Below are 576,716 nucleotides of genomic sequence, written 5' to 3' on the forward strand. Positions count from 1 at the left end.
GGTGAAACTTAGGAGAAGGCCTGTGTGGCAGAAACGTGAGGTCAGAAATGAGTGCTGGGAAGAGCCACTCCGGAGGATGGACGGTTCGAGCACAGGGGAATATTGGAAATGATGATTAGGGCTGGGGCCACTGCTGGGTAATGGGGTTCAGTGGGCTGTGTGGGTGAATCAGAAAGGAGGTGAGCAATGATCCAGAGCTGGGCATGGTCCCCAAGGAGTGGGACTCAGTCACCAGGGTCAGGCAAGGAGAGTCTCTGCTCTTGCCACCTGCACCCCCGCCACTGGCCGAGGTCAGCTCACCAAGGTGCCCTGGGACAGCCTTCTCCCTGAGTCCCGCCACCCCTCACTCCTCCCACACAGCCCGGCTCAGCACTCATCACCCTGCTTCCCGTGTTTCTTTGGGTGTCTGTTCCCATCACTCTGCTGGCTCCGAGGCCAGCGCTGGTATCAGTGTGGACCACATCCATGCCAGCACAGAGCCTGGTGCACAGCGAGGGCTCAATACAGAGTCGCTGAACCAAACACTGTTGGAGACTTTTCGGGGGAATATGTGCAAGGAGATCACCCCAATATCTCAAGCTCATGGTTTTTGCAACTTCCATCAACCCCTCCTCCAAATTTGCTCTTAAAATCTTGCACCTGCCATGAGCAATCACAGAGGTCCCTTCCCTCTCACCCCCAGTACCTCTCTTCCAGTGGACATCTTTATTGCCATTATAACCTTCTGGAAAATTCAATTCAGTCTTCATACTGCTACCAGATTAATCATCCTAAACCACCATGTTCATTCTATCGTTCCTTACAAAGTCATCAGCGGCTCTTTTTCATCTACAAAATCAAGTCCTTCTGATCAAGCCAGTCAAGGCACTTCAGCTTGGGCCTTGCCTAATTTAGTTTCCACTAATTCTGGCCTCAAACAAATTCTGCACCTTCCTGCCTCTGTTCCATTGTTCATGTTAGTCCCTCTTTGCTAACCCTAGAAAAACCCTCTCTAAGTCTTTCCAGATCTATCTCAGATAGTACCTCTCCTCCAGGGAGCCAAGAAAAACGACCTCTCTCTCCTCACAACTCGGACAGTGCTCAGTTCACACGTCATTTATGGCACTTGCCACACACAGTCTTGAGATTTCCAGTTACCTGGGTGTCTTTAGATTAAGTTCTTACTAGCTCAGACCACATCTCACACATATTAACATCCACCTTGTGAGCTAACTCAAGGCCTTGGAGAAAACAGCACTCAAATATATGTTCGCTGGTTATCAGAAGTCATATATATTCTTTAATGTCCTTCAATGAAGATAATCAGTGTAGTGGCACTAAAATCCATGAAACTCCAGGTCACCAGAAATTGCAAGCCCTAAATTGGACATACCTAAATGAAATGAGACTAATAGATCCTTTGAACTCGAAAAAATAAGTCCTCTTTTACTGTAGAAAGCTTACAACAAAACACCAAAGAAACAATGTGATTTTAAAATAGGCAGAAGAGCTGAATAGACATTTTTTCAAAAAAGACATACAGATGGCCAGCAGACACACAAAGATGCTCAACATCGCTAATCATTAGGGAAATGCAAGTCAAACCATGATGAGATATTAACTCACACAACTCAGAATGGCTAACATCAACAAGGCAAGAAATAACAAACGTTGACAAGGACATGGAGAAAAGAGACCCTTGTGCACTGTTGATGGGAATGTAAACTGATGCAGCCATTAGGGAAAGGAGTATGAAGGTTCCCCGAAAAATTAAAAACAGAAATACCACATGGCCCAGCAATTCCACTCCTGGGTATTTATCCAAAGAAAACAAAGTCACTAATTTGAAAAGACACATGTACCCCTATGTTTATTGCCGCATTTACAACAGCCGAAATATCGAAGCAACCTAAGTATCCATCTATAGATGGGTGGATAAAGAAGATGTGCTACAAATATACAGTGGAATATCACTCCTCCTTAAAAATGAATGAACTCTTGCCATTTTTGACGACATGTATAGACTAAAGGGTATTATACTAAATAAAATAAGTCAGACACTGTATGATTTCACTTATATATAGAATCTAAAAAACAAACAAAAAGGAACAAAAACAAAACAAAAACTCAGAAACAGATCAGTACGGAGAACAACTGGTGGTTGCCATAGGGGAGAGGGTGGAAGGATGGGTGAAATAGAAACAACAAACTTCCAGTTATAATAAGTTACAAGGATGAAAAGTAAGCACAGGGAATATAGTCAATAATACTGTGATAACTTTGTACAGGGACAGAAGGTAACTATCTCATGGTGAGCATTTTCTAATGTATATATTTGTTGAAATCAGTATGTTGTGCACCTGAAACGAATATAGTACATCAACTACACTTCAATAAAAATTTTTAAAATGAATATATTAAAACATAACCCATTAAAAAATTATAAAAAGATTAAGAAATTGGGGTTGTAAACATTTGTTTTGGCAGACTTAACTACAAATAATAAGCTACATTATATCAATCACTAAGTTATATCATGAAAACCTATTTTCAGTCTATAATCTTTGTACTTATCCAATCCTGAAAAAAATTACTTTGTAGATGGCTTTAAATCATGTAGATCTTATTTCTTTAAAATAAATTCAAACATTCAACTGCATACATAACTTCATGCACTGAGGCTTTATTGGAGCATTTAGTAATTATAACACGAGGCATAGTTCTCTTCTGCTAAAGCCGGAAGTTTTGTTAAAGTGCTAGAGAAACTAGGATGTTTGCAAATCAATTAAATAATAACTATTTCAAAATACGACACCATTTTCCTTGAGCTATTTTCCTCACAAATTAAATTCTCCCTCAAAAAGACACACTGAATAGCATATATACAGAAGCTGCTAAGTTTTTCTTCCCACAAAACTTGAAAATACACCTCACAAATCAAATTTACTTCTAAAAGCATTTTTTTTAAAAAAAAGCAAGTTGATAAACATCCTGAACATCCTATTTTCTGACCAAATTTTAATACAAAGGATAACTTCTATGAACAAATGGACAGTAACACAAACTAACAACACGGTCTGTTCTATTCTAACGCGGCAGCTCTCCAGGCTCCCGGGAGGAGCGGAGCAAATCGAAGGCGTGCACAGGGCTAAAGCAGGGCCTCTGGGTCCGGGGACCGCTGCATCTTCTCCAGGAGACTCAGGCTGGAGGGAAGGGAAAGAAAAGAGCAGTTAGGTGAGCCCAGACTATCCCCTTCTGGTCCCTCAGAACTCAGTGAGCCAAAAGGAATGTCAGCCTTTATGACAATGTCTCTGTCCCCAACTCAGACATCACCTCATGTAACTGCTGGAAGCTAGTCAGTGCACTGGGTGGACACAGGCTGGAGTCAAAATCAGGGTCAAAAAACTCATACATGTGCCACTTTGAAGATGTACGTGCAGCCTCTCAACAGACCAACACACTTGGTTATTTTTTCCTCCGGTGTTAAGAGAAAAGGCAGCTGTTTCTTGGTTGGAGCACCAGATGAAGGGCCTGCGCTGACTTTTGGGGCCAAGCCATGTGAAAATACGTATTGTTAATAACCAACTGGCATGGAACCCAATTCAGCATTCATAAAACAAGAGGTAGACAGGAGCTGATATCAATGACAGAACAGACTGTTCTATGCACAGACTAGGACGCACGCTTACTGACAAGAATGCAGGCAAAATCACTGGTGTGGTTTAAATTCTTTCTCCAATGTTCTCTGTGTTCAGCACATGTAACTTGATTGAGGCCTGACAGACGTTACTAGATAGCTACTGAGTGTCTACTCTCCCCTTCTTCCTTATTTGCAGAACCCCACTTTTTGGGAGGACAGTAACAGTTAAATTCTCACCTCTCCCGATTTGTTCCCAACAAGGGAGGCCCAGGTGACCCAGTCTGGGCCAGTAAATGGAGACAAATATCTGCTAGCTTACGCATCAGTGGAAAAATTGTTTCCCTAATTTAGAAAAAAAGAAGTAGGGAAGGGAGAAAGGTCCTTCTGGCACACACGATTTACCTTTTCCCCACCCCTTCTTCCTGCCCGGAGTACAGAAGAGCTGCCTAGAGGTACAGCAGGTATTCTGTGACTAAAGCTAAAAGCCGTATGAAGGATGGTAGAGCAGGAAACTGAAAGAAGCTGGGTCCCTAATAACTACGTAAGATTCCTGAGCCACCAGCCCTGGGTAATCCCCTCCCCCCACTACCGGGGGCTGCTGCTTACAGTGGGGGAATAAAACCCCTATTTGGCCCACATTTGATCCAATGCTCCATTAGGACTGGGAATTAGTCTAATATTCTTAGCCTAGATTAGTCTTTTTTTCCCAGAAACAATAACATAATATTTGGTATATCATTTATATCAAAAATATACCTATGTGTAAAGACATATTTGTACACATTCTTCTATAAGCGCAGACAAAAATGTGTAGGAAGAACATACACCAGACTGCAAAGAGATAGTTATCTCTGGATCATAGGTAGGAGGAAAGGTTAGAGAGAATGGGAAAAAATAACTCTTTATAAAAGTTACACTTTCTGAATTTATGACACAGAAGTAATTCACATCTTGGGGTAATTTGAAAAACCACAGAAGAGCCTAAGATAGACAGTAAATTCACCTAAAATGTCACCACTCAGAAACACCCACTGTGGACATTTTGATGGATGCCTTCTAGAATCTAGGCCTCTCACGATGTGTACACATATGTATATATGCACAGACTCCCATCTTCTGTATCACCACCTCTTCTGGGCTCTCTTTCTCACCCTCTTCTGCTGGCTTTATCCCCTCACCCAGCTTCAACACACTGGAGCCACCGAGCATTTGTCCTGGGACTTCTCTCCATACTTAGTCCCAAGTCACCTCAGCCAGCCTTGCGCTCAGCCCTCTACCATGATTTTCTGTCTCAAACATCCAGTTCCTCACCTGACAACTCCATTCGGATGGGGAAATCACAAATCAACATACATTCCAAGCCCAGCTTTTAATCTCCACACACATCCTGCCCCTCCCTCCCAATGCAACCTGATCTCACCCAATCTGCGCGGGCTCCCGAAATGGCACCACTTCCACACGCTGCTCAAGCCCCAAATCTAGATATTGCCCTTAAGCCTTTCCTCTCCCCCGCATCTAATCTGCCAGGAGCCCTGCCAGCTCATCCCCACCACCCTGCTCCCCATCCTAAAACACACAGAGGCTGTGCAGGGCAGTCCTTTATATGACCCCTTTATGGGAATAAAACCCGATTTCCTTGCCATGGCCGGGAAGGTCCTACGTGACGCCCACCCCCAAGCTCATCATACACCACTCCGCCCGTACTTCTTTGTTTGGCCCTCACTCAATCCCTAGAACACACCGACCTGACGGTGGCCTCAGACATGTGTCTTGGCCATTCCCGTTCAAATGCCCTTCCCTGCTCTCCCCGGTGCTGGCCATCTCACCTGAGTTCTAGCTCCCATGTCCCTTCCTGTGGCTCAGCTTAACTCCTCCTTTCACACTAGGAGTCTCTCTTCACACTCGTTACCACCATCATGAATTCACCTCTGCTTCTTTTCCATCATCTATCCCACTGAAATGTACCCTCTATGAGGTCAAAGACCTCTTGGGCATGTTCTACCCTCAGCATCTAAGACAGTACCTGGCACCTGACAGAGTCAACAGTTCATTGAGTGAAAGAACATACACATCCTCATCTAACACTTAAAACAAGCGGGATCATGTCATACATGCTGCTTTGTAACAAGCTGTTACTTTTTATTTACTTTTAAGTATCTTCCCCAGTCAATTAATATAATCTAAATCATTCTTTCTAATGGCTATATGGCATATTATATGAATGTATCAATCTATTTAACCAAACTCTGGCTGGGCACCAGCCATGTCCCTACCATACTTGTCTGTAAAACAGATCGTTGGCCATATCCTCGCACACTACAATTCCATCTTCACAATAGTTTCCTAGATGTGGAATTGCTGGGTCAAAAATCAGAAAGCACAACTTTGGACACTGTGGGAGTTTTTAAAAAAAAGCACCGACCCAAACATATATGGCCAATTAATATTAGATAAAGGAGCCATGGACATACAATGGGGAAATGACAGTCTCTTCAACAGATGGTGCTGGCAAAACTGGACAGCTACATGTAAGAGAATGAAACTGGATCACTGTCTAACCCCATACACAAAAGTAAACTCCAAATGGATCAAAGACCTGAATGTAAGTCATGAAACCATAAAACTGTTAGAAAAAAACATAGGCAAAAATCTCATGGACATAAACATGAGTGACTTCTTCATGAACATATCTCCCCGGGCAAGGGAAACAAAGGCAAAAATGAACAAGTGGGACTATATCAAGCTAAAAAGCTTCTGTACAGCAAAGGATACCATAAATAGAACAAAAAGGTACCCTACAGTATGGGAGAACATATTTATAAATGACAGATCCGATAAAGGATTGACATCCAAAATATATAAAGAGCTCACATGCCTCAACAAAAATAAAGCAAATAATCCAATTAAAAAATGGGCAGAGGAGCTGAATAGACAGTTCTCTAAAGAAGAAATCCAGATGGCCAATAGGCACATGAAAAGATGCTCCACATCGCTAATCATCAGAGAAATGCAAATTAAAACCACAATGAGATATCACCTCACACCAGTAAGGATTACCATCATTGAAAAGACAAACAACAACAAATGTTGGTGAGGTTGTGGAGAAAGGGGAACCCTCCTATGCTGCTGGTGGGAATGTAAACTAGTTCAACCATTGCGGAAAGCAGTATGGAGGTTCCTCAGAATGCTCAAAATAGAAATACCATTTGACCCAGGAATTCCACTTGTAGGAATTCACCCTAAGAATGCAGCACTCCAGTTTGAAAAAGACAGATGCACCCCTATGTTTATCACTGCACTGTTTACAATAGCCAAGATACGGAAACAACCTAAATGTCCATCAGTAGATGAATAAAGAAGATGTGGTACATATACACAATGAAATATTACGCAGCCATAAGAAAAAATCAGATCCTACCATTTGCAACAACATGGATGGAGCCAGAGGGTATTATGCTCAGTGAAATAAGCCAAGCGGTGAAGGACAAGTACCAAATGATTTCACTCATATGGGGAGTATAAGAACAAAGGAAAACTGAAGGAACAAAACAGCAGCAGAATCACAGAACCCAAGAATGGACTAACAGTTACCAAAGGGAAAGGGACTGGGGACGATGGGTCAGAAGGGAGGGATAAGGGCGGGGAAAAGAAAAAGGACATTACGATGAACATGTATAGTGCATGGGGGACACGGGGAGGGCTGTGCAACACAGAGAAGACAAGTAGTGATTTTACAGCATCTTACTACGCAGATGGACAGTGACTATGAAGGGGTATGTCGGGGGGACTTGGTGAAGGGGGAACCTAGTAAACATAATGTTCTTTCTGTAATTGTAGATTAATGATACCAAAATAAAAAAATTAAAAAAAGCACCCACTTCTTTTGCTCTCAAGTAAAATGAAACAAAACACACCTGTTATTATAATTACTGTACTCTTTAAGGCAAATGGAATTGTATTTTTATAAAAATGTGTTTGGATATGGTGGACTTAGGGACTCTAGTTCAGACCTCTGAATGGAAGAGAATCCCAAGTCGTCATCTGTATAGAAGCCCCACTGTTCAGTGCTGTAGGAATGAGCAAAACTATTCAAAGGGTCCAATGGTGCAAGAGGGTTGCCCTTAAAGTGACAAAATCCAAGAGTGGAGTAGTTAGTGCCTAGCCTACACAGCCCGAATTTACTTAACTTGGTGGGCCTCACCACACTGCCTGAAGGCTCATGGAATGGGGGCCCGTGAGCTGCAGGCCCCTCCAGGGAAGCACTAGGACTCACAGGGCTAATTCTGTAAACATCCTCCCTTAATACTCTCTCAAAGTCAGTGCCATCCAGCCCGGAACCCCTCTCTGCCTCAGCAACTGCCAAAAGACAGCTGTGGCCATGGCCATCGATGCTGCTGGATCCCGCCTCCCGGGCCCACAACCCCCATCCTCCCCATGGCTCCCTCTCCCACCCCTACAGCTCTGGCTGTCAGCACACCCTCTAATACCCTTGGCCTCTCCTCGGGAGAGAGCATCTCCCTCCTCCTCCTTGGGACTAACATGTGGCTGACTGCTGAGGTTGCCCCTCTCAATTCCAAGTGTTCTCCCCCCTGCTGTCCTATTACTTCAGGGCCGTCCTTGCTCCCCATGGCCGACTGCGGCTCCCCCTCCTGTCAAAGCTGCCCTCCTGACACTAGGCCATCCCTCTCAGTGATGCCCCTGCCCCCTGCCCCCTTGTGCACTCAGCGCCAGTCCCTGCCAGCCTTCAGTTACCACAACAGCATCTGGAAAGACCCAGATCGGCCCTCTGGCTCCTCCACGCCCCCCAGAGCATTTTCCTCGCCTTGCCACGGCTAAGCCCTTGCAGATGTTGTCATCAGACTCCCACCTCCGAGATCTTGATTCCTGGCATCTCACTTTCTGGCTACACCTTCCTGGCCTTTCTAAGTCACCTGTGCACCACCCCACAGCTTCTGACCCACTGAGACTGTCAATCCGCTGACGGCCCCTTATGGACTGAACATTGTGTCCCCCACCTCTCCGGTGCATATGCTGAACCCCCTCCCACCACGTGATGGCATCAGGAAGTGGAGTGTAATTGGGAGTAATTAGGATTAAATGAGGTCGTGAGTGTAGAGCCCTCGAGAGTGGGGTTAGTGTCCTAGTAGTCAGGAGAGAGCTTGTTTCCTTGTCTCAGTTTCTTTTCTCTCCTCTCTCCCTTGTGAGAATCGACACTGTTATGTTACTGAGTCTCCTCATCCATTGGTCCTGATTTTAGGAGTAAAGCATTTAGAGCATTTCTCCATTAAGCATGAGACTGGCTTTTCATACTACAAAACACCTAGTTACTAATATTTCACTCGGTTTTATAAAAATTCAAACAGATGTAGAATTTTTTTCAAATGTCTCTTGAAATATGTGGAGGAAAATAGTGATTTTCCTCCCTATTTCTATTAGTAATTCATGTATTAATAGATTCCCTAATACCAAACCATCTTGTACCTCTGGCATAAATCTCACTTGGCCATGACATATTATACCTTTAATAAGTTGCTATAAATTATGTTTGCCAATATTTTGCTTGGAATTTTGGCTTAGTTTTTAAGTGAGATTGTTTTATGGTTCTATGTGAATTTTTGCTGGATTTGGTATTGTAATGCAGGATTCATAAAAAGATATGGGGATTTCCACTGTTCTTCGATGTAATGGAATAGTACTAAAGCACTATTTGGTCAATAGACAAAGTTGTAAAGTCCGTCTTCAAAGGACCAGTGATGCAGTCTGGTTCACATATATTTTATGTGGTATGTTTATGGGGCAGTTATTTTTTTAATCAACTTTCTCTATTCTGTGAATATTTGCCTAAGTTTTCCCATCTACTTTGTTTGTTAAATTATATCTGTTTTTTTATATCGTATTTTCCTGGAAAATTATTCATTATTCCAGGTTCTCATTAAAACCTGGATGTCCATAGACATCTGGAAGCTAAAGTTTAACAAATGAACTTCTGCCAGGTCCACACTTTCCTCCCACGGCAAGACCAACCTCTCTCTCTTGTTGGCAGCGCCGTGCATCAAACTGCTTAAACACAGAGACCTAGCAGTTTTCCTTATTTCTCCTTCTTTTATCTATGGCTCCCATCTGTCACAGATTTATTGATCCAGCTCCAAAATGTATCTGGAATCTCTCCATTTCTCAGCGCCTCCAAGTCCTACAGTAGATCTTCCTTCTTATAATGTTCACTTAATCAATTCTCAACAGGGCAGCTAGAACAAATTCTTTAAATATAAATCAAATTATATGACCCTCATCCCCAATACCTCTGCTCAAAACCTATCAATATTTGCCTTCACCCTTGGTACAAAATTCAGACTCCTCACCATGGTCAGTGAGGCCTTACCTCCCTGAGAGTTGGCTATGTGCCCAACTCCATCCGACTACCCACTTACACCAGTGCGATGCAAGGATGTCCAGTTCCTCCCATCCTGAAACCTCATCCTAAATGCCATTTTCTCAGAGAGGCCTCATCCTATATGAGTTAATACTTCACACCATGGCTCTCTGCCAAAAGCACCTTGTTTGTATTCATCAAAGCACTTAGTAAACTTGAGATTATTTTATCTCTCTTCTGTCTTTGCTCCAGGCCTTTATTTGTAATGCGGGTAGGAACATGCCTGTGTGTTACCCATTGTTTCTCCCTGTTTAGCACGGTGCTCAAAGCACAGTGCTATAACTCAGTTATAAATATTTAGTGAATAAAAGAATGACCCAGATCCAAAAGGATAATTTCTAGGATGGGAGATACTGTGAAAAAGGAGGAAGCTCAGTGGAAGGGATGTGGTATGGACAGTGTCAGGGAAGCGCCCGCCTCTCCTGCTCCAATTCACATCAGCAGAACACAGCAACCCTTTGTACCTACCCCAGGATGAATGAAAGCGGGCTTTGGCTTTCCCCACGAAGGCTGAATTGGATCAAGCCTAAAATTGGTCCATCTCATTATATTCATATTAGGAAATCAAAAAATAAGAATACATATATGTACCCACACATACCACAGAGTTATTTCATAGATTGCTATACTGGGTGTTGGCCAAGGAGGGCTGGTGACCACTCCAGGAAATCAGCACAAGAGGCTGATATTTTCATTTGCTTCTACTTTATCCGTTATCTCTGTCATCATCACTAGCCCACAACGTATGCTGAGGCATCTCATGACCACCATGCAAAGCACTGAATCCCTGTCTCCTTGCAGCACTGTGCAGGAGATGAAATCTAGTCTGAGGGATGTCCTTATCCCCTAGAAAAACAGGTAAAGCCTCACTGACCTGCAAATGTGACAGAAGGAGAGACACTGTATACCAACCAGATCCGGACACTGAATCTCGACCAAGCAAATCAGTCTAAGTCCCATGGGCACCCCTCGCTCTTAGCCCAGACCCCAGTACACGGTGAGCCCCCAGTGTGAGCTGAGAGGACCGCCATTACCCCATCGGCAAGCCACAGGGTGGTCTCCTTAGGTGTCTGCAGTACAGGAGAGCAAATGCCAAGCCCTGAGAGATGTTTATCTAGAAGCTGTTTTTGTTCTCTGAGGTACTGTAAATTTACACAGGCACATGTTATCAAGGGAGACGGATGCAAATGGTAACTAACATGCTACAGTGTAATCTGTGTAACAAATCACTGAAGAGACAGTTGTCTAAAATCTTGGGTTTAAGCAAAATAAGTGAATTCTCCAGGTTCCAGAAGTTAAGGGGATATAATCCTCTCTCATGCTTACTATAACATTGCTTTATATCAGCAGTTCTCAAAGTGTGAACCTTTGGGACACCCCCCCTTAAGGGATACCTTTCCTTGGGGATCGCTAAGAAAACTAAATTTCCAAAGATTCTATGAGGTCAAAACTATTTTGTTAAATAGGGTAATAATGCTGACACTATTTGCTGTTTTCGTTCTTCCTCTCCCACAAGCATGTCGTGGAGTTTCCCAGAGGCTACCTGATATATGGTATCACAAGGCATTGAATTCAGAAGCAGAAATGAGAAGGTAGGTATCTTTTATTAAGCCAGACATTAAAGAGATTTGCAAAAACATAAAATGATGCTACTCTTCTCATGTTTTTCTTGTTTTGAAAAATCTGGGTGTCTTTCATAAAAAATCTATTATTTGTATCTATATTTAAAGGTTTATTTCTATTATTTTTAAATAAATATTTTTAAATTTTCAGTCTCAGTTTTTAACAAGGAAAATACCCATAGATCTAACCCATAAAGCAAAAGCTCTTTGGGGATCCTCAATGCATTTAAAGGTATTAGGAAGTCCTGAAATCAAGAAATTTGAGAACCATTCACAACCAAAGGTTTAAAAGGTTTTCAGTAGTAAAAAGGTTTTAAAAGGATATCCGCTTCAATCACATATAATGGTATATGGGTGGAGACTGTGTGTGAAAGAATTTTGAAAACCTATAGTCCATACTGTCATTATTATTAATGAACTAACTGTAGTAACAGAAGGATGGACAACTCAATATTTTAAAGTTCCCTTGTTGTTCAAAATATATGGTGTGATCAGAATAATGTTCTTCCTAAACTGTTTGACTTCAATTTCTGTGACAGAAGCCAATTCTCTACTGGCAGGTAAAGCCTTAGTTACAACTGTACATAGGGACTCCTGTTGATTGTTCAGACAGGAAGAAAACAGTAGAATTTCTCCCAGCACAGAAGCAGAGCAGTGAAGGGCCATATTGTCATCTCCCCACTCCCTGCATCTAGAGAATGGAGGGGTCTTCCAAATGGGTAGGAAGCAGTGGCCTCAGGATATACGCTGAGTAATTTCAGAGAAAGGGACGTGTACCAGGATAAGCCCAGTTGTTGTTAAATATCCATATATATACATATGTAGGATATTAGAGCACATTGTATCAAGACTACAATGCAATATATAACTGAAAATCGATTGTTTACTCAGAAATTAAATATTATTCTCAAAATCTACTCATTCTAACTTTTAAAAAAATTGCTTCAAAATAAAACAATTTGGAGCAAAACCACTAAAGTTTGAATGATCCTGTTTATGCTTTCCAAAATTTATATTCTAGATTGATATCCTGAGCCACTCTCTATATCCTCAGAGTGCCACAGAAGTGGCTGGTTGAAAAGATGCAGCTAGTTAGCCACTTATATGAAGTTTTACCAATGTCAACCACCTACATTCCAGCTAAAGCATTACCTCATACATCAACTAAGATGTTTCTAGAAAGAATATTTTAAAAAATACCTCAGCACTTGCAGATCACAGAATGATTTCAGATCATCAGACTGTTTCCCCCAAAATTCCTAAAATTGAACAAAAGGTTTGTTTAAGTAGTTAGCAGTTATTCTATGCTGGAACAGATCCTCTTAAGTAGTAGAAAATGTTCCAAATCAAAAGAACTTACCAGAACATCCTCCTCAAGGTGTTTCAGAGCCTGAATGTCCTGCTCAAGATTATTAAGCTCTTGAAGAACGAAACTGTGAAACTGCTCTAGTTTATTCAGTCTGATAAAAGTAAAAGCAACAAATTTCACTGGGACTGCTTGGATGTGACAAAGGACACTCTTAATGAATCTGCTTATTGCAAGAATACTTGATATGCTTCTCTAAACAGCTCCTGTTTTGAGAACACATGTCTCTTTTCCATCCCGTTACTGCTGGCCCATCCTCACCCCCAGAAACTTAACTGTGCAAACTTTGATTTAAGCTTTCAACAGAAGCCCAGGGGAAGCTGGTATTTCAAAATCATACTTAGCAGGGCAAAAGAGAGATGACTCCTGGGAAAAGGAGGTGGAGGCCACAACTGGGCAAGAAGCCGATGTGTCATCACCACGGCTCTACTGCTTCTTCCTCCTTCCACTTGCTCCCCTTTCTCCTGCCATAACCCACCCCTAAAGCTGCCACTGGCTAATAAGCTCTTTTCCACCTCTACATTTTAGTTCTGCAATTTCTACCACCGCTGTTCTAACCACCATAAAAACTGTGTATTTGTTTGCTTGCTCAGCTCTGCCTCCCAGGTTAGGCTGAAAGTTGCCCGCTGGCAAGAAAGCTCCTAACGCTCATTCTCACGGCTCTCCTGCACTCAGCACGGGGCCAGGCCCCAGTGCCCCTCAGTGTGCTTTTGCTAAATGAAAACATGGATGAATGTATGCCCCCTAAAAGACAACAGTTGCACAAGTCCAAAGTCCTTCGTAGGCCTGTTTTGAGAATCAAATGACATTTCATGGATGAAAGTTTGAAAGGAAATACATTCCTATTCATATTTATATTCTGCCCAAAGAAACTTTCTACTTCAGTTAAGCGAACTGATCTGCTATAGCTTTTTCTCCCTCCTTCACTGACAGGCCATTCTCTCCAACAAGGAACCGTCCCTGTACCTGCCCTCCCTATACCATTCAAGTCTGTTTCCCAAAGCTCCCTCCAGAAGCGCTTCCACTGTAATGGCTCTGGATTAACTCGAATCACTACAGAAATCCATCTCTCCATTATTCTTTCCCACCTTTCACATCTCTCTGAAATCTTGGCACCTTTGTGTTTCTTGCCATATGGTCACAGGAGTGTGTGCATTTGCACAGTTGTGCATCTGTGCACATGAATGTGTGGTCTTTTTTATTGTGGAAAAATATACATAACATAATATATACCCTTTAAACCATTAATAAGTGCACATTTCAGTGGTCTTAAATACATTCATAATGTTGGACAACTACCATTACTATCCATTTCCGTAATTTTCCTTCATCCCAAACAGACTTCATAGTAATTAAACACTAACTTCCCATTTCCCATTCCCCCAACCCTTGGTAACCTCTATTCTGCCTTCCATCTCTATGAATTTGCCTATGATAGATATTTCTTATGAGTGGAATCATATAATACTATCCTTTTATGTCTGGCTTTTTTCACTGAGCATAATGTCCTCACAGTTCATCTAAGTTCTAGCATGTGTCAGAATTTCATTCCTTTTCAAGGCTGAGTAATATCCTACTGCGTGATTATACCACGTATCATTGACCTAGCATTTCTTACATATATATCTGGGCTGCTTACCTTGCTTGCACAACTGGACTATGAATTTTCAAGGACAGTATAGTATTTTGGGATTGTATAGTGGCTGACCATGAAGAGGCTTAAGGGGCGCTTTAGTTCAACCCCTCATCGAAGAACCCGAACTCTGGAAGTGGTAAGCACGTATCAAACCTCACATCTGCTCAACTCTCAACTCAAGATTCCATCAATGCTGTTTGTGAACAATCATACTTAGGAACTTGTTTTGAAACCAAACACTTACTTGCACTGATGTATCTGGTTTAAAAGTTTTATTAGGCAATCCGGGGCTTGCTCTGCACGTTTTGAATAAAGTGTACTCCTTCTGTACCTAAGCTAAATCATAACAACAAAATCACAATGATCACATTTGGGTTAATCAAAACCACATAAATTGAGCTCAGGCTTTACATTAAAAAGATGCCACCAGCACATAATATTCATAGAAACGTTACTGCTAAAGAACTGTGATCAGGCACCATGTTAATTACCTTCCTATACAATAAAGATAAGCTAAGCAGCAGAACTCATATTCAGGCTCTCAATATACATACTGAAATAACAGCCCATTATAAATTAGCTTACATTGATATTGCAGAAAATAAGATTTTGGAGATCTTCCAGGTTAGTTAAATGAATGCAAGTTAGGGTAAGACACTTTTGTCAAGTGTCAACTCATTAGGGATTTATAAACAATAGCGAAAAAGAAAAAGAAAGGACTGAAATTTTTCCAAAGCTCATCTTGCAGACAAGGTTCTGGGGCAATGTACAAAGATTTGCCACACTCCTCTGACCGCCCACCCACTGCCTACCTGCATCTTTTCCCAGACACCTCCTTATCCACATAGTTCCCTCTCCCGCCTCCTCCTTTTCTGTCACTGTGACCAAATCATTGCCTCCCGGCAGTTCAGTCGGAGAACGCCACCGACGAACCAAAACAGAGAGTCTGATCCCCATACAGGCCCATCCGGTCCCACTGCAGCAAATGAAATAGGTAAACCACACATCACAAAGGCACCGAAATCAGTGACCACAGCTAAGGAAATGTACCTCCCAACAGACTTCACACAAGCAGGATAATAATGGTACTGACAAATAATAGGAACTTATCACTTGACAGGCATGATGAGATAGCTTTTCATTTTTGGGGGCATTTTTACCTCGTATTTTCTTTTCAGTTCTCTTGTGAAGTTTTCAAAGGTTGTAACAACAGCAGAAGCATTTGAGTTCTCTGGCACAACGGCTAGAGATGGAGTAGAAATGCCTTCTGAGCAATAAGAAGAGAATATAAAATAAAACTAACAAAGTGCTCGAAGTCACAGCACCCAGTCCTTCAGCTCCCCAGAGGATGGACAGTCAGCCAGAGCACAAAAACACAAATATGAACCATGGAAGCCCCTCTGGCTGCCTGGGCATGACGGCCATGCAGCTGACCCCGGCCATGGGGGACGAGGCTGGCTAGGGCCAAGAGTCCTCAGGCTGTTTCCCATAAAAACCTCACTCTCTGGCAAGTGCTCATGTCATCCAAACTTCCCCAGCACTTTTAACTGAAGCAACTGATACTAGGTTTAAGAAGTGGGCTGAGCCGTTTTAAGAGGTTTTATGGGGAAGGTGATGGGTAGGGCATTTCTATGGGCGAATGCCGGCACACCACCTTCTGGGTCCAGATGTTTTATGAGGGCTCCTGAGGGGTCTGGTACCATTCTATAGGATTTACATATATCAACTCATTTAATCCTCACAAAGCCCTCGTGAAGTAGGTAGGCACTGTTCTTGTGCACATTTAGCAGAGAGATCTAATAACCTGCGTGAGCTGGTGTACCAACAGCTCCAGAATTGGAACCCAGGTCAAGTGGCTCTTAGTCGATGCCCGCTAGTACCTCTGGGCTTCAAAGCTACAGGGGCATCACTCATCAGAAAGCAGCCCCTCATGCACTTATTTCAGATCAGTCTCCTGTATTGGTCTGGAGTGAATGATTCTAACACAAAAGTTTAGTTACTAACTGTCAACTAAGGTAGAAACCTATATGTTTAAGAATGCTTAGGCCCTGAAAATTGCCACAGAAGAGCTAAGGGACAGAAATCGAACTGTTAGAAGGAGATGGTGCCTGCTTTTATCTATAATTTGTGTAACAATTTACTTGTCTCTGAAAGGACGAAATGTTTAGTTTTTAGGGTTCTGCAGCTACTATGATCTTACAACTGTAACTCTCTTGCAATTCTTTTTGGTAAGTGCTTACACATTTGCCACGCTCTTGCTTCAGCAGCTGCCTGGGCCCATGAGGTTACCTGCCAAGCCTGGTTCTTCTGTCACCAAGGAAAGGGATTCTGGAGCATCACCGTCTTCCAATTTTGACTGTTTCCACTTCGCATAACTATCACCTGCTATGTCTAAAGGCAAGCATAGCACATTAAACCACACACACATTGCTTTTATCTCAAGTTTACCTTGTCCTCTTTTCACCATTTAACATGTAACCTTGAGGAGCAGCCAGTGAAACTTGCTATCTACTTGTTACTAACAACTTAACATTTGGCACATTGTTTAAGAACAACGCAAGCATCAAAGCACTAAGTCTACTGAAGCCCGAAAGAGGACACAGGGGAACAGGTGTGCCTTTTGATGAGATCTGTAACATTTAGGAACATTTCTGCTTAGCGAGGTACAGGCTCACTCCAACCAAACGCGGTAACTGTTGGCACCAAAAACACTCCCAGGGCTGCGGCTGAGGTTTCCAGGCTGAGGGCCCCGTGGGAGCTCGCCGGATCCCCCTGCGGAGCGCGCCACCTGCTGGTGACGCTGGGGCTTCAGCTCCGCACGGAGGGCGGCCTCGTCTTGCTTGGCTCTTCCTAGCTAGCTCAGTAATTTTGAGCGCTTCTGCTCACGAGGTTTAAACAGACTCTTTTCAATTCAGCTCCTACAATGCTTTCACTGCAAGCATGTCCCCAGCCGATCCAAGACCTCCCGATCTCGTCACGGGCCCCACCATTGTCAGTAGAGCAGGAGCATCAGGCTGGACACCCACTTCTCCTTACAGTCCACCTCTCCTCCATCACCAAGGCCTGAGGTCCTGCCTGTAGAGGAATCCATACCTCTTTCTGCGTTCCCACTCTGGGACCCTGTCCAATCTCATCTCTCACATGCCTTCCTCAGCTGTCACCTCCCAGCTCTCTCTGAGCTCTCCTCAGCAGCGAATTTGCATTGCTGGCTGCCGATCACAAGACCCACTCAGTTCTGTTCCTCCCCACTCAAACCACTCTCTCTTCTCCGCCACTCACTTAGAGGCTACACACACACGTAGCTGGGACGTCATCTGGCTTTGCCCCTCTCCTCACATGCCCTGCTGGACACTAATGATTTTCCCTCTGAAAGTTCTAGAATCCCATTTCATTAATTCACGCAGTGAATGTTTGAATGTTATTATCTGGAGGGCATAGAGTGAAGAAGCTAAGAGCACGGTTCTCTTCCTCCACTCTGGTTCTACCTGGTCTCCTGCAGCTCTTCAAACAACCCAGGCCCATGCTCACCTCCAGGCCTCTGCACCTGCTGCCCTTCTACATCCTTGCCCCATGTATCCGCAGTATGGTTTCCTATGGTCAACCAACCTCAAATCTCATTACAAACCCCACATCTTCTTAACCCCCTTCCCTGCCTAATTTTCCCAACCTTTAGCACAGTATGACACAGTACATGTCTTAACTTTCTTTGTGCACCATCTGTGCCCCCCACTAGAAGGTAAGCTCCAGTGAGGGCAGGCATCTTGCCTGTTTTGTCCACTAGACTATCTAACACCCAGGAAAGTGCCTGGTACATGGTGGACACTCAGAAGGCATTCACTGAATGGATGCATGAATACTGCAGAACATCCAAGCTCCTACAAAATAAGATATAAGATAACTTATATCCAAAAAGAGGATCTCAATAAAATACATAAGAATTTATTCTAATTGTCTTTACAGAGAAGGAGAGTAGACCTAGAGGGACATCAAAAACTTTAGAGACTTGAATAACTATTACATAAATATTAAATGGAAATTAATACAATTTAGCATTTTAAGATCTGCTAATATACTTTTGAGAGGAATTGCAAACATTTTAATTTTTAGAAATAGAGCCATAATAGGAAATATCAGTCATTAACTTCAAGAGGACACAAGGGAAAGAAAAAGAATAATGCTGTTAAAATTATGCAAAGTAAAGAGTACTCAGTGTTAAAGCAGCTTATACTCTGTGGCAAAATAGAAGATAAATTTTTAAGAAAAATGAATCACCTAGGCTTAAATGTCAATTTAGATTATTTTCCATTGAAGGAAAAAAAAAGGAAGCAGCAAAATGAGAGAGTTAATAAATACCGAACTGAAAGAAAAGGATGACTCAAGAGCAAGAGTAAATTAACAATACAGGAGAGATACACAAAATGATCACGTCTAAATGATGACCTCGGTTGGCTGCACTAAGCTGAAAATCTCACTATAGTGCACATTCCCACTCCACAGCACTTGGAAAAGAAAGGGCAAATATGCAGCCTTTCTGTAATAAAAACAAAGCAGGAAGGAGCCACCATCTCTTCCTTCTCACTGCTCTTAGGTTCAGGTGTGTTCAGCTCAAAGTCTGGATGGATATTTTCTAGCAGGTTTCATTGCTTCAAAAGGAAAAGGTTTTTAAAAATCAAGGTACAAATCCCAGGTACAGCTCTGCCCTTCTCTTCCAGCCTCAGACAAACAGCACGCATGCTTGAATCTCTCATTCAGTCAGGGCCCAAAGAAAGGAGTCCAGCTAGATCCACCCACATGCGGATGGACAGTCACTGTATCTCTTTCTCTACTGCCTGTCCTGTCCCTTCTAGATTTTTTTTTTCTGACAACATATTTGTAGTAAGAGCTCAAAGCATGGCCTTGAATTTTGATTTACTGCATCCATGCACCACCCACGGTAAGGCAGGGTGTCTGTCAGCACAGACAATAGCTGCGTCCGCTGGAGGAATCCGGGAATACTGTACATCACCTGGATGCCCCATAAATGAGTTGCTTGGAATTTGTGAACTTAACTAACACGGGATCATCCAGATGGACCCCTTCAGGGAAATGAAACTAGTTTGGCATGTAGAATGCTTTTTGAGGAAGCAATAGTGTAAAGCACTTTGCTGATAACAGAGGAGTGGCTCTCCAGAGAAAAAAAAACCCTCTAGAGAAACCAGTACATTCACGAGAAGCCACAAGTCATCAGTGGTGTGGCTGGCTCAGCTTTGTTTCCATTGTAACTGTTCACGTTTTAATCAGTGTGTTCCAACAGTCTCACGAAGGGGTTAACACTACAGTACACCTCACAAATGAATACAAACAGTCAGTTGTGGCTGAAAGTAGAGTGTTCCCAAACAAATGCTAACTCCATTTGTTTGTTGGTGACTGGCAGGCTGGCAGAGGAGGCATGATCTTGCTTTTTGCCATTTCCATGAAAACTGAAGACTTCTTCAATTCAAGGAGCTTTTGGATTTATTTTGGGTGGACTATGGGACACAATTTTCAGTGAACACAGTTTGCTGTCTATATTGCATTTATTTATTCATACTTCGGATAAAACTATTTTTAATGTTACACAGAACCAACCCTATGGCTAATAGCCAAGTTCCTGTAAGTTAAGGGACTTTTAAAATCTTATGCTGAAGTGACACCCTGTGGCCTAGAATGATAAAGGCCAACAGCCTTCACTAGGCAAGAACAGAGACTTCTTCACTTGAAGATCCTCCCTGTAACATTTACAGCACTTTCCCAACACCAGTTCCTTTAATTACTCTACCAATGTGTACTGTACTGGTAATTGTCCTCTGATGGGGACAATTCAACTATTGTTTGTATGGACTAATACATTTTAATATCTGTAAATCAATTAAGAATATTTGTTGACTATGCATAAGTGATTATTTGAAAATGGAATTATGCAGAGGTTCACTATTAAATGCTAGGATTTTCTAAGTTTCTTACACTGGTCCTTTGGCAAAAAACATTGAATGTTCTATACACCAGACACCAAACTAGGCATTCATAGCACCGAATGGAACAAAGGAACTATCCTCCTGACTCTTTCCCAGTTCTGGAGGTTTTTCCAAAAAGTTTGTTCAGAAAAATGTAAAACTATACGTTATCTTGTTTGCTTACAGTTCTGGGAACATAGCACATTAGAAGTTCCGGGGTAAATATTAGAACACAAGTTGATGATCAAACATAGCTGAATATGAGGGTTTTTTTTTTTTTACTTTCTTCCCTCCAAAGAACACTGCCTTTGAAAATCACCTGCAGACAAGAGCGTCTCTGTGGAAGTCTGGGAGGGACTATCTAAATTCTAGCACAATAGCAGGGAAGTTCTAGCACAATAGAGCAAAAATATAAATAAAAATAAATCCAAGATTGGACACTCTGAAGAGAATAACTGTAAGTTTCACTTTATCCACATCACCACTCGTCCAGGGGCACAGCTCAGTGCCAAGAGAGACCTCTTGGCCCATCATTCCTCCTACGGGACAAAGTGAATGCATTGGAGTGAGCAGTTTCCCATCCAGAAAACTGAGCTGCACTATATGACTAGGGGGATTGGGAGGGCTGAGAGAACAGAATCCAGGGCTCTTGGACTACATCAAGAGCATGCAGATCCTACTGACCACTTCAGACTCCATCAGGAAACCTGCACATGAGCCACTGGGGATACCTCACCTACAGAGTACCCAGACACAACAAACACTCCACGTGCCTCACCTACACACAGCGCCACCCTGTGGTCAATTCCATCTGCACACCATCTGAGGGCATTGCCTGCAAGCCTTTGAAGAAAGCTGGTATAATTGCAAGATTTGGAGAAAGGACACAACTTCAGCATTCAGCACTACCCTAAGGAAAGCCACAGGAGGCTGTCAGCACCTAGGCTGGCTCTGCAGGACTAAGAGAAGGCATACAGTCTTAGGAATTCCCCCACACAGGGAATAAGAAGTGTGGAGCAGGTGTATCAATAAGAAAGTTCTGAGAAAGCCTCAGAATCCCTAGCAGAGCTATTTCTCTCCCAAAGCCAGTCAGTAAAGACTGAAGGGATTGACAGCTTTTTCAAATATCAAGACAGCAATACAAAACTTCAAGGAACATGAAAACTCAAAGAAACAACATCCCCAAAGGAACACAATAGTTATACAGTAACCAACTCCAAAGAAACAGAGACCTGTGATTTGCCCAGTAAAGAATTCAAAATAGTTTTTTTAAGGAACCTCAGTGTGCTATAAGAACACAAAGGAAGAAAATTCAGTGAAATCAGGAAAGCAATATGCAAACAAACATTAAGTTTAACACAGACACAGAAATCATAAAAAAGAACCAAACAGAAATTCTGGAGCTGAATACAATGAAGGAAATGAAAAATTCAACAAAGTGTATCAACAGCAGATTGATCAAACAAGAGGAAAGAATCTGACATCAAAGAAAGACTGCTTGAAATTAGCCGGTCACAGGAAAACAAGAAAAAAGAATGAAAAAGAGTGAAGAAAACTTATGTGAATTATGAGATACCACAAATAGACACAGTCTCTGCATTATCAAAGCTCCAGAAGGAGAAAAAAGGGAGAAAGAAACAGAAAGCTTACTTAAAGAAATAATGGCTAGGAAACTCCCAAATCTGGGGAGAGATCTGGATATCCTAATTCATGAAGATCATAAGTCTGCAAGTTTCACCTAAAAAATTCTCCAAGACACATTATAATAAAACTCTCTAAAATCAAAGACAAAGAGAATTTTAAAAGCAGAAAAAAAATTCCTCACATATAACAGAACCTCCATAAGGCTTTCAGCAGATTTCTTATCAGAAACCTTGCAGGCCAGAAAAAGTGGGAAGATATATATAGGGTGTGGAAAGAGAAAAAAACTGCCAACCAAGAATACTTTACACAGAAAAGTTGTCTTGAAGGAGAGAGACTTTCCCAACCATATAAAAGCTGAGGGAGTTATAAAAATATATAAAAAATGTATAAAAATGTATAAAATATTTAAAAAGCTGAGAACTTATAAATATATAACAACACTGGTAAAGGCAGGTATATTGTCAGTCAGAACACTCTATCATATGCTCATACACTAGTCACTTAACTCTAGTATAAAGGTTAAAGGACAAAAATACTTAAAATATTTATACCAAATATTTATACTCCTAAGAGAACTCCGGCCAAAATCTCTCCAACCCCGCTGGACAGGGCCTTATACAGTAATCCTCACTACACCCTCAGCAGTTAAACTACATGGGCATTCCTCCTGGTATCACCTTTCTAGGCTCAAACGGGCACACAGACATGATGATTGGGTGTCTTGTGAGGTGGGTCCTCTTAAGCTACAGGTTAGTTGTGTCAAGTACAACCAGCCAGATGAATAGCCTGGTGGTCTCCAGGCAGTTATTCTGCATGAATGTTTAAACTCCAACTAACTCTTTACAGGATCAACCGAGAAGCAGGCACCCAAAATTGCCCACGTGTAGGTTCTCAGGCACCGATTCAAATACCGGTACACACAGACATCTTAAACAGTTTCTCAAACCCTACGCTGTGCTTTCCATATGACCAAATCTCTCATACATGTATCTTCCAGTCCGACATGTATGGGGGATGTCATCCTGAGTTAGACACATGTACAGTTCATGCAGCAGAAAAAACAGCAAGAGGAGTCTCTGACAACATGTTCTTCAGAGTACATGATAAAGCTATACATTACCATTAGTGACCCATGGGATCCACGCTGGGAAAAGGGAGTACAGGGCAAGCTATACGATAGTTACCAATGGTCCCCACAGGACACAGTGTACATCAAGAGGGAATGGACCACTGTAAATCCCACTCTCACGGAAGTTCTAAACACCCAGGCACAGGTATTGAGTAATATTCTAAAAACAGAACAGGCACTAAAACAGAAGATTCAGTCAGACCCCTACCCCTGCTCCCTACAACCAGCAAGAGCACCACTTTCCTGGGCCAGAGTCATTAGAGAAACAATACGGTTTCCTAATGCTTCACATATTCTCAGCAATGTGTCCGATTGTTTCCTCTGCGCCTCCCTCCAACGCCCCCTGGTGGCGGCAGTTCCTGTTGGTATTTTCCAGGCTCAACCAGTAAACTCCTCTAAAAATGACTGCAGCCTCCCTTTAAGTGAGGTACAGATGTGGAAAACAAGCCTTAAGCCCAAAGCTCAACATAGGTCCAGGACCACCAGAAAACGGTGAGGAGAACCATCATCCCCACTGACCTGCTACCTTACCTGGTGTTCCACCATCTCGGGGGTGTCAATGAGAAGCCAATGCAGACGACAGGTAACCGTAGACACTCCAATCTCCCTTCAAGGGGGCGGGTTTTTCTGGTGCAACAATACCCTTATCAAGTGTATCAACAGCACCATGGTAGGGCCCTGCTTTTCAGTAATGCTAGTTCCCCAATTGATGTTATACAACAAACCTGAAGTAAAGCAGGTGCTAGACAGATGGTCTATGCATCCGGGAGCTAGGCAAAAGAGGGCTGTCTTCCTACCCGTACTAGTAGGTGTAAGTCTAGTCACCGCAATAGCCACGGCCACCACAGGGGCAGGAGCGTTGGGCCATAGCCTAGTCAGCTCTCAAAGTCTCACAAGTCAACTAGCAGCATTAGATGATAGAGTGAGCCTGACCCTGGGAGAAAACCTTCACCTCTCTTATTTTCCTCCAACAGCAGCTTACTTCCCTTGCCCAAGTCACCCTTCAAAATAGGTGGGCTGTAGATATGCTTACTGCAGAAAAGGGTGGAACCTGTATTTTCTTGCAGGAAGAATGCCGCTACTATATCAATGAGTCTGGGGTCATAGAACAAAGCATAAAAAAAACTGGAAGAACTACAAAAAGACCTCCACAAAACACGAGTACCTGAAGGCAGCCCTATGGGTGGCTTCAGTCCCCCTTGATGGCCTGGCTAATGCCTCTCCTAGGCCCCTTCATAATAATTTGAGGTTTTCTCTTAATTGCCTCATGTGTTTTCAAGTTCCTTCAACAGGGCATGGCAGAAATATCACATATAAAGGTCAATCAACTGTTGTGGCACAAGTACGCGCCCCTCCCAACTGGGCTTCCTCCAGCCATCAACCAGCCTTAAACACCTCCCCCATGACGCCCCTTGTCAGCCGGTAGTAGCCAGATAGAGTCGGTGCCCATTACGACCAAAAGGCTGGAATGTAAGGCGGGAGGCACCAGGGGAAGGGATGAGCCTGCTGGATAAGCTCAGGCCTCACCAAACAAGGCGAAGAGACCAACAGGTTCTGGTCTGACCACATTCCAAAGACTGATCAGATAACATTCCTAACTAGAGCCCTCCCCAGGCTAGAAGAATAATGGTAACTATCCAGTACCTGGCTAAAAGCCAATGAGAGACCCTCACGTACCCAGGCGAGCCAATCCTTGCACCACTGTACACCTTTGCTCTCCCTCCCCCTGCCTTCTTTAAAACCTTGCTGCCTGCCCTCCATTTCTGTAGACCAGGAAATGTTGCCCGGGAATTGCATTCAAATAAAGTACCTGGCCCTTTGTTGCCTCTCTTCACCTGCTTATTTTGGCTAGAATTTATCTTACAGCTGGGCTAGAGTCAAACTTCTTTCCAGGATTTTACTACCACCAGGTCTCTAGGCTGGAAGCAGTGAGCAAAGAACTCACGTGGGGGAGTCTGGGCGAGGAGTCCTTTCAGCTTGAGAGAAAATAAGTTAGAAGACATGGCCAGCACATTTTCCCTTGAAAATTGATTTTTTGTTTCCATAATGGGCAAGTCTGTTGCCCTTCCCAGATATGGTAGCTCATATAATAATCATTATTCCCTGTAGTACTTTTGAAGTAAAAGGACTCTCATTATCTGAGTCAACATTTTCTATTAACCTAAACCTAGGAATAACTTGCTCTAAAAGTACCTTTATCACTGATCCTGCTGTTGCAGTTGTTAATGGGTGGGCCTCCACCCATCCAGTGAGATGGTCAGCAATCACTACTAAATATTTAAGCTTTCCCACTTTCAGCATCTCAGAAAAGTCAATCTGAATACTTTGGAATGGTCTTATTCCTGGGAGCCTCCCTCCAGATACTGGCTTTCTCATACACTTCTTAGTAATTCTTCAACACATTATGCAGCTCCTACAAACCTGCTTAGCAATGGTGAAAATGGTAATACACCCATAAACCTTTAGCAAAGCATCACACATCGCCTGGGGACCCCAATGGCTCCCTCTATGTAACATGTTCATCAGCTCTCTCATAATACGCTGGCCGATCATTTCTCTCCCATCTGGTAAAGTCCACCTCCCTTTCTCATCTCGAGATGCCCCCGCCTCCTGTAGCTTCTTAATCTCCTTCTCGGAAAACTTTGGGATCAATGAGATTTTAGGGATATTTGGGGTGAGGTTCAAAAATCTTATTTTATCTCCAGATGCAGCCTCTTTAGCAGCTACATCAGCAATCTTATTACCTGTTGCTTCATAAGAACTTCCTTTCTGGTGACCATTCACATGCGTTATAGAAATCTCAGCTGGAAGTACAAGATTTTCCAGAACTTCTTTAAATAATTCTCCATGAATCAATTCCTTTCCTTTACTGTTTATGAGGCTTTTTTCTGTCCAAATTTTTCCAAAGGTATAGACTCCAAGTCTGATATTCTATGAGGTCTATGTAACTATGGCTCAATTCTGATTGGCCTTCAGCCTCTCCTGCACATAGGAAGCTGGTCGGATTGAGACAAGTGTCTGTGGTTAAGATTAGGTCATCTTTTTCAAGTGAATGCTTCATATTTTAAAATTTCAGAATCTATTAGCCAGTGCCGAGTCCACTGATTAAGTAAGTATGACCGGAAACTGATGAGGACTACTGACCATGAGGGTTCCTCCAAGTTAATTTCCTGCTCTCTTCCACCAGTAAGGCTGTGGCTATGATGGCCTAAACACATTCACTCCATCCTCAAGAGACAGGGTCCAATAGTGTAGACATAAAGGCCACTGGTTGTTTCTTTCCTCCCCAGGCTTGGGTCAAAACTCTACAGGGAACCTTGTTCAACAGTAACAAACTAGTGAAATGGCTTCTCTAAAGATGGGAGTGCCAGGACTGGGGTGGTGACTAAAGATTGCTTTCAATTCCTCTAGAATTTGAAGTTCCCCTGGGGTCCATTAGAGAGGGTCTGGCTCTCCCTCTTAACAATTTGAAATACAAGCTTCTAGTCTCTCTTCTAACAAACACTTTTTGAGCTTCTCTCAGTAATTCCTCTATAGGTTTCTCATTCCATCCATATAAATTCTGTAATTTCTTAGATATATCTGGCCAACTTTTGGTTACAAAATTGACTTTTAAAAGATCTTGTCCTACCTGAGCTTCTGGGTCAATTCCTGAATACTTTCTCATCTGGTCCCTGAGTCTCTGTGAAAATGCAGTTGGGGTCTCTTCCTTTTCCTGTAGAACTTCAAATACCTTAGCAACACTTTGAGATCTTGGTGCTGATTCCCTAATTCCCTTTATAATTAGCCCTCGAAGATCCTACATTTTATTTCTATCTCCTAGATTATTATTATCCCATCTAGGATCTACATTTGGGGACTTTTGTTCCACTGACTGGACACCCTGGCCCGGTGGGTGTTTTTGTTCCCAAATGGACACGCAGCTCTCCTGATCACCCCCCTCACCACCAGGGAATGGGATATTCATGATGGACATCAGTTCAACCTACGTATATATATTAGGTCCCAGGAGTTGATCTAGTGAGTCCACTAGGCCAAGGGGATCTTCTAGCAATGCTTAAAATTTCTCACCTCAGTACCCATGAGGGGAGTATTAACAAATTTCCCCTTGTCCTAGTGGGACCTCTCTCATTGGAAAAGTCTTGGGATTCCTGGTGGACTCCTCAGAGAGCAAGGGGAAACTCTGAGTCTGGGGAGAGGAAATCTTGGGGCAAAATACCTCTAATCCATTTATTGCTCACAAGCTGCAGTCTGGGGCCATTTCTCTCTTTCAGGCTCCAGCATCAGCCAAAAACCGGCCCTCCCCCTCACCTCTCAGGTACAGATAAGCCCTCCGTTGCCCAGGTAATTACCCATTGATATGGAGATGAACTTCTCTCCACCTCTGAGGAAAGATGCAAATGAACTAAAGCCATATTTCTTTCCACCTCTGAGTTGGGTGGAAAGAGAAAAAGGCCAGGAAAATCCACTAAAAAGACTCAGAGTTAATTGATTAAAGCTCAAAAAGACAGGAGCAACTTGGCCTGGAATGTTTGAATATTCCTCAGATAAAGGAGGATACCTCAGCATAGTCTGTCTTTATTATGTTAATCATACAGGCCCAGCTTCTTTACTTCTTTAACTTTTTCTTTTCTCTCTGACCCCAAATAGTCTGCAACCCAGGCAATCAATTCAGCATGCAGGAGCAGCGTAAACAACATAGCAAAAGGCAGGAAGGATTTCATCCCAAAGATTGCATTTTAATACCCAGGAAGTCAAGAGGCAAGACTCTCAACTTATTCATTAGCAAACAGATAACTCTGCCCTCCCTTGAAAGAAGGGCAGCCAGGCCTGATATGCTCCCAAGCCAGGAAGCTGCCATCCTGGGAGGAGACTAAAAGCAGTAAATTTCTTGTGTTAAGCTAATTTTGCAGAATTACCTAGAGGACTGATAAGAAACATAATGTCTCATCAAAGATACTTCAGACCACCTAACAAGTCTACACCTCCAAGTCCCGGCCACACTCTTAAAGAATCCTTAAAAAGGGAACCCTCAACCCCTGGGGCGCTCCTCTCTCAAAGGCCACCGGCACCAGCAAAGTGCACAACCTTTTAACTTAAAACTTTCTCTCTCCCACCTCCCAGGGCGCCCCTCCCTACAGAGGCCGCCTGCACTTTCTCTCTCCCCCAGTAACTCCAAACAAAATTTTCACTCTGCCTCACCGCTGTGTCCCCGCCCCTCAAGTCTCGGCTTTGGCTGTGGCTGCGGCAGGGAAAGGCACTGAGGAAAATAACACAATGCTCCCCCAATACCAGGGCTTGTCCTGGGAGGTCTCTTGTAGTTCCTCCTCCCTAGCTTTCCCTTCCCTGGTGTTGAGGGGAAATAGGGGCAGCGCCCTTGGTAACCAACAGATTCCTCAGGTGAACTGGAGGCTTTATTACTATAAAAAAAATAACTTAAACCTGGCAAAGCCAGTTTTCATCTGATCTAACTTTAATCCAGACAAAACAGCAAAATTGACTATCTTCTGCTTGTCCTTAACCCGGTATAGGAGGCATCCCCCCAGTACCATAACCTTCACCCCAGCAGGCTATCTGGGGGGAATTCCAAGGGAGCTCATCTGGTTCCCTTTCCCTGCTTCCCGAGGCCTAGAATTTGTATTTCCTATCCTTCAAGAGGTCCCTGGGTCTGAGTTCCCTGTGTACTCAACCTCCCATAATGGAAGTTTCTTGAACACACCCTGAGATTACACGTCTCAGCCACACACACTAAACCTCCAAAAACTCTTTCCTAACATCAATGAATTCAGTAAAGCTGAAGGATACAAAACCAATACACAAAAATCAGTTGTGTTTCTATGCACTAATAAAAAATCATCTGAAAAAGAAATAAAGAAAATAATCACATCTATAATAACATCAAAAACAATGATGAAGTAAACTTCTGGCAAAATTTATTAATAAAAGAGAAGATGTAAATAAGCAAATTTGAAATAGAGGGACACAAAAAAGATTTTAGTTAAATAAGAATATTATTAAGCACACGTTTTACAATATCTAAGTTAACAGATACCTACATTTTAGAAAAATATAAAATTCCAAAACTGACTCAAAAGAAATAAAGAACTAAAATATATCAATGACCAAGGAAATCAAAATAATAGTTAAAGTCCTTCCTGTTAGGCTGGAGGAAGGAAAAACAAGGACATGCACACAGAACAGAGAGATGCCATAGGGGAAGAACAGACCAGACCCCAAGGTCCGTGCCATATATGGAAAGGGGACAGCTCTTCCTGAATTCCATCCTGATGTGCCAACTAAGACCCGGATGTCAGCCTCCTCCCTCTTGGAAGGAAAAAAAGTTTCTAGTTGTCTATTATGTCACCTTTAGCCAATCATACCTCTCCATATCCCCTAGGATAGCTTGCCCACTCCTCCCCCTACTAATCCCTTGTAAGCCCCCACCTCCCTGACTGGGTGTGACTTCCCCGGCCTGTAATACCCAGACCGCGGAACATTACCCGGGAGTTGCACTCAAATAAACTACCTAGCCCTTTGTTGCCTCTCTTCGCCTGCTTATTTTGGCTAAAATTTATCTTACACTTCCATTCCCCCAAATTTCCAGGAGCAAATGGTTTTACAGGTGATTTGAACCAAACTTATAAGAAACAGTTAATTCTTATTGTATACAAGCTTTTCTACCAAAAAAACAGATAAAGAGAGAGCCTCCCTACCCAGGCTAGTGTGACACTGATTCCTATGCCAGACAGCAATATTAGAAGAAAATTATAAGTCTGTTTTACTGGTGAATGTAGATTCAGAGCTCATTAATAAAATATAAGCTAGACAAATCAAACACTGTATTTTCAAAAATGTGCCATGATTAAGTGGGGCTTATCCTAGGAACACAAGTAGGCTTCAAATCATTATATCTAACAATTGTTACAATAATAAGCCAAAGGAAGAAATGTATTTGGTTATCCTGGTTCATGCAGGAAACATTTCATAAAGTTCAACACCCATTTGTGGTTTCAAAACTCAGGTGCAGGACTCAAGACGGTAACGTAAGAGGATCCAGAACTTACGTCCTCCCACAGACACACCAAATCTGCAGTTACATATGGAAAAATTTCCTCTAAAATACACACAAAAACTAGCTGAGCAACTCCTACCATTGCACAAATAAGAAAAACCCATATCACAGTAGGAGGTAAGACACAATCTTGGCATAAACTCCACCCGTGGAGTGGTGACCCACAATCAGGAGGTAACTCACAAGCCCAAGCTTCTCCCTGAGGACAGAGGGTTTTAATCCCACTTTGGGAACCCTAACTTTTAAGATCTGAGAGATGAGCCTCTAAAACATCTAGCTTTGAAAACCAATAGGGCTTGCACCCACGAGCCCCAGAAGGCTACAGCAAACTGAGAAACAGTTCTTAACTGGCTTACAAGCATGAACTCACCCTGACTCAGGCCCTAGCATGGAGGAAGCTGACTGAAAGAGACTTATTTGCTTATCTTAAAGCACTGGCCTGAGGGACAGGCATCTAATTTAACACACACCTGGGCACCTACTGAAACACTCTCCAAAGATGGCAGCCAGTTGGTGGCATCTTTCTGCTCTTCCTTTGCCACCAGAATCTCCTGGAAAGGAGCTTGTACCCTTGTTTGGCACCAAGACCCTTTTGCTGCCACTCAGGGGATTCCTCTAGATCTCCTGGTTCTGGTGGCCAGCAGGTTGCATTTGTGGATCTGAATGGACTATAACAAACAGAGAGGCAGTTCCTGGCCAGCTACCAGCCCAAGGGCACAGCACAGACAGCAGAATGGAACATATCCCATTGTTTCTGTGAAAGAGGCCCATTTGCATGTACTGGAGTTTTAGCCTGAGGGGCAGGCTTCTGGTTTGGCAAACATCTAGAGGCTGGTGCTTTCTGGGGATGGAAGCCAGTGGCTGCCATCTTCACTTTCTTCCTCACTCCATCTAATTTATCTCCCAGAAAGGCCATCAGGGGCCCTGATCTTTGTGGCTGCCATCCAGAGAACACCTCCAGATCCCCTGGCACTGGTGGCCAGCAAGGCTTATGTTCATGGGCTCTACAGGAATGTAACAAATGAAGGAAGAGTTCTTGACCAGCTGCCACCCCAGGGTACAGCAGAGCGGCAGCAGACAGAGGCAGCCAGTCTTTCTGTGAAGGAGGAGTTTTAGTTTATCTTCAGAGCTGTGGCCTGAAGAACAGGCTTCTAACTAAACACATATCTAAAGGCAGACAATAATCCTCTCCAGGAACCCCAGAGAGGAGGTACTACCTTTGCACTCTCTCTCTCTCTGACATATTCCAGGCACCCTTAGCTCCTAGACGGGAGCCTGTAAACTTGTCTTGTATCATAGTTTTAATATCTAGTACCCTGGTTTCTGGGGCCACCCAGGGGAACACCCCTTGGTCCCCTACCTCTGACGACTAGAAGGGCTTGTGTTCATGAGTTCAACAAGATGACAGCAAAGAAAGAAGCAGTTCTTAAGTGGCTATCACCCCAGGGCTCAGAAGAGGGGAGTAGACAGAAATGTATATCTCCCAGTCTTACCCTGAAAGAAGTATATTTGCATGCTTTAAAAGCTGCTGCCTGGGGGTTCTGACTTCCAATCAGCCTAAATCTAGATGCTGACTGAGATCTTCCTCTTTAGGACACTGTCAGGTCTTGGCACATCCTCAACTACTAAGAGCCACTAAAAACAAAGCCAGTTGCTTGGAGAACCACAAAATTTGAGAGACAACCAAAAGCTAAGGCAAGGGTAAATGATAAAGTTCATCTCCTACAGGAGGCCACTCCTTCAAGACTGAGAGAGCTGACTATTTTATCTAATGCATAGAAAACAACACAGAGGGTCAAGGAAAATGAAACAGAGGGGTATGTTCTAAATGAGACAAGATAAAACATCAGGAAAAACCCTTCATGTAAAGGAGGTAAGTGATTTAATGGATAGAGTTCAAAGTAATAGTCATAAAGATGCTCAACAAACTTGGGAGAAAAATGGGTGAAAAAGTGACAATTTCAACAAAGAGACAGAAAATATAAGAAATTATCAAATAGAAGTCACAGAGCTGAAGAACACAGTAAGTGAATTGAAAAATACAATAGAGGGGTTCAACAACAGACTAGATGAAGCATAAGAAAGGACTAGTGATCTGAAAACAGGGCAGAGCTCACTTAATCAGAGCATAAAAAGAAAAAAGAATGAAAAAAGAGCAAATATTTATTAGCTTACTATACAGGACATATTAAGTATATATGGGAGATCATCAAGCAGACCAACATTCACATTATAGGGGTCCCAGATAGAAGACAGAAAAGGGCAGAAAACTGATATGAAGAAGTAATGACTGAAAACTTTCTTACCCTGGGAAAGGAAACAGACATCCATATTCAGGAAGCACAGGTGGTCCAAGAAAGATGAACCCAAAGAGACCTACAGCAAGATACATTATATAGGGTCAAAAGTTAAAGACAAAAAGAGATTCTTAAAAGCAGGAACAGAAAAACAATTTGTTATATACAAGGGAACTCCCATAAGACCATAAGCAGATTTTTCAGCAGATACTTTCTGAGCCACAAAGAGTGGCATATGTTTAAGCAGTGAAAGAAAACTATGGACTATTCCACCCCAAAGCAACAGAATACACATTTTTCTGAAGTACAAATGGAACATTCTCCAGGATTGATCATATGTTAGGCTGCAAGTCTTAATGAATTTAATAAGATTGAAATCATATTAAGTGTCTTTTCTAACCACAATAGTACAAAACTAGAAAACAACTACAAAAAAAAAAAACCTGGCAAATTCACAAATATGTGAAGATAAAACAACATGCTACCAACCAGCCAAAAAATGAAAGAAAAATTAAATGACTGGTCAGAGAAATATCTTTAGACAAATGAAAATGGAAATACAACATACCAAAATTTACAGGATGCAGCAAAAGTAGTTCTAAGCAGTAAGTTCATAGCAACAAATGCTTACATATAGAAATAAGGAAGATCCCAAATAAACAATCTAACTTTATACCCCTAGGAGCTAGAAAAAGAAAAACAAAGTACAAAGTTAATATGAAGAAAGAACAAAAATCACATGGGAGTAAATGGAAGAAGAGATTTAAAAGACAACATACAAGATCCGTGAAACTAAAACCTTTCTTTTTAAGAAAATCTCACCTGACAAACCTTTAGCTAGACTCGCCAAGAAAAAAAGAGGACTCATATAAATATAATAAATGAAAGAGGAGGTATTATAACTGATACCACAGAAATACTGTGGATCATAACACTATAAGCAAAATTTTACACCAAAACAATGAACAACCTACAGAAATGGATAAATTCCTAGAAACATATAACCTACTAAAACTGAATCATGAAGAAAAAATCTGAACATACCAATTACTAATAAGGAGATTAAATTAGTAATCAAACAACTTCCTAACAAATTAAAGTACAGGACCAGGTGGTGAATTATACCAAACATTTAAAAAAATAGTGTCAATCATTTTCAAACCCTTCCAAAAAAGTGAAAAGGAGGCAACATTTCCAAATTCATTTCACAAGGCCAGTATTTCAATGATATCAAAACTAGACAAGAATGCCACATGAAAAGAAAATTACAGGCCAGTATCTTCAATGAACAGAGATGCCAAAATCCTCAACAAAATGTTAGCAAACCAAGTTCAACAATACATTAATAGGAGCATTCACCATGATCAAGTGGGATTTATTCCAGGGATGAAAAGATGCTTTAACATCCACAAATCAATGATATTACATATTATACCATATTAACAAACTGAGGGATAAAGTTCAAATAATCACCTCAATAGATGCAGAAGGAGCATTTTACAAAATTCAGTTTTAATTTATGAACAAAAACTCAAAAAAGATGGTAGAGAAGGAATGTACCTAACATAAAAAGACCATATATGACAAGCCAGGAGCTAACATGATACTCAATGGTCAAAAACTGAAAACTTTCCCTCTAAGATTAAGAACAATACATGGATGCTCACTCTTGCCACTTTTATTCATCATAATATTGGAAGTGCTAGCCAGAGCAATTAGGCAAGAAAATGATATAAAAGGCATCCAAATCAGAAAGAAAATAAAACTGTCACTATTTACAAATGACATATTGTATATAAAAAACCCTAAAGATACTGTTGAAAAAACGATCAGACAAATAACATCAGTAAAATTTCAGGACACAGAACCGATATACAAAAAATCAGTTGTACTTCCACAAGCTAATAATGAACTATCAGAAAGAGAAATTAAAAAACAATCCCATTTACAACTGCATCAAAAAAAAAAACACCTAGGAATACATTTAACCAAGGAGATGAAAGGCCTGTACACTGGAAACTACTAGACATTAATGAAAGAAACTGGAAAGATACAAATAAATAGAAAGATATCCTATGCTCATGGATTGGAAGAATTAATAATGTTTAAATGCTAAAACCAGTCAAAGCAATTTAGAGAGCCCAATCAAAATTCCAATGGTGTTTTTCAAACAAACAATCCTAAAATTTGTATGGCACCACAAAAGACCCCAAGTAGTGAAAGCAACCTTGAGAAAGAAGAACAAAACTGGAGGCATAACGCTCCCTGATTTCAAACTATATTACAAAACTATGTAACCAGAACAGTATGATACTGACACAAAAACAGACCCATAGACCAATGGAACAAAATAGAGTCTAAAAATAAACCCACACACATATGGTAAATTAATTTATAACAAAGAAGCCAAGATCATATACAATGGGGACAGGATAATTTCTTCAAAACACAGTGTTGGGAAAACTGGACAGCCACAAGCACAGAATGAAACTGGACCTCTATCTTTTACCATACAAAAAGAATGAACTCAAATGGATTAAGATATTTTAATTTTAACATTAATTCAGAACATAAGACATGAAACCATAAAACTCTGAGAAGAAAACATAGGTGGTAAGCTCCTTAGCGTTGATCGTAGAGATAAGTATTTGGATTTGACACCAAAAGCAAAGGCAACAAAAGCATAAATGACCAAGTGGGATGACAACAGACTAAAAATGTTCTGCACAGTAAAGGAAACTAATAACTAAATGAAGAAACAACCTACTGGGTGAGAAAAGACATTTGCAAATTTATTTATTGATAAGGGATTAATATCCAAATTATATATAAAGAACTCAGTAGCAAAAAGCAAGTAATTTTCTGATTTAAAAAATGGGCAATTTAATAGGCATTTTCTGAAAGAAGATATACAGATGGCCAACAGATACATGAAAATGTGCTCAACATCACTAATCATCAGGGAAATTAAAATCAAAACCACAATGAGATACCACCTCACAACTGCTAGAATTGATATTATTAAAAAGACAAGAAATCACAAGTGTTGGTGAGGATGTAGGGAAAAGAGAACAGTCATGCACTGTTGATAGGAATGTAAATTGGTCCAGCCACTACAGAAAACAGTGTGGCACTTTCTCAAAAAGACTAAAAATAGAACCACGAGATGATCCAGCATTCCTACTTCTAGGTATTTACCCAAAGGAAACACCAACACAAAAAGGTACCTGCACTCCCCATGCTCACTGCAATATTATTTACAATAGCCAAGACATGGAAACAACCTAAGTGTCCACTGGTGGATGAATGGATAAAGAAAATGTGTGTGTGTGTGTGTGTGTGTGCACGCGCATGTGCGTGTGCATATGTGATGGAAAATTATTCGGCCATAAAAAAGAAGCAAATCGTTCCATTTGTGACAATGAGGATGGGCCTTGAGGGCACTATGTTTAGTTAAGTGAGTCAGAAAAAGACAAACAGCATATGATCTCACTTATATGTGGAATGAAAATAAAACGTCTGCCTCCCCAGCAAGCCACCACACACTGAACTCATAGACATAGAGAACAGACTGACGATTGCCGGGGGGGGGGGGGTGAGGGGGCAGGCAACATGAATGAAGGTGGTCAAAAGGTACCAAGTTGCAGTTACAAAATAAGTCCGTCATAGGGATGTTATATACAGCATTGTTCTCATCACAAGAAAAAGTTTTAACTGGGTGGTAATGAACGTTAACTAGACTTATTATGGTTATCATTTCACAAAGCTACAAATACCTGAGTCATTATGTGGTACACCTAATTGTGCTGTAAAACAAAAATAATGTTATATATCAAATATACTTCAATAAAAAAGTATCTGAATAGAAGGAAACTTCTTTAAATTGATTTATATAAGTAAAGATTATATATCAAAAATCTACAGCAAGCATTTTACTTAATGGAGAAACTTCAGATGCATTCTTTATGAAACTGGGAATAAGACAAGGATGCAGATTTTCACTGCTATACCTAATACATACTGAAAATATTGGCCAGCACTATGAATAAAAAACAAAAGATACATGTATTGGAAGGGAAGAGATGACTTATCACAATTTACAAGTGACAGCATCATCTACTTAGAACAGCCAAGAGAAGCATATTTTTACACCTAACAAAGTTCAGCAATGTTGCCAGACACAAGACTAAGCCCCAAAGCATCTCAATACTTTAGCAATAATCAACTAAAAAGCAGTAGTAGTAGTAGTAACAAAATTATAAATATCTAAGAATTAAGCAACAATACATAAGCCCTTCATGGAGAAAACTTTAGTAGAACTCGATAAAGGATGTGACAATGATACAAATCAATAGATACATTTCATTTTCTTGTGTAGGGTGATTTATTATTTTAAAGATGTCAATTTTCTTCAAGTTAATTTATGTATTTAATACGACCCCTATCAAAATTTCAGTGACCTTCTTAAGTACATTCTCAATTTACCCTAAAATTTACATGACAAGATCCAGCAATTCTTCCAGGTACATGTTCCAAGGAAATAAAATCATTCTCTTTTAGAGACATCTGCATCCCTATGTTCACTGCAGCATTATTAACAATGCCAAGATATGAAAACAATCTAAGTGTCCACTGACAGAAGAATGGATACCAAAAATATGTTATATATACACAATGGAGTATTATTCAGTTATAAAAAAGGAGAAAATCTTGCCACTTGTAATAACAACATGAGGCATTGTATTAACTGAAATAGATCAGAGAAAGACAAATATTGTATGATCTCAACTACATGTGGAATCTAAAAAAAAAAAAAGGAACTCCTTGAAATAAAAAGTATATTGGTGATTGCCAGGGGTGGTTGTGGATGAAAACAGCTGAACGTGGTCAAACGGTATAAACTTCCAGTTATAAGATGAATAAGTTCTGGGGAGATAACATATAAATAACATGGTGACTATAGTTAATAACACTGTATTTGTATACTTGAAAGTTGGTTGCTAAGAGAGTAGATCTTAAAAGTTCTTCTACAAAAAGAAATTATAACTATGTGAGAAGACAGATGTATTAACTTTATTGTGGTAATCATTTTGCAATAAATGTATTATTACATTGTATGACTTAAACTTCTAATTTTATGTTAATTATCTCTCAATAAATCTGGAAAATAAAAACTGTATGAAAATATAAAAGGTTCTTTAACAACTAAGTCAGCCCTGAAGAAGAGGAAAGAGGATCAGCTTTCTCCATTACATATCAAGACTTACTTTGAAATTATAGTAATAAAAAAAGGTATTATTAGTGTAAGAATCCATACAAATGGACCTTTCATTCTTCTAATGAAACATTAGAGAGAGCCCAGAGATTGACCCACATTGATATGGGAACTTACTGTTTAACAGAGGAGGCACTTTAATGCCAGGGGGACAGCAAAAATTATTTGGAGCTTTTAGAGAGTAAACTAGTTCACTATATAATTTTAAAATTCTGGGTCACTACCAATGCCATATGAAAACAAGGACTCTACCTGGGTAAAAGATTTCAGTGTATAATATATTAACTCTAAAATTAATAGAAGAAAAATAATAGAAAACATCCTGGTTACCTAAGGAAATAATTAAAGCCTCACCAAAAATAAAAGAGTCTAAATAATTGGATTACATAAGAATCAAACATTTCTGCTCTGTAAAGTCACTTTGGACAATTTCTAGTAGGCAGATAATAGATTGGAAGAAGGTATCTGTAATACCAAAACAAAGCAAAGGATGTACAAGGGACTACTTTAAAACAAGGAAAGACAGGAACCTCAGCGGAAGAGTACAAAAGATACAGAAAGGCAATTTATCTAAGAGGAAGCCCAAAAGAGAAATGAGCATATTAAGAGATGTCTAGCTTAGTTATCAGAAAAATGGAAATGACATATCTCTTTGCTCTATTAGACTGCCAAAAATTGGAAAGTTGCATAATGCTGACTCTTAGGGAGGGAGGGAGCACAGAAATTAAGAAACACTCTGCACTTCTAGTGGGAATTCAGAATGATATGACCATTCAGGTCAACTGATCTCATTCAAGTGTGTAAGGAGACAGAAGGGTGTCTGCCACTGTTGGTGAGGGCATGGATTTGAAGGCCTTCGGTCACTGAGAGAGGACACGGGCGATGAGAGGTCAGTGCATCACAGGAGTACAAGAGCAATGTGGACAGATCTTTAAAAAAGTTGAGTGAAACAATGAGATATAACAATACCATTTATATAAATGAAAAATACACACATGCACTTTTTTATAGTTTACAAGAACATATATAAATAAAAGGTGAACAGTAAACATACTAAAAGTTAAGGGAAATGAGATTTTGGTCAAAGGGTATAAGCTTCCAGTTACAAGATGAGTAAGTTCTGGGGATCTAATGTACAGCATGGTGATTAGAGCTAGCGATATGTATTATATACACTTGAAAGTTGCTGAGAGAATAGATCCTAAAAGTTCTCACCACAAAAAGGAAATGGCAATTATGTGATGTGATGGAAGTGTTAGGTAAAATCATTTTGCAATATATAAGTGTACCAATCAATGCAGTGTATACCTTAAACTTAGATGCTATTATGTCAACCATACCTCAATAAACATGAAAAAGAACAAGATCCATGGGTCAATGGAAGCAGAAAAAAGTTTCTCCAGGTGTAACAACATAAATAAATAAACAAATATATTACAATGTTTACCTATCAGATAGGGAACTATGACACAGGTTGAGAAATATGAACAAAAGAGAACACAGAAATACTTTGAGCCCTCGAACAAAAAGTTCAATTCACTTAGGGAAAACAATCCAACCCTAGGAGACAATGGAATGTTACAAGGTCCTCAAAAATGAATAACTCAAATATTTATACCCAATCAAGCTGTCTAAATTAAAAGCTACAATCAAATATTTTTTTAAAAGAAGACCACATGACAAAATAATTTGTAAATCCTTAAAAATGCAACATCATATACAATAGTGACAGAACTGGGACAAAAATGTGTTGTATCAATGAAAGGCTTAAATCACCTACTCAAAGACAAATACCTTCAGAGTAGATTATATTGTATGGTATGGGTATCTACTTCATTCTAGATGAAGCAGAATCTGGCCAAAATGCATTAAATCACAAAAGAACAACAAAAAGGGTGAAGAAGGAAATCTCTTCTTCCTAGGCTTCAAAGAGTCGTCATAATTTTGAAGGAAAATTAGAAGCTGGAAGTACATAAATAACCAGTAACCACAAAATGAAAAAACGTACCATGAGTAAGTTAGATATCTGACCTAAGTGAAAGAAGTCATAGAGAAAAAGACAAACACAAATATGATTTCACTTATGTGTGAAATCTAAAAAAATAAAAAACAAATAGCAACAATAAAAAATAGAAGCAGACTCATAAATACAGAGAACAAACTGGTAGTTGTGGGTAGGAGGGTGGGCAAAGTAGGTAGGTAGTAGGTAGTAAACTAAAAAAAGTAGTAGGAAGGAGATAAAGAAGTGAGAACTTCCAATTACAAAATAAATAAGTCACCAGGATATCAAATACAGCACAGGGAATACAGTCATATTGTAATAACTTTGTGTGGTAACAGATGGTGACTACACTTATCATAGTGAGCATTTCATAACATCTATAATTATCAAAACATTATGCTGCACACCGGAACCATTATTGCATGTCAACTATACTTGAATTGAAAATAAAAATAATAAAATGAAATTTCAAAACAAAGTTGGTAAATTAAAAAAAAAAAACAACAGAAAGATTTTCACGACAGTCAGGGTTGTGTTGCCACGATGACGGACAGAGGGAACTAACAGGTTATGACCCAGTGTGGAGGATTCTAGGTCAATGGCAAGTTCTCACTGAGTTGTGGTTACACATGTGCTCACTTAATAATCATTCTCTAAACTGCATACTTCACTCTTCTGAATTTTTTATATTTTTTACAATACAAAAGTGAAAAATAAAAGCAGTGGAATCAAACATAAAATGAAGGTTAACAGACTCTGTGATGGCAGAAAGGGCAGGGATGAGTTTGGGGTGGAGCCTATCAAAACTTCAGAATAGTAATGTTGTATTGCTTAACCTGGATGGTGATTTGCAGATGTTTGTTGGGTTGATATACTAAATATAATGCAAATATTTATAACTATTTGAATCTTACTGATATTTAATTTAAAATGTAAGGAAAAAGCAAATAGTTCTGAAACATCCTAAAACATGGTTAGGTGCTATACTAATTCACAGCATGTGAACTGCTCCAGAAATCCTCTTATCACTGTTATCATGAGATGATGGATTTGGAAGTTTTAATACATTGACCACACCACATTTTGGAACATTGCTATAAACTACAAGTGACCTGATCACTTTGGGAAAGAGCCCTAGACCAGACCCTTAGGAAAGCGCCCCCCAGCAACCCTCCTCAGGCCAGAGAGGAAGTGTGCTGGCTGATGGGATTTGAGGCGCAGGGTGTATACTTCTTGACACAAGACATTCTTGCTCCTGAGCGAAGCCTCCCATTCCTCTCCTTGACCTTCACGCCTGCATGGAGCTAGTAAGCAGATCACACTGCTCTCTCCAAGGCCTGGCAAGGGTCACTCTGCAAGGCGATTGTATCTTCTAAGAGCTGGCCTGCAAAAATCAGATTAATTTTGCTTTATTCTGCAAAAAGAATTCAGTATTCTCTTACCTTCATCTTCCAACTTCGGCAGTTTATGTTTGAAGCTGGTACTTTTCATCAATGACTCTTGGTTCAAAGTCTTAAAAATAAATAAGGCCATACATACATGTATGAATGTAAAAATGAGAAACAAATGTTGCTACATTACCCCTTAACAGGGAATCAGCCAGTAAGTTATTCAAATGTAATATTAATTACAGTTGATCATCAATAATTCAACAGTACCTCAGATACATTTTTGTCAGCTTCTGAGGGCTCCACTGAAGAGAGATTGCTCAGTGGCTCGGGGCTTTGCAGTTCTGAGTATTAGAACAGTTTCAAGAGATAAACATGCTAAGAAGCAAGTTCAGGCAATGACATTTCACTATCACTCTATATATTAAATCTCACCATAAAAAAAAAAATGGGACACAGTTCTAAATGAAAAAAACAAAACAAAAAACCATGTCTTTCAGGGTATGTGTGGTCATTAGTTTGTAGATCTGTAGACAAAACGAACAGCCAGTTATCCCAACTAGATCAGCACCTGAGTCGCTGTCCCTCTGCCCCAAATATGTGGGCAAGGCTTCTACCACTCAACCTGCGACCCTCTCTTTCTCTCTCTTGATTCTGCTTCCTTATTTCCTCTTACCCTCTACTGCTGTATTTTCCGCTCTCCTCGTTTCTCTTTTCTTTTCTGCCAGTGGCAATCACACTAAGAGGCTGTCAGTCACACGTACACTAAGTGCCATTATGTGCCTGACAACATGCTTAAGCTGCGGATGATAAAGGCGAATGAAACAAAATCCCTACTCTTACAGTTCTATCAAAGATGAGAATAATTTTAATAAAATACAGTGGGGGTTAAGAGCAACCTTAAAGGGCAAGGATTGGCAAACTCTGGCTCCTCAGGCCAAATCCAGTCTGCCACCTGATTTTACAAATGAAGTTTTATAGAAACACAGCCACACCCATTGGTTTACATCTTGTCTGTGGCTGATTTGGAGCTACAACTGCCGAGCTGAAGAGTTGCAACAGGAACTGTAAGGGCCCAAAAGCAAAAAAGTACTATCTGGTCCTTTACAGAAAATGTTTACAACCCCTGTGATAAGTCATCATTTGAGTTTTCTGGCTTCTTTAAAAGTGAAAAAGCACAAGCAATTTTATGGTCTTATGTACAAGCTGATCATAAGTGTTGAAGCAAAATTAAAACACAATATCCTCTATTTTTTGCTAATGAGGACATTAAAGAGAAGATCATATCTTCACACTTTCTCCAACAGATACTAAAGAAATACGTTTTGTTTACTTCAAACTACTTTTCCCAGATACAACTTTTTAATGTAAATCAACAGAAAATCAGGTACCTGTTTTCTGGGCAGAATCTTTAGACGTTAAAAAGGCAGAACTACCCTGAAATGTTGTTTCAGAAAGTTCTGGAGGTATGGAATTATTCTGCCTGGAGGTATCTTTCCATGGCGGTGTTTGAAGTTTAGCCTAAAATACAGTACTTTTTAAAAAGTGTTAACTCAAAACAAGTTTTCAAAAATTCCGAGACATTTCTAATATCCTTTTTTCAGTTCAACTATTGGATTTGCTCCATTTGAAAATAAACCCTGAAACCATAAGGTTCCAGAGTCAGAAGCACACTTGGTAACTCACTCAAAGGTAACTCTAAATCAAAGTTCTCCAAGTGGTGCTGGACTAGAGCATCAGCAACACTGGGACTTGGCAGAAATGCAAATTCTCCAGCTCCACCCACGATTTACTCAGTCAGAAACTCTGGCTGCAGAGCCCAGCAATCTGCATTTCAACAATCCGTCAGGATCATTCTGACAGTCACTACAGTTTAAGAACGGCTGCTTTAAATCAAGAGTCAGCAACCTAGAGCTCACTCCCTGCTCTTGTAAATAAAGCTTTATTGGAACACAATGCACCTATTCACTTATGTACTGTCTATGGCTGCTTTCATCCTGCAATGGCAGAGTGAACAGTTGTCACAGAAACTATATGGCCCACAGAGCCTAAAATATTTACTATCTCACCCTTCACAGAATTTGCCGACTCCTGCTCTAAATTATTCTCTTACGCTCCAGTGCAAGAGAGGGAATTCTGAACACCAGTATTTGCACAAAGTCAGCAATGCCCTCGCTGATGTCAATTGCATTGCTTACTTAAATCTATGAATTCTCAAAGCTTTGACGCTTCTTTAGTATTTCCTTAAAACAAAAGCTGTATTTACTAAAAACTGTTCTTCTGGCCTATTTCCACTTGATAAATTATTACTTCAGGTTGATCTATTCAACGAATATGCAGGTCTTTATTCTGGCTCACAGGTTTAAACTATCAACTATCTTTCTCATTACAGAACACGAGAGCCCCTTAGATTTCACTGAGAGCAATACCCCTCAGGTTGATGGAAAAAGGTGGGGGGGGGGGCATTAACTAGATCTGATGGAAGCATTAACCACATTGTATTTCTGTACAGGTAGGCAGGGGCGGACAACGGCCTCCCAATCCCAGCAGCCATCCGCTTAGAAAATGCTTCCATACGTGGCACTATGCCCTACAGTTTCTCTCTATCTATATCTCATTTGACGAGGAACAAAAGCCAGCTGCTGAAGTAATGAAGCTAATTACAATAGGCGAAAACTTGACTTTGCATTTGTCTGGAGGATACTGGTGTCCGTATTCTTAGCTACATTGCTGTAACACAAGAATACATGAGGGAAATTAAGAAACTTTGAAGGTTTATTCAATTTTATATAAGTCTGAAGGTATTTCAACCACTTGCAAAATAGAGAGTTAAATATATAAGTCATTAAGTCTTGGAAGTTACTGGTCAACAAACTGAAATGAAGGGAAGAATGAAACCAAGTTTATTTTTAAATGTAAATTTGAAAGAATTTTGCAGGTAATCAGAGGAGCCCAGATTGTTAGCATCCTTCACAATAAACTTCTTTCAGCAAATTTGGGAGCACTGAGAAAAGATCCTAAATCTTTATCCAAGATTCATATTAAATGTTTAGAAGCCCTTGCAGTTCCTACTGGCAGTGATTTAAACACCAGTAAACCAATGGGTTGTTACACTCATTGTCCTGAAGAGTTTTTTGAGAAATAAGTGCAATCTAACCCTAAACAGAGGGGCCTGTTTCATGCTAATGCCATGGGGGCACTTGGCAGCCCAGATAAATGTACTTACTTGGTCTTTCTCACGGTCACTGCCACTGCTGGCCGGGAAAAGTGGCAAGACTAAAATGGAGGAAACACGTACAATGCAATGTTTATGTATGAGAAACGCATTCATTTCTCCCTCTCTTAGACCCAGGCGGCCACGCTAGAAACAATCCCCCATTCCTACAGCTTGCTTAAGTGTCTAGCTCTGAAGATCCCTTTCCAACCATTCTCGCTGTTCCTCACCACCCAGCATGAATTCTCCACCCTTGAATGCTGCCCTCACCTCACCTTCTCATTTTGTCTTCATAGTTTTACCTGAGTTTTAGATGCTTCCCCTTCTCCACACCTCCTCAAATCCTGTTCCTTTTTTTTCAAAGGATTAGCTTAAGCCCTACCTGTCTTTTCCTTGAAGCTTTTACTGATGATTCCAGCTCATGTCTTGTTCCTCTTATCTGAACTCTGACTCCATGTATCTACAGCTCACAAGTAACAACTACTGGTCAATCCTATATTCTTCTGTGCTGTTTCATGTATGTGTATTTTGTCTTTCCAATGTAATTGTAGCCGGGAAGGAAGGTCACATGATCATACACTCCCTCTCCCACCACATAGTGAAAATTAAGTACTTGATTTATTTGAAAAGTAAATTGGAAGAAGATAAACAGCAAACTTACTTCGTAGGCTACTTCTGACTCTTGTCTTTTTTCTGCTAGGATATGGCTTTAGGGATTTCCTCTTTTGGTTACTGGTCCAAGATTGTTCACTGGGACTAGTGCTTGAATCTTCGTTACTCTCTGAGAAGAGGTGTTTCTTGTAACTAACCTTTTCCAAGTACAGACAATGAATGAGAACTATTAAAGGGTCATCAGTGCCATTTATGTCCAGTTTAACATACCACCGCAAAGTTAGACAAAAAAGAGGTGACTCCCCCTCCCTGAAGACTGGGCTCTCTTACACAATAAAAGGCTCAGAAGTAAGGAGAGGGGGAAAAAAAGAAGAAACAGATTATTTCATGAGTCAATCCTCCACCTCAGTGACAAAAGAAAATGATGAAAATAGTTTTTGCAAGACATGCTTGTCTGCACTGTAGAGGAACTAAAATAAAAACAAGAGGGTCACTGCTATTTAAACCATAGGGCATTTTGCAATAGAGCCTGGACAATAAAGGTTAGAGACGTAAGGCAAGTTGAATCTGTTCTAATGGTTCAGTCAACTGTACTTTGATGTTTATATATCTTTAAGTCTTTTTCTGGTTTTGGATTCATTTTTATAAATGCTGTGACAAATAACATTTATGCTTAAGTTTAATGTGGAATTTGTTTTGATTTAGACAAAGAACTATTGGAGCTCTGTTACTGTTCCCCTCCAAAGGGCCTCATCCTTAAAACCCCATGACACTAGAGGGGCTCCACCTTTCAGTTGCTAACAGAGCATTCTCATTTCAGGCCAGGGAGGAATCCTGTGACTCCAAACATACCACGTGGTGAAAGTATCTCTCATAATCTTCTCAAATATGAAATGCATCAGCTGGATGATACACCCCATGCCCGAAATGGCCAAGTGCAGAATCAGCCCCCAAGGCCATCGCTACTTCAGGATGAGAACCAGCATCACCCTCGTTTATAACAGCATGATCCACAGCCTTTAAGGTGGGTGGTGGGAGCTATTTTTCAAATGAGTTCACTTTTGAGGACCCAATTACTCCTACTTTAAAATATTCAGCAGTTCAACGACATTTTGTAGAGGTCATTTTTAAAGGAAACCTTGTGAGCCAGGCCTATTTGCATTTTACTCTTACAAAGAAAAAAAAAAAGATTAAGGGAACCCCCACATTTTTTCCAGAGTTCTTCAGCCCAGTGTCTTGTAAAGAGCAAGTAAGTTAAATACATTAAATGCATCGTTAAATGTACCCAATAACCACGCAGCAGGGCTCTCCTAGTGTCTCTGGCTTTTATGTAAACAGGTGTTGAAATTTATTTACAAAACCACAGAATCTCGAGCAGGGATTCTTAATTTTGGCTGCATATTAGAATCACCAGGAGGGGGCTTTAAAAAAATCCCAGTGCCTGGGTATCACCTGGATCAATTAGGTCAGAGTCTCCGGGGAAGGGATCCAGACCGCAGGACGCCTCAGCAGCCCTGGTGGTTCCAATTCAGAGCCTGGGCAGTGGAGAATGAGAACCAATGCTAAAAGCTAGCCAGAAGGAGCCTTAACTCGTTTGTTTGAAGCCATGATCTCAATTTTTTTTAATTTCATTTAATGTTTATTACAGGGATTCCTTTTTTTAATGCACTGACTACAGAATTTGAGCACTATGCTTTCCAAAGCCAGAGGTACGCTGGTGAGTAGTTGGTGCACACAGGGACGAATCCATGTCATTGGCTCAGAGTAAAACATTTCCTTTTAATTCATTCACACTTCCGATTCTATTCAGGATAAACCTCAGGTGCTAGAAGGTCTTTAACACTTCTCTCTACTTACTAACCTTTTTTAACAAAAGCAAGAACGGGCTCTAGGCTCCAAGTCTACTACAAAGACACTGAAATATGGCAGCACTGCTATTTTCTATTGCTTTCATTTTGGGCTAAACTATTTGTCACAAGTAATGGTCCATTTGAAAGCAAAATTATTGCTTTTATGGTAAGTTTAAGATGAATTTAATTAAAAATAGACATAATAAAGAGCAGAGTGGTGATATATTTTGAAGATGGTATGTACATAACTGAAATTTGGGAAGTATTGCCTTAAAACTATAAAAGTCATTTCATACCGACATCCGAGTTTCTTGCTTTCTGTCCCCCTTGGAAGCAGAATCTGCCCTAAAACAAAATACACCAAATTAACAGAATGCACCACATCACCTCCTCCTTCCCTCTCTTTGCAACCCCAAGATTTTCCCCTCCTGTGCTCTGTGGCTGACTGTAAGCCCAATGCACCAGAAGTACCCATCCAGCAGACAGACTTCCCACCTTGCAACCTGTTTCTGCTGACTTTCTGCCAGACAACAACTGGTTATTTTTTAAAAAAAAGGAAAAAAAAGCGTCGGTTGAGCTCATCTTACACAGGAATACAAAGAGGCAGGCAGGGTGGAATCTGAGCTGTGGCAACGCTGTAGAAGCAGTGTTTCCAAACTGGCCCTACCTTACAATCAACTGGGGTGCTTAAAAAAAGGGAGCATTTCCTAATAATTAGTGAATGTTGAACATCTTTCATATACCAGTTGGCCATTTGTATGTCTCTGGAGAATTGTCTATTCAGTCTGTTGCCCATTTTTTTAAATTAGGTTATTTATATTTTACTTTTATTTTTTGCTATGGGGTTGTAGGAATTCCTTACATATTTTGCACACTAACTCCTTATTAAATGTATGGTTTGCTAATATTAAAAAAAAAAGATAGCAAGTGTGGGTGAGAATGTGGAGAAATTGGAAGCCCTGCAGATTGTTTGTGGAAATGTAAATTGGTGCAGCCACTATGGGAAATTCTTTTTTAATTTAGAAAAAATAAAAAATAGAACCACCATGTGATACCGCAGCCCCACTTCTGGGTATTTATCTAAAACAAATGAAATCAGGTTCTCCAAAAGATATCTGCATTCCATGTACACTGTAGCATTAGTCAAAATAGACAAGTTGTGGAAACAATCTAAAAGGCTACTGATGGATGAATGAATTTTTTTTTAAAGTGGTATATACACACAATGGAATACCAGTAGCCTTAAAAAAGAAGGAAATTTTGCAATATCAGACAATATGGATGACCTTGGAGGGCATTAGGCTAAGTGAAATGAGTCAACCACAGGATAGTTACTACATGATTCTACTTACATGAGGCATCTAAAATAGTCAAACTAAAAGAAACGTGGAGTTGAGTGGTGGTTGCTAGGGGCTGGGAGGTGAAACGTGGAGTTGATCTCCAACAGGCATAAAGTTTCAATTATGCAAGATGAGTAAGTTATAGAGATCCATTGCATAACATTGTGGCCTATAGAGTTAACAATACTGTATTGTGCACTTAAAACTATTTTAAGAGGTTAGAGCTCATATTAAGTGTTCTTGTCACAACAAGAAAAGAGAAAAACAGAAAACAAAAACAAATGAAAAAGCAAATGCATCCCTTTTTCCAGACAACCACTGATCTACTGTCTCTATAGATTAATTTGCATTTCCTAATATTTTTTATAAATGGAATCATACAATAATATACTCTTTTTTGTCTGGCTTCTTTTACTTCACATGATACTAAGATTCATTCAGTTTATTATTATAATTAATTCAGGAATTAATCAGTTGTTAATTCCTTTTTATTTCTGAGTAATATTCCACTGTTTGGATATACCAAACTTTATCCATTTATCATCTATTGATGGGCATTTGGGTTGTTTCCAGTTTGGAATTATTACAAATAAACTTTGTGTGGACATATGCTGTCATTTTTCTTGGCTAAATATCTAGGACTGAAATAGCTCAGCCACAGGGTGGGTATATATTTAACATTTCAAGAAACTACTGGCAGTTATAAACTTCTAGTCACTTCACATCCTCATCAACACTTAGTACAGTCAGAACCTCTCATTTTAGCCATTCTACTATGTGTGTAGTGGTATCCATTCTAGGTTTAGTTTTTATTTCCCTAATAATTAATGATATTGAGCAAATTTTTATGTGCTTATCTGCCATCTGTATATCTTCCCTAGATGGAAATTAAAAAGTATTTCTAGATTTTAGATGGAAATTTAAAGAAGATATAACTGCCAAAATAAATTTCAAAAAAATATATACTGGGAGGGCTAATACACTGTTCTCAAGTGTTAGTATAAATCTCAGTTAAGAGAGTATGGTATTGACATAATGACAGATAATAGAACTGAGAAGTAGAGAAATTGACTTATTTACATAGAAAATTGGTCTGTAACAAAAACACACATTCAAGAAAAAATAAATGGGATTTCATCAAATAAAAACTTCCATGCAACAAATAACATAATTAACACACTGAAAGGCAATCCACAGAATGGGAGATGATATTTGCAAGTCACATATTTGATAAGGAGTTAATGTCCAAAATATATAAAGAACTCCTACAGCTCAACAACAACAAAAATCCCCATCCTATTAACACTAGGCAAAGGAATTGAATTTGCAATTCCTAGTGTTTTTTATAAATGGAATCATAGAATAATATATACTTTTTTGTATAGACATACAATACCATATTGTTTTGAATAGATATTTCTCCAAAGAAGATATACAAATGGCCAAGAAGCACATAATACATCTTCAATATCACTAGCCATTAGGGAAATGCAAATCAAAATGACAATAAGATACCACCTCATATCCATTAGCATGGCCACTATCAAAACAACAGTGCTGGCAAGGATGTGGAGAAATTGGAACCTTTCTACACTACTGGTATGAATGCAAAATGATGTAATCACTGTATAAAATGGTATGGCAGTTTCTCAAAAACTTAAAACAAGAACAAACATGATTTAACAATTCCACTTCTGGGCATATATGCAAAAGAACTGAAGACAGATATTTGTACACCTGTGTTCATAGCAGCATTATTCACAATAGCCAAAAGGTTGAAGCAACTCAAGTGCCCATTGATGGATGAGTGGAAAAATGAAATATGTTATATACATACAATAGAATGTTATTCAGTCTTAAAAGGGGAGGAAATACTGACACAAGCCACAAAATGGATGAACCTTGAGGACATTATGCTAAGTGAAATAAGCCAGGCACTGTCTTTGTAGGCGATATGATCATCTAAGTAGAAAAAGCAAACTCTGGTCATTCTTACATGGTATACACATAGTAGTCAAATTCAGAGGGATGGAAAGTGAAATGGTGCTGCCATGGGCTAGGGGAAGGCAGAAATGGGGAATTACTGAAAAATCAGTACAGAGTTTCAGTTTTACAAAATGAATAGATTTCTGTAGATTGACTAGTGGGGATGGTTGCACAATAAAATGAGTGCACTTAATGCCACTGAACTGTACACTTAGAAATGGTTAACATGGTAAATTTTATTTTATGTGTAGTTTAGTTTTTTATAATTATACATTAAAAAATTATGTTAGGTTAAGCCTTTTTGTAGATACCACTGACTTTTCTACTTAGATGATCATATAGCCTACAAAGATGGTTTTTATTCTTTCTCACCAAAGCTTTCTATTTCTTTTTCTTACCTTACTGTCTTTCATCATTAAGTATACTGTTAACTATAGGTTTTTCATAAAAGCCCTTTATTAAATTGAGGAAGTTCCCCTTCATATCTAGCTTCCTAAACATGTTTAATCAGGAATGGATATTGGATTTTTGTCAAACACTTTTTGTCAAATGGGATATTTTTAATTTTGTTAACTCGGTGAAGTATATTGCCATTTTTTACTGTTAGATCAACCTTTCATTTCTTCAATAATTCCTTTTTATATTGTTCAATTTGATTTGCTAAAATTTTGTTAACACTTTTGCATCCAGATTCATGGGGCCTATATGTCTATAGATTTCTTATATCTGTGTCCAGTTTTGATGTCAGGGTAATGCCAGCCTAATGAAACAGGTTCATAAGTATTCCCTCCTCTTTAAGACTTTTTTTTTTTGGATTCAGATTTTTTTGGGGGTATCACTAATATAAAATAAGCAACATTGTGGTTACTAGATTCCCCTCATCATCAAGTCCCCACCACTTACCCCATTACAGTCACTGTCTATCAGTGTAGTAAGATGCTATAGAATTACTATTTGTCTTCTCTGTGTTATACTGCCTTCCCTCCACCCCACCCCCATGTTATGTGTGCTAATCATAATGCACCTTATTCCCCTTCTCCCTCCCTTCCCACTCACCCTCCCCAGTCCCTTTCCCTTTGCCAACTGTTTGTCCATTCTTGGGTTCTGTGAGTCTGCTGCTGTTTTGTTCCTTCAGTTTTTGCTTTGTTCTTATGCTCCACAGATGAGTGAAGTCATTTGGTACTTGTCTTTCTCTACCTGGCTTATTTCCCTGAGCATAATACCCTCTAGCTCCATCCATGTTGTTGCAAATGGTAGGATTTGTTTTCTTCTTATGGCTGAATAATATTCCATTGTGTATATGTACCACACCTTCTTTATCCATTCATCTACTGATGGACACTTAGGTTGCTTCCATTTCTTGGCTATTGTAAATAGTGCTATGATAAACATAGGGGTGCATATGTCTTTTTCAAACTGGGCTGCTGCATTCTTAGGGTAAATTCCTAGGAACGGGATTCCTGGGTCAAATGGTATTTCTATTTTGAGTTTTTTGAGGAACCTCCATACTGCTTTCCACGAGGGCTGAACTATTTTACATTCCACCAGCAGTGTAGGAGGGTTCCCCTTTCTCTGCATCCTAGTCAGCATTTGTTGTTTCTGAGACTTTTCTTCTTTTCTAATATAAATTCCCTCCTCCTTTTCTGGATGGTTTGTGTAGCATAGATATTATTCTTCCTAAAATGTTTAGTAGAATTTATCAGTGAAGCTCCCTGGGTATGAAGTTTTCTTTATGGGAAGATTCTTAACAAAAATTCAATTTCTTTCAAAGACATAGGGCTATTCTGGCAATATATAACTTTTTTCTTGATTGTGCTTTGATAGTTTGTGTCTTTCAGAGAATTTCTCCATTTCATTGAAGTTATTGGCATAAAGTTATTCCTAACATTCCCCTATTGAGGTTTTAATATTTTCAGAATCTTCAGTGATGTCATCTCTCTAATCCTACTATTGGTAATTTTGTCTTCTCTTTTTTCCCTAATCACTCTATCTTAAGGTTTATCAATTATATTATCTTCTCAAAGAACACATTTTAATTTTTTCTCTGTTTTAACATTTCCTATTTCAATAATTTATGTTCTTCATTTCTTTTACTCTGCTTACTTTGGGTTTTTCTTCCCCTACTCCCCCAACTTTCTTAAAGTGAAAGATGAGGTAATTGATTTGACACTTTTCTTCTTTTCTAATATAAATATTTAGTGTTACAAATTTTTCTCCAAGTACTGCTTTCCTGTATCCCACAAATTTCCATTTGTTGTATTGTTACTTTCACTGTTACAATTTCTTCCTAATTTTTCTTTTGATTTCTTCTTTGACAACAATTATTTAAAAATGTGATATTTCATTTCATAATACTTGAAGATTTTCAAGATATCTGTATTGGTTTCTAACTTAATTTTGTTGTGATCAGAGAACACATATTGTATGACTTGAATTATTTTCAACTTACTGGGGCTTGTTTTGTGGGCCAGAATATGGTCTATCTTGGTGAATGTTTCATGTGCTCTTAAAAAGAAAGTACATTCTGCTGTTGCATGGAGAGTTCTATAAATGTGATTTAGGTCAAGTTGGTTGAAAGCACTGAAATCTAGATTCTTACTGATTTTCTCTACTTAAAATGCTCAATATTTCCTCTAACTTTTTAACATATGTAATACAGTCATTATACCTGTCTTAGTATACTTTTCTGTTAATTTTAATATCTGCATCAATTTTTGCCAGTGTGGGTTAATTTTTCTCACTATGGTTCGTATTTTCTCATTTTAATGTCTAGTAATTTTTATTGGATGTCAGACATTGTGAAACTTTACCTTGTTGGGTGCTATATATTTTAATATTCCTCTAAACATTCTTGAACTTTGTTAGTTGGAAACTTGTTTGCTACTTGTTTGATTCTCTCAGTTCTTGCTTAAAGGTATTTCAGACAATAGTAGAAGAGTGTTTATTCTAGGGCTGATTATTCCTCACTACTGAGGCAAGACTGTTCTGAGGACTCTACTCAGTAGCCCATGAATTATGAAGTCTTCCAGTCCAGCTGATGAGAACAGCCACTGTTCTTGTTCTATGTGGTCTAAGTACTTGTTCCTCTGATCCTGTCAGGTGGTTCTTTGCCCAGCCTCACAATTTCCCTTTGTGTATACACCAACTAGGACTCTGCCCAATACTGAAAATGCCAGTTCTCTCTGAGACGCCCCCCTGCACACTCCAGCTACCTTGGGCTCCCTGGATCTTCAGCCCCATCTCCTCATCTAGATTCTTATCAGAAAGATCAGCCTCTGCGTGTGCTCCTCCTAGCACCATGATCTGATAAATCTCTCACTGTGGGAAGTGTGGGCAACCATTGCACTCAACTTGGTTTATTTCTCCCCCAGCCTCTCAGGGATCACTGCCCTTTGCTGTCTAAAGTCCAATATTTTGAAATTCATATACTTTTTCTAGTTCTTAAGGTGTTTCTGGCAGAGGGAATAAATCTGGTTGCTGTTACTCCACCCAGGCTAATAGCAGACATCCTTAGAAAGTTATTACTAACCCCATTTTACAGATGAATAGGCATACAAGGCCTGCACAAGAAAAAAATAATTTAAAAATGTCAGTGCTCACACACTACCACATGGGCAAATGTTGAAGACATGCCAAGTGATATAAGCCAGTCATAAGAGACAAATATTGTAGGATTCCATTTATATGAGCAAATTCATAGAAACAGAAAGTAAAGCAGTGGTTGCCAGGGGCTGGGGGAAGGGAGAAATGGTAAATTAGTGTTTAATGAGGACAGAGTCTCAGTTTGGGAAGATGAGAAAGTTCAAGAATGAATGGTGGTGATGAATGAATGAACAATGTGAATGTATGTAATGCCACAGAACTGTACGCTTAAAAATGCTTAAGATGGTAAGTTTTATGTATACTTTGCCACAATAACGTCATGCTTATACTGACTGTGTGTGTGTGCATGCACGTGCACATGCACCCACATGTGACTGTGTAGTGAGACTTAAGAGTGGTTGCAGGAGCTATTTTATCCCAACATGGAAGAGCTAAGAACTCTGAGCACTACCCAATATTCTCAGCAATCATGGCATTTGAAAAATCCCCTCTTAATAGAAGTAACAATGTGCAGACAAAGAAATGAACAGATTTCTCCAGTCAAGGATCCTTAAGTTACTCTGTTATGGTTTTGTTAGATTTTCTAGGGCAAGTAAGTACCTCCAGAAGTCCAAGACCTAAGTTTCCACTCTACGTGGAAATATTTCCTGAAAATGAATCTGAACTTAACAGGAAAAAGGGCAACAACATTCTTTGTTTCCCAGAACAAGAAGAATTCTCAATTCCAGTGGGTTGAGCTTTTCCCTCACTGTTGCATGGCAGAACAGAGAGATATGGAGCCTGGCAGTGGGTCTCTGGGAGGACCACTGCCTAGGCAGGGAAACTGCAAGGTTGTCTTATAGAAGCACACTTCCAAACATGCTGCAATCCCCCTGTCTTGCCTGCTGGCTGGTTCTTCTGCAGCAGATGTGAGAGCAAGAGCTGAAGCCAGGAGCAACCTGGAGTGCTCCAAGGATCATAAAGACAAGAATGAGAAGCTTAATGCCTGGGGAGGAAGACATGGGTAGAGAAGACAGAATTTCTCTTCTAGTTGACAGACACCCACAGAAAAAATAACAGCTAGCTAAAGAGATGGTGTAAGAATACAACTTTTTATTTCCTGGATCATGGCCTGACAGAAAGGTAGGCATTATTCCTGGCTTAAACCTCATCTTTGAAGATCCAGAAGGAACAAATTCCACAGTGTGACAAAAAGTACTTTACACTGACATCATAAAAGGAGAAATACAGCTGTTCAGATATAGATAGTAAGCCCTTATGGCCCCCAAACAACATATGCTGACACAAATGAACAATAGCAAAGATATATAGTAATTTTAAAAAAGAAGAAAGGTGTTGGGGAGGTAGAGCCATATAATGTATAAAAATTAATGAAGTCACAGGGAAGTGCAACACAGAGAAGACAAGTAGTGAGTCTACAGCATCTTATTACACTGATGGACAGTGACTGTAATTTCACCAAGTGCCCCCCCACAAACCCTATTACAGTTTGTGGGGGGGCACTTGGTGAAGGGGGTAGTCTAGTAACCATAATGTTCTTCATGTAATTGTAGATTAATGATAATAAAATGAATTTAAAAAATTAATGAAGTAAATAAAGAAGATTAGAATACACAGAGGAAAATGTAATCCCACAGGAACCTTTGGTGGAAGACTAGTCTCCAGCTCAAACCTACAGTTCTGCAGAGGAATGAAGAAACAGCCACCTCAATATCAGAGCCATTCATTCCATTTATCCATCCATTGACATAGATACACACTGAACTTCACAGAGCAAAGAACAAAACAGACACGACGTGGTTGTAGGAATATACTATCTGACCTGACAGAAGAAATGAAACCTTGTTTTGTCACATCATATCACAAAACTGACCAAAAGTAACAAAGTTGTGAATTAGGAACTTTATGTATCTAAATGTCTATTTAAAATCTTTATCTGACATCTTCAGTATTTGTCTTGTTGACAGCATCTCTCAGAAGCAACGAGAACAATAAATCCTTTGGTCTTAGTTCTGGCCAACAAATGAAAATAGAAGTGATGGAAATCTTGAGAGAAGGGCTTTTTTTTTTAATAACCAACAAAGAAAAGGGTTTATACAGGCAAGTAGTAGTACTAGTACTAACAATAGTAACAGTAGTTACCATTTACTGATTGCTCCTTATATACCAGGCACTGCTTTAAATGTCTTCTTTTAATTGTTAAAACTGAATGAATCAGACAAGATGGCGGCGTGAGTAGAGCAGTGGAAATCTCCTCCCAAAAACACATAGAGCTATGAAAATATAACAAAGAAAAATCTTCCTAAAATAGAGACCACAGGACACAGGACAACATCCAGACCACATCCACACCTGCAAGAACCCAGCGCCTTGTGAAGGGGGTAAGATACAAGCCCCAGCCCGGCGGGACCCGAGTGCCCCTCCCCCCGGCTCCCGGCGGGTGGAGAGAAACCGGAGCAGTTTTTTTTTTTTGGCGAGCGCTTTTTGGAAGCCTTAGAGGGACGGGCCCCCGTTGCTGGGGAGGCAGGGTGGCGGGACCGGTGAGGAGGTGCCTGGGAACGGCGCCGGAGGACAAAGAATATCCCGCGTTTCTCCCTGCGAGACCTGGGGGCGGGTGCCTGAGACCAGTGCCTGAGGACGGAGGAGGTCGCGCGTTTTTCCCCTTTTTTTTTTTTTTCTCTTTTTGGCAAGCGCTTTTTGGAAGCCTTGAAGGGACGGGGACCCCAGTGCTAGGGAGGCACGGTGGCGGGACTGGTGAGCGGGTGGCTGGGACCGGCGCCTGAGGACAAAGAATATCCCCCGTTTTTCCCTGCGGGACCGGTGGGCGGGTGCCTGAGACCGGCACTTGAGGACAGAGGAAATCGCGCGTTTTTCCCCTTTTTTTTTTCTCTTTTCTGCGAGTGCTTTTTGGAAGCCTAAAAGGGACAGGGACCCCGGTGCTAGGGAGGCAGGGCGGCGGGACTGGTGAGCGGGTGCCTGGGACCGGCACCTGAGGACAAAGAATATCCCGCATTTTTCCCTGTGGGACCGGTGGGTGGGTGCCTGAGACCAGCACCTGAGGACGGAAGAAATCGCGCGTTTTTCCCCTTTTTTTTCTCTCTTTTTGCCAAGTGCTTTTTGGAAGCCTTGAAGGGACAGGGACCCCGGTGCTAGGGAGGCAGGGCGGCGGGACTGGTGAGCAGGTGCGTGGGACCAGTGCCTGAGGACCAAGAATATTGAGCGTTCCTTCCCTGCGGGACCGGTGGGTGGGTGCTTTTTGGAAGCCTTGAAAGGACAAGGACCCTGGTGCTAGGGAGACAGGGCAGCAGGACCAGTGCGCGGGAGCCTGGGACCGGCACCTGAGGAAAAAAAAAAAAATCGCGTGTTTTTTCTTTTTTTTTTCCTTTCTGTTCCCTCTCTCATTGTTGCTGTTGTTGTTTTGGTTTGGAGAGTGCTTTTTGGAAATCTTAAAGGGGCAGGACAGGTCACTTAGACCAGAAGCAGGGAATCTGGGGATCTCTGGGCACTCTAACCCCCTGGGCAGCAGGGAGCACAGAGGCCCCTTACGGAGATAAATAGTCTCCTGGCTGCTCCCCCTCTAACGGGGCTCCACCATTTTGGAGGAACAGCCCCAGCCAGGCCAAGCCCACAGCAACAGTGGAGATAAACCCCAAAGCAACTGGGCAGGAAGCAGAAGCCCTGTCTGCGCACAGCTGCCCAGCACAAGCCACTAGAGGTCGCTATTCTCCCAGGAAAAGGCTACAAACCAACAAGAAGGGAAGCTCTTCCAGCGGTCACTTGTACCAGCTCTGCAGACTATCTCTATCACCATGAAAAGGCAAAACTACAGGCAGACAAAGATCACAGAGACAACACCTGAGAAGGAGACAGACCTAACTAGTCCTCCTGAAAAAGAATTCAAAATAAAAATCATGAACATGCTGACAGAGATGCAGAAAAAAATGCAAGAGCAATGGGATGAGATGCAGAGAAAAATGCAAGAGCAGTGGGATGAGATGCAGAGAAAAATGCAAGAGCAGTGGGATGAAGTCCGGAAGGAGATCACAGATGTCAGGAAAGAGATCACAGAAGTGAAACAATCCCTGGAAGGATTTATAAGCAGAATGGATAAGATGCAAGAGGCCATTGAAGGAATAGAAGCCAGAGAACAGGAACGTATAGAAGCTGACATAGAGAGAGATAAAAGGATCTCCAGGAATGAAACAACACTAAGAGAAATATGTGACCAATACAAAAGGAAAAACATTCGTATTATAGGGATACCAGAAGAGGAAGAAAGAGGAAAAGGGATAGAAAGTGTCTTTGAAGAAATAATTGCTGAAAACTTCCCCAAACTGGGGGAGGAAATAATCGAACAGACCATGGAATTATACAGAACCCCCAACAGAAAGGATCCAAGGAGGACAACACCAAGACACATAATAATTAAAATGGCAAGGATCAAGGACAAGGAAAGAGTTTTAAAGGCAGCTAGAGAGAAAAAGGTCACCTATAAAGGAAAACCAATCAGGCTAACATCAGACTTCTCAACAGAAACCCTACAGGCCAGAAGAGAATGGCATGATATACTTAATGCAATGAAACAGAAGGGCCTTGAACCAAGGATACTGTATCCAGCACGACTATCATTTAAATATGATGGTGGGATCAAACAATTCCCAGACAAGCTAAAGCTGAGGGAATTTGCTTCCCACAAACCACCTCTACAGGGCATCCTACAGGGACTGCTCTAGATGGGAGCACCCCTAAAAAGAGCACAGAACAAAACACACAACATATGAAGAAGGGAGGAGGAGGAATAAGAAGGGAGAGAAGAAAAGACTCTCCAGACAGTGTATATAACAGCTCAATAAGCGAGCTAAGTTAGGCAGTAAGATACTAAAGAAGCTAACCTTGAACCTTTGGTAACCACGAATCTAAAGCCTGCAATGGCAATAAGTACATATCTTTCAATAGTCACCCTAAATGTAAATGGACTTAATGCACCAATCAAAAGACATAGAGTAATAGAATGGATAAAAAAGCAAGACCCATCTATATGCTGCTTACAAGAAACTCACCTTAAACCCAAAGATAAGCATAGACTAAAAGTCAAGGGATGGAAAAACATATTTCAGGCAAACAACAGTGAGAAGAAAGCAGGGGTTGCAGTACTAATATCAGACAAAATAGACTTCAAAACAAAGAAAGTAACAAGAGATAAAGAAGGCCACTACATAATGATAAAGGGCTTAGTCCAACAAGAGGATATAACCATTCTAAATATATATGCACCCAATACAGGAGCACCAGCATATGTGAAGCAAATACTAACAGAACTAAAGAGGGAAATAGACTGCAATGCATTCATTGTAGGAGACTTCAACACACCACTCACCCCAAAGGATAGATCCACCGGGCAGAAAATAAGTAAAGACACACAGGCACTGAACAACACACTAGAACAGATGGACCTAATAGACATCTATAGAACTTTACATCCAAAAGCAACAGGATATACATTCTTCTCAAGTGCACATGGAACATTCTCCAGAATAGACCACATACTAGCTCACAAAAAGAGCCTCAGTAAATTCCACAATATTGAAATTCTACCAACCAATTTTTCAGACCACAAAGGTATGAAAGTAGAAATAAATTCTACAAAGAAAACAAAAAGGCTCACAAACACATGGAGGCTTAACAACATGCTACTAAATAATCAATGGATCAATGAACAAATCAAAATAGAGATCAAGGAATATATAGAAACAAATGACAACAACAACACTAAGCCCCAACTTCTGTGGGATGCAGCGAAAGCAGTCTTAAGAGGAAAGTATATAGCAATCCAGGCACACTTGAAGAAGGAAGAACAATCCCAAATGAATAGTCTAACATCACAATTATTAAAACTGGAAAAAGAAGAACAAATGAGGCCTAAAGTCAGCAGAAGGAGGGACATAATAAAGATCAGAGAAGAAATAAACAAAATTGAGAAGAATAAAACAATAGCAAAAATCAACAAAACCAAGAGCTGGTTCTTTGAGAAAATAAACAAAATAGATAAGCCTCTAGCCCAACTTATTAAGAGAAAAAGAGAGTCAACACAAATCAACATAATCAGAAATGAGAATGGAAAAATCACGACAGACTCCACAGAAATACAAAGAATTATTAAAGACTACTATGAAAACCTATATGCCAACAAGCTGGAAAACCTAGAAGAAATGGACAACTTCCTAGAAAAATACAACCTCCCAAGACTGACCAAGGAAGAAACACAAAAGTTAAACAAACCAATTACAAGCAAAGAAATTGAAACAGTAATCAAAAAACTACCCAAGAACAAAACCCCGGGGCCGGACGGATTTACCTCGGAATTTTATCAGACACACAGAGAAGACATAATACCCATTCTCCTTAAAGTGTTCCACAAAATAGAAGAAGAGGGAATACTCCCAAACTCATTCTATGAAGCCAACATCACCCTAATACCAAAACCAGGCAAAGACCCCACCAAAAAAGAAAATTACAGACCAATATCCCTGATGAACGTAGATGCAAAAATACTCAATAAAATATTAGCAAACAGAATTCAACAGTATATCAAAAGGATCATACACCATGACCAAGTGGGGTTCATCCCAGGGATGCAAGGATGGTACAACATTCGAAAATCCATCAACATCATCCACCACATCAACAAAAAGAAAGACAAAAACCACATGATCATCTCCATAGATGCTGAAAAAGCATTTGACAAAATTCAACATCCATTCATGATAAAAACTCTCAGCAAAATGGGAATAGAGGGCAAGTACCTCAACATAATAAAGGCCATATATGATAAACCCACAGCCAGCATTATACTGAACAGCGAGAAGCTGAAAGCATTTCCACTGAGATCGGGAACCAGACAGGGATGCCCACTCTCCCCACTGTTATTTAACATAGTACTGGAGGTCCTAGCCACGGCAATCAGACAAAACAAAGAAATACAAGGAATCCAGATTGGTAAAGAAGAAGTTAAACTGTCACTATTTGCAGATGATATGATACTGTACATAAAAAACCCTAAAGACTCCACTCCAAAACTACTAGAACTGATATCGGAATACAGCAAAGTTGCAGGATACAAAATCAACACACAGAAATCTGTAGCTTTCCTATACACTAACAACGAATCAATAGAAAGAGAAATCAGGAAAACAATTCCATTCACCATTGCATCAAAAAGAATAAAATACCTAGGAATAAACCTAACCAAGGAAGTGAAAGACTTATACTCTGAAAACTACAAGTCACTCTTAAGAGAAATTAAAGGGGACACTAATAAATGGAAACTCATCCCATGCTCATGGCTAGGAAGAATTAATATCGTCAAAATGGCCATCCTGCCGAAAGCAATATACAAATTTGATGCAATCCCTCTCAAATTACCAGCAACATTCTTCAATGAATTGGAACAAATAATTCAAAAATTCATATGGAAACACCAAAGACCCCGAATAGCCAAAGCAATCCTGAAAAAGAAGAATAAAGTAGGGGGGATCTCACTCCCCAACTTCAAGCTCTACTACAAAGCCATAGTAATCAAGACAATTTGGTACTGGCACAAGAACAGAGCCACAGACCAGTGGAACAGATTAGAGACCCCAGAAATTAACCCAAACATATATGGTCAATTAATATTTGATAAAGGAGCCATGGACATACAATGGCAAAATGACAGTCTCTTCAACAGATGGTGCTGGCAAAACTGGACAGCTACATGTAGGAGAATGAAACTGGACCATTGTCTAACCCCATATACAAAGGTAAACTCAAAATGGATCAAAGACCTGAATGTAAGTCACGAAACCATTAAACTCTTGGAAAAAAACATAGGCAAAAACCTCTTAGACATAAACATGAGTGATCTCTTCTTGAACATATCTCCCCGGGCAAGGAAAACAACAGCAAAAATGAGCAAGTGGGACTACATTAAGCTGAAAAGCTTCTGTACAGCGAAAGACACCATCAATAGAACAAAAAGGAACCCTACAGTATGGGAGAATATATTTGAAAATGACAGATCTGATAAAGGCTTGACGTCCAGAATATATAAAGAGCTCACACGCCTCAACAAACAAAAAACAAATAACCCAATTAAAAAATGGGCAGAGGAACTGAACAGACAGTTCTCCAAAAAAGAAATACAGATGGCCAAGAGACACATGAAAAGATGCTCCACATCGCTAATTATCAGAGAAATGCAAATTAAAACTACAATGAGGTATCACCTCACACCAGTAAGGATAGCTGCCATCCAAAAGACAAACAACAACAAATGTTGGCGAGGCTGTGGAGAAAGGGGAACCCTCCTACACTGCTGGTGGGAATGTAAATTAGTTCAACCATTGTGGAAAGCAGTATGGAGGTGCATCAAAATGCTCAAAACAGACCTACCATTTGACCCAGGAATTCCACTCCTAGGAATTTACCCTAAGAACGCAGCAATCAAGTTTGAGAAAGACAGATGCACTCCTATGTTTATCGCAGCACTATTTACAATAGCCAAGAATTGGAAGCAACCTAAATGTCCATCTGTAGATGAATGGATAAAGAAGATGTGGTACATATACACAATGGAATACTACTCAGCCATAAGAAGTGGAAAAATCCAACCATTTGCAGCAACATGGATGGAGCTGGAGAGTATTATGCTCAGTGAAATAAGCCAAGCGGAGAAAGAGAAATACCAAATGATTTCACTCATCTGAGGAGTATAGGAACAAAGGAAAAACTGAAGGAACAAAACAGCAGCAGAATTACAGAACCCAAAAATGGACTAACAGGTACCAAAGGGAAAGGAACTGGGGAGGATGGGTGGGCAGGGAGGGATAAGGGGGGGGAAGAAGAAGGGGGGTATTAAGATTAGCATGCATGGGGGGGAGGGAGAAAGGGGAGGGTGGGCTGCACAACACAGAGAGGACAAGTAGTGACTCTACAACATTTTGCTAAGCTGATGGACAGTAACCGTAATGTGGTTGTTAGGGGGGACCTGATATAGGGGAGAGCATAGTAAACATAGTATTCTTCAGGTAAGTGTAGATTAAAAATTTAAAAAAAAAAAAAGAAAGAAAGAAAGAAAAGGGGGATTACTCCTTAACAGGATAAAACTATTGGTAAATCAAAGATCAACGCATGCTTTAAATATCCTTAATGTTGATCACTTAAAGGGTGTCAGATGATCAGCTATGGAGGTACTCTTTTCTGATAATATTCCTTTCTCTTAATTAAAAAAAAAAAAAAAAAAGCAGTTACTGTGTGCTGACCTCCAATGAGTTCTGCACAGTGGTATAGAGGGCATGTCAAAGTGTGGGCAAAGGGTCTGTTTGTTTCTACGCAGAAGATCAAGGCCTAGCTTGGATACCCAGAAAATGAACTAAGATACGATATGAGGAGGAGCTTCCGGCATCAGCACTCTCTGGAGGACTCGTGCCGGGGGATGATCATCAAAAAGCCTCCACAGGGATCCGGACGATGCTGCGGTTGTGGCTGCATCCAGCCCACCATCTCCTGGACTTGCCATAAGAAGGAGGAGGGAGATGTCTAGGCTGGCATGTGCATACAGTGAGACAACGAATTTGACTGGATCTGTACTGTTGGAACTCAACCAGGAGTTGGGAGGGGTGCAAGTTGTAGCACCCCAAAATCTCATGACTATAGACTATGTATGGTTAAAAGAACATATGGGATGTGAACAGATCCCAGAAATGGGCTGCTTTAATTTGTCTGATGGTTCAAGTACAGTTGGAAAATATCCATCATATCATAGATAAATTTTCACAAATGCCTAGGGTGCCTAAATGGTTTTCTTGGCTTCACTGGAGATGGCTGGTAATTATAGATTTGCTTTGTTTATGTCACCGTATTCCTATTATGTCAATATGTGTGTGCAAATTAGTTAGTAGTTTAAAACCTATACATACTTAAGGTACTATACAAGAAGATATGTCAAAGAAATAATCAATCCTCCCAAGTTTCCTTCATATGCTACATCTATAGCTTTTCTTCTTCCTTCCTAATTACAAACTTTAAATAGAATTCGTGCCTCATATCGAATTTACCGAGTATCATAATTCCTCCAGGTGGTAAAGATACCTCGAGACAAGTGCTGGGCATAGAAGCCACAGGGCATAAATCTGCAAAGAAGTAAAAAGCTAACCTTTGCAAACAATATGGCTTCTCTCTCACTTACCAACTTTACATTTCCCTGTATGGCCCCGGAAGATGACTGGTTAGCCAGAGACGGGTAAGATTCCTCAAGGGAGGAACAACCTAAGACAGGCACAGTCGCAGGGGGGCCATCAGGTGAGAATTTGGGGATCAACAGAGGTGAGGCTCAGAACCTCACCCCCCCTGCTTTGAGAGAAATCTTCTGCATCCGTGGATGTCTTGCTGCCCTTGTCTAGCCTGGATTAATACTTAGTCCATAGGCACACACCTGATCATCTGATCATCTACATTTGCCTTCTTACAGCACTAAACTATGTTTTCTACCTTTATCTTGCATCTACCTACCACTTCAGCATTTTATTAAAAATAAAAATAATAATAATAATAGGAGAAATGTGGGATCAACATATAAATCAAGTACAAAAATCAAATGAATATTCATATTTGACCTGATGGTTTATAGGTCATATTGCATGATCAAAACCGAAAGTTTCTGTGATGACTGCCCTTGTACTGTTCACCATGTAAGAATTTATTCACTCTGTAAGAATTCGTTCACCATGTAAGAACTTGTTCGTTATGCTTCAGAAGATTGGAGACTGACGAGAATTAGGCTTGAGATGGATTAATGATTGTACATTGAGCATTGACCCCCCTATACTGAATTTTATTGTTGTTAACAACCATTTGATCAATAAATATGAGAGATGCCCTCTCAAAAAAAAAAAAAAAAAAAAAAAAAGAGAGGAGTTATTCAGTATATGGGGATACTTCCCCTCTGTAGTTCCAAAGAGTTTTCCTGGGAGTTTGAACCAGTTTTCATTCCACAAGACTCTTCTGGAGATCTACACTATTTCTATCATGTTTTCCTTAACTCTAACAATCGAGGGATTATAAAATATTATCTAAATAATTTACACTTATCTTACTGAGATTCAGAATATTGTCATATGTCATAGGCCATTTAAGTTTATTCTATGAAATATTTGTTTATAGGATTTCTATTGCCCTGCCTATTTTTTTCATACATTTGTAACAGCTCATTGTTTAATTGAGATAGCACATTTTTCTTAGCTATATGTATTGAAAACCACCTCAATAGATTGTGGTTTGTCTTGTAAATCTTTTGTAATGTGTTTTCGGTGAACCTAAATACCAAGTTGTAATATAGTTCAATTTTCCAATAAAAAAAAAAAAAAAAAAAAAAAAACTGAATGAATCAGGTACTGTCATCACTATTTTACAGATAATGTAACTGGAGCAAGTATAGGAAAAGTAACTCACCCAAAATTACACAGCTGGAGATGGTAGAGTTGGGATGTGAAACTGCTCAGCTAGCCTGGCTGAAGCTAGCCATGCTCTTACCCTGTGTTTATTTACTGCATTTATCAAACATAAAATACCATTCACTGCACATTTACTAAAAGTCAGGCACTATGGCTAAGCATAATTACACACAGTATTTTATTTAATCACACAGTATTTCATTTAATCTTACTACTTTACAGACAAGAAAACTGAATTCTCAAGTGCTAAGTAACATGCGCAATGTAGTAGGTAAAAGGCATGATTGAACACAAATTCAATTTCAAAGCATAAGCTTTAGGACTGTATTACATGTTTCTACCTAAACACTAAAATAAGAAGTCAGTTTTCAGAAAGATAAGAGAAAATAATGTGAAAAAGAAGATGATTCATTAAGGAAGGGAAGTACTAGAAATCTTATCCTATTTTAAAAAAGAAAAAAAAAAAGAGGTGGCGTCTAAAGAGACAGAAGAGAGTCAAGTGGCAAACCAGTTAGGTTTTTGACCCTATCTCATTCAAACTTGTCAGCATCATGAATAAAACTCCAAAAGCCATGACCAAGTGGGATTCATCTCAGGGATGCAAGGATGGTACAACATTCGAAAATTCATCAACATTATCCACCACATAAACAAAAAGAAGGACAAAAATCACATGATTATGTCCATAGACGCTGAAAAAGCATTCGACAAAATTCAACATCCATTCATGATAAAAATGCTCAACAAAATGGGCATAGAGGGCAAGTACCTCAACATAATGAAGGTCATATATATGAAAAATGAACAGCCAACATCATACTGAACAGCAAGAAACTGAAAGCTTTTCCTCTAAGATTGGGAACAAGACAGGGATGCTCACTCTTACCACTGTTATTCAACATAGTACTGGAGGTCCTAGCCACAGCAATTAGACAAAACAAAGAAACACAAGGAATCCAAATTGGTAAAGAAGAAGTCAAACTGTCACTATTTGCAGATGACATGATATTGTACATAAAAAATCCTAAAGACTCCCCTCCAAAACTACTAGAACTAATATTGGAATTCAGCAAAGTTGCAGGATACAAAATTAACACACAGAAATCTGAGGCTTTCCTATACACTAACAATGAACTAACAGAAAGAGAAATCAGGAAAACAATTCCATTCACAATTGCATCAAAAAGAATAAAATACCTAGGAATAAACCTAACCAAGGAAGTGAAAGACCTATACCCCGAAAACTACAAGACACTCTTTAGAGAAATTAAAGAGGACACTAACAAATGGAAACTCATCCCATGCTTTTGGCTAGGAAGAACTAATATCATGAAAATGTCCATCCTGCCCAAAGCAATCTACAGATTCAATGCAATCCCTATCAAATTACCAACAGCATTCTTCAATGAACTGGAACAAATAGTTCTAAAATTCATATGGAACCACAAAAGACCCCAAATAGCCAAAGCAATGCTGAGAAGGAAAAATAAAGGGGGGGGGATCTCGCTCCCCAACTTCAAGCTCTACTACAAAGCCACAGTAATCAAGACAATTTGGTACTGCCACAAGAACAGAGCCACAGACAAGTGGAACAGAATAGTCTCTAGACATTAACCCAAACATATATGGTCAACCAATATATGATAAAGGAGCCATGAACATACAATGGGGAAATGACAGCCTCTTCAACACCTGGTGTTGGCAGAACTGGACAGCTACATGTAAGAGAATGAAACTGGATCATTGTCTAACCCCATACACAAAAGTAAATTAGAAATGGATCAAAGACCTGAATGTAAGCCATGACATCATAAAACTCTTAGAAAAAAACATAGGCAAAAATCTCTTGGACATAAAAATGAGCAACTTCTTCATGAACATATCTCCCTAGGAAAGGGAAACAAAAGCAAAAATGAACAAGTGGGACTATATCAAGCTGAAAAGCTTCTGTACAGCTAAGGACACCATCAATAGAACAAAAAGGCATCCTACAGTATGGGAGAATATATTCATAAATGACAGATCCGATAAAGGGTTGACATCCAAATTATATAAAGAGCTCACGCACCTCAACAAACAAAAAGCAAATAATCCAGTTAAAAAATGGGCAGAGGAGCTGAACAGACACTTCTCCAAAGAAGAAATTCAGATGGCCAATGGACACATGAAAAGATGCTCCACATAGCTAGTCATCAGAGAAATGCAAATTAAAACCACAATGAGATATCACCTCACACCAGTAAGGATCGCCACCATCCAAAAGACAAACAACAACAAATGTTGGTGAGGTTGTAGAGAAAGGGGAACCCTCCTACACTGCTGGTGGGAATGCAAATTAGTTCAACCATTGTGGAAAGCACTATGGAAGTTCCTCAAAAAACTCAAAATAGAAATATCATTTGACCCAGGAATCCCACTTCTAGGAATTTACCCTAAGAATGCAGCAGCCCAGTTTGCAAAAGACAGATGCACCCCTACGTTTATCTCAGCACTATTTACAATAGCTAAGGAAGTGAAGCAACCTAAGTGTCCATCAGTAGATGAATGGAGAAAGAAGAGGTGGTACATATACACAATGGAATATTATTCAGCCATAAGAAGAAAACAAATCCTACCATTCGCAACAACATAGATGGAGCTAGAGGGTATTATGCTCAGTGAAATACGCCAGGTAGAGAAAGACAAGTACCAAATTATTTCACACATATGTGGAGTATGAGAAAAAAGAAAAACTGAAGGAATAAAACAGCAGCAGACTCACAGAACCCAAGAATGGACTAACAGTTACCAAAGGGAAAGGGACTGGGGAGAATGGGTGGGAAGGGAGGGAGGGGGTGGGAGAAGAAAGGGGGCATTATGATTAGCATGTATAATGTGTGGGGGAGGCACAGGGAGGGCTGTGCAACACAGAGAAGACTAGTGATTTTACATCATCTTACTACGCTGATGGACAGTGAGTAATGGAGTATGTGGGGTGGACTTGGTGAAGCGGGGTGTCTAGTAAACATAAAGTTCCTCATGTAATTGAGGATTAATGATACCAAAAAAAAAAAAAACCCAAAAGTCCAGCTGATCACACTATCAAACAAGAGCCTAAGAGAGGAAGCTAACATGAAATGGCAGAATCAGAATTTAAAAGGGCAGGATGAAGAAAAAAACTGAAGGTAAATTTTAATATAGATAAATAAAATCTGTACATTACAGTTTTAGCTAGCATAAATGGAAATGTAGAACTTAAAAGCAAGGCAATTAACAGCCAATTGCTTAACCAGACCATGCCCAGAATAGGGGTCCAGTCATGAGGACCATGTTTTAAAAAGAGTATTGTCAAATTCAAGTGGAACGGACTGCCTAACACATCTAGACACTGTGTCACTTGAGTTTATTTCCCTGACCCAGATCTTTCCCCTAAGCTCCCAACCATGGCTAACATATAACCTAGCACCTATACTTGACATTTATAAACCTTCTTGCTGAAATCTGAACTTTCCTGTGTTCTCCAATTAGTGTTAGCCAAACCAAGAACCTTAGGAGTTTTCATAGCCTCCACCTTCTCTCTTACTCCACAATTTCCACTCAATCCATCAGCAAATCCATCCTTTCTCCAGAAACTCTCTTGAATAGACTTACCATTATCTCTTGCCTGAATACTTCTATATTCATTAATCAACCTTTCTGTTTTGATTCCATCTCTAACACCTCTAATGTACTGCTTATATTAGGGATTTTTAAAGTCTTTCCAAAATATAGGTTATGACTCATTATTAAAATAAACTTAGTGAATAATTTTTAATGGAATATATTAGACTTTATATTAGAAAATTTTAAATTATTGTACATAGTAAAATAATATATTGCTGTGTGAAATTTTTGTTTCAAATACATACGTGTTCGTGTGTGTACCACTAATCATTAGGGAAATGAAAATCAAAATAATAGTGAGGTATCGTTTCACATCTGCTAGAATTACTAGTATCAAAAAGATAAGAGATAGTTGGTGGCAAGGATGTGGAGAAAAGGGAACCTCAGTACATTAATAGTGGTAATGTCAATTGGTATAGCTACTATGGGAAGTTACATAACCAGTATGAAGTATCCTAAAAAAATTAATGAGATGGAAATTGGAGAACAAGAACACAATGAAGCTAAGGAACAGAAAGAAAAATGAATCTCTAGAAACAAGATGCTAAGAGAGTTGCGTGACAACTCCAAATGAAACAATATTCACATAATAGAGGTAACAGAAAGACGAGAGAGAAACAAAGTCTCTTTGAAGAAATAGTTGCTGAAAACTTCCCCAATTTGGAGAAGGAAATAAAACACCCAGGTCCTGGAAGCACAGAGAGCCCCTAACCAAAGGAACCCCAGGAAGACAATGCCAAGATACATAATAATTAAAATGACAAAGACCAAGGATAAAGAGACGGTATTGAAAGCAGCTATAAACAGGCAAAAATCATCTTTCTGGTTGACAGATAGCAACTGCACTAGTTGGGGGTGAGGATTTAATACTGTGGGTAACTGTTGAACCACTGTGTTATACATTTGAACCCAATATAATATTGTATATCAACTATAGTTCAATAAAAAATGAATTCTTTTAACTCAGTAATAAAGCAAATGGCCCATTTTGCTTTAAATAGGGAAAATATTTTAAGATTATTTTTTCCTAGAAGATATATATGTAGATGGAAAATACATGAAAAGATGCTCAACACCATTAATTATTAGAGAAATGGAAATCAAAACCACAATGAAATAACATTTTCACTGGAATCACTAAGAATAAAAATACTGACATTATCATGTATTAGCAAGAATGCTACCAAGTAGAACTCTCAAAGAGTGTTGGTGGTAATAGTCAAATGCTGCAACCACTTTGGAAAACAGTTTGGCAGGGTGTTTTTTAAGTTAAACATACAGCAATCATTACATTATCCAGTCATTCCACTCTTTTGTATTTACCCAAGAGAAAAGAAAGTTTGTGTACATACAAAGACTTAATATGACTCCTAAGGGCTTCACCTACAACAACAAAAACTGGACTGCACATGGCTATCAAAAGGTAAATGCATAAATTGTGGTCTATCCATACAAAGGAATACTACTTGGCAAGATAAAAAACAAACTGTTGATACACAGAACAGGGATGGATTTCAAAATAATGATGATGAAAGAAGCTAGAGAAAAAAGGTGTATAGACTGATCCCATTTATGTAAGATTTTTTAAACTGAATACATCTATAGTCGCAAAAAGCAGATCAGTGATTGTGGGGTGGTGAAGATTGAGAAGTACAAGAGGCAAGGATTTCAAAGGGGGAAATTCTTGGAGATGATGACATGTTTATTATCTTGACTGCAACGATGGCTCCTGGATGTAGACACAGGTCAAACTAATCAAACTGTACACTTTAACTATGTACAGCTTATGTCAATTGTCTCTCTCAATAAAGCTATAAAAATTACTTGTCCTATGACCCATTCATTACAGGCCTATGCGGAAAAGTGGCAAGTAAATTAACACCAAATGATATACATTTTCTGGCTGGGAATATTCAGTGTTTTGCTATAGAAAAATACATTGCCAAGCATATCATCTGGAGCTCAGAACAGTCCAGCACTTATCAAGTCATTCTACAGAAAATTGCACACAATGCTCTCTCTTTGTGTGGGGCATGGCCAGATGCAGGAAAGGGGGAAAACTTAATTGGCTTATATGTTAAATAGTCACATTAACAGCACATGGTTTATTTGTTTTGATAATCACTTACCTCAATTTGTCATTTAATTCAGGAACCTGAATTTTAACTGACGGTTCTTCTAAACCTGAAGAATATTCATGTTTTGAAGAAACTTCTGTTGGGGAGGAAATTTCCTCTACCCCTTGAGGTTCTTCTAGCCGGTGTAAAAATCAAATTGACATGAGGCAGATTAACAGGAGAAAAAAAAAATTAATTATAGACATCCAGGGAAGCCAAAGACATGGGTTCCAAAGACAGCCAGGGACAGTGACGTCTATATGTCATGCTGTGCCAAGGAGAAGTGGGTGGGGTCTCAGGGCTTCAAAGGAGAAGGGAAGTAATTCACAGGAATATGAAAAGAGTAAATGTTTCATACACAAATGTTTGTTAGGCCACACAGAAACAATGAGGGGGCACAAAGAGGAATTTTAACTTAGCCACACCCCTCCCTGGCTACCACTTCTAATTTACATTATAATACAGCTGTCTGGTGATAGCTCTCTTCCCTGAAGCATTTCCTCTATCTAAATTCTTTTTATGCATTTGGTGGGTAAGAGGTCAAAGTCTCTTTCTTAGTCTTTTGGGCCTTGATTGTTCTCAACTCTGAAATATTCTGCATGTCACAATGGCACATCCTGGGACAGCCTTCCCTTGGTCCCCACACTGACAATCACGAAAACTAAAAAAATTATTATGTTCCTCAAGTAAGCATTTAAGTGTACTACTCAAGTGTTATTTATAATTTTTTAAAAACTGACCTTGTGTATTGTCCAGTTTCAATTTCTCATGTGAACTATCAGCTGTATTTGTTTGCTGTAGAAAAATTAATTTTTAATTAAATAATTCAATTTTTAAAATATTTTATTTTAATTTAAAATATTGCAAGTCCAGGGAGAGGAAATCCGGGGGCAAAATACCTCTAAAAACCGAAATCAGTCAAAGGGAGAAATAAAGTTTAAAAACCCATTTAGTGCTTACAAACTGAATTCCTAGGCCTTCTCTCTCCTGCTCTGGCTGAAGCAAAACCACCCCTCCCCTCTCCTCTCGGGTACAGCAGGTACAGATAAGCCCTCCAGTTGCCCAGGTAATTATCCATTGATATGGAGATGAACTTCTCTCCACCCCTGAGGAATGATGCAAATGCATGAAAGCCATACTTCTCTCCACCCTTGAATGCCTGTTGATATGCACATGTTCTAAAGCCAGGTGAGATATTCTGGAAATATTACAATTTTACCCACAAATATAAATTTAAAATATTTAATTATGTAAAGAATATTTACTATTAATTGTGACACTATCATCATGCTTCTGTATGATGCATCCATGTAATCAAACATCAAGAAAATAAGGAATACTGATAATATGACAGTGTGCTGGGTGTCTTACATATTGTTTTTAACCCTAAGAGAACCACACCATGAACCCTCTATGACCTCTTTTTTATAGATGAGAGGCCTCAGACTCAGTGATATTAAGCATTTTTTCCAAATTCCAATAGCTTGTAAATGAAAACCAGATCTGACTCCTAACACTAGGCTCTTGTAGAGAAAAATGAAAATTTCTGACCAGGATTCCCGCCTGCCTTAGCAGTACCCATTGTATGTGTATGTGTGTGTGTATATATACACATTGTATATATATATAATGTATGTATATATATAATGTGTGTGTGTGCGTGTGTGTGTGTGTATATGAGCCTGTTTGCTCATCTACGGGATGTTCACTGTGGATGCAGTGGCTGGTCAGTCATGGGAACACCCACCCAGGGGTGGGGTGAAGAGGAAACACCCATTCTCTCCTCTCCTCAGCTCCTGGTATATGATTGGTCAGCTGACTGCCAGTCACCAGAAATCCACTCACAGAGTTCCTCCCAGTGCTAGGGGTGGGGAAGCAGAGAGCTGGGAGAACAGGGAGAGAGTGGTGCAAGACTGAAGGCCTGCAGGGAGAACTAGGGGAGGGCCACAGCTGGCAGAGGGAAGCCGTAGAGCCCCGGTGCCTGGGGAGGATTAAGTCTGTGTTGGGGAGCAGGAGAGAGCAGCACCAGGAGACACTGCAACCTGCTTCTGTGAGAATAAATGTGGTACCCCTTTTAAAATGCCCAATTTTTTGCCCTTGCCTTTATTTGGTCTCACCAAATTCATAGGGAGCTTGCCTCCAGCAGGAAATGCCCTCCTCCTGTAGCAACAGTTCTTTTCCCTACTGTTAAGTCCAGATCCCAAATGAGGGAATGAGCAGGGCCAGTCAAGTCATGCATCCCATGGGAGAGCCAAGTGGAGAGAAAAGGAACACACAAGCATGACAGGTGAAAATAGTCTAAAGGAGGGGGTGGCTAGGAGAGAGATGGTTGGCCAGGAGAAAACAGACCTCCAGCCAGGAAAGGCAGCTTCTGTCTATCAGCATCCTCGTGGACACAGTTCAGAACTTGTCCCCATACTCACAGCAGGCTCTGCCTGGTCACTTGAGGGGACAGGTCTTTGGCAGTGGTCATCTCCAGCACTCATTAACTCTGCCAGATGAGTAGATTCTTCTGCCAGCTCTACAGACATTACAGAAAGAACATTTAAAAATGGTAAATAGCACCATGCATAATGGTGGCCACATCCTCCAATTGCTCTTCATGGGACCCATACTTCAGATACATGGCCATCTTTTGGGAAGACCCGGTCATTAGGTTCTGCCTCTAACCTTCAATCAGAAATCTATGGGCACTTTAAAAACAGCACTGGGGTGTAACTCATAAGAAATACATGCTCTGTGTAGGTACAGCTTTGTGGGTAGACGGAGCTTTCCATGTCCCCACATCCTGCCTCTGGCACCTCTTATCATTTTTTCTCCTTTGTCATTACAATTGACCCACCAGAGAGACCGTATCATATGGGGGAAATGACTCATGGCAATTAGCAGCAATTTCTGTCATAGGTACAGTAGTACATTGATAACTCTTACATGGCCATAGGTTTTCAGTGACCTCTTACAAGTAAGTTTTATCATTGTTCTTATAGGGAATCCAGAGTAAGAAACTTCATTTCCCAATATACCTGTCTCTCTTTCATGGCTGCTAGGATGCTCAGTGTCTTCTTCCCTCAATTTACCAGGAAGTTCTGAGGAGTTTGCTTGGTCAGGCAACATCTGAAATGCAAACCAAAGCCACATGACTTTTAAAAGGAGTCCAAGATTTTTAAAGGAAAACATAAAGCTCAGAATATAGCACACTAATAAATAAGTCAGTCTTCAGTTTGTCCTTGTCATTTTACTGTTTCCAGCTGATCTAGCCACCTCCTTCCTCCAGGACTAAGCTCTGCTGCCTTGCCCTGCTCTCTGCCTCTGCATCCTGGTGCTTCCAAGGCCTCCCCTTCCTCTGATTCAAGCCTGAGCACTTGTTAACCTCTAATCCCCACTTCACACAAAGACTGAACCTCTCAGGATAAGTCTGCTTTGAGGTCCTGCCTATAGGCTCTCTCCAACGCCACCCTTTTCTCCCAAGGTCCTCACAGTCCAGAACTGCAACTTAACTGCATGCAAACTCCATTCTCTTCCGAAACATTCTATTCATTGTGTGAAACTTAGAAACACATAAAATTCTGATGTTTTGCATGAGTAAAGTCAAACCTATAGGGTCAGGCCAATTCATATGTAATATGATGTAGGAGGGGTTTTTTTGTTAAGTGATTGTCTCTGTTTCTCATCCTCATCCATGAAATGGTCTTCTCATGGGGTGAGTCTTTGGACACTATATTGCAGAGTATTTTACCTTATAGTATAAAATGCCTTCATATACAACTCATTGCCAAAAGGAAACCAGCCCTAGGCTTCCTCTCTCAGGTGTCTGACCTCTTAATTGGCCTTTACCCTTATTGGCCATTATTACAATATTTTATGTCTTCTGTCACAAATTTCTCTGCTCTATCTTCTGTGATAAAGGCTTCATGCTCATATATACAAGGCGTATATATATATATATATATATACACAAAACATATATACTTGCTATAAATACAATTAATATTGTATATAAATAGAAAACACTGTAGTCGAGATGGAGACCATCGCAGTCTAGAAGAGGCTCAGGCCATTTCCATGAGAAAAGACCAATAGATCAAACTTGGAAAAACTCCCTGAGAGAACCTGTTCCTCTCTGCTCTTATACATGGTATTCAAAGGATCAAGTCTTCTGCTTGCTCAAATGTTCACATGAAAAGCCAACAAGGAAATTTAAGAGATGTGAAAATATACTAAACATTTTCAAGTACTCACAAAGAACTAAACCTCCCACCTGTTTGTCTTCTCCTAAAGCTTTAATGGAAGCTTGTGATATGTTGAATTGCAAATCGAAATGGATTTCTATTTTCATCACTTCTTTGTTGCTGATATCAATAGGCTTCTTCAGGTTAATGATGAGCATGTTCATCTTTTCCATTTCTAACAAAAATTATACAAATGTGTATCAACACATTGCAAGTTTTATAATTTTAATTAACTATAGTGGAATGCTTGTCCACTGTCCAGATTTTTTGGCAAAAAGTTGAAAAGAAACTGAATTATATAAAACAACTTCAAAATTATTTTTTATTAAATGCACATCATTGTCTCTATTATACATACAAACACAAAATATGATTAAGGTGTTGATCTTGCAAAAACAGGAAGTAACTTATTTTAGCAGTGAAGCAATGAAGATGGTTTTAACTTCCAAAATTCAATCCATTTTTTAAAGAGCATTTTGTGAATTCAACACTATCATCTGCAACAGGTATTTTACTTCCCAAAATATTAAGCACAACATTCAGTCTCATTCTTTCTTTATCTCTCAGATACCACTCATTTCTAAAAGTCATAATAAACTTCACTGTTTCCCAATGCATTTAAAAAGGAGGAATGGAAACATCCTAGAACAAGGGGTATTTCTCCTTGAGGGGTCCCACCAGGACATTAGCCCTTTACTGACAAATAGTCACAGTTTTAGAAGAGAAAACAGTTTAGACTAAAATCAGATAGAGTCCAAGAATAAGCCACAATAAGTTCAAGCTGAGCTGGAAGCAGTGGGAGAGAAAAGAGAGTAAAGTTCATGAAAGAGCAGGCAAAGCTAATGCCTGCAAACTGATGAGAATGGAGAGAGGAAAAAAGAGCAACACAGACATGGGTCTGGATCTGTGGCCATCAAGTACTTGAAATATGGCTAGAACAAACTGAGATATGCTTTAAGCATAAAATACGTATCAGTTTGTAAAGGCTTAGTACAAAAAAGAGAAAATAAAATATATCATTAATATTTTATAGTGATAAAATGTTGATAGTTTGGATATATTGGATAAAATATATTAAAATTAATCCACTTAACGTCTTTAATGTGGCCATTAGAAAACTTGCAATTAAATACATGGCTCACATTACATTTCCATAGGATAGTTTTGGTCTACAGTAAAGCTTAACAATCACCAAAAATGCTGATCTTTCTAGACATTTTCATCACTGCAGGGGAAGTCTCTCCCTGCCACCAAAGTAATTGTAAACAATATCTGCAGAAGTAAATCGCTAGTTGGGCTGTGGGACTCAATGCAAACATACAAGGGTCAGAAGAAACAGCCTGAGGACTGCTCTACCCCTTAACATGCTACTAAAACGCTGACTGCTCCTTAGCAAGAAGGGCTACAGATTCATACGTCTTGCTTGTTGTTTGCTAGACAACTTTCCGTTTTCTTGGCATAAGATAGAAGGTAACACCTACTTCCCTCCAGATACTGTGAGGCACTTTGTAAATTATGAAGTCTCACAGAAATATGATATATTAAGGAAGTATATAATATTAACTGGCAAGTTGTTAACTGCAAACTACTACAGCAGCAAAGTTTGGATTTCAGGAGCTTTAACTATGAGAAGCAGCATGAGGAGTAAAACAGTCAGAAAATCTGTAAAAGTCTTTATAAAGTATTGACTTGTAACAGTACCAGTGATATTTTATGTATGTTAATAGTAACAGACAATGACTACATATGCTAACTTACTTTTAATTAATATTTATGATTACATTTAATTTACATTTCTAATAAGATGTTTATAAACTCCTTTCCTACAGATAGGAAGGAGGCACTTCCAACTCAGTGCAGACCACGTTCCCAATGCTGTATGACGTACTGAGACAAGAAATAAGCATCTGGCCTCTGCCCTGGTTCATGACATGAGAGCTTCTAAGATGCTTGGAATCCGGAGCGGTGAATGTATTTTGCATGCTAATGAGATGACTGTTGGTTGGGGCCGCTAGGTAGCTTCAGGGTGAAAGCTAGTCCCAGAAAGACCCAGGCTTGATTAGAGGGTTAGAACTTTCAGCCCCACCCCAACCTCCAGGGAGGAGAGAAGGGCTGGAGATTGAGCTAATTGATCATGTCTACATGAAAAAGCCTCCATAAAAATCCCTAAATTACAGGGTTGGGAGAGCTTTGTTTGGTGACCACATGCACACGCTGGGAGGGGGACAATCCCCAACTCTGTGGGGACCGAAGCTCCTGCACTTGGACCCTGCTGGATTTCGCCCTGTGTTACTGCCTCACCTAGCTGTTCATCTGCATCTTTTATATAACTAACCAGTAAATGTAAGTGTTTCCCTGAGTTCTGTGAGCCTTCACAGCAAATTATCAAACCTGAGAGAGAGGTTGTGGGCACCCCCACCTGGTAGCCAGTCAGTCAGAAGTACAGGTGGCAGTCTGGCACTTGCAATCAGTGTCACATTGGAAGTGGGGGCAGTCTTGTAGGACTCAGCCCTCGGCCTTTGGAGTGTGCAGTAACTTCGGGTGGTCAGTGTCAGCACTGATTAATGTGATGGGAAAACCTACACATCTGGTGTCTTGTGTGTAGTGAGTAAACAAGTGCTGTGAATAAACAAGTTTTCTTTTACCATCTCTCAGTTTCTGCACCTCTAGCATCCTCAGATGTCAGTAGGTGGTGAAGGCAGATTCTTGTGTGCTAAGACCCCCACTCCTTAAGATCCAATCACCACCAACCAGATGGTCGCCCACCCCTTAAGATCCAATCACCAAACGCAGAACACACCCTACCCTTACGCCTTAAAAAAGCACTTCCTCACCCACGTGCTGCTGCTCCCTCTCTCTGAGGGCAGCCACTTTCTCTTTCAGACAATAAAATCTCTTTGTGGGCCCGTGTCTCCTGAGTCATTCTGGGGTAAGGAGGGTCGCGGCGAGATACCCTTTCATTGGTGCCATGACTTCAGATGAGGCTCTCCCATTGACTCTGCTCTTCCTCTGGGAACCTGAGCTGCTCTGGGAACCCTCACTGCCCAATCCTCCTCCACGGGCTCACCGCCCATTTCCCCAGTTGCTCAACTTCTTGCCCAACACCGGCCTTCAATTTGGTAAGTCTCCCCTTCACAGTCGACTTAAATGTCCTTTTGGAACCTGGGAAGTGACCGTTGAGTGTCCGGCACCCCCAAGGACTCCTCCGGGACAGGGGCACCCCCAACCATGACTTTCAGAGTCATGGTTGATCCCCATATTCGACCCTTCTCTGCCTCCCCATGGTGAGAATCCTCATTCACTGAGGCCCGGTCTCCCTTTATCTACTCATAAACTCCTGGTGCCAGGTACCAAGCCTCCTCGGCGTTTTCACCTTGACTGCTCAGTTAGAGGTGGTGACGACCCCCTAACTGTATCTGGTCTTCTCTGCAACCTTCTCAATTGCTCTGGGACGCCTCAGTGACTCTGAACGGTTTCATTGTCACCATGGGATCTGGCCCCTCCATTCCCGCAGATTCACCACTAGGGTGCTTACTCAGTAATCTAAAACCCCTCCACCTCACTCCAGACCTCAAACCTTTAAAGCTTATTCGCTACTGTAATGAGATCTGGCCAAAATATTCCTTGGACAATCAATCTAAATGGGCTCCCAATGGCTCTTTAGATCCTAAAATTCTCCATGACTTATACAACTTCTGTGAGCACACAGGCAAATGGTAAAAGATCCCATATATCCACGCTTTCTCTTACCTCTGAACCAAGCCTGCTCTCTGTCTCCCTTGCAATCCTAAACATCTTCTCCTTGCTCTAAAAAACTTCACCCCACCACCCACCAATTCCCACCATGTCCTCTGACTTTGACCCTGCTGATGAACCTCCTCCATACTGATCTCAAACCCCTACAGCTCCCCATCAACCACCAGTTCCTCTCCCACCCCAATCTCCTTCTCTGCAAGATCAAAATCCCAACCCTCCCAGCTCCCCTAGTGCCATTGCAGGAGCCACAGCACCTCCACCTCCACCACAACTAGTTCCCCTTCCCTCACCCAGTCACGTGCCAAGCCCTCCAGTCACTCACTCTCGAACCCAGATCCTAGCCCAGCTATGGGAAGTAGCCAGTACAGAGGGCGTCGTCCGGGTCCATGTCCCTTTCTCTCTCTCTCTCTTTGACCTATCTCAAATTGAGAAAAGAAGAGGCTCTTTCACCTACAACCCAGCTACTTACATAAAAGAGTTCCAGTACCTAACTCAGTCATATGATCTTACCTTTCATGATATTCACATGATCCTATTCAACACACTTTTGCCTGAGGAGTGTAGGCGAGTCTGGGAACAGGCTAGAACTCATGCCGATGAGGTTCACCAAACTACTCCAGCTCATCCAATTGGTGCTGAGAGGTTCCTGACCGAGACCCTAATTGGGACTATCATACAGCAGAGGAAGTCACCAGTCGAGATCAATTCATCACCTGCCTCATGGTGGGTCTCAGTAAGTCAGCCAATAAAGCCATTAACTATGAAAAACTCCAAGAGGTTATATAGGATAAAAATGAGAATCCCTCTATGTTCCTAGACCACCTCACCAAAGCTCTTTTACAATATACAAACCTAGACCCTGAGACCCCAGATGGGAGACAATTATTAATGACCTACTTCTTCACCCAGAGTTTCCCCGACATTAAGGCTAAACTTAAACGTCTAGAGAAGGGACCCTAAACTCCTCAGGCAGAAGTCCTGGCAGTGGCCTTCAAAGTATATAATGGAGGAGATGAAAAGGCCCATAAACAAAAATATCAAATGCTGGCTAAGGCCTTTCAACCTACCCCAACCACTGGTGCTCGGGTTTCCTCACTCCCTAAGAAGCAGCCAGGAGGACCTCCTGGTCCATGCTTCAAATGTGGTCAAAGGGTCATTGGGCCAGAGCCTGCCCAGATCCCCAGAAGCCCCCTGGTCCATGCCCTAAGTGCCATCAGGAGGGACACTGGGCTGTTGACTGTCCTCGCACACCGAGAGGTGCCAGGCCATCCAGCTCTAACACTCCACACATAGACCTTCTGGGTCTGGCAACTGATGATTGAGGGGTCCCGGGACTCCTCCGCCCGACCACTACCATCACTGTACAGGAGCCCAGGGTAACCATTGTGGTAGTGGGTAGGCCCATCTCTTTCCTTTTGGATACCGGGGCCACCTACTCAGTCCTGAAGGAGTTTTAGGGACCTCCCTCCCTCTCTCAGTCCTCTATAGCTGGCGTAGAGGGCACAGCTTATCAACCTTTACAAACTCCCATGCTTCACTGCATCTTTAGAGGCATTGCCCTCTCTCACTCCTTTTTGGTGATTCCCCAGTGTCCCACCCCCCTTATGGGAAGGGACCTATTACACAAGGTTGGAGCCTCCATTACTTTCACCCCCGGACCACGCCTCAACCCCGACTCGCCTTCAATCCCACTTTTACTTGCCCTCCAACCTGCTGCAAACCCACCTCCCTCTCCTTTCCCTCTGCCACCCCATCTGGTGAACCCTGTGGTCTGGGATAAGCTCACCCCCTCTATCGCCACCTGCCCCCCAGTAATTATCAGACTTAAAGACCCCGCCTCTTTTCCCTCTCAACCTCAGTACCCGCTGCCCCTCAAGAGTTTACTGGGCTTGCAGCCAATCATCCAAGAACTTTTATACAAACAGCCAGTTCCCCTTACAACACCCTGATACTGGCTATCAGAAAACCTAATGGTGCCTATAGACTAGTGTAAGATTTAAGAATTATCAGTGCAGGTGTTACTCCAATCCATCCAGTAGTTCCTAACACCTATACTTTATTACCCACTATCCTCACCTCTTCTACTTACTTCTCCACCCTTGACCTCAAAAATGCATTCTTCACAATTCTCCTCCATCCCAATGGGACCACTTACACCTTCAACTCCACATACTACAAATCCTCCAGAAATGTACTCTACAACCCAAACAGGACCTCCTTACAGCTGCATAAGGTGGCATATGTGCCCTACTCCAAGAACAATGGTGCTTCTACACCAACAAATCCGGTCTTGTCTGGGATGGTGTAAAACATCTCTGTGAACAAGCCTCCAAACTCCTAGAAACTCCCCTAACAATCCGTTCCCTTACCCCTTCAATTGGCTCCTGCCCCTCCTAGCCCCTATTACCTTTATTATTATTATTATTCTCCTTTTCCTTCCCTGCTTCATTAACCTATTCCAAAAATTCATTCAAAATCAAATATTGAAAATTTCTAACCATACTGTCAACCAGTTACTCCTCCAAGGCTATCAAGGCCTTCTCACAAAGAATAATGAAACTGTAAAGGAGTGCAGAGAGCATTAAGAGTCAGGAAAAAGAACTAATAAAACTTAGCTAAACCTTAACAGCAGACCATTCCGGAATAGTAAGAGATTCAATGTCTAAACTTAGAGAGAGACCAGATCAAAGGAAGAGAGAGCGAGAGGCCAGCCAAGGGCTATTTGAATCCTAGTTTACTAAATCCCCATGGTTTACAACCCTGATATCCACCCTGGCAGGGCCCTTGCTTATTTTTATACTGCTTCTCACTTTAGGTCCCTGTATCTTAAACCGGCTAATAGCCTTTGTTAGGGAAAGAGTGAGTGCTGTTCAGGTGCTAATGCTGAGACCGCAGTATCATTCACTCACACAGCAGGAAGAAACAAACATTCCATGATTGGAATGGTCAAAGGAAAGTGGGGAAATGTAGAATCTAAGCATTAGTAAGATTAGTAAATTAGCATAAGCATAGCCATCTTAGAAACCTAGAAACCATTTTCTGAGAGTGTGACTCAGAGGAAAAAACAAAAAAACAAAAAAACAAACCCTGGGCCTGGGTAAGGCCTTGAAAAACAAGTTAATCATGAGCACCGGGTGGTGGGCAGCTGGGACCCTTGGTCAGCTAACCTTGGTCAGTAAATCTTACATACCAAGCTTATCGTGCAGAACCTCCCTAACCATTGAGGAGTAGTCTTACCCTGCCCTTGCTTAACCCCAGGATATGTCTTGCAAGAATAACGTATAGTTATAGAAAATTGCTATGAGTTAAGTGCTTTGAAATTGCTATATAAACCCTTGGCTCTGAGTGCTCGAGGTCCTTGTTGAGACCCGCTGCATCGGGTTGACTTGGACCCCAGCTAGCTGGCTGAATAAAGACTTTGCTTGAATTTACATCTCTATGCCTGTGTAGTTTGTTCTCTGGGGAAGCCTCGGAAGCCTGGACCCTAACAGAAACCAGCTAGACGACATCACAAATCATCTCAGGATGCCCGCCCTTCCCCGCCTCTACAGCAATGGCCTCGCTAACCCCAGAATCTGTGCCCCCTTCCAGCAGGAAGTAGCCAGAGAATGAGATTCTAGGCCCAGTTCCCCAGAGGCCCAATTAAGAAAAGAAAAAGATGGGAATGAAGGCAAATTATGGCACACTAAGACCCCCACGCCTTAAGATCCAACCACCACCGACCAGATGGTCGCCCACCCCTTAAGATCCAATCACCAACGCAGAACACACCCTACCCCTACTCCTTTAAAATGCGCTTCCTCACCCACGTCCTGCTGCTCGCTCTCTCTGGGGGCGGCCATTTTCTCTTTCAGATAATAAAATCTCTTGCATGGGCCCGTGTCTCCTGAGTCATTCTGGGGTAAGGAGGGTTGCGAGATTCCCTTTCAGGTGGTGTTCCAAAATCTACACTCACTTCTCATTTTCCCCTCATTCTCAGAGCTTCACTGTTTAGTCTCTCCTCTTCTGTCACTCACCTTACTGCCTAATCTATCCCTTTTTATCTAATAATACCCAACAGAAGAAATAAAAAATTCCCACACACATGGAAACAAATTCTTATGGGCACTGAAAAGAACTACACTGAGAAAACTGAAAGATTTTGAAATGGACCAAAAAGTTACCTGGTGCCTGTCTAGCAGGCACCTTCCTGGGTTATCTGCACCTTTTGTTGTCTTTGAGCTATTTTACAACTCTGAGTGGTAGAAAACTGATCACAATGCAAGTGATTCTTATCCATAGGAATTCAAATCAATTGTGTCTGTGGAATGCAATCGTCTGGTCCTGAGGCAGAGCAGGGGCATGGGAGAGACAGCATGATCAACTTTTCCTGCCTATGATGAAAAATGCCTTGATATAAATAGTATAGTAAGAACAGGAGGATTATATCTTAAGGCTAAGATTCCATTTTAAAGCCATGAAGTTAGGTAAGATTCCTAACATTTTATGGTAATTAGCCAACAATCAACCCTATCTTAGGGCAGGGCAAGCAGTTCTAAGTAATATGTTTCCACTGCTTGAGGTTAATCATTATTCTGGAGAATAGGATCAATAAATTCCTGTGTTAAGCTTATCTTACAGAATATCCAGAGGACTGACTATGGATGTCATAGTGCCTCTCACCGAAGATAGACATCATGAGACTACACTCAGTCTTCACTCCCCTGGCCCTTTCTCCCATTCTTGAAATCCTTAAAAACTCAAATCCTAAACCTTTACAAGCACCTCCTCTGAGACTGCCTGCACTCCCATCTGAGTGTGTACTGTCTTATCAAATAAACTTTCTTGTTGCATAAGCCTATTGCACTTGTCTCTAAACTCTTTTTCATAATAAAGACAATAACTTACCAACCTCCACTTCTGGTAGTAAATGTCTTTGTTCTCTTTGCTATTTCATTCAATTTTCTAGTCAAGCATGAGTCTACTCTCTGTTCTACTTCAGACAAGTAGGGAAGGGCTACTGAGATTTGATTTAGGCTCGCAAGTTCCAGTCACCTGGGTGACCCGGATGAGACTGCAGCTCTATGATCATGCTCTTTAGCAGCCTGCTCAGAAAGTCGTTTCTTTGCTTTGGGAAGTTCTCAGAACATAATCTCACTCCATCCAGTCCTTTGCAGCTCTCCCAAATTCTGGAATGGTAGGGGTTTAGTTCCTACACTGCCATGCAAATTCAAGTGGACACTGGATGCCAAGTGACACTGGCTTTAGGAATTTGCAAGGGATCTTTATGAGGAGCAGTTCAGTGAGCTTCCCTTTCCCCTGCTTTTCCTTGCTCTCTACCAGCTGCTCAGCTGCTGCCATCACTACTACTCTCACTTTAATTAATTCCTCCCTTCCTTAGACTTGTCTGATCTGTTTGTGAATTCTTTCTCAATTAGAGTCAAGAACCCTCTCCAGGGTTGAGGTCTCACCTACCACACCGGGAGATCTCCCCAGATTGGACTGCACAACAACAGTCCTACATCTATTTGTACATCAATTTCAAGGTTACTTGTACCTGTGTGGTTGAGTTCTCCTTTGAACTAGTTATTACATCTTACTGATTTCCTCATTAATGAATTAAACAAAACCTTCAAATTCATTTTCTATTTGTATGAGGGTCGTGATTTTACCTTTTCAAAAAATCATCCTTGAACAGAACAGTGAGGTTATACACACAGGAAATCTCAGCAAGAAAAACTCAAGCCTGAAGAAGGATTACTTTATCCTAAAAGACCCATGGGAGAACCTACAGTTGAGAGTTCAAGGCTGAGAAGGATTTGCTCTCCCCAAGAGTTGTATGAAGAGAATCATGTTACAGATCTTGTTTCACTTTTCACGCTGATTTTCAGGAAGCTAAGCACCAAATTTGAAACTCCATGGTGGCTGTTTTAGATTAGCCTTAATGATAGACATTTTTATTCTTATCTGTGGTTCCAATTTTCCATTTCTATTATTTCAGTATGAATATGCAAGCTGACCTAAATCCTCAGTGGAAGGAAGTGAAGCATAATATCCAGATAATTACTTAATATTTGATTATAACTATTTAGTAAACCCAATTACTTAAAAATGATGTGCATACTAACTTTCTAAAATGTGAATTTTTTAAAGACACAATTCAGGAATCCTGATCAAGTACGGTTAGTGCTGCAAAGCTATCCTGGACTAACTACTTACTCGTCCCTACCCAGGAGGGGATCGCGCCTGACTTCATGCCCCTAAACTCTACCACACCAAGAGGAAAAGCGAAGAATGGAGGTTTACAAGGGCAGAGTCAGAGGGTTGATATTTAAATACAGATGGACATACTCATGTAAACTCATTGATAATTACTATAAATCTGTGAGGAGGGAGGGCAGGTACTATAATTTTTTTAAATTGTGGTACAAAACATAACACTTACCACGTTAAACATTGTTAAGCATATGACGTTCAGCAAGATTAAGTACATTGATATTGTCATATAACAAATATCCGGAACTTTCTCACCTTGCAAATCTGAAACTCTGTCCCCATTAAATAACAGTGTCCATCTGCCCCTCCGCCCAGCCCTTAGCAACCACCATCCTACTTTCTGTCTCAGTTTTACTGCTCTAGGTACCTCATACCAGTGGAATTAGTATCTGTCTTTTTGTGTCTGATTTATTTCACTCAGTCCTCAAGGTTCATGCATGTGCAGCAAATGTCCTATTTTCCTTCCTTTCTAAAGGTGAATAATATTCTACTGTATGGATATGCCACATTTTGTTTATTCATCTGTTGCTGGACACTTGGGTTGCTTCCACCTCTTAGCTGTTGTGAATAATGCAGCAGTGAGCCTGGGTGTGCAGCTATCTCTATCCCAGTCCTGCTTTCAGTCCTTCTGCATATTGTGTGATTACTGGATCATTCGGTGATTCTATTCTTCATTTTTTAAAGAACTATAACCATTGTGACAATGAGAAAACCAGGCAAGTAATTAAATCCCAGAGTCACAAAGTGAAGGGTCACCAACCCAGGTGACTCCTGGGCCTGAGCACAGGGTTCCTTCCACCACATTATACTGCCTCCCTTCTACCATAAGGCATGACCTGCTCTGCTCCAGAATTAACTGAATATATACAAGAACAGAAACAGAAACAATACTTGAAACTAAAGGTGGGGTAGTTGAGAATTATCATCTTACCTATGATGCTGAAAGCAACCATCGCTTCCTTGAGAAGTCTCACTGAGTCCCACAGAGCACTCTTGGAAACAAACAAGCGAAATTCATGTGCACGTGACTCATACTGGCATATGAACAATCTCTAAGTGCTTAGGTTTAAGTCAGAATCACACATGATTACCTCATCTCTGTGAATATAAAAAGTTACACTCTGACTTCCTAGGTTGAAATCAATCCAAAATTTCTCTAATTTTTCATCTGCTGGTTTTCTCATCTGTAAGATATAATTGCAGCATAAATTATACACATAGATTTGTTAAAGCGGCATATGAAAGTTATTCCCATTAAAAACAGAACTTATGTTTGTCCTAGAACACCACTACCCTGATGCTGGTAGGATCTATTTATTGTCTTGCTTGTTTCTACAAAACAGGAAAAAAGTCTCAATTTTATGTAACTAAGCTATTTCTGAGGGAAAAAACACTATCCTTGGCTATTTAAAAGATGTTTAAATGTATCAGATGACTATCCACATAATTTTCTTTCTCTGGTGAGAATCAAAGAAAACAGTTCTACACTGATGCAGTGACAATTCACCCTGTACATGGATGAAATCTTCTTAAGAAGGTATTGTGATCAAATATGTGATGATTTGCCACCCTGCGTCCATCTGTTAGAGTGAAAACCTGACTCCAAATTACCTTCATGTTAATTCATGAGTATAAAATAACTATATGCTTATATTTAAAAACAAAGCTTCATACAGTATGGTGTTTATAGGAAGAGTACTTGTCCCCTCCTCTGGCCCTCAACTTCCCAGGGGTCTCTGTCCACAGACACCACTAACGGTGCCTCTGTTTCCTCCTAGACCGTTTCTGTACATATGTCAGCAAGTATCTAAAGAGAGCTTTTATTCCTCAACAATGTAGCAAACACTAGACTTCCTATTCTACCACCTGCTTTTCCAATAAACAGTATGTCTTGGACATATTTCCATCATATATGCCTACTTCTTAATAGCTACAGAGTTGAATGAATGTTTTAACCTACAAAGTATATAAACCTCAAACAACTACAAGGAAAAAAAGTCACTGAATTGAGATACAGGGATCAGGCTACCAAATTCAGTCGTGGAGAGAAGGAATTTACAGTATACTCATGAGCTGAAAACAGCTCACAGAGGCCAAGAAGGAGGCTCAGAAACTCAAAACAAAGAAATGATTGATTAGGACATTCTGAAGACAGGGTCCAGGAAGCATCAGGAGTCAAGGTTCAGAGACCTTTGAAAATTTTACCCCAAGACGGATATGTTGTTAAGCTGGGGCACTTGCTCCTCTGGACCTTGTTCCTCAGGAAACCAAAAAGGGGGTGAAAAGAGACTGCTTAACCTTGGGCAATAAAGTACAAGGTAAAATGATCTAGCAAAAGAAAAGTAGCTCCAATTTCTGGGGATACAATGGGAAACATCAATTGGATGGAAAGAAGCAAAGGAATTGCCCTCTTCCCTCCAATCCAGGCATGAGTGATGCTACCCATTAATAGGGTAAAATAAGGCTAGGTTTCTGAAGTGGCCTCATGAACTCAGCATCATCCCTGAAGTTCCTTTATCCAGTAGTATCAGTGGGGCCCCTAAACTTACCAGTAATGCATCCGGGTTATGGTATGAAAGACAACTCAGGAAAGGGACAATAAGCTTCAGAGGTAAGGCCTCTATGAGACAGAAGCTTCCTTTTTGAAAAAGCCCTTCGGTGTATCAAGAGCTATTTGGTCTGATTATGTAAACCTAACTCTGGCTTTTATTACACCACTCACAACACCCCAAAGAGACAGACATACCTCATGTTCATCAGCAAAAGCAGCAATACACGGAAATGAATAGACCCTGCAAAAGAGATCACAGTTAAAAAGTAACATAAGACTTGGGTGGACCTCAAACAACCTACAGATGGTCTACAAACAAGCACTTGTAACAAGGGATGCCATTAAGTCTCTTTGCACAAAGTATGGAAAGTGGTCTCAAACTTGTAAATAGAGACCTACTATGGGTAGATTCCAAATCTCCATCTGACAGTCTAAAGCCAGTCTTACTCATATTAGATGCTTAGCAAGATTCCCAATGAAAGGAGTAAATTTAGAAAATATTTTCTCATCAAAACCTTACTTTGATAGGCATTTTGCCTACCTATCTCCAGAGACCTCAAGTTTATAGGACATCACTCTTCATAAAATCTCCAGGAGAACATAATGTTAAAAATACACCAAATCATAAATAAATAGGCCAGAAGACTGATAGAGATCATTTTTAAACATACACGGATTACTAGAATGTATCTAATCTTGAGGTTTCCACTCAATGAATAACTCAGTAATGCTCAATAAATGATGTAGCCTATATGCTTTCCTGAAATAAAACAAATCTGAGATTTTTGTTTTTAATATTAAACATTTTCAGAATACAACTAGTCAATAAAGTAGTGCTCAGAGAAATATCTTACCTTCTTTTGTCACCAAGTCTGTTGTTTAGGTGATTGAGAAACAGTCTACTGTCCTTCAAAGTAAATAATACAAACTTTTTAATAAAAGATGAGGATGGTTTATTATTTAAATACTAGTCTTACCAGCATGTAGAGGTTAGGTTTCACCTCTAAATTTCCAGGATCCAGTATTACCACAAGGCTTCACAAAGATTCATTCTCATATGTTAACTGAAACAATACTTTGTGTTACAAAGAGGAGGCTTCAGCCTCCAGTTCTGGAAAGAACCTGCCCAGCTTTGAGATTTTTTGGCTGAGAAATGTTTAGGTCTTCAAAAGCTGTATGCACACTTACATTTCACTGGGTTAAAAAAGTAAGCAAGAGAGATACATTTAAATGATGACCTTGATTACAATACTCCATTAACCCACTGGGTGTCCATCTCATTAACATCTGCCCAGCACAAGCCAAACACAAATCCATGAAACTTACAAACTTTGGATTTATCTGTGTGTTATCCACTGCCAATTTTCCTTATTGGAGTTCTTAACCATCCCACTCCTTTCCTGGAGTGGCGTATGTCCCAAGAAAAATGAATATTTTTAGAGTCCTCCTAACCAAAAGCTATTAGGAAGGTGAATTTGTTGTCACCCAAATTTTAAAGCTAAAAGACACTGCCTTTTTGTTAGCAAGAAGGGACTGTTGTGATCAATCCTCACATTCTATTTTCCACACTGAGTAGATAGCAATAAGCCTTGATCTGAAAGTAGTTCAGTTAAGAAGTTAATGGCTATGGGGGATAAATAATTTGAGAAACAAGATAATTACTTTTGTCATATTTTCACCAAACTTTGCTGCAGGTAAGGGATTCATGTGGAGAAGAAAGGAAACTAACATCTGAGTGTCAACAACATCCCAGGCACTTCCAAGTTCTCTCATTTAATTCTCACAATTTTCAGGTGGGTTTTATTCCCATTTCACAGATGAGGACAACTCAAGCTTCCTAAGTCAACTATCTTACCAAAGTGCATACATGATATAAGTCAGGGAGGTGGGACTCAAACCTGCTGCTCAGGGTCTTTCCATTTAGATCAAACTGAATCCTGGCTAAACAACTAGTACAAATCTGCCAACAGACTCAAATGTAACATATCTCATAATATATTTAAAGTTTCAGATTTAATAAAATCCTAATTGTATGACCATTCTGACCAGAAAGGTTTTGTTCAACATGAGCACTGTCATTAAGAATTTTACCTTTTCCTGCGGGTCTAATCCTCATTTTCAGAACTTGTTTAAAGAAGCAGGAAAGCATTTTAGCTGTTTCAGGATAATGACGGGCATGCAGCAAAGCCATAAGCTTTTTTTGTCCTACTTGAGGACACAATCACAGTTAGCCCAGATTACACTGAAGACACTAAAAATGATTATTCGTCCAAACTCCAAAGTCTAGATGGCTCACAGCACAACCATCCCATAATACTTCTCTGCAACCAGAGCATGCCATGCCGATTTCAGCCTCCAGTCATCACCCAGCTGCTCTCTGTAAAACTGAAATGTACAGTCATTGCTTCTACAACCCACTGTACCCTTTAAGGTTCAGTTGAAAATTGCTCCCCTCTTCATGAAATCATCTTTGACTGGATCCGGCAAATTCATATAACTCTGTCTCTAGTCAAAGTTAAGAGAAGTCCTATCTGTATGCTCCTATGTGGCCGACACATATTCTATTCACACTGTTCTCAAACTGTTTATGTATGTAGGGAAACAGGAAGCTTAAGTATAGCAACTTCAAGAAAAATTCCTCTTCTAAGTTCCATGCACAGGAAAGCACTGAGAGGATGCTTTAAAGGTACAGAGTAAACAGAATTTTGATGACCAGGAATCTTACCGTCTCAAATTCTCGATCCTTAATTTCTTTGAAAGCTTCAGCGATAACATCATCTTCAAACCACTGGTGGACAAGGTCATCCCTTGATTTTTTCAGTGTCATTCTACACAATGCTTCAGAAAGAGCAACCTGCTGGTCATAATCTAGAGATTAAAAACATGGTAGAGATGGGTAATTCTGGGCAAAAAGCAAAAAAAAAATGAGTCCACAGATTAGCACTTGCTCCAAGAATTCCATCTTAGAAGACTTGTGCCTTACAGTTATATGCAGCAAGAAGTTCCCCTCGAGGAGCTGTCATTTACATTCAATATTTAAGACATATCTGGAGATAATCTAAACAATAAGCATGTAGCATTTTAAAAAATAAATATGTTATATTTAGATATATTAAAACATTCATCAAAAACAGCTTGAACAGCCTTAAAAAAATCCTTCTACTACAAAAATAAAAGCCCAAGATAAGCTGTGGTATTTCACCATAAACAAAAGTTTATCATATAGATATATTTAAATCTCAAATAATTTTAAGGATAACAAAAAGCAAGTTGCAACCAGATATGTACAACGGGATGACATTTATGAAATGCTTTTAAAATTTGCAAAGTATTGTACGTAGCTTCTGAATACATAGACTAAAAATAGAAAAATACACTTGGGAATGAAAAATAAACCCAAGAATTACCTCTATGAATGGAGGGGAATGGGATCAGGGAAATGCACACAGGGGGCTTTACCTGTAACTCTGATCTATTTAAGAAAAGGTTTTTGAAGCAAATGTGGCAAATGATAAAATTTAACTAAGCTGGTGGTGAGTCAATGAGCATTAATTATTCTTTATGGCTTTCAGTATGCTAAAGTCTCTCCTAACAAATTAGAAACAAAATCTAATTCCTATTTTCAATTTGACCATAGTTTATTACCCATAGCTCCAACATGCTCATAAAACTCCCAGTGTCCAATATTTAATTATTTAATATTTAAAATTCTAAACACTTCTTACCACCCACAGTCAAGATTGTCCTTGCAAGGTCTTTCCTGAAACATTGAGACAAATTACATTTTACTACAATGAACATAAATGGGCAAAACTTTACTGGCATTAAAATTTAAAACCAACATATATATTTTTTAAATTACCTGTTGTAAATTCAGCATCAAAATTTCCTCAATGTCAAGAATACATTTTTATGGAAAACTTTTCTCAGTTTATATATATATATATGAAAGACCTAAATGTGCTTCTTTTTAAAGAAGCTACCGCTCCTATACATTCTGAGGCTCTGTTTCTCCTGTCAATTCTGATCATCTCTGAGGATTCATCAAATGCTAGGATTCTGGAATTTTATAATGACCTCACCAGCTGGTAAGGATGTCTAAACATAGTTTGATGCCTGGAAGAAATGACACAGTAGGGGTTGTGGGTCTTTCCTATATGAGCTTTTTGGATTGATTTTAAGAACTGATAAATTTATCATTTATCAGATGTAACAGGATCAAGTTATTACATTATTGTAACCAACACAGACTTTCATATTGCATATTCATTTAACAATTTTAATAAAGTGCTAACAAGTGTGATGTTGATTTTTGTTAACGTCTGAACTTCCTTTTTAAAGAATCAATTTGTCAAGAAATCTTGTAGTTCAGTTTCTCATAGTAAACAGATTGATTTATTACTATTAAATAGAAGCTTTAAAACCATACTCTTGTTTTGTGCTTGTAGATTTTACACTTGAAGTCCAGAACATTCCAGACTTTCTAAAACACACAAACAGTAAGGTAGAGTCATAGGATTAACTTGAAAGCTTAGAAGAAAGCATAAGGTCAGCTGCCTTCCAAATCTAAATACACCATTTAGAGTAATGGTTAAACTAATGTATTAAAAAATATTTTTAAGGAAAAACTCAGTGAAAAAACTGCAAAGACTAGTTAAATGGACAAACATGATAGCAGTGAGCTTGGCTATCACATCAGGCTCACCACCATCTCCATCACACCTACACTATGGTAAACTCAGTCACCCTTCTAGCCATGGCTGCACGTCACAGGAATGATGGTGCGACACAGCAATGTCATCGATACTGGCTAGTGGTTAGCACACAGTCATAGGTCTAGGTTCAAATATCAGAACAGGGTGCTGGCTTTGTTCTTTCCATGGTCATACATTATAACCTTACCTCCAAATTTCATTGTCCCAAGAACTACATAATTGTGACAGGGTCACCAAAAAACAAAAAGTCTGTCACTTGAAAAGCAATACAAATTCCATGCCATCTTGGTATAGCTAATGGTAACCTTTGAGCATTTACTCTCTACCAGGTAATGTGCTCACCACTTCAATGGATTGCCAGATTCAACCTGTACAATAACTCTATTGATCAGGTATTACTATTGGCTCCATTTTTACAGGCAAGAAAACTGAGGTACAGTGAGGCAGAAAGACTGCCCTCTAGAAGACACAACTAACATAAGTGGCAAAACCAGGATTTGAAGATCTGGAGTCTCTACTCTTTAACACTGCCCCATGAGTTACTAATTTAGTTTGCATTCACAACAAAAAATTAGTGTATAACCTGAGAATGTATTTCACCCCAAAAACAATGCAACAAACAAAACCAATCCATACCAGTAAAAAAGAAGAGCTTAGAAAGTCTAACTTTTCAGTGCTTCACCACTTAGCATAGTGCCTGATCCACAGCAGATGGACAAAAGGCTATTTACTGAAGGTAGAACTAACATAGGTCTAAGGAGAACAGTCAGAGGAACAGTCCAGAGAGCTTGCCCTGACATCATGACATCGTTGAGTACAAGGTCACTTACATTAGATGACAGGGGCCATCTGACAAAGGGAATTGTTTTCTCTCTTCCTGGGGTACACCATGCAAAATGCCGTTCAAGGTCTTCAAAGCCTGTTCAGAGTTGGAGAAGGCGTTCATGGGGAAGAAACAAAGAGACCCATGTACAACCTCTTCTAAGGTCTCCGGAGCAGCTGCGGTTAGTTTTGTTATGTGCAACTCACCTCCTGTTGAATCACATGCTTTACAGTCTTTTCTGTCACCAGAAATCCTAAGGCAAATATGAAGGAACCCAGCATCTCAATTCTTCCTGAAAGCACAATTTTACAAGAATCAAACTGATGCTAAAAAGAACAAGGACATGACTCCTACACAGCAGGCAGAGGCAGAGACTGAAAGAGCCATGCGAGCAATAAATGTTGCAGAAATTACAATCAGGGCAGAGGACAAGTTACAGCCTGCCTCAAGTTCCAGAAAATGCAGGCCACAATACACTTACATTGCATAGACACCCACTGAGAAAAATCATAGTCCATACCTAAATGGTGCCAAATAGCAGAATGGGGACAGGAGCAGCTAAATTAAAATGTACCTCAGACAAACTAAGACATACTTTACAACAAAATTAATTTCATCATCCCAATGTGACTACCAGAGAATGGTCAATAGATTCAAACATAATATTTAAACCCACTTTACTTTCATACATCACTTAGATAAATATTTTCTTTATGCCAGAATATTCTACTAATGAAAAGTAAATAGCCAGTTTGTGGAAATAACATACTTACCTCTCCTACTCCTCCTGGAAATAATCTAATAAAAAGGAAAAAGCAAAGTTTTTTTTACTACTTGGGTATTATTTTTAAAAAGCATCATAACCTAAACACTAATGCATTAATGCTGAAATTTCTCTAACAGGCAGGAGTTGAACTTATTATACAGTAGAAAAAGATTTTAGAGAAATCTTATCTGATCTTCAACCATTTTATTAAAGTCAGCTTATCACCCTTTATCAGGTGGATAATATATTTGCACGTTCGAAAATAAAACACTTCATTTTTCTCTAACATTGGCTATATATATTAATGTTCATTTCTATTTCATATAATATTCTCATAATAACATATGGGGGACTTTTAGCAAAACCCACATCTTAGAAAAGTGCAAGTTTTATAAATAACGAAGACTCCTGCAAATTGCCAATGGCATGTGTTCAGCGAAGCATCACCCCCCTTACCAATGCTGTGTCAAAGAAGTCTTCTATAACTTGCGTCAGTGACGTGTCTGAGGCTGGCTCTGCCGAGGTCAGAAATCCTGTTGTTCTTTCAAACCAGAAAACCATGTACACAAGAGAAGAAACACCGATAGAACCCTTTCTGACCAAGCAACTACTGCCTAGTTGATAAAATTTCACAAATGCTTCTTCCACTAGAGCAGAATATATTTGAAGACCTTTTTCCACTCCACAACACTTCCATCAGGCCTGGCTCTAAGGCCGCCATCTAGAATACTCCATCATGGAATCATCTGCTACAGAGTTGCAGTAAATTGTCAGACAACAGCAAGAATTGGAGACTCAGCCAGGACCAATGCCAAAAAGCAATACATAAAGGACTAGTGAGCAAGGGGTAAGAGGGAAATGAACCTCCCCAACACAGGAGAAATTCTTGTTATCTGGGCAGCTGCAGAAAACAAGACATTAAAGGAAATGCAGAATTTGGAAAGTATTCCAGACGTACGCTAGCCCAGTAAGTAAGCCTCTGGCCCTGCTACCTTTCTTTTACCAAAAGGTTCCAGCTAACTGGAGATTTTTTTCCACACAGGAACATATATCCTAGTTCACATTAAGTTCTCAAATCGGTATGATTTAAAATAAACTTCTATAAACAATCCTAGAACATATTTATTCAATAAAGTAAAGGCCATCTTTAAGATGAGTTAAAGGCTATCTTAAGAGGTTACTCTTAAAAAAAACAATCCTGCACGCACAGTTAGAAATCATCAGTTGAACACAAAGTTAGCAAGGTAAGTCTGTGCCAAACAACTCTTACAGGAGATGGGCCTTCGGAATTTGGTCCACTTTGCAGCTGAGGCCCCAGCACACCCCAGCTGGAGACCATAGATAAACCAATCAGCTCTCAACCTAGGCTTCACATTAGGAAATGCCCTGGTGCCTGGGACCAATGGCAGACCCAGTAACACAGAGTCTTGGGTGAGGGGACCCAGACCGTGCTATGGAATCTCCCCAGGTGATTCTAATGGACAGTAGGGTGTGAGCACCACTACTATGTTCCGAGTGATGTTTCTTGCAGCTCAAACCAGACAAATAGTTGCATTAGACTGAATCACCTGCCTTCTGAAGCAAACTTTTCTCCAACTGTCCTAGGAAGAAATGTCCCTCTCCACAGCAGAACTCACTGCTAACGTGATATATTCTCCCTCCCTATATTCATACGCAAAATTCTATGCTGTTAAATACATTTTTGTCACTATTTCACTTATTCCCTCAAATCCTAATCTTTTCCCAGCCCACCAAAATATATGAGCTGAGTATAGATACACACAAGTGAAGGAAATGCCACATTATTTGATCAAGACTTGGGACTAGGAAGTCACTCTCTGAACCCACTTATGGGCCATGATCATACATAGTCTAACAGAGGCACCAGCTGCCCTCACAACTGTGTCATAGCCAGAGGACATAATTATTTATAGATGCAATAGCTACTTACTACTCATCATGCATATGGTATAGGACAAGTCACTTAATCCTCCTGGATCTTAGGGTACAAGACAAAATATGCTCCTTGCTATGGGAAATTTTTATTCTGTGAATAGCTTCCCAACACATTTTGTGTTGACATGCAAATGCAAGTGATCTGAGATGTAATAGAATCTAATATCCCATCCACTTTGATAATATCAATCTATTCTCATTAGTGAAAATGTACATGAAATAATAGTACATGCTTTGAGTGTATCTAAATTGTGGTTATGAAATTTCTGTCACCAATTTAGAATTCCAGTGGAATATGGAAATTTCTGTTTGATTTCAAAACTTCAGTGGAGATCCAATGTGATCCTTTAAACCTTGGGAGGGTATTCTTAAATCTAAATAGGAAGTTCAGGTTGGGGAAGATCCCAACTCATCCCCTCCCCCCAAATATCAGCTTAAGGTTCCAAGCGACACCTTGGACATACTGCTCCATTTCCTCTGAAGTTTTATCTCCTCTCCCTGACTTCCAGTTACCCGCACATGTAGTGTATCACGGAGTTAGATGGAGCTAAATGCAAAGTGAAATGATACAGTTTGCATATACACAATCCTTAGATTCCCAAACTCTTTTAAAAAGTCCCTGAGAGTAACTCCTCTCAGGGGAAGCCTGGCGTTTTAGTCTTTATCTCCTGGAGGGGCACATGCACAGTTATAGGCATCTTAGAATAAAAAAGGGCAGAGAAAGATCTTGTTGACCCAACCTGGTTTTAATACATTTCAGGTACTAGTGTCCAGAGGGGTAAATCAAAGATTTTATTACCAACCAGATCCCCCTTCTGCGTCTGTAACTCCCACCATCTCTTCACCAAAAAGTCATGTCAGTACTACAGAAATCTCATGAAGAGAAATACAGCCAGAGATGTCACAACCCTGATTGGCTTCCAGATGCCACGATAAAGGCATTCATTATGTTATCTTTCAGTTAATAAGAAAGCAGAATAAAATTATTTCATAACTGGACTGACTTAGAATAAGCAAAAAACACTTTTGCCATTTGGCTTTTCAGATTCAAATGGGATTTTAGAAAGTTGCAAAAGTGGGCTGTGGCAAGGGGAAGTATATGATAATTTACCTAGGTCCAATCTTGTTAATAATGTCGATTAAAATTAAAGTCTTTGGTCATGGGGGTGGGTACTGTATAATAGTCTTTTCTACTCATCCTATATCCCCCAAGTAAAATTCACTCAAATGATAAAAACATGCTATTATTCATTGGCTTGTCAAAGGGGGAAGAGGGCTGTGTCTCATTCATTCAGAAGGGGGACTGTCTGACATTCCCAAAGTGCCCTGCCCAGCACATACTCAGGAAACATGTTAATTTGTGATTGGATAAGGGAAATAAGCATGGTAACCAATTCCTTTTCAAATCTGATTTCAAAGGACCAGAAAATGCCAAACTTAACTAGATAACTGAACCCACTCCAGTTTTTTTAAGTTACCCAAAGCCATACACAATTAAAATATGACACTTATCTTTGGAATCAGTCCCTGCTGAATTAGCAGAGGCTCATCTTCTTTAAGGCCATCAATGAAGAACCGCTGAATACATTTCAGGTACAGTGAAACATGCTCAAATTCACTTTTATCCAGTTCCTAGGTATTAGACCACACTAAGTGAAAAGCCTTACAAAGAGAGTTGAGAGTAGATCCTAAAAGCTCTAATCACAAGGGACAAAACTATATTTTTCTTTTTTTTTATCTGTATGAGATGATGGATGTTAACTTATGGTAGCAATCATCTCATGATACGTTTAAGTCAGATCATTAGGTTGTACACTTAAACATACAGTGCTTATACATCAATTCTACCTCAATAAAACTGGGGGAAGAAAGCCTTACAAATAATTACAATTAGTATTTTGGTCAAAAAACAATTTACTTGCCTCACTTATTGATGTGTCAAGATGGTACAACACAAGACGATTATATTTTTGAGGAATGTGGCCTCCTTTCTGTTGAAAATATTCTTGTATTTTCTGAAATCCATTATCATGGAATGTACCAATGATAAGTGATTGAAGCTGCAAAGTGGATAGTTTGCAAATTATTTTTTCCCCAAGAACACTTATTTTATAGTAATATTCCTATTATCATAAATAACAATTCAGTGTGGAAATAATAGAGGGTAAATATAAAATAGTTATATCTTGAAGAGTAAACACTCATTTAGCCAATGATTGAGTTTGTGGGCTTAAGAACAGTAGTTTGCAGAATGTGATTCCTAGGCCACCAGGAGCATAGGCATCACCGGGGCACTTGTTAGGAATCAGAAACTCAGGAGGTGGAGCCCTTGAGGTGATTCTTCCGCATCTAAAGCTTAAGAATCAATAACTTAAAGAAAACATGTGAATTACAAGTATCTGTGGGAGAATAGGCTTTATCCTCAATAATATTAGAAATTCTGAAACGCTAAAAAAATTCAAGCCTATTACCACTCATTAAGTGGTATAAATGTCCACAATAGAAGGAAATGAATTCAACACTAATAAATACAGATAATGGACATTGATAAATATGCAAATTACCATAAGGAATGAAACTGATCTTTTCTGCCTGAACTTTAGCCTAGGCATACTTGAATAACAGACACTTCCTTAAATATCTATGCTATTAAGATACGATTGTTTAGTTTTAAAAATCCAGTCCAATCCTACAGGCTAAATTACAATATATAATATTATTTTAATAAGGGGGCATTTTGCTTTACACAACCCAAAATTCCCCTTATTCTTTGCACTGATTTAAATGGGGAGACAGCATTTGAAATTAAACACTTAAACAGAATACTTTCTTTAAGTTACCACAGTGAACCTTTTCATGCCAAGTGTGTTAAGTGTGCAGAAGATGTTCTTGTTTAGTCTCGCCATCACCCTGAGAGGTTAGATCCTTTATCTGGGGAAAACGGAAGGCTGGGAAAGGTGAAGAATTTGCATGAGATCACCCAGGTGAGATTCATGCAGATTCTCTTACTCTAAAGCTCAGGCTTCTGCCTGGTTCTCTGTTTTCAGAATAAATCCAAACCCTTTGCCTTGGCCTGCATGATTTGATCTCTGTAAGCTTCTTCTGCCTGACTTCCCTGCTAAGAATTCCAAATTAAGTCAAGCTCTTCCTTGCCTCAGGGCCTTTGCACTGACTGTTTTATGCCTAAACTGCTTCTCCCCACCACCTTCCACCTGCCTTGTCAACCCCTGAGATCTCAGCCTCAGTGTAACTTTTTCAGAAAGGTTTTCCAGGATCTTATCTAAAATAAGTCAAGTGCTCTCCTCCACCCTCAACTCTTCTCCATTACCATACCCTGTTTCTGTGGTCAGTAACCCGTTTCTTGGCTCTCTGCCAAGCTGTAAGCTCATGAGGGCAGGAATTGTGCCCGTTTTGATATTGTCTACCTACCCAGAAGAGTGCCTGGCACCTTGGACCAGGATATCAATATGAGAATGAAAGTAAAATTGGTAAGACATGGTGATACCCTCGATGTGGGAGATCAGGCAAGAGATATCAGAAGATTTCTCTGCCTCTGGCTTGAGCAATTAGAAGAACAATTGTGCGGGTAAGCCCAGGAAACACAGAAGAAGGACACACAAAAACATAAAAGAAAGTTGATGTTTTACAAAGAAAGCAGCCTCGGCCATTCCACTTCCATGTTCTGCCTTAAAAGGCTGCAAACGAACTTCCTTTTCCTGTGTATGATAAAAAGATATTTTTAAAAAAAGGTATTTCAAAGAAATGCACTTTGTTTTAAAAATAAAAGGTTCATATTGTTTTCCTGAACAAAAACTTCTTGCTTGTGGCACTGAGTATAGGTCTACATAAGACATTACTTAAGGAAAAAAAAAACTTTATCTAACCTTCATTAGCACTTTCTATGACAAATCCAAACCATCACAAGATGCAAACATCATAGTAATAATCACACAAAATAGACTAATTTAAACATAGCGACAACCATACATAGAACAAGGCTTTGAATTAATGATCCATTTTTAGAATGAGAGCTTGTAAAATAAAGTTTTAAGAAGTGCATTCAAGCCCGGTCATGAGTTTAAGCTGTGTTTCTGATTTATGTGAATTTTAAATGTGACTCTAGGACTTACACTGAAATTCCAAGGATCAAATATCAACAACCACCGCAAGAGAATTTAGAATATTTAGTAAATAGATGGTTACGCTATTTGTTTCAAGAAGTGATCCTGAGTCTAGGATGCTGGTTTTCACAACACATTCTACTACAATAAATAACAGCATCTCATCTGCTCACATCATCCCAACAATTTAACAAAGTATACTACACAAAAAATATTTAAAATCTCTTCTACAATAGCTTTTAAAAAACTAGCTTGGGCTAACAATCTACTTCTATATGTACCTGATCAAAATCCTTAATGTCAGCATCTTTTACAAAATTATCATTATTTGTAAGGATGAAAAATAGGGTGAATTCAAAACCCAAATGCAGACTTGTTTATTTTTTTTAACCAGCAGTGTATTCAGTTAAATGCTGAAAAGTAGAGCACAGGTGGTACCAATCCACCCCCACCCCGGGCCCACGGACGTCTTAGGGATTATCATTCGCAGCGCTGTCAGCTGAAGGGCCAGCACTTGGGACCACAGATCTGGGGCCCTCGTGAGTTAACGTCACTGCAACGTCTGCACAGCACGAGAGAAAACGGGCTGGGAAAACGTCCGCAGCAACTTGAGAACCATCTCATTGCTTTCCAAACATTAATTCTCCAGTTTTCCCTTCCCCAAGCGCTTTATTAACCAGGAACCAGAGTTTCTATCCTGCCCCCTTGTCTCAATGAAAGCTCCCTAAAACTCCAAGCGAACACGGAGGTTGGAGCGCTCAAAGGGCCCCCGAAGGGCTCGTCCTCGGCGGCCCCGGCTGTAACTCGCGCCAGGTCTCCGGACGAACTCGCAAAGCTCTGCACCCTGAGCCCGACGGACCGCACACCCTCCAGCTCCCGATGAACTGCGGAGCGGAGGCGTGGGCTAAACGGGTGCCCAGGCCTCTCGGGGTCACTCACCGCCTCCATGCCGAGGCTCCGGGCCCGACGCCGCGCACACGCGCCCCGCCGAGCTGTTGCGCGGCGCTCCGCCCCCTCGGTTCCGCCGCCCGAGCCCCCTGCGGGCGCGAGGCGCAGCGGCGAGGACTCGGGGGGCCCAGTGTCTGGAATTCGTGTCTCCGCCAGGGAGTCTAGTTGATTTGCCCGCTCCCGAAATCTACCGGACTCCTGTATTTGGGACGACAGATAAGTTTGCAAGTAACTAGCTGTCAAGCCCAGGCCACCTGGGCGCGCACACGCGTTTTAGGAGAAAGCATTTACTCAAAGGATGTGAACTTCATCATTTAAACATTTTTTGCCTGAGAATTCTAAATTGACAGGTGCGCCCCTTTTGCGGAACCCGCAGTTGTCTCTTTACGTTCAACAGCTGGTTGAGCTGGATTTTGGTTTTTGTTGGGTTTTTTTTTGTCCATTTGATATTGATTTAGACTAAAGTTGAACTTTTCCCGTAGGAACCGGATTTATACCTGAAATTGTGAGAGAATATTCCTATCACAAAAGGTGTTTTGTTAATACCTTGGTGAAGTCAGTCAAAATAAAACAAAACCAGAAAAAGGAAAATTTTCAAGCAGCTTGCTTGTTTTCTGGCCAAGTGCTTTAACCCGACAAGAATGTGCCCTATGGCCAAGTTTAGGCCAGTAGGTGGCCTGTTCTGTGACCACGGTGGCAAAAAATAAATTGGGCTGGCATTTTCTTAACAAACAAAATACCTTCAAATCCAAACATTCTTTATGTAAAAATCAACTTGCATTATAACTCGATGCTGCAAGTATTTCGTGTCATGACGTTTATACAAGATGTTTGTTTTCAACAAAGCAAAACATAATATAACCCGAATTTCTACTAGTCAGCCAGGACTGCGCATGCCACCTCCGGTCCATTCAAAATGGTAATTATTTCAAAACTCGTTATATTCGTTTCCTGGCAAAAATGGTGTAAATACGCTTACATAATTACCTATTTTAATTTAAACGTAGTAAATTCAAAGGTTCCTTCCTTTGCTTTTTAATTAAGGGGATTTTAAAACATCAAAATAGTGATCAAAGAAGAGCCAGTTGTGAATATAAAGTGTTCTGAATCAATGCAAATTTAGTGCAGAAAGAATTGAATAACAATAATCAAAATAGTTTAAATAGATTTTATTTATTGAATGAAGTAAATCATATGAGTATAATATACATAATAAAACTAAAATTTTCTTAATGTTAGATAAAATTTATAATCAATTACTTTCAGACTTCCGGGGGAAAATATCCTTGCAAATTATATGACTGTTAATTCATTCGAATTTTCAGGTGAAATGAAACGTAACAGACAACTCCACTAATAATTAATTTTGTCATATTTGATTAATTTATTTTACCAGCATGTTTTACTCAGGCATAATAGGGCAAATTGGAATATATATCTTAATTTTTCTCAAAATAAATGTGATGGAGAGTTTATGACATTTCTTTGGACACCAAAATCTATTTAGAATAAAGTATATGATTAATTGATTTGGCTTTAACATTTAAAAATTGTATTTATGTTTTTGAAGGGTAAGGATGCTCTAGGAACATTTCAAAATTACAGAGGTAAGAAATGTTTTAACAAAGTTTACAGTAAGACCAGAAATGAATTTCTAGGCATTCTCAGAGGTGAGTTTAAATTATTTTTGAACTTATATTCCAAAATATTTTTAAAATATGCATTATCTTAAACTATCACAGTTAAAATATCGATTTGTAAAGAAAAAATGAAGTGTCAGTTCTAATGTTTGGAAGATTAAAAAAAGAACATAAAAAGCTGAATAGCAGGAGTTGCTGGGAACTTTGACAGTCAGTTAGTATGAAGAAAGTCTGTGGGTAAAATTAGTGGGTGAAGAGTGGATACTCTCTTCCTTTCCTTACAAAGGCTTTGTGGCAACTCTATGAAAGTGATTTTAATTGGAAACCCTGATCCAGAGGACCGTTCAGAAGAGAACTTTGTGGGAGAGGAGGCTTGGGGGCGATGTGCAAGTCACTGCCTCCTGCGTGGACTTTTAGTCTCTGCTTGGGAAGACAATCCCAGCTTGAAACTAGGGACAGAAGAAAATTCATGAATTGCCTGAAGCCGACATTTTCCGTCACGGCCGTTCTCTACGATCGGATGCCAATGGCTGGTGGCCCTGACAAGTTCTGCACGAATGGACTGACTTTTCCAACAGGCCTGACGGTGCCCTTGACCGGGGAGGTTAAGAGGACCGGGAGCATGGACGATGGTCTGGGATCTCCTTTTTTCCACCTTTCGTCAAAGGTACAGACTAATGCTGCAGGAGGTGCTGGCGAGGACGCCCACCTCGCCGGGTCCCACGCAGGGGCACTCCATGCGCCGGATGCGTGCTAGGCGATGCCAAGGAGGTCTAGCGCGGGCCGTCTAGGGTCTGCAGGGATGTAGGTTCGGAACATCCTCCTCCGATAGTGATCGGCCCTCAGGGGCCGCCTCTTCTCGGGCTAGGGCCGGGAGCCGAAGCATGCCGTCTGCAGAACAAAGGCACAGCGGATAAATTCTGGAAACCCATCTTGGCCTCACCGCCCAGGGTAGCTAAAGAACGACTTAAGCCATTGTAATCGATTTGTTTTATTGGGCGCCTTCAGGTACCGGAATCACCCAAATGAGACGGATGAACCGATAAAGAAGGCTTGGTCTCAGTCCCGGGGAGTGCACACCCGGCTGCTGCAGTCTCCAGATAGCCTCCGCAGATCGAATGGGAGTACAAACGATTTTGTCGTGGTATTTCCATGACAATACCAATAAAGGAGATTTCTCAGGTGGATGGTGACTGGGAACTCACTGAACCCCAATCCCTCGTTTAAACAGACAAGAAAAATGGGGCTCGGAGGAAGCCCTGGCAGGAGTGGGCCCGGGTCGGAGCTCTAGCCTCTTCCCACCGCCTGCCCCTGCCTCTAGCTCACCTCCCTTGCTGCCCCTCCCCGCACCCGGTTCACTCTGAGGGCCTCTTCCCTGTGGGCCAATTCCCTCCAGAGCCCCCGGAAGCAGGGGTGCACCTACACCCGTGAGCACACGGGGACCTTTGGCACCCCCTCGGACGTCACCCCCAAAAGCCAAACCGAGCACAGAGCCCCGGACAAGCACAACAGCTGCAGCAAAAGCCTGGAGTGGGCGCCGGAAGAGAGCCGGCCCCGCGCTACTAGCCCGGGCGCAGTTATCCAGACTAGGGGCGCGGTGGCCGGGGGTCCCACGTACGGTTCCCGCGCTGCCGGGAACGAGCATGGGCTCTCGGGGGACCTTGCTGGAAAGCCTCCGTCTACGAAGCCTCCATCCACGCCCAATCCGAAACCCCAGAGGCGGGGCGAGGGTAGGGGGAGAAATGACTTTCAGCTTAGATGAGACTTTCCAACCTGCCCGCCCCCACCCTCGCCCCTTAACTTCTGGCTTCGGTCTTCTGAGGGCTCAGGTCCGCCAGCCGCAGCGTTCCCAGCTCTGTCGGGGCGGGGGTGCCCGGCCGTGGCGCCCGGGGCTGCGGACCTGGCGGGCCTGCGAGGAGAGGCGGAGCGGCGGGAGGTGTGGCTTCGTTGCTGGGCTCGCGGCCGGGGGCCCCGCGGGCCGCGTGGGGACCTGTCCACACCGCGGTCAGAACTGGGCTCCGCCCGAGCCCTGACCCTTGTCCGCGCTCCTGGGATTCTCAAGAAACTTCCTTTCTGTCTCTCTCTCCATCTCTCCATCTCTCCACTCTATCTCTCTGTTTTCTATTTAAAGAGGGAAAATTCGCTCCGAGCACCTCTAGGACTGTTTTCTTCCATCTTTCAGGATCGCTGGCGGAGAACGCGGGGGCGAGGTGGGGCAGATGCTGGCGGAAGGGGGGCAGACGGCGGACTGTGCGTGGTCCTCCGGGATGAAGCTCAGCTGGGACATCAACGACCCGCAGATGCCGCAGGTGCGTGCAGGTCTGGCGCGCCCGGGGCCCTGTCCACCCAGGGAGTGGGGGAAGAAGGTCAAGTCCTTTCAGGGACTGTGGGCAGAGCTCCCCTACACATCCCTGAGAGCCCTCAAATGGAGAGGGACTCCACGCACAGCAGCGTCCTTCCCTGGGGGGTACTTAAGGCAGAGTTGGGTTTAGAGATATCTTCTCCCAGCGTTTTCCTTGCGCTTGTCGGAAAACACAACAAAAGCGGCGGGATCTGTTAATCAGGCTCCAAGTTCCCAGTGGGCAGGTGCGCAGGACGCCTCCTCGTCCCTCGCTCTCCTTTAACCAACACAGAAACTTGTGATTCTCTCCTTTATCCACGCTTTCAATCCCCCAAGAAAGGTAGGGGAGAATCTTGTCGAATGTAGATGCCACTGCTTCTCATGCAGCAAAACTATGAGGTATGGCTGTAGATCTCAGTGACCGGAACCTTAAACAAATAGCACAACCAGGACACTGTTCAGACGCCCGCGGCTGCGGGATGAAGCCCGGCTCCTGGGAGGCTCCGCAGCCATGCTAACCAGGCCACAGCGCCCACGGAGCCTCGGGAACCCGCATTTTGAATGTAACTTCTGAGCTTTCTTCTCCAAAGACAAGTAAATCGCCAACCTTTTAGGGCAAATTTGTTTTGTTTTATTTTGGTTTGTTTTAATCGAACAAAATGGTTTGGAGCCAAATCCAGCTTGGTCATACTGGACAGCGTGGTCATACTGGTTGAAAGGAAAACCTGAGTGACTTTAAAGCCCTGGGTGTGGGTGGACAGAGAGTGGGAATGGTCTCCCAAACATTTGCAAAGGTGGAATCCTGGAATGTGGTGGCACAGGGACAAGAGACTTGGTGTTTATTCAGCATTCACCGTGTGCCATATAGGTATTGAGAAGGATAGCAACTCATTAGCAAGGTTGTGTAGCCTCTCAAAGAGAGCAAGGCTTTTTTGGAAGTACATATTTGTAATAAGTTCATTTTATTTGTTTGAAAGGCTGCCTATTTACGAGGCACTCTGTAGCATTTTGTTCAAAGGCTAACAGCAAGGGCATCTCACTCTCATTGATTTCTGTCCACAGAAACCTTCATTTTTCCTTTAAAAGAGCCACATCCAAAAAGCGAAAAGATGGCTCCCTTCAAGCATTTTCTAGACTTCCTATATAACTGTGAATTATTTTTCCTTTGGGAGACTGGTTCTTAAGCAGTGATTGTGTGTAACTTCCTAGACGGGCAGGTGCACTGGGATATAGAAAGAAAACTGCAGAAACTTAGGGTCCTAGCCTGCCCTGGCTAACTGAAGGAGAAAGAGCAAAATTGGCTGTGTGACCTTGAGATAGCTCCTGAATTTGCCTTAATCTCAGACTTCTTACTTGTTATGACATAATGGAACTAGATAACAATCTTAAACTCTCATCCGGATCTGCTGTCGTCTTTCGTGTGCATGCTCATCTGGGGGGCTCGGGGTGCAGGGTGCATGCGCTTGCCTTTGCCACCCAGGAGAGCAAATGAAACCCAACCCCAGAGTTTTCCCTTCTCACTTTGATTTAAAAATTCAGTCTTGTCAGTTCACTACTTTGGTAGCTGGTGTGAGACATGGGGATCTTGTCTGTACCCTCACAGGGAAGCACGAAAGAAATACTTTCTTCTGGAAAATTGTCTATTTGTTACTAAAGCCCTTAAATTGAATTGTTCACTTAAAAAAAAGAAGATACTAGCTTTAAGATAAACTTAGAGTTGATAAAATATCATTATACATTTCATTTGTGACTTACCCTAAGTCAAGGTATTAATTCACGTCAGTTTTATTTCTGAGAAAAGATAAATAATGCCTATTAGTAATAATAACTATTTAAACAATACCCCTGTGGTTTTAGAAATGAAATTGCCAGTTAACCTATTACCATTAGAATGTATGTTACCAGGGATGTACACGCATCTGAATTGTCCAGTTGAGAATGTTTTTGCTTTGTAAATGGGTCTAATTATCCTGGGGTGCTGGAGGAGGAGAAGGTGCAACTGGTTTATGTGATACTCTTCTGAGTCTCTATCATACCAATAAAACCAGGGAGCCTGGCTGCTACAGATCTTCTGTTTAAATCCCAGCCATGCTGCTGTAGAAGGTTATCTACCTAACTTCCACGACTTAGCTATTAAATAAGAGTAAAGATGCCCATCATGCAAAGTTGTTATAAGGCTTATAGATGCAGTATAATGTGGCTTTATGTGTTTATTAGGTTCCCCCCTTCTCCAAGACCCCCACAAACCCCCCAATACAGTCACTGTCCATCAGTGTAGTAAGATGCTATAGAATCACTACTTGTCTTCTCTGTGTTGCACAGCCCTCCCCATGCCCCCCACCCCACTATATATGCTAATCGTAATGCCCCCTTTCTTTTTCCCCGCTCTTATCCCTCCCTTTCCACCCATCCTTCCCAGTCCCTTTCCCTTTGGTAACTGTTAGTCCATTCTTGGGTTCTGTGAGTCTGCTGCTGTTTTGTTCCTTCAGTTTTCTTTTGTTCTTATACTCCACATATGAGTAAAATCATTTGGTACTTGTCTTTCTCTGCCTGGCTTATTTCACTGAGCATAATACCCTCTAGCTCCATCCATGTTGTTGCAAATGGTAGGATTTGTTTTCTTCTTATGGCTGAATAGTATTCCTCTTAATCCATTCATCTACTGATGGACACTTAGGTTGCTTCCATTTCTTGGCTGTTGTAAATAGTGCAGCGATAAACATAGGGGTGCATCTGTCTTTTTCAAACTGGGCTGCTGTATTCTTAGGGTAAATTCCTAGAAGTGGAATTCCTGGGTCAAATGGTATTTTTATTTTGAGCTTTTTGAGGAACCTCCTTACTGCTTTCCACAATGGTTGAACTAATTTACATTCTCAGCAGCAGTGTAGGAGGGTTCCCCTTTCTCCACAACCTCACCAACATTGTCTATTTGTTACTAAAGCCCTTAAATTTAATTGTTCACTTAAAAAACAAGATACTAGCATTGAGATAAACTTAGAGTTGATAAAACATCATTATACATTTCCTTTGTGACTTACCCAAGTCAAGGTATTTGTCTTTTGGATGGTGGTGATCCTTACTGGTGTGAGGTGATATTTCATTGTGGTTTTAATTTGTATTTCTCTGATAACTAGTGATGTGGAACATCTTTTCATGTGTCTGTTAGCCATCTGAATTTCTTCTTTGGAGAACTGTCTGTTCAGCTCCTCTGCCCATTTTTTAATTGGATTATTTGCTTTTTGTTTGTTGAGGTGCATGAGCTCTTTATATATTTTGGATGTCAACCCTTTATTGGATCTGTCATTTATGAATATATTCTCCCATACTGTAGGATATCTTTTCTATTGATGGTGTCCTTTGCTGTACAGAAGCTTTTTAGCTTGATATAGTCCCACTTGTTCATTTTTGCTTTTGTTTCCCTTGCCCAGGGAGATATGTTCATGAAGAAGTCACTCATTTTTATGTCCAAGAGATTATGCCTATTTTTTTCTAAGAGTTTTATGGTTTCATGACTTACATTCAGGTCTTTGATCCATTTTGAATTTACTTTTGTGTATGGGGTTAGACAATGATCCAGTTTCATTCTCTTGCATGTAGCTGTCCAGTTTTGCCAATACCAACTGTTGAAGAGGCTATCATTTCCCCATTGTATATATTCATGGCTCCTTTATCATTTATTAATTGACCATATATGTTTGGGTTAATATCTGGACTCTCTATTCTGTTCCACTCTCTGTGGGTCTGTTCTTGTGCCAGTACCTAATTTTCTTGATTACTGTGGCTTTGTAGTAGAGATTAAAGTTGGGGAGCGAGATCCCCCCACTTTATTCTTCCTTCTCAGGATTGCTTTGATTATTTGGGGTCTTTGGTGGTTCCATATGAATTTTTGAACAATTGGTTCCCGTTCGTTGAAGAACCAAGCATTACATTTTTTAAAATATCAAATAATTCTTAGCTTGTGAACTGCATCGAAACGAGCGGCAGGCTGGATTTGGCCCACGGGCCTTAGTTTGCCTCTAGCTCTGCCCTAGAGACTCCTGGGTAAATAGTAAGTGTTTGGTAAAAGGTGGTTTTATATTAAACTAATATACAAGAAAGACATTACAGTATCAATAATGCATTATATGGACAAAGACCCCCAAACATGAATAGTAAAACAGTGCTCAGCATTTTAGGTGTAATTTTATTTCAGCCACATGACTCTTCATTGGGAACAACGACCATCCATAATGTTCTGGGGAGAATCCAGGGCTCAGGAGCTTCACCCAATGCTCGGTTTACCTTCTTCACAAAGCCCTTGCAAATTAGGAGATCTAAGTGGGGAGGATGGAGGGAAGCTGTTCTTCCCACTCTGATGTTCCTCTGAGTATCACTGCTCATGTGCTGACAGGTTTGAGAAGCCAAGAGCTTCTGAAGAAAGAGCACTGGCTCGAAGTAGAGTAAATATCTTAACAGACTGAGTTGCATTTTCAGTGATAGAGCATTCCAATCACTTTTTGCCCTGGTACTTTGATACTTAATTGGAAAATGTTTTCAGTGTTAAACACACCAGCAAGTGGTGTAACATGGTAATAAGAAGAACAGGTTCTGGGGTGAAACTACTAGGGCTCAAATCGGGGTCTTATTAGCTGTGTGACCTTGGGCAAATCAATTAACCTCCCTGGCCTCCATTTACTAATCAGTTAAGTGGGGATAATAATAGTAACCTATTGTCTGTGTGTGTTTTGAAGGCTAGATGAACTAATACACTGACAGCATTTAGGAGGTAAGTACTATATAAACATCAATTAATAACCAGTTGTCAGGCATACACAGACAAGATGAGTGATATTTTGTGATAGCATAGTTTCCAGGTTTTACATTTCTGGAGTTAAAAAGAACCAGTTTTTAATTATAATGTGCTTGGGGAAAATTAAAAATATGATGTGTCAGATTTAGGGTTGATAAACTTGACCCCCCTTTTGTGCGCTTTCCAGGCGCCAGGGCACTTCGACCACTTCCGCGAATGGCCTGATGGCTACGTGCGCTTCATCTACCGCAGCGACGAGAAGAAGGCACAGCGCCACCTGAGCGGCTGGGCCATGCGTAACACCAACAACCACAACGGCCACATTCTCAAGAAGTCCTGCCTGGGTGTGGTGGTGTGTGCCCGGGCCTGCACCCTGCCGGATGGCTCCCGCCTGCAGCTGCGCCCCGCCATCTGCGACAAAGCCCGGCTGAAGCAGCAGAGTGAGGGCGGGGCCAGGATGGGGCTGGCCTTGCACTCAGGAGTTCCCTTGTCCCTAGTTTCCTCTTTCTGCCTTCAAAAGGGTCTTGGGGTCAGAATGGGGAATAGGCTTTCTTCTTTCAAAAGAGTCTGGGGTCTACGTTGTTATTAATATTTCGCCCCCTCTGGCTTTGCAGAAAAAGCATGCCCCAACTGTAGTTCTGCTTTGGAGTTGATTCCCTGTCGAGGGCACAGTGGATACCCTGTAACCAACTTCTGGAGGCTTGATGGCAACGTGATATTTTTTCAGGTAGGTGGGGAGACATCACAGTTCCTGATGGATATTTTCATCAGACCGTAGAAACAACCTGCCATGTGCCTTAGGAACTCTGTCCAAAACCAAATACAGCTCCGGCGGCCAGATATGAGGTGCTGGGGTTCCCAGGGCCTCACCAGGCTCTTAGGAATTAGTTTACCTACTGTGTGCTCTGTAAGGGCGAGAGATAAAGGGAACCAAATTATAGTTACAGTTGATTTAATATGGTGAAGGGATTGTTAAATAATTCTTTAAGAGAGCTATTATCGATGCTGCTTTATTCAAAATTTTTTCTCTGTCAATTTGAAAAAATAAACAACAATCTGGGAAAGGCATAACCAATTTCTGACCAACATTGCCAGCTGCCTTCAGAAGAACTAAATGATTCATTTCCTACAAATGCAGGCTAAGGGAGTTCACGACCACCCAAGACCAGAAAGTAAATCAGAGACAGAAGCTAGAAGAAGTGCCATCAAGAGACAAATGGCCTCTTTTTACCAGCCCCAGAAAAAGAGAATTCGAGAACCAGAGGTAATGGGGAGCTTACATTACACTATGCTCTACGTTCATTTTCATCATGAAATACATGGATAATTAATTATGTGAAATAGGAATGTCATATGTGAAAATTGTATGTCTCTAACAAAATATCATTGAATCAACATTTTGGATAAGATTTCTGATTCTTCTTTAAAAAAAAGCAAACTCCATAGTCAATGATATAGTGAGACTGTGTGCTGACATCCTGATGCAGGGCAATTATCCAATGGTAAGAAAGGAAGAAATATGTGCACACCTGGCAGTGACTTTACTGTGCATCCTTGAGAGGGTCCGTTACATTACGTACACAGAACAGATAAAATTTCTTTTGCCAACTTAATCCAGTTTGGCTTTTCAACCAAAGCATGCTAGGCATACATTGTCAGTCTGAGGATAAGCTAACTAACATTGTTAGAGACAATTCGATGTGCCAAGCCCATGGGGTCTAAGAGTTTCACACATGAAAGGTCTGTTATGAACATAGAACAGAAGAGAACAGGACCATCTGCCCCTCAGACCCACCCTGGCTAACTACCGGGGAGCCTCGCCACCCAGCAGCACGGCATGCATGCCTGAGCGAGCGCCAGCCCGGCAGGCTCCAGGCCACATGCCCGAAGAGCCCACTGCATGGAGATGTGTCTTTATTTGGTTGGCTGGCTGCTGTTACAAGTGAGGGTACCCATGCCATTTACATTTCTGTCTACAAATAAAAATTTATATCATTTTTTAGGTAGGAGAGAATCAAGGCAACGGTGGACATTTTAACAATGTACCTCCCCTGGAAAATCCAGAAGACTTTGACTTAATTACTGACACTGGCATCCCTATTCCAGGGCAGCCTTGCTTTTCCTCCCCAAACTCTGATGTGTGCAAAGCTACCTGTGACCCAGCCACTTTTCAGAAATGTCCAAACCCAAGAATCTATTTGCCAAGGCCACTGTACAGCTATGAATTGGCAGGCCCTGGTTATACAAATTCGAGCCCATATCCCACCCTTTATAAAGATTCCAGCAATATCCCTAATGACACAGACTGGTCTCATATGAATGCACTACAATATGATGTTAACTCATACAGCAGCTTTGAGAGAAGCTTTGATTTCACCAGTAAACAACATGGCTGGAAACCAGCTCTTGGAAAATCTGGCGTTGGGGAGAGGACTGAACATGGGCAGTTCCAGGCCGTGGCCACTCGCCCTTATTATAACCCAGAGCGTCCGTGCAGGTACCTCACCACTCCCTCAGCTGGCCCTCCAGCCCTGCAGACTGTGATCACCACCACCACCAAAGTGTCCTACCAGGCCTACCAGCCCCCTGCCCTGAAATACTGTGACAATGTACGGGAAGTTAAGAGCCTCGTGGGGTGTAACTATGCTTCTGAAAATACCCCAGTGGCCATCTACCCTCAAGCGCTGGACCTTCCAGCTGGAACAGCCAGGGCAGCCTCTCCACCAGGATCACTTCCTTCGAAAGTTCTAGGAGATTGCAGGGCCATCAGATCCACACTGGCTTTTCCTCAAGAGCCAGCTTTCTCCAGGACAGATGGAGCAGATCTTTGGGATGTGTGTGTCTCTGGGCTGGGCACTGCCATCAATTTTTCAGATAGAGTCAGTCCATTCTTTAACTATGATAATGAGGACTTTTGAACAACAATACTGTTGTCCATGCAGGCAGTGAGATGTGAAATAGCTACTATCTCTTATGCAGTTGGGAGATTGACCTAGTATGCAAAGATATTTATATATGTAATATATATATTATATATATATATATATATATAATAGTAAAAATGCTGATTAGTTGAGGAAATTATGGGCTGGAAATGTTTCTATAGTAAAGGGGAATTTTGCACAGCAGTTTAAAAGCCACTACATTACAGAGAATTAGATCTAGAGTGTGACTCCAAAAACACACAAATAAGCAAACTGGAGACCATAAAGATTAATAAGCTCAGTTCACTTAGCTTATTAGCTGATGTAAAAGTCAAGATCCTGGTCCTCATTCTAAGCCTTTTCCCATTTGACCATATTAGGGAATTTCACAAATCTTTGTTTGGCCCTTAAAGGTCCTCAGAATAGCTTCAGGACAACAGCTCTACAATTTTATCTCCTGGGTCATTTCATAAGATTGTTATTTAGCATTTACAACCTTTTAAAAATAGCCTCAGGAAGTAATTTTGATCATTTTATCTCCAAAGAGTATATCTATAGTTTTTAAAAAATTTGTAATTTTGAAATGATAAAGTGTAATTATTTTTGATAGAATTTTGTTTTCTAGTACCAGTTGAATACATTTACTTAATATTGATGGATGTTTTCATAACAGACAGACTAATGATACGTATTTAATGATCACTATTGTACTGAACTATATTTTTTTCTGATTTGGTTTCAAAATTAGCATTGAAAAGTTTTATTCAAATATAGCTTTACTATTCCTTTGTTACTCCTTATAAATGTAATTGGTAATGTTGTTCAATTAAATATAATTTAATAAATGCTTGAGTTATTTCAAAACAAATAGGAAAAAATATTGTTCATATTATAACCTGAGAAACAGTTGCTATAATAGATTAAAACATATTTGTTTATTTAACAGTTTTATAATTTGGGTTTTTTTTTTTTTCACCTCTGGACCCCCTTCACCCACTTTGCCCACCACCCTGACCCTGCCTCTGGCAACTACCAATCTGTTCTCTGTATCTATGAGCTCAGTTTTTTTGTTTTTATTTTTTCTAGATTCCACATATAAGTGAGATCATATAGTCCTAGTCTTTCTCTGACTTATTTCACTTAGCATTATGCCCCAAGATACACCCATGTCACAAATGGAAAGATTTTCTTCTTTTTTATGGCTGAATAATATTCCTCTGTGTGTGTGTGTGTGTGTGTGTGTGTGTGTGCGCGCACCACATTTTCTTTATTTCATTCATCAGCGGACAGTGAGGTTGTTTCCATGATTTGGCTATTATAAATAGTGTTGCAATGAACAAGGGGGTACATACATCTTTTCAAGTTAGGGTTTCCATTTTCTTTGAATAAACACCCAGAAGTGCATTATCTGGATCATATGGTTGTTCTATTTGTAAAATTTTTTGAGGAACCTTCACAGTGGTTTTCCATAGTGGCTGTACCACTTAAACATTCCCACCAACAGTGCACAAGGTTCCCTTTTCTCCACATCCTCACCAGCATTTGCTATCTCTTGTCTTTTTGATAATAGCCATGCTAACAGGTGTGTGGTGGTATTTCATTGTGGTTTTGATTTGCGTTTTCCTGATTTGTGGTGCTGAGCATCTTTTCATGCGTCTGTTGGCCATCTGTATATCTTCTTTGGGAAATGTTTATTCAGATCCTCTGACCATTAAAAACATTTTTTTTGTTCATTTTTTACTGTTGAGTTGTATGAGTTCTTTATATATTTTGGATATTAGCCCCTTATCAGATACGTGATTTGAAAATATTTTCTCCCATTCAGTTGGTTGCCTTTTCATTTTGTTGATGGTTTCTTTTGCTATGTAGAAGCTTTCTGGTTTGATGTCATCCCACTTGTTTATTTTTGTTTTTGTTGTGTTTGCTTTTGGTGGTCAAATCCAAAATTCAATTTAACCAATTTTACTACCTGGTTTTGTTCTCCCAGCAATAGGTTGAAACTAATGAGGCTTTAGTCTCAGGGATAGGTCAAGCACTAGAATCGCATTGGCGTCCAGCAGTCTGTAGGTCTGTAATCCACCATCATCTCTGTCTCCACCCAGAGCACTGGGCAGAGCTCTTTATATAGTGACTCAGTCAATAATAGCTTATTGCCTACAGGTATGAAAGCAGTAGCCTAGCAGCAGGCCAGTTACATCATCAAGTAGTTTTGGTTCAGGTGAGGATCCTGGCCATAGGAACCTTCACTTTATCCACAATCATATTCTCAGAGGAGTTAATCTATCATATCTAACTTTCTCCTGTATACCGCTGTTCCATTCATTTAACAATAAAAGGAGGTTGGCAGGAGACAAGTCATCGGCATATTGCTCTTTAAAATACAAATTAAAAACTGGAGGCAACAAAATCAAATATAATACCCTGCCTACATGTCAAATCATGAGCTCTTTCATTCATTCATTCAACAAATATGTATTGAGTTCCACTGTGAATCAATGATGCATTTGTATTAGCTACATAGAAGTGAGTTATATCTGTCTCTAGGAATCATAGGCCAGTGGGCACATGGACAATAAGGAGTATCTCACCAAGTGTCTCACTTGAGGGTTTCAGCCCTGGGCAAGTTCACTATGGATTCAATGTGACCAAAGAAATGACAGTAGAATGTTCTTGGGGTGAAAGGATTATACCCAACTTATTTCCATGGTGGCAGGTCAATCACTAGAATGCCGTCCACTCAGAGTGAGTCTGCATGCAGCAAGCCGGTCTCTGCCTCTGGGCCTCTCTACCCCTGCAGCCATCTCAATCTCTGTCCTGGGTGCTGCCACCACTCCAGTCTCATCTCTGCTCTCTTGCAGCCTTGCAGCCATGCACCATATCACCCAGAGCACTGAATAAGAGCTCTTTATATAGAGTCAATAACAACATATTGCCCACATGTGTGTAGTGACCTAGCCAATCAGGGCCAGGTGAGAATCCTGGCCACAGGAACCTTCACTTTATCCACAGAAGTGCTCCCTGAGGTACTGAGAGTTAACACCTGAAGGCTAAGAAAGGTTAGCCTGGTGAACAGCCAGGGAAGAGACTGCAGACAGAAAAATAGTAAGTGCAAAGGTTCTGAAGCAGCAGAGCACACGTGGTGCTGGAAGACCCAGGGCAGAGGACAAGAGGGAACATGGTTTAAAGTGGATGGGAATGGAAAGCAGGTTCATGTCTTGATGTCCAAGATAAGGAATTTAGATTTTATTCCAAGAGTAGTGGCAAGCCATTGAAGAACTGTCAGCAGAAATGTGGCATGATCCAACTCATGTTTTGAGAGGATCATTTTGAAACTGTGTAGATAATGGATTGAAGCTGCATTTAAGAAAGAGGGAAACTATTGCAAGTCATCCAGGCAAGAAATGATAATGGTTTGAATTAAACAGTAGCAGGGAAAGGGAAGGAAGTGGGCAGATTCAAAATGAAGTTTGGAAGTAGAACCCATGGAAGTTACTTATGGTTTGGATGTGAGATAGTAAGGAAAAGGGAAAAATAAAGAACAACTCTACCTTCAGCAAACTGAGGTGCTGGCAGTGCCATTCTCTGAAACAGTGGCAGCTGAGAAAGTAACAGTTATAATCACTGAATGTTGTGAGTCGTCCAAATTATCAGATGGATATAACCCTGGACTCTGTGGGCAGATCTGAGCTACAGATAAAACTCAGGAAATCATAAGCCTAAAGCTATTTTTTAAAGCCAAGAATGATTCACCTTGTAAGATAGCCTAGAGTTGTGCTGTCCAATATGGTAACCACTCACTATGTGTGGTAATTTACATTAAATAAAATTAGACATTTGATTCTTCAGCTGCACCAGCCACATTTCTCAGTTGCCATATGGCTACTGCATTTGGACAAGTGCATAGATGGAACATTTCCATCCTCACAGAAATTTCTAGTGGATAGTGTTGGGATAGAGAGAGAAAAAAAAGGGAACCTGGTTTGGATTCCTTACTTGTAGTTACAGCAGGAGGATGTGACAGAGGAGATGAGACCTAGTGGTCAGATAGGTAGAAAACCAGGCTCCACCTGGGTAGTCACAGAAGAGAAGGAGTCCCAGAAGCCAAAACTCGAAATTGCAAGATAAGGAGGAAGGTCAACATCTTCGCATGCTGCTGAGGAATTAAGATGAGGACAAAAAAGTGTCCATTGCATCTGGCAACATCGAAACCATCAGAGACCATGACACAAGCTGCTTCTGCAGTGTGGTGGGGCTCTCCCAGGCAGGTTGGAATGGGCTGAGAGCCCATGGGAAGCAAGGAGTTGGAGACACCATGTCTATTCTACTCCATGGATAATATAAAGTTGATTTACAGTGTAAATAAGAGTCTATGTGCTTGATTAAAAACTATATTGAGAACTTCAGATTTCTTCCAGGGAAACTTGCCTTGGTGATAGGATTGCCAGAGTTAGCAAATAATATAGAGGATGCCCTGTAAAATTTGAAATAACATAAATAACAAGTAAATTTTGAGTGTAAGTATGTTCCAAACAGTGCATGGAATAAATACAAAAATTATTCATTGTTCATCTGAAATTCAAATTTAACTAGATGTCCTTTATTTTATCTGACATTCCTACTTGGTGGGAATATTATAACTTAATTTCATTCTCATTCAAAATATGGAAATGACATTTGATGAGCTAAGAAGTTAAAAATCTCTTTACATAAAATGATTTGGTTGCTGAATGTTCACAAGGAAATAGTATTTATTTTAACCATGTAGTCTACTTAATGGGAGAGAATAAATATGTTTTTCTCATCCTTTACATACGTCATAGATAAACTTTAAGATTTTAAAAAGCCAAAGATCACCCTTTAACATTTCTATTTACAAACCACACTGGACAGACCACCAGAGCCCCTACCACTAACCTCTCCTGCTTAGAGCCACTCTCAATTCATTTCCATACCACTTGATTAAAGTCAAAGAGCATTCTTCATATCCTCCTACAGTAACGGATTTTCTAGTAATCCCCCCATTAGAGCTGCATCTTCTGGTCCTCTCAGGCAGCTGAGCTACCCATCCAACATTGTGCTTTATGGTTTGTCTGATAAATCTTTCTAGACATGAGGCATTCCAGAGCTGTGGGCAGGGGGAGAAGAGATTAAAGAAGCCCCTCTGAGACCTCAGCCACCTGTGACTCTCCCGACCGCTGGACCAGAAGGGCACTCTTAAATAAAAATGCCACCTGGTTGCTGATGGAGGCCCCTGCCTGTGGAAAATAGACATTTTCTTTTCTAATGCCTCCTTGAGGGCAAGGTTTTAAAAACCCCAATTGAAAAAAAACCTGCCTTGAAATGACCTAATTTACTAGACTATATTACTGATCCAGGTTTCCATAAACCACCTGAATTCCTTCTCTTAACCACTGTGAGCACTATGCTTTTAAAGATGTTTTCTGGATATTGCCAAGATGTAGCAATAAAATCCCTTAATTTAAGTCCACCCAGAATCGTGACACGGGAAAGCCACGTGCAGAAGTGATCTATGCTGTCTCTGTCTGCAGGCTTCTGAACAGAAGCCATTTCTTTCTGCTCTGGGTGTTACTATCCTTATTGCAAGAATATTATGGTCATCATGGAGCTCTGACAGGGACTTTGAAAATAATGGTACAACCTTATGTTTTGGTTTTGCAATTAAAAAAAATTCCAGGTTAAGCTCAGAGAATATATCTGCAAAAATTATAGAAAAAAATCATGAGGTAGTCAAGAGAATGCATTCCTTCAGCACCTATAAGTTAAGCGCTCACCATAAGAATTATACAGAGAGGCATAAAACATGGTCTGTGCATTCAAGAGATCTAGTAAATGAGAGAAAGAAGACACACCAAACAGCATGTTAAAGAGCAGCTAAGGCTACATTACCACATGCATTATGACATTTTTTACATTTAGAAATATAATGATGTTTCTAAGAATTTTTCCTCGCGAATTTTAGGATTGTTGAAAACATTAAAATTGTGCATGTTGAATTTGTCTCTGCAGCTGGAGGAGCTGGGCAAGGGGCCTTCTGCCAAGCGAAGGATCAAGGGGGCAGTCAGGACAGTCCTACGACAGAGGCAGAGAGGGGAGAGATGAGCAACATTCTCCATGAATATTTTACTCATCGTTAATCTTTTCTTATAAACATATTTTCCTCAAGAGTATTTTCTTTTCAAGATGTTCTTCAAAAACTCTTCATATACACAAAATTACTTCATAAGTAACATTTTCCATGAAATATTCTTTATGGAAACATTTTTCATGAATATGAATATATCCAGTGACTATGTTCATTAACATAATCTTCTTGATTATGGATATTTTAATACACTCATAAGAAGAACATGCTTAAAAGAATGAATCGGATATTATTCCTATTTATAAGGAATCTATATTTTGAAGATAGTCATGAACATACTTAAGACCATTTATTCATGCAAGTCATTGAGCACCTGCAGTGTGCTGGGCCCTATTCTAGATCCTGACCATAAAGTGATAGGAGGACAGGGACAGTCCTTGCTCCATAGAGCTTACATTTCTGTGTGACAAATATGTTCTCAATAATAGGGGAAATGTTATGTGTATTTTTATAACTAGGAAACATTAGTGAAGAATGTAAATTAGACCCCCATTTTCCCCATCTCCACTGGTTAATGCTCCCCGTCGTCCCCAGCAAATAACCTCCTTTCTGCCCAACTCCATTGATATTTGAGGCAGAGACAAATTGAATATTCCTCAAGATGATTTATTTTATAAACATAAATGAAAACTAACCTCCCAGAGTTTCATAGAAATCCTCAAAACTTAAAAAACAAAACCCATCCCATCTAAGAGTAATTACTCTAAGCTTTATAAATAAAGAACACAAACTCAGAGAAATGGCTATTTGGGAAAGTGGCTTCCAATGAACATCCTTCATGAAGGCATTCACTCCCACGGTTCTGCCATCTTGCACTGGACTTGCCCTCCGCACCATCGGCCACTTGGGTAGAGTCCCTTTATTCTCACATCACAAGATGCTGCAGTGTAGTTACTTTTATCGTCCCCATCTGGAGATTTACAGAAACAGATTGAAAGAAGTTAAGTAACTTGTTTAAGTCACAAAATGGTAAGGTGGGGCTTAAATCTGGCTCTCTCCATACCCAAGACTTTGCTCTTACCATGATTTATACTGGAGCTAGGATAAGAAGGGGGTAATATTGCTCTGCCTTGCACTCATCACACCTTGAGGTGTCTTAGGTGAGGTATTAGTAATGTGAAACATATTCAGAAAATAATGAGGAGGATGAGAAAAATGAAAACATTTAGTTGTTTAATGTATTAGGGTTCTCTAGAGAAACAGACCAATAGGTTATATATCTAGATGGGGATTTTTACATATATATTATACAATATACATAAGTTACATATATACTATATACTGTAACATATTTTACACACACATACAGAAGAGAGAGAGAGGGGTGGGGGAATTTTAAGGAATTGGCTCACAAGATTGTGGGGTCTGGCAAGTGAGAATTCTGTAGGGCAGGCCCACAGCCTAGAAATGTGTCAAATCTTGAGTTCAAATTCCACAGGGAAGCAGGCTAGAATTTCAGATAGAATTTCTACATTACAGTTTTGAGGTAGAATTTCTTCTTCTGGCAACCTTAATCTTTCCTATTATGGCCTTCAACTGATTAGATGAGGTCCATCCCCATAATGGTGGATCATCTGCTTTACTCAAAGTCTACTGATGTACATATTCATCACATTTATAAACACTTTCACAGAAACATCTAGAATAATGTGTGACCAAACAACTGGGGACCACAGTCCAGCAAAGTTTACTCATAAATTTAACTATCACACTTGATAAAGATGGATTAAATGAACCAGGAATATTTACCTAGAGGAAAAAACTCAGATGGGACATGATAAAGTCTAGAAATATTTAGACAGAGATGGGATTAAGTACTTTAGTGTGGAGTTTAGGAGCATGGTCTTCAGACAGAAATGAAAATAGTGAGCATGGGAAAGAATGCTGCTGGGCTCACACAGCTCTTTTATGGTATCTGGAATTTGAACCCAGCACTTTTGTGCACTGTGAAGATGGGGAAGCAGTTCCTTCTGTGGGACGATTTGAGAGCTTCAGTTCCTTCCCCTCAAGGTACCTAAAATCTCTCTTCAGGGACACATGATCTAAATAATTTGGAAGACTTGTACAGGAACATAGGAAATACATGCTTTGCAATCTGAAATAAGAGGGAAGATGAGCCGGAACACAGAAGACAGTGCAGCAGTTTGCTTAGAAGCACCCCACTGACGGTACAGAGGAAAAGACTGGAGAAAAATGCATCAGGTTGAGCAAAAAAGTTTTGCCATCATAGAACCTTTTCCATAGGCCTTGGAATCCACAGATCAAGCTAAATTCTCTGAAAATGGGACTCCGCACATCTTTAGACTAAAGATAGGAGGTGAGACTACAATGTTGCAAATATCGATGCCTATCACACACCTCGTGTTTTGTATTCCTTCATGATTCATTCAGGACAAAAGTTCAGTTCAAGCTTACAAACTCCCTAGCTGTAAAACATAGTTTAGAATACTCATATTATGAAGTTTACAATTAGCATAATTTAGATTAGGCAAGATTATGCATTACAGAACTAAAACATATTTTATATGGAGAAGAACAAAGGACTAATCTGAAAAGTTATTAGAAAAGGCTTTGTCTACTTTTCAGAGTGGTAAATATACCACAGCAATCTGTAATCCGTACTCTGCTACTAGCTATTTGGTAACTAATGATATTCTTTTGCACTCTGCAATGATGGTAGAAAATACTGGAAACATACCTATGATTGTCAGTTATGGCCAGGAGACCCTGGAGATTCAGTTCTCCAGTGAGAACAAGTCACCTTTAGTCTGAAATATTATATGAGGCATTTAGTAAATGCGAAGGGGGTAGCAAGTGGTGAGAGAATAGTACATGTTATCAGTGACTTGTATCAGTTGTGCAAATGCCATGAAAATAATTTCAAGGTGATTTTTCAGATATTTGTAATAGGTTATAAATCAAAACTGATTGCTGTCTGGTAACATCATGCACTTCACCTTGAATTTCTAGAGTGTCTTTGGACTGTAAATATAAAAGTTGTTCTCAAAAATATAAGTATGTCTAAATAATTCAACAAAGAATGGAAAAAAAACTAGTTTGAACCCCCACAATTACCTTTTATTCTTTAAATGTTCTCCAGGGGAAATTCTAAATGAAGAAATCTATTCTACAATATGGAAATAGAGTAAGGGATGAATTCTCCATTTTTCATTGGGCATTTGCAATGTGGGCTACCCCACTACACTGTAGGATTCAATAGACAGCAGAAATATTTGTGAAATAGGAACACCTCTGAATGCTGCATTCACAGCTCTTTGGCCCCTAAGGAATTCTGGCATCATTCCTGTTAGAGTCTACTTTCCACAACCACTCAGTCAGCTGCAGGGCCATAGATACTCCAGGTAGTGAGATGCTCCCAGGAAGGGGTTAGATTTATTTTAAGGAATTGCCTGTGATTATGGGGGCTGGCAAGTCTGAAATCTGCAGAGAAGGCTGCCAGGCTGGAAACTCTGCAGGATTTGATGCTAAAGCCTTGAGGAAGAATCCTTTCTTCTTCGCAAAATCTCAGATTTTGCCTTTAGGACCTTCAACTAATTAGACGAGACCCACCATACTCTGGAAGTTGACCTTCTTAAAGTTAGCTGATTGTAAATGTTAATCATATCTGCAAACTACCTTCTCAGCACATCCAGCTTAATGTTTGACTGAACAACTGTGCACCAGAGCCTAGCCCATGACATTTGCACCATCACAGGGTCAGAGGCTGAGGCCCTCGGCTCCCTGTCCTGCTGTGCCGACTGTCTGGAACACTCACAGGTGCTGTGGTCATAGGGGCTCCCTGAACACCCCACCGGTTCTTGCTCAGCTCCCTTTCCACCTCCCTTCTATCACGGTGGCGTGGTGCCTTTTCTTCACGGAAATCTTATTTTCTTCATGGAAATTAATTGTTTTACTTTCCATTTCTCTGTTGCACTAGAACGTAAATTTCATTATAGCAGGTTCATGACTACCACTTGCCCACATCAAAACCAGTACTGGTACATAGTAGGCATTCAATAAATATTTATACAATTAATTAATAGAGCCAATGAGGCAGGTTGCTCATTCTCTTGTTAAATAGCTCATTTATGAGAAACTCATGAAAATGTTGTTGCTGATGCTAAGCTGAAATCACCCCTATCTGAAAAACCATCCGTTTGTCTTAGATTTATCTTTGGACCACCCAAAATATTATGTTCCTCATTCTCTAGCTCTAAGCATTTGAATACAGTTTTCTTGTCTCTTATTAGTCATACCTAATCCAGGCTAGGTCTTCCATAACTTAATTTGTACCCAATCAAAAGTTCTCTGTCTTAGCACGAGCCTGCCAGAATGGAACACATTATTCTGGGTGTTTTACAAGCAGCACCAGTAGCAAGACTGCCACTTCCAAGACTAGACATTTTAACTCTATTAATTTAACCAAGCAGATCATTATCATTTTCAGAATTCATATCACACCCCTTAACACACATAAACATCCCTGTTTAATGGTGTGTAGTCATATACCAAATACTGTCTGTGCTTACCAGAGTGCAACCCTTGCATGGGATTAAAAAAATGTATCTATGTCAAGTTTATAATCCAAGAAGAAAAAAGGTTACACATGATCAGAATTTTCAGAATTGGAAGAAACTTTAGACAGCAACTAGTTTTATCTTCTCAGTCTATAGAAAAGACAGTGGGGCCCAGAGCAGCTAGTGATGAAATGATAATGAACAAGACAGAACAGAGTGTAACCGAGTGGATTAATCATGTGGTGCAGACAGTGAGAGCAGTAAGAGATTCAGAGAGAGAAGAAAATTAGTGACACTTTGAGTTGCTGATGACACAGATGTTAGCCTGGGCCTTGGAGTGTGGAGAGAATTTGTTAGATGGAAAACAGAGATGGCATTTGGGAAACCGAACCCCTCAGAGGTCATAAGACAGGACAGAGTATGGTATGTTCTTGAGACAAACTCACAAGAATGAATGGTATTTATACAAAATACCAATACATTATATAACATATAATTAATCAAATAAATAATAAATGGACTTTGTAAATGTAAAATTACAGAAAGCCTAGACCAAGGGGAACCCTTAGCAGACACCAGATATTATGAAGTACAATTTATGGATAATTCTAATGTAAATATCAAAAATATGCTGCAAGTAGTAATAACTAACCATACATCAAAAAAATGGATGTCTCACTGTGCTATTAGATATTTTTCTTCTAAAGCCCTAAAAGTACTAGAGCTTAGCCACAGTGCAATAAACATGGTAGGAAAATATGTGTTTAGTAAAGAAGAAAGTGATTCACAGACGGGAATTTGGGTCTCTAAGTTTTCTTCTGACTTTGTTCTCTGTATTGTCATAGCATGATCTGAAAAAAAGGGGGAAGGAGGGAAGGAAGGAAGGAAGGAAGGAAGGAAGGAAGGATGGAAGGAAAGGAGGGAGGGAGGGAGGGAGGGAGGGAAGAAGTTTATAAAAAACAGCATCTGCATTTACTCTTTGGATTCAGAAAATTCACAAGCCACACTGGTCTTGACTTTGGACTGGAGCAATGTAGTCCCATGAAAATACCTCTGAATCCAGAATCAGAAAAGTTGTGTATTTATTGTCTTCAAAATTGACATTTGCCTTAGATTAAGTCATGTAATCACCCTGAACTTCCTCATCAGTAAAGTAGAGGTAGAATTGTTGTAGGATCAGCGATGGCAATATGTGAGAAAGTACTTTACTTGTTCAACAAATAGGTTTGGAGCTCCTACTGTGAGTTAGACACTGTCCGGCACTGGAGAAAGAGCAGGTACCAGCTCAAACTCCTGTTCTTGATGAATTTATCTTCTAGTTATGGAGACTGACTATACAAAAGATCTCAATGAGAAAATATATAGTATGGCACATAGTGAAGTGCTACGGAAGAAAAATCAAGCAGACAAGGGGAATTAGAAGGTGTACGTTTGAAGGAAATCTAAATAGAAAGTTCAGGGGATACCTCATTAAGGACAGGACCTTTGGGTAAAAGTCTGCAGAAAATGCAAGGCTGGCCATGTGGTTAGGGGGTAGGAGCAGTCCAGCAGAGGAAACAACCAGTGTTCAGCACATCTGGAAGCCAGTTCTCTGTAGCCAGGTGAGTGAAGCCAGGTGAGTGAATGGCTTGCAGTAGAGGTAAGGCAGGGCCTTGTAGGTCCAAATAAGAGCTGTCTTCCATTTGAAGTGACATAGGAAAATGCTGATGGGTTCTGATCTGATGTGCACTTGAATGGAATCACTCTGGCTGATGTGTTGGGAATAGACTGAGGAGGGCTAAGTGTAGAAGCATGGGGTCTAGGTAGAAGGTCCTGGCAATCAAGCAGGTGAGAGGTGATGGTTGGCTGGGACTAGGGTTTGGGGCAGCAGGGGTGGTCGGACGTGGTTGGCTTAGGGCATATTACAATGGGAAAGCCTGTGGGTTTTGTTAATGAATGAGAGAAGATTCAAGGATATCACATCAAATACTTGATCCAACAGGTGAAATCATGGAGTTGCCATTGATTGCCATAACTGAAGTGGGGGAGGCTGAGGGAGGAGCAGGCTTGGAAAGTGGGGAAGGAGAGAGCTTTAAAGAGCTCAGTTTTGAACATTCTATGTTCAAATTATTAGATTTTTAAGTGAATTATAGAGTGGGCAGTTGGATATGAGTCTATAAAGTTCAGGATGGAGACACAGACTTGGAGATACTAATTTGAGAATCAGCATGCAATAATATTTGGCATTTGCAGATAGTAAAATGCTCTTCAAGTATAAAACGTCGCTACCTAGCAATTACTCATGAATATAACACAGCAGCAATCATTGGCCCACTAACCCCTATGTATGGAACAGCAAAGATTCTTTTTAAAGATATTTTTGAGGCAACACAGTTTTTTCTTTTTGGAGAATAGGGCATATGCAAGTGTTCAGTTTTTCTGGTTCTACTCCTCAACTATTTTCTTGCTGATCTTAAATACTAAGTTCAGAAGTTCTCAACTTATTTTAAGCTTGCAAAATACTGTCAATTGGAAGTTCTCAGATGGCCATATAATAACATCTTCAAGAATGCTTATCTTCCTGGGAACTGAGAAGCTCCAAGGTGAAATGCACAGTTTTAAGGAAGCATGAAGCTGCCAGATCAGCCATTGTTGTGACAGCCATCATGTACTGAAGGATACACTGCCAATCTTTGATAAGAAACATGCTGGTAGTTTAAAAATACACACACTTTTGAACACTCCATCATACAACAAGAATTAGAAGAAACCTCTAAGATTTAACCATTGAAAAGTTGATTATTTGAATATAAAACAATTTATGGAAAATGCAAGGATGATGCTATATGGGGGAATCCAAAGAATAATGGTTATATTAAACCACAAAATTGATACTCTGTTGAGGATTAGAATATATATTTTGCAATAATATTGTAATAATTTTGTGTGGTTAAAACTGGTAACCACCTTACAGTGGTGAGCATTTTATAATGTTAGTACTCAATTATATTGTACACTTTAAACTATTGCACTATTATGTCAACTATACATCAATACAAAAATTAAGCTATGTAAACTTAAATAAAATTATATTTTAAAGCAAAGGTAATAAACACTCAAACTGCAAAAAAGAAAATACATATTTTCCATTTTGCTGCTACATATCTACATGCCAATCCATAAAAATACAAATGGAAATACTCAGGCTCATAAAATACAAAATTGTTCTGAAATATTTGGAGTATCAATACTTAAAAATAAATTTCTGAATTTCAACTTCTGGAAATGGTGGAGTGGTTTGTATTGGACTAACTCTCCTTCAGGTAACAATTATAAACTCTGGATAAATACAAAGTTTAGCTATCTGAAGGTTCTGGGAAAAACCACCAAATTTAGGTAGACAGAGGAAGGGATTTGACCTTTGAGAAAAAGGAACCACACTGGCTGCTGGTCTTGCTTATAAAGCTTCTCTCCTGTGAGCACAGCCCAGTCCACACCAATGGAGCAGCTAGAACTAGTGTGCAATGCTCTGGCGTTTGGGGCTTGGCAAAGGATAGATTCAGCAGCTGGAAATTGATAGGAGAGTCTTGGAAAAGACAAAGCCACAGACAGAAAGCCCCAAATCTGTGCATAAACTCACTTTAAAATCTGCCTGACCCCTGAACTCTGCACAGACAAGACTCCAGGGAGCCTAGGGGAGAGGAACAGCTAGGAAGCTGCAAAAGCAGAGCAACAAACTCCTCTTCTGCCCACTGCAAGGGAGACTGAATTTGGAGTTTGTGTCTCACCAAGTTGAAAGAATCTGGTAAACACACTAGGCTTTCCTTAAAAACCCTAGAAGGGCCATAGGGAGTAAGGGTTATATCCTAGGTCTAAGGAATTTACTCTACATCTTATGGCAAAACTAAAACAAACCCATCCTTAAAAGTCTAATACAAACAGCCACAAGTTCAATATAAGTAGCTGGTAATGTAACTGACTACTTAAAATTGGCAGTTTATTTCCTAAAACTGGTGGAAAACATCAACGGACAGATTCAAAAAGCTGGGTGCATCTCAGAAAGATAAATATAAAGAAAATCTCACCTAGGATCATCTTCATCAAACAGCTGACAAATCAAGAGTAAAGAGAAAGAGCTTAAAATCTTCAGATAAATAAGGGAAAATGATATGCACAACTTCTGATTTCTCACCAGATATAATGAAGGGACAGAATAACATCTTCAAAGTTGTGAAAGGAAAGAAGTGTCAACACAGAATTCCATATCCAGTTGAAATGTTTTTCAAAAATGAGAGCGCGATAAAAACATAACCTGCAGCAATCAAAAGGGAAGTAAGGAACTACTATGAACACCTGGAAGCCAATAAATTAAACAACTGAGTTGAAATGAGAAATTTCCTAGGAAAAAAACTTACCAAAATTGATGCAAAAGGAAATAAAAACTATAAATAACCCTATGATTACTGAAGGAGATTCATAGCAGTGAATGTTTACAGTATTCAAATTTCAAACATATTTCAGCTAATCCCAAGATGATTCACTGAAAAGCCAGACAACATAAAGAATTCCTTGGAATCTGTATTGTGACCTAACAGACTCCCCATTACTATAGGAAATGCAACCAGGCAGCCATTACATTTTGAAAGCTAATTTTATTTTTTTTCCAAAACTACTTTTAATTTTGTGCCCCATAGTATAATAAGCTTATCAGCCGTAGGATACCCTTCCCTATATCTGATTCCCACTACCCTGAGGCAAATACTTTCAAATCTTTCAAGCATTTCTCCTGGCAGCTATTTCTTCCTTCTACCATCATCCTGGGAGTTTTTTCCTCTGTCCTGTGTTAGATCCTCTTTATCTAGGATCTTATATCTTCTTTCTCTATTTATCTCTCTTTTTGGTGGATCACATTCCAAGAGCATACTGAGAAAGGAAGTATATATGGGTGGGTTCATAGAAGAAAAAGCATACATCTCAAATTTGCAGGATGGCTTGAGGGTCACATTCAATGTAGAAATCAGTTTTTCCTCAGATGTTGAAGGCATTGCTCTGGTTTTCATTTGCTCAGATATTTTCCCCATTTCCAGCATTAGCTACCACTGTGATTCCTCATCATATGTGTGTGACCTGCTTTTTATCTTTGGAAGCTTTTAGATCTCCCATTTATGACTGTTTTTGAAATTTCACAGTGATATTATGCCTTTGGGTTTCCCCCTATTCTTTGGGCATTCGGTGATTCTTTCAATCTGAAAACAAGTGTCCTTCAGTTCTGTATTATTCTTGCATTATTTCTTTGATTTTTGATCCCGTTTCCTCTCTTCTTTCTTCTCTACATTCATTAGTTAGACTGGAGACCTGATCCTTTTATTTTATAAACTTTTCTTTCCTGTTTATTTTTTTCATTACATGGTCTTGTGTTCCAATGTCCAGTTTTTCTTAAATTTATCTTCAACTATTCTATTAATTTATTTTAGCTTTCAGCTATGCTAGTTTTATTCTCTCCGAGTTCTTCACTGTTCCTTGAATATTACTTACTCTTATAGAATCCTTTTCCTGTTGAATGGATACCATGTATTCTCTTTCTGTCTCAGAGAATATTAATTATAGTTTTGGTTTGTTGTGCCTTTTTTTTTCTTTTCAATGTTCCCTGCATTGTTTATGTTTGCATAAGTCACAGAATTCCCGCAAGTGTCTCACATTCCTTATTTGGATGAGGCTTGCCAGCTAGGGGACTCAACTGTTGCTATCTGCAGGGTTTTTCCTTGTTCTAATCCACTTTCCCAGAGAACCTTTTACCTATGACATAAACCAGGACGCCGTCTTTCCAGAAGCCAAGAAGAGAATGTGGCTTAGGGTCTCACCACTCAAAATGCAGTAGCTCTGTCAGGCTCCCTGTTCTCAGCTGGTGCCTTTTCCATTCGACTAAGGCAGTCACCTGGCTGGGCAGCTAAAGGATAAGATCTGAGGGTCTGTTATCTTGCCAACTTGCAACCAGCCTTCTTCTTCAGCCCCGTCCCAGCCATTTTCTGGGGTCTCGTGAAACGTCCAATACTGAACTTCACCTGTGTTTGGCAATGTGAATAAGCTTCCTTCTGCTTTGCTGTTTAATCTTTGCAGTTATGTTTTTATTTTGAAAGGAGCATTTCTCCTCAGGAAAAAGAACTTTTCCTCATTCACATAGATTTAGGCTTTGTGAAACAATTTCCAAGTAAACAAAAATGGGCAGGAGTTGCTGCTAAATATCAAATGGTTGGGCTAAGTCTAATTTTTAATTTATAACTGAAGAGACAACACAACAAACTATTTTCTATTAAAAAAACTATAAACCTTGACATTTAAATAGACACATACCTAAATAAATGCCTCTGAAATCTCTGTATGCATCTGATTAAAAACTACACCTACTATCAAAGACTTGTGTCGTGTTTCAAAAATGTGAAGCTTACATTTATCTCCTATGTTTAAAAAAGCTGTACTGATTTCCTGAGTTTTTAAAATATAACCTCCCACCAAATAACCCTTTGTGACCCAAGTCAAGAAGCATGTATTTAAGAAACCAAAAAAGCTGGGCATGAGAATTGGAATTTCAAGAGTTCCTTGTCTTTATGATGTCCCTTTAGTATTTTTAAAATTTTATCTCAGAGCTTTTGAACTTCCTTTGGGGCAGGAACTTGATGATATATCCTATTACAGTAAAATCTTCTAAGTCAGTGAATAAAACATATAAACAAAGTTGCTGGACCTAGAAACATACTGATAAAGATCAGTTTCAGAAATTATTTGACAGAAGCAGACATACTTGAGGTGATATAATTTATTACTTCCTCCTAAGCAGGACAGCCTCGAGACTTACGTATGAAAGAAATGAGGTGAACTGAATACTCTGTTTAAACATTATGCGGTGAAGTAGCTGCTTCTTGACAGATAGGCCAGATATCAGGTTCCCAGCCCTGCCCTGTGGCCCTTCACTAGAGTCATGGTCATCCCTAGGCATATTTGGTGCTTTGAGTTCAGTGTCTTTTGATCTCCTAGATATGGGCCTTCCCCGGTCTGCCGGTAACCTTGGGACCTCTCTGAGGTCAATTCAGAGGTCCCAGTACTGGGACGGCATTTAGCCAAGATGCTGTTGTGTATCAATGAATGGAACCAACATCCTTGCTCTGCAAAAAAGATATAAGGTGTGAACCCTGGTAAAATCTGACACATGCACACATATTCTTGCTTTAGTGGCAAATCTATGTACGTGATGATATAAAATGGTTTCCTTGGTTTACAGTGGAAACTGTTTGTGGAACTGTTTTCTTCAGTTACATCAGCTTTTATTTTACAGTAAAATTTCTAGTTTAAAAATAAGGGGGGAAAAAATAAAGGGGGAAGAAATACAGAAAAACATTAAACAGCACACAGAGGAAGACATATTTATTTTCTCCTTTTAAACTTGCCTGTGCTTTCCAGTTCTTTCTAATTGTTTTATACTTGAAAAAGTGAAAGTGTTATATTTTTCAAACAAAGTTTGAAATGCTTCTAATACAAAGCGGTTACTCCAAAAAACATCCAAGTAGCAATTTGTTAAGAATATCTCTATAAAACGAAAAGTGAATCAAACCTAAAAGACATACCCCCTACTGGCCTGTACGTCCCTCCAGCAAAATGCAAATTCCTGTTCTAGAGGAGCTGCTACAGGATAGAATCTGTATCATTCATTCATTCAGTCACTCAACACTGAGCACCTACAATGTGCCAGGCACTATTCTATGTGTTGTATGAAAAAACAATAAACAAATCACATGAAATCCCTGCCCTGTGAAGATTACAATCAATACCATTCAATAAAAGGACCCTTTAAACAACCAGAACTGTCTCAAGTTGAAATTAGAGGAGGTGGTGAGTTCTGTCATGAGAGGTTAGATCAAAGACTTGCATTTCTAAGGCTTCTAAGATTTCAATCAATCTAAGGGTAGGTTTCTGATTGGGCACCACAGTGATTCCCTTCTCCATCCCACCACCATCTCTTAACTATGCAACTGCAAATGCCTAATAGTTTCCCTACTTCCCATCTGCTCCCCTACAAGTCACTCTTCAGACAGCAACTAGAAGAAACATTTCTTCATTCATTCAACAAATATTTATTGAGCCCCTGCCATGTGCCAGGCAGTATTTAAGGGATAATACATTGGTGATCAAACATAAATCCCTGTCTTCAGGGAGCTTCCATTCCAGTGTGGAAGGCAGAATATAAACAACAGAAATTGGTAAAGTATATGATATATTAAATGGTGATACTTACTAAAAAAAGAGAAAATAAAGCAAGGGTACACAGAAATATCAACAGTGGGATAATTACGATGGTCAGGGAAGAGTTCACTGAGAAAGCAATTTTTAAAATAAAAACCAAAAGGCAGTGAGGGACTGAGCTTCACAGATATCTAGGGGAAGAGAATTTCAAGCAGAGGAAAAGCCAGAGCAAATGCCCAGAAGCAGGAGCATCTGAAGCAACAGTGAGAAGGCCAGTGAGACTGAAGCAGGACAATAAAGGGAGACTTGTAGAAAAAGCCACATAGATGAAAGGCAGCCAGGAAACCTTTATAGGCTTCAGAGGTCATGATAAGGACCTTGGGAGGGAGATGGGAGCCTATTGCAGGATTTTAAACAAAGTGACAAAATCTGCCTTGTATTTCAATAGGATCACTTGACTGCCAAGAGAATATCCTGGAAGTGAACAAGGGTGGAAGCAGATGACCGGGCAGGAGGTGACAGCAGCAATCAGGTGAGGGATGAAGGTGACTTGGATGTGGACAGTGACAGTTGGAGCTGGATTATACATAAAATGTAAACCTGACTCTATCAAGCCTACTTAATTTCCTGCAAAATGAATTCCCTGCAAAAAACTCTTCCCCAGACCCAGGAGGCCCTGTGCGAAACAGGTCTTGCCTCCCTTCCCGACCTCATCCCTCGCCATTCTCTCCCTCAGCAGATGGCTTTCCCTTGGTTTTATAGGGCTGCCTCCTTCTGTCCTGAGGCTCTCGCCTTTGGTGTTATCCTCAGACCGGGCTTTGAGAGCAAGCTTTGGGAGTGCTTTTCAGCACTGTACTCCCCAGCACCTAGAACAGGACCTGGCACCTAGCAGGTGCTCGGTGGGGTCTCGTTAAATAACTATAGTGCAGGTATGTAACTTTATTTTCCCTTTCACTCCTCAGAAGATAACACCTAAATAAATAAATAAGAGGTAAGTGATGCCATTGACAGTGCTTCAGTAGGAAACACAGCACAGCTGCATCCCCTGCACAGAGCTGAGCTGACCAACTGCCACCCAACTGGGGCTATGATGACTGTCAGATTGCCTGCAGTCCTGCTTCAGAAGTAGCTGTTTCCCTCCCAGAGGCTACTTTCTCCTCCAGCCCCAGTCCGTCTCCACAGCCCCATCCCAACCCAGGTTGTTCAATTATTCTTCTTCCCCTTATGTGTCCGCTCTCTTGTACGACCGACCAGTCATGACCCTCAACCTTGTAACCATCTCACGTCTCTCTATTTTTCAAAGGCTCTATTCTCCCCTTTGTTGACCAATTCATCTTTTTTCCCTTTCTTCACAGCAACATAGTTATTATGCAACATTCCATACCCACAAAAGATTATAGGGAAATATGTATATGTTATGAAGCATAATCAGAATAAAATACCTATGGATCTACCAATCTATTCTAACTGACTTCTAATATACATACAGTAAAGTACACGTGCTTTTAAATGTACAGTTCAATTAAAATTTTTAGGTTTTATTTAAAAGTAACTGTAGATTAATAGGAAATTGCAAAGAAATGTACAGGAATGTTCCATTCGCCCATCACCCTGCCCACCCACCCCAGTGTTGACATCTTGCATAACTGTAACAAAACCGGGAAATCGATGTTGGTACAATCCACAACACCAATTCTTTTGCATCTATCCGTGTTCTCCTTTCTGCATGCCTACCTGTTCCAGAGATAGCTATTATCCTAAATATTGGACTGAACATTCTTTTAATTTGTATGTCTTTCCACAGACGTACTTGTCACTGTGCATCAAAGGGTTACCAGAGCAGGCCTACTTACAAGGTTGGCCCTTGGCTGATGTCTAGGAAGTTGGATTTCAAGAGGGGTCCCATGGTTCTCTAACTGATATAGGTGACTCACTGTGCCTTAACTGTACAAACAATGTAGTTTAGACTGAATACCTGCCTTCCTCCTAGGAGTCTGCAATTTAGATACACACTAGGCAAAGAGTGTCTAAGCAACCAACCCCCAATAAAAGCCAAGTCACTAAATGGGCTTCCCTGGGCAGAAACATAGTACACGAATTGTTTCATTTCCACTGCTGGGTGAAGTATGCTCTGTGTGACCCTCATGGGAGGGAGGCAGCAGAAGGAAGCCTGTGCAGAGATTGCTCCAGACACTGCCTCTGTCTTCTCCTCTAATGCTCCAGCTGTGACTCCTTACTACATCACCACTACAAAGATCTTACCCACGAGGACAACTATGTGCTGAGTCCCATGAGTCCTCCCAGCAAGTCTCTGAACTTGGGGTGTGTCTTGGGGACTCCTGACCCAATGTATTATTTAGTTTTGCTTTATTTGAGATTTCTAAAAATGGTAGCATACCACATGTAGATTTGTGCAACTTACTTTTCACTCAATATGTTTTTAAGATTAACCTATGGTGTGCATTTTTATTACCGTAAAATGCCTTTGGATGACCAAACCACAACTGACCTGTCCCTTCCCCTGCTAACATTTGGGTTGTGTTCAGTTTTGCTCATACAAGTATTGCATATGTGAATATCTTGGTATATGACTCCTGGTACAAATATGTAAAGTTCTCTAGGGAATTGATTACCAACCTTGATTATCTGGGGACATTTAAATAACACTGATGCCAGGGTACCACCGGCAGAAATTCTGATTTGGTTGGTCTGAGGTATGGCCTGGGCATGCTTTTTCTTTAATTTCCCTGCAAGTGTATTTGCTAGGTCACCTAGTAATTCAATATTTAACTTTAAAAATGGTTGGGAACCAGGTTTAATGAATCAAGACTTTGTAGAATGAATCAGAGCAAAGCCAAAACAAAATACAGAGCAAACCACTACCTATAAAGAACTGAAAAGGTAATCAAGACTCTGTCCAGACCCAAATGCAGAGAGCACTAGCTCCACTGACGCCCGGGTGTTCCCGAGCCCTTTCTCCGGGAGGCGGGACTTGCGGGACGGGGAGGGGCTTGTCCTGTTCGACCACGCCCCCTGCGGACGGCGTGAGTGGGCCGGAGCGCAGAAGCAGGCACGCCCCCGCCGTTTCCTAGGCGACGAAACATACAGGACGCCCGGAGCGTCACGGGAGCTGACGAGGTAAACTGCGCGGCGGGCAGGTAATCCCGAGCGGGCTGCGCGGCCGCCACCCTCGGTCCGACCCAGCCTGATCCCGCCCTGCGCGCCCGGCCCGGCATGTCCCCTCGGCGCCCGGTCCTACGGGGACCCACCTCCGCTGAGAGAAGGGGTCCGAACACCGGTAGGGAGAGCACCCGGGGAGGGCAGGGAGAGCACCCGGGGAGGGCAGGGGCCGGGAGGGGCGAGCGGGACCCCTGAGTCAGCTGCGATCCGCGCCCTCCGAGGCCCCCTCCACCGCTCTCCTCGCTCCTCGACGGCCGGACTCCGTCTCGGTGGGAGCATGTCGGCGCCCTCGCCGGCCTGAGGGGACCCCCTCCCGGACCCCTAGCCCCCCGCGCGTCCCGCCTGCCCCGTTCACTCTGCTGGCGTGGCTGGAGAGGAAGCTACTCTTAGGAGCGAGGGGCGGTGTCGGGTCTCAAGGAGGCAGAGGATTTGAGTTCAGAACTGCCACAAAATAAAAGGGAAAAGAAAGAGAAACTGGTCAAATTCGACCCGCGTTCGTGCATCCCAAGGACTCCCCGGTAAAAGCGGGATCCTGGCACTGGGGGACCCTGGGGGACGCCGGCAGTGCCCCGCCCAGTCAGCGTCGGGGTGCCCGGGGACCACTCACCCGCGGCGGCCGGACGCGCAGGGCCCCGGGGACGACCCCTTCCCGGCAGACCTGCTGAGCACCAGCCCCAGGAGTCTTCCAGGGGCCCCAGTTTGCGGGAAAGAATGAATGTCCGCGTAACGAAAGCAGTTTCCTTAATGCAAATAAGACATTTTCATTTAGGGACAGAGTCGGGGCGGGGGGTAGGGGTGGGGGCAATAAAACTGGTTTTCAGTAGTTGTAATAAAAATTATAAAAGAAAGCCTTACGCAATTATGTTTACATATTTTTAAATGAGCAGACATTTGTTCTGGTAACGGATTTCCGAAGTTACCGGATTTATTTTAATTAGAAAAACTACCCATGGAGTCAAGATTGTGGTGGAGGCAAAAGTTACTTCCCAGCCCTATGGCCTTTGTTTACCTCCGCCATCCCCACTCACTGCCCCGGATGGGAAGGGAGGCAGCTGCCCCTGAAGGCGGCCACTTGCTGCCTGGCTGAGCTGGCTTTGGGCAAAGAGGTTCGATCTCTTCCCTGGGGTGGTTTTTCTGTTTTAATTTTAAAAAGGTTTGTGAATATTAGCACAAAGTACTGTGCTTTTATTTTTTTAGCACAGAATCTTTGCTTTTCCATTATAAAATCTCCCTTTTTAATTTCTGTAAAATAGGACTTGGTTAGTATGAAACCTTTTTCTGTTTTGCTTTTTAAACAACGTAGTGATTATAAGATGTTAATTACCCCCTTTTTCCTTTGAAACAAGCATTAATGCCAGCCTTGGAGTGGTATCCTTACAGTAGGTTCCACAAAGACCAACCGAAGACATCCAAACGTTCTCCGTTCAAAGACTGGCAGACAACATTTTACCCTCCATTTGTCCTCTGTGTTAATCTTCTTTAATCCTACCTAAATCCCTTATTGGCTGGAAAAAGCTGTTAAGAATAAAGCTCAAATTTACAGTAATTGTGCACTTAGATGAGAATAAGAAAACTAGAGTGGGACATTTGGCCGCTGTTCTTATATTTTAAGGGGGTGTGTGTAGAGGGGGGTATGTGGACAGCCAACGTAGTTAGTTTCTCACCTTGGAGAACTATTTATTTTGAAATTAAGAAGACTCAAAAGAGGCTTTTCTAAAGTTTTTGTTTGGAAGCATAATAGTAAATTTGTTTTACTTTATTTAATGTTAGTCTGTAGCCTTGAGCCTCGAAATAAGTGGCTTTTTCTTTGAATCAAAATATAAGGTTTGTTTGACCTATAGGAAAGTCAGTAAATATAGCTTGACTGTAGAAAATTCCATGTTCCTAACAGTTCTGTTAAATTAATTGAGGATCATAGTTATATTACATTTATCTGCATTTTGCCTGGATGCATATATATATATATATATATATATAAATATTCATTTACATAAAAAATAATGTTAACACCTATTTTGCAGAATTAGCTTTCCATAGGTCAGCAGAGAAAAATATGTGTAACTTGCAGAGAAATGTTGTGTGTGAACTGGGGACCCATAGGCAGTCCATGTTTTCTTAAGTTGCTGCCTGGCTGAGCTGGCTTTGGGCAAAGAGGTTCGATCTCTTCCCTGAGGTGGTTTTTTTGTTTTAATTTTAAAATGGTTTGTGAATATTAGCACAAAGCACTGTGCTTTTATTTTTTTAACACAGAATCTTTGCTTTTCCATGATAAAAGCTCCCTTTTTAATTTCTGATACACAGTACTGCTTGCTGCTTAGCAATCAGTTTAGGACCTTGCATTGCTACACTGATAAAAGCAGAAATTTATATGCTGTCAGTGAGTAGGTACATGGGAATAATGACTTTTTAAAAAAAATTTTTATTAAGGTCTGATTGATATATACTCTTATGAAGGTTTCACATGAAAAAACAATGTGGTTACTACATTTACCCATATTATCAAGTCCCCACCCATACCCCAATGCAGTCACTGTCCATCAGTGTAGTAAGATGCCACAGAGTCACTGTTGGCCTTCTCTGTACTACACTTTTCTCCCCGTGATCCCCCACACCATGTGTACTAAACATAATACCCCTCAGTCCCCTTCTCCCTCCCTCCACACCCGCCCTCCCACACCCCTCCCCTTTGGTAACCACTAGTTCGTTCTTGGAGTCTCTGAGTCTGCTGCCATTTTGTTCCTTCAGTTTTGCTTCATTGTTATACTCCACAAATGAGGGAAACCGTTTGGCATTTGTCTTTCTCCACCTGGCTTATTTCACTGAGCATAATGTCCTCCCGCCCCATCCATGTTGTTGCAAATGGAAGGATTTGTTTTTTTCTTATGGTCGAATAGTATTCCTTTGTGTATATGTACCACATCTTCTTTATCCATTCATCAACTGATGGACACTTAGGTTGCTTTCATATCTTGGCTATTATAAATACTGCTGCAATAAACATAGGGGTGCATGTGTCTTTTTGAATCTGAGAAGTTGTATTCTTTGGGTAAATTCCAAGGAGTGGGGTTCCTGGGACAAATGGTATTTCTATTTTTAGTTTTTTTTGTTTTTTTGTTTTTTTTTTTTGAGAGGGCATCTCTCATATTTATTGATCAAATGGTTGTTAACAACAATAAAATTCAGTATAGGGGGGTCAACGCTCAATGTACAATCATTAATCCATCTCAAGCCTAATTCTCGTCAGTCTCCAATCATCTGAAGCATAACGAACAAGTTCTTACATGGTGAACGAATTCTTACATAGTGAATAAATTCTTACATGGTGAACAGTACAAGGGCAGTCATCACAGAAACTTTCGGTTTTGATCATGCAATATGACCTATAAACAATAAGGTCAAATATGAATATTCGTTTGATTTTTGTACTTGATCTATATGTTGATCCCCCATTTCTCCTACTATTATTATTATTTTTATTATTAATAAAATGCTGAAGTGGTAGGTAGATGCAAGATAAAGGTAGAAAACATAGTTTAGTGCTGTAAGAAGGCAAATGTAGCTGATCAGATGATCAGGTGTGTGCCTATGGACTAAGTATTAATCCAGGCTAGACAAGGGCATCAAGACATCCACGGATGCAGAAGATTTCTCTCAAAGCAGGGGGGGTGAGGTTCTGAGCCTCACCTCTGTTGATCCCCAAATTCTCACCTGATGGCCCCCCTGCGACTGTGCCTGTCTTAGGTTGTTCCTCCCTTGAGGAATCTTACCCGTCTCTGGCTAACCAATCATCTTCCGGGGCCATACAGGGAAGTGTAAAGTTGGCAAGTGAGAGAGAAGCTATATTGTTTGCAAAGGTTAGCTTTTTACTTCTTTGCAGATTTATGCCCTGTGGCTTCTATGCCCAGCACTTGTCTCAAGGTATCTTTACCACCTGGAGGAATTATGATACTTGGTAAATTCGATATGAGGCACGAATTCTATTTAAGGGTTGTAATTAGGAAGGAAGAAGAAAAGCTATAGATGTAGCATATGAAGGAAACTTGGGAGGATTGATTATTTCTTTGACATATCTTCTTGTATAGTACCTTAAGTATGTATAGGTTTTAAACTACTAACTAATTTGCACACATATATTAACATAATAGGAATACGGTGACATAAACAAAGCAAATCTATAATTACCATCCATCTCCAGTGAAGCCAAGAAAACCATTTAGGCACCCTAGGCATTTGTGAAAATTTATCTATGATATGATGGATATTGTCCAACTGTACTTGAACCATCAGACAAATTAAAGCAGCCCATTTCTGGGATCTGTTCACATCCCATATGTTCTTTTAACCATAGATAGTCTATAGTCATGAGATTTTGGAGTGCTACAACTTGCACCCCTCCCAACTCCTGGTTGAGTTCCAACAGTACAGATCCGGTCAAATTCGTTGTCTCACTGTATGCACATGCCAGCCTAGACATCTCCCTCCTCATTCTTATGGCAAGTCCAGGAGATGGTGGGCTGGATGCAGCCACAACCGCAGCATCGTCCGAATCCCTGTGGAGGCTTTTTGATGATCATCCCCCGGCACAAGTCCTCCAGAGAGTGCTGATGCCGGAAGCTCCTCCTCATATCGTATCTTAGTTCATTTTCTGGGTATCCAAGCTAGGCCTTGATCTTCTGCATAGAAACAAACAGACCCTTTGCCCACACTTTGACATGCCCTCTATACCACTGTGCAGAACTCATTGGAGGTCAGCACACAGTAACTGCTTTTTTTTTTTTTTTTTTTAAATTAAGAGAAAGGAATATTATCAGAAAAGAGTACCTCCATAGCTGATCATCTGACACCCTTTAAGTGATCAACATTAAGGATATTTAAAGCATGCGTTGATCTTTGATTTACCAATAGTTTTATCCTGTTAAGGAGTAATCCCCCTGTTCCTTCTTTCTTTCTTTCTTTTTTTTTTTTTTAAATTTTTAATCTACATTTACATGAAGAATACTATGTTTACTATGCTCTCCCCTATATCAGGTCCCCCCTAACAACCACATTACGGTTACTGTCCATCAGCTTAGCAAAATGTTGTAGAGTCACTACTTGCCCTCTCTGTGTTGTGCAGCCCACCCTCCCCTTGCTCCCTCCCCTCCATGCATGCTAATCTTAATAACCCCCTTTTTCTTCCCCCCCCTTATCCCTCCCTGCCCACCCATCCTCCCCAGTTCCTTTCCCTTTGGTACCTGTTAGTCCATTTTTGGGTTCTGTAACTTCACTGCTGTTTTGTTCCTTCAGTTTTTCCTTTGTTCCTATACTCCTCAGATGAGTGACATCATTTGGTATTTCTCTTTCTCCGCTTGGCTTATTTCACTGAGCATAATACTCTCCAGCTCCATCCATGTTGCTGCAAATGGTTGGATTTTTCCACTTCTTATGGCTGAGTAGTATTCCATTGTGTATATGTACCACATCTTCTTTATCCATTCATCTACCGATGGACATTTAGGTTGCTTCCAATTCTTGGCTATTGTAAATAGTGCTGCGATAAACATAGGGGTGCATCTGTCTTTCTCAAACTTGATTGCTGCGTTCTTAGGGTAAATTCCTAGGAGTGGGATTCCTGGGTCAAAAGGTAGGTCTGTTTTCAGCATTTTGATGAACCTCCAAACTGCTTTCCACAATGGTTGAACTAATTTACATTCCCACCAGCAGTGTAGGAGGGTTCCCCTTTCTCCACAGCCTCGCCAACATTTGTTGTTGTTTGTCTTTTGGATGGCAGCTATCCTTACTGGTGTGAGGTGATACCTCATTGTAGTTTTAATTTGCATTTCTCTGATAATTAGCGATGTGGAGCATCTTTTCATGTGTCTCTTGGCCATCTGTATTTCTTTTTTGGAGAACTGTCTGTTCAGTTCCTCTGCCCATTTTTTAATTGGGTTATTTGTTTTTTGTTTGTTGAGGCGTGTGAGCTCTTTATATATTCTGGACGTCAAGCCTTTATCGGATCTGTCATTTTCAAATATATTCTCCCATACTGTAGGGTTCCTTTTTGTTCTATTGATGGTGTCTTTCGCTGTACAGAAGCTTTTCAGCTTAATGTAGTCCCACTTGCTCATTTTTGCTGTTGTTTTCCTTGCCCGGGGAGATATGTTCAAGAAGAGATCACTCATGTTTATGTCTAAGAGGTTTTTGCCTATGTTTTTTTCCAAGAGTTTAATGGTTTCATGCCTTACATTCAGGTCTTTGATCCATTTTGAGTTTACCTTTGTATATGGGGTTAGACAATGGTCCAGTTTCATTCTCCTACATGTAGCTGTCCAGTTTTGCCAGCACCATCTGTTGAAGAGACTGTCATTTTGCCATTGTATGTCCATGGCTCCTTTATCAAATATTAATTGACCATATATGTTTGGGTTAATTTCTGGGGTCTCTAATCTGTTCCACTGGTCTGTGGCTCTGTTCTTGTGCCAGTACCAAATTGTCTTGATTACTATGGCTTTGTAGTAGAGCTTGAAGTTGGGGAGTGAGATCCCCCCTACTTTATTCTTCTTTTTCAGGATTGCTTTGGCTATTCGGGGTCTTTGGTGTTTCCATATGAATTTTTGAATTATTTGTTCCAATTCATTGAAGAATGTTGCTGGTAATTTGAGAGGGATTGCATCAAATCTGTATATTGCTTTGGGCAGGATGGCCATTTTGACGATATTAATTCTTTCTAGCCATGAGCATGGGATGAGTTTCCATTTATTAGTGTCCCCTTTAATTTCTCTTAAGAGTGACTTGTAGTTTTCAGAGTATAAGTCTTTCACTTCCTTGGTTAGGTTTATTCCTAGGTATTTTATTCTTTTTGATGCAATGGTGAATGGAATTGTTTTCCTGATTTCTCTTTCTATTGATTCGTTGTTAGTGTATAGGAAAGCTACAGATTTCTGTGTGTTGATTTTGTATCCTGCAACTTTGCTGTATTCCGATATCAGTTCTAGTAGTTTTGGAGTGGAGTCTTTAGGGTTTTTTATGTACAGTATCATATCATCTGCAAATAGTGACAGTTTAACTTCTTCTTTACCTATCTGGATTCCTTGTATTTCTTTGTTTTGTCTGATTGCCGTGGCTAGGACGTCCAGTACTATGTTAAATAACAGTGGGGAGAGTGGGCATCCCTGTCTGGTTCCCGATCTCAGTGGAAATGCTTTCAGCTTCTCGCTGTTCAGTATAATGCTGGCTGTGGGTTTATCATATATGGCCTTTATTATGTTGAGGTACTTGCCCTCTATTCCCATTTTGCTGAGAGTTTTTAGCATGAATGGATGTTGAATTTTGTCAAATGCTTTTTCAGCATCTATGGAGATGATCATGTGGTTTTTGTCTTTCTTTTTGTTGATGTGGTGGATGATGTTGATGGATTTTTCGAATGTTGTACCATCCTTGCATCCCTGGGATGAACCCCACTTGGTCATGGTGTATGATCCTTTTGATATACTGTTGAATTCTGTTTGCTAATATTTTATTGAGTATTTTTGCATCTACATTCATCAGGGATATTGGTCTGTAATTTTCTTTTTTGGTGGGGTCTTTTCCTGGTTTTGGTATTAGGGTGATGTTGGCTTCATAGAATGAGTTTGGGAGTATTCCCTCTTCTTCTATTTTGTGGAACACTTTAAGGAGAATGGGTATTATGTCTTCTCTGTGTGTCTGATAAAATTCCGAGGTAAATCCGTCCGGCCCCGGGGTTTTGTTCTTGGGTAGTTTTTTGATTACTGTTTCAATTTCTTTGCTTGTAATTGGTTTGTTTAACTTTTGTGTTTCTTCCTTGGTCAGTCTTGGGAGGTTGTATTTTTCTAGGAAGTTGTCCATTTCTTCTAGGTTTTCCAGCTTGTTGGCATATAGGTTTTCATAGTAGTCTTTAATAATTCTTTGTATTTCTGTGGAGTCTGTCGTGATTTTTCCATTCTCATTTCTGATTATGTTGATTTGTGTTGACTCTCTTTTTCTCTTAATAAGTTGGGCTAGAGGCTTATCTATTTTGTTTATTTTCTCAAAGAACCAGCTCTTGGTTTCGTTGATTTTTGCTATTGTTTTATTCTTCTCAATTTTGTTTATTTCTTCTCTGATCTTTATTATGTCCCTCCTTCTGCTGACTTTAGGCCTCATTTGTTCTTCTTTTTCCAGTTTTAATAATTGTGATGTTAGACTATTCATTTGGGATTGTTCTTCCTTCTTCAAGTGTGCCTGGATTGCTATATACTTTCCTCTTAAGACTGCTTTCGCTGCATCCCACAGAAGTTGGGGCTTAGTGTTGTTGTTGTCATTTGTTTCTATATATTCCTTGATCTCTATTTTGATTTGTTCATTGATCCATTGATTATTTAGTAGCATGTTGTTAAGCCTCCATGTGTTTGTGAGCCTTTTTGTTTTCTTTGTAGAATTCATTTCTACTTTCATACCTTTGTGGTCTGAAAAATTGGTTGGTAGAATTTCAATATTGTGGAATTTACTGAGGCTCTTTTTGTGAGCTAGTATGTGGTCTATTCTGGAGAATGTTCCATGTGCACTTGAGAAGAATGTATATCCTGTTGCTTTTGGATGTAAAGTTCTATAGATGTCTATTAGGTCCATCTGTTCTAGTGTGTTGTTCAGTGCCTGTGTGTCTTTACTTATTTTCTGCCCGGTGGATCTATCCTTTGGGGTGAGTGGTGTGTTGAAGTCTCCTACAATGAATGCATTGCAGTCTATTTCCCTCTTTAGTTCTGTTAGTATTTGCTTCACATATGCTGGTGCTCCTGTATTGGGTGCATATATATTTAGAATGGTTATATCCTCTTGTTGGACTGAGCCCTTTATCATTATGTAGTGGCCTTCTTTATCTCTTGTTACTTTCTTTGTTTTGAAGTCTATTTTGTCTGATATTAGTACTGCAACCCCTGCTTTCTTCTCACTGTTGTTTGCCTGAAATATGTTTTTCCATCCCTTGACTTTTAGTCTATGCTTATCTTTGGGTTTAAGGTGAGTTTCTTGTAAGCAGCATATAGATGGGTCTTGCTTTTTTATCCATTCTATTACTCTATGTCTTTTGATTGGTGCATTAAGTCCATTTACATTTAGGGTGACTATTGAAAGATATGTACTTATTGCCATTGCAGGCTTTAGATTCGTGGTTACCAAAGGTTCAAGGTTAGCTTCTTTAGTATCTTACTGCCTAACTTAGCTCGCTTATTGAGCTGTTATATACACTGTCTGGAGATTCTTTTCTTCTCTCCCTTCTTATTCCTCCTCCTCCATTCTTCATATGTTGTGTGTTTTGTTCTGTGCTCTTTTTAGGGGTGCTCCCATCTACAGCAGTCCCTGTAGGATGCCCTGTAGAGGTGGTTTGTGGGAAGCAAATTCCCTCAGCTTTTGCTTGTCTGGGAATTGTTTGATCCCACCATCATATTTAAATGATAGTCGTGCTGGATACAGTATCCTTGGTTCAAGGCCCTTCTGTTTCATTGCATTAAGTATATCATGCCATTCTCTTCTGGCCTGTAGGGTTTCTGTTGAGAAGTCTGATGTTAGCCTGATTGGTTTTCCTTTATAGGTGACCTTTTTCTCTCTAGCTGCCTTTAAAACTCTTTCCTTGTCCTTGATCCTTGCCATTTTAATTATTATGTGTCTTGGTGTTGTCCTCCTTGGATCCTTTCTGTTGGGGGTTCTGTATAATTCCATGGTCTGTTCGATTATTTCCTCCCCCAGCTTGGGGAAGTTTTCAGCAATTATTTCTTCAAAGACACTTTCTATCCCTTTTCCTCTTTCTTCCTCTTCTGGTATCCCTATAATACGAATGTTTTTCCTTTTGTATTGGTCACATATTTCTCTTAGTGTTGTTTCATTCCTGGAGATCCTTTTATCTCTCTCTATGTCAGCTTCTATACGTTCCTGTTCTCTGGCTTCTATTCCTTCAATGGCCTCTTGCATCTTATCCATTCTGCTTATAAATCCTTCCAGGGATTGTTTCACTTCTGTGATCTCTTTCCTGACATCTGTGATCTCCTTCCGGACTTCATCCCACTGCTCTTGCATTTTTCTCTGCATCTCATCCCATTGCTCTTGCATTTTTTTCTTCATCTCTGTCAGCATGTTCATGATTTTTATTTTGAATTCTTTTTCAGGAGGACTAGTTAGGTCTGTCTCCTTCTCAGGTGTTGTCTCTGTGATCTTTGTCTGCCTGTAGTTTTGCCTTTTCATGATGATAGAGATAGTTTGCAGAGCTGGTACAAGTGACCGCTGGAAGAGCTTCCCTTCTTGTTGGTTTGTAGCCTTTTCCTGGGAGAATAGCGACCTCTAGTGGCTTGTGCTGGACAGCTGTGCGCAGACAGGGCTTCTGCTTCCTGCCCAGTTGCTTTGGGGTTTATCTCTGCTGTTGCTGTGGGCTTGGCCTGGCTGGGGCTGTTCCTCCAAAATGGTGGAGCCCCGTTGGAGGGGGAGCAGCCAGGAGACTATTTATCTCCGTAAGGGGCCTCTGTGCTCCCTGCTGCCCAGGGGGTTAGAGTGCCCAGAGATCCGCAGATTCCCTGCCTCTGGTCTAAGTGACCTGTCCTGCCCCTTTAAGACTTCCAAAAAGCACTCTCCAAACCAAAACCACAACAGCAACAAAAAGGAAAAAACAAGCGATTTTTTTTTTTTTTTTTTGTCCTCAGGTGCCGGTCCCAGGCACCCGCTCACTGGTCCTGCTGCCCTGTCTCCCTAGCACCAGGGTCCCTGTCCTTTCAAGGCTTCCAAAAAGCACCCACCCACCGGTCCCGCAGGGAAGGAACGCTCGATATTCTTTGTCCTCAGGCACTGGTCCCAGGCACCCGCTCACCAGTCCCGCCGCCCTGCCTCCCTAGCACCGGGGTCCCTGTCCCTTCAAGGCTTCCAAAAAGCACTCGCCAAAAAGAGAGAAAAAAAGGGGAAAAACGCGCGATTTCTTCCGTCCTCAGTTGCCGGTCTCAGGCACCCACCCACCGGTCCCACAGGGAAAAACACGGGATATTCTTTGTCCTCAGGTGCCGGTCCCAGGCACCCGCTCACCAGTCCCGCCGCCCTGCCTCCCTAGCACCGGGGTCCCTGTCCCTTTTAGGCTTCCAAAAAGCACTCGCAGAAAAGAGAAAAAAAAAAGGGGAAAAACGCGCGATTTCCTCTGTCCTCAAGTGCCGGTCTCAGGCACCCGCCCACCGGTCCCGCAGGGAAAAACGTGGGATATTCTTTGTCCTCAGGTGCCGGTCCCAGGCACCCGCTCACCAGTCCCGCCACCCTGCCTCCCTAGCACTGGGGTCCCTGTCCCTTCAAGGCTTCCAAAAAGCGCTCGCCAAAAAGAGAAAAAAAAAAAAAAAAAAAAGGGGAAAAACGCGCGACCTCCTCCGTCCTCAGGCACCGGTCTCAGGCACCCGCCCGCCGGTCCCGCAGGGAGAAACGCGGGGTGTTTTTTGTCCTCCAGCGCTGTTCCCAGGCACTTGCTCAGCGGTCCCGCCACCCTACCTCCCCAGCAACGGGGGCCCGTCCCTCGAAGGCTTCCAAAAAGCGCTCGCCAAAAAAAAAAAAAACCGCTCTGGTTTCTCTCCACTTGCCGGGAGCCGTGGGGAGGGGCGCTCGGGTCCCGCCGGGCCGGGGCTTGTATCTTACCCCCTTCGCAAGGCGCTGGTTCCTTGCAGGTGTGGATGTGGTCTGGATGTTGTCCTGTGTCCTGTGGTCTCTATTTTAGGAAGATTTTTCTTTGTTATATTTTCATAGCTCTATGTGTTTTTGGGAGGAGATTTCCACTGCTCTACTCACACCGCCATCCTGGCTCCGCCTCTATTTTTAGTTTTTTGAGGAACCTCCATATCGCTTTCCACAATGGTTGAACTAGCTTACATTCCCACCGGCAGTATAGAAGGGTTCCCCTTTCTCCACATCCTCACCAGCATTTGTTGTTCTTAGTCTTTTCGATGCTGGCCATCCTTACTGGTGTGAGGTGATATCTCATTGTGGTTTTAATTTGCATTTCCCTGATGATTAGTGATGTGGAGCATCTTTTCATGTGTCCGTTGGCCTCTGAATTTCTTCTTTGGAGAACTGTCTCTTCATATCCTCTGCCCATTTGTTAATCGGGTTATTTGCTTTAAGGGTGTTGAGGCATGTAAGTTCTTTATATATTTTGGATGATAACCCCTTGTCAGATAAATCATTTACAAATATATTCCCCCATACTATAGGATGCCTTTTTGTTCTGTTGATGGTATCCTTTGCCATACAGAAACTTTTTAGTTTGATATAGTCCCATGAGTTCATTTTTGCTTTTGTTTCCCTTGCTCAAAGAGATGCGTTCAGGAAGAAGCTGCTCATGCTTATATTCAGGAGATGTTAGCCTGTGTTGTCTTCTAAGAGTTTTATGGTTTCATGACTTACATTCAAGTCTTTAATTCATTTTGAGTTTACTTTTGTGTATGGGGTTAAACAATAATCCAGTTTCATTCTCTTTCATGTAGCTGTCCAGTTTTGCAAACACCAGCCGTGGAAGAGGCTGTCATTTCCCCATTGTATATCCATGGCTCCTTTATCATATATTAATTGACCATATATGGTTGTGTTTATATCACAGCTCTCTAGTGTGTTCCATTGGTCTATGGGTCTGTTCTTGTGCCAGTACTGAATTGTCTTGATTACTATGGCTTTGTAGTAGAGCTTGAAGTTGGGGAGTGTAATGCCCCCAGCTTCATTCTTCCTTCTCAGAATTGCTTTGGCTATTAGAGGTCTTTTGTGGTTCCACATGAATTTTAGAACAATTTTCTCTAGTTTGTTGAAGAATGCTGTTCGTATTTTGATAGGAATTGTATTGAATCTATAGATTGCTTTAGGCAGGATGGCCATTTTGACAATATTAATTCTTCCTATCCATGAGCACGGGATGTATTTCCGTTTATTGGTATCTTCTTTAATTTCTCTTAAGAGTGTCTTGTGGTTTTCAGGGTAGAGGTCTTTCACTTCGTTGGTTAGGTTTATTCCTAGGTATTTTATTCTTTTTGATGCAATTGTGAATGGAATTGTTTTCCTGATTTCTCTCTCTGCTGGTTCATTGTTAGTGTATAGTAATGCCACAGATTTCTGTGTATTAATTTTGTATCCTGCAACTTTGCTGAATTCAGATATTAGATCTAGTAGTTTTGGAGTGGATTCTTTAGGGTTTCTTATGTACAATATCATGTCATCTGCAAACAGGGACAGTTTAACTTCTTCCTTGCCAGTCTAGATGCCTTTTATTTCTTTGTGTGGTCTGATTGCCATGGCTAGGGCCTCCAGTACTATGTTGAATAGAAGTGGGGAAAGTGGGCGTCCTTGTCTTGTTCCCGATCTTAAAGGAAAAGCTTTCAGCTTCTCACTGTTAAGTATGATGTTGGCTGTGGGTTTGTCACATATGGCCTTTATTATGTTGAGGTACTTGCCTTCTATACCCATTTTGTTGAGAGTTTTTATCATGAATGTATGTTGAATTTTGTCAACTGCTTTTTCAGCATCTATGGAGATGATCATGTGGTTTTTGTCTTTCTTTTTGTTGATGTGGTGGATGATGTTGATGGATTTTCAGTGTTGTACTATCCTTGCATCCGTGGGATGAATCCCACTTGATCATGATGGATGATCTTTTTGATGTATTTTTGAGTTCAGTTTGCTAATATTTTGTTGAGTATTTTTGCATCTGTGTTCATCAGGGATATTGGTCTGTAATTTTCTTTTTTTGTGGTGTCTTTGCCTAGTTTTGGTATTAGAGTGATGCTGACCTCATAGAATGAGTTTTGAAGTATTTCCTCTTCTTCTACTCTTTGGAAAACTTTAAGGAGGATGGGTATTAGGTCTTCACTAAATGTTTGATAAAATTCAGTGGTGAAGCCATCTGGTCCAGGAGTTTTGCTCTTAGGTAGGTTTTTGATTAGCAGTTCCATTTTGGCTCCTGGTGATTGGTCTGTTCAGATTTTCTGTTTCTTTCTAGGTCAGCCTTAGAAAGTTATATTTTTCTAGAAAGTTGTCCATTTCTTCTAGGTTATCCAGTTTGTTAGCATATAATTTTTCATAGTATTCTCTAACAATTCTTTGTATTTCTGTGGTGTCCATAGTGATTTTTCCTTTATTATTTCTGATTCTTTTTATGTGTATAGACTCTCTCTTTTTCTTGATAAGTCTGGCTAGGGGTTTATGTATTTTGTTTATTTTCTCAAAGAACCAGCTCTTGCTTTCATTGATTCTCTCTATTGTTTCATTCTCGGTTTTATCTATTTCTGCTCTAATCTTTATTATGTCCCTCATTCTACTGACTTTGGGCCTCATTTGTTCTTCTTTTTCTGGTTTCATTATTTGTGAGTTTAGACTGTTCATATGGGATTGTTCTTCTTTCCTGAGGTACGCCTGTATTGCAGTATATTTTCCTCTTAGCATGGCTTTAGCTGCGTCCCACAAATTTTGCGGTGTTGAATTATTGTTGTCCTTTGTCTCCATATATTGCTTGATCTCTGTTTTTATTTGGTCATTGATCCATTGATTATTTAGGAGCATGTTGTGAAGCCTCCATGTGTTTGTGGGATTTTTTATTTTCTTTGTGTAATTTATTTCTAGTTTCATACCTTTGTGGTCTGAGAAACTGGTTGGTACAATTTCAATCTTTTTGAATTTACTGAGGTTCTTTTTTGGCCTTCTATATGCTCTATTCTTGAAAATGTTCCATGTGCACTTGAGAAGAATGTGTATTCTGCTGCTTTTGGGTATAGAGTTCTGTAGATGTCTATTAGGTCCATCTGTTCTAATGTGTTGTTCAGTGCCTCTGTGTCCTTACTTATTTTCTGTCTGATTGATCTGTCCTTCAGAGTGAGTGGAGAGTTAAAGTCTCCTAGAATGAATGCATTACATTCTATTCCCCTTTAAATTGAATTAGTATTTGTTTTACATATGTAGGTGCTCCTGTGTTGGGACCATAGATATTTATAATGGTTATATCTTCTTGTTTGACTGACCCCTTTATCATTATGTAATGTCCTTCTTTGTCTCTTGTGACTTTATTTGTTTTGAAGTCTGTTTTGTCTGATACAAGTACTGCAACTCCTGCTTTTTTCTCTCTATTAGTTGCATGAAATATCTTTTTCCATCCCTTCACTTTTAGTCTGTGTATGTCTTTGGGCTTAAAGTGAGTCTCTTGTAGGCAGCATATAGATGCATCTTGTTTTTTTCTCCGTTCAGTGACTCTATGTCTTTTGATTGGTGCATTCAGTCCATTTACATTTAGGGTGATTATTGATAGGTATGTACTTATTGCCATTGCAGACTTTAGATTCGTGGTTACCAAAGGTTCGAGGTTAACTTCCTTAATATCTAAGAGTCTAATTTAACTAGCTTAATATGCTATTACAAACACAATGCAAGGTTTCTTTTGTTTTTCTCCTCCTTTTTCTTCCTCCTCTATTCTTTATATATTAGGTGTCATATTCTGTACTCTTTGTCTATGCCTTGATTGACTTTTGGGATAGTTAATTTAATTTTGCATTTGCTTAGTAATTAGCTGTTCTACTTTCTTTACTGTGGTTTTATTACCTCTGGTGACAGCTATTGAACCTTAGGAACACTTCCATCTATAGCAGTCACTCCAAAATAGACTATAGAGATACATAGTTTGTGGGAGGTAAACTCTCTCAGCTTTTGCTTATCTGGAAATTGTTTAATCCCTCCTTCAAATTTAAATGATAATCTTGCCGGATAAAGTAATCTTGGTTCCAGGCCCTTCTGCTTCATTGCATCATGCCACTCCCTTCTGGCCTGTAAGGTTTCTGCAGAGAAGTCTGATGTTAGCCTGATGGGCTTTCCTTTGTATGTGAACTTATTTCTCTCTCTGGCTGCTTTCAACAGTCTGTCTTTATCCTTGATCTTTGCCATTTTAATTACTATATGTCTTGGTGTTGTCTTCCTTGGGTCCCTTGTGTTGGGAGATCTGTGGATCTCCATGGCCTAAGAGACTATCTCCTTCCCCAGACTGGGGAAGGTTTCAGCAATTACCTCCTCAAAGACACTTTCTATCCCTTTCTCTCTCTCTTCTTCTGGTACCCCTATGATGCGAGTATTGTTCCACTTGGATTGGTCACACAGTTCTCTCAATATTCTTTCATTCTTAGAGATCCTTTTTTCTCTCTGTGCCTCAGCTTCTTTGTATTCCTCTTCTCTAGTTTCTATTTCATTTATCATCTCCTCCACCATAGCCAATCTGCTTTTAATACCCTCCACTGTGCTCTTCAACGATTGGATCTTCGACTGGAATTCATTCCTGAGTTCTTGAATATCTTTCCGTACCTCCATTAGCATGTTAATGATTTTTATTTTGAACTCCCTTTCAGGAAGAGTCATGAGATCCATATCATCTTATTCAGGGGTTATATTAATTTTACTTTGTACCAGGTTCCTTTGGTGTTTCATATTTGTATATGGCACCCTCTAGTGTCCAGAAGCTCTACTCTCTGGAGCTGCTCAGCCCCTGAAGCAATGTCAGTGGTCACAGGGGAGTGGGATTGGTGCCTGGCAGGAGGAAAGAGCTGTTTCCTTCTTCCCGGCCGCTATACCTGTCTCCACTGCCTGAACCAGTGGGCTGAGCACACAGGTATAAGTTTTTGTCCCAGAGCAGCCGGATATGGATCCCTGCTTTCCACAAGTGGCTGTAATCTCAGTCTCTCCAGGAATCCTGCCTGTCTTAGCTTTTCAACTGTGTAATCACGCGAGTGTCATGAAAGCACCATGAAATGTAGGTTTGTGCTCCCAGACCAGATCTCCGGAGTTAGGTATTCAGCAGTCCCAGGCCTCCACTCCCTCCCTGCTCCATTTCTCTTCCTCCTGCCGGTGAGCTGGAGTGGGGGAAGGGCTCGGGTCCCGCCAGGCCACAGCTTTGATATGCTACCCTTTTCCATGAAGTCTGCTCTTTTCTCCAGATGTATGCAGTCTGGTGCAGTCCTCTTTCCTGTTGCTCTCTCAGGATTAGTTGTATTAATTATATTTTCATATTATATGTGGTTTTAGGAGGAAGCCTCTGTCTCACCCCTCACACTGCCATCTTTTGCATGAATAATGACTTTTTAAAAAAACTTTATGACTCTTTACATTAGGACATTTTCCTTACAGTTTCAGGGGCCTAAGGGGACAGCTGAAATAGCTTCTCACCCTGGAGAGCTATTTATTTTGTAATTAATATGAATCAAAAGAAACCTTTCTAAAGTTTTTGTTTTGGAGCATGGTATGTAATCTTGTTTTACTTAAAAGTTAGGTAGGGCTTAAACTGTACAGGTTCTCTCAGAGCCACCAATCAGACCTTTTAAAAAGTATGTTATATCCATTACCTTCACCATTCCACCCCTCACACAAAAGAAGCTGAGAATTGGCTGTGTCCCTTATTTATTCTTCCTTGAATGTAAGTGTGCCCTATGCTACAGCCATCCTCTCATAAACAAACTTTGTGTTTACTTGGAAGTTGGTTGGTGTGGAAGTTCATTGCTTGGGCTTGGATGAAGCTCTACCATCGCCACACCAGAAATGCCTGGGCTTCCAGGCCAATGCAGAGTCACCAGTGACTGAATGATCTGTTTTGCTAATAGTATTGGTGATAGTAGTGGCTGACACTCTTAGCAGTGGAAGAGAAAGACCCAATTAATTCCTCTTTAAGAGGCTGTTATGTCATCGAAGGGTAAAATTTTTACTACTATTCCTGGCATTTTCTTACCTCCAAAGTTTTGTTCCCACCTGGGCAATATGTCCTTTGCCAGACTTGCTTACATTACTTTCTACCTCTCAGACCCTCAGTGCATGTCCTCAGTTACGTGTTAACCTGAAAAGAAATTGCAAAGAAAAGATGATGCTGTTTTCCCATCAAATTTCTTAATTAAATTATTTTCCTGAGGGAAGCTCTGGGTAGACTCCCTCCACCCAGCTCATACTCTCTTTCCTTTCACTATTTCTGGCCTCTTATCTTTACAGTGCCCTCCCAGGAATGGGACCAAATGTAGCCCCAGGATAGGGAACCCCACTTGCAATTTCCAGTCAGTCAGGAGCATCTTGGTATTTATGTTGGGGAGTTGGCTTAGGAGTATTATGATGGAGGTCAGGTGGGCATATTTTGTTGTGGGGCAGAGTCAGCATAGTTTTGGGGCAAAGAGGGCATAGTTCTTTTTGCCGCACTAGTGATTGTAAAAGCTAGGTAAGGATGTGCTGTTTGGAAGCTGGGGACCGCACCACAAAAAAACAAACAGCTTCAAGCCTGATACAAGTATTAGAGACTGACTCTATTATTGGTTCCTGATTGATAATAGGTCACTTAATCCTTCTGTGTTTTTATTTTACAGTCTTACTGATATGATGAACATTAGGGCCTCTGGACAAATATATTCTCCATATTATTACTTAACCAGAAGGGATAAGTAAACCTATAGAAAGCACCTTTCTTTAAAAGAGATAGGTATATGTCACCTTAAACAAGGTAGCTAGAAAAGAATGTCAAGTAATTTAACAAGTTGCTAGTAAATTGCCAAATATGATTTAATAAAATTCTACATGATTGGAAGAAATACATTTTAGTCTGTGTTTTGTTTAATTATAGTACATAGTAAAAACAAAAACCCAAAATATCTTTCCATATTACATTTCCTTAAATAGGTAAAGGAAAAATTAAGAAAAGCAAACAACATGTTTTGGTCAGGAACCATGAAGAGAGATGTTGTCTTTTTCTATATATGCCTCGATACTCAGAATTGTGTCAATGTATAATGTAGACTACTTACAAAAAACTTAATTTTCAGGCAAATGGGGAATCATCTGCTGGCATTTGTTGAGACCATTTGCTCAGACTTAAGCTGAGAAAAATGAGGGAACCCCTAAATAGAAGTGAAATCTATCATCATCATCTTTTTCAAGATGCTGGCCATGGAGTTAGCATAACCTAAAGTAGTCTATATGTGCCTTTGAAGGGCTTATTATCTATAAGAAGTAAAATAAATGATAAATTAATACACATTCCCTGTTACTTAAAAGCCCCACATGGTTCTTATAAAGTTTCCTTCAGAGAAATATATTCTTGTGCACGGGAAGCAACATAGTTTTACTGTACTTCTCTGCTCATGTGTGTTGCCTTCTCCTGTAGGGCAGTTTTTGGAAACCTTAGGTACTTTGACAAACGCAACATACCCTTTTCAGTCCTAAATGTCTGCATCTAATAAAAAAACAATTTCTAGGATTTTATTTTGTGGAGATGGAAACAGTGCTACAGTGAAAGAAAAATATTCTCTGAAGCAATAAATCATAAAAGACATTTTAAACCAAATGATTTCTTTTAATGGTGCAAACATTTTATTACCATCGGTCACTAAGCACAAGCCTTGTAACGGAATAATAAAGACTTTTAAAAGCAAGGTAAGAATGATAAATAGGTATGAAATAGAAACAGTTCCTTGAATTATGGAGCTGAGACCAAACGATGGGAGGAAACTACTGAGCACTGTGAGGGGTGGACACTGAGGCTGTTGTTTTTCTTTAATTGCATAATAAAATCAGCCTCTTGAAACCTGTGCCCTTCTAAGATACACAGATCCACAGCTCTTATCTGTAGTTTCAAAATCCACAGAGCTCTGAAAATGAAATTTTTCCAGTAAAGTTGTATGAACTAATTTGCAACAAAACATGATCTAAATGATGTAAGGCCTGGCATTTTCTTACCTCTGAACTTACGTTCTAGAAATTATGTCTTCATTTATTTTACTTAAGTGTACTTCTCACACATTTTTCTGCAGCTACATTAAGATGCTGCTTGGGAGCTGTTACATAACATATGGTATATGCACTGTAACACTTTTCTAAAATATGCAAATTCCTGGATTCCAAACACATCTGGTCCAGGAGTTTCACATAAGGGATCATGGACTAAATTAAATATGGTGCAAAAGTTGATTCAAAGAATTATATCACACGGATGTCTGATTTTCTAAGAACTGACTTGGAATAATATAGATTACAGTCAATAAGAAAGGACTCATACAATCATTAAGCCAAATTAATTGAACATTCCTAAGATAAATAGCACAGTAGTATGTATATGAAGCATTCACCAAATGAGTATTGTCAGTCTGTTATATGTGAAATTCATTCCACATAGCACAAATGAGGTGCTGGCAAACATTTAACACATTGCTATTTATATTATTTACAATTTTTATCTGTGCTGCAGGTTACCAGTAAATTTGTTGAAGAGATTCTTAAATGAGAATTCCCTTTACGATGGTTCTGTTTCTTTATAGGGTGTGCATAAGGATGGAAGCCCTGTTGCCTTGCTAGCAGACTCCTTACTGCTCTATCTCATGAACCTACATGATCTTGGGGGAAGAGGCTGTTTCATGATGACAAACCTGTCACCAGTGTAGCGACAACAGTCTAAAGGCAAAAACAAGTAAAGAAGCATTTACATTTATATTCAACAGAGAAGTCATTTCAGTCAACAACTTCTGCTGCATCATTGTTGCAAGATGAACCGGTACACGACCATGAGACAGCTCGGGGACGGCACCTATGGGAGTGTGCTGATGGGCAAGAGCAACGAATCTGGGGAGCTGGTAGCCATCAAAAGGTACTGCGGGCAACCCTGCAAAGCTCACCTTTGCAATTCTGGTCTGTCTTCTCCTTTGTTTGCTTGAGAATATGTACAAGCAAAGAGAGGTCTAGCTGAGACCCCCAGGCTTGCTGGGCTAATGTGGAATGCCGTTCTGGAGAAACAGTGCCCAGAGGAATTCTGCTGATTCCTTTATTTTAATTTTCTGGTATGTCCAGCTACATTGATAAAGAAACACATGTAAGAGGTCTTCTTTTTATGTGTAATAAATTTGAACCAGAACCAAAGGTGATATTTGGAATTTTTTTACACTTTAAAGTTGAGTGCAGAGTAGAGTTTATTTCATTATTAAAGCAACAGGCCTCAAAATCAGATGGTATTTGTCATATCAAATTGAGTTCTGAATGGCATATGATATAATCCTAAGCCTGCCAATTAAATAGAACTAATATTTAATTATTTCTTTTTAATCTACTGTATTTATTCTCTGCTATAGCTAAAAAAATTACCCCAAAGCTTAATGATTTAAAACCAGAACAAATATTTATGCATTCACAAGGTTTCTCTGGGTCAGGGAATTTAGGAGTTGCTTAGCTGGGTTGTCCTGGTTTCAGATCTCTTACGAGGTGACAGTCAGATATCAACCAAAGTTGAAGTCATCTGATGACTGGCGCTGGAGGAGCCGCTTCCAAGGTGGCTCACCCTATTTGTTTGCTAGGGCTGATATAACAAAGTACCACAGACAGGATGGCTTAAACAGCAGATTTATTTCCTCATAGTTGTAGAAGCTACAAGTCAGGAATTGAGGTGCTGGCTGCGTTCATTTCTTCTGAGGCTGCTCTCGTTGGCATGAAGACGGCCGTCTCCTGTCTGGGTCCACTCTGGTCTTCCCTCTGTTTGTGTCTGTGTCCTTATCTCTTTGAATACCAGTTATATTGGATTCAAGTCCACCCTAATAACATCATTTCTACTTTATTACCTCTAAAGGTTCCTTCTCCAAAGAAGGTCACACTCTGAGGCACTGGGGGTTAGGACGTCAATGTATGAATTCGGGGGGACACAATTCAGCCCATAACACTCACCCACGTGGTGGGCAAGAGATCTCAGTTCCTCTTCACATGGGCCTTGCCAGAGAGCTGCATGACTGTCCTCGTGACATGGTAGTTGGCATCCACCAGGTCACATCCTGAAAACTGATCACCACATCAAACAAAAGATGATAATCTCAAACTGAAATGCTTTAATAAATGTTTATCAAATATTAAAACTAAGTTATTATGATCAGAAACATTTCATATAGGAGGAAATAATTTTATAAACTATTGCCAATAGCCTTTATTAGCAAATAAATAAATGTAAAATGTACAATAACCAAAATGAAAAATTTACTGAATGGGCTTAATAAAATTTAATACCCATACATGATTGAAAAAAATAACAACTCAATGAACAAGAATAAAAAGAAACTTCCCTGACCTGATAAGACGTATAATTCATTATCTTTATGGCAAATAGTAGAAATACTACCAGTAAAGTTCATTTTAAGACCCGAATGCCTGCTATACCCCTACCGATCAAGATTTCACTGATGATCCTAATGCAAGAAGAGAGGAAAAAAAAAAAGAAATGAGGTATGAGTGTTAGCCAAAGTGAGAGGAAATGATCCTTATCTATAGATTAAATGACTGTATAAGTTCACACAAATAAATACTGCATTATATATAAATGAATTTGTAAAAATATTTTTAAAGGACTGTAAAGATACACATACAGTTCATGAAAGCTGTGGTTTTGGGGGGACTAAGAAAATAAGAATGAGGGTTGAGGTGATGAAATCATGCAGGGTTATTACCACTATTCTGCTTTATGTAACAAAATGTTCATTATTCCTCATGGGTGGCAAAACCATATATTATTTTATTCTTCAATTTCATACAATGGGGAATTGGACCTTACCTGTGTAGATCTAGGTAAAGCCTGGAGAGAATTGAGGTATCAAATACTGTAAGAAGTCAAATAGATTGATGGCTGAGAAGACGCCATCAGTATACAATTTGGGAATGCTTTGATGTATGAAATAAAAAACCTAACCAAAAGTAACTTCAATAGGGATTTATTTTTCTCACATAATAAAATGTCTTGAGATAGGCAGCCCAGGGCTAGTGCCTTATCTCAATGCTATTATCACAGACATATGTTTTTCTGTCTTCAAAAAAAAAAATAGCTGCTGCAGCTCCAGGCATTGAATATGAGTTCCAAGCAAGAAGAAATGGGAGAAGAGCTGAGGTTGTCGGCTACTGCACTCTTTTTTAAATAGGAAAGACCACATCCTATCCAGAATGCTGTTGATTTCTTCTCATTGGCCAGGAGTGTGTCACGTGGCACACCTCCTACAAGTGAGGCTGGGAAACTGAGTCCTTAACTGGGCATTTTGGAGCCATGAATAAAAGCTGAGTTACTTTACTTAGTAAAGAGGAAGAGAAGAGTGGTTTATGGATAGTCAGCTCACAGTGTCTGCCACATTAAGGATCCACAGTGTACCAGACAGTGTACCTAATTTAAGTAAGGACGAGGCAAAAATGAGTGAAAAAAGTCACATGCAAGGCTTAAAGAGAATTTATTCATTCAACACGTAATTGTTAAGCTCCTACTACATTTAGTGCTCAGGACAAAATGGGAGTGGTATAAATGAGTTACAATGTAGTGAAGAAGGCCAATGAATTAAATGTGAATTAAACAGAAAATATAAGTCTGTGTGGTGGGAATATTGGGTCCTATGCAGGTACAGACAAACTATCGGGAGAAGTATCTTGGAAAGCTTCCCTTAGGAAATGAGATATCAGGAATGAGAAAAATTATCAAGATAAAGAGGATAGGGAAGAATGCTGCAGGCATTAAGGACAATAGGTGTGTGGGCCTGGAGGCCTGACTGGAGTCGACTAACTGAAATAGGGGTAGGTGGCCATAGTGTAGATGACACGTGGGGCAGAGGAGGGACATGAGGCCAGGGGGTGAAGTCATGAACCCAGGTTAAGGAGTTTGTATACTTTAAGGACTAGAAAGTGATGGATTTTAAGCTGGAGAGTAGATGTGATCCAATACTGCTTTAGAACAATCCCATTAGCAAAAGAGAGGAGACTTGATTAAAGTGGTCAAGGCTGGACACAAGGTGACCAGTTAGGAGACTGGTGCAGTCATCTGCGTTAGAGGTGGCAGGACCTGATCTTGGAAAATAACATTGGGTATGGACATAAATGGAAGCATTCAAGGGACATTTAGAGAGGCAAGCTTTGTAGGGACTGGTGACTGAGCATGGGGAAGGAGTGAAGAATGGGTGAAAATCCAGGCTGTCCTGGGATTCTGGCTTAAATGGTAGTGGTAGTGCCTTTTGCTATGACAGGGAAGGGGAAATCTTGGGCTTGGGTGAAGTTTTGTAAAGTTTTGGATGTAATAACTTTAAGATGCTTGTAGGCAGTTGAATATTTGCATTTAAAATTCAAAAACAGAGGTCTGGTTTGGTGCTTTGGGAGTTGTTAGTCTACAGATGGTAATTGAAACAGAGGGAGAAGAAAAGAGGTCTTGCTGTAGATCACTAAGGAACCCCAACATATAAAGAATGGACCCTGGAATATGATCTCACAGAGAAGATTGAAAAGGAGTCACTGGAGAGGTAGGGAAAGAACTAGGAGAGTGTAGAAAATACCTGGACCCAAAGGAAAGATCTAAAGAAAAAGTGCTCAACTGGAAAAGTAGTAATTAATGACTGGAAAGCATCTGGGTTACTTTGGAATGCTTCTTGCTGCAAGTAACAGAAACAAATTAATGGAAATGGTTTAAATAAAGAGGTGTTTATTTTTCTTCCTTTATCAAGAAATCTGGAGTTTGATTCCAGGGCTCTTTCAAAGGCTTAACCAGATACTGAATCCAGGCCTTTTCTATCATCTTCATACTGAGCTGTTAGAATTTGCCTGTCTTCAAATGTATCACCTAATGGCCACATAGTGACTACCTCACTTCCAAGCATTACATCCATGTTCAAGGCAGGGAGAAGGGAGAATCATACAAGCAAATTCTTTTCTCATGTTCAATCAGGAAGTAAAATTTCTTTCCCAGAAGTCCCCTGGTGGCTTCCCCCTGCATCTTATTGGCTAGAACTGGATCACATGATCTCCATTAGGTCCTAGGAAGGCTGAGAAGTGAGTAGCTACAATTCCAGCCTCTATACGAGGAGGCAAAAGGTGGGAGGCTGGAAATGGCCTTCTGGTATCCAAACAATATTATCTGGCATGGTGTTCCTTAGATTTGGGGAAGATGCCGTAATTAGTGGCTGTGGTGAGAGTTGTTCCAGTGGAACAGAGAGGAGATAAGCCAGATTTCAGTAGGGCGAGGAGTAGTAAGAAGTGAGGTAGCAGAGGCACTGAGCTTTGAACAGTTGGGGAGGACCTGTTACCAAGTCACTAAGAAAGTTGTGGAAGGATCACCAAGTATGGGTAAAAGCCCAACTGAGATACATGGGGTGAACACTAAAGTGGAGCAAATGGGAGCGTTTGCATGACTTTTCTTTGTGCCTTCACCGATTTGTACAAAGAGCAGAGACCAGGGGATGGCAAGCAGGAGTGGTGGAATGTTGGTGGGGGGCATTTGGAATATGTACGTGCTCTTGAGGGGATAGTGGTGGAAAGGCCGGTTGTGGGATCCAAGCTGGATGAGGAGGCAAGCAAAGCCACGTGTTGAACAAGTGGATGTATGCAGCAAATCCAATAGTAATGATGGTAGAAAGGTAGGAGTTTATGGTCAGTCTGAAGTTAGGTTGAGAACCATTTCCCACGATAACAAGGTGTTCATGAGTGACTGGCTGGGATAGCACTGAACATCTCTGGAGTTAAGGAACTATGAAGCCAGGCTACTAGCATGCTTATCAACATGAATGTACACATAGCTGTTACTCTTAAACGTTCTGAACAAGACAGCATGAAGACAGTTTTTGACCTTATGTTTCTTATAGGAGTCATACAGAAGGCTATACCATTTCTCTTAAGCCTGATGCAAAGAAATAAACTTCTGAAACTACAGATACTGGGCCCCTTATTCTCCAGTCTCAATTTATCCTTGTTTGTTATCAAAGTAACTTACATTCCATAATATCCAATCAAGACCATCATCTCATGCTTGGAGGTATAAAATTTTAGGTACTACATATTTAGGCCATAAATATCCTAAGCATAACTTTGTATAACACTTTAAATCCATACATGGTAGATTAAAAATTAAAACTAAGTTCCATGTTGGATACATTTTGGGCAGCAGATGAAGAGCTGCTTATCCTTAATGTTCAAAGTGGACAATACACATGTCCCCTCGAAGGTAAATTGATTATCTGGAAGTGGGCATTTTTCATTCTGTAAACCTTTTAAACAGAAGAGCCAGGAGACAGGTGTCGGGGTGTGGCTGGCTGTTAGAATCAGACCCGGTAAGAGGGATGTGGAGAAGGGAGAGGAGAGCAGTCTGAGGACTCGCACAGTGCAGGGATGACCAGGGAAAACGAGGTGCAGCGTGGTGGCGAGTACACGAGGGACAGGGTCGCACATCTTGGGAATGTGAACATGCAGAAGGAAGTTTGTGCTAAAGTCAGCAAGCAGTGAGCAAGGCTTTTGAGCTGTCTAGAAATGCAGTCAAAACTGGCTAGGCTGAGTTGGAGGATGCGTGGTTAGCAGTTGGGAGAATACTATATAGAGCAAGACAAACTACCACTTTGAAAATTTATTTTGGGAAATGTGAACTTAGATATCTGGTGAGAAACTTTGTGTTATCTGCTGCCATTAAAAAACTGTAACAGAATTCACCCTAGAGGATGGTAGTAAGATCCCCTCACCTTATTAAATTAACATTTACTTAGTAAGCTCTCCACCCTTTAAGGACTTGCAAGGAAATTCCTTTTCTCAGGGTCTCCTCAGGAGTCCATCTGTGAGTAGAGACATCCATCCAGTCACTTTGTAAATACTTATTGAGCACTTGCTATGTGTCAAAACCTGTCAAGGTGTCCTCGAGGCGCTTAACACTTGAGGAGAGGGGGACCAACTGTAATAAATAAGTATACTATATGGTATGTGAGAAGGTGATATGTGCTCTTTAGAAAAGGCAGGGCAGAAAAGGTGACCTGCTAATAATAATATCATTTTCTTAAGCTGACTTGTTGGGAATTGCCATGAAAATTAGCTCAGGGCATTGAAGAAATAAAATCAGCCTGAAAGGGTCTTTTATTTCCTTTAACTAGCAAGCTCTTTCTAGCTGTGTCTGTCTGGCTGAAAAGAAACTTTTTTTTTCAGTCTCTCCCTACTGGCATCTTCTGTCTTTCAGGTCTCAACTGTCACCTTGCATTACCAAAAAGGACTGGCCATTATGTATTTTTAAAGAGTCCTTTATCTCATGGTCCTTATAACTAATTTGTATGTATGTCTGTTTTGTGTTAACAAGTCTGAAGTCTCTTTCTTGTTAGATGGGCAGCACCTGGTAACCATCTCCGATTCATTCGTTGACCTGGCACTAGGAGGCATTTGGTGAATGAGTAAATGGAAGGGAAGATGGCAGGGAACCCAGAAAGAACTGCCTTTTCTTAGCTGTTCTAACAAATTGGTTTAATTCCTTAAAATTTATTTCTTTAAATTGTTTGATAAAATTGGGACAACTGTTCTGTAAGGAAACTTGCGTATTTATTGCATATAGATATATTCATTGCCTTAGGGTGGGATGGCTGAAAAGTAGTAATTGCTGGCAAGGAAGTAGCATATTAGCACATGTGGATTTAGGTAGTACAGATTTTCAGGCAGAATGAAAGTTTTAATTTGTACTCAACTGTGAAAAGTAACTTGAATAATTATGTAGGTCCTAGAAAATTGGATGAAAAAGTTCTGTAATTACTTTTTAAGACTCATAGCTGATTATATATGCAGTTTGTGATGGATTTGGTCACTTTATCAAACTACTTTAATAGCTCTGTGTGCATTGACTTTTATTTTAAATTGATCTTTGTGCTGTATTTACCTTTATTATTTTAGCAAGACATTTGTAGTTTTATAGCATTGAAAAGTATCTTTTGATAAGTCAGTAAGGCCGAAACCTCTTCAAGCTCCATAAATTTCTAGCACCTGAGTAAGTGTAAGTGAAATTCTGCTTCACCCAGGATATTGTAGAAATAATAACAGTGATGCTTTTCATGTCTTACTGTAGCTGATTGTAGATATTGGTAAAAATAAGAACAGCTAGTGTTTACCAAGGGCTGAACTAAGCAGTTTACAGTAAGCTTTTCTCATGCAGTGGTTTCTTCTTTTGAGCTATGGAATGTGAGGCAGAGAGACGTCATTAGGCAATTGTTCTGAGGTCATGCAGTCCGTGAGCCTGAGCAAGGATTTTGGACCCAGGCAGGCAGTTCCATGGCCCACATCTTGACTGCCATGGTGTCCTGCCTTTCCTCTACTCATTTCCTTTCTCCTGTATACATACTATACTCTTGTAGAGATGCAGGATAATTCCAATAGGAGTTAGTTTAATTAATAAACATAACTTTAAGCTTCCTGAGAATCTTCTAGAACATCTCAATAGGTGATTATAATACCAAGTGAGAGGAGTAGGGCATAGGGGATTTTTATTTTTCATAATCCAGCCTTGTAATTTCTATACTTGATGAAACATTTTTTTGGATTGAGTCCTGTTTTTTCTTATCTCAAAATATAAGCTCTATTTATGGTGTATAGAATTACTTTATTACCTTACATTCACTTTTGGTATATTTATACCTAATGATAACCAACATTGTGATGGAAAGGGGTAAAGAACAAAATTCAAGAAAGCTATTTCTAATGTTTGGTTGCTTCTGAATTTTTGTTGACTTAAATCACTTAACTTTATGCTCCTCTTGTTTAAAGCTGAGGTAATGATATAGAAGTTGTCAGATCAAGTCATTTCACTAAATTCGCTACCAAAGTTGTGATTTTCCCCATTCTACCTTAGTGTTTCATATTTATCTCTTATGTTCCAGAAAGAGAGGAAATTTGGAAGGGGCCCTTTTAGAAAAGCACAATTAACTGATTAGAGAAATTTAGGAACTCACCCACAAAGAAAAATTAATGGTAATTCCTTCACCTTTTTGTTAAAACAGAATTTCAGGTAAGACATAGTCTTACCAGTACCAGATACCCTTGAGAAATGTAGAAGGCAGATGATTTCCTTTCAAGGTGGAGGGAAGAGAGATATCTTAGCTTGCCCAGGGAACTAAGAAAGCTGATGGTGTCATTTGTGTTTGCAAATCTTCACTCAACTTTTCTTTTTTTATTTCAGGATGAAGAGGAAGTTCTATTCTTGGGATGAATGTATGAACTTGAGAGAAGTTAAGGTAAAATCCCAGAGATGAACCCAAGAAGGCCTTAGTGCCGCCTCATGCCTCTTACATTTCAGAGGACGGTAGCTGAGGAGAGTATTCTGTTCTGTGTGGGAAGCAGTCCAAAGATCTTTGTATTTCTTTTGTTTTTCCTTTATCTTCCTGAAGTATTTTAGTTCATGTTACCAAAGGAATGACAACTTTTTAAAATTGGTATATGCCATTTCATTATATTTTATGCTGTATGAGTTGGGTAAATTCTTGGAGACTTTTGCCTGGAATTTTACATGATCAAGTCATAAAAACATTAGTCCTGTTTAATGGACTGAGAAAAAAGTGACAGATTGAAATGTTTGGTAGCTCTTGTTGACTTGGTTTATTTTTACACTTACATTCATTTCTTGAAACAATTACTGCTTGCTTTGAAAAGGTGTTCTCAAATGTTTTTAGACATGAAACAGATACTAAAACTTCATTAATGAATTCAGAAGAAATGGAAAATTATATAAGGTAACTCATACTTACCATTGATGAGATCTTGCCAACCTCTCCGACTTTGCTTTAAGAATTTTAATGTTTGTTTGCTGTGTTGTAGTCTCTGAAGAAACTTAACCATGCCAATGTGATTAAACTGAAAGAAGTTATCAGAGAAAATGACCATCTTTATTTTATATTTGAATATATGAAAGAAAACCTCTATCAATTAATGAAAGACAGGTATGTCTTTATTTAATGAAAACTAATTTTTTCCATGAGTTCCTGGGATCCCTTCCATATGTCACACTTTACAATATAACGATTTATCACTCCAAGGGGGTGGATTTAAATTAGCTAGTTATCTTTATCAAAGGATAACACCTAACATTAATATCCAGCTCTGATAATAGCCACCATTTTTCTGTTGAAATCTCTTAAAAGTCAAGATAAACATTGCATATAAACACACATACTATCTATACTTTTTGAAACAACCACTATCTGTAGTTTAAACTCAGTAGTAAAGTTGGCCTTGGGCAAAACTGAGAGCATTATCTTCATTGCTCTCCCGGCATTTTGTGAAAGATTAAGGAAAGAATGGAGGAAAGAATGAAATAGCTTCTAAGAAGCAGCCTAGTAAACTCATTCATTAGAATGCTTAATTTTTAAGCCTATGAGCAGTCAGTCCCTAAAGAGGGAGCGCATCAGGCATCTGCTATGAGCTTGGGGGAAGATGATATTTTGGCGGAAGCTGCTAGTCACATTTGGGAGATTAATGTCCATTTTGCCTGCTTAAAGCCAGAGTTGTTCAACAAAAGTTCCTAAAGTACTTTAGAAATGAATTTCCAGTGGAATGATGATTTGTCTCTCTGTATTTATTTCATATATAGACACACGAGGTCTAAGGATGGTGAGTCAATTTTTCTTTAATCACATTTTTCCTTCTTTCAGAAAATACTTACTGAATGTCTGTATGTTCCAGGCTAATATCATTATAACATTAATAGCAGTTAAAATTAAAGTAAAGAAAATTTTTTACCCCTCAAATCAGTGTTTATTTTTCTAGAGTTCTTCCTAGTCCTTGCATTACAGGCATGTGTACTATTTTTTACATAGTTGTAATTTTAGTTGTGATAAATGTTTTATTTGATTCATTCACTTAATGAGCATTTTTTAATGCTAATACATAATCTTCATAGTTACCGTGGTTAGTATGTACTGTTAATTGACTATACTAAGTTTCACTTATGTCTTTCAACTATTTAAGGAAATAACTATCAATGGAAGAATATGTTCTTAATTATTGTATATAATACTGATGGAATTATTTTGTAGCCATCAAAAGTGACAAAGATTATAAAAATGCTTATAAAATGGATGAAAAAACAGAAACCAAAATTATATATAGATAACATTGATACCTAATATGAAAGTTATATATGCAACTGGTTAGGACTGGATTAGAATACTGGAAAATCAAATTTCTTAATCAGGTTTTGAGATTATTGGTAATCTTAATTTTTTGGCTTCTGATACTAATGTATGCTCTTTAAAATGTGTGAAATGACAAACATGACATATTGAGATACAGCTGTTAAAAAAATTAAGTACATATACATACATGAAATGTACTTTCATCTAATTTTAAAAATAAATCTGTCAGTGGAAGTGGTTAGTGCAATAGAAAATGGACACCAAAAAGAATTAACTTTGAAATTTAATGATTCAATTCTGGATTTCTAAATTAAATGGAAATAGAAGTGATATTGTTTAGGATATTATTCAATGTCAAAGGTATAAATTTAGCCATTAACAATTGTACATGGTATCCATTTTTTTTTATACATGGCCATTTGAGGTTAAGTATTTTTTTTACATTGTTTCTGGTAGCTTAACTTCCCGAAACATTGCTTTGAGGGTCAAGATTAATTTAAAAGCCTCTTTTATTCAAGTTAACTTCTTTTCCATTTCAGACCAATACACATAGACTTTTGCTCTGATACTGTTAACTATACCTTCAGCATGTAGCATTCTTTTTACAAATTTAAATTGTTGGCAAGGGTAAAAATATGTTTTTAAACATTTTGTATTTATAAAAGTGATATTTATATAATACTTCTATATTTATACAAATATTTAAAAATATATCAGTAATATATGATCAATACTATTTTCAAATTTGATATAGCCAGCGCTTATCTTTGTCTATTGTATGTTTCTAGCCCATTTGGTGGGACAGTTAAGAACATTCAATAAGCATATAATATAATTAACAATATAATGCTGAAAAACTGGCCATTTTCTGTATGTTCAGAACATTCTGAATAAACACTAAATTAATTCAATCAATCATGCTGAAATAAAGATGTTAGAAAATGTTGAAATTATGGTAAAGTTTAAAACCTTAAAATGAATACTTCCAAAATAGCATGGCTTCAGGGTCAAAGAAGAATTCACTCAGGGTCAAAGAATTGATGTATTGATCACATTAATCTATGGCATGGTTGCAATTGATATTTGTCAGCCTTAATTTAGCCCTTACTAGGATCTCACTGTGGGCTTTAGGTAAACACACTAAAAAGCTGCACTGCCTGACACAGTCACATGCTTTTGAGCTCTTGAGATGTGCTTAATCTGGGCTGAGCTGTGCTGCAAATGTAAAATAAAACTACACACCAAAGTTTGAAAACTTGTTGCAAAAAAAGAATGAAACTGCAGTAGTAGCTTTTAAATTGATTACATGTTGACATGTTGAACATTACTTACATTATTTTAAATAAAATATACTGTTAATAATTAATTTCACTTGTTTCATTTGCTTTTTCTGACATGTCTACTAGAAAGGCTTTAAATAAGGAAGTGTTTCTCATTTGGGGCTCCTATTATTTTTTTATTGGACAATACTGATACCCAATATAGAATGGAAGCAGTGATGCCCCCCAAACTCTCAAAGCCTATGTAACACAGATTTGCAACTGGTTTATCTGATAGTGACCCAGTTTTCCAATTTCCTTTGCTCCTTTTGGGAGTTCAGAATTTGGCTACTGAATATTTGTATAGTACATCCGGTATTTTAAGTTTTCACCACACATTAAAAATAAAGAAAAATTCTACATTTCATGTTTTAAATTTATGGCCTTTTAATGCTGTGAAAGCTGTAAATCAGACCTTTATCCACTTTCATGCGGCCAACAGGAGCTCCAGGGGAGGAGGAACGTCTACCTCCTTGTCTGTTTTGGTTGATTAACAGAATTACATGACTGTTTATTTGTTTGTTTTTCCCCAGAAACAAGTTGTTCCCTGAGTCAGTTATCAGAAATATTATGTATCAAATATTGCAAGGGCTGGCATTTATCCATAAACATGGTAGGTTTCTTTTCTTTCATTTCCTTGCCTCTTTAGATTATTGTCAAGGTCTTGCACAGGAATTGTATATAAACTATTAAATAATATTCTATTGATAAGTACAAGTTTTGAGTATATGCCTACATGCATATTTTTATTTTAAAAATTTAGAAATTTTTATAATTCTATATAAAATACAATTCCTATAATCTATAACTATCTTCCTCTATAGCAGAATTTTTCAGTGGTTTGATCATTAGCCTTTAGACTCAGTCATCATAAACTCATCCTGCAACCTCATTCCCCCTAATTTTTACCATGAAAATGAAAAAAAAAACGATAGCTCCTCTTTTGGAAAAGATTGGAATGCTTTGATCTACACTGGCCAAATAATTTAAAGCACCCATGCTATGGTATTTTTTAGTTTTCCTTAGTATTTACATTTAGTTGTTTCTATCCTTCAAGTGAAATTTAAGCAAGTGCTTATTTTCATTTTTGTGAATTTCTTATACATGGTATTTTAGTTTATATAGGTTTTGCATATGTGTCAAACCAAAGTAATTAGTCCAAAAGTTAATATGATTATTCTGGGTTTTTTTTCTTCATATGCAACAATAATAGTATATAGCAGTAACAGTACAATTATTTTCATGGGTGGGTGTGTGTCTTCCCATACACAACACCAGGCAATCTTCGAACACCAGTAGGGTGCCCGAGAATTTAGAACTCAGTTCTGACGCTGCCAGGAGAGAGCACCAGATTCCCCAGGCTAGGGTCTCCACCCTACAAGACTGCCCTCCATCCCCCACTCCAGACACCAGTTCCCTGTGCTTCTCACTTGCTGGCTACAGATTGGAGGTTCTAAGGACCTCCCGCTTAGGTACAGTTAATTTGCTAGAGCCGCTCACAGAACTCAGGAAAACACAATTACCAGTTTAATAAAGGATACCACAGAGGATACAAGGTAGCAGCCAGATAAAGAGACATATAAGGCAAGGTCCCAAATAAAGGAGCTTCTATCCTTGTAGAGCTTGGGGCCTGGCTCAGTGGCCCGTGGAGACATGTTCTGGTTCCCCAAGCGGAGAAGTCCTCTCCAACAGAGAAGCAGAGAGTGATAAGCTCTTCTCAGGGGTTTTTCTGAGGGCTTCATTGCACAGTCATGATTGACTAAATTATTGGCCATTGGCTGATTCAGCCTCCAGCCCTGCCCTTGGGTGGGGTCCAAAAGTCTCATTAAGGTGACAAGACACCTATTTCATCTTTAAGGCTCTGAAGTGTTTTCAGGAACTGTGAATGAAGACCAAATATACCTGGGAAATATATAGTTGGTCATAGGAGTGACCAAATATGTATTTCTTATGACTCATTGTATCACAATTATTATGCAAAATTTGAGCAAATATTGGTTTAGAATCACTAGATGTTTAGGTATTAAATTAGAAAAGTTTGCCATTCCACTACTGTATTCTGAACATAGGTATTCAAAGATCACTGTGGTAGCATGGTAACTCTTGATATTTGCCTGAGCTAATTTATGTTAATTGGAGTGAGATGTGGAAAATCAGAAACCTCATGAATTCTTTGATTTTTGGAAAGAACTGTCTGTTACATTGATATTTTAAAAATTAGAATATACATCAACTATCAGCAGCTTCAGAGCATAAGAGATTTAAGGAGGAAGTTAACTTGGGATTAAAAATTGTTGCTGAAAGAAAATAACATATGAATAATGTAGAGTTGGCAATGTAATTGACCTCACAGTGATTTGGGAAGCCAGTAAAGACGATGGACGTCTTTACAAAAATGAAATTATTCTTGCTATAGTTCATAAGCATTTCACATGTAATGCTTTGAGGAAAATAGATCTTTTTAAAAAAATACCTGTCAGAAATGAGACTAATATTAGTTAAAATAGGACTAAGCTACCAGTATATTAGTGAGGACCGAGAAAACATCAGCTGTACAGATATGTAATTGGTTTATTTCTCTTAAAATTTTATGGATAATGTCACTTTACCATCACAGGTGTTCCCATTCCTGTTTTCTCATTATGAAAGTGCAATATATTTCTCTTACAAGTTAGTGAAATGGATTTAACAGCTATTTTGAGTTAGGAGTACCAGATAAACTGAGAACCAAACTGTTGTAGGTATCACAAACATAGAGCCCGCACTGGCTTTGAAGGGGTTAAAAGCAGTTGAAGCTTAGAAACCCTTCCTGACCCAGAGCTACATGAAAACCTTCTCATTAATGATACTTAGAAAGGATGACAGGCCGATTTTAATTCTCCCACTTCACAAGGCTATTAGCATACAAGCCATCTGTACACAGCCAGCGGGCTTTAGATCTCCCTTAGAAATCTGCAAGGGGGGCTTTCACAGTTTTCTTCTTCCTGGTTCTCTGCCTCATTTTCATTGGCTTCCTCTTAGTAACTAACCATTTATTTTATATGTTGAATTGGTAAATGGGTATTATAATTACTGGGATTTTCAATAAAGCAGCTACCAGAAGAGAACTGAGCTGTTAAGTAAGATAATTTTAAATGAAGGAACGTATTAAAGTGTGTGGAGTTCAATTTTTGTTTAATGGACTTTTCAAGTAAGTGATCATACTGAAGGACTCTCATGTTAAACCACAATGTGGTAGAGCAGTAGTAAGACCAGCTGCATTGACTGAAGCCTCCAAGCTTCCATGAGCCTCAACCTCCCCATCTCCTACACAGTAGGAATTGTAATTCCTTCTTAAGGTTGTGCAAATTCATGGAGAAAGTCATGATGTGGCAGTGTCCAGTCAGCACCCGAACCTACTGGATGCACAAATAGAAATACATGTTAAATGGATGGTTTACTGTGTGAACTTTCTTGCCAAATTATTTCTAAAGCGGGGCCCCTGCCTCCCATTACTTTTGGACAATAATACGGTTTACTTTTTTCCTAAGTTCACATTCCTAATAACAACAGGGAGGTCCAGTTATATTTTCTCTGTAAGTTAAATAAGTTTAAGCATGATGATTTATTAGTGTTTTTCCTCTCTGTGTCACCAAGGTTTTTTTCATAGGGATATGAAACCAGAAAACTTGCTTTGTATGGGTCCAGAACTTGTGAAAATTGCTGATTTTGGACTTGCAAGAGAATTAAGGTCACAGCCACCGTATACTGATTATGTATCTACCAGATGGTGAGTAGTTTATGCAACTTTCTAGAGGTCTATGTCTGTGTTGAAGTTTCCTACAATGGGTTGTTACATATATTTCTGGAGTATCTAAAACAAAATATAGACCTGAATTTTGTATTTTTTTGGAGAGGATTAAGTTGTGACTATTGTGATTAATGAAAAAAGAGAAGGAAAAAGGATTTTATTCACTCATTCAACAAATATTTACTGAACACCTACTATGTGCTGGATACTATTTACGCACTGGGAACACAGAGGTGAACTAAACAGAAAAAAAATCTCTCTTTAATGCTGTTTACATGACAGTAAGTATACAAATAACAAGTTAAAAATATCATGGGTTACCAACAGGAAGACATACACATATTCATCGGAAGACAGGCAGTAGTTCCAAACTGCAAACTACCCAAATGTACATCACCAGAGGCATAACACATTCCCCAGCAGAATGCTTTATAGCAGAGTGACATGTCTAAAACTACATGCAACAATGTGGATGAATCTCACAGATACGATGTTGAGAGGAAGAGGCCAAACATGAAAAGAGCGCATACTGCATGATTCCATTTATAGATTGCAAAAATAGAGTAAAACTGATCTATGTTGTTAAGTCGGGATAGTAGTTACTTGGTTGGGGTCGGGGGTCAGTGACTGGAAGGGTGCCAGAGAGCGACCTTCCAGGATGCTGATAACATGCAGTTTCTTGATACGGGTGCTGGGTCCGTGGGTGCGTTGTATTTGTGGAAATCCGTCATGCTGTACTCTTTCTTAACATCTGTGTGTTTAGTAAAAGCAAGATAAGTATTTAAATATTAGATGGTGATACATTATTATAGAGAAAAATAAAATATGGACAGGGAGTTGGGGGAGATAGGGAGGGAATGGGCATGCTGCTCTGTTAAACAGAGGGTCTCACTGAGAAGAGCCCAGGAGGATGTACCGGGGCCAGCACAAAGTTTTCAGGCAAAGAAAATGCAGAGCTGTAAGGGCCCTGGGACAGGAGCGCCCCATGGGAATTCTGCAAGGAGCGGGAGGAGGAAGGAAGGCAGTTGTAGGAAATGAGGTGAGAGCTTCACGGAATGGCCGAATCTCACAGGTCCTTACTGGCCTTTGTAAGGACTGTGGCAGTTTGTCAGTCTGAGCAACTGGGAAGCCCCTGGAGGGTTTGGAGAAGAGGCATGATGTACCCCGACAGGTTTAAGAAGTACCACTTCGACTGCCAAATGAAAAACAGATTTTACAGGAGCAAGGGCGGAAGCAGGGAGACCAGGAAAGCGGGCTGTTACAGTGACTCGGGCAGGAAATGACACTGACTCGGACCTTGTGACTGGAGGTGGTGAAGGGGTACATTTTTAAAGTGGAGCAGACATAATTTCCTGAGGAGCCAGTTGTAGGGTTTAGGGTAATGGAGTCACAGACTCCAAGGGTTTTTTTCCCTGAGCAACTGGAAGGATGGAGTCAGCACCAGTTGGGGTGGGGAAGGCTGTGGGGCTCTTGGTGTCGGGGGTGGACTGTTTTATGTTGAGTGGATGTCTGTTTTCAACTGGGTAAGTTTAGATTCTATACGGAAATGGAACGAAAGTGACAAGACTTGTTTTCATCATCTAAATTGGCAAAACATCCAAAATTAATCAATCACTTAGTTACAGTCATAAAAATATTTGTCAAAATAACAAGGATTGGCAAGGATGTGGAGAAACCGGAGCCCTCATATGCTGTTGGTGGGAATGTAAAATGCTGCAAAATACTCTGGATCTTCAGTGTCTAAACATATACTTATCATATGCTCACCAATTCCACACCTACGTACATACCCAAGAGAAATGAAAACACGTGTCCACACTAAAACTTATACATGAATGTTCATAACAGCATTTTCCATAATAGCCAAAAAGCTGTTGTTTTCTAACCTTCATTTGAATATATCACGGATATAATGCTTTGTAAATGATGTAACTATTCCCATTCAGAATACATCTGTTTCCATTCAGAGTTCTTCCCTCCCTTTTCCTAATATATAGCACTTATTTCCATATTTACTGTTTCAGTTCCTATCTTAGGCTACTTGGACATTTCATTTATGTTTGTCTCCAGCTCCACTAATTGTTTGTGGTCAGTAAACCAATTTAACCCCAACTCACTGTGCAGATGCCCGATGCACAGAAGGCATTTAATAACCTGTCCCTTGGTTGAGATGCATGACCAAACAGAGTAGAATCCTACTGCCACTCCATCTTTGAAACTACAATCAAGATAACCTGTTCGGTTTTGTTGTGTTTTCTGTCTTCATAGGTATCGTGCTCCTGAAGTTTTATTAAGATCTTCAGTTTATAGCTCTCCCATTGATATGTGGGCCGTTGGGAGTATAATGGCTGAACTATACACATTAAGACCACTTTTCCCAGGGACAAGTGAGGTTGATGAAATCTTTAAGATTTGCCAAGTTTTAGGGACTCCCAAAAAAGTAAGTACTCTTGTCCTTATGTTGTTATAACTTCTGAGTATTTATAACTTTTGCCTAGCTATCTGATATTTTCATTTTCAAATGGCTTTCATGGTTAATTTTCTTATAATTCTTATTTTTTGTATGGGGTGGGATGAGCAATGTGAAAAGCCAGAATCCCAGCAGACTGAAGAAAAAAGGGGCTTGCCTTTCTTTGAGAACTTAAGGGAAAATTCTCTGTATTTAGAATTCTATGTACTTAACTTAGGACTGATGACCAGCTGACAACTACACAAACACCCTTGCTTAGACACTTTCCTACTTGCTCAGTGAATGTCCAGTGGCATCAGCTCATTAACTCCAGGTATCCTGGAACTTATTTTCTTATAACCTTTCCTTATTTCTTTTTTTATGTAGCCCTGCTATGTATATTTGATTTCTTGTTGGTTTGTTGGTTTGTGGCCTTCCTCTCCTGGGATATTTGATTTCTTGAACTGAGCACTTTTCAATTAACTATTGCATTCATCTAGACCTTATTTTCTGAGATCAACTTAATAAGTTGAAATATGTATAATTCCATCCTAATTACGTGCCTTGTAGTTAATATTAGCAAGTAAACATAGCTATTAAAGCCTCAACATAACTGTCATTTCCCAGCCATGTGCAGTTTTAACATCATGTCTGATACCATATAATGATATAATGCAATGCATAACATATAATGAGGATCTTTGTAGTTAGTCCTCAGCCTCTGTGACTCACTTGTCTCTATTTACTCAAAGTCTCCTGGGTATATCGTGAACCTCAGGTTTCAAAAACCAGATAAGGGTTTAATATTTTGAAATTTATAAATTGCTTTCTCATTTCTTCCTCTCACTTTAATGTTCTTTCTATACTGTTTGTAGCACTGGGTTGTATATGTGGTCATTCTCTCATTTATTTATATGAGCCAATGCTAACATTTTCACATGTGTGGTTTTCTCTGATTACTATGTGTTTAGATTTATTACTGAAAACAATTTTCTTTTTACTTCCCCACCCCTCTGTTTATGTTTCCTTTAAACAGAGTGACTGGCCAGAAGGGTACCAGCTTGCATCCTCTATGAATTTCCGCTTTCCTCAGTGCGTTCCTATAAACTTAAAAACTATTATTCCCAATGCCAGTAATGAAGCTATTCAGCTTATGACTGAAATGTTGAACTGGGATCCAAAGAAAAGGCCAACAGCAAGCCAGGTTAGATGAATCTCCCTGGTACAGCTTTTTTTTTTTTTTGATTTTGAGGTTTTACAATATCAGGTATATTTTCATTTATAAAGACAAATATACCCTCAACCAGGATTTCACCAAGGGAATGGAGCCCTAAAGCCTAAGGCATCCAGTATATGTAATGAATTAATTTCTATGCATATAAGATCCATGGGGGAAGTGTAAAAATAACCACTGAAATGATGGTTTTGTTCAAATGAGGGGCATTATGAGGCTGAGGCTGAAAGGAATCAATTTCTAATGATAGAAATTCAGGCAGGTGACAAGCTAATTAGGAAGAAACTTGTTACAGGTCGTAAAAGGGCATCTCTTAAATTAGACAACGCAGTAGACTTTCTGATGCTCTCCTACGGTTTAGAGGTGCGTTCTTGTGCACGGGGCACACGGTGTCATCCCTCCACAGGGCCTGGAGTAATCCTCCCTCTCAAGCTCCCACAAGAGGGCAGCGTGAGGCTCCCTGGCTCCTTGGTGACTACCTCACACATCTACACATGTATCTCAACTCCCATGGTCTGTAAAATGCCATGATTTTATCTGCAAAGGACTTAAAAAGTCATAATAAGTTTCATTGTATTCTTATTGTTATTATATTCCTAATGTTATATAAACTCAGTATGAAAATTACCAAAAAATTTATTGAGCTTTTTAAAAATTTGACTTGAGAAGGTGTTTTCTAAAGCTCATCTGGAAGAACAAATGAGACAGAATAGTCAAGACAGTTTTGAACAAGAATAAGTACCAGGAAAATGGCAGTAGGAGTAGACATCTTGCCCTATCAAATATTAAAATAATCTGTAAAGTGATAAATGATAGATGGTAGGGTGGGCAGCTTGCCCAATCAAAGATTACAATAATCTGTAAGGCAATAGAAATGACAGTGAAGGCACTAGCATTAGAACTGCCAAAGCTCAGATTGGCAGAAGCTGTAAGTCAATATAAGGTAACGTGGCATCACCACCTGAGGGCAGAGGGAATGTCCAGTGAATGTTAGTTAGTTAACTCTAAGGGAAAAAATTAATTTAGGTTCCTACTTCTCACCATATTTTATAAATAAATCATAGAAGGTTTAAATAATGAGGGGGAGGGAACCACACTGTTGTGAACTACAGAAAGTATAGCTGAATATTTGATCTCAAGGTAAGAAAAAAGATAGGAATAGGAAAGTAATAGAAAAAAACACAAAGGGAAACTTAGGAGATTTGATCACATAAAAAATTTTTTCTCTTACATAAAAATCTTACAATTGAAAGATAAATAGTGATAAATTATTTTTAACAAGCACAATACTATGTTTTCTAATGTTTCTAAACATTTATTATTTTTATGATAAAAACATAATAAAAGTCTTGGAATTTTACCTAAAAAAGAAGTTGAGCGTGAGATATGAAAAAAATCACAGAGAAAGAAATTGAAATTATCAAAAATATGTTTTAAATGTTTAATGCATGTTCATGTGCATAAAATGCAAATAAAAATGAAATATTATTTTTTATCAAATTAGCAAAAACTAAATAAAAATAGTTTAAAGGCTATTTCTCTACGTAATGGAAAGCAATTTTGCAATGTTTATAAAGAACCTTAAAAACAACCTGTTAAGTTGGATAAAGATGTATGCCCAAAGATGTTCAAAGCTAGTTAAAAACTACCCATTGAAAGTATAAACCTAATGTTTCTAAGGGAACATTTAAAGTCTGTACATTCTTACTATGGACTATTTTGCCACCATTAAAAAGAAATTTTTTAAATAAACAATTTCAGAGAATTTTCAAGCTCAAATGCTAAGTTTAAAAGTAGGCTATGATATTATACATGTAATATTGTTTCATTAAAATATATATATACATAAAGACCAGAAAGGGTACTAAAAAGAAAAAATATCAAGATGTGGGAAGTTTTCTACTGATGTAGGCATTAGAGGTAATTTTAATTTCGTCTTTCTATACTTGTTCTGTGCAATGATCAGATATTCCCTTAATAAACAGGAAAAAATAAGTTATTATTTTTTTAAAGAATGTCCTCTTCTCAAAGGATGGTAGCTATTTTAAAAGGAAAAAGTTGTTATAGATGAAGCCTGGAAATGATAGAACACGTTCAAAAAGATTCTGGCCCCAATATATACATTATTAATTTAGAACTACTGACATACTAGTTAATGTGACTTAGTCAATTCAGAATTTGAGTGCCTACTGTGCATCAGGTACTGACGTATTTAAAGAGTCTGTATTTGCTGAGGTCAACTTAGCAATGTCAAAGTAATTAACACGTAACAGCAGTTGTGCTAGGGGACATCTTAGAACAAAAACTCTTTCCCCCCTGCCAAAATAGACCTCCCTGACTTTAGCCTTTTTCTTGTCTACTATTTCATAGCCCTGCTTTTTAGTGGAAGTAGAGAGACCTAGTTAGGGAGAGGTTAAGTTATGGGCTACACGGACCACGTACAAGCTGCCTCTGTCCCTCCAAACACTGCCCTTACACTCCCGAGCAGACGGTGACCATGGGCTGGGGCCGTGCTCACACAGAGGTGGGTACCGATTTAGGGCAGGAGCTGCAGAGGAACAGGGCTTGGCTCTCTTAAGGAGCCCCTCCTCCCCGGCCTCCTTCCACACACACACTAAACAGCACAGCTGGGAACTTCTCCTTCCTCAGGCATATGGTGCTGATAAGGGGATTAGTATCCACAGCTGAGCTGCACGGACGGCTGCAGACATTCTCTCAGCCAACTGCCACCAGCCTTGGCACTACTGACATTTTTGACCAGGTAACTATTTGTTGCCGGCAGCTGTCCTGTTCACTGTACGATGTTTATTTAGCAGCATTCCTGGCAGCATGTGTAGATGCCAGTAGCACCTCCCCACCACCGAAGGTGTGACAATAAAAAATGTGTCCAGCATTGCCAAGTGTCTCTCACAAGGCAAAACAACCTGCAGCTGAGAACCACTTTTCTAGTCTCCATCTCCCAGACGGTCATCAGGGGCGCACCCCCTACCAATGTGCAAGAGCAGCAATTGGACGACTGATCTTGTAAAAATTCACACAATGATCATTTTATTAGTGTTTTTGTATTTTCTTCCATAAATATCTTCTCTTGCTGGTATATTGCTACAATAAGCTTTAACACATATGCACTTGTAATCTCCTTTCTTAAAGTTTCTTTTTTACTGCTAGTAGGTGTGTAGTTAAATTAAGAGTAGCTCTGAATTTTCCATAATATTATAGTTAATCATTTAAAATAAACTGTGTAGCAGGTTTTCTTAACTCATTTCATAATGCCTTTGGATAGATTTAACCATTACGAATACCTAGCATTTTTGTTCGAATTAATCACATCAAATTTAGCCAATACTTATAAGTTAGGTTTTGTTCATACAAAATCTTTAAATAAATAGAACAGTTGCTTTGCCTGGATATTAACAATTATGAGTGGGTTTTACATTTTTCCTACTAACTTGTACTTTTTAATTTTTTAAGTGAAATTTCTTTCTCAAGTCATTGCAGCTTTCTAAAGTCACCACAGAAGGGGAAAACCGGATGCTTTCTAAAGCTTTGAAGCTTATCTAGGCTAGTGATTACATGCCTAGCTCGGGGCTGGACAACAGTTTATGTGCAATAATTCCAGATGAAACTGCTTTCCATTTGTTCTTCCCATGCTTTTGTAGGCATTGAAACACCCGTATTTTCAAGTTGGTCATGTACTAGGCCCTTCCTCACATCATCTGGAATTGAGAGAGTCTTTAAAAAAGCCGGTTCAGCCACTAGAACTGAAGCCATCTTTAGTGGATCTAGAACCGAAGCCTCTGGCAGACGTAAGTGATCAGACTGTAGGGCAGCCCCAGCCGAGAAACAGCCACCAGCCACTGAAGCCCATCCAGCTGCCGCAGAACGTGAGCATCCAGCAAGCCCCAAAGCCGCAGAGTCACCAGAAACCAGGGCAAACGCTGTTTCCAAGTATCGTCAAAAACATGCCAACCGTAAGCAGCCCATGATGACGCTTTACATACAAGGTTCTGATTCAGTTAGGACTGCGTTTCTAAGCATACCTAAAAGTGTAGGAGAAGATATGTAAGATTATTTTATGCTAAAGCCCCTGCATCCTCTGGCAGGAGCTTGTTATGAGATTACTTAAAATCCGATGTGGTTTATGAAAAGAACTATCAGCATGAACATAGAGTTTGCATGCTATTGACTTTAACAGTTACTTTGGTGCAAAAGAATTCAACAAAAGAATTAAAAAGATTCTGGGACTCAAGAGAGCTGGTCCTGAATGCTAAGGATTTTTACAGTAATTTTGTACTGTTTCTGAGTGCTAATGACCATGAACAGAATGGCTTTTTTAAGTGTCAGGCATAAATAAAAAACTTCATCTTCCCTCTTCTGTTCAGTTCAGAGAGCTTATCAGTTGCCCTATATTTTAACCTTCTCTTCATGATGTATAATTCCAAATGCATTTGCATTATGAGCATTTTAGGACTGAAACAGATATTAAAGGATGCTGTGTCTAATTCCTTATCCAGTCCTGCAATCCTTATATAAATAAGCCATATGCCCAATAGCACTAATCTCACTCTAACATACTATTAATTACTTGTTTTCTATGTGCATTATTATCTGGCTCTTCCTACTAGAATGTAAGCTACATGAGGTCAAGGATATTTGTCTGTCTTGTTTTATCAGTACAGATCCTGAATCCAGACAGTGCCTAGTGTGCACATGGAAAATTCTCAAGAAGTATCTGTTGAATAAATGAATAATTGCCCATGCTATTTTTGAAACAGCTTCAGGGTCCTCAGAAGTCTTTGGAGCAATTCTGACCATTAGAAAGTTCTTCCTTATACTTAGCTAAAATCTGGCTTTCTTTAACTTTTAATAAAAGTTAATCACTAAAACCAAAGGAAAACAGAAGGAACAAAACAGCATTAGATTCATAAACACTGAGAACTGACTAGTGGTTACCAAGGAGGGCAGTTGGGACCGGGTGTGGGGAGAGGGTATAAAAGGGCACAATAATTTTCAATCACAATATAAGCTGATCACAGGGACTGCTGAACCACTGTGATGTACATTTGAAACCAACATAGGATTGTATATTAACAATACTTTAATAAAAAAAAAAGTTAATCACTGTTCTGGAAAAGCAGCCTTTCAGATATTTGAAAATAGCCCTTATAGTATCTCCCCTTTTCTCTAAAAGAAACATCCCCAGGTCCCTCACGTGTTCCATGTAGGACACATTCACTGATTTCTGAGTAACCCAAGGTTCCTGTATATGAAGGGGCCTTTGAGCTCCCTGCCATCCTGCTTGCCACTTAGGAGAGGCTGCCAGAACTAGAGGCAGACGGCAGGTAGGGAGTGTCAAACAGGACTGCCAACATTTCAGAGCTGTATATCCATTTGTGCTCCCAAGATTATTTGTGTTTTTGTTTTTTTCTCAGAAGCACATCAAATGTTGACTTACACTGAGAGGGAAAGAAATGAAGTTAATATTTATTGAGTAGCTACTAATTGCCATGCACTATGCTAGGCCCCCTGTATGCATTCGCTAAATTAAAGCACCCCCAAATTTTTAGATAGCTAATAAATTCCAGAGTTGGGATTGAGCATTGTGTCAATTAGAATTCCTAAATCTGTGTTTTGCAACCACTGAATTACATATACCATACCTCTCATTGTGTTTCTAATCTCTGGGATTCAAAAACTTACACCTTACTTGATCTCTCAATTTTCTAACAAGTGTTTTTGAACCCTTATTTTGTCTCCTCAGTTTAACCGTTCCTCCGAGCATCACCACCTATAAATTTGTTTAGTTCACTTGTTTTTTTTCTCCTGTGCCTTCATAATAAACAAAATAGCATGAGCCACTGGCAGGTCACTAGAACCCACTTCTAGATCGACACAGATCCATTAATCAGTACTCTTAGTCAGAACATTGAATTCTGTACTTTTAGTCCTCTCAGGCTGCCATAACAAAGTACCATAGGTTGAGTGGCTTAAACAACAGCAATTTATTTTCTCCCAGTTCCGGAGGGTGGGAAGTCCATGATCAAAGTACCGGCCAGTTTGGCTCCTGGTGAGGGCTCTTTTCCTGGTTTGTAGACGGCACCTTCTCATTTTGTCCTCATGTGGCAGAGAGAGAGCAAGCTCTGGAGTCTCCTCCAGGTTTAGGGTAGGGCCTCACCCTCATGACCTCGTCTAATTCCCAGTTACCTCCCAGAGGCCCCATCTCCAAATACCATCACAACAAATTTTGGGGGGACACATAAATTTTAGGGGGATATAAACATTCAGTTCATAACAGCACTAACCCACCTTTGTTGTCCTTCCATTACTCTACTTCCCTGATAGCATGAAAGACCCTGTCACCTGCTTTGCTGAAGTCCCTATTGGCTGCCTGTATTCATCACTTGCATTATGAAAAATGGTGGCCGCTACCATCTACCACTCTTTTCCTTTAGTGCTCAAAACTTTCCCTTTAATAACTGATGTTAGAATTTTGCCCTGATCCTATACCAAACATATTAAGGCAGAGTTTGCAAAAGTTCACCTTCTACTTTATAAAGATTATTTGTATTTGCCCCTTTCTCAGACATACAGGACTACTTGATATTACTGACATTGTTCAGCAGCATAGAGCATCAACACCCTAAAATAGAATTCACCCAATATAAGAGTCTTGAACTCAGCTAAGTATACCTTTGATTAACTACTCATCTAGGGCTTTGGATCTTTTCATTCTCCTTAGTCTGCAGCTCATTCTCCCTGTCAAAGAAAACACTAGTATAATGGAGGTTGGCATATACCACTTTTTGTCACCATCGCCCGCTGTGGCATCCTCAGCTTCAAACAACAGCATGTCCATTCTTTAAGCATTTTTTTGCCCCATACATAGCTATGTTTTCTGACCTTGCTTCCAAATTCCCTAATTTTCAATTGCCTTTTGGATTTTGTAGTCCACACGCCCCCAAACCACCCATGTAAGTTTGAATATAACCAACTCATTGCCTGCCCCAGGCCAAGTCTTCCTCACTCATTTCCATGAACAAAACCGTCATTCTGAGAAAGTCAGGCTCCAGCTTGTAGTCTTCCTGCCTTTCCTTTTCTGGGTCCATTAGTATTCAGAAAGTACATTCTGGGACTTGTGACAGAAATCTTACCACTCTCAGCTTAAACAATAAAGGGTTGTTTTTCTCACCTAACAAGAAGTTGGGTGGTGGGCAAGCCAGGGTGTTGCAAATTGTAAAAGGAACCAGATGGCTTTGGTCTTCCTGTTCCACCACCCTTGGCAGGTGGCTTTCATTCCTATGGCCACAAAATGGCTGTGGCCCCTTGGGGTTGCATCTGCATTCTAGACGGGAGAAGTATGAGAGATGCTGGCCGACTTAATCTTCTCCAGTAGACTTACACTGACAACTCCTTGGCTAGATCGTGTCACATGGCTACATACAGCTGCAAGGGAGGCTGAGATTTCAGATACTTTAACTGGGCTTATTGCCGTACTAAACAAAATCTGTTAGTAAGGAAGAAGGGGAGAATGGCTATTGAGTGGGCACCTAGCACAGTCTGCTCCTCTCCTATGACCTCTGTTTAATAGATGTCCAGGCCTTTTATTCCTTGTTTATAGCAAATGTATTCTTTCCTGAGCATTCCAGCCACTAAGAATCTGTTGTCCTTGTGACTGTACGCCACTATAACTGCAGAGGCTTTCTATATGAAGAGCCTGATCTTTCTAAAACGCTGCCTTTATGTCATCACCGTTTAGCCAGAAACATGCTGTGTTCCCATTGCCCACAGGACAGCTGCAGCTCCTTAGGCAGATGCTGAAGGCCCTTTATGCTCTAGCATCGGTTTGTATTTGTAACCCTGTCCTCTACTACTTTCAGCACAAACCATCTGCTTTGATAAATTCAGTCTACCCTTTCTTCCTGGAACAAACTACTGCACTTCCTATTAAAAAACCATTATATAGTTCCTCTTCCACACTCTAGAATAATAATAATAAAAATACCAGATAACCATTAGTAACTCTTATTATGTGATAGGCCCTTATCCTAAGGACTTTCAATGTATTTTACTATTAAAGTCAGAAACAGTCAGATACATACTGTATATCCCCATTTAAGGAGGTGGAAACAGGGCTTTGAGAAGTTAACTCACTTGCCCAGAGACAAAGGCACACATGACATTTTTCCAAATTACACACCAGTGAAGAATCAGTTCTGACTCTAAGCATTGAAGTCTCCCAACAACTGAAGTTCATAGAGATCTCTCCTCCCTCTGAACTCCTAGTATATTTTTAGCATGTGCTACCTATTTTTATTAAAATTTTTATATGTGTATATATTTATACAGACTTTAGAAAGGTCAGGCTCTTCAGATAGGAAATTTGTATATATATAAATTATATATATTTATATATTATTTCCTTAACTATATAGAAGGCTCCTGGAGAATGGGGACTTATTAGCAAATATAGTAACTGTGCATAAAAGCCGTTTAGCAAATGATTGAAGATGATGATGATCAACTTTCCACCACAGAAGCCAAATGGCACCCTGGGTCATAAAAATGCTAGAAGGCGTTGGGGCCAGACCGTGTTCAAGTCTAGAGACAGCTGGCAGGAGCTTGAGGATGGTGATTTCGGAGCCTCCCATTCCAAGAAGGCAAGCATGGGTGTTTTCAAAGAAAAGAGGAGAAAGGATTCTCCATTTCGGTAAGATTTCAAGTTCCTTAGGAAAATATATTTTTATACTGCATCAACTTTATTTTACTCCTTAAATATAAATGAATTCAGATATTAAATGACAGTAAGCAGCTAAATGTTTTTTCCCACAAAATCCAAATCTCCATGCAAAGCTCTGAGAAGGGCAGAATCCTGACTTCTCACAGTAAGGGCTCTTAGTATGAGTGGTTGAGTGTGTTGTGTGTGTGCGGAGGGAGGGGTCCTTGTTAAATTTGTAGTGTGCCCTATTGAATCACGATCACCATTATTCCCATTTGAAACTCACATGCCTATTGCAGAAAGCAGAGCCCATTCCACACAGGTGACGGTTTCCTTGAATGAGGCTCAGATTGCCACTCGTTTGCTCGCTATTGTAGACTCGTCGATCATTTGCTAAGCCTTTTCTGTCAGTGTAGTATCTCTAGCGGTCTCTCTTCTTTTTATAAGTTAACTCATCATCTGTGCATTATTCGACTTCTGAGTGAGGGTGGGGTAAATTTTGGTGAACTTTTTGGAAAAATATTTTCATTTTTTTCCTCTTTGGAATAAACAAGGACTAGGGAAAAAAGATGTGGCAGGAGTCAGGGAAATATCTCTAATGGCTGTCTGGCATTGTCTAGTGCAGAAGTCTCCACTTAGGGGTACACAGGTATGTGTAACCTTTCTCTGAAGGTTACTTCAAATCCAGAATACCTTACTTCATTCCTCTGAAGGTATGTGACTCTCTGAGGGGTGCATATGCTTGGCTAATTCTTAGTCAGTCAGTTACCAGATTCTCAAATTCTACATGTACTCTCTCCTGAAATACATGAACTTGAGACTAAACCTGCTTATACTCCTCCTGCTTTATGCCATAAAGTCACACCTCTCAGCCACTTCAAATTTTGCAGAAAAGTGTAACAACATTTGAGGTGCTAAACAAAGGGAGAAATCAGAAGTCTGTGACCTTCAACTCAAAAGGCTTTTAAATTGTTCCTTTTCCTATTCTTGTTTCCCTTAAGGGGAGAGCCCTGCATTAGAGACTGGGTATTTTAGCCTGTGTTGGAAAGGAAGGAGATTCAGAGCCTCTAAAAAGCACCAGAGCCTAGTAATGCTTATCCTTTTAAATGTTCTAGAATATTCTGTGAAAGCATCTGATTTTTCAAAGCCTATGGACCTAAATTGTATGTAATTTTCTGAAGATTCAGAGTGTTTTCTGAATTGAGGTAGTTAAAATTTATTTTCTCAAGCCATACCATGAAATATTCTAATTACAGTCAATCCTCATAGTATTCCATCTTACAAAATACTTACTGTTTTCTATTTACAAGAAACAAGAAATGAAATTATTTATAATGAAAAATTACAGGTCAACATGAAGACTTGCAGGGAGCTATAATTTTTTGTTTGTTTTGTTTTGTTTTTTACTAATTCATTGTGTCCAGGAACAAAAGAGTTTGAACATTATTGGTGTAGAATGTAGATGACTTGGATATTTTTTTAAAAACTCATGTCATTCCAAGTAGTGATTCTATAACATCTTACTACGCTGATGGACAGTGACTGTAATGGAGTTTGAGGGGAGGACTTGGTGTAGGAGGGACCCTAGTAAACATAATGTTCTTCATGTAATTGTAGATTAATGATAACAACAACAACAACAAAAACTCATATTCTAATTCCTGCTAATCTTTATCATATGTTTTTACGGGTGGAGGAGGTTTGAATCAAAACCTATAGTTAGGATCAAGTTTGTAGTTAATATACTTGATTCTGACTACGGAACAATTGGTAAATTTCTTCAGCATCAGTTATTCCTTTTTCTCTTGAAATTCTTTAGAAAAAGAAAAACTGTATGACAGGAATTTTTAATGTAGGTATCTCTCCAGTTTTTACTTTTTGGTATCTTTAAGTAGCCTTACATAACTTAGTTATATGATAATAATAATTATTATTAATATACTACCAGGTAGTAAGTACCTACCTAAATTTTATTTATAATCTTATGCTTCATTAGAAAGATCTGTAGAATAGAACACTGAGAAAAATTAAATAAATAAGTCATAATAGACCCAAGGTTAGATGAAGCTTACTTCAAATCCAGATCTTTCTCTTGTGCACCTCACTAACTCTTAAGCAATACTTGGTGAACTGAATGGACTATGCCATTCTCTGTTCACTTTCTCAGGCAGCCTGGGCTTCCCCATAAAGAATACAAAGTACCAAATGCTAAGGTGTCAAACTTTTACTTTACAGCTATCTTTTTTTAAGTGAACAAAAGCAAGATATTTATACTTACAGTTACATTTATATTTGTATTCATACTTGGTATGACATTTACTGAATACCTAGTTGGTATCAAGCAAAGGTAAGAACATGATAGTCTGCCTTCAACCCATCAAATGTACAGCAGCAGAAATAAGACCTTCTGGTAACTATAACCCAAGACTATGTGTATCAAGTGCTCCTGATGAAGGAGCTAAGAGTTCTGTTTGTGGGCAGCCCACTTTGAAGATGAGAGGAAGGTCTTTTTAGAGTGGGCAGTTTGAAAATGGGCAGAATTTCAGCAATTGGTGTAACTACAATGGGCTCATGAGGGTTGGGGAAAGAAGCCAGAAATGGGTGGAGCTGTTTCTAATGAAGGGGCCTAGCTGTGCCTAAGGCCACTCCAAAGTGGGTTGTGATAGTCAGTGGTTCAAAGGGCCCACAGGTCAGTGTCCGTTTCCAAGGGGGTCCCTAACATACTTCCCGATTGTAGATTGCTTTAATAGCCAGGTGACAATGGCTTCGATTGGCTTCCCTCTCAACGCACTGTTCCCACATTATAAATCCACAGCCGCAGCAGATGCAGAAAAGACAGAAACATACACAGATTTGCTGCTTGGTTACACAGCTTTTTGTCACATAATGACTAGACTTAGAATGATTCTCTGCACTGTCTATTATCAGCTGGGGAGATAAGTTGTCATCTAGCTCCTGTCAGCAGGAGGAGTCTGATGGAAACCATGTAATTGAGGTCACCGTGACTGGGTTGGGAAGTGCAGAGGGTGGGTGAGAAAATAGTGGCCATCCTCTCCTTCTTCATGCGGTAATGCTGCCTTATGTTGACTTTGAAGACTTCCAGAGTCCATACCCTCAGGCTCCAGCCACTCACCAGGGGAAAATAAGAGTTTACCAGCTGCCGGTTCCCTAAAATCTGATTCTGAATTGTCAACTGCTTCAACAGCTAAACAGTACTACTTGAAACAATCAAGATACCTTCCAGGTAAGTAGAGAAAATAAAATGTTTACTGCTCACTAGAAGATAGACAGGTCAGGCTCAAGGGTCTAGGAATCTTGGCAGAAAGGGCAGCAGTGAAATAAAAAGCATAATCATAGTTCTGGGTGGGTGTTGGCTCAACTTCATCAGTACTTGTCACCAAGTACTTTTCTGGACCTCCTGCCTCTGTGAAATCTCCTCAAAAAATGCCAAGCAACCAAAAATCAAGATGAAGAATGTGCTTCAAAGTACCGCCATTCTCCCCTGCCAAAGCCATGCCTCTAGTAATGCTAAGTTTCATTAAAACAAGTCTGCACCCCCCACTACAACTTTTCATAAAATATAGAACATTATACTGTTTTCTACATGATCTGATTTATATTTTGGAAAGATCATTCTGGCTTCTGGATAGAGCATGCTGGGGGCTCAAGAGGGGCAAGGAGACTGGTCAAGAGGAGGGTAATGGCTTGTTCCAAAGTGATAGAAACAGAGATAGGAATGGATAAAATCTAGATGTGTTTCAGTAGTGGAACTGATAGGACTTGTTGGTAGATGAGCATGGGTGATAGTGAAGAATGTAAAGAATTAGTGTTGGCTTCTGGATTTTTAACTTGCAAACTGGGTGGTTTGGGGAAGATGAGGAGAGGACAGGAGTGTGGACGTACAGAATCAGGTGTTGAGAGTTGGCTGCCTATTAAGCATCAGAGCTGATCTATCAAAGAGACAACTGGATATATGAATCCAGAGCTTAGGAGAAAGATCCAGAGCAATGGAGGGGAATTTATGTTGTGCCTGCATGCAGCATTTTCTCCCTAAAATCTTCTTTAGAAAGAAAAGTTTAAAATGTAATTTAGCCTAACAGGGAGTCCATACAGATGTGTCTTTAGTCCAACAAGAGGAGATGACCTTTCTCTGTTGTGGGTCGGTGAGCACGGTCATTCACAGCGCTATGAACGTAGTAAGCAGGCCACTGGGTTTATCTGAGGAAGATTTGTTTTCACAGCTCAGTTTCCAAAAGTAAACCATCATCTTCCTTTCCCAGAAGGAGGAGTAAGGAAGACAGAGAAAAGGTTGAGACTAGATTGTTAGCAAGAGACTGATGCAAAACATGTTTTCCTGTATAGGCAACCATGTAAATTTCAGTTCTGGAATCCAAAAGGGATGTACTCCTGTAGTCAGTAATTGAGAAGAGAGAAAAATGAAACAGGAAAGGGTTTGGAAATGAATGGGATAGAAAACAGAAGGCATGGTGGGTGTGTAGGTTTAGGCACAGGTGTTAAATCAGTTGAAATACACTTATGGATAATGAATAAATCAAGGCTGTCGACTGCATGTCGACTGCACTTCTCTGCTGATTGGTATGGAGGAAGATACTGTCCTATCTAAGAGACGTTGAGGAGACTGACACGAAGCTATCAAGGGCAGAGTGAAAACTCTGGGGTATTTGGAGATTTAGGTGGGTTAAATGTTTATTTTTCTTAAGCCTTTATAGTGTTGGACAAGACAGACATTGTCCCTGCTCTCCAGGACCTATGGTCAAGCGGAGAGGAAACGTGCAGGTGGTGGTCAGTCCTGTTGTGAAAGCAGGGAGATGAACTAGAATATGACTGCAGGCAGGGGTGCACCTTGATTACCAGCTCCTTGAGCTGATACCAGAAAGATGAGAAAGCAGCAGTCATGTGGAGAGCCAGAAAAATCTGTTTCAGGCAGAGGTGGGAAAGACAATTGACTTATTTGAGAAATCAAAGGAAAGGCTGCACGTGGGGAGTTGAACGGGCTTGGGGGGCAGTGGTGAGGTGGGGGAAGCCCGCAGTGTTCAGGTGATAGAGCACCTGGAGGGCAGGGGCAAGAACTGGGTCTATTCCTGGGCCAGCGAGGCCACCAGAGGACTTCAGGAGGTGGGTGACCTGAGACTTGAGTGTTAGGGACTCTGAGTGAATGGATTGCCTGAGGGCAAAGCTAGAAGCACGGAGGAGGGTAATGATTTAGTCGGGGTGGGCTCTTGATATATTCTAGAAATGGACTTGCTGATAGATGTGGGTAGAAAACAAAGCAAAAGTAAATTTGGGGCTTCAGTCCTGGGTGGATGGTGGTGCCTGCTGGGGCTAGGCAAGGCTTAGGAGGAACGGGCTGGGTGGGGAAGAGGCGGGCATTCCTGTGTTGGCTTTCACATTTGGGGTGCTTGTGAAACATCCCAGTCGTGGAGAAGCCAAGCAGGCAGGCAGACGGCAGAGACAGGAACGTGAGAAGGCATGTGGGCCCAAGACAGCAGGTGAGGGAGTCCCCGGCGACCCCCAGACAGTCCGCAAGTGCATGGGCCGGCCAGGACCACCTGGAGAGAGACGGTGAGCAGGAAGGCTGGCGGCAGCAGAGGGGGGCTGCTAAGAGGCGAACGGAGGCAAGCGGGCGGCTAAGGGGAGGTTTCCAGAGGCTGCGGAGGGACAGTTTACCTGAAAGATCCGTCCGCTGTTGAGCAGTTGGCCAAAGAAGGGGTAGAAATGTCTGATTAAATTTGACAGTGGAGCCCTCCCTGGTGACCGATGAGCACTTTCAGCCTGGAATGGTGAGAGAAACTGAGGTGGAGTGGGATAAAAAGTGATGAGAGGTGAGAAATTAGTGACTGAACATGTATGTAGACAACTCTTCGGCGCTGTGGCGCTGGGACGAGGAGCGTAGAAATGGACCGTACCGGGGCGGGGCTCGGGCCTTCCGCAGGGGCGACGAGATGGTGCCTGCGTGCGCGTGGGGATGCCTGCTTGCAGAGGGAGGGACTGTTCCTGCGGGACAGGAGGGGAAGGCGTGACGCTCTCAAGTCCGTAGGAAGGTGGGAAGAGTCGGAACTGAGACCATGCGAGATGGGGTGCAAAGATACTGTGTGGTCATCTCTTTAAGGATGCCAACAGGTTTATAAATTTTGGCGTTGGAACCATGAAGGGGTTCCGATCTGACTGCAGAAGCTGGGGGAGAGGGCACTTCTCTCTGTTCACAAAAGAAAAATTAAGTACATATCTGACCTTCAGAAGTGAGTCCTCCGGTGGTGGGAAAGGTGACTAAATTTCTGTCAGGATAAATAGATCCAAAGCACCCATTTTCATAGTCCTGCTCCCTAATGTGCTTTACAGGAACATATTTCAGGGTATTTGAAATCCATGTGATCATTCCTTTTTTAACCAGAAAGATCTATCAAGTCTACAAGTTTTTTGGGCCAGAAGCGTGGCTGTAATTGAGTCTTAAGAAAGACACTCAAAATTAGAAAGAATTGTTCTTGAGCCTTACTGTTACCCTATTGGCATTTTTTGTCTTGAAGATGACCCCTCTAGAGCTGGGTGAGATTTGAAACCAGAATTCAGCTCAGTTCAGCCACTCAACATTTATTGAGCATCTAAGGTGAGCCAGTGACTGCAGGTGACCCAAACTCACATAACTGGTCTTCGACATTTGTGAGCCAAAGTTCTTTCATAATTGAGTACCTTCAGGAATATCTTTGGGGACCCTCTTTTTTTACCATTAAGCCAAGTGTAAAAGGTCTTAAGTGTTGACCTGGAGGATCATGGGAGCTCTAGAAATGTACCATATAATTTCAGGACAGCATGACATTATACTACAAGGACTGGCAGATCTGACACTGGCCTTCAGGGAGAGAGACACAGGAGTCATAGTTATTGACTGGCTACTGATGAGCTGTGTATTGGAGCAAGACTTGGAGATTCTGTTTTCTGTTATTTACAATGGGACTGCAGTCGCCTTTCAGCTCACCTTCTAAGCCCTAGGTACTTGTGTGGCAAGGTGGTCACCCTGGAAATTCTAACAGTCCCTTAGCGGTGCCCTCCTGTACTGAGAACCAGGGCTCTCTGGCATGAACCCATGCCAGCATACCACTGTGCCGGCAGGAGCAGCTCACTCCACAGCACCTCCGAAACCCTGCTCTGTGGACACTCCTCGGGCCCCATTTATCAGTGTGTCCTTCCTTCCACCCTGTGTGTTCAGTGTTCTGTGTCAGTTCCACACCTGCCTCTCCTACTGCATTTTATACTTGACCTACAAACCCCTAGGTGACATGACCCCCACTCTCATCTCCAGCCTCATTTTATGCCACTTTCTGTTCTTGCTCCACCCGTGCTGTTTCTTGAGTTCTTTCCCATCCCCCCACACTGTTGAGTTCCTAATCATGATTCCCATTTCACCTTAAAATTACATTTTTTAAACAAAGTGTGGCTCACCTTAAAATTACATTTGTTAAAGACTGGGTTAGTTGCTGCTGTTACCAGCACCAGATTCTTCTAAACAATTTGCACACTGCTAATTACTTACCTAATTATTTATGACTATTAATGTCTCCTTTTGCATTAGAGTAGAGCCAAAACAGTAGAAACTGGTCTATTTTGTTGACCACTTTTTCCCCAATGCCACACACACTAACTGGCATGTGGTAGGTGCTCAGTAAATATTTGCTACCTGACTTTAGAATTTCTTTTGAGGCAAGGGATGATAGTATGTTAATTTCTACTTCTAACAGTGCTTGCTTTATAGAAGATACCCAATAAAAGCTTATAAGCTGATATGTAGGTGATATGAAATTCTAGATTGTGTGTTTCCAAGAAAATTAGAATAAAAAAAAAATACAGAATTAAAGCAATTATCTTCAATAGTGTATATATTTACTTAAACTGTTTAGAGATGTCGCAAGGTTAACTAGACTAACAAAATAATTTATTCATAGTTCTTTGTTGAACTGTATTTATGAAAACTGTTCACTTAATAGATTTTCAGTTTTTCCCCTACCTTGCACTTACTTTTTGGATAAGAATTTTATTTGTAAAGATGTTTTTAATATGAGTAATTGCTACCTAGTAAATGTTATTTATTGTCAGGTAATTGCCTGTTATAGCTCTATGTGTAGGTGTTTTATTAAAACTCAAAATCCAAAGGAGCTAAATTCTGTAAGAAAGGGAAATTATTTACCTGATGGAATGTTTCGTCACAGAATGATGAAAGGTCAACTGAAGCTTGGTATAAAACAGCCAGGCTTATTTCAGGCTTCAAAACAAGGATTATTACGTGCCTCCTAAATGTGAAACCTTGCTAAGGAGTTCACACTGTGAAAGGCACAAGCTCATACTGTCTGGAAACAGTTGCTAATTTCCTACATGAACGGTAGTCCCCAGTGAGGATTTTTCCTATCCCACTGTTTGTTTGACCCAGAACCTTGACAACTGTGTGATGTCTCTAGCATCTCATAAGGTGAATCTAATTTGATGATCAGTAAAAAGAAAGCAAGTTCAAGAGGTTTTCAAATCCCTTAAAAATAAGTTAACACTAGTACCAAAATCCAAGGCTGACTCCACATTTCATAGATTCAGAAAATCTAGATAATTTAACCATTTAGATTTTACTAATATCCAAGTAAGTTTCACATCTGCTTCCAAACTTCTCAGGTGCCTCCAAGTTCTTGGTCACATGTCTGTCATCCCAGCTACACTGAGTATTCCTCAGAGGTCTGGCACAGAGAACCTGCTCCAAACAAGTGAATGATATGGAAATATCTTTTTGAAGAAAATAATTGTACCCCCCTCAATTTTTATAAGCCATTTAGCAATGTCCAATATTTAATTATTATTTGTATTTTATATGGTTATAAAATACACTGTGAGGATTCCAGGTTATTGTGCTTAGGTCATGTTAGGGTTCCTCAACAAGCAAGCATTTGCTACCCTGTAACCTCAGTTTGTTTCCATTCTCTTCTTCATTTGATGTTGCACATTTTTCCTTCCTGTTTATGATGACACTCCAATGTTTGAAATGACTGCTCTGTTCTTCTCAGGTGTAAATCCCAAGAACGTGTCCTTGGTAACCAGTGGAAAGGATATAAACCCATACATTTGGAATAATCAGTTGTTTCCAAAGTCATTGGGACGCACTGGGGCAGAACTTGCTTTCAAAAGGAGTAATGCAGGTAAAGCAAGAATACATTTAAAGTATAAGTTTACATTGTTTTCCTTCTGCGGATTTTTACTTTAAATATATTGCAGCTGCCTTCATCCAGTCACGATGACCCTGGGGGTACACAAAGGTCTTCCAGCTGGCACTTGTCACAGACAGTTTCAGGGGAATCATCTGCTGCATCTCAGCTTCCATTTGGATTCTTTCCTCAAATGGACCTGTCTGAGCAAAGTGTCTCTGTGCTCCTACTTTACAAAAGAAGGGAGACTTCTCACTGTTTACTATGGTGTGTTTCCTATTTCCCCAAAGTGTAAAAAATATGTGGGGTGCCAATCAAAGTGATAATTTGATACGTTGGAGTCAATGTTGAGAAACTGAGTAACTGTGCTGACTGGGGAATAAAGCCTTTTTAAGTCAAGTGGTTCCCAGTTCTTAACTTTCAAAAAACTGAAGGACCTAATAATTATGAGCTAGCAGACAACTAAAAATCACTTTTATGAGCTCTCTCTATGATTTCTGGTCTATAACTCTAGAGTTCAAAGACTACACAGTGCAAAGTTGTAACAAAACACCTTTTATTCTCAACTGCTTGCTTATATTAGCAAGGTTTCTTAGTACTTCCATCTACAGAAAAAAAGGAATGAAGGTGGTGCTATACCCTGATTTTAGCAATACTTAATATTCACTTGTGGATCCATGGACTACTTGACAATTTCCCATCTTTCTCATTGAGATGAATTTCCAAAATAAATGACTTTTCATATTTAGTAATCAAATTTTATAATATTCATCTTTTTTTATTACATACTGTGAAGCACTGTAATTACATCTAAATCAAAAAATATTTTAATTTTTTGAATTTGAATTTTTAAAAATTTCCAAGAAATTTTTTTAAGGTTTCAATTTAAATATATATATATAATTTTTTTAAGTGGTCAGTTTAAAGACTTTTAAGCCTAAAATTATATTTGGACAAAATTTGGGAGTTGACATTAGAAATGAAAATAAGGTTTTAGAGAGAAAGGGGTTTATGTGAAATTTCCAACTGTTAAAAAAGAATGTGTTCATATATTTCTTAAGTCAATTATTTGTGGGTATAAAGCCATTATGGCATTTAGATTCCATTGCTTATATGTAAAGAAAAGCTGCACAGTTTTGTTTTGAAATATCTATAATTACAATATACCAGAAATGACAGCTTCTGGAGCTGTAACACATAATGGAACAATTTTATATATCAGCTTGAAGTGTGTGAAGGGGTGAGGAGTTCTTTTCAAAAAAATTAGGTGATATTGGACACAAAAATGTCCCAGGCTCACAGCTCCCGCAGCTGCTCGGTAGACTGAGGGATGCTGATGTGACATGAACGAACGTTGGACGTTTAAACTTTCCAGATGCTTTGAAGACTCAGTTTACCATTTCACAGTGCTGAGCTGTCAGACAAAGGCAGTGCTGCGATTTACTTTTTATTCTGTAATTTAAAAATAATATTCATTGAACCAACTGGTTAAGTACAAATCAGTTTAAATGACAGCACATCTTTGAGTCTCAAGGGAATATATGATTGGCATCAAATGAAAGCTGGGACAGCACATGAGAACATTTTCTCATTTTAAGGATTCTTTCTGCATCTTTTCATTAATAATCTAATCCACTTTTTCTCTGCTTTTCCAAAAACATTTCCCTTATTATTCATTCTTTCTTTCCATCTGCCTTCTCTTCAGAAGAAAGCATAAGTAAACCAACTGAACAGCTATCATGCAATGAAAGTTTTCCTGAAAATTTAGAGAAAATCACCCACACAGTGATTTCTGGGCACTGTAGATGAACACAACTTGTTCTTTAGTTCTCTTGTCCAATTTTTTTCTCAACTTTTGCCTTAATATGTCAAAAAAGGCCACTAATGAGGCCAGGGTCATCTGCTTTCAGAAGTCAGACGAGGACAGGAGAAAGGGCAGCATTCCACATCCTCAAGAACATCTTTCTTCAGTAGTTGGGATTCTAAGACTAAGTTGCTCTCAAAAAGTGCTGTGCTTGTCTTCTTAAATTATGAAAATTTATAGAAATCAAGCAAATCTACCAAAATGAATTTTTAAAAATAGTTTCTACTTTTGTAATCAGCATTTCGGGAAATTTTTTTTCAAAGTTCTGGAACTCGTTTCTTAAGCATGAACAACTATTTAAGATAACCAGGTTAATAGAGATGGTGGATTTTCTAGAGGTTTACTGTTGCTGGTTTACAGTGCTAACCATTGGTTGCAACCTAAACATTTGCACCTCAAAGGAACTCCATATCATAAATGAAAATAATTTAAGAAGACTTAATTTCCTACACATTTTTTCCCTAGCAACTTCTCCCTCCCATAAGCAGCAGCACCCTATAAGCTGCAGTGCATGGCTTTGAAGTCTGATGTATTCCCATCTGTCAATCACTAGCTTTGTGATTGTGGACAAGTTAATTAGGTACTTTCCCCACCTGTAAAATGGAGGAAAGAATATTCGTCTAGGCATTATTATAGTCATACCTAGGATTTTTGTCACACTGTAAGCATTTAAGAAGTGTTTGCTTTGATGATGAGAGCAAGAGATAGGTTAGCTGCTCTTGAATGTGAACACAGCCTTAAACGTCCTTTCAGGAAGGCTTCTGAAGTGCAGGGCTGATTGTGATTTACAGTGAGTTCTCCAGGTGAAGAGAAAGGGCAAATCGGGCAGTTGTGCTTATGCACAATTGAGGAGTGTTAGAAACTATATAAACTGCATAAACTGAGAACAGGTTTATTGGGTAGAATCCTTCAGGGTCTGAGAAGTAGTGTTGCTGTTTGACATTTGTCGGTTCAAGAGCAAACACTTACTGAGAGCCTCCTTTCTCACAGCGCATGGCCCTGTGACAGACATCAGGGACACAGAAGCTCTGAGTCCAGCCTTGCGAATAAGTAACACTGTGTAAAACATGCTTCAGTCACAGCTGCCAAACCACCAGTTCTTTGAAATCATCAAGGCAATCAGGGCCCTGTTTTGCCTTCTCACTGACAAATTTTGTCTCCTCTCCTGCATAGATAGCTAGGCTCCTTGAAAGAGACCTTACATTGGTTTTTTCCTCTTATTTCCAGTTTGCTCCTCAGCTCACTGTACATTGTCCTCAGCTCGCCTCAGGCCACTACCATAGCTCCTGCTGGGTCTGGCATTATCCTGGTGGCCAGGGTCAGCGGGTGGTGCTAGTCTCACCAGATCTCTCTGCCTCGCTGGCTTGCCTGCTTTCTTCACATGTTGCATTCTCGTGATCCTTCACACCCTGCTCTTCCTACTGTCTCCCTCTAGCCTCTCTCCTCCATGGGGCCCTTTTCTTTCTGCTTCCTTAGTGCTGCTGTTCCCCGGGGTCCCATTCTGGGTTTTTGCTCATCCCACAGTCCCTCTGAGTTGGGTCTTCCAAGGCCATCGGTCCAGAACCACCATGCCCTGAAACTTCCAGACCTCTAGGTCTCCTCCACCTCTGAGATCCCTCCATCTCGAATATCCCACAGGCACCATATCTTCCCACCAAACCTGATTCTCCTCTGTTGCTGTTCTTAATCAGCTAAGCTACAAACTTAGGGGGTGTATAACCTCTCTCTTTCTGCCCCTCCCACTCCACACACCCACTCAGTTCCCTCTGCCATCCCCTCTGCAGCCACCTTAGTTCAGACCCTCATGTGCTCTTATTTCCCCTACAGTTGGGGCCTCCTGCCTTTAGATTTTCCCCCTCCAGCCCCAGACTGATCCTTCACTACTAGTGATGTGGGTGATGACAGCTGACACTTCTCTGGAACACTGGGTCATGCTCAGTGCCCTGCGTACACTCATTCAGTCCCTACACCAACGCTATGAGAACAGGCACACTTTTTATAATGATTTTACAAAATGAGGAAAACCATGAGAGCACCGCAGGGATGGGGGCCCCTGGCAGGAATGACACTGTCATAAAAGAATCTAGTATGTTCAGGGTGAACTTAGCCTTGGCTTCAGTCACATTCTAGCTCTGTCGCTTACCGACTGTGAGCCACATAAGTAATGAATAATAATAGGCATTTAAGAAGGTTGTTATATGGATGGAATAGGAATATTTGTAAAACTGTAGTGGATGTCTGAAATATAGTAGGTGCTCAGAAAAACAGAACCTAGAATCAGTAGGGTAGTGTTCCGAGTTACTCTCTGGTGCATTAAAGTACTCACTTTCTGACTGTGGAACTTTATGATACATCACTAGGCAATCTTGGAAGTTACGCTACTTACAATCAGTCAGGATATATTCCTTCCTTTCTCAAAAAAGAAGTGGGGTCAGCTGACCAGAGGATACACTTAGCACCTCTTGGTGCAATGGCTTCAGGTAAGAACAACTTTAGATGTAGTTTTTGAGATTTCTGATTAGAAAGGAACTTTCTCTAAGTTTTGTCACTTCCCTGAGTAAAGACTTTTAAATTAATTTCACCCTATAAATATAGTTCTGCTTTTGGCAAAATGTCCTTTTATTCCTGAAGATGTGGTTTGAGAGTCTAATAATTACAAGAGCTCCCCTAATTCAGTGGCCACACTCTGCCAGGCACACAGGATGTGCCATTTGATCTTCACAGGACTGGATGAGGTAGGTCGCAGCTAGTGAATGGTGGAGCTGGGAGAGAAACTCGGTTTGCCTAATTCCAGAGTATGCTGTTGCTACAGCATGAAATGTGAGAAGATGCATTTCTCAGAGCTTCCCTCCCACACCTGGCGGAGTGGAAACCTAATAAATGCCAAGACTCAGTTTACCCATCATTAACAGGGAGCTCCTCTGGTTCCACTGGACGGCACAGAACCACACTGTGGCAGAGCCTCACCCCTGGCGTTTGCTCCACAGTATGTTAGGTGGTGAAGGGTTACTCGGCCACCTCGCCCAGGTTATGGCTAATTAGGTCACCTGCTCTGCAGGGGCGTGGTGTAAGACAGCCACAGTCCCAACCAAAGTCGCTCTCAAAATTGAATTCTGTGCATGAGCTGACCAGCTTTGACTACGAACATTCTCTAAATTATTTTAATCTAAAATAGACATCCTTACTAAAGTACCTGAAATGAACATGAAGGCAGATAATTAGAAGTTTGATAGGATACCTAGCTATAGTTAACTTAAAAACTGACTCCAAAAGTATTCTTACAGGCTCTTCTAACCAGGATCTTAGATGAAAACTCCTGATTAGAGTTGCCAGTCTTTAAAACTTATGCTATTGGAGCTAAAATTGTAAGAAGCACTGGATTTCTATAAGTTTTCATTTCTTTCTTATTAAAATTTTTATTAATTTTTTATTGCTTAAACAGTACTCAGTTACCTCAGCTGAGAAAAGAACTGTTTCATTATCTCTCTGCCAGAACAAAATATGTAAGTAAATATTTTATATACAGCAATGGCCTTACTTACATGAGTCATCAGCCATGGCTTAGTAGCAATTTTTAATATAAAAGCAGAATATCACAATGTTTCAAATTATTTTATCTGAGTACCTGCTCCTAGAAAGTAGAAGTGGGTATTTTAAAAAACAGAAGATATTGAAGGCCTTTCTGTATTAAGTATTCTGCCAGATTAGCATGCATATTCCTGTTTTCATTTTTTTAACTAAATGCTTTCTGATAAGTTTTCATCTCTTCATTTACTCTGCTTATCAGATTTCCCTACAGATGGTGATAGGAGGAAAGGTAAAGAGAAGTAAACATTAATCATTCTCAAGTGGTCAGTGCAAATCCTTAGGAAAACACTGTTCTCTAAGAGATGTGTCTTCCAGTACCCCCACTTATGTGAGTTTTCCACAAGAAATAAAACCAGGTCATTACCGTATTTACTCACCTATTTCCTCGTCTCTCAGTCTCTCCCTCTGCTCCCTTTCCTCACCCTCAAGTTTCAAGAAGAAAAACTAAATTAATTTCCTTCCTCCCCACGTAATCTCTTCGCCCAGACTTCTAATACCTCCTTGTCCCCTGTCCTAGCTGATTGTAACAACAGAGACTTTGAGGAGTGGCTTTCACACACAGCTACCTTTAGAAGTGCAGGCCCTGTTCTAAAGTCATTCAACTCATTTAATCCTCCCAGTGGCCCTGTTACAGGAGGGACTAGCTAGTATGATCTCCATTTTAGAGGGGTATGGTATCTTGCTAAGAATTATATAGTGGCACTGATTAAATCTTTAAATAAAGGCAAACACCTTTCCTTTAGCAAACATTTCCTACAGGAGGTGAAATGCCCTTGAGGGGACACCTGTAGTTTTTAAATGCAGAGGGCTGCCAGCCCCTGGGGTGGAGAGGTGCAGTCCCTGTCTGGCCGAGACACAAGCCTTCCCTGCCCTCCCGCGATGTCAGCTCCTCTGTCAGCTACTGAGCTCTCCACCTCCGGTGCTTGAGTCCTAGAACTAGTATTTATCAGAAGGGACTCTAAATGACAACACTGTCGCCTTCTTGACACAATGATTCCCTCTTCAGAGGTTTTAAAAACATTTGCCTGGATGGTTTCCTTCAAATGCATTTAGGACTGGACTTTGACTGGGACAGAAGCTTCTCTACTCCCACCCACCTTAAGACCATCCGCCATTGTGAGTTTAGGCCTGGGTTCCCTTTCCTCTCCTCCGAATCACAGGGCTCACAGCTCTTCTCCCCCACCTTTCCACCCCCATGCCCTTACTTGCTCTCTTCTCTGCCCCTGCTACCATTTCACCTGCAGGCTCCTTAGCTTGCTTGTCTATATGCCAGTGGGTTAAAATGAAAGGGCTGCTCCTGGAAAATATGGTTAACGTTTTTCCTAATCCATTTGTCCTTAACTGTTCCTCAACAGTAAGAGTTAACTGGCCCTTCTAGACACTCTGTTCCTGCCTTTGATAGGTAGCTTTATACTGAGAATCTTAAACCCAGTAAGAGTGGGATGAAATGACCCGTCAAGCCATCAAGGGGGAGGCCTCTTGGCCTGTTGGCCCATCCCAACACAACAGTCAGGGTGACTGTCACCAGGCTTTGTTCCCTTTAAGCTGAGGTTAGTAAGCACCTCTGTGCCCCCAAGCTCCCATAATTTCCCCCTACAGAGAGAGTACAGGGAAAGACAGGGAACCATGAGAGTAAATAGGGTGTAGCCAGTGTTAGGTGTACAATGTCAGAATCATGTTAAAATTGACACTTAAGAATGGCAGCTACTGCAGTGCGTAAAGATACTTCAGTCCCAAATGGAAAGCTCAGACATCTCTCCTCAGGGAGAATACCTATGATACTTAGCTATAAACTAAGGAGATAAAAAAAAAAAAAAAGGAGGGCGTGAAGGAAGGGCTGAAAACATTAAAGTTCTCGTAAATTGATTTACTGCTTTGTCATCAGAGATGTTTAAGGAGTTTTAGCTTATAAATTGTTCAGATAAAAACAAATGTTCAAATTAAAATTTTCACAAATATTTAATCAGCCAAATGTATGAATAAAACAAATCTTATGATTAAAGGTTTGGGATCTTAGGAATGGCTCTCCTTTTAAAAGGATTCTGTTATCACCCATCATTTTCCCAATAGAACATGGAGTTTCTTGACTCTAAAATCACATTTTCAAGTTTTTAAAAGAAATCTATCATGGGACCCCATCTGTGTAGTGCCATGAAGCCAGAACTTTACAGGATTCACAATTCCAAATACATTTTCTTAAGTGATACTGTATTTGAGTTATTAGTTAGATATAACCACAATGTGACTTTTTTAAATTTACTATTTTTATTTTGTTATCATTTACAATTACATGAAGAACATTTTGTTTACTAGGCTCTCCCCTACCCCAAGTCCCCCCCACAAACCCCATTACAGTCACAGTCCATCAGCACACAATGTGATTTTACTACGTCACCAACACTGTGGAGTGTTGCCAATTGAACCTGAACCCAGAATTTTCTAGTTTTCTATCTAAATGTTATAGGCATTACAGTGAGCCCAAATAAAATACAGTGGCAGTTTCAGAACTATAAACCAGAAATATTGGCTCTTAGGCTAGAAAATTATAATTGGTGTCACTATAATGCACACTAGAATTTTTGGTTTTAGTATTATTTTTAAAAAAAACTTGAGACCACCGAACTGATTTTTTAAAAGATAAATTCAAAATTTCCTCATAAAATGAGAAGTCAATTTTTTTTTTGAATTTGATAATCAAATGAATGAAATTCTAATTTCTGAATTCTGTTTTCCTCCAGAATATACCTGGAACGCGAAAACTGGTCGGGGGCAGTTTTCAGGACCTGCTTACAATCCTACAACCAAGAATCTAAACATTGTGAACCGTGCGCAGCAAGTTCCCTCCGTGCATGGGAGGACAGACTGGGTGGCCAAGTATGGAGGCCACCGGTAGGTCGGATGTGAAACCCCACAGCATTGCTCGATAGCATCCTTGCAAGTCCCCTGACACTGGGAAATGTCTCCAGATGTTTATTTCTACTGAGTCCTGGAAGAAATTCGTGATAGTGGGTACTCTGAAAAGCAAAAATCATCTCCATTTTCTTTCTTTCCTAGAAATGAAATGCATTTTCTTAGCATTGCAGTCCACAGTGCTGATAGGTAGGACTTTAAAAAGTATTGAATAAAGTATTTGCCAAAGCATCAAGTATTTGATCTATAGTTACTAAGTATGGCTAGCAGCTTTTTAAAAAATGCCTCCAGAAAGTGTTTAGTGTTTTACTTTTCATTTGTTGTGTATTTGCTAAACTATTTCACCAACTGGCCTCCCAAGTTTGTTTTTTTATAGCAAGTGGGAAGGCCTCTGCGGGCTGTCAGTTACGCTTACTTGACTAACGCTCCACCCTATCAGTTTGGTAATGGCAGAAAGATGCAAATTTATCATCTGTTCTTTTATTTTGAAATTACAGAAGTAATGGTTAATTCCAACCTTGAGCAGGATATCTTTCTTAAAAATAAATTTATCTCTAGGATAAAGATTTTGAAATTATGCCTGATTTTAGTGGAGAATCTGTTATTTGATTTTGACCAATACAATTGCTCTGAATTCAGGGGACTGTCAAACCAATGGCTTGGATGACTCCCTAACCAGCCAAGTCAAGGTTCTCTCATCTTCATGTCCTTGAGTTGTTGAAACTGTTATGTGTGTTCATCACACTTTCAAAAGTCTCTGTTTCCGTGTTCCTACCAGACACACAGTGTGCCAGCCGGTCCCCAAAGGAAACTCTTGCTGCTGCTGACCACTGACTCAGCTCTGACCTGCACAGTTGCACTGAAGAGCAAATGCATTCAGTTGCTAGCGCAGTGATTTCATGTTAGTGCATATGTATATTTTTGTTTTATTTCTAAACTAGTATTTAAAATAGATAGTTTGAACTTAGAGCTTTTCTATTTAAACCTGCCATTTTACGGACTGGACATTAGTACTGTATATTCTTGTTAAATAATAATAATGTTATCGACTGTTGATATCTTTATGTATTTTATGACTTTGTAACAAGTGCTAATATAATTGGTATCCTCTTGATATTATCCAAAGGCCCACTGATAATGATTATTTTTTTACAGAAGATTCAGCTCACCTTTTTGAAAAAACTTGAAGTCTATAAAGAGTTAATTTATGTTGGTGAATGGTTACATATATTTGTAAGGTTTTAATTAATATTACAAAAAAGTTATTTATTTTGTGTTGTTGGGGAACTTTTAAACTCTGAATAGATATTAAAATAAATATGGTAAATGTTTTCTTTACATTTTTATACTACATACTTATACTCTGAAGCCTATTTGTTGTTTGAATTATAGACTTTTTTTGTTTTTCTGGCAGTTTTATGTGTATGGAGAAACTCACTGGAAAGTACAGAGTTTCCATATACCCCCTCACCTCCCTCTACTCAATATTATGTATAATTAACATCTTCTATTAGTGTGGGACATTGTAAGTAATGAACCAGTATCGATACATGAACTGAAGTCAAGTTTAATTAGGGAGGGTCACTCTTTGTGCTGTATATTTTGTGGGTTTGGACAAAATGTATAATGACATGTACCCACCATTACAATATCATACAGAATAGTTTTACAGCCCTAAAAATCCCATGCTCTACCCATTCAATTTTTTTCCCTCCTCCCAAACTTCTGGCAACCACTATCTTTTTATTGTCTCTTATTTCTCTTTTTCCAAAATGCCGTGTAAGTGGAATCATGTAGTATGTAAAGTCTACAGATTGGTTTTTCACTTAGCAATGTACGTTTTAGTTTCCTCCATTATTTTCTTGGCATATCACTTCTGGAGGCAGACGTTAAATAAACACACACACAATTGTATATTTACAAATTATGATCAGTACTATTAAGAAAAAGAGCAGGATGTATATATAGAGAGAGTGACTAAAGGAGGGATATAAATGCAGTGAGAGAGGACTCGATGGTTTTAAGTCTAGGAGTCTAATTATACTTGATAAATATCTCTGCCTGCTGGGTAGAGAAATGAATTGTTGGGCCAAAGAATGAAAACAAAGAGTCCTGTTAAAGACTGAAAGATGAAGGCTGGACTTGGGTATTAGCAATGGCATGACAGAGAACTGATTAAGTCTGATAAAAAGCTACTGGTTTTTGGTGTTAATCTTGTTTCTGGCTTCTTTACAGAACTCCCTCATTAGTTCTAATACGTTTTTAGTTGCTTGTCTTGAATTTCTAGACAGATGATTATATCAGATACTTAACAGTGTTTCTTTCCTTTTCCACTATTAGTTTACAACTCATTTATATTTCTCATTTATTGCCCTGTCTAGAATAATGTTTCTAGAACAATGTTGAATCTTGTCAGTAATAGCAAACATCCTCTTATTTCTAAGTTTAACATAAAGCCATAGGACTAATGGGTAGCTAACAAAAACCTACAGTAAGTAATATGCTTGAGTGAATCAACAGAAGCATTTACATTAATGTCAGAAATTCACTTTGTTCAGATTGATAATTATAAAATATGTATGAAGATGTTCCCATTCACAATAATAACAAAACTATAAAATGTTGGACAATAATTTAAACAGAAATATGAAGAACTAAATGAATGAAACTCTAAAGTATTGTTTTAAGAACATTTTTTAAAAACTAAATTAAATGAAGTAATGTAAAATGTACCTGGATTGAAGAGTAAATGATTTTAAAGCTTTTAATTCCTTACAAATTTACCTATAATTCTATGCAATCATAATCAAATTCCAAGTAAATTTTAGAATTAAAAGGTTATTTCTAGACTTGTCTGGGAAAATAAATATGTCAAGAAAAATCTGAAAAAAATGACAAACTTGCCCTACCAAATATCAAAACATAGTACAAATCTATGGTGATGAACAATTTGGCACTGAGACAGTAGATAAGTACATCTACAGTAAAGACTAGAAGACCCAAAATCCGTCCCAAATATGGAAATTCAGTACACAAAGATGGCATTTCAAAGCAATGGGGAAAGGATATACCTCTCAACAAACAATATTGAAGGTAATGTTATTTTTTGGAGAAAATAACTCACAAAGATCCCTAGGTTGTACCACCATACAAAAATAAATTCTAAAGACAGTAAGAATAGAATTCTAAGAAATAAAACTATTAAAGTATTGAAAGAAAATAAGAGATTCTCTTCTTACACTTTTGAAGTGTGAAGTGCTTTCTACAAAATCTGAATGCTTTAAAGAAAATGGGATAAATCTGACTTCATACAAAATTTTAATTTCTAAATGACCAAAAAATAAATCAGAAGACAATAAATTGGAGGAAAATACTTTCAATATAATAACTTGTTTTTAACTATATAGAGCCACAATACGGAAAACAAAAACCAAAAATGTGGACAGAATATATGAAAGAATAATTCATACAAAAAAGTGTATCACTGGTCAATAAATATATGAGAAGATGCTTAATAACTCATAACTAAATAATTAAAACAATCTGGTATTTTTGGCTTACATCAGTGGTTGGCAAAGTATGGCCAGTGAGCCAGGTGTGGTCCATTGCACCGTTTTTGTGCAGCCAGAAGCTACGAATGATTAAAAATAAAAAGAATGAAGTGGGAAAAATCAAAATAAGATTACTATTTCATGATATGTGAAAACCATACAAAATTCAAATTTCAGGGTCCATACAGTTTTGTTAGAACACAGCCATGCTTACCTGTTTATATGCTTACTATGTGAGTTACTCTTCACTGGCAAAGCTGAGTAGCTATGACGGAGACAGTACAGCCCACAAAACCTAAAAATATTTACCATCTGGCCATTTACAGAGAAAGTGGCAGAGTCCTAGCTTAATTTGTCAAAGATCAAAAGTCTGATGAAACACAATGCTAGCAAAGGTGGGAAATAAAATCTCTCAGCCACTGTTGGTGGGAGTGTAAATCAGTGCAACACCTCTGACGACAACTAAAATTTCAAATGCTTTTCTGCTTTGACTCAGAGCTTTTAGGGATGTAACCTAAAGATTCATTTGTACATTGATTTTCTTGTCCATTCTCCTTTAGACTGTTATAGGACTCATATTTCAGAGGATCTTGATGATCTGATTCATCAGGGCATGAAATCATGACACATACCAATGAACTGTTTAGAAATGGATTTGTCTTTACTACCTAAACCATGAATTTAGTATAACTACATGGCAAAGGTGATGACTACATGACTATGCAAGGAACTATGAAGCAATTTCTTTAATCAAAATATGTGCAAGTATGAGACATCAAGCACCAACCCTTTCTGACCTATCAGTAGCTATTATTAACAGTAGTATGTGAGAAAAAACCTGAGGTCTCAGCAGACCAAAGCGTACTGAGTCAGTGCTTTGATGCAGCTGACCAAGTCTTATTTTGATCCTGGCTGCACTAACAGAAATGCATGGTCTAGAATACAACATTCTGGTCATGTCCCCCATGTGCAGAGCTCTGCGCATTATGCATTAAGAACCGGCCTCGGCAGACATGTCACATGAGTTTCAGGCCCCCATGTCACATGAAACAAGGATGAGAACATTAGGATTCCTTTCAGGGAGCTTAAGCAAATACATAAAAATTGATTATTAAGTACCTGAATTATACTCTAAATCCAACCAGTATCAGTTAGAATGGAGGTAAACAGAAATATCCCTTTTCTTTTTAAAAAGGGGAAACTAAAGAGAAAAATCAAAGTCAGAAATGCCAGTATCCAGTTAAATGTGTCCATGTAGAGACCAAACTGGGTAATTCAAATTCTAGACAGGTCTTTAAGTTTCACATTTATAGATTAACTAGTTAACCACAATTTCATTTTTTCTTTTTGGTTACATAGTCCTAATCTTAGAAACCCTCACTACAGATCTTTGTTAAAACAAGCTTTCCTACAACGTATAATGTCATAATAACTTCCCTTGGTCCTTGAGTAATTCACAATAGATAATGATGTTAAAGCATCAACAAAACACTTCCATGTCCCTGTATTTTCCTGCTATTCCCGTCTAGACTAGTTCTAGATAGCTCTGGTAATGAAGACACCATAGAAAATATTTTTTATAGTAAACTTTATTTTCAGTAATACTTAGAGTAATTTCAAAGCAGGTCTGTGCTCTAAGATGAGCAAAACAACAGATATCCTAAATCTGATAAGAGAGATTTTTTTCCCCCTTGTTTGGGTTTCAGGCCCCCAGTGTTGACACCTAATATTTTACCCCTTGAGATTTACCCATAGATACAGAAAAAAGAGACAACATCAACATACAATTGTCAAACTGTATGAGGGCATAATAATAATCTCTTGTGTTACACACTACCCACCTCTTCAGGGCTGGGATGACAATGATTGATTTTTTTCCTTGCATTTTGACATTAAATCAGTGTCATTTTGTTTTTAAGTAAAATGTCAGAATGTGTGAAAATGCACTTATTTCTCTTAGTACATTAAAAGCAGTGGAAGTTTAAATCTTCACAGGTCCAAGCTGGGACATGCCTACTACTGATGGGGTTTATTCAACATACTAATTCCAAGTTTGGCAACCATCAGCAAACTGTTCAAAAGAAACACATAAACAAAAACATCAGGTAAAGGACAAAAGAAGCACTCAACCACTAAAAAATTTTAAGAGACTTGGACCTGGCAGGTCCTTTCCACTGCACGGTGAGGAGGTACCAGGGCCAAGCAAGTAAAGGTGGACCTTCCATCCTGGGAAGTGCCCAAGAAAAAGCACGAGCAGTCATGCACTGAGGCCTTATAAGTACACATGCGGAGTTCCTAATCTAACTGCCAATAGTTCAAAGAGATGAGAAAACTGAAGGCTGGGGAGACCAATGCCTTTCCGCAGTCACCGGGATAGGTAATGGCAGATATTCAGTCTCCCGGCTTATTGCTCTTGACCTTGGTCTACCACCAACTATAAGGCATTATGCTTCACAGCATCATAACAATGATGAAAGTGAGATCAATAACCTTCCACAAGAGATTTTTTAAACTCTGCCTTCAGGGTATCTTTATTATACTTAAGGACTACATTTTAAAAATCCATCTGGTTTGGAGTTTATAATCAAAGCTAATCAGAAAGCAGGATTCAACCAAAATTCTCTTTAAGTACAATTTTCAATAATAAAGGATACCCATACAACTAAGAATTATGGAACCCCTGTTCAAAGTCACACAGCTGCAGTCGTGGCTTTGCACGCAGCTGCTTCCACTGCAGGGAGGAACAAGGATAGACAAGCCAACGAATGTTCAAGCAAAACCTCTCCACAGGGAATGAATATACTTATTTCATTTTGACATTAAATCAGCTACTGTTTTTGCACTTTATCTGTATATATGTTAGATCATTTCGGGTGATACCCAGCATCTGGTATATTGAAACAAGTAAATTTTTGAATATACAAAGTATCTTGGGCATTTAACTAAATTTCACACTGGTGAAGAATAGCAATAGTGAAAAGTACCTGGCACCTGCAATTAAGCCTGCAGGCATGAATTTTCCAGAGTGGTAGAATCTCATTCCCATAATGCCAGCCAAGGTTCCAGATGTAGCTGACGGGAAAGATGAAGAGTCAAAGATCACTATGTTTTATATGTGAGAGAACTAAGAAGTTACCAAAGGCCCACCCATCTTTCAAGGGCCAGACCCCATCTCATCCCATCTCCTTCTCCAGGCTGGGGGAGCCTTATGACCGACAGGACTAAATACAAAGGCTGGAACACCAAGCCCTCACAGTCCAGGCCCAGCCTGCCTTTCCGGCCTCTTCTTACCACTCTTCAGTCATAGTTTTTTCCCTGTTGCTTGCCAATGCTTTGGCCCTGTAAAACCTCCCACTCAACAGCTGTTAAAATACCTACTGTATGCCCCTAACTGTACTAGGTGCTGGAGAATAAGACTGCCATCAAAGGTCTTTGCTCTAATAATGTTTGGGGTTTAACAGGGCAGACTTGAAAGACTTACAAATAAAAACCTACACCAAAGGTATAATTTGTGATACAGGTGCAATTAATGCACATGACATAAATAGAGGAGCCAGTCTATTCAGGGAGATCATGTAAGGACTTGCTGAGGAAGTGAAGATGGAGCCAAGGTGTGCAGAGCAGGAGTCAGTGAGCTAAAGGGGAAGGAAAGCGCCTTCCAAGTGGAGCGACAGGATATGCAGAGCCCCGTGGTGTGTGGGAGCTGCAAGACCGATGTGGCACAGACCCCGGGTGTGGCAAGGGAGGAGGAGGGCTCAGACCACACAGACCCTGGAAGGCCACATTAGGGGCTGTGGTTTTCACCTCAAGAGCAGTGAGGAGCCATTAAAGGATGTTAAGCAGAGGGATTCATGAACAGTTATACTCTAAATATAATTCCAGCTTTACCAAGAACAAACTTCAGGGAAACCAGAGAACGTGTAGAGATACCAATTAAGAAACTCCTTCAGGAATGCAGGCAAAGGAGTGCATGACTGGGATGAGGATGGAGGCCGTGGAGAGAGATGAAACGATTTAGGGTATGTGCCGCAAGGACTGCCGATAGGACTTGCTAATGAATTAGCCAAGAGGGACGGAGGAAAGGAATCAAGACCCAGACTTGGGGAAAACCACCAGAAGACCAAATGTACGTGAGCACAGGAGGTCAGGTTTGGGCAAACGCCTTGAGATGTTTAAAGAATTTCAAGCAGACAACTGTGTATCCAAGAGTAAAGTTTGGAGGAGAGATACACTTGTCAATCATTCCTGTAAGGCTGCTTAACTGAAGGCCTGGGCTTCAATGACACTGTCAAGTGAGAGGGCAGACAGACTGTACAAGCCAGGCCTTAAGAACTTTAATATTCAATGCCCTAAAATGAGGATGGGTCAACAAAAGAGAATGAGAAAATAAAAAGGAAAACTGGAGAGTGAAAAGTGGACAATGCTGAGAACAGCTAAAGAGCCAAAAAAAAGGAGAACTACAAAAATGTACACTGGCTTTGAAAAACATGGGTGACTGCCAACCTCAGGGTGCAGGGTGGGGGCTGTTTCCATGGACATGGGGGACAGAATGGAGACTGAAGTTGGCTGTGAACGAGAGGTAAAGAAATGAAGACAGAGTATAACAGGTTTTTTAAGAAAAGTTTCTGAAGGGGAAGAGGGAGGCAACTGTGTGCTGGTCACAAGAAATCTTTTTTTTTAATGGGTGAGATGAGCCCATCTGGACATTAGTGGGAGGGACCCATGAGAACACAAGAGGTGGCACTGCTGATAGAGTAAAGCCCCAAGAAGGCAGGGGAGGAGAGACTCAGAGCCTGGGTGGAGCCAAACAGGACAAGGGAAAGCTTGCAGGCTGGCGGCAGGCAAGAGCCCCATGTGAAGGCTGCCGTTTTCTCTTTGAGCAAGCAGTGAGGTCATCTGCTCAGTGAGGGGAGTAGAATCAGAAAAGGAAAGAAGAGGTCTGAGAGTCATTCAGGAGCTTGAGGGAGGGAGGGAGCTGTTAGGCAGAGCTAAGGGAGGGCACTTCTTCCTCCCTTAGCACACCCCACATCAGCCATTGCCGACCTCCCTCCCCAGCCCACATGGACTTGCAGGAGTCACTCTGCTATCATGTTTGCTCTCCCCACCACACCAAAGGCCAGAACGGAAAGGCATGAGTAGGTCTGCTCATCCTGTGGGTCTGTGGAGACAGTGAGATGCCCATACTCCTTGCAGCGTCTGGCAGCTGGGTGGTGCTCAATAGAAATTCACCAAGGCCACCCTGGTAAGAAGTATCCTCATTTCCCCAAGCTGCTCACTGCCTGTGCTGCTCCCACAGCATTTCAGCGACCCCCAGAGTCGCTTTTTATGTCAACTAAGGTGACAGCTCCTCAAAGGACAGGCCTATGTCTTACACATTTAGCTTACTGCTGAAGGCCTAACAAATGATTTTCAAATAGGAAAAATGCAGTATTGATGCAAACCTAGGCCAGACGTGTGATCCTTCAGGCATGCTCAAGCACCCCTGCCTCAGCGGGCAATCACAATGGCTAAGAGACATATACTTGCCTTGTACAAGTTTAATACTAATTTCTCTGGTTAAATCTAAACTGATAAAGTATGAAAACCTTCCCATATTCTGTACATAGAAGATAAAGAGAAACCAGCACACCCCTTGCCACCCACCTCTTCCCCTAGTTTAAAACTTCCCTGGACTTGGCAGTAGTAGTGAAGCTTCCTTCATGTGAAGAACCTGCCACATTCCCCCTCCTGGCAGGGTATTCTGGACACACAACCGCACCAGGCCGACAGTGAACCTCACATACCTAGGAAAACCCAAATGTTCCTGGGATCCTGAGACAGCTGGTAAGCGCCCAGGCCTGCTAAACCACCGAAGAGGAGCCCAGCAGCCAGGGACGGGACACTACCTGGAGGGAAGCAAACACACTCTTGCATTATCATGTCACTCAGTTCATTAACAGAATCCACCAGACTTCCCGTCCCTGCGCAGGAAAACAGCAAAGAGAACTTCTTTTGACACAGTTCATAACAAAGGAGTTCTCGAGCACAGACATTTTAGGGAATTTTCAATTTTCCCATAGAAGTCGTAACACATTGTTCCTCTCCCCTCTAATAGGCAGGAGAAAAGAAGGGCTCCTAACCAAGCCTGATTAACCCACCAAGGGCTGGAACTGTCCATGGGCAGGACTTCAGGCAACTCCCAAAGGAAAGGGAAGTAGGGCCAGTGACTTAAAAAACATGTGCTGAATAAGAATTCTGGTATATGTGCTGGGTGGGGATGCAGGCAAGGAAAGAAGATAGAAACAAGCATGTTCACTGATACACCCATGCCTGGTTTAAGGAGGAGCCTTAAAAAAATGAGTTTATGAAGACAAGAGCTTTCCTCCTACTTGAAGAGCACATAGATGGCACTCTGGGGTCAAGGATGAGGTATGGCAGTCAGTGATAATAACAGTCTCGTACTCCATGCCCAGCACCTTTAGATAAAGAGGCAAAAACAAGTGACTGTTCAAGAAGCCTGGCTCATCCCAGCCAGATAACAAAAAGGCAAGTGCAGGAGGAGCTTCTGGACTGACAGTAAGTCTGCATTTGAGCTAGAGGGCTTAGAGCAAACCTGAGTCAAACGAGATTTTGGTTTTTTAGGGGGGCATTTGGGGATCCTGGGGACTCCCTCTTCACCATGAAGATCCTAAGAGGTTAAGTAACTACAAACCATACCAGCTTTTGCATAGCCAATGATCCCACCAGAAGCAACCAGAGCTGCATAGCCAAAGCCGATCCAGTGTAAAGGCACTCTGAAAATGAAAGAGAAGAAAGCAAATGCCAACAAGGTTTAAAAAAAAAAACAAAACCATATAATCATAGGATGGGACTAAAATGTCATTATTCCAGAACAATCCTATCACCATAGAAATAAAAATAAATCCCAGAGAAGTTAGATGACTTGCCTAGAGTCAGTGGCAGAGCTGGGACTCAAATCCAGGTCCCTAGCCTACATTTCCATCCACCTATACCCCATGCTGCCCAGGAGTCTACTTGGAGGGCTCTTTTCAGATAAGGAGAGACACTGGTCTTGAGAAGCTCCTGGCTATTCCATTCCAATTCACTGTGCCACTTACAGGGGGCCCGAGTCCTTCTGCATCGTTCTTTCACTCCGTGCACACAGAAGACCACACCAGCTCTGCACCTGCGGAGGAGACGCTGGATCAGCGGTGACTGACAGCACAGCTCTCTAGCAGTCAGGAAGTGGGTCCAAGTTCCAGCTCCACCCCTTAGTAGGTAAGAAGTTAAGGGGCAAGCTACCCAACCTGCCTAAGCCTCACCTCACTATACCATGAGGATAACAAGGGTACAAATTTCCTGCGGCTATTGCGAGCATTTAAATGGGTAGTACGTAAATGTGCTTAGCACAGAGTAAATGCTAAACAGATACCAACTATTTGGTAATAACCCTAATGTTAGTAACACAGGCCACAGGAACCGAGCAAAATTCACTGACCAGCTCTGTAGAGGTAGTGAGTTTACCTTTCATCACCTAACCAAGTTGTTACTAAATCAGCATGTAAAAATCTCCCGTGTCCTTAATTCAACTGTTTCAACTGCCCCCTTTAGTTGGGAGGGGTGCTGCTTTTCCCCCCTGCCCTAAGAATCATTTCAATATTCAAACTGAAAAACTTTCAGACAGCTACTCTTGCATTCAAACCATTGTTCTTTTCGGATGGGGGGCGGCACGGGGGCGGGAAGTGCAGGGAAGGAGGATAAAATATATTAAAACCCCAATCATAATTACGTGGGACACCATACCCTTAGCAAACCAGGGTGTTAACTCCTATTTTCTTCGAAAAAATGCGTTTGTTACCAGTGAGGCTAAGCTTGAAAGCAATACACACGTCTTTTGTTTAAGTGTATATTAAAAAAGGGGAGGGACACCCTGGAATCGTGCCAATCATTAACTGGAAGTAGCACTGAGTTACCAAGATTTTTAAAGAGATAGAACAATAAAACCTGTAGGAAATTTATCAACACGACGCTACATTGGTTATGGATCTGCCTCGAAAGCACACGGATGCCACAGGGTTCACGTATTGTAAGAAAGCAAAAAATGCGAGACCACAAAAGCAACTACGACGCAGCCAAACTGAATCTTGAGATCGAAGAGCATGAGGCTGCACAGCCTCGCACATAATTGCAAAAAGTCAAAAGGTATCAATAAAAGTAATCATTCCTAAGTACCCTAACCGCTTTCCAGAGGTCTGCACCGGTGGACGACTGCACGCTCCGGGATACGCCGTCCAGCCGGAAATGCCGTGGCGCGCACTCTGCGTCCCGAGGGTCGGGCGGGGCGTAGGACGGGGAGGGGGCGGGGCGAAGCGTGGGGCGGGGCTGGAGGCGATTGTCGTGGCTCGCGCTCTCCTTCCCGGGAGCCGGACAGAGCGTAGGGCGGGGCTTGAGGGGAGGAGTCGGCGGCGCTCTCTGTGCGTCCTGGAACCGTGGCGTGGGGCGGGGCTTGCTGCTGAGAGACCCTGCGTTCTCAGCGCTCCAGGGGCGGGGGCGGAGCTTGAGGAGGGGAGTCACAGCGCGCGCACCAAAACCGGGGGCGGGGGCCGGGCCCGGACAGGGCTGTTCTCAGTTCCAAGCCCCTGTTCAGAAAACCGGAAACCCAGACTTTGGGTTTCGCAAGAGGTCTTCCGACGTGCGCTATTGCCCGGGAGCTGTGTCTGGCGAGGTCGCTCACTGCTCAGTAGGTGAAGCGCTGGAGAAACCTCAGCCTGGACAGGGGAGAGTTCTTGACTCTGGGCGAGAAAGAATTCTGGACAGGTTAGAGGAGTGTGAGGGAGGAATTCATTAAAGCAAGAGCAGCAGGAATGGCAGCTGCTTTGCAGGCTGCAGAGAACGGGTAAGTGCGGAGGGAAACATCCGCCTAGGGCAGATGTCTTTGCCAACGCCTGAAGCCAGGGTCACCTGGCATCCTGCGTCCGCTGGAGTCTGCACAGCATGGGGACTAGCACCTACCATACCACTCCAGGATTTGGGGGAGCCACGGAGCACAGGCGGCTCCGTGAGATTATGTTCTGAGAACTTCCCATAGTTTTTCAAGCAGGCTACTAAGCAGATCGCACAGCTGCAGTTTTGCCTAGGTCACCCAAGCGACGGAAACATGCAGGCCCAAATCTGAGCTCTTAGCAGCCCCTTAGGAGTAAAGCGGAGACAGAGTAAATAAAGACTTGGAAATAAAGTGAAATAGCAGAGGCAAACCACAATAATTTGAGCAGGGAGAAAGCTTTATTTGAAAGTATGAACTTAAATAAGGAAAGTGCAAATCATCCTCAGAGATGTCGTGTGCTGAAAGTTTGGGGATTCTGTCTTTTAAGGCTTTCAAGAATGGGGCAAAGGGCAGAAGGGAGGTTGTTGGGCATAGACTTGATTTGTCGTCTCAAGGTGCTTATCTCTGGTGAGAGACACCATGTCTCCTTTCCTTTATCAGTTCTTCAGCTGATTCTGCTAAATAAACCCAACACAAAGGATTTGTTTATTCTGTTCTCCAAGATAGTGGTTACCCTCAAGTATTGGGGACATACCAGTTAAGACTACCTGCCCTGCTTTAAGATAGGCTGTTGAGTTATTGTCTACCAGAGAATACGTTATGAATCTTCTCAGCTGTTTTTTAAAGTGGGATCTTAGCTTTAAGATGGGGTCCCTCCTGTTCTTACTATACTGTTTATATCTCGACATTTCTCCTCATAGGCAGGAAAAGTTCATTATGATGCTTGCCCCATGTCCCTGCCCTACACCTCAGTGCCAGGCCTAGGGTGGTGGGAGCCACTTAGGCAAAGGGAGGGAGTGAGGCTGGATTCTGAAGAGCACGTTAATGGAGGAAACCAGATACTGGCCCTCTGGGAGGGCTGTCCCTCTAGCCTGAGGATTGCCTACAACGGGAAGGGACTACTTTCTACCTACAGAGAAAATGGTGGCCACAGGCTAAACAATGCTGCTGAGATGTTTTAGGGAGTGAGGCTACTTGACAAGCTTCTTAAAGGAGAGAGGGTAAATTAAATGATATCCCACTCCCTTCTGAATGCCAGTCGCCACAGAAGACATTACTTCCACTAACTCTCTAGATCTGCTGGTCTTCCCAGCGTTTATCCTGTATCACTGCTCACTTGCCATGGACCCAAACCTGGGTGACACTGTTTACAAAGTTCGAAGCACTTTAACATGGATGGACTCATTTAATCCTAACAACCCTATGCAGTAAAAGACTATTATTATCTCCTGCTTTCATACACGGAGGAATTTGAGGGAGAAAGGTTATCTAATTGGAATAAGGTCATACAGTTAGTAAATGGCAGAGCCTCCCTAATGCCAACATGTACAAACAACTCTTAAAACTCAACAGTAAGAAAAAAATCAGATTGAAAACTCAGCCAAACACCTTAACAGACACCTCACTAAAGATACACAGATGGCAAATAAGCATATGAAAAGATGCTCCAGATCATGTCATCAGGGAAATGCAAACTAATAAAACAATGAGATGCCACTATTCACCAAATTAGAATGACCACATCCCAAGTCACTGAAAATACCTAACACTGGCAAGGATGTGGAACAGGCACTCATTCACTATGGGTAGAAATGAAAAATGGTACAGCCTCTCTGGAAGAGTTTGGCAGTTTCTTACAAACCTAAACTTACGCTCTTACCATACAATCCAGCAATCATGATCCATAGTATTTATATTTACCCAGAGAAAATTCTTATCCAGTTGAAAGTTCTTGTCTAGCCAAAAATGTACACATGGATGCTTATAACAACCTTATTCAAATTGCCAGAACCTGGAGGCAACCAAAATGTTTTCCAATAGATGAATGATAAACCATGGCACATATGATGGGAAATTATTCAGCACTAGAAACCAATGAGCTAGCAAGCCATGAAAAGACATGGAGCAAATTTAAATACAGATTATGTGAAAGCAGCCTATCTGAGAAGGCCACCATACAATATGATTGTAACTCTATGCTATCTTGGAAAAGGCAGAACCCTGGAGACAACAAAAAGACCAGCGATTGCCAGCAGCGGATGTGGAGAAGAGGTGACTAGACAGGACAGTTGTTTTAGGGCAATGAAAACAGCCTGTATAACAATGGATACATAACATTATATATTTATCCAAACCCACAGAATGTATGCCAGGAGAGATCCCTAAGTAAACTACAGATTTTGGGTGATTATGATACATCAATATATAGTTCATCCTTGGTAAGAAAAAAAAACCATTCCCATCCATGATCCTAGGGAAGATTACGCATGCAGAGGGTATGTGGGGAATCATTTGTACCATTTTCTCTATTTTGTTACAATCTAAAACTGCTTTTAAAAAAAAGGTCTTAAAGACCCAAACCTCTATTCATCTTTGTTTAAAGCCTGAAGTTATCAAAGAGGTAGACTGAAATGTCAGACACACAACTTGGCTCATTTCCTAGATGATTTCCTCCTACAAAATGAATCAATGGCAATTCATGTCAAGCGTTAGATGTCTTATTCTGTGTAAACAGGAGGGACTCCCATGGGGGCCTCAGATTGGACATCTGCCCAGCTATTTCAAACCTATGAATCCCCTACTGATGTCTCTTTTCAAATACCCAGTAATCTACTGAGAAAAGAAGAAATGAGAAGATAATCAACAGGTTGAATTTAAGACTACCTTTGTTAGATTAAATGATTTGTTTTTGATGGTCTGAAACAGAGGGAAAAAAAAACATGAACATCATTTTCTTGCTCTTGGAGTACCTTGTCACTCACAGCTTGGAAGAAGCACAATTTAATGAAGTACGGCAATCTTTCTAATAACCTTTTTATACATAGCCGTAAACTTAAGCATATGCTCTATACATGTGTATTTTATATGTCTATACTTTTTACATTTGTCTTTATTTCCTGGTGTGAAAATCTTTTTGTACACTTTAGCTATCAAAATGAAGAAAATCTGCATTAAAATACTAGAACGATCTGAAAAAGCCAAAATAAAGCAGTTTTTATAATTCTTCCTCCATTTAGGAGAAAAATATAAAAAACAAAAAAACAAAACAAAAAAAAACAAACCTCTTTTATCCACCTCTGGTAAGGAATATATTTAAGATTCTGTACTATTTTTAACCATCACATTGAGAAAGATCTTTTTCACAACAGTAAAAATTATATATTATACATTTAACACACTACACATCACTGTGACATATAATTAGTAAGCTGTTGCCTACTGAAAAGTTTTACCACTGTTAAAATAAAAACCACCTAAAAGTGGCTCTTTTAAAGCTGTACATATTCTCCAAAAGAAGAAATTCTTAGCTTTACTCAGGACAAGAAATTAGGTATATTTGGGAAGAATGATTCCATCTGAAAAGTTTTCTTCTCTTACGAGAAATTTGGGATTCACTGCACCACTGACATTTTCTTCTTTTTTCTCTTCTTTTCCAACATTTCTACCATCTTCCTCTTCTTGGTTGACATCAGACTATTTCCTTTCATTGGCTTATTCCTACCGTCACCAGCTAAACCACCTTTCTTCACGCTGGGTCCGGACTGCCTTTCTTCTTCCTGCACTACACTGCCAGATTCCTTTTTGTTGGTTTTGGACTGTTCTTCTTCAGTTACTAAAACATAAGAAACAGTGCAATTAAAGACTTTTTCCCCTTTGAAATAAACACAGGCTGACAATAAAGTGAAGTTATCTGGATCTCCTTCACTTTAACACTTAAGGATAAGAGACTATTCAATTTTTTTAAATGGTCACTTTCATTTACCAACGGAAGGCTCTGTAATCCGAGGAGGGCTTTCTTTTGCGTCTGTCACTCTGTCTAGCCACACTCCAAGACAGGTAAGCCTGGCGTTAGTGTTCACTTCACAGAGCAAAGATGGGGGAACTTTCTAAACCAGAAGAGAGAAAAATACATAATAATATAGGGGGTTTTACACCATTATTTTTCTTTTTCCATAGTTAAATCACCTTGATTTAAAACTTACCATATCTTGAGAATAAAAAATAAGCTATTAGAAGAAATCTATTATGTTGATTCATGATTGGTCTGCGTACGTCCTTCACAGAGCCAATTCCTGAATACTCAGAAATTGTAAATTTACTAAGGTGTCATGTCTTGTTCACTTCTAGGTCCTGAACAAAGAATCTTGCACAACGTAGACATTCAACAAACCACATTTACAGAACTAAACCAAGAGAGGGAGACTCCTAAGGGAAATTTAATTTTCTAATTATCTGGTTCACAACTACTGTTAGTTCCACAATCAATCAGAAATTTGCAATTTTTTTTCTAGTAATAACTTATTTTTATTCAACAAAATCTTACAGAGAACATCAACATACAAAAGAGAAGAAAGTAACACTTCTTGGATCAAAAAAGCAGAAGCTGTGGGATGATGCCGGCTCAGATTCACCAGTACTGGCCCTAAGTCAGCTCTGTGGAACCCTAACTTTAAAACTATGAGTATCTATCATGCCTGGAAGAAATTTTACAAGTTTATTTAAAGATCTCTGCCTCATGACCTTTAAAAATGATTCCACTTAATTTAAAGCAATATTGATATTAAGACTTGTTTTAAAGTGTATTTATATTGTGCTAAAACACTGACCTTATCCTGCTGAAGCTTCCACATTTTGATGAAACCATCACTCGATGCTGTAACAATAACCTGATGCTCTGGAATTTCAAAGCTAGACATGTCTTTTATCCTAGGATAGAGATAGTAACACCATAAAACACCATTTCTTCCAAATGGAATGATGCTGTTAATAAAGCTCCTATGCACAATCTCTTGATTTTTCAGTGTTCCCAGTGCTTCCACACTACTCCATGAGCAATGCTAAATAGTAGTAACTAAGCTTCACATTCCTGAGGCAGAGGGTCTAAATTCCAGGGTAAAATTGACTGTTAACTATATCTTAAGAAAAAATTGAAAAGATGATGATATAATTATAAATAATCAGGTCATTACAAATTAACAAAAATTCTTAAACAAAGCCCCTCACTTAAGAAACTATGTATGCAAAGACAACAGATGAATCAAGGCTTCCTTGCCCCTTAACAATTTTTAAAAATAAAAATCAAAGTGTTACTTCCAGTCTTAGAAGTCCCACAAAACTAGGATCTGCTTTAAAATAACATGGGAGGACAGAAGTGGTTGGGGATACAGATGAAGCAAGACTGGCCATAAACTGACAACTGCTAATGCTGGGTGGTGGGTCTATGGAGTCTGCGTCCTTAAACTCATCTGTCTGACTTTATAAATTTTCCTGTAGTAAAAAATAAACAAAACAAAATCCACAGAGGCACTGTATAAAATCTACATCCCACTCCAGTCTCCAGAGCCATGCGCCGTGTGGCTCGCTCTTACCTACCCACAAATGTCTTCTATCTGTTGCTATCCTATTATCCAGCTCCTTCCTCCCCAGACCACTGTGCCTACAATTTTCTCCTCCTCTTAGAAGTAGCTCCTTTTAATTCCTAAGACCCAGTCCCCTAATTCCCTGATATTATCTAAGTTAACTACTAGTATCCTTAAATTATAATATTCTATCCCCCTCCCATTATGATTACCCACCTGTTTGTCATACCTGTTGTTGCCCTACAATATGAGCCACAAATGGAAGCTCATCTTTTTTGTTCATCATTAAATACCTAGCACCGTACTTAATAATGAATGCTCAATGAATACTTCTTAGATGAATAAATGAAAGCTCAAATATCATAGGTGTTATTAGTACATTTGAATTGGCCTTGAATGCATTCACTTCACAATTCAGGGAAAAGGTAGGGCCTATATACTGTTTGCAGTTTTCTAAGTATTTACAAAGAGAGATTTCTTAAAACCTGTTATGGAGAAAATAAGAAGTATGTATTTAAGATGTAGAACATGCAAATGAGGCAAAATGAAGTGTAACTTTACATTACCAGCCTTTTCAAAATTATAGTAGAAAAAGCAGGGGCAGAGTCAGATAGAACTCAGTTTTGACCCCAGCTCCATCCCTAGCAGGAGGGTAATCTTGGCCAAGTCACTTGGCCATTTACTCTGACACTCAGAGTCTATCCCTAGAAATACAGTGAACAGTTAAAGGTAACACACTGGCACAAAACAGAAATAAACTCTTGTTTATTTCTCCAGCTGGAGAGACATACAGTGCAGAAAGGGTGGAGAAGTGGCAAAGAGGAATAAAGTAAAAGGACCAGAGTGGTTAGGGCAAAACTCAAGACTGTTTAATTTTTTTTCCCCATTAAAATATGCTTGATTTCTGGCCCAAAGTCTAACAAATTATTAGAGACTATCTCAGGCAAACCAATAGTCCTGATGACAACTTCACCACCTTTGCATTACCAGGAGCAGGAAGACAACATTTCCACCACCCTTACCTGACTCCAGAAATCACCTATAGATAGGAATGTCTCTCTCTGAAGTTCATAAAAATTTATACCCTGCTTTCTGAAACTACTATATATATAAAACACCTATTGAGATTCTCTGCATACATACACATAGAGATTGGCAAAAAAAAAATACCTGTTTTCATGAGCTTTAAATTCACAGAGGCACACTAGTGACTCACAGTCAAAAAACCTTACAACTTCTTCATCTCCAGTCACTGCAAGGACAGACTCCTATTAAGGAGAAAAAGAATATACCCAGAATGTCATCAACGGTGGTCGGCCACCATGATATGCACAAAACTTCCATCACTGCTTTCTGATCACTTACAGAAAGAAAGGTAACAGAAGACACCCTCTTTTCATTTGTGATGGTACCACTGACAGATGCAGTATCCAGCTGATATATATCTATTTTATTCAGTATGACAACTACGTATTTCTCTCCTTTTGGGGACCATTCCACTATGTGAGCATCTGTAAGTTAAAAAAAAAAAAAGCTTTTTTACTTCCTAAATGGAAAATAAAATGATCAGAGTTTATAATGTATACTATACTGCAGATTCTCACATCTATTACCCTATTTAATCTTCACAACAAACTTACAATACATATTTTGCCAGTTAAATTTTTAGACAATAAACCAGGTTCAAAGAATCATTAAAGGTCATACAGCTGGTAGGTGGCAGAGCCACAGAATCCCCATCTAAAGTGGGAAAAAAAAGTAATCTAAGGCACTTGCTCTTAGAGGTGGTCACCATCATGCAGAGAAGTAAATATGTACATGCACGTACACAGAACACGTGTGTGTATTCAGAATCCATCACGTTATTAAAAAATACATTCGAAAAAAATACTCACTTTGTTTTATATTTTTTATAAATGCTGATCTTCCTTCCACAAGATTCCATGTTCTGCAAAACAGGAAGCTCACTTATACATGATCACTAACTTACTAAGTATAAAGGTAAACATAATGAAGACTTACTCAAATGACAACTTACTAAATACTTGACTATTTAAAAGAACTGCCATCTTTCTTATAGCAACATCTGAAATATTTGTTATCAAGCAAGATTATGTTATCCATTCCCACACTCTTTTAAGGTAATTTAGTATTTTTTTAAAAGGCTTCACATCCTAAAACATTTCTTTCTTGTACACGCCCCTCATCACTTCACAGTTTACACTGACCGGAATGCTATGTGCGTGTCTGAATTTACAGCTTGTCATTTCTTCCTACCGTTATGAAAAGGTTCACTAGCTTCCAACCTTTCCTTGTACTGTAGTATCTTTAAATGGCTGAGACGATTACAGAAACAGTCTCTATTATAATAAAAGATACCCTGGCTGTGGGTTCTTGTACTTGGAGAACAAAGATCACGACTTAGTAAAGATGCTTGTGGCATTAATGACTTACCTTAATGTCTTATCTGTACCCACAGACAGGGCCAACTTGCCAGATGGGTGAATGGAAAGGAAGGTCACATGTCCTCTAAAAGGAAATCAACAGTTAGCCCCCAACTCGACTGGCACCTGGAAACCACCAGCAGGAAAGGGCTGGACTCACTTGTGAGCTCTGATCGACTTCAGGCAGTCCCATTTCTTTGCATCCCAGACACAAATAAGTCCGTCTTCTGCCCCACTGATTAAGTGCCTGTTGCCAAAGAATTTCAGGCAAGTTATTGTGCCTGTGGAGAAACCAAGATAGGGGAGATTAATATTCACTTGAATGTAAATTGTTTTTCTGGTTTGAAGGCTGTGCTAAGGTAAATGTGTAATGTGTACTATTACTGAAATACAGCTTAAAGTCTTAGATAAAGAAATTATTTTTTTCACATTAGAACACTTTCAAGCCTATGCAATTATATTCAGCAGTTTCTCAAGTTGTAGATATAGACTTGAACTAATCAATTCATTTCTTGCTCTACATCTCTGTAACAATAACTTAGGAAGTGGCTGGCTAGGACTGTTTGAACAGAAATCAAATACAACTGATTAATAGGCTAATCTGGGAACAAATCGAAATGAATAGGCATATGACTTCTACTTTATAAACAGTGGGTTAGCTACCCAATCATCCACAATTCAAATACTATAACTCCAGCGCTGTTTTTTATTTAACTTCTATACAGTTCTCACTCACTGTCATGAGAATTTATTTGAACAATTTAATAAAATGTTACACTATTCAACTTTTCCGTGTGTCATTTACCTTCCCATGGTTAGTATGTTTTCCTACACCTTCCCAACTTCTTCACAAAACACTCCACTCCCTCTGCCCAAAATGAAGCCTGGATCGCCCATGAATTTCCCCCACAGCTTCTGAGACTAGGAGACATAGTCATTATCCTCAAATATTAAAACGCTGGAAGCAGGCAAGGTAACTGAAGAAAGCATTCCTCTAACTCCCCAAAGCAGGCACATCATTATACATTTACCCTCAAGTAAATACCCTATCCTTTGGAGCTTGTGTCACCTAGCTTAACTGCCCTACAGCTCAGAGGTCAGTGAACTACTGTCTGCAGGCCAATCGGGCTGATGGCCTGTTTTCATAAATGCAGTTTTACTGCAACGCAGCCTCACTCATTCAGTTACAATATGTCCATGGCTGGGTTCGTGCTACTGAGGCAGAGCTGAGTAATCTTAACAGAGATCATATGGCCACAAATCCTGAATATTTACTATTTTGTACTTTACAGAATAAAAGTGTGAACCCCTGGGTCATTAACGTTCACCTGCCGCCTCTTGGTCAATTCTTTATACTGAAAAGCCAAAGATCTCTGATGAATAATGTTGCACGTGCACACATGCGTGCACACAAAAACCCTCTAACAGTACATGTTGGCTTACGTACCATCTTCTCAAAGTGGGAGACTTTAGCCATTTTGGCCCAAGTTTTCCTCTTTCCCTTTTCTTCTATTTCCTACTTTGGAAATTTTGCACACCCACATCATCTACTTCTTATGTTCATGACTCCATCTGTTCTCTGTAAAAGGTCTGTTACCAATGGGATTTATATGAGAGATGAAGGAAATCGGAAGTCCTCCTTCACTCATCCTCCATCCGAACTCCTTCTAATTAAGTCCTTTCCTTATTGTTGAACACATGTGCCAATGCGTTTAGACAAACCAGATTTATCTAACTTATTTCTTCCAAGCTTAAGAGAGAAGCCTTCCTTGGGCCAACTGGGTGGGGTTGGAGACAGGAAAAGGAATGTATGTTGAAATCACTCAAAGCCTAGCTTCTGCTGAAAAGCAAGACACTTGTCAAAGTAGCTAAAGACCATCTAACATAAGAAAGACATCACTCCAGATTTACTGCTAGAAATTAATGCCTGGTGTGGAATTTCTACAATATATGAAGATATGGTTCAAAAAGGGTTCTTCTTTGGCTGAGTTTCCCCAAATTAAGTACTTATCTAAATGACTTGACTATTTTGAGCTCTTCCTGTTTTCCTTCTTCTTGAACACGTTAAACCCCTCATTGTTTGTTCCCTGGGAAATGCAATGAAAACAGCATATAATATTCAATACCGAGAAAAAAGAATTACCTATTCAGTATTTCTATTCCTCGATCCTATCCCATCCCAGGCAACTTCACATCAGTGTGGAAAACCCCACCATGACTTGGGAATCACTACTCCTTGACCTCCGCAACTCCAGTAACCTTTACCTCCTCTGTATTTTAGTCCCTCACACCTGCAGCCTGAACACTGTTACCACCTAATGTTCGACATTACAGCTCTTGAACTCTTAAGAATCTCTTCTCTGACCACAACCTTACATCTTCCCAGCCCTTTCATGCTTCCATTACTCCACCTGCTTTATGTTGAGATCTGCAGAACCTTAACAACCCATTTTCTCTAGACTAAAAACCTATTGTCACCAAAATCAGTTCCTTTGTAATCCACCTTTCTGTTGCATACACCAAGTAACTTTCCACTCCCTACAGAAATATCTGTAGCTTACTACACACTGATGTCACTCAATCCACAGCCTTCAACTTCAATCAGGCAGGCTCTCATCAGCCCTTCTTGTTCTTTCCTCACCCTCCCTCCCACTCAATGCCTAACCTCTCACTCTTAAGGACTACCAGGATCTGGCCCCATCTCCACTTTAACCTTCTCATAATACTGACCTGCTTAGTTCCCCATGCACATCAGTGATCAAAAACAAACGTTCTAGACCTATCTTTGGGTTCTAGGTCCACTGTTCAGGAACATTGGGCAAGTCACGTAACATCTCTGAACCTAGGTTTTCTTGCCCATGAACTGAAGACACAACCGTACCTTCCTGGCACTCTCCTGAGAGGCATGTACTCAGCCACTCCTCAATGAAGTTGGCTACCAATATGATGCTGCTCCTGTGCTGCCTGCTCCTCTGGAACACCCTTTCTCCTTCCTTGCAAACTTTACCTGGCTAACAACCGATACTTCTCTTCTAAGATAATACAGATGCCCATTTTAAAGAAGTTTTCAGTGAAAATTTGCTTTCTCCCATTCGCCCCACACTGAATTAAGTGCTTCCTTCTATCTCCCCATAAAGACAGTGAGCAACTTAAGGACAAAGACATTTTTTTCTTTTCTGGACTTCCTGGCACAGATTCTGCTGCATAGCAGACACATAAGTTGTTCAACTGAAGTCAAATGGGAAAGTAATAACATCTCGACGTCATTACTGTAAATGATAAAATTTTCTTACCATTGTGATGTACTAGAGCCCCATGATCTATCTTCTTTTTCATGTCATAAATATGAATGGTTTCATCTTTGCTCCCAGTGACTACAAAACGACTGTTTACAGCCACTGCTGACAAGGACGCAGTGTGGGCATGGTGAGTGAAGTCGGCCACAGGATTCCATTTCTGCTGAAGAGGAAAACATACCATCAGTGCCACAATCATGTCATAGTTCTCTACAAAGCAGGTGATTCCATGATCCATGAAAACTACCGATGGATCCTACAAATGGAAAAATAAACTATACCATGATATATAAGTTAAGACAGACAAACAAAAAAGCTGAGAACTGAATAAGTGGGGAAATGAAGGATGGGAAGGCAATGCTGATTACCATGACTCCAAAACAATTATGGAGACTGGACTAAAAGAACGTTAAGGTCCCACTCAAACCCTTAACTCCTCTTTTGAATAAAGGCACAGCATTCCCGAGGAGCTGTTAGGGCCTTAAGTCAAAGAAGAACCTTTCCTTGTGCATAAAAACAAGGGGTGTTGGTTATATGGGCTACTGTCTGTCTAGGTTTAGAAGCAGGATAATAGTTAAGGGCTTCAAGCATCAAGAGATACTTGAAGATTTGAATCCTGGGTCTGCCAATTATTAGCTGTGTGGCTTTGAGCAGGTCACTTAACCTACCTCAACTTCAGGTTCCTCAGCTGTAAAATGGGGACAACCATATCTGCCTCACAGGGGTGCTGTGAGGACTACCATGTGTCGGGAACATGGTAGCAACTTTATTACAAAGAGAACACAATCAATATTACCTTTAAATATTCGAAACATGTCACCTTTCAGCCAAGGGCCAAAACCATATTAATAATCAGAGCAAAAAACAAAGTATTCAAAAGTAATCAGTCAACTTATATCCAATTTTCTGGTTAATGCAAGACTGACACCTTGACTTCCTCATAAAGTATTCCTTAATGGAACAGGTTTGTAGGAAATACCTAGGATTGCTTAGGGGTAAAATAGTACTGGGCTAAAAGTCAGGAGATCTTACCTCTAGTCCTGGGTATGTCCTAACTACCTGTTTGACTAATGGCAATTTACTTAACCTTTCACATCACCTTACACATCTAGTAAAATACCTATATTTGGTTGGAATCTCTCTCCATTTGTCTCCTCCTTCCTTCTCCTATGTCGGGAAGATCTCTAGCAGAGGATCCATTCCTTTGGCTCCTCCGCACCATTTCAAGTAACAGCCTCACTGAGGGTCCAAAAATACCGAATGAACTGGGGTCACTTTCTTTATCCTAAACCAGCTCTAAAGTAAAGTCCTAGGGCAGGAACTCAGTGAAAAAGAGAACTGTTCTTTCATTTGCCCAACTTGCAGAAATGCCAGGTTCCTTCGTGCACCATGGTTCAGAATGTCTGCTAATACAGACAGTACTTTGCTTTACCAAATGCCTACTCCATGTTTAAAAGCTGGCTTATCCTTAAGTCTCAATTTGAGTCATTAATTAATCAATCAAACACCTCTGACGATGTGTTTACCGTGGCCGCGTAGGACCAGACCTGACCTTCCACCTCCCCGGCTTCAGCAGTCACTCCGCCCGCGGACTCTTACCTTGCGGTCGCCGCTTGCATTGACCTCCGGACGCACAGCGAAGCCGAAAAGGACCTGCTCGTAGCAACCAGCTACCAGCTCCATTCAACCACGCACGTGCCTCTTCAGCAAGTCCGACTCGGCGTACAGATGACGACATCGGACGCAAGGGAAAGCGGCGGACCTTCCTGCGTCGGCGCTCAAGTTACGTCAGGACGTAGGGCTGCCCTCAGGCGCCTGCATCCGTGGAAACGGTTTCAGCGCTCGAAGACCGGGCGGAATTTCCAAGAGAGAATCAGGAAGCCACGTGAGGAGGTTCTTATTGATAGGAGAAAAAAATGGGGGCAAGCAGTCATATTCGAGGAAGCTGTGAGGTTGGCATGCCTAAGGGGAGTGGGGAGGGGCACCCTCCGCGGAAACCCCGTTTCCGGGATGTGTGAGGGGAGGAGGACCGGCTTCCGGCCTGGGCGGGGCCTCCGGCCGCGTGGCTCCGTTCGTTGGAGTGGAGGTTCCTGCGCGATGAGCTGTGGCACCACGGCAGGAATTAGGGTCCTTTTTTGTGCAGGAAGCGGTAGGACTGGCCTTTCTCCCTCACATTCTCTCTTGACAGCAAAGAGCAGGTGGCATTTAGGGCTAGCAGGCGGCGAAGTCCCAGCTCCGGAAGGCCGCTTCGGCTGCAGATAAGTGCACCTGCACGCCTTTCCCTGCAGCTTCTTCCGCCTGCCCCACCCTCGGGTCGTACTGCCCAGAGTTGCGTCACTACCTACGGAGGGAGGAGGATGCTTTCCTGAAAGATGTAAAGACTTAACTTGAGGATGAAGTGTGCAGTCATTCTTGGGGAGCTTCCGGAGGGGAATCTCATTTAAATTTCACCGCTTCCCCAGCTTGGGTGCAAAGTCAAACGTTAATAAAAGCAAAGATAGCCTTAATTTGCAGTTGAGGCTTTCGTAAGGTATGGAGATTCAGAGGTGTGTTTAAAATGACAGCTTTGCACTAACTTTTAATAGCGCAAATCACCCTCGGTTTCGTGCTAAACTCGTGTATTACTAAGACCCTTTTGTTTCCAAGAATATGTTCTCTGGTGTTCTGAATATTCAGTGCGTATTTAACTGAGGTATATTTGAGTGACACAGGTTTGGGTCTTGCAGAAGTGATTCCACTCGATGCTTTGTCATCGCGTCGGCAGGCAGGCTTTGTCTTAGGCACACTTTGGCGACTCTTCAGGTGCCGAAGTGCTGTAGTCAAACTTGTCCTCAGTCTCTTGGAGACCCGCGTAAGCATTCCTTTTTAAAAATAATAACTCCTTCCATTTGTGCTAGTTATATTCTTTGTGGTACAGAAAAGTCATTTTACTATTTAAATTGCTTTCTGTTTAACACTTACTAACTTTGCACCGGAGAACCTCTAAAATGAGAGGCATGTGAATTGGCGAAGTGGGAGTCCCCAAGGCATGAGACAAACAATGAGTCAGTGGGACATTTCTTTGAAGTCTTCCTTTTTATCTTAAAAAAAATACGACTTTTTGCATTTGACTACGTGCATATCTGTTTAATGCGAAAGTAATAATGTAGCTCGGGAGGAGGGTGTTATTGGCCTGGGGCAAGTTTTCTGTTAATTTGGTGAGACGGAAGGAAGACAAAGGCGAGAGGTTGGGAATGAAAGGGTTTATTCCTATGCTTAGTCTCTCCTTGCTCTGATCCCTGGCGCTGGCCTCCTCGCTGTTCCTCAGACTCCCCACTGCACCAGGCAGAACCCTGTGGGCAGGTCCCCTGTGACTGTGGGGAGGAGAGAATGTGTACTTCCTCTCCACCCCCACCCTGGACCGCAATCCTGTGACTGGCCAGCGGGCCTGCTGCCAGTAAACATCCCAGAAATGTGCAAAGAGGCTCTTATTATATACACAGTGGGCACTACTAAGGCCAGGCGGGAATCTTGGTTAGAAAGTTCTGTTTTCCCCACAAATATTTTCTTACTCCCCCCAAAAAAGCTTTGAATAAAACTTTCAAAATCACGTATTTTATATATCTTACTGCTTCCAGAATGCCCCTGTCTGCCTCATCACCCCAGGGAAATCTCAACTGCTGTCAGAGAAGAATTAGTACTTAATATGTTCTTTGGAATTAATTTTAACATTGTAACACAATGATTACTGAAAGGAAAGGAGCAACACACACCAGCAATTCACCGGAGGGTTCCACTTTATTAGAGAAAGGTGCTGGGTTATATAGGAAGGGGCATAGGGTGATTGTGGTGTTACTTCCACGGGGCTGGTGGCTGTTGGCTAGGTGCTGGGATTGGGAGGGGGGCGAGAGGTGATTGGGCTTCAGGTGGCGCCGGCGGGAACCGAGGACCCTGAAGAGAAGCCGGAAGTTTGCAATCTTACTGGTGGGGACCCTTCATTCCCCACTTTCTCCTCTATGGGGTTGTGGACGTTGCTTTCTCTCTGACTGCTTCCTGCTGAACGGGGGCGGAGAAGGGAGTGAGGGCTCGAGGATTGGGAGGAAAGGGTTGATAGGATTCCCCACAGTAAGGATGAGTAGATGTGGACTTCTTCAGGTTGGAAATCAGTGAAGGTTCCCTGTAACCATAGGTCGAGGACCTGTTGATTTCAATGGTGCCAAGAGGATATGGGTGTCAGGAGCCAGGCGTCTGCGGCCATTGTTTCCAGGAACAGTTTCCAGTGGAGAGAGGGGTCCATCTCAGCGTGTGGTGAGGAGGTCACGTGAGGGTGAGGGATCTTCTGTGGCCAGAAGCTGGTAGTTCCTGAGTAAAAGCTGGTTGAAAGCTTGATTAGAGATTTTTCCGACTTGGGATTTGATGAACTTTATTATACAGGGTAAGAAGAGACAGACGAGAAGAATGACTTATGGGGCCTGCAATGGGCCAGAGCCAGGTAAGGAGGGGGTTTGTTAGTATTGAAGAGAATGGGTTGGAATTGGAAGCAGAGTGGAGGCAAGGTCGGTGAGTTTGGTGATGTCAGTTTCTACAATGCCGGATTCGTTGATGTAATAGCAGCACTCTTCCTGGAGGAAGACGCAGGTGCTGCCCTTCTCGGCTGTAAGCAGATCTAGGGCCCGCCAGTTTTGAAGGGTGACTTTAGCTACAGAAGTGACCTGTCTTTGGAGAGAGGCTAGGGAATTGGCAGTGGATGTCAGGGCTCCATCAAGTTTGGCGTCAAGATCTCTAACTGCCCATAGAGAGTGACCCAAGGCTCCTCCCGAAAACCCTGCCCCAATGGCTGGGGTGATCAAAGAGATACCGACCATGATGGGAAGGAAAGCAGCCCTTTTTGTGCGCGAGGGCAAGGGAGGTTGGAGCTCAAGGAATTCTGCCATGCTGTAAAGTGTAAGTTGTGGGATTAGGGTGATGAGAATGCAGGGTGTATCGGAGTTGAGAGGCAGTGAGTTGAAAAGACTGCCATTACACCAAAAGAAGTGTCCCAGTTGTGTAAAAGTCTTAGAGCCGGACGTAGGGGTGTAGATAGAGAGGCAGTGAAGTGCGCTGGAGGGGGTGGAATTGGGCCTACACAGTGGTGGATGGTGAGATTATCTGCGTATTCTGGTTCCCATAGGGGTATGTCTGCCAGGAGGCAGAGGGGTTGTCCTTCTGCATGGAAGTAGTAGTTGGAAATATTAAGGGGCACGGTGACCAGCAGTGGGCGCTGTAGTGATGCACACAAGAAACAATTGGCTGTGTTGAGGGTGTGGGTGAGAAAGATGGTGGTGTCTTGAATGAGCTGTAACCAAGAGTAAGAGGAATAAGAAGATGAAGAGGAGCCATCAAGAGTTTGGATAATGACTTTTTCGGAATGTCTGATATCTGATGCAACTTGAGAGATCTGGGAGTGAGAGGGAACATACTTTCGAGAGATATGAAGGGTACCGTGGGGGGTCGAGGACCCCCCGTAGTAAACTGAGGCTGTGACTTCAGCAGCCCATCGAGAGTCCCAGGGATCTGAGATTGATAAGGAGAATGAGCCATTGGGATATTTCATGAAACGGTTGGAGGAGTAATACTGTGGGTACTGAAAGTCACCCATGTAGTGAATGGCGCAAGACCAGTAGGGACATCCCCCGTAGGTGTCTTGCCATCGCTTGCAATAGGCTTGTCTTTCGTCATAGAGGAAGCAGAGGTAGGGAGAATAAAGGTAGCTGTAAGTGAACACTTCGGTGGAGGGAGGAAAGTGGAGGTACAAAGGCTCAGAGCAGCCTTTCAGAGGGCAGTCTGATGAGGCAATGAGGGCGGTAACCTTTGTTTGATGCTGTGTGTAAGTCTGTCTGACTTTGAATCGCCATACAAAGGAGGCTGGGGTGGTGGGGAAGACAATAGGAATGAGGAAAAAAGTGAGAAAGCAGTAAAGGAGGAAAAAGTCATGATTCGGGTATGGATGGCAAAGGGGGTGCACGGGAGATGTGGAGCTTCAAGGGATCAGAGAGATGAGGCGTGGTAGAGTAGACAGCGTCTTGGGCTGTATCCAAAGGACTCTGGATTGTGACTGATGGGTCTTGGGTGTCCAGAGAAGGTGGGTCCTGGGTATTTGGTTTCAACCTGGAGATATGAATCCAAGGGGTGACAGAGTTATCAGGCAGTGAGAGCTTGGCAGCTGAGGGGGTGCAGAGAATAACTGGGTGTGGACCCTCCCATTTCGGGGTGAGAGAGGGCGATCCTCTGGTGGCTTATAAAACACTAGTTGGCCGGGCTGTAAGACAGGAGGATTTTGGGAGGCGGATGATCAGGAAGGAGCCAATCCTGATATTTCCACAATTCAGTGCGGAGGAGAGAGAGTAGTGGAAGGGCCATATTGGGAGGAATTGGTCCTTTGTGGGAAGGGAGCCCTGGGGGTAGAATCGGGCGGCTGTACATGATCTCAAAGGGCGACAAGAAGGAAGGTTTCTTTGGGAGGGCTCGAATGCGGAGTAGAGCTAAGGGAAGTAAGAGAACCCAGTCAAGGTGTAGTTCTAGAGATAGTTTGATCAGGATGTCTTTTAGAGTCCTATTGGCTCTTTCTACTTTTCCCGAAGCTTGTGGTCGATAAGGACAATGTAAATGCCAGGGGAGCAAGAGCGACTTGGAGAGGTTCTGGATAATTTGGGCAATGAACTCAGGGCTGTTATCTGATTGGAGGGAAGTGGGCATCCCGAACCTAGGAAAGATCTGGGTGAGGAGGATAGAGGCAACTGCGGATGCTCGTTTGTTAGTGGTGGGGAAAGCTTCGACCCATCCTGAAAATGTATCTACTAACACAAGTAGGTATCTGGTACGCCGTACAGGGGGCATGTTAGTGAAGTCTATTTGCCAATCTGCAGTGGGGACATTACCCCTTGATTGATGAGCTGGGAAGGGTCGGGCATTGAGGGGGGTATTAGGGTTAGTGCGTTGGCAGATGGTGCACTTGCAGGTGATTTGGTTAAGTAGGGTTTTGTCTTCAGGAGAGAGAGGAAAAAAAGATTGTAAAAAATGGATCAAGGATTGGGGGCTGGGATGGAACAGATCATGTAAGAGGCGGAAGAGAGACTCTGTCCTGGTAGCAGAGGGTGTCTTGTGATAAGGCTAAAACTGCAAGGGCAGATGGATTATTGTCTGGTGTGTCTTCTGATAGGGCAACTGACGGGGCTACTCTGTCGGCTTTGTTGTTACCTTAATGAAGGAGTGTCGGGGTGAGGATGATAATGGTTCTTCAGGGGGGCCCTTGCTGAGGTCATATAGGGGTCTTGCCAACAGGGAGAAGTTAGGGATCCACACTCTAAAATACCCAGCCAGGCCTAGAAAGGAAAGGATTTCTGTCTTGCTTTTGGGAATGGGCAGGTCAGAGAGGAGTCGTTTTCTGTCTAAGGTAATGGACTTTCTTTGTTGAGACAGAAGGAATCCAAGGTAAGTGACAGAAGGGGAAGAGATTTGAGCTTTGACGGGGGATACCCGGTAACCTCTGGAAGCCTGAAGGTTAAGTAGAGACGCAGTGTCAAGTTGAGACTGTTCCCACGAGGGACTGCAGAGTAGAAGATCATCTACATATTGTAATAAAGTGGACTCGGGGTGATCATGATGAAACTGTTTGAGGTCTTGAGCTAGGACTTGTCCAAAAATATGGGGACTATCTCGGAAGCCTTGTGGCAAAACTGTCCAAGTAAGTTGTTCAGAATGTCTGGTGCATGGGTCCGTCCAGGTGAAGGCGAAAAAATCTTGGGAGGAGGGGTCTAGAGGGATAGAAAAAAATGCGTCCTTGAGATCTAGGACTGAGAAGTGGGATGCTGAGGCAGGGATCTGCGATAAAAGGGTGTATGGATTTGGAACTAAGGGATGGATAGGGACAACGGCCATGTTGATAAGGCGAAGGTCTTGGACAAGGCGGAAAGATCCGTTGGTTTTTTTTAACAGCTAATATGGGGGTATTAAATGGGGAGTGAGTGGGTCTGAGGTAATTTTTGTTTAAGAGATCTTGAATGATGGGTTGGAGGCCTATGAGGGCTGAAGTGGTTAGGGGGTATTGGGCCTGACAGATATACTGAGAGGGGTCACGTAATTTGATAGAGGCAGGGGGACATAGGGCCACGGAGGGGCTTGTAATGTCCCAAACTTTGGGATTTACAGGGTGTATGAGGGCGGAACCGGAGCTTTCATTCTGTAGAGGGGGGTTGTCGGCTATGAGGGCCATCAGAAAGGGAGTACTGGTGGCTGTGGGAGTGGATATAGTTATGGAAACATGGAGGAGGGAAAGGATGTCTCGTCCTAGTAAAGGAATGGGACACTGGGACATAACCAGGAAGGAGTGGGATAAAGGTATGGGATTGTCTAGGATTGTGCATAAAGGGGGGGGGTTTAATGGGAAAATCTGTTTACCTCCTACCCCGACTATAGGAGTAATGGCTGGCATGTTAGGGCCCCGGTATTCTCACAAGACTGAGAAGGTGGCTCCTGTATCTAGGAGGAAGGAGATGGGGCGACTGTCTACTGTTAAAGTAACCCTGGGCTCCTGTTTGGTGATGGAAATGGTCGGGCGAGAAGCCCCCAGGCCCCGTCAATCTTCTTCTGCCAGCCCTGCCAGGGCTTAGGATGGGGGTTGTTAGTCCAGCCTCCCCTTCGGGTGGTTGGGCAATCAGACCCCCAGTGGCCCTTTTTGTGGCATCTGGGGCATGGGGTGGTAGGAGATCTGGGGGAGGGGCACACCCTTGACCAGTGTCCCTCTTTTCTGCACTTGAAACAAGCTCCTTGGGGGGCTTGTGTGTAGAGGGGTACCCAGGTTGTGGTTTTATCAGCTGGGCCAACATCTGGAAATTGGCCTGATCAGCCTTTTGTTTACGGCGTTCTTTCTCCTCCTCCCGGTTATGGAAGACTTTAAAGGCCACTGTTAGGATCTCAGTCTGTGGGGTAGCGGGACCCTGATGTAACTTTTTGAGTTTAGCTTTAATGTCGGGGTAGCTTTGAGCTAGGAAGTATGTCATAAGGACATGTCTTCCTTCAGGTGTTTCTGGGTCCAGGCTGGTATACTGTAATAGGGCTTGAGTGAGTCTGTCTAAGAACTCGGAGGGGGTTTCGTCTCTCTTTTGAATTATGTCTTGGAGCTTTTGAAAATCGACTACTTTACGAGCTGCCATTTTCGGACCTGCTATTAAGCAGGAGGCAAAAATATCTCGAGAGTGGAGACCTACGGCGGTGTTATAATCCCAGTGTGGGTCTTGTTCCGGGACAGCAGTGGGGCCAGGGGAATAGGTGGGGTCAGTCCTGTGGGTTTCGGTAGCATGCGTTTGGGCAAAGTCCCAAACTTGTCTACGCTCTTCAGGGAGGAGAGTATTGGCCAGAAGCATGAAAATGTCATGATGTGTGAGGCTGTAAGACTGGAGGGTCCATTGAAACTCCCTGATGTATGTCGTGGGATCAGTGGAAAAGGAACCTAGGCGTTTCTCTAGTTGGGCTAAATCTCCTAAGGAGAAAGGGACGTGAACGCACACGATGCCTTCGGATCCTGCTACTTCCCGGAGGGGGGCGATAATTTTGGGAGGCCCTCGGGACCGGGTCTGAGGGGGACTGAAGGGTTCTGGCTCAGTCTGTGCGGGGGAAACAGGTGATGGAGGCAAAGCCGCGACAATTTTGGGAGGCCCTCGGGACCAAGTCTGAGGGGGCAAAGACGGAGGAGGCTCCTGGAACTTAGTTAGAGGGGGGCTGAAAGGCTCAGGCTCGATCTGCAGGAGTGGGGGAGGTGAGGGGGACGGAGGAGGAGGGGGTGAGGTGAGGGAGGAGATGGTGGTGGAGGGAGGGAAGGAGGGGGAAGGGAGAGGACGGGAGGCTTATGTGGGGGTGGAGGCAGCAGCGGCGGTAGAGGAAGGGGGAGGGGCTATTGTAGGAGAAGAAGTTGAAGGGAGAGGACATTAGGCTTCTGCGGGGGAAGAGGCAGCAGTGGCGGCGGCGGTAGAGGACGGGGGGGCTGTTTTAGGAGAAGAAGGGGAAGGGAGAGGATGGGAGGCTTCCGCCGCAGGGAAAGAAGCAGCGGCGGCGGCGGGGGGTGGAGGGGTTGTTGGAGGGGGAGGCGCCGAAGGGGGATGTCTGTATGGCTGAGGCTCGTCGGCCTTGTCAAAGATAATCGAAGAGTGACTGGGAGTGTGTGGAGAGGAGGGAGACGGCTTGCAGGCTAGGAGAACTTGGGTCGGGGAGCAGGTGGTGCAGAGGCTGGGATTTTGAGCTAGGAGGCAAAAAGCCTCGATATAGGGAATCTCCTTCCATTTTTTCAGGCGCTGGCAGTAGTTAAAGAGATTGCGAGTGATGTTAGGATCAAGAGTTCCCCCTGCGGGCCATTGGTTTTTATTGTCTAGGGGGTATGTCGGCCAATCTTGGGAGCAATATTTACAGAGAAGTTTTGGTTTTATATCAGGCATCAGTAAGAGGGTAGCCAGATGCTTAAGCAGGCATTCAAGAGCTGAACTTTCAGGGAGGGATGAGGAGGCTCCCATGGCTAAAGGACAGAGAAGAAGACAGACAGGGGAAGACGAACGGAGATCCTCGGACTGGAAGCAGACCGCAAGGAGACAAAGGGCGTCCCCGATGATCCTTGGTGGTCTGCGGAAACTCGTATACGAGTCGGAATTTCTTAGGAAATCTGGGTCGTCACCTAGGCTTCCCTAAGAAGGCAGAGTGCCGGAATCACGAGGTACCTAGCGCTACGAATTTTCAGCAGACAGAACAGATTTCGGCGGACGGAACAGAAGGAGGTGTGGGGGAAAAGGGAGCGTTCTCATCTGCAAAGGAGTCACCTCGTTTATGGCTGTTGGAGGAGGGCCTGAGGGTCTGCCGCAGCCGTGAATTCCTGAGGTGGGGATTTATGACTGTTGGAGGAGGGGCCTGAGCGTCCACCACAGCCGTGAAGGCTTGAGGCGGAGATTTATGACTGTCGGAGGAGGGGCCTGAGGGTCCGCTGCAACCATGAAGGCCTGAGGCGGGGAGAGTTCCCTCCTCATCCCCAAGCGTCAGGGCCTTGCCGGACGATCACGGTCAATGGCACTGCAATAGCTCCCGGAGAAGTGGCCCACCCCGGGGAAATTTTGCTTAAAAAGTTTAATGCCTGAGGCGGGGATTTATGGCTGTTGGAGGAGGGGCCTGAGGGTCCGCCGCAGCCATGAAGGCCTGAGGCAGGGAGAGTTCCCTCCTCGTCCCTGAGCGTCAGGGCCTTGCTGGACGATCACAGTCAAAATTTTGCTTAAAAAGTTTAAGGCCTGAGGTGGGGGTTTATGGCTGTTGGAGGAGGGGCCTGAGGGTCCGCCGCAGCCGTGAAGGCCTGAGGCAGGAAGAGTTCCCTCCTCGTCCCCAAGTGTCAGGGCCTTGCCGGATGATCACAGTCAATGGCACTGCGATAGCTCGGGGAAGAGTGGCCCACTCCGGGGAAATTTTGCTTAAAAAGTTTAAGGCCTGAGGTGGGGGTTTATGGCTGTTGGAGGAGGGGCCTGAGGGTCTGCCGCAGCCGTGAAGGCCTGAGGCAGGGAGAGTTCCCTCCTCATCCCTGAGTGTCAGGGCCTTGCCAGATGATCACGGTCAATGGCACTGTGATAGCTTGGGGAAGAGTGGCCCACTCTGGGGGAAAACTTAAACTAAAGGCCAGAGAGGAGTGGTGAGTGTGATGAGCCAGTGCCAGAAAAAGAGGATGAGGGCAAGCTGCTGCTGGTGTCGGGGGGAAGATGGGGCCCAGTTGGGGCGTCCCGTCTCCCGGGTTTCGGCACCAATGAAAGGAAAGTAGCGACACACAGCAGCAATTCACCGGAGAATTCCGCTTTATTAGGGAAAGGTGCTGGGTTATATAGGAAGGGGCATAGGGTGATTGTTGTGTTACTTCTCTGGGGCTGTTGGCTGTTGGCTAGGTGCTGGGATTGGGAGGGGGGCGAGAGGTGATTGGGCTTCAGGTGGCGCCAGCGGGAACCGAGGACCCTGAAGAGAAGCCGGAAGTTTGCCATCTTACTGGTGGGGACCCTTCAATTACTATGTTCATCTGTTAACAGATTGTTGCATTTTTACCTGCTTAACTATTTGTCACACTTTAGAAAAGAATCTTGTGGCTTGAAAAAGTCCTTTATTCCAACCCAGGAATCTTTTAGGATGTACTTGGTTCTGTAAAGAAAATCGTAGTGTAAGCAGCATATACATAAGTCAAAGGGGTTTACTTTGTTTTTTACTGTTAGAAATTGTAAGAATGGGAATGGGTTAGCATAAGAATAGCCATCTTAAGGGCCGAGAAGCCATTTTCTGAGTGTGTGACTTGGGGAAAGAGGAACTGGGTAAAGCTTGAAAAACAAGTTAATCATGGACACCGGGTTGTGGGCAGCTGTGACCCTTGGTCAGCTAATCATGCATACCAAGTTGTGGGTAGTTGCGACTCTGGTCAGCTTATCTTGCTGAACCACCCTAACAATTGAGGAGTGGTCTTATCTTGCTCTTGCTTAACCCCCAGGATGTGTGACTTGCAAAAATAATGCGTAGCTGCGGAAAATTACTATGAGTCAAGTGCTTTGAAAATGCTATATAAACCCTTGGCTTTGAGTGCTCGGGGTCCTCATTGAAACTCGCTGTGTCGGGCAGACACTTCTACCCCAGCTATCTGGCATAATAAACCTCTTGCTTGTTGCATCGATCTACTGTGGCCCTCATTTTTTTCACTGGGGGGAAGCGCAGACTGGAATAAGGCTGGTAGGTCTTACATTTGGGGGCTCGTCTGGGATCGCGTGCCCCCCCCCCCCCCCCCGCTGGAGGAACGACAAGCCCAGGATCAGAGGCTTGCCCCGGACAAGTATTACTGTGTTTGTATCCGTGTGTCTCTTGTCAGACCTGTAATAACATTTTGTGTTTAATCAGAAAGTTCCATGCCGGCTGATCTGTAGTGGCTTCAAGTGGCAGGTAGATGTACCTTAACGCGGCAGTCACGGGGATTCTGGAGGATGCTCCACAGTCCCAGGGAAGCAGTAACTTCCCTCCTGAGAGGGGAAATTCTTTAGAGAAACCCGCATCTGGAAATTCTGTTAGTAGTGTGTGGCGCTCATGGCAGGGGCGCATAGGTCTGTTACTTTTGTCTTTTTTGTATGTCTGTGGACTTGGACCGATGCTCATTTTTGGCACCAGGGGTCAGACAGTATCAACTCCCTTAGACTTGACTGAAAGATACTGGGGAGACGTAAAGAGTAGAGCACATAATCTTTCTGTTCTTGTTAAGAAAGATAAATGGTACACTCTGGCATCGGCCGAATGGTCGGATTTTCAGGTTGGCTGGCCTCCCAGGGGATCTTTCTCTCTTCCCCTTATACAGGCAGTCAAGAAGAAAGTTTTCAGTACCGGATTCCTCACACACCAGGACCAGATTCCTTACATTCTTGTCTGGGAAGACTTAGTCACAGAACCCCCCTCTTGGGTCCAGCCCTTCTTACCCCACCCATCCTCATAGGTTTTTGCACTCCGTGGTGATCCGAAAGAACCTAAAAAAGTTCTGTCTTCACCCCCTGATGCAGACCTTCCCCTCCTCGATTCTCCCCCTCCATACCCTCCTGCCGCTCCCCTCCAGCCTACCCCCACCCCTGGTCCCTATTCCTCCCCTACCTCCCCCTCCAGTTCCTCCCATTCCCATCATTCCCCCACCCCCTCCGACCCCCCAGGCCAATGGAGGGCAGAACATTGGCCCAGCCAGAGGAACGAGGAGCCGCAGGGCCCCCTCACCAGGGGCCACTGTGGCACTCCCCTTTGAGCCCTCAGCCCCCCCTCTGAGGATGGCCAACAACTCCTACAGTATTGGCCCTTCTCCTCCTCAGACCTCTACAACTGGAAGACCCAAAATCCCCCTTTTTCAGAAAATCCCAAAGGGTTGACTAATCTGATTGAATCTTTACTTTTCACCCATCAGCCCACTTGGGATGACTGCAACCAGTTGTTACAGGTCCTGTTTACAACAGAGGAAAAAGACCAGATCCTCCCAGAGGCCCGGAAAAATGTACTGGGAGCCGATGGGCGACCCACTCAGAACCCAGCCATTATTGATGAAGGGTTCCCTCTGACCAGACCCGATTGGGACTTCAACACCCCAGAAGGTAAGGAGCACCTGAAAGTCTTCCTCCAGGCTCTGATGGCAGGTCTCCGGGGAGCGGCGAGGCGCCCCACCAATTTGGCTAAGGTAAGGGGAGTCCTTCAAGGACCCGACGAATCCCCCTCAGCATTTTTAGAAAGACTCATGGAGGCTTTTCAGCAATACACTCCGTATGATCCAGTCAGTGAAGAACATAAGGCCACAGTTACTGTAGCCTTTATAGATCAGTCTCATAAAGATATCAGAAGGAAATTGCAGAAGCTTGAAGGACTGCAGGACGAAACCCTACGAGACTTAGCACAGGTGGTAGAGAAAGTGTATCATAATAGAGAGACGGAGGAAGAAAAAGAGTAGGAAGCTGCGAGAGATTGAGGAAAGGGAGCTGAGGAAAGAAAAATGACAAGAGCGCAACCTCCATAAAATCCTCACCACTGTTGTGAGAGAGACCAGAGAACCTAAGCCAGGGCCAGGCGGCAGGAGACAACAGCTCAACAAAGATCAATGCACGTACTGTAAAGAGAAGGGGCATTGGGCCAGGGAATGCCCAAACAAGAAAAAGAAACCTCAGCAGTGGGAAAAACCCGTTGCCCACCCCAAAATTCTGACAATGCATGAAGACAGTGATTAGGGGGTACGGGGTTCGGAACCCCTCCCCGAACCTAGGGTAACCTTAACTGTGGAGGGGAAACCTACTCAATTCCTAGTGGACACTGGGGCACAGCATTCAGTATTGCAACAGGCTGACGGACTGCTCTCCAATCGGAAATCATGGGTTCAGGGAGCCACGGGAAATAAATTATATTCTTGGACCACTGCATGGACGGTAGACCTGGGAACAGGATTAGTGTCTCATTCTTTCCTCGTAATCCCAGATTGCCCATATCCTTTATTAGGAAGAGACTTGCTCACAAAAATGAAAGCCCAGATACATTTCCTGCCAGAGGGACCGCAGCTTAAAAGACTGTGATGTTAGAAGATGAATATAGACTCTTTGAATTCGAAAAAGAAAACCCAGGCTCAGGAGACCTCAGCCTGTGGCTAAGAAAGTTCCCTCAGGCATGGGCAGAGACGGCGGGAATCGGGAAGGCCAAACATAGGCCTCCTGTCTATGTTGAACTAAAACCACAAGCCACCCCCATAGCAGTTTGCCAGTACCCTTTGCCGAGGGAAGCCAGAGAAGGAATCCGGCCCCACATCGCCCGATTCCTCTGGTTGGGGATATTGCACAGATGTCAATCTGTTTGGAATACCCCACTCCTCCCTGTCAGGAAGCCAGGCACAAGTGAATACCGTCCAGTCCAGGATCTGCGAGAAGTTAACAAGCAGGTAATAGACATTCATCCCACAGTTCCTAACCCTTACGATCTTTTAAGTTCCTTGCCACCTCTCCAAGGCTGGTATACCGTTTTAGATTTAAAGGATGCCTTCTTCTGCCTCCAACTTGCGCCGAAAAGTCAAGAACTTTTCGCCTTTGAATGGAGAGACCCAGACAGAGGAGTGGCAGGGCAACTCACATGGACTCAGCTCCCGCAAGGATTCAAAAACTCCCCCATCCTCTTCGATGAAGCTCTCAACCAAGACCTGGCGCTATACCGAGAAGCTAATCCCCAGGTAACCTTGCTGCAATATGTTGATGATCTTCTACTTGCAGCTGAAATGAAAGAAGATTGCCTGAAAGGGACGGAGAGACTTCTGGTAGAATTAGGAACTCTAGGATATTGGGCATCAGCCAAGAAAGCGCAAATCTGCAAACGACAGGTAAGCTACCTGGGCTATGTGTTACGAGAAGGGAAGAGGTGGCTGTCAGACACGACGAAAGAGACTGTTCTCCATATCCTTTTGCCTAAGACTCCTAAGCAAGTCAGAGAATTCCTAGGGACGGCAGGATTTTGCAGGCTCTGGATCCCTGGATTCGCAGAGATGGCGGCCCCCCTTTATCCTCTCACCAAAGATGGACTGTTCTCATGGGGAGAGAAAGAACAGAAGGCTTTTGACGCCATTAAGCTAGCATTGATGTCTGCCCCAGCTCTGGGGCTCCTTGATGTGACAAAACCTTTCCACCTGTTTGTGGCAGAGAATGGGGATAGCCAAAGGGGTGCTGACTCAGAAGCTCGGACCGTGGAAACGGCCCGTAGCATACCTATCAAACTAGATCCAGTGGCTGCCGGCTGGCCTGCATGCTTACAAATAATTGCCGCAGCAGCAGTACTAGTCAAAGATGTGGACAAATTTGACTCTAGGGCAAAATCTAACAGTGACCGCTCCGCACACGCTAGAAAGCATAATCCGGCAGCCCCTGCTTCGGTGGCTTACAAATGTTCGGATAACTCACTACCAAGCCCTGTTACTCAACTCTGACCGGGTGACATTCTCTCCGCCGACCAGTCTCAATCCGGCTACCTTGTTGCCGGACCCTGATCTTGAACCTCCAGTACATGACTGTCAGCAAGTACTAGCCGAAGCCCATGGGCAGCATAAAGACTTGACTGACCTGCCTTTACTGGACGCTGAAGCCACCTGGTTCACAGATGGAAGCAGCTACCTAGACCAAGAAAAGCGTAAGGCAGGAGCGGCAGTAGTGGATGGAGAAAAAAATAGTGTGGGCCCAGCCCCTCCCCAAGGGAACCTCGGTGCAGAAGGCTGAGCTCATTGCTCTTACGAGAGCGCTAGAACTGGGGGCCAGGAAGAAAATTAACATCTATACAGATAGTAGGTACGCCTTTGTGACAGCACATGTGCATGGAGCCATTTACCAACAAAGAGGACTCCTCACCTCCAAAGGAAGAGAAATAAAAAACAAACCAGAAATCACGGCCCTTTTAGAAGCTCTGCACAAACCAGCCAAAGTAAGTATAATCCATTGCCCCGTCACCAACACGGGAAGTCCCACATCGCCATAGGCAATAATATGGCTGATCAGGCTGCCCAAGAAGCGGCCTCAAAGACAGTAGACATCTTCCTCTCTGAAACCCCGCCTGAGCCAAGCCTGCCACCCTATCAGTATAGCCCAGAAGATCTAGAATTAATCTCCAAAGACCGTACTCACTATTTTAATGAACAGAAGAGAGCCTGGTGTACCCAAGATGAAAAAATCATCCTACCCCAAGCAACTGCCAAAACCATAATCAAACAGATGCATCAATGGACACACTTAGGAGCGCACAAACTTATTCAGACTGTCTTAAACTCTGGGTGGTATGTGCCAAACCTGCAGCAGGTAGCTGAATCAGTAGTTAAGCCATGCGTTCCTTGTCAAGAAACAAACTCACCCGGGAAGAAAAATTGGACTAGAAAACGGGCAAGGGGGAACCGGCCTGGACAGTTTTGGGAAATAGACTTCACTGAAATTAAACCAGGAAAATAAGTATCTTCTAGTATTTGTAGATAACTTTTCAGAATGGGTTGAAGCCTTTCCAACAAGGCAGGAAATGGCTGCAGTAGTAACAAAGAAAATACTAGAAGAAATATTTCCTCGATTCGGGATACCTAAGGTAATAGGATCTGACAACGGACCCGCTTTCATTGCCTGGGTAAGTCAGGGGGTCGCTAAGTATTTGGGAACTGATTGGAAATTACATTGCATGTATAGACCCCAGAGTTCAGGGCAAGTAGAAAGAATGAATCAAACCCTAAAAGAGACCTTAACTAAATTGACCATAGAGACTGGCTCAGACTGGGTGGTGCTCCTCCCTCATGGCTCAGACTGGGTGGTGCTCCTCCCCTTAGCCTTGTTCCGAGCTCGGAACACCCCTACCTGTCTCAATCTAACGCCCTTTGAAATCTTGTACGGCTCCCCCGCCCCGCTTACCTGCCTGCGTGACTCCCTCCCCATAACCCAGACTAATAACCGTGATCTATACAATAGGCTAAAAGCTCTCCAAACAGTCCAAAGAGAAGTGTGGTCTCAACTTGAAGCAGCCTACAAGCCTGGCACCCCAGAGGCAGCCTACCCTTTCCAAGTTGGAGACTTCTTGTTTGTAAGGTGGCACCGAGCGCAAACCCTCGAGCCACGGTGGAAAGACCCTATTTAGTGTTGCTGACCACCCCAACAGCGGTCAAGGTTGGCGGGATCGCCACCTGGATCCACACCTCCCATGTGAAACCTGTTGTCTCAGCCGAGACAGCTGATGACCATCTCACATGGAGGGCCCAATCTGCTGAGAACCCTCTCCGGCTTAAAATCACCAGAAAACACCAGTGACCAGGTGCACGTCCAGAGACACCAACGCCGCCTAGCTGACCCACGCACCATTTTCAAAAACTCTGTTCCGAAATGACAATGTCAGCCGGACAAAGACAATCCTCAAAAGCTAAGACTGTGCCGTTCACACCTATCCCACTAATATTACTTATAGTATGCCTTTCCCCTGTTACACCCAGCGACTCTAACCCCCATACCCTCTATCGGCTCACCTGGGAAATAGAGAACTGGGAAACACATGAAGTATACAACAGCACTTCCCACACAACCCCCTTAGGTACATGGTTCCCTGACCTGTACTTTAACCTAGACAGAGTAGCAGACATAGAAGGAATGGGAGGGGAAGACTGGCGAAAAAAACAGCGCCAAGTCTCCGTGAGTCGAAATGGGTTTTATGCGTGCCCTGGGTTTCGAACGGGGCCAGAGAGGCGGCAGTGCGGAGGGGTTGAGTCCCTTTACTGTGCACAATGGAGTTGTGTTACCACCAATGACGGAGAGTGGAAGTGGCAGGTAACTCCCCAGCTCATCACTCTCTCGTTTATTAAACCATGCACCCGAACTAGGTACAATCAAGACTGTAATCTGCTCAGGCTCCAGTTCACAGAACAGGGAAAAAAGGATACCCGATGGCAGTCAGGGTTAACATGGGGCCTATATCTCTATCAGAGCCCCCTTTTTGGAAGCCGTATCCGGGTCAAATTAAAAGTTGAGCCAATGGTCACGACGGCCTTAGGTCCAAATAAATTGTTGAATCCTAGAGCACCCGAAGCCCCTGGACAGCCCCTCAAGACAACACAGCCCCCTAAGTCCCTCACCCAGAGCCTATTGAGCCCAACTTAGACACTGGCCCCCACTATAGAAAGCCAGCAATCCCGGCTCCTTAGTTTAATCAGAGGCACTTTCCAAGTTATAAACAATTCCCGTCCCAAGCTAACTCACTCCTGCTGGTTATGCTATGATGTTGCCCCCCCTTACTATGAAGGTATAGCATTTGTTAATGCTGTCAACCAGTCTTCTGACCCCTCCCAGTGTAGATGGCAGCAAAAAGGACCAAGACTCACTTTATCCTCTGTAAGTGGACAAGGAACCTGCATTGGGAAAGTCCCTAAAACTTACACCTCCCTCTGCAACAGGACAGAAGTAATAAGCACAACCCCAACTTATTATATTCCCCCATCTAACAGGTGGTGGGCCTGCCAAACCAGAGTCACTCCATGTGTTCATTCCCAGAAGTTAGACGAAACTTCTGACTTTTGTGTTTTAGTACAGTTAATACTCCGCCTCATTTACCATTCCTATGACAAGGTCCTGTCCCAACTAGGCCGGTCTCCACCTCGAGTCAAACGAGAACCTGTGAGTCTGACTCTCTTCCTCTTACTAGGCCTCGGCCTAGGGGCAGCAGGGGTAGCCACAGGGGCATCCTCACTAGTTCTCCAAAACCAGCATTACCACAGTCTCAGAGAAGCCATAGATGCAGACTTAGAAGAGATAGTAAAATCCATATCCACCCTGCAAGACTCTTTAACTTCCTTGTCAGAGGTAGTCCTACAAAATAGAAGAGGTTTAGACACGTTGTTCCTCCAGCAAGGTGGACTGTGCGCTGCCCTTAAAGAAGAATGTTGTTTCTATGTAGACCATTCAGGAGTAGTAAAAGATTCCATGGCCAAAGTTAGGGAAGGGTTAACAAAGAGAAAGAAAGAAAGAGAGCAAAACCAAGGGTAGTTTGAGTCCTGGTTCAACTCACCATGGTTCACTACCCTCATCTCTACTCTAGTAGGGCCACTGATAATCTTAATATTAATTCTAACCTTTGGCCCCTGCATCCTAAACCACCTAGTTACTTTTATCAAAGAGCGTATTAACACCATGCAAATCATGATGTTAAGACAGAACTATCAGAGTATTAACCAAAAAAGATGACCTCTAGTTTCATGATTGAAATAGATACCAGAAGAAGAGGGGAATGTAAGAATGGGAATGGGTTAGCATAAGAATAGCCATCTTAAGGGCCGAGAAGCCATTTTCTGAGTGTGTGACTCGGGGAAAGAGGAACTGGGTAAAGCATGAAAAACAAGTTAATCATGGACACCGGGTTGTGGGCAGCTGTGACCCTTGGTCAGCTAATCATGCATACCAAGTTGTGGGTGGTTGTGACTCTGGTCAGCTTATCTTGCTGAACCACCCTAACAATTGAGGAGTGGTCTTATCTTGCTCTTGCTTAACCCCCAGGATGTGTGACTTGCAAAAATAATGCGTAGCTGCGGAAAATTACTATGAGTCAAGTGCTTTGAAAATGCTATATAAACCCTTGGCTTTGAGTGCTCGGGGTCCTCATTGAAACTCGCTGTGTCGGGCAGACACTTCTACCCCAGCTATCTGGCATAAGAAACCTCTTGCTTGTTGCATCGATCTACTGTGGCCCTCATTTTTTTCACTGGGGGGAAGCGCAGACTGGAATAAGGCCGGTAGGTCTTACAAAATTAGTAGAACCAATCATAGAATTCAGAAGGCCTTAGCTTCTGGTCCAAGTGATCATAATCTGGAGGCGTTCTTGAATAGGTTTTGGAGGCTTTGAATCTCCTGAAATTAGATGCAAAATTATGTATGTACATTTTTGGAAGTCAGCATTGTGAGAAACACACTCACTGGTGGACACAGAGACAAAGAGAACAGCGGAGCGAGGCTTTAGTGACGGTCTTGCAAGATCGGGTATCTGGTGGGCAGGCACACCTGGGGAGTTTGGCGCCAATAATTTATCTCCTAGTGCACGAGTCCCTCCCCTGGTTCCTCATTGGCTGAGTACTACAGGGTTCACAGTCTTCCCCGGACGTAGCCTAAGCCCGTTATATCTTTGCTTTACATTTGTCTTATTATTGGTAGGTCAGAAAAAAACTCAAACAGGTATAGCCAGGCCCTTATCAATTCCCCCACCCCCACTCTCAGCCCGAGCAGCTTCCACCACATGGCCCTTTGTTAATACCTTACTGTTAAAATGTTTAAACATCCTAGTGGGAATAAATCACATTTAGGTTTTATACTCTTTTTCTAACAAGCATGGATAGAATTTTATCACATGCCCCTAAGGTTAAAATGCACTAATCCGGTCTGAGGTGGTAAATATGAACTAGGTCCAGAAAAGTAACTGAAAATAACACAGCCAAGTAACAGTAGACCCCAGTGCCCCTGCTGCTTCTTACATTTCCTGGGGCTTGAACATTCTCTTGAACAGAGAAGAAGAAAGAAGCAGTTTTTCACCATCTAAAACAGAGAATACAAAATTCTATACCTGTTCTACTGGGTTCAAACTGAGCATACTTCCTACAAAACCTCCTGTTCTCATTCCAAACAGGATGTAAAAAAACATTTACTCTCATTCTTGCGCAAATTGCAGTTGCCAAGAAACAACCAGCTAGTAAAGAGTTCATTAACACTAAAGCACGGTAGGATTTTTTTCTTCTAGCTTTACTTTTAAATTATTGATTAAAAAGCTTTTACACTTGCACCATGCATTGATTTATTCATTCATTCAACAAATATTTATTGATTGCCTAGCTTTGGTTTGCTAAAGGAAAGACAGCCAATTTTTCTTTTGCAGGCAGGGGGTGGAAGTGATGGTGAATGTTGCCGGGTAGCTGTGTCTGCAGAGGTCTCTCCTACACACTAGGCAAAACCTCAACCTGGACGGGGGCAAGTTCTTGACCCTGATCAGGAAAGAATTCGTGATCAGGTAGAACAAGTGCTCGCAAGAAAGGAGCTCATTAAAACAAGAGTAGAAGCGGATGTCAACAGCCTGCAGGCAGTAGAGAGCCAGGAAGAACAGGGAGGACAGGGAAGGTCAGACTCTTCGGGGTCGGGCAGTTCCCTTGCCAAATCCTGAAGCCAGGGTCACCTCGTGTCCAGTATCTGCTTGATCTGCCCAGTGAGGGAATTGTATCCCTACCACCCCAGGACTTGGCGGAGCCACAGAGCGCTAGAGGGAATGAGATTATGTTCTGGAAACTTCCACTTTCCTACTGGTCCGACATACAACAGAAAAGAATTTTGTTAAGACAAGCAAGCTGAATGAAATAGAGAAGTGAGAAAGACAGTTAACCACCAGAAGTGGAGCCTGGAGAGTTCTTGTCTATCATGAAAAAGAGTTCAGAGATAAGTGCAATAGGCTTATGCAATAAGAAAGTTTATTTGGTAAGATGGTACACATTCCAACTGGAGTGTGGGTGCCCTCAGAGAGGAGGCACAGTTAAGGGTGTGGGGTCTTACAGGGCCTTTTGGGTAGGGGTCAGCATAAGGCATAATGTATACAGGTGAGTAATAATTCCTTTGAAGTTTTCTCAAAGAATAAGGTTATTTAGGTGACTGTGTTGAACCAGATCTCTGCATTCTTTACCCATGTAGGCTCATTTACACTCTGGAGGTCTGTCTCTTGTCCTGGTTTCAGAGTTGCTTAATTGATTAGGTGGCTGGAAAAAGAGGAAAAACAGCATATAGATTAGGTTAAAGAGTAAGCTGGGCCATTTTCTCAAGTTGAGTAGATATTATGATGGCATGAACCTTTTTCCATATCCCTGCTCTGTCCCAGTAAGGTGGGGTTGTAGCTAAAAGCAGGCTACAGTAGAGGAAAATCAGCCCTGTGAGAAATCTAAGTCTAACATTCCTGCTCAGTTACCCTCCTTTCTCAGTGTGGAAATAGCAAGTCTTAACTTTTAGGACCGTAGAGGCCACGTGTGCTTGTATCCCCAGAGGACTTTGGCCTCTTTTGCACAGAGAGCTAAGGGAAGCTGAGAGAGTGGCCTCCTTCCCCTGGACACTGGCCAGTAGTCGGCCCTGTTATAAATTTTCCTCACCTGCTTCATGGGAATAAGCCAGGTGAAGTAAAAGAAGTTTGCATTTGGGGCTGTTAGACAGCAAGACAGTACTTGTGAACCTACCTTGTCAACAAAGGTGCTGACTGCCCGTCTTTATCTCTGGAGCCATGCTCACAGGCTCTGTACCTCGGCCCCTGCCATCTTCCCAACAGGTCTCTTCATGCACCACTGGCCTCTCCCTCAGTCTCCTTACCATTTTATTATCAATGCCCAACTACCGCTTTCCAACTACAGCTTTATCTGTCATTCATTCATAGTCAAAATTCTGATTTTCTTTTCACAAATTCTAACATAAGAAAAGGAACCAAAAAAACTGATTTAAGTTTTTACAAAAAGAGAATCCTTAACTGATAGGTTTTATTTGATGTCTACGCTGCTATACTATTTAGGAATTGCATTTAATGTAGTATAGTAACAACAAAGGCTTAAACAAGACATTTATGTCTTAAGTAAAAGAAACCTGGAGGAAGGCCAGTTTAGCACTGGTACAGGGTCTACAATCATCAGGGACCCAGAACCTTCTCTTTCAGATCCTATATTCTTGTGCATGACTTCCTCCTTGATGTCACTTCATAGGCCAAAAATAGGTACAGAGTTGTGGCTCCAGCCATAACATCTTAGCTCTATGTCTGGGGAAAGGATAGAGGATAAAAGGCCTTCCAGCTAAGCAACTCCCTTTGCTTATCCAGGTTTCCTCAATCCCCTTATCGTTGTTCTAGTTACATTTTTATTAGCCAGACTTGGACTACATCTACCTGCAAGGGGAGAGCTAGGAAATGTCTTTTAGAGACAGGTCTCTTTATCTATTGCTGCCTGTAAATAAAATCAGGTTCTGCTATTAAGGAAGAAAAGGAAACTGAGTATGGGTGGCACCTCAGATGTGTGCCATAATGCTAACAGATAGTATCTCCCTTAAAGCCTGGGGAAATCCTGCTAGCATACAGCTCTGCTCCATCACCCTACTAGGAATTCATTAAATAATGGGTGAATGATTGAATGATTTGAACTCGTGATTATCATTTTCCACCTTACAGGTAAATACAGAATACATTAAGCACTTGAATAGTGGAATAGTTAGTTATTAACAAGCTACAGGGAAATGGCCAAACCCAAATGCCCCTATTTAGACTCAAAAGTTATCTTCTTCAACTTTGAGACTTTGTGTAGTGCATGGGAGCTAGCTGGCTAGGAAGGCCGAATCTGAGGCTTCATTCCAAATCTATTTAATCAGAACCTACATTTTAAACAATATACCAAGGTAATTAATATGCACGTTGAAATTTGGGAAGCTTTAAAAAAAAATACTGAACCACCGGAATGCTTCCTTTAAGTTTTTTCTGAACCCGCATTAAGGGTGTGTGTGTGTGAGTGGTACCACTTCTCATCATCTGGTTGGGATAATGATTTCAACCTGCAAGGGATATTTAGAAAATCCACTAGATGCTGGTTCCAATAGTTAGAAGATAATTGAACTGAGGAGGGAAATAACAATTTGTGGTATTTGTCTCAAGGTTTTAGTTATTAAAGGGGACTCTCCATCTGCTGTCATAGGGGAGAGACTTCTGTGTGCTTCTAAGTCACCCAACACACATACCCCCGGCCTCCTGGATTCAGGCAGGCTTCCCCAGGCCTGACATTTGAGGGAGGGACTGGCATCTTGGGGCCAGAGAGATAGTTTGCAGTTTCCCAAGGTGACTCCAGTACCCCTGCCCCCACCCACACCTTTATCCTAATTTCATTAAAGTCCAGCAATTATTTGCCTCGCAGGATCTGCCACTAAATCTACAGTCTGTGAGGTAGTTGTGAGCAGCATTTGTCAGGTTGAGCAGCTTTTGCCCAACAAGCTTTCATTTTTGATGCAGGAGTAAAAACTGGATTCCTGGTCTCATTCTGTAAAGTTTCTGGATAAATGGCTAGACAGGAGAGTTTTGATGTATTTCAACAAAATAATTATTACTGGTACTGGCAAAGGTAAGCTGCCTTTTCCTACTCTGAAAATGAAGGCTGTTAGTATTCCATTTCTGACATGACTTTTGGCAATATACAAACTTTGGCTTTGAAAATAAGGCAGAAATCATCTTTACTTGACACTTCTGGGGGAGAAGAGCCCTGGTGTTTTGAATGATTCTGCCTTGGTTGGCCATGTCATTCCTGTCCTGTCCCCTCTGCTATTAGAGTGAAGCCCCACCGGGTTACCCTCTTGGCAAATGATATGCACAACAGAGTGGCTGCTCTGCTCTTTCTGGCTATGACATTGGCCGTGCGGTGGATGGAAACGGACACAACCTCCTCTCTGCACGTGAGACCTCTGGACACCCAGCTGAAGCTTCGCTGATACCTGAGGTACCCCTCACTGCAGTGAATCCTGTGTCCCTGGGGGGTCCCAATGTGAAAACATCACTTTCCTATCTCACACCCCAGATCCTCTCATTCAAATTCTCACAGCTGTGGCATTTGCTCCCTACTTTAATACCAGAGTAAAAGCTGATGTCCTAAGTAATTTTGGCTTGTAGCAACTTAAGTCCTCACTGTCTTCCAAAAACAAAACAATAGGCTGATGAAGTCTATACCTAAATTCTTCTAAATTGTAGATCATCATTCAATAGATTTTAAACAGTTAAAAATAGAACAGATTTTGTTTTGCTATAGCAGAAAACATTAACACACTTTAAAAAGATGTTTTAATGTATTTTGATTACTAACCTTTTTCTGAAACCACACAAAAATGTATTGGAGTAAGGGAAAGCCTTCCCCAGCCCCTCTCCACTTAGAAGAAAGCCCTCAAGTGGGTCTGTGGCTATAGATTTTACCCTGTATTCTTGCTAAATCAGTGTGATTGTGCTTTATTTCCATCTGGGGGTGTTGGGGGCAACCTGGACAAGAATGGACTCTGTGATGTACACTGGCTCACCCTGAGTGCTTTTACTTATAGGTTCTTCGGTAGTGTTCCTCAGAAACTCCCCCTTACAAAGAGCTTCCTTTAAAAGCCGCCCTTTTGGATGTGCTGCAGTATTAGCTCATCTCTTAACGAGTGACATTTTGAATGTTCTCAGTCCCTATCTTAAAGCACTTGTGTGAATGTTTTTTGGCTAAGAATAAATTTCTGGAAGTGGAAGGCCTGTGTTAAAGGATATAGCATTTCAATTTTTAAACAGCAAATCACCCACCAAAAAGCATGCCCAAGTTTGCAATCTGTGTTGCTGTTTGCGTCTCCACGTTTTTCTGTGTGTGATTAGCCAGTCTGACGGGTGGGAAAGGTATTGTCTATTACTGGGGGCAAATACCTTTTAAAATGTTTGTTGGCATTGCCCTTGTGTGACTTCATTGATGTCCTCACCTGTTCCCTGTTAGGCTAATCTCCTTTTCTCTGCCTCCCTAAGATATTTATATATTAGGGAAATTAGTGCTTTGCAAAGGGTTAGAGTTTTTTTCCCCATTTGTTTCCTAAAAAAATGTGCACAGCAAACTCTCCTTGTGTGGTGGCATTTGTCTCAATACCAGAGTTTGATTTAATATCTAAACCCTCTATCTTTAAAACTTCCATTTGCTTGGTACTTTTTTTTGCCCAAACTTTCATATTTAATTTTTCAGGTCTGTTTTAGGTGGGCTTCTTACATAAAATGTCTTGTTAGATTTCTTGGCTTTACTTTTGGAACCCAACTTGGGTTTTATCTTTTTAGCAGATTGGACATTGCATCAATTAAAAACTATATCTTGCTACATTGCCTAAGGTTTAATTTTTTTTCTTTTTCTTTTTTTCTCTTTTGGGAGAAACCTGTGTCTTTTATATATCTTTAAATAGAGAAGTATAGGATTGAGTGTATTACCAACTTAAGAAATGAAGTATCTCTTGACTTCTTCCTACTTATGGGTAAACTTAAGAAATTAACACCTTACAAAGAAAACAGACTGCCTTGCCTGAAGGTTTCAACCGTGGGCAAGTTCACTATGGATTCAGTGAGACCAAGAAATGACAATGGAATGCTCTGGGGGTAAAAAGGTTTATACCCGTCTTTATTCTCCCAGCGGTAGGTAGGTTGAGCACTAGAATCACATCTGCATCCAGCAGTCTGCAGGTCCATGATCCACCTTCATCCAGAACACTGGGCAGAGCTTTTTATGTAGTGATTCAGTAAAAATAGCTTAATTGCCTAAGAGTGTGGAAGTATTAGCCTATCAGTAGGCCAATTACATCATTAAGTAGTTTAGGGACAGGTGAGGATTCTGGCTATAGGAACTTCATTTTCCCCACAAGGACAGTAAGAAACACAAGAAAAAAAATCAGTAAATAATTTATTTTTTAATACTATTTTTTCTCTCTCCCTTGCACCCCATCACTTCTTTCTTCTTCCCATTTTTATTGGTACATTCTAGGATTTTTATCCCACTCTCCAATCAAATTATTACTATAACATGCAGTTTTTCATTCAAGAATTATAAAGACATTCTCTTTGGCAGCTATGGTGCCCATACTTGTACCACCTGCCTGCTCTCCTGGTAGGAGTTCCCAGCTATGAAGCTGGTCAGCCAAATTCCTGACAGCAGTCTCTTTCATTCACTGAAGTCCTCACTTTAGTGTTCCCGAATAAAGTGTGTGCTCTATGAGATGTCATAGCTTCCTGGTCCACTTCCCCCACTATGCACGCTGTGTCCATAGCCCTTATCTCCCTGTGGATAAAATAAAAGTTCCTGTGGCCAGGATTCTCACCTGGCCCTGGTTGGCTAGCCCACTACACACGTGTGGGCAATATGTTGCTATTGGCTCTATAAAGAGCTGCTCCCAGTGCTCTGGGTGACACAGTGACACGGCTGCAAGGCTGCAGGAGAGCAGAGCATAGGCCGGAGTGGTGGCAGGGCTGATGACAGAGGCCCAGAGGCAGAGACCTGCTTACTGCACGGAGACTCACTCTGAGTGGATGGGATTTTAATGACTGACCTGCCACCTGGAAATAAAGTTAGGTATAACCCTTTCACCCCAAGAATGTTCTACTGTCATTTCTTTGGTCACACTGAATCCATAGTGAACTTGCCCGGGGCTGAAACCCATTGGTCAGACACTCCCCTAGCTAAGGGGGTCACCTCCTGAGAGCCTCTTTTGACATCATGTCTTGCTTAAGATTAGAGAAAGTGGATGTCTTCAGAAATGACTGTTGAGTCTTTGGGATCCATCAGCAGAACTTTCCTAAACTACCTTTAGCAGAGGAAACCAGTTTACAAGTGGGCCCCTTTTAAGGACAACTGGTAGCATACACTGCCCAGGGGGACCTCAGACCAGAGAGCATGCTCTCTCCATATGGCTTCTGCTCCCTGTGCCCTGGTCTCTTGGGATCCGCATTTCTGAGAGCACACATTGAAAGGAAGAAACGTGAGGGTACTTGGAAATTGTATTGTAAGAAAGTCCTCATCTAAGCACAGATTGTGACTGTCTTAATCATTTCTAAATAGAAAAAAATACACTGATTGTGTGATTAATTTTATGGTAACCATATAAGTTATTTTCCAAACCAGAACATAATTTAGAGTGAAAGGGATAAATTTCAGATAAATTGCAAAGAAGAGATTATGGGTCTTTGGCTTTCAGTATAATCTCATTCTTATTAGCAAGGGAGAAATAATTAAGTTCATTTGTGCCAGGAGCTAACTTAACTCTCCTTGGTTGGGGTGGTTCCTTGGAACAGCTGCACATCCTTAGCAAAGATATGTCCCCAACAGGTGCCAGGAGAGAGAGGTCAAAACTTAAAGTGCCCAAGTAGGGTCAACAAGGTCTGGGTTAACCAAGATTTGTTTTGGGAGTGCTTCTGGAATTTACTTCTCTCCTTATATAAGAAGATGATTGATTTACTTATGTGCCCTCTGCATTTTCCTTAGGTGCCACTGTCCTGGTGCTTAGCTGAGCCATGCAGTTGGGGATGGGATTAGAAGGGTACAAGGAACATGTGCTCATGGAAACTTTGCAAATTGGTATCTGAAAGTGCAATATAATGAGTTATAAGAAACATATATACGCTTGGTCATACAGTTGACCAGAGTATATTTCTCAGATGTATTTGGTCTTCATCCACAGTTCTTGAAAACACTTCAGAACCCGTGAAGATCAAACAGGTGTCTTGTTATATTAATGGCAGTCTATTTGACCCCATTCAAGAGCAGGGGCTAGTTGCCAGGGCACCAGCCCTGTGATTAGAGGATGGGAACTGTCTACCCAGCCCCCAACCCCTGCGTGGGGAGAGGGCAGAAGGGCCAGAGGTTAAATCAGCCAATGGCCAGTGACTCAGTCAATCATGACTATGCAGTAAAGCCCACACAAAAATCCATGAGCATTTTGAGTTCTCTCTCTGCACCCTGCTTCCCTGTCAGAGAGCTTCCATGTTTGGGGAACCAGAACGCTTCCTCACAAGGATAGAAGCCCCTTTATTTGGGTCTTTGCCCTGTGTAGCTCTTCAGTTAGCTATTAACTTGTATCCTTTATTAAACTAAAAGTTATTGTTTTCCTGAGTTTTGTGAGCCACTCTAGCAAATTAATCCAATCTAAGGACCTCCAATCTGCAGCTTACTGGTCAGAGACATAAGTAACAGCCTGGGGCAGGCCACTGGTGTCTGGAATGGGGGGTGGAGGGCTGTCTTGTAGGGTGGAGCCCTTAACATAGGGAATCTGGTGCTGCCTCCAGGCAGATAACGTCAGAATCGAGTTGAGTTCTTTGGACCCTCTCCTGTTGTTCAACAGTTGCTTGGTGTTGTGTGTGGGAAAAGCCCCTCACACATACACACATTGGAATTGGGTCCAGGAACCTGAAAGGAAAAAGAAAGCACAGAGCTCCAGGTAGAGAGTTAGGCATCTAGTGCAGGGACTGTGGAGTCTGGGTCCAGGGCTGCAGGTGTCTGGTTCATGGCCCAGGCCCTAGACTGCCAGTTAGTTCCCAGAAGCTTCAGAGAGGCCAGAAGCCTTTGCTGGGCATGCTCCTCCTCTGTGAATTTTCTTCTGTTGACTCAGTTGCCCCATTTCATAACTGTAGTATCATCTCATTTAAAGATTCTTCTAATTTTAATAAAAATAAATTTGATCTGAAGGGAATTCAGTGTTGGGTTGTTATTTTGGAGAGCATTTTCCAAGAAAAGGTATGTTGATAGCAAACCTTTAAGTAAAATTACTTTTTCTTAACATACTGATTTTCAATGTAGGTGACCACAGTTCTGGCTGAAAACCAAGATGAAAATCCACTAGAAGGTACTTATTTTACTTCTGAGTTTATGTTGAATGATATCTGTTTTTGCTGGAGAAGGTCTAGATTAATAGTACTGGGGATAATTAATACATGACAGTAAAAAATAATTTCAGAGGGAAAAGTTCAGGCATAAATGCTAGCAATGATATATAAACATGATAAATTTGGAAAAAATGCTTCAGTGAAACCTAAAGTAGGTTATAATGAAAACTGTGATGACTTCTGTAATAAGTAAATAAAATTTTTACTTTGAGAATTTTTAAAATCAAACAGATGATAAGGTTTTTGTTAAATGCTTTTGTTTGCATATACTGAAATGATCATACATCTTTTTTCTTTTATTCTGTGAATTACATCAATTGCTATTTGAATATTATACCAACCTTAGTCTCCCTGAATACATTCCACTTGGTCATCAGGTATTATTATTATTTTTTAAATATACAACTGGGATCACAGGAAGATGGCGGTGTGAGTAGTTCAGAGGGAATCTCCTCCCCAAAACATATATATTTATGAAAATACAATAAATACTACTATTCCTAAAAGAGACACCAGTGGATGCAGTACAACAGCCAGGATACATCTATATCTGTGAGAACTCAACATCACATGAAGGGGGTAAGATACAAGCCGCAGCCGGGCAGGATCCAAACACTCCCCCACCCCAAAACCCGGTTTGTGTGTGGGAAAAGCCCCTCACACATACACACGTTGGAATTGGGTTGGGAAGAAAGGAGTTGGAATGGGGAGGGAGTGAAAGTCCAGGACTGCTAAACAACCAGCTCTAGAAATCTGCACCCGGAACACAAATACAAGGTGCACGGGGTGCTGGATATTAGAGAAATGGAAAAGCAAAACCTATGGGCAGGTCCCCGCAACCGGCACCCCTGAGACAAAAGAAAAGGGAGTGCTTTCTGCAATTCTTAAAGAGACAGGGACCCCATAGCTAGATGAAGTTGTCCCAGCAGCTAGGAATACCGGGGAAACTTAGGCTCCCTAAACCCCGGAGAGGCAGTGAAGCTCGGAAGACCGTCATGGCACTAAGCAGCCTGTCAGTCGTTCCTCCAACTGGCGCGGACCCCAATACACCAGCCCAGTAGCAGGAGAGTGGCAGTGCATGCCAGGGACGGCAGTGCCATAAGGGACCAGGAGCAGATCCGTGCGCTGCAGGAGAGGCTTGTGCTAGCCTGCAGCAGCATGACCGAACAGCCCAGACACAGCTCTTGCACACCGGCAGCAGTGAAGCCAGAGAAGCCCGGTAGAGGCCTGTGGGGAAGAGCCCCGTGTGCACCTGCAGTGCAGCCAGAGGGAGCAGGTGTGCTCCCAGCGGCCGAACGGAATCCCAGCCCAACACACAGCTACCCAGGCCAGACCCAAAGGCCAATGCTGCCACACAGCTGCCCGGCAGTGGTGCTGCTAGCACGGAGGAGTGCACCTGGCATGCCTGCCACTCCACACAGGGCTCCATGCTGCTCTGATGGAGATCCCACACACAGCAGCTTAGGGGACTAACCCAGTGACTGCTCCAGGAGTGCAGGTAACCATCACAGGCAGCGGAGAAGGGCAAGGCATCCAGAAAGCAGGAAAGGACTTTCTTCTCCCAGCTGACACACCCACAACCTGCCTACAGCCACTGCTTCATCATGAAAAGGCAAAAAAATTTAGTCCAGTCCAAGATAGTTCAAACAACACCTGAGAAAGAATCTTCAGAGGCAGACCTAACCAGTCTCCCTGAAAAAGAATTCAAAATAAAAATCATAAACATGCTGACAGAGCTGCAGAGAAATATGCAAGAGCTAAGGGATGAAGTCTGGAGGGAGATTACAGATGTCCGGAAGGAGATAACAGAAGTGAAACAAACTCTGGAAGGATTTATAAGCAGAATGGGTAAGATGCAAGAGGCCATTGATGGAATAGAAACCAGAGAACAGGAATGCATAGAAGCTGATGCAGAGAGAGATAAAATGATCTCCAGGAATGAAACAATATTAAGAGAACTGTGTGACCAATCCAAAAGGAACAATATCTGCATTATAGGGGTACCAGAGGAAGAAGAGAGATAAAAAGGGATAGAAAGTGTCTTTGAAGAAATAATTGCTGAGAACTTCCCCAAACTGGGGGAGGAAATAGTTGCTCAGACTACAGAGGGACACAGAACTCCCAAGAGATGAGACCCAAAGAGGACAACACCAAGACACATAATAATTAAAATGGCAAAGATCAAGGACAAGGACAGAGTATTAAAGGCAGCCAGAGAGAGAAAAAAGGTCACCTGCAAAGGAAAACCCATCAGGCTATCATCAGACTTCTCAACAGAAACCTTACAGACCAGAAGAGAATGCCATGATATATTTAATGCAATGAAACAGAAGGGCCTTGAACCAAGAATACTGTATCCAACATGATTATCATTTAAATATGAAGGAGGGATTAAACAATTCCCAGACAAGCAAAAGTGGAGGGAATTTGCCTCCCAGAAACCACCTCTACAGGGTATCTTAGAGGGACTGCTCTAGATTGGAGCACTCCTCCTAAAAAGAGCACAGAACAAAACACCCAATATATGAAGAATGGAGAAGGAGGAAAAAGAAGGGAAAGAAATAATAATCAGACTGTGTTTATAACAGCTCAATAAGCAACTTAAGTCAGACAGTAAGGTAGTAAACAAGCTAACCTTGAACCTTTGGTAACCACGAATCTTAAGCCTGCAATGGAAATAAGTACATATGTTTTAATAATCACCCTAAATGTAAATGGACTGAATGCACCAATCAAAAGACACAGAGTAATAGAATGGATAAAAAAGCAAGACCCATCTATATGCAGCTTACAAGAGACTCACTTCAAACCCAAAGACATGCACAGATTAAAAGTCAAGGGATGGAGAAAGATATTTCATGCAAATAAAACAGAGAAAAAAGCAGGTGTTGCAATACTAGTATCAGACAAAATAGACTTCAAAATAAAGAAAGTAACAAGAACTAAAGAAGGACATTACATAATGATAAAGGGCTCAGTCCAACAAGAGGATATAACCATTATAAACATATATGCACCCAATACAGGAGCACCAATATATGTGAAACAAATACTAACAGAATTAAAGGAGGAAATAGAATGCAATGCATTCATTTTGGGAGACTTTAACACAACACTCACTCCAAAGGACAGACCCACCAGACAGAAAATAAGTAAGGACATAGAGGCACTGAACAAAACACTAGAACAGATGGACCTAATAGACATCTATAGAACTCTACATCCAAAAGCAACAGTATACACATTCTTCTCAACTGCACATGGAACATTCTCCAGAATAGACCACATACGAGGCCACAAAAAGAGCCTCAGTAAATTCAAAAAGATTGAAATTCTACCAACCAACTTTACAGACCACAAAGGTATAAAACTAGAAATAAATTGTACAAAGAAAGAAAAAAGGCTCACAAACACATGGAGGTTTAACAACATGCTCCTAAATAATCAATGAATCAATGACCAAATTAAAATGGAGATCCAGCAATATATGGAAACAAATGAGAACAACAACACAAAGCCCCAACTTCTGTGGGATGCAGCAAAAGCAGTCTTAAGAGGTAAGTATATAGCAATCCAGGCATATTTAGAGAAGGAAGAACAATCCCAAATGAATAGTCTAATGTCACAATTATCAAAATTGGAAAAAGAAAAACAAATGAGGCCTAAGGTCAGCAGACGGAGGGATATACTAAAGATCAGAGAAGAAATAAATAAAATTGAGAAGAATAAAACAATAGAAAAAATCAACAAAACCAAGAGCTGGTTCTTTGAGAAAATAAACAAAGGAGATAAGCCTCTAGCCAGACTTATTAAGAGAAAAAGAGAATCAACACACATCAACAGAATCAGAAACGAGAAGGAAAAATCAAGACAGACCCCACAGAAATACAAAGAATTATTAGAGAATACTATGAAAACCTATATACTAATAAGCTGGAAAACCTAGGAGAAATGGACAACTTCCTAGAAAAATACAACCTTTTTTCTAGGTTTTTCTAGACTGACCCAGAAAGAAACAGAAAATCTAAACAGACCAGTTACCAGCAATGAAATTGAATCGGTAATCAAAAAACTACCCAAGAACAAAACCCCTGGGCCAGATGGATTTACCTCAGAATTTTATCAGACATACAGAGAAGATATAATACCCATTCTCCTTAAAGTTTTCCAGAAAATAGAAGAGGGAATACTCCCAAACTCATTCTATGAAGCCAACATCACCCTAATACCAAAACCAGGCAAAGATCCCACCAAAAAAGAAAACTACAGACCAATATCCCTGATGAATGTACATGCAAAAATACTCACCAAAATATTAGCAAACCGAATTCAAAAATACATCAAGAGGATCATACACCATGACCAAGTGGGATTCATCCCTGGGATGCAAGGATGGTACAACATTCGAAAAATCCATCAACATCATCCACCACATCAACACAAAGAAGGACAAAATCCACATGATCATCTCCATAGATGCTGAAAAAGCATTAGACAAAATTCAACATCCGTTCATGATAAAAACTCTCAACAAAATGGGCATAGAGGGAAAGTACCGCAACATAATAAAGGCCATATATGATAAACCCACAGCTAACATCATACTGAACAGCGAGAGGCTGAAAGCTTTTCCTCTGAGATCGGGAACAAGACAGGGATGCCCACTCTCCCCACTGTTATTCAACGTAGTACTGGAGGTCCTAGCCACAGCAATCAGACAAAACAAAGAAATACAAGGAATCCAGATTGGTAAAGAAGAAGTCAAACTGTCACTATCTGCAGTTGACATGATATTCTACATACAAAACCCTAAAGACTCCACTGCAAAACTACTAGAACTAATATCGGAATTCAGCAAAGTTGCAGGATACAAAATTAACACACAGAAATCTGTGGCTTTCCTGTATACTAACAATGAACTAATAGAAAGAGAAATCAGGAAAAGAATTCCATTCACAATAGCATCAAAAAAATAAAATAACTTAGGAATAAACCTAAACAAGGAAATGAAAGACGTATGCCCTGAAAACTACAAGATACTCTTAAGAAAAATTAAAGAGGTCACTAACAAATGGAAACTCATCCCATGCTCCTGGCTGGGAAGAATTAATATCGTCAAAATGGCCATCCTGCTCAAAGCAATATACAGATTTGATGCAATCCATATCAAATTACCAACAGCATTCTTCAATGAACTGAAACAAATAGTTCAAAAATTCATATGGAACCGCCAAAGACCCCGAAAAGCGAAAGCAATCCTGAGAAGGAAGAATAAAGTCGGGGGTGGGGGCGGGGATCTCACTCCCCAACTTCAAGCTCTACTACAAAGCCACAGTAATCAAGACAATTTGGTACTGGCACAGGAACAGAGCCACAGACAAGTGGAACAAAGTAGATACTCCAGACATTAACCCAAACATATATGGTCAATTAATATACGATAAAGGAGCCATGGACATTCAATGGGGAAATGACAGTCTCTTCAACAGATGGTGCTGGCAAAACTGGACAGCTACATGTAAGAGAATGAAACTAGATCACTGTCTAACCCTATACACAAAAGTAAACTCCAAATGGATCAAAGATCTGAATGTAAGTCATGAAACCATAAAACTCTTAGAAAAAAACATAGGCAAAAATCTCATGGACATAAACATGAGTGACTTCTTCATGAACATATCTCCCTGGGCAAGGGAAACAAAGGCAAAAATGAACAAGTGGGACTATATCAAGCTAAAAAGCTTCTGTACAGCAAAGGACACCATCAACAGAACAAAAAGGTACCCTACAGTATGGGAGAATATATTCATAAATGACAGATCCAATAAAGGCTTGACATCCAAAATATATAAGAGCTCACACACCTCAACAAACAAAAAGCAAATAATCCAATTAAAAAATGGGCAGAGGAGCTGAATAGACAGTTCTCTAAAGAAGAAATCCAGATGGCCAACAGGCACATGAAAAGATGCTCCACATCGCTAATCATCAGAGAAATGCGAATTAAAACCACAATGAGATATCACCTCACACCAGTAAGGATCGCCATCATCGAAAAGACAGACAACAACAAATGTTGGCGAGGGTGTGGACAAAGGCGAACCCTCCTTCACTGCTGGTGGGAATGTAAATTAGTTCAACCATTGTGAAAAGCAGTATGGAGGCTCCTCAGAATGCTCAAAATAGAAATATCATTTGACCCAGGAATTCCACTTCTAGGAATTTACCCTAAGAATACAGCCCTCCAGTTTGAAAAAGACAGATGCACCCCTATGTTTATCGCTGCACTATATACAATAGCTAAGATATGGAAGCAACCTAAATGTCCATCAGTAGATGAATGGATAAAGAAGATGTGGTACATATACACAATGGAATATTACGCAGCCGTAAGAAAAAACAGATCCTACCATTCGCAACAACATGGATGGTACTAGAGGGTATTATGCTCAGTGAAATAAGCCAGGCAGAGAAAGACAAGTACCAAATGATTTCACTCGTATGTGGAGTAGAAGAACAAAGGAAAACTGAAGGAACAAAACAGCAGCAGAATTACTGAACCCAAGAATGGACTAATAGTTACCAAAGGGAAAGGGACTGGGGACGATGTGTGGGAAGGGAGGGATAAGGGTGGGGAAAAAGAAAGAGGGCATTATGATTAGTATGTATAGTGTGTGGGGGGCATGGGGAGGGCTGTGCAACACAGAGAAGACATGTAGTGATTTTATAGCATCTTACTATGCAGATGGACAGTGACTGTGAAGGGGTATGTGGGGGCGACTTGGTGAAGGGGGTAACCTAGTAAACATAATGTTCTTTCTGTAATTGTAGATTAATGATACCAAAATAAAAATATATATATATACAACTGGGTTTATTTTTAAAGGATTTTTATGCCTATGTTCATGAGGGGTAATGGTCTGGGGTTTTGTTTTCTTGTAAAATTTGTCTGGTTTGGTGTAAAGATAATGAGTTGAGAAGTGTTCCTTCTTCCTCTATTTCCTGAAAGAGTTTATGTTGAATTGGTATTTTTCCTTAAATATGTGCTGGACATCACCAACAAAGGTACCTGCGTCTGGAGTTTGTTGGAAAGTTTTAAATGATGCATTCAGTTTTTTAAACTGATTAAGATTTATTCATGTTTTCTATTTCTTACTGAGACTCTTTTAGTAATTTTTAGTTCAAGGCTTGTCGATTTCACCTAGGTGGTCCAATTCAGTGACATGGAGTTGTTCATAATATTCTATCATCCTTAAAATGTCTACAGGATCTGTAGTGATGCCCCTGTTTCATTCCTGTTACTAGTAATTTGTGTTTTCTCTCTTTTTGTCCTGCTCAGTCTAGCTGGAAGCTTAACAGTTTCATTTATGCTTTCAACAAAGCAGATTTGGTTTTACTATTTTTCCCTATTGTTTTTATTTTCTTTGATCAAAGCTCTTCATTACTTCTTTCTTCTATCTATTTCGGGTTTAACATACTCTTCTTTTTCTAGATGAACTGTTTTGAAATTGTAGTCTATTCCTCTCATTTAAGGTTGGGAAAACCGTTACTAACCACAGCCATTTACTCATAAAATTCTTTCATAAGTTCTACTAGAGCACATGCCAGGTACAAGGTACTGGAGGGAAGGCAGATGGTGATGGTGCTTGAGGGAAGCTAAATTGTGCTCTTTTCTAGAGGCTGCCTATGTTCACCCTCATTGGAGCAACCTCACAGGGAATTATACATGTTATCAAAGTATTTATAGTACTCACAGTTGACCTTATTAACCTTAGTCTCTGATTTAGGTCTATGTCTTTAACCAATAAATATAAGTTTCTTATTTGATTTTATTAATTTTTGTCTTTCTGAGTTTGGCCTATTTCTTTAAAAGAAAAACTAAATTTTAATCAAGTACTCCCTACAGAAATTTAATACTAAACAAAGAGGTGGTAACTTTCTTGCATCATCATTTATTATTTATCAGGACTATTCATTATTTTTTAATATAGTTATGCATAAAGATTTTGGGAAAAAATAGTGTTAAAGACAGAACATTAAAGTTCATTTTTTTAATTAAAAAAAAAAGAAAATCCACTAGAATTCAACCAACCTTGTGTTGCAGTGATTGAAAATAAAACTAACCTATTTCCAGGTTCCTCATTAATTCAGCTGGCTGGAAACAAAGAGGTCCTACAGGAAACTTGCAGCATGGCTGCCTAAGTCATTCTCTTCAGCAGTTCTTCGGGTTTTGAAAAATGCTTTTGTGGGAATAGCTTGACCTCTCTGGGTCTTTCTGAAGGACTAGGAAATGGGGACATTTCCAAATAGTAAGACAATAAGTTGCTTGGAAGATGTGTTTCCTTCATAAATTTAGACTTTGGGATAAGTTATGCTTTCATTTTGATTTTTAAGGAGAAAAGCATGAGGTGATCATTGTTGACTTAGTTTCTAGCTTATCTCAAGGTTACTGGTTTCTAGGGGACCTAAGAAGCCCCCTCTCTAGTGTCAGGTGGTGCTTCCTGTAGATCTTGATCTGTTTTGGAAAGAACAGTGTATCTTCCCAGAGTAGAACTCTCTTTCTTTGCCCAGAATGTGCCTTATTTGAGGAGAGGAAGAAAAATGTTCGGCTTCTTTTATTTAAGTTATAGGAGGGAGAAATAGAAGAAATGTAGAGAACATATTTGCCTGTTTCTTATCATATGCCTGTAAGATCACACGTCCAGTTAGTTTGTTTCCTTATTCCCACCAGAGAAACCCACCCACTGCCTTTGTGATTTTCTCAAAGATGGGAGCATCTTTGTAGTCTAATACCACGTTCTCTATGTTGGTAGGCACTCAATGTTTGCTACGGGGCAGTTCTAGTTTTTAATATTTTGATTTAAATATGAATAAAGGATACTTATTCCAGCTCTCTGAGGCATTTTTTTAGTGTGACTCTATTCTCCCTGTTTTCATCAGTTCTGCAGACAGTCTAAAGAGAATTGAGGAGGACATACAAAAGAGTGTGCTTTTTGGATTCAGATTGCCAGGCTTCAGATCTCACTAGCTCTATAATTTCTGACAAATTAATCTTCAGTGCACTGGTGTACCCATCTGTACAATGGGATGTTAAAACCTACCTCATAGGAAGCATGAGAACAATAGCTCTTAAGTGTTTTTAAGTGTCTTAATAGCATCTGGCGCATAACCACCTAAGTGTTTATCTATAGATATGGATTAGCTCTTTCTGGTAGACATGTAAATCCATCCACATAGGTAGTTTTAAATATTGCAGTAGCCAAATTTAAAAAAAACTGAAAAGAGGAAAATGATGGAGCAGGAAAATCCTAAGCTCATGGACACACCAAGGCTGTACTACATATAATTCTATCTCTGAGAATCACCTAATGACCAGGACAACAGCTCTCCCACAGCTGAAGATATAAAGAAAAAGATCTATCAAGAAGGGTAGGAGGAAGGGATACACAAAGAGTACAGAATAAGACACCTAACATATAAAGAGTGGAGGAGGAAGAAAAAGAAAGGAGAGAAAAAAAGAATCATCAGACTGTGTTTATAACAGCATAATAAGTGAGTTAAGTTAGATGGTTAGATAGTAAAGAAGCTGCCCTTGAACCTTTGGTAACCAGTAATCCAAAGCCTACAATGGCAATAAGTACATATCTATCAATAATCACCCTAAATGTAAATGGACTGAATGCACCAATCAAAAGGCACAGAGTTACAGAATGGATAAAAAAGCAAGACTCATCTATGTGCTGCCTACAAATGACTCAGTTCAAACCCAAAGACATGCACAGACTAAAAGTGAAGGAAGGAAAAAGATATTTCATGCAAACAATAGGGAGAAAAAACCAGTAGTTGCAATACTTGTATCAGACAAAATAGACTTCAAAACAAAGAAAGCCACAAGAGACAAAGAAGGACATTACATAATGATAAAGGGCTCAGTCCAACAAGAGGATATAACCATTATAAATATCTATGCACCCAACACAGGAGCACCAACATATGTGAAACAAATACTTACAGAATTAAAGGAGGAAATAGAATGCAATGCATTCATTTTAGGAGACTTCAACATACCACTCACTCCAAGGAATAGATCAACCAGACAGAAAATAAGTAAGGGCACAGAGGCACTGAACAACACATTAGAACAAATGGACCTAACAGACAGCTTTAGAACATTCCACCCAAAGCAGCAGGATACACATTCTTCTCAAGTGCACATGGAACATTTTCTATAATCACATACTAGACCAAAAAAAAGAGCCTCAGCAAATTCTAAAATATTGAAATTCTACCAACCAACTTCTCAGATCACAAAGGTATAAAACTAGAAATAAATTGTACAAAGAAAACAAAAAGGCTCACAAACACATGGAGGCTTAACAACATGCTTCTAAATAATCAATGGATCAATGACCAAATTAAAACAGAGATCAAGCAATATATGGAGATAAATGAAAACAACAGCACAATGCCCCAACTTCTGTGGGATGCAGCTAAGACAGTTCTAAGAGGAAAGTATATAGCAATCCTGGCCTATTTAAAGAAGGAAGAACAATCCCAAATGAAGAGTCTAAATTCACAATTAGTGAAACTGGAAAAAGAAGAACAAATGAGACCCAAAATCAGTAGAAGGAGGGACATAATAAAGATCAGAGAAGAAATAAATAAAATTGAGAAGAATAAAACAGTATAAAAAAATCAATGAAACCAAGTGCTGGTTCTTTGAGAAAATAAACAAAATAGATAAACCCCTAGCCAGACTTACCAAGAAAAAAAGAGAATCTGCACACATAAACAGAATCAGAAACCAGAAAGGAAAAATCACTATGGATACCACAGAAATACAAAGAATTATTAGAGAATACTATGAAAAATTATATGCTAACAAACTGGAAAACCTAGAAGAAATGGACAACTTTCTAGAAAAATACAACCTTCCAAGACTGACCCAGGAAGAAACAGAAAATCTAAACAGACCAATTACCAGCAATGAAACTGAATCGGTGATCAAAAAACTACCCAAGAACAAAACCTCTGGACCAGATGGACTCACTGCTGAATTTTATCAGACATTTAGAGAAGACATAGTATCCCTTCTCCTTAAAGTTTTCCAAAAATTAGAAGAGGAGGGAATACTTCCAAACTCATTCTATGAAGCCAGCATCACTCTAATACCAAAACTAGGCAAAGACACCACAAAAAAAGAAAACTATGGACCAATGTCCATATATTAGCAAACCAAACTCAAAAATACATCAAGAGGATCATACACCATGACCAAGTAGGATTCATCCCAGGGATGCAAGGATGGTACAGCATTCAAAAATCCATCAACATCATCCACCACATCAACAAAAAGAAGGACAGAAACCACATGATCATCTCCATAGATGCTGAAAAAACATTCAACAAAATTCAACATCCATTCATGATAAAAATTCTCAACAAAATGGGTGGAAAGAGCAAGTACCTCAACATAATAAAGGCCATATATGACAAACACACAGCAAACATCATACTTAACAGTGAAAAGCTGAAAGCTTTTCCTCTAAGATCAGGAACAAGACAAGGATGCCCACTCTCCCCACTTTTATTCAACATAGTACTGGAGGTCCTAGCCACAGCAATCAAACAACACAAAGAAATAAAAGGAATCCAAATTGGTAAAGAAGAAGTTAAACTGTCACTGTTTGCAGATGACATGATATTGTACATAAAAAACCCCAAGGAATCCACTCCAAAACTAGTAGAACTAATATTTGACTTCAGCAAAGTTGCAGGATACAAAATTAATATGCAGAAATCTGTTGCTTTCCTATTCACTAACAATGAACTAGCAGAAAGAGAAATCAGGGAAACAATTCCATTCATAATTGCATCAAAAAGAATAAAATACCTAGGAATAAACCTAACCAAGGAAGTGAAAGACCTATACCCTGAAAACTGCAAAAGACTCAGGAGAAATTAAAGAGGACACTAATAAATGGAAATTCATCCCATGCCCTTGGGTAGGAAGAATTAATATTGTCAAAATGGCCATCCTGCCTAAAGCAATCTACAGTTTAATGCAATCCCTATCAAAATACCAACAGCATTCTTCAACAAACTGGAATAAATAGTTCTAAAATTCATATGGAACCACAAAAGAAGACCCAGAATAGCCAAAGCAATCCTGAGAAGGAAAAATAAAGCAGGAGTGATCATGCTTCTGAACTTCAAGCTCTACTACAAAGCCACAGTAATCAAGACAATTTGGTACTGGCACAAGAACAGACCCACAGACACAGTGGAACAGAATAGAGAATCCAGATATTAACCCAAGCATATATGGTCAATTGACATACCATAAAGGAGCTATGGATATACAATGGGGAAATGACAGTCTCTTCAACAGCTGGTGTTGGCAAAACTGGTCAGCTACATGTAAGAGAATGAAATTGGATTACTGTCTAACTCCATATCCATACACAAAAATAAACTCAAAATAGATCACAGACCTGAAAGTAAGTCATGAAATCATAAAACTCTTTGAAGAAAACACAGGCAAAACTCTCTTGAATATAAACATGAGCAAGTTTTTCATGAACATATCTCCTTGGGCAAGGGAAACAAAAGCAAAAATGAACAAACTAAAAAGCTTCTGTACAGCAAAGGACACCATCAGTAGAACAAAAAGGCACCCTACAGTATGGGAAAATATATTCATAAATGACTTATCCAATAAGGGGCTGACATCCAAAATATATAAAGAGCTCATGTGCCTCAACAAACAAAAAGCAGATAATGCAATTAAAAAATGGGCAGAGGGTCTGAACAGATACTTCTCCAAAGAAGAAATTCAGATGGCCAACAGGCACATGAAAAGATGCTCCACATTGCTAATATCAGAGAAATGTAAATTAAAACCACAATGTGATATCACCTCACACCAGTTAGGATGGCCAGCATCCAAAACACAACAACAAATGTTGGCCAGGATGTAGAGAAAGGGGAACCCTCCTACAATGCTGGTGGGAATGTAAACTAGTTCAGCCATTGTGAAGAGCAGTATGGAGGTTCCTCAAAAAACTCAAAATAGAAATACCATTTGACCCAGGAATTCCACTCCTAGGAATTTACCCTAAGAATGCAGGATCCCAGTTTTAAAAAGATAGATGCACCCCTATGTTTATTGCATGTTCACAATAACCAAGAAATGGAAGCAGTCTAAGTGTCCCATCAGTAGATGAATGGATAAAGAAGATGTGGTACATATACACAATGGAATATTATTCAGACATAAGAAGAAAACATTCCTACCATTTGCAACAAAATGGATGGAGCTAGAGGGTATTATGCTCAGTGAAATAAGCCAGGTGGAGAAAGACAAGTACCAAATGATTTCACTCATCTGTGGAGTATAAGAATAAAGCAAAAACTGAAGAAAGAAAACAGCAGACTCACAGAACCCAAGAATGGACTAACAGTTACCAAAGGGAAAGGGACTGGGGAGGGTGGGTGGGAAGGGAGTGGATAAGGGGAGTAAGGGGCATTATGATTAGCACATAGAACGTAGGGATGGTGGTCACAGGGAAGGCAGTATAGCACAGAGAAGACAAGTAGTGACTGTATAGCATCTTATTACGCTGATGGACAGTGGCGAGGACTTGATATTGGGGGAATGAGGGGACTCTAGTAAGCACAATGTTGCTTATGTGATTGTATATTAATGATACCAAAATTTTAAAAAAGGGTAGGAGGGCAGAGATACAGGCTGGTCACTAACCAAACCACTGGTGCCATGATCCGAAAGTAGGAGGAATATCACAGATGTGAAGGCCCTCCCTGAGGAGTGAGGGATTCATGCCCCATATCAGGCACCTCTGGTCCTTGGGATCTGCATCAGGAATATGAGCCCTCATAATGTCTGGCTTTCAAAATCACTGGGGCTCAACTCTGGGAGAACCTAAGGGCAACAGGAAACCAAGACTCACTCTTAAAGAGCCCTGAGACAGTCGTACTTGTCCAAAACCTAGCACAAAGATGCAGTTTGAAAAATGCCTGGACCCTACATGAAGATTTATTGACTAATATTTTAGGGTGTATACAGGAGGATCAGGGATATGTAGAAACTTTCTCTGGGAAGGAAGCACTAGTGGGCTTCATTTTTCTTGCCCTCCTTCAGCCTAGCTGGCTTGATGATGGCAGGTAGCAATTCTGACTCTGTCCATCCACCTTGCTAGGTAGCTGCAATTTTCTCATCTTGGCATTGCCCTTCTAGCCTGCCCTGCCAACTCACCACTCTGGTAGGCACCCCTCCAAAGCATCTCATGATGCATTACACCCAGTAGGTAGCCTCGGCTGGGACTGGTGCCCTTCCAAAGCAATTCTTGCCCAAGAGCAGCTGCACCTGGATCTCAGCCAGCCACATGGGGAGCCAGCCCCACCTACTATATACTCACAGCAGTTGCATCCCAGTCACAACAGGAGGGCACACACAGCCCACACAGGGGCACCCCTGGAGCACCTAGTAACCAGGTGGTAACCAGGTGGGACTCAGCTTCTAGGCTCCACAGGATGCTTTCTATATAAGGCCACTACCTTAAAGACCAGGAGACATAGCTGACCTACCTAACACATAGAAACAAACACAGAGAGTCAGACAACATAAGGAGACAGAGGAATACATTCCAAATGAAAAAGACAAGGCAAAATCCCATAAAAAGAATCAAACAATAGAGATAAGTGATAAAGAGTTCAAAGTAATGGTAAAAAAAAGATGACCAACAAACTTGGGAGAAGAATGGATGAAATCAGAATTTCAACAAAGAAAATATAAAAATGAAACAATCAGAGCTGGAGAATATAGTAACTGAATTGAAAAACACAGTGGAAGGAATCAATAGCAGATTACAGGATATGGAAGAATGGATCAGAAGTCTGGAAGACAGGGTAGTGGAAGTCATCCAAACTGAACAGCAAAAAGAAAAAATAATATTAAAAAATTAGGGTAGGTTAAGGCACCTCTGAACAACATCAACCATACTAACACCCACATTACAGGATCCCAGAGGGAAGTGAGACAAAAGGGCAGAAAACTTATTTAAAGAACTAATAGCTGAAAACTTCTCTAACTTGGGGAGTGAAACAGACATCCATCCAGAAAGCACAGAGAGTCCCAAACAAGATAAATTCAAGGAGGTTTACACCAAGACACAAATTTAAAATGTCAAAAATTAAAGAAATAATCTAAAAAGAGCAAGAGAAAAACAATTAGTTATGTTTGGAGGATCATCCATAAGACTGTCAGCTGATTTTTCAGCAGAAACTTTGCAGGCCAGAAGGGAGTGTCATGATATATTCAAAGTGCTGAAATGAAAAAAAACCTACAACCAATAACACTTTAACCTACTTGGCAATGTTGTCATTCAAAATTGAAGTAAAGAGTTTTCTAGACAAAAGTTAAAGGAGTTCATCACTACTAAACCAGCCTTACAAGAAAGGTTAAAGGGACTCCTCTAAGTGGAACAAAAAGACCGTAACTGGAAGTAAGAAAATGATGGAAGAAAAAATCTCACTGGTAAAAGCAAACATGCAGTAAAGGTAGTGGATCATTCACTTACAAAGCTTGTATGAATGTTAAAAGTAGTAAAATCAACTTTATCAACAATAATTAGTTAAGGGATACACAAAAATATGAAAAATGTTAAAAATACATAGAACATGGGGAGGGGACTGAAAATATAGTGCTTTTGGGATATATTAGAATTTAAGCAACCGCCAATTTAAAATAGACTGCTATATACATAGAGTGTTACATATGAGCCTCATGGGTAACCATAAACCAAAAACCTATAATAGATAAAATGAAGCAAATCCAAGAATAACACTAAAAGTTATCTTATGACAAGGAAAAAGTAAGAGAAGAAAGTAATAGAGAAGAACTACAAAAAAAAAAAAAGAACAAAATGGCAGTAAGTACATTCCTATCAATAATTACTTTAAATGTAAATCAAATGCTCTAAAAAAAGACATAAGTAGATTAAATAGGTTTAAAAAAAACAAGACACATCTCTATGCAGCCTACAAGAGAATGATGGCAGACCTAAAGATACGCACAGACTGAAAGTGAAGGGATGGAAAAAGATATAACATGCAAATGGAAACAGACAAAAGAGTGGGTTAGCTATGTTTATATCAGACCAAATAGACTTTAAAACAAAGACTGTAATAAGAGAGAAAGAAGAACAATACATAACAATAAAGGATCAGTCCAATATGAAGACATAACAGTTGTAAATATCTATGTACCCAATAAAGAAGCACCTAAATATTTGAAGTCAATATTAACAGACATAAAGGGAGAAATTGGTAATATAATAATAGTTGGGGACTTACCATCCCACTTCTATCTATGGATAGATCATTCAGACAGAAATTCAATAAGGAAACAGTGGCATTGAATGACATATTTATATAACAGAATGTATATAATGGATATATACAGAACATTCCATCCAAAATGATCAAATACACAGTCTTTTCAAGTGCACATGGAACATTCTCTAAGGTAGATAACATGTTAGACCCAAAACAAGTCTCATTTAAGAACATTGAAATCATATCAACCATCTTTTCTGACCAAAAGGGTGTGAAAGTAGACATCAATTACAAGAGAAAACTAGAAAAAAATGCACAAACATGTGGAGATTAAACAGCATGTGACTAAACAACCAATGGGCTGGGCCAATAAAGACACCAAAGAGAAAATTGAAAGATGCTTTGAGAGAAATGAAAACAGAAACACATTGTTCCAAAATTTTGGGGACATAGCAAAAGCAGTTCTAAACGGAAGTTTTAGCAATATTAGCCTACTTCAAGAAACAAGGACAATTTCAAATAAACAATTACACTTATATCTAAAGGAATTAGACAAAGAAGAAGAATGCCCAAAGTTAGTAGAAGGAAAAAAATAAAGAAAAGTGGAAATAAATGAAATAGAGACTAATCAAGCAATAGAAAAATCAATGGATCTAAGAGCTGCTTAGTTGAAAACATAAATTAATCAACCTTTACTCATACTTATCAAGAAAAAAATGACAAATAAAATCAGAAATGAAAGAGAAATTACAACCTACCCCGCAGAAATGCGAAGGATTATAAAAGACTACTACAGAAATTATATGCCAACAAATTGGACAACCTAGAAGAAATGGATAAATTCTAAGAAACATACAATCTTCTAAGACTGTATGAGGAAGAAAATTAACACCAAAAAAAAAATGAACAGACTGATTACCAAGTAATGATATTAAATCAGTAATTAAAGAAAAAACTCCCAGCAAACAAAATTCCAGGACCAGATAGCTGCTGAATCCTACCAAACATTTAAAGAAGAATTAAAACCCATCCTTCTCAAACTATTCCAAAAACTTGAAGAGGAAGGAATGCTTTCAAATTAATTCTACAAAACCAGCATTACCCTGATATTAAAGCCAGACAAAGACACTACAAAGAAAATTGCAGGCTGATATTTTACATGGACGTAGGTGTAAAAAATCTTCAACAAGATACTGGCAAACTGAATTCAACAACGCATTAAAAGGATCATACACCAAAATCAAGTGAGATTTGTTCCAGGGCTTCAAGGATGGTCCAACATCTGCAAATCAATTGATGTGACACATCACATTAACAAAATGAAAGATAAAAATCATATGATCATGTCAATAGATGCAGAAAAAAGCATTTAACAAAAATTAACATCCATTCATGATAAACACTCAACGAAGTTGTATAAAGGGAACAAATCTCAACATACTAAAGGCCATATATGACAAACCCACAGCTAACATCATACCCAATGGTTAAAAGCTGAAATCTTTTTCTTTAAGATCAGGAATAAGATAAAGATGCCTATTCTTCCCACTTTTATTCAACATAGTGCTGGAAGTCCTAGTCATAGCAGTCAGACAAGAAAAAGAAACAAAAGGCATCCAAACTGGTAAGGAAGAAGTAAGATTGTCACCATTTGCAGATGACATGATAGTATAGAAAATCCGAAGGACTCTACCAAAAAACTGTTAGACATGAACTATTAATAAATGAATTCAGTAAAGTTGCAGAATGTAAAATTAATATGTAGAAATCTGTTGTGTTCCTATACACTAATAATGGACTATGAGAAAGAGAAATTAAGAAAACAATCCCGCATACAATGGCATCAAAAATAATAAAATGCCCGGGAATAATTTTAACCAAGGATGTAAAAGACCTGTACTCTGAAACTGTAAGACATTGATGAAAGAAAATGTAGAAGACACCAAAAAATGGAAAGATATACCAATCGCATGGTTTGGAATAATTAATATAATTTAAATGTCCATACAACCCAAAGCAATCTCCAGATTCAGTGCAATCCCTATTCAAATACCAACAGCATTTTTCTCAGAACTAGGATAAAAATACCCTAAAATTTGTATGGAATCACAAAAGACTCCAAATAGCCAAATCAATCCTAAGAAAGATGAACAAAGCTAGAGGTATAACACTCTCAGATTTCAAACTATAATACAAAGCTATTGTAATCAAACAGTGTGGTACTGGTACAAAAATATGCATCAATGGAATAGAATAGGGAGTCCAGAAATAAGCCCACACTTATATGATCAATTAAGCTATTACAAGGGAGGCAAGAATATATACAATGGGGAAAAGACAGGCTCTTCAATAAATGGTGTTGGGAAATCTGGACAGCCACATGCAGAACTATGAAACTGGACCACTTTCTTACACCAGTTACAAAAATAAACAACATGAATTAGAGACCTAAATGTAAGACCTAAAACCATAAAACTGCTGAAAGAAAATAGGCAGTAAATTCTTGGACATCAGTTTTACCAATTTTTTTTGTATCTTTCTCCTCAGGCAAGGGCCACAAAAGTAAAAATAAACTAGTGGGATAACATCAAACTAAAAAGCTTCTGCACAGCAAAGGAAACCATCAGCAAAATGAAAAGGCAACCTGCTGAATGGAAGAAGATATTTGCAAGTGACATATTCAACAATGAGTTAATATCCAAAATATATAAAGAATTCATAAAAATTAACACCAAAAAAAAACCCATTAAAAAATAGGAAGAGGACCTCAATGGACATTTTCCAAAGAAGACATACCAGTGGCCAACGACACATGAGAAGATAGTCAGGGAAATGCAAATCAAAACCTCCATGAGATATCACCTCATACCAATCAGACTGACTAGTGTCAAAAAGACAGGAAATAACAATGTTGGAGAGGATGTGGAGAAAGGAAACCCTAGTACACTGTTGGTGGGAAATGAAAATTGGTGTGGCTGCTATGGAAACAGTATGGAGTTTCCACAAAAAAAATAAAAAGTAGACATACCATACAATCCAGCAATTCCACTCCTGGGTATTTATCCAAAGAAAATGAAAACACTAATTTGAAAATATATGTGTACTCCTATGTTCATTGCAGCATTACTTACAATAACTGAGGTATGGAAACAACCTAAATTGCTTGATAGATTCACTGATTGATGGACAAAGAAGATGTGGTGTATATATAGAGAGAGTGGAATATTACTCAGCCATAACAAGATTGAAACTTTGCCATTAATGACAACATGGATGGAACTAGAAGGTATTATGCTAAGTGAAATACATCAGACAAAAATGCCATATGAATTCACTTATGTGTGGGATCTAAAGACCAAAACAAAGCAGAAACAGAGTCAACAAATACAGAGAACTGGTGGTTGCCAGAGGGGATGGGCTGGGGATGAGCAAAGAAGGAGATTAAGAGGAACAAACTCTGTTTGGATGTCAAAGGGATGTAAACTACGGCATAGGAAATATAGGCAATAATATTGTAGTAACTTTGTACTATGACAGATGATAACTACATTTATCCTGGTGACCATTTTATTAATGTCTGTAAATTTCCAATCACTGTGTTGTATACTTGAAACTGATATGATATTGTATATCTTGTATACTTTAATACAAAAATATCTGAATAAGCATTTAAAAAAACTAAAAAGAGAAAGGTAAAATTAATTTAAATACTATAAATTTAATTTATCCAAGATGTCATTTTAACATGTAATCAATCTAAAGAGCTAATACAATTAAAAAGATGTTAGTATCAAGTTTTCAAAATGCAGTTTGTATTTACATCACATCTCAGTGTGGACTAGCCATGGTTAAAATGCTCAATAGTCACATGTCACTAGTGGCTACAGTACTGGACAGCATAGGGGACCCATAGATTTAGGATAGATGTAATCAGTTTGTCTTTTATAGGCTTCTATTGCCCCTAAGGCCAACATTACTGGAAGGGTCCAGATCATTTATCGGGGGTTCACAGCTGACTACCTGGTGTCTGTTTCTAGGCCACAGGTCATAGGAGAGAGAGTGCTTCTAAGTGTGGTCCGAACACCTCTCCCTCAACCAGGACCATGCAGAGTCAGGAGCCCGTTAGCAAACAACTGCCCAGAACAGTCAAGTGAAGTATCTTGGGGCATGCCTTTAGGAAAGAAAATATCAGAAAATTTGGGAAATGATGAAAACATTTAATTTTATGACCAGAAGCTCTCAAAGAAAAAAATAGTTCAAAAGTAATGATAAGCTCTGAAGAGTCAAACAGCATGGTTGCAGTGACTCCAGTGGGGAGAAGTGGGAGGCGGCTCTTGAAACTTAGATGATGCACAAGGGCTATTTGATGAGCTTAGTTCTAAAAGGATAACTACAGTAGGACATCGTATTAGGTTCAGACTGTCTTAACAAAATATCACCTGAACAACAGACATTTATTTCTCATAGCTCTGGACCCTTGGGAAGTCCAAGATCAAGGTGCCAGCTGATTCCGTTTCTGCTGAGATCTCTCTTCCTGGCTCACAGACCGTCACCTTCCCATTATGTCCTCATGCGGTTGTGGCAGAGAAACCACTAGCTCTAGTGCCCTCTTTTATATATTAGGGTACTAATCTCATAAGACTAAGGCTTCACCTCATGCCCTCTTCTAACTTTAAGAATCTCCTAAAGGCCCTCTCTCCAAATACCATCACATTGGAAGTTAGACTTCAAGCAGATAAATTTGGTGTGTGGAGGGCGGGGGAGACACACAAATATTTAGTCCATAACAGGCATACAAATACAAATGACTAGCATGAACCCTTCGAGTATTAGGAGGTAAACTGATGTTCCTGAGTGAGCTAAGGCTTACAGAAATTACAAGGAAAAGCAGAAAGGACCTCTTCGCTTACATTTAGTACAAGGAGAGAGAAAACTAAAGACTACATTTAAAAAATCAGTGACCTTGGAAACCTGGCAATTTGGCATGAAAATCTAAGGCTGGTGGCTTTCACAGCACCACTCCTCATCACAGGGTTCCAGGTTTCCAAGGCGGAATGCCAGTTCCCCCTCTGCTTCTGAATTAGTTCCTATATACAATGTATTATTCACTTACATCAGTTGGTTATCTAAGCAGATAAAGCAGCACGTTTATTTTTTTCAAAACCCTATCATAGGGATTTAGTCCTGGCTCATGGTTTGGCACTATATCCACCCAGGGGCTCCTGAGAGAGACTCAGGGCTCATTCTTACCCTTCCTTTCTTTTCTGCCCCAAATTGTATCCATCTCCAAATCCTGTCCATCCATCCCCAAAACATCTATTGATTCCATCCATTTTCTCCATCTCATCTATCGTAGATGTTAGTTGGATCTGGTAGCACTACATTTTTAGTTTCCATTTCCATTTTCAGGTCTCATTGAAAGGAAACACACATTAAATTTTAACATTAAATACTTGCAACATTTCATGCTAATTTTTTTGAAACTCTTGAGGATATTTCTAATATGTGTCCTGTAAAACTTTTTTTTTTTCCTATGCATTATTGCCTTCTGCAGACCCAAATCTTCATTTGAATGTGGAAGAATTAAATACAAAGTTTATGGTGAAAAGTGAAGAACTCTACGACTCTCTCATGAATTGCCACTGGCAGCCTTTGGATACAGTTTACTCGAAAATCCCAGATGAAACCGCACGGAAGCAAGATGCTCACTAAGTGCCCCAAGTATAATGTTAATTGTATCCTGCTTTGTTTCTGTTTTTGAAAAAAAAATTCTCCTAGGGATTTGCTGGATTCTGTATGTAAACACAAATTTCCAGGACTTAAATGTAATTGACATGGTAGAATGTAATGTAAATAAACTTCACGTAATGTAAATAAACTTCACAACCCTTTCTGAGGTTGTGTTACATTAAGTAAGTGCCAGAAGAGGTCACATTACTGTCAGAGTAGAAGAAGCTGCAACATTTAAAAATAGGTTTATTATGACATGGGCTGACCTGAACTGACTGTGGGGTTAGCTACTCTAATATGATTGCTGCTTTCCTCTGATGTTAAACTCTGATGGAGAGCAATCCTAGCCACAGATAATGCGAAGTTTCTCGCCTGCATCTGGGATAGAAAAATATACACTAAAACTAGATGTTTGATCTCCATTTTCTGACCTTCAGGCTTGCTCTTTGTGAGAGAGCTAGATACAGATAATAGTGGACACTCATTTGTCTCAATTGAACAGGAAGATTCCCGAGCATGGAAAAAGTTTGCTAGATCAAAACATCCTGTCAACCTTCTTCGAGAGTATTTGGGCCACTTTAAAGGCCAGCTCTGAAACTTTAATGTGTATGTTGAGTGTGGCCCTTGTAAAATGTCTTTCTTTGTGTTTCAGAGATAAACCCTGTGTCCTGCTTATTGCTTTGCCATGGATGGACACTTAAATGAGATCCTGGGACTGGTCTGTGACCTGCTTTAGCCAATAGACCATCAGCATATGTGATGTAATCAGGGGCTCAATAAGCGCTTTCACGTTGGGGTTCTGTTGTTTGGGAACACTCCCACCATCATGGGAGCGAGCCCATTCAAGCCTGGAAGATATGAGAGGCCGTGAGGGGGAGAGTGAGAGGCCCTGGCAGAAAGCCAATGCCGTCTGACAGACACGTGAGCCACTGCCTTGGGCCTGTCTGATGTCTGTAACTCCAGGACTGATCCCAGCTGAGACCAGCAGAGTTGCTGTGGCAGGAAGCCCATAATGTTGATCCTGTAACAGTTTCGAAAAGGGAGGTTTGACAATGAAATGGAAAGGGCACAGACACAAATCAGGGCAAAATTTTGAATGTAGTGAAGCAATATTTGTTATTAGGGAAATGACCAAAATCCATGTTTTCTTGCATGTTTGTTATAAAGAAATAACCAATTTATTGCATTTACATCAATCTTGTATATAAATAAAAGGAAAATGGAATTTAAAAATACAGAGTCTAAATGAACGTAGAACAACAGTCAGCCAGATAATAAATGTTTTTGACTTTGTAGGCCGTACTGTCTTTGTCCCAAATGCTCAACTCAGTTATTGCAGCGTAAAAGCAAGCCACAGACTACAGGTAAACAAGTGAACTTGGCTGTGTTCTAAGTAAACTTCATTTACAAGAACAGGTGGCAGGCTGGATTTGCACCGGGGGCTAGAGCTTGCTAACCCCTATTCTAGAAGAAGCTCTTTAAAGTCTTAAGTAAAAACTGTAAGTGGTAAGAAAGCATTGTTATTGTTTAATTAGCAAGGTTTGTATTTCTTACGGACACAAAAAGTTATAGGTCCTAAAATCAGTGGTGTTTTAGGTTTGATAAACTACAGTATGTAGATGTATAAAGATGTAATGAACATCTTATCACATAGTCTGGCTTGATGGGAACAGCCAGGAGTTAGCAGGTCCTGCTGAGAGTTTTGGTCAGCGTTATAAGTAAAACTCTGGTGGGGCAGCCTATAAGATGGTATGTGGAACTTGATGAAATGTGATTAAGGTCCGGATTTAGGATAAGGTAAGAACTCAGATAAGGACAAAGTGAAAGCATCCATCGGCCTAAGTTCACATGTTTAAAGCAGCAGGGCTCCTGCTCGGTGGCCGGAAGCCCTTGCTGCTCTGCTGCCAGTCTGCTTCTCACTCCCCGTCCTAGGAAACGATAAGCATCAGCTTAAGTTAAGTATGAAGGGCGTCTTTACATTCTTCACTGGTGAATGGGATGAGGGTAACTTGACAGGCAACAAATGCTGGCTTGTGGGGCAGAGAAAGCAAGAATGGCTTGATATCCTGCTGGAGAATGATGATCGTTTCAGAACTCTCGGGGTTGATGGGGACAAACAGTCTAGCGTGAGCAGGCAGGATCCCTCGTGGCCGTGACCAGACAGGGGCAAACTGAGCATGAAACCGTGATTACTGCTAATGGCAACAAACTACAGCTGCAAACAGGGCAAGGCCTCCACACTCTAAGAAAGAAAAATTAGCAAAAATCACTCTTTATAAATATCAGGGGCTGGTGCAGGTAGGGAGATGCCTCTATGAAAGCTCTGGGCAGCAGCCATGCTGTCAAGCTCTGATTGTTGTTGCCCAGCCAGGCCTGAGACCTGTTCAAGTCCTGCTGGAGAGTTGACAGTAGGTGACCTAATTGACTGGGATGAGCCCTTGCTGGGCTGCCTTTGTGGAGCAGTGTGGGTCACAGTCAGTAGTGGACTGTGCAGTTCGTTTTGTGATTATCTTGTCCATGGAGATGAGTGCCCAAGAGCAAAGGCATCGATATTTCTGTGCCACAGGGAGAGAGATTAGGAAGCAAAAGGAAGCTTGTACTCATGACTGACTGGTGATCGCTGCTTGGAAAAAGTCTCAATTTCTGGACCTGCTACACTTTGCTGTATTAAGAAAGAGAAAACCGCTGAGCCACATGTCTGATGAGGCAGGTTGAAGATCGTGTGGACCAGTGGTCAGTAGACCCCTGCATCTGACTGAGTGACCTTCATGGGGATGGGGACTGGGTATATTAGGTTCTTCCTTGCGATGAAAGAGGGAGGAAATGCCGGAGGCTGACCACCAGGGGTGGGCCTGTGTTAGACACTGACGGTTGCAGGATGCTTTCAGACTTAATGGTACACTTCAGCTTTGCCTGAATGAACTCCATTTGGGGTTTCAGCAGCAGACTCCACAGGCCAGCAGGAGTCCTATTTATTGAGCTATAACTTGTCTTAAAAACAAGGATGGATAACTGGAGGGAGAAGGGATGTGTGGCCGGTGGCACTACTTTCTTCATCATCACACCTTCCATAAATAAGCTTCTGCCACAAGAGTCTGGAGGCTATATAGTGGGCACTTGGTTTTGTCTGCTCTGCCTGTCTTTTCCAGAAAATGTTGTTCTTACTCAAATCTTGAGGTTGTGGTGAGCCCTTTCCCATCCTTACTGACCCTTCCTCTCTGGTCCTGTTGATGGCTGGCCACGCAGTAGGCTCCAGCCCAGCCTCAGCCAGCGTATCTGCCTCAGCTGATCGGTAGGAGTGATCTCCTGAGGAGGAATACAGAGTGGCCGAACTAAGTCCCTGGCACTTGGGGCATCTCCCTGAACAAACCTCCTTCTCCAGGACCTCTGAATTCTCAGGTTTGCTGCCCTTGCTGTCTGTCCTTCCAGGAGAATTTTCTTTAAAAGACATACACACACACACGAACACAGAACCATTCTCTCCTTGATCTGTTCATCTTTTATTTAGTGAGATATTGAAACTTAATATACTAGGGATTTAATTTTTAATAGTTATTAGCATCTAATGAATAAGATAGTATCTATAATATGGGTTCAAACACATGAATTACTTATTTGAATTTCTCATAAAACAACACAGGGAAATTTTATCAGTGCTGGTGCTTCAAGGTTCGCATGCATTGATCGGGCTTGGTAAATGCATAAGGCTTTCCTCACACCCTCAGGGTCTCTGATTCTACAAATCTAGGCTGCGGCCTGAGAATCTGCACTTACAGAAAGTCCCCAGTTGGTGCTGATGCTTCTCTAGAGACCGTATTGTGAGGTCTGTGAACTCTGTACACTCTGAACATGTGAAACTGTACATCTTTATGAGTTCTTACAATATGTCTTATACACTAATTTTGTAGTGACAGAGAGGTAAGTGTGACAATATCCCCCCACTGGGAGATACACAGATCAATGGAAAAGAATTTCCAGTCCAGAAATAAACTCCTATAATACGGTCAACTGATTTTCAATAACATTGCCATGACAATTTGATGGAGAAAGAAGAATCTTGTCAATAATGATACTAAAATAACTGAATATTACCTTGTAAAACAATTAATTCAGACCGTACCTCACATATTCACAAAAATGAAGTCACTTCCTGAAAAATTTCGTATCTTCAAAGTCAAAGAGAAAATCCTAAAACATTTCATGTAGAGATAGAGAATAAACTACGTATAAAGGAAAAATACCTCATCAGTAACAGATTCCTCATTAGTGATACTTGATGCTAAAAGTGATCAAAGCAAAGCTCCAAGGGAAATTATTTTAAACTCAGAATCATCTACCCAACTAATCTCATTCAAGAGTGAAGTCAAATGCAAGAACTCAAATAGTTGAAGCCACTTTCAGGCCATTTGTTAAATAATTACTCAAGGCTGTACTCAACTCAATAAAATACTAATCTAAAAAAAGACAGAAATGGGATATAAGAAAAAAAACAGCAGAGAAATAAGTTAAACTCGTAGTTAAGGCTCAAGAGTTGTTGAAGACATTGCTTTGAGGCTTATGGTCATGGTAAAGAAAATGTCCCTAAAAAGTAGAGATAGAGATTGGATGACCATTACATACCCTCCCCTCCTGCCCTAATTCCTACCTATGATGGAGAAGATCTTTCTTTCTCTCTCCTAGAAAAGATATATATATTTAGATATAATTAGTTATGGGCAGTTCTGAAAAACAGTAATGAGTAATATCCAGAGGTCCTTTGGAAGACAGAAAACAGATGGGCCAGGATTAAGAGAGTAAAGCGAAGCACCGATCTTATGGAATGGATGCGTTCACATTAGAGTAGGAAGGGTGATGGGATTGCATCAGGCACAGAAGCAAAAAGAAGGTTCCAAAGGAAGAAGTTGGCGCCCTGGGCATATGGCATAGTAATTGATAGGAAAACTAAATTCTGAGAAACCCTGGTAAGTCAGTACTGTCTTTCCTCCTTTGTTATGTTAAACAATGGCAGAGAGAGGCATTTGTCCCAGGTTGGAGCAATTAATGTAGAATCAGAACAAGGCTTGGCAAACCAAGGTCCACTGACCAAATCAGCCTGTGATCTGTTTTGTATTGCCAGCCAGCTAGCTGTGGTTTTTACATATTACATTTTTACATTTAAAACATTATAAAAAAGGTAAAGATTACATGATAGAGACTGTATGTGGCCTGCAAAGCCTATTATATTACTACTGAGACCATTACAGAAAAAGGTTTTTTTTAACTGAGTTATGATATGCCATATTATATTAGTTTCAGGTGTACACCACAGTGATTTGACATTTGAATACGTTGAGAAGTGGTCATCACAATAAGTCTAGTGACCATTTATTACCCAACAAAGTTACTATGGTGTTATTGACTATATTTCCCATGCTGTCCATTACATCCCCATGACTTACTTATTTTAAAGCTGGAACTTTGTGCTGCTTAACCCCCTTCACTCATTTTACCCATCTCCTCATCCCCCTCTCCTCTGGCAACCACCAATCTGTTCTCTGTAATGAGTCTAGGTTTTGATTTATTTTGTTTGTTTCTTTTTTAGATTCAACATATAAGTGGAATCATGTGGTATATGTCTTTCTCTGTCTGACTTATTTCACTTAGTATAATTACCCTCAAGGGCCATCTGTGTTGTCACAAATAGCCAGATTTCAATCTCTTTATGGCTGAGTAGTGTTCTAGTGTGTGTGTGTGTGTGTGTGTGTGTGTGTGTGTGTGTGTGTGTGTGTGTATGTGTGTGTGTACCACATCTTCTTTATCCTTCTTTATCCTTCTTTATCCATTTATTCATCAATGATCACCTAGGTTGTTTCCATATCTTGGATATTGTAAATAATGTTACAATGAACATAGGGAGTGTGTATATCTTTTTAAATGAGCGTTTTCATTTTCTCTGGATAGATACACAGTAGTGGAATTGCTAGGTCATGTGGTAGTTTTATTTTTAAATTTTTTCTGTAGTGGCTGAACCAATATACATTCCTATCAACAGGGCACAGGTGTTCCCTTCTCTCCACATTCTTGCCAACACTTATTATTTCTTATCTTTTGGATAGTGGCCATCCTAACTGGTGTGAGGTGGTATCTCGTTGTGGTCTAGGTTTGCATTTCCCTGATGATTGGTGATGTGGAGCATCTTTTCATGGACCTGTTGGCCATCTGAATTTCTTATTTGGAGAAATGTCTATTCAGATCCTCTGCCCATTTCTCGTTCAGATTGTTTGTTTTTTTGTTATTGACCTGTGTGAATCCTTTATGTACTTTGGATACTTAAAGAAAAAACTGTCCTATCAACATTGTGTATTCTTGCCTCCTTTGTCGTAAGTTAATTGACCATACATGTATGTATGGGTTTATTTTTGAGTTTTCTATTCTGTCCTATGTCTCTCTTTTTATGTCAATACCATACTGTTTTGATTATTATAGTTTTGTAATATAGCTTGAACCCAGAGACCATGATGACTCTAATTTTGTTCTTTCTTGATTATTCATGGTCTGTGTGGTTCCATACGAATTTTAGAATTATAGTTGATGCTTAAACATCACAGAAATTAGAGGAGCTAAGCCCTCTCTCCCCCAGCATAGTCAAAATCTGTGTATAAATTTCAACTCCCCTAAACTTAACTGCTATTAGCCTAATTTTTACTGGAAGCCTTACTGATAACAGAAACAACTTATTAACATATATTTTATATATGTACTACATACTGTATTCTTACAGTAAACTGAAGTACAGAAAATATTTTTTCAAACTGGCACAAATCTCCAAAAATTTCTCAGTACAATTATTGAAAAAAATCTGGGTATAAGTGGACCCATGCAGTCCAAATTCATGTTGTTCAAGGGTCACGTCTGTTTGCTCTGGTTCTGTGAAAAATGTCATTGGAATTTTGATGGGGATTGCACTGAATCAGTAGATGGCTTCAGGCAGTATGGACATTTTAACAATATTATTTATTTTTCCAATCTATGAGCACAGATTGTCTTTCTGTTTATTTCTGTCTTCTGTTACTTTCATCAGTGTCTTATACTTTTCAGTGTACATGTCTTTCACCTCCTTGGTTAAGTCTATCCCTAGGTATTTAATTCTCTCTGATGTGATTCTAAATGGGGTTGTTTCCTTGTTTTTTTTCTTTCTGATAGTTTATCATTAGTGTATAGAAACAACAGATTTCTGTGTATCTGTTTTGTATTCTGCAACTTTACTGAATTCATTTATTAGTTCTAACAGTTTTTTGGTGGTATCTTCATGGTTTTCTGTATATGGTATCATGTCATCTGCTAATAGTGACAATTTTACTTCTTCTTTACCAATTTGTATGCCTTTTATTTCTTTTCTTACCTAATTACTGTGGCAAGGACTTCCAATATTATGCTGAATAAAAGAGGTGATAGTGGGCATCCTGTCTAATTCCTGATCTTAGAGGAAATGCTTTCAGCTTTTCCCTACTGAGTATGATGATGTTAGCTAAAGATTTGTCATATATGGCCTTAATTATGTTGAGGAATGGCAGAGTTCAGTTGCAGTAGGTTGAGGAAAGGGTGTTATGAGAGGAGTTAGAGATGGTGACTGTTGAAAGTGATTCCCAGAACACTGGCTTATAGAAGGGGAGGTAGGGCCATGTTTGAAAGAATACCTGTCAAGTCAAACCTTATTTATTTTTTATTTTCTGTATTTTTGTTTTTCTTAAGGTGGAAGAGACTTTATATTTAAATGCAAAATGAAAAAATCCATTAAAACATGATGGGTTGAAGATTTAGGAGAGAAAGGATCATTAGTACAAGTTTCTTTTTACACACATAATTTTGCCGGCCTCAAGATGGGCACATCCGTGTCCCCTTCTCTCAGCGTACAATTTTTTGTGACCAGCTCCTACCTCAGCCTGATTTTGTCTGGCCTACCCTTCCATTTATCCTTCAGCTCTCCTTCTGTCATTTCCTTAACGAGGCCTTTTTGACACACCGTACTCCAACTCAATCTAAATCAGACCCCAAACTGTCTGAATGAATGACAAGATCCAGAGCACAGATAGAGGAAATGAACTTGGCTGGGAAACACTCTTTTCCACTGTCACAGGACAAAAGAATGTGAACAAACTCAGACAGGATGCAGGAGTTTCAGATGATTGCCTTTATTTGCTTTATAGCCTTTACAGTTGTCCCCCAACCTTGTGCTTTATCCCAGTGCCTTAAAAAACAGTAATTCAATCCAACCACTCTTCCCTCACCTTCTTGCAGTTTGCCTAACTGACGACTCCCACTGCACTCGTTTTACACATTTTTACTCCAGTTTCCCCATCTCCACCCATTCCTCCTACCTTCATTTTCCTTCCTGTGTATGCTACCTCATTTCAACCTCTCTTCTGCCAGCATCCTAAGTTTTTTGCCCCTTTGTCTTTTGGTTACACCCCTCTAGAAATCCACAGTCCTGAAATGAATTCCATTATCCATTTAGGCCACAGAGTATTATTGTGGAAATTGCATGAACAGGCAGAATGTGGTCACTGTACATTCACAGCCTGCCGCTTCAGCAGGCCCTCGGCATGCCCGGGCTCCTACTATGATGTTCTGAAGGCACATTTTCACCACCTGCAGGGACTATTTCAAACTTCTTCTACCCTTCTCAAACCCTCAGCCTCCCCAGACAACCTCACTCTGCATATAGTCTTGCCTCCAGATTCACAGAGCAAATAAAGGATTACTAGCACAAAACTGAATTGAATATTTTAAATATTTAATATAATTTAATAACTAATAGAGAAGAGCTAGAAAAGATACTTCTTATTCATAGTTTATTCAAATATTTAGTATTGACTATTTGTGAAGTATTCAGAATCTGTATCCTTAGATTGTTCTATTTATTTTAAACCTACTCAAATATTTCCATTCTGGAAACTTCTCTGGCTAGGGCAGAATGGAGAGGAAGGATCTGATACAATAAATGATCTTTGTTTAGAAATTAACTGGAATATGGGGATCAGTAGAAAAGGAAGAACACAGAATGTCTCAGAACATCCTTCCTGAACAAAGACAGATGGATAAAGGAGAGGACCAGTTTGGGGAGTGTGTGGCTGGATTATCCAGAGGCATGTTGGTGGGGCAGTTAAAAGAAGTGGACCTGCCTGAAGTCATGTATCAATTTGAGCACCCCTAAAAGAGACATGACCAGACATAAGCACCCTGATTCCATGCAAGAGGACCCCCTTGCCCTCCCAACTAACTAAACCTTAATTTAATAATACTTTCAGAACTAATTTCCAGTCTACAAGAAACGTGTGGGATAAGGAAATGAGTTAAAAATGAAACAAGAAAGCAATCAGCCAAATCTATAGAATGGGGGATGTTCTACATGACAAACAATCTGTTCAAGAAGAATGGGAACATGAAAGATTTAAGAGACATCAAAACAAATTCAGTGAGTGAAACTTGTTCAAATTCTTATTTCAACAAACCAATCGACTATATAAATTATTTTAGACAATTAGGAAATTTGAATTTGATTTGGATATTCAATTGTGTTAAAGAATTAATGGTAATTTTGTTATATGAGGTAATGGCATTATACTGAGTAAGAAAAGTGTGTTTTTTCTTTTGTGATGCCTACTGAATTATAATTTATAATTGGAAATTGGTAAATTTATCATTTGTAGATTAAACAAGTGGGAAAATCCAAGAGAATCAATAAAATAATTGTTACAATGAGTGAAGAAATTTATTAATAAGGCTGAGCTTAAAAAATAATGTAGAAAAATTAACACACTTCATACATAAAATGAATGGAAGAACATAACTAACAGTATGGTCCCATCTATAATAACTGCAAAAAAAAGTATCTGGGATTAAAGTTTAAAAATATTTTTACTTTAGGAAATTTCAAACATGTAAAAAGTATAGAGCAATAATTAATCTTCATATACCAGTCAACAGTGTCAATAATAATGGAGAGCCAATCATGAGTCACTTCCCCACTTACTCTCAGACTATTTTGGATCAACTGTGTGATGTCACATTATCTCATTCTTAACTATTTCAGGATCTATCTTTAAAGGATAAGAACACAGACTCTGTGGAATATAGGATCCCACACAGGTCCAGGAAGAGAATTTCTAGGATAAATGGTCAATGACAGGTCTACCTGGGAGACATGTCTAAATTGAGAGGGAAAAAGGAGCTGATAAAGAGTTGAATACTTGAAAAATTTTATGTATTTGGCAGATTAGTTTAAGCATTTTGAGAATATTGGTCATAAATATATGTAAGTAAAGAAAAGAAAACATGAGGTAATCAACTCTAGGAAAAACAAAATGTTTGGGAGAAAGTAAGTGCAATTAGTAGAATATTTGCGAGCTCTAAAGGATAGCTTCATGGTTCATGATTATGGTAATGTAGATGTTGACTATTAATTTAAAATCATGGAATTAAAAAGTGAAGAAAAGTGTGGGTTAAGGCTGAAAATCTAATTATCAACAATCATAGCAGGATATGATATTTAATGTTAAAATTTGATATGTCAAGAAGTGGTGGTATAGGCGAATTATTTAGGTATAGAGGTAAGCAACAGGAGAAACAGCTAAAAGCATGGTGTTCGTTGCCTTTGGTGTTTGGGGCTGCATGTAAGGAGAGGCATGCCCTCCAATCCTTCATTATAATTAGCCATTTAATGATTTATTTTAAGATTGTAATGTTAAATTGCTTTGATTAAAAAATAGAAATAAGCAAAGGAAAGAGAAAAGAAACCACAATTACCTGCAACTAAGTGTAATACAGAAAAGCTCCTTGGGACTGAAGGTATTGGGGCCCACAAGAATAACTCAATGACTATTTTATTCAAAAGTACAAAATGGACAAATTCCCTTGTAAGGGCAACCTAAGCTGAAGAAAAGTGGATTCTGAGTTGTTTTTTGGTGGTGCTTCTTTTTTAAGTCTTTTCAGGACAAAAGAGTATGTTCTGGTTCTCTAAGGGCATATTTGATCCTTTCAGCAGGTTTTAGAGTGGAAACTAAGTGAGGAGTAGTGTTTTCCCATTCGATGTTTTCAAATACTGCACTATCTCCTTATTTGTGTTTAGGGGGTAATGATGACTGCACATGTTAATGATGCATCTCCACCAAATATCTGAAGGTAGGAGATCTTTCAAACTGGCCAGGACAGCTGAGTCTGGATATTCCCTCATGAATAATATACTCAGACTTTGAGGATATAAAAGTATGTGGGAAGCCATTTAATAATTGCCCACAGCAATTTAATACTTATTTGTGGTCTTCTTATCTGTGTGAACACAGTAGACATTTTGAGGCACATAAATAGCTCCAAAGAGCTGTTCAAACATCATCTTGATTGATGGTCATTACATGCAGCCCCTTCTATAGACAAAGGAATTGTAATACACTGGCTCTCCATTATATAGGAAAGGTAAGGATCTATTCCCATGGTCAAGGGTAATGCTTTAGGCAACGTATGCAGTGTCTTCCCATGTAGGGGAAGTGCTTGATCTTCACCAAATGCATCTTCTGTTTGACAGGTTTGGTGATGAACTTACAGGTTGTAAACTCTGTGACCGTGATTATAACTTGAACAGTAATAATACAAAGATAACAGCTTCCAAACTTCACTTTTGTTTTTGGAAATGGGAATGGAGGTATGGAATCTTTCTTTGAGGGTTAAAAAAAAAAAATGACTCCTAAAACATCTCAACTCTCTAGAAGTCTCTAGATTTGACCACTCACTCAGTTGTGCTTTCTTTTTTAGATGCAATTTGCCTATTACCCTATTACCCCCTGTCTTTTGATTCCAGGCCAGTTGCTGGTAGAACATCATTTCATGGTATTTCTAACTTCTTGCCCTGCGTATATTCTGATTTCTTTTGGTTAACGCATCCTCATGCAGGCTGTTACCAAGGCCACACCGAGTCACACACCTTCCTTTTCCCTCCTGTCTGGCTCTAACTGGGGTGACTGGATTGGGGGATAATTCTCACTTCCTGTTACTATTGTTGTATCGGGTAATTTGCCAGAACTGTGTCCAGTTACATACCTCTGTGCCCTCCCCTCCTCTCTGACTAACTTCTCCCCCAGTATGCCCTTCTGGGTATCTTCTAGCAATTTCCCATCTAGTTTGTCACTCCCAACCCTTTAGGCAGGAGGATCCTTCTAGGTTTCTATCCTTCCAAATTAGAATATGCCGTTAGGCAGGGCCAAGTCCTAAGGGTTTTTATCTCAAATACTCAGCATAATACCTGCACATTTGGGCACCCAATGGCTTCTTCTAATGACAGATGGAATGGGGTGACTCATTCTCCTCATTCCTTTAGCTTTGAAGGGTCCCTGGTGACTTTAGATAACCAAATATCTTCAAAAGCTGCTGTGGATTTAGGAGGAGACAGAATCATGTAAGATGCCATGGATTGTGGAGGGCTGAGGGGATAAGACTTAACATTATAATACATTACTCATGTATTTTAATAATCTTGAATTTTCACACACTTTCAAATGATTGCCTTCACAGGTAGATTCATATATCCTCATATATTACTCACTAATGAATTTTCTAGCTAATTGCACATTTCCAACACTCATTAGTATTTTTTCTAAAAAGTAGTACATTCTCTGCCTTCTTGAAAAGCTATATTAAAAATAATATATACTCTTTGATGACCTCCAGAATCACATAAAGAACATTATTTAATCATATTATTAGAAGTTCTGCCATCTACCTTTCCTTTCCATTTGCAAACCTTTTATCCCATTTGTCTGCCTCCTGATCCATCGATGATATTGATGATGTCAAGAACAACAAATTCACTGTGTTATTTCTAGGAGTCAGGCACTATGACAAGAGCCTAACATTCATTACAAAGTTTCATCCTCACAATCCCTCCATGAAGTATCATTATCTTCCATTTAGCAATGAGGAGACAAATCTCTGAGGGAATAAATTCTATGTCCAGGGCACACAACTACTAAATGGCAGAAGCGGGTATCAAACCTGGGTCTTTCTGATGTTACAAGCAATGCTTTAATGTTACCAGCTAGTGACTGAGAACCCATATACCTGAGCATGATAGAACAATTCAAATTCCAGCTTTGTGTGTGTGTGTTTTTTAGCCTAATCTCTTTTTTTCATATAACTAAGTCAGCTCTGAGTGACTGACTGAGCAGTTCACGTAAGAATACAAAGAGGCATGTTTTTCTCCACAGATAACGTGTGTGTGTGTGAGAGAGAGAGATAGAGAGCATGTGTCCAGTATCTCGACAATGGTCTGTGCAGCTAAAAAGGCTTATTAAATAAATAGAATCTGGATGGCTGAGATGTTACTATATATGGGTGTTTAGTTTTCAGTCTCCACCCAGGGGATATAAACACTAACCCTTTCCCACTAGCAGTCATGGCCTCTAAATGTGCTATTCTAAATCTCTTTCCTCCTCCATAGCAGATTCCTTAGTAAATAGCATCTTGAACAAATTCCATAACTGCCAGGTCACCAGTTGTTAAAAAACCATCCCCTTTAAAACTCTGATCTCATTCCAGTCTAAAGCTCTTCTTTCCCCTGCCACTGACCAGTTTCCTGGATGGAGGAAAGCTAAACTGGGGTGGGAGGCAAGGTCTGTTCATCTGTCCTCCCCTGCAAGCGTGTGGTTTGGTGTGGAGGATGGGGGCATGTGGCCTGCCTCTGGGCCCTTCTTCCCTCTCATCTCAGGAACACATGAGTGTCTCTTATGAGTCTGGCTGCTGGTGTGACTCTCTGTGGGTTGTGGCTACTTCTCTTTCCTGCTCCAACTGGTGTGGATACCTACCACACGGCTGGTCACCAGCCACTCTCTCTTTGGGGCATGGTGTGGGGCATCCCTTCTGCCCAGGTTCTCTGACCTGGGAGGTCTGGCTCCCATTCAAACTGTTCCACAACTGATCGGGTCATTTGGGGGCCAGTATACAAGTCCTGTAGATACAGTTAGGGCAAAACTAATCAAGTCCAGTTCCATTGTGGCCCCTGGAGCTACGGGAAGCTTACACGTCTTTGTCACACCAAACAGTTGATCTTCTCTCTGCTTTGGTACCTCTTGTTGCCCTGCCAACTCTTTCTAGTTCTTTTCTTTGTCTACCTAGATGAAGTCCAAACCCTAATTTCATTTCTTAGGAAAAGATTTAACTACAGTAGGAGATGCTGGGCCTCCCTTTGTGCACACCTTGTCTTTTCAAGTGATTCTCTTGTCCTCCTCACATGGCTGGGGAGAAGAGGATGGGGAACAACCACAACATTCCCACTAGGCTGATAATTCACATTTACGATGATGCTCTTTCTCCCTCAACAGTCTTAGACTGTAGCAGGGAGGGGAGAATGTTTAGAGCAGGAGTCAACAAACCACAGCCCATGAGACAAATCAGGCCCTCTGCCTGTTTTCATAAATAAAGTTTTATTAAACCATAGCCATGTACACACATCATCTATGATTGCTTTTGGCTACAGTGCAGAACAATAGTTATAATGGGAACTGTACCCACAAAGCCCAAACTACTTACTATCTGGATTTCATAGAAAAAGACTTATTAGAGAATCTTGGTTAGAGATTAATGTTTGATTGTAATAAAACTGGTTTTGCCATCTCTTAAGAATCGCTGATGGGGATCTATGACCCCAGTTAGGTGGAACTTAACACCTCTTTGACCTCAGTTCTCGCTCTTTTCACTAATTTCAGGATCAGACACTAAATCCCACTTAATATCCTGTTACAATTGCTTAGACACATTTACACACACATTCCGTTTGAAGTTTGACTCTGCTTAATAGTCTGCTCGTTGGTTCATTGATTAAAGTCACCCATATAAATAATATTAATTGAATTATTTATAGCTGAGATTCAACATGAGTTTCAGAGACAGTTATTTCCTACTCTGTCCTTAAAGAAACTTATATCTGAAATCTCTGAATAACAGAGAATTGACCCTTAGCTTTGTTGATAGTCTTTATTGTATGTTTTCTATTTAATTAATTTCTGCTCTTTGTAATTTCTGTTTTTCAACTTTCTTTGGGGTTAATTTTATGTTTATGTTCTACCTTTTTAAGAGGGATGCTTAGCTCATTAATTTCCAGACTCTCCCCTTTTCTAATATATACATTTAATACTATAAATTTTCCCCTTGGCACTGCTTTCATTACATCAATATGTTTATTTACATTATTAAAATATTAAAAATATTTTCTTATTTCCATTTTGATATCTTCTTTGACTCATGGGCTATTTAAAAATGAATTGTTTCATTTCTAAACAAATGAAGATCATCTAGTTACTTTTTAGCCATTTCTTGCTTAACTGCTTTTTGGTCAAAATATGTACTCTGTATATTTCCAGTTATTTGAAATTTGTTGATTCTTGCTATAGCTTACTATGAAGTCAATTATTGTAAATGTTTTTTCTTAAAATTCCAACAGATTCTTAATTTTTACTGTTTTTTATTATTGAAGCATCCCACCAGCAGTATATGAGGGTTCGTTTCCTCACATCTTTGCCAACACTTGTTATTTTTTTAAGACTCTATTTTTTTATTTTATTTTTTATTGAAGTATCATTGATATACAATCTTATATTGGTTTCAAATGTACAACACAGTGGTTCAATAGCTACCCATTTTATTAAATCCTCACGCCCTCTAGTGTGGTTATTATTTACTATCTATCAATGTAGAAAGATGTTACAGAATCATTGACTATATTCTCCATGTTGTACTACCATCCCCCTAACCAACTTACACTATGATTGAGAATTATTTTGCCCCTTCATCCCCCTCACCCTCCTCTCCCATACTTCCAACCCTCTCGCTTGGTAATTTTTTTCTACTAGTCACTTCTCAGTGTCTGTGAGTCTACTGCTATTTTGTTCCTTCTATTTTGCTTTGTTTTTATACTCCACAAATAAGTGAAATCATATGGTATTTGTCTTTCTACTCCTGGCATATTTCACTAAGCATAATACCTTCTAGATCCATCCATGTTGTTGCAAATGGGAAAGTTTTTTCTTTTTATGGCTGAATAAATATTCCATTGTATATATGTACCACCTCTTCTTTATCTATTCATCTATTGATGGACACTTAGGTTGCTTCCATATCTGGCTTTTGTAAATAGTGTGGTGACAAACATAGGGGTGTATATGTCTTTTTGAATCAGGGATTTTGTTTTCTTTGGGTAAATTCTTAGAAGTAGAATTACTGGATTGAATGATATATCTATTTTTAGTTTTTTGAGGAAACTCCATACTGTTTTTCAAAACAGTTGCACCAATTTACATTCCCACCAACCGTGTTGGAGGTTTCTGACAATTATTGTAAATGTTTTAAGTGTTCTTAACACAAAGATTTTTAGTTACAGTGCTCTTTTTATGGAGAGCAAGTAAAATCTGTTCAGTGTGTTTTTTAAGTCTTATGTAGTCATATTGATTTTTTTCTACTTATTTTATCAATTAAAAGAATATGTTGAAAATCTATTATGTAAATGTGGCTATTTTCCTCTCATTCTGTCAATTTTTGCTTTATATGTTTTGAGGCTATGTTATTAGTCACATACAAATGAGAAAAGTTATATCTTTATAGTGAATTAAACCTTTTATGAAATAACTCTCCTTTTCATTAGTAATTTTTGTGTGGGTCAAGGACAGTTTCCTTCTGTGCTTACATGGTACATCTTTTCCATAATTTTCTTCCAACTTTTTGGTATTATATTTCTAAGGTGTCTATTGCGAGCAATATATCTTTTTTTCCTTTTTTAATCTTATCAGACAATTTAACTGGAACATTTAGTTCATTTACAATGAATGTAGTAACTAATATGTTTGGACTTAATTTGCCATTTCATTCTATGTCTTAAATTTTCCCACCCTTGTTCCCTTTTCTCTTCTTGTGTGACTTTTTAAAATTATTTTTATTACTACACTTTTCTTTTGTGCTCCAATAGTTTGGGGTTATATATTCTTTCATTAATCTTCTAGTGCTTACCTTATAAAATATAACATACATTCTTGACATCTCAAAATTTAGTATTAATTGGTACTTTTACCTTCCTCACAGACAATGCTAAACAATAATTAACATTAGGATGCTATAACTCTACTTAACTTTGAATATTGACTCTATTTGCCTCTTCCCAATTTTTATGCTTTAGTTTGATTACTATGATTTGCTCATTTTGCCATTTTTACACCTTCCACTATCTCCAAGCTTCTATCTGGGATCATTTCCTTCCCCCAGAAAAATATTCTAGCATTTCCTTTAGTGTGGCTATGCTCATATTGATTATCTTGTGTGGCTGTTTTGAAAATGTATTTTACCTTCAGTCTTACATAATTTTTGCTACATATGGAGTTCCTAGTTGACATTAACTTTCTTTCAGTATATTTAATGTCTTCTGGTTTCCACTGTTATTTTAAGAAGTCAGCTGTCACTTGAACTCTTACTCTTTTGAAGATAATTCCAGTATCCCCATCCAGTTCCTATTTAAAAATTTTTTGTTTTGGCTTAGTTTTTGGTTTTCTGCAACTTAGCTATGGTGTCCTTGCATGTAGAATTTTATTTGCCAAATTTCTTTGATTTTAAAGTTCACCTTGTTTCCTCATATTTTAATATTTCTGAAATCAGGATATATGTTACAACTAAAAGCCTTTTAAAATAAATTACTGGCCAGGCAGTGACCACAGTGTAATTGTCATTGCCTGGATATGCAAACAAGGTCATAGTTATGCTTGAGTGACTTCAAGGGCCTCATAACCAACTCCTTTGGACTTTTGACCCCCAGCCCAGTATTCAGCATACCATGGCTCACAGGCTGGCTTCCTGTTTTTGTACATAAAGTTTTACTGCAACACAGCCACAGTTATTTGTTTATCTATTTTCTATGATTGCTTAAAAAAACTTTTGTGAATGTTTTGATTCTCAAAGCTTTGTTTCTTACCTAAGATCCTGATCACTAACATTAAACAACCTCATTGATACTCTTTTTTGACATTGTTGCATATATTTCTTTATTGCATATAAAAAACATACAACATAAAATTTATCATGTTAACCATTTTTAAGTGTTTAGTAGTATTAAGTATATTCACATTGTTGTGAAACAGATCTCCAGAACTTTTTCATCTTACAAGTCTGAAACTATACCCATTAAATACCAACTTACCTTTGCCACGCCCCCTCCAATCACTGGTAGTCACCATTCTATTTTTTTATTTCTGTAAATTTGCCTACTTTAGATATCTACTTTGTGATATTGTGTAAGTGGAATCATACAGTTGTTACCTTTTTGTGACTGGCTTATTTCACTTAGCATAATATTTTCAAGGTTCACCTGTGATGTAGTATGTGACAGATCCTTCTTTTTTAAAGCTTGAATAATATTCCATTGGGTGTGTATACCACATTTTTTTCACCATTTATCTGCCAATGGATACTTGGGTTGCTTCCATCTCTTGGCTATTAAGAATAGTGCTGCTATGAACTTGGGTGTTCAAATATCTCTATCACTGCTTTTGCACTGCAATGGCAGAATTAGTTATGACAGAGAGCCACAGACTATATGGCCTGTAACCCTAATGTATTTACTATCTTGACTTCTAAGAAAAAGTTTTCAGATTCCTGCCTTAGCCCAATCAGATTATCAGAAGTGTTGATCAACCTATCAGTTGTTTTTCCCAGATAAAAAATCTCTGGGTTTCCAATTCTTTGGTGTCCTGCCTTAGTAATTCCTCACTATCTTAGTAGTTCTTTGATGCTGTTAGGAAGGACTTTATATGTCATCCAGATTTCTTAATTATTTTAAGCATGAAGGTTGGTCTGAATTGCCCAGTCCATTGTTACCCAAACTAAAAGTCAGCTCTAGTACCTTTTAACAAATTCTGCATAAATCAGCCAGAATCAATTTCCATTCATTGCTGTTAAAGAACATTGTGTGATAAATTTTTTTTCCTGCTGGGACATACAAAAACGATTCCACTGAGAAAAATACCCGTGATTCTGGATACTTTAGGCCGCTGGGAAAGCAGGCAAAAAGAAAGATTATGGTTTTGGCTAGACTGATAAGCACTGATTACAAAGGATAAATAAAGTTTTCTGCTGCACTTGAAGGGCAGAAAGGATTATGCTTGGAACTTGGCCTCTGATATAACCACGTCCTGGAGGTCACAGTTTGGTTCCACCCTCCACTGCTGTCCTACAAAGGTCAGAGTCCTTCAGGAATGATGACTTCAGTCATACCACCAGCTGAAGGAGCCTAACCAACCGAAGTTTTGGATGTGTTTGGTTGGTTAGTTAGTTGGTTTTTGGTAACTTTTCATGTTGATATATTTTCATACTTACAAGAAAATTAAAATAATAGTACAAGGAACTCCCTTATACCATTTACCTGGATCCACTGTTAGCATACATCACATTCGCTCTACCACTCCGGGTGTTGTATATATACTTCTTTTGAAACATTGGGGAGTATGCTGGAGACATCATGCTACCTTACACTTTGGTACTTCCTAAGTACAAAGAAGTTATTTTTATATAATCAGGAAATTTAACATTGACACAATAGTATTATCAAATCTATTTATACTATTTTCCCCCCTATTGTCCCAGTAATGTCCTTTAAAGTTTTTCTTTTTACCTCCAGCTTGGGATCTCATCCAAGATGACATATTGCATTGATTTCATTTCTCATTAATCTCCTTTCATCTGGAACAATTCTCCAGTCTTTATTAATTTTGATATCTTTGAAGAGTACAGGCCAGTTATTTTGTACAATGTTGATCAATTTTGATGTTTTCTCTTGACTACAAATTTGGTTTATGCAGTATGGGTAGGAATACCACTAAGGTGATGTTACGTACTTCTCGGAGCTTCCCAACAGGAGGCAGGTGAGGATATTTGTCCTAGTGTTAGTGATGTAACTTTGATCACCTGATTAGTTCATGTCTCTAGGTTATTGTCACTGTAAAGTTACAATTGTACATTTATAATTAATAAGTAATCTGTGGGGAGATATTTTGAAATTATGTAAATATTCTGTTCCTTATCAAACTTTTGCCCACTAGCTTTTAGCAGCCATTGAGTTCCTAATAATGCCATCATTCCTTCTATATTTATTAGTTGGCTTTTTACTGTAAAAGCTTTCCCTTAACAAAAGCAAAACAGAAGGAACAAAACTGCAGTAGACTCATAGACAATGAAAAGTGACTAGTGGTTACCAAGGGGCTGGGTTGGGGGGAGGGTAAGGAGGATAAAGGAGCTCAATAATTCACGATCACAGTATTAGCTGGTCACAGGGATGGTAGTACAGCATGGAGAATATAGTCAATGATTCTGTAACAACTTTCTACGTTGATAGTAACTGCACTAGAAGGGGTGAGGATTTAATAATGTGGGTGACTATTGAACCACTGTGTTGTACATTTGAAACCAATGTAAGATTGTATATCAGTAATACTTCAATGGAAAAAAAAAGAGCTTTCCCTTCTCCTCCATTTATATACAGATATGTGCATGTATATATGCATGGATGGATTCACGGGCTCTTCCTGTATTTATTAGACTACAATCTATTCCTATTATATTTGTTCTGATGCCCAAAGCCTCCCAGATTAGTCAGTAGGAGACCCTTCAAGGTGAGTCCTGTCCCTTTTGCTATATTCTCATCATTCTTTCTGTATCACACTACATTGCAGACTCAGCTTATACTTCTCCTGCCCAAACTCTGGAGCCAGCTTGCTCTCCAAGGAGCCCTTGACTGACTGACTTTTTATCAAAGCCAAGGAATACATTAGTGAAGGCCAGTCCTAGCCTCCAGCTGAAGTCTTTGTGATCAGTCCCAGGTAACAAAGCCATGGTCTTAAATCATCCCTTTTGCAGAGGCCCTGCCGGACAGCCTAATAAAAGATCCTCTGTACCTCCACATCTGTTCACCTCCATCACCTCACTCTGTTTTATTTTCTTCATAGCACTTAATCACTGTCTAAAATTATCTTGGTTGTTGGTATACTTCTGTGGTTTTCTATCCCTTCAGCTAGAATATAAAAGATCTATCAATCTTACTATACTACATAGCTATACACCCAGAACCTGAACTTGGCACAGTTTTATATTTGTTATATAAATGAATGAATGGATTCTTCTTGCTGAAAAATCCTATGAAAACACAAGAGTATTTCTTCCCCTCATACTTACGAGAATTTTCCAGTGACATTTGCCCAGACATTTGCTGAAAAAGTCCCTTAAAGAACTTTCTCAATCACATATCCAGGTAGGAAATTTTCGATGTATGGTAATGACTACAGCATCAGTGTTTTAATAAATTTCCTACATTTTCAAACATTTGTCTAGAGGTCTACAATGTATTTAAGTCACTCTGCTGTTTTTTATAGCTCTTATCCCAGCAGAATCTCATACTATTACTGTGGTTATTCTTTAAACCATTATTCTTCCACTGGGTCATCTCTGATACACAGCCCTGCAGGTGGAAAGTCTAATTCACACACTTCCTTCTGAGTCCTCAGTGAAAGCAGCCATGTGAATGCTAATCACGGAGTTACCATGCCTCGCCTGCTCAGAGGTATGTGGAAGGGAATCACCAAAGGTATTAAGTACGAGGGTTCAAATGTGTAGACATGGCAGTAATCAGTGCTTTTCCTCCTAGTTCTTCATGACCCATTAAGTCTATTCAATAAAATCCTGAGAAAATATATCTATATTAGCATTTTCCAACCACCGATCTGTAAGTTGAAAGACACATTTTAACAGCCATACACCAACTTTCTTCTTTGCCATTTTCTTAGTAATATGACCATGATTTTGCTCTTCTCTCTTTTCCTTTATCTCATTTCCATAGTCTGAAATAGAGAATGTATAGAATTTTCCTTTTCATAGTACAGTTTTCATCAGGAAATATCACTTGAGACCACTCCTGTCATTTGGTCCAATAAGATGGCCCACATGTTATTGAGACTCACCTGACTCATCTGGCCTGTCCTATGCAAAGGTAAAAGGTAACTGTCCCCAACTCTCAACTCAAAGCCAGCACCGAATTAAAAAACAAACACAACTGGTTTTGATAACTGAACTTCGTTTATTTAAAATGTTAACATTAGGAGAGGCTGGGTGAAAGATCTTAGAATAACTTTCTATACTGTTTTTGTAACTTTTCTCTAAGACTAAAGTTACTTTAAAATAAAACATTTTTAGAAATCCCTCTAAAACCCTACATTTTTACCTTGTATACATGTGAGGGCCTGAAATTCCCTAATAATTCACTTTAACTGAAATAAGTGGCCTAAAGTTGATAAGTAATTCCCTTTAACTTTGCACTAACTTTTTCAACTATTTCTCCTAATACCCTCTCTCCTGATCATATTTTATCTGTTTCACTTCTATAGTTTGACACTTGATGCTGGCCATCAGTTCTGAATTTTGTCTTCTGAAGAATCCTTTGCTTTTGGACCATTCAGTCCAGGATCTAATACAGTTCCCAGGATCCTTCCCAAGATTTCGGTCAGGCTTCTTAGGCTCACAACAGGACCTCATCTTCCAGACAGCCACCGCGGATGCCATCACTTTCAAAGCACGTAGCTGTTTCACATGGTAATGTGAGCATGATTAGCTTCACCTCTTAATCCTCTTCCTCAGAGACAGCAGTTAGTTTCCAAGGTCAAAACTTGGCACTGGGAGAAGGCTGACCTTTAGTGTCTTTTCCCATTGGTTTGACCTCTTAATCCCTAAGCCATCCTGACCAGAAGAGGGAGTAGTTCCAACAGGAACCTTGAGCTCAGGCATTAGTCTTCCCAAACTCCTGCTGTTACCTGGTCTTTTCAAATGGATCCCTGCCCCAGTTTCCCAGTTAACACAGACTGCTTTACTAAATTCTTACTGTTTAACAAGATTAGGAGTAGTGACCTTTTCCTCTCACCTTTTGAAGTAATATGTGTAAAGCAAAATGTTTATGTTTATGAAGTCACCCATCTTTCTGTCAAGAAACAAAGGTTTTTAAATAATTAGAACCAGTATATTTGTATTTATATTTACTTTCTGGTATTCTGATTCTCAACTCCATGAAGGGTATCTACCAGAAACCTGTATCAAACTTCCAAGATCATGCACAAAATGTAAACATGCCCTGTAATGTTGAGAACAACTCAAGGAGAGCTGCTATGACTGCTAAAGTTTTGCAAATTTCTGCTAATGTAAGAAGACAAGAAAAAGAAATAGGATGACTGAATATTGAGAAGAAAAAGGCAAAACTATTATTTATAGATAAATATCAGAAAATATAAGGTGTAACACATTAAGAAACTATTCAAAATAATGAAAAAATTTCAATAAAATCTACATGCCAGATCAAAATCAATTGTTTTCCTTATGCTATCAATAGAAAAATAAAAATATACTTTAAAAATTGCATTTCCAGTAAGTACAAAGAACTCTGATAAAGTACATGGCATGTACAAGACTTACATAATAAAAACTAGATTTGTGAAGGACATGAAGAGGACCTGGATAAATAGACATATTGACTGACAGTTTGATGTTGTCAAGGTATGATTACTCCAAAATTAATTCATGTGAATTCTGTGCCAATTCCATCAAAATCCCAACAGAATTTTTCAAGGAATTTGATAAGCTGTTCTAAAAGTAAATGATCAAAAACAGCCAAGAAAATGTTGAAAAGAACAACTCTTTGTCTTGCTACATATCACAGATCTACAGTAATTTTTAAAATATGATTTTGTCATATGAATAGACCAATGATCATAGAATGGAATAGAGTCCAGAAAAAGTCCATAATATGGGAAAATAGTCCATAAATACATGAGAATTTACTACATGATCATACTGGCATTTCAAATCAATGGGGAAAAGATGGTATTGGGATAATTGACCTTCCTTAACAGAAAAAAATTCAAGTCCCTACCTGAAATCATATGACAAAATAAGTTACCAATGGTATGTATGCTGAAGAGTTAAACACAGAGGGGGAAAAACTATGGAAATGAAAGAAAAAAGTATAGGTGAATTTTTAGGATCATCTTTGGGTGGGGACACTCTTACAGATAAGTTCTCCAGAAATCAGGCTCTGAAATGGAGATTAGTATGCAAGAGAGCACTTCTGATTCGATCCTCATGGGGAAGAGAGGAAATCAGGATTGCGTAGAGAAGTTGGGCTGCGATGAAGTCACAAGAAGGCCTTGGTCCACCCTGCAGAGAGCTCATAAACTGCAATGGGTCCAAGTTAGGTGAGGACATTAGTCCTTTATAATCTCACATCATCCATCACACTGGGTGCAGGCTGACCACAGATGACATGGGACCTTGGGTGAAGCTACTCTCATAGGCTGAGGGTGATTTCCAGGGAAGTGGACAGCAGGCTAACAGCTCCAGTGCTGGGGAGGTCCCATTTGTGCAGCACACACACTTGAGCATCTTGGCTCAATTTCTTCCCAAGAGCTTAGGGAGCAGCTCCTCCAAGATCTGGTGAGTGCCTTTTCTTGCAGAAAACTTGCCCAGGAAAGAGTGATGGAATGACCTACAGCTTCTACCACTGCAGCTGGTCCTGAAGCCGTAATAGAAGTCCAGTGTCTCCTTACTTTCCGCATTTCAGATTCCCCTTACCCTTCACCAGTGCCTCTGTGAGTCTGGGTGGCTTACCTGGTGAGGTGACTCAGAGCCTTATCTGAGGGTCTGAGCCTCTGGTCACCATGTACTTTTCAGGCCATGACTACTGTACTTGTCATTTATCCTCAAAACAGAATAAGGAAGCAAGAGATGTTCAAGTGGAGCTGCTGATAATGTCAGAAAGTAAGAATAGCATTCAAGAAGCTTCACAGAGATGTGGGTGTATGGAAGGGACTCAGAAGCCAACTGAAAAAGCTACAATTTGAGACAAAAATTAGTACTGGCTTATAACCCAAAGTAAAGAAAAATATCCAATAGTCAATATTGATATAAATGATTGAATAATAGATGGAAGAGACAAATCTTCTGCATAGAAGATTTCCAAATAATTTATGTAGTAAGAGTGACCAGGCATAATGGCTCACTCCTTGTGTATGGGCTGTGAACAGGGACTTCCTTCCAATGAGTGCTGCAGGGATGGGAGAAGAGTAACGTTGCAGTGGAGACCCAATCAGCACTGCCGAAGCAAGGAGACCAAATCAGCATTGGCTGCAGCAGGTCATGTTGGTAAGCTTGCACCCCTGATGTGCTGATGGAAATGGCAATTCACTTCACCTCTGTGGTCTTCCTCCTCCAAACCCGAAAATCTGTTTTCTAATCATGAGAAAAACATCTGACTAAACTAACTGGGGGGTGCTTTACAAAACAGCTGGACTTCCCCTCAAAATTATTAATGGCATCAAAAACAAGAAAAAGTCTGAGAAACAGTCTTAACTAATGTGTTACTCTGGATGGGATCCTGGACAAAATAACGCTAGGTAAAAATTAAGAAAATCTAAGTAAGTTATGACTATTAGGATAATAATGATATTGATACAATATTGGCTCATTAACTGTGACAAATGTACCATACCAAGGTAGTGTGTTCGTAACAGGAAATCGAGTGTGCGGTACACGGGATTTTCTTGGTAGTATATGCAATTTTTCTGTAAAAGTGAAGTTAAAATTTATTTTAAAAGTGCTCTAAACAAGTTACAAAAAGATGTAATTTGTTTTATACCTAGATAATCAACTCATTAATAAAAAATCCAGTATGTGTCTCTGTATTTCCACTGTATACACAAGCACATACACATAACTGGTATATAATACAACTGTACTATTGCATAGCCACTAGTCATTTATGGCTACTTAAATTTAAATTAAGGCTAAATTAAAAAATAAGTAACATGTCTTCTGTCATACTAGCCACATTTCAAGTGCTCAATAACTAATGTGAATGGTTACCATTTTGGACAGTGACAATATAAACCATTTGCATCATTGTAGAAATTCTATTGGACAGCACTGCTATCAGACATATACATAAATGTTTTCACACATTGAGAAGGCACTTAAGTATGTATACCAAAACTACTTCTGGAGAAAGTTTACTTTTTATTCTTTATCCTTCTGTATTAATTCCCTTTTCATTCTGTATTCTATTTTTATGAGCATATATTTTCATTATTCTTGTAGTTTGAAATGTTTTCACATTTGTTTTAAAATATTTTTCATTTTAAAAAATGGTACTTAAGTACCCTTTAAATTAGTTATTTTCCTTGGTGTTTCTATCATTCTGTGTCAATGGGAGGCAGTATTTGTTTAGCAAAACTAAGCACTAAAAGGCTGCTCAATTAACTTCGGTATTTGATAATCCAACAAAGATGATAATATTAATATGAGTCTTTTTCCTAGGTCTTGATTTTTTTTTAGTGAATAAAGCAGGCAAATATAGAAAACTTATTTCTGCCTCAAATTATAAAATAGTTGTATCCAATTTACATGTAACTACTCTTCCAATTATATTCTCTATCATTCTCAATTACTCTCCCCAAAACCCCATAAAGGGAAATTTTAATTATTTTGTAGTAGATGGACATTAGACAGGTATATGTGTATATATTAAACTATTTATTTGTATTTTTTAAAAATTCTAGGAGAATTACCTTGTTAAACATGCTCTGTAGTGGATATTAGCCAACCATCAAATAAAAACACACAATAGTCCCAAAGGTGGAAAACAATATATTAATTTATTTCCAAAAAAACAACATGGAACATCTTTGAAAATAAAGTCGGATTCAGTAGTTATAGAGCATCCCCATGGGCTAGCAGGCACCCACTGGTCCACACACTACACTTTTCCCATATTAAACTATTTAAGACACAGGAGAGATGACCAGCAGCGGACATGTAAACATCTTCTATTCCGAAAGATTTCTCATTCTACATGAGAAAGATCCAGTGTAAAATATCTCTTCTTTTCAGATGGTGTCATTTTAAGTTGAAAACAGATGATTTTTAGACTCCACATTGGTTCTGGGTGTGTTCCCTGCCCTTCAACCCTTGACCACCCAATACGGTTCAGTCTTTTTCAGTAGCAGGAAAAGAGGCTTATTTTCATAGTCATCCTCTTAAATATGATTAACATTCAACAAGCAAAAATTACAGAAAGAAATCATAACATTTTTTGTGTTAATTAAATGTGTCATTAGTTGTAGTAGCTGTTTCTTATAAGAATAAATAAATACTAAGGAACTCAAATGATGAGAGGAATCCAAAACTGGACTTCACATTTTTCTGAGGGAACAAGACATTTTCTCAATATTAACACTGAGATCATTCTTAACACCTATTTTCTCTAGTATCCTAAATATGGCTTTATTTCACCTTCTCGGAATATTCCGCCTCAGGAAATAAACTAAGGAGACCACTAAAGAGAATCCCAATTCTCAGACAGAGAACTTGTTTTCTAATGTTTATTACCAACCTGTTGAGCCTCACTTACTTCTGCAAAATGGAAGTAATCACTACAAGCCTCGCAAGAGTGTTGTGAGGTTTGAATGCAGAGAGACATAAAGGAACTGGCTGGGTGCTTAGAGCACAACAGGCTTCAGCTTCAGTCTCCTCCCTCCCTTCTCTCTTTGGAATGATCTCAGATTTAGCCCTCAGTTTGTAATTACTGATATCCTTGGTCATCTACAACTCTGCATATGAATGTGTGAAAATACAACTACTCTGTAAGATTCTCAAGGACAGCCTTTCCAAGCCAACGTTATTACCAAGATCATCAGAATGAGAAAGCATCTGTCTTAATTTCTCTCCTTGTCACAAGCCATGTGTCTGGTGTATAATAGACACTCAGGATATATTTACTGGCTGCATGAGGAATGAATGAATTGAATGAGTGAAGGAATCGGATGAATAAAGTGGATGAATGAACAGAACAAGAGATAACGGAGATGCTCACTCACACTTAAAGCACTAAAAGCACCTAACAATCTAAGCCCTCCTACCAGCACCAAGCATTGCAAGCTGCTCAGAGAATACTCTGAAGTCCTTAAAGCTTCACAGGATAGGTCTCCATCTTGCAAGTATGGTAACTTGGGTGGGGGTGGAGGGTGGTGACAGAAGAGGAAAGTGATACATTCGGTGATATTAGAGACTTAGACTGGACCTATGCAATAGCTCCTCTCTTCAAGGAGTATCTTCATTCTGCAAGAACTTTCCAATGTTCTCAATGGAAAACAATGGAAGAGGCTCAGCATTTTCTGACATATAATCAAGATATGTGTTCTCTCCCTGGGTTCCTTTTACTGAAGCTAAAGCCAGTAAGCATCTTAAAGCACATCATGCCTCCTATTAATGACTTTACAGTCTATACAGAATTTTAGACAAGGTAAACTGAAAATGTTAGTGTTAAACCAGGAACAAGATCTAGTTCTCAATTCTGGAAGCTCAAGTTTTAAAGAAGATTGGTGAGGTGCCAGAAAGCTGTTTCTATGCCTGTGTGCAGCTGAGCAAAGATGAGTGGTGTCCATGGCATGACTATAGATCTGTTATGACAGATTCTTTCTTCAAAGACACCCACTTCTTATTTTTCTATGTACTATTATCTACAATTCTCCTTTTCATAAGAACATTTATCTATGATGAGTATCTGATGCAGTTAAATTTATCACTGATCAGAACATTCGCCTGAAAAAGGAGTGAGCACCAGGAAGCTGCCTGAGTGGCTGAGGTGCCAGGACTGCTCTGTGCAGGCATCCTGTTAGCCTATTTCATAGTGTCCAGTGGGTATTTTAACATACAATAATGTAGACAGGTCCTGAGGCCATAACCTCAGTCCTGAAACTGCTAACATAACCGAGACAAAGTTGTCTCATGAAGTTCTTCTTTCCAATTGCAATTTCCTTTCCATCAGGAGTAGATCAAAAATACCAGCTGGGCTGTATTGCCGTTTCACTCTGATTTAGGGTTCTTTCTCGAAGCCTCAGTTCTAGGCATTCCACAGTAAGGGGGTATGTTGTAAGCTCAAACTTGTTAGCAAAGAGGCTTGGTGAATTAATCAACCACTTTAAGTCTCCGTTTCCATAGATACAAATGCCATGTATGTAGTGACCTGCAAAGGAACAAACGGGAAACAGTCAAAACATGTTTGGCTTCAGAAGTCAGGGGTAACAAACTTGCAACACGGCAGTAACTCAGTGACTGAGTAACTAAACCTGTGCCAAAGGCTATCGGATTCTCACGAAATACAATTGTGTACTTTAGCCCACAAGGAAGTTAAACTCTTTTTTAGGAAGACAAAGGGTACAAATATGTATTTGAAGAAGAGTTCAATAATACAAAGCAATAACACGACAGGCATCCCCAGGCAATTTGTGTATTACCAAATGAGATTACGGACAGGAAGTTCTGCAAGTGTGCAGATGAGAGAGGTCTTTACTGGTTGCGCTGGTCAGGCTTTTCCCAGGGCTCTGATCTCACCACCCAAGTGCCAAGGTGATCCCTCTGATTAGCTGAGTCATCAACCTCACTGATGTAACATGTCAACACTCCACTTTTTAATCCTTTCCAAGTGGTCCCCATTGTAGCCCACGGCAATTCTGCCCTCAGTAGCCTGTGTACTTCTTTCTCTCACACCCCGCATACAATCTGTCAGCTCAGCCTTCAAAATAATAATAGAACTTGACCACTTTTCACCACCTCCACTACTATTAACCTGGTCTAAGCCACCTCCACCTTCCTGTCTGAATTGGTATAATAATTGGTTTTCATTGTCTCCACCTTTGCCTGTTAATATATTCTCAGCACAACAGCCAGAGTGATTGTTTTAAATATAAGCAGAATGTGTTCCCTCTGCTCAGAACTCTCTAATGGCTTCTCAGCTCACATAGAGGGAAAGCCAAAACCCTAGCAATGGCACTCAAGATTCCTCGAGGTGGCTCCCGGTAGCCTGCACGTACCTTCCACCTCCTACTCATCCACCTAGAACCCTTGCTCATTCACTGTGGCCGCAGTGGCCCCCTTGCTCGTCCTGAGCACATGGGGCATGCTCTACCTGAGAATCTGCAGCTGTTCTTCCTCCCCTGGACCAGCGCCTCCCCCCAGACATCCTTAAGGTGCCGTCTTGCACCACCCAGGGCCTTTGCTTCAGGGCCATCTTCTCAGTGAGGCCTTCTCTGGACTCCCTTACCCCATTCCCTGATTCATTTTTTCCTTTGGCTTATTACCAACTGATTTTATATTTGTCTTAGTGGCATGAAGGAAAATAATATTTTGTTTATGGTCTTTCTTTCCAGGTAATTGTTTATTGTCTTTCTCCCCAGACTAGAGTATAAGGTCTTAAGAACTGGAATTTGAGGCCAGTTTGTTCTCTTCTGTGTCCCTTGCATCAGGAATGGTGCCTGGTAAATATTAGGTATTCAATTAATAGTTGATGGATAAAAGGATGGAGAAGAATGAGGGGAGAGTCAGCGGACAGGGAGATTTGGGAAGCGCCAGGAGGATGGGCGGTGGTTTCAGAAGGAAAAATGCCTCTCAGAAAACTTGAGAGATGGGAATTTTCTGCTAGAATTGGGAGTTTTGTTGGGAAATGGGTTAGAAACAAGAATGGTGGGAAGTTGGAACTCTTTTCCAGAGGTTGCTTGGCATGTAGTAGAACTTAACCCAAAGGGTTGAGCCCTTTTAATCCCATAAATATGGGGAGGGGAGTCTCTGAAGATGTTTGAATAGAAGAATGAAATGGTGAAATGGACTTTAGCAAGATTAATTCTGCAGTGCCTTGCAGAGCACCTTAGAGGTCAAGGACTACAGTAATAACTTCATGTAAACCAGAGAGCTTGTTTGAAGTGAATGGCTACCGTGAGTGGGAAAGAGGATCTTAAGAGTCAAAATACAGGACAGACAGGACTTCGTGATTAGTTCAACGTGGCTGGGAGGAAGTAAAATAGGGAATGAAGGAAGATCTGCAGGGGAAGAAGCCAGAGCTGTGGCAAGTTCAAGAATAACTGGGTAGTGAGAAGAGATGAGCGCATAGGCAGCACCCCATGCTGAAGAACACAGAAGTGAACAGGACAGAATAGCTCAGTCTGGGTCAAGCAGAGGGTACACAGACAACCTGGGCTTCAGGACAGAGGCAGTCAGTGCATACTTACAGAGAGAGAGAGAGCCAGCAGACCAGAACCCCAGGAATGCAGGAGAGCAAGGGGACAATTTGGGGGGGTCCACAGATAGTGACCTTGGTTGTGAGGATGGGTAACTTTTCCTCTTGAAACAGGAAGAACAATGAAAGAACGCATCGAAAATTCTTTAAGGTGGAGGAAAGGAATGACATGACAAAGGAATTGATAAAGAGATTTTGATCATATGTCTAGAAAGTTCTCCCTAAAGTTGAAATCACCAACTTTAGAAGATGGAAAGGCTAATTTAGCACTAGATTGAGAGCTAAAGGTGAGCAGGAAGGCTGAAAAGGTGTATGCTGGGAAGGGCAACAGGAAAAGAATGAGGTAAATAAAAGAATAAGCAGTCAGCCAGGAGGGTCTAGCTGAAGTTAGACAGCAGGTCCCTGTGGTGGGTGAGTTTAGGTCAGTTCTGTAACATTCCCCAGCATTGTTCTCTTTAGGAGAACACAAATGGCAAAAAGCAGATGGTGGTAATGATTAAACACAGGAGTCAGTCGGCAGTCCCAAATGGCAAGGGAACTTAACGCATTACTGAGAACCGCATGGCCCGGCAGATACCATACACAGGCTGGACAAGGAGTCCTCAGAAGCAGGAAGCTGGAAAAGTGGAACCTCTGGACATCCCAATTTTAAAAAAGCAAACACATTTAAAACAAGATATTTTAGGTATGCAGCTACAGCAATGAACAAATTGGTTAAAAATCTCAGCCCTCTTGAAACTCCTGTTCTGGGAAAAAGACAGTAAAATATATAGTATGTAAGTGGGTGAAGGAAACTAGCAGGGTGACAAAGAGGTTGTAATCGGAAATGGTAGCTCCAAGTTCAAGACCACAGAATGAGAATAGTACTCTGTGATTCTAAGTGCGAAGAGGGCTTATAAAACAGGTACACACACAGGTTTGAAGAAATCCTGTTGCAGCCAAGGGAAAAGGTCCAGATGGTATTGCAGACTTGCCGGTTTGGCGTGCAATGTTCTAGCTCCTCTGGGTTATGTCTTTTTCTTTTCCCTATGTAGTAGGTTGGGGGAAAAACAATTTTATGCTCTGAACTCTATATAAGACTTTCAGATGTTCACTGGCATAACAGGCTCTAAGAAAAGAAAAATGAGACATTTGTCTGAGGTGGGCGACGGTCACCCAACCTTTGTATCCTATGTAGGCTCCTCGCTAGGGGCTGCTCTCAGGGACCCCCATGTCATGTAATCAGTAAAGGTCCCTACTTTTGCATATACCTTTGCATGTACAAATGCAAACCTGCGTCGTCAATACCTTCCTACCAGGGTATGATCGGGATACAGGTGGTGACAAGGAGACTGAAGGTAGGTAGGTCTGTGCTTGCGCAGGATGGGGGCTGATGCACAGTGGATGGGGAGCTTCTGTGGTCGGGGAGGCCTGGGATTGCAAAGTAATGATGTCACATGGGTCCCTGTTGTGGATGCTGAAGTCCTCAGGAGTTACAGCTGGAGAGACGGTGGAGAAGCAGGTCAGAGGATGACTCTGTGGTCCTAGAGGTTGGCAATAGGGGCTGCAGAAGGATGTGGAGACAGCATATCCCAAATATTGGGACCCTGACTGATGCGGATGGTCTGTTTTTCAGAGCTCTGAGAAATCAAAGAGCAAAACGATCTCCTCTCCATCCTCCTCCTGCACCAGGAGGGCAGGCCGCGCTGAGGATGCAGGCAGGTGGCACGAGCTGTCCTCTGGGGGAAAGGTGGGCTGATGAAGGTAAAGATATGACTATGCTTAGAAACAGACCATACAGCAAAGTGAGATTCTGCCACCCTCAGTGGAAGGGGACTCCGAGGAGCAACATGAGGCGGCGGCTGAGTGTAATGGAGAGCCCTAGAGAAGCAGCAAATCGGGGGTTTTCATCTAAAACTTTAGATGTAGATTAGACAGACTGATGAGTGGAAGAGTGGGGGGGGGCACAGCTTGTTACCCTAGGGGGAAAGGTGACACCTTCACATTCACTCTCTCACCCACTCACTGAATCACCTACAGAATATGTGTTTATTGCCTGATATGATGGGCTGAATTGTGTCCCCCCAAAATCATATGTTGAAGTCCTAATCCCAGTACCTCAGACTGTGACTGTACTTGAGACAAAGCTTTCAAAGAGGTGACTAAGGTAAAATGAGGTCACACAGGTGGGTCCTGATCCAGTATGACTGGTGTCCTTATAAGAGGAGGTAAGGACAGACGCACAGAGGGACAACCCCCTCTGCCCAGTGCGGACCCAGGGAGAAGGCAGCATCTGCAAAGCCAAGGAGGGGGCCTCAGAAGAAGCCAGCCCTGCACACACCTGGTCACAGACTCCTGGTCTCCAGAACCGTGGGTATAGAAATTTCTGTTATTTTAGCCAACCAGCCTTTGTTTTGTTAGCCCTAGTAAACGAATGCACATGCCCACTATGGACCAGGCAGTAGTGTGATTGGCATGTATAACAGGACTGATTAAAAACCTTTCTTTGTCAGGTTCTATGGAAATGAAAACTACTTAATTTTTCTAGTTCTTGTCCATTTGAAGGAGAAATTTCTCGTTAGTGTCACGTGCCATCATGTCAGAGCAGAAGCAAACCGTTCCCAAGTCACCTGCGTGCCTCTCTATGGAGGGAGCAGAGGTTGGCATGAGGGATGGGGGTCCAGCTTGCTCCACGGTGAGAATGTGACATTTCTCATGCTGACCACTTTCCTTTCCTGACCACTGCACTCTCAAAAGAGCAGAAAGAGGAATAAATAAGAAAAAATCGGAAACTAGTAAAAAGAAAGTACCATTCTAATTTGGGCCCGCTTCTACATCTCCCTAGGTATTATGAGCTGGAGAACATCTGTGAGATACTTAAATTTACTTTTCAAGGACAGTGTCTTAAAGCCTCTAGCTACTCTATTTAGTAACTCTCAGACTGGTCTACACGTACCAGCAGTTCTCCTCCCAAGAGGCCCTGTATTCCATAACCACCTCCATGCCGACACCAACAAGCAGTGTGGCCCCAAAGTGTAAAACGAATGACTCACCATGGCAGCCTCCATGTTTGTCTTCCATGTCAATCCACTTGACGGCTCTGAGGTTACCCATCCATGAGGCATTTGGCATGGAGCCAGGGACACCTGCAATGTCGGTAAGAAAAGCAGAAATGAGTAGTCAGAAAGGTATCAATTTCATCAATTACGCCTCCAAGCCATGTGTATTCTCTTTCAGTGTATTACCTTTCACATCAGACTTTGCATCACCAGTGCCAGATCCCAGAGGATTGTGACGTGAATGGTTGGTGGCTATGAACGTAGCCATGTCACCAGGGAAAAGAGTCTATTGGTTTTTTTCATGAGGTGTGTCCAAGCCCGCAAGACAGAGTTTAAGAAATGCCAGTGTGAAACCACAATGCAGATGAAAATGTTGGGGATTTTTTGGTCTATTTCTCAATGGCCTTTGACTGACTATACTTTCAATGCTAATATTACAATTTTTGGGACATTCCAAATGATTTCTATCTTAAAGCGAAAGCTTAGCAAACAGGCTACGCTATGCCCTTAGTGCTAATAAATGAGAATGATTACAGGCTCACGTATATAAGGTGACAGTATAAGGCATACAGAAGGAAAATACCTTGTTTACTACATATGGAACTCAAATAAACCGTCTGGCATACTCTCCTTCTTGCTTGTTAAAGCGCTCCTTAAGCATGTGGTGTTGCCAAGCATTGCGACGGGCAGAGGAACAAGACATGATTCCCGATCACCCAGTGAAGATGATGAACTGTCCACCCCAAGCAGTAGGTTTCAAGCCTAAGTTTTTCCTAGAAATACTGGTGTGAATTCACCTACCCATCCTCTCTATTTCTTCCATTTTTTTCTTTTTGAACAAAAAAACAAAAACAGAAACAGAAACTGGTGACCGGTTATCCAATTTACCTTTGAAATGTAAAGAGCCTTAAAAAAAAGGTAGTGGGCTTTAGGTTGCCCTCTTGTTAGGCCAGGGCTTTTCCACTGGCACTATGGGCACTGGGCTGGATAATGCTTTGTCACGGGGCGTTGAGCAGCACCCCTAGGCTCTACCTACCAGATGCCAGCAGTACATAAACCCATCTGTGGCAATCAAAAATGTCTTCAGATGGTGCTAAATGTCCCCCTGTGGGAGCAAAATCGTCCTGTTTGAGAAACACTGTGCTGTCTCAAACAGCCCTCTTCATCTCAGTACATTTTGGATAGGTCACAGAGATTCAAGGTCACAAGATCCATTTAATCATATAGAGTAGTCATACCCTGATATTTCCATCATGTTAAAGTATATGGGAATCAATGTAAACTCAACTGAAGGACGAATATTTTGCTTTATAAGGACTCAAGCAATTTCCAGCAGTGAGAAATGCAATCGGAACATGATTCTGCTGCCAGGCACTACACAAATGCCATCTGTGTCCAAATTGCAATAGCCCTCCCTGTCTTAGAAGATCTGGTAGGCAGAACAATGCCCCTCCCTGCCAACATACACTCAAGGAAGTCCACATCCTAATCCTGGGAACCTGAGAACATATCATGTCACATGGCAAAGGAGAATGAAGGTTGGCAATCAGCTGACCTTAAAATAGGGCCATTACCCTCAATTATCCAGGTGGGTCCAATGTAATCGCAAGGGTCTTTAACAGTCGGACAGGGAGGCCAAGAGTTGGTGGGAGTAGTGCAGGTGAGAAGGACTCAACTCTTCTTTGCCATCTGTGGGTGGAGGAAGGGGCTAAGGAATGTGGGTGGCCTCTAGAAGCTGAAAAAGGCAAGGAAAATGGATCCTGCACAGACTCTACAGAAAGGAATGCAGCCCAGCCAACACCTTGATTTTTGACTGACATGAGTCTCACGTCAGACTTCTGACCCACAAATTTGTATGATGATCCACTATGTTGTTTAAGCAGCCAAGCCTGTGGTAAATTGTTATGATGGAAAATGAAAACGATATACATACTAATGAGAAAAAATTGCCCAAGAGGATGGATAGTTCTTAATAAGCCAAAAATTGGACAAGACCAATATTTTATAGATGTCTAATTGGATGGGGTAAATAAAACATTTTCCTCTTTAGAAAAACAATAAAAATTGTGCATTTTCAGAAGAGAAAAGGCTCTGTTCCTTTGCCCTGGTGTCACATGATAATTATATGATGATCTAAATCAAGAACTGTACCAAGGTTTCCTAACTAAAATTAAGTTTTGCATAATCTTTCCTGTGAATAGCATGAGTCTTTACCCCTAAGGGCCCTGTATAAAGCAAGATTCTTTTCTTGCTGCCAAACTTGAAAACTTACTTATAAATGTTGGGTATTCAAGGAAAGTACTATTTAATAAGCAATATTTCTTTCTATTATTTTACTCTGCATTTAATATTTTAAAATTTTCTTTAGCGCTTGCCTATGCAAAAAGCAGCTTATTTATTTGACTGTTAGCACATATTTTAAAAGAATTTAGAATAAAACTTGCCTTGGTTGATTTGGGTGGGTGAGAGGAGAGGGCAGTCTGGAAAGCAGAGAGATAATCTGGTATATTTACTCATGTCAACAAAATTAGCTGACACACATGTGATTTTTTATGAGTCTTTTTTGATTACATAACTACAGCAGAAAAGTGTGAATAAACACTGCGTGACCAAAAGTCTTTCACCCTCCTTTAAATGTTACATTTTTAAAAGGACAAGATGATTTTCTTCCTCTTTCTCTCCTATCAATATTGATCCGCACAAACTGATTCTTCCTCAAGCAACATATTCCATTATTCTAAAGATTGTGACATTTATAATTAATGACTGTTGTCTCTAAAATAAATATACAACACCTATTAACTTCCTGTTAATGCTATCACAAACCTCAACTTCTATACTTTCTGATGACAAATCTCAAACATGTCTATTTAAATATTATTCATGTTTGTACTTAAAATAATACATTTTTAAAAGAAGAAGCAGGGTGGAGACTGACGAGAATTAGGCTAGGGGTGGATTAATGATTGTGCATTGAGCATTGACTCCCCTATACAGAATTTTATTGTTGTTAACCATTTGATCAATAAATATGAGAGATGCCCTCTCAAAAAAAAAAAAAGAAAAAAAAAGAAGAAGCAGGGAAGGGGACAAAGCTGAATTCTACTCTTATCTTTTGTTGCAGAAAATCCCAAAGCACAGAAAGGTTTATGACAGGCATGGGCACAGGCCCTTGTTTTTCAAGTGTGGTTCTTGGACTGGGGCTTCGGCATCACCTAGGAGCCTGCCAGACAAGCAGAATCTTGGGCCCCACCCAAACCAGAAGATTCCTGCGCACAGCAGTTCTGAAGCTCTGGGCTGTATAACCAGCACTGGGATAGGACTGGCTTCACCTGCTGCTCACTGACGCCCTTCCCTTGGCCTCCATCAGCTGTGCGGGTTAGCTTCTTACTCTCCTGTTCTCACCCACATTCTACTCCTTGAAAGAATCCAGTACAAATACCTCACATCCTTTGGTTTATTTAATGAACTTGTCCCCACCGCTAAGAATACAGTTGACCCTTGAACACAATGGGGTTTCAGCCCCCTTTGCAGTACAGAACCGACGTATTAACTTGTGGCCCCCCTAAAATGGAACTAATAATAGCTTACTATGGATGGAAAGCCTTACCGAGAACATAAACAGTTGATTAACACCTATTTTTGTATGTCATGTGTATTACACACTGTATTAACCCAATACACAATATTAACCCAATAAAGTATGCTAGAGAAAAGAAAACATTTTTTCAAATCATCACAAATCTCCAAACATTTTCCAATGTATTATCCATGTGTAACTAAATGGATCTGGGCAGTCCAAACCTGTGTGGTTCAAGGGTCACTGTATATGCATTTTACCTCTCAAATCTTCTCCTTGAAGACAGTCAGCCATCTGTTGTGGGGACAAGCGACATTGAGCAGAGGGCCAGTCCTCACATGTGCCTTTGATGTCATGGCATTTGGCACACAGGAGATAACGTGACCAGCCTTAAAGGAATGAATGAATGTGGCCTGCACAGGCTGCCCCATCAACTTAAGTCTAGTGGTGAACACGGCCTCGCTTGTTTGTGGATCAGGTAGACCTGGTCGCAGCCTTGTTTTCCCAAGAGGCCACGGTACTCTAAGGTGTAATAACATTCTGCCTTTCACTATTGCAGAATATTCCTCCTCTTGGCAAGGCCAACCCATTTCTGCCTGCCTTATAGCAACTGCCCAGGTGCCCATCAATCATCTATTCTCCACATCTGTCCGCCTGGTAGACCATCTTAGGGAGGAGACAAAACACGCAACAAGACTCTTGTGACAACTTGATTCAAATATGTTGTAGACATCACTTGGTTATTATTTTGAGGAGATAATGGCAAGCAAAGGATTGAAAAGCCTAATACAGAGTGTGTCCACTATTCAGTAAGTGGCTTAATTGGCTTGGGGTAAAACACACACGGAGACCCCAAAGCTCCTGATCCCATCACTTGTGCCAATGTGCAGGAGGCTCCTTCTACCCCCTGAAGCATTTACAAAGCCTATCTGTTCCCTGTTTTTCTCCCCTGAGACCGACCTCAGGCCAAAACCCCTGATGGAACAGACACTGACTGGCCTGGGGGTCAGGGAACGTAGTTCTCATCCCAGCCTGCTCTTTAGCCAGCTCTGTATCCTTGAGTATCACTTAACACCTCCCAGATTCACCTTTCAAATGAAGTGGGTAGATTACATCAGTGGTTTGTCAGCCTTTTAGACTATAGCCCACAGAAAAACAATTTTGCACAACCTCACACACACGTATATGAAGTTTCACAAAATACTTAGGCTTATTCCATTCAATACACTTGTTTGTTTTATGCTATTTTCTGGTCTAGTTTCATCTTAAAAATTCTAGTCAAACATATAAAGTGATTTCTGGATCCATTAATGGGATGTAATACTATTTAAAAAATACTGCACCGAGGACACAAATAAATGGAAATTCATTCCATGCTTTTGGGCAGGAAGAATGAATATTGTCAAAATGGCCATCCTGCCTAAAGCAATATACAAATTCAATGCATTCCCTATCAAAATACTCACAGCATTCTTCAATGAACTGAAACAAATATTTCTAAAATTCATATGGAACCACAAAAGACCCCAAATAGCCAAAGCAACCCTGAGAAGAAGAATAAAGCAGGGGGATCCTACTTCCCAACTTCAAGCTCTACTACAAAGCCACAGTAATCAAGACAATTTGATACTGACACAAGAACAGACCCATAGACCAGTGGAACAGATTAGAAAGTTCAGATAATCCAAGCATATATGGTCAATTAAGATATGATAAAGGAGCCATGGATATACAATGGGGAAATGACAGCCTCTTCAACAGCTGGTGTTGGCAAAACTGGACAGCCACATGTAAGAGAATGAAACTGGATTACTGTCTGACTCCATACACAAAAGTAAATTCGAAATGGATCAAAGACCTGAATCTAAGTCATGAAACCATAAAACTCTTAGAAGAAAACATAGGCAAAACTCTCTTGAATATAAACATGAGCAACTTCTTCATGAACATATCTCCCCAGGCAAGGGAAACAAAGGCAAAAATGAACAAGTGGGATTATATCAAACTAAAAAGCTTCTGTACAGCCAAGGACAACATCAGTAAAACAAAAAGACATTCTACAGTATGGGAAAATATTCATAAATGACATATCTGATAAGGGGTTGACATCCAAAATATATAAAGAGCTGATGCACCTCAACAAATAAAGAGCAAATAATTCAATTAAAAAATGGGCAGAGGATCTGAAGACACTTCTCAAAAGAAGAAATTCAGATGGCCAACAAGCACATGAAAAGATGCTCCACATCACTAATCATCAGAGATTGCACAAATCATGCAAATTAAAATCAAAATGAGATATCACCTCACACCAGTTGGGATGGCCACCATCCAAAAGCCAAATGACAACAAACATTGGCGAGGATGTGGAGAAAAGGAAACCCTCTTACACTGCTTGTGGGAATGTAAAGTTCAACCATTGTGACAAGCAGTATGGAAGTTCCTTGAAAAAATAAAAATAGAAATACCACTTGACCCAGGAATTCCACTCCTGGGAATTTACTTTAAGAATGCAGGAGCCCAGAGGTGGAGCCAAGATGGCGGCGTGAATAGGACAGTGGGACTCTCCTCCCAAAAACATATATATCTTTGAAAATACAACAAATACAACTAATCTTAAAAGAGAGACCAGAAGACACAGGACAACAGCCAGACTACATCCACACCTGCGAGAACCCAGCGCCTGGTGAAAGGGATAAGATACAAGTCGTGGCCCGGCGGGATCCGAGCACCCCTCACCCCAGCTCCCGGCGGGAGGAGAGGAGTCGGAGCGGGGAGGGAGAGGGAGCCCAGGACTGCTAAACACTCAGCCCCAGCCATCCGCACCAGAGCGCAGACACAGTGCATGCATGGGGTCCTGGATACTAGGGAAACAGGGCAGCAGGACCAGTGAGCTGGTCCCGAAGTTGATGCCCCTGTGACAAAGAATAGTGAGTGCTTTTTGAAAGTCTTAAAGGGACAGGGACCCCACAGCTGGACAGAAGCATCCCAGGTCACTGTCCAGCAGTTGGAAATTCCAGGGAACTCCGGGAGCACAAACCCCCTGGGCAACAGCTCTGAGATCCCTCACGGAGGTAAAAAGCCAAACAGCACCCCCATCTATTAACCCTCCGGGGCCCTGCCATAGCAGAGCAGAAGCCTGAGGCTGGCCACGCCCACAGCAAGGGAGCTACCCCCATACCAGCCCCGCAAGATACAAAGACCCAGTCTACACGCAATTGCCCAACACAAGCCACTAGGGGTCGCAGTTGTCCCATAAAGAAAGGCCAGGAGCCAAGTGGAAAGTCTTGACTCTCCCAGCTGATAGATGCGTCAATACCACTTCACTGCACCTATCAACATGAAAAAGCAAAAAAATTTGATCCAGACAAGACTAACCCAGACAGCTTCAACATCTTCTACATCTTTCCCTGAGAAGGAACCTGGGGAGATAGATTTAACCAGTCTTCCTGAAAAAGAATTCAAAACAAAAGTCATAACCATGCTGATGGACTTGCAGAGAAATATGCAAGAACTAAGGAGGGAGAATACAGAAATAAAACAAGCTCTGGAAGGAGTTCAAAACAGAATGGAAGAGATGCAAGAGACGATTAATGGACTAGAAAACAGAACAGAAATGCAGAGAAACTGATGCAGAGAGAGATAAAAGGATCTCCAGGAATGAAAGAATTTTCCAGGAATGAAAGAATTTTAAGAGAACTGTGTGACCAATCGAAACGGAACAATATCTGCATTATAGGGGTACCAGAAGAAGAAGAGAGAGAAAAAGGGATAGAAAGTGTCTTTGAAGAAATAATTGCTGAAAACTTCCCCAAAATAGGGGAAGAAATGTCCTCCCAGACCACGGAGGTACACAGAACTCCCATGACAAGGGCTCCAAGGAGGGCAACACCAAGACACATAATAATTAAAATAGCAAAGATTAAAGACAAGGACAAAGTATTAAAGGCAGCCAGAGAGAAAAAAAAGGTCACCTACAAAGGAAAACCCATCAGGCTATTATTAGACTTCTCCACAGAGACCTTACAGGCCAGAAGAGAATGGCATGATATACTTAATGCAATGAAACAGAAGGGCCTCGAACCAAGAATACTGTATCCAGCACAATTATCATTTAAATATGAAGGAGGGATTAAACAATTACCAGACAAGCAAAAGTTGAGGGAATTTGCCTCCCACAAACCACCTCTAAGGGCATCTTACAGGGACTGCTCTAGATGGGAGCACTCCTAAAGAGAGCACAGAACAAAACACCCAACATATGAAGAAGGGAGGAGGAGGAATAAGAAGGGAGAGAAGTAAAGAATCATCAGACCGTGTTTATAATAGATCAATAAGCGAGTTAAGTTAGACAGTAAGATAGTAAAGAAGCTAACCTTGAACCTTTGGTAACCACAAACTTAAAGCCTGCAATGGCAATAAGTACATACCTTTCAATAATCACCCTAAATGTAAATGGACTGAATGCACCAATCAAAACACACAGAGTAATAGAATGGATAAAAATGGATAAAAAAGCAAGACCCATCCATATGCTGCTTACAAGAGACTCACCTCAAACCCAAAGACATGCACAGACTGAAAGTCAAGGGATGGAAAAAGATATTTCATGCAAACAGCAGAGAGAAAAAGGCAGGTGTTGCCATACTAGTATCAGACAAAATAGACTTCAAAATAAAGAAAGTAACAAGAGATAAAGAAGGACACTACATAATGATAAAGGGCTCAGTCCAACAAGAGGATATAACCATTCTAAATATATATGCACCCAATACAGGAGCACCAGCATATGTGAAACAAATACTAACAGAATTAAAGGAGGAAATAGAATGCAATGCATTCATTCTGGGAGACTTCAACACACCACTCACTCCAAAGGACAGATCCACCAGACAGAAAATAAGTAAGGACACAGAGGCACTGAACAACACACTAGAACAAATAGACATCTATAGAACTCTACATCCAAAAGCAACAGGATATCCATTCTTCTCAAGTGCACATGGAACATTCTCCAGAATAGACCACATACTGGGCCACAAAAAGAGCCTCAGTAAATTCCAGAAGATTGAAATCCTACCAACCAACTTTTCAGACCACAAAGGCATAAAACTAGATATAAATTGTACAAAGAAAGCAAAAAGGCTCACAAACACATGGTGGCTTAACAACACGCTCCTAAATAATCAATGGAACAATGACCAAATCAAAATGGAGATCCAGCAATATGTGGAAACAAATGACAACAACAACACAAAGCCCCAACTACTGTGGGATACAGCAAAAGCAGTCTTAAGAGGAAAGTATATAGCAATCCAGGAATATTTAGAGAAGGAAGAACAATCCCAAATGAATGGTGTAATGTCACAATTACCGAAATTGGAAAAAGAAGAACAAAAGAGGCCTAAGGTCAGCAGAAGAAGGGACATAATAAAGATCAGAGAAGAAGAAATATAATGGAGAAGAATAAAACAATAGCAAAAATCAATGAAACCAAGAGCTGGTTCTTTGAGAAAATAAACAAAATAGATAAGCCTCTAGCCAGACTTACTAAGAGAAAAAGAGAATCAACAGACATCAACAGAATCAGAAACAAGAAAGGAAAAATCACGACGGACCCCACAGAAATACAAAGAATTATTAGAGAGTACTATGGAAACCTATATGCTAACAAGCTGGGAAACCTAGGAGAAATGGATAACTTCCTAGAAAAATACAACCTTCCAAGACTGACCCAGAAAGAAACAGAAAACCAAAACGAACAATTACCAGCAATGAAATTGAAGCGGTAATCAAAAAACTACCCAAGAACAAAACCCCCGGGCCAGATGGATTTACCTCAGAATTTTATCAGACATACAGAGAAGACATAATACCCATTCTCCTTAAAGTTTTCCAAAAAATAGAAGAGAAGGGAATACTCTCAAACTCATTCTATGAAGCCAACATCACCCTAATACCAAAACCAGGCAAAGACCCCACCAAAAAAGAAAACTACAGACCAATATCCCTGATGAACGTAGACGTAAAAATACTCACCAAAATATTAGCAAACCGAATTCAAAAATACATCAAAAGGATCATACACCATGACCAAGTGGGATTCATCTCAGGGATGCGAGGATGGTACAACATTTGAAAATCCATCAACATCATCCACCACATCAACAAAAAGAAGGACAAAAACTACATGATCATCTCCATAGATGCTGAAAAAGCATTCAATAAAATTCAACATCCATTCATGATAAAAACTCTCAACAAAATGGGTATAGAGGGCAAGTACCTCAACATAATAAAGGCCATATATGATAAACCCACAGCCAACATCATACTGAACAGCGAGAAGCTGAAAGCTTTTCCTCTGTGATCAGGAACAAGACAGGGATGCCCTAGCCACGGCAATTAGACAAAACAAAGAAATACAAGGAATCCAGATTGGTAAAGAAAAAGTTAAACTGTCACTATTTGCAGATGACATGATATTGTACATAAAATACTCTAAAGACTCCACTCCAAAACTACTAGAGCTAATACTGGAATTCAGCAAAGTTGCACGATACAAAATTAACACACAGAAATCTGCGGCTTTCCTACACACTAACAATAAACTAATAGAAAGAGAAATCAGGAAGACAATTTCATTCACAATTGCATCAAAAAGAATAAAATACCTAGGAATAAACCTAACCAAAGAAGTGAAAGACCTATACCCTGAAAACTATAAGACACTCTTAAGAGAAATTAAAGGTCACTAACAAATGGAAACTCATCCCATGCTCCTGGCTAGGAAGAATTAATATCGTCAAAATGGCCATACTGCCCAAAGCAATATATAGATTCGATGCAATCCCTATCAAATTATGAACAGCATTCTTCAATGAACTGAAACAAATAGTTCAAAAATTCATATGGAAACACCAAAGACCCTGAATAGCTAAAGCAATCCTGAGAAGGAAGAATAAAGTGGGGGGGGCTCTCACTCCCCAACTTCAAGCTCTACTACAAAGCCACAGTAATCAAGACAATTTGGTACTGGCACAAGAACAGAGCCACATACCAATGGAACAGAATAGAGACTCCAAACATTAACCCAAACATATATGGTCAACTAATATTTGATAAAGGGGCCATGGACATACAATGGGGAAATGACAGTCTCTTCAACAGATGGTGCTGGCAAAACTGGACAGCTACATGTAAGAGAATGAAACTGGATAACTGTCTAACTCTATACACAAAAGTAAATTCAAAATGGATCAAAGACTTGAATGTAAGTCATGAAACCATAAAACTCTTAGAAAAAAACAGGCAAAAATCTCTTAGACATGAACATGTGTGACCTCTTCTTGAACATATCTCCCCGGGCAAGGAAAACAAAAGCAAAAATGAACAAATGGGACTATATCAAGCTGAAAAGCTCTGTACAGCAAAGGACATCATCAGTAGAACAAAAAGGTATCCTACTGTATGGGAGAATATATTCATAAATGACAGATCCGATAAAGGGTTGACATCCAAAATATATAAAGAGCTCACACACCTCAACAAACAAAAAGCAAATAATCCAATTAAAAAATGGGCAGAGGAGCTGAATAGATAGTTCTCTAAAGAAGAAATTCAGATAGCCAACAGACACATGAAAAGATGCTCCACATCGCTTGTCATCAGAGAAATGCAAATTAAAACCACAATGAGATATCGTCTCACACCAGTAAGGATGGCCACCATCCAAAAGACAAACAACAACAAATGTTGACGAGGTTGTGGAGAAAGGGGAACCCTCCTACACTGCTGGTGGGAATGTAAATTAGTTCACAATTAGTTCACATAATGTCCAACCATTGTGGAAAGCAGTATGGAGGTTCCTCAAAATGCTCAAAATAGAAATACCACTTGACCCAGGAATTCCACTTCTACTAATTTACCCCAAGAATGCAGCACTCCAGTTTGAAAAAGACAGATGCACCCCTGTGTTTATCGCTGCACTATTTACAATAGCCAAGATATGGAAGCAACCTAAATGTCCATCAGTAGATGAATGGATAAAGAAGATGTGGTACATATACACAATGGAATAGTACCCAGCCATAAAAAAAAACAGATCCTACCATTCACAACAACATGGATGGAGCTAGAGGGTATTATGCTCAGTGAAATAAGCCAGGCGTCAAAAGACAAGTATCAAATGATTTCACTCATATGTGGAGTATAAGAACAAAAGAAAACTGAAGGAACAAAACAGCAGCAGAAGCACAGAACCCAAGAATGGACTAATAGTTACCAAAGTGAAAGGGACTGGGGAGGACGGGTGGGAAGGGAGGGAAAAGGGCGGGAAAAAAAGAAAGGGGGCATTACGATTAGCATGTATAGTGGGGTGGGGCACGGGGAGGGCTGTGCAACACAGAGAAGACAAGTAGTGATTTTACAGCATCTTACTATGTTGATGGACAGCGACTGTGAATGGGGATGTGGGGGGGACTTGGTGAAGGGGGGAGCCTAGTAAACATAATGTCCTTCATGTAATTGTAGATTAATGATACAAATTGTAGATTAATGATACCAAAAAAAAAAGTCACCTCTGCATTCACCTCTGATAACTGCCAACAAATTGACTCTTTTCTAGTTGCAAAAGGAAAAGGTGAAATGAGTAAAGAAAAACCCATCATTTTAGACTCAATGGGATTTTATAAATTTAAATGTTTTAATATTTTAATATGTTCCTCATTGCTAACTGGGTAGACTAGAGTTTGAGAAATTTAAGGGAATTGCCCAGCAGTATGGACATGCTAAATATAATGTGTTGAATTTGTTTTAAGAGGTTTTACTCACTCATTAAAGGTTTTCTTGCATGCCTCCTATGTTCTAGAGTAGATGCTGGGGGTAAAGATGTGAATGAGACGTTTCTGGAGCCTTTGGCTTAGTGTATCCAGGATTACATTTACTGATATAAATATATATATTTTTACTAGCAGCACCCCCAGCGTCATTCCTGCTAGTCTTTGGTGACCAACAGGAAAGGTTAGTGGGATGTTTAGAAATGTGGGTAATCTTTGGCTCAGAGCAGTTCAGATTACAATACAATCCTGACCTAAATAAAGGCTGACCTTGATCCACTGACCCTCTGGCTACCTTTCTCTTTAAGGGTTTGTCATCTTAAGCTCTTATCAGACAGCCTTAATTATGGAAAATTTTTCTGAGTCAGTGAAAACCTTCGGTTTCAGTACTTCTGACTTGTCGCCTGACAGCTTTCCCTTCTTTCCACCACTAAACAGTGCTTTCAAATCCTTCACCTTCATGATTAACCCAAATCCACAAATTAATCCCTTCTAGCTGTGACTGCGGAAATTTGTGTGGTAAAGGAGCCTCCTAACTGATTTCTAACCTACCAGCAGTTCATTAGGCCATACGTGGCATTAAAAAAAATTACTATATAGCTATTTTTAGAAATCTAAAATTTCAATCCAAATGGGTGAAGCGTAGAAATCCAATTCTTAAGCCCCATTGCAGACTGAATCAGAAAGTCTGGGGATAGGACCTATAAGTCTTTATTTCAACAAGCCCTTTCTTGTCATGTGGCTTTAGAAAAGCCTTCATCCAGAAGTAGATGGATAGAATTTGAGGTGTATCTCGAATGTAGTAGAATGTGATTCTACAAACTAAAAGTGTTGTCTGGGAAGCAACACTACAGTGATTGAATGGAGGTAAAAATTGTTCTGCCATGTGAGGACAGCCCAGAATTTGACCCATCAAATGGGCCGCGCCAAAATTACACTAACAGAATGAAGAGAATTTAAAAATCAACTTTTAAGAGCCATTTCTTTTTTAGAAGTATTGCTTCTGGTGGCACATGGGAACTTCTGAACTCCAGCTCTCTGAGAATAAACTGGATAAATAATTTGTCTCTCAACATCTCTGTGTTTTCTTTTCAAGGGTTTGGTCTGTGTTGAGTATATGTTGTAGTTTTTGTTTTTAATATGTCAAAGCAAAATAAATTTCATCTGATTTCTTGTCTTCCATGCAAAATTATACTAATTTAATGTAGAAAAGAAAAACAGTAACATTTAGAGCAAGTGGGTTATATTTATATGCACTGTTCTATATTATTATTGCTCCCCTCCTGCTAGTTCTGTTTAAGGAACCCTCTATCTGGCATCACACATCTTAAGAGCCAAAAAATGAGCATCAGTTGCTCTTTGTAACTTTCCTTCAAATGACTGTGCTTTCCTGAGAGGGTGAGGTCTTGTGAGTAAATTATGAAACAATTAGCAAATTCATGAGGATGATGTTTATGAAAGTTTGTGATTGCATGGCCACCATGAAAAGGGTAGGCCTTTTATTTAAAGGTTAATGAAAGCACCTAGAGGAAAACATGCATTATAGCATGTGCCCACTGCTGGGCGGGCTAACCATTCAGAGGAGCAGAATATCCTTTGCTGGGCTGTGTCAGGCTGGGCTAATTTCTGGAATGAATAGGAGGGAAGTAGTCTCTCCTCTTAGACTTTTATCAGGCATTCCAGGAGTACCATAAGGTAAACAAATGCCAGAATACTGTCTTTGACATTTAAATAGCTCCATCCTAAAACAAATGGTCACATAAGTAGCAAATACTGTGCGAATCACTGAGCAAAAAACAAGAAGGAAAAGAAGAGGAAGAAAGAATTTGAAGTAATGTTTTCAAACTTAAGAATATCAAAACTTCCTGGAGGGCTTATTAAAGTAAAGAATGCTGGGTTCGATCCCACGGGTTTTTTTTTCTGTTTTTAATTGAGGATTAAAGGAGATACGGCATCATGTCAGCTTCAGGTGTACAACATACTGGTTCAATACTTGTACATAATGCAAAATGAGCACAATAAATCCAGTTGACACCCAAATGATTTTCAGTTGAACCCCGAACTGTTTTACAGGCCCTACCTGCTTAGACAGTGTCACTCCCCTTTGCTGGCGCTGTCTCAACTCAGGTGCTTAACATCTCTCACCAAGACTATTTTAATTGCCTACAAACCAGTCTCTCTGCCTTTAGCCTGCCCACTTTGTTGGCAATATCACCAGGTAGCTTCTTCTATAATCGGCGTTGACCCTGATGCCCCCCTATTCGGGGGATTCAGGATTACTTTGACCCACCTGCCCTGTGTCTGCGTCTGCTTCTTCAAGCCACGCTGAGAGGCCTGCCCAGCAGCCACCCACCTCCGTCCTCTCAACTTCTCTCGCTGGCTCCTGTCCCTCCTCTTCCTGGAGTTCTTACCCACCTCTCAGGCTGCATAGCTTGACATTTGTCTCCTCCTCCTTCAAAAGCTTGATTCTGAACTGACATTTTTTTCCTTTTGCTTCAAATTGTCACTGAACAAGCAGTCTGCCTTAGTGAGCTCCTCAGAACTGAAACCCTGTCTGGGTCCATCAGTTTGCTGCTGGAGTCCAGCCAGCCAGGAAGATACCAGAATGCTGGCCATGGCACACAGGGGTGTCTTGTGATCTTGTCCCCAGATGCAAACAGCAGACTGGCAGTGCAGTGCACATGCTGTATCTGACTGGTGGGCCTGTTTGGTTTGATCCCATAGAAGGGGAGGTGGAAGACTGAAAAAAAAAAAACTAACAGATTTCCAACGACATTCTGGACTTCCAGCGTCCCTTGATGACAACTCCCTGGGGCTTTGTGCAGCCAGGAGTGATCCTGCCACCCTAGTCCCCACCTTGCTTCACTCACTCATGCTGTCCGCCTGGCTCTGTCACGTGTGGTCACCGCACTGGGTTTCCAGGCCTCACCTGCCAACGCTGTCCACACATACCGCGCTGTCCTGCTATCCTTTTGGGAATCTCTGAATTGGTGTTCCATTTGCATGCAGTTTCCCCGTATCTTAGCTTACGTCAAATATCAGAAAACAAGCTCAAAATAAGTGCTGGGGATGTAATGTACAGCATGGTGTCTCTAGTTAACGATGCCATGTTGTGTATTTGAAAGTTGCTAATTGAGTAAATCTTAAAAGTTCACATCACAAGGAAAAAAATTGTAACTGTGTGGTGATGGAGGTTAACTAGACTTACTGTGGTGATCATTTCACAGTATATACAAATACCAGATCATTATGTTGCATACCTGAAATCACTGTAATGTTCTATGTTCTTTATATCTCGATAAAAAGAAAAAGGCAAACACACACTAGCAACTAAAGTTACTACGGTTTAAATCTGAAGATAGCCTCTAATTTTAAAAAAAATTAATTTCAATACTTTTTTTTTTAGAGCAATTGTAGGTTCACAGCAAAACTGAGTGGAAGACACAGAGGTTTCCCCAAAACTCCCTGCCCTCCTCTTTTTTATACCCATCAAACTGGCAAAGATTTAGAAAATGGTAATACGCAGTAGTGGAGGGGACACAGAGAAATGGTTGTCTCAGGCCTCCCAGCAGGAGTATAATAAACTGGTGCAATTATTGAAGAGCAATATGACACTTTGTATTACAACCCTTAAAGTGCTCACTCCAGCAACACATACGCTAAATTAGAATGATACAGAGAAGATTAGCAAGGCCCAGTGCATGGATGACATGCCAATTGGTGAAGTGTTCCATTAAAAAAAAACAACCTTAAAAATGTGCACATCATTTGACTCAACAGTTCAACATATTGGGATCTGTCCTACGGAAGTTATTTGTTAATTATATTTGGGAGGCAGTGTAATATAGCAGTTAAAAGGAGAGACGCTGAAGCTGGCCTGGGTTCAAAAACCTGTGAAACCACCGACAGGCTAGCTAATGTCTCTGTTCCTCTCTGTAAATGAGGGCAGAAGGAGTAAATACACCTTATGGAGTTGATGTGAAGTACATCATATACTTAAAGCACTCCGAATGGTGCTTGGTACATACTAAGTGCTGAGAAATATCAGTCATCATTAATTACCAACTTTATTAATAAAACAACTATTACTACCAATGACACCTCTTAAGTGCCCATGATTTAAGGCTTTGCTAAATAAGTTATAGTGCATTCAAATAATGGTATGCTATAAAGCTATTATAAATTATGGTGAAGAATTCTTCATAACATGGAAGAGCTATGACATCCTGTTAAATGAGGAGTACCAGTTATAAAAACAGACAGGCATGTAAAAATGTTTTATATGAAATCAATGGCTGAAAGAAATATAAAAATACCAAACAACCCAGTAACTCCACTCCTAGGAATGTTCCTCATTTTTTGACCACTGAGGGGTAGACAACTATTTTAGAAATTGCTTAACGACTTTTACTTTGCAGCGTTTCCACCAAGAGGCAAAGAATGTTTCTCCACCCCTTGAATCCGCCCTTGGCCATGTGACTTGTCAATGGGACTTCAGTAAATACAACACAACCAAAGACTTAAAAACTGGTCATTGATGAGGGTTTGCCCTCCCGAATCACCAAGTGAAACCGTCGGAGCCCTTGGGGGCCACGTATGGAGAACCCTGGCGCCTGGAGGTGATGCGCCCCAGCCCACCCGGCTCTAAGGGGGCTGGCCCTGGTCAGAACTCACAGGACCAGGAAGAACTTTCTTCAAGCCACCAAGCTTTGGACATTCTTTTTCTGCCAGCAAGATTTTAACTGATTTTTTTTTTAAGTAGTTATCAGGTGCAGATAAGGAATGAATGAGAGCCAAGTCAACACGATAATCAATTGTCGTCTTCATTTTCAACTCAAATTCTAGCCTTTATCTGTATCAGTGTTCCTCATTCTGGCTACACACTAGATCACCTGTGAACTTTTTAGACCTACCAATCATTGCGCCCCATCTCCTTGGCATTCTGAATCAAGAGTGAGGCCCAGACATTGGTATTTCTAAAAATGCCCTACGTAACTATAAAGGGTAGCCAGTGTTAGAACACCTGTTCTTCACAGAGTATTTGAATGACCTTCCCTTTATAAAAAGGGTAATACTTTTTAGTTTCTAAAACAGCAAAGAGTGTGCCTCAGTATGGAGAGATTTTATTTTTCACTGAATATGGCAACTTCAAGTTTCAGAGATATTGAAAATACAGAAAAGCTCAAGAAGAGAACTGTTTATTTTCCAACTCCCTCAAATTAGCTAGTGTTAAGGATCATGGCACATTTACCTTGTGAACCTTTGTTTTTCTTCTTAACAATATAATTATAATTTATGAAAAACCGAACACTTGTTAGTAGATTAAAAAGATGCAAAGAAGTGTAAAGAACAGAAATGAAAGTTTGAAGAAAAACACAAAACACTACAAAAATATTATACCTACAAGTAATGATCATTAAGAAAACATTTCATCAAGCATCTTTTGGTACAAAGAAATACTTCCATGTCACTGTAAGACTACAACATAGACATTAACTAGTTGACTAACCTATATTCAATATAGATTGCAAGTAACCCTTCACAAGCAGCCTTTACCATGGAGAGATAGGGGTTGGGTTTCCTTAAGTGAGCTTGGGCATCCCTTTATGCACATGTTTACCACTTTCATAGGTTTATTGGTTCAGAAATCTGTTTCCTAAGAACTTAGGTTTCATTAGATGCCAGAAACTCAGGAGATTCTGTTGATATTAACAGCATGTGAATGTCAAGTGGTAAGTTTTCTCTGTGATCTCTTTTAGATGTGTTTGTTCATAGCTTGAATTAGGTATTTGCATTTCAAGTGGCATTTTCTAGATTTTATGTGACTGTTTGAAAAAAGAAGTATTTACAATATTGATTTCCCTTCCCACGCCATTACAGGGAAAGGGATTTCATGACAGAGCCATTCCTTATTGAGATCAATAGAACACAGCACGGCCTCCACGGCTTTGCTTGTTGTCTGGGAAAAGTCCTTAATAACTCTTAGACAGATTTATTTTTTTAAGTAGTTATCAGGTGCAGATAAGGAATGAATGAGAGCCAAGTCAACACGATAATCAATTGTCGTCTTCATTTTCAACTCAAATTCTAGCCTTTATCTGTATCAGTGTTCCTCATTCTGGCTACACACTAGATCACCTGTGAACTTTTTAGACCTACCAATCATTGCGCCCCATCTCCTTGGCATTCTGAATCAAGAGTGAGGCCCAGACATTGGTATTTCTAAAAATGCCCTACGTAACTATAAAGGGTAGCCAGTGTTAGAACACCTGTCTAAATCTTAGACAGATTTAGAAGGCCTCTTACAGCACACACGGCCTTCCTCACCTTCAAAACAAGGTACCAGGCTACACCCAGCTGGATGTAAATCAAGAATTCATTCTCAAGTTGTAAAACATCCCCTCCAATTCCATGTAAGAGCAGCCAAGAAAAAATAAATCACGCTTACTTAGCACTCTTGTCTAATCTTAACCCCTATTTACAATCCAGGATGGATCCATAGGAGCTGAAGGTCAGTGGCAAATTCCACTTGTGCACGTACCGGGGTGTATACAGGTGGCGAGTTCTGGGAACTAAGTGCCTCTCTATAGCAAGCCCAACCCCTTACCCGGAACAGCAGAACTAATTCCTCTGTTTATACAGAAATATCTAAATAAACTTTAAAAAGAGCAGAGACATGAGAAAAAGTCCTGAGGTGTGCCCAGGATTTGTGGTTTTTAGAAATACAGGTAGGCGTAGCATTTCTTCGGGAAGCATCTATTCAACCAGACCATTTGGAGGAAAAGCACGGGGCTACATTTCGAAGTTACACAGCGACAAAAATACAGGCCATGCCAGTTCATGGGTCGGGATGGCTGTCCCTCTCGGAAGTGACGCAGGGGGCACGAGGAGGCCCCCCGAGTCCTGCAGTGACTTGGCTTCCGGCCTGCGTGCTCACGTAAGGCTCAGTTTGAAACCTCACGGACCTCTTCGATTCTGGTATGCGCGGTTTCCCGTACATATGTTTCAATAAAAAGTTGAAGAAAGCTGGAGAGCAGGTAGGAAGGTGGTATTTACATAAACTGGCAAAGGAAAACAAGGGACTTCCAAGAAACGCTGGCCCCTTCCATTCATTCCTTGCCCATGTCCGCTTCTCCTCCCAGGGTCCGTTCAGGGATCACAGGGCCTCAGGACCCATTTTTCAGGTTTTGAGGCTTTTGCCATTAAGAACTTCACTACTACTGGTATGTTTACTTGTGCCACAGTCACTCCAACATTTGAGAAACTCGGTCATGGACATCTTCAGATCAAGACCAGTGACAAACATACTCAGTTTGTAGGAAAAAATAAACCTGTGAGCCACCTGCACACCCAGCAGGTCTGTGTGCTGATGAGAGAACGCAGCGGCGAGGGTGTCACGTGCTCACCGCACTGCTCCTGTATGACAGGACTGATTGGGACTCAGGATGGGAAGTTCTGAGAGTCTGCCACCTGCGCCTTTAGAACAGAACTGGAAGGTGGTGTTGGTTATTCCTACTCTTCCACCTGAATTTGTGATGTTCCCCCTATTTATTCTGCGTCACAGACACTGTCAAATCAAGAGTAACAAAATCATGCCAAGTTGAAGCTTAATAATGATGTAACTATGCAATGTATTTACATTTAGTTTATCATCCCAAATGAATACTATACTAGAAGACCCTACTTTTCAAAAAAAATAATAAGCAGTCCAACTGATTCTATTACTTATTAAAAGTTATAAATAACACGAGAAAAGAAAAATTAGCCAAATGGAACCAACATTCAACAGATATCCACCTGCTAGAGGATCTGTAAGAAACCCTCCCATTCACCTTGGAACACACAGAATGAAGAATAAGAAGCTGCTTTCCCAGACCTCAAAGACCACATACTCTACGATACCATGGTTATGACACTCTGGGAAAGGCAAAACGGCAGGGGTGGAGAACAGGTCAGGATTTGCCGAGGGTTTCTTTTGGGGGCAGGGGCTGCTTTCAAGGAGCACCATGAAGGCATTTTTGGAGGTGCTGGAATTGTTCTTGATTGTGGTGGATGCATGACTCATGCCGCTGTGAAAACACATGGGACTGGACACCACTGAGAACGAATTGTACTGTGTGTGAATTTAAAAATAGAAAAGGAAACTGCTTCAAATTCTGCAACAATGTACGATAGAATGGGTCTCCTTCATGGTAAATGGATACATTTTTAAATTCTATTTCTTTTTTATGGCTGAATGATCTTTCTGTGTGTGTGTGTGTACACACATCTTTATCTAGGACACTTAAGTTGCTCCCCTATCTTGGCTATTGTAAATAATGCTGCGATCAACCTAGGTAAATCTCACCATTTGTAACAACACAGATGGACTCAGAGGGTACTATGCTAAGTGGAATAAGACAGAGAATGACAAATTCTGTATGATTTCAGTTATATGCGGAATCTAAACAAAACAAAACAGAAACAGAAACAGACTCGTGCGGGGGAGGGAGATGGGTAAAATAGGTAAAGGGGGTGAAGAGTTACAAATTTCCGGTTATAAAATAAATGAAGTCACAGCAATGAAAAGTATCACATAGGGAATATGGTCAATAATATTGTAATAACTCTGTACAGTGACAGATGGTAACTACACTTTAATGTGGTAAGCATTTTGTAATGTATACAAGTATCATTTTGTAATGTATACAATTGTCAAATTACAACTTGTACACCTGAAACTAATATAATATTGTATGTCAACTGTACTTTAAAACTTTCTAAAATTCTATTCTGTAGAATACCTACAGAATTTTCATTTGAGAAATATTAATATTCATTATCTTTTGAAAAAATAAATCCCAAACATTACTTACAGAATCCTGTCATTAAAACTCAGCTTTCAGTAATTAGAGAACACAGGTACTAAAATGTTGTTACTGTCCTTTTGCTCCAACAGCCAGAGTATTTCTGTGGGAAGTACTAAGTACACCAAGACTACTGTATTATGACTTAGAAGTCCCATCTTTGGGACCCAGTTCAGCTGCTAAATCATAGGGGCCCAAACAAACCAGTTGGCCTCCTAGGCCTGGTTTCTCTAATCCTAATGATGAGAATACCCATTTCCAACTCCAGGATGAAATCACCCATTCCACTTCACAAAATCATTTTGTTATTTCTGAAGTCACCACGAGGGTTTCTACTCCTTCCAGCATCGTCTACTTAAGACAAAACAAGATGAAATGAAAAGTAAATAAAAATAAAAACCTCTCACCCAAACCACATTCAGTGAGCACCTTCTTCTGTCCATCAGGAGCAGTACTAGGCTTCAGAATGATGGCTACAGAGTTACTGGCTACAGACCTACGGAACTGTAGCTGAGTTACAGTAACCACTTCATGTATTCCTCTCAGCATAGGCCCCCCGCCCCCGCGCCACCTCCATGAGACTCCTATGGTCATTCCTTGGTTGAGAAAACGAAGTTGGAGAGTTGAAGGGACTTGCAAAAGATCACAAGCTAGCAGCAGCCATGACTGAGCTAGGGGGAGCCAGTCTTCATTCTCCCGCACCTCCCAATTCCACAGGGCCACTGGGGGCTGTGAGGCCACATCTGTTTCACTTGGCACACTCCTTACTGCACACGTCCTGTTGGGACACAACAGATGGAAGCTGACAGGGAGTTGGGCGAGATGCCCCTCACTGATATACCCTGTTTCAGGTGCCCCCATTCTGGTGGTAACATCAGGCACAGAGAGGGGCACTGAGAGGAGATTCAGATCACTTGGAAACTGCAGGCATCCTCAAGAGCCAGCTGTCAGCACTGACGCAGGATCACTGTCAGTCACTGCGCCTCCTAGTATGCTGGTACCTGAGTTGGTGCACCTGCAAACACTGCACAGGGGGCAGTTGGGCTCCCTAACCAGTGTCATGGTCTCTGCTCCTCTCATTTCCTGGGGAAGGACAGTAGTATAGGAAGCTGGGGAGGAGGGGGGAATTCAAACTGATTTGGTCTCAATTCTAGAACAACTTCCAGATCTTTTGTAGCAATCTCAGAAACCGGTGCCTCGTGGGAAACTGCACTTTCCTGGCACCTGTTGTCTCTTTTCAACGGCAGCTGGATGGAATGAAAAATAACTAACAGTTACTGATAACTTAGTAGGTGCCATGCACCATTTTAGGTACCTGGTAGGTATTCATTCACATAATCTCCTTACAACCTCAGAGACTAATCCCACTTTACAAATACAGAAACCGAGACTCAGATTACTTTGTTTGCCTGAAATCATATACATCAGGAGCTGCAAAGCTGGATTTGAAGCCAAATGCTGTGGCTTCAGAGGGCCTCTTTTTCTTCCCCACCATAGATGGACCACACTGGCCTGAATCTAGCTCAGCCGTGATGGGCACACCCAGAAAAAATCCTCTCCAGAAACAAGGGAAGCTATATTAAGTGGATATATCGTGTAAGTACTCAGGGTCCAGTTTCCCCATTTTGTCAGAATTTTAAAGCAAAAAAATCACCAGCACACACTACCTGTGGTGAATGGCCAGAGTTCTAAGTCGTGGCAACAGTGGTGGTTGGGGTCCAGACAGGGCCATGGAAACCCTGGCAGCCAGGGAAGTTCATCACCCAGAGGCATTGTTCCATTGGCCTTCTGGTCACAGTGTACTATACATAGAAAAGCTGTGACATTAACATACCATGGGGGTGGGAGGGTGGAGATGGTAACAGATTTACCGATGGCTGACCTGGGTGCTATACCCTCATCATCTTATAAATGCACCCCTATGTTTATCACAGCAGTATTTACAATAGCCAAGAAATGGAAGCAACCTTAGTGTCCATCAGTAGATGAATGGATAAAGAAAATGTGGCACACATACACAATGGAATATTATTCAGCCATAAGAAGAAAACAAATCCTCCCATTTGCAACAACATGGATGGAGCTAGAGGGTATATGCTCAATGAAATAAGCCAGGCAGAAAAAGACAAGTATCAAATGATTTCACTCATCTGTGGAGTATAAGAAGAAAGAAAAAACTGAAGGAACAAAACAGCAGCAGATTCACCCAAGAATGGACTAACAGTTACCAGAGCCACCCAGAGATTCTTCTGGCCCTTCTAGAAACACATTTGAAAAGAAATACTAGCAAGTCATAATCACTGCTGTGAAATGCATTATTCTCCAGATACTTATGTTCTGGGGTGAAGTTAGATCAACACTGCCCCATACACAATTCTTACTTTTTAATAAATTCTCAGACAACGTTCAAACTTTCTCTTATGTCCTACAGCCAAAATGAGCTGGTGCTTAGGTGGTTATGTAATTTTTGCAGTGTCAGATAAGCTGTTAACTGACAAGGCTGGGATGCCAAAGTTGGTAGTCTCCCTGCCACGTCATCCTGCAAGATCAGGAAAAACCTCATGTAAAGCTACAGAGTTTGATAGCTGGGCAATCACAGATTAAATTAAATGTGAAAAATTGACAAGATGATTGAACCAACAGAGGCTTTATGAGAACGTGTGATAATGGAAAATACATTAAGATTTGGCTGAGGGCAAAATACCTTCAAGTCAATTCAAAATCAGATATACAGGGGACCTGTAGAAGTGTTAAGATTGTCAATCTGTCTTTTTTTTTTTTCCTAAATAGAGTAAATGGAATATTCACTAGCAAGATGAAAAAACATACCTCTCAACACTGCACATGGAACAGTATATCCCACTTAATCAATTTACTACTGTTATTAACATATTCTGGCTGTTTTCCCTTTAGAAACAGGAAGATCAAAAGAATGGAAATCTTAGCAAACATTATTCGACTCTTGCTTCTAATGTTTACAGAGCTTGTGCTTGTAGATTCAGCTTTGTACAAAAAAAAAAAGGGAAGAAGAAAATTCAGTCTGGTTGATGTGATATATCTTAAGCAGCTAAGTAAGATAAAATGGTTTTTATTCTTCTGTAAGTCATTATTCGGCGATGCGTAGAAAGCCTTAGCCTGGATTATTGGAATTCTGCACTTCCCTTGAAAAGAGGAAGCTACTCATTTCTGAAAATTACTATCAACTCAATGCTTTGTCATAAATGTTAAGTTTTCTTGCTCTGTGTAGTATTTGGATGGTCGTTGAGAATGCCTGATGGGCACGTGAGGATTGTCGCACTGTTCTCTATAGTGTTGTGTTTGTAAATTTCATAATACAGTTTTAAAATTATCCCTGCATAAGCAACTAGAAGGACAACATTTTTTTTAACATGAGGAAGTTGAACACCCAAAATAGGAAGGATGTGGCTGGGCCAACAAAATCCTGTATGGAGGGAGGGATTGTGAAAAAAGCTCTCTTGTTTCTTTCAAGCCTTGGCTGTGTTGATTTCTTTTTTCAAGAAATTATATTATGGTCTGGACAGACAGCTTAAGTTCTTTCTGTTACATCCTAGGGTTTACGAAAATAAAACAACCTATTAATTCCCATTCCTGTTTCTTTCACATGATGTGACCTCAAAAACAGTGCTGAAGACACTCTTCACATCCTTTTCCCTTAAGGTAAACACTTCTCCTGGATACCATACTTCAGTGTTATTATGAGGACTAAGTGAGGTTTTTTTTAGTAGTTTCAAAAATGACACTAATAACATTAAGGGAAATCAAAATTATAGAGAAGCACTTACTCCCCTTATTCAACTGCTTAAATTTCCCTGTATTTCCTCCTGTTTCTCTAGTTGTGGAACCCATGTGGAGACATCCTTGTAGAGTGAAAAGAGATTTAAATCAGTTTTATTTAACATCTCTAGGATGTCATTAGTTTGGGATTCCTAGGCCACATTTAGATTTTCTTCATTTATAGTCATATTAATATATACTCATATTAATCCTTAATACAATCATATTACTAATATATATTCACACTAAGAAAACAACATATTCATATTAATATATATCACTTAACCTCTCACTTGATACCCAATTTTTTCATTTAGTTCTCAAAACAACTCTACCAAGTAGCCGTCATGACTGCACAGATGAGGAGTTTGAAGTATGAGGCACCTGAGGTCACAAAGCTGTTAAGGGAAAAGCTAAAACTCATCATTAGAGGTATCTCATTGCAAAGCCCAGGATACCCCCTCAAAATGAATACTTCCCAAACCTCGGTCATTTCTCAACAGGCACTATCTGAATCAACACCAGAAGGTTTTTCCTTGTCCCAATGCACTCTCATTGTTACTGATGGTTTTCTCAGTCAAGGACAGGCTCTGATGGAAATGAGCAGAACTGACATCCGCTGTGAATGATCCATGAAGCCAGTCTCTGTAAAGGATGGTTTACATCAGCAGTTGCCAAAGTGTGCTTCCTAGCAGGGAAGCACCAGTAACACGTGGGAAGTTGTTAGGAATGCAGATGCTGGGGCCTGCTCCAGACCAGCTGACTCAGATGCTCTGGGGGTTACAGCCCAACAACTGTTTGAACAGGCCCTACAGCAGATGCCGAGACAGGTTCTAAGACTCACTGCACTACATATTGTCTTATTTAATACTCATCACTTCCTTGGGAATGAAGTACTGTTTATTATTCGCATCATCAAAGATGGGTAAACTGAGGCACAGCATAGACTAAGGACCATAGCACATAGTTAGCAAATAAAAGGAGCCAGGACTTAAACTATGTTTGTCTGGCTCCAAAGCCCTTTCCATAGTGTCATGTGGACTCAAAGGGGGCTGGAAGGAGATGCCATTTCAGTGGTTCAAAGAAAATAGATTTATGCTAAAGAGATAATTTAGACATTAATGATATACCTATTATGGCCCGACATACAATTAACCTTACTTTATTGCAGTGCAATACTATGTTTTCGTTCAAAAAAAAAAAGAAAGACAACTGCTACTTCTAGATGTATCTTAAATAATTGATAAGAGTATGAGGGGAGGTTGAAGGAAAGTTGGAAAAAGGGTCTTGCCAGCTCTCAAGTGACAAGTAAAGAAAGTATTAATCCTTTCTGTTAGAATGAAATCCATGTTAAATTCAGTTTAGCGGATGTTTCCCAGTGGTAATGTTTTTTATGCTTAATTAAATACTCATATATATTTCAATCCAGTTTTTCTTGTCTTATATAATGTTATTCAAGAGATTAGGAATTAAGAGCTAATCTAGAACAGTTTTTCTAGATTATTTCCCTCAGAAGGGTGGGGTGGGGCAAAAAACATCTGGGTACAGATTCCCCAAGGAAGACGATCCAGTATTACAACACAGCCAATGGCTGCAGGCATCGTAAAGGAGCCTTCCAATGCCCATAGCTTCAGGGCAGTTTAATGTTGTAAATACCCTGTAACCTGACTAAGTTCTCACTACCAGGCGCTCAGAATTTTATGATGTAGACTCATCAGTCTAGGTACTCCAGAGCCAGGATAAACTGCACATTATACATCTTCCCCAACTTACCTGCCCAAGAAGAGCCTAGAGCTTTTTACCAAAGAAAAAACCTAGCCAAACAGGCCCAAATCATGAACATTGTGTTTTGAAAATAATGTCCATATGTATTATGTGAATTTTATATTATCTCGCTAGACAAAAATGATACTTTAAAACTCTGTTAAATGAATAGGAACCCATGGAAAAAACTATTTTGTACAAATTCTCCTTGAACCAAAATTTCTCTATATTGACAAAGTAAGTGTCAGTGTGGACTGTCACTTGGCCACAAACAAAAAAGAACAGCTTTATTGTAGACCTGAATGTTCTAATGACATTCATTGACCTGATTCTACCAGCCCATCAATGTTCATAACTCTCCGTCATCCGTTCAGTCAGCATGACTGAATGCATCCTTTGTGCCTTTAGAAACTGAATTCTAAATTCAGGCTGATGTACAAAGAACACAATACATAACTTTTGAAATAGACTGGGACAGATCCAGCCACTCCCAGATTTAAGGCCCAGTAACCTTTCTGTAGAAAACACATACCTTCCAAATAGCTCAGTGTTCACATTTGCTGAGGGCTACACCTGGAGAAATGTTTCAAGTTTCTTTCTATTCGTCCTTTCTTAACCTTTCATTTCCTTACACTCATGTTTTTTTGTCTAAACTGGCAGCTAAGAAGCAGTCTAGATCACATTAAGGCAGAAGAGCCCACTCTGTGAACATCAGAACTAGATGGGGGCCAAGGTGTGGGAGAAGTTCAAACCAGGTGCATATAAGGTGGAAACTACCCAGAGGCATCCACATGGTGCCAGCAGGTTTCTCACCGCATCAGATGCTGCCTCCTGATAAGGCGGGGCTGGCTACCTGGGAACCAGATTTTTTAAGGAAGAACACTCTCTATTGACATTCTGCCAGGAACTCTGGAACTCGCTAACTCTACAAGTCTTTCTGACTCTTTATCTTTACTGATATCACTTGTTGGCCTAATCCTAACTATCAAAAACTCCCCCCACCCACCTGTCCCAGGTACAGGACCCGTTCCTACATCCCTTGATCTTAACTATCCAGCCTCTCCCCAGACCCAACCCACAACCCTTAGGGGCATAGCCTCAAATCAGGCACAGGGACCAGTGGTATTGTAGGGGAGGGATGGGGAGGACAAAGATAATGTCACATTTCTTATCCTTAAGGATCCCAAACCCTGAGGACGCAGGGCAGAAGAGATACTCACTTAACAGGTAACTACAATCCAAACATGGCAGCAGTGGCTCTGGGTACAGGAGAGCCCAGGGTTGGAGTAGCAGCCATCTGGAAGGTGGGTGATGGTGGATGGATGGCTTCCAGAGTAGGGGCCCTCCACAACGGGTTACAAAGGGTGAACGGGAATTAGTCAGATTGAGATGGCAGGGACTGTATCCCAGAGAGGACATCATAAAAAGCCACAACAAAAAATTAGGGGAAAATTACAGAAATATGTAGGGCCCAGCAGTTGCTGGAACATAAAATCCAGCATCAAGTAAGAAGTAAGGGTAGAGAGAAGGGGTGGGGAAGGCAGAGGGCGTCAGGTCATGGTGGTCATGCCACATTAAGAGCTTCAACTTGCCCCTGGAGATAATGCGAATCCACTGTGAAGCTTAAAGCTAAGGACCCCTAGGTTTTCTCCTAGCCTGGGAGTTCTGTGCATTCACCATTATCGGACTTTGGGAAGCAAAGGTCCTTGGTGCCTTTGCCCCACAAAATTCTTTGGGCCAAGATTTTTAAAATGTTTCAAAATAAGAAAAACTGGAGCTTTTAAATTAAAATTAGCTTCTTAAATATCTGCATGTGATCTACTGAAAATCAAGAACACATCTAGTATTTTATCACAGACAATACGGAGTCTAAAAATAAGGACCATTTTTCCTTTTTCTGTGTATTTTTGTGGTGAACTTAAAAAAAAATGCAAAATGACCAAACCAACCAAAACTGATAGGTCCAGAGAACAGATTGGTGGTTATCAGAGGGGAAGGGGGTGGGGGTGGGTGAAATGGGTGAAGGGCGTTAATTGTATGGTGACAGATGGTAACTAGACTCTCGGCTGATCACTATGTAGTGTCGACAAAAATTGAATTATTCTATTGTACACTTGAAACTAATACAGTGTTATATACCAATTTTACCTCAATTAAAAAAGGATATGTACTGTGTCCTCCCACATGTGTTTAATTAGTTTTATTGTCTATAAACTCACTAAAATATCTCTGGAAGAATATATAAATAAGCAGTAATGTCAGTAGCTGATGGAGTGCAAAATTTTAAAATTTAGAACCTTGTGAATACATTTCCTGTTTTTTAAAAAAAGCTAGCTTTAGAAAAAATGTTTTAAACACGGACAGATATTCAGGGGGGGAAAAATTGAGGATTGGAGTGGGAAAAAATTAGCAAATGAATTGAAATTCCAAATCCCAATATAGTAAAACTAAAATTCCGTGAAATAATGCTCGTACTTGGTACAATGAAGGGCTAAATTAACATTTGGTTGCTGAAAATATAAATATCAAGGTACTCTATTACTTCTTTGAAGACTTCTGTGTGAAGATCAAGACACATCATTTTCTTTTGTTATTGTAAGAGTGATTAGTTTCCAAGCCTCCGCCTGGCTGTGTCTCACTCTGCTGAAAGAACTTTAACTGAAGAACACTTCCCATTTCCACTGACTGGGAGGAAAAACCAGACCAGAGCCTGTTCCCCAGGGGGAGGGAGGGAGGCAAGCACAGAAGCCAGTATGGGGTGTGGCGACCAGTTCCAGCAAGGACACCTTCTCATGACTAGCTAGCACAGCGCCCGACTGGCTCTCAGCAAGTTCACTGTCACACACACTCCCCACATCCCTGCCACCTTTATTTCCAGCTTAAAGTGGTCAGGTGGCACTTACTTCCACAGCGATGGAATTACAAAGATATAAAACCTCCTCATTTCTTCCCCACCCTTATGTATTCTCCTTCCTGGAATTATGCAGGGAATTTGCTTAGATATACATATAATTATTCCTTCTTTTCCTGGTTCAAGACAAATGGTTTAGACCTCAGATCAAACAAATCCAGGAGCAGATCCCAGCTTTGCCTTGGACAAGCTGTGTGAAGATGAGCATATTATGTCAATCTCTCTAAACCCAGTTTCTTCATCCATCCATGAGGATAACAATGAGGATTTCTTACAAGTAAAAGAAAAGATATAGAACCTAACATTATCTGGCACAAACCGTATCAACAAAAACAATTATTAGATGCCGTGCACGGCATATTTACATGTCGTTACTTGTAAACAAGGATGAGCATTCACTACGCTGTGAAAAATGTTAGTTCATGCCTCTTTTGGCAAGTGTTTGTTATCTGACAATTTAGTATTTCTGAAAATAAACTGCTCGTGGGATAGCATGTGTTTTGCTCCTAGTCACCTTGCGGGTCCTCTCTCTGCCCTCAAAGTAGGCTTCTGTGACCACCACCCTAATTTAGCTCTTAGGAATGCCCACTTACTAAGAATGCACGTACCAACTGATGTGAAACTTTCATCTATGGAGGTAGCACTTAAATGTGTCCATGATATTACATGTGAGAGCAGAGAGGTATTTCCCCTGAGGCCACCCCCTCAACAGGGCTACAAGGCTGACACCCTGCTGGCACAACATGGAAACTAAGCTATTGGGGCATCACCAGGAAGAGGGCAGATCACACAGGTATCCCAGACAACATGTGTGATACAGGAGTTTTGAAAAGAAACGCAGGTCTGAATCAAAGAGGGAGTTCAATGCTGTTCTCTGCCTTCAGTTGCCTGGCGTTGCTAGAACCCCTTCCAATTTGTCACAAACCATGGAAAAGACTTCACAGTAAGTAGTAATAACAGGTTGCAAACTGGAATTTCTAATAAAAATTTGTGACTTAAAAATCAAGAATTTACTTTGGATCAGCTCCGGCTATTAACCAACTCTCCACATTCTGATTGACTGTTACCCATTCTTCTAGTAACAAAGTATCAGACTTGGATTTGCTGAACCATGTCCTTTGAGACCTGGGTATTTGTTCAAGTCTTAGACTACAGACATTTAAACCAGAATAATTTGTGACCACCCAAAGAAGACTCAAAGATTCCAAGAACAGCCCCATGAACTCTGGGCAACAATTTTGAACATCAGCGTAATAAACTGTGAAACATCCTCTGAAAGGACATTAGCCATTTCAACTCAAATTCCAAAATGCTCATTAAAAATCAGTCTCATTATGTTATATAGCCATGCTTATGAAAGTCTATAAAAAGCATTCATTCAAAAGACAGAGCTTTTATAGGTCAATTACACCCCTATTAAAAAGACTGGACTGAAAGTCCCTAGTTAGGTGATACACACTCAAAGGTGGTTTTGCCAGAGCTCCGGTAGCTCGGCATTGTTTAAGTCACTATATTTCACATAGTTAATATAGACAACAGAACCGGAGCTAAACTGTCACTAAGAAGCAACTAGACTAATATAATAGTTTTCTAAGCATTAAAATATATTTTTTATTTTCAAATAATTTCAAATGAGTCGATTTTCTAGAGGCACTGAATGTTAGCAAACCCCACCAGTAAGAAAAAAACGGCAGTGGAAATTGGTACCTACCTGGAATCCTATTAAGGGTCACCCAGAAATGCTCATCAGGACTATAGGTGTCTTTAGACCAGTGTAGGAGATCAATGGCCCTTTTGTCATGCAGGACAAAGTGGACAAACTCTCTGGTCAGTGCCACATAGGCAGTGCCAAAGTAGATGGTCAGCTTATGTGGAGGTGGGGTTTTCAAAATATAGGTATTTTTCACAAAAGAGCCAGCCCTGCCTATGTACTCCCGGAAGATAAATTTAGTCCTCTTCTTTGCGTGAGGGGGAGGCAGCACCCCCGGGGTGATGTTTTTCCCCTTGAATCCTTTCAGATACTGCACTATTTCCTTGTTGGTTTTCAGGGGGAAATCTTGCCCACAGGTGTTGATGGAGTACTTCCACGGAACCTCCGAGGCTACCAGGTCTTTGAGGCAGTTTAAGTCAGCCTGGAGCCTGGAAATTCCTGCGTAGACCACAGGCTCTGTTTTTGAAGCAATAAAAGCATTTTGGAAGCAACTCAGTAACTGCCACACAGATTTCTTGAACTCAGCTGGGGCTTTCTCATCCACATGAACACAGTAGACGTTCTGGGGCATGTAGACGGCCCTGAAGAGCCTTTCAAAAGTGTCGAAGTCCTTATGGACGACCATGACATACGCCAAAGGAAACTCAAATTCCTCTGCCGACAGGGGGCTGGTGATGTAGTGATTCTGGATCAGGTAGTCCTTGCAAGGGACACTTCCCAAAGGTGATGTCAATGTCTTTCTCCACAAAAAGGTGGCCTTGTTTTCTAAGGCGTAATTACAAGCATGTATTCTAAAATAACTCTCACTGGAACTGTTCAGCTTCCTGTAACTATCTGGCAGGTTTAACTGGCTGTTACAATAAAGGATCACAAAAATAATCACACTGAGCACAGTGAAAGCAAAAAAGTAATACCTCCAAAAGTTCATTATTTTCATTTGGGGAAGGAATCTCTCTGGGGATGGAGAAAGCTCCGTGCCTGCAGCCACAAGTGTGAAGAGGTTGGATTGACTGCTCCCGCGGGTCTTGAATTCCGACGGCTTCTGCAGGGGGCTTCCTTTCCCCGAGTCCTTTAATCCTCATTTGTTCCCTGCTTCGCGGGCGCGCCCAGGCCCCTGGGAGATGCTGCTCTCGGCGCGGGTCTTCAGGCCCCGGGCGCTGAATCGGACTGCGGGCGGGGCCGCGGCGCTCGGCCCAGCCTGTGGGGAGCCCTACTCATTTAAATACGAAACGCGAGTGGTGGATTTTTGCAAATTACGTTCTGGAATGGATCTGCTGGTGCTTCTCTCCCGGCCGCCCGGCTCTGGCGGCACCCCACCCCCTCCATCCAATCTATTCCAATCTAATCTCCCTTGTGGCCTCCTGCTTTCCCCTTGCCTTTTATAGTAAGTGGTTCTACTCTTTCGGCTTCGCCCTGCAACCTGCTAGCCGTCCTTGGAAACCACGGCACTTAGGACTTCTGCTCCTCGGGTTTATTGCTCTTCCTGCTTCTCCGCTACCCCTTTCCATTACAGGGTCATCTCTTCCTCTGGTCACCTACAGACACACATAAGGAAAAGCTCTCTGGCAACATGTCTAAGAAGATTATCAAGAGCAAAAAAAGTCTGATGGTGAGGTAGGCATTAGTTGGCTTAAGTCAGTTTCTGATGGTGTTGCATGGCATCTATATATAAGGGCAGGCTTATGGGAAGAGGGAAATGAGAACTACACTTGGGGGCAGAAGGAACCTAGAAGTGACTTTTAACATTAAAGGGTCCGTGTGGATGACATACATGAAATAAACACACTTAGTTTGCAAGCCAGGGGGAAAGGTGATAGTGGCTGTTCTCTGAGAGCACAAGTTGGTTCCCATTTCACACAGAGCCTCAAATGATCTGTTGAGATGGCATTATCTACGTTATATGGAGGAGCTAGCCACTGTGCCCCTTGAAAAGCCTGGCATTTTCAGATGTGAAGTCATTTCACAGTCCTCAAAGGCTTCTCCTCCCTCCCCCAGTCCCCTCTCCCACTTCCTTATGCTGAAGAAAGAACAAAGGCTTCAGGGCTGCTGCAGAATTCCTGGAAGTATCAGTCGGTGTAATTCAGGAGAGCCAGGAAGAGAAGCCCAGCAGGTCTGGTCACATTACAGAGGGCTTCTGGTAGCTCACCGGTGCTCGGTGCCTCAAGTGCTTAGGAAGCATGGAGTGTCTTGCAGGGCTGATGGGGGCTGTAAGGACACTTCTGGGGGAAACGAACTGGTTCAACTAAAAGCTCAACTGTGGCACAAGAGGTGTTCTAAACGTGGCCTGCCCTCATCTCATTCCCACAGTCACCCTGCTACCCTACCTGCCTGGGCATGATGTGGCAGCTGGAGCAGCTGCCCCAGTTAGGAAAGAGTTTGGTGTAAATGCAGCAGTCTGCTGCCTCCTTCCACCCAACACCGTGCCACTGATGAATGGCAACAGCGGCATGGATGTGATGGATGCTGATTTGGAGAAAGACCTGAAGATTTGGCAAGGATCTTACTGATCACCCAACACAATCCTTTGTTTTGCACATGGGGAAACTGAGGCCAATGAAAACATTTTTTTCAAAGTCATTCAGCTGGACAGAAACCAGAGCCTTAGTTCTGCAGCAACCCAGTCCAGATGCCAGAACCAATTTAACTGGCTTCAAATCCCAGCTGTGCAACCCAGGGTAAAGTTACTTAACCTCTCTCAAAATCAGGCTCTTCATCTCTGTGATGGAAAATTACAGTGGTTCCCACTCACATAATTACTTAAGTGCATTAAAAAAGTCTTGTTTGGAGTTTATGTTCATATATGTTCAATAGCATTACCATTTATTGCTGTTGTTTTTTTTTTTTTGAAAAATGTCCTGTTTCTGACCCTGTTAATGAACTGATACTTTGAGACTTCTGTTCTCATTAATGTTAAAGAAAAATGTTTACCTTCTTAAGATTTTCAAGTGGGTTGATTTATTCCCACTCAATAAGAGGGGAAGCTAAATGCCTTTCCTTTCTTTCCTACATCACCCCAGGAAAAAAAAAATCATAGAAAGTGGCTATGTGAATGGAGGAATGAAATACTCTGCTTTGATGGCTTCTCTTCTCTTCATTTTCGGGAGAGCCACACCCTTTTCTGCAGAAATACACCCCTGGCAGGGTTTGTGGGGAGCAGCACCTGGAGGCAGAGGGAGGCGAGGGGCTCTCACTGCAGGCTCAGTCAGGTATTTTCTCCTCTCCGTGCCTTTCGCCTCCAGCCCTGGTGGAATGCCAGTACAAAGCGAAGTCAACAAATCTTAATCACAACTGGGCAAAGCAGATTGCGGGTGCGAGGGGAGCGTGACTTACAGTCCAAAGCGGCAGTGTCCAAAAGAAGGCTTCTCCAGTCGGCCAGCCTTACTGACAGGTTTGGACGAACAGCCTGAGATCAGTGCATGGCGCCTGCTTAGTGGTTGGGTCAGCACTAGGCTTGTTTTGCCTGGTATCTCTGGTAACCGAACAGGCATTTTCTTCCAGCAAATAATTGCACGGGCTAAGCTATTAACTTCCAACCAGGGCATGATTTCTGCTCTGTTCACTCTAGTTGGCTTAACATATTGAAAATTGTTGTCAAGTGGACATTTTTTATCGCTCCCTGCCTCTCTCTGCCCCGGAATAACCTGCACCACCACAAACAAGGAGAGAACACTAGGGCTGAGGCTAACAACACATAGCTCAGCTCAACATTAAAACAAAAGGAGAGGCTATCTGGGGGCTTTCGGAGAACACGGTGGGATCTTTGCTCCTTACAGTCACTTAGTTCTCATTAACCTCCTGTGAACTACGGGCCCAACCCCGCTGGGCTAACCAAAGGCAAACATGAACACTGGTTCTTGCAGAGACAGGATTGGAATCAGACCCAGCTTGTTCCCAAGTTGTCACAGTTCTCCTTTACCCAGGATTGCTCCTCTTGGCATAATTACTGCTATTGAATCAAGGCAGTGCTTTTTCACCGCCTTCTTATCACCACCCATTTACACTGTTCTGCTCCCCATAAAAGTTTGGTTGTGTCAGTTGCAAAACTTCAAATGCTTTGGCTATGAGTGAGACACAGAAAATAAACAAGAAAAGACCTCCCAAGCAAGCAGAATGATCATACTCTGTGGGCCAGATTCACCACTCAGATGTGTACTGGGCGGTAAGTGAAAAAAGTTAGGGAAGCTGGTGGAAGGAAGGGAATACAGGGCTAGTAAGGTCCCAGGCAGCTACCACATGTCCACAGTGTTGTGGACACAGCGGTGACCGTCGTAAAGAGCCTGTGCCCCACCTGAAAGAAGGCTCCCTCTCAACCTGAGCAGTCATGCCATGTGGATCACAGGGCCAGTGCTGCAGAGAAGTGAGAAATCTGAACTGTACCATCTAAAATTCCCAAAGTCCTTAAGTGTTACCACGTAATTAAAATTTTAAGATGTGAACGCATGCATTGGGCTCCTGGGTGCCAGTTTATCATCTTTGGTTTAAGCATCAAAGGTCAAGTACTTCAAACTCCCCTTGAGAATTAACCTATTAACTCTTAGCTTAGATACAATCAGACAAGAAGTCATAAATTAGAAGAGGGTTATAGAAGGGGGGGTTCAGGCGCCCTACTGTCAGCATAGGCGACAGACCAAGAAGAAAGTTCATTTAAGTAAAACTCCAAGTGCAGAGCAGTGCAGGGTCATCCGATTAAAGGAGTGCCGGCATCTGTACAGCTCGATGACCATTTCATTACTCTCGATCACTATCTCTCATTTATAGTGATCAAATACTTAATATCTAGGAAAGGCTTTGAAAACTGGGAATATCATCACAAACATGGGGCCGGCTTATTTGAAAATAAACAGAGACTAACATTTAGTGAACTAGAAATGTAAGTGGAGTCGTATATATCTTATCCATATATTCTACATATTCTACTTAAAAAGACATTTTTGAAATACATGTATTCAAAATAGGCTTTTTTAGTAATCATTTTGTGCACAAAAGAGTAGGCTTTCAATTATCAGGAGAACAGTTATGACAAAACTTTTTCCTTAAAAATCTTAAGCAAATATGCTTACCACATATGATGCTACATTAGGCATCAGCCCTTTTTATATAAATGGCCTTTTCCTGGGTTGTAAATATTTTAGGCTTGTAGGCCATTTGGTGTCTGATGCCACCACTCTACTCTGCTACTACACCATGAGAGTAGCCATAGCAATTTGTGACTGTGTCCTGCTCAAATGTATCTATGAACACTGATATCTCAATTTCATATAATTCCCATGCCACAAAACAGTCTGCTTTTGGGGTTTTTTTCCAACCATTTAAAAGTGTAAAGTCATTCACAGCTTGTGGGCTGTACGAAAATAGGAACAGATTTAGCCCATGGGCTGTGGATAGCATGCTGATCTTTGTTCTAGATTACAATCATGTTTCTCTAGGCCTAAATTTTGCATTATCAGACAGCTTTGGCAATCATCTGTAATTCCTGTACTTTCCCAGGTGAAGAAATGTGAATGTGGGAAAATAGTAATGTTCATAATCCTTATACTCGCAGCCGAAGCCCCTGTACGCACACAATACTGCAGAGTGCTGCACTGTGTGCCTCAGTCTCCTTTCTCCTTCTATAAAATGGAGATGTTAAGAAGACTAACCTTGTAGGGTTATTAGGAGATTTAAAAAGATCAGTGCATGAAAAGAGCTCAGAACAATGCCTGGCACATAAGAAACACTCAACAAATCTCAAGACATCTCTCTGTGTTACCAAACTCGGCTTGCCTAGGACTCTAAGCATCCCGTTTGCCTTCCTCGGTGTGTTTGTGAAGAACAGCTGAGCTTGAGGACTCATTTTACCACCTGGAAGATCCCAGAGCGTAGGCAGAGCCCCTTAGGCCATGGTTCTCATGGGCAGGAGCATCAGTCTATTCTGCCCTCTCCCCCACCCCAGAACGGGGAGACTGCTCCTCATTCTCAGTTGCAGCCCCCTCGTGCCCTACCCCCTCTTCCCGCTTGCATCTGACTTGGTCCCCTCTTCAGAGAGCCAGCCTCTGGGGCGCCCCTCGGAAGGATTATGATGGAGACAAACACAGCGTGGTGGGGAAGACCAGGAGCTGGCTTTAAATCTGGCTCAGCTGTTTACTGTGTGACCCTGAGAAAGTTTCTTGGGATCACTGTGCCAATTTTTTCCCAAGAAGGAGAGGTAGAAAGCCTGCCCAAGTGGCAGAAAGCCAATCCAGCTAAGTGCCTTCTGCTTCTTCTCCCCCTGCCACTCAACACATCCCAGGCCCCCTGATCTTGCAGGGTCACACTGCTTTTTCCTACTTCCCTAACAACTTCTTTGGGGTACCAAATTTCTTTCCCTTCTGGGGTTAATTGCCCAGATTTAACTCTGATTGCCCTAAAACAAAAACAAAGCAGAAAAATACAAAAAACCCACAAACAGAATTTTATCTGGCTACAGTCCATTAAATTTCAAGGAAGAGAATAGGTGACTTTCTATGTAACCTTTTTGTTTCCAAATGTCCCCTCTCAGAAAAAAAGACTGCAAATTCAAGAGCAGACCTTGCATGTCCAAGATTTGTCCAAATCTGGATATTCTTCTGGTGCCGTGCCTACACCAACTAACTCCCAACTCCTCCACCCCATATTTGTGAATGTTGAATTGAAAGTGTCAAGAGGATGGTATTTCTTCTAAGAGACAGTCTTTTTAATCTAGTTGTTGCCAGAGATCTGTATCTTGAAGATACTCTTTATCTTCTGAACATTTTCAAGTAAATGGAAACAAAACAGTCCCAAAATAGAGATAGGCAGTGGTTTCCTCCAACTTCTACTTTTAATAGCCCTCTTAAATTCTTGACTCATTTTCAGTTTATTCAATCCACTGTCATATTAGCTTCTTTCCCACAGAACCTGTCAAGTTACTTGAGTTTAAACAGTTTGTTAGGGTAGACTGGTTGGATAAACCCCCAAAACCAGACGTTTCTCTTGCTTTCCTAGAAATTAAAGCTGGAACAAATATGTTTCCAAGATATGCCCTATGTTTGTAATTAATCAAAGAAAATGTTTGCATTTGATTCTCCCACTGGTCTAAGTGGTTTTAGATCCAAATATTATATTTACCAACCCATCTTTTCAGATGACATCCTTAAACTCTACCTCTTCTCCTCAAAACAATGGGGAAAAAAATGTTATAGAGTAGGCTCAGTCCTGGTCTCCTTCGGTTAGGGCCCTCGTGGTTGACAGCATTGTTTTGATCACTGTGCCTTAATGTGTCTTCGCTGTGTTGTAACCCTACATGAGTGGCTCTGATTATTTTTTTTTTTCCATCTTACTGATAAGTGTTGCATGTGGAACATGAATATCTAGGACACTTATTCTCAATCCTGAGACGCCCTGGGTGTTGGAAAGGTGAGCAGGAGGGTGTGAGGGCAGTACTTAGGTTGACCAGCTGTCTCAGTTTGCCAGAGGTTGAGGGATTCCCAAGACGTGGGATTTTCAGTGTCGGACCTGAGAAAGTCCTGGAAGAATTGGTCAGCCTGGATGCCATCTGTCCTCCCTACTCACTGCTGAAAGATACACCAATTAAAGGGTAAGTATTCAGTAACCAGTGTGGATGGAAAAGAACTGCTTAAACCATTGACCTGGGTGGGGGGCGCATGCAGACCTCGAGGGTCTGTGACATAACCCTTCCCTACAGAGCCCTGAACCCTGGGGACAAGGGGACAAAATGATTAACATTTGTGGAGTGGCTTTTCAGTGAACTTACAAGAAAGCACTAAAATCATTCTAACTACACAGGTGATCCCGAATGGATATAAGATGTCCTAGTAATAACCTATATAATGACAACAGAACCTAAAAGGAAAATAACTGTTAGCACACTGTTCTTTGTATCTAAAATCCCCTCCCTCAGATGAAAATGTTGAAGGGGGAAAAATTATTGGAATGTTTGATATCTTTATCTGGGGGACAGTTACATGAGTGTATACATGTCAAAATTCATCGAGCTATACATTAAGATTTGTGCATTTTATCATGTGTACCTCAGTAAAAAAAAAAACTATTTTAATTTTTTGAGAAAAATAAATAAATAAAATCCCCTCTCTCCACTCTGCATGTGACTTGAGAGATCTTCTTTCTCTGAGGGGGAAACAAACAGAAAAATATGGGGTCACAGTGAGACCAGATAATGTTAACTCATTTTATGAAGCAGCATAATCAACCAGCTATTTGATCTGACTTTCAGTTTCCATATTTGTACAACTTTAGGGTTGGAATTAGATGTTCCCTAAGGCTCCTTTCGGCTGTAAATGCTGTGATTCTTCTCGATTCTGCACAGGATAAAGAGGAGGCTGTTTTAACAGGAAAACTGCACTGGGGGAGTTTTGTTTAGACTCAGGAAGTACAGGGGAAAGTCCAAAATGTGATAGGATAACTGACCAGAGACAAATTGAGAAGTTGGAGATAGGGTGGAAGGCGGTTAGCTCAGAAAGACCCAGGTCCTGGGCTAAGAGAAACCATCCTGTGTGTATGTGGCGGGTCAGGGGGTGGGGGGTGTAGCCTCCCAGGGGACCTTGCTTCCAGACAGGACTTGAGGGCCCAGGGTGAGCAGTTTTCACACGGGACACGGCAGGGCATTTAGAGCCTTACGCAAAATCCCAGAAGCTCAAAGAATGAGCTCCGACTTCAACTGAGGGCAGAATCATATAGATCTTCAGTGAAGGGGATCATGTGAGGATGGGGGGCCAGGGGTTGCTGAGGAAGTGTCTGGAGAGGACACCGATCACGGCAGGAAACTGACCCCTTCAGGATGGTCTGAGCCGCTTTGGCTCGCTTAGCAGGGATGGCAGTTTTATCTTCTGATATGTTCATGCATATTCTGACCCCGAATCTGGCTGAAGGGAAAGATTATGGGGAATGAATATCATCCATCCATTCTCTGAAGACATGGCACTAAAATGGACACAGGGTCAATATATTGGCCATGCACAGTTTTGTCCAAAAGCATCTCAGGAAAGAATGCCACCTACTGTGCAGGTCAGAGGATGAGAGAAATGTGGGCTTATAAGTGGCTCTGGCATTGAGAAGGCTCATGAAGAAATGGTTAGTTAGAAAAGTAATTAATATACTTGCTGCTTTGGATGTAGCTTTCCAAGATTGCAAATCGTCTTCCCCATGACGCAGAAGAAAAAAAAAATCACGAAAAATTGTAGAAGAGCCATTTGCTTCACCAAACAATGGGTTAAATCCATCAGAGAAGCAGCCGGAAAAAAACCCAGATCTGGTCTTTGGAATGCGGGTCTTTGTGTGGGGTTGTTCTTTTGACTTCTTTGGTGCAGAGTAAGGCACCAACTCGGAAAGTTCCTGGATGGTGGCATCAGATCGAAGCAGTTTGCTTTGAGTTAAGGCTGCCCCCCAAAAAAGCTTGGCATTAAGAAGCATTCCCAAGATGAGCAAGATGGTTTGGAAAACCTGAGGAGCATAAAGGTCAGGAAACAGCATCTGAGCTGACCCCTCGAGACACAGCAAAGTGGTCTAGGCTGGGGTGGGGGGTGGGGGTGGAGTCTAGGCTCTGCGTGCACGTGTGCGCGTGTCTGGTGATGGAGTAGGGAGGCTGGGGCTGGGGATTTGCAGCTGACTGGGCAGTAGGGCTGACGGGCATATGAAAAACTACTTCCATTTGACTTAATTCAGTAAATACTTATTCTTATCCTACTGATGCTTGCTCTGTTGGGCTGTCAAAAATATGAAAGACCCCAAAGAAACAATAGTCCAGTCAGGGTAATATGATATCCACACTCATAATTTTAATGCAAAGATTACAGAACGACATAAAGGAGTTAGAGCAGAGGTTTACAAAGGTACACAACTGAGAAAAAAAGTTCAGGAAAAGCTTCCTAAATGTCAAGCTATGGAATGCCGACCTATTAAGGCCATTACTTAAATAAGAGAGATGGGGCAGAATGGCCCCAGGGGAGAGAATGACAGGAACAAAGGTGCCCAAACACAGGCCTCCTGGCTTTTCTGGAGGGCTCCTTCCCGGGAAGGCAGCGGTGGGACTTGAGAGTGGGGTGGTATTCAATGAGGATACCTTAATAGCCTCCTCGTCATGTGGGGAGGTTTATGCTGCATAACTTGATAAGCTGTTGAAACTCACAGAAGCTTCTGGGATGAGAAGTTATTCTTAGAGCTATGCCTTAAGGGGGAAAATATGTCAAGAGTTAGAATAGTCTGAAGTGGGACCTGGCCCGAGAGGCACTTGGGCTGGTCTAACAGTCTACTTGAGAGGCACGATGGGCCGGGGTTAGAGCGAGGTGATGGGAACCGGCAGGTGATACCCAGTGGAAACCATTTACAGACAGAACACACAGATGTGCTGATTAGACTTGGGGGCCTGGGAGAGAAGACACACTGGCTAACGTGGAGAACAGCAGCGCCAGTCGCAGAGATTCTGGGCAAGAGGGGCTGTGGGGAGGAGGGAGGTGGAAAGGGGGCCAGTGGGTGCCTGAGGGAGAGATATCCCAAGGGCAGAGAGAAATGGGGAGCGTGCTGGTGGGTACGGCTCATCCGCACAGGAACGGTGATGAGCTGTGGCCATCAAGGAGAGTCACCAGGGGAGAAGGAACAGGAAAAGGCAAAAGGCAAACTGCTGAAGACTCACGGGAGATATTTAGTGAAAACTTAAATTTCCCCAACTATGAACTTCTCAGAGAAGAGCGGCCCTAATATCCATTATTCTCCAAAACTCAACACTCAGTTGAAAAGAACAGATTTACCCACTTAAATACAAGTTTCTCAAAGAGGGACTATAAAAGTAATGCCTTTTAACACATTTGGCAACACGATAGCCTTTTCATAATGTTTACGTTGTATCTCAATGTTCTGTGACAGAGTCAAAGCTCTATGACAAAGTATTGTTCAAAGACAGCTGGTTTCTGCCTTTGATAATTATCTCTTTGTACCCCGTCTACCCCATCTGCCTTTCTAAGTAACAAAGACATCTAAAATAGAGCAATTCTATACACTGCCTTGTGGATGGGGACAGAACCCTGGCTTAGAGTCAGATAATCTGAATTTGTGCCCTGACTTTGCCAATGACTAACTATTCAATACATTCGACAAGTATTTAGAGAAGGTATACATCCTACAGGGAGAAGAGGTTGCAGAGTCAGTGTGTAAAGGAAAAACAACATTCATTCAAAATCACTCTGGACAAATCCCTTGGGAATATGCCATGTTAAGATGACATGGAGTCTCCATAACTCCAGCACGGCCAATTCTCCCTTTCATCTTGGTCCAGATCGCAGTTTCTTCTAATGAGTACCAGATGAAGAAGTTCGCTCGAGCTGAGGGGCGTGCTGTATCCTTAAGTCAAGTGAGCCATGGGAACTGAGACCCATGACAGGAATAATCAGAACCCATCTCACGCTTCCTCTGGACCCTAGACTAACTGGGTGCCATGCAGGGCAGAGTGCAGGGCTGAAATCACTTAAGCTTACCTACAATGTGTGTGTGTGTGTGTGTGTGTGTATGAATGCAGCTGAGTTTGTGCAAGTTAAATATATAAAGCTGACTCCTGTTGCATTGAGCTTTGCTCCTGCAGCAGAGGTGGGGCTAGTTGTAAGAAAAACAGAAACTAGCAGGCGCTACCCTTGAACCTCAGTCCAAAAGGCCACTGGGAACACAAACACAGCAAGACTAGTAACAGTTACAAATGTGATACAGGAGGAGCAAGTATGCAGGAATGAGCATTAGGAAAGGCTTTTTAGAGAACAGGACTCTAAGTTGAAACTTAAAACAAGAGCATGTGCCTTTCAAATGAGGGCAAGAGGGGAAGAGCCTTCCAGAGCATTCGGGCAGTGGGACCAGCAAGAGTCAAGGTCAGGAAGGTGGAAGTGGCCCACTGGCCCACTTGGGACCCACAAGTGGTCTAGTATACATGGAGTGCAGTAGGGATGGGCACATAGCAAAACAAGGTGCTAGAAAGTCCAAGGGGCCAGAATGAGCTCCCGGTGCCCAGGGGAGGGGCTGGGATGTCACACTGGAGGTGGTGGGCAGCCATAGGCTTCTAAGAAGGAGAGAGATGAGATTATGTGAGCAAGGTGCATGTTTATGAAGGTCATCCTGTCAGTGCAGAGAATGGGTTAAAGCAGGCTGAGAAGGGAGTCACAGAAAGTAGTTAGAAAGAAATTAGACTATTGTAGTAGAGAGATAAGACAGATGGATCATGGCACCAAATGGAGAGGAGGCTAATAGGCAGCTGCAGCTTAATGGCCGTTACTCTGAACTCAGCCCCACGCCAAGCACCTGCACACACTGCTGCTCCTTAAGGCCACCAGTAACCCTCTGCACATGGTGCTGCTGGGTCATGCCACCCCCATGGCCTTCACACCAGGGTCTTGCCCACCTCTCGCCAGGTCCAGCCCTCACCCTTGCTCACACTGGCTGCTTTTCAGGCCCCTGATCACACAGAGCTCCTGTTCACCTCTGAACCTTTGCAAGCCCCAGTCCCTCTACCGGGCCCTGCTTTCCCAAGTGCGTGGCTGGCCTATCCTCATTTTGGAGGTGTAGCTCATGGGCTGCTTTTGCCAAGCAGTCTTCCTTGAATCACCCCATTTAAGGCAGGTCCCCTCTTACACCAGCCTGCATTTCTTTCACAGCACTCAGCAGACTCTCTAATTGTCTTTTCTGTCCACTTTGCATCATCTGTCTCCCACTTCTAGAATATACACCCCATGAGAGTAGGGCCCTTATCTGTCTTGTTAATTGCTATATCCCAGTAGCTAGGGCAGTGTCTAGGCACTCAATAAATATTTGTTGAATGCATATCCACTTTGTAGATGCAGAAAATAACAACAGCACCAATAATAAAAATGAAAACTTAAAATATGTGTCAGGCACTGGTCCAATTCATTTAAGCTTCACACATTTGCTATAAGTAATATTATTTCCCCCATTTCGTAGATGGGAAAACTGAGGCCCCCTAACTCTAGGTAACTTGTCTAAGGTCATACAACCTGTAAATGGCAGAGCAGAGATCTAAATTCAGGCAGCCTGGCTCCAGGGTCCCGACCTCTGTGCTACACTCGTACTCAGAGAAGGGGCTTTACAGGAGCCAGCCATGTGGCTGCTGACAGAGGAGCTAGGTGCCCAGCCTGGTTCTCTCTGCCTCTGGAGCCAAGCTAAACTGGCAGGTATGAGGTGGCGAGAGCTCAGGAGGCAGCTCGGTGTCAGTCTGCACTAACAGAAGACGGGTGTTGAATTCGGGGCACAAAAGGAGGTCACAGGTCGGGTTCTGAGCGTGTAGGATCTGAGGTGCCCATCACACACACTCTCCCTTCATTGGGAGCAGGGAGTATTACTCAACCTCTCTGATCCCATGTCCACATCTATAAAATGTGGATTTAAACACTGACCGGACAGGATTCTTGTGAAGATTAAACTGAGATAACACAGGCCTGAAGGCAGATGTTCAGTAAACACTAGTTCCCTGTCTGTCCTGCACCTTCTGCTCACATGACCAGGCCGCAGGCCCCAGGAGAATGGGCTCAGGAACAAGACAGAAAATTCTTAGGTGGGTCCAGTTACATAATTGTTCCATAAGCATAATAAGACTTAGAATTAGCTAGGTTTCATCTTCTGAACACTTGCAATTATTGTAAAAATTTCATAAAGAATTCATAAAATCAGGTCCAATTTAATCTAAATATATAACATAAGCCTTACCTCTCCTCTCCTCCCCTTACATATTTCTTCTTATTCTTATTTCTTGCTAGGTACATCCCAGATTTGTTTTTGGATAAGTCACTTATTTTAATCTTAAATTTCTCATCTGCAAAGCGGTAACAATGGTCCTCACCTTAAAGGAGAAACTGCATAAGAAATCTTTTTGCCACAATGGTTTTCAAGTGAAACCTTCATAAGAGTGTATGTCAGTGATACCTTAATAAAAAAAAAAAAGAAAGAAATCTTTTTGCCAAGTACTATCCTAATATAATAAAGGAACATTATTAAAAATGTTTTTAGTGAGAGAAAAGGGGAATGCTTATTGAGATCTTGCGGCTTCCACAAAAGTAATTTAATTAGCATCCTCTAAGATAAAATCGCTCAAGTGCTTAAAGCCATGCCATCTCATTGAATCTGTTCCCTAACCACGTGGAGATGCTCACGGAAAGTGCTGCCCACAGGCAGGAGCCATCGTGTGGCAGGGGCCCGTCCTCACCTTTGGGAGCCATCCTCCACCCTAGCCTGCCTGTAACTCCTAGCTCTTGGGCAGGAAAGCGACCCAGAAAAGCTCACTCAGCATTCTTCATCCCCCTGATTCGTTTAGGGCTCAGGGATTTGGACCAAGAAGGACCAAACTGAGGACTTCCCTGAGCTGTTGCTGATAATACTGGGGAAAAAAAGACCTTCATTTCCCCCAGAAGTGCCAGCTGCTAGAACCACATACCCAGAGCTACTTCTGGCCATCTCTGACACCAGGTGAGGGGACCTGTCTGATAAGGCCAACACAGAGAGGCTGGCAAACAGGGTAACCAACTCATCCCAGTTTGCCTGGGACTTCGCTGGTTTTAGTGCTGAAACTCCCCCTGCAGACCTGGGCAAACAGGGATAGTTGGTCACCCACGGAGAGACAACCTGGCAAGGAGACAGCTCTATTGTTTTACCCCGTGATCCAGCTATACATGGAGCCCCTTTGTGAGCACCTCACTTCTGTGACCCAGTAAGTTCTGGTGTCTGGGGAAGCAACTTTGTATTGCGTTTCTGTCACTGCGACTCAAGAGTCCTCACACACTCCCAAAGAACGTGCACATGATAAATTCAAGTCAAAGTTTAAAAAGCTAAATAAATCGATGTAGGAAACATGCTATTTTTAGACTTGAAAAATGAGGAAATGTGCTCATGTGGTCACTTCTGAGGTTGAGATAATTTATTTGACAAAGGAACTCTAAAAAATATATACAGAAAGGGAAAAGGAAGAGAGGGAAATGAAAACACTCCATGGAAGAAAAACACTATGGCATGAGAAAGGTCAGGGTGATGCACGAGAAAAATTCAAAAGGACAAACTTACGCAGTGAGGGAAAAGCAGCGGCCAAAGCCGTAGCTCATGGTAGCTTGGCTCTCACATTAGGGATGGACCACCCTGAAGAGGGGCATGGAGGCACCATAGCTGTGCAAATGGCCTGCGAAAAAAATTAGCCAGGCAGCAGTTTCTGCAGATGCTAAACCATTTCACAAGACTTAAAGCAAAACTCTCAGTGGCCTGTGGCAGTCCCTCTGGGGCAGGAAGACAGAAGAAAATGCTATAGGAATCACCAGAAAACCTAGAGAAAATGGGCTTTCCTTAGGTGACATGTAGAACTGATTGCAAAGATGTGAGAAATCAGGAAAGGTAAGCAAAGCACGCCCCAGAACTCAGGGTTAGCTACCGCCACCAAAGCCCAGCATTCTGTAGGGTGAGTGGGAGAAATGTGTGCCCCTGAGGCCTCTTTTGAGCATAGGGCCAGAAGGGAGAGATCGTGACAATCTGTCTGCACAGAAGCCACCCGGATGGTGTGCCAGCCACCCGGGATGGTGTTCCTACTGGCCTCCCCTGACGAAGCAGATGAGATAGGTCCCCCAGGGGATTCTTTCTGACCTATCCCAGGGTCATTTCTAATTTTAACACAGTATGGAAGAAACCAAAGGGTTGAAAACCAAGAGAGAAGTCATTTTTCTCAATAAAAAGACAACATGAAAAAAAATAAGGCAGTGTAAAGATCTGTGATGAAGTGCTCCCTCTACGAATGTGCTTTCTGTTGAGTCTCACCAATTTTAAACTATTTTCACTTTTTCTGATATCATCTAATTATAGGGGACTAATCATTTTCTTGTGGGCGTTTTGGGGAACGTGATATGCCTGTGCAGGGTCTTCCTAACAGAAGCACTTTAATTTAGGATGTTTAGGAGAAAGAGAGACAGTTAAGTTTGAGGGAAGAAAGGGACACTATCTGCACTTGCACGTTTGCAAAAAAATTATAAGCACATATGTGTTTACATTTTTTTCACTGCAGGACTTTTCCCCTTCAAATAGGACACTGAAAATAGAAGAGCTGATTTGGTTAAAGGTTGTCTGGTAATAAAGAACCAGATTCACACACCAAATCTGAAATTACAAAGAGTGCTCAAGTGTTAAACTCCTGGAGTAACTGAGTGTGTAATTGAATTTTGCATTGCCTTTAAAGATGGAGACAGCCAAGTTTTCTTTGAATTACTTGTAATTTGGGAAGTCCCCCACCTACAGGCAGGATTTCCTTCTGCTTTCTCCCTGAGCCAGGATGCCCTCCAGAGTCTAAGAAAGGAAGGAGGCAACCCCAGGAAATGCCACCCTACCCTGAAAAGCAGACTCAGACCCCACAGACCGTTGACCTGGGCTGAGCTCACCTTCCTCTCTGGAGACATGCTCTTGGTGGACCGCTCAACCTCCAGTTTCCATAGGGGAAATGGGGTTCCACTGGCCAAGGCGACTGGAAGCCCAGACACACCAATGTTTCAGCCTTTCTACAAATTCCTCACAGCTACACACTAGCTGTTGACGTGCTTCTGGACATGTTTTGCAAAGAAAGACGTGTGTAGGAAGAAAAGGGTCTTCCGACCTGGGCCCTCATTTTGTAGCTGGGGAGATTTGAGGCTCCAAGAGGTTATGCGCTGTGCATGGGTCAGGCTGGCACAGGGAGAGGGCAGAGCCAGTGTGCCACACCACAAACCAAGAGCAAAAATGGTTTTCTCTCCTGCACCTACCTAGACAACATTCTTGATTTCCCGCATTGCGTCTCTGGCAAGGGCTGGAAAGGGAAGGGGACTAAGAAAAAACAAGGAAGAGTGAAAGATTAATTTTCCCTTGATTTTCTTATATTGATTTGTCATTTATAAGACTGACCATCCTTCTGTCAAAATAATCACAGACATTTAACACCAACCCAAACCCATGTTTTTCTGGTTTGGAAAGCAATGATTGAGGCTTTTACTAAGTTATGAAATGCCTTCATCTCAGTACTTCATCTAAGACACCACGTGGCTAGGGCCAAATCCAAAGGGATTAGTGAAAATAGAAAGGGAATAAATATTTAAATATGAAAATCAGCCTCTCAGTACCTAATGCTCCCAAATTCTACGCCAATGATGGGAACAACAGAGGGAACGTTGAAAGATGGGTCCGTAGGGAGAGGAAGGTCAGGGAGAGAGAGCACGGCAGGTGGTAAGCCCTGTTCACCAGGCGAAGTTGCCGTGGGATTCAGAGACCAAACACGGTATTTTCCAGAGAATGCTGGCATGTTTATCGCCCAGGAGGCCCTGCCCTGCAGCCGGAGAGCACCTAGTTGTTTCCAACTTGGCAGTCCCCCAGCAACCAGAACAATGACTGCTTTTCTCTGGCTATAATAATGCTGTCGGGTTCATCACAGATCCATTTTGTATTTTTTCATTGAGTCCAAAGCATGCTGTTTTCCTTCAGAGGAAATCCTATCATGTTTTGTAGAGTTTTTAAAATAAGTGACTGGGTCCGTTAGGAAAGGTAGAAATGTTTTGATGAGAAAAAAAAGGAGTTTCTCTTAGAATTTCATTATTTATCTGCAGTAAAATGTGTTTAAAAGAAACAACTACACATAGGATAGGTACATGCATGAATCCTCATACTTCTCAGCTCGCCAGGTGGTAGGGAGACAACTGCGATGCCATAGGAAAGCCTCATGCTTTGCCATGCATCATTTCACTCACTCATTCATTCATCCAGCTAATGTAGTTATTGAGTATTTACTTGTGTTGTAAACATTGAAGATGGATTAACTGGATAGAAAATGGCCCCAACTTCACTGGCAGAGGCCATAAACAAACCCATCCAAACAAGTAAATAAGATCATTCCACACAGTGATAAACTCTGAAAGAGTAACAGGGTGGGGTGGTCAGCTCCGCTTCTCCACATCTGGCTGATGAGAAGGAGCCTGTGAAGGCCTGGGGTGCGCAGGAGGATGGCTGAGCCAAAAACCCTTCGGGAAGAGCAAGTTTGACAAATTTAGGGGCAAGAAAGAATATCAGTGGGATTAAGAATCATAATACCTATTGTGGTAAAGATGTTTAAGATGAAGAATGCCCAAGACATGATAAACTGAAAAACCATACCACTGAGAGGTATTATTTGGCCATGCTAGAAAATCATTCCGCATTTGGAAAGAATTTGGGTGAGAACCATAGGTCTCAGTTTTCATCTTCCACTTCTAATAAAAAAAAAAGGAGCAAGCTCTTAAAAAGCCCTGTCAAGCACAGCATATCATTATCACATGAAATACAGAATTTCACATACCTGGAATCCTATTGAGTGTCACCCAGAAATGTTCATCAGGGCTGAAAGTATCTTTGGACCACTGGAGCAAATCAACAGCCCGTGGGTCATGGAGGACAAAGTTGGTGAATTCTCTAGATAGAGCAACATAGGCAGAGCCAAAGTAAATGGTGAGATTGTGGGGAGGAGGTGGTTTCAAAGCTGTGGTTCTGATCACATAGGAAACCTCTTTGCCCAGGTGCTCTCGATGGACATACTTGGTGCGTCCAATGGCGTGAGCTGGGGGCAGCACCCCCGGCGTGATGTTTTTCCCCTTGAATCCTTTCAGATACTGCACTATTTCCTTGTTGGTTTTCAGGGGGAAATCTTGCCCACAGGTGTTGAGGGCGTACTTCCACGGAACCTCCGAGGCTGCGAGATCTCTGAGGCAGTTCAGGTCAGCCTGGAGCCTGGAAATCCCACCATAGACAACCGGCTCCATCCTGGAAGCCAGGAACGCATTTGGGAAGCAGCTCAGTAATCGTTCCACTGCATCTTTAAATTCGACCGTCGCCTTTTCATCCACATGAACACAGTAGACGTTCTGGGGCATGTAAATAGCTCTTAAGAGCCTTTCAAAGGTGTCGAAATTGTGATGGATGACCATTATATATGCCAAAGGAAATTCAGCCTCTTCTTTGGATAAAGGGGCCGTGATATAGTGGCTTTGGGTCAGGTATTCCTTGCAAGAAGACTGCTCGTAGATGGTTAGTTTGTTTTTCCACAGGAAAGGTGTTTTGCCTTTGATAAAGGATGTGCAGACTTCAGTCAGCATCAAAGTGTCCGAGTTATTTAGCCTCTGGAAGCTTTGCTCTCCCCCAAATCTGAACACATAGAGCGCGATAAAAATGATGACACACGAGACAGAGACTATAAAGAGGTAGCGCATCGAAGAAGGCATGCCTCAAAGACGAGCGAGAGTTCCAAGACCGTCAAAATCTGAAAGTCCTTTCCCAGACTTACTTTTTCCTCTGAGTTCTTATTTTGGTACATACTCCAGTCATTCCAACCCCGAAGCAGACGCTGCGGATTTACTCCGTTTCATCCCGGGAGTCCAGCTGCGGGCTCTCTCCCCATGCTGACACTACCGACCGATCCGCCTCGCCTCTGCCGCTCTCCGACCGCCTTTGTCTCTCTCCCAGCAGCAGGTTGCTGAAGCCCAGCCTCTCCCCCTCCCTCTGCCTCCCCGCTGGCATCTGCTAGCTGTTTCACTAGAACTCTGGTAACTTCTTTTCCCCTGCAGATTTCATTTCCCAGATCTCTTTTCTTTCATTTCCCGTGCCCCCAGCCCCAGACCCTTGTTATTGTCATTCAGGCAATTAGCGCAGTAAAAGCTGAAGTTGAAATGCTGTGTTCTGGGAGGCGGTGCCTTTCCTGCTGGTCGTCTGTCGGGCTGGCACACCCCGTCCTCTTGTTGCTGCCAGCAGTGGTCCACAACCGGCCCCTCGACTCTTCCAGTACGATCTGCAGGATATAACGTAGCCTCCATTCTCAAATACGCTGCCTTAATGATAAAATGACCGGGGTGACAAGATCTAAAAGAAAACCTCGTCCATTCTGGCTCCTTTGTAAAGCTTTCGGCCCCGCCCTACTCTTTTCTAAAACAAGAGATTACTGGAGTTCCAGTCCCAGGGCATTTGAAACTGCCGGGATCCTGGTCCTGCGACTTTGAGATGAGGGTGACAGCCCCTCTCTCAAAGCCCATGTCCGGCATCCACTGTGGTGTCTGTCCTAGCATGCTGAGGACATAAACAAGTCCTGAAGCTATATCCCTTGATTTAGAGGAGACCTTAAAATTTCATTGCAAAGAACCTGAATCCTGACCACAGAAGGTGTTCTGGTTAGGGCACTGCGGGGCCATTCAGGTCTTCACCATTCAGAGAACATCAGCTAATACTCAGAGAAGTGCTTTACACCTGCCCAGGTAAGCCTATTAAGCCAACAACATAAATGTTGTTTCCCACTATCTGTAAATAGTAGTGTTTTGGCTAAAGAGCGTCAGGCTTTTACTTAGATGTTCCTATCTCCAACCTTTCACTTTTCCATCAGTTATTTTTTTAACATAGATGAATGTATTTTACTTAAAAGGACTTCTAAAACACCAGTTCAACTACTGAATGCCTTCCCACTTCTCACTATCTGAAATCAACACCTCAGGCCCTCCACCCTATATCATTAATACATAGAGGACACTGAGCTTCCACCCACCCCCTGAAGAAATAATGCTCTCTAAATGCTCTTTCTCTCCTTCCTTTTGAAAGTCTCAACCCCGCTATTAATGGAATTCACTGGACAATGTGCTGATTCCTTGCTTCCAGCATGGGTAGGAAAACCGAGGGTGCCCCGCCATGATTCAAGGCACCCCACCCCAACTACATGCCACACCACATTCTGAGCACTCTGTACTTTTTCATCCTTCTACTTTTATTGCTCCGACTTTTCATTCTTCTGGCTTGGACATTATTTTCCTCTCTCCCTTACTAAATTCTCCATTCTCGAAGAGAATGTTAACAAATAAACTCTCTGGAACCCAACTGTGAATTTTTAGGCAAAGTAGAAAAAACAAACGTAGCCATGATGTGGAGATCACGCTAATCCTCAGTGTCTTCCGTGGAACAGAAGCACATAAAATGATGGGAAATTCAGGATAATAGAAAATTTAATCCCAAATTTTAATCTTGGGATTAAAATATTAAAAAATACCCTATTTCAAAACTACCAAGTAATTTTGGTATCTAATTTGGCAAAGCCTCTTGGGTTAGAATGAATATTAAAATATTTGCAGTTTGACAAAATGTTCAGTGTGTAGACACAAATTAGGCCAACAGAAGCTGTTTAGATTATTATTTCCAACTGGCCAGTAACATAGGGGTTTAGATTTATGCAGGCTTAGGGGACAGACATTAATAATGTTACTATATTAAGAAATACAGACACTGGCCAAATTAGGAAGTGCCATAATACTTCTGCATTCAACCCATCAGTTCAAAGGACATTGTTTGTGTGTTGGAAATATGGGACTTTTGCTTTCCCTGTCCTTTTGGCTGTCCTTGGATTAACTTCCTTCACCCTTGGGTTCTGGCATTGAAAAAAATCCCTACAGGAGAACTTGTTAAAAAAAAATAAACTTGTTGCAATAGGGAAAGGCTGCTGTGCCTGTCACCTTTGCTTCCTAATAGGCCACATGGCTTGCTTATCCAGAAAAGGCAGCATGCATTTTTTTGCTGCTGAATCTGAACATCTCAGCCTTCCCTACTTGCCTCTGGCTGCAGGCAAGAACGAGGTTGACATTTACGGGCCTAGCAATGCCACCTTGCCTCTCACTTTGGAAGTAAATATTCCCTAACTGGACAATTGATCAGACTAGACATGGCCCTCCGCTGGGATCACCTTAAAATCTTGCTCTTTATGCCATTCTGAAGTCTTTATATTTTTTGAACATTATTTATGAATTTCTCCAATTATGGTGCTATCTAGAACACAGCTCCAAAATGAAGAGACTATCCTTTATTTGAAATGAAGGAAGACTCAGGACCTCAGTGAAATAAAGAAATCATCTAATGGGGGAAAGAATGTCCTCCAACCCCTCGGCCCCTCTAGGCTTCCCCGTGTGATGGGGCAAAGTGGCCCCTGCCTGACCCTACAAGTCCTGGAGAAGGATGAGTCAAGATAGCAGCACAACAGAGTCCACTACATGCCGGGCTGGGTCAGACGGTGAGGGAGAGGCAGCAGCTGCAGTGAAAGACCTTGAATGCTGTTGTGCTGAAAACTTTGGGCTTCGTCTTGGGAGCAGCACCAATGACTGGAGGCAGACGAGCACCCCCAGGAAGTGCGTGTTATCTGGAGGAGGAGCACGAGCAATATAAAAAATGGTGTGAAACCAGTAAGGATGGCCAGCATCGAAAAGACTAAGAACAACAAATGCTGGCGAGGATGTGGAGAAAGGGGAACCCTACTACACTGCTGGTGGGAATGTAAGCTAGTTCAACCATGTGGAAAGCAGTATGGAGGCTCCTCAAAAAACTAAAAACAGAAATACCATTTGACCTGGGAACTCCACTCCTTGGAATTTACCCAAAGAATACAACTTCTCAGATTCAAAAAGACCTATGCACCCCTACGTTTATTGCAGCACTATTTACAACAGCCAAGAAATGGAAGCAACCTAAGTGTCCATCAGTAGATGAATGGATAAAGAAGAGGTGGTACATATACACAATGGAATACTATTCAGCCGTAAGAAAGAAACAAACCCTACCATTTGTAACAACATGGATGGAGCTGGAGGATATCATGCTCAGTAAAATAAGCCAGGTGGAGAAAGACAAGTACCAAACGATTTCCCTTATTTGTGGAGTATAACGAAGCAAAACTGAAGGAACAAAATAGCAGCAGACTCAGAGACTCCAAGAAGGGATTAGTGGTTACCAAAGGGGACTGCTGTGGGAGGGTGGGTGGGGAGGAAAGGAGAAGGGGACTGAGGGGTAGTATGTTTAGTACACATAGTGTGGGGGATCACGGGGAAAACAGTGTAGCACAGAGAAGGCAAATAGTGAATCTGTGGCATCTTAACTACACTGATGGACAGTGACTGCATTGTGGTATGGGTGGAGACTTGATAATATGGGTAAATGTAGTAATCACATTGTTTTTTCATGTGAAACCGTAAGAGTGTATTCAATAATACCTTAATAAAAATTTTTTTTAAATGGTGTGAAAGTACATGTCAGCCCATATATGCATCACATACACATTAACAATGATACTAAATGCAAATAAAGCCTCTTAAACTATGAGCTGAAGGTGCTGGCTACATCTTAATAACAATGTTTCCTAGAAACAAGTCCAAGGCTTTAACCAGGCTTTAGGCCTGAAGAAATTCACAGACCATCACTTACTGTGCTTTTGAGATTTTTCTTAAACAAGGACAGATAGGGGAAGGATTTAAAGTCCCAGGGTCGCTACGGAATTCACGGACCGGAAATTAGTGGGAAGTCCTGGCTTAGTTTTCATTCCCTCAATTTTGTATTGCAGAAATACATTCATTACCTTATTTATATTTATTTACCTGTTTGTATGTGTTGAATGAACCAATGGAAGGTGGCACTGCTGCACCCCCCCGCCCCCCTGCCACAGATACAGTTGCCCATACGTACATGTGCTCTTAACTAGAATTGGGAACAGAGCAACTGGTATCTTTTACTTTGACAAGCAAAAACTGACCAGGATGATGACCAGATAGATTAAATAACATTTTAAAAAATGTGACTTTTAATCAAATTTCTGGGGGAAACCATGCAAGATGTGTTTTCTCTTGTGAGTCACAGAAGGGTTGCCATTAACTGCCACAATATTATTAACAGGGCATCGTGCAAAAATCAGGATACCTGGATTCTAGTCACTTTTCTACTTTAACTGGTTATGTGATCGTAGGCCCCTAGTGCCTCATCTTTAAAAAGAGTGTTCTTTACAGATCTTTCAGCTAAAATGAGCTATAGTTCAGTATGTGTAAAGTGAACCCACTAAGTAACAGTGATGGAATTCAGGCCATGTGAACTGTGGCTCCTGTGCCGTAGGACAGTGTATCTTCACTAGGATTCAAACTACAAAACCAGCAAAACCAAGAAGACTATGGATCAGTTCCAAGCAGGAGGATGTCCACTGTTACAGGAACTCAGAGAAAAAGTTCCCTGGCAGCTGGGATGCTTGGGAAGAGCTTCCAACGGGTGGATTCAGATCCTCCGAGCACAGAGAAGGCATTCCCGTTGGAGAAATTATAAGAGCAAGCAAGAATACAAAAACAAGAAAGCTCAGTGTGGAGAAATTCCTGGGATGAGTTGTGAATCTAAAACTTCTCTGGTGTGGCAGCAGATAAAAACCTTCAAATCTGTGAACCACGGTCTCAGGACCTGAGGTGATTGGCAGGTGAGCTGCAGGGGCAGAGGGAGTTTTGCCCCCTGTTACACTACAGCACACACTGTGTTCAACACCAGGTAAATGGGTCCAGAATCATCTGGGCACTCGAAAAGTGCAATTTTCAAAAGAAGTGTTGAGAGAGAGCCTGACATGACTTTTTTCTTTGAAGCCGATTGGCAGTTACCAGGAGGTGTGGTTTCTCTGGACCAGCCGCGCTGTCTCCCTTCCCATTAGCACTGGCTACAGACACCTGACTGGACCACCTGAGCACTGAACTCTGTCTCCACCTCCTCTTACATCTTTCCCGTTTAATTGCACCTACTAATGCCGACTTCATTACACTTTCATAATTGTTCTGTGACTTGTTTTTCTATTCTCAGTTAATTGCAGTCCTTCAGTTGGGAAAGAGATTAAGAAGGCACAGGCTTGAGCAGACATACTGGATTTATTATGTTAAATAACAGTGGAAAGGATACTGAAAGGACTGGGCCTGATGAGATTTGTGGAAACAGCAGTGACATTGGCAGAAAAGATCATGAAAATAAGACGAGATGGTATCATTTCTTGGCCTCCTCAAAGGCTGTTTGGGGGAAGGTCATTTTTGTGTGGTTTGCTTTGTTATTGAAGCAGGTCAAATGACTCAGGGATTCATTCGTAATTATAAAACATAGGGATTTATTTATTTTTGCCTTGAACTAACACTAATTCACGGGAAAGTAGAGAATAGTGACAGTCCAATTCACTTTGGACAGTCAATTAAGTAATTCCTTTCTGGGCAGCCAGATGGTTTATAAACAGAGCCTTTTCTGTTTTGCGTTTTTTTTTTTTAAGTGATGATGATCATGCTGTTTAAGAGAAAAAGAAAGAAGGCATTTCCAAAGCACATCTATAACTAAAACAACACCTCTCCCATGACTGAGATCTCCAACTGGGTTCACGAGGGAAAATCGCCTTCCCCTGGGACCCAATCATTTTACCTTTATACCCTTCATCTAATTAGCTACAGAAGTTGTTGTCTAGATCACAGCACCCACAGGGTTATTTCAAACTCTCGTCTCAGAGGGAGGAAGAAGTTTAACTGACAGAATTTCAGCAGGTCCAGAAGGAGGCCATGCTAGACCGTATCATAGTGGTGTGAGCTGAAATGACCTGCACCTGATTTTGACGTAGCAAAGGTATCGTGGAAACACATCCTGGATGCTCAAGGCTGCTAAGCAAATACTTGCAAAAGGCAGCATATACAGATTCAAATATGCAAATGTCAAAGCATGTGCAAACAGGCTGTGATCTTCTAGCAGCAAAAACGTAGCCCATGAGAAAGATGAAGAGCCAGAAATGTTGGGGCTTAGAAAATGAAACACAAATTACCCCAGGTAAATCACAGTCAATTAACATTTCCAGATGAAATTTACCACTTAATTTACATGTGAATGTTAACTGCTTAACCCTCCCTAATTGTTTTACAAAAACATTTGTTTCCAAAAGTATTGAGCCAAACTAGGTGTGTCTGTGGTTTGGGGATAAGAAGAGTATAGATTAAACGTTTACACACTTTACATCTCATCACTTGGAGGTCCAGGTTGTTAAAATACAGATTGAGGGGGCCCCCATCTCCAAGAACCAGTAAATTCCAAAGAGAATTTAATAATCTGCATTTCTATCAAGGTCTTGGGAGCAAAGTTTGAGACCCAATGGGTCAAAGACCCAAATTCTTTGATTTCTTTTTCTTCAGTGACCCCTCCTAATCTATTTTCCTAAGACTAAGCAACTTACTCTAAAATAAACAGACAAGCAAGAAGCAATGTTTCAGGCTGAGCAATACCATACAATTTGGAAATACCTAATAAACATGAACTCTGGTGGATAATCTGATCCCGAGAAAGATTTGCTACAGGAAACCGCTTGATATTCCTAAGAAGAATGGGAGAAAATGGATACACAGAAAGTTGCCACTGTTTTTCATTGAAATGAGACAAACCTTGGTTTCCATCGGCTTGCCCTAAATGTGGTCTCTACCTGTCTATATACAACAAACACACCTGTGCATAATCCCGGTCTTTCACAAAATATGGAACAGGATTATTTACCGACAAACATGTTTTGAGCATCCATTGTGCCATAAACTGAATTAGAGGGGGGTGGAGGTAAAGGACAAAACTTCTTTTTTTTTTTTTAGTGATAGAATGGTAGAAATACGTCATATTGGTGCAAATGTGGAGTGACCTGAATGCATTTGTACTGCTGGTGGGCATATGAACTGGTTCAACTGCGGAAAACTGGCAATATCCACTCAAGCTGAGCATAGGCCCGTCCTGGGACCCGACAGTTCCCATGCCAGGTGGCCAGTCAACAGAAATGCGTAAAGGACACATAGCTCAGTGTTCGCTGCTGTCAAGTTCATAATAGAACCAAATGCCCACCCAGTGATTTCATATACCAGGCTCTCTCAGCCTTGGCAGTGTTGGCATTTGGGGCTGCATATGCCTCCCTGTGGGGATGGTCCTGTGTACTATAGGGTGTTCAGTGGCATGCCTGGCCTTTATCCACTAATGCCAGTAGCACCCTGTGCCCTTCCAAATTGTGACGTCCAAAAATCTCTCCAGGTATATCCAGATATTCCCTGGGAGGCAAATAAAATCATCTCCCCACCACGCAGCCCCCTCTCCGTACATAGCAAGAGGATGAATCAGTGTAACTTCCTGCAACAAAAAAGTGAATCCCACAAACATAACATGCAGCAAAAAATGCCAGACAGAAAGAGCACATGCTGTACATTTCCATGTATATAAAGGCCAAAAACAGGTAAAAGTAATCTGTGCTGTCGACATCAGGGTAGTGACTGGGAGGCTGTCCTGCTCTGTGTCTTGATGCTGGGACACGGGTGTATTCAGTTTGTGGAAGTGTAAGGAGCTGAACACTGAAATATGTGCACTTTCCTGTGTTACACAATCCTTCACCAAGAATGAATGAATGAATGAATGAATGAATGAGTGAGTGGAGTCATGGTCCTTCTCCCAGAAAAACTCTTCCAGGGCAGTCTTCAGGGTGAGCGGGTACCAGGTGTCCTTCCTAAATAACTAATGTTTATGGGAAATAATTACGATCAAACACTCAATAGTACCCCATAGCAGAGCCCGCATCACCTCTTCCTTCAGCAGAATGAACTGATAAGGGTGAGTCCACTCTCATCAGTCATGAGTTCCTCAGCCATTGCTCAGACACCTCTCCTTCCTACTAGTGAGCAATGTCCAGAAGAGAAGGAGCCAAGAGAAAACAGAGACTGCTTTGTGCTCATCAGACAGAACTGAGTGCCATCCTTAGAGCACTTGTAACCTGCATTAGATAAGGATGGAGGGACACCTGCCCTGAAAGCAGAATGTGTGTGTAAACAGGGCACCAAGAAGGATGAACGACTGAGCTAATAGCGGGCATTAAGGGCTACCATCCTCACTTGCCCAAGGAGAAATCTGAGACTCAGAAGGTCACGGGTCTCCCAGTGACCCTCCAGCCCAGGGTCATTCAGCCTGGAGGGGCTGACCGGGGGCTTGACAGTAGCAGCTTTGCTCCAGAGCTCTTGCCGAGTCTCGGTACCATCCTGTGCCCTCTTAGGCAGGCCCAGAAATGTCAGCAATCAGATCTGCTGCATGGAGGAATCACGGGAAATAAGGAGAGCTGTGTTCAGTAAGACACATGCACCTCCTCCTCTGATGCTCCTTTTCTTCCTCTCCCACTCATTCAGGCAACGTATGTTAAGAATGCACCTAAGCCTGAAACAAACACTGTGAATTTTCTTTTCCCCTCCATCCAACATCTTTTCTTTATTGCTTAGAAAAGCATCCAGACAAGTCTTTTCCTTAAGCTCATATTATGATTGACTTCCAAGTTCCACCTCCCAGCTCCCTCTTCAGGTGACCACATTTCTGCATGATCCAGGGCATAGCTGGCCCCACACTGAACTGGGTTCTCAAGGCCTGACCCTTGAATGAATGAACCAGACAGCTGGCAGTAATCTTGGGGAACAGAGCATCTGTGAACCATCCCTCTCTCTTTGCTTTCTGCAGAGAACAATTCACCAAGACCAAACTACTCTGTTCAAACCTGAGATGCCCTCAGCTCTCACCCTCCTACTTGCTGGGCTCTTAGCCCTTTACAGTCTTCAAAACATATGCTCTTTTCTGCTAGCTTTGGTTTTTTTTAAGCTTTCCTTTCTTATGAAGACTAGGTCTGAGACTATCCAGATGACTGGTATTTTGACAGGAGTTTGTTACACTATTATAAGAATTCCATCAGAAATAGACTCATGAACACAGAAAACATACTGGTGGTGGCCATAAAGGAGGGGGGTGGGTGGATGGGTGAAATAGGTGAAGGGGAAAAAATTAGAAAGTTTGATATCTTGATCTGAGTGATGGTTACATGAGTTTGCATGTCAAAATTCATTGATCTGTACACTAAGCTTTGTGCATTTTATTGTGTGTACTGCAATATTTTTAAAACTTCTTTTTAGGTTGAAAAAGAGAGAAATGTTGGTGTAAAAAAAAAAATTCCATCAGAATCTGTTACCAGTTTTACAAAAACATGCCACCCCAAAAGTTGGATGATGGATCCAACTCTCCTCTTCCTCCTCCAGCCGGAGGTCTGACTGGTTGGGTTCAACAGTGAAGGGGAAAGAGAACAGTCAGGGTGTTTGCTCCCCAGTTCTGTTCTTGCCCAGGAAACAGGATAGCTACCTCCTTTGGCTCAAGTTTGAAAGTCACGTTCTTCTCGAAGGGGCCCTGTCCACAGCACTTTTTCTAACCGCTCCTTCCATGGCTACACATGGTAACAGTTCCACACTCCTGGTCCTGGGTATTACAATATCCCTCACGGGTTCACTCCATTCTGCCCACACCTTCAGAGGCCGTCCCTTCAAGAAGTCTTTCTTGATGTGCGCTGTCTTCTGTGGGCCCCCTGACTGATATGATAATAGAACAACATTGAAATAATTCTCAGTGGGTGCCAGGCATCTGGTGAGTACTTCATGTAGATTATCATTTAATGCTCACCACAGTGAAGTAAGCACAATTATTATCCCCATTTTATATGAGCAACTGAGCAACTGAGACTTAGAGGCCCAATCTTTTATTACCCAAGATCACGAAGTCTGGTAGCATGAGGGCTACATTCTGAATTTTAGTATTTATATACTTAACTGCCTCTGAATACATACAGATTTATAAAGGTATCAAAATTCATTCATTCTCTCTTCCCAAGGCTATAGCTGGTGGGAGGTGGATCTGCATTCCTGGGGTGGGACACTGGCTAAGCCCCATGGGGAGGGCTGGTTACATGGAGTGGGGCTGAGAAAATAAGTGGGTGTACTGAGGTTAGTGAAAGCCAGGCTCCTCACCACTGGGGTAGCAAGTCGAGAGGAAAAAACCATGTTGCTGGATTGGAATTGGAGATATCAGTATAAACTTGTAGTTTTTAATAAATACTTATAAAATTAAAGTACAGATGGGTATGTGAAGGTGAATGTGTGAGACAATGTGTGAGTGATGTGCTTGAGAATGCACACTTGTGTGTATGTGTGTGTCGTGCATATATAAAGACAGTACGTACACACATACATTTGTATTTTTCCTAGCTCTGGCCCCTGGAAAGGTACTCATGCCCTTGAGTGTTCAGATCTTGATTTCCAAATCCATTCTCTACTAAATGAAACCAGGGTTCCTTGTGACTGACTCCAAGTCTGGGACAGGATAAATACAAGACTGGCCTGGAACTTCAACTTGTGCCAGAAAATAAAGAGGTGCTCGAAGAAGAATAGCGACATGGTAGAATCACACAAGGGTCAGCTTGACGGGGCCCATGTAGACAACTCTGCAACAATTTGAGCAGCAAAATAAGTAAAAATTGTAAAACATTGCAAAAATCCATTGGGTAAAGTGGGAATCCATGTCCACAGAAATATAAATAAATAAACATATGGGGAGCAGAGAAGGCTCTCTATCTGTTAGATGAAAATATCAACTAATAAACATAAAAGGATGGAGTTAGGGGAAAAAACACAATTTGGCAACCACCTAGTGATAACTGAGTCAGGCAAGAACCATCAGTGGATGACAGAATTGGGGAGTGAAACTATTTGATAAAGAACAGGATATTTAAATAGTCTCAAACTGTCTCCCCATGAAATACTTATTTATTAGTTTGTAGTGAATGCAAAATACTTATTAGCTTTATAGTGGACAAATTTGGCAGGCCCCATCTTCACCAAGTGACAGAAGTTACCATCACTGCTATCAGAACAAATCAACCTTGCATGTCTCCACAGCATTATTCTGTGCTATCTTTGTCCAAATGGCATCACTTGAATCTAATCATGAGGGAACATCAGACCTGAACTCTTCAAAAATCATAAGATCTTGAAAGATGAAGACACTATGAAAAGTTGTTCCAAATTGGAAGGGACTAAATAGATAAGACAGCTAAGTTTCATTCAAGATCCTTAATCAGATCCTAGATTTATGAAGGACGTTATTAGTGCAACTGGTGATAACTGGACTAGGGTCTGAGGATTAAAGCGTAATGCTGAATCACATAACGATTGTACTGTGGTTATGTAGGAAAGTATTTCTGCTGTTAGGAAATACCTTTTGAAATAGTAAGAAGTAATTTGCAAAAGGTTTAGGAAAAATATATAAATGAAGGAGAGAGACAGAAGATCAAGATAAGGCAAATGTGGTAAAATGTTATGGGCTGGAGAAGTGTATAGGAAAGGTCTTTATACTATTCTTATAAGTATGGTAATTTTGAGATTAGCTTAAAATAAAAGACTGGAAATCCATTGAGTTCTTTCAATATTTTTCAGATATTCAAAGAGTAGTATTTTCATTAAACACATTGCTTAAACCACAGGAACTTCTGGAAGGTAGCATGGTGGATTTGACTGGTCACAAATTAGGGGACAAAAACACCTACATAAGTCATTTTACCTTCTGGAGACTCAATTTCCTCATCTGCAAATTGGAGAGAATGACATCAACCCCCGCCCCCCCCCCCCCCAGATGATTTCTATGTGGCAAAATGACTTAATTAAATGGAGCATCCATGTTAAGTCTATCTGCTCTCTCCTTAAGAAAACATGTCCTCTTCTTCACTAGAGAAAACTTCCATTCCCTGCATCAACAGAACAGTGCCAATGTTAGAGCCATGGATGTGGACCCAAGGATGTAAAAGAACCCCATTCTATAGAATTCACATGTTCGACAGAAGTCACATGATTCTCCCTAAACATCTGCACTCCATGACTGGATTTGGCTCTTCCCTACCTTCTAAGATCAAACAGAAGCTCTGCCCATCTGAGATCCTGAAATCTAGTCTTGAATGTGGGATGATGTTTTAAGCAAGTACTTTTCAACAGTTTTCATACCATGACATGCACTGAAAACCATCATTTGTCTAGCACCATGAATAAATGAACGAAGCTCTGTCAGCCTGAGGTGTCTGACCAAGGGCTGCAACTGCCTGCGGCCTAATGTGCCATACATGCCACTGGGATCAATATGTACCAGTTGGCAACCAGTGCCCCCACGTCAGTGCACATAAACGCAGCTGGGAATTTCAGCAGTGAGCATGAAGGGTAACAGGCTGCCATTAGTTTGGGAATAAGCTAAAAGCACTCACACACTTTGGCAAAGTCTGAGCTGTTTCCAGCTGCACCATGGACTAGGCTGAGCTGGTCCCTAAGACCTTCAGAGCAAGTTCAGGTTTCCATTCTCGAGCCCCACATCTTGTCAGTAGTGATTTGTCATTGCACTGAATTTCATTCCCACTCCTGCCTTGTCCTTGATTTCATTTCCCCTCTTATCTCACCTTCCCTTTTATGGCTTTGAAGCCAGAAAGCAAGGAGAACCTTAAACCCGTCTCTTGCCTGGCTTCTGCCTGATTCATGACACTGAAGACACCAGAGTCCCCCAGAGCTGGACTGAGCCCAGTAAAGTCACAGAAGCAGCTAAAAACAGCCAGCTGCACAAGGCCGCAGTATTTGAATGGAAAATTCTACAAGGGTGGCTGATTTACCTTCCATAAAAATTATTACTTGTCACCAAGGCTAGAAGGAGGTTAGTCAGGATTGCAAAGATTACAGGAATTTGAAGTTTACTTCATTCCTAATAAGGAGAAAACTAGAGAGACACAGTTATGAATCCTCTGAGGTAAAAACAAAGGGTTGTGAAACCCTGTGAGACACTGTCCTGAACTGGTCAAGCTCAGTAACACAAGAACAGTACTTGAAGCAACACATGGATGTGGGTTTAAACAAGCCGACGCCTAGGTTTCTGGGTGGTGAAATGCAGCTGGTGCAGACGGATGTGCACATGAGCAAATGAGACCACAGCCAAGGGCCAAACGTTGTGAAATGGAAGAAACAAAATGTAAAAGCGACAAAAACACTAGCTAGGACTCCAGCACAGACCTGTTGGCTCACTGCTAAAAAGCTGGGAGAATAATGGCGTAGACTCAGGATAGCTGGGGGGTTTTATCAGACATTATCAGGAGAGAATGGCAGCCATTTGATTCTTAAAAGGAAGAGGAATTACAGTTTGCATAAAACCACAGAAAAGGGGTCAAATCACAGTGACTACTTATTAGGACAGTATCTTGATTAAGCGGGCTACTTTACTTATTTTTAAAACGAGTCTTACCTAATTTCTTAGTCAGAGGATTCATGAGGCAGAAACCTAAACTGACATTTTGGCCTCGCAGGGTGTCCGTAATTCAGTGCTGGTCAATTTCACCCCTTAACCGCCCACCCCCCCATCTTCAAAACAAATTTAACCATCTTGACTGGCACGTTTCTGATCTGGGTGTCTTGGGCAAGTAACACAAATTCTTTGTACCTTAGTCTCCTCATTTTTAAAATAAGATTACAACAATATCAAGATTCAAAGAAATAATGCCTAAAAGGCACTTAGTCCTCTCCTAAGAAGATACACCAAAGGCCAATAAATACATGAAAAGATATTCAACGTAACTGTTTATTAGGGAAATGCAAATCAAAATCACAGAGAGAGATCATTCCATACCCACTGGCATGGCTTAACTAAAAAGACAGGCAATATGTAAGTGTTGGTGAAATTGGAATACTCACAGACAGCTGATGGGAATGTACCCATTGTGGAAACCAGGCTGGTGATTGCCCAAAACATTAATCGTAGAATTACCATATAGATCAGCAATTTCACTCTTATCTACCCAGGAGAAATGAAAACACGTGGCTACACAAAGACTTGTTCAGGGATGTTAATAGCAGTGTTATTAATACTGGTCAAAAAGTAGAAACAACCCAGGTGCCTATCAACAGTTGAGTGGATAAACAAAAGGCAGTACATTCCATGCAGTGGAATAATAGTTGTCCATATAAATGGTACATTTATACACTTAAGCTGATTCATGCTACAACATGGATAAGCCTCAGATATACTACACTAAGTGAAAGGACCAAACACAAAAAAACTTATATGATTCAATTTATATGAAGTCTCCAGAAAAGGCTACAACAGAGAAATAGGAGTCTGGCATGGAAATAGAAAGTAGTTATAAATGAGTATTGAGGTTTTTCTTAGAGGTGATAAAAATATTCTAAGTTAGATTGGGGTCACGGTTGCATAACTCTGTAAATATACTAAAAAAGTCATTGGATTGTATCATACAATGGGTGATTTGGTGAGTTTTATGGTATGTGAGTTATATACCTAAATTACATACCTCAGTTTTGTGGTATATAAATTATGCCTCAATAAAGCTGTTAATTAAGGGGGGAAAAAGCAATTGGCCCAGTGCCTGACATTGTTAGGACTCATGTGATGATATAATGATTTACATGCCTTCTAGAAAGGCTTTATAGTGCCTAACCCGGGGCTCAAAGAGCAGCTGGTAATCCCGTTAGTCTACTGTAAACTGTCAATGACTCGGGCAGTGGAAAACTTCTGGATTTGCATGAACGCAACACCACATTTTATACCGGCAACATAAAATGAATCAAATTCAACCTGACACCAGGCATGGGTGCGGGTAGAGGCTTGCAAAAATCCAAGGATCCCGCAGCTCCCAGGACGCTGCCTTCAGTCAGGCCCCACAGACCTGAAACAGCAAACCCTGACAGGAAGATAAGGTCTATCAGGGAGGGAAAAACAAAGAGCTCCCCCCGCCTGCACCCTGGCATAGGGGACCCAGGCTGCAGCTTCCTGGAGGGGCTGGGGGCGCTCCACACAGAGGACCGTGCCACTCATCTGGGCTGCAAAGATAACCAGGATTTCTCCAGGCAAAAAAGGGCCTGAGGGGTGGGGGGAAGAAGCTGGCATAAAGGCCAAGAGGTCTTAGCAATTAAACCAGGAATTCAAATTATAGCGAAAAACCACTTCAACTACATTTTTTGGCATTTTAAATCAAAGCCTCTCAGGGTGAAAATGACTCTGGCAAATTCCCTTCATTGTTGATTTCACTTTTCCAGATATGAGCTAAAGCATACAAGTCAATCTTCGGAATGCATATAGAGCCTAACTGATATTGACTTTGGCACTCAGATGAGCAGTGCCTCCCAGAGACCAGCCGCCCTCCCAAGAGGGTTTTCTAATGGATTTATTTAGCATAGGTGGCAAAGAAATTCTACCCTTTGGAAACATGTGGGGAGTGGGCAAGAGTCCTGCCCTGCACTTCAAAGCTGAACCTGAATTGAAGAGCAAGAAAATAAACTTTATGAAGAACTGAAGGCGAGTTTTCTTCATTTGTAGGAAATATTTGTTAGGCAGCAGAATGTTACTCTATCTTCTTGCATTCATTTGCCCCTCATTCCACATTATACTGGAGCCCCACAAATGAGGAGGCCAGGCAAGTCTGGGGCCCTGGTGCCAATCACACGGTGCACAGGCTCACATTTGCAGGGAGGGGAGGAGGCAGAGTTGCTGGGCAGAGGGGGCCTGAGGTCCCCACAGACAGGAAAAGAGCAGGGCCAGCTTCTTTGGGGAAGTGACATTTCACCTGGATCTAGACCTGACTAGAATGAGCAGAGAAAGTAAAGAGCATTCTAGAACAAGGGGACAACACCAGCAAGGGCAGGGAAACCATTTGACCTGGGACCAGTCTACAGTATCAGAAGCTTGGCAGAGTGAGAGCTTTCCAGTTAGCAGTCGTTTAAAAGGAGAAACCAGTTACTTAAGGCTCTGTGGGGTAACCTCTACAAAATCCTCTTTGTACCTTCAAAACCGCATGTTCATGTTTTTTGTTTTTTTTGTTACACATTTAAGTTTTGAGGAATAGAGTAGTCATACTAAAACCTCAAAAACCAACACCTAAGAAGTTAGTCTGTGACCCCTCTGTTTGAACATTTAGTGAGTTTCTAGGACATACCAGGTACAATCTGTGTCCTTTTAAATCCTTCCGACAGTGAGACAAGGAGGTATGTTATCTTCAAGATGTAGATGGACAGCCAGGCTCAGAGAAACCAGGCATCTTGCCCAAGTCACAGACTGCGGGTGAGTGTCAGGGCTGTCTGATTTTAAATTCCGCCAGCAAATGGGGGCCACCTTCCGACTCTCCAGAGCAGATCTTCAGATCATCTGTTCAACACACTCTATGGCCTGCTTAAGTCTGAAATGCATTCTATGTGATGACCACTGACTCTAGTTCAGTTGAGCCTAATGCTTATTTTTTTCTCTTTAATCTACTTTTGGCTTCCTCAGTATAAAATTAAGATAGGCCACCCCAAAAAGAGACGTTATTTCTGAACATTAAGTATTGTTGGGGAGGAAGAGATTTCCTCTACCCAAGGGTCTTCTAGCTGGTTTAAGAATCAAATTGACACGAGACAGACTAATAGGAGAAAAAACCCCAAAGTTAATTATGTATGACTGGAGAATCCATAGTCTTGGGTTCCAAAGACAGCCAGGGACAGTGAGGTATGGGTGCCATCCTGAACCAAGGAGAAGGGGGTGGGGTCTGAGGCTTCAAAGGAGAAGGGAAGTAATTCACAGGAATATGAAAAGAGGAAATGTTTCATAAACAAATGTTTGTTGGGCCACACAGAAACCGTGAGGGGGCACAAAGAGGAATTTTAACAGACTTAGCCACACCCCTCCCTGTCTACCACCCCTAGCTGACATTATAATACAGCTCTCTAAGGTGATAACTTTCTTCCTGGAGCAGGTCCTCTAGCTAAATTCTTTTTATGCATTTGGGGGGGGTGGTCATTTTCTTTCTGAGTCTTTTGGGCCTGGATTGTTATCAACTCTGAAGTAATCTGCATATCACAATGGCACATTTGGGGTGGCCTGCCCTTGGTCCCTACAGTATTAATAAACTTTTCATTAAATCAATTAAATCTAAATGTTAATGATATTTTCCTTTGATTAATTTAATATTAACATTAAAACAGGGTCACATCTCTGATTATGCCTCAGAAATCCCCAAAAGGTGGTGTCACTGACAAAGCACACTTGTTTGTGCATCATCATTATGCAAGCCATTATGGATGGTAATACATGTGGAGAGGTAAAATGAATATAAATCAACTAAACTGCGTCTTAGGGCAATTTCTGATTTGTGGAAGTTATAATCTTTTTAAAAATTAAAAAAAAGTCAAAATTCCAGTGGTCTATGGCCTTGCTGAGGCATCTTATGCAACTAAACCTACTTAGAACATAGAAGATACTGAATTTTCTAGGTGCCCTGAGACCTATCAGGGTTTAACTTGCAAGATGACAAAGGTATGAATTAGCCTCTTGAGAGAAAAGAACCAGGAAAGAGTAGTTTAATTTAGCAGGGAAGGAGGAAGAGGAATAAGGATAGATGATAAGCCACAGAATGCCAGAGAACAAATCCAGCAAACAGTGAAGGTGGGCAAAGATACAGCAAGGATAATAAAAACTACCAACCCCCACCCACCACCACATTTCTTCTGGAGAAGCTATAAAACTAACAGTCACTATTTCCTTGACAACTTATCAATGTGAAAAGCGAAGCCTGTCACACCATTTACCACCTTCTCAAAAGGGTATTTCTTTGAAAGAATCACAGGTGTCCCAACTCACTAATGTCTTTTCCTATGAGTTGACGACTATGGGTATTTCTAGCCAACATCAAAATGGGGATTCTAAAACTAATAGTGAAACTTATCCCCCAGTTTCTCCCCCACTGACAGGTCTGCCCATACACCCAATGGTCTTGGAAGCTCCACAGCATTATGTGTTTGAGCAACATAAATTCCCTCCAGACACAGCAAGACCCCAGCCAAGTGTGAGTTCCAGGACCACTTCTGCTCTTTTCTGCCTCCCACAGTTGCTTCCTTCAGGATTTCGGCACCTGGCACCTCAGCATTGTGTTTTTACATATATGGGAGTAGTGAGATTAGCCAGTTTCAAATAATGGTAGAATCAGGGCAGGATGCAAATAGAAATGGAAATGCAAGAAGCCTCCCTTGTCAAGGGCACGGGCACATACATGACACAGAATACCAACAAGGCTAGTCCAGAGGCTGGCATCGGGAGGAACAAAATGAACAGCAGGTAGAGTCTGTCTTCCAGGGCCACAATCTGCAATTTTCTTCCTTTTTCTGTTCCTTCCCCCCCAGGCACCTTGGCATTCTTTTTTCTTTCCATCTCCAAGACCTGTTCTTGGGAGAAGAAGGCTCCTTTCTCATTCATTCATGTTTTAATATGAATTTAAAATAAACTCCTACAGAATCATATTAGAAATATTCCTTTGTAGCAAGTGAAAACAAATCGTTGGTCAGTTGTCAAATCTTTCTGCCTGCGGGACCCACGACAAATGACACAAACCCGCTGAAGGTGCCTATCACAGGCAGAACCTTGCGAGGCAGTGAGCACATGACCACTAACTCAGAAGGAAAGGAGGAGGCCATGAACTTGCCCTCAGAGCTATAAATGGATCAGTTCCCTATTTGGAAAAGCTGAGTCTGGTGATAAACTGAAAAAGTACCTTTTTGTTGCAGACTGAAGTAGGAAAAAGAAGCGGGGAGAGACAATTGGGAGGAAAGTGGTTGAGAGAGGAGGGGCAGACCGCAAGCCCTAGTTTCACAACAGCTGGAGTTTATGGGGCAATTTCCTTAAAGCCAGACATGAATTCCCTTTCTTTAATACTTGTGTCCCCACGGGCACCTTTGTCTGAGAGGGCCATGCAGGAACCATCTTCGGAGAGTCTTCCAGAGGACCTGCCACTTCCCACGGACCTCCTGTGTACAGATGGCCATGTTTTGTGCTGTGCTTAAGCCACACGACCCTGTCACCCTGGCCACGGGCAACCGGAACAAGCTGGGGCCCAAACAGAGGGCAGCCATCCACAGAGGAGTCAGTGGCAGCCGTGCAGTGGTGTGACATGAGAAGCAGGATCCCTGTTTACATGGTGATCACACAGCCCAAAGCGAGATGCTCTGGAGCGTCGGAAGGAGACAGAAGTGCTGTCAACAGAGCAGCACAGAACCTGGCCGCACAAGGGTGGCACCTAGGAAGCAGAAGCCATGGGCAGTGGGCACCCAAGCGATACGCAGCTCCGAGGCAGGGGTATGAATGTCAGATAAGGAAAAAGCAGCAAAGATGAGGATGCTGGAGCTCGAGCATGGCCAGCTCCCCAACGCTGCCAGAACGCGTTGCTCTCGCCTCCTGTGACCCCGAGGCAGGGAACCTGGCCCACCTGCCTTGTCCATTACATAGCCAGCAGCCACGCACACAAATGTTCACCTGATTTTGTCTGTTTATTTTTGTGTCTTTTAATGTGGCTACTAGAAAATCTAAGATGACATATGTGGCTCACATTATATTTCTCCTGGGCGGTGGTGGTCTAGCTCCCCATGAGGCCATTTCAGCTGTGAGATTTTTTTTTCCGGGCCTGTTACTTTTTTGAAAATCCTAGTTAAGCCTCTAGTCACTGCAATCAATTAGAACGATCTTCAAATATTCAAAACAAACAACAAATCAACTTACACACTAACTAGAAGTACTCCCACAACAGAAATGGCCCAGATTCCCACACAGCAGGAGTAACAGTTAAACAGGACCGCCACCTCAGGTTCTACTTTCCTTACCTACACACAGGCCCCTGGTCCCGCACGGGTGCCAAAGGCCTCTAGCAAGGATCCTCCATACACAGAACACAGAAACTATTTCGAGGGCTCACTCTTCTAATTTTTGAAGTGCGCGGAGCCGTACATTTGCTTTCCGCAGCTCTGATGATCTGCTGACCTGAGGTGTAAAAATACAGTTCCGATAGACAGATCACGCTGAGAAGTCGGATGCTGTTAACAGGTTTCTGTTCAATAAACTGATTAGAATTGTCATTTAGAATCACAGACTCTCAGAATGGAAGCGACCAAGCCATCTTGTCCAACACTTAGTGAGTTTCCTTTACCGTTTTCCTCTAGCTTGTGTTTCTACGTGTGCCTGGGGCTTGTCCACCACTGAGGACATTACCCGTTCTCATCCCAGACCCGTGGGTTCTTGTTTCTCCTGCCACTGACCCTCAGTTCTTCTCAAACAATGGAGTTGGTCCACCTTCTCTCTCATGAGTAAGTCTTTCAATTATCCAAAGATGGTGATCCCTCTTCAAGGCTTTTTCAAACTGAAAATCCTTTTTGTTTGTCTTGTCTTTTCTTAAAAAAATAAAAATGAGGTTTGGCCATTCACCCTTCTTGGCTGCTCTCTTTGGAACTGGCTTTGTCAATGTCTCCCCTTAAATATGGTGCCCAGACCTAAACAGTCTACATCCTACTTGGTCCAAGCAACACTCAACAGAGAGGTGGGGCTCTGACCTCCCTTATTCTGGACCCTGTAATTCCACATAAACAGCTGTATGCTCATGACTCCCGGCCTCACTTTCTTGAGCCCTGATTCTTTTAGTATTACATTATCCATTCCAGCTTTGGGGGAAACACAGATTTCTATGAAATGTCATCTCATACCTGTGTGAGAATGGCTATTATCAAGAAGACAAAATATAGCAAGTGTTGCTGAGGATGTAGAGAAAAGGGAACCCTCATGCACTGTTGGTGGGAATGTAAACTGGTGCAGCCACTACGAAATCAGTATGGAGGTTCCTCAAAAAATTAAAAAGAGAACTACCATGAGCCAGCGCTTCCACTTCTGAGTATTTACTCAAAGAAAATGAAAACACTAACTTGAAAAGATATCTGTAACCCATGTTCATTGCAGCATTATTTACAATAGTCAAGACATGGAAACAACCTAAGTATCCACTGATAGAGGATGGATAAAGACAATGTGATACATCTATACAATGGCATTAATTACTCAGCCATAACAAAGTAGGAAATCTTGCCATTTGTGACAACATGGATAGACCTTGAGAGCCTTCTGCTAAGTGATATACGTCAGACAAAGAAAGACATACCATGTGATCTGAATTATATGTGTAATCTAAAAACAAAAAACAAACTCGTAGATAAACTCGTAGATACAGAGAACAGAGTGGTAGAGTGGGGGTGGGAGGGAGGGGCAGGAGGCGTAGGGGATGTGGCAAAAATGGGTAAAGTCAGTCAACAGGTACAAACTTCCAGTTTTAGAATAAATACGTTCTCGGAACGTAATGTACAGCATGGCGACTCTAGTTAATAATGCTATAATATGTATTTGAAAATTGCTGAGAATGGATCTTAGAAGCTCTCACTTCAAGAAAAAAAGTATGGTAATAGATGTTAACTAGATTTATTGTGGTGATCATTTTACAATATATTAAAATACTGGCTCATATACAACTAGTATCATGTTAAAAATAAATAAATACATGAAGAGGTTGTTCTTGAGTAGTTGAAAAAAAATCATTCTAACTCTATGAAACTTTGTGTACTGTCATCTCAAACAAGCATGTGCGCTGCCTGCCTGCCCCTGAGAACCACCTGCAGATGGAACAAATACCCAAGGTTAGGCCCACCCAGAAAGTCAGACCATCTGGGAAATGAGCCTGGCCTTGATCTATTTTTTAAAGCTCCAGGTGATTATAGAATGCACCCAGGGTTGATCCACTAATTTCAACAAACCGTGAACCTGATTCTCGTATCAACTCAAGTTCCTTTTCCCTTGAACTGTGAATCTGATTTTCTATTTTGATTTGAATTAGCAGAACTGAATTGGTTCTCTATAAACACCGTGAGGCCACTCAAATTATTTGGAACTTGGACCAGAGAAAAGGTGGAGTTAATTTAGTAGCAACTAAGACTTAAGCGTAAATCAACTTGAAAAAGAACATCGTGCATAGGAGAGGTGGTTTATAGCTGGGCACATTCACATACTAGCTGGGCAATTTGAACACATCTTGTCACCATATTGATGTTTCTCTGTCTATAAAATGAAGGCATCAATGTAGAAATCTTTACAGTGCTCTGCATTTCTGATTCAATTCCAGGGAAGAACTTGCTAATGACAACATTTAAAGTTGTACACCGCTCCATTTTGAAAGGATGTGAATTTAGCTAGGGGAGTTTCAACATGGGAAAAGGTATTATTGAAACGTTCAAATTGCCATTCAAATTTAATGAATAAAATATATTCTTAACTGTCAATGCCATCCTACTTAAAGGAGAATTGGATTTCATCACTCCTTGCACAGCCAGCATCCCCCCAGTCTTGCCCTGCCTCAAAGCTGCAGCACCTATCAGAAGTGGGTCTCTGGGCCTCGGAAGGCCAGGGGCACAACAACAAACTCCAGCCAGACAGCCTGACTCTACCTCTGCCCTGCCAATCCCTGACACTCCCTGTCCCCATCTGTAAAATGGCCATGAATTTTATCACCCACTCTGAGCAAAAGCAGCTGTAAAGATTTCTTTAAATGACATTTGAAACTGTAAAGACCTTTAAAATGTTAATTTTTTTACAACTTTTTCAGCAGCTTTATTCATTCCTGACAATGCAGTGTTTATTCATAAAAACAAAAGTTAAGAGACATACATACCAGGAATCCTATTGAGTGTCACCCAGAAATGTTCATCAGGACTGTAGGTGTCCTTGGACCAGGAAAGTAAGTCCAGGGCATGCTGGTTTTGGAGGACAAAGTTTGCAAATTCTCTCGTGAGGGCCACATATGCGGTGCCAAAGTAAATGGTCATGTTGTGAGGAGGTGGAGTTTTTAATTTTGTGGTTTTAAGCACGTAGGAATTTTTTTGGCTAACTAGTTCTCGGTGGACGTATTTAGTCCTTCCAATAGCATGATGGGGAGGCAGCACCCCTGGGGTGATGTTTTTCCCCTTGAATCCTTTCAGATACTGCACTATTTCCTTGTTGGTTTTCAGGGGGAAATCTTGCCCACAGGTGTTGAGGGCGTACTTCCACGGAACCTCCGAGGCTGCGAGATCTCTGAGGCAGTTCAGGTCAGCCTGGAGTCTGGAAATCCCACCATAGACAACTGGCTCCATCCTGGAAGCCAGGAACGCATTTGGGAAGCAGCTCAGCAATCGCTCCACTGCATCTTTAAATTCGACTGTCGCCTTTTCATCCACATGAACACAGTAGACGTTCTGGGGCATGTAAATTGCCCTGAAGAGTCTCTCAAATGTGGTGAAGTCTTTGTGGATGGTCACTGTGTAAGCCAAGGGGAACCCAGCCTCTTCTTCAGAGAGTGTTTTTGTTATATAGTGACTCTGAGTTGCGTACTCGTAACAGGCAGAGTCATTGAAGGTAGTTTTCAATGCATTGTCTGTGGGGTAAAACGCCTTCCCCTTAAAAATCTGATGACAGGCTTCTGCTAACAGTGAAGCATTGGACAGAGATGCCCTCAGAAAATCTTTATTCTCCCACAACTTGGTATTGTAAACAAACACAAAAATCAGGGCGGCAATGAGAGACACACTAAAAAGACAGTGTTTCCAGGAGCCCATCATCATTCAAGACCAGGAAATGAGGACAATGTCTCTTAAGATCTGATCAGAGTATAGATATATTTAACTTACATTTTCTCCAGAATCCTTAAATCATACTCTTGCTGGAGGCAATTTGGATCGACTCCTGTGTGCCCCTCCTGGTGACCGTTATCGGCCTCTTCCTTCCTCCTTCCCTTCTCACTGACCTCTGCGTTGCCTTTCCGCGTGTCTTTGACACATCTCTGAGGAAGTTCCTTTGGATTCGCCCTGCTCAGTCTCCTGCTCCACAGCAACCTGTTACGATAGGGAAGCAAGATGCCTCAGGCAGGTTCTGACGCCATGTGTCCATCCCCCGTCTCCACAGTGAAATCACCAAGGCCGGAGCTGACCGTTCTGCAAGTCATTGCTCTAAAACTTCCACTCCAATCTCTTCTCCAGGCCAAAGGTTGGCAACTGTGTCAGCTCCCCAACTTCCTGTTAATCATTGCACTCAACCGTCTGAATTTGTTTGCTTAAACAGCCCTGCCAAGTGAAAAACCTGGGTTCTAAGCATGGGAACACCGCCTGGAGAGTTATTTTGTCAATAAATATTTAGTGCTTAAAAATTAATCGCTTAACCCTGTCTTTTTCCACACACACACACACACACACACACACACACACACCTCGGCCCCTCCCCCCGCCACGAGCTGAGTGTGCTATAAATCATGACATATAACTGGCTGTTGAGCCAAATTCTTTACAGGACTTAATTTTCTCTGCTGCTAGGACAGGCCCTTAATAAGGCACATTAGCAGGCTTCCCTCACCATCTAACTCACAACACAAAGTGAGGGGGATAATGATGAATAAAGGCTAATTAAAACAACAACAGCAATGTAAAAAAAAAAAGCCATGGTCACCCCAAAATTGTGTAGAGGGGGAAGCAGAAGTTAGTGAATGTCAAGTCAGTTTCACACTAGCCCAAGGTGGACCCAGAAAGAGCAGCCCCCCATGCCTGGAGAGGAGAGGGGAGCATCTCAGTTTGGGGTTCCTGAACTTAAGGAAAGAGGCTCTTCAGATTCGGACTTATAAACCCTTTCAAAGGAGTTTCCCTATTTGTAAAACATGAGAATAATTTTTACCACCTTCATAGGTCAATCATGAGAATAAAATGGGATAACATATATAAGGAGTTCATTGCCTACAGTTAATGATTCTGCACCATTTTGCTACGTTGATGACAGTGACCGCGCTGGAGGGGATGAGGACTTGATAATACAGGTGAATGTTGAAACCACAGTGCTGTATATGTGAAACCATCATAAGATTGTATACCAATGATACTATAATTTAAAAAAAAGTTCATTGCCATGCCCAGAAATGAATGGGACTGGGGAGGAAAGGCAATTAAAAGCTCCTCACCCCCAAACTCACCCCTCAAGAAAATGACACAGTCACCACCTCCTGTGAACTCTCCCTATTCCTCCTGCCGCCTTCCTGCGTGAGACACGCCAGTCAGATTATACATCTAGAATTGCACTGATCAGTTTTGTTTCCTTGGGTAGATAGCTCCACAAGGACATGAAAGTGCGCCTTGCATGCACCTAGAAGGGGCACATGAGCACAGAGCTCGCTATTTCCTCCTCCAATTCTACCTCCCACCAGCCTCTGCACATAATAGGCAATCAAATATTTATTGATCGAGTGCTTTCATTTTCATTTCCTGTTTCTCTGATCACGTTAGTGTGCAATTTCAAATATTAATGATTTGTGATCTGTGTATCTGTGGATGTACCTATTTTTTCCAATCCATCTTAATTTTACAAAGACAACATACTACAGATAGCTTGCAAACACAGTGTTATCTTGTCCTGTTCTCTCATGTACCTCTTACCCACAGACATACACGTTCTGATATTTACCAAGAACACAGGGGAGATGCAAGTTTGCACCTTGGATTTTGCACATATCACAGCATAACATTTTCCAGTTGTGCTCCTCAGGCTTCACTGCGCATCACCTTCACCGTCTTTACTTCAGGATATATGACTGTTGCTGCTGTTTGTTATGTTTCCCCACCGCAGCTGAAAGCAAATGCATTCATGAGATGGTTGCCAACTCTGTTTTGCAAGCTTCAGGAGCACAGGAAATGATGAAATGAAAGGACCAAGGGAAATTCTCCAGATCTAGGTGAGTCAGTCCTCCCTTGTTTTAGGAATCAGATAGTACAATGTGATTCAGATGCATACGGTCTTGTCTATATGACCCCCAGCCCCCCGCCAAAAACAGAATTCAGTGAATCCAAGGACCTCTTTACATAACTGTCTTTCATTTGTCTATCTAGAATTCTTTCAGACAAATCATGTCTTCACTACAGAAGTCATATAAGAGCCATCATTTCTGAAATGATGACTAAGATTTCTCTAATGTTTTATTTTATTTTTAATATCCCTCTAGGTAGCCACTGTCCACAACAAAGTAAAAGGACTAGGGATGATCAAATGAAGGCATCAGTACCTAAATATGCTTGTTTAGGCAAGTCAAATCATTTTTACAGCTTTTTCTCCAAGTATATCCAGAAAATTCCATCAGCTCTTCCTTTGTTTATTTTGGCTGTCACCTCATTCTCGGCTTGGTTCCATTCCCGCAGACATTTCATGAGTAAAAGCATCTCTAATCATTTGCCTGCTCTTCTCTGACTTAACAGGCTCCCTGAATTTACAGCTGCAGGGTAGAGAACATTCACAATTTAGTGCTTTTGCTGCAGGGGAGTCCTTAATTGTACTGGGGAGGGCCAAGAGCAGGCTGTCCTAATATATGCCACTTGGCATATTGATTATTTTGAATTAAACTTACTTTAGAAACAAACCAGTGCAAGAATACTCTGACCTCCTTTGTCTCCATAAAGCAGGAATGTGAAAGGTACCCTCCCTGAACCAGGAGGTAAAAGCACAGACACCCTTATCACAAGAGACAGGGGATTCAGAGCTGAGAGGGCTGCATAAACAAACCTTAGCTTTACTCATTTGCTACCCCTGCCCAAATCCTGTTTAGAATTCCTTACTAATCGAAGCTCCCGAAACATAAGTTTTCTTTGTCCTGTCAATTTCTTACAGATATTATCCTTGTTTAAAAAGTATCAAAGCTGCCTTGGCCATTTCTTTAGGTCTCAGTTTTATTACTGGGCCTCTGCACACATGTAATTAAGCTGTTTTTTTACCTCCTGTTAATCTATCTCATGTCAGTTTAATTTTTAGACCAGCTGGAAGAACCTTGAAAGGTAAGGAACATTTTTCTCCCCCTAACAGTACCTCACCTGAAATGCTATGAGGCCCCACTGATTTTGAGCTCTGGAAACATTCAAAATTATTTAAAATTGTATCTTCGACAATGCTAGATGCTTTTAAAGAATTACTGTCAATCTTATTTTTTTTCCATCAACCCAGTGTATCTGATGCTTACTGTCTTGGTGGTCACATGGCTAACATAGGAAATAACTGGTTTTCCTGACCCTCCTGGCTCTGCTGAGGGCCTTACACAACATATCAGTAATAATTCTAGTAAATTCAGGGCTCTATGTTCGTGCATTTGTGCAAAATAATAGAAGTTGGTAATGAGTGACCAAAACCAGCAGTGTGATTCTCCACCCCAGCTTGAACATTAGATCCAAATTAATAGCCCGAATTCTAGGATGAGGCACTAATCAGGTAGAATTGGGTTCTAAAGAAACAGACTTGTGGCTTGGTCACTCAGTAAATGGCAGGTGTATATGTATGTTCCAGAGTTCAAACTTCACTTGCTTATTTCTATGTAACATGTATTCTCATGAATTCTCACTCCAGGACATAAACTCATTTTTATTCCATTAAGAAAAATGCACATAGAGTTTAATCTCAACAACTGACTGTGGAAAAGGAACAGAAAAAAACCGCTTCATTTTCCTACAGATGCAGATACGCCTCCCGTCATCCTCATCTAACATTCTGGGGCCATATGAGACCCCGAGCGCCTTTCACGTATTCATTTCATCGTCATGTCACCTCTGTGCCCAAGTTAGAAACCAGGAAAGCCAAATGGAAATTTTACCAGAGTCTACGAAAGCCCGGTGAGGGTGCACGGAGAGAGCAGCTTGGATTAAATTGGTTTTAAGTGCACTTGACCTTTTGTGCTTTCTCAGTCTCCGCTGTGTCCCTGTCTGGGATCTGTCTTCTCTCCCTCTTCTTTCTTTCTCCACTTATTAATACATATACTATTGTTAAATTTGGTACCCTGTTTTATCCTCATCAATATTTTTTCATCACCACCGGAAGTAGTCTGAAGCAACAGGGCATGAAAAAGCCGAGAGGTATGGCAGGAAGAGCCCTGGATTGTTTATCAGAGAGTCTCCAGTTGGACCAACGCCACTGCTGGCAGCCTGGAGCCCCTGAATCAGATACCTGATCTCAACCTCACAGCTTTCTCTTGGGTAGATTTGAGAAAACAACCCCTGCTGGTGCTGGGGGGCGGGGGGAGGCTCCCGCCCCCACCAGAGGCTTTCTTCCCAGCCCCACAGCTCCGAGTCTTGGGTTTTCTATTCCAAAATCAAGACAACACCAATCTTCTGGTGGAGCTGGGATGATTCCAGAAGTAACACACATAAAGCACCCTGCTCAGGGCTGGCCGGGGACGTCAGAGCTAATTTCAGATCATGAGGGAAGCCATGGGGAAGAAAAGCAGGCAGTGAGAAAACGGGAAGGGGTGTGATAATTTAACACAAAGTATCTGGAAACAGGACAGCAGGAAAATGCATGAAAAAGCTGGTTCTTTTGAGCAGTTAAGTAACTGTCATTGGGGCAATGCAAAGCTGAGGCAAACAGCTGAAGGATGAACAGCACCTCAATATTAGATAGAATCTGAGTCTGGAAGGCACTTTCCAGCTGCATCTGCACAAAAGATACCTGGCAACCCTTGGCTTTTTGAGCCATAAGCTAAAGGAGGAAGCTGAGCCCAAAGACCTCTGTGGTTTAACAGTCTACCCTCTCTCTGCACAGAAAGCCCTCAGCGTTGAGTTTTGGCTGCATTTTAGAGGTTGGGTGTCATGGCGAGGGGAGTAGGACAGTGGCCCAATCCCAGTTCCAGATTGGCTTTTTCATGTTTCTAGATATCCGTTCTTTCCTTCCTCTGCTCCACTCCTCGGAGTCTTTGATCTGAGTTATAGGAACTTAAGGTCACTGCTGCAGCCAGTGTTCCCACGACAAGGGTGACCAAATCACTGAGAGTCATGTGCTGAAAGAATGCAGCCACCCTTCTTCTAGCTGCAAGTGCTGTTCAGTCAGGACAGAGGGCAAAGAATCCGACCCCCTCATCTGTAGTGTGCCCAGGCACAGGAATCACAGTGTCCCTGGTTCTTCAAGTCTTCAGCCAACAAGAAACCCATTCATACCTGTTCGCCACAGGATGGGGAAGGACTTCTCTCCAAGAGATGACCGTCAAAGGCCCACACCGAGAAAAATAAGGAAAAGACAAAAGTAGCTTTGTGTTTGACAAACCCTGAATTTACTTAGTAAATCTATCTAATTCTGGAATATATTTTTGTAGAAGCCGTTTGCAAATCACCCCATTACCTTTCTAGCCAGTCCAGGCCTTCATTTTCAGTTTTACCTATTACCAAATAAAGTTCATACCTCACAGAACTATTGCAGGGAGTGACTAATTAAAGTGGCATTTTAAACACCAGACAGTGCCAAGTACTTTATTAAATTCTGGAAACATTTTACCCTTGCCTGCAGGGTACTTAATGTACACCATTAAGCTAGAAATGAACATTGTCCCTTAATAAAAAAAAAGTAAAAGCTGCACTGAAATACATATGGATACTAATGATTTAACAAACAAGACAAATGAAAAATCATAGTCCTCAGTAAGTGCAGCACAGAATGAAGTAGGATACTAATGTGTTCTGTTCTTTGAAAAACCTTTAAAAATAGAAATCTCACGCACTGTGATCAAATGATTCATTCACTTATTAACAAACTTTTGTGTCCTTACTTTATGCCATACACTGTGCTAAGTCCTGGAAATACAAAACATAAATGCAGCCCAAATGAGCACAAGCCCTCTGGGTCTTAAACTGCTGTCGGGGATTGAAGGCTGGTTGCTGAGGCCGGAACACTGTTTTCTCTCTCATCGCCTCCCTCCAGCAGTTTTCCAGCAAGCCGGCCCCTACCTATCTACCTACCTACCTCTCTTCGTTCCCAGGATGATAAAGTTGCCCCAAAAGAGTCCTTCTGCAAATACTCTTGAAGGTAAAGGCAGGGTAAGTGCTTAGAAGTAGAACACAAGCAGGAATGTGGAAGTGTAAAGTTCTGTTTGCCTTTAGTTCCCCCTTCCCCACCCTCCAACCAAAGGCCTGGCCTTTGGAGTCTCAGAGACAGGGAACCTTAGAAGGATTTGCACCTGGAGTCTTAATATCTCAAGTTACTCCCATCCAGGTGCTGCAGAATATCAGCTTACCCTCCAGCATGGTTACAAGGAGTTGCACAGGGAACTAACTGCCCCGATGCCCCGCATGTCCCTCTAGGACACTCCTGCAGGACAAGGTAATCATTCCCAGGTACTTTCCCGAGACTACCTTCCAGCTCACCCATTCAGAGGCTGCTTTTCCCAGAGAAGGAACCTTTGGATTCCCTTCACAGACCCTTTGTGCTTAAGGTTCACCCTGAAATTTGGTTCCAGATGGGAAACCCTAGAGCCTCAGATCAGGAGGGACGTTTAATAGATTCAGATCTGTGTTCTTCCCAACCGCCTGCCCACCCAGGAAGGGAAGTCACAGGGTGGAAACAGGATGTGTTGGGGGAGCGTTGCGTATTTCCTTCGGTCCTTGTCCCCACTGCAACAAAGAATTGAAGGGCAGAGACACAGTACTGAAGCAGAGTAAAAGTTTTATTTAAAGTCACTTAAAGAGAGAAACAGTACAGGCCACCTCAGGTAAGAGAGGTGCCCTGAAAGGTTGGAGGGAGGAAGTTGAAGATTAAAAGGTTACACACTTAGAAAGTACGGGCAACCTTAGAGGAGCGCCCTGAAAGGTTGGGGGTTCCCCCTTTTAAGGATTCTTCAGGAATGTGACTGAGGACTCGGGGTGCAGACTTGGTAAGTGGTCTTTGAATTAGAATTCTTCCTGGGTATTAAAATGCAATCTTATTTTTAAGATGGAATCCTTCCTGCCTTTTACCATGTTGTTTATGGTTGAGTCTGCTTGCTAAATTAGTTGCCTAGGTTGCAAACTGTAAGAATAGAAATAGGTTAGCATAAGCATAGCCATCTTAAAGGCCTAGAAGCCATTTTCTGAGTATGTGACTTAGAAAGAAAAACTGGAACTGGGTAAGGCCTTGAAAAACAAGTTAATCATGAACACCGGGTGGTGGGCAGCTATGAACCTGGGTCAGCTAACCTTGGTCAGCTAATCTTACATACCAAGCTTATCGTGCAGAACCTCCCTGACAATTGAGGAGTGGTCTTATCTTGCTCCTGCCTAACCCCAGGATGTATGTCTTGCAAGAATAAGGTGCAGCTGTGGAAAATTACTATGAGTTAAGTGTTTTGAAAATGCTATATAAACCCTTGGCTTTGAGTGCTTTGGGTCCTTGTTGAGACCCGCTGTGTCGGGCTGACACTTGGACCCCAGCTAGCTGGCTGAATAAAGACTTTGCTTGAATTTACATCTCTATGCCTGTGTAGTTTGTTCTCTGGAGAAGCCTCGGAAGCCCGGACCCTAACATTTGGGGGCTCGTCCGGGATACGAGCGGCTTCCCTGAGAACAAAGGACAGCTGGAGGCATGGTCTAATTGTCCGGACGGGGCAGTGTAATTCGAGGGTCACCCCCTCGTGTCTGCATAAATCCATTATAAAGCAGGAGTCGCCATCCCGTGTATGGTCTCGGGTTAGTGGTCCCGAGTGAGGAAGTCCAGGCTGGTAGTCCCGGCCCCCAGGTTAGCGACCCTGGGTAAAAGCCCAGGTAACCAATCCTGGCCCTAGGGTCCGAGTAACTCGGCCTTAGGAAGGCAAATCCGATCAGCAGAAAACTGGCGCCCGAAGAGGAAAAGATTGAGCTCGTCACCCTGCGGCAGTCTGAGTGGACGCCCTTCGGGACAATTACGAGAGTTTTTGAGGACCCTGAAAGTGGTGAGTGTGGTGCGCACCAGAGTGAGAGAAGGACCGGTCCAAACGAGTGCGATCAGATGTGGTGTGTGTGCTTGGTGTTATCATTATTGTTTTACTGTATTTTGGTTTCGGTTTATATTTTTTTTGCGCTTCTCATTTTAAGTTTCCTTGTTCTAAGGTTCTCCTGCTCTCTCCGTTTCTCCTTTCTGCCACTACATCATTCCCCGCGGGCACGGGTCGGGCAATTAAGAGCCATTAGGGCGCCCGCTGCTAGAAGACTCCCGTGACAGAATAAGGGGGTCACAGCCGCGAATCCCAGATAAATTCACGTCCCCCGTGGAAGGAAAACTGTGCAACGACAGGCACTCGTTCACAAGCACATACAACAGTCATTTTGTTTGAAGTGGCATCTTCATCCTTCGCCTTTGTCTCCCTCATATTGTTTTTCCTTCTTCTTTCTCACCATGGACAGACTCAGACGACCCCCTAAGTGTGTAAATGAATATATCTTTCTACCTCCGGATGGTATTCATGAAATTGATTTAAAGACAAGCGCTTGTGAAAATTGGGTATTCTAAAACTTCCAGAAAACCTGATAAAGAGTGGTAAGCATTAATGCTAATTTGAGTTTGCCTGAGGCGGGCATGTCCTTGTGGTTATCAGCTGCCTAAATTTACCTGAGGTCATTTAAGTCATGTTATCTGCTAAATCTTTTAAGAATAAAATGCTTAAAAGCTTGGCTTTGTCTAATATTCAGTAAAGGTCTTGTAAGTAATCTAGAATAGTTGTTACGAATGAGTGAACTAAATGAGTGTGACAAGTGAACACCTTTTTAATTGTGTGTTACAGTGTGTATACCTACCTACTGCCTGAGAATCTTTGTAGTAACCTAAAACCTTAAAGTTTTGCTAAGTTAAGAAGATATACTCTATGAGAGATTGTGCTGTAAAGCTCATGGTTACAGAAATTATAAAATGTGTTCATTAATTTGTCAATCTAAAGAATGTTAGTTTAACAATTTACAATAGCCTACTTCTCAGTGTTCACTGGAAATTAAAGTTTCTAATGGTTTTAAGTTCTAATTAAAACTACTTAAAGTAATAAAACATTTCTCTATGCTAAAAGATGTATGTTTTAATAAGAAAAAGTATAAAGAATGAAAACTCTTCTGCATGCTAAAGAATGTGTTTTGTGATAAAAGAAAGTAACTTTGTTCTAAAGTACAGCTATTCATTTAAAGAGAGAAAACAGCGTGGTGCCTTTTGTTGTGGAAGATCCGCTCAGCCTGTTGCTTTGGGAGGAGGGTCAAGATGTTTAGAGATAAGGTGAGATAAACCCAGTCAAGCCGCAGGCAAGCCCAGGCATAATTCTCACCGGTTTATGTGCTTGAGACCATGGGGCAAATGAAGAATAAATTACTATATTCTTACAGATATAGTCGTGCCTAGTGAAATTAAAGCAAGTGAGTCTTGATATCAAGTGCACAGCAAAATTAGAATCTCGTTTCCAGTTAAACAGTTTTCTTTAACTGTTAGTCTGCTCTTAATGCTGAAAGATCAAAGCAGTTTCTCATGCTTAAAGTCTCAGTGAGTTGCCAGAATATTAAAAAAAAAAATGAAATCGTAATATTAAAAAGACTAAAAGCTAAAGTTTGTTAACAACTGTATAACCTTTATTTGCCTTTGAAATATTTTGTTATTGAAAATGATTGCATGGCCTGAGAAATTGAATTATTTATTCCATGTATTTTTATAAGGGGAAAAATCTCTAACCAACAAATGATTAAAGTTGTTACTGATTATTTGTTTTCTTAATTTATCCTAAGCAGAATAGTAACAAAGCTTTTTTCAGCTGATTAAATGCACTTAGTTAACAAACCAAAATTTATTCTTAAAAATTAAACTGTAGAATCTGGACAAGATTATGTTTCTCCCAGAAAAACAGGTTTCACTGTAAAAGTTTAGATGGACAAATGTGTGACCACTTTTGAGAAAGGTTGTAATAGATTTTTTTTTGACAACCACCAGGTCTTCTTGTTTAATTTATATGCTGTATGTTTTAAAAAACATGGGGGACTCTCCATATTTTTAATGCAAATGATCTTAGAGCTTTTAATAGAATTTGTATAGCAGTTTATATCTACTATTAAAGAGTAAAACATTCTTGAAGCTTTCAGAGAAGACCTGTAGACTTAAGCACTTTCTCTGCTTTTTTTTTGTATCTGGTCTTGGACACTTATGCTAAGTTCAAAAAAGTGCTTTTACCTCTAGTTAACTCTGATATTTTCCAGAGGGCCCCTGGAACATGTCAGAAGAATTTTTTCTCATTAGAGAAAGTATTTGACTAATTTGGCTTATTTATCTGATGTATATATATATATATAAAAATATATATATATTTACCAGGAAATCACTGTCAAAGAGAATGATGCTAAACTTTGTTACTGAATGTTTTGTATTACAGAAATATCAGAATTTCCTTATGTCAACTGTCTTACAGTAAGCTCTCATCAGATCTTTAACCATTGTCATTTGTAAGTCTTTTGTCATTTATAGTATTATCCCTAAACTGGTAAAGAACTGGATTTCAGCAGAACAAGTATTAGTTACATAAGATTACATAAACTAAAGAAAATAATTTTGTGTCTTTTTGTTTCAAATGTTGCTGATAAAGTGTTTTAACCTTGTTCTCTTAAACTGACAACAGTTTAGTAAATGACTATCTTTATGAGCAGAATTGAAACATCCTTCTCTCTACCTGATCCCTCCAGAGTTTAAAAACTTTCAGTGACTGTTTTTGTATTCCATGGCAGTATGTTTATTTGCACGAGTTCAATAAGAATCTGCTTTCCTTGTGAGAAGACTACTTAAGAACACTGGTTATACTGCCAGAGCTTTGACTGGAATGTCATACCTGAGAGACATGTGCATGGACTCAGATGTGAACAACTTTAAAGAACTAAGATTAACTTTATAAAGCCAACAAAGCCCCTTAGAAGAACTGGCCTGGTACCTTGCTTACGGAGTTCCCAGCAGCCTTACCAAGTGAGTAAAGAAGGTCACTTCCTGGCAGGTGCAGAGACCTCGAAAAGAGAAGAATTCATCCAAATCTACAGGTACTGCAGGCAAAGCCTGATGGCAAGTCTAGCTTGGCTGTCTGGCCTCAAGAGAGAAGCCTTTAAAAGTTCAATCTGAAATTCCTTACAAAAAGTTGCAGCAAAGCATATTTAAAAGAGCCTGTGTAATCAATTGCTCTTCTTGCTGCACTTGTGCAAATGATCAAGCCAGCTGTTAATTATTTTCTTAACCTGGTTACTTCTAATAAAAATGAGGGTGATTTTAGAGAAAAGTATTGTTTCAATAACGGCAGCCTCCTTCCAGAATAGAAAATCCAACTCCAGATGTTGCTACATAACCTAATAACACAATTTTTTTTATCTTGCCTAGAAGCCACAAAACTGCAAATAGTAATAGAAATGAAACCCAGAATAGAAGCGCCAGCCTTCTGAGGCCCTCTCAACTGACCAGTGATGGAGACCTAGCTGCACCCTTTACTGCGTCCCCTTCTCAGCACGAAGCAGCCAGAGCAGTCGTCGCCCCTTTTCCCTAGTAGCAGCTAGAGTCCCTATCTGTAGAAGAGAGAATGAGACAAAGATCAAGACTCACTTTATCCTCTGTAAATAAGCAAAGAACCTGCATTGAGAGAGTTCCTAAAACTTACACCTCCCTCTGCAACAGGACAGTAGTAATCAGCACCACCCCAGCTTATTCTAACAGGTGCTGGGCCTGCCAAACCGGAGTCACTCCATGTGTTACCTTTATCAAAGAACGCATTAGCACCATGCAAATCATAGTGTTGAGACAGAACTATCAGTGTTAACCAAACAGATGACCCCTAATTTCATGATTGAAATAGATACAAGAAGAAGAGGGGAATGTAAGAATAGAAATAGGTTAGCATAAGCATAGCCATCTTAAAGGCCTAGAAGGCATTTTCTGAGTATGTGACTTAGAAAGAAAAACTGGAACTGGGTAAGGCCTTGAAAAACAAGTTAATCATGAGCACTGGGTGGTGGGCAGCTGTGAACCTGGGTCAGCTAACCTTGGTCAGCTAATCTTACATACCAAGCTTATTGTGCAGAACCTCCCTGACAATTGAGGAGTGGTCTTATCTTGCTCCTGCCTAACCCCAGGATGTATGTCTTGCAAGAATAATGTGCAGCTGTGGAAAATTACTATGAGTTAAGTGTTTTGAAAATGCTATATAAACCCTTGGCTTTGAGTGCTTGGGGTCCTTGTTGAGACCCGCTGCGTCGGGCTGACACTTGGACCCCAGCTAGCTGGCTGAATAAAGACTTTGCTTGAATTTACATCTCTATGCCTGTGTAGTTTGTTCCCTGGAGAAGCCTCGGAAGCCCGGACCCTAACACAAACTACTTGATTAGAGCTGAAGGAGAAAAAATAAACAATATTTAGGTAAAGTTAAAAAATAAGCTGGGCCTGCATGATTAACACAATAAAGACATGGGCTATTCTGAGGTATCTTCCTTTATCTAGGGAATATTCAAACCTTCCAGGCCAAGCTGCTCCTGGCTTTTGAGTTTAAACTGATTGAAACTCTGGGTCTTTTCAGTGGGCTTTCCTGGCCTTACTCTCTTTCTGATGCCGGGGTTCTCGTTCACAAAGCCGAAGAATGAGCTTCACAAACATTCAAGGTAGGAGAACAAGGTACAGGCTTTTATTTATAGATAAAGTGGGAGGAAAGAGCTCCTGGTTCATGCCAGGAGGGGACAAGAGAACCCATAGTGGTGTGTTGTCTGGGGGGTTTTATAGGCAGTTGAGGATTTTTTGAGAACATAATAAAAAACTTAAGGCTGTGGACTCGTACCACCTGCCCTGCCCTCAAGGTGGGCCGGGTTGTTGTCTGTTTGCTAGGGCTGTTTACAGTGAAGTCACGGTTATGCTGAGATACCCTTGAGGAACACTCAAACATTCCAGGCCAAGTTGCTCCTGGCCTTTGACCTTTAACTGATCGCACTGAAGATGTCTATAGTCTTAGTCTGGTATCTTTCCCTAGAGAATTAGTATGACCTTGACTTTGCATAATGCTTAGCACAGAGTTTCAATAGGGACTTCTTTGCCCATTGTTACATTGCTCTGACTGTAAATATTCCTCCCTGATTTTCCCGGAGGCCCTCACCCTACTCTGACTACACCCACGGTCCCTGTCTCATTTCCACCCCACTCATATCTATTTTCCTGCCTAACAGATTTAGTAGGAAATGGGCTGGGAATTAAGAGGCCATCTCGGAGCCTCCATAATGCAAGTCAGCTTGAGCAAATCACCTCTTCTCTCTGAACCTCAGATTCCACCGAGATCAAGCAAATAAGAAAGCCTGTGTATGCTTCCCACTCTTCCAGGGATGATTTATGATTCACATTTCAAGGAACAAGCTAAGTGCTATTATGTACCCATTCAGGTTCCTCTCTTCCCAACTTAGAAAATTCAGTGGTGTTTTAAAAACAAAATTTGCAGTGAGGTCAATAAAAGCCAAAGAAATTGCAAGTCAACAGTTCTTAAAATGACTTCTTCCTGAAAAGGCTAAAGGAAACCCAAATGTTTTAAGTTTTCTTTGGAGTGTTGGGATTAAGGGAAACTGTCTTCTATGTACTTTTTCCCATTTTTCCCTATTTTCTAAAATGAATGACTTCATGAATTATTTTTCTAATTGAAAGAGAAAAATTGTAATTGCCCTTCCTGGCTCTCTTTTCCCTCATCTCATGCTGTCGGACTGCATGTGTTAGGCCCAGATCTACCATTCAAAGTCAATTTCTTCATGGCCTGGCATTCTGTACTATTTACAAAAGTATAAAAAATAGAGATACCAGTCCATTGGGATTTTGCCAGAGAGGTAAGTAAAATGTCCTGTATGAGTCTACATCTTTTTTCAACAAAGGAATAAAATCATCAAGTATCTATATTTGTATATACATCAGTGTTTTGCAAACCTTTCTAGAGTTTGAAGATGGAAATAGGGAGAAGGAGCAGCTATTCTGAAGATTCATGAATAGGTCCTCCCATTTTGAAAGAGTCGGTCAAGCCAAATCATCTCAGCAAAGCCGATCCCCCATTCCTTGTCAGTTACCTAATTATTTTTCTTTGTCAATTATCTAACTGTTTCACTGTCCCCCTTAATGGATTGTGCCTATTCAGATCACCTCAGTCCTTCCCTGTTCCTGATGGGCTTGATTCTTTTCTCTAAATACACTTATCCTTTGCTCTCCTGACCGACCCAACCTGCTGTTCTCCATAATTAATAAGAGAACATTTAAATTCCAAGCCCACCACAGAGAAAACTGGCAACCCAAATAAAAATGGCTAATATCCACTTTTAAAAATTCAACTTCAATGAATTGCAAATAAAAACAAGAAGGCAGCTCTTTTTCTCTTTAATTCAAGTAGCTTTTCAAAAGAAATAGAATATCTGCCTTCAGCAGAGGTGTGATGAAATAAGCCCCTTCTTATTTCATGTGGCTGCAGGCTGGTTGAAAACTAGACGGTATTTTGGAAAGCAAATGAAGGACTTCAGTGTTACTCAACATATGCTGCCTGAGAGAAGGGTTGTTTTGAGCTGATGGCACTTGATAAGAAGCAAATACAGGAAAACTCCTTGCAATGCTGTTCTGTACCAGGAAAGGCAGGAGGACTCTTGACACTGATCTTGGCCAAAAGAGCGAAAAGTGATAGGACAATTCTTAGTCACCTGAGAAGACTCTAGACCCTTATGAAGAGGGCACTAGAGAAATTTACACAACACACCTTACTAACTAGCCCTTGTTTCCGATTGGTTTCCTTCATATATCTTACCAGAATTTGTCACCCTTAAAAGTCTAAACTCCTTTCCCTTTGTCTTGTCACTTCTCTACAAACGCATTGTTCTTTGTTAAGATGTTGGGAAAGCCCCCCTTGCCCAACCTGTTTCCACCTTCCCTTTGAGTTACTCATCACTAAGTTTCTCCCACTGTACGTGTGTTGCCTGTGTTAATAAACTCTGTCTGTTATTCTCTTGGTTATCTGTCTTTGACAGTTAAATTTCCAGGGCTCTAAGCTGAAGAATCTAAGAGGGTAAAGGTACATTTTCCTTCTCTACTCAATTTCACAATAGCTAGCAAGAACTTAAAATGTTCCTATCTTTCAGTTTGTTATGTTTTCATTCCAAAGGCAATAATATTAAATGTGACAAAGTTTTATGTGAAATGTTACTTATATTCCATGTAAGCCTGCATAGATTCAATAGCATTGTGCAGAGTACAAAACTAGAAATGAATGCTCAACAACTGAGGAATTGGAAAGCAAATTATGGGACAGCCATACTATAAAAAACAATGTAGTTGTTTCATAGTTTCAAGATGATAAGGAAATTATTCTCATTTATTAAGTGAAATTAGCAGGAAATAAAATTATATAATTAGAGTTATATTTTTCCCTTTAAATACTTTCAGATACTGACCCATCGCTGTGTTGGTTTTCAGGGAGAAATCTTGCCCGCAGGTGTTGAGGGTGTCCTTCCACAGAACTCTAGAAGCTACAGGGTCTTCCAGGCAGGGCAGGTAAGGTGAGCTGGAGCCTGGAAATCCCTGCATAGACCACAGGCTCCCTCTTGGGAGCAGAAAGGCATTTGTGAAGCAGCTTCACAACCTTCCTACTGCGTCTTTGAAAGCAGAGATGGCTTATCTACATCAGCCCCGCAGACATTCTGAGGTGTGTAAATACCTAAGGAGTCTTTCAAATGCAGCAGTCTTTGTGGATGACCAGGACATATGCCAAAAGGAACTCAGCTTCGTCTTTAGACAGAGGTTTTACTATGTAGTGATTTTGGATCAAGTCTGTTGGCAAGTCATGTTTCTTAGTGGTGTTAATGGGCCTCTTGGCAGGCTGCCCCAAATATGCCACTTGGCCAGGTTGATTATTTTGAATTAAAGTTACTTAAGAAACAGCCAGTGCAAGGACACCCTGAATCTCCTTCGTCTCCCAGAAAGCAGGAAATAAATTCCTCTTGTGAAAGGCACCATCCGTCTAACAGGAAACAGAGAGAATCTTATCACCAGAGATTTGGAATTAAGGCTGTATGCGCTGCTGCTTCCCTGATTTACGCAGCCAAGCGCAAACCTCTCTGTCCTGTCAATTCATTGCAACTGTTTTGTTTCTTTGTTTAAAAGGTGGAAAATCTGACTGTTTTGGTTACTCCTTTGAGTCTCATGTTTCTAGGAACTCCTATCCATATGAAATTAAATTTGTTTTCCCCCTTTAATCTGTTACGTCCATTTAATTACTAAACCTGCCACAGAACCTAAAAGGGAAGAAAGGAAATTTTCCCTCCCCTACAGTGTCGTTGGCCTATTTTTATCCAAGAAGATTTTCTTGCCTGTCACAGTCATGTCACAGACGTCTGCAAAGACTGCAGATTGAGTTTCCCACCCACAGGTATTTTTGCGGGATTCAGTTCTTGGTATACACGAACAAAAGGCTTATAAGAAATGGCCACAAGCCCTACAACAATCCCAAACAACTTCTGCTTCATTTTTCTTACTATCTCTTCTTTATCTGTCACTTGCTGGACTTCATACCATAGCTGAAGCCGGTCTTCAGGTCCATCCCCAGACTTTTGGGGAATCTAGTCCTACTTCTTATTTTGAGCAAACAGAGAAATATTGCCATTCACTTAAGAGACAGGAGATCAACCATGAGTCTTCATATCAACAGTACCCGGAATTGCTCAACAGCTGTTTTTTTCTTTACCTAAAAATAAAATTCAAGAATTCATAGACTTTCTGGAAGTTCTATTCATGGAACTGCTATTCACAGAACTTCTGGCTGGAATGAATCTTGCAGATTATTCAAACTCACTCAATTCGCAAATGGAGACCATGAAATGAGTTAGAGCTATATTCCATCATGCTCTTACTTGTTTTCTCAATGACACCTGGGAAGTAAAAGCACTAACCCTGTACCCATTTTGCACAGGAGGAAATGGGAGCCCACATCTATGCTGACTTGCCCAATAGCCAACAATGAGTTGATGGTAGCATCAGCTCTCAAGCCTAACTCTCTGCCTCCATGGGCCTTCACCTGGAATGTTCTCTCCCCACCCTTTCTTGCTGAGCTCCTCCAATCCATCAGCCTCTATGTGGCACTGCTTTCCTGGTGTCTCTTCCCTGCCCTGGATTAGGAACCCTTCCATCTGCTCTAATAGGACTTTGTACCCCTCTAATTGCCTGTTGGTCGGCCCCGCCGCTAGTCTGTGGACTATTTCTGTGTGCTGGTGACTGTATTTTCAGCACCTACTTTATAGAAGACACTCATCATTGAATTAAATCCACGCACTGCTCTTCCCTTGATACCAGGAGTCAGCGAAACAATGGTGGAGGGGGCAGTGAGCTGGGCAGCCCAATCTGGCCCATCACATAATTTTGTACAGTTTGTGAGCTAAGAATGGTTTTACATTTTTAAAGGATTGAAATAAAATCCAAAGACATGAAAAATGTTGTGACACAATGAAAATTATGTGCAATTTCAGTGTCCATAAACAGTTTTACTGGGCCAGAGCCACACTTCATCTGTTACAGCTCGCATATGGCTGCTTTCGCACTGCCACAGCAGAGGGGCTAGTTGCAACAGAAACCATCTGGCCACAAAAGCCTGGTGTACTTACTATCTAGTCCTTGACAGAAAAGATTTGCTGATCCCTCCCTTTAATTACTGCTGCCTCTGCCAACCATATGTTTTCCAGATTTCCTCCTGAATGGTAGAATGACATTCATATTTGGTAGCAGGGCATGGGCTTCAAAGAGAGATTGTGTGGTTTTGGAACCTGGTGTTGTTGCTTTCTAGCTATGTGACCTCGGGCCAGTTGCTTTACCTTTGTGTTCAAGTTGTATTGGCTCTTAAATAACAATAATAGCAATACGTTGTTTTGCAAATTAATATGAGTCAGTTAGATGAATGCATTTTGAACAGACTTTGACACACAAAAATACTCCCAAATGCTAGCTGTTATTATACTCCACATATAGTCCCTTTTAGAGTTTACCTGCACTGCTAGCAAATTGGAATCCATTCCTGCTTTCAGCCTGAGTCCACTGTGGGACAATCTGGCCAGATACAATGGTGCAGCATGGTGACCCTGTGCGACAGAGCTTGACATGTTCCCCTTGCCTTTTGAGGGTTGTGAATATCTGGTTGAAAGGTGGGGGGACATTTCATGCCATTACAGCATTTTATTTCCCACCTGACCAGGAGCAACTTGAAGGGAAGAATGCATCTTTGAAGACAGAAGGAGCAGTTCAAGGGGGCATTTGAGGGGCACAAAAAGACCTGCCTCTCTCAAGGTTTCTACCCCACCAGCCAGCCAAGGTTTCCACAGTGACACTGAAGGGGTCTCATAGGAGGCCAGTTGTTTGAGTTGGAGAAGGCTGACACTAACTTCTCTGTATCTCACTGAGCCATTAGTAACCAAGGACAGTCAACAAAGTGTCTGAAAAAATGGGACAAGAGTCAGGTTAGGTGAGAAGGAAGAAAAACAAGCAAGGAGCACAGAGTGCTTTGGGGATCCTTTGGAATGTGCTGGAAGGGAGGGCAGCCAGGAGAGATGATGAAGGAAGTAAGATACAGGTAATGCACCATCACTCACATTATTCATCTTCAGAATTAGAGACGTCTTAAAAATCAAATTTTCCCCAATGTCACAGGCACACTCACATCAAAATCAAGTAGTTTCATTTTAATCCTTTTCATGTAATTTGACTATCAAATTTTTAACTCTCAGTATATTTTTTTTTCCAGAAAACTTAAATGGCTACATAAGAGAACTGCCAGAACTTGCTGTCATTTCACAGTGGAAAGCTGAATGCCATCCAGAGAAGGCAAGCAAGTTGCCTGAAGTCACACAGTGATGGAGCACCAGACTGGGAAGTAGCAGCTGTTCACTGTTGGCCCAATACAGTAAGATGCTTCCAAAAATCTTTCCTTCCTTTTTCCAGTGGAGAAGACTTCAGAACACAGAATTTTACAAGTGTATCTTTAGCCCAACTCACTATTCAACCAAAGGAGAAATTAAACAAGGGATGAGACTGTCTTAACTTCATGAGATTTGTTTTTACATTCAGTGTCTGCTCTCAAAACATAAGCCAGAGATAATATTTGTGCTTTTAAAAGAGGCTGGTAAAGGTGGAGAAAGACAAATACTGAATGATTTCACTCATTTGTGGAGTATAACAACAAAGCAAAACTGAAGGAACAAAACAGCAGCAGACTCACAGACTCCAAGAAGGGACTAGTGATTACCAAAGGGGAGGGGTGTGTGAAGAGGGAGGGGAGGGAGGGAGAAGGGGAGAAGGGGATGGAGGGGTATTATAATTAGCAACACAATATAGGTAGGTCAGGGGAAGGCAGTACAGCACAGAGAAGACAAGTAGTGGCTCTAAAGCATCTTACTACACTGATGGACAGTGACTGCAATGGGGTGTGTCGGGGGGACTTGATAATTTGGGTGAATGTTGAAACCACAATGTTCCTCATGTGAAACCTTCATAAGATTGTATGTCAATGATACCTTAATTTTTAAAAAAGAGGCTGGTAAAATATTTGCACTTTGAAGGACACTGTGAAAATGCTCATTTGGGCTGATCTTATCAGAATTAGATAAATACATGCAAAGCACAAATGACTTTGGAAACTTTGTAACCAAAGCCAATGGGTATATGCAAAATAAGGGCACCTGATTCTACTAACATTTATATTTATGAATGTCCTCTAAATCCTTCATTATCTTCTGTAAACAACCAATAGTTTATTTCTCATAGAAACAAGAGTTCACCCAATACATCAGCTTATTTTCAAGCACTTCCTCAATGTCTCCACAATGACATTGAAGATTTGCTCAAGTATGTTTTTATTGTGATAGAAAAACACATAACATAAAATTTACCATCTTAACCATCTTTTATGCATATTGTGCAGCAGACCTCTAGAACTTTCTCCATCTTATGTAACTGAAACTCTGTACTCCCCTGCCTCTTGGTAACCACATTCTTCTTTTTGTTTCTATGAATTTTACTGCAGATCCTTCACATAAGTGAAACCATGCAGTACTTGTGTTTTTGTGACTGACTGATTTATTTAGCATCATACTCACCTAAAGCTTTTTTTAAAAAATTTTTTAAGGTATTATTGATATGCACTCTTATGAAGGTTTCACGTGAAAAAAAACAATGTGGTTACTACATTTACCCATATTATCAAGTCCCCACCCGTACCCCAATGCAGTCACTGTCCATCAGTGTAGTAAGATGCCACAGATTCACTATGTGCCTTCTCTTGTGCTACACTGTTCTCCCCGTGATCCCCTACACCATGTGTACTAAACATACTACCCCTCAGTCCCCTTCTCTCTCCCTCCCCACCCGCCCTCCCACACCCCTCCCCTTTGGTAACCACTAGTCCCTTCTTGGAGTCTCTGAGTCTGCTGCTATTTTGTTCCTTCAGTTTTGCTTCACTGAAGCATTTTTGACATGCACTAATCTATCCAGCAAACATCAGGTGAGGGCCTCTGACTGGCTAACATTCCCCAGAACTGTCATTCTGCAAAAATTGACTTGGGTGGACTTAGAGGGTATTATGCTCCGTGAAATAAGCCAGGAAGAGAAAGGCAAACACCATATGATTTCACTTACATGTGGAATCCAAAACCAAACAAATGAACAAAACAGAAAGACTCACAGACACTGAGAAGAGACTGCTGGTTACCATGGAGGAGGGGCTGGGTAGGTGGGTGAAATAGGTAAAGGGGATAAAGAGACACAAAATCTCAATCATAATATAAAGCAGTCATGGGGATGAAAGTACAGCCTGAGGAATATAAACAGTAATTCGGGGTGAGAATGTAATAGTGTAGATAATTGTCAAATTGCTATGTTGTATATCTGAAACCAATGGAATAGTATATATCAACTCTACTTCAATTTTGAAAAAATCCAGAACAAAAAAACCCAGACTTGTTAAACAATAAAACGGTAGTTTGGATTTGCAAAGTGTTTTCCCACAAAGCATGTCATTATTACTTAAAGCAGGGTTACTCACCCTCAGCGCTGCTGACATTTTGGCTGGATATTCGATGTTGTGGGGGGCTGTCCTGTGCACTGCAGGGTGTTGGCCTTCACCCATTAGATACCAGTCACTTACCCCCATTTTTGACAATCATTAGTCTCCACTAATGTCCTCCGTGGGGCAACATCGGACCGATAGCTAACTTCTAAAAGCAGGAAAATGAAGTTAATGCTCTGTACTTCATGAGGTTTGGCTAATGGCTAGTACACAGCAGACACTAACTGAGTTATTATTTAACTACAATATCATATAAAAGATGAAAGTGATCAGTTGGATATTGATTATGACTCAATGTGATGTTGGACAATCAAGCTTCCCTGGATGGAAATGAATTTCTAAATCTGGCTCTACCTCTAACTTGCTGTATGATGTTGGCAAAATTACTGAGTCTGTCTCTATGGGTCTCGGTTTCACCAACTGCTAAGGAGAATTACATAAACTTGCCTGTGTAATTTACAAGGTCATAGTGAGATTAAAATTATATAACAAAAGGAGAGTACTTTGAAAGTATAAACTCATACAAATGTGAGTCACTGTGGGAGGAAAGCCTAGGAACTTGGCTGGGAAGAGCAGAGCGTGAAGGTGTACGAGGTTACAGCAGAAAACTGCAGTGACCTTCCGGGAGCACGCTCCCAAGGTTGAAGTTTAACTATGGGAGTTGGGCTGTTCAGTAACAAATGTAGTCTTCACGCTGCCCTTAGTATAGGTACTTCAATAGAACTTAACTAACAATGCCTGGCATGCTATGCACTACACGGATCTGTAATAAAAGCAGAACCTGGGTGTCACAAGGCGCTTTGGTGCTTGTAACCTGCCTGGGTCTCCTCTCGCCTTCTTTAAGCGGATGCCCTTCCACACCGCGGGACCGGTGGAAAAGCAACAAGTCATTTCTATTATGATAGGAATTTTTTGTAATATCTTTCAAGAGAGAGAACTCATATTCCATACAATTCACCCATTTGAAATGTACACTTCAGTGGTTCATAGTATATTCACAGGGTCGTGCAACTGTCACCACTATCTAATTCCAAAATATTTTTATATGAAACCAAAGAAACCACGTATCCAGTCACCACCCTAACTTTGCACCACATTCAGACCCTGGAAGTACACTAATTTACCTTCTGATTCTACAGATTTGACTATTTTGTACATTTCATGCAAAGGGAATATGATATATATTTTAATGCACGTAATTTTATAATCATTCACACACGAATATTTAGCTCTATTTATTGAATGCCTTCTCAATGCCAGGGATTGAGTTCGACACGTGCTAAGTGCTTGGAAGACGGAAGTGAGAGACTTGTTTCTTGCCACGTGCGCGCGCGCACACACACACACACACACACACACACACACTTATACACTGGAATGGTAACAGTGATTATCTCTGAGTTGAAGGATTGCAGATTATTTGTGTTACTGTTACTCTATTCCAGAGTATGCATTGCTTTTATTTATGGGGACGTATTTTGTTTAGTCTCGTTTTGAAGAGCTGAATCCTGGCATCCAGAAATACCAAGGTTCAAGCTGCCTCTGCTTCAGGAGCCCTGCAGTGCGCTGTGTGTGGTGCCCTGAGAACCCGCAGTGTTTCAAAAATACTACAGATCTGAAATTCCCAAGAGAAATACTCCTAGACTTCTGGAGGCAATACACTAGTGAAAAGAAAATAAATCGCATCGGATATTTTTATCAAGTTCTTTTCTGTGTTCTGGGTAATTTGATTTAGTTTAATGAAATTAAGAGGTTAGTCAGGAAGAAATTAAACACCATCTTTCCTTCTACATATCCTTTCCAGAGCCAGGAAAGATTGGTGGGGGGAAGAAGCAGTCATTTCCTTCAATTCCTCATCTGCCCTCTCCTTGACTTTGACCTGCTGCATGAAGCACACAGGCCACTGCCATATTTAATATCCCTTCTAGGTCAGATGCTTATAAAATGGAACCATGGACTGTTAATTAAAACAGTGCTCCAGATCAGTGTCTTTGTTTGGTTTTACTATCTTATATTTCAACTTTAAATGAACTAGTAGTAGTTGTCGATCAACTTTGAGTATGGAGTTACTCTGCAAAGAAAAGTAATCTAAAAAATATAAATCCCTCCCCGCTTGAAGACTGACAATTATAACTCACCCATGAAAGGTTTTGAGATACTGTGCAGTAAAGGAATTTACTTAGCTGTGTTTAATCCAGTAGAGTCCAAACTCATTTTTTTAGCACTTTATTTTTTACTTTATTGTGGTAAGATATACTTACATTTAAATGTACAATTCAGTGGCATGAAGCACACTCATAATGTTGCACTACCATCACTACTATTCCCAGAACTTTGTCATCATCCCAAACAGAAATTCTGTGCCCTTCAAACGATACCTCCTCATTCTTCTCCCCCACCAGCCCTGGCAACCTCTGTTCTACTTGCTGTCTCTATGAATTTGCCCATTCCAGATACCTCACATCAATGCAATCACACAATATTTGTCCTTCTGTGTTTGGCTTATGCCACTTAGCATAATGTTTTCAAGCCCATCCATGTTGTAGCATGTGTCAGAATTTCATTAATTGTTATGGCTGAATAATATTCCATCATATGTATATCACATGTTTTGTTTATTCACTCATCTGTTGATGTACACTTGTGTTGTTTCAAGTGTCCATCTTGAAACATTGGTATACAGACATCTATTTGAGACCCTGCTTCCAATTCTTTTGCATATATATATAAGACTGGACTTGCTCTGTCCTATGACAATTCTATATTTAATCTTTTGAAGAACTGCCAAACCGTTTTCCATAGCAACTGTACCACTTTACATTGAAGCCAGCAACGCACTAATTTCTCCACATTCTCACCCACATTTGTCATTTTGCTGTTTTGATAATAGCCATCCTAGTGTATGTGTGTCCAAGCCCTTTGCATGGAAGGAACTAGTTAGTGTTCCAAGGAAGGCACTTGGACAATGCTGGGTGGTCCATTCAGCAGGTGTGATATATTTCATTCCAGCAGAGGAAGTGAGTATAGTTGGAAAAAATCACAGTGTTTTTTTTTAAAGAATTCTCAATAAGGGTTTTGCCTCAGTTTTGTCAGGCAATTGACACCAACATATCCAATATTTTGATTCTTATTTTTGATATTACATGTTGCTTTTTAAAATATGTTCTAGGCTAATCTCTTCTCATGCTGAAGCCATGTGACATAAAGGGCAAATACATGCTTGTGTGCACATGTGTTCACATATGCACATGTGTGTGTCCACATACACTCACAGGCCCTCTTTTTCACTCAGAGAAATGAAAAGCATATATTTTTTCAAGTCAGGCATTCTAAGTAGATGGAGCATTCCCACCTTGATTTTGAGAAAATTTTAATTTTTTAATTAATTCATTTCTGTATCATGCAAATTTGTTGTAATGAGCAATTGCCTTTGAAATGCTGAAATTTAAGAGCATACTTACAAACAATGTATAGTCCAAAAGAGAAATTAGAAAGTACTTTAAACTTCATGAAAATGAAAACACAACATATCAAAATATGTGGGATTCAGCTAAAGAAGTGCTTAGAGAAAATGTGTAGCACAAAATGCCTACACTAGAAAAGAAGGAAAGTCTCAAATCGGTATCTTCAGCTTAAACTTCAGCAAATTAAAGAAAAAGTAATAAACCCAAAATACACAAAACAAAGAAAATACTAATGATAAGAACAGAAATTGATAAAGTAGAAACAGAAAATAATAAACATAATCAATGAAGTCTTGTTCTTTAAAAGGATCAATAAAATTGATAACCCACTAGACAGACTGATATTTAAAAACAGGCAAAAAAAATTTGAAAATTTACCAAAGATAGCATATGGGAGGTAAATAAGTATATGAAAAATGCTCAAAATCATTATTTGTTGCAAGTTAATACAATTTGAAATCACAATGAGATAGCATTATATTCCCACTAAGAGAGCTGATATTAGAAGACTGGCCGCACCAAGCGTTGTAAGGTGGTGAATCATCTGTACATTGCCTACATTGTTAGACATGCAAAGCCATCTAACCAATTTGAACAATAGTTTGATAGTTTCTTAAAATGTTAAATACACATCTTTCATAAGAGACCCCCATCCCCCTCCTAGCTACAGTAGATTCTCATAATTGGAAGTAGTGATTTCTATGAAGCTGCTGCAAATTCTGAAGTAGCTGAGCCATTTCTCCTCCCCCTCCCCCTCTCCCTGTAGGTTATACAAAATGTGTAAAGACATATGTGAGTGATATATAGTATATCTCAATCACATGGATTATAATCTTAAATCCTAAAGAAAACTCACCTTGGTAGATTCTGTTTTCTTTATTTTACGAAAGAGAAAACCGAGGTTCAGAAGTGTTAAGTGACCTGCCTGAGGCCACTCAGCTAACAGGTGCCAGAGCTGGGATTCAAACGGGATCCCGCGGGCCCAGAGCCAGTGTGCTCTGCAAGGCACTGCGCCCTCCGTCTCCATGCCCCGGCCATCCCTGTGTTACAGCGGAAGGGGACGCCCTCCGCCTCCATGCCCCGGCCATCCTGTGTTACAGTGGAGGGGGACAGCGCACCAGAGCACTCTCTTGTTTGACCTCAGCTTGGAATGGGAGAGTTGGGCTACTCAGATTTTTTGCAGCTCTGCACATGTGGGCAATGACCACAAGTGCTGTTTTTTACAAATTGTATTGGGTACAAAGTATTGATTGGTGATAAATTTTAGAGAGCAGGCTAATTTTAAAATACAGAATTGGTGAACAGTGAGGATCGTCTATATTTACTCAAGAGAAACTAAACCGTTTTGTGCATGGCTGCTCAGGGCACCTTCAGTTTCCATAGCAATAACCCAAATGTCCATCAACAGCCATTCTAGAATGGATTAAAAAATCATGGTATAGACATACAATGGACTACTTCTCAGAAATAAAAAGGATTGAACTATTGATACATGCAAAAGCATGGATGAACCTCAAACATTTATGCTCAAAAAAGTCACACCGCAGAAAGTGCTTACTATATGATTCCATTGTTATATAAATATGGAAAATGCAAACTAATCTGTAGTGACAGAGAGCAGATCAGTGGTGTCCTGAAAATGGCAGGCAAAGAAAGGAGAGATTATGAAGAGACAAGGAAACTTTGGGGGGTGCCTGATGGATACATGTTTGGTATTTTGATGGTGGTGATAGTTTTACGGATATAGCAGTATGTCAAACCTTGTCAATTGTACACTTGCAGGCAGTTTATTACGTTTCATAATTGTATCTCAATAGTGCTGGGCAATGGACCTGACAGGAAAATGGGTGGTTATAGTGATCTATAGGATAGTTTGATACTAAAGTAACGCACATTGTATTTTTCTCCTGATGTGCTAGGTATAAACATATTGAATGACACGGGATATTTGCAAATGTGCTGGGCATTGTTTTATGCTCTCCACATACAATAAATCATTTAAAACTCCCAGCAACTCTATGAGAAGGATACTATTGTTATCCGCACGAGAAAGCTGATTCAATGAGAGGTCAAGTAACTGGCCTAAGATCACACAGCTCAAAGCAGGAGAACCAGGGCTCAAAAGCAGGCAATTTGGAGCCAGGATCCATGCTCCCGGCAGCTGTGCTGTGCCATTTCCTTCTTGAAGCAAGGCGACTGACATTTACTGAGTATCAACTACATACCCAGCATTGTGTTTATTACTTCTGCATTCATTGCACAACCCAATTCTCACGATTGCTCAAGAAGAAATTATCATTTAATTTTTTAAGATAAAACTGCTTAAACTCAGATCATGTTCCACTGATTTGGTGCATGAGCATAAACCTCATTTCATCTGCCTCAATTTCCATGTCTTATTCATCTATTTCCTCTTCACCTCCTATGACCTATGTCCCCAATTTAATCCCTAAATCAGCTATGAAATGGTAGATACATTCTCCCTCACATAATATAAAGAAGTGGCAAATTATAAACAGGGTGGGATGGAGCTGAGTGATCCCCAGTTCTCAAAAATAAAAACAAAAACAAATCTAATTACTCTCACCATGGGAGGTAGAGTTAATCCCCCATTCAAGGGTAGCCTGGATTTAGCAACTCACTTTCAAATAATAGAGTTTGGAAAGAGGAAAATCATTATTTTAGAAATCTAGCAAACATTACCTTGACCAAGTGATCAAAGTTAACCCGTTGGTGGTGTGGTGTGGATATCAGGGCCCCCTGATAGATGTGCTAAGGGCATCTCCCCTCTGTGCTGTTCTGCTCCCAAAACTCATAATCAGCCTATAATCTTGAGAAAATATGTATCTGATAAACCGAAACTGAAGGGCATTCTAGCAAATACCTGGCCAGTACACCTCAAAACTTTCAAGCTCATGAGAAACAAGGCAAGCCAGAAACTGACACAGAACCAGGGAGACAGAGAAATGGGGTGACTCAACACAATAAGGTGTCCCTGGCTAGATCCCGGAACAGAAACAGACATTCATGGAAAAACTGGAGATAGCAAATAAAGCCTGGAGTTTAGTAGTAATGCATCAGAGTTAATTTTTAGTTTTGACAAGCATGCCACAAAGGTATGGGGAGATAATAACCTTAGGGAAGACTGATGCTTGGTGGTAGGTGTACAGGAACTCTTTGCACTGTCTTTGCAACTCTTCTGTAAATTTAAAATGATTCCAAGATGAAATTCATTAAAAAAAATTTAACTGCAGCTCTTATTCAGGCAAAAGCAGAGTGTGGATCTTTATTGGGCTGTAAGATATTCAGGGGCATAGACAACAGTCTGGTTTTCAGATCATCTCAGCATCACTGAGGGAGCCTCTGGGTTGGCAGCCACGTCACCCAGCACAAGCCCCGGCCCCAAGGAAATCAGACCGGCTTCAGTAAAACATTGTTAGGGAGGCTTAAACATTGACAGCTTTAACCTCCTTTAAGTGAAAAACTAGCCTCAGGTCCTCCGTGTGCATAAGAGAAAGAAAATGTTCTTTCATTAACCCTGGTGTCCACCGATAATCTGATTTGATAACATTCCAGAAAAGTTTAGGATAAAGTACAAAAAGTTGTCTTCTTATTGGGTGGCTGCTCTGGTAAGAAGGGCAGAGTTCTGGTTCCTGCACTTAGTATGTGAACTTGAGTTAAGATTCTCAACCCAGAGGTGCCTAGGTGATAAATAGGCAGATGACAGATAATAGATAAATAGACACACACATACCTTTTATAGATTTACCTCTGGGCAAACTCCCTCTTTCATCTTTCCTTCCTGAGTGGCTCTCCTCCTGGGCATTAGGGATGCAATCTCAGAATTTTCCAGAACTTCACATCTCTCCAGTAAAAGCCCACCAATCTCATATCTGAGCTCTATAGATCTGAGTTATTTTGCTTTTTTAAGATGTAAGCAGCATTAATCTATGCTGACAAGCGCTAATAGTTGCCCTTCACAGAAGATCTTTAAAACCTCAGACACGTTTTAAAGATCCAAACAATAGTTAAGTTTGGCCACGTAAAGCAATAAGGTTGTGTGTGCTTGGGGGCCGGCTGGCTGTTAGATACTGCGTTAGCCTAATCAAAAGTAAGCAATAAGTTATACAATAAAGAAAACCTCACTGGAGACAATGCTCTAGAGGAAATCACACACACATACACACAATATATATATATGTGTGTGTGCATGTATTCTCCAGAGAAAATATGAAGCTTTTCATATTCCAAACATTTCAGATGTTCTAGCTTGTCACAGCCAGAAGGTGCTGATGAAGGCTGTTGGCAGACATCCCTGGTGAATACCCACCAGCACTAGAAGTCCGCACTGGGCGCCCCCCTTTGGGAGCCCTGGTGATGATATGACAGAACTTTCCCCCTGCCTTGCTTTCACAAAGGCGATCCTAAAACAGCCGAGTGATAAGCAGCAGTGAGGACCTGTCTGGCTTTCTGTTACCAGAAATACTTCCAAAAATTGGTGACTGCTGCTCTAATATGCAATTTCTGAGGCTAACCAGAGACCTTAATGGTAATTAAGATGCTCCCAGAAGGAGCTACTATAAATTGAGTTACCATTTAACTTCATTCAATTAAATTTCCTATCCCATGACTCATGCTTTAATGCAAAGAGCCAAATACCTGATGTCTTTGTAAAAATCTGAACTCAAGACCCAAATAAAATAAAATGTTGGAAATTCATACACGTGCTTCAGAGCAGGCTTCTCCAGTCACCCTCTGTTATTCGGAGACCTATGATACTGTAGCCGCCTTTCCTGCTAGGCACTTACCGGGCTGCAAGAAAGGCTAGAATCCTCCATGCCACCTTCTTGCCCTCCGTGCAGGAGTGGGCACTGCCCTCTGACAATACATTTTTCCACGCAGAAGTCATTGCTGCAGCTCCAGAGCTCCCCAGCCCTTGGGAGGCTCAGCGGAGCCAGCTGGGGAAGCAGAAGTGCTGGAGGGGCTGAGTTAAGCTCAGTCCCTTCCCTTTAGCCATGCACAGTCAGCAGGGCTCCTTTTTGGCTTGACATTCACGGAAGATAAATGCATCCAGAACTGAAGAATAGGCCTGGGAAATCTTGAAGAAGCTTTTGTGACCCTCCTTTCCTATGTCACTGGGAGAGAGGCTGAGCCTGGATTGCGTGCTGGCCACAGAGCCTCAACAGGCAGGAGACTTCACTCCGAATTTTAAAAGGGAGAAATGTAAACGACCAGTTTTCTCAAGGCAAGGTTTAAGTCGGGGCAAGATCAAACTTGTTCAAGCACTCCACCCAGCAACGTTACTTGCAGTACAAGACCATTGTCAGTGGCTCTAGACAACAGGCTCTGGGAAGTGGGTGTAGGTGCACACCGTAGGAATGTACCTTCCTTTCTCATCCCTCCAGAGTTCTCAGATGCCAGCAAAGGTCCCGTGCATCCACGCAATTCAATTCTAGGGGACCAAGGTCCTCATGCTTCTGCAGCAATGTGAGTATTTTAATAATTGAAGAACACTGCCTGGAAATCCCTTTAGTTTGCTACTTAGAACTGCTCATGGCGTTTGCTATTGCATTTTAGACCAAGACACATCATGATGGCGGCTGCAGGGCCAACCCAGACCAGCCTGTCTCTGCTTTGATGGATAATGCTCTTTTACCCCAGTAGCCAGTCCCAGTGTTATAAACACTGCTACAGAAATTGTCTGCTTAACTTCAGAAGTTTTTTTTTTTTGCCTTTTCCTCACTTTTAATCTTCATATTTCCTAATTTTTATTATTCATTCCAAAAGTATGTGAAACAGTAAAACAGAGGTGTGGGGACACCAGCCCAGAGGACATGGGTGTAGTTCTGGTAAATAAACCACTTCATATAGTTCTCCCACTTGAAGGTAGTATTATCCCTTTTGACAAATGAGGAAGCCACATAGTGACACACCTGCTCTGAACTGTCTGTCCTGACTTCAGAGCTCATGTGCTGCTCCCTGACTGTACTGCAGGAGTTCTACCCAGTCACCTTAACCTTCCCCAAGAACCTCAGCCAGGGATGACAGCACCTAGAAGAAATCCCACCCATGAGAGTCTCTTAATTCCGTGTTGGTGTGGGAGAACAAACCCCTGGGGCTTGTTCCCAGTTGTAAAGCTTTTGGAAAACTCAATTTCGAGAAGTCACAATTTCCTCATGCATTTGAGGGGGTGATACTGATGCCTGGGTTCTTGTTCACAAAGTTGAAGAATGAATTTCACAAACACCCAAGGTAGGAGAGCCAGGGAGAGGCTTTTATTGAGAGATACAGTGAGAGGACAAAGCTCCTGGCTCATGCCAAGTGGGGACAAGAGAGCCCGGGTGATGCGTTGTCTAGGGGATTTATAAGCAGTTAAGGATTTGGGGGAATGTAAAAAAAAGCTTAGAGGTTGTGGACTTGTACCACCTGCCCTGCCCCCAAGGTGGGCTGGGTTATTGCCTGTTTGCTAGAGCTGTTTGCAGTGAAGTCACGGGTTATGCTGAGATGCCCTTCTTTATTTGCGTAACACTCAAACATTCCAGGCCAAATTGTTCCTGGCCTTTTGAGCTTTAACTGAGCTCACTGAAGATGTCTATATTCCTAGTCTTGTATCTTTACCCTAGAGAATTAGTGTTACCTTGACTTTGCATAATGCTTAAAACACAGAGTTTCAGTAGGGACTTCTTTGCACATTCTTACATTGTTCTGTCTGTAATTATCTTGCTTTGCTTTTTCCAGAGGCCCTCACCCTACTCGGACTACACCAACGGTCCCTGTCTCAATAGTGAACTTTGCTTATAGAATAATGCTGAAGACTGGGTCAATAAGGCACACACAGGGCTTAACAGTGGACTCAGAAATGTTAGCTACAAGAATAAGAACACGTGTGCCTTTGCAAAAGGAATATTTCAATGGGCAAATATCTCGTTCCCTCTTCTCCATTCTTTGTCTACAACCACACTGCCTACTAGGAATATACCATGAACACACATCCAGTGACATGCATGGTGTTACATTTTCTCATAGACACATTAAAAAAGTAAAAAAAACAAAACAGGTGGAATAAATTTTAAAAATATATTTGGCAATATATTATTACTGCAGTTATTCACTAACATAGCAATATATTATAATTCATACAATATATTAATGTATCATATTTATACAATATACAATATAATGTATACTTATACATAATTATAATATCTTAATCACCTAAAACAATTAATAAAATATTATATTTAATAATCTAAAATTTTAATATATAATACAATGGCTTCACATAATTATATAACTGATAGATAATAATATAACGAATGTATATTTGGTTACATAAATTTATAATAATATAATTAATTTAATAGTAGAATAAATGTTTATGATATAATAAACATACTTAAATGGATTTGACCTAATATATCAAAAATATTATTTCAATCTGTAATCAATATAAGCAATTCTCAGTGAGACATTTTACACTCTTTCGCTTGTACCAAGTCTTCCAAATGCGGTGTATATTTTACACTTCACGGCACATCTCAATTCGACAGCTGCATTTCAAGTACTCAAGAGTCCCCTGTGGCCGGTAGCTACTACATTGGACAGAGCAGGTGTCCAAGCACATAGGCTATATGAACACTGAGAGCAATCTTGAAAGGAAAATAATGGACAAATCACAGCCTGAAGGGTGAATCTGTAGGGGGAGTTAGAACAGCCCTCTACTTTGCTTTGGGGACAGTGGGGAGATTGTACGTTGATAGAGTATGGATGTTACAGGTCAGTTTTTATTTATATTACTAATTTGAGTTACTGTCTGGAAGTTCACTGCTGCCTGCATGGCTGCAGTTCCCGACTGCACGGAGCCGGACATCATTGCCTTGGTTTCTCATAATCCGCCGCAGGACTTGCTCAGCCCTGGGCACCATGGAACACAGACCTGAGCTTAAAGCCCATCTGTGGTCTGCATAAGCTGTGTTCTTTGAAACAAATTGTTAACGTCTGTGAGTTTTCGTTTACTCTGTGTATCAGTCAGGGCTGTCCAGAGAAACAAAACTAATAGGACCAATAGATAGATGATAGATAGATAGATAATAGACATGGAGAGAGAGTGTTTTATTTTAAGGAGCTGGCTTATATGGTTGTGGGGGTTAATGAGTCTGAAATCTGTAGGGTAGCCTGGCATTTGAAGATTCAGGTGAGAGTTGATGTTGCAATCTTCAGTCTGAAATTCTCAAGGCAGCAGGTGGGAAACTCAGCAAGATTTCTGTGACACAGTTTTGAGGCAGAATCCCTACCTTCCAGAAACCTCAGACTTTCCTGTTAAGGTGTTCTACTGATTAGATGCAGCTCACCCACAATATGAAGGGTAATATCTATTACCTGAAGTCTACTGGTTTAATTACATTAGTACTTTATCACATCCATAAACACCTTCACAGTAACATCTAGACTTGGTTTGACTAAACAACTGGGCACCACAGCCTAGCCATGATGGCACATAAAACTAACCATCACACTCTATAAAGTATGAATAATAATCTTCACTCCTTCAGAGGGTCCTTATAAGAATTGAGTAATTGCACATAAGCCCCCACAGTGTTCTGCACATACTAGTTGGAAAAGAGATTAATACAATTATTGTCATCATCTCTAATTTAAATGACTTTAAATAAGAAGTTAGCCTAAGGCAGTTTAATTGTATGATCCTTCAGACAATTCTGGTGAGAATTCTGACTTAGCCTTCTAATGATGTGGCCTTGGGCAAGACTTCTTTCTCCTCTGAAATTCAGTCCCTTCTGGAAAACAGGGATTAACTGCCCATCTTGAAAGCCTACTGAAGGTTAGTTAGCAAGAATGCGTGTGAAGTGTATGGGACACAACGCCACCCAGCTGTCACTGCAGCTATGATTATTAACATTATTATCAGCATATTATTGAGCACCTACTGCTCCTGGGGCAAAGCCCGTATCAGAAGCATTTCAGGAAAGCCACAGGGTGAGTGCGGTGCACAAGCAGCTGTATCTGAAGGACTCAGCAGACGTAAAACCAGTAAGAGTAGTAACTAACACATAGACCTTCCTGTCAGCCAGGCCCTATGCAAGTGCTTTAGACGTATGAACTCACTCTTCACAACACTGTGAATTAGATGCATTCCTGTTGCTTGCTTTGCTGAAGAGGAAACTGACTCACAGGGATATTAAGTCACTTGCCGAGGTTACACAGTGGTAATAGGGGAGTGGTTGGGTTTCAAACCCAGGCAGACTGGCTGCAGAGTCCACTCTCCTTACCACTGTTCTATACTGAGTTCACACTGGGGCCTTAGCTTAGGAAATCAGAATTCATACCACTTGATCTCTGAATAATTTTATGGAGTTCTTCAAAAGCTTTGGGGAAATATGTTTGATTTTTAAAAAATCTTTCATTCACTCATTTATTCATTTGTTCATTTCACAAGAACACATTGCAAGTCCAGAGCTCCTCCTTAAGAAAGGTCTTCACTATAAACCAGGTGAACAACCAAAGTAAAAAGCACTGGGTGATGAGCATTGCCCAATGAACAAAAGTGCCTTTAAGAGAACTCAGAGTAGTGGGAACCCTGGTGGTTGGGGACGTCCATTATCATCACCAGCATCACTATCATTACCATCATCACCATCACCAACATCAGCATCACCATCACAACATCACCATCACCAAAATCACCATCACCATCACCATCATCCCCATCAGCATCACCATCACAATATCACCATCACCATCATCGTCACCATCAGCAAAACCATGACCATCATCACCATCACCAACATCACCATCACTGTCATCACCATCAGCATCACCATCACCATCGCCATCACCATCATCACCATCATCCCCATCACCATCAGCATTAGCATCACCATCATCACCATCACCAACATCACCATCATCACTATCACCATCTCACCATCACCACCACCATCACATCTCACCATAATCATCACCATCGGCAGCACCATCACCGTCATCACCATCATCACCATCACCATTATCGTCATTATCAGCAGCAGCAGCATCACCATCACCATCACGATCAGCATCGCCATCACCATAATCACCTTCATCATCATCCCCATCCCCATCAGCATCAGCATCATCACCATCAGCCATCTCATCATCACCAACATCCTCACCATCACCATCATCATCATCACCATTAACATCAAAATTTTCTGCCTCCCAGGAGAAGTTCGGTGCTGATTTCTCCCAGGTTAAGGGTGTCCTTATATCCTGTTGTACATATCCACACAGTTTTCACTGATGGATAGCTATCATTCATAAAGCTCTTCCAATACTGCACTACCTCTCAGGGGGAAGCCCTGTGATGGCTGCTGTCCATCTCAGGACAATGTTCTGTCACTCACTGACTCTGCTCTACCTCTGGCCAGTGACTGGAAGAATGCTCTTTATGAACTCGCCTGCCTCAGCAAGGAGTAAAACTCATAATCTTCACATATCAAATAGAAAAAGCTTCACATATTGGCAGAGTCTCTTCAGAATGGCAGAAGCAATGTAAAACCACAAACTAGAAATCGGCTTAGGAGGCTGGCACATAGCAGGAACAGAGCGGGGCACCCATGCCAGGCCCCAGTGGAGAGAATGAGGACCCTGGGGTTTTTCTAAGATCAAGCACTAGAGATTAGCAAAGACATCTCTAGTCTGAGACAGGTAACAGAGAGACCCAGAGTCTTAGAGGCATGTGAAACCGGGTTGAGAATGAAACAGGCATGAAGATGAGTCTGTACCAGCAGCATTAGTGAAGTACTGGTTTTGAGAGCCCAGAGCCCTTGTCCAATGAATGAACCTTGTCTGTTCTTGTAGATGCAATACTTAGAGGTTAGCATTCATTGACAAAACTGACTTGGAATCCACCATCACAGGCCCTGGACTATGTCCTACAGAGATAAGGGTGAATAAGAAAAAGGGTAAAGTTCAACAACATATCATAGAACAAGAGCCTTAGTTCAGACGGCTTCACTCCCCAGTAAGTGAGCAGGTGAGAAGGTGTAGTGATTGTGTGTGTTGGGGGAGGGGAGAAGATGGGGCTTACCCTCTCCCCAAAATGATTTATCAACATAAATACATTTTTTTAAAAAAGGCAGAGCTCCCACATTGGCAAATAATCCCAGCTACCTCAGAGGGTTGTTGCAGGTATTAAACTTGAAAACTAATTGAAAGCCCAGCTCCTGGAACATCTAAGCACTCAAGAAATCTCACTGAGTCTCCTTTTGCCACATCTGGGCAGACAACAGAGAGAAATGCACACAGGGATTTTCTCTTCTGTAAGAAAATTCAAGATACTGCCTCTTACATGAATCCACCCCATGAAGTATGAACATCAGGATCCATGAAAAGGGAGAACCCAGAAAGATCGATTTATAACTAATAAATAATCTACCATGAAAAAATGCTACCCATACAGGCTGAATTTTAAAGAAAGCATTGTGACCCTGAAGGGGAAGGTCAGGCCAGCAGATAGACAACACACTTGCAGTACCGGCTTTGGTGATGCTGCAAACACAATGACATCAGCAAATTCTGAAGAATTAAGAGCAATAAGGGAACATGGGGGAAAAGTACCTGCTATTCCTGGTCCTGTCACTTGCGATCCATAATGCTTAAAGGAAAGAAGAAAGGGGCTTCTGTGGTAGGGAAGCTGACCACCCCAGTAAGGTCTCATCTAGGATTAAAGGGTACGAAAGGCAAGTTCTCCTTTTATGAGACACAGACCCCTTTAAGAATTGGGTGTAAGCTGTGAGCCCTCTCTTAAAAAACATACAAATTTAAGGGTTTGTGGACTCCTCAAAGTCTGTCCCTGGAAGCCCAGGCTAAAGACCCTTTATTTCTACTGCAAGAAAAGAAATGATAATCCTGGGATACCATAGCCCACGCTACATGGTAATCGTATTGCAATACATGAATGTATCAAATTAGGAAGCTGTACATCTTAAATTCACATAATGTTATGTCAAGTGTGTGTTAATTAAAAAAAAAAGACCTTTGCTTGAGAGTGAGATGGAGGCAGCTGCAGAGAAAGTCCCCTGGGTCACCATATTTCTCGGCCCTGGCTGCACACTGGAATTGTCCGGAGAACTTTGAAAAGTACTGATGCTGGGACCTCACCCCCGAAAGTCTGACCAGCTTGGTCTGGGTGCAGTCTGAGCATTTGGAGCTCTCACAGCTGCCCTGGTGGTTCTAATGTGCAGCCAGAGCTGAGAAGTAGGGAATTAGGAGAAAGGAGTCCCAGGATCCAGGAAGGGGCGTGAACTGAATCTGCAAGGGAGGAGGCAGCAGAATGGGGTCAAAGAAAACGTGAAATAGAACCCGAACTTGAAAAAATGTTACCCCACCTGAAAATCAAAAAATGTGGACTAACAAGCACAGCACACAGAGGAGTGAGTGGAGACAGCAAAGATGGCTCTCAGCACTCAGGTGGGAGGAGAGACAGTCACAGAGCCTAAAACACAGCCTCAGGGCGAAAGCACAAGGTTGAGCAATGCTGAAAATGTGCCTCCTCAGCAAACCCAGTTCACTGCAAATGGGCATTAATAACAGATGCCTCGGGAGAGGATCTCATGGACCAGGACCTGCAAGGGAAAAACCACAGAAAGGAGAAACGTCATTGAACCATCAGGCTGATGTTAAGTGTCTATAAGTCTTCTCCCAAGAATTTGGAATCAGATCTTTCCCTGAGAGAGTTAGACTGTGAAATCAACTCAGAACAGATGGCAGGAGACAGGACTCGGCTGTCCCTGTTGATAGGAACATGCCAAGGCGGGAGGAGAGGGTGGTGAGTCTTGGGGAGGGCATGACAGTGTTCCTCTGAGAACCGTCCTGGGAAACTAGCGCTCTGACCAAGGCCTGGAGTCAAGTGTGAGGAGACTAACGGGCGGACTCGGGTGCAGATATTCAGGTCCAGGAATGCCTCTTGTTCTGGGGGGCACGCTCGCCAAACCACCTACCGATTACATTTCGCTCCCCACCTGGCGTGCGTTCAGACAGCGAGCTCAGGCCGGGAGGCGCTCACAGTTCTTACTGTCTATGTCAGTGGTGTTCTGGTCTCATATCTGCCCCTGGCCTCATATGAGGGAGTCTCATAAACTCCTCTTGGGTTTTCTTGAGACAGATTACTTTCAACAAATTAGATTCTGAGTGCAGCCTCTCCTGCTAAATCTGGATCATTGGAGAAGGACCCTCCTGCTCAATCCTTCGGGAAGTATCTTCTCGGCATGGTCCTAGGCTGTGATTTCTATTTCCATTAGAAATTGCTGTAGGGATTGCAGAGGTCACAGAAAAAGCAGGAGCCCCTGTGTGACATTATCATCTATGAAGATATTGTTTCTGCAGCTGAAAAAGAAAAGTCACGTAGGATCTGGAGGTGGATGGTGGTGATGGTTGTACAACAGTGTGAATGTACTTAATGCTGCTGAACATGCACTTAAAAATGGTTAAAATGATAAATTTTGCGTTATGTATATTTTACCACAGTGAAAAGTAAAAGAAAAAGAAAGCCACATGGGAATAGGCTGCCCTGGAAGGGACATCTTAGACCGCGTACTGGGACCATCTGGCTAAACCCTAGACCTTGTAATTGTTGTGCAAATGGAAGTGGGGAGTGACATAGAGTTCAAGGAGAGGGATTTGGGGCTCAGAGAGTCATACAGGGGAAAGGACAAACCTTTTTGGTGTGGAGGGTGGTCAGATGCACAAGAATCCTGCCCTGGACACTGAGGGTAAGGATCACCTGGGGGTCAGGCTAACATGCACATTCTGATTCAGCACGTCTGAGGCAGAGCCCGGGACTTCCATTTCTAACAAAGGCCCAGGTGATGCCTGTGCTGCTGGTTGGTGAGGTGACTGTCAGAAGCACAGCCGTGGAGCCTGTGGCTCTCCTTGAACGGGCTGTGGAATCAGTCAGTCCTGCCTCAGAAGAAAATCCCACAGTAACTGGGGCCCTTCGGGTAAGCCATGTCAGAGCTAATTAGGCAGACTTCTTGTCCTCTGATGGCCCAAAATCTGTAGATCTGCAGGTCAAAGCAACACCCGTGTCCCATTCAGTCAGCAGCACAACTTCACTCACCCGGTGCCTGCTGAGTGGGATTCAATGTTTTAAGTGGATTTTATTATCTCTCAAGTATGGTGAGGCCAACAGATCAGGAGACAATGGCCATTGAAAAGATGGTTTGTTACTCAAGGTTCTCAAGAGAAGGGAAGTGCCATGGCAGGGAAGCACAGGTGCTCGGCAGGCTACAGAGGGAGTTGGGGGGTGGAATGTGGGCCACAGCCTTTGCCTTGGTTTCAGAAGGAAGGAGCCCATGGGGCAGGCTAAGGAGGTTTAGGGTTGGCTAGCTGGAGTAACCTCAGGACTCTGAGCCACAGGGGCTTGTCCCTGGTGGGTGGCACCTGGCCCTGGGTGATTAGGCAGGTGGATAGCGGCTGGAGTGTGAGACCAAGAAAGTTGTTGATTAGGGTGTGGGCTCTGGATCCATGGGTTTGCCTTTGAAAGGTGCACTTCTGGGGAAGCTGTTTGCTCTCTCTAGGAATTAGCTAAACCTGGGAGGGGCCTTCCTTCCAGGCTCAGCAAGTCCCCAAGATATCAAAGCATCAAAACAGAATAAAAAGACATAGTTTAATGCATTCAGACCATCAGACTCAGAATGAACTGATTTTTTGGTTGCTGGAACCAGAGAAGCAGATCATAAGGAAATATTGGGTGTCACACATCATTTCAACTGTTAGATCCCCCCACCCCCTACCGGGCGAGAACACCCCCACCACAGCCTGCGTGCTGTGGACACCCTCGCCAGCGTCGGGCTCTCCTCCGGGATGCATACTGGCACAGGTGGGTCAGTATCTCCAGAATCTCCACCCACATTTCCGGAAGCCTCACCAAAAAAACACAAAGTCCAGATAAAAACATTCTCTTATTTCTGCAAGGCACTTTAAGACAGATTCCGTAGCTTCGTCTTTTCTCCAGATTGCTGCTCCTAGGATTACATAGAAATGTGGGGACAGCGGCTGTGTGCATGATTGGCTGTACAGGAAGTGTTTCCTGATTTGCTAGAACAAATTCTTAATATCAGAGGGCCTTTAACTGAAGAGATTTGATGAAACTTTATTAAGTCTGCTGGGAAGTGCAGTCCAGCCCCGGGTCATGTGCTCAGGCTTGGGCTCTGCTCCACCAGGAATGACACCACAGTGTCACTCTCCACTCTCTGATATTTAGGGGAGGAACCAGATGTCCTTTGACCTCTAGGGCACAGGCACATGTTAATTATTATAATACTTTCCATTTGTAAAAGTGCAGCCATAATCTACAAATGGGATGGTGAAGATAATGCAGTGCATCATCTTATTTTAATCCGTTGCAGAGGGGGAAGGGGCACCTCCAGACTGGACACTGAACTGGGCACGAGGAGTGGGGCTGGTCATCCCCTGAACAAGAGTGGTGAAGGCCTGGGAGGGAAGCGTGGGTGAGAGACGGGTAATGAGTCAGCGGAGAGATGGAGATCCCAACCTTGGGTGGGATTACAACACGAATCCCAGCAGCTCCTAGAGGGACTAGCCTCACTCTCCCAGTCTGTCTTCAGGAAGCTACAAATTTCAAGCAAGCAGGACCCAGCAGAGAGGAAGAAGGGAGTGTGCCCCTCAGATAGGGGAGAGTGTGACACCTGATGTGGGGGGCTCAGGAACAGCACCACAGAAGGAATGCAGGGCACTGACCCTTCTGAGTGACAGGGCTCCCCGTGGCTGGCGATGTTGCCTGGCAGGCAGAGCAGGGTGACCCCCAACCTCGCCTCTACTCACTTCTCTTCATGAGGGCTCAGAGCGCCTAAGTGGGGGCAAGAGTCTGGGAATACAGGATACCCTCTTCCCTTCTCCCCTTTGTTCTCCATCCCGGGCCTGTTGGGGAAGAGTTCTGTCGGTATGCTACCTGCAGAAGTCACACAGGAGACGGATCCTGGCAAGAGCAGGATTTATTTGTCTTGCAAGCACTTTTCCTTAAAGAATGTGAAGATCCACTGCAGAAGGAATGTGTCAGCACAGGTTTAAAAGGTGATGATGCAAAACAGACCTTGTCACTAGAGCACATCTCAAGGTGGGAGGAGGAAGCTGGGCCCTAGGGAGGAAGGGGAAGAAAAAGAAGGAGGATGGGAAGATGGGAGGGACTTCTGGGGACCATTCCAGGATGAAGCATAAAAAAGTGTTTGTACCAAACTCTGGCCCCTGAGATGATGCCAATGCACTGTAGATAAGACTGGGATCTCTCTGGAGATGGCCTGCATTGCGGCTGTGATGGGAGGGTCAGCTCCTTCATCCCACACCCCCAGCTGACATCTGCCCTTAAACCTGGGCCAGTTTTGAGTCAGTAGGAATAACCTTTTTTGGAGACATGTGCAAATTTCAGTGTGGACCCTCAAAAGCCACTGCTGGTTTGGGGAATATCAGTCTACTTGATTAGATTGGGTTTGAAAGAGCCTAAAAACTGCCTTAAAACGTCTGGAAGAAGAATGCTTGGTTGGAGATGAGACAAGAGGAAGAGGTGACTGCTGCCTTACTGCTGACACAGGTGAACAGGTCTATTTCTCTTTGACTCTCCAAAGAGTACTGAGAATGGGACAGATGGAGTTAAGGCCCGTAATCCAGATTCTAAGTCTCCTTTTAATAAACTAAAAGAAAAGCAAACAAACAGATAAACATCTGACCCTCTTCCTTGAGAGAAGGGATTACAGAAATTGTGGGATGTGAAAACAACACCTTTATTATCCCCAGTTGGCCCCAAATCTGAACAGGTAATTGGAGACCTGGGCCAACAGAGAGGGACGTGGTGAGAAGAGCTGCCTTATCCTTCCCTTGATCTACTCTCTCAATACTGAGGGTGTTTTCTCAAGGAAGGGGACTGATGTGTGACCATTGGCTGGGAGCTCTACCAGGAACCTGTTGAAATGACTGGTATGCACAGCCATGTGACCGTCTTAGAGGCCGGTCTTTGAAGCTGGTCATGATCTCGAAGTGAATGGGGGTTGGGGGATGAGGTGGAGATGGGGAGGATGCAGTGTCATCTTTTCAACAAAAAACATGAAAGTTGTGTTGAAATAACTGGTTTAGACTACCATGCAAAGACATGAGACATACTGTGCATGCCCAGTCCGTCTGCTCAGGATCCGACTGGAACACCAGGGGCTGGATAAATAGCCAACACAGAGAGACTCCAAGGAGGGCATGTTTGCCATGTGCTCATTCCCCTGTTCACTATTGGGGCCCACTTGCCTCCCCACTGTCTCCCCTAGATCTACCCACTGCCTGGGCTCTCTCCCTTGGATGTTAGAACCTGGTTGTGTTTCTATCCTCAAAATTCTCTTTTGGGTGCATTGAAAATACAAAAGCAGTTCAGGAAGGCTGATGTATTAGGAATTCGTCTGATGTTTTGGCCACCTGCAGCAAACTCCCCTCCGATCGTGCAAACCCTCTGTGGCACCGGCAGGACTCGGCACCCTGCCTCCTGCTGCGGGAACCAAGGTGAGGAGCTCTGCCTCCCTCCCCGTCCACCAGAGTCCAAGCAAGGGACCTCCACTCAGCCGTCTAGATGCTCCAGCCAAATACTTGAATCCTGAGGGAGCGATTCCAGCACACAAAGGGGTAAAGACAGTTCAGAAATTATGCAGAACAGCAGTAAGGTCCTGGCCAATGTACTCACCTAATTGTCTCTGTCATGTGGCCTTGGCTATGGCCCCTGTGGGTGCCTGTCTCGTGTTAAGCCTGGGACTTCAGTTCCATGAGCTCCCCAATACTCTACCGATGAATTCTTTCTCTGTGTACATTTGTGATCATTGCTTTCTGTTGCTTGCTGCCAAGAATCTAGCTGATAGAACCAAAGAAAAGATGTCTACATATAACCATCGTCTATCTCTTCTCTGACTCTGTCCCTCCTGCCTCCCTCTTGTGAAGACCCTGTGATCGCACTGGATGCACACAGATAACACCCCTATTTGAAGATCTTTAATTTATTGTAGTTGCAAAGTCCCTTTTGCCATGTGAAGTAATATTCAAAGGCTCTAGGAACTAAGAAATTTTGGCAAATGACAGGGGCACTTGAACAAGGATGATGGAGAGTTTGGCTGGAACTCTGGCCAGGAAAACTGCAGGCAGCTTCAAATGACATGGGACCAGGGACCATGAACAAGCAGGGCATGTGGTATTCACTGTGGCCAGTGGACATTTTTGGAAGACCCTTGTTGCATCTACCACAGCATTCTAGGAAGCTTTAACTCCAGAGTTCCCTACCTGGGCATGTTGAGAACGGATACGGCAAAGTACAGCCCCCCCAATCCCAGCCTGACTGAATGCATTCCCCCTCCAACTTCTTTTAACTGATAAAGTTGATAGAGGCAATGATTTCTCACACCAAAGAGCAAGGAAAAGCAGACACAGAAGAAATGATTGCAGCAACACCGGGCAGGTCTTGCCAGTTAGGATTAGGACAGTCAGTCCAGCAACTGGCTTCAGGGAAGCCAGATGTGGACACCACCCCAAGAGCTGCCTGCCAAAGTGGGGGAAACCTGGAACCCCACCACATGGGCAGGTATGCTAGTTGACTGTTAATATGAGAACTGGAAACACTGGCTAAGGTACCGTGACTTGGAGAATGATTCCTGGACCTGTGGCCAGTTTATCAAATATGCTTCCTGCCTGCAGAGGGGAAATATATCAGAGAGGCTGCCAAGAGTTTGGGATAAATCCTTCCCTTTAGCTTTGCGTGTGGGAAAGAGACATTTCATTCTACCTCTCTGAAAAGAACTCAAGCCTAGTGATACAAAAGTGAACATGGACTGTGAGTTTGTAGAGATCTTGGAAATTTATAGAAGAATCTGGGGGAGGTGCTCAATAAAAGTTTATTACAGAAATGAATGTAAGTGTGAATACATAAATAAGTATAAAATTATGACCCAGGTTAGATACTGGATATGCCTGCCATTGTTCAGTCCCAGCATCTTTGAGGAGGGAGCACACCACACCCACAGCCACAGCTGACAGGGGCGTGATTGGCTGCCCGACAACTATGTGTTGCATGGCCTGGCTTGAGCGATGAACTGGACCTATCAGAGTCTTCTGAGAATTTGGAACAGGAGTATTGAGACACCAAATCAATAACTCAAAGCTGCTAGGGTGGGAAGATCTTGTGAATCTGACCATAAAGCCATTAAAGCCATATTCAAGGTAAAGCTAACTCCAGAGTTCCCTACCTGGGCATACCTCATCAGCAGATAGGGTATAATAGAAAACAAACTGGCTCCTTTCTGCACATGCACCAGGTTTTCCTCCCTGAATACCCACACACCCTGCTTGTTCATGGTTTCTGGTCCCACGTCATTTGAAGCTGCCTACAGTTTTCCTGGCCAGAGTTCCAGTCAAACTCTCCATCATCCTTGTTCAAGTGCCCCTGTCATTTGCCAAAATTTCTGCATCTCTTGGATCAGATCCTTTGTCACAGCCTCTGGCCCAGCTCAGCTTCATATATACCAGGCTGTGCATCAGGCATCTACCTCTGACCCAGTCAGCTATGGACAGAGAGATGGGGTCATGCACTCTCTGGGGCTGCTCCTCACAGGGGCCATGTGGTCAGGAGAAGTTTAAGTAAGCAGATGCAGTTTGGCCTCACAGGCCAGTTCACTGGAATGTTCCTCATAACCCAACAAACATCCTCACTTTCAGGGGTTTCATTCTCTCTTTTGACCTGGAAGACTGAACTTTTCCAATTCTTAAGGACACCGTGGGCTGGTCTTACTGAGTTGACTGACTTTGGAATTCGTTAGGATTTTTCCCAAGACTGCTTCTGTGCAGCACCTCCCTCTCTATTTCCACCCAAACTTTCTCCCATCAAGTTAAACCAACCCTTCAGAGGTGCTATCTTTCAGGTTTGAGTTTCGATTTCTGTTTTTCCCTTTAAAAGACAATGATTGTATTTTAAAGAAATCAGAACATGACAACATTGCCAGCAAGGTCTGGAGAGTCCTAGAAAGGACTCTTCAGCTCAGGAGCTGTGGCGGACGGTGAGCTGCCTGCGAATTCCTCCCTATGGGGACAGGAATGCTCCTTTGCAATGTGGCTTTGCAGCTCCTCCCTCCCACCGAGAGAATGAGCCTGGAATTTCCACCCCTGGAATCTGGACTTGGCCTCTTGACTTACTTTGGCCAATGGGACATCAGCCAGCATGATCCAAGCAGAGGTTTGAAAAGTGCTTGTGCCTCGAGGTCTTTTCTTGCTGCTGAGACCCCTTCTGCTACCACAGAAAGGGGTCTAGGCTAGCTTCTCTGAGGATGGGAGACCACGTAGATAAAAGACTCCAGTCATCCCAGCTGTCCTTGTTGAGGGCCCGGACATGTGAGTGAGACCATCATAGTCCATGCAGCCCAGACAAGAACCACCCAGTCAGTCCACAGAATTGTGCAAAATAACAAAGTTGCTAAGTTTTGGGGTGGTTTGTTACCAGCCAAAGCTGCCTGGTAGTGATACCTTCTGGGAGGACTCCAGCACCTGCTTCGCTCCCAACACGTTGGCTCCAAGGTCAGGGTCAGACCTCACAGGACCTGCTGCCTCGCGAGTGGCCGTTTGATGTACCTTCAGACACCCTGTTTTCAGCTCCCTTGCATCCTCATCAGCCTGGTCTAATGGAGATTTCCCCATTGAGAAAATCAGGACTCTTTCTTGTATCCTAGTGGCCTAGGCATATTGTGATAGTCTCTGATTCCTCTTTCTTCTTGGCCAGTTACTGGCAAGAAGAGGAGCAGGTACTGATGATGGCAGAGAGAGGAGAGAGGATGGGTCTGTGTGAATGACCCAAAATGAGATTGGGAATGAGGATGTGTGTGGTTGAAACAGTGCAAGGTAGGTGAAAGGGACAAGCGGGGGCCGGGGGACCATCTGCAAACACTGGTTAGGCCCCCTGGCTCTGCCATCAGACCGCCAGGTTTGAATCCTCACTTAGCCATTCATCTGCTGTCATCTCTGCCTAATGGACCATCCTGCCACAGCCAGGATGCCGAAGAGTCCTACCAGTTAGCTTTTGCAGCATTACAAACCTCTCCAAAATGTAGCAGCTTAAAATAACAGTTTTGTGTCACTGTAGCAAACCTGACCTCCCTTACACCTCAGTTCCTTAACTAATGAAATGGGATAATGCCAGTATGTACTCCGTCAAGCAATCCACTTGGAACAGATCCGGCACACCTTCACTGCTATTTTTATCACCCTCAGGTTCTAATAGGTTAGTGAGTCACAGACTCACCAGCCTGCAGGGGTGAGGGTTGGCATATAGTTAAGCCTAGCCTTACATCTTCTCTGAATCATTTTGAGGGCTCAGCTCATGACAGTCATGCTGTGAATCACTTTCTTGAAAAGAGAAAGAGGATGGTATCTCATGGGGTCTTGGGACCCTTGCGGAATATATACCAAGCTTAAATAAATTGATTAGGGCATTACAGAACAGATCCAATAAGGAATCACATTGTCTCAGGTCCTCTTAGACTTTGGTGGAAGCGGCAAGGTGAAATCTCAGGGGTTTGATTTGTGCTGTCAGGCTGGGGCTGGGGGAATGTCACCATGCCTGCAGAGAGCTCCCTGGCTTGCCTTTTCAGGGTTCACTCCTGGTCATCTGGACTCAGCCCCATGGTTGATAAAATTAAATAAAAAGGAAAATTCAGTTTCTCAGTCACACTCTCTGCATTTCAAGTGCTCGACAGCCACGTGTGGCTTGCGGCTGCCCCACTGGAAAGGGCAAGTCTAACACATTTCCACCATCACTGAAAGTCCCATCAGTGCTGTTAGATCTAGGGTTCCATCCCTGCCCCACACCCACGCCTAGCTGGCAGGCAGCAGGAGCAGGATTTCTCTGGCACGCTGCACCTGTCTCCACCAAAAATAATTTCCCTATTTAGAAGGAAAGTTCTCTAAGTAGTCATCATTTACTATTTCAGATGAAAGCACCTTTTTGTAAGCCTCAAATAAAATGCAAATATTTCAGTGGTACAGCATAGTTATGAACAAACATCTTAGTTTTGTGTGCTACTTTATTATTCATTCAGCAAATATTTGTTGAGCACCAGTGCATGCCAAGATGTTGGGAATAAGACCTGTTCTTTGTTCTGGGGACACTTCAGAAGCTAAGTGTTCCTGCAGTCATAGAGCTAAGTATGTACATTAACAAACACGTGCAGCAGTTCATGTGCTATGGTGCAAAGCAAGGCACGGTAGAGGGACTGAGAGTGTGAGAGGTCAGTGGGGATATGTGTTGCTTAAGCTGAGTGGTCAGAGGGGCTTCTCTGTTAAGGGGACTTTTGAGCAGAGAGTTGAATGGATGGAGAGGCAAGCCCTGATGATCTCTAGAGAAAAACCAATCCAGCAGCAACAACAGCATGTGCAAAGGTCCTGAGGTGGCCTGTGCTTGGCACCATCACATGGCTACATGGAGCCACTTGAGTGAAGGAGAGAAAGGGAGGAGATGATCAGAAGAGAAGAGCAATGATGAGAGGTAGCCAGGGCCAGATCAACAGGAACTTGTAAGCCATTGAATAAATTTGCTTTTACTCTGAGGCAAGCCATGCGAGGGCTTGAACAGACGTGATCTAACTTGGATTTTAAAAGGATCAGTCTGTTTGCTGTATTGATAATAGACCCTAGGAAAAGCCATTAGCCACAAATGGCTAGAAAGCATTTGAAATGCTGATAGAATGCCCAAAGACATTATCCATAGCAGAGAGAGGGCAGAAGTGGAAATAGGGGGACCAGTTAAGAGATGACCATATTAATCCAGGTGTGAGATGGCAGCTTGGACCATGCTGGTAGTGGCAGAGTGGTTAGGTGCTGTCAGCTCCTGCAAGTATTTAAAACAAGAGAATTTTCTGGCGGGTTGGTGTGCGGTGTGAGGGCAGGGGTTGGCAATTTGATTGAAAGAAGGAGAGGATCCTCTTAAAATATATGCTAGGCTCCTTGATATACTGTTAGGGGCAGGCTTCCTTCTCTGGCCAAAGAGCAACAGCAGAGCCCTGGGTGCTCAGGACCTGGAGACGGGCATGCAGGCAGATAGGTGGGAGATCAAACAAAATGCTTTCTGTGCACGTCATGGTCATCAGGGGCAGTGCCTGGCCAGCTGGGGCGGGGGCATCGGGCTCCCTCCCCAACCTTCCAGCAGTGCTTGTGCCCATGAGACGCTGGAGGCCCACAGACCTGGGTGTGAGTTCCAGCTGTAACACTTACTGGCTGGGTGCCCTCGGACACGTTCCCTACGCTTTCGGAGCTCCTGTGTTTTCATCTGCAAAATGGGGATAAACAGCTACTTCCTAGGGGTTTGGGGAGGGAGTGCCTCCCCACAGGCAATTAGTTTCCACTTCTCCTCCCTGATTCCCTCTGTTGGCCACAGGCAGTGTTGGTGACTGTGTTCTCGGAGTGTCTAACGTGGGCAGAACTTCCCCTCCTTTGGGACTGCGGGCTCACAGCGCGCCGTTTGATCATCTAGCGAGGCATCCTTCTGCTCCCCACTCATAGAAACCAGCCACACAGGCAATGCCACACCCTGGCTCTTTGGCACTGAATAGGAGACTTAATATCTGAGTTTCTGCCTCTCTTCTTTACAGTGAGGGTAAGACTATCACCTCACACTCTGTGTTCGGGATAAAACGAGGTGATGTTTGTAAGGTACTTACTTAGTAAGCGCTTCCAGCAGTGTGGAGCTGATCCTGGCTGGTACGGAGCAGGAAGCAATGAGAGGGCTCCTAAGAGCCCCGGGCCGGAGCTTCCCCGGGAAGTGCTGGTGCCCTGGTCTGTTTGTGCACCAGAAACCCTGGAGAATGTCATCAGCCCTTTCGATCCCCGGTTACAGGACTCCAGCGACTAAGTCACACCACGCAGGCATGCAGAGGCCCTAGCTGAGAATCCAGTTTGAGCAGACATGAGGGATCTAGAGAGAGTTACTCCTGCAGTTCAGGAGACACACAGGCATGCTGCCAGCCCTTCTGAGTGGTAGGGTCAAATGACTGCATGTGGGGGCTGAAGTCCTACAGGGTGAAACACAGAGAAGGCTGGGGCTGAGCCTGGGGGCCACCTGGCTAGCACTCACCATGCAGTGAATCTTTCAAGTGGATGGAATTTCTCTTCTCTACTGGAAATCCTAGAAAACAGGAGAAAACTATTAGAAGTTTGAGGGAAGGAGCTATGTAAAATTTACTAAAATCACTCCACAATGGACCCTTTCCCAAGTTGCACGTAAGCCACCAACTCCAAACACAGTGAAATTTCTTGTTCTCAAACCTGTCAGAGACTCTGGCCTGTGTTCTCTCACTAGGCTCTCTTCCCAGGAGCTACTTGGTCTACCAAGTGGACCACTTCTCCACATTCATCCACATTTTCCCACATTCTCCACCATTCTTCCACATCTACAAAGGCCCAGGTCACGTTTTCTCTTCTGTGAAGCCTTTCCTGATGCTCTTTTGGCACTTGCTCCATATGCAGTTCTGAAAGCCCTTTATCCCTCCATTATTACACACACCACACTTGTTATATTATTGATGCTAATAATCAGGATCACTTACATTGCGTGGCCTTCTCAGGGGCTGTATCTTTAGCACAATGCCAAGCACATAATTCTTTAATAAATCTTCTTTAATGAATAAATGTTTCACTCAGAGTGCTAAAAAAGTTGGTTGAATATAATATTTCTAGGCCTTTTACAAAGAATATAAAAATAACAGATGTGATTTAAAAACATTACTGAATAAAATACATTCATTTAAAAAAATGTATCATGGGCAAATAGAACACAATCCCTTGTCTTCCAAGAGTAGTTCTGAATTAGGAGATGCAGAAGCCCAGATGAAAATAGCTGGTTAAGAATAATATCTTTTCTTAGGGTAGTGAAAATACTGTGTCTGATATTATAATGATGGATACATATCACGATACATTTGTTCAAACTCATAAAATGCACACCTCCAAGAGTGAACCCTTGAATAAGCTATGGACTTTGGGTGGGTATGATGTGTCCATGTAGGTTCATCCTTGGTTAAAAATGCATCACACTGGTGAGGGATTTGGGTAAAGGGGAGGCTGTGCATGTGGGGAGGCAGGACACATGTGAGAAATCTCTGTACCATCATTTCAATTGCTGTGCAAACCTAAAACTGCTTTAAAAAAATTAAGTCTTTAAAAAAATACCAAACATCCACCTCTCTTCCTGGATTATTCAAATTAATTTTTATGAAAAATGTTATTTTAAAGAGTAAGTTAGAATAGTGTTAAAAAGCTCCCCAAGTTCAAGCTCTAGTACAAAGCCACAGTAACCAAGACAATTTGGTACTGGCACAAGAACAGACCCATAGATCAGTGGAACAGACTAGAGAGCCCAGATATAAATCCAAGCATATATGGTCAATTAATATACTATAAAAGAGCCATAGACATACAATGAGGAAATGACAGCCTCTTCAACAACTGGTGCTGGTGAAACTGGACAGCTACATGCAAGAGAATGAAACTGAATTATTATCTATCCCCATACACAAAAGTAAACTCAAAATGGATCAAAGACCTGAATGTAAGTCAGGAAACCATAAAACTCTTAGAAGACAACATAGACAAAAATCTCCTGAATATAAACATCAGCAACTTTTTCCTGAATGCATCTCTTCAAGCAAGGGAAACAAAAGCAAAAATGAACAAGTGGGATTATATCAAGCTGAAAGGCTTCTGTACAGCAAACGACACCATCAACAGAACAAAAGGCATCTTACAGTATGGGAGAGTATATTTGTAAATGATATATCTGACAAGGAGTTAACATCCAAAATATATGAAGCAATAACCACAAAGCAAATAACCCAAGTAAAAAATGGGCGGAGGATGTGAACAGATACTTCTCCAAAGAAGAAATTCATATGGCCAATAGGCACATGAAAAGATGCTCCACATGGCTAATAATCAGGGAAATGCAAATAAAAACCACAATGAGATATCACCTCACACCATATAGGAAGGCTAGCATCAAAAAGACTAAGAACAACAAATGCTGGTGAGGATGCAGAGAAAGGGGAACCCTCTTGCACTGCTGGTGGGAATGTAAACTAGTTTAGCCATTGTGGAAAGCAATATGGAGGTTCCTCAAAAAGCTAAAAATACAAATACCATTTGACCCAGGAATTCCACTCCTAGGAATTTACCCAAAGAATATAATTTCTCAGATTCAGAAAGACAGATGCACCCCTATGTTCATTGCAGCACTATTTACAATTGCCAAGATATGGAAGCAACCTAAGTGTCCATTAGATGAATGGATCAAGAAGATGTGGTACATATACACAATGGAATATATTCAGCTATAACAAACAAATCCTACCATTTGCAACAATGTGTATGGAGCTGGAGGATATTATGCTCAGTGAAATAAGCCAGATGGAGAAAGACAAGTACCAAATGATTTCCCTCATTTGTGAAGTGTAACAACGAAGCAAAACTGAAGAAACAAAACAGCAACAGACTCACAGACTCCAAGAAGGGACTAGTGGTTACCAAAGGGGAGGGGTGTAGGAGGGTGGTTGGGGAGGGAGGGAGAAGGGGATTGAGGGGTATTATGATTGGCACACATGGAGTTGGGGGGCACAAGGGAGAAGACAGTGTAGTACAGAGAAGGCAAATAGTGACTCTGTGGCATCTTACTACACTGATGGGTAATGACTGCAGTGGGGTATGGGGGGACATGATAATATGGGTAAATGTAATAACCACATTGTTTTTTTATGTGAAACCTTCATAAGAGTATATATCAATAATACCTTAATAAATAAGTAAGCAAGTAAATAAATAAATAAAAACACGGTCTTTTGCCGTGTATGCTCTGACAGGCAGCACAGAGCCCTGCAGGGCCTGGGTGCTCACCCCTTTCCCCAGCTGCTGTGTGTGGTAGCTGCTGATACATGAGCACTTTCTGGAAACTTCTCTCAGCTGAGGGAAGAAGTTCTGCCTCACCATAGGTTATGTGGTCTCCTAGGCCTCCTCTATCCAGTGACTAGTGTGTAAGGGTATCTAGCCTCCCTCACCGCTCACTGGACTTGATCCTGAGGTGTTCCCATACTCCTCCTGGGTGCGATTTCAGGGACTCAGAGCTTTTCCAGGGAACATGATGTCTGACAATTTCTTCTGTGGCCCACAGCTGGCAGCCTCTGTGCATCAGGCACTGGGCTAGGCTGGGGGTAGTCCAAAGCTATGTGTATAGGTAAACTGTATATGATATCTCAGATTACTCTCTAATTTAGATCATTCCACAGTCTTTTCAAGAGTTTCCCTCAGACTGGTCATCTGGGCCTTCATCATCAGGGCTTGCACCTTATGATTCATTTTACCCAATTTACAGTCAATTTCTTCTTATTTCTGTGGTTGCTTGTTTTGGGTGTTGGAAAATGTCCAACTGCCTCTGGCTTCTAGTGGGAAAGGCTTCTCCTGTCAACTGTTCATGTCATCAATTCAGCCAGCATTCCTTTGAGTTTCAGTACCAGGACTTTATGTCTTTAGCTTCTCTTTGACCTTCTCTGTGAGTCCTCTTGGGTCTATGTCCTTGCCCTTTTGTTCTGAGTAACCACATGAGAAGATTATGATACAGAAGGAGACTGAAGCTGGAGTCAGAAGTTCTAGGTTCAACCTCCACTGCCCACATTTTTTAGCTGCGTGACCTCAGACACTCACAAGGCCACCACACTTTTTGGCACCTGCTGGGCGTTACAGGAAGGTTCCCTTTTTACCTGACCTTTGCCCTTCAGAGCTCATTGTGACACATCACAGTACCCACACAGTCCAGGGTTCCACCAAGAACCATCCAAGCTGTGGCAGAAATCAGCTTTACGTGTTGATCAAACGTCCATGGTGAAGAGCTGTGGGGGCCCAGCGACAGCGTGGTTGCAGGACTAGATCTCAGCTCTTCCTCTGCCACTGCAGATTCTAAGCTGCTTCAAGGCTGGTCAGCCACCTTTCCAACTTTGTTTTTGTGGAATAGCTAGCTTTGATAAATTGAACTTCATTAAAATTAAAAGTAAACCGAAGTTCTCACAGAGATGAAAGAATTGACATTTTAAAGTGTATATTGCTGAAAAAGCATTACATTTTAGATGTCATTTTAACATTATGTAAAATAAAGAGGTAAGAACATTTCAGAATATGGTAGCACTCTATGAACCAGGTGTTATTGTATCTTTCACCTGAAATACACAATACATGGTTTATTAGATAGCACTCTTCTAGCAGTTTAAACTTTATTGATAAAGATATTATCACTTTCATGACATCTTTAGAAAGTTTGGAAAACTACTTAGGAAGTATTCAGAATTGTTTTAAATGCTTACAAATTTATAAAATATTCCTGAAAGGCACTCAAATGATCAATGACTCAGCTCCTGAAAATTCACTTAGAAATATGGAAGATTTTACATGAAAATGTATGGAAATGTTGCCAAAACATGCAGAGCAGGTACAACAAGTTAGAAAGAGGAAATTTTAAAAATAAAAACTGGTCAAAGATGTCAAAACCAGCACAGTAATAGATGTGCACAAAATTTACCTGACTGCTCCAAATTCTAAATAAAAGACAAAAATGTCTGAAAGCTCAACATCTCTCTAGGGAGGAAAATCAGAAAACTCCTTGAGGGTTCAAAGAAATGAGCAGTAATAACAAACCAGTGACTGAATAAAGTATATATTATCTGTTTTTTTATTTGAGCAAATTATTTTGCACTAAATAGCTTCCTATTTCTTCAAATGGTTTCTACTTCTTCAGTCTTAGACTGCAGTCAGGAAAATTCACTTCAAATCGAAAATACAAGACATATTTGAATGGACTATATGTAGTGTGGAATCTGAAAACAAAGTAAAATTTGAATCTTTTTTTGGCTGTTTCTCCCAGTCTTCAATTAAGTCAATGAATACCATTGACATACCATCATGAACGAATTCAATGAAAATAAAGAGTAATTAGGCAGCTCAATATTTTAGCCAAGGTACCCCAGAGAAACAGAACCAATAGGAGATATATCTGTAAGATAAATTCCAATGTAAGGTAAATTCCACCTGAAATTAGTAGGCGAAGAAAGGCAACAAAGGGCCAGGCAGTTTATTTAAACGTAGTTCCCAGGTGATGTTCCTCGGTCTGAAACACAGGCCGGGGGAGTCACCCCCAGCAGGGCAGGCAGCAAGGTTTTAAAGAAGGCAAGGGGAGAGAGAGCAAAGGTGCACAGTGGCACGAGGACTGCTTGCCTAGGGTACGTGGGGGTCTCTCATTGGCCTTTAGCCAGGTACTGGAAAGTTACCACTGATCCTTTAGCTTGGGGGAAGGGCTCTAGTTGGGAGGGTTATCCGATCAGGCTCTGGAATGTTGTCAGACCGGAACCTGTTGGTCTCTTCACCTCATTTGGTGAGGTCTGAGCTTGTCCAGTAGGCTCATACCTCCCCTTGGTGCCTCCAGCCTTACAATATATGTATCTACATTTATGTTCGTTAGGGGTTGAGTTTATTCTCCTCCGTTCTTGTCCCCATTGCAATGAAGAATTGAAAGGCAGAGACACAGTAGCAAAGCAGAATGAAAGTTTTATTTGAATCCACTCCAAGGGAGGAGCCGGCCAGAGCCAAGGCAGACAAAGGCAAGAAAGGGAAGCTCACTGAACTCCTGCTCGGCCTTGGGTAAATCCCTTGCCAACTACTACAGCCCTATGTGTATCTATAGCTGTGTCTATTGGTATCTATTTAAGGAAAGGCCTGAAAGTGTTCTGAGCACAGGAGCTTCTGTCCCTGTGGAGCTGGGGTATGCCACCGACACATCAATGTGTTCACCAAAGCTCTCCAAACTCCATACTTTACGAATTTTTTTGGAGTGCTCATTATGTGTGCATGATTGATTCAATCAATGGCCACTGTGGTTGGAAATCAATCTTCAGTTCTCTAATCACAAGATTGGTTTCTCTGGCAACCAGCTCCCATCCTGAAGCTGCCTGGGGCCTCCCAAACATCACTCATTAGCATAAATTCAGGTGTGGTCGGAAGGGGCTTGTTATGAATAACAAAAGACAGTCCTTTCACTCTATCACTCAGGAAATTCCAAGAGTTTTAGAAGCTCTGGGTCAGGACCCCTAGACGGAGACCAAGTATACATTTCTTATGGCACAGATCACCTCTGATCTTTGACCTCAGACCCTGTGTAAGTATGTACATTTGGTGTAGCATTTATAAAACAGATATAGCAATAATACCCACAGAATTATGCCTAACATTTGGAGAAGCCTGCATGGAGTAGGTATAGATTTAAAGCAACGACTAATTTTCCTATAAAGCCATCACATATTTTCATATTCTTGGTGAAGGGCCCCCACCAGTAAGATGGCAAACTTCCGCTTCTCTTCAGGGTCCTCGGTTCCTGCCGGTGCCACCTGAAGCCCAATCACCTCTCGCCCCCCCCACCCCAATCCCAGCACCTAGCCAACAGCCACCAGCCCTGTAGAAGTAACACCACAATCACCCTATGCCCCTTCCTATATAACCCAGCACCTTTCCCTAATAAAGCAGAATTCTCCGGTGAATTGCTGCTGTGTGTCGCTCCTTTCCTTTCATTGGTGCCGAAACCCGGGAGATGGGATGCCCCAACTGGGCCCCGTCTTCCCCCCGACACCAGCAGCAGCTTGCCCTCATCCTCTTTTTCCGGCGCTGGCTCATCACACTCACCACTCCTCTATGGCCTTTAGGTAAGTTTTCCCCCGGAGTGGGCCACTCTTCCCCAAGCTACCGCAGTGCCATTGACTGTGATCATCTGGCAAGGCCCTGATGCTCGGGGACGAGGAGGGAACTCTCCCTGCCTCAGGCCTTCACGGCTGCGGCGGACCCTCAGGCCCCTCCTCCGATAGTCATAAACGCACTCACCATCCCTTCCATCAGTGCCAAAACTTTTTAAGCAAAATTTCCCCGGAGTGGGCCACTCTTCTCCGAGCTATCACAGTGCCATTGACCGTGATCGTCCGGCAAGGCCCTGACGCTCGGGGACAAGGAGGGAACTCTCCCCACCTCAAGCCTTCACGGCTGCGGCGGACCCTCAGGCCCCTCATCTGAAAGTCATAAATCCCCACCTCAGGCCTTCACGGCTGCGGCAGACCCCTCAGGCTCCCCTCCAACAGCCATAAACAAGGTGACTCCTTTGCGGATGAAAACGCTCCCTTCCCCCCCCTCCTTCTGTTCCGTCCGCCGAAATCTGTTCTGTCTGCCGAAAACTCCTAGCACTAGGTACCTTGTGACTCCTGCAAATTGCCTTCTTAGGGAAGTCTGGGTGACGACCCACACTTCCTAAGAAATTCCGACTCGTGTATGAGTTTCCGCAGACCACCAAGGATCATCGGGGACGCCCTTTGTCTCCTTGCGGTATGCTTCCAGTCCGAGGATCTCCGTTTGTCTTCCCCTGTTTGTCTCCTTCTCTGTCCTTTAGCCATGGGAGCCTCCTCACCCCTCCCTGAAAGTTCACCTCTTGAATGCCTGCTTAAGCATCTGGCTACCCTCTCCCTGATGCCTGATATAAAACCAAAACTTCTCTGTAAATATTGCTCCCAAGATTGGCCGACATACCCCCTCGACAATAACAACCAAAGGCACGCAGGGGGATCTCTTGATCCTAACATCACTCGCAATCTCTTTAACTACTGCCAGCGCCTGAAAAAATGGAAGGAGATTCCCTATATTGAAGCTTTTCGCCTCCTAGATCAAAATCCCAGCCTCTGCACCACCTGCTCCCCGCCCCAAGTTTTCCTAGCCTGCAAGCCGTCTCCCTCCCCTCCACACACTCCCAGTCCCTCTTTGAATACCTTTGACCCTGCCGATGAGCCTCCACCATACAGACTTCCCCCTTCGGCCCCTCCCCCTCCTACAACCCCTCCACCCTCCGCCGCCACTGCTGCCTCTTTCCCTGTGGAAGCCTCCCATCCTGTCCCTTCCCCTTCTTCTCCTACAACAGCCCCTCCCCCTTCCTCTACCGCCGCCGCCGCTGCCTCCACCCCCGCAGAAGCCTCCCGTCCTCTCCCTTCCCCCTCCTCCACTCCCTCCACCACCATCTCCTCCCACACCTCACCCCTTCCTCCTCCATCCCCCTCACCTCCCCCCCTCCTGCAGATCGAGCCTGAGCCTTTCAGCCCCCCTCTAACTAAGTTCCAGGAGCCTCCTCCATCTTTGCCCCCTCAGATTCGGTCCTGAAGGCCTCCCAAAATTATCGCGGCTTTGCCTCCATCACCTGTTTCCCCCGCACAGACTGAGCCAGAACCCTTCAGTCCCCCTCAGACCCGGTCCCGAGGGCCTCCCAAAATTATCACCCCCCTCTGGGAAGTAGCAGGATCCGAAGGCATCGTGTGCGTTCACATCCCTTTCTCCTTAGGAGATTTAGCCCAACTAGAGAAACGCCTAGGTTCCTTTTCCACTGATCCCACGACATACATCAGGGAGTTTCAATGGACCCTCCAGTCTTACAGCCTCACACATCATGACATTTTCATGCTCCTGACCAATACTCTCCTCCCTGAAGAGCGTAGACGAGTTTGGGACTTCACCCATAAGCACGCTACCGAAACCCACAAGACTGACCCCACCTATCCCCCTGGCCCCACTGCTATCCCCGAACAAGACCCACACTGGGATTATAACACCGCCGTGGGTCTCCACTCTTGAGATATTTTTGCCTCCTGCTTAATAGCAGGTCTGAAAAAGGCAGCTCGTAAAGTAGTCAATTTTTAAAAGCTCCAAGACATAATTCAAAAGAGAGATGAAATCCCCTCTGAGTTCTTAGACAGACTCACTCAAGCCCTATTACAGCATACCAGCCTGGACCCAGAAACACCTGAAGGAAGACATGTCCTTATGACATACTTCCTAGCTCAAAGCTACCCCGACATTAAAGCTAAACTCAAAAAGTTAGAACAGGGCCCCACTACCCCACAGACTGAGATCCTAACAATGGCCTTTAAAGACTTCCATAACCGGGAGGAGGAGAAAGAACGCCGTAAACAAAAGGCTGATCAGGCCAATTTCCAGATGTTGGCCCAGCTGATAAAACCACAACCTGGGCGCCCCTCTACAAACAAGCCCCCCACAGGAGCTTGTTTCAAGTGCAGAAAAGAGAGACATTGGTCAAGGGCTGCCCCTCCCCCAGATCTCCTACCACCCCATGCCCCAGACGCCACAAAAAGGGCCACTGGGGGTCTGATTGCCCAACCACCCGAAGGGGAGGCTGGATGAACAACCCCCATCCTAAGCCCGCCGTAGTGGGGCTGGCAGAAGAAGATTGACGGGGCCTGGGGGCTTCTCGCCCGACCATTTCCATCACCAAACAGGAGCCCAGGGTTACTTTAACAGTAGACAGTCGCCCCATCTCCTTCCTCCTAGATGCAGGAGCCACCTTCTCAGTCTTGCGAGAATACCGGGGCCCTACCACTCCAGCCATTACTCCTATAGTCGGAGTAGGAGGTAAACAGATTTTCCCATTAAAACCCCCCCCTTTTATGCACAATCCTAGACAATCCCATACCTTTCTCCCACTCCTTCCTAGTTATGCCCCAGTGTCCCATCCCTTTACTAGGATGAGACATCCTTTCCCTCCTCCACATTTCCGTAACTATATCCACTCCCACAGCCCCCAGTACTCCCTTTCTGATGGCCCTCATAGCCGACGACCCCCCTCTACCCAATGAAAGCTCTGGTTCCGCCCTCATACACCCTGTAAATCCCAAAGTTTGGGACATTACAAGCCCCTCCGTGGCCCTATGTCCCCTTGCCTCTATCAAATTACGTGACCCCTCTCAGTATATCTGTCAGGCCCAATACCCCCTAACCACTTCAGCCGTCATAGGCCTCCAACCCATCATTCAAGATCTCTTAAACAAAAATTACCTCAGACCCACTCACTCCCCATTTAATACCCCCATATTAGCTGTTAAAAAAACCAACGGATCTTTCCGCCTCGTCCAAGACCTTCGCCTTATCAACATGGTCATTGTCCCTATCCATCCCTTAGTTCCAAATCCATACACCCTTTTATCGCAGATCCCTGCCTCAGCATCCCACTTCTCAGTCCTAGATCTCAAGGACGCAATTTTTTCTATCCCTCTAGACCCCTCCTCCCAAGATTTTTTCGCCTTCACCTGGACGGACCCATGCACCAGACATTCTGAACAACTTACTTGGACAGTTTTGCCACAAGGCTTCTGAGATAGTCCCCATATTTTTGGACAAGTCCTAGCTCAAGACGTCAAACAGTTTCATCATGATCACCCCGAGTCCACTTTATTACAATATGTAGATGATCTTCTACTCTGCAGTCCCTCGTGGGAACAGTCTCAACTTGACACTGCGTCTCTACTTAACCTTCTACTTCCAGAGATTACCGGGTATCCCCCGTCAAAGCTTAAATCTCTTCCCATTCTGTCACTTACCTTGGATTCCTTCTGTCTCAACAAAGAAAGTCCATTACCTTAGACAGAAAACGGCTCCTCTCTGACCTGCCCGTTCCCAAAACCAAGACAGAAATCCTTTCCTTTCTAGGCCTGGCTGGGTATTTTAGAGCGTGGATCCCTAACTTCTCCCTGTTGACAAGACCCCTATACGACCTCAGCAAGGGCCCCCCTGAAGAACCATAATCATCCTCACCCCGACATTCCTTCATTAAGCTCCGTCAAGCCCTTGTGGAAGCTCCAGCTCTCCATCTCCCTGATTTCTCAAAATCCTTCTCATTATACATTCATGAGAGGTCCAGTCAAGCTCTAGGAGTCTTAGGCCAATATTATGGCCCATCCTTTGCCCCAGTAGCTTATCTCTCCAAGCAATCAGACCCCACAGTTCGGGGATGGGCCCCCTGCCTACGGGCATTAGCCACTGGAGAGCTCTTGCAGAAAGAAGCTCATAAACTAACATTCGGAGCGCCCCTTACCATTCTGTCCCCACATCACCTAAAAGATCTCTTAACCTACAAAAGTTTACAGACTCTCCCTCCCTCCAGACTCCTGACCTTACTATCCTCTTTCCTCCAAAATCCAAACATTTCTTTCCTCCCCTGCCAGCCCCTGAATCCGGACACTCTTCTTCCTCTACCCTACTCTCCTCATACTCCCTCGCATGATTGCCTAGAAGCCCTTCACAACTTCCTTCCGTGCCACTCCACGATCTCTGAAGGAGCCCTCTCACACTCCGACCTCATCTGGTTTACTGATGGGTCCTCCTTTAAACATGAGGGCACCCACTACTCAGGATACGCAGTAGTGTCCCTCGAAGATGTCATTGAGGCACGAGCCCTTCCCTCTGGTACAACCAATCAGCAGGCAGAACTCATTGCAGCACCAGAGCTTGCACTCTGGCCCGGGACACGTCTCTCACATTGTACACTGACTCCAGGTACGTATTCCACATTCTCTTGTCTCACATGGCAGTATGGAAAGAACGAGGCCTCTCACCACAAAAGGAAATTCCATAACTAATCCAGCCTTAATTACTAAACTTCTAGAGGCTTCACAACTCCCACACTGACTAGACATAGTCCACTGCAAATCACATCAAAAGGATGACTCCCCCATTGCAAGAGGTAACAACAAAGCCGACAGAGTAGCCCCGTCAGTTGCCCTATCAGAAGACACACCAGACAACAATCCATCTGCCCTTGCAGTTTTAGCCTTATCACAAGACACCCTCTGCTCCCAGGACAAAGAGTCTCTCTTCCACCTCTTATATGATCTGTTCCATCCCAGCCCCCAATCCTTGATCCATTTTTTACAATCTTTTTTTCCTCTCTCTCCTGAAGACAAAACCCTACTTAACCAAATCACCTGCAAGTGCACCATCTGCCAACGCACTAACCCTAATGCCCCCTCAAGGCCCGACCCTTCCCGGCTCATCAAGCAAGGCGTAATGTCCCTGCTGCAGATTGGCAAATAGACTTCACTAACATGCCCCCTGTATGGCGTACCAGATACCTACTCGTGTTAGTAGATACATTTTCAGGATGGGTCGAAGCTTTCCCCACCACTAACAAACGAGCGTCCATGGTTGCCTCTATCCTCCTCACCCAGATCTTTCCTAGGTTCATGATGCCCACTTCCCTCCAATCAGATAACGGCCATGAGTTCACTGCCCAAATTATCCAGAACCTCTCCAAGTCGGTCTTGCTCCCCTGGCATTTACATTGTCCTTATCGACCACAAGCTTCGGGAAAAGTAGAAAGAGCCAATAGGACTCTAAAAGACATCCTGACTAAACTATCTCTAGAACTACACCTTGACTGGGTTCGCTTACTTCCCTTAGCTCTACTCTGCATTCGAGCCCTCCCAAAGAAACTTTCCTTCTTGTCGCCCTTTGAGATCATGTACGGCCGCCCGATTCTACCTCCGGGGCTCCCTTCCCACAAAGGACCAATTCCTCCCAATATGGTCCTTCCACTACTCTCCTCCGCACTGAATTGTGGAAATATCAGGATTGGCTCCTTCCTGATCCATCCGCCTCCCTGTCTTACAGCCCCGCCAACTAGTGTTTTATAAGCCACCAGAGGATCGGCCCTCTCTCACCCTGAAATGGGAAGGTCCACACCCAGTTATTCTCTGCACCCCCTCGGCCGCCAAGCTCTCACTGCCTGATAACTCTGTCACCCCTTGGATTCATATCTCCAGATTGAAACCAAATACCCAAGACCCACCTTCTCTGGACACCCAAGACCCATCAGTCACAATCCAGAGTCCTTCGGATACAACCCAAGACGCTGTCTACTCTACCACGCCTCATCCCTCTGATCCCTTAAAGCTCCGCATCTCCCGTGCACCCCCTTTGCCATCCATACCCGAATCATGACTTTTTCCTCCTTTACTGCTCTCTCGCTTTTTTTCCTCATTCCTATTGTCTTCCCCGCCACCCCACCCTCCTTTGTATGGCTATTCAAAGTCAGGCAGACTTACACACAGCATCAAACAAAAGTTACTGCCCTCATTGCCACATCAGACTGCCCTCTGAAAGGCTGCTCCGAGCCTTTGTACCTCCACTTTCCTCCCTCCACCGAAGTGTTCACTAGCAGCTACCCTTATTCTCCCTACCTCTGCTTCCTCTATTACCAAAGACAAGCCTATTGCAGGCGATAGCCAGACACCTACGGGGGATGTCCCTACTGGTCTTGCGCCATTCATTACATGGGTGACTTCCAGTACCCACAGTATTACTCCTCCAACCGTTTCATGAAATATCCCAACGGCTCATTCTCCTTATCAATCCCAGATTCCTGGGACTCTTGAAGGGCTGCTGGAGTCACAGCCTCAGTTTACTACGGGGGGTCCTCGACCCCCCACCATACCCTTCATATCTCTCGAGAGTATGTTCCCTCTCGCTCCCAGATCTCTCAAGTTGCATCAGATATCAGACATTCCGAAAAAGTCATTATCCAAACTCTTGATGGCGCCTCTTCATCTTCTTATTCCTCCTACTCTTGGTTACAGCTCATTCAAGACACCACCATCTTTCTCAACCACACCCTCAACACCGCCAATTGTTTCTTGTGCGCATCACTATAGTGCCCACTGCTGGCCGCCGTGCCCCTCAATATTTCCAACTACTCTTTTCATGCAGAAGGACAACCCCTCCGCCCCCTGGCAGACATACCCCTATGGGAACCAGAATACGCAGGTAATCCCACCATCCACCACTGTGTAGGCCCAACTCCACCCCCCTCCAGCGCACTTCACTGCCTCTCTATCTACACCCCTACCTCCGGCTCTAAGACTTTTACACAACCGGGACACTTCTTTTGGTGTAATGGCAGTCTTTTCAACTCACTGCCTCTCAACTCCGATACACCCTGCATTCTCATCACCCTAATCCCACAGCTTACACTTTACAGCATGGCAGAATTCCTTGAGCTCCAACCTCCCTTGCCCTCGCGCACAAAAAGGGCTGCTTTCCTTCCCATCATGGTTGGTATCTCTTTGATCACCTCAGCCATTGGGGCAGGGTTTTCGGGAGAAGCCTTGGGTCACTCTCTATGGGCAGTTAGAGATCTCGACGCCAAACTTGAGGGAGCCCTGACAACCACTGCCGATTCCCTAGCCTCTCTCCAAAGACAGGTCACTTTGCTAGCTAAAGTCACCCTTCAAAACCGGCGGGCCTTAGATCTGCTTACAGCCGAGAAGGGCGGCACCTGCGTCTTCCTCCAGGAAGAGTGCTGCTATTACATCAACGAATCTGGCATTGTAGAAACTGACATCACCAAACTCACTGACCTTGCCTCCAGTCTCCACTCTGCTTCCAATTCCAACCCATTCTCGTCAATACTAACAAACCCCCTCCTCACCTGGCTCTGGCCCATCGCAGGCCCCATAATAATCATTCTTCTCGCCTGTCTCTTCTTACCCTGTATAATAAAGTTCATCAAATCCCAAGTCGGAAAAATCTCTAATCAAGCTTTCAACCAGCTTTTACTCAGGAACTATCAGCTTCTGGCCACAGAAGATCCCTCACCCTCATGTGACCTCCTCATCACACGCTGAGATGGATCTCTCTCTCCACTGGAAACTGTTCCTGGAAACAATGGCTGCAGACGCTTGGCTCCTGACACCCATATCCTCTTGGCATCATTGGAATCAACAGGTCCTCAACCTATGGTTACAGGGAACCTTCATTGATTTCCAACCTGAAGAAGTCCACATCCACTCATCCTTACTGTGGGGAGTCCTATCAACCCTTTCCTCCCAATCCTCAAGCCCTCACTCCCTTCTCCGCCCCTGTTCAGCAAGAAGCAGTCAGAGAGAAAGCAACGTCCACAACCCCATAGAGGAGAAAGAGGGGAATGAAGGGCCCCCACCAGTAAGATGGCAAACTTCCGGCTTCTCTTCGGGGTCCTTGGTTCCTGTCGGCGCCACCTGAAGCCCAATCACCTCTCACTGCCCCCCTCCAGTCCCAGCACCTAGCCAACAGCCACCAGCCCCGTAGAAGTAACACCACAATCACCCTATGCCCCTTCCTATATAACCCAGCACCTTTCCCCTATAAAGCGGAATTCTCCGGTGAATTGCTGCTGTGTGTTGCTCCTTTCCTTTCACTTGGACTATATTCTTATAAATTGATTACTCTTTCTCCCCCTTGAGCTACTGTTATTTGTTCCTATGTTAAGCCTGTGCAGAATTATTTAGCATAGGAATCAGTTGATGGTGAACTAGATCCAGTTCTTCTCAGGGAGTCATTTTCCACAGGTGTTACATCCTGAGGAGGCAATCTCCCTCCACATTTGATCGATATCAGCATTCATTATAGCATTAGGAGTTGATCTTACTGGTTGTCGCCATGGTGAACTAGATCCAGTTCTTCTCCTTCCCAGAATCTATCCTTGGAGTGTTATTAAGGATAGGTATCATTACAACTTCCACAGGTGTTACATCCTGAGGAGGCAATCTCCCTCCACATTTGATCGATATCAGCATTATCATTGGACTGACTTACATGAAGTAGTTGAATCTTACTGGTATTACACATGTCGCCATAAGTCATGGTGCAATTCAGCTTCATTACAGTACGAATCAGTAAGGATACAGAATTCCTTGCTTGCCTTCCCAACAGAATCTATCCTTGCCTATAGAACAGATGTTATTAAGGATAGGTATCATTACAACTGGTCTGCAGCGCCGTGACTAATGACGGTGCATTCCCCATGGTGCCTCCTTATTTACAGAGAACCATCAACCATCATCCTAAAAAGCAGGGGCCTCTCGGAACTTACCCCTCCGGGCTTTCTTCTGACCTGCAGTTCTGAATATGACTGCTCTTTGTGAAACAAATTATTTAGAGGTGGAAAAAAGTATGGCTTTAGTGCATGTGCATCATTCCTCAGGTGGGGAGAGAAGTTCATCTCCATATGGATGGGTAATTACCTGAGGGCTTATCTGTACCCGAGAGGTGAGGGGGAGGGCCGGTTTTGCTTCTTTCAGAGCAGAGGAAAAAGATGGCCCTGGACTGCAGTTTGTAAGCAATAAATGGGTTTTAAACTTTATTTCTCTGTTTGACTGATTTCAGTTTTTAGAGATATTTTGCCCCGGGATTTCCTTTCGCTGGACTTACATACTTCTGAATTAATTCTCACTAATTGGGGGAAAAGTCAAATACCGTGTTTCATCTCACAGGCTTATACTGAGACGGGTTGTTGTCCTGTAGGAGGGCTCACCACCTCCTACAGGGAGGACACGTGGCATATAGAATAGTTCCTATCCCACCAACTGTACTATAGGATATATTTTATTTCTGCCTATTCTGGGGGTGAGGGCAGTCATAGAGCACCAGTGTAAAATCACAAGTTCCCCCTGAGAACATCTGACTTGGGAGGGCCACAAGATTCCCATAGGTGTGCCCCTCTGAGCCTCCCCAGCTTAGAGTGAGGGCCACTGTCCCATGGACATGTCAGCCTTCGTTTGTATTAAAATAGTCAACAGGCTCAGCATGCAGGCCCTTGCCCAACACTGGGCCCCAGCATTGTCCAGTCTTATTTGTTGATCCACTTCACTAAAGCCTCTTTATCTTGCCCGGCTGATTCCAATCCTCTGCCTTTCTCCTGGAAGACAGACTCCTTTCTAGTCTGCCTATTCTAGTTAATAAATCTTTTTCCTCCAAATGCTGCTCCTCATTAAAAACAAACCCCACTTTTCCAGAACACCTAGGCCGGCACCAGCTCTCCTGAAGCCCCTTTCTGTCTTGGGCCAGTGAAGTTTGTTTAATCCAACATGTGTGGTGTACTAAGCCCAGGTGCATTTAGGGTACGTCCTTTGCACCCAAAAATGTTAGGTCCCCATAAGGGGGACAGATGAGCAGCCATCATGCCTGTATGGGGTTTAGTTTTGAGCATGCCAATTGGCTTCCACATCCGTCCTGGTCTCTGGTGGGGCGGGGCTGTTCCCCAAGGAAACCCTGATGTGCTGTGCAAGGCCCACTGCTTTAATCCTATCAGAGATCCTTACTTTTTCCCTATTCTGTTTAATAGTTTTCCTTCCATAAAAATAAGGGTGCTCCTACACTGTTGGTGGGAATGTAAATTGGTGCAACTGTTGTGGAAAGCAATATGGAGATTCCTCAAAAAGCGAAAAATAGAAATACCATTTGACCCAATAATTTCACTCCTAAGAATCTGCCTGAAGAAAACATAATCCCTTATTCAAAAAGACATATGCACCTCTATGCTTATCTCTGCACTATTTGCAATAGGCAAGATATGGAAGTAACCTAAGTGTCCATTAATAGATGAATGGATAAAGAAGATGTGATACATATACACAATGAAATATTATTCAGCCATAAAAAAAAATGAAATCCTGCCATTTGCAATAACATAAGTGGATCTAGAGGGTAGTATGCTCAGTGAAATAAGCCAGACAGAGAAAGACAAATACCATATGATTTCACTTATTTGTGGAGTATAAAAACAAAGCAAAACAGAAGAAACAAAACAGCAGTAGACTCACAGACACTGAGAAGGGATTAGTGGTTCCCAAGGGGTAAGCCTCTGGTGGGTGGATGGAGAGGGTGAGGGGGATGAAGGGGCACAATAATTCACAATCACAATATAAGCTGGTCATGGGGACGGTAGTACAGCATGGAGAACACAATTAATAGTTCTGTAATATCTTACTACATTGATAGTGACCACATCAGAGTGGGTGAGGATTTAATAATATGACTAACTGTTGAACCACTGCACTGTATATATGAAACCAATGTAAGATTATATATCACTGATACTTTAATAAAAAAAGAAAAAAGGAAGGTACTAAAAGTTATCACACACACACACACACACACAGAGTAGCCAAAGAGTTGCCAGATTAAAGGCAAGGAGGACAGTTAGAAGAGGCTTAGGTTGATTTGCCTCATATTAATTCCTTTAAAAACAATTCACTGAAAAAAAGTTGATTTAATGATCCTTATACCCTTGGAACAAGGCTAATGTTTTAAGAACTTGTAATTGTGCTTTTTTTTTTTATGGATTTCTGTGTATATGGTTTTCCTTTTGTCAACCCAAGGTACCCATTCCTGGGGTTACACTAATTTGGTCCTGGGGGATTGGAAGAAGAAATGAAGAGGTTATTTTCCAGCTTCTGACATGGAAAATGGCGTTTTGAAGCAAAACAATAGACTTGAAGGCCAGGTTTTATGTGAGAAAGATTTTTCCAAATCCCTTTAGTTCCCATTTGGTAGAATAGACTCTCAGTGTGCAGAGAAAAATAGCTGTGGCGTGGGAGTTGGGAAAGAGGAAGCCCTCACGCAGGCTGGTGCCTGCCCTTCTGGCTGCAGAATGATGGGAAAGAGAAGAGTGAGAAGGAGGTGAGCAAATCAGATAGGCAGGCCTCCCATCTTTCGCCTCTGGCCTTGGGCCAGGAGCCTGAGAGGCAGATTCACATGCTAACCAACCCGGTAAGTAAGGTAAAAGCAAAGGTCAGAGGCACTCCTGCTCCCATTAGACCATTTAGACCCACTGGGATCTCTAGGAAGAGGCTGCTTCTTACCAATCGTCCTTTCCAGATGCCTCTGCAGACCCACCTGTGTCACAAGGTACCTCCACCCAGACCTCCGCTGTGTCAGCTAGGTGCTTTCCATCAGTACTCATGTCACAATGGTACCCCACTCCAAAACAGCCTTCCACCTCCATACACACACACAGCTTTCCTATGTGTCAAGAACCTCCTGACCCAGATAGACAAGGAAGCTCTTGGAAGACAAGTCACTGACCTAAGAAAGACAGGTATGGTAAAAAGGCCGCTCCGGTTAGGATGCCCAGTCTGCACACAGCAGAATGAAGGCATATTTGCAATCCCCATCGTGGCTGGGCTTCTCCCTGTTTCCTTCCCCCATGCAGACTAGCCCCACACAGACTAGCAGTAGACGGCAGAGACCTAACTGAAAAGTCTGAGCCGTGGTCTCCACAGTTTCCACATCATGCTAACCTAGCTGTGAAGCATAGCTAAGCAGAGAGGTGCTGAAGCGTAGCTCCTCGGCCCACTTCTTTTTTGCCGATTTACCTCCCAGTGTCTGTGGGTGCCTGGCTCCTAATTGCAAAACTACCTCCTGTCAAAGAGGTGAGAAGCTTGTTTTTCCTTCCTATAATGCCAGTTAGCTAACACAGATGGTCGCGCCACCTCCCAGGTGGATTTAGAAGGAACTGTGTGTACCAAATGGTGCTGCCCAGTCCTCGTCCCCGAGGCTGATTACTGTTTGTCTGGAGAGCCCAAATGTGCTGAGTGTGTCTGCTTGGCTGTCTTTCTGTCTCTGGAATCTCTTACCGGATGGCCTGTGGGGCTCATTCCATTCTGATTTAATGCTTATTCAATAACAAAGGTGTTTTCTTCCCTGATACCTTTGTGGGGAGAGTTTCTGGGTGGGAGAAGGTTTTGTTTTTAATTATCTTTTCCTAATGCGGGATATTATCCCTGGGGTTTCTGGCCACCCTTCCAAGCTTGACAGGAAGCCCTCAAGTCTGAGGGGTCGGCCACAGACTTCCTAGCATTTCCAGTGGCAGCGTCCTTCACGGCCGACAGAGGCCCAGGCCTTGACGGGACCCGCAGTACCCTCGCTGCCCCCGCTGGTCAGCGCCAAGGCTGGGTCCCCTGCCTCCACGGCCCCTCACCTTCCTCCCCCGATCTCCCTGTCCACCACCGCCTCCCAGACGAGGGGCCTCCTTCCTTCCACTGGTCCTCATAGCGCGTGTCTCCTCACTCGTGCAGCAGATATTTACTTAACACCCACTATGTGCCAGACACAAACAGATCCTTGTCCTCCCGGAGTTTACTTTTAGGAAGAAGGGAGGGAAAAAAAATGAGCAGTACGCATAGGAAGTGAGATCGTGAGAGCTAAGTTAAAAGACTCTAGACGCCGTGGGAAAGAAGAAAGTGTGCACAGAGTAAGGGTTCCGGCCTGGCAGAGTGAGCCGCCTGCAGCTTTAAAAGGCGGTCCAAGTGGCTGGTGGCCGCCATGGGGGAGGCCTTGGGGGGATGGGTGAAATACTGAAGGGGGTCAAGAGGTACATAATGTCAATTATGAAATAAATTAGTCTTAGGTATGAAAAGTACAGCATGGGGAATACAGTCAATAATATTGTGATAACTTTGTATGGTGACGGGTGGTAACTTCACTTAACGATGGTGAGCATTTCATAATGTAGGTAATTGCCGAATCACTATGTTGTATTCCTGAAAGTAACATGATTTTGTATGCCAATTATATTTCAACTGAAAAAAAAATCCTCACTAAAAATAGATAAATAAATAAACAAACAAGCAAATAAATAGAAGGCGGTCAAGGTGGGCCTCTTTAAGAAGGCGACATTTCAACAAAGTCCTAAACGGGGGACATGAGTTAACCCAGCAAATACGCAGAGAAGAGCATTCCAGGTGGAAGGAACAGACAGCATGAAGGCTCGTTTTAGGCGTTGCAGCCAGATTAATATTCCTCAGTATCATGAACCTGGCTCACAGGTTTCAACAATGCCCCACAGCCCATGGGATAAAATAGAAACTTCTTCACTGGGTGCCTAGGGTCCTCAGTGAGCTTTCTCCGAATCCCTCTGGTGGGGGGGCCTCCCGCTGCTGGCCCTCCTCCCACCCAGCGTTTCTTACCATTTGCTGGCCACCTTCATGTTTTCTCACCATAGCTATGTTCCACCTGCCTTTTACTTTATAACTTTAAAAATACTTACTCACAAATTACAGCAAATGAATACAAAAGGACACCTTACATTCATGACCTAAAATGGGAAATCAATATAATTTGCCATAGATGGCAGGCAATGAACAATAGATACAATAAAAACAATGTAAATATTTTACAAACTCAGGATAGGTTTCATTGCCTGCCAAAGGTGTTGATTCTGAGGCCAATTCTCTCTTTGTTAAAAAAGGAAATTCACAACCACTAAAGAAACTAAGAGCATTGTAGCAAAAAGCTAAGATGTGTTTCTCCTTATAGATACCTTTTTTTTAAAGTCTCTGATCTGATACGATTTAATTTCATGCACCTGTACCACCTGAAATGAGGGCATGCATTAATGTGCCCTGTATTTTGGTAAACATTGCATTGGCCCAAATAGATTTGAAGGAACATCTTTCCTGCACCTTATATTTCCTTTTGAGTTAAGACTTGGTTACTGCAATTCCTTTCCTCATTTGTCCCTGGAGTAGAAAAGTTATTTAGCTGATTAGTAAATTTAGATAAAATAAAAGGGCAATACTTGGCTCAGCGACTCTCTTTTTCCTCTGGGAAGCAACTCCAGCCTCTCTGTTGCATGCCCTCAGTGAGCAGGCTCCTTGCCCTGGTCAGACATTGCTTGTCCACTTAATTTAGAGATTCAACTAGCAGGCCCGTTTGGTACTCATGCTAAGCTACATACTTAAATGGATAATTTCCAAAAATTAAAAGGTAAAATCAGAATTCTTGATATAAAAATGAGCATGAGTTAGAGATTTTATTTAACTCACTAGTGAGGAAGCTGGTGAAGTGTTACAACCAATTCAAAGGAAGGCAAAAAAAGAGACATATTTATAGATCAGGATTATTTAAATGAATATGCAAATGGAAATAAAACTAGACAGAATGTATTTTTATATCTATAGGTAAGGACAATAATAATTATCCAGTGTATTTTTTTTTTGTTTGTAGAAAGGAATTATTTTGCTATGCTATCAGTTGTTTACAATTGAATAGAATGGTGAAATAGCTTCCATAAAATCGAAATCAGGGACCTGGAAAGGGATTTCATCAGCAAATAGAGCTGGCATTTTTAATTAGACTCTTGTCTAATTATTCAAATAGTTCAAATTCAGATGGGAATAGAGTTATTGACTGGCCTCCTCAAAAATCCCAAGATTTACTTGTATTCTCCTTGTTCTGGCTGTTAGCTTTGAATATTCCCATTCTTTAAGTTTTTGCTTTAAAAAAAAAATATATATATATACATATATTTGTGTGTGTGGTAAAATATTACATAAAATGTATCATTTCAGGTATTTGTAAGTGTCTGGTTCAGTGACACTAAGCACCTTCCTGTTGTTGTCCAGCCATCACCACCACCCATCTCCAGGAATTTTTATCAACCCAAACTGAAACTCTGTCTAGACACTAACTCCCCTCTGCCTCGTCTCCCCAGGGCCTGGCAACCTCACGTCTACTTTCTTTTCTCTATGAATTTGAAGGCTCTTCTTTTAACATCCCCGGTCACACCCCTCCCACCTGCCATACCTGGGTCACCCACCTTCTTCCTGGAACTCAGTTCCACCCTTCTTTCTAGTTTATCTCAAGACCCACCTGCACCCTGGTGCTCTCCCCACTGATTCCATCCCCAGGAGGGGTGGTGTACCCCTTTGGCTCCCAGGGACTCTACTCTGTGGGGTACCTTTTGATAGTGTTGCTTCTCTGCTGTTGCATCTCTGTGAAGAGACTCTATCTCCCTGAGTAGATTTGCAGCTCTTAAGGGCAGCAGCCATGATTTTTTTACCTCCTAGCCTCCTCCATAGCTCAGGGGAATAGAATCCATCCGGCCAACCCTAGAGAAATGCCTGCTGATGGTAAGGATGATAATGAGGGCAGAGATCATAAGGAAGTGTATTGCTGGCACACTTCAACAGGTGAAGTGGGAAGTTAACCAAGTAGTCCCTTGAGAAAGGGAATGAAGGACCAGGAGAGTACAGAAATTCTTCCTGAGAATCCCACCGTTTTCAAGCAACCCAATGTTAAGTTAATTGAACAAGAAGGCCATTAGACTGAGGTGCCCTTAGCATCTTAGTAGCCTACCCACACAAACCCAAACGTAAGCCTGTAATGCCTCAAGGTCAAAACTTCGAAACTTAAGAACAGCCAATCACAAACTGCCAACTGGGCTTTCTCAGATAATGCAACTGCTTCAGCTGACATGGGTCCAGTTAGCTTTTGAAAGACCTCAGTGCTCTGCTTCCGCATCTTCTCTATACAACTCTTTCTTAGGCTCCTGCGCAGCACTCTTATTTCTGTGTTGGTCCTGCCAGATGCCAATCAATTTTACTCACATAAACCCTTGAAATTTTTCATATGCCCAGTTTATCTCTTAACACCAAGAATAAAACCAAGACTAGCAGAGAAAACATTGCATCAAGAATAGATCAAGGGAGACCAGTCTAGAACACTGAAACTAATTGGGTACTTGTAAAGGCCATGGGGACACCAGAAGTTACCCAAAGACAGGGCCTGAATATAATTTAGGAGAAGGACATTTCCAAAAAGCATTAGTGGGGTTCCTCCAAAGGCCAATTCAAACTTTTAACAGCACTATCCATCCTGTCCTTGGGCTCAGGGTTTTCAGATGACTCATTTAAAACATGTGTATTTTTTTTTCTCTCCCTCTGTGTCTTTTGAAAGACCTCGACTTTACAGTAGCCAGGTCCTAATGTCTCTTATTTGTGCAAAGAGAAGCCTTTTCCTTGGTGTACAAGCAATACTGCCTAAAATGCCTGATTTCCTTTACTGGTGCTTTGACTCCCGACATCTGTTTTGTCCTTGTGGTATTTCTAAGTGTTGATGTGCATTAAGATCCTTTTCTTTGTGAAACCTGTTTTCCAATATTTTACCACCATCATAAAAAGGAGAACAGTGATTAACTACATTTTATTTTGTAGACATGAGGAAAGTCAAGTGCAGTTCTGAAGGCTTGGGGAAAGCCAGGCCAGCTTTTCTTCCCGTGCTTCTACTATTAAGAGACGCACAGTGTGAATGGTATGCTAACCGCCATGACAACAACCCTGCATCACATTCATGAACTTTACAAAAACCTGCTCCATTTCAAGGGAAATTATTTTGTAAAGTTAAATTATGAAATGTACAGAACTTGCTGTGCGGTTCCCTCATTCAACTTTTACTCTCCAATTCTCATTTAATATCATTCTTTTACATTTAATGTCTTTATTGAAAGGGTCATTGTTATTCTTTAATTAAAAATCTGCTCATGAAGAAGGAACTTAAGTGTCCATCAATAGAATAGTGGATGAAGAAGATAAGGGACATACGTAAATGGAATATCATTCAGCCATGAGAAGAAAAGAAATCCTTCCATTTGCAACAACATGGATGGATCTAGAGGGTGTTATGCTCAGTGAAATAAGTCAGGCGGAGAAAGACAAATACCATATGACTTCACTTATCTGTGGAATATAAAAACAAAACAAAACAGAAGGAACAAAACAACAGTAAACTCGTAGACATTGAGAAGTGACTAGTGGTTACCAAGGGGGAGGGGTTGGATCAGGTTGGGGCGAAGGGTGGGGCAGACAATAATTTGCAATTACAATATAAGCTGGTCATGGGATGGTAGCAGCATGGAGAATATAGTCAATGATTCTACAACATCATTTTACGTTGATAGACAGTAACCACACTAGAGGGGGTGAGGATTTGGTGATGTGGGTAATGAACCACACTGCCTTGTACATCTGAAACCAACGTAAGATTGTAACACATCAACAATACTTCAGTAAAAAAAAAATCTGACAAACTCATTTACAATTAGGCACAAATGGGTGAAAATCCCCTAAAATATTTTCTCCTCAGCAGGCCCATATTTAACAAGAATCAAGTTTTTCAATCCTGTGCTTTGTTTAAAGCTCTAAATAGAGAGATACACTCTGTTCCACACTGAGAAGATTCAGCATTCTTTCTGAAGTCAACTGTGCATTCAATGTAATTCCAAATTTTAAAAATTCCACCAAGGTTTTAAAGAACATGGCAAGTTCATTACAAGTTCATCTTGAAGAGCACATGCATATAAAAAAACAAAAAATATTCAAAAAAGAATGAGGACTTTCCCTACCTGATGCCAAAATACGCTATAAATCTACAGCCACTCAAAAGACATGATGCTAGCTCAGGAACATAAAAGAAACCTAAGAAGGGACCCACATCTATATAAGGTGATATGAGAAAGATGAGCGGCTTAATAAAGGAACCAAGGCATTTGGTCATTGATTTGGGGGGGAAATATAAGACAACTGTGGTTCTTACCCAGCACCCACTTCCTCGCACACTCTGGTATCACCAGGAAAAGGAGTGGAAGGTGGACATGGGTCCCTACTTGCCTCCATCCCCTCCCTCACCCAGGGTGGGTCAACAAGATGCTCTTACCCTGGGATTTGAGTCTTGGGTGAGGGATTGATTTAACTCAGAAATAGCCTCCCTCTTACTCATGTCTTTTCCAAGCTCATTTCTCCAGCTTTCTGATCAATTCTATAAACTCCTCTCCTTGCAATCCTTTTTTGACTGATCAAGTTCAAAAGAGGAAGAACACCAACTGATAGATTGACACCCACAGTGCAAACAAAGTAACTTGTAGGTACTGAAGGTGTTCAGAGCTTGTCACTCCTAAACATGCTGCTTTGGCATATTAACTATTCTGAGTTAAAGGCACTTGGAAAAGAGCAACTACAAGAAAACACACTGAATTTCCTTTTTTTTTTCTTAAAAGCGGGAGATGAAACTCCTCTATGAAGGACTGTATCTTTTTTTTTTAAAGACCTAACTATGAACTAAACATTTTCCCAAGTATATCACATTTATTAAGTTACTGAATCTTGTTGTGAAAATTAAGACAATAGCCTAGACTGAAACTTTTTTGATTTTTTTAAATTGAAGTATATTCAGTATACAACATTATACTGGTTTCAAGTATAAAACATAGTGTTTTAACAGTTGTGTACATTATTAAATTTTCACCCCAACTAGTGTAGTTATTGTCAACACAGAATGACGTTACAGAACTATTGGGTATATTCTCTATGCTGTATGATTGAAATTTTGTGCCTCTTTAGCCCCTTCATCTGTTTCACCCACACCCCCAACCCCTCCCCCAGGGTAACCACTTCTCAGTGGCTATGAGTTTACTGCTGTTTTGTTCATTTCATTTTGTTTGGTTTTTAAATTCCACATGCACATGAAGTCATACGGTATTTTCACAGACTGAAATATTTTTAAATTCAGCTTTTGTTGTTTAATAAAAAGTCTGCCAGCAGGTAGAAATGAAGCAAATACATATTGCCTCAAAGTTGTCAACATGTAAATCTTTCATAATCTCTTTATTTTTATATGAATTAATCCAAGACTGGGCTTTCACTTCTACTTTCCAGAAATTGTTTTGGGATCCACAGAGGAAGGCGCCCTTATGCTCATATGTGAACAAATTCATAGAATACATTTTGAAAAGGAGTGACTGGGTGGAACTACAGGCAGGGTCAAACACACCTGTGAACAGAGATCCAGGTCGACATTTGAGAAGAAAGCGGCTCACAGTAGCTCCCTATGACTTTACGTATTTTGATATTTAAATGATTTTTGATGAATATGTGTTACCTTAAAAAATGTTTAACCTTTTTGTAGGTCACATGTTTAAAAAAAGACTAAGCTAGAAAGGTAGACAGTGAAAAACATTCCTTTGAGCATTACTTCTCATCTGTTCAGCTGCCTGCACCATAAACATAGGTATTCTTCCCAAATAAGAGACAAGCAAAATGTGTACATATTTTATATCCCCTTTTTTATATAAAAGTAGCATGTCACACCCAGAATTCTATAGCTTGCCTTTTTCATGAACAATATCTCTCAGAGACATTTTTATATCAGTATAAGCAGATTTCTGTTCCATCATAAGAACAAGCCATTAGGTATAGTGGAAAGTTAGATTACATATTATGTAATATTTAGTATATTATATTTATCATATCATATCATATCATATTACCAGTTATAGCCTGTTCACAGACATCTGGGTTACTTCTAATCTTTAGCTGTTTCACATGATGCTGAGATAATTAGCCTTTTACACGTATCCCTTTACATGTGTACAGGTATATTTTGAGGAGTGAACATTTGTAATTTTGAAAGATGCTGCTTTCCTGCCCTTCACAGGAGTTGTACCAATCTGTGTTTCCCCAGCAAGATCTAAAGTTGCCAGCTCCCCCCAGACTCACCTGACAACACCGCAAGGTCACCAAAAGTTACTAGACTTGTACATTTTTGCCAGGTTGATAGATGAGAAATGAGACCTTGGTACAGTTTTAATTCGCATTCCTCTTATTATGAGAATCTTTTTCCTATATTTAAGCACTGAGCATCTTTTTCATGTTTCAGGGACACTTATATTCCTTTCATTTGAACTAGTTGGTTACTTCCTTCTTCCCCATATTTTTACTGAGTTCAACTTTTTCTTATTGATTTTAGAAATGTTCTATAGTTTTGGAAATCATCGTTTTTTCCTGAGATATGAATTACAGATATTTTTCCAACCTGTTCTTACCATTGGCTTTCATATTTTTTTCTTACTCTTTTATTCGGAAAAAGTTAAACCAGACAGAAGAGTTGGAAGAATGGTACAACAAACCATTAGCCCTTTGCCCGGCTTACCATTTGTTAACAGTTTGTCCAACTGGCTTTGTCTCCCTCTTCTCCATAGAAACGCATGTATGTACGTAACTATGTCTTTATCTACAGACTTTTCTCTGAATGATTTGAAAATAAGTTGCAGACATCCTGACACTTCATGTCTAAATGCTTCAGCACATATCTCCTGAGGGCAGACATTGTCCTAATCATACTGACATTATTACATGAAACCTAACATAGACACAATAATATTATCTAATACACAGAACATGTATATAGATTTTTCCAGTTGTCTCAAAAATGTCATAGGCTCTTTGGAGGGGATGAGGTGGGGCTGCAATCCAGGATCCCAGGATCCATTGAGGTCATACATTGGCTTCTTCGGTGTCCTGTAATCCAGAACAATCTTGCCCCACCTCCCCTTCTTTGTAAGTGACATTGAATTGTAGAGCTCAGTCCAGTTGTCTTGTAGAATGACCTGCCATCAGGAGATGTCTGATTGTTTCTTCTGGTTAGAGCCAATTTAATCATTTTTTACGAGACTGCAGCATGGATGATGTTTCTTCTCCCACTGGATAATGAGGGGACCTACACATCAGTCTGTTTTATTTTCAGCAGTGCTGGTTAAAGTAGTGTCTGCCAGATTAATCTGTCGTAAAGGTGCTTTCTTCTTTATGTAATGTAATAACTCAAAACAGTTAAAAGTAAAAAGTTTTCAGGCCTACCCAACACCTTTTGACTGTCACACCTGTTTCCATACTGTGTAGATGAAACAACATTAAATCAATTTCTGCCAGATTCTTTAAGGAGATGCATGAGGTCTAACTTTTCTTGCGTTAATGCTGACTGTATTTTCCACCTAGACTTTTTCTCTTACATTCTTAAATGGTGGAATTTCCCAGAAGCTACATGATGTCACTGTTTTGACAACAAATGTAGTAAGTATTGTGTATCTTTGTATTTTGAAAACTTCTTGGTTTTAATGTCTAATATGGTAGATATCAGTGGACATAACCCACATAAACAAAAGCTCTTTGGGGTGCTAAATAACTTGTAATAGCATGAAATGTCCTTATAAACATGGGAATCTCTGCCTTAGAGTCACATCTCACTGGTCCCTCTTAGAACCCAGGCCTACAGCTTGATAAGCTTTAATCATACCATGATGGGTATAAAAACTTATATTCGATTTAAAATCAAATGATTCAGGGACACTTTCTAGTGCCCCCAAAACCACATTATGTATTTCACTGTCCACTTCACTAATGGATGGGATTAATTGTATCTGCTCTTTTTCTAGAAATGTGTACAATTCCTCAGGAGGCCAGAATATATTTCTCATACCACCACCACCCCACTCACTCATCCTTTAACCCTCCTTACAATTAAGATGTTCTCAAATTCTTGAAGCAATATTATTCCTACCCCATGAGAAGGCAGTAATGGGGTCTTGGACTGACACTAGCTTGGGACTGAAGGTTCAAAGCATAGTGTTAGTTCTGACAGTTACTGTCTATATTATTTTGGGGAAATAACTTCCTAATTTGAAAATCATAGTGTTAGATGAAAGGCTTCCTTAATTCTATTACAGTCCACATTCTGGGATCTGCTCTAGTTTCATTAATGATAGAATAGCAATAGCATCTATTTCCTTTTTGGAAGGAAGGTTGCACATCAGACAGTATTAGTATAAAATCAATTCCAAACATTTTGAGACTCAGTGATGGTTGGCCTTTCTTCCTTGAGTTTACAACCACCAGATGGATATTGACCCACAAGTGGTCAGGACAGTACGTTAAAGAAATACGAAAAGCAAAGGGAAAAAGTGAAAGGCGGTATTATGGCACCATCTTCAGGCGAACTTGTGAATGACAATGATTTGTTTTAAATTTTAACTAGTCCTCATTTCTGCTGGGCCTTATTTTCAGATGGCCATCAAAAGCTAACAAATTGGAAATTTTAGAGGGAGACTCTAGCTTCTAGTTTCTGCTTCAGTATAACTGTAGCACTTTGGAACCATATAAAGTCAAAAGTATATTCCCTGTGTTGAGGCCCCTGCAGGATGTCACCCAACTGGAGTCCTAGCTGTACCCCAGGAGTTGGTCCCAACCATCCGTCAAGTCAGTAGATTTGGGGTGATGTGGCATATGGATTATAAAATTCCGTGGTTATGCGCTCACTTCACTCGTTAGTGAGTACATCCCCTGTCCAGGGTGCTGAGACTCTGGATCCCATGACAGACAGACAGACAGACGGACGGACAGACAGGGATCCCTAGGAAAGGTTATTGATGTAGTGGATCAGTGTGACCTTCTGCATGATGTTCCGAGGGTTCAAATCTCTTCAGGCATAACTAACATAGCCCTGGGGCAAAAATGTGAATGTGTATTATGAATTGCAAAGAAATGTATAATGCAGCTGCAAACTGTTTCTGATCTCCTTTTCTGACAGGGATAGAAAAGGACGCATTCCATTCTCAATTGTGGTTGCTTCCAACGTACAGGAGGCTGTGTGAGGCTGTGTAAGCCTGCTCCAGCAAGTGTTCCACATCTGCCCCAATTTGGGCCTGCTGCTTGGGTGAGCTGCTAGTTGTCTCCTCCAGGACCCACCTGGATTCTTCAGGAGCCAGACACGTCAATTACATGGAGATAGCGGAGCACTAACCCACTGGTTTTCAGATCCCTAAGGTAGCACTAACTTGGGCCATCTCTTCCTATGCATTCCATAATCACCTCCCCTCACTGCCCCCATATTCCCCTCCCATCCAAGATGAACTATGTGCAGCATATGTATTTCACGTGTTCTCTTCATTAGGTGGATGAGGACAGTTTGGGACAATGCCACTTGGGTTCCCCGCTGAAAGCTCTCAGCCCCAAGGCTTGCCTCCGTCAGTCATCGGCTGGGAGCCGCCCCAGGAAGGGCCATGCCCATGAGTGAGAGGGCTTCAAAACATGTTTGAAGGGATGACGGTCCCTGTTGACAGCACTGCCAGCAGCTGGAGAAATGGGCTCTTGGGCTGGGAGTCCAAGCTGTGCGCAGAAGCACCTTCCAAGTGTGAGAGCGTGCGACCAGGACACGCAGAGCATGTGCTCCAGCAGGTGAGCACAAGGGGGGGGAGGAGGGAGTGGGAAACTGAGGCAGAGGCAAAACCAAAGTGAGGGCACACTGTCTGGACTGCGGGCGGCAACAGGGGCTGGGTTTTGCCAGCACCCCTCAGCGGCGCACAGCTGTCGCCTCGGAACTGGGGCCTGGGGTGCTTGTCCTCGGCTCCCGACCTCAGTTATTGGAGGACCGTCACCAGATGCGTTGACTCCCCGAGCACTTCTGGGCTGCACTTACAGGAGCTGTCAAGACCCCCACCCTTCGGAGAAGGCAGAAACACAGAGACCCAGGGCACAGGCGAGGTGCAGGTAGGCGTCTGAAATCGGAGGCACAGGGACACCAACATCTACCGCTACTCTGTTCACGTGTCCGTCTGTTTCATGATATCAGTAAGCTTCACATTTCACCATCTGCTGATGTCCCTTTCCGAACCTTAAACATTAAATTGGCCGTGCCTTGGAAAGGAGTATTGAGATGTAGCCTAAGAAGAGAAAACCAAAGAAAGAAGAGAAAGAAAAAGAAAAGAGCATGGAGAGAAGGATGGAACCTTCCAAGTTGGGAAGATGTCTTGTTTAGAACGGCTGGGGGAGGCAGGTTCCCCAGAGAAGCACCAGAATCTAAGCATCCCCAAACTTTCTTATCAGATTCATGCCCTGGGTACCTGTTGCAGGATGTACTTGGCCCCAGTGGCCAAATTCAGGCCTTCCACCATTTATGAAAACTAAATTTGTTTAATGTGGTATATTGCTCATATTACGTTTTAAATTTAATATGATCTCAAATGGACTCTTTCGATTTTTGTTTTGCATGCTTCTCCACTAATGCGGTTGGGGTTTATTTTGTTGTTTTCTTCTGGAAGAGAAGAAACAGGGTGAAAATAACTGATGATCTTTATAAAGCAACAAATTTAGAAAGGCAGACTTCTTGCTTGCTGATATATAGAGTTATGATAATTTTTTTTGCCTTTTCAAAAATTGTGGTAAAATACATAGTGCATCAAACTTACCATCTTAGCCATTTTGATTGTACTTAACTCTACAGTCTGAGAGCATTAAGTACGATCACATTATTGTGCTGCCATTCTCTAACCTTGCAAAACTGAAATTCTACCTCCATTAAACAATGACTCCCATTTTCCTCTCACCTGGGCCCTGGAGCCCACCATTCTACTTTCTGTCTTAATGAACTTGACGTTCTAAGTACCTCACAGAAGTGGTTGCATTTCTGTGTCTGGCTTATTTCACTTAATGCAGTGTCTTCATTCATTCACATCGTAGCAGAATTTCCATCCTTTTTAAGGCTGACTTACATTCCATACACTGCATGTATATATTTTGTTATTCGTTAATCCATTGATAGACAATGGGGATGCACTCCCCTTTTGGCAATTGTGAATAATGTGCTGTGAACATGGGTATACAAATATCTCTTCAAGACCTTGCTTTCAATTCTTTTGGGTACATATCCACAGATATATACTGGATCATATGGTAATTCTATTTTTAAGTTTTTGAGGATCCACTATACTGTTTTCCACAGTGGCTGCACCATTTTACATTCCCACCAACAGTGCTCAAGGGTTCTTGAGCACATCCTCACCAACACTTGTTATTTTCTGTTTTTGTTTTATTAAAATATAAAAGTCGTTCTAGTGGGTGTGAGGTGTATCTCATTGTGATTTTGATTTGCATTTCTCTAAGGATTAGTGATGTTGAGTATCTTTTCATATGCTCATTGGCCATTTGTATGTCTTCTTTGGAGAAATGTCTATTTAGGTCCTTGATGCATTTTTAAATCGAGGACTTTGTTGTTGAGTTGTAGGAGTTCTTTATATTTTCTAGATATATATGATTTTTCTCCCGCTCCATGGGCTGCCTTTTCATTATATTGATTATTTAATGAAATTATTTAATGAAATTATTTTTGATGCAGAGTTTTACATTTTGATGTAGTCCAATTTTATCTATTTTTTGTTTTGTTGCCCATGCTTTTGGTGTAGCATCCAAGAAATCATTGCCAACTCCAATGTCATGAAGCTTTCCCACTGTTTTCTTCTAGATTTTTAATAGTTTAGCTCTTTGATTCATTTTATGTTAATTTTTTATTTGGTGTAAGGTTAGGATATGGGGTTTTCTCAACAACATTTATTGAAAAGACTGTCCTTTCCTTATTGAATGATCATGGCTCTTTATTAAAAATCATTTGACAATATGCACAAGGGTTTATTTCTGGGATTTCTACTTTATTTTGTTGGTCTATATGTCTGTCTTTATGCCAATAGTACACTGATTCCATTACCATAGTTTTGTAAGAAGTTTTGAAATCAGGAGATGTGAGACCTCCAAATTTGTTTTTTTTCAAGTTTGTTTTGTTTATTTGGAGTCCTTTGAGACTCCATGTGACTATTAGAACAGATTTTTCTATTTCTGCAAAACAAATTAGTATTTTAATTTGCATTGAATCTGTAGATCACTTTGGGTAGTATTTTTATCTTAGCTCTATTAAGTCTTCCAATCCATGAGCATCTTATCTTTCCGATTATTTGTATCTTGTTTAATTTCTTTAGCAGTGTTCTTAGTTTTCCATGTACAGGTCTTTTGTTTCCTTGGTTAAATTTATACCTAAGTATTTTACTCTTTCTGATTTATTGTAAATAGAAGCATTGTGTCAGAACAGTGGGCCCCATGACAATAGAGTCAGCTGACTATCATAAATTGCACCACTCAGAAGCTACGGCCTTGAAGCAATGGTTTGCAGAAGGCTTGGTTAAAACACCAACTTTGAGGCAACACTCTGTGAGAACAGGCACCACCCTCCATGCTGCAGTATGTGCACTGAATCAAAGACCTTTCATATGGAGCTACCTCCCCAGTAGGAAGAATTTATTGGTCTGTGAACCGAAGATTAGAGCAGCGGTGTCTCTACTTACCATCATTCCCAATGACCCACTGGAAGAATGTGCATCTTGCCCCTGAAACTCTAGTTTTGGAAGTGCTAGAGATCCTGGTCCCTGTGGTGACACCTTTTCAGGAGCAGTGAGAGTCCCACTGAACTACAAGCTATGCCCGCTGCCTGGATATTTTGAGCTCCTTGTAACCAGGGAATGGCAATGAAACAGGAATTGTCATCTTGCAAGGGTAACTTATCGCGCCCGCTTCCCGTGGGTCGAGTCGACGCGATCACAGGAGACCTGGTTCGGTTTCAGTCAGCTTTAATTTCTTCTCACAGGCGGTGTTACAGAAAGATTGCAGCTTGCACGCAGGCAAGTATGAGTTAGAGCTCTTTTAGTTTCCCTCTAATTTCATTCCTCTGGTCTCTACATGCTGGCTTGCTGGCTTCTCCTTCCTACTATTAACTACCGCTATATATATGTTTCCTAGACCAATCAAAGGGGAGAGCATGCGTGAGCTTTAACTCTATTGGCGACAGGGTGGAAATCATGCAGTGTGCACGAGCACGGAACTACTTATAAGGTCTGGGAGGGGGATTCTCCTACTCGGCAGAGCTGATGCGTGGGATGTGCCATTACCGGATGTGAGCGCCATCTTAGAAGGGCTGGGGTCCCTCGGACCTCCACAAGTGATGATCTTTTTGAAGACTCCTGGGTTCGCCTAGCATGCATTGTGTTGCATTCATCTCACTCTCCTTCCACAGGGTTACAATACCTCTAGATAGAGAAGATGCGGTATGGTGGACAGCAGCCTGGATTAGGAGTTAGAAGATCTCAAATCCCTCTTCCTGTTACTTCCTAATCACATGACTTGGGACAAGCCACTTGCCTTCTGTGAGTCTTAGTTACCTCATGCATGAAAGAGGGGTAATACTAGCTTCTGGAACAATGTAAGAAACAAATTAATAATACTATCCTTACAAGGTCTGGGAGGGGGATTCTCCTACTCGGCGGAGGGGATGCGTGGGATGTGCCATTACCGGATGTGAGCGCCATCTTAGAAGGGCTGGGGTCCGACCTCGGCCGCGGCTCGGACCTCTACAGTAACTGACCCTGATCATTAGGAGGTGAAAGACTGTAGTCACACTGTGAGGACAAGAGAGCCAGTGTGAGGCCCCCGTGGCCCACTTGGACCACCTGTGGCCTCCCTTGCCCAGCCGTGATGATAAGCAGAGAAGTACAGCAACCTTCTTGAGAAGAACATACTGACCACAGTGCAGGACTCCCAGGGATGAGATCAGGATAAGCCTCAGACACCTGCAGAGGTGAGGGAGAATCTAGAATAGATAGAGGAAGAGGGAAATGAGGAGTGGCAACAGCAGGGGGCTGCTTTTCATGCTTCTATACTTTCTGCTCCTAACTATCCCCTGGGGAGAGAGGCCCACCGGAATGTCAGAGGAGCGACTCCCAAATGTAAATGAAGCAGATTTGAGCAGCATAATGGTGGGATCATGGAGGTGGATATGAAGATTCCCGTTAAAGCTGAGACTTTTTCCAGCTTTGGGGAATGCTGTGAGCAGACAGCCTGCAACCATCGGATCCTTTGGAGTTGGCCTGCAGAGAGCTGCCTTAACCAAAGTCATGTCCTTCCTGGGACAGCTCACTTCCAAAGACTGTTCACCACACGGGTGTGAAAGCCCAACCACTCGGGCCGAATGTCAGACAACTCTGAAAGGTTGTCTGAGCACCAGATTTCCCAATGGGATTGACCAAGGTTTTTTTGAACCTGCAATGTGGTTCAGTTTGACGCCTCCCTCTTCCCAATCCTTCTTTCTTTCCTATTCCTTCCAAAAGCATTAAATAAATATCCTAATAAATATCCTGCCTGCCAAACTCTGTCTGCTCCCAGAGAGTTAGCTGCAGCACCCATCCTGGTAACTGGTAAAGTGACTCTAATGGATAGTTTTGATTTTCTTTTTCCATTGGCATTCAATGTCTCCTTTGCATTCAGTCAGCGCCTCAGTTGGTTGAGGGTCTAGTGGGGTAACCCCAAAATTTATTCCTGAAGCTTTGACAATTTAACCTTTTTTGTATGCTGTCGTTTTGCATTAACTTCTTCCTTTGGATGTGAAATTAAGAGGCACCCTGGGGAATCTCCTGGGTTCTAGACATAGTCCTCGGCAGATTGTATTGTATTGTCAAAACATGGTTATACCATTGTCTTTTATCTCTCATGCTCCTCTTCGTTGTAACCTTGTCACTCCTCCATTAACAGGTGAAGACTAACTTCCCTCTCCTTGAATCTGGATTGGCCACAATGACTCACTTGTAATCAATAGAGAAGACAGAGGTCATGCTGTATGACTTCAGTGATCAGGCTGCATGTAGCCCTGTAGCCTCTGCCTTGGGGCAGTTTAGTGCAGCAGCAGATAACCAGAACTTTCTCTCTGCCCCTACTATGGAAGAACAACCCAATTTCTTTTTGGTAATCAGGATAAACCAACCACAACAAATATAATAACCTCTTATTTTCTCTGATGGCTTAGCAGCATAAGTAGCCCAAAGTGGGGGCCAGATGACAGCCTAAATTTCCAATTAAATGGATCCATGTGTGTCTCATGGTGGAAGAATTCCTTCCCTGGGAGTTAAAGCCTCCAAATCAGCAGAATCTGAAGTTGTGAGGAAGGGAAGCAAAAATTCTGTGAATGGCTTATTAGGTATCACAGAGAGTAGCCCTTCTCTCTTTTCCCTTTTGATTATGGAGTCTGTGTATCTAGAAGAAACAGTACCAAATATTGGCTATTCATTTAAAGCATTAACTTGATTCTATTAGAGAAAACCCTTTCTTTTTGGAGTATTGTCTCCAAATTGATATCATAATTGGGTCTTCAGAAGGTCAGTCCACCATTTTATCAAGCTTCTGCTGGTAAAGCCAGTGGATTCCATGTGCACAGATATATTGCTGCATTCTTTTTACTATTAAATTAACTAAGTGATTGGAGGTAACACTGTAAAGAACACCATCATTGTAAATAAAGCATTCTTAAATTGAGGATAGCAATGCTATAAGAAGCATTGTGTGCAGGGAAAGCACTTTTATATACAAAAATACACCTCTTCTCATGAGGACAAATCTCTGAAGCCTTTGCAATGGTTATACTGGTATGACCAAGTGATGCCTCTCTTTTTTGGCATTTGGCATCATCTTTCACTTTGGGGGAGGTATTTTAATGTGCTAAAAATTACCAGACCCTCAGAAATGTAACCAAGTTGATGAGCACTGAATTTTATAGGGTTAAAGTCCTACCATGTGGCACTTAGGTCTCTAAGGCATCCAAGATCCTTGTCACTTACACTCTTCAGATTCAATCAGCATGTTTCCTCAATGCAGTGGACCAGTGTGATATTTTGTGGGATACCAGGACAACCAAGATTTCTGTAAATTAGATTATAGCAGATAGGAACCTGACAACCTTGGTATAGCAAAATGTGAAAGTTTACTATTGCACCAACCAGGTGCAAGGCAAACTGCTTCTGGAGGTCATTGCAATTTAGTAAACAGAAAATAGCATTTTCTAGATCAATAGGTGTAGACTCAGTGTCACATGCTAGATTTCTCCAGTAGAGTTACCACATCTAGAGTAACAGTCGCAACAGGAGTCACCATCTGATTAGGCATGCGATGAATGACAATCATCCTCTCCCAGATCTACCAGCCTTCCACTCAGGCCAATTAGACAAGTTAAATGGATACATGATAGGAATCATCACCCCTGCCTTTTTAAAATCTTTGCTGTTGGCACTAATCTCTGCAATCCCTTCAGGGAGTCAGTATTATCTACTATTTTTAAAACTTACCATTCAATGTTGAAACCACAATGTTCATGTGAAACCTTCATAAGGTTGTGCATCAGTGATACTTTAATAAAAAATTTACTAGTCAAGCACGAAGAAAAAATTTCGGGGTCTTCCTCTTGGTTCTTCCTATCATAACAGCCCTCATTCAACGGATCAAATATAAAGCAGGGATTCTTCTAGATGATGGTTATGCATGTATCAGCTACACTAGGAGTTGGCAAACTATGTTGTGGTTCAGATCTGGCCCACGGTTTTTGTATGTTAAGTTTGAGTGGAACACAGTTATGCTCATGCATTTACACACTGTGTATGGCTGCTTTCGTGCTATAATGACAAAATTGAGTAGTTTTAACGAACCATATGGCCTGCAAAGCCTAAAATATTTATTATCAGAGCATTTGCAAAAAGCCTGCCAACCCCTGAATGAAAACATTCAAGAACTAGAGTAATAATAGCAAGATTGGTCCATGGACCCACTGTGTGCATTGAGATGGATAAGGTCAAAAACTCCATTTACCACCATAAGCCCCCACTTTGAACTGTGAACCATAGTGGTCTGGTCTATCGATCTCCCAGAATTAGCAGTAAGTCAGTCAGTATCTAGTGAGCTACAAAAGGTAAAGATACTGCAGCCAGGTATTTCCCTTTCTCCATGCATGGTGCCCCTTCTAACGATCACAGATCTGTTTGAGGAAGGCTTGGAAGAAGAAATCAACATTTGCTTATGACTGTGTTTCTGGGTCTTTCTCAGCCTCCCCTTCAACAAGGGCTCCAGGCCTAATCTCTGGTTTGGATCTGAAAACTGGGTGAGAGGCTGTGACACCCCACTGTGGCCACTCAAGTCAGGTTTCTGGTCATCAGACCTAGTGTTTTTCTTGTAATGTAGATTAAGTAATATTTAAGTAAGCCATTATTATTATATTCTTTTTTTTTTTAAGGACATTCCTAAGGCAATGTGAGCAATTAGCCTCACCGAGGATCTCTTGCGTGTCAAAACATTCTGATTGACACTGCATCACTGTTGCCTGTTAGGGTATTTGTACCCACTTTGATTCGGGTAGTAAGGTTGGCTCTCATATCCCACTGAAACTAGGAAGCCCATTTCAATGGCGGCATCGCCCACTGTTGCTTCTCTGCAGAGGACAGCCTTCCTCTTCTCATCGGCATCTCTGGGGTCCTGATGCTCCCACTCAATTCCATACTGTGGGAAATAAAGTGTCCTTTGATTTCTCTATGCTTCTGCAAATACCCTAGCTTCTCAAGACACAGCAGAAAACTATGATGTATATAAAGTTTTCTCACTTCTTTCAGAAATATTTCACTCTTCACATACTGTGAACATTAGTTCTGTAGCGGTTTGTCCACTTAACTCCTCTGATCTGAGAGGATAATACACTATTATCTTCCCAAGAGGGTCAAACGGTTACAGCCTGGATTCTGTCCCTCAGCTAAGCCCCAGGGTGCCCGGGAAACTGAAGCACTACCTCCCTAGGAATTTACACGTCAAAAGAGGTGACGCTTGGAATTTGGAGCCATCTCTGGGTCCTGACAGTGAGATTCACCTGGATAAATACATCTGGTCCTTGGAAAGATGCACTTACATTCCAAAAGGCTAAAGTGGACATCTAGGGCCCTTTCCAGTCTCAAAAGAGAAAAACTTTTTTCTCTCCTTTTTGGGTGGGGAGGGAATGGCTGTCTCTCTTATATCTAAAAAGAGAAAATGCATTGTTCTCCATGCTTTGTCTGTGGGGTGTATCCTGTCACCCACATAGTAAGCTTCTCATTACACCAGAGCATTGCACCACTTGCAGGACTGAGGTGTGTGGGACTGATGTTACAATGATACTGTGGCTTATGATCTGGTTGTATCAATAAAGATCTGTTTTCCCTGACCCAGTGCCTGTGTTTCCATCATATGTAAGTATGTAGTGTCTATAACTGTGCAAGTGGGGTAACATCTGAGGCCCTTCACAGTTCATAATAAAACGCACAGTAAAGGGAGTGACCCCCAGGACCTCTTTCCCCCTTAGCCTTTAGGCTCTTCTGCATTACACCAGGGAGATTTGATATCTTAATTGTATTGAATATAGACTACCATGGGACCCAAGTTTTAACAAGCCACTCCTAGATGCTCAAGCTAACACACCACATTCAGAATCCCCAGTAAGTGCCCCCAGCTGACCTAATGCAGTCTTACAGTCTGTTCTAACACCTTAGATTTGGGTCCCATACATATTTCCCACATTTCTGACAAGACATATTGACAAAACCTTGTAATTAAAAAAAAAATTTTAGTTATCTTTTCCTAGGCCATACTTGTTCTCTTCCCCCTGAAATATGTTGAGTTCTGACTCCAAACATATTTCTAAAAGCAATGAAGAGTGAAGAGGCATCTTCCTGCAAGGTAAATGCCTCAGGTGAAGTTCTTACAAGGTTTTCAAGCAAGAGAAAGCGATTCTTCTCACACAGATGAAGTCTTGCTCCTGTTGGCAAAAATGACACAAGGATTCAAAGTTCTGAGCTTTATCTAAGCTCACCCAGACCCCTCACTCATGTTGATGAATGAAGAGAGCTGGCAGGTTTGTGAAGTCAACTTACAGTGCAATTCTGCAACTCATACAATTAAAATTTTATTTTCAGCGAGGTCTGCCAGCAGCTATGACAATTAGGTTTGTCTTTAAGGGCTGCCATAGACACATTCTGGTTCTCTGAATCTGACTTAAGCTGGTGTTAGGTATTCTGAGCCTTTCTTTTAATTTTCTCTGTAAAATAAGATATTTTCTTCAAGGTAGTCAGAAATAGTCATCCATCTGAGGCAGGTGGAATTCAGGATGGTCCCCCAAATCCCCAACCCCTGATGTACTTATTGTGTATCATTTTTTTCCCCTTGAGTGTGGGCAGGACCTGTAAATGTGATGGATATTGTGATTATGTTATATTTCATGCCAAAAGAAATTTTGCAGATGCAATTAAGGATACTAACCAGTGGACTTTGAATTTACCAAAAGGGAGATTACCCAGCTGGACCTGACCTAATCATAGCAGACTTCTAAGACTGGACCTAGAGGTCAGAGAAAGAGGGAGTCAGTGATCTGAAGAAAGAGAGGGATCTGGTGTGAAGGAGACTGTCCGTGGCTGGCTTAAAGATGGAAGGGGCCATGTGGCAGGGAATGTTGTGTTCTGTAAGCTCTGAGGATGGCACTCAAGGTGTGGACCTTGATTTTAGCTCAGTCAGACTGGGAGCAGAGAACCCAGCTGTGCCATGTCTGAACTTCTGACCTACAGAACTATGAATGTTATTTTCAACTGCTCAGTGTGTGGTATTTTGTTATTTAGCAAAAGAAAACTAATACACCAGCCCACAGCCCTTGTAGTGATCATGATTGACAAACCAATTAAGAGCAGCAGTTACGTGGTCTCCCACCCCCAGCTTCATTAGGCATTGCATCACAGTCAGAAGACTGATAATGTAGTTATTTATGAGGCCACAGCATGGATCACTGTCATTGTAGTTTGCAAGAAGCTTAGCACTGGGTTCAAGTAAAAGGATATTTCCAAGCTAATCAAGGAATCTCATTTCTGGTGGTCTAGTTCCTGGGATAATTCCTGGTAACAAGTACCACATCAGGCAGGGCCAAGCCAGGAAAAAGGAAACAGTACAATGTATTTCAACAAAAGAAATTCAGGAAAGGGAATCAATACCACAGGCATTGAAGGGCTGATAGAACAAAACCAAAAACAGAAACCCACACTGATATCACTCTTCTCCCAAGGGCTGAGGGAGCCACTCGAAGAATCTGGAGTTATGGGAACCTAGAAGCCTGGTGAGGAACCTGCAGCAGGTTGAACTCTTTCCCTCCCAAAATGCACTCTACCTGGAATCTGTGAATGGGACCTTATTTGGAAATAGGATCTTTGCAGACGTAATCAAGTTAAGATGAAGTCAAACTGAATTAGAGTGGGCTTTAACTCCAGTGACTGGTGTTCTTGTACCAAGGCCACATGAAGGCAGAGGCAGAAATTGGGGTGGTACAGCTGCAAGCCAAGGATGACTGACAACACCTGAAGTGAAGAAGAGGCGAAAGAGGGTGCTCCCCCAGAGCTATAGAGAAGGCGCGGCCCTGCCTGGCTGGTGCTGGCAGATTTCACAGGGAGTGATGAGGCTCTTCTAGGAATGCCAACGGGAAAGGGGACCTGGGGCTGCTGCTGTGGGATGAAGTGCCACTGCTGGGATCCCATAGAAACAAGAAGAAAGGCATCTGTAGCATGTGAAGTCCCAGACCCAACATCACAGAACAGCCGGAAGGTAGTTTTGGGGCTGAGAAGCAACAGGTAAAAGAAGGGCTCAAGGTGTGTTTGTGAGTATGAAGAGTTGGGCTGTAGGATGTGGATAAAGATCCTGGACAGATGAACAATGCTGAGTAAACTACACCTGGGTTCTGCATCCATGACTGGAGAAAAGGAGGCTCAGAGAGTGTCCAGTAAAGGTTATTCAGCAAAAACCTGCTGTAAGAAGAAGTGAAAAAATTAAATCTGTACTTTCAGAAGGCAAATAATAGAAGGACAAGACTACATGAAAAGCTTCTTTTGATTGGCAGGTCTTTTCTTGGTTTAAAGGCAGTTTACCAAAAAAGTAATACTGGAATATCAGTTAGTCCTAGATATTTTCCCTTTAAATATTAATTTCAGTATTGGCTACATCATTTATGTATCAAATCCTTTCTTCTTGATTTTGTGCCTTGATCATGCAAGGATGCTTCCCACCAGGTGGAGCCATGGAGCAGGTAAACGTAGCTGCCCCACCAACACACAGCCCAAGCGCGCAGGTCCATCAAGCCACTCAAGCTTCTGGATTCAAAGCTGTGCCCACATTGCTCTCTGGGTGGTACCTCTTCTGACCTTTTTCTTCACCCACCTGACATCTGGTTTTCAATTCTTGTCCACTAAAGGCATAAAAGAAACCTTTGCAAGTGCAGCTACTATTTCTTAATCAATTACTGTGTGCCAAAACAACTACATTCTGGTGTTACAACTCAGTGTTTGCAAATAATAAACCCTCTTGAATCAGCTTGAGCAACAAATGGATTTTTTGGTGAGACTACAGATATGTCTCATGGAGGCTCAAAGCTAAAAAGAAACCTTCAGAAATACCAGGACAAGGGACTGAAAAGGAGTCAGGAGTCCCGAACAAGGAAGCTCTAAGTATGTCATTCGCTTTTTTCTTTGAATCAACCTTCTCTGTTCCTCAGCAGGTAAAAATACAGCCACTCTAGAGCTCTGACGTTTACACCCCCTCCATTCAATATAGTGCTCCAGATAGAACGAGAATCTCATAATCTCAACATCTAGTTTCCAGGAGAGACCTTCTGATCGGCCTTATGCGGATCAAGTGTCCACCCTTGGTCCAAGCAACCAAACTCAATTATCAGGTCCCTTGGGGACTGGGAAGACAGACACCCCATAACTTGTTTACCATACATATGATTGCTCATTTATTTTAAGAAGAGTCATGAGGTTTTATTACTATCTCCATTTTATTCATGAGAAAACCAAGGCTCAGAGGCTACAAAATTAAGCTTTATGCTTAAGAATTCTTGCCCCCAAACCTGCACTGTTTTCCCTGTTCTGAGATGCATCTCCTGGCTGTTGCTGGATTGTGGCATTGCATCAATTTATTCATTCAGTCGATATCTCTCAAGCTATATGCCCCTCTAGGCTCTACCGAGATAAAGCAGTGAACAAAAAATTTCACTGCTCTCAACATGGGATGAGAAAGGAATGACAAGTGGCCTGTGTAAGGCGGTGATAAGGGCATGAAGAGAATTTAGCCCAGTACGAGGAGGGCATGAGAATGGTGCAAGCAAGTGCTGCCGAAAATAGTGGTCAGGGAGAGACTTGCTGATAAGGAAGACCTTGTGCACAGATGAGGAATTCTGGAATCACAGTCAGAAGCCATCAAGTGAGGCAGTTTTGCCCAGGGGCAGAGAGGGCTGTGTCTTTCTCAAATAATACTAACCCCTCATATACACAGAGCTTTCCAGTTCCCACCTGCCTGCACATTGCTTCTCTGATAATGGCAATTTGCTTTCTCCGTGTCTATTAGCAACACAAAAAAGACCTTGCCAAGGGAAAACAAAAACAGCCCTCGTTGTTGGTTAAACGCTTGTGTTTTCTACATCAGCTGAAATGTTGTGCAAGAACAAGGCCCTGTAGGCTCTCATTTGGCTAGGATTCTAAGAGAATGCCTTCACTCAAACTCATCCATGACCTACCCCTTCAGCCGCTGCCTTTAGGTGAACCCGGCTCCCCGCTGAGGACCCTGCCCTGGGGGAGCTTCTCAAAAGACTGCCTTCTCTCCTATAACCTTGGTGCCCCCAACCCTGGGGCAGAGCAGATCTCCTCGATTCTCACGGCCATTTCCAAGCTGTTTTCCCTCTCTTCTTCAGGGGTAGACCCAGCTAGAATCTCGTGCCCTTATCAGACAATGCCGCCCATTAGTGCCCTCAGCTGCAGTCTCCTGCAGACCCTGGGGTCACACCCTCATTCCTGGTTGAGGCACTCTGCTGCTCTATCCAGCGCTCCTGCTGGCTTAATTCCTGGTGATTTCATGTCTACTTACGGAATCCTCTCAACACCCTGGCTGCTCAGTTACGTGGCCTCTCCAGCAACGATCTTATTGTCCACCCTACATCAGCCACTCGCTACCACCACCACACCTGTGACTGTCATCGCAGTAGGGACAACCTTGACATACCGTCCATGTCCGTGACTCACTCTCCTTCTACCACTGTCTTCCCAGCCTTCTCCCTCTGTTTTCTCCAATGCCAACAGTCTTCACCCTCACTGGGACTTTAGCCTACTGATCCTGTCACTTTTTACTTCCCACATTTCCCCAGTGTCCTTTCTTCCCTTCTTTATCAAACCAAATTCCAAGGCCATTATTATAATCACATCTAGCTTGACCCTCAACTCTCCTGACCTCTCTTGCTCAGTCACTCACCTGGTTCAACCACAACCCTGGTTGGACCCAAGTCTCTGCCTGCCCCATGCTTGCACACCCAGGCAGCTGAAAAAAGCTGGGGAACAGCACCCAGCCATGCCAAATCCTTCAAGGTCACTGTCACTAACCTTGGTGGGCCTATCGGAGCTCTCAGCAGCCGTTGAAACCATTGATCTCTCCCATCCCCTTCCTCGGAAAACTTACCTTACTTGGTTTCTGGGACATCATGTTGATGAATGAAGAGAGCTGGCAGGTTTGTGAAGTCAACTTACAGTGCAATTCTGCAACTCATACAATTAAAATTGGAATTTGGAGCCATCTCTGGGTCCTGACAGACCTGATTTTTCTACTCCACTTCTGGAGTCTCCTTCTTAGTTCCTTTTGCTGCTCCATCCTTACATCCCTGGGCTCTAAATTCTGGAAGGCCCAAAGGCTCAGATTTTGGAGACTTTCTCTTTTCTATCTATACTACTCCTTTTGACCACCCCATCCATTCTTACAACTTTCAGTTTCAAAAATAAGCTGACAGTCATTGAGCACTCTATTATGGGGAGGAACTGAACAAGGGTGTGGATACCAGGAGGCAAGCAGCAGCGTAGGACCACAGGGCCATCCTGAAGTCGGCCAGCTTCGGTGCAAATGAGCATGCTCAGCTTGCATGCTGGTAGATCTGACAGTAAATAGAAGAGCCGTGAGTAAGCAGAACCCCTCTTTCTGGATTTCTTAAGTGTTTTTAATGTTCCTGTTTGTAAAGTTATCTCCATGATGGCAGATACTGTATCTTGTCTGCTGAATGCCCTGTGCCTACAACAGGCCATTTGTACATGTTCAGTGCAAGTTTATTGAATGAATAAATGCTCAAAATACATTGAAGTGATAATCAGTGCTCTGTTATCCATTCCAGTAAAGGAGAACAGAATCACAGATAGTGGAAAACTACAAATAATCTCTTTGCAGTAGTCAACATCACGACTGCAGTTTCGAAGAGTGGCCTGCTAACGGGCAGGGCATGTGAGCTGTTGGTGAGTCTCCCAGGCTGTTGCCGTTTCCCAACTGTTGCTGAAAACAGAGCCACCCAGTACAGGGAGCGGCCGTTACGGGTGTATTTCACTGTCTGCGACCCTTGGTGATGAGAACCACCAATTCACAATGTCACTGCCAGATTGTTTTGCTTCTAATCTTGCCCTTTTGATTTGGAAAAAAATTCAAACCCTGTAGAAAAGTTGGAGAAATAGTACAAAAAACATCCACATACCCTTTGCTTAAATTTATCAAATGCTGGTTGCAAACACCAACATACTTAATCCTTAGATATTTTGGTATGTGCCTTCTAAGATTAAAAATATTGACTGACATAAAAGAGCATTAGCACATCTAAGAAAATTAATGTTAATTCAACATCATATGATAAGATGGCTCATATTCAAAGTTCCCTAATAGTTCCAAAAATGCCTCTAAGAGTTGTTTTTTTTCTTTTTTAAACTAATTTAAGGTCCAATTAAGGATTAAATGTTACAGTCCTGTATTCTGTCTCTTTAGTGTCTTTCAATCTCCAATAATCCCCTCAAACATTTTTATCATGCATAGTCATATTTTGAAGAGCCCAGGGCAGTTGTTTTATAAGGTGTTCCACAATCTGGATTTATATGATGGTTTCTACATGATGTAAACTTTTATCTCTTTGTTAAGAATAACGCAAATATAATGTCAAGTATCTTATATTGCACTATATCAGAAAATGCATAATATCAGGTTTTCCTTCTATTGATGATTCTCAGCTTGATAACTTGCTTAGAGCAAATACTCAGGTTCTTTGTATATTAGTGAAATATGTTTCCTTCCCCTCTCTGCCTTCTGTTTCAGGGAATCTGCAGACGCAAATCCCTTCTTATCTGATAAACAAGCATTTATCTTTTTCCCTTCCTGGTATCTAACCCATCCAGTTTTTCCTGTACTGGGCCCAGCCTATATCCCTCAGACCCAGGGAAAAAATGATTGCATTTCATAAAGGGTCCCCTACCCTCTGGGATTTTTGTTGGGGGTGGCATACTGACATCCAGACGTAGTCTGAGTGTCACAGCTGTCATTACTGGCCTGGGGAGCACTCTGTGTCTTGGACCTGGGAACCTCAGTACAAAATATTTTCTCAAGACATGAGACTGGTAGACTGAATAACGACCCCTCAAAAAAATATCCACATCTTTATTCCTGGAAACTGTGAATGTGACCTTGCTTGGCAAAAAATTTGCAGATTCAGTTTAGGATTCTGAGATGGAGAGATTATCCTGGATTATCCCGATGAACCCTATGATGCAGCCACTGTGTCCTTAAAAGGGCAATTTTACACAGACACAAGAGGAAGGGGCAGTGGGACCGCAGAGGCAGAGATCCATGTGATGCCACCACAGGCCGAGGAGTGCTGGAGCTGGAGGAGCTGGGGAGCAGACTCTCCCTAGACCCCTGCAGCAAGGGCGGCCCTGCCGAACCCTGGTGGTAGCCCCCTGCCACTGATGGCAGAGTTCCGGTCTTCAGAGCTGGGAGAGAATAAATTGTTGTTTTAAGCCACCAAGTGTGAAGTGATTTCTTACAGCAACCCTAGGAAATGAATTCAGTAAGTGAATAATTTGGAATATAAATTGAGACTTGAGACTGGATTTTGATCCTGTCATTTTCAAGCAGTGCAGTTCGGGCCAAGTTACTTGAAGCTACCCTCAGTTGTTGCTTTTGCAAAGTGGGGATAATAATAACCATCTCTTAGGGTTAATATTAATATTTATATTTTAATTATATCCATATTTTAATATAAATATTAAATAACACAATATAAACATATGTTTAAAACACCCAGTAAAAGGCTTGCCACACAGTAGGCACTCAGTACATGAGAGCCTCTGGTGCTCATTATTTAATTCAACAAATATACACTGAGTGCCTACTATGTGCAACACTGTTTTCTTGAAGATGCCTACATTCTAGTGGAGGAGACAGATGATGAACCAATAAACAATAAATATACAGCATGCTAGATAGTAGTAAATACTGGAAGAACTAAAACAAGGCAAAGAGAATGAATTGATTTTAATTTAGGTTTGGGACACCTTTGCAAAACACCTCACAGCCTATTTGATTTAAAACATTATTATAATGTCAGTATCAGCTAGTATTTTTTTTTAGGAGAGCAAGGTACAGGCTTTTATTTAGAAATAAAGTGAGAGAATAGAGCTCCTGGCTCATGCCAGGAGGGGTCAAGAGAGACCCATCAGCAAGTATTTATCAAATACTTTATTTCATTGTGTTCTCACAACAATGATAAAGGATGAAAGATAAAATTACCCCATGATGTAAATGAAGAACCAGGCTCAGAAAATTTAATTAAGTTCATTTCAAACAACTGCCAGCGCCAGGAACTGGGCTCCAAGATCCAGGCCCTTTAGCTCCTCTAAGCTGCTACAATTAAAATAGAAGCCTGCCCCCAGCTTCTCAGTCTTTACCCAGGACATGGAGGGGCTGTAATATCCCACATGTTCACATGTTTTATTCACAGGGTTGCTCCGCATCATAAGGACAGTATGTGCCCCAGGCTCATATCAAACTGTTAACTATGGAACCATTTTAGTCATGGAGCTGGCTTTTTCTATAAGGCAGTGTGTTCTCTGAGTATACAGACTCTACATCAGCCTTTTTGGAAGCATTAATGAGAATTTGGTGAATAAAAGAGTTCCATGATCAAGAATATTCTAGAAATACTAGGATTAACAACATGCAACAGGTTATTTAGTTATTGTTGTTTTACTGAGGACTTCTCCTTTGATATGATAATATCGCCATTAATTTACAAAAGGCAGCATTTCCAAATTTGCCTGATAACAGAACTTTTCCATGGCTTGCCTCTTATAGCTAATGATCTGAAGATCATACTTTGAGAAACATGGCTCTTGGGATGTTCCATAGCTGTGGAATTTATAAACTCTTAGAACTTACTTTAATAACTTTTTCATAAAGAATTCTGTCTGTGAATAGGGCTTTGTCATTCACATCAACATTATAGGTTTAGTCATGACTTTTGTTTACTCAGTAAAGTCAGTATTTATACTCAAGGAGGATTCTTTCAGCTGTAGGTGATGGAACTTAACTCAAACTTGTTTAAACAGTAGTGGGAATCTAGTGACTCATGAAATTCAGAAATCTACAGGTAGGGCTACCTTCGCGTAAGGTTTGATTCAGCAGTTCAAGCAACAAAATCCAGAATACAATTTCTCCATGTTCCTTAATGTGCCTTTCATAGTGCTGGCTCCATTATCAGGCTACAACCAGTGGTGCTTCCCACCCCCTGTACAGTCCAGGCTCTCCCTTTGAGGTAGCAAAATGGTTGCAGTAGCTCCAGACTTCTCATTCTCACTCTTAACTCATCCCAAGAAAATAAAAAAGACTCTATTGTGATATGTCTCTTACAATTCCTGGGAAGCTTTCTCTCATTGGTCCAAAGTAGATCATGTGCCCACTCCCGAACCAATCATTGTAACCACTGAGACCTGAGCCAATCAGGGCCCATCCTTGGAGCTGGGGGTAGCACTTGATCTTACCCAAACTCCACGGCTGAGAAAGGGGAGAGGTAAATTCCCAATAACCTCATATGGAAATCTTACCATCTCCTGCTAATCTTTGTCCCCTATACTCTTCTGAACATTAACTTTAGGAAACAGGATTTTACAACTAATAAGCACAAGTGCTTTTCTAAGGGCTTCACAAATATTAATCTGTATACAATCCTTGTTCTATAGATGAGAGAATGAACACAGAGTGGTTAGTACCTTGCCCAAGGGCACACAGCTAGTAAGTAGCTGAATGCTAGAAGGTGTCAGAACCAATATTTGGATGCAGGTGTTGTAGCTCCAGAGTTCCTGCTCCTTTTCTGCCTCTCTGCTTCGTCTTTGGGAGTGTTCCTGCTCACACATCCTAGTAAAGTTGGATGGTTATAAGCCTACTACCCCGGTAGATTATGAGCTTCTTGATGGTTGGGGGGCACCTCAGTTATATCTATAATAACAAAGATTTGGGACAGAATATAGTAAACCATTTATTAACTACCTCAGAGCAAACTTAGCCCCCATTTATTGTTTTATTTATAAACACAATGTCTAAATATTATAAAACAATGCTCAAGAAATGCCTGTTTGCTGGACTAGTAGAATCACTGTACCGGAGATGCATCTATGCATCTTTTCAGCTCCGAGTGCCTACCATACTCACAGCTTAGGCAGCTGTGTGTGCTCCCTCAGGCGACTCTAGGACGGCCCCCACTCCTGGGCTTATGCAGAGGTCACCGACCTGTACCCCAGTTGCCTTCAAGGTGGTCTGGTGTGAAATTACCCAGTAAGGCTATTCTGTAATTCTGTATTCTCAAGCCTTCATATGACAATTTCCCTACCTGGCCAAAATACTCTTCAGTCCATCCAGCTTCACCACCCGTGTTTGGATGGAAAAGTACTCTGTAATGACAAAGATTTACAGCAGAACACAGTGAACACATGACATTGTTTATATTATAGTATACAACAATGCTCAATAAACTTTAAAAATAGCTCCATATACTCACTTTGCTATGTTGAAAATTAATAATACATGCACGTAAGTAGCATGTCAGACATGAAGTGGCTCTGTCTTATCACAACTTGAAAAATTGATATATACCTGTTTTAGCAATAAGGTCATGGGTTGTTCCTACTTGAGCAGTGCTGTAGGCAACTTGTCTCCTGGTCTAGTTATCGGAAAGTGTAAGGCAGAATTATGGAAAGATGTTCTGCTATACACATTGTAGGGCTATCCAAACAATAAACTCAATGGATGAAGATAAAGGAAAGCAACAGCATTGCATAATTAAAACTCAACTTTGACCAATATTAACCTCAGCAATAGATGTGGGTATAAATATGCCTAAGGAGGTCATGCAGGCAGGTGACCAAATGTCTTATTTTAGGCAAGCTAGTTCAATTTCTGGATTACATCTCCTGAGAGGTCAAAGGGAAGGAGGTAAAAGGAGGAGAGATCAGATATCCGGGACCTTACTCTGGCCCAGACATCTGGTCATTTACCAAGATGAACAACAGTATAAAGGCTTAAAACTCTCAAGGGGGTGGGGAAAACATGGGTCTCTACAGGATCATATCCCCAGGGGGCACCCAAAACCCAGCCAGGGTTCTAAAGTTAGTTCATTCCACAAAAAGAGTTAAGAACTGTCAGTCATCTTGACAGCACCTTGCTGGCTGCCTGCAACTTAAGGAAAATGGTCAGAAGAACTTTAAAAAATGCATGCAGGTACACAGCAATTCAGATTTGGCCGTAGTGAAATCAGTCCTCCAAAACAAGAGCAGCTGCACTGGGAAGACATAGGTACTGGACACAGACACTTTTGCTTTAAAATCTTGAATCTGCCAAGTTTGGAAAAAAGGCAGGAAGTAGCAAAGGACAGGATACAAGTCACCGTTAGGAAAAGGCAGAAAATGAACAGTGAACAATGCCCTGGATGATGGCCCCCCATCATCGTTACACCTTCCCCGCCGTTACACCTTCCCGCTGTTTATAGTTACTACAAAGCAATTCCCATTTGTTTCCTTGATTGTTACTTCTTAATAAAACTAAGAGTGTTCATTTTGAATAATATAAATATGAGATGAAATTAATGAAACCTAGTCAATATCAACACTTTCTAATTGTACAATATACAAGTCACCTAAAATTTTGTATTTGACCAAATCTTACAGTAAATTTTGATACCCAAGTCATAGGATATTTAGAATTTCAAATCAAATCCTATCCGAAGATAACTATTTTCATCTGAACCATTACTGTTATGTGTTTTTTATAGAGAACATTCTCAGGCACTGAAAATTACTTAAAACTCCCATAATGAAAAAAAACAAAAAACGCTTTCATTTGAAAAGACATTAGTTTTCAGAATAAAGTATATCCATAAATCTAAATAAAGTATCAATGCCAGGTTTTTATATTACCTAATTTTTAAAAAGTGATGGCCTTATATATATCATACTATGTTTAAGACAATGTTGCCTAACTAACTGGAACAAACCAATTGACATAAAACTGTGTTTCTTTAATAAACAATTTGGACCAAAACTTAAACAACAACACACATAGCAATCACTCAAAATAACTCTGGTGGATTGGATGTTGCTAAACTGTTTTCCTCAGAGCCTTCACCAGTTTGTACTTTTACCAAAAATGCATCAGTCTTTAAAATTTTGCTGGCCTGCAAAGGGGGAAGTGTTGTATTGTTACCTAATTTGCATTCATTTGATTATTACTGAGACCCAGCATATGCTTCTAGGCTGTTTTTTTTTAGCTTGACCCTTGAATTCTGTTTCTAGTTATCTAAAGAAATTCTCAAACATCATCACCAAAATAAATGTTTAAGGATGTTCATGCAGCATTGTTTGTAAAGGAAACAAAAATCAAATCAACACAAATGTCCGTAAATAGCGAACTGGCTGTATAAATCACAGTGTATCTATACCGTGGAGATACACGCAGTTGTTCAAAAGGTTAAGATTGTCCAACATAGATGGACAAGGAAGGGTATTAGAACCATGTAGATAAATGGAAAAAAAATTGTATAATGTAATGTAATAACAAATAGATATTCCATTTATGTTTTTGATATATGTTTACAGACATACTAGCACAAATATTCACAGAAGGGAAACTAAAAGGAGGTGAAAGTCGTCGTGGTGTTTAACTCTGTTGAAAGAAGTCTCTCTGCAGACTTCTGAATTGTTTGAGTCTTAAAATGTATTCACGCACGGTGAGTGCAACAGGAAGTGAAAGGGGTGGGGTGAGCTTTGCGTATAAAATGAGCTGGTTTCGACCTCTCTTTCTCAAGCTGTCGGCCCACTGGAAAACTGCTCACCTCCAAAAACTTTTGAGGATCACCCTACAGATAACTGTGTGCATTTATGAGTTTGTTCTGAGATAGTGCTTTTCAAATTTTACTGTTCAAACAAATTACCTGGAGATCTTCTGAAGATGCAGAGTCTGAATCAGAAGGTCTAGAATGGGGCCTGAGATTCAGCCTTTCTAACAAGCTCGTAGGGGATGCACTGCTGCTGGCCCACAGACTACACCTCGGGAAATAAAGTTTTTAGAGAGGTGCTGCTCTTACAGTATCTGCCCCCGATCCAGGACATCAGTTTCTCCTACCTTCCCTCACCATCACGTGCATTTACCATTCTAGAAGACTTTTTATCCCTAGAGAATCAATTCAAGTCACGGAAAATTGGCTGAGTTGCATCAAAATGCATTGGTATGGCCTCCAACACGTTGCCTATATCTGTAGCTATATTTCAGTTCCAGTAAGTGCATGCATGTGGTCTCAGGTACACATATTGGTTAAAATGAAAATTCACTGGTTGGGAAACAAACATAGGATTGCAGTGAAAACACATTGCATTATGTATTTTACATAATTCCCGCAAACAGATGCTAGAAAATAGATGTTTTGGTTTCAGTAGCAGTTCATTGAATTTGTTGGCATGCAATTTGTTTTGCTGAATATGTATGAGTTTTGATGAAAATGCATTGCTTGGGAGAAATCAGCCAGGCTCTTCCTGCACAGTCCCTTTGTAATGTCCTTTTTAATTTTACAGTGCCAAACCATCTTTGCTCTTGTTTATGAAAACATATTACTTTTAATGTTTCATATTGCTTATTGTGGCAGTAAATATAACAATTTTTTTTTGTTCCTAGAGTTTCTAATGTAGTGGATATATACACTGAACATTAAGGACTACAAATGTGATGAAAATCTGTGTTAGAGTAACTAGAAGATGTTTTTTATCTCAAAATATTATTTTTTCTGAACCAATGTTTTATATAGAAAAATACATTCTAAAAAATGCTGAACCAACTTTGAAGTCATAGTACTGTACACTAAACAGAAACATTGGCAATATTAGATCGAATAGATGGTACAGTTACCATAAAACTGTACTGAAAACCAGTGTATTGAATTGAGGGCAGAATTATAACTTGTATCAAATGAAGGCCAGGAAATGAACTTACATCGAAGTGCTCATAAATACATTGCTGATGCCTGTTGCTACCTAAAGATGTAATGGTGGGGGAAGAAAAGGAGCAAGAAGCTTTCTTTATATGGTGACGACGTTCCAGTATAGTGTTCCAGATACTCGAATGGGTCGGAAATACAGTACATGATCAGCCAGTTGTCTGGTGATCAAAGTTATTCCTGATGCAACATAAGAGCTTAAAAGGGGGAGGGAGAGCATCAAGATACATTGATACAGCCAGTGACGACATTTATTTTACTCACCAAATCTAGCTGGACAAGAAACTCTTATGTCTGAACATGTTTCACCCAGAAATGAGCAAAATGTTATTCCTGAGGGGCTGTAGGCATGTGAGTGTCCTTTTGTTGGGTCAGTTATAAAATCTAAGCCAGGCTCCGTGGCTACCTGAACTCTAATCTGCCTTCTCCCAGCAATCTGATGCCCAGAACACAGTCGGTCTGCCTCAGTGATCCAGTCTAGCTACAAAATGCACCACTTTTTCTTTCCTCAAAGTCTATCCTTGAAAAATATTTTGAGGAGATGCATTCTGAAGTCTATTAGAGTAATGTATCATGGTGTCTACAGCTTACTTTAAATGGCTTAGGAAACAATGTCTCTCTCTCTGTCTTTCTCTTTCTCTCATATCACCCATCATTTATGTATCATTTATGTATCTAGGAGACACCATCTGTCTGTCTGAGAGAAAAGCAAAAGTGCTGAAATAATGACAACAGTTAAATCCAGGTGAGGTGTGTTGGGTCTTTGTGTACCATTTTTCCAGCTTTTCTGGTTATTTGAGTTTACTCTTTCAAGAAGTTGAGGAAAAACCCTCCTACACTCTTGTTGGGAAGGTAAATTGGTGCAGCCACTATGAAAAGCAGTATGGAGGTTCCTCAAAAAAACTAAAAATAGAAAAACCATACAACCCAGTAATTCCACTTCTAGGAACTTTCCAAAAGAAAACAAAATCTCTGATTTGAAAAGATATATGCACCCCTATGTTCATTGTCTCATTATTTACAATAGCCAAGATATGGAAGCAACCCAAGGGTCTGTCAGTAGATGAATGGATAAAGATGTTGTACATTATACACAATGGATATTATTCAGCCATAAAAAAGAAAGAACTCCAGCCATTTGCAACAACATGGATGGGCTTAGGGACTATTATGCAAAGTGAAATAAGCCAGGCAGTATATAATCAATAGTTCTGTAACATTTTTCTATGTGATAGATAGTAACTATACTAGTTGGGGTAAGCATTTAAAAATGACAGTATATAACTGTCAAATGTCTATGTTGTATACTTGAAACCAATATAATACTGTACATCTAGTAGACTTCAATTTAAAAATATTTTTTTAAAAGTTTGAGGAAAAAATACATGGCCTTGATTGGGTATGAGGACAGAGAAGCATGGAATGAATCTGTCCTGTTTCCTGATGTATCACAAATACCTGATACATGGTCAGTGCTAATAAATAACTTAACTTCCTGTATTTGTCAGGAGGGAAGGAAGGAAGAAGGTATGTAAGTTAGTTCATTCCTAACAGTGTGATTTAACTTGCAGAGAATCAAATTTGAACCAGAAATCAGTTAAAAAAAAGAAAAATTTGGGACACCTTCGGGGGGCAGAAATCTCGCCTGATTTTCAGAGTCACCATGCCCATTGTCCATGAGTACACCTCTCACCCTAGTAAAAGGCATCTCCCTTGTCCACCGGGACTTCTCACACAGTAGAATTCCACTCTGTTACTAAAGAAGGAAGCCTAAGCTATTGCAAAACCAGGAAAGAACACAACTTCAAGTGCCCAAATGTTGAACAATTGAAGAGCTTTAACTACTTGGCAGAGTCTTGACGTTACTTGCCTAGAAACCTATAAAAGGTAATAATAGGCCTTTATATTTCCAAGAAGTAATGCATTGGGAAGAGGAATGCCTGTTTACCCCACCCTCTGAGGATAACACACTTTCTATCCCGGATACCTTCCCAGTGTTAATTCAAATGCTTTGGTGGTGACACGAACATGGCACAGCCCCGTTTTCCCACCAAATGATTGTGGCAGAGACAGAACAGACATTCAAGGATGAAAGGCCCAAGAAATAGAACAATTTCAACTCAAAGGCCTATAAGTGAAGCTTGAGTTTAGAGATCATCCAACCCCGGGGAGATTGTCACTTGAAAGACTGACACAAGAATACGTTGGCGTACAGAAAGGAAAATGCATGATCAAAAAAAAGAAAAAGATGGATAACGCATTGTTATTATTTTCTATTTTCCAAGATGTCAGTGCCACCGTTTGTTCCATTTGTCTCCTGGCCAAACACTCGCATTTTAGAATAAGTCCCCTTCCCCACGTTGATGATGTTATGGTGAGGGTTCTGCCCCAATTCAGGGCGGCACCTGTTGTCCAGACCTCCGCTCTGCCATCTTTCCACAGGTTTCGAGCATCTATCTGGGCCTGTCGGCTACGGACCCTGGCTACGCTTCAGCGCTTCATTACAGTCCCAGTCCCGAGGTTTGGGTAGGCAGGCTCTTTTTTTATCAACACTCTAAAAGTCTTCCAAAGATTCCAATGTGCAGCCATGGTTTAGAATCCCTGGACTAGGCATTTTTTTTTTCCTGGGGTCCTGGACACATGGAAAGGAGCATGACCTTTGTAGGAACATATCCAGTCCCCGTCGATTTTCAAATATTCAGGACCATCTGAGCTCCGAAACAAATCCTAGAAGGATAGCCTGCTAATGGATAGCATCTCCTCCCCAAACCCCATGAATTTTGAGAGGCCCTTGAAGCAGAATATACCAATTATTAGCAGAACCATCTAACCATGCTCAAAGCCTCTGATGAAATATGCTTTCTCAAAAGAGGAAGTGATGTTTTCTCCAGATTTTTACTGTGTGCCTCACAACTGAAGAAAGATCTGAATTGACAAGACAAAATACTGGTCTTAGATCTCAGTTCAGATTGCCCTTTCTGGTCCCCTTTCTCCTTCAAGACACCTGTTGGAATGGGATCTGACAGTATTAGATATTTATTATTCTTTGGTCTAAGTTTTCCTTTTTAAGGTTTTCTGTAATGTTCATGTTAGGGTCACCCTTCCTTATAGCTCAGAGAGTCACTGGCTTAGGAATGTCTCATTCATTTCATTCATTCAAGAAGCTTTATTGAGACTGGGTTACGTGTCAACTCTGGGCAAACAAACAAGAGCTATGAAAGGGCTCACAGGTGCCCACAGGCCTCCTTGCAGCCTGTCCTCCAAATCTCACAGAAGTACCTGCTAAGCGAATATGTAAGGTCCCAGCCCAAGCTCTTTACTAGAACTCCTAATTCAAGATTAATTTGTCAACATTTTATCCTAAAAGCTTTTAAACATACTAAAAAGTTGAAGGAATTTTGTATGGACACCTGTGTGCTAACCAGCTAGATTCAATAATTATGATTCTTCCTTTATTACATATTTATTCACCTAGCCATCCCCTTATCCACCCACCAATTCATCTTTCTGTTTTTTTGGAGGTCTTTCAAAGTAAGTCTCAGGCAACAATACCTTTCTCCCAATATACTCCAAATGCATGTCGTTTATCAGAGCTCAGTTTTTGTTTGTTGTTTTCCTTTGAGGTAAAATTTGCATACAGTGCAATGCACAATTCTCATGTGCCATTCAAGTGACTTACAAGGAATGCTGTATATCTGTGCATGCAACCCCCCATTGAGATGTAGCACATTAAGACCAGTATAGAAGTTCCTGCAGACACCCTTACAGTCTGTCCCCACCCCCTTCTACCTCCCAGAGGCAACCCTTTCTTAGGGATTCACCTATTCCCATCATAGATTAGTTTTGCTTTTTTAGAATTTCATATATATATTAAAACAATCTGGACTCTTGTGTAAGACTTCTTTCATGCAGCTTAATACATTTTAAATTCACCCACACTGTTGTATGTATATCAGCAGTTCATTCCTTGTCATTGTATGTGTTTACCACAGATAATTTATCCATTCTTTTATTGATGCACAGCTGGGCTTTTTTCATTTGGGGGCTATTATGAATAAAGCTATGAATATTTTTCAAGGAGTCTCTTTAAGGGCATATGCTTTTATGTCTCTTGGGTAAATACCTAGGAGTGGAATTTCTGAGTCACAATGTAGATAAATGTTTAGTTTTACATCTTTCTATGTTGACAGATAGTAACTACACTAGTTGGGGCAAGGATTTAATAATGTGTGTAACTGTTGAAGTGCTGTGTTGTATATTTGAAACGAATATAATTTTGTACATCTACTATACTTCAATAACAGCCTAAAAATTGTTTAGTCGTAAGACACTGCCAGATCCTGTTCGAGTTATTTTTAAATTGATAAAACAGTAAATTATATATTTAAATCAAGAAAAACCTTAACATGTTAAATGTCTCAAAACTCACTATTCTTTGGGTGAATGTTTACTCACATAGTGAGGAAAGAGTTAAAGAAGTTAATGGAACCTCTTTAAGCCACTGTCCACTGCTATGGGCATCTTTATTACTAAATCCACATAATTTTTTTAGGTATAATTGACATATGACATTATATTGGTTTCAGGTGTACAACATAGTGATTCGTTATCTGTATATATTATAAAATGCTCAGGACCAAATCTAGTTATCACCGATGATTACTTCTTGTGATGAGAACTTTTAAGATCTGCTCTCTTAGCAACCTTCAAATACACAATGCAGTATTATTGGCCATAGTCACTGTGGTGTACGTTACCTCCCGGGACTTATAACTGGAAGTCTACACCTTTTGGCTACATAAAATTTTTAACTTGTACCCCAATGGCAACGGATATTCCTCCAAGAATGGAATGCAGTTCTATTTCTCTTTAGCACTGCCACCTTTTCTCCTATATGCCCCCAGGCTCTAGGTCATGGAAGTTTTCCTTAAAAGAGAGTGTCTTTCTATCTCAGAGCCGCAGGATGATTGTCTTCCCCATCAGTTTAGAGACGCCCCTGCTCTGTGATAACATTCCCTGCCGCACCGGGCAAACCCCACGCGCGCTGATGGCCCCACGTCAGCCTCTCTGGTATTCTGTGGCCTGCCATTTCAGCCTCATTTTCACGTGCCTTACCCTCAGATTGCAAGGTTTATCTCTCAATTGCGGAATGAGAGGCTTTATCTCGCGCGAAAGGAATTTCAGACATCAATAAGCAGGTGGGGTCACAGGCCAGTCCAGGCACATCCCGGAGGCTGCCGCGCACTCACGTGGCCCGCCCACCCGCAGGGCCGCCCTTGCTGGACCTTCCTCCTGCTCAGCGGATGCACTGCGCAAACCTCGGGAGCTCCCCAAATCTTCCTCTTAGAGGAAAAAAAAATGTAAGCGTTCTAATGTGTTCAGCGGACTTGAGTATTTTGTCCAGGATGTCTGATTCCAACGTTTGCATGTGTATTTTTAATTTGTAAATTATCTGTATATGTTTCCGAGGGCAGGCACACCAGAAAGGGAAAGTTAGTGATGCTGAGGAGAAAGTGTTTCATTTTTTCCCCACTGAGTTTTTATTTGCTCTCTATTCTTGCAAATTCTTCTCAAATCTCATCACCGCTGAAAGTTAGTCAACTTCAAAGTGGGATTCCAATTCTTTTCTTCCCCGTGGTCGTTAGGGAAGCACAGCTAGTATTTCCCCAGGTCATTTACCCACTAACAGGGTTTCACCTCTCCTGTCCACTTTACTCCTTCTAGGAACTCTTGGTTAACAAAGCAGGTTCAGGTGTAAAATCTGAGTTGAATGTTTCTTTTTTTTTTGAGATGTAATTGCCATATAACATTGCAGAAGTTGGAGGTGTACAATGTATAGGTTTAATACATTTGTGTGTTGCAATACAATTACTACAGTAGTTAGCTAAACCTTTTTGGACTAAAATTTTTCCTGTAGAAAACACATGGACATACTATAAAATTTAAAAAATACAAAATGATCAGTTGCAGAAATAGTTTCTGGCCCGTGCTTTTTGCTCAGTCATCCAGTTCTTTGCAAAGACAGTACTGCTACTACGTCCTTCTGTATTTCTAGATACTATGGACTTTCCCAAGCACACACACACGCACGCACGCACGCACGCACGCACGCACGCAAGCACACACACCTAAGTTATGTCCTCTTCCCGCCACATGAATGTCGGTATAGCACAGCAGAGACTGCAGTTGCCTATGCCACAGTAATCCTCACACTCTTTTTTATAACAGCGTGGCAAATTTATTAGGGGCTGTTCACTGCTATTCAGAAAGGAAGTCGCATCTCACAGGCTTCCTTTTAGTTAATTATGTTTGCTATCTACGGTCTAGATACTGGACTGGAAGCCCAAGTGTAAGTTTCACTTCTCAAAAGTCTTCCCCCTTTATGCTGGCTGGATTTTAAACAGAAAATTGGGGTGGCAGATGGCAGAACAACAAGATAAAGAAAGCTGGGGTCCTGAGCATTGTGGAATCCCCTTCTAAGCCATGACTTGCCTATATCTGGATTTTCTTTTACTGACAAGAGAAATAGCTTTAGTCACTGTTATGAGGTTACTGTTACTTGCAGCAAAATACAATTCTTAACAAGCATGTATTCTGCACACAGTGTCCTGTGCCTTGCTTTTTTCCTTAATATATCTTGGAAATTCATTCATTTCAGTGCATAGAGAGCTGCCTCTTTCTTTATATGACCATAATTTATTTAAACCATCTTACTGATGGTGTTATAGATTGTTTCCATATTTGGTTGGATACATATCACATAGAAGCCATAATCATCTTACACTCTTCCTAGTGAAGGCAGAAAATGCTGATTTATGTTCATCCTCAATAGTACTTTCAAGGTACTGCATTAAGATGCCATTTGCATTTCTGTTATGAGGCTGAGCACACTTTCCTCTTCTGCCTTGTAAACCAGCTCTGAAATACCGGACCCTGCTCCTCAGAATCGGCAGTGAACATGTGTCAGTTTAAGATCTGAACCCTCATTATCTGCCGGGAGGCTCCTGAGGTCAGCCTTCTTTGTGAATTAAAGGAGTCGCACCACCAAACATGTTATAATTGAGAAATAAAAATAAAACTAATATTAATGAGATTTTTAGTTGCCTCCAAAAGCAGAGATTTTCCATCTATGTGTTCCTGTCCACAACTTATCTTTGTCAATTCAAGATGGATCCTGGAAATGGGAAAAGACCAAATTTATCATGTAAGAATATTTATGTGTTTCTTAGAATACTTTTGGTGAGATTAAATTTAAAACAGAGTCATCCAATTTTACACTCACTAGAAAAAAAGTGAGCATGGCAGCATATTCGATACTGACAAAGGACGAAGTTAAGTCAAACAAATAAGCTTTGAACAAGACTCCAGTAGATGGCAGTATTGGCCAACTTTTTTCTTAAAAATCTATTTTCCATTTCAAGATGCTAATTAAACCTGGTTGGGCTAATTAGATACATACATATTTTTTATTTTAAATAAGAATTAAATATATATTTTATTATATCTCGTGCTCCAAATTATAAAAATAAGAAAAAAGAAAAACTTCCAGTGGTACTAACATAAGCAACAAGAATAGAGTAATTGAGATATGAATTAACATTTTTTAGTACAAACAGGTACTAAGGGCTTGTAATGGACTGAATCATGTCCCCCAATGTCCCTTATCCCCAGTGGACTCCATTTGGAGATAGGGACATTAGGGAAATAATTAAAGTTAAATGAGGTCAATAGAGTGGGGCCCTAATCCACTAGGACTGGTGTCCCTGTAAGAACAGAAAGAGACACCAGAAATCGCTCTCCAAAGGCACACGGGAGAGAGGCCGCGGAGGACACAGCAAGGAGGCACCGTGTGCGGCCGGGGAGAGAGCTCCCACCAGAAACCAACCCTGACAGTGCCTTGAACTTGGACTTCCAGCTTCTAGACTGTGAGAAAATTAACTTCACTTATTTTAAGACACCCAGTCTGTGACATTTTGTATGCCAGTTCAAACACATCAATACAGGCCTCTTAGCAGTGTCAAGATTTATGTAGTCAATCTGGCTAAACCTAGGGGTCTCCTGATGGACATGTCCCTGCTGGTTCCACCACAGGCCATGACTTCCATGTGGCTACAGCCCAGGGTCCGCTTCCTATCTTCATCAAGTCCAACCTACTAGCACTGTTTGACACAGGTGCTCACTCCCTCTTCTGGAAATCTGTTTTTCTCCTCCTTGGCCTGTTCCTTTCTCAGGTGTGCTTTGTTGGTGTCCCTGCGATTCCTTGACAACCTTGGAGAACCCAGGGCTCAGTCTTGGGCCTCCTCCTTGTTTATCTGCAAGTTCTCCCCAGGTGATCTCAACCAGGCTCACGGTAATTGCTACAGCATCCAAACTGGTTTTCCTGCTTCCACTCTTGTCCTTCTGCAGTGACACAGGAGCCAAATCATCCCTATGAAAATGAGTCATATCTTGTCATTTTTTGGCACAAACCCCTCCAAAGGCTCTCCTCTGCCCCAGAGGAAAATCTACTGTCTTTACAATGGCTTCTGAGGTCTTTCACCAGGAGCGCCTCAAGCCCCCAGGCTACTGCCATTTTTCACTTTCTCTCTGGCCTGATCAATTACTCCTGCTTCTTTTGTTCACTCACTCACACCACCTAAGCCAGTCATGTTTCTGCCTCAGGGCCTTTGCACTTGCTGATTTCTCTGCCTGGAATATTTCCCTGGTGATGCAGATGTCACCTTATCCTTGGGGGCAGCCCTATCTAAATTGCAAATCACATACTTTTCCAGTACTTCCTAACTCCCTTTATTCATGTATGTTTCCCTTTAGCTCACACCATTACCTAACATACTATTTACTTGACTTATTTATCTTGTTTATTGTCTGTTTCCCCCCTCTAGAATATAAACTCCACAAGGGCAAGGACTTCTGTCCTTTATTTTCACTGTGCTAGCCCCCAATCTGGAACAGTGGGTGGCACATGGAAAACAGTGAGTACATACTGGGTAATTGAAAGAACCACACAGTGTTGCCTCACCTAGAGATAATTACCAAGAATGAGAAAAGTTATTGTGCAATGAATTCCCAGCAGCTGTCTACATCTCCTACAGAGAAAACATGGAAACCACTACAGGAAGAATTAGATGGAATAAAATTATTACCAGACATTGAGGATTTTTAAATATTGCAACAAGCTATAAAGGAAAACAACCAAACCTCAGGAGATATCAGAAAAGAGGATAGTTCTTAAATTTACTGGTGATGTTTACCATTGCTGTGTATAAAGGCAAAAGGAAGGACTGGCCAGTTCTTTGTGGTTTTCTAGGCCAGGTGTCTACGGCTAAAATTAATGTATTTTTTAGCTGGCGTTTATGCGTTTAAATATTCAAATGCAATATTTTTACATGCTTAGAGGACTTTGTAGACAAGAAACCGCATTGTAAGAGTAATCCTGTTTCTGAAAAAAAATACAACAGCAGACTTGCCTATAAAGATTATTATATATAATCCATTTCTAGGCTTGTATGAATCGGATCCCTTAAGGAAATGTCATAACTTTTATGATACCCTTGAATATTATTGGCATGTGTTTATATAGCTCTCTTCAGTGAAACCAATAATGTGATTAAGTGGTATATTATCTCGATGTCAGGCAGAAGTTATCTGGATTTTATGTTAGAATATAGAGTGAGATGCAAATAGGTGCAAATGCTTTGTCTGATAATGATGAATCTGAAATAGAATTGACTCTCCTATGTACCGAATTGCTTACTTAAGTTTCATCTGAAGAGGAGGAGAAACATTAGGCGATTCTAGTCTTCTAGTTTTGTGACTTGAGGTTTCTTAGTTGTATGTTTCATTTCTAGAACCATTGTGTCTAGGCTGTTGTTTTGGAACTCAGCTGACAGACACATGAATCTGACTTGAGGGGCCTTTAGAGCTGGAAGGAGCCTCAGAGATCATCAGGACTGACACTCTTGCTGTACAAGTCAGGAAATGTGACCTCGGAACATGAAACAACTTGCCCAATGACATCCAGGTAGCTGGGGGCTAGGCAGACTCCAGAATCCCATTCTTCCAACTCCGGTCTGGGTCTCTTTCCTTTATCCCATGCCTACTCAAAAAACCCATCAACATTACCAAACACTGTAAATGGAGCATTGCCCTACCTGTGACAGTAGCAGTTTTTAGAAGGAAATGTATTTAAACAGATGATATGGCGTAGGGAAAGAATGGGTACAGCATGGGAATAGGAACTGGCGCTTGAAAATCATGGCAGAAATGACAAAACCCTGTAACAAAGAGTGGATTGCAATTAATCTGGGCACGTTGCTCCTCCACCAGACTGAACTGTGGCTCTAAAGGTGATTACTTCACACGGGTCCCTCTTCACCTTTCTGTAAGGACACATACCACATCTGTGGCTCCCACCAGATACTTCTGATGATAGCCGGTAATAATATCTATGAATTGCGTTGTTTTCTTGGTACAGAGAAAGAGTCGAATAACAGAGTAATTATTTAGATAAGGGCAAATGAATATTTTCTACACCATAACTTGTTTTCTATTCAGTTACATATTAGACCATCTAGTAATGGAGAAAATGTTTGAAAATCCACCTATGTTAACCTGAACTGTTGCATTTCCTGCCCTTGGGGCTTTGAAAATTTAAGTTTCATATAATAGATGGTGATCAATCTAAAAATAATAACTCTCTTGTACATTTTCACATGTTTAAGTGAGGGTACACATGTGTGTAATTCACACAACAAGACCCATATTTTACTAACTTACCACTTATGCTTAGGAAACACAAGACCATTCAGGGTCAAGTTCCTCCAAGCAATGAAGGGTATGATGACTTATCACATTGTTTTGTCAGGCATAGTATGCTAGCATATGAATATTCTAGCAGTAATATATGAATTCAAAGTAGGATTCATCAATCTGAGTATGATTTAGAATCCTGCACATCACAACCATCACTATGGCATTAATGTTCCACATGTGCAAAGAATAAGACACAAAAGAAAAGAGTTAAAGGGTTTCATGTACATTAAGTGGTGATGCATACATTAATGAGAAAATGACAAGAGTTTAAAGTAAAAAAGGCCTGAAAAGCACCTCTTTAAAAGAAAAACAGAATTGAGTACAGGAGGCTTCAAACATTTCAGTGACTAAAGCTCAGTGATTGTTAAGAAACAATCAGGAAAACCTTGAAATGATGGTAAATTGTTAATGATTTATATATTCAAGGTAAGTGGCAGTAAGGTTTATATCACTAATAATCACTCAGAAGATGAAGGTAGTAATTATGACAGTTTAGGAATTGGGTCTGTATGAATTGTAAGAAAAATCTCTTTCCCTTTTAGATTTGATCATATCCAGGTCAAATAGGAAATGTTCCACTTGCAGGCTATCTCTGCCCCAGTCCTTGTTTTATATTTTCAAATGAATAAACTGCTTTAGTTTGAAGATGGGTGTGAAAGGTAACATTCTGAAATATATCCTCACACATTTTACTGTGTAAACACATATACACCCAAACAAAATCCTACTTATATAATGTCCCTATAGAAGAGTAGTAAAATCCCATGGAATCCTGGGGTTCCACAGATGTGGTTTGAGGAACCCAATTTAAAATATGTTTATATACTTTTTTAGAAGTATCAGTGTATCAGGATAATTTTGGCTCCAAATAAGTTACATGTCTTTTATTCACATACTCACATATTAAGTCCTGAGACTGGACAGCTACAAGGTCAATTTATCAGCTTATCAGAGACCACTAAAGATCTCAAACTCTTTCTTTCTCTCTGCTCTGCTATATCTTGCATGTTGGAGCTCCCTTCATGGTCACAAAGTAGCTGCAGAAGCTCCACACATCATATCTTATATCCTCACAAGGTAACAACCAAAACATAGATGGTAAAATAAGTACATGACCTTATCTTCCGTTCTTTTCTCAGAGTGAGAAAAGCATCCCAGATGCCCATCCCCAATCAGATTTCACCTTATAAGGCTGACAATTGTATCATGTGTTCATTCCTAAGCCAACCATGGGGGGTGTTGAATGATCATCATTGGTTTAGATAAGTGATTCTCAACTCCGGCTGTACACTAGCATCATTTGGAGAGTTTTTGAAAACTGTCAGGCTCCCTGGAGGTGGGCCTGAGCATCAGAATTTTTTTATAGTACTCTGTGCATTTTTTTCCTTAAAGTATCATTGATATACACTCTTCTGAAGGTTTCACATGAAAAAAAACATTGTGGTTACTACAGTCACCCATATTATCAAGTCCTCCCCACACCCCATTGCAATCACTGTCCAACATCCTAGTAAGATGCCTCAGAGTTACTACTTGTCTTCTTGAGCATCAGTACTTTTATAGAGCTCCCAGAAGTTTCTAACTAACAGTGAGGGTTGATCACAGCTGTCAGAATGACTATTACCAAAAAGACATGATAACAATATTTTTACCAAATGACTATTACCAAACAATGACTATTACCAAAAAAACACCAATAACAAGTGTTGGTGAAGAGGTGGAGAAAAGTGAATCCTTGTGCACCATTGGTGGGAATGTAATTTGGTGCAGTTGTTATGGAAAACTGTATGGAGTGTCCTCAAAAAATTAAAAATAGAGCTACCATATGACCCAGCAACTCAGTTCTGAGTATTTACCTGAAGAAAATGAAAACACTAATTCAAAAAGATATGCATCCCCGTGTTCATTACAGCATTATGGAAATAATCAAGTGTCTACTGATGGATGAGTGGATGAAGAAGATGTGGTATATATATATATACAAAATAGGATATTACTCAGCCATAAAGAGAGGGAAAGCTTGCCATTTGTGACAACATGGATGGACCTTGAGGGTGTTTTGCTAAGTGAAATAAGTCTCATTTATAGGTGGACAGAGAACAGACTGATAGTTGTTAAAAGGTACAAACTTCCAGTTATAAAAGAAATATGTCATGGGGAACTAACACAGCATGGTGACTGTAGTTAATAATACTGTACTGCATATTTGAAAGTTGTTGTAAGAGTACATCTTAAAAGTTCTCATTAAAAGAAAAAAATTTTATAACTACATATGGTGACTGAGATAACCATGTTGCAATATATGCAAATATTGAATCATGTTGTATACCTGAAACTAATATAATATTGCAGATCAATTATACCTCAATAATACTAAAAGAAAAACTCCTGAATAAAAACAGTGAGGTGTGAGAACCAGTGAATAGTCTAATTATTAGATGAGTTAAGATTTTCATCCCTCTAGGTAAGGCGGGACCCAACCTTTCTTGAAATATGTGGTTGCCTGGTAACTGAACAAAATCAGTGTTCTGTTATCAAGGAAGAGGAAGAGATGGCTATGGCAGGTCAATCCTGGCATTACCAAGAGGCTTTAAGAACTAGTCAGAGCTGTAGAAGCACCTGTTACTGCTGCATACTATAAACACTGAAGGTGAGTTTTATTTTGAAGTCACAAGTGGTGTACTGCATAATTGCTAGTCATTAAAGAAAATGAATTCCTTCTTGTCTCCTTAGGCTCAGAGCTACTCAGACATCGAGAAGCAGGTTTGTCAAGATGACAGACGACCAAGGTAATGGATTCCAGTGATGAAACAGGAAATTCATTCATGAGTCTTTGGCACACCTCCAAACCGACTGTTTAGCCATAGATGGAATAACTAGATTTTCCTACTTTTGTTATATTATCTTCAATGAGAATGACCAAATATTAAACTAGATGGGTCTCTAGAGAAAATCTGACTCTCACACTCTCCCCATCCCACCAACCTGCAACCGTTTTAATATTTGAAGAGACAGAAGCACAGAAAAGTTGTATAATTACAGGAGATTACATCAGGAGTCTGTGGCAGAGTGAGCCCTTTTCTCCACCTCTCCAGTCCTATCTTTGGTACTTTCTTACAATAATTAGAGTGTTTCTCTGATTGAAGCTCTGTTCCTATTCTGTGAATGCTGTTTAGGAGGTGCTAAATAAGCATCATTTACCTTTAAACTCACTTTTCTAAAGGGACACATGGGGGCAGCAAATGTTTAGGAAAAAATTCCAGTTCTAACTTGTGAAGGCTATGTATACATACATATTTGGAAAAGGAATATTTAGTGGGAGTAGTTTGCATATTTGATGGTATTAAGATTGCTTGTGATCCATATGTTTCAACATGGTAAAGGGGACTTCACAGAAAGTGGTTACTATGATAAAATTTGACTTCCAAAATGTGCCACTGCTAAGAGATTATGAAAAACACTCCTTATACATAGGATGTGTGTCTTCTTCAGAATGTTTGTTAATATTGAGCCATACCTTCCTTATAGAAGTTAATCAAATTTTGTGCCACCGGAATAAGAACATGCAAATTCTTGGTAAAGATTTCCTTTGGCTGCTACCATAACCCCTTTTCATTGTTATGATCAACCATGAATAAAATGTTGTCTTTTGGTACTTTCTTCTATTTGTTACCCCCTACTCGTTTAATGTTTTCTTTCTTCTTATCAATTGTTTCTGATCGCTCCCTATTAATTTCTGAGGGATTATTCCTGCTTTCCTCCTATCACTCATTACTAAAAGTAGAGTTCTTATATTGGAATTTTGTGCCAGAAAATATTGGGCATGTGTCTAAACAATGTTCAAAACACATTAAAGAGACAGGTAACTGCAGGCCTAATCAGACTAGAAGTTTGCCTTTGCTGGTTTTCTTGTAGCTTTTAGTGGAAGTTGGGCTCATTCACGAGAAACAGTCACCAATGAAATGTCAACATCAGAGCTACTGACCCAAAAGCTTGTTCTCTAGCATTATCTGGAATCAAGGCTTTGGAGGCCATGTCTATCAACACTAGACATCTCCCCTGTGCAATCAACAGTGGATATATTGTTTGTATTTAATTCCAATCTCTTTAAAGCAGATTGGATGCTTAGTTTTACATTTAGTCAAAAAGGTATTTAATTGGGCCTTAATCCTGAGCACAATCCAGGAGAAAATGTTGTGAATTAACTCAGTAGGGAGCAGGTGGATGAAGGGCAGGCCACCAGCCTGGACACCTAGTTCTGAACCGCTTTAAAGGTACCAATAAGCTGAGTGGTGCTGGGCTCAGTGTACACACCTGCAGGAGGCTGCCATACACACGCCTATGGAAGGCCATTACGATGAGAGCTGTAAGCCTCTACAATTCTGTGATTCTCATCGTTTCGTCCTTCCGTTAAAATTGTGGAAAGCATTCTGAATCTGAATTCCTCCTCTTTGGGAGGTTTGAGCCAGGCTGTTGTTGAACATCGCAAGTCAGATTTTTCCTACTTGTGCTGGCACTGGGACACGCCACAACTCTCAAGGCCAATGAAATCCTATTGCTTGAAGAAGTTTTGCTTTGTTAGCTTTTCCTTCTAGCAGTGAAAGAGAAAAGATATTAAGAATTTACAAACTGCATATGTGTATTTTACATGTGCATATAACTTGAATTTTATATAATGGTTGCTTGAGTGCTCTAACAATGAAAGGAGAAAATATGTATATAAACAGTTTTTAGGTATTTATCCTTTTTTCAGTACGCTTGAGACATTCACTCAAGCAGTAGTCTTACAGTTGAAAATTTTTTTAAACTGGAAATTACAGTGGCCAAATGCTGTTGTCTTGAGTCTTTGTTCAACTAAGTGTCTTAGATGACTTCACTTTTAAAAGTTACTGAAGCAAATGAAAACCAGTTCTTCAAAACTAGAAATAAAATATTTAAGCTGAAGACCATAGTTAACTTAGTATCCTGTAACTGGTATTTTGAATAGTAAGCCTCAATGAGGAGACAAGTCAGAAAGAGAACTGTGTGTATAAATCATCAGGTTCTGGTGTTTGTTCTCAATTCCCATGAGAAAACTTCCTTCTTATTCTTCTCAGCACCACACCTCAAAGGAAAATTATATAATTCCTATATCCACAACATTAGGACTGAAATTATCTAATGAGAAAGCATGTACACTTTACATTTGTTAAGACTCAGAAACAATACATTTTTTGAGTTTGGAAACAGGTGAACTGATGTGTGCCACGTCAAAACCCCAAATTTTAAAACCCCCATATACTTGATCTGGCTTTGTTAAATTGTCAACCTAAATTTTGAATGCAAGCTACTATGTTGAAATAAATAAAACCATAATGCCATTTGAACATTGTCTAAGGTTCCAGAGTCATATGAATTAGTTTTATTTCAGAAAAAGAAAACTCTCTAAACTCGAGAAGCAAAATGTAAGCATCTTTGGTTTTTGAATATGTAATTGGAAATACAGAGGTAGCTGGCCTGCTACTTTGAGATCCTGGATGAATAATCTTGTGCAGCCTCAAACACGCACAGCAGAGCAACTTGCTGCAATGCAGCCTATAAGCATCATGTGCAAAAGCAACCAGGCTCCGTTATTTGGAAAGTACAGGCGTTAAAGTGTGGAAATCTGACAGGTGTTTATGATAACCGAGGTTTGCTTTTTTCGAGTCTATAGTCGCCTGAAAAAGCAGTGAAATCTGGTGGCTCCGGGGCCCGATGAGCACACCACCAAGGGCAGAAGGGAAGAAGCATGTGATCTCCACTTTTTGAACTAAGGCCTTACCTCGTATTTCTCATTTAAAGTGACAGATCCTCGGGGATGTTCTCCCAGTAGGCAACAAAGACAAACAAAGTGAGCGAAGCCTTATCTGTGTATTCATCACCCTGGGCCCTTCGGGCAGCGGGAATCGGGGAGAACACTCGGGGCCTGCACAGAGGGAACCAGGACCGAGTTCTCGCGGCAGCCCAGGTTTTGCACGGCAGAAAATTTGCAGGCTTCCTTCCCAGACTTTCAGGAGACTTGCATCAGTTTGGGAGACTCTCTGTCTCCACCGGCCTCTACATTCTGAATGGGAGCGAAGCCGATGGCCCCCCGGCCCCAGGCCAGCCCGGGTTTGGCGCCAGCCTCCCGAAGGAGGCCCGACTGCAGCGGGGACTGCCGGCCCGGCGGGGGTGCCCTCGCTCAGCGCGCCCCCAACCTCCCCCCGCGGCAGCGGCCCCTGCCCGGGAGCGGGCAAGGTTGGCAGCGCCGAGGGGCCTCGGCGGCGGGAGCCTGAGCGCTGCTCTCGCCTGCCGTCCCGTGCGACACCTCGGTGCAGGCTGCGAGCGACGCTCACTTGTTTGCCCCGATATAGCTACTTCCCAGGGAAGACCCTCTCAGTCTGCAGGCGACCCGGGGCACGCAGCGCCGGCCGGTCACACGCCCTCCTCTAGGTTACATGTCCAGAGGGCAGCTGCGTGTGAGCCCCGAGGGCCGCCCGCGCCCGCCTGCTGCGCGAGCCTACAGCCGGCCGCTCTCTCCCTGAAGGCTCCCAGCTCGCCACCCGGGCAACACAGAGCCCTTTTCCTGCGGGCGTGGCGGACCTGCCCTAGCACAGGGCAATGGGGCTGGAGAGAGGACTGCAAGGGCCCTGAGGCTGATGCGCACCGATCAGCAAACTTAACCTGAGGAGTCCTGGGCGTAGGATGGAGCGTAGAGAGGAGGTCCACTTACCCGGTGCACGCAGAAGCCAGGGGGATTCGCGGTTTTCCGACTCCAGATTCAGAGGACAAGCGCGTGGCCCGAGCGTGTGAGACTGAAATGCAGAGTGGGCTCGGGGTTGGGAAGAGGGGATAGAGAATGAGTAGAAGAAGCAACATCCGCGAAGAAAAAGAAGTCCAGAGCTCGCAATTTGAGTAAAAATTATTAACGTCTGGCCTCCGAGTAAAACCCGGGTGTGGTCCTCAGGCTATTTGCCGCGATAACGGCCGAAGCCACAAGAGAGGTAGTGAAACGCTGAGTTAGTAGCGATGTCTTGTTTGGCAGCGATGTTGAACTTGTTCTAAAATTGGTAATTTCAATGCGGGGCAATTTGCTTGAGAGATTTACACCTCGCCAGATCTAGGACTGAGTCACGCCCACAGGAAGGACAGGTGCAGCTGGGGTCTCAAGCCTTTCACAAGGCTGAAGATGAAAATAGCTTCAGATTTAAAAAGACACACCCAAAACTCTACCTCTGATAGAGGCACACTGTTTCCCTAGGTCATTGATTCTCAAATTTTAGCATGCACTAGCATCGCTGGGAGGACTGGTTGAAATACTGATAGCTGGATCCACCCTCAGGGTTTTCAGTAGAGCTAATGTGGCGCCTGAGAATTGGCATTTCTAGTAAAGTCCCAGGTGATGGGGATCCTGCTGGTCCCTGGGCCATACTTTGAGAAACTTTGAACTACTGCCGTAAGCCACTGGTTCTCAGATTTGGCTGCACATTGCCATCAGTTGGGATACTTAAAAAATATTTATGTTTGGGTCCTACCCCTGGAAATTCCTGCTTCAATTGATGTGGGGTGCTACCTGAGCATTAAGAATTGAAAACTCTTTAGGTGATTCTAGTTCACGGCTACGTTTGAATGCCATTGCCCTAGGTCATCCATTGCCCCAGACAGCCACTGTGTGGGGAGAGGGGATGGTGCCCTTCTCCAATCCTGCTGGTAATTCTGCTGGCTTAAGATCTAGCTCCACAGTCTTTGGGAAGGAAAACTCCCTCGTCTTACAGATGTTCTGCACAGTGACACAACAAAACATTGATTTTCTGTTTCATCAACGATACAGGAATTACAGCAGATCAAACAGTTCCCTCAAGGCCTTCAAGAAATGCAAGCCATATTGTAAAGATGATTCTGTTTCTGACCAGACTCAGGATATCCCACTGGGGACCAAAGTGAACTCTTAAAAGAGTTAGTGATTGCTGACTTTTCAGGCTAGAGTTCTAGAGACCAAGAGTTGCCAGATCCAGGCTGGATCACAGGCACTTGTACCCAAACTGGCCAAATGCTGACCTGCTACATCAATGTGGCTGCAGGAGAACTGTCGCCCTTGGCTTGGAGAGTGGGGGATGGGGGGAGCAGGACTGGATATCCAGGATTGCTCAGGCACAAACCCAAACTCTGTTTATATTAAGAAGTGAATTACTGATACCAAGAATAAAAAGGTCTTCACAGTGGATATCTGAAGGGAAATGGGTAGAAGGAAATTCATTCTCTTCTCCTTTCAGAAGGGCAACTGGAGAGGCAGAGGCACCCCTGCACCCTAGAGGAACCTTCCAGAAGCACCCCACTGTGCATTAGTTTGATTACCTGAAGGGTTTCTCTCCTCACTGAAGACAAGCCAGGACAGGAATGGAGATAACCCAAAGGGACTGGGTCCCCACCGGGATTGTTTGTCACTTCCTAGGACTTCTACCTTTCCCTCATTTTCCCCTTAGCACATACTGCCTGGCAGGGTTTTAATCTCCTGTCCCCCAGAAACAAGTGCACGGGAGGCACATGGGGGTTAAGGGAAACAAAACCCTCTCCCACTGGTTAAGAATTCCTGCGGACTGTCTTTTGGGCCCTACACTGTCACACACACACACACACGGAAAAGAGATCAAAAGGGACCTCGTAGTTCGCAAGAACTCATTTTTCCCTCTGCCCATCTATTTGGGGTGGGGACTGGGGATGTGAGAGAGGCTTTGGATCATCTGTGAAAACACTAGAAAAGTAGACGTGGGAGTGGGAAACGGAGATGGGCGGGTTCCAAAGAGCGGGGGTGCGTAGCAAGGGGAGAGAGAGTGATTGGGCGCTCTGTCCCGCCAAGTCCCAGGCTGGACTCCCCTGTCACACGCCCGTGCCAGCGCTCCGGCTACCCTCTCTGTTTCCTGCCTGGAGGGACCCAGCGTGTCCAAGCTATTTACTCTGGAAGAGATTTAGGACTGAGTTTCCCCTTTCCTGCCCCCGCCCCTGCACGCGCGCGGGTGCGCACACACAAACTCCGCGCGGTTCTTCGCTGGGGTTTCCCTCCGGGGCAGATTACTTTATGACAGGGTGTGATAAGTGGTGATTTTGTTCCTCTTTTGATGGCAGGATTGCTTTGTAAACAGAAGCGCAAACTCGTTCCGATAGTGGTTCCGCACCAGTGCTCGGCGGCCGCCCTGGCACAGCGGGCGGCCTAGGCTGCTACTGCACCTGTCGTCTGGGGACTAGAAGGACAGGACCGCGCGTGGAGAGGATGCACCGAGTGGGAGTCTTATGGCCTCCAGGGCATCAGTAGGGTTTCCCGGCCTGCTGCACACCTCGGACCTTCTGTACCCATTGCACCAAGAACTCCCCGTTGAAATTTACCGCCTGGGCGGCGCAGCAGTTACACCCTTCAGGGTCGCCGGCCTGCTTTCTGCATTCTCCGTGAGCACCTTTGACAAGCGGTTTGGCTTCTTCTTCCTGTCCTTACTGGCTCTTCCTTTGCCCTAATCCAGGCGGAGAGTCGAGCGGGCTTTTGCGCGTGGAGGAATCGCTCCAGGTGAAGGCCTCCGGTTCTGGCTGCAAGACACCGCCCAGCGTCCTTTCCCTTTCACCCTGAGTGGCCAAACCTTTCCCGTCCTAGCTCCGAACCTGGGGCCAGTTTTCCGCTCTGAGGGGCCCAAGGAAGACCCAAAGTCGACAGGTTCTCTTAGGCCCAAGGCCGGGAGGGCTGAGCCACGGCAGGGAAACACCCACAGGTGCAGTGAGGGGTCACACCACCTGCCCCAATAACCCCCAACTCCAACAAGGGGAAAGCCAAGCCGAGGCCAACACAGCAGTAAACTTCCGATTTACCCCCATTGCCCAGATTTAGGTCTACACAAATGCCTGTAAGAGCTTGGAAAGGGGGCGCTGCGGGTTTGGCATTTGATGAATGAAGAGATGGGGAAGAGTGGGAGGTTCCGGGGTGGGGGAATGCGACTCAAGCAGAGCTTTTCCCAAAGAGAAGATTGTTCCTTAGACTTTGGGGCTGGTGGACCTGGAAAGCGGGTAAATAGGAGTAAATTCCACACGGGTATCTCAGACACCGGGGGCCTCAGAGCGCCCGAGCCCTGCACCCTCTGGAGCTGGGAGCTCGGCTCAGACTGACAGGGTCTTGCCGCTCCTGCCCACAGCCAGGGCTGCTAGCACTGAGCGCCACACAGAAAACTTCGCGACGGGCCCAGAGTCCCAGGGCCCATTAGCTGCGGAACCTGCTTTGTGGTGGCAGCGCAGCGCCCCAGGGGGAAATGGGGTGGTCCTGTTGACTGCTACCCCTAACCCGGTTACCAAAAGGAGCTGCAGTTTTCTCTGATCCTCAAGAGGCCCAGGGGCAGCAGTTCTAGAGGCTGCTTGGGTGCTGAGGTGGGTCGCCAAGAACGGCTAGTGGCTTTGGGCCTGCCCTCATACTGGGCGCAGGGGGCTCACTCGGGTGGCTGACTGGAGCCTGGGCGCAGGTGAAGCTGGGAGGTCCTCTGCAGTCTCTGCAGGGCTTCTTCCTGGAGGAGGCAGGCAGGCTGGTGCGGAGTAGTTAGTGAGGCCATCCAGGTTGGGGAAGGTCCTGAGGGAAGAAGCCTGCGTCTGGGGAGCCTGGCTGCGGTCTGAGGAGGGTGTCTCTGTTGACCACGATGTCCGACTGCGCCCCCTAAGGAAGCAGCCGTGGAGTTGCCAGCATCTGGAATTGAACCCGTCTTGGGTGCCGTGAGGGTGCGGGTGGGGCGGCGTAGACCTCGACTGCCTAGGCAGTCTTTCCTGAGCTTGCAGCGTAAGTCAGGACGTGCTAAGCGTTTTGCGCACAACCTCCTAGTGAACTTTCACAAGTTACCCATTTTCCAAGCGATTAAATTGAGGTTCAGACAACTTCAGTAACTTGCTCCAGATCACTCAGCCCGTGAATGCAAATGACAGAGCTGAGTTTGGACCCCAAATGGTGGTGCTCTAAAGCTAAATTCTAGCTCCCAGCTGTCCCTGGTTTGCTCGTGTCCCTCCTTTCTCGCCTCTCCTCCCACACCACCCGGTCCCCATCCCGAGCTTCTGAACCGACACGAAGGGTCCTCGTGCCCAGGCCTGGGCTACTTCGCTTCCAAATATTCCCGTCTGCTTGCATCCAGCCCTGCGCGGCGTCTTGGCTTCGCACTGAACCGCTCGGGCAGCTTCTTCCCCTCCTTGCCGCACTCTTTCCCCGCCACCAAAAGTACCAAAGTTTGAGTTGGCACTCTTCGCGCCCGAACCGGGCCCTAGCGCACGTCCGCCCGTCCTTCCGGGGCTCGGCCTGGCCCAGCCAGCCAGGTATCAGGTCCGTCCAGTCCTTGCTCCCCGGAGTGCAAGACCCGCGAGGCTGTCAGAGCCTGAAACCGTGCTAAGAGGGCGCAGCACCCTCAGCTGGCAACTCGAAGACCTACAGGCGAGTCCTCCCCGTCTTGGACTTCGACGAGTTCGGTGTTCACCAGCCTATTTGGACAGTATGAAAAAAGCTAGGAAAGTGAAGTGTAGACGCTTATAGGTTAAAATTTCAGTTATTTAAAATTATTGCAAGGGAAAAAACCACCCACAAACAAAACCCAAACTTGTTGAGCAAGGTTCTAAGGCAGGTCCAAAAAGTTTAAAATCAACAAGAGAATCAGCGCCGGGATGAAAGTCCGCAGCCCAGGGATGATTAAAATGCCTAGGCGACAGGGGACTCCTCGAAGAGCAACCACCACACCACCCCTGGCAATACCTGAAGGGTGTAGGGCCGTCTGGGCAGGCCCTGGGGGATGAAGGCTGGAGTGCAAGTTTAGAGAAGGGACGTTTGGGTATCGGGACAAGTCTTCTCCACTGTTCAGCGCAGAGCTGACCTTTTACATATATTTCCTTGCCCTGTCAGATAAGAGGATTTTAAACCGGTTCTTTGTTCATCTCTCTGTCCCCGCGACGGCAGCCGGGAGGGTAACTGGGCCTGTCTCAGGAGTACCAGTCCTAAACCCTGGACACTTGGATCAGCCGGATCTCGTCTGGTTGCTGCGGGAATGGGGCTGGCAAGGTGGCTGGGAGAGCGCGGCCCGAGGCTAAGCTCCTCAAGCTCGCCCCTCACCCCTACCCTGCCCGCCAGGTGTGGTTCCTGACGGGGGAGGTGAGCTACTCGGGAGCCCAAAATCCTGTGGCTTCTTTTAAAGCTCCCTTCTCATTAAAAGCAGCGGTGAAATCACTTGAGTGATTTTATCTGTCGTGGGAAAGCAAAACCCCGGCCCAAACCTCAGTTGCCCATCCCAGAACCGCGAACGCCCCAAAACTCTCTTTAGAAAGTTTTTAGTGGAAAAGATAAAAAGCTGGGAAGCCATCGAGGAGGGGGCGGGGAGTCGTGAAAGTATGAAGGGAGGGTGACCTTAAACAGAAGCGTGAGTGTTTGAGTGTGCAAGCGTGTTTGTGTGTTTGGCTCTCTGCGGTGGGAGGAGACTAAGCTAGAAGCCAGAAGTGAAAGAGAATCGTGAACGTCTTCACCTATTGAGAAACACTTTGATCTGGGATCCGACGCTGAAGCAGCCCTAGGGGGTGCAAACAGACTGATCCGCGAGGGCCGGGAGTGTCCTGAACCTCGTGGGCGGATGGGGAGGCCCTGGCGGGGATCGGGCTCCACAGCGTCCATCCAGGTGCACGGGACCTATCGGGTCTGGCCCCATCTCCAAGCCTTGCCCTTCCCCCACTCCACACCCGACTCCGGGGTGGAGACTCTCCCAGCCTCCAAGTTCCGAGGGGAGGAGAGCCACAGGAAGAGCGCCTAGATGCCCCCATTGCCTGAGTGTGAAAACGCACCCACTCCCGCTCGCATCGCGCCCCGCACACCTCAGCAGGCTGTCTGCCTTGGTTACCCGGCTCAGGGACTGACCGGGAAAGCGGGTTGGGGCTGTTGGGAAAAGCCGGAGCTGATGGCGAGATTGCCGCGGCTATAAATCCATCACTTCCCAGGTCAGCTCCGCGAGGCGCTGAGACTAGGGCTGGCGGAGCGAATTCCTGGGCTAGCGCGCATGCGTCGGCAGGTAGCAACCCAGCTCTTTATGACCAGGTGAGATGTTGGTGAGCAGGTAAAAAAGGAGGATTTGCCTAAGCGATTCCAGGGAGCGGGCCCGGCCGAGCCCTACAGCCCATGCCCGGCGGGGACCCGTCGCCAGGAGCGCCGAGCCGCGATGTCCATACTTGCCAAAATGGGGGACTGGCAGGTACGGGGGTTTGCCTTGGCTGGGGCTGAAGTGGGCGGAGGTGGAGCGGGGAGGGGGCCGGGAGGGGGAGGCGGAGAGGAAGAGCCGTGGCCCAGGGCTGGAGAGTCGTCGGTGAGGTGCGCCTAGCAGTGCCCGGGAGCGTTCCCAGGAGAGCAAAGGGGCTCGAAAAACGTTTGCCGCTGGCGGGCCGGCGCTGGGGAAAGTCCGGCGCACCCTCCACAGGTGGCCCTGGGGGTCATGGTGGTTTGCGCTACAGAAGTCCCCCCCTCCAAGTAGACACAGGGGTGGATGACTAATCCCGGGGAGGGGGGGAAGGGCGCAGGGCGGGGGTTGCCGCCCGCGTTGAGGAAGGTTCTCAGCTGAGTACGCCTTTAGTCTTGCTCTAGACCCCAGGGCTGCCCCTGAGGTGGGGTTTTGGAGCACCTATCTATCTTTGTGCCTCCAAGTCTGGGGGACCTAGGGGTGTGGAGAATGGGTAAGGGTCCAGATGGCGGAGTCAAGCCGGCAAGCAGGTTCTTCTGGGAAATATTTAAGAGTTTGTGCAAAGTTTGCAGCTCTCTCTGCTTCCTGAAGCCAGTTCTTGCCTCTTGGGCAGCAGATGGGGATGACTGGATGAGGGGTGAATGATGGGTAAAGAGGCAAAAGGATTCTGACGAAACCAATGCCTGCCACGCTTGGCCCTGTTAGGCTACGGGCACCACCATGCCAACCAGTCTCTGGATCATGGCCTCCCTGAGCCCCGGACTGACCCCCTCCCTGAGTGCATTCGTCCCTTGCCCTCCTGACTTCCAGACATTTCCTCTGCGGGAAGCAGGGCGTCCCTAGACAGGATAGTTTTGAAGGTAGCAGGCTCTCCTCTGTGCTGATTTCAAAATAGGAACCGCGGGGCCCTCTTTTTGCCCCAGCCAGGTGAGGCCTGGTTAGGGCGAGCTTCTGTGTGCCTAAAAGCCTTCAGGGTGATTCCAACCTAATGCGAGGAACTTCCAAAGAAAAGTCAAGGCCCTGTTTCTTCTGGGGTGAGTTCTTTTACTTGTTTCAGATTTAGGCCGCTGGAAGTAAAGTTTGGAGAAGTCCCATCTTCACTACATTCCCTGGAGTTGAGGAATGGAAGTGGTCTTGCAGTATTTCTTTCTTTCCTTGTCCTTATTTGTATCGACCTTGAGCTGTTTTATACCACTTCCCTTGGTTAAACCTCACTGAATGTAATTTCATCCCCAAAGTTAGACTGTGTGGTTTAAGGATGCACATCCCATGTTAAACACAAATCCTGGGAATCCACACCTTTCCCTCTTACCCCTGTCAGCCTTAAGGCCCTTCTGTATTTTCTTCTCTGGAGAGTGTAGACTGGCAGTCTTTGGTGTTTTCTCCTCAAGCTGCTGGAACTTTGCTGCAAAATTCCTAGGCGTTGAGAAGGACCCCACAGCGCAGGCTCGGCCTGGGTCTGGGCCACAGGTGGGCCTAGGGTTCAAAACAGCGAGATTTAGGCCTGAAGGAGAAAGAAGTGAGTCTTGGGCCTGGCTCCTGCGGGCTCACAGTTTGACATGTGGTGGGAACCCTAAATCGCGGGTGGAGCATGCGGATTTGGGGCCTGGAAGGGCGGAATCTTCCAGGCTTGGCCTTTTGGTCTCCTGGGTCCCACTGGCTGGTGACTACAGGAGAAAATAGAGTCATTCTGGCTCCTCGCTCTCGGTGTTTCTCTTGGTGTTTCTCTCACACAGATACTGTTTCTCTGACTGCCTCTCCACGCCCCAATAACAGGCCTGGACTCCCGACTCCTACCCCCAGGCCTGGCGCTACTGTCCCGGGGTCCCTGCGAGGCCGAGCATTGACATGCAATGAAGGGACTTGTCGTGGTAATGACGCTCACACTAAACCAGCTCTGCTGGCTCCAGGGGAGACAGGGGCGCCCGCCCGGGCCTTTCTTCAGCACCCACAACGCAGTGGCGGCGCAGAGCCCGCAGGCCCCAATCTACACCTCAAAGGCCCCCTCGGCGGGAATACGACAACAGTTTAGCAGCCCGGGCGGGAAGCGGAGCCGGAGGTCTGCGGGGGCGCGGGTCAGCAAGGGGGTGGGTGGAGAAGATAAGGGCCTTAAGCGCCATCCCCAGCCAGCAAACAGAAAGAAAGAAAGCGAATTTAGAGACTCCTTAACCACGACGTCTGGGGGTGTGAAACCCCATGCTTGCTGGCCTAGGATTCGGCCTACTGGATCACGCTCTGCGGCTGCGGCCGCTGCGAAGGTGTCATGCTCCCGGAGTCCCAGTTCCCGATTTCAAGCCGCTGCTTCGGGCCGTGGGCCCTGGGGCAGCCCCGCGGGGTGCGTAGTGCTAGCACTGGAAGCTGACCATTTTCTGAGCGGAGTGCAGAGCTGAGCCGCAGGCTGGGTTCCGCCAAGGGACCGTAGTGAGTGTTGAGGTGGAAAAAGGGGGTGCGGGGAGCGCCCAGGATGCTGGGAGGGCGTCATTCCAGCTCTAAATCCCTCTTCTAGCTCCAGTCTTCTGAACTTTGGGGGGAACTGAGGCGGGGGTGGGGGCTGTGGCCTGCTGTGCCTGGCTTGAGGAATTTGCTGTGGTCTTCTGTGGGGAGAATTGACTTTCTGCAGCGTTGGGGCAGGAATCCTCCCTCTTCTTGCCCTCCTTCCACCTGTTAAACGCTCAGATTTGCCGCAGCCTCTCCCCCTTTGCGAGTACGCACTGTGAAAACCCGGAGACCTGGAGATTTGCAAGAAACAGGCCCAGATGGAATCAGAGGTCGTTGCTAGAGCAACTCTGAGGCAAGACTTACTGTTGAGTTTGTAGTGTTCAAGGGGGAGAAAGAAACTTTTTTAATTGAGGACAAATGAGGAAGCTCAACCAGGGAAATTACTGTGTATTTCCAAGGACCATATCACGTCTTTCTTTCTCTTTATTCCTTAAAATTATTTGCTAAAACAGAAAAGAAAAAGAAGAGCCCGGGTGGGGCGAGCAGGCCGCTGTGTGGAGAGGCAGAGCCAACCTGGACCAGGGGGTGGCTCCCAGGCCTCCGGGTTCCCAGTCAGCTGGGCACTGCGCCGCGAGAGAGCCCGCATTAGTAACATCACCAAATCATGAAGGAACTCTCCGTGCTTTAATTAAAAAGGGGGATCTTGGGAAAATGAGCAGATTAGCACAGCGAATATTTGGTTCCCAGCGATTTATTTTGATGCATGCATGACATGGCGCACACATGTCGGCATTTCGGCTCAGCTCCAGAACTGACTGTAAGTCTCCATAGAAGTTCTATGTTTTTGTCCACATTAGTACCTAAGAAACCCTTAGCCCCAACACCACGTTGAATTTTCAGTCGGTCGTAGCTTCATACAAGACGAGAGGAAAATCATTTAACCCCTGGAGCTGTCAAATAACCTCTTTAGGGTACAATTTTTATTTTACACGCGGCAATTAAAGGATCACAAGCCCCAGTCGAACGACTGGAGTTGTCTGGCAAAATCTCCAACCTTGGCGGGAAGCGCAAAGCCAATAAAACTCCCAAGGCGCTGCGGCCCGAGGTGGTGGCTTCCGCAAGCGGAGGCGATCTCTTGTTGGGCAAAAATCCTGAAGTGACTTTGCCAGTCGTGGTTTGGTGATTATATTTAACTGCTAAAGGGATAATAATTTCCAATAAAATTCGTCGGGCCTGAAAGGACAGCGCGGTTAGTGGCGGCAGGGGTGGGGGAAAGGTGCTGAAAGCCGGGCCCCAGGCGCGGCCGCTGGGACCCGCGCAGGCCGAGTCGTTGCAGAGGACATCTCCCGGGAGGAAGAGGAGTGGGGTCGGAGGGGGCGGGGGAACGGGGGCGCCTGGGGCGGCTGGTCTCGGGGTGTGATTCCGTCTGCTCGCAGGCCGGTGTGCGCTCTCGGAGCAAGTTCGCGGCTCGGAGAGGCCTTTATACCTGCGTCGGAGCGGCCGGCCGCGGACTGCGGTGCAGGCGAGCAATTGGACTATTGTTGATATGCTAATGAGGCGATTAGGCGGTTGGTAAAGAGCTGGAAAAGGGAAAAGTTCCTACCATTAGAGGGAGATCTCCGAGCGCGCACGGGAGCTCCTTCCCTCCTCGCCTCCTCCTCCTCCTCGCCCTCCTCCTCGCCCTCCTCCTCTCCCTCCTCCTCCTCCTCCTCCTCCTGCGCTCACCGCCGGCAGCCGGCACTCTGCGCTTACCCAGAGAGTGGCTCCACTTGGGTGCAAGGCGGAGAGGGGGCGAATCCATTCACGCCGATCCATGAAAATGCTTTGGAAACTGACGGATAATATCAAGTACGAGGACTGCGAGGTAAGCGCGGCGCTCGCCGCCCGCAGGCTCCGAGCTCTACCCTCCCGCCCTGCTCCTCCTCTGCTCGCAGCCGGCTGCGAAATGCGGGTGGGACAAACTTTCCCCAGCGCTGCGCCCGCCTCTCCGATTCGCCCGAGGAACGCAGGGGAGAAGCTGGAGAGGCAGGATGTGGACGCTCCCTTCTTTCATTCCCCTCCTTCGAAGCCGTGTCCCACTTTCCCCCTTTTTCTGACCAATTTTGGCTGTGCCTAAGAGTGGAGCGAAAAGATGATCTTGAGTTTTTGAAGCAATTGCTGGCAGTTGGGCACAGCCTGGGCGCTCTGTGTGTCTGGAGCGAGATTCTGGGGGCTCAGGTTACCAGAAAGAGAAAGGAAAAACCCTTTTCCCTCTTTAATTTCCTTTCTGATCTTTAATAATTCCTTCTTTTATTTATTCTCTCTTTCCTTTCTTCCAACCTGCACCCCCCTTCTAAAAAGGCTCTTCTCTGTTTGGAGAAGGGGTCGCACACTACCTCGCTCTGAGGTGGGTTGCGCCTCCCTCCCAGTTAGCGAGTTCTGTTTGGGAGCACACATTTCCCAAATTGCTGCGGGGCTCGATCCAGGTACTCTCTAATTCAAGAAGTTCTAAGCAGCTTCTCCCTCTGAAACACTTGGTCCTTGCATCGCTAGGGTGGAGGTGGGGGTGCTGCGCGGCACAGAGCTGGCTGGCGGCCGGGTGTCCACGCACCGGCCCCTGCAGCCTCCCGACACTGCTGTATGACCCTGGGAATCCTGACAGGGCTGCACGAGACTTCTGCTGCTGAGAGCCTGTGGGGCCGACAGAGCGCGCCGCCTAGGAGCCCGTTTTAAAGCCCAGGGTTCCCGGCGCTCGGCTTCCCGGGGAAGCCCCAGCACAACTGGTCTGCCCGCGGGAGGCCTGGGAACGGGCCTGGCGGCCGGGGCCCCAGCCTCCCTTACAACCCCAGCTGGAAAGAGTGGATGAGTCACGGGAGGGGAAGAGGGAGGCGCGGCCGGTGATTACCTAAATAGGTGGTAGTCTCAGCTTTTGCATTTTTTTTTCTTTCTTTTCGGCTTTTGGAGCTGGGCATGTCTGGCGTAGAGGTCTGTGCGGGCGCAGCGGTGGGGGGCCTTCCTCTCTACGCTTGAAACCAGAACCTGGGCTTAGGTGAACGAGGTGTCACACGTCCCTTTCCCCCTCTTCTTTCTGTAGATTATTTTAAATCTTCCTCCTTTCCCGTGTTCTCTCTTTTCGCCTCCCCCCACCCCACCCCATAGGGCACAGGGTGACATCCCACGGGAATGGGCGCTTCTCTGGGGGCTCCCGTCGTATGCGGTGCCGAGAGCAGATACCCCATGTCAGACCAGCCGCTTTGTTTCTAGGGTTGGAGGATCCTTTGCGAGCTGGTCGGGTGAAACCGAGACCCTCAGTCTCCTAGGGTGCATGGTCCGGGTCAGGGTCGTGGCCGAAGCTCGGGCATTTCACTTCCGTGGCGGCCGAGCCCCATCCGGAGCGCCAAGCCCCAAGGCGAGCGGGATCCGAACCTCTGCGCGGCGCTAGGGGCCTAGGGGCCCTAGGTGGGGCGATGAACTTGCACCCCCACAGGGCTCCTGTGGAGGCGCGAGTGAATGTGTGTGAGGCAAGCGATGAGAAACGAGAGCAATAGGCGAATAAAGAAGGAAGGCTGTTTCAACAACTTTGCGGCGGGCGAGCTCCGGAGCAGGGATTTCGGGTTTCCGAGCTGGCGTGGGGCTAATTATGTCGGGGCTCTGCAGGGACACGCAGGAGGCGAGGTGCCGCTTGTTCTGACAACCCAGCGGGCAGACAGGCAGCGGCGGCAGCCTCGCCGCGCTGGGGTAGATCGAGCAGTGTCATGGGGTGGGGGGCGGGGGGGCGGGAGTGGCCCAGCCAGTCGGACGGGTTTGCCCCGGGAGCCGTAGCCCGTGCCAGCGGCGCCCAGGCTGGGCCACCTCGCGACTCTGCGCGCCCCGGGCCGCGTCCCGAATCCCCTCCCGGAACCCCTGCCCTGGGAGCCCAGGGCGGGGCTGCAGCTGCCGCGGAGCGTAGGCCCCCGGTGTCCGAGGGAAGCTCGAGCGGCGGCCCAAGCGAGGGCTGGCGGAACGGGCGGGCCCGTCCCGGGCGGAGCGCGGGGCCATGGAGGAGCTGCGCGGAGGCGGGCCGCCGAATCCCGAGTCCCAGGCCCGGCTGCGGAGCGGAGGAGCCCGCGGCCGGAGAGGGCCGGGCAGCACCTCCGGGGCAGAGGGCCCTGTGAACGCCCGGACGCGGTCCCCGGCAGCTCCTGCCGGCGACGCGCGGCCCGCACGGTATCCCGAGGTCTGCCCCAGCCCTTTAGGTCTGATTGTCCTCGCTCGCCGCCTCTCCCCTCCTCCTCCCCCGCGGCCTCCCCCTCCTCGCGCTCGGGCTCGGCCCCCTCCCCTCCCTCCCTCCTCCTGGAGGGCTCTCCCTCCTTCCTCCCTCCCCTCTCCCCACTCCGGGCTCCTCGCCCTCGCCCACACTTTTCTTTCTCACACACGCACGCAGACACATTCTCCCTCTCCGCGCTCTCTCCCTCGGTTCCCCTCTCTCCCTCTTTCTCTTTCACTTTTGCATGCCCTGCAACCTTTTAAAATGTTGCCCCTTCCCTGTGATTCGCCAGACGCCGCGCCGCGGCCCCCTGCGCGCTCGCCCGCTCCCTCTCTCGCCCGCTTTTTGTCTCTCGCGCTCCCTCTCCCCACCTCCGATTTGCTACACTGAGGCTCCCGTCAATGGACTGCATTGAGAGCCGGCTCCGGCGCGAGTTGCCTCTCCGCTTCACGCTCCATTTCCAGGCATTCTTCCCTTATTAAGTATTCGTGTAATATTAATAGTCATGAATATCTGCTATTAGGAGGCTCCAGGAACGCTGCCCAGCGCGGTTATTAGAAGCTCAAGCGAAGCCGCCGCTAAGAAAAGGGGGAGACACGGATTAAGGAACACGCACACGCACACAGACACACACACTTTTTGCTTTTTCCGTTTTTTGGGGTTTTTCATTTTTTAAGGAACTTTGAATCATAACCGATCACGGCAGGATAGAGACCGTGGGTTCGACCAGCTGAAGGCGCCGTTCAAATCGGTGGTTCAAGTTCGGATGGACCAGAGCGGGGCTCCAGTGCTCAGGCGAGCGGCTGCGCCGTGACTGGAGTCCTGGGTGGCGCGGGGCTCTCGGCGCCTTTTGTGTGGGGCGCGCTCGGGCGGCGGGGCAGCCGGGCTCTCCAGGCTTGCTTGTTTTTTTCCACCCTGACTCGTTACCCCAGACTCTGCGCAGATGTTAGTTCACAGTTTTTCAGCTATGGTGAGTCCCATCCCAACCCCATCCCTGTTTCCTTAGGAATTCTGTTGGTGAAACCTGGTGCTGCGGAATTGCCCGCAACTTCGGGGTTCACGCCCAGGTTTTCTTCAGGGCTCCCTTTTGCATTTGCATTTACCTGTTACCTCTTTTCCCTCGCTCTTTTCCATTCTTAAATCGGATTCATTACCCCCTTGCCCCTGCTCCACCTCTCCCGGGCCGCAGACCCACCTCGCTGCTACTTCCCAAGGCGTGTTTCTCCGCACGTTCTTTATTTCTTTGACTCTTCACTTGTTCCTGAGATGTCCTAAACATTGGATGCTTAATCCGTCCGCTGGAGAGGCGCGGGCAGAGGTGCCCCATACCCCCGGGGCCGGGGTGTGAACCTCCGAGGGTTCGCATTCCCTTGAATCAACTCTGTTCCCTTGTTTTGCAAGCGAATTGTAATTAGAGGAACGTAAAGTCAGGCGTTTCTTCTGCCCTTTGGGGCTGATGTGGAAGGGGCGGGGGCCTCCGCCCCGGGGTACACCTTTCTCTTTTAAACCCAGTAAGGCCAAATCTTTCCTTTTTAAACCTTGCCTTGACGTCCTCCTCTCCCTATCGTATCATAATCGACCCTGTCGAGAAAAAGGCTCCTAAATGAGGAAGCGGAAAAGACAGACCCCCATCCTGCAGTTAAAACCTTTAAGCTGGTAATTCAAACGTGTACTTTCATTACAGCCCCCCTGCGAAATGTTTCTATTTAAATAGTCATGAAATGGTAATAGTCTTTGAAAACGTGTATGATTTTTTTCCCCTTCAAATGCATGGAACAGGAAAAACAATAACGCAGTGCCAGGCAGGTTCAAAACCAGGGGAAAAAGGAAAGGCCGCTTCTGCTGTTAGCAGAATTTCTGTTTAGCAGAAATTTTAATTTTGCTTGAGGGAGGTTCATGTTGTAGCTTAATGGGCTGTATTCTGGGCTGTCCTTTTTTGTCTTTTGCCCCGCTTTGGAAAAAAACGCCCAAGGAAAGTCTCTCGTGCCTCCACATTTACACAATCGAATTCCCTGAGCTTTTGCAAGAGTCCGTTTCACTGCCGGGGTATTTTCCGAAATGAACAATTTAGAGCTCATTTCTTTCCGCGGCCTGCGAAGGGAACGGGCGATTTCCCACGCAGTCTTGCTGAGTGGGTTTAGTATGGGCAGCCGTAACTCGACACCTGATTTCTTTCTTTCCCCTTCTTCTTGCTCTCTTGTAGGACCGTCACGACGGCACCAGCAACGGGACTGCACGGTTGCCCCAGCTGGGCACTGTAGGTCAATCTCCCTACACGAGCGCCCCGCCGCTGTCCCACACCCCCAATGCCGACTTCCAGCCCCCCTACTTCCCCCCGCCCTACCAGCCTATCTACCCCCAGTCGCAAGATCCTTACTCCCACGTCAACGACCCCTACAGCCTGAACCCCCTGCACGCCCAGCCGCAGCCGCAGCACCCGGGCTGGCCCGGCCAGAGGCAAAGCCAGGAGTCTGGGCTCCTGCACACGCACCGGGGGCTGCCCCACCAGCTGTCGGGCCTGGATCCTCGCAGGGACTACCGGCGGCACGAGGACCTCCTTCACGGCCCACACGGGCTTGGCTCAGGACTCGGAGACCTTCCGATTCACTCCTTACCTCACGCCATCGAGGACGTCCCGGTAAGAGGCCGCGCGAGCGGAGAGGGGATGAAGCCTCTTTCCACCCACCCCCGGAGAAGATGCCGGGACACACAGCCGGTGGCCCCGGGTTTTCCTCCATGGTATTCACTTTTTCAAAATTTCATTGTATTTTTTGGGCGGTCGCTTTGAGGACCCAGACAGACCACGGAATTAAAAAATAAAAAAGTAGTTGAGAGTTCTGACCCTAGAACAATGGCTCCTGGGGCTCCTTCAGACAATGCCTGTATCACCATTTCCACAATACAGAAATACATCAGACTAGTGTCACCATTAACAATCTCTTCCCCTCTCGACGACTGTAAACTGTTTCGATTTTGGTCTAATTCCACCGCTGTGTGTGGCGTGGGGATTTCTCCATGTCCTGAAAAAGATGTTAAATTCAACTGAAAGGGCTCATTAAATGCCCTAGCAATTTAAAAGAGTGTAAAAGACATACTAAAAACACTATTTTTACTAGATTTTATAAGCATTTATGATATCTAAAAGTTATGTGCATACCCAACCCTGATTAAAGAATAATAAGTAGCAAATCCGAGCAGAGAGACATTAAAATGCAGCCTTCTTCTCTTCCTAGGGGTGCTAAATGCTGACCTCATAAATCATTAGCCCTGTTCCCAGCGCCTCTCAGAACCTGCTACACCCATATTAAATTAAATGTTTTGAGACTATTGGGTAATACATTATTTGAGTTCTAATTCAGTTTATCAATAAATGCAATTTAAAATGACTTCTAAATAAGCATGGTATTAGCACATTTAGTATTTACAATGTAAACCAGGCTATTGATAATTTGAAAAAACTTTCTAAAATTAAATTTAAACCAGCGTCTCTGCTTCAATTCTACATATTTATGGTTTCCTCACAACCTTCCTGAAATGGAATTACAACAAGCCAATAATTTTATTAAAGCTGTAAAGGCTCTGTTAATGCCGCTTTTCTTTGGAGAGGAATGTATCTGGATGTGATTTTTGCTAAAATGCTATTTCAAATTAGTGCATCAAATATTGCAGCAATATGTCCGTTGACAGTTTAATGATTACTGCATTAGATTGCAAAGAGAATGGTCAGATGAACTTACCTGCTTGCTTGGTGAATTTAAAACCTTATTTAAGTTACACAGAAAAATAGAAAATTTATTACACCTTTCATTTGGACCAGTTAATCACTGAAATTTGTTGGTTATGTTTAGCAGCCTTGCATAGAAAGCAGGAAAATAGGCACTTGATCCAATGTGGGGTTTAGTAAGCATTGTGTATGTGTGTGTTCACAAATGTTTCAGAAACATACTAAACAGTGCATTTCTTGGGAAGTAAAATGAGAGGAGCACTAGTTGAGAAAAGAGCATTTGAAAAACAAACCTGGAAGTTGTGATCCTTTTAGACCCTCTTCCCAGAGTCTCTGAGTGCTTTTCCTAGCCTGCTCTTTGGAAGTATTTGAATTGCAAAATAACGTCGTAAGCTTTTGAGTACTGTGAATTAGAATTGCTCTACTTTGTAAAAATCCCAACGTGGCTGGGGTGAATTCTTAACACCTGTGTAGTCACTCTTAGTGGTGGAATTGGTCAGTAGGCAAAATTAACCAAAAAATCAAATAAAAACAAGGAAACCCAGTTGCTGCTCTTCCCCACCCTCCCCCACCTTTTAAGAAAAAAAATCCTTCAAAGGAATTTGGGTCAGGAAAAGGGTTGTTTTCAATTTTCCCATTGCTGCAACAGTTAACCTTTAGTAAGAATGACTGCTAAATATTTAAGAAAATCAAACTGATGGTGAAAATTATTTAATCATTAATATCTCAGTGGGGCTTTAAACTTAACAGTCTTCCCTGTATGGACAAGGTCTAGAAATAACACAAATAAAAGTATTATGCCACACTACATTTAGTTTATGGGTTTAGGGTGCATGCATAAAGGGATCATATTTCCCCATATAGTTAAAACACAAGAACTGCAGCAGTAGTCATTTCTGAACATTTCTCAATTTAATTATACTTAAATCCAGAAGCACTTTAGGCAAGTTACAAATGAGAGCATTGAGTATAATAAAACCTGTAATAAAGCAACTTAGTACCATCCACCCGGAATCATTGCGATCAGGCACAATTAACAGGAGCATAAATCCAAGACAGAATGGAAAATGTTCGAATCAGTATTATTGTTGGACAAAGACTAGAGAAGGAAGTAATAGTTTTTTAAATGGTAATGCCTGTGTTTGGTAACGATTGCGAAATCTTCTATCTCAGCAGCCCTGGTGCTAATTTGTAAACACAGCCAGACATTATATTGCCTGTCAGTTTCTGCATTAGAAAACATGATTTCATTTTACTTTCTAATCACGTTTTGACTCTGGCACACACGTATACCATTCATCTGTAAAAAACAAAAAAAGGGAAAAAAAGAGACACACTAACAAATCTGCTGGGGGACAACAGAAAAACAGCCTCAAAGGTCTTTTTTTTAAAAATTGTTTTCATATTTCTATCTGATACCAGTTTAGGCGTACTCCTTTAAAAAAATATTTTCAGTTTTCTGTAAGCGAAAGTGTGTATATGGGTTTCCTCTTTATCTACCTAAAACATTTCCAACACTCTGCTGTTACTCCCGCCTCTGTCATTTCTATTGTGTTTCTCTCTGGCTTTTGATGCCTGAAAAGTGGAATCGCCAAAGTCCGAAGCCGCTGAGGTGCCAAACTAAAGCTCGGTGCATTTTAAAAGGTTGAACTGACTGTGAGAAAGATTAGGTGCTCCAAAACTTCATTTAATTTCTGAAGAAAGTTTTATTCTCCACCCTCACCTCCTTCAAACAAGGATTATTTGCTGGGGGAGGAGAAATTGGCTGTGGGTGTGCTGTGAAACCTCTTGAGCTGCAAAGCCTAAATTCCAGTAAGCCAAGATGAGATGTTCGTTATATAAATATCACTGTATGAGAGGGGGAAATTTTGGTCCTATACTTTTCCCTCCCTCCATATTGTGCAGAATATTCATTTCCTTTTGTTTTGATTATACACTTACATCCATATGTATCCTTTTGTTGCAGCATGTAGAAGACCCGGGTATTAACATCCCAGATCAAACTGTAATTAAGAAAGGTAAGCCATTTCCTTCTGCATTCCAATCATGTCCTTACAAGCATAGAGCTATTTAAAAGAACTTGCAGAGCTGTATTTATTTTCTCAAATAGGATTTCCTAAAGGCTCAAATTAGCAAATAGATAGGCATAGAACAGCAATGCTTAAATGATTTGGCTTTCAGTATGTTAGTACTGGCAACAGGCAAGCTTTGTCCTGATTCATGATTTGGCCATTTGATTTAGTTTAGTGATATCTGGACAAATACATGAAATGTGCAGTAGTTGAACTGATTTGGAAGTGGCATTTCAATTTTGAAACGGTTTAATAGTTTAGTTAATCCACTGTGTGAGTGACTCGGAGTGTTAAGAAGTATATAATGCTAAAACAGTACAAATAACTTATTACTGTAAAGGCAGATGATAAAAAGACATAATATTCCATGGCAGAGATGAAAAAAAAAGCCTTTCATGTTCTTCAATTTAATTTCTCATTAGCTGTTTAAGGGTTTTTAAACTTTGTGAATTAGGTTAACAAAAATTTGGCTTTTGGTTAAAATTAGCATCTTGAAGATCTCAGGATTATTAGCATAATTGTTCAGAGCAGAAACTGTTTTTAAAAAGTGCCAAGTGATTTGGATGGATTTGTAATTTGTTTTGTATTTAGTGAGTAGAAATAAAGTTTTCTGGAGGAAATGCTATTTACAGCAGCCCTTTTTTTTGTTATGGTGGCAATGTTACATTTCAGGATTCTAGGCACCACCAGAGGATGATGCTATATAAAACTGTTCTCATTTCTAACCCCAATCAGTATATTGTTAGCTGGTTTAGAGTTTCATTTTTGCATCTGTGAAGTCGTTGTCACGTCAAATTAGATGTGCAAGGGATAAATCTTAAGAGATGCTCCTTCCAAGTCGACATGATAATTGGCTCTTTTATTAGTAATCTCTCAAGAGTTCGTTTAACTCCTATTGTCTCTATTAGCCTCCCCAGAGCTATTAATGTCACAAGTGATCTATCCAAACCTAGTGCCCCCCACTTCCCCATAGGTATAGAAGAGCCCCATTAAAGAGGAAGTATTGCGATGAGAATGTATGCATATTATATTTGCCTCCTTGTGTAATTTTAAAATACAAATGCATACTGTACTTAAATGGTTGTGGATTCATCTGCATGATATTGGTGTCAAGAAACGTTAGTACACTTTCTGCTGGCCTTGAATTTTTTTCTAACTTTGGTGGATTCGGCAACGAAGAGCTTATGATTTTAACCGGCAAGAATATATGCGCCCCTCGCCCCGCCCCCCACCGCAACGCCCCTGAAGATGCTTCATCAGAGAACTATTAGATATTTGCTCAACAAAAGGACACACTATTAGTAGTCTATCGTAGGCCTGTTTATCTTTCTTCCTCCCAGCTCAAAACGGGGCTTGAGATGGATTTCCAAAACTTGAGTCTTTTTCCAGACTCAATATAGGAAAGGGCTTATTTATCACAAGGATGGGGGCACGGTTGATGTGTGACAACAGAATCTACCACTTCCCAGCATGGTTCCTCAACTGAAACTCATTTAGAGCTGCTTTAGCCATCTAAACTCTGGGCTGATTTTAATTATAGGTCTTCGAAGCAATTTCTCCCTAACACCAAGCCCCTGACCCCACAAAACTCCACGAAGTACATATAGCCTGCCCTTGGCTTGCGAACGTAACTTCTTCCCCTGCACCCTCATCTGGGGCCCACTGTCCTCGAATGCTGAGAGCCGACAGGGTCACAATTTCACCACTATCTCCACACAACACCCTTGTGACCAAAAGGCTCCAGGCAGAAGCACAGGACTGACTGGCGGGACGGGTACGCCTCGGCGACCGAGGAGGGGCAGAGAGGCTCGGTCCCAGGACGGGAATAAAACAGGAGGTGGAAGAATGAGCCACAGAATTTTCCGGGAAGGAAGGAAAGCGGGGCTGCGGAGCAAGCCTAGGCACCTCGCCCGGCCGGGGCGAGGGTTGGGGTCGGGCAGGACTCGGGAGGTATCCTCGACATCCACACGCGGCCTCCGGGTCTGTCTCCACAGGCCCCGTGTCCCTGTCCAAGTCCAACAGCAACGCCGTCTCCGCCATCCCCATAAACAAGGACAACCTCTTTGGTGGCGTCGTGAACCCCAACGAAGTCTTCTGTTCAGTTCCGGGTCGCCTCTCGCTCCTCAGCTCCACCTCGAAGTACAAGGTCACGGTGGCGGAAGTACAGCGGCGCCTCTCACCGCCCGAGTGTCTCAACGCTTCGCTGCTGGGCGGAGTGCTGCGGAGGTGAGGCCCGGCGCGCCCCTGCTATCGCCCCGCTGCCGGGCAGCACTGCGCCTGCGCCAGGGCGGCGACGCAAATGGGCCTAGCCCCACGGCCCTCCCTTCGCGGGAAAAGAAAGGGGCGGGAAGAAACGCGTAGAGCCGGTGGGTGGGATCTGGGGGCGGGGCGAGACGGCGCGCCTGCGCTCTCCACCGCCCCCTGCGCGCTCGGGGTTCCGGCGCGCGCCCGCGTCCGCCTCCGTGACGCGCTCCCCGGGCTCTCCGCCCCCTGCCCTTCCCGCGCGCACGCGCAAGCCTCTCCTTGGCTGGTTCAGTCCCAGCCACTGCAGCCACGGGGCGCCGTGCAGCCGCCTTTTTCCTACTAGTGCACACCTTGCAAGCCCTGAAAACTTCCACTCGGGCTTTGCCTTACTTCCGTGTAGGGTCTACGACGGTAACCCGCCGTCTCTTGAATAGCGCATTAAGTAGAAGACAGTGGTTTTCTTGTGAGTCCGCGCGCCACGCTCCCCGGCCGCTGCCACCTGCGGCCAGGCGGCGACTTCCCGTGCCCAAGGCTTTCGCGTTAATCGTTTGGATGTCCGGTGGCCGGGTGTGTGCCAGGCGGTGCAAAGGACGTTTACGTGCATTAGGTGTAGTGGCTTTGATGAATGCATGTGACACTCGTGGCCAGGGATTCTCATCTCACCTCCCGCCCCCGCCCCCACCCCGCGAGACCGGAATGACTCATTTGGTAGATAAGATTTTATAAGGGTCAGCGAAGTGAAAGCACCTTCCCATGGGTAGGTTTCTACCTCTTGCGGGGTTTTTCCTCCTAGAGTTCCACTTAACGTTGTGAGTGGTAGGTCTTCGATTAAACTTTCCAAGATAATATTTCTTTATTCTTTTTTAAAAAATAGAAAGTAGACCGCGAACTTAATTTTTTGACATTTATTCATTTATCTCTTTATGGGCCACAATTCCACTCTGATGGGTATATCCCGTACAAAGCCTGTAAAACTGATTTTGGAAGATTTTAACATCAGCTCTTCTAATCTTTTCTCCCTCTTTCGCAGTCATTTGGCTGTCCCTTTGTAATCTTTCACTGACACTAATACGAAACCCCCCTCTGCCTTTTCCTTCCCTTCCCCCATCCCCAATATTGGAGACTGTTTACCTAGGGGAGCATAATCTAATCCACACAATTAAAGAGCACTTGAGTAGGGAATAAAATCTGAAATTAATTAATTTGCTGTTTTATTTAAACAATTTATCTTAACCACTTTCTGATTATGGGAGTCTATTTAGACATCTATTTAGAATCCCCTCCATTGTCTCTGAAATCAGTGAAAAATTTAAAGGCCATACCAGCTTTTGACATTTCCAGTTAGGCTGGTGACATGGCTTGTAAACAATTGGTGAAATGAATTTCCCATTGGGGCTGAAGCCAGAGCAAGAAATCTGAGAGTGATGATAACTTTGGTTACTCTGAACAACTTAACAGCAGTTCTTGCAAAGACAATTTAAGGACCCCTTTGGGATTTGTGTGATTGTAACAACAGGGAAAATATCCTGTAATCAGTTGAGCTAAAAAATACTTCAAACCTTAGAGATGAGAATTGTGTTTGTGGTTCTTCTTTAGAGAGTTGGGAAATAAAATCTTCCAACCTGCCACAATAATTGCAGTAATAACTGAACACTGGGGGTACTTTACAGTTTAACAAGCATTTATTTCCTCTGATGTTTCTGTACCATTTCTTCCTAGATTTCCCTCCTTTGTGTATCTTGGGCCAAAAATCTTAATTTTTAAAAGTACATTTTAGGCAGTTGTCAACATGACTATAATGTGATGGAGAGGCAACCCAATGTTTTCTAAATCCTTTTCTCGCATGTATTTGTGAAACAGGGCGAAGTCTAAAAATGGAGGAAGATCTTTAAGAGAAAAACTGGACAAAATAGGATTAAATCTGCCGGCAGGGAGACGTAAAGCTGCCAACGTCACCCTGCTCACATCACTAGTGGAGGGTAAGCGAGTCCACTTGCTAACAAGAAAGGAGCTGTCTTCTGGGAAAATGGATAGTACTTAGTGTCCAGATATTTTGTGTCATTTGGGCAGTTTCATATTTTTCCAGAGAATACAGTTAGAAATGCAATTAAAATAATACTTGCATTTACTCCTCTCCTCTCCTCCTTACCTCTACCACAAAATTGCACCCCTTTAGTCCAATTCTGACCTAAACAATGTGAAAACTTAAGAACTGCATATTCTCCAAGTTCCTGTCTCCTTTATAGAGCTCAGCAGTAAATCACTTAAGCTATTCTGACATCTGCATTTGAGAAATACGTGACCATTACTTCCTGAATTAATTTGGGAATCTTTGACCTGCATCCTGATTTAAGACTGTCTGAAAGCTCAGGGTTATATGCCCTTTTAGATTTTTGTTTTCCAAACATATGCTCCCTTAACTCTCATTTCATTGTGCTTCTTTATTGAAAAGGAAGAAAAGTGAGCAATTTTAGACTTTGAGTTGTTTGAATAGGAAAAGAAAAAATATATAAGCATTGCAAAAAGTTTCTCCTGGCAGTTTTTAACACACACACACACACACACACACACACACACACACACACACACACACACTTTTAAACTCCTTTAAACAAAAGCTAATCCTGTCCTCACTCCATGCCCCAGATACACTGTTACCAGAATCCACTCATATTCCTGCTTCCTCTAGATTCCTGTTAAATTTTTCTGATACTAAATTGGGCTTAAGTTTGAGTGTGTATAGCACTCTTGCATTTTCCTTTGTGTTCTGCTCAAAATATCTTATGCCAATAAGAAAAAAGGTAGTTGAATTACAAGGTAGATTTCAAAATTACCATTTATGTTTAAAGTAGGCATTTTATCATACTTACCTCTTGTATTTGAGGAGATATAGTACAATTGACTTCGAGTACTAGCTTTGTAAATAACTAATGAAACTTTAAAACCATGAATTTAAGGAGGAAGCCTACAAACCATTTGTTAATGGTATCAAATATTATACCAGTACAACTGTTAGGTAATAAGCAATTGTTTAATGCTAGTACAAAGAGACCCCACTGTCCATACCCCAAAAGAATTATATGCAAAGAAAATGGTAATAAGTGGCTTTGGGTGTAGTGTGAGAGTATATATGGATTTGAGGGTTGAGTCCCGTAGCAGGGAGGCAGTTTCTGGAGAACTGTTATTGTTTGTGATCCGCTCCATTTTATGGAAACAAGCTCTGCGGAGAGGGCTTTGATGCTCTAATTGGCGCATGCGTTCTTCCGGAGCTGGAGCTAATGGCAGGAAGCCCTGCAGTAAAAACCAACTGGTTCAGGAAATTAAAACCAAAGATTCGAAAATCAACAACACAGACTGACTCAGTGGAGTGACCCTCAAATCCTCCTGGTTAATCGGTTTGGATGAACAGATAATTATATGCGATCAAGTTAAAATGTAAGCCCTTAGTTTTTCCCTTGCAGAAAAACTCAAAGAGTAATTATGAATATCATTTATAAATGTGTTGCTAGGTGTGAGACTGGAATACAAGAAACATTTTAAAGAGAAGTTGGGAAAATGCCATCAGGCTGGGGGATGGAATGGAAGGGTGGGGGTGCAGTGGTGGGTTTTACATTTTCAAATCATCTTGGCTTTCTAGGACAAGTGACCTTTTTTTTTCCCTGAGAAATTCATCCACCAGAGCCTACAGAGAAGGAAATAAATGCTGAAATGAGAAAACAATTAGTTTGTGTTTTCTTCAACATCTGGGTTAAGAAAGTAAGGGAGTTGGGAAGAAGTTTTGTAATCAACTCTCCGTTCTCTGGCGCTCGCCTCCCTTTTCCCACCTCTTGCCAGGAGAAGCCGTCCACCTAGCCAGGGACTTTGGGTACGTGTGCGAAACCGAATTTCCTGCCAAAGCAGTAGCTGAATTTCTCAACCGACAACATTCCGATCCCAATGAGCAAGTGACAAGAAAAAACATGCTCCTGGCTACAAAGTAAGGCATTTACCTCTTCAGGGTCTCTGTGTCTCATTGTCCAGAGAAGCGAAAACCAAAATTGTTTTTGCTCTCACTTTTCTCCTGTTTTCCTTTTCTGTCTATCCGCTTTGTTGTTGTAAATATTAAAGTTACAGCACAATCTTAGAAACTGTAACCTATTTTGAAGGGGAAATACAAGTAGGATTGTTAGTGTGCTTCTGTCTTTTCCCTCTCACCTGCCCCACCTTATTTTTAAAAAATTAATGTGTAAGCAGGAGGGTATAGTAGGGATTTGATGGAAGCTGAGTGTGGATTTGTGGCTGTTGTTTCAGAAATACCAGAATCAAGTCCTTAAAGGGGCAACAGACTTGTTTATATCTGTTACTGTCTTATGTCACTATGTCTTCAAGAGGAAGGATTAAGCAGTGGCCTTCAAAATGTGCAAGCCAGAAATTGCCCTAGTTCCAATCCTAATCCCACTTCTTGCCTGGCTTTTTCTTCCCTCCTGGAAAGTCTCTGTCTCTGTCTCTCTCTCTCTGTTTCTGTCTCTGTCTCTGTCTCTGTCTCTGTCTCTCTCTCTCTCTCTCACACACACACGCACACACACACAGCCCAGAAGTTCAGAAGTTTAGCCTACAGGCGACATGTCAAATAGTTTTCAAAATGGCCTGAGTTCTATTCCCATCCGTGTTTGGACTCAATAGGCTTCTCCAGGTGGTGTGTGAAAAGAAAATGACTGTTTTGATATGTTTTCTGGAAATTAAAAGGCTTGTTTGGAAGCCCTTAATTATCAAAGTCAATGTCACAGGAGGGCATGGAACCAGAGGGCAGAGGCTAAGGCCTCAGGCAGGACAGTTTCTGGCCTGGGGACGTCAGCTGGCCTCAGAGAAGGCCTCAGCTAGTCTTTGCTTCCCAGAGTCACAGAAAGAGCTTGCAGTGTGCCAGCCTAATCTATCTGTATTTCTGACTTTTCAAGACCCTTTCTGAAATTTCAACTTTTCCCCTTCCCTTACACACCCATATTCACAATTACCCTAGAGAATTGTGTGTGAGAGAGAAAAGAAGTGAAGTGGGAAATCGAAATGTCTATTTCTTCTTCCCCAAAACCAGTCTGAATTACCCAGAAGTAACAGATTTTTTGTGCCTTTTTAAAAAAGGCAAACTAATCCCAAGAAAAGTTTTGCCTTTTGTGGCCTCTGATCTGATTTGAAGGTGAATGAGTGGGGATTTCATCCCATAAACTGCTGCTGAGTTCTCTGTAGAAGAGCAGGGAGAGGGTGTCTGGAGTGTTCTGACCAGGACAGCTGATGGATGCTGCTGCCTCTTGGTGAGGTGCTCCTGTTTCTGACTTTTCATCCCTTGTACTCTCTTTTGTTTCTCTTCTAAATGTGTGACATGTTTTCCTGTGTCCAGAATGTTTGGTGTGAGTGAGAAAGGAAGGGATTAGAAGTTTTGGTGTACCTGAGAGAAGAGAGAGACAGGGAGGGACAGAGACAGAGATGGGCAGGCGTCTGAAAGCAGGAAGGGTGTGCATTTGAGAAGAAGTGTTGTAGGGAACATTGAGAGGTGACTATTTTCCCAACATGTGGCCATCCCCAAGCCTGTCTCTGGGGCCTGGGGTCAGGCCAGGTGTCCACTGGATGTGGGCGGAGGTGACTGCAGGGAGAAAGGTTCTCCCTGCGGCTGGTGCTGCTCACAGGGGAGCCTCATCTCTCTCTCTCTCTGCTCCCCTTGTGTTGCAGACAGATATGCAAAGAGTTCACCGACCTACTGGCTCAGGACCGATCTCCCCTGGGGAACTCCAGGCCCAACCCTATCCTGGAGCCCGGCATCCAGAGCTGCTTGACCCACTTCAACCTCATCTCCCATGGCTTTGGCAGCCCTGCAGTGTGCGCCGCGGTCACCGCCCTGCAGAACTATCTCACTGAGGCCCTCAAGGCCATGGACAAAATGTACCTCAGCAACAACCCCAACAGCCACACGGACAACAGCGCCAAAAGTAGTGACAAAGAGGAGAAACACAGAAAGTGAGGCTCTCCTCCCGCCCTGGGCCTCCACGCCTCTCCAGCGCCTCTACCCCCTTCGGCGTCCCCTCACCTACCACCTCGGGCAGGTGACAGCTCCGGGGTCTGCAAGCCCCAATGCTGTGGCCGTCGCCGCCAGTCCTCGAGCTGGGGGGCTGCTCTCTGCTGCCAGGAGGCAGCCCCTGCGGACTCAGGCCCCTGCCTCAACTTCCCCCCATCCACAGCGACTCCCCTTTGCCCTCATGTGGAGCCTAAGAGAACAGAACAGGCCGCGAAGCCAGCAAAGAGAAAGTTCTGTCCGACTTTGTGAACCTTTTTTAAAAAAAACAAACAACAAATCAACAACAAAAAATTAAAAAACTTTTTTCTAAAAAAAGGAAGTAAAAATTCTAAAAAAATTATATGAGCTTCATGGGACTGAATCACCACCTTCCCTTACATATTTCAGTTCAGATTGTAGCCATACTTAAAAATAAAAAAAGGCAAAAAGGATAATGACATTTTTATCAGTATTGTGAATAAACTTGAACACAAATACACGAAGTTCCATGTCATGTCTTCAGTTCTAGAAGTTTTTCCTCTTCAATGTAAAGTGACCAACTTGAACTTTCTCTGGCAACACGATTCACAGTTATATAAGGGAATCAGTGTTCACATCTCTGTATATATTTATTTATGTGTAATTTAATGGGAATTGTAAATATGGTGAGTCTGTTTTAAGCCCCTCCCTTTTTTTATTTATCTGGTGATTTCGTTTACCTCTTGTTTAGTGGGTTTTGATTCCTCCCTATTATTTCTTCATGTGGCTCATGGTACTGATTTAGAAATTCAAGGTTTGGGGGATTTTTTTTTTCCTCTGGAATTCATGAATTTAGCCCTGTTGTAGCATGTTAAAGATGACAATGAAAGAGCTGAACAACAACAAAAAAAAGTAAAATAAAATTTTATATATAATTAGCATTACCTTTAGCTTTTCATTGAACTGAAAGAAAAAAGTGATATTGGACCCTGGAAAGATTTTTAAACTTGAGTGGTTTATAACCCTTCTATGTATTGTGGGGAGAAAAAGAGTTTATTTTATTCTACTGTCCTCCCTTAAAAGCATCATTTGAGCAATAAATGAGTATTGTCTTTAAACCAAGGGTAAGGGATTTTCCTTCTCTCTCTTTATCTCTCTCTCTTTTTGTTCAAAGAACTTCAAACATTTGGGACCACCTGGTATTCTGTATTTTCACTGGCCATTTTGGAAGCAGTTCTAGTTGTATTGTATTGAGTTGTGCTGGCAGTAGTTTCCATGCCTGTCAATGTATCATAGTCCTTTGTTGCCCAGATAAATAAATATTTGATACGCTTTATGTCGATTTTTTTTATTCAGTGGCTGTCTTTACCCAGGCGTATTTTTGTTCTTGGCAGTATTTTTTATTCAGTATGGTTACAGTAATTGAGTTTAACTCTCCCTTGGCAATTGCTCCTTGCAATAAGCAGCTGAACCCATTGTTTCCCTCAAGTATAATAAAAACTTACTTTCAACTTGGAGTTCAGAGTAGGGTATCATTTAGATATTCCACTGAGTCTGTATTCAGACAAATGACACAATAAAACACAATGTATTCTTTTGGATAAAAGATTGTACTGCTACAGGAACGACATAGTCTCTTTTCCTTACTAGAAACGTTAATTTCATTATTAAAAATAAAGTTTTATTTATTTATGTTGATCCTTTAGGTTTTCATTTGTGTTTTGGAAACCAAAATACAAAGCCTTCGGAACCAATATTAAGGATGACAAGGAAGATGGACAACCGAACAGAAGACCGCCCCCCGTTTCCCCATAAGTACTTTAGAATCTGTCTCAGAGGATAACTGAAATTTAAATTGTTAGTTCATTAGCACAAAGGAAATACCCACTTCAACCTTCACTTGCTAGCCTAGGCTTCTCAGTGGCTAAGACATGTAAATGAGCTAAAACTAGCTCTGGTTTTCTGGGAAGAGAAAAGGAATAGTGGCAGAAATGTCTGTAGAACAGAGAAAGAGGGCAAGTTGTTTCCTTTTTATTTAATATTTTATATAGAGATGAATTCACTACTGTGCTGTTCTTAGTATCTCTTGAGGTTGCAGAGGGGGAGTGGAAAATTATGTTGATTCCCAGAATCTTTGCTGCCTGCCTCCTAAATGCTGACCCACCCCTTCCTATCACCAGGGGGCTCCTCCTAGGACCTTTGAGGAATATGAAACGTTCTCTGAGGTGGGCTGGAAAGGATGGGGGAGGGCTGTGCATCCTTCCTGTGCAGACCTTTCCTATCTGTCTTCCATAATAAGAGGACTCTGTGCTCAGCTCTTACAGAAGGAAGGACTTCCTGTGCATAAAAATGGCGATTTCAGACCTTTTGTAAAGTGATTTGGAAAGTCTTTGCTTAGAAAGTGAGGAGGATTTTTAACGGTGTTTTTAAGAAGAGATAAGAGGTGGTTAACTGGAAGGTTTTAGGAGAGGTCATAGAAAAAGTCTAGGTATACACACTGGAGGAGATTTCGCATTTGTTCATCTGGGTTGGCATTCCGAAGGACTAAAGAAGCAAAGCATTAGACAGTGTCCATTTTGCAGCCTTTTGCTTTCTAATCTCTTTATGGAAGGCGGAGTAAAATCAATCCCGACAGACGAACGAGAGTTGGTGGAGTCTAAATTCTATTTTCCAAAGCCAGAGAATTCATAACAATGGTGGGTTTTCTTTTTCTTTTTTTTTTTTAAATTTCAAATGGAAAGTGTATCCTCAGAACGCAGCGCGGCAATTGTTTTTTAAAGCGGTTATTTATTATTTCCTAGAGAGACTGGTTAACTGTAACGTAGATGTAACAAAATAATGAGGCGAATGAACCCTAACTGTACATACTCTTGACAGAAATGAAATGCACACAGCATTGTAGCAGGTGAAGTGAAGCATTGTCTATCAGGGCTGTTTTTCTTGGCTGCATCTCAGATTGTGTGGGGGATCCTAACCTCAGGCACAATAGCATTCATAAACAGCCATACATTGCTGCTCTTTCTCCAACGACACATAAATACTCATTTTAAAACGAAAACAATCTTATTAAATACCATTCATTCATATCTGGATTTACAGATGCTTGTTATGTCGGAAAACCTGAACCCAATATAATCTTTGCATCCTGAGAAAGATAGAAAGGAAATAGTGGGTTAGAATATTACAAGGTCATAATAAACAATGGTTTTCAAATACATAGAATTAGTTATTTCTATTCTGTAGTTGGTTGGACATTTTGAGATTGTGATATTGCCAATTTGCCAATGCCTTTCTCTTTTCTTTTCTTTAAACAAACAAAAGCAAAAAAAAAGCTGAAAGAAGTTATATGTATTTTTAATGAGTGGGAGGATTAGAAGGGTTATTATTAAAAATAATTTTTGTGGGACTAACCAAATGCTGTATGGATTTTGGCTTTTTCTGCTGGGACCAATGGGTATTTTCTAAAACACATGGTGATTACTTGACAGGTCACATGTTTGTATACTGACAACAGTGATTCTCTTTGGATTAAATCAAATGAAGGTACATACTTGAATTGTAAGGATGCTAGGCTGTGCTAATTACCACACCCACATGGAACCACAATGCTCCTTCATTACCCCTTCTGCTCTCCAACACCCTCTAAAATCACAATCCAATCCATTCCTCCCCAAAATCGAATATTAATATAATTTGAGCTCTTGATGGAACTACCATCAGGACTGCAATGCCCCGCAGCTGAAATAATATTTAAAATAGAAGGGATTTGACATTTGAGAAGTCAGTGGCTTGAAATACCCAGTTGTACTTAGCTAATTCAGTCCTTAACCTCTGGTTTCAAATAAATCAATTACAGTCGATTCCACTTCAGTTCAGAAGTGCACAGGGTTTTAGTTAATTGAATATATTTTATTCACTTGCTAGGAATATTCATTTATCAAAATTCCAAATTTAGTGTACATTTCTTCACAACTCAGGTTATGTCAGACTGCACACTCAGATCAAATTTGCTCTGGTTTCCTGAAATCCTGCTTAAAATCTAAATTTCACCACTCTTTATGAACAATGTCTCCCCATTCCTTTCCCAATCTAAAGTTAATTCATAATAATTCCATGTCAGGCAGGAGAGCTGCTTTCTTTCGTAAAGGAAAATCATATATGGTATTCAGTCTTATGTTAAGTTTAAATAGGTTAAGAACAGACCTGGATTAATAAAGTTTTTAAAAAGTATTGACCTGAAATGAAAAAAATAAATCACGCATGGTTTCCATTAGAGTTTAACTTTGCTGCAGCTGACAGGTATGACAGCATTTTGTGGTCTTAAAGCCGCTAGCCCCTCTTCTTAACCCTCTCTCTTCCTCTGCCTCCCCCCTCTGGCTTTTGGAGAAGTGCTTGAATAAATAGTGAAATTGTTAACTGAAAGCCGTATGGTTAAATGTGCCCAAATGAAGTTGTGCTTTAAACAGATATTGATGTATGCAGTGTTTTATATTTATTGTTTGTAGCATCCTGCTGGCAGCAGTTTACTGTTTGGAAAGGAAAGGGGTTAATTAGCGTCATTATCAATCACTAATGCTTGCCTAACGTGTCCAAAGAATAATCAAGTTAGAGGACGGCAGGAAGCCAACAGCTGCTTCATCCCAGTTACAGATCTCCTCCTAAGCCATTCAGTTATGGGGTGGGGGGAGGTGAAGTGAGGTGAAGAATCCTCATTGCTTGGATAAAAGGGCTATAAAAATCGGGTCAACTCACTAGAGATCCAAGAGGCAGAAAGTACGGCATAAATAACCAGCGTTTTCATTCTTTGAGTTACAGGTGCAGAGATGGCAGTGATCCTAGGGCCAGAGTACTGACATTTGTTCTTTAATTTGCTTGATTATCCAAGCTGAGCATTTGAAGAAGCACATCCATGTTTCCCTACCACTTAGTGCTATGTGGTAAAAAGAAATGTAAAATGCAAGGACAAAGAGAACGAAGGAGGCTGAGGAGGAGGAGAAAGGAAGAAGAAACCCTACGCATACCACGGACAAACCCAAGTCAACTAACGTCACCCAACCACTCGTCTTAGAAGAATGAATCCACACAACTCACCCCATAATAGCTGTTCTCACACCTCTGCATCCCCTCTTAGGCTACTTAAGGATATTTTTCCTTGTGAATTTCAATGAACAACTCTTTATTATATTAACTTGGTTGCCGCACAGGTATGCCATCAACCTCCCTCTGTTATTACTACTCTTCAAGCTACTGTCCTGTGACACACTTTGGGAGAGAAACTGAAAAAATTTGATCCTGTGAGGGTTTCTCTTAGAAGCTTGTCTTTAAGAACATCATTTGCCAAGTCAACTTCGAGTTAGAGCTAAAGACCCCATTAACCATCAGCGTTTACTCAACTGTTTTTCTGAAGGCAGGGATGAATTAGCTCGAGGTAGAATATTTATAAACAGAGAGCAGTTGTATGATTGAACAAGACACTGATTTCTTTCCACAAAAGCAGTAGCCCAAACTCATCTTTGCCCATGTGGACACAGATGAGAAACATTCTCAGTCAAATCATGAACATAAGTTACGTCTTCTGCCAGAGAAGTGACTGGTGTTTTCCATTGAGGGCAGCAAAGTAGCCATCAGAATGGGAAGAGAGAAGGATAAAAGATATTTAAGGCTGAACTTGGGGGCTTTTAACTAAACTTTAAATGTTACTTGTGTATAAAACACTTTTTCATCTTGGGTGCCTGAAAAGGACAGTGCACAACCAACTTTGGTTTCACAGAGAGATTTATTTCTTAACAAAGAGCAACATTTAGCATTTTGTTGGAAAGATCTGACACAGAGAAGAGGGAAGTGCAGGGGAGATGACCTTTCCTAAGCGGATACTTGGAACAGGGACCTCCCTCCCTCGCTGCTTTCCTTTTTCTTTCTTTCTCTGCCCCCCTCTTCTCTCTCTCCCTTCCCTCTTCTCTCTCTCTCTCTCTCTCTCTCTCTCTCTCTCTCTCTCTCTCTCTCTCTCCCTCCCTCTCCCGCCTTTTCCTTCCTTCCTTTACTGTCTCCTTTCAGCGCGAGAATGAGCCTGACATTCTTTGGGGGAACTTGGTAGAATTAGTTTGACTTTCCATACTAATGTGCATTTAGAATTGGAAATACTTCCAACAGTAGGGTGGGGATATATTTTTTTAAGTGGTCCAATTCCATGGTGTGCTTTCACAGCAGTGATTTTTTCCTATGGCAATAAAGATTATATGCGCTAAATTCCAGTAACAATCCTAAACACAGACCACACGCTTTAGGTGGAGTTTCATGGCCCAGCTTCTGTGCGATTTGTGGCCTGCTGGTCGGTTGTCCGTCACAACTGTCAACTTTTGCAAGTCAAAAGGCCCGGCTTTTGTCTGGGCCCCAACTCTCCGAGCTCCCTCTTCTCCAAGTTGTTCTTCCTCATCTCCCTTTAAAAACTCAGCCTATCCTGGGAAATATACACATATGTATATGTATTTATTGATATTTACATTCGAAGTGTTTGGTCAAACAAAATTTAGCTAATATAGCCTAAAGAATTTTTTCTCCTGAGGCGTTGAGTTAATGCTAGGATCAAATTTCCGTTTGCTTTGTAAGCTACCAAATCCTATTTCAGGATCCCCCTTGTCTTTTTTGGAGCCCCCAAGTCTGGGCTGCGCCTTTGTCCACAGCGTGGAGTCGGTCCCCAGCGCCTGATCTCGGCTCCGGGCGCCAGTACCCCCTCCCAGGTGGGGGCGGCGTGGGCCACACGGCCTTCAAGCATCCCGCCCTGTCCACCCCAGACCCGCCCCGGGCGTAGTCCTAGCTGAATCCCGCCCCCCCCAAATCCCGCCGCGCGCCCCTTCAGCTTAGAAGAAATTCGCAACTTGATTTTGATAGTCTGGCGTTGGAGGTGGGGAGGAGACTGCGGTGAAGGTGCAATGGGGGACAGGGGTTCGAGCCCAGCCTGGGATGGGGCGGAAGCCGGGTGGGGGGTGCAGGGCTGGGAGCGGCAGCCTGGGAAGGGGGTGTAGGCGGCTTGGGCGGCGGCCACTGGCGCTCACATCCGGGTTAGACCCAATTAAGCTGCAGTAAAACCCTGAGAAAGAGGCTGGAGACTTGTCTGCGCCGCCCGCCTCCCTTCTCGCGCTTGCCGGTGCAGTGAGGGAGAGCCGGGAGGCTCCAGGTCAGAGTTCTAGGGCCTTTTTCACCGGAACAGCGCTTTAATTAATGATTGGAGGCAGGATCTGGGAAACTTTCTGGCTGCACGACTCCCAAGGCAGAGCGAAGTTTCAGCATCCCTGGCCTGGGTCCCTAAGCAAGTAGAGCTGCGTGGGGCTTCGACTCCCGGCTCCCACACCCCTTCTCCCCGACCGGGCCTCTGCGAGCTCTTCAGTCTACCCCGCTTCACCGCACATGTAACTATGGACACCTCTTCCGAGGCCTTCCCTTCACTTGGGACCCAGGCGCCCGCCCGGCGCCTGCCGCCTGCGGGACACTGACCACTGGCCACTTGAATCTTTAAAGTCATTAAGACCTTGCTTTATTGCAACAATTCTGTTGACCTTCCAATATCTTAGGAGCGAACATCCTGGACCGAACTACTTGAGCAGTGGGAAATTCTATGCGGGAGCATTTATGGGACCCCCCATCCCCGCCCGCCTCACTCTGGGTCTCAACACCCAAGCGTGGACCGATCTCTCACTAGCAGGACCCGAGACGAAAAGCCCTGGGCGGCGCTTCTCGCCAATCCCGGGCCCATTAGCACCCCGGGGCTTCCCCTCCTCCTGGCCCTTCTCGCAATCCTCCCAGCCCTCTCCTCCCCCTCCTCTTTGTGGAAACGCGCTCCGACTTTTGGGGCGGGGCGGGGGAATGGCTGGGCTGGGCTGGGGAGGGGGGCTTCGCAGATAGTTGATATTCCGGGTCCAGCCGCTCTCCGCGCTCCCATTCTCTAAGCTCAGCCGGGGGGAAGTGTCGCCCCGGGCCAAACATATGCTTCTTTCCAGCGCGCTAATCCACCTTCAGCGTGGAGACATAATTGCTCGAGTGTCCATGGATCCGCGGCGCTTTGTCCCTTGCTGGCTCCCATCAGCCCTGGCACACGCCATTTCAATCAAATCTTTTCAGAAAACGGTCTCCTTTTATCAAGTCCCAGCCCCTGCGAACGACGGGAGCATTTAACAAAACACCCTCCGCGTTCCTGCCCGCCTCCATGGGTCCTGGCGGAGCAGGGAGCTGGGATTATTGCAGCAACTTTTCATTGAGTTCGGCCTGGGAGAAGGCAGAGAGAGAAACGGGGAGGGTTCAGGAAGGGGGAGAGAGAGAGAGAGAGAGGGAGGGAGAACAACAAAAAAGCAACATCAGCATCCCAGACCCAAACAGGTCTTTTTCTAAAGCCCTTGGTGTCAGGTGTATTGGAAAGGGAAGGTCAAAGGCCACCCTCAAAGAGAAAGCATGTTTCATCACAGTTATTTTTTTCCTTGAAATTACAGAAGTCCACCACCTCTGTGGAGTGTTTGGGCAGTCCAGTGGGATAAAAAAGACGGGCAGAAAGCAGCTCAGTGAAATGGGCAGAGACCAGCAGGGATCCTGTCTCCAGGCTATTGCTGGTAGTCTCTTTATCAAAAAACTGTCTCCCAAGTACCTATCTAAGTCTATTTTGTTGCCGGTGAGGGGGTAAATAAAAGTTGAATCTGAAGATCTCTGCTTGGTGATACCGCCCTCGTAGTAAAAAGATAGAAGGCAGTCTTACACACTCCCGAGGTAGTATTTTGACTGGACCACTAGCTTCAGGAGTTTAAAAGCTTATACTGACCAGTAGAAAAAGAAAGTGAGAATGACAGAATGAAAAGATGAACTCTGGAAAAGATCTTTGAAGCAGATGTGAAAAGTATTTCTGATGCTGTAGAAAAAAATAATGAAGCCAAATGCAAAAGATGAAGCTTGAGGTTTGATTTTGTGTAGCAATTATTATGCAAATACACACAAACAGAAGATATTGTAGTTCTATTATAGGAACACAGCTTTGCTGCTTGTTTATAAAATGAGAACGTCAGAGTAATGAAACAGTTTTCTTCAAATCCCGAATCACCTTATATTGAGACTGATTTTGGGGATTTATGTAGTTTTCCTTTGGCAGCAATTTATTTCATTGTGATCCAGGAGGAGAAAGACAATGCAGCGGGCATGCCACTTGCTCTTGCCTTAGAATAGAGCAGGCCTTTAAGGCATGAAACCCTAAGGGGCTTTCTGGTGATTCTCCTTACTTCTCAAATGCCCAGACTAAAGAAGACTATGAGGTGCATGGATGTGATAAGTTCTTCCTGCTCACATGGATCCTTCAGTTACAGCCCCACCTGCTTTGGCCCACTTCTGGAGTCAGATGAAATTCTCAAGGTCTCCTTGATTAACCCAGCAGATGAGCCAGTTTTGCTATTAATGTCATGGTCTATGTGTTTAAGTCAGACCGCTGTGACCACAGTTTTAATAGGTGATTGGAAATGTGCTGCCTTAAGTCCTGTGAAACGTTTGGGCTGTGGGATGGGAAGTGATAGGACTTTGGAGAGAAGGCTGTTCTGACTCATCCTGGAAACTGGAAAATGAGCCACATTTCTTAGCTGAGTAGCTTCATATCTTGCGAAGAATAAATTGCTTTGTTATGGTTGTAAAACACTAAGGAATGGTTAAAGTACTTCAACACCTAAGCCACAAGGATTGCCAGGGGAAAGGGGAGAGTGATTTTTAAAGTTTGTTTCATTCATTTGTTTATATTATGATCTTTTTGTAATTAAAGAGCAAAAGGAAGGAGTAGTAACACCAAGACCTCCCCCAACCCTCTTTTCATCCCTGAAGGGAAATGGGAGGATGGAAGGGGAATTCAGAAGGAAGCTATCATCCTGGGAAGGAGAAAAAAGTTAAATACTAAATGCCAGGCTGGCAAGGACTGTGAGAATGCTCAAAGGGGGAGACCATGCTCCAGAACCTCAGTTGTTGCATAGTCTCTGTTTCTCACCCACACTCTCCATAGCCAGCTGAATGGAAGGACCCAAGATAATGGATTCCACGGAGGGAAACTGTTTCCTGGAATTTCAGGGAGCATGAGAGTGATGAGTTCTACCCTTGTTGATACTTCTCCAAGTCAAAATGGTCTTTTGAAGATTCCCATGAAGTCCTAGAGGCTGGTAACTGAGCAAGCTTCTCCTCTTGCATCATGAGACATAAGCTGGTAGCTCTGGCTTCTGGGTCCCCTGAAATAAGGTGGGGGCAGGAGAGACCCATTATGAAGGGATGGTGAATTCCAGGGAGATTTTAGACATCCCTGGAACTGTGCGTATTAAAGCTCCAGAAACAACAGAACAGAGGAAAGTTCTGAAGAGGAAAATCTGAAACTAAACCATTCTTAGAGGGGTTTTGCCTTTTCAAACACTCAAAGAGATAGGGATCTCTCTAAACCTCACCTACACCACTGTTACCTAACTGTACAAGGCAGAGCAGCATCTTGCTGGTTTGGCTCAGGGAAGACAGGGAGAGGGTTGGCAGGAATGCCTGGACTGGCACCACCCCTACAAGCTCTAGGAAAGGCTAGTATTCCTCAGCGACATGGCTTTATAAGGAGGATAATCCAACTGCCTGTTTCTGAAGTTGCCTTTTGCTACTAACTCAATCAGGAGGTCTTAGAGGGAGGCTGGAGCCGACTGAGCAGGGAGGTGCCTCAGAAAATCTTGGGACTGGAAAATTCTTCTTTACCCCCTAGAATAACTCCGAGCTCCTGGAAGTTCGGATGGAGGCTGGGAACTGCCGCATCAAGAGAATTAAGTCGCTGGTCTGTAACTGCATGCTGCTAGACTACTTAGGAAAACTACCTCAATGAGTGTTAGTAAGTTTGGAGGAAGCTCTTCTAAGAAAAGGAATCTAGAAGGAAAGAAGAGTTCAGAGAATCTTCTTGAGTTTCCCTCCCACCTATGTTATTCCCTTCTTTCCCCACTGAGCATTTGGCTGAACTTAGTGTTTCTTTGTATTTCCCTCCTTTGCTGAGAAAACTTATAGATTTAACCACAACCCTTACTGAATCTGGCTTATGAAAACCAGACTTCCCTAAGAGACGGGTCTTCTGGCAGCAATTAGTCTGACTTTTCTTTAACAAAATTCTTTGTAATGCCATTCAGAAAACGGGTTGGGAGGAGTTGTGTGTGTGTGTGTGAGGTGTGGGTGGGGTGTGGGAGGGGTTGGCTGGGCTGGGGGATGGTGTTACAGAAGGCCAATTTGTATCATTTGCTAGGGAAAAAAAAAAATCCCAGTGTTAGCACATTAACTCTGGGAGCTGTGAAATATTTAATTAGTGCACTGACTCTATTTCTGAAGACTGCCCTGAAAATCTGCTTGTTCCCGTCCTGGGTGCAGAGTATAAAACAGCAGTGCCGTCTCACCTTGCCACTGAATTATTACAGTTTACTAAAGTAATTTTTCTTTAAAAGCAGGACTGCCTGAAGCAAATGAAAGAAAAAGCCAGTTAGTGAATATTTGAGGGTAGAGGATTCTAGGTGGCTATGAGGGAAGAGTGGAGAGCCTGGATGTACAAGGGAACATAGTCTGTCACCATCCCTGTAGCAATTTAGACTTCTCTGCTTCTGACTGGCGGGGCAGCAACACCACCCTCCATATGCCTTCCTATTGCCCTCCTTCCCTACAGGGATTAAAACCCAGCCCCACAACACAACACAACACACACACACACACCAAACAACACACACACACACACGCACACACACACACACACACACACACACACACACACACCAAACAAGAGACCTATTCATTGAGTCTGCAAAGCCACCTTCTTCTCCTGGTTATGCAAATAGTAATTGAATCAACTGGCTTTAGCATCCAGCTCATTGCTGAAATATGATAGAAAAAAAAGTTGATTATTCCAAGAAAATTGATTCCAACAGTTCATTTGCAGTGGGTACGGATGTCTGTGTCTGAAGGTGGAGTCACAAATACATCTTGTTAAAGTTGTGGCTGCCTTTTTGAGAGGCAGTCTGCAGTTTGAGATCCCGCCTCCCCGTCTGTTGGTGAGATAAGAATTTGAGCCACTTAAGATGCGATGCAGAAAACTCTGGGCAGCCCGTCCCTGGGGGGAGAATACTGTTCTCTGAACTCCCTTTGGTCCTGGTTTCCCCGCCGTTGACAGCACCCGAGGTCCGAAGCACCAATTTAACTGAGAGTCCTTCCCAGACGGGAAAGCGGTCAGCTTGGTGCCTGCGGTCCTGCCCGGAGTTAGGATCGCGGGGACGGCTGGACAGCCCGCTGGGAGCAAATGCACGCTCACCTTTCCCTTCAGACCTGGGGCGAAAGGATTTTCTTTAGGCCATCAACACACCTGGGTCCTGCTCCTGAAAACCAGGGGGCACGTTGGTCGCTTCTTCTCTCAAGGCCCCCGGAGGCTCTGACTTCGCCAGGCCTGTGGTACCTCAGTTTCCCTAATGTACTGACCAAAGCGAGAACTTTCTGAGGGACCCGGGGACAGGAGTTCTTCGGAAGATCAAGGTGGGGCTGACAGGAGGTAGGGGATCTGCCTCTCTCTGTAGTCCGTGTTCCCTCTGCCCAGGACCCTGGGCAGAGCCCCAGGAACCCAACCTCAGCCCAGAACAATCGCGGCGAGCCGCAGCGCTGGTTCTCCACCACCGTCTCCACCGTACAAAAAGAAAAGAAAAAAAAAAACCCCAATCTTCCTGAACACCCAATACATCACTTCAATAAGAATGACTTCACTTTAATAAAGATTTAATACGTTAAATCTGTCTTTGTCGCTGATTGATGCTTCTTTGTCTTGAAAACGATTTGGGTCTTACTGATCAAGAATTCTGGGGGAAATGCTGTAATTCCGAGTCGAGGTTGTTACTATTGTTTGCAAACACTTCCCGACGAGGAGAAAGCCCGCGTGCGCACTGACACACGCGCACCCGCTCACTCAGGCAGGCTGGCGGCTGCTCCCCGGGTCCCCAGCGTGGAAACCTGGAAAACTGTCCTGCCCGGCCCGGGCCGTGGGGGAAGGGGCGCGCGCCGAGGGGCGGAGGCGCCGCCGGCAGGGGCGGGCTGCGCAGCCCAGCGTCTGTCGGAGGATCATTTGCCCTGAATCACACATTTTCACGGCTTAAAAAGAGAAGGTAAAGCTAATGTCTGGCTCAATTAATAAACATGGTAATTTCACACCCGGAGAAGGACATAATTCCATCCCAGCGCTATCGGCGCCATCACAAAGGGTCAGGGCGCAGCTGCGGCGAACCCGGGTCATTACGGAGTCGCCGAGCGGCTCCCGCGCCCCGGCCCAGCGCGCGCCTCGAGGCGAAGGATGGCTGCGGGCGAGGCCGGGCCTTCCCCCGATAAAGGACTTACCCACCGTGCGGGAAATGGAGCCGCTTTCAGACGAGGAGTAATCAGCTTGCAGGCGTAGCGCCTGCCCCCGCCCCTGCACCCTCCCCGCCATTTACTTTTTAAAAATGAAAGATGAAACAAGCAAATACCCTCTCCTCCACATCTCAGTCTTTTTCTCTTCCCTTTTTCGGTTCTTCTATAAGAAAATCACGACCAGTACAATACAGAAACACACACCTCTTTTTATTCTTTAGAGGTTGTCTTTGATTCGTTGTCAGTAGAGACATACTATATCTGTAAATTTCAGGACAGTTGTAGTTGATAAATTTCTGGTGTCAGGATTTGGGGCCAGGAGCTGGGAGACAAGATATTAGCTTCAATCTCATAATCTTTTAATCACATTACACTATAAGTGAGCATGTGTAATTTCACCCATCAATGATTTATTTAAGCATTTGGAGCACACTTACTTGTCTCATACACAAATACTGACTGGAGCATTGTTTCCTAGAAAGAAACCCTCAGATTTAGGAAGAAGGACCTATCTTTTCCGTTACATTACGAGTCCCACCTAGGAATCAAAATTCATCGGTAATCGAGAACCACAGGGACAGTCTCCTCAAAGGAAGGGGCGTCAGAAGCAGATCCACCTGAACTGCAAGGGGGGCGCCCCTCTCCCCTTTTCTGGGTTTAGATTTTTAAGCAGATCTTCAAAGCTTAAATAACTGTCCATTAAATAGCCGCATGCAAACAGGATGGAGCCGGGCATCTAAACACAAAGCCCATCTCACATAAAACAAAAGCATGATTGATGGCAATCCGGATGCTCGTGTGTTTGGAAAAAATATTGTACTTGTCCAGTCTCTCAGGTGTCTAAATTATTGAAGAGCGATGAGCATATTTCAAAGGAAGGTGGCGGAGGTTAGGGACCAGAGGTCGGCGCCGCGAATGCCACAGAGTGGTGTATTTGGGTCTGGGAAGCCTCCTGTGCAAAGAATTTTTAACACATTCTTCTCTGAACGACCGAGGAGGCAGCGCTAACTGGACAGCTCTCCTGCAAACGGTTAGAGGAAAGCCGAGCTTTCCTCGGTTGGGGACCCCACTTCCTGGCCTTGGGCAGCCGGTCCCTCTGCAAGGCCGACCGCTCGGTTCCGCGTGCCTTGCAGGCCGCAGAGGACGGCGGGCAGGACCTGGGGCGGCTGCGCTGCCGGGAGGCCCCCGCGGAGCCCAGCCCAGCCATGAACTTCCGTCTCTGAGAAGTGGTTGGGGGCCTCCCAGGCCGAGCTCAGCCCCCAAATAGGACTCCCGGGGACCAGGGAGCTCGGCCACTGCGGGAGGAGCTCGGGGCGTCAGTTCTTTGTTGTGGAGCTTTGGGGGGCTTCTGACGGTCGCCCCATCGGGTGGCGGGTGTGGACCCCGAGGTCCAGGTTCTGGGCGGGAGGCACGGCTGGGCAAAGTGGTCTTAGGACCCGGCGGCCGCTGGAGGAGGGAGGGGGGTATTTCCAAAGCTGGGCGTGGTAAAAGAAGTGGGGAAAGGAGGGAACTTTCCGGTATCTCATTTTAAATCTAGGAGGGAAACATTTGAAAAGAAGCAAGCATCTCTCTCCGTGTGAACGTCCTGCCTTGTCTGTTAACTCTCTAAGTCAATCTCTCTGGTCTCTTCTCCCTTTTTCCTGTCCTCAAGTCTCCAGCCCGTCTCTCCCCCTGTTTCTCTATCTTCTTTTCTCCCTCCCTGCCTCCCTCTTTATAAATATTTAGAAGAGAAAAAAGAAGCAGAGTGGGTCTGACGTGTGGAGACGGAGCTCCACCTCCTCTTAGCAGCCACGGAACAAGGTGCCCTGTTTCGTGCTGGGCTGGTGAGGGAGAGGCGCGTGGGCCCAGCGTCCTCTGCCCACCGTCCAAAGTCAGTAATTCCCACGCATCGAATTCTACTCCCGAACTTAGATCCATCTTGTTACTCGAGTCAGGCCCGGCGGATTCATAATAGCGATGACAAAGAGTAATTACATGTTAGAAAACAAAACAATAATTACACCACCAAGTCGACACAGTAGTCAGCAAAGCACAGTCGCCTGGGTTGGAAACAGCAAAGCCCGCAGCGCCTGCAACTGACTCAGCAAATAGGAAAAGCCTGGGGACTGGGTCCACACGGGCGGATTCGCAGAACCTGTCCTGAAGCTGGACAGCAGATGCTCTTCTGCCCGTGCCCTGTCACCTGCTAACAGGTCTTACAGGTCACAAGATATGATTTGGGAGCTGCCTGGCAGAAAAACATATCACAAGTACAAAATACTCAGTTGCTTGGAGAGCTGTTTTGATTTTTAGTCAAGGAGGACCCACAGATTCTTGAGTTTGCACTGCTGTTTTACATTTTTACATGTAGAATAAAGGCGGCTCTTACATGTCAGTTTTGCCAGCACCTGTCACCTGCTCCTCGGTTACTTTACAGCGCCCCCAGGCCGCGGCGTCTTCGGGTGTCCGCTTTACCCCCCGAAGTTTTAAGGCCGCCGAGCCCTTCTCACTTCTTCCCCTGGACTGGGAGGCAGGCTACAGAGCCCAGCGTGGGACAGAGAGTGCCGCTAACCGAGGCCCAGCGCGATCGCTGCCGTGTTCCCCGGTGCCTTGGCCCAGCCACTGGGCTCCCCTTGCCCTTCAGAGGCTCCAGCTCGTCCTCTGCTGGGTCCCGGGGCCCAGGCCCGCAGTGTGGACGCGGGGCGTGGGGGCGGCCGGGGAGTGGAGACGTGCGAAACCCGCAGCCGGCTGCCCACCGAGGCCGGCTCCGGCTGCAGGCCCGGTGTGCGGACACACAGTCTGGGCCCGCAGACCGTGGTCACACGATACAGCTAAGCTTGGAGCCCCGGGAAGGGCTTGGGCTTTACAAAGGCTGAGCCGGGTCCTCCACACGGGTCTCTCCTCCCACTCCCCCCAGGCCTTTCTTTCCGGGGTGGGCTCCTGCCTCAAAGGCGAGGGGGCTTGGGTGGAGGTCCAGCGCCCTCGGGCAGGGTCGGCGTCAGAGGGAGAGCCGAGCTGGGGGCAGGCCTCGCCAGGCCCTGGGACACCGCGCACCTCGGCCTCGGGGGAAGCCCCGGGCAGCGTCCTAGGCCCCAGGTGTGAGCTGCATTCACGCCTAGGACCACCCGCCAGCTCGCCTAAGCCAGGCGACACCCTTCGCTGCGGTAATGGAGTCAGATCTGGCCAAGGAGGGCAAAGGCCGTAGCGACAAGAGTGAGTACGTGGGATTCGCGGTGTCTGAAAAGCGGGCGGGAAAGCCAGGCGGAAGCGAGCCAGAAGTCCGCGCCCGGTCTAGCGCCCTCTACAGGGCTCCCTACCCGCCGAGCGTGGACGGCTCTCCTTTCATCCCCCAGGGCTTCGGGAAGGACAAAGGACCTATAAAAAAAATCCAACAAAAAAAAAATATATCAGCTTGACCCCCAAAAGAACACTGTTTAATGAGGTGGAAAATTCTTCCACACAAATTGCTTTTTCTACTACTTTATGAGAGTTCATAAATGTTAATGAAATCCAGTTACCAAAAAGTAACATACATCATTGCAGCTGAAGGGAGGCAGAGGAAGGAAGGTGGTAGTTAACGTACAATCATAATTAAAATAACAGCAGCAGCGACAATGCGGCCTATGGTTAATGTGGTTGGAGCCCCAGTCCAGCGTCGCACCATTACATCCGATCTGGTTGGTCACTGGTGTTGCCCTGGACAGGAACAGCTACAGTGTAACCGCGGCGACGCGACCAGAAATGTAGAGGTGCAGAAGCTGGTGGATCAGAGTGGAGATAAAATTGAAAGGCTCCTCTGTCTCTTTCTTTTGGCAGGAGAATGCTCCTTATTGGCTCAAACGTCTTCAAAATGTATGCAGAGAAAGGAGCCCGGTGGAAATGCCTAGGGGACAAGGAAGGAAAACGGCAAGTTCATTGTCTTCCACAGCCTGCAGGACATGATTGTTTTTTCTTTCTCTCTAAGCATCAGATTGCAAGCTCCTGGAGCAAGTGATCTTATTCTGGTATTTATATTCTCAGTACCCAACCCATCATTTGGCACACAGTAGGGGCTTACTAAGTGTGCGCTGAATGAGTGATGAATGAACCAGTAACTGAAGGTTAAAAAACAAAGTTAAATAACAAAATAATAAAGTCCATTTGAAGATGGACTGAGATGTTCAAAGCACTCAATATTTCAATATTCAACAGATATTTTTTGATAACTTACTATGTGCAAGAACTATTCTTAGCTCTGGGGATACAGCAAGCAAACAAAACAGAAAAAAATCCCTCCCCTCATGAAGCTTATATTTTGATTCAGGATGTTTTGATAGAGGCAGTGTTTTGCATGGCTGGGCAAAGAGCTTCCTGTTTAACTTTGGGAAAATGCTTTAATTTTCACCTTCCAGATTCCTCTATATTAAATGGAGTTCAGGAGAAGAGTTGAGATCTACTGTTGAAAGTCATTATATAAGGAGTATGTTTTCTTTTCTTCCAGCTTTATTGAGATGTAATTGACAAATAGAAATGATATGTATTTAAGGTGGACAACTTGATGTTTTGATATATGTATGAATTGTGAAATGATCACCACACTCAAGCTAGTTAGCATATCCATCACCCCATATACTTGCTTTTTTTGGTAACAATACTTAAGATCTACCCTCTTAGCAAACTTCAAGTATATGGTATGGTATTGTCAACTGCAGTCACCATACTGTACATTAGACCTCCAGATCTCATTCATCCCACATAACTGAAACTGTACCTTTTGACTAACATCTCATCATTTCCCCTCCTCCCACCTCCTAGGAACTACCACTCTACTCTCTGCTTCTATGAGTTGGACTATTTTATATTTCATATTTAAGTGAGGTTATCAGTTTTTGTCTTTCTGTGTCTGTATGCTATTTCCCTTAGCATAACATCCTCTAAGCTCATCTGTATTGTCGCAAATGACAAGATTTCCTTCTTTTTTAAGGTTAAAATAATATTCTTTTTTTTAGTTAATATTGTTTATTGAGATGTAATTGACATACAACATTGTATTACTTAATGGTATACAACATAATGATTTGACATGTGTATATATGGGAAATAATTACAAGAATAAGTTTAGTTAGCATCCATCATTACAGTTACAAATTTTTTTTTGCGATGAGAACTTTTAAGATCCACTCTCTTAGCAACTTTCAGATATACAATACAGTGTGGTTTAACTATAGTCCCCATTCTTTAGGAGTTATTTAGCTTATAATTGGGAATTCGTGCTTTTTGACCACCTTCACCCATTTCAGGATCCTCTGACCCCGCAAATATATATATTTACCAACTGTAATATATTTATTTACAGCTGATTTCTTTGAATCACCATCCAAAAAGTGCCACAGGTTACACTGTTGGATAAGTCTCTTACATCTTAAGGTTAAATAATATTCTTTTGCAAGTATGTATATACACACATTTTTAAAGAATACGTTCCAGAGGAAGATGTTTTTTATTTCTTTAATGAGATCATTTTGTCTTCTGGCTTTATTTCTTCTAAAAAAAATTATTTATTTTTTGTAAATACCTAGGACAATTTGGATAGTATCCTGCACTCTTTGAGAGTTGCTGAAATCAAGTCATTTTGGCTTTGTGCAAATATTAATTGCTTAATATTTCATGTCCTCTAAATATGAGTGCAAATGCTAATAATTACCTTTTTTTTAAACCCCTAATCTTTTGCCAATTACTGTGCTCAGTGACTTATAGGCTTTATCTCATTCAAACACCCCTTTGAGACAGATGTTCTTGTTGGTATCTTAATTTTTAAAATGTGGGAAACAAGGCTGAAAGAGGGCAAGTAATGTATCTTAAGCCACCAGTGAGTCACTGGCATACGTGATCAGAAACCCAGGACACTAGGAGAGTGCACTGCTGTAGGACTGTCAGCCATTGTGATCCAGGGTAAGCCATGTGCTCCTAGCTTTCTGACCTCTAAAATGCAGCTAACACCTGTCTAAGTTTATATTGTACAGTGTGGGGAAGATATAATTTGATTCATTTATGAAACACTTTGTAAATGCTCAAGTGCTATGTCAATATATGTCAGCTTTTGTTATTAATATTATATGTTCTTTCTTACACATAATTGCTAGTAGTTCCAATAGCCTGCTCTGTAGCAAAAGCACTAAGATTGACTGAATTTTGGCTGAGTGATTGTTTTGGGTGTGGGCAGTGATGGCTCTGGTAAGAAAGATGTAGAGAGACTGTGCTGGTAAATGGAGGAAACACCACTGGAGGTGCCTGGCTCCTCCTGAGGAGTTTTCCTGTACCCTGAGATCTCTGGGTCTGGCAAGAGTGGTGTCTGAGGCCCCGCCCACCCTCCACAGTCTTTCTTAGGGATATCCTCCCATCTAATTGTAGGGTGTTCTGTTCCACTTTGCCCAGGCCATTAACCCTGCTGTCGGCCATCACTCTTAGCAGTCAGTACAGGCACAAGAGTGAGAAAGGTTAAGTTTTCATTTTTGCGAGTAAATTTGCAAGACTGCTTTGAGACAGCATAATTACTACCTTCCACATCTTATTGTGTCTGGTGGAGAAATGGTCACAAAGACATCAAACAAGCATCCAGTCTCTGTCACCACCTACCACACCTGCCATCCTCTAAAAAGTGGGCAAGACCTTGTGGGTGTTTGAAAACCTTTGGTGCCTTTTCACACTAGTTACTTGTCTGGACTGATGTCTGGAGAAACTCACATCAGTTAGTCCAGGAACAAGGAGGCAGAGCTATTAAGGACATACTTTAGTTGTAGTGATCAGTCTTTATAGTTAATTAATTCATTTGCTCATTCACTTATTCAACACCGTACAGCTCTTTTCTGGGAATTCAGAAATTTCACTGAGAAGCTTCCAGGATGGTGGGAGGGAGTTTTAATAGATTTGTATACATAAACTGGCGCTGGATCAGTTAATCATTTTGACATATGGAATTGGGTGAAAGCATGCATTCTCCGTTGTGGTGATATTGCCCTCAAATGGACAAAGATTCATTCTTGGGGGGCAAAATCTTAGACATTACAATGGTATGTGGCCCTCCAAGCATCACCCTGCTTCACAAAACCTTATTCTTTTGTATTGAATTTCTCCCGTTAGATAGGCTTTACATTTATTTTTTTCTCTTTGGCAGTCATAATAATGAAGACAGGGAAAAAAAAGCTGGTAACCACTGAACTAAATAGATGAATTTAACTATTTCAGGCGGTCTGCCTAAGATTACCAGGTAGGCTAGGGCGGCTGTCTTGCCCAGTTAGTTAAAAAGCAGCAATTCCTTTGGCTGCTCTGTCCAAATATTTGTCATTCTTTTACTGATTAAAAAAAAAAATCCTCCTGATTCATGGCTTAATATAGACAGACACCGTCAAGTCTCATAAAATAGGAAAGTGAATTCTCAAATATTCCTCTAGCTCCCTCAGAAATTAGTTAACTCTAGAGAAGAATGGAAAACCCACTTTTGGCATCAGTTTCCATGCTGCAAAATGAAGCTGCTAGGTGAAATGTTGATAACTTAAGAAGGGAGAAGTTTTGGATCAATGATAGTCCATGTTATTAATTACCAATAGATGATTGGTGAATTTGTACAGGTTTCCTTCTATTCACGTATAGGGTAAGATACCAAATTTTAATAAGCAGAGAAAGCAATAAAATCCCTCCATGAGATGGTAAGTATTTTATTTTTTCGGTTTGCAGTTTTTATCCTTTGGGCTAACTGTAATTACCACTCCTATATCTTGTCCAAAGCTTAATCTAAGAAATTGCTGAGCCCAATGTCTGACATCTTTGGACACAGCTTGGGAAGAAATTTTTCACTGTATAAAGACATATAACTTGTCTTGAGTAGTAGAACATAAGACAAGTTGGAAAATGTACCAATAGTTGGACTGGAACAATCTGGAAAGCAGAAATGGTGATAATTATGGAGCAACCTGAGTGAAAGAGGAGAAGAAAGGTGGCCTGAGGGGCAAAGAGGGATGAAAATGGTTACAAAAATGACTTTACCTGAAAGGGCCTCATTTTCAAAGAATAATAGAACTTCCTCTTCCCCCTCCTACTGAAGTTTAAGAAAATAAAAAGCGCTACCACCCACAAAATCGTCCTGAGTAGCCCCTAAGGAGTCAGTGAACACATTAAGGGGGTACCAGCAGAAACCTAGGCAGGACTCGCTGCCGACAAAGGACGCAGCATGTCCAGCTGGAGTTAGTGGCATCCCCAAACAGGGCCGGGCGGGGAGGGGGTGAGCCCACACAGTGCTGCTCAAATGGCATTTCAATTCATCTGGGTCAGGAGCTACTGTAGATATAAACCTTTATGTATAATCCCTTCTTGTGTGAAGTAGCTGCTTGTCCGGTCACATACCATAGTCACACAGACAGGGACACAAAAGCCATTTGTTAATGCTTCAGACAAGGCTGAAGGGGAGGCATGAGAAGGTTGATCCACATTCCTATGAGAATGTAGCAAACAAGTATTCTCATTCACACCATATTAGTATTGACTATTTTATTATAGCCTTGTTATTATGGCTCTTAGCTCTTTAATGCCACCGTTCTCAAAAGTTTAAAAGTTGACTGCTAACGTTTGCTTCACTTTAAATCTTGGTGGTAAAGTTTTTTTTTTTTTTGTGTGTGTGTGTTCCCACACAAGGATGACCAAAGGAACAATTTTATTTAATGGAAACTAGTTTTTAAACTCCCAGATATTTCCACCTTTACATCTAAAACACTAGGTATCTCAGTAACTGTCACTGTGAAATAAAGGTGGATGTATTTGGAGTTGGCTGTGGTTTTGTGGAAAGAGAAGTAGATTTGGAGGCAGAAGAATGGGCTGTTTTTTCCTGTGGGCAAACTACTTAATGTGGATAGGCTTTCATTTCCTCTTCTGTGGAATGGGCACAATAATATGTATCTCATAGGAATCTTGGGTGGATTAGGTAAACTAATGGATGTCATAAAACTGTAAAGTGCTTTGAAAATGGAAGGTGGCTTTATAACTAGCCTGGGAATGAGCTAACACCAACACGTCCCCTCTGAGATCCTCATACCCCTTCACTGTGGTTCATCTGCTACACTGGATTAATGCTGAGTATTTTATTGTAGCTTTGAGTTATAATCCTAACCATTGGTCTAATTATATTAATCTTCCCTCCACAAAACTGCAACAGTTCCCCTTTCTTAAAGATTAACTCCTAAAACTCTTAGCCTGTCAGATAAGGTATTCCTTGCTCCAATCCCAAACTGATCTTCCAGACTTTTGTTTGCTATGTGCTTCCGGACACCCCATGCTCTGGCTGCCCCAGTCCTCTTGCCTTGGCTTGAATATATCAGGAACTTGCAGGACTCCACCTGGCCTTTGCTCAGTCTAAATGCCATTCCTCCAACTCAGAAAATGAGGAGAAATTCTTATCTTTTCAATCCCCATTCACAAATTTATCTCAGAAGGCATCTTTAATCTCCCTAATCAGAAGCGAGTGTCTCTTCTCCTGACTTCTTATAGCATAATTCTTGTAACTTTATTTAAGTCTGCTTTAATTTGATTTAAACCCCCTTGCTGTGAACCTCTGATAATCACCATTATTTACTGAGCACCCTATATTTTTATAAGGCTAATACATGTAGTGCTGCAGCTGCTTCAGGTACCACGAGCTTCTGTTTAATAAGCCTGTGGACTCTCCTCATTCTACTTCGTGTTTGGTTAGTCGCATCTATTTCTTCACCAGGTGACAAGTATATGGAGGGCAGGGCCCATGTTTTATTTATACCTGTGCTCTCCATAGTGCTTGGCAAAGAGCTTTGTGTGTATTAGTAATAAAACTAATGTTAGGTTGATAAGCTACGTATAATTAAGGTTTAGATCTTTTGGGGTGAAAATGTTAAACCAGAGGCAATAATCAAATATGATTTGGAAATGGGTATTTTTCCAGAGAAGATGCATTCCTGAAAATATATGACTACATTGGATTTCTTTGCATGTGAAAATTGGCTCTGATTTTTCAATTAAATGGGAGACCTTTTTGAAGAATCCTGCGTTAACTTCTTTCGTTAAGACTGTGCTGTTTCCATGTGGGTTTTCTGTGAGCAGAGAGTACTCACAGTTAGCCTTCCCATCTCCCTCCTACAACTCTGAACTGTTGCCAGCAAACAATTTTAACTGCTTTTTCATTTTGACAAACGAACTCCTCCAGGATATTGCAGTTGAAATATCAGCTGCTGCGTGGCCCATGGCCTTTTGGCTGCTGAAATTTCCTATGGCTTTCTAGTGAATGGGTGTCATCTGAATTAATGATGAAGCCATTCGATTTTATTGGGTAATTAATAAATGCTGGGGAGGGGGTCCTGGGTGATACATATTTGCCTTTTCCTGTATTTACAGGAGAGGCATGTAAACCAAAAATGAAGTGTACTTTGAGCGAGTTACACTAAAGCGATTTGGGGCCGGTGGGGTCCCACTATGACTGCACCAAGGTCATGAAAAGATCAAGGGCCTCCAAGGGCTTGTGTGAACATGCATCCATTTCCCTAGCATGTATTTTTATTTTCCTTTAAGCATGCTGGGAAAAAAGCCCAAACAAACCAATCCTCAAGTAAATGCAAGTGCAGGTAAAGCTCTCAGACAGTGAGATTTCAGAATCCAGTCCGATGGAGAACACCCCTTTCCAACAGGGCATGGGGTTGTGTGTAATGTAGCCTTTGAAATGTTATGTGTTTCTCTTTTGCTTGTGTTATGAAAAAATAAAGCAGTATGAAAGGAGACACTGTGAAAATTTCTCCCCATCCCATCTGTTATGCGTTGTATGGTATCCCCTCAAATGACATGTTGAGGTCCTAACCCCAGGGCCTCAGAATATGAGCTTATTTGGAAATAGAGTCACTGCAGATGTAATTAGTGAAACTGAGGTCATACTGGAGTTGGGCAGACACTTAATGCATTGATTGGGGTCCTCATAGGAGAAGGCAAATTTGGACACAGACGCAGAGAAGGAGATGCCACGTGATGACAGACACAGAGATTGTAGTGAGGCAGCTGAAACCATGGAACCCCAAGGATTGATGGCCACCTACACAAGTGAGCAAGAGACAAGCAAGGATCAACCCAGAGTTTTGGAGGGAGCAAGCCCCTGCTGACACTTGGGTTTTGGTCATTGAACCTCCTAAGAGAATAAATTTCTTTTGTTCTAAGCCATCTGGTTTGTAATACTTTGTTTCAGCAGTCCTAGGAAACTAATACACCATTTTTCTGCCTTTTGGTTTCTCTGTCCAGAGGTAATCAATGTTAACACTTCTGATGGTAATACTTTATTTTAATTAAAAAATCAATGTGTTTGATTTTTGAGTAGATAGTACATTCATGTGGGTCAAAAAAATACACACAAAGTTATACAGTAAAGAAATCCCTCTTATTCCATCCCTCATCTGCCCATTACCCATCGAGCTCTACACTATTTCTACACCACAGTCATTCATGTTATTAGCTAATTTATACACATACATATAATGGATTTTTATCTCCCTTTTACATAATAAGAATCTATTATTATGCCCCTGTTCTTCACATTCTCTTTATTTTGTTTCTGAGAAGAAAAGCACTTTCCAATCAGTAGTTCTCTGGCATGGAAAGTGATGAATACTATTACTGCTACACCTTTAAGGAGAGAGGAAACTGGACTTACTTAAGGTCATCACCTTCCATCTCAGACCCTAATTGGACTGACTTGCTAGTGTCTGCACTTATGAGCTCAAAAGTAGAAGACATATGTCAGTCAAAGCTGGAGTGCCTAGAACACTGCTCCTCACTTTGGAAGTTAAAGATTCCGGGAAATGAGAATAGCCTGAGACTCAAGCTTCCAGCCCCAGGCAGCCCCCTGGGGTTGGAGGCAGTGAATGGAGTGAGCACGAAGGAGTCGGCCTTCTGTGCTTCTGTTGTCTCCTGGGAGTCTTCAGGTGGGATGCTTTGAGAGAGCCAGGCTTCCAGATCTCTGCCATTCGGTTATGGTAGGAACCAGATTTTCTGATTTGAGGAGGAAGGGGACAGTGGATTAGGAGCACTGACTTTGGAATCAGATGAGTGGATTTGAATTCCTATGACCAGCTGAGTGACATGGCTTAGTTACTTAATTTCTCTGTATTTCAGATTCATCATGTGTTAAATGAGAATTGTTGTAAGGAGAAAAGGAGATCGTTGTCATGAGTTCGTGAACACTCTGCCTGATGCTTTAAGGTCAAGATGGCGATGAGGAGATGCATGGGAGGCCAGAGATGTTGGACACAGCCATGCTGCAGAGAGAGCCACTGTCTTAGCTGGGCCCCGGACAGCTTTTGTTTCTGAATGGGTTAGACTCAGCAGAGCTGGAGGGAACTGTACGTGCACAGTGTGAAAATAAACTGGCAGGGGGGATTTCTGTTTATTTAGACTTTAATTAACTTACAAAACATATAAGAAATCATATACAAATAAGTGCCAATTATCTTCTGACATGATCGTTGGTCATTTTTGCGATCTTGACATCCACATTATGCTGGGTCACTTGATCTTTGATGTCCCACATTGAGCCATCACCTCCAATCCATTTTGTATCCATGTCCACTAACAACTTAGCCAACTGAGGTGACTGCCTTCATACTTATTCTTTGTTCAGATCCTGACTGCCCTTGCAAACTTCCTTCTTGCCTAGACTTGGCAATATAGTACTTCATAAGCTCATAGAAATGTTGCCCTTTAACATCATCAGCCAAGTGACCAGGGAGCTATTGAGTTCAGAGTGGGTCCCTTTTACAGATTTTCAAAGCATCTTTTGGGGCTTCCGTGCACAGTCCCCAGTAGAGTTAAATGTAATTGGAGCTTCAACCCTCAAAAATCCTTATACAGCAGTTCTCCTTAGATCTCTTTTAGGGTAAGAGTCCTCTTAGTTCAGATATTTTGGAAAAATCATTTTAGGGAAATAACTTCAGCAGTTCAAGCAGAACACCGTTTGCTCGTTGGAGCACTGGTTCGCTGATAGCTCATGTGTGCTAGACTTCTCAGGAATGATAGCTGTATGAGGGCAAAGCTACTGGCATCTTGAGAAATATAATATATTTATAGAATATGTTGTTAAAACAAGCACACTTTTATATTAAGCAGCATTTCATGTTGTCAAAGTAATATGCTTCTGTCCCATTATAGGGTCAGTTATCCACAACTTAGGTCCTAAAGCTTTGGGTACCAGAAGCATTTTTATTCAGCTTTATCACATGAGGTGAAAGCATCTGTGAATGGGCTGTCAGACAACTTGGACAAGAGCTGAACCAAGCAGCCTCCTCCTGGACAATAATGGTGAACCCAGAAGAGAGGCTAGGCAGCAGCCCCCAGCCTTATGCATATCCAAGGACATCTACCTGCTGGAAGCAAGTATTCTTGCATGAACTTTGAGTAAGTTTGATCCATCTAGAACAGTATTATCATCCAGCTTCCATTTCTCCATCAACACCACAGGGGTAAATGCGATTTTTTCACACACTTTGAAAATGTGAAGGTATTGCTGTTGAAAATACTCTTTAGATTGGTAATGTGACATGAAAGGGAATGAACTCTCTTGGGTGTTGTCAGTGAACCCTTACTGATTTGCCATGATTTTGTCTTCTTTTTCTTGTGTTCACAAGGTTCTCTACCCCTCCACTCCTGTGTTTACTTTTCTAGAATTTTGCAGTGAAAGATGTCACATTCACTGATCTAAAATTTGCAGAATATCATGCTTTGTAAAAACCCCAACTATATTTTGATCTGATCTTCCAGCATTTCACCTGATCTCCAGCACTCTTCAAAGGCTATTGTCCAACCTTCTCATGGATTTTTTTTTTACTTTATTGTGTTAATCGTTGAAGTTTAATTTCTTTGCTTTATACCACAAAACAGATCTCTTCAATGTTTTCCTTATACAGAAAATTTTTTTATCACAAATATCACTCTCTCAGGTATGAGTACTTTGGAAAACCATCAGATAAAAAGGTTTCAAACTCTTCTAATAAATCATTATCTTTTGGATCAACGGCCTTGACCTAAACATCTCTAGAAAGTTGGGGTCAAGGAACCAGCAAAATGGACCAGATTCTCTTAGTGTGGGTATGAGCTACTGAAATATTAGACATTTTCTGGCATTGTGCCTTTATGTTGTAAAAGAGGCAAAATCTTTAACATGCAGAGTGGTAGAATGAAATGCTGAACCACTGAACAACAAGCCTTGAACTAGCCTTCTGCCTGAAATGAAGATCACAGCAATCAATGAAGACATTCATTCTGCACTTGAACCTTTACTCTCGGGAATGTGTTGCTCTGTTGTAGGCTCTAAAGAAGAGAGCTTTTCAGGTGTGCTAAATACCACAGGAGAAATAGAAACGGTAGACATCATCCCAGGGTGAATCACAAATGACCTGAATCACATGCCCCAAGACCTGCTGGAGGAGTTTAGGATCTTGACAAATGACTCAGAGGTTTTAGGAGCATAGATGATGAGCCCAATTTCCCTGCTCCAGGCAGAGGGTGATGGGGGTTTGAGCACACGCTGACATTGGGAATTATCTCCCCTCTTCATTTCCCTGGTTCTTGAGTGCACCTACAGACCTGTGGCTGCTTTATGAAATGGGGGGCCTGTTACATAGGAAGCATGATGAGGTGGGCACTCTACTGTGCCCCTGTTTGGCATGCTTTTTCCTTTTCTCTTTGCCTGTACAAATTGTGATCATTTCTCAAGACATCCCCAATTCCATAATCTCTTACCTGAATATTTAAATATCCACTGATCTTCCCCTAGTTGGACCTTTGGAATTAACTCTCGTGGTATCCTCATCTTGACTGTTTATCTGTTTTATTGTCTCTGTGTCTCATCTTCCCCAGCCAGTTCTCCAGGACTATCTAGTGGCAGGGACTATATTTTAATTTAATTTGTTTTTGTTGTGTTTTCCTTTAGTTACCTTTACCTAGTATGAATGAATTAATGAGCACATGTTTGATTTTTCTGTGTGTCATTCTTGGAAATTTTATATTCTTGATCTAAGACAGTGCCAACTTCTTCCCATGAATGCTTCTAAACACACGAGTCCCAGTTTTTAATTCAGAAAATATGTTCATGGTTCCTTGTCACAGTAATTCCTCCACCGCATCAATCTTTATCAAGGGATTGATTATTGAACAAATTCCCAGTCAGTTGTCATAACCAATCCTCTCCTCCCATGGGAGAAGCAAGCACAGTGGTCCATACTGGTCACTCCTCAACTAGTCAGCAACATTCTCTTCATCACCTATCAAGGTAAGTTTCCATCAAGAAAAGCCTGAGGTCACCTCCCTTGAAAGAATGTGTTACTACATTGGTTTTTACTGATGCCCTGTCAGCAAGACATGTGTTTTCAGTGGTTCCTAGGAATGCTGTTGGTTCTTTGGCTGAACTGGTTTCACTCATGATCAATGGCCCACAAATGTGAAGGGTGCATCTAGAGTCTGAGTTCTGCCCCTTGGTATGAGAAGCTAAGCAAGACTCCTACTACCCAGCTGTAACTTGGACCTAATTTGTACCAGTCTTGCTGCAGAGATGCTGGCTGCACACGACAGTGTGGGACTAGGTAAGGAGAGCTTCTCTTGCTTCAAGGGTCTTGAATTCACCTGGCTGTGACAGCAGACACAGATAAAGCTTTAGACAATGGTTTTCAATCTTATACAAACCAGAGTCCTTTTGAGAGTGAAAGGAGATACTAAAAACACTTTTAAAAAATTAATTGAAGTACAATAGAAGCAAACTGAGACTGTCCCAGAAGGTATGAATGTTCTGAACCTTCTTTAAATAATAACTCACACAAGCACACTCTTGCAAATTTATGCATGTAAGTTTTGGGGCTTCTTAGAGACCCCCGAAGGCAACCTGAGGACCCAGTAAGATTGGAGGGAGGGATTGAAGGCTAAAAATCTTTGACCTGGATAAACTGTAATTTACTTGGTGCCAGAAATCCTGCTACTTTTTGGCTTTTATTCATTTTTTCAGGGGGGTGGCATACATTTATGTATCACCTGCTACTTTAAGCATTTTGCTGGATCTTGGAGAGCAAGAATCATTGGAGTCCTTTCCCTTGAGGCTCTATCCTTCTGCTTTGGGAGACAGATAATTGCAAAGTGTCAATAGGAGTATTAGCAAAGTATTGCCATGACTTAGGGAAGAACATCCTTCCTTAGTTCAATTTCTGAATTTTCTTTTTGAACCTCCTATTGCTGGGGCTAGCAAAGAAGGAGGTGACCTGTGGATTGGGTTTTGAAAGTTTGGTGGCAGTTTGCCAGTGATAGAAGACTGATTAAAACAACCAACTTGTGTGAAGAGACCAATCCTTTGCATTTTTTCCAGATGAAGAACCGACAATATATTTTTCTGGCTTGAAGACCAGTACCATTGCTAGGTAGCATAGCACAGAATGGTTAAGAATGCAGTTTATTAATCCAATGAGCACACGTGATGCTTGGCTTTATACATCAGTTCAGCTAGGCTGCAGTACCCAGTTATGTTATCAAATAGTAGTCCAGGTGTATTTGTAGGTGTGGTTAACATCTACAATCAGTAGATTTTAGTATTTATTCTAAGTAAAGGAGATCACCCCTGGCAATGTAGGTGGACCTAATCTAATCATTTGAAAGCCTTACGAGCAAAAACTGAGGTTTCCCAAGAAAGAAGAAATTCTCCCTCAAGACTGTAGCATCAACTTCTGTTTGAGAGTCCAGTCTGCCTGCCTGCTCTACAGATTTCAGACTTGTCAGCCCCCATAACTCCTTAAAATAAATCTCTTAATCTATCTCTCGCTCTACCTATCAATCAATCCATTGATCAATCAATCTGTATCTCCATATCATCTATCTAAATATCTATCTATCTATCTATCTATCTATCTATCTATCTATCTATCTATCTATCTATCTATCTATCTATCTATCTATCTATCTATCTATCTATCTATCTCATCTTTCTCTCACTGATTCTGCTTTTCCAGAGAATGCTGGCTGATAGACCAGACTTGGGCCTATATTTGAATGCTGGCTCTCGGTCCTGATTTTCATACTTAGTGGCTGTATGACTTCAGACAAATTACTTGATCTGCCAAAATATCAATATTTTCAAATATAAAATGAGATACTAGCAGTAATTCCCTCATAAGGTTGTTGAGAGGATTGAATGAGTGAATGCATTTAAAGTATGTAGCAAATGCCAGCATGGGTTAAGGGCTCAGAAATATTAGCTCCTATTCCATTTTTAGTTAAACATTTCTTACCTAAAGAAACATTTTAATTTATTTGAGGCTTGGAAGTAATACAAAATTATGCATCATGATGGCCTGAGTTTTTCTGGGGGGCAAAGGACCATGCTTGTTTTCAGAAGTGCCTTTGACCCAGCACTTTCCATCAGCCATATGAACAGCCACAGAATTGTTCTGCAGCTGCTACATTACCAGCAAAGTGGGTCACCCCCAAATGGACTGATGGAGTGATTCTGGGAAGCACAGTTCACTGGGACGCAGCAGTGACTCGGGACTCAGGAGACACATTGGGGTTCTGTTTGAACCCAAACAGTGTACCGCAGGAAGCAAGATGAGGCACCCCAAATGGCACTGGCCTCAGAATATATTAAGGTTACTCTCCATTGGCAGTCTCTCAGCTAAAATGGACTTCTTGACAGGGGTGCCTGTCTAAGATTATGTGCTGTGTTGAGCCATTCAGCAGTTTTAGCTGGTAATCCTGCCGCAGTTGTTTGTGTATATGCCTGGAGTGTACAGAAGGGTCTGTACGGTGTAAGTGAGCTGCATGAAAAAGCACAGTGTCCAGCCAGTAATACCCAGTGCTCTGACACTCCTGGTGGAGGTCACTGGAGAGATCTGTGCCCTGGGGGCAGGCCCCAGGTGTGCATTTGTACCTAGGACAGTGATTTGGTTGGAATGGAGCCTTCCTCAGTGAGGACAGCTGAGGAGCCGCTCAGAGCTGCCTATGAAGGTGCTACGATGAGCATAATCCTGGAGGGACTTGTTGGTTGTTTTTAGTAGTGGTGATGCTTGTTTAAGGTTGCTTGGATGTATAGATCAGGGATGTGCCTGATCCCTGGGAAAGGAACTGGTAAAACCACAGTTTTCAGTTTCTGGAGAATGGTTTTCTATAATAGTGATTAACTTGGCAAAGAAGTGGGCAGTATAGGCTCCAATCACTTGTTGTTTTTCCCAAATATCTTAAAGACCATATTGCCCAGGAAATAAAAATGTCCTGAATGATGACTAAGGAGAAATTCTTTTTTGAGGGAGAAATTTGAAATGAGATGACTAATATTGGCTTTATAGTCCAGCTTCCCACCTCCCTCTGCGTAGAGCCTGGCCTGATACTGCTCAAGTATCTGATCATGGGTTCCCCACTGTCTGTGTGGATCTGGGTGCCACGTACCTATCCTGGGTCATTGTCTTGCCATTGGGTTTCAGCTTTGGGCAAGTTCGCTATGGATTCTATGTGACCAGAGAAAATGACAGCAAAATGTTCTTGGGGTGAAAGGGTTATACCCAACTTTATTTCCAGGTGGCAGGTCAGTCACTAAAATCCCATTCACTCAGAGTGAGTCTGCATGCAGCAAGCCAGTCTCTGCCCTTGCCTCCGGGCACCTCTGTCTGCACAGTTGTCCTGCACAGCCGTCCTCTGGGCCTCTGTCCTTGGTGCTGTCACCACTCCAGCCTCTGCTTTGCTCTCCTGCAGCCTTGCAGCCCTGACACCATGTTGCACACAGAGCATTGGGTGGAGCTCTTTTTATAGAGTCAACAGCCATGTATTGCCCACAGGTGTGCAGTGAGCTAGTCAGCCACAGGCAGGTGAGAATCCTGGCCACACGAACTCTCATTTTATCCACAGTCATACTTACAGAGACTGGGTAAGTTTAGGATCAATCTGGGGGCAAGTGATGATCATAGGTCTAAGCAGCAAACATTTCTGGCTCTTCACAGTCTGGGCACATAAGAGGATCGCACCTCTTGGTTCCCTTACAGTTGGGTGGGGCCATGTGACCAATTCTGAAAAAGCAACCTCAGTTACCTCTGAGCGGGACCACATAATTATGTGAGACCCTCTAGTGTACACTTTTCCTCTGGAATAGTAACTGGCAATACTTGAGATGGTAGCCAGCTTCTCCATTAGCCCGAGTTTCTGAGTGATTACAATGGAAAGAGCCCTCCTAATGACCAGAAATGGACATACAGCATGATCAAGGAATGATCCTTTTTTGAGCCATCCATAGAGATCTGGGGGTTGTTTGTAATGTACCAGAGCCCAAGCTGTCCTGATTGATACAGAAGCCTGGTGATTGAATCCTAGAGTGTCGTGTAGCCAAACTTGTGGATGCACGTGCTTCCCCAGAGGTTAATGCAACATTCCCCCCAGGTGAAAGGTTGTCCAGCAATCCTTTCACCTGGAGCTTACTCAGAATAGAACAGATGCAGACCCTTAAAGAAGAGCAGATCTCTTCACCTTGTTCTAGAAGTGAATATGTGAGACCTCGTCTGAAATTTGGAAAGGATCTAGAAGTGAGAAGGTAGAGTAATTTCCAAGTTATTAGTTATCAAAGCTGGAAGGGATTCTTGGAATTCATCGTCTGAAACTTTAATTTTACTAGGAAGGAAATCGAAGGTCATAGAAATGAGAAGAGAAATTTAAGCAAGGTTGCATAGCTTGCTAGTTAGTTATGGAAGAGGCAAGACTAGAATGCAGGGCTCTTGGTTCCATGTTTTTTGTTTTCCTGTGGAATCAGGGACTATTTGTAAAGGTCAAAAAGGAGTTCACTGGATTCTGAGTCAGCTCTGCCAACAGAAATATAATGCAAGTTGCAAATGTACCATTTTTTTTAGTAGCTACATAAAAAAGTAAAGAGATGTAATTAATTTTAATAATCTGTTTTATTTAAACCAATATACCAAAAACAGCATTACATTTCAACAGGTAATCAATATAAAAATTATTGATGAGATGTTTTACTTTTTCATAATAAGTCTTCAAAATCTGACGTGTGTTTTATACATACAGCACATCTCCTTTGGATCAGCCACATCTCAAGTGCTTAAGAGCCCCGTGTGACCAGTGACTACCGTACTGAACAGCACAGCTCTTGGAGGCCAGGGGATTTCAACTCAGTTCCCTATAAAAGGCCCATTTTTTAATGTCACACATGACATATTGCTCAATTTCTTTTTCTAGACATCGTAATACTTGGCCCTTAGTCACTTCATAGGGATGTGAAGGCAATTAATGAGATAATGTCTGAGTTCAGTAGCAGGTTCCATCTGTCAAAATCAAGGTGCTGTTCTCTTTTATGTGTCTGTGGGGAAGTCCCATCAGCGCCCATGGGAACTATGCATGTTTCTGTAATGGAAAAACAAATATTCCTCATCAGGCAAGGAGTAATACTAGGTTACTAGCAGGGGTTGACCTTCCCAGTGTGGGTGGGGACTTTCTGCTGAGAATTCATAGTTATAGACTTACGCTACCACAGGGGTGAAGGGCTGAATGGCGCAGTGGGGAAAGTTAACCCTTGGAGGTTAAAGACTATTGTTCTCAGAGCTTACCTGTGACCTCTGGCCCCCCTAGTGGCAGAGAACCAAAGGAAGGACAGACAGAAAGCTGCTATTACAGTCTGGAATGGCTAGTTTAGGTTTTCTTGTTTGACTGGGTTTGGACAAAATCTTACTGACCAAGCTGTGGGGCAGGATTTCCTGGGACAGCAAATCTTGCTCTTTTCCCCTCTGCACCAGGTCTTTCCAAATTGCAAAAAGGACAGGTTACCCCGCAATGTGATGAGACTCAGACCTGTTGCCTTCTTGCTCAAATTGTCTTTAAAACGTTGCTTAAGACATAAGTGGACATGCCATGACTTTTTGAGCCAGACTATACCTTTATGGAAATGAATATGCCAACTCCTTACCCCTCTCCTACTTCCAACCAGCTTTTCAGTGAGGACACGGACACATTTTTAGTCTCAGAGCATAAGAAATTGTGGCAGACTGGGGAGGAAAGATTTAGGGGAATCTAACTGTGTATGATTACGGCTCCTAATAGCTACTTTTAATTTAACACCTTTTCTGTGCCAATTTGTATGTACTATTTCTCCTCCATGCAACTGCCCTTGAAGGTGTGTATTATTTTTTTATATTTTATAGAGACACTGAACTCCAGAGAAACTTAGATAACTTGTTTAAAGTGGTAAGAAAAAATAATCTGAAACTGGAAAATGAGCAAAAGGATGACTACCTACCTGTCTTTTCTGGATCACCGGAAGTACTAACAGGCCCACCCAAAGGTCATTTCATTCTCTAGGGGAAGGTACCTGTGATTGACTTTGGCCGACTATTTCCTAGGATCAGGGTCCAGCCTTTGTGAAATTACAATCCAGTTTGTTAATTTGTAGATTGCTAAATTGCAGCTTATTTTTGTCCAGTAGAATTGCAAGTGAATTGTTTCCATTATAAAAGAAAACCCCAAAGGTTGTAGTTATATTGGCCAATAGGACCCTACCCAGATTTGTATCTAATTTAACTAAATTTTTGCCGTATTTCTTTCCTGAAGGGTAAATAAATGTCTATTTTTATATGCTCTGAGGACTTTCTTTACCACCTTATTATGAACTTCATTAATGAGGGAAATCAATCTTTGAGTTTGGGCTTACTATATGCTTATGTAAAAGCCAAAGTAAAACCTATGAAAAGCCTACATTCCCCCTACTTGCAAGCTAACAAGTTAGCCTGCCACTGTTTCATGGTTGCTGGCAGAAGACATAAGATTCCCGGGTCAGAGACAAGGTAGTTTATGATTATGGCACAGCCAAGAGCATGCAGTAGCGTATCTGTGACAGTCACCCTTGCCCCAGTTCCCCAGAGGCTACAAGCATTATACTAAGCCAGGGGCCCCTGAACCCTTCATAATGTTCTGCATGTCTCCCTTCTTTTTCTCCAGAGGGAGACACTAGCACTCTCTCCTGAGGCTACTCACTACGGGAAACATCCTTGCAAAGACAGTCTGCAACAAAGGACAGTTAGTGTCTTGCAAGATGTGCAGAACCTCAAGAGATCCATGGAGAATTGCCTCCCAGTTGCCAAATTTTGAAATTTTGAAAATTCTACTTTGACTGAGGTTTCATGGTCAGTAAGTGGCTGAGTCTGGATTCCTCCCGGCTGCAAAGCCTGGGCTATTTCCACTATAGCATGAAAGTTGAAGTCCCACCCCATGGTGACTAACTAAAGAGCTCCCACTACAATGAGCTTCCCACTGTGGAAGTGGTGTTTGTTTGAAAATGATGCATCAAAGCACGCAAGAGATGGAAATTAGTTTTATTACCACATCCTACATGTCTTGAGATGCCTAAAACATGTGTTCTGTTGAAATTTTAATAGGACCCTAAAACCAGGAAAACTTTAGGCAATTAAAACACTAGCCTGTGAGAAATTTAAGAGCAGGGCCACATTTTATTCATCTTTTCATCCTTGGGACCTAGCACAGTGTCTGGCATCTAGTAGGTGCTGAACACAATTTTTGTCGAATTAATGAATCATAAGAAGGCGAAACCCTCCTATTAACTCCGTTCTTATCCAATTTATCTTTGCTTCTTTCCTCTTCCAGCAAACCAAGCGGGTATCTGTTGAACTCATTTCTGCCCTTCGCCTTAGCTGCTTGTTCCAATAATTTCTTCCATATGTTTATTTCCTTTAGTGTGAACAAGTTTTGGCTCATGCTCTCTTTTTTATTTATAGTTTCCTGAGTTTTCAGTCCTGTCTCTGCTTGCTTGTTCTCTTTCCCAGACGCACACACCCCAGAGTGTGAAGCAGCAACACGCTGATGGGTGCAACCCCGGTACACGGCTGGTGCAAGAGCTGCCATTGGTTCTGGACAGTCATCCTGGGCTGGGGTCCCCAGGCCAGCGGAGGCTGACCTCTCAGGCCGCAGTCCGGGCCTTCCCTCCCCAGGCACTGTCACTCCGTCTGACCCAGCGTCCTCCCTGTCCTCAGGTGAGAGCAGCCCATATGGTAGGAGAGTGAAACAGGAACAGACCCACTGAGATTCCATCGGGGCCTAGGGAGAAGCTGACAGAAGTCCAAGCTTTGAAGGGCACAGTGAGTCAATCTCCTAGCCCAAAGGAAAACCAAGGGTTAATGAATAAGGGGCGTAGAAGCTGTTTCCGAAGTCACTTTCAGAAACAAATTATGGATTATGAATTATTGACAGAACAGTTGGGCTTTAGAGAGTTAAGTCTATTTCTGTGCCTATTTCTGAGCCTACACAAATGTTGATTTACAGACATTTTCTGATTTGATAATAGCATGTCCCAAGGTCAGGCATAAGTGTCTTCCTCTGGGTGGCTTCAGGCAGGCCAACGCTCTCTGGCTTCAGGGATCTCTGGCTTGATAATCACATCCCAAATTGATGGGAACTGGGCGAGGCTGCAGGGTCAAGGAGGAAGAAGCAAAGATGCAATGCGAAGGTAAGAAGGGGACAGAATTCCCTCTCGTCTCCTACACAGAGCATGTCAGAGCTGCCGTCCTGTTCTTGTTTGCAGGAGGTGGTGAATAGGCAGGGTCACAGTCAGACATCACAGCCACTGCCACCATCGTCTCCCAAGGAGCTCCGAGGTCATCAGTGATGAAGCAATGGGACACCGAGAGGTTCAACAACACTTTCAAGCTCATTAAGATCTCCAGCCTTCCTTGGGTGTAGCAACTCTTGCAGATGAGATAGAATATTGCTGGTCCTCCTGTGCTCATAACTCCCATCTTCATTTGCCCGATGGCTTCCCTTCCTGTATCCCAAGGCTGCCACTCCGAAAGCTCTCCAATTCCCTCAAACCTGTTAACCTCACTCTTCACAGATTCTACTACCTTCCTCTTCCAGAGGACAGAGACCACTGGGATAAGCATCAGTGCCTACTTTCAACCTGGCTTTCCCCAGCTGTTACTTGTCACTCCACCTCTCCCCTTTGTCTGAGAGAAATGGCATGCCCTTCATCTGTAAGGTGAAACCCCCTGCTGCCTGGACTCTGTGCCTCTGTCTCTGCTGTCATCTGCTAGCTGTCTTCCCTCCATCTGCTCAGTTACCACCTTTTTTTTTTTCAATATCTCATTGCTCTGTCTCCTTTAGCTCCTTCCACTTAGCCAGTGAGAATGTTTCTGTCTCTTTAAATCTAGAACAGTCTTCCACTCCACTACCAACATAGCTCCAGAAGCTTCTCTGTGTCTCTGCTTTCTAAATTGCTAAATTTCCTGAAAGAGGACACTTTTTCTGTTGCTCTGTGTGCTTTCTTTGGATGGCTTTATCTTCATCAGTTTCCATGGCTTTGACTGTATCTGTCTCCATCCATGACTTCTCCCAGTTTTTGACTCCTGAGGTTCCGCTGCACTCTTACCTCCAGTGTCATGCGTTCCTCCCCCAAGCAGAGTGTCTTCCTCCTGCCCCCACTTCTGTTTTGGGTAATGTTGTCATCACCTAGGCAGTCTCTCCGACCAGAACCTCAGCGTCATCCTTATTCATTTACCTTCCTCAGCCTCCACATCTAATGACTCAGAGGAAGATTTTCCTGGAAGAAAATGCACAGCACGCACTCGCAGATTCCTCTTAGACGTGCTTCTCAAACCTGACGTCCTGCTCCCTCTCTCCTCCAGGCTCCAGAAAGCTCCCTACCTTTCACCTGCACCGGCACCCATCCAGCTAGTCTCTTTCTCCCTCCCACCTCTTGCCTTCCAGTTCATTCTTCCATCTTCTGTCAACATAATTTATTTAAAACCAAAGCCCTTAAAACCTCCGTGGGTTCTCTGATGCTCTACAAAGTCAAGTCCAAACACTTTAAATCATTACTATGGCCCCATAGAGTCATTATAGTCCCCCACATTCTCATGCTGAAAACTTGTGCTGCTTTGCTTGTGGGAATTCCAGGATGGGTACCAACACTCCAGGCAAACTGTGTTCCCTGCCCTTCCCCGTGCTATCACCCCTCAAAACTGGATCCAAGAACCCTGTCTTCGGTGAAGTGGCTCCCAGCCCCCACCCCCAGCTGCCTCAGGCTGCTTATTCACCTCTGCCCGCTCAGCAGCTGGAGCTGCACCCCTCTACTCCGGCACTCTGTTTAAAAGTGTGAGCAAGAACAGTGGGAACCAGGCTGATATCACGCATTTATGGTCAAAGTGGATGAGCCTAGAGTGAAAGTTCTGTGTACGTGTTTGCAGAAATATGTTGCTATACAGCAGATGCTCTCAGAGCAGTTTGTAACATGGCGATTTTCACTTGATCAACGTTAACCAAAGGTAGATAGATGTAGTCCACACAGATCAATGCCATCTCCCTTGATAACTGTAAATGTTTGGTTATACTAAGTCTAAGTGAAATTTTTATCGATAATGAGGACTTTGGCCATCATTGCAATGACACTGCAAATTTCTCTTTTATAAGATAAATAAATAAAGTAACAGATTTGTAGAGAATGTATTCCAAGTGTGATCCTTAGGGGGATCTAAAGGCCTAACCTAACGGCCGGGAGACATGATGACCATTCTCCAGTTGCTCATAGGTGCACGGAAAGATCAGCGCACGAGGGAGTGGTGTTGGCAGTAATGCAAGGCTGGCTGTGAATAAGTGGGAGATACCTGTACAGACAACAGGCACGGTGGGAGGCTGGAGACAGTTAAGGTCAGTTCAGCCCCAGGCAGAAGGACAAGAGGCTGGAGACTAACTTGCAGGACAGCAGTTCTTAACAACTATGAGAACAAAATAATAATAATACCTAGAAAATTTAAGAAAGAATTAAAAACCCTCACAGTGAGTGGGCTTTTGAACTGGGGCAAAGAAGGAGAAGGGGAATCAAAAGATGGTAAAATCTGACCCATAGTTTAAAGCAAGAGCAACCGTACTTCCTGCAGGGAACTGTGAGGTCAGCCTGTTAAGGGGTGGGTGGGGATGGTGGCAAGAAGGATCTTCTCAGGGAAGGGACAGAGACGACTGAGTGCCAGGCTGAGAAATGGAAACGGTATTGACTGCTCTTAGTTTGGGGATGACGTGCATAATAAAAGCTTTGAACCAGGAACCCAGGTGTGTTTGTACAACAATCCAGTCATTCTCCAGCTCTCCATGCTTTCCTGTCTCCATGAATGCGGTCCTGTGGGCCACACTGTTACCCCCTTGCTGTGCCCAGGGTCTCACAAAAACGAGGACATTTACTCTGCCTATGTTTGCAGTTTATTTTGCAGGTAATAGTGGGTTGGGCATCCTAACCTCCAGGATTTCACATTCTCAAGTGCCCTGGGGAGGTCAAAGCGACTTCATTAACATACCTGTCCTCTGAGACAGATACCTGCTGCAGCATATAGCCTGAATCCATTCAAACAATGCACCTGTTAGATGGGAATCTCTGTCTGGCAACCACACAATCTAATTTCAAGAAAGCCAAGTCAGGAGCTGTGCTGAACTCTGGGACAGAGCAGGAAATCTATTGACTTCAGGTTCACGACAGCTGTTTTGCAGTTGCTAATGTGGAGTTGTCGCTTTTCATCTGCATAGTTTAGTTTGATGGATTCTGGAAATGATCTGATACTAAAGAACTTGCTTTCCTCCCTCCCTCCCTCCCTCCCTCCCTCCCTCCCTCCCTCCCTTCCTTCCTTCCTTCCTTCCTTCCTTCCTTCCTTCCTTCCTTCCTTCCTTCCTTCCTTCCTTCCTTCCTTTCTTCCCTTTCTGATATTTCTGAGATGCCGCATCTTGCGCCTGGCATGGAGGTCAAGAAAACAAGGGCAGTTTCCTTCCTCTATTGAGTATATATTCCAGAAAGGCAGATAGATAAATAAAAAGTGAACAAATTAAAAAAAATGTAGACAGTTTCATGAAGGGATGAGTGCTGGGAAGAAAAGCAGGCAGAATAGAGGAGTGGAGGGTGATGGGGGGAGGCTGAGAAGGTTGCTCTGGGGAGGAACGTCTGGGCAGAGGGCATTCAAGCAAATACCTGGGTGGCAAACATTGCAGGAAGAGGTGGAAAAGGGCCAAGTTTGGTCAGAGAATGGCAGGAATGTCAGTGTGGCTGGAGAGGAGTGACCCAGGGGGAGACGGGTGGGATGAGGAGAAGCAGCCAGGAGCTAAAGCCGCAGGGACTTGTCGGCTCTCCTAAGGACCTTGCCTTTTATTTAAAGTGGAGTGGGGCTCAGTGGAGGGAGTTGCGCAGGGAGCAGGGAAATCTGATTTATAGTGAAAAAATCTACGCTGGCTGCTCTGCGAAAGCTATGCTGTTGAGAAGGAGAGACGTAGGAAGACAGCTGCTTGGCTGTGTAGAGCAGAGGTAAGAGGTGTTGGTGACCTGAAGTGTGGAGACAGCAGTGGGGGTGGGGAGAGGTGGTAGGGCTCGGAGCATGTCACACAGAATTGATAAAGAACTTGATAATGGATGGGATGCACAGTAGAACGGAAGGAGAGGAGTCAAGAGATTTTAGTTCATAAATTTAGAACAGAATCTAAATTTCCAGTGAAACCTGTTGCGGTTGTGTGCTTTGCTCCGGGCACGCTCAGCTGGAGGGCAGATACCGGGCAGACGGAGGCCTGGCTTTCCCCACGGCTGGGAGTTTGTCCGGACAGGTTCTAGATGGCAGGGAGAGAGAGGCGGGCGTGCAAGGAGGAGCATATCCGGATGGATGGTGGACTGTGAGCAGGATGAATGAAACCCTTATGGGATGGATAGACAATGAAAATGTTGGGGAGTAAATAGACTCGGAGTCAGTATGAGTCTAATACTTGTGGGCTTCTCCTCTTATGTCTTGTCCCGCTTCATCTTTGTTCAGGCTTCCATGTGCAAAAACTGAATTTCTAAGACCCAGGTCATATCCTCCATGCCATCACCCCTGTGACTCTGCTCTTAATTGATGTCCCCTCTGCCTGGACTCTTGTTACATCTTATTATATATATTTATTATTCAAATGTATTTATGCATGACTACAAACAGGTGGCCATTGTTACAAATAGTGGGAACATAAACATGAGCAAATGCAGATGTGTACCTGGGCCTCATGGAGGTACAGTCTGTGATAGACACACATGCTACATAATCGTTACATTATATTGCACAAGATTAAAAAATTCTGAAAAATTTCAGATGTGATGAGAATCTCTTTAAAACTATATTGTAAAAAAACCAAACAAACAAACAAAAAAAACTATATTGTAAGCCCTAAAGAAGGTTTTGGCCATACCAGCAGCAGGGGCTCAATAAACCCTCATCGGTTCCTGGAAAATATTCCCTTCAAAGGTCAGCTACAAGAAAAGCAGTGGGCGGAAGGCATGAGGAAATGTTTTCCTGGAGGACATGAGTTAGAATGTGTTGTATCCATCAGGTTTGGGAAAACCTGGGATAATCATGGAATGATAATGTCAAGGAAGCCTGCAAATCACTATGTTGCACACTTGAAACCAATAAAAAAATCTAAAAAAATGTCAAGGCAGCTTGACATAACAATCGCTTGTGGTTGTCTCATGGCTTGTTAGAACCATACGTCCCTGGTTATCCATGATCTATGCCCTGCATGTCTCTTTTCACACTTAAATTAATTATCTTGAAAAGTTAAGCTGTAAATGTGACAGTCAGATCTAAGTAGGAGGAAATAAATGAATCTCAAAATTGTGTTTACCCCAAATTGTTGGAAGACCTGGTGCTTAAAGGGATAGTTACCAGGTAGTGACCATGTGTTCAAATTAAACACAGATTCTTCTCCACCAGATGTGCACCTTTGTTAGAAACTTAGGGCTAATTTTTCAAAGAAGTCCTAGAACAACACTTGTGCCCTCTCAAGGGAAACCCATGTTTACAATACTCATTTATAATTGTTTACAGATAAACCAGCCAGAAGATTCACTGTTTTGCATAATGTCATAACTGTTTTGCATACTGCTACATAATTCCGTCAGTGATTAAGATGCATTTCAGGACACAACTCAACACAGAAAGTTTGAATGTAGGCCTAGTTTTAGTTACGAGGGGTGATGATGTAGAGAGAGATGGTGGATGCCAAGTGGCAGGACTCAAGATCATTTTATGCTTTCACACCAGGTATAGTTGGTCAGTTTTCTTTATTGTTCATACAAAACATCTGTGTCTGCAATTGGTTTTTAGACATTGGTTTTAGATGTTGGAGTGTGCCTGAATGCCAGGATGTGGAATGGTCATCTTAAATCAGATAATGTGGGAGATCCTAATGCCTTGATTCTTGCTGTAGATTCCAGTTTGGTGTGTGACTGTTCCATTTGAAAAACGACAGGTTGAGATGTTCCACTCATGTTTTCCATCTCTACTCTCCATTATATGTAGTTACACTTATGGACTCATTGTAGAAATTGGCGTTTCCTGTAGAAAACCAGGTGTCTCAACGAGATCTACTTGAGCTGGGGAGATGGGGTGAAGTCATAGTCCTGAGTGCGTCCATAGCCAGCACTGACTGCTGTGGGAGTGTGGCTGACAGGCAAGTGTCATGGACTTTATATTCCTCTGATGACCCCACATTATAACAGAAAAAAAGCACAGGGGTACAGGGGACTGGCTGGCGATGCTGCAGCTCACAAAACTTGCCAACGAGAGTCTTTACAATAGGGAGCTTGAAATCAAGAGGACCTGATATTAATTTGCTCATAATTTGATGCCATAATGAAGTAACACAGACTAGGTGACTTAAATGACAGAAATGTGTTTTCTCAAAGTTCAGGAGACTGGCAGAGTCCAAGCGTCAGCAGGGTCGGTCCCTTCTGAGGCCTCCCTTTGCTTTATAGATGCTGTTCCTTGCTGTGTCTCTTCACATGGTCTTCTCTGTGTGTGTGTCTGAATCTCCTCTTGTTATAAGGACACCGGTCAGATTGGTTTAGGGTCTACCCCAACGACCTGATTTAACCTGAGTTACCACTTTAAAGATCCTACCTCCAAATGCAGCCACTTTCTGAGGTATTGGTAGTTAGGATTACAGCTATGAATTTTTGGGGACACCCAATTCAGTCTATAACATCTGGAGAGTTTGGGAGGTGGTGCACTTCCTCAAGGAATCCACTAATTTAGGTTCTGAAATAAAACCACATTAAGATCCAGCAATTACACATCTGGGAATATATCTGAAGAAAGCAAAAACACTATGCCAAAGATATTTCTACACCCCCGTGTTCATAGAGAGTTAATAACAATAGCCAAGACATGGAAACGACCCAAGTGTCCATTGATGGATGAATGGATAAGGAAGTTGCAACACACACACACACACACACACACACACACATACAGAGGAATATTATTCAGCCACAGAAGGGAAGAAAATCCTGCT

General features: G+C 42.1%; 9 protein-coding genes, 4 long non-coding RNA genes and 1 other non-coding gene across 48 annotated transcripts; 7 read left to right on the forward strand and 7 right to left on the reverse strand.

Moving 5' to 3' along the window:
- Positions 1–2,638: 2,638 nt before the first annotated feature.
- Positions 2,639–101,578, reverse strand: SYCP2L (synaptonemal complex protein 2 like). Its single transcript, XM_073224608.1, has 31 exons — positions 101,417–101,578; positions 100,004–100,072; positions 98,279–98,416; positions 97,869–97,988; positions 94,857–94,961; positions 94,408–94,432; positions 93,841–93,926; positions 93,642–93,730; positions 91,822–91,856; positions 90,822–90,964; positions 88,951–89,003; positions 88,292–88,337; positions 86,637–86,729; positions 86,477–86,537; positions 75,564–75,709; positions 74,329–74,419; positions 73,729–73,826; positions 72,046–72,100; positions 71,318–71,441; positions 47,425–47,473; positions 45,328–45,475; positions 44,679–44,728; positions 42,844–42,973; positions 41,723–41,796; positions 41,507–41,576; positions 16,963–17,064; positions 15,834–15,940; positions 14,918–15,009; positions 13,032–13,131; positions 12,872–12,930; positions 2,639–3,182 (listed from the first exon to the last, which is right to left on the reverse strand). Exons 1-31 carry the CDS (start codon positions 101,423–101,425, stop codon positions 3,128–3,130), a joined length of 2,622 nt encoding a protein of 873 aa, XP_073080709.1. The 5' UTR covers positions 101,426–101,578; the 3' UTR covers positions 2,639–3,127.
- Positions 101,579–103,825: 2,247 nt separating this feature from the next.
- Positions 103,826–113,151, forward strand: GCM2 (glial cells missing transcription factor 2). Its single transcript, XM_073225007.1, has 9 exons — positions 103,826–103,869; positions 104,074–104,209; positions 104,462–104,795; positions 104,895–105,069; positions 105,248–105,374; positions 110,383–110,635; positions 110,810–110,922; positions 111,334–111,459; positions 112,199–113,151. The coding sequence occupies exons 1-9, from the start codon at positions 103,826–103,828 to the stop codon at positions 113,111–113,113; spliced, it is 2,223 nt and encodes a 740-aa protein (XP_073081108.1). The 3' UTR covers positions 113,114–113,151.
- Positions 113,152–119,044: 5,893 nt separating this feature from the next.
- Positions 119,045–128,414, reverse strand: LOC140846693 (uncharacterized). The gene is made up of 3 exons (XR_012126074.1): positions 128,194–128,414; positions 120,014–120,192; positions 119,045–119,209 (listed from the first exon to the last, which is right to left on the reverse strand). It is a non-coding gene; the product is annotated as an uncharacterized lncRNA (long non-coding RNA).
- Positions 128,415–135,070: 6,656 nt separating this feature from the next.
- MAK (male germ cell associated kinase) lies at positions 135,071–204,671 on the forward strand. Of its 4 annotated transcripts, none has more exons than XM_073224616.1 (14): positions 135,071–135,151; positions 155,482–155,807; positions 164,124–164,178; positions 164,759–164,880; positions 167,927–168,006; positions 171,030–171,162; positions 173,452–173,623; positions 174,669–174,836; positions 178,526–178,837; positions 183,401–183,573; positions 186,678–186,826; positions 192,642–192,773; positions 197,004–197,123; positions 200,970–204,670. In XM_073224616.1, exons 2-14 carry the CDS (start codon positions 155,707–155,709, stop codon positions 201,122–201,124), a joined length of 1,872 nt encoding a protein of 623 aa, XP_073080717.1. In that variant the 5' UTR covers positions 135,071–135,151; positions 155,482–155,706; the 3' UTR covers positions 201,125–204,670. The 4 variants fall into 4 exon arrangements, with proteins under 4 accessions (XP_073080717.1, XP_017508319.3, XP_073080718.1 ...); XM_017652830.3 differs by having other exon boundaries at positions 135,117–135,311; XM_073224617.1 differs by having other exon boundaries at positions 135,117–135,311; positions 155,662–155,807.
- Positions 204,672–206,263: 1,592 nt separating this feature from the next.
- Positions 206,264–213,019, reverse strand: TMEM14C (transmembrane protein 14C). Of its 2 annotated transcripts, none has more exons than XM_017652834.3 (6): positions 212,904–213,019; positions 211,790–211,857; positions 211,389–211,465; positions 210,476–210,577; positions 207,677–207,764; positions 206,264–206,763 (listed from the first exon to the last, which is right to left on the reverse strand). In XM_017652834.3, the coding sequence occupies exons 2-6, from the start codon at positions 211,810–211,812 to the stop codon at positions 206,709–206,711; spliced, it is 345 nt and encodes a 114-aa protein (XP_017508323.1). In that variant the 5' UTR covers positions 211,813–211,857; positions 212,904–213,019; the 3' UTR covers positions 206,264–206,708. The 2 variants fall into 2 exon arrangements, with proteins under 2 accessions (XP_017508323.1, XP_036867533.1); XM_037011638.2 differs by having other exon boundaries at positions 212,910–212,990.
- A 2,793-nt stretch (positions 213,020–215,812) lies between these two features.
- On the reverse strand, positions 215,813–226,555 carry PAK1IP1 (PAK1 interacting protein 1). Of its 2 annotated transcripts, none has more exons than XM_017652836.3 (10): positions 226,414–226,555; positions 224,812–224,974; positions 221,679–221,799; positions 221,529–221,603; positions 220,970–221,022; positions 220,440–220,585; positions 220,245–220,342; positions 218,322–218,421; positions 217,478–217,601; positions 215,813–217,327 (listed from the first exon to the last, which is right to left on the reverse strand). In XM_017652836.3, exons 1-10 carry the CDS (start codon positions 226,495–226,497, stop codon positions 217,107–217,109), a joined length of 1,185 nt encoding a protein of 394 aa, XP_017508325.3. In that variant the 5' UTR covers positions 226,498–226,555; the 3' UTR covers positions 215,813–217,106. The 2 variants fall into 2 exon arrangements, with proteins under 2 accessions (XP_017508325.3, XP_017508324.3); XM_017652835.3 differs by having other exon boundaries at positions 224,812–224,977; positions 226,414–226,550.
- On the forward strand, positions 224,942–278,648 carry C16H6orf52 (chromosome 16 C6orf52 homolog). Its single transcript, XM_073225008.1, has 4 exons — positions 224,942–225,035; positions 226,388–226,707; positions 238,757–238,940; positions 277,178–278,648. Exons 1-4 carry the CDS (start codon positions 224,942–224,944, stop codon positions 277,333–277,335), a joined length of 756 nt encoding a protein of 251 aa, XP_073081109.1. The 3' UTR covers positions 277,336–278,648.
- Positions 278,649–284,112: 5,464 nt separating this feature from the next.
- Positions 284,113–300,740, forward strand: LOC118971077 (uncharacterized). Its single transcript, XR_005059353.2, has 3 exons — positions 284,113–286,807; positions 298,083–298,229; positions 299,787–300,740. It is a non-coding gene; the product is annotated as an uncharacterized lncRNA (long non-coding RNA).
- Positions 300,741–304,075: 3,335 nt separating this feature from the next.
- On the reverse strand, positions 304,076–416,056 carry GCNT2 (glucosaminyl (N-acetyl) transferase 2 (I blood group)). Of its 13 annotated transcripts, none has more exons than XM_073225029.1 (5): positions 415,666–416,056; positions 388,016–388,177; positions 385,209–386,406; positions 311,542–311,634; positions 304,076–306,463 (listed from the first exon to the last, which is right to left on the reverse strand). In XM_073225029.1, the coding sequence occupies exons 3-5, from the start codon at positions 386,134–386,136 to the stop codon at positions 306,273–306,275; spliced, it is 1,212 nt and encodes a 403-aa protein (XP_073081130.1). In that variant the 5' UTR covers positions 386,137–386,406; positions 388,016–388,177; positions 415,666–416,056; the 3' UTR covers positions 304,076–306,272. The 13 variants fall into 13 exon arrangements, 11 of the variants coding, with proteins under 11 accessions (XP_073081130.1, XP_073081129.1, XP_073081128.1 ...); XM_073225028.1 differs by lacking the exon at positions 415,666–416,056 and adding an exon at positions 391,516–391,595; XM_073225027.1 differs by lacking the exon at positions 415,666–416,056 and adding an exon at positions 388,611–388,817.
- On the forward strand, positions 327,600–327,704 carry LOC118971187 (U6 spliceosomal RNA). The gene has a single exon (XR_005059520.2). It is a non-coding gene; the product is annotated as a U6 spliceosomal RNA (small nuclear RNA).
- On the forward strand, positions 346,155–390,330 carry LOC140846881 (uncharacterized). Its single transcript, XR_012126377.1, has 3 exons — positions 346,155–350,564; positions 388,178–388,283; positions 390,041–390,330. It is a non-coding gene; the product is annotated as an uncharacterized lncRNA (long non-coding RNA).
- A 9,462-nt stretch (positions 416,057–425,518) lies between the features above and the next one.
- On the reverse strand, positions 425,519–435,058 carry LOC118971055 (uncharacterized). Its single transcript, XR_005059313.2, has 3 exons — positions 435,006–435,058; positions 428,592–428,756; positions 425,519–427,013 (listed from the first exon to the last, which is right to left on the reverse strand). It is a non-coding gene; the product is annotated as an uncharacterized lncRNA (long non-coding RNA).
- Positions 435,059–511,655: 76,597 nt separating this feature from the next.
- TFAP2A (transcription factor AP-2 alpha) lies at positions 511,656–534,505 on the forward strand. 18 transcript variants are annotated; one of them, XM_073224074.1, is made up of 8 exons: positions 511,656–512,147; positions 521,151–521,204; positions 521,348–521,585; positions 524,638–524,689; positions 526,738–526,969; positions 528,848–528,966; positions 530,822–530,963; positions 532,688–534,505. In XM_073224074.1, exons 1-8 carry the CDS (start codon positions 512,110–512,112, stop codon positions 532,974–532,976), a joined length of 1,164 nt encoding a protein of 387 aa, XP_073080175.1. In that variant the 5' UTR covers positions 511,656–512,109; the 3' UTR covers positions 532,977–534,505. The 18 variants fall into 18 exon arrangements, with proteins under 18 accessions (XP_073080175.1, XP_073080174.1, XP_073080171.1 ...); XM_073224073.1 differs by lacking the exon at positions 511,656–512,147 and adding an exon at positions 512,154–512,301 and having other exon boundaries at positions 521,151–521,208; XM_073224070.1 differs by lacking the exon at positions 511,656–512,147 and adding an exon at positions 512,154–512,301 and having other exon boundaries at positions 521,348–521,686.
- Positions 515,496–516,613, reverse strand: LOC108384657 (uncharacterized). Its single transcript, XM_017641801.3, has 2 exons — positions 516,475–516,613; positions 515,496–516,302 (listed from the first exon to the last, which is right to left on the reverse strand). Exons 1-2 carry the CDS (start codon positions 516,521–516,523, stop codon positions 515,689–515,691), a joined length of 663 nt encoding a protein of 220 aa, XP_017497290.2. The 5' UTR covers positions 516,524–516,613; the 3' UTR covers positions 515,496–515,688.
- Positions 534,506–576,716: the final 42,211 nt, after the last annotated feature.

This window comes from Manis javanica, chromosome 16 (assembly GCF_040802235.1).
Source record: "Manis javanica isolate MJ-LG chromosome 16, MJ_LKY, whole genome shotgun sequence".
In the NCBI taxonomy this organism is placed as follows: domain Eukaryota; kingdom Metazoa; phylum Chordata; class Mammalia; order Pholidota; family Manidae; genus Manis; species Manis javanica.

Coding starts and splice junctions, on each gene's coding strand:
- MAK (XM_073224616.1), top strand. CDS start 155,707: ATGAACCGGTACACGACCATGAGACAGCTCGGGGACGGCACCTATGGG. Junction 164,179..164,758: donor TGAACTTGAGAGAAGTTAAG/GTAAAATCCCAG, acceptor GCTGTGTTGTAG/TCTCTGAAGAAACTTAACCA. Junction 178,838..183,400: donor TCGTCAAAAACATGCCAACC/GTAAGCAGCCCA, acceptor TTTCCACCACAG/AAGCCAAATGGCACCCTGGG.
- GCM2 (XM_073225007.1), top strand. CDS start 103,826: ATGCCAAGGAGGTCTAGCGCGGGCCGTCTAGGGTCTGCAGGGAT. Junction 104,796..104,894: donor ACCCCAGAGGCGGGGCGAGG/GTAGGGGGAGAA, acceptor CTGAGGGCTCAG/GTCCGCCAGCCGCAGCGTTC. Junction 105,070..105,247: donor GGGGACCTGTCCACACCGCG/GTCAGAACTGGG, acceptor TCCATCTTTCAG/GATCGCTGGCGGAGAACGCG.
- LOC108384657 (XM_017641801.3), bottom strand. CDS start 516,523: ATGGATTCGCCCCCTCTCCGCCTTGCACCCAAGTGGAGCCACTCTCTG. Junction 516,303..516,474: donor CAAGTGGAGCCACTCTCTGG/GTAAGCGCAGAG, acceptor TCCCTTTTCCAG/CTCTTTACCAACCGCCTAAT.
- PAK1IP1 (XM_017652835.3), bottom strand. CDS start 226,497: ATGGAGCTGGTAGCTGGTTGCTACGAGCAGGTCCTTTTCGGCTTCGCT. Junction 221,800..224,811: donor GGCTCTAGTACATCACAATG/GTAAGAAAATTT, acceptor GTTTCTCCACAG/GCACAATAACTTGCCTGAAA. Junction 218,422..220,244: donor TTTAAAGCTCATGAAAACAG/GTATTTTTTTTT, acceptor TCTCTATCCTAG/GATAAAAGACATGTCTAGCT.
- C16H6orf52 (XM_073225008.1), top strand. CDS start 224,942: ATGGTGAGTGAAGTCGGCCACAGGATTCCATTTCTGCTGAAGAGGAAA. Junction 226,708..238,756: donor TCAGGAAGCCACGTGAGGAG/GTTCTTATTGAT, acceptor TTCACCCATCAG/CCCACTTGGGATGACTGCAA. Junction 238,941..277,177: donor GGACTTCAACACCCCAGAAG/GTAAGGAGCACC, acceptor TGCCTTCTGCAG/ACCCAAATCTTCATTTGAAT.
- GCNT2 (XM_017659462.3), bottom strand. CDS start 343,928: ATGAAAATAATGAACTTTTGGAGGTATTACTTTTTTGCTTTCACTGTG. Junction 311,635..342,991: donor GACCCTTAATAGGATTCCAG/GTAGGTACCAAT, acceptor CCGACATTGCAG/GTGTCCCTGGCTCCATGCCA. Junction 306,464..311,541: donor CAAACATGGAGGCTGCCATG/GTGAGTCATTCG, acceptor GTTCCTTTGCAG/GTCACTACATACATGGCATT.
- TMEM14C (XM_017652834.3), bottom strand. CDS start 211,812: ATGCAGAAGGACTCGGGCCCCCT. Junction 211,466..211,789: donor CAGAAGGACTCGGGCCCCCT/GTAAGTGGCACA, acceptor TTTCATTTTCAG/AGTGCCTTTACACTGGATCG. Junction 210,578..211,388: donor CATTGGCTATGCAAAAGCTG/GTATGGTTTGTA, acceptor GCTTCCCTCCAG/GTAGTGTCCCGTCCCTGGCT.
- SYCP2L (XM_073224608.1), bottom strand. Junction 41,577..41,722: donor CTGACAAAAATGTATCTGAG/GTACTGTTGAAT, acceptor TTTATTTTTAAG/ACTTTGAACCAAGAGTCATT. Junction 13,132..14,917: donor AACCAGATACATCAGTGCAA/GTAAGTGTTTGG, acceptor TACTTTTATCAG/ACTGAATAAACTAGAGCAGT.
- TFAP2A (XM_037011733.2), top strand. CDS start 518,738: ATGGAGGAGCTGCGCGGAGGCGGGCCGCCGAATCCCGAGTCCCAGGCC. Junction 518,918..521,150: donor GGCCCGCACGGTATCCCGAG/GTCTGCCCCAGC, acceptor GCTCTCTTGTAG/GACCGTCACGACGGCACCAG. Junction 526,970..528,847: donor CTGGGCGGAGTGCTGCGGAG/GTGAGGCCCGGC, acceptor TTTGTGAAACAG/GGCGAAGTCTAAAAATGGAG.